Source organism: Micromys minutus (genome assembly GCF_963924665.1).
Source record: "Micromys minutus genome assembly, chromosome: 32".
Taxonomy (NCBI): domain Eukaryota; kingdom Metazoa; phylum Chordata; class Mammalia; order Rodentia; family Muridae; genus Micromys; species Micromys minutus.
Genome location: NC_137967.1, coordinates 3,811,645 through 4,374,373, shown reverse-complemented (window position 1 = coordinate 4,374,373; position 562,729 = coordinate 3,811,645). Strand labels below are relative to the sequence as shown.

The window sequence follows — 562,729 nt, the reverse complement described above, 5'->3', positions numbered from 1 at the left end:
AGAGGTGGGCAGGTAGGCAGAGAGAAGGAGGGTAAGGGTGCCCAGGGATTAACTGGGGGTGAGTGTGTGAGCCAGAACATGGGGGCTAGTCGGACGGAGGAGGCCCCGGGGTTTGAACTCCTGAATTTGACCAGGAAAGGCCAGGTTTAGATCCATAGGCCTGAGGGAGAGGAATTTCCTGTGTGCCAGAGATAAGACAGGCTCAACCTGTTCCAGATGTGGGTGTGTCATTTTCGGGTGGGGGGGGAGGGGAGAGGTGTCTTGGGACCAGTGATCAAGGCTCTAGCTCTCCTTCCACTCTGTGGCCCAGGAATTTGTCTCAGCGCCATTCTTGCCTCTCCCTGGCCCTGTCTTCTGCCAAATTCAGGGACTAGCCAAACCCGCCCTGCCAGTTAGGCACCCCCTCCCCGTGTCCCCCTCCCCCTCCCCCCTCCTCTCCTTTCCCTACAGTGTCTCCAGCAAGGCCCAGCCCAAAAGAAAAGGGTGCGTAGGTAATTCAAATGGGAGAACAGGACGCCCCAATTCCTGGCTCAGCCTTCCACCTCTTGCCTCCTGGGCAGCCCATCCCAGCCCCCACCGCCTTCAGCTCCCCCCCCACCCCTCCCGCACCCTTTTCTTCCTTGGCCCTTGGTTCCCCCAAACCTGTTATACTTAAACTTTTACCTCCCTCCTTCTCCCTGCTCACTGTGCACTTAGCGCACGCTCTGGAGAGCACCTGCTATGTGCTTGGCTCAGGGGCTCAGGGACAGGCTTCGAGAAGAGATGATAATGAATTGGATGATGGCCCCGAAAGGCTGAGGCAGGAGGATTCCCTGCAAATTCCAGGTGACCCTGGGTTCCTTAGTAAATTCCATACGGGACAGTTTCCAGGGTCTATGCAAGGTGTCTTTTTAACTGCCCATGACTCTAGTCCAGGGAGTCTGGCGCCCTCTTCTGGCCTCTTGCATACCTGCACTCATGAGCACATACCCAACACAGATGCAAGTTAACAAAAACATCCCCCCCCAAAACCATCACTAAACGTCACTTCCTGTTACAGCAGCTACATGTTATTGATGCATTGGCGATAAAGAAAGATGACACCTGACAATCACACAAATTGATATCACATGGCAACAGTGGAAGAAGAGGCGGGGCAGCTGAGTGGGCAGGTCTGTGTGCCTGGACAGTTTTAGGTGGGGGGCCATCTGGGTAAAGGTAACCTTTGGAGTCAGAACATAGACTGTGGCTGACGGAAGCCATCATACAGGCCTGGGGAAGGGCAAGTGTGAAGGGCCTGTGGTCAGAGGGACCCAGAGAACAGACAGAAAGTGGGTGTGGCCAGGGACAAAAGAAAAAAGTAAAGATCTTTACCTTTTGCTGGGTGTCACGTGCCTTGTCACGCAGAGGATCTCTGCAAGTTCGAGGCCAGCCAGGGCTACATAGTGAGCTCCTTAATAATTTTAAGAAAGGACATTTCTATTTTCTAAACTGTACATGTCTGTGTGTGGGCTCAGGTGCCGTCGGGAGATAGGAGACACTGGTTGTTGGGTCCCCTGGAGCTGGAGTTATAGACCAGTGTGAAACATGGGTGCTGAGAACCAAGCGTGGGTCCTCTACAAGAGCAACGCACACAGGGCATGCTCTTATCCACTGAGCCATCTCCCCAGATCCTGTAATAATAAAAAATACTATTCGTGTGTCTGTGATGCTTGGCGGAGCATTCCCGTGACTGGAACATCCGGGAGGCCGGGACCAGGAGCTCTGAAGATCAAGGCCGCCCTGGCTGCCCAAGGTGGATAAAGCAACGTGTATGTGAGTCTGTAGCTTGTGCCTCAAAATACTGAATCATGGGGGAAAAAATAAGGCAGGCGGAAGACTGGGTGGCTTTTGGCGCTGGGGGCCGCTACTTTTCCATTAAAAACAGAGAGTGGGGGTCAGCGGAGACAGTTTGGTCGCAAGTACTTGCTGCTCTTTCCCAGGACTGCAGTTTGGGTTCCCAGCATCCACAGCCTGGTGTTCACACCTCCCTGTAATCCTAGCTCCCGGGGATCTGACACTCTTCTGACCCCTGGTAAGCACTTAGCGCACAGGGGCATCGCCCCCCATGCAGATGAACACACAAACCAAAGATAGGGTAAAATCTCTACAAGTCACCAGCTTTTCAGGTGTTGAAGAAGAGGCTGGGACAGGGTGGGGTGGTCCAGAGGAAGGCAGAGTGTAAGGCTGGGACAGGGTGGGGTGGTCCAGAGGAAGGCAGAGTGTAAGGCTGGGACAGGGTGGGGTGGTCCTGGGGAAGGCAGAGTGTAAGGCTGGGACAGGGTGGGGTGGTCCAGAGGAAGGCAGAGTGTAAGGCTGGGACAGGGTGGGGTGGTCCCGAGGAAGAGGAAGGCAGAGTGTAAGGCTGGGACAGGGTGGGGTGGTCCCGAGGAAGGTAGAGTGTAAGGCTGGGACAGGGTGGGGTGGTCCAGAGGAAGGCAGAGTGTAAGGCTGGGACAGGGTGGGGTGGTCCAGAGGAAGGCAGAGTGTAAGGCTGGGACAGGGTGGGGTGGTCCCGGGGAAGGCAGAGTGTAAGGCTGAGCCCACAGTGGCCACCAGAGAGACACCAGCACTCCAGCCCCTCTCCCTGTCTCCGGTACCGACTTTGTCCCAGCGGAGGGAAGCAGAAAGTTTGCCATGCCCAGGCCTTCCTCTGCACAGGGACACGTACCCAGGATTACGGTTTCTTATCACTACAGAATGAATGGTCGGGTTCATTGGTCAAACACAGCTGGGACGTTCTCCTCGTTCAGTTCTGGCCAAGAGACCAACATAGCTACTTATTAAACCACCTGGACGCTCTTCTGAGACCCCCCCACCCCTAGTTCAGAGGCAGACCCGCCACAAAGGGGCCGCCTGCCCATTTTGGGCAGAAGGTGAAAGGGTTGACTTGTTCCTGACAAATGAAATTGTTTCTTGCCTGGAAAGCCTTTTTGCTCCTAAGGCAGGCTGTACAGTCTGCACCGCCTCTTTCACATGTCTTAGGACCCGGCCCTTCTTGGAGGTGAACATTACATCTTGGCACCTTGAACCCAAGGCTCCTGTGACCCTGAGAATTCAGTGGAAGTAATAAAAAGTCGGGACTGGGTTGTGAGGCGTGCACCTGTAATGTCAACAGAGAAGTCAGGAGTGGGAGGCTTAATGACTTCGGCGTCACCCTCTCCTACCTAGTGAGTGTGAGGTTATTGTGGGCAACGTGGTGATACTAAGCCTTGCCTTGTTCTCTGGGGACCAGTCTTACCACTCTGTCTCCAAGCTCTGAAGAAACCCAAGAAATCCCTGAGAGAGGAAGCTCCCAGGGAGAGGAGTGAGGCCCCGCCCAGGCCCTGGGGCTGTGAGCCAAGGATCAATGGGTTCCCTAGCTCCCAAGGGACTCAGAGGTGCCAGAGCAGTATCCACTGAGCCCCGCCCAGACCACGGGTGACAGAACTGAATGAGTAAATGTGGTCACGGTCAGAGATGAATGCACAACTTAGTACCAAAGCGCAGTCACAAATGCAGGCCAGAGGCCACAGCCCCAGTCAAGTGACTAACACCAGCGACTCTTCTGCATTCTCTCACTGTGGTCAGCAAGCCTCCTATGGTTCCAGTCCTGTGCCGGCTGCTGCAGGTATTTGAAATCCTTCGTCTCTTCCCCATTTCAACACAGAAGTCTGCAGAAGTGCTGGCTCGTGTTTAGAAGTGCGTAGACATTCAAACGCAAGGGAAAAGTGTGTCTTACATGTGTTTTGGAAACTGTGTTTTCTGAGGCTTCTTTTTTAATTTGACGAATTATTTATACTCATTAAGTGTTACCGTGTTTGATGTGGGACCCAAGGTTTTAGGCAAGTCATCTGCTGCTGAGCCACGTGACCAACCAGCTCTCTACTGACAGGACAACTCTGGGAAGGTTTTTTAAATGGTATATGGTATGGTGGTACATAGTTTTAATCCCAGCACTTGGGAGGCAGAGGCAGGAGGATCTCTGAGTTTGAGGCCAGCCTGATCAACAGAGCAAGTTCCAGGACAGCCAGGGCTACACGGATAAACAAACTCAACACAAAGAAAGAAAGAAAGAGAGAGAGAGAGAACAATGTATGGCTCAGTGGTGTGTGCTTCCCTAGTATGCAGAAGGTCCTGAGTTCCATTGCAGCATTAAAAAAGCAAATGAGGACTGGAGAGATGGCTCAGTGGTTAGAGCACTGACTGCTCTTCCAGAGGTCCTGAGTTCAAATCCCAGCAACCACAGGGTGGCTCACAACCATCTATGATGAGATCTGATGCCCTCTTCTGGTGTGTCTGAAGAGAGCTCAGTGTACTCCTCTCATATATAATAAATAAATGTTTAAAAAGCAACTGAAGGGGGCTGGGAAGACAGCTCAGTTGTTAAGAGCGCTGACTGCTCTTCCAGAGGACATGGGTTCAGTTCCCAGCAACCACATGGTGGCTCACAAATCTCTGTAACTGCAAAGTTCCAGTGGCTCTGGCGCCTCACACAGACGTGCATGCAGGAAAAACACCAACACACATAAAGTAAAAATAAACAGATTTAAAAACAAAAACAAAAACAAAAACAAAGCAAATAAAGGTGATCCCCGAACTCAGCGGGCAGAGGCAGGCGGATCGCTGCAAGATTGAGACATAACAGATTCCGGAACAGCCGGGACGATGTAGAAGGACCTTTAAAACCCAAATTAAATAAACAAATAATAAATGGATATATGGCTGTTTGGAGGAGGGCCAGTCCCCAGGCCGAGGTGGCTGGACTGCAGGAGCGTTGTCCCCCCTTACGTCCCTTCTCGCACTGCACCCAGCAGCGTGGCTCCCCAAACAATGGTCAAATCCGGTCCCTTCACTTGTAGGGACCCAGGCGCTTGAACAAACCAGAGAGATTTTATACCGAAACTGTTCACATTGCTGGGTCCAGCGGTTCCCTCTGGGACACCAGTCCTGCAAGCAGAGGCAGAAGTGATCACAAGTTCAAAGCTAAGCTCAACGACAGAATGACTTGAAGGCCAGCCGAGGAAGCAGGTTCTGTCTTGAAAAGAGACAGCAGAAAGAAGGCTTGGAAGGGGAGCCTGTGCTTAGGAGGCAGAGGCAGGCGGATCTCTTGATGCTAGCCGGGTCTACAGAGTGAATTCCACGACGGCCAGGGCTACACAGAGAAGCCCTGTCTCAAATAAATAAATAAATAAATAAATAAATAATAAAATCCAAAATAAATAAATAAATAGGGACTCACTCACTTCGTAGCCCAGGTTAGCTTCAAGCTTGTAGCAATCCCCCTGCCTCGGCTTTCTGAGCGTTGGGACTACGGGGTGAGCTGGCGGTGGCGTTCTAGCTGCATTTTCTACCTTTCCCGCCAGTATAGCACCTACAGCATCCACCGCATCCCCACTGATGGGGGTGGCTGCAGGCTGTTAATTTCTGTGGTCACTGGAACCCCTGCCTGGAAGCTGCCACCTTCATTTCACAGATGAGAGTGAAAGATTCTAGAGACTGGAGTGGGGGCAGGAAGGAAGGGTGCCCAGGGATGGGGGAGGAGGAAGGTGAGTGGGGGGCAGGAAGGAAGGGTGCCCAGGGATGGGGGAGGAGGAAGGTGAGTGGGGATGGGAGAATGAGGACAGGGAGGGGTCGGCTGTGATGAGTAGATGGGGGGGAGAACACAGGGCCTGGGGAAGGGGGAGGGGATGGGAGTGAAGGTCGAGGTGGGGAGGGGAAGGGTACAGGATGGGGGATGAAGGCTGACAGACAATCATACTCTGTCAGTCAGAGAGGCTAATGAAGTTATTCAAAGTCACACAGCTGTGGTTCAAATAGAGACAGCCCCAGCTTCCCCCAGAACACTCTGGTTCTTTTTCTTTCCAAAGTCTCCTGAAGCCCAGGCTAGCCACAGTGGCCCCAAGTTTGCTGTGTGGTGAAGAAATGATCTTCAATTCCTGTGCCTCCTGCTCCTCTCAAACACTGTGACCCAACCTGGTGCATGCTGGGAAAGAGCTCTGCAACCCAGGGCCTGGTGCATGCTGGGACGGTGTCTGCCAACGGTGTCTCTGTCTCAATGTCTTTGAAATCTTCTTTCCTAGGTATAAAATTTTCGGGCTCCTATTGAAATGTGGCATACATACACTAGAAGACATTTCACATTTATTTTATTTTTAAATTGCACTTGTTTTGTTTTTGGAGACAGGGTTCCTCTGTGCAGCCCTTGGCTGTCCTGGAACTCACTCTGTAGTCCAGAATAGCCTCAAACTCAGAGATCTGCCTGCCTCTGCCTCCTGCGTATTGGGATTAGTGTACACTAGCGTGCCTGGCTTTTACACTACCTTTTTTGGTTTGTGTGGATGTGCACACTTAATTGAGGCCTAAGGGTAGATAGAGGTCATAGTACTTCCTGCAGGAGTCAGCTCTCTCCTCCCATCTCGAGGATTCTAGAGATAAGATTCAGGCCACAAACTGGGCGGTTCTGCCATCCCTGAGAAGATTAAAGCCTTATCAATTAATTACTTAGATTTTTGCTTAATTAAAAAAATACTTTGAGCTCTGTGTGTGTGTGCGTGCACATGTGTATGTGTGTGTGTGTGCGCACAAGTACTCAAGTTCACCACAGCACACTTGTGGAGGTAGAGGATAATTTTCCCTGGTCAGAGGCCAATATTTCCTAGACCTATTTCTTTAAATATCTGAGACAGGGTCTTGTTATACAGCCCAGCCATACCTTGAAGTAGTGGCAAATCTGCTTTTGACCCTTGGCTACCAGATTTAAAGGCCCCAGGCCTGCCCGTGTTTTGGTTTTAAAGAGAGGACAGGCAGCTAGAGAGATGGCTTCGAGGTTAAAAGTCTCACCTCTCAGGCATGAGGACTCAAGTCCTCATTAATGCCATGTGGACATGGTGACCAACTTGTAATTCCAGCCTTGGAAGGCTGAGGCAGGACTAGCCTGATCGCAAGCTCTGGGTTTGATTGAGAGAGCCTGGTGTAAGGAGTAAGGGAAGCCAGAAGACAGCAGGTAATTCCCAGCAACAACTTTGGGCCTCCACACGTACATGCAACCAGTCCATGTGTCCACACACATGCGAGCAGTGAGCAAACGTGGAAATGGAAAGAAAAAAAGTGAGCTTCAGTTCTCCTCGGTCTGTTCAAGCCGAACCTGAAATACAACTAATTCAACACACACTTGTGAATTCAGCCTTAGTGGGTTCATGTGGGTCTCATTCAAATTAGCAGCGGATGAGAAAGAGGAAAACCTTGGTGCTGATACAAGAAGGAAGGGGACAGCAGGGCGGCTGGGACAGCGCTGCCTCAGCCCCTCAGGAGCTGTCAGCAGGGCGCCCTTCTGCCTCTGCAGAAAAACCGATGGGGTTCACGGTGAGTAGCCGGTGTGATACCGCCTTCCAGGGTAACTGCCGACCTCTACACATGGTGGCCGTGTCTTTCTTCTGTCCCCTCCCTCACCAGGGAGGTTGTCTGGAGTTGTCCAGCAGAGCCAAGAAAATACCCCGTAGGTAATACAAAGGGTTTTGGACTCTTGCTTGTAAGATGAAAGGCTTACATGGGCTGGTGAGAGGGTTTAGTAGGTAAGAGTTCTTGCTGCCAAAACTGAGAACCCAGTTCAAGCTCCAGAATGTACATGGTGGGACAAGAGCTGACTAGGAAAAATAACTGTCCTTCATACATGTGCTGTGATGAACTTGAGTACACACATACACACACACACACATACACACACACACACACATATACACACACATACACACACATATACACACACATATACACACACATACACACACACATACACACACACATACACACACATACACACACACATACACACATACACACACATACACACACATACACACACACATACACACACACATACACACACACATACACACACATACACACACATATACAAACATACACACATACACACACATATATACACACACATACACACATACACACATATACACACATACACACACATATACAAACATACACACACATACACACACATACACACACATACACACATACACACACACATACATACACGAAAGAAGGAGGGAGGGAGGGAAGGAAGGACAACCCAAAAACATTTAAAAAGACATACCACCTCCTTGTGTCTTGCTTTGGAAAAGCAGCCATTATATGTGGGGCTGTTGGAACGGCTCCAGAGAGAGCCGTACGTAGGTAGACCTAGGACAGTGCCGAGGTGTCCTCCTGCCTAGACCAACCCTTCAGGTCATGAGAACGCAACCAACATCTGCCTATCACCATCAGAAAACTTTGAACCACTGGTAGAACATTTGTCAGGACACTAGGTTCAATTTCTAATCATGGGGAAGAGAGAGACCTTTAGCCGGCTGTGCGCAGCAAGTCACCTTAAATGGTGGCATCATAAATGGTGATTGCCCGGGTTGGGAGTGTTTGTTTGGTGCCAATTAAGAAGTGGCCAGGTCTCAGGGGCTTCCTGGTGTTCCACGCACCACCATCGAACATTCTGAGGGGGCACCTCAGAGAAAGACAGTGGCTAAAAGAACGGGCCAGGGTTTAGCTTCTTCCTGCCCGCATCCTCTCTGACAGGGTTGAGCTGTCAGCTGCGCGGGCCTCAAGCAGCTTATGGAAGCTCCTCCTGGCTCCACTCACCTGTGCTAGGATCACACCTGTGCTAGGATCACACCTGTGCTAGGATCACACCTGTGCTAGGATCACACCTGTGCTAGGATCACACCTGTGCTAGGATCACACCTGTGCTAGGATCACAAGTGTGGCCATCATAACCAGCTTTGTTGAGGTTTATTTTGTTTTTTGTTTTTCTGAGGGGCTACTAGCAAGTTCTTGTCTGGCCTAGAACTTGCTAAATAGACTAGGCTGGTCTTGAACTCAGAGATCTGCCAGTCTCTGCCTCTGTAGTGCTAGGATTAAAGGTGTGTACCACCATACCCTCCAATGCCCCATTTATTTCTTGCTTTCTTCTTTCTTCTTTTCTTTCTTTCTTTCTTTTTTTTTTTTTTGAGACCTCTGCCTCTTCTTGAGTGCTGGGATCAAAAATGTGTGTCAGCATACAGGGTCTTTTAAAAAAAATGTATTTATTCATTACACTGTAGCTGTCCTCAGACACACCAGAAGAGGGCATCAGATCCCATTACAGATGGTTGTGAGCCACCATGTGGTTGCTGGGATTTGAACTCAGGACCACCGGAAGAGCTGCCAATGCTCTAACCGCTGAAACCGCTGAGCCATCTCTCCAGCCCCCATACAGGGTCTTCCTCCTAGTTTTTTTTTTTTTTTTTTTTAGATCGGGTTTTTCAGTGTAGCTTTGGCTGACCTTGAACTCATGGAGATCCTCCTGCTTCTGCCTCCTCCCAGAGGCTGGGATTAAAGGCATGTGTCTCGACATCCCAGCCTATTCAGTTATTTATTTTTTGCTGCTCTAGGGGTGGACCCAAAATTTTCTGTACGCCCGGTAAGCGCTCTACTGAGTGAGCTACAGGCCAATCTGGCTTCTAGATTTCAGAAGTTAGTACGCTCACGGAAAACCAGTTTATGTTAATTTATGGGTGTATTTACTTTGTGTGAACGTGCCATGGGCTCATGGGAACGCACACGTGCCGTGGCTTGCTTGTGGAGTTTATTTTCTCCTACCACCTGGGTTCCAGAGACCGAACTCAGCTGGTCAGGTTTGGTGCCAAGTACCCACTAAGCATTTTTTTTTTTTTTTGTCCTGGTCACAGAAAATGAGTTTAGAAGTCTCCGAAGCAGCTGAGATGGCACACATTTGTAATCTCGGCACTGAAGAAGTGGGAACAGGAGGGTCAGCAGTTCAAGGTCATCCTTAGCTTCGCATGGGATCGAAGCCAGCCTGGGCTGCTAGAGAACCCACCTGGGTCATCAGCCTAGGTCATGCTATGTCTTTGAGAGACATTTGGGGTTCAAGTCCTGGAGCCACATCTGGGGTGTCCCGGTCCTTGTGACAGGGTAGTGTCTCTATCAAAACTTGAGGGTTCTGCATGTTAGCGTAAACACACAAAAAAAAAAAAAAAAACCAGCAGAGGCCATCCTGTCCTCCAAACTCTATTTTTAAGCCGATAACCTTGGGAAAGGCTGTCTCCTGTCCTTGGAGACAGCAGAAAATTAATGTCCTTGGAGTAATAAAGTACCCACCCTGGAGCACTGGGAAAGAGACCATGGAGTGTTCCCAGCAGTGGAGAAGACACAACGCTGTGGCCTGCTCGCAACAACGGGAAAAGACTGGCCCCATAACAGGACGGGTTATTCTTTCCCAGGTTAAAGATGCTTCTTTCCAGATGTTCGGTCTCTCCTTGTTACCTGAACAAACGTTATCAGTGTGAAAGATAACATTTCTTTACCCCTTTACCCAATCATATAAGCCCCAGCGTGTGCATTTGTGCATTTCCCCTATATAAGACCTTGGCCAGAGCCGGGCTTCGCATTCCTAACCTGCGCAGGGAGGGTTGCAGCCCAAGTCCACACTTGAGTAAAAGACTCTTGTGTGCTTGCATCGGAGTTGTGGTCCCTGGTGGTCTCTTGGGGGTCTTGTGAACTGGGTGTAACATTAGCTCCCGTAGATTCTGGTCCCCTCTCTCTGCACCCTTATTAGAACCTTATGCCTGTGGGGTCTCCCCGTGAGACGCTGGGCTTGGCTCATGGGATATGCTCTCAGCAGGAGACAATCGGAAGCTGGATACAGCGCATGTGTAGAGGCTGCTCTTCAGAACATTCCTTCCTGGGGTTCTATGGCTGCGTTAGGACGCAAGGACAGACATGATTGACACCTGTGCCAGCTCACTCACTGGGTGAGCCAATCATCCTCTTGGTCACCCTGCCTCTGCCCACCCAACTCCACCCTGACCAGAGATGTGTGAAATGAGGCCAGGGAAGAAGCACCTTGCAGGTCTTGGTTTGCACAGGTGTCCCGGGACTGATGAGTCACCACTACATAAGCCACCACGTTTGGGATACTGTCAGAGGTTCCTTGGCAGGCCTGTGGGGCCAGTTTGGAAACATGATTGCCAGAACTTGGAAATCAGGTGCGTAGTGTGTATATACAAACACCAGCTTCTCTCAGCCAGGCCTGAGACACCTTTTCAAGGACACAAACATCTGCATGTACTGTGGAGAGGCCTCTGGCCCCACATGGCTGTTGGGCCCTTGAAATGTAAGGAGGGCAAGAGAGGGACTGAAGTTCATCTCGTCTTCGTTACTTCATTATTCATATATTTATGTGGTCCTTTACTTTGGCGTGCACATAGTATGTGGCTATTTGCGTGGTGGTTGCACATGCGCACATGTATGTACAGGCGTGCTGATCTGTATGTACATGCTTGTGTGGAAGACAGATGTTGGCTTTTTTGATGTATGTGTGTGATGCGTGCACACACACACATCAGGAGTTGGTTCTCTCTTTCTTCCCTGGGTTTCTAGGCTTTTCTTCTGACCCCAGACAAACGCTGTCATTTCAGCTCCACTGGGTGGTCAGGGATCTCTAGGAGCCTGTCTTTCCACCTTTCAGCAGTGGAGTTAAAGTTCCCCATGACCAGCTTTTACACCGGTGTAAATGACCAGAATCCAGACACTCATACGTGTTCATTGAGTGCTTTACCCACAGGGCCACCTCCCAGGCCTTTCGTCTCAAGATCTTTAAGCTTAAAGGCAGATATGGGAGCTGGGCATGGGGGTGCACCAGGAGCATTGCCACAATTTCCAGGCCAGTCATAGCTAAAGCAAGACAAACAGTCAGCTCTGCAGCCTTCCCTAGCAGGAGCATGTAACTTGGACGAAATTATTCTCTCTACTGCTTAAACTACATTCCAACAAATCGTTAAACTACAGGAGCTGGGGTGTGGTTAAGGAGTGGAGAATCTGGCCAGAATCCTCAGTGAGGGGCTGGGACATGGCTCAGTAGTGGAGCCCCTGCAAACAGCCTCAGTCCCGGCGTCCACTCCATCCCTGCAGAATTAAATAAAGATCACGTGTAGCGTTACACAGTGAGCCGTAGGAAACAGAGTTATTAGGATACACACAGGGGTGAAGATGGCTCAGAGGTTAAGAGCATGAACTGCTGTGGCAGAGGACCCAAGTTCAGTTCCCAGCACCCACACCAAGCAGCTCATAGTCCCGTTAAGCCCAAGGGGGAATCTGATGCCCTCTTCTGGCTTCACTGGGTATTGCATTCATGCTCATAGGTATGCATACACTTGATTTAAAAATAATAAAAATAAATCTTTAAAAACAAAAAAACCATATACAAGATACATTTTTTTCACCATGTCTGAATTTCTTCATTAATATTAAACAGGTAACATGGAGTTTCCCCCACAACTGCTGTTTCAAAATGGGGGTGTGCTAAACAAGACTTCTAACTCCGGGAAGAGGCAGGGTGGGGCTGGGAAACCTCAGGCTTCAGTCGTCACGGTCACAGATTGCAGAACAAACCGTCACGAGTACTGATCCTGTGACCAATACCAGCTCTTGGCCTGCACTTGTTTGTGACTGTGGGGTGGTCACCAAGTACCCAGGACTGAGTACCAAGTACTGTCCACTGCCATAGCGGTGATCGTACCTACTCAACCCGTCCCGGGATCTGTGGGCTTTGTGGGTATAACTATCTGTCACCTCTAGGTCCCCCGGGAGATGAGGGATCCCACTGGGGTTGAAACTTTGGGGAAAGTCTTATACAGTTGAAGATGGTCTTGGACTCCTGATCCTCCTGCCCTACCTCTTGAATGCTGGAAATCCAGCTCCACCGCTCTGGGCGCTTTTTATCTTTTAAACCATAACTTCAGAGCACATCCCACTGGGCAGAAGCTATGTCCTAAGTGAGTGCTGACAGTGGGTGACCCCTGTGCAGTAACTGACAAAATACACCAACCGGGAGGGAGAGGCAGCCGGGGGAAACTTGATGAGGTCTCTCATTAAGTCAAGGCTTAAAAGTGCTCTGGAAGCCGTTGCCCATAGCACCACCAACAGGGGGAAAGGTCCTGGGTTCCAGCCCCACCAGTGGAAAAACTAAGAAGGCAAGAAGTGAAAAGTGAATGACTAACAGAGAGTAGGGGTCACAGGCCCGGCCCTCGGACCTGCGGGCATCCGAGGTCCGGCGAGAGAAAAGTCAGGTGAACAGACCACAGCTCCCGAGTCCAGAGCCACAGGCTGTGAACTCACAGTGTGCAGGGAGGAGGAGGTGGGAGCATCCGCAGTCCCTGCTCGCTGTGGCTCTGCTTACCCTCCCAAAGCATCCAGGGGAATGGCTCGGCACCCTGCCTCGGTGGGGGAGGGGGAGGGGACGGGGCGGGGGAGGGGCGGGGGCGAGCATACAGAAACCGAGGAGGACAGGGGCAACAGAACACTATTCAGCCCCGAAACAAACAGGAAATGTTGTCATCTGCCGCGAGATGGCACAGCCCAGAGGCTGTGTGTCGTGGGGACAAGCCAGGTGTAGGGCAAGCATGACCTCACAGATGCGCTCCTATGGAGGGCTGACAGTAGCTGGGGTGGGTGTGAGCGGCGGGAGCCAACGGGAGGAGCAGGTTTGAGTGCGCTGTGTATGGTGAGGTGACTGTAGTCAGAATCTCCCCACGGGCATCTTTCAAAGCGTCAGGAAAGAATGCTCTCACCACAAAGTGGGGTGGAGCCTCTGAGGTGGGGGTATATGCTGACCCCCCTGACTTAATCATTATATACATATGCGAGCCGGATGTCGCCGCTGATGTCGCTGTAAGTGCACGGTGAATGAATGAATGAATGAATGAATGAGTTACTTATGGTCTGAGACATGACACCCCTCTCCTCTTGTACTCAGAGATCCTCAGATTTTATAAGAGGACTGTGAAAGGAGACCCGGAGCTGGACACAATATAGATAACTTCTCCCTGGAGCAAAGTCAGGTGAGCTGACCCCAGTGAAGAGGAGCAGAGGGCAGCAGAAGGGAGGGGTGGGGCTGCTGTAGTGCAACCAGGACCGGCAGACCTCCGTCTGAAATGGCCGTCAGCCGCGGAAAGTGTAGTTACTAAGGGCAGGTCGCCATTGGCTCAGGGTATTCAGAAAAAGCGAGTGGGAATGGCTGGAGGGGGGGTGGGAGGGAGAAGACCGGACGGGGGGGGGGGGGGGCTGAAATGTGAAGAGGTGAGGCTGGAGAGACGGCTCAGTGGTTAGAGCATTGTCTGCTCTTCCAGAGGTCCTGAGTTCAATTCCCAGCAACCACATGGTGGCTCACAACCATCTGTAATGGGATCTGATGCCCTCTTCTGGTGTGTCTGAAGACAGCCACAGTGTGCTCACATACACTAAATAAATATTTCTTTTAAAAGAAACATGAAGAGGTCTAGTGCTCTGTGGATGAAAGGAGGTCTTCGGGGTTCTGCAAGAACCATGGGTAGCTGGGAGGACAGACAGACTGACTTACAGATTCAGAGATATTTCGGTTGAGACTATGGAACCATATTGTGAGCCCTGTTGTGAGGGCCCTGAGCCTTAGCATGTCCGACTCCATGATAGAAATGTCCTTCAGACTGTAAAACTCAGCACAGAGACAGCATTGCCTGCAAAAACTAGAACAAAGACCAGTCTTTAAACCTTGTTTTTGACTTCCGTGGATTTATTCATTTAAGACACACCAGAGGAGGGCATCAGATCTCATTACAGATAGTTGTGAGCCACCATGTGGTTGCTGGGATTTGAACTCAGGACCTCTGGAAGAGCAGTCAGTGCTCTTAACCACTGAGCCATCTCTCCAGCCCCCGCACCCCCCCCAACTGCTCTTGTTAACTGAGGTATGTCAGCCTAGGACATGGTTTCTGTTCTTCAAAGCTCACCCTGAGAAAGGTTCGGGGCTAGACTGGGGATGAACACCCAGTGTGGTCACCGGTGAGCTAATGAAGACTTCCTATTGGCTTAAACCCACATCTGAGCGGTCTTCTCTGGTGACTATCCCACCATAATGAGGTTTAGGGACACTGGGTGTTCCTCACTTCCTGGAGTTATGAGTTGGACCATCCTTCTTATCCTGCCTCAGCCTCACCCCATTCCAGCAGCCCAAATGTCATCCTCACTTAAAAGCCCCTTCCCAAAGGACCCTGGCCCAATACAGTCCATGCCCCAGACCCTCCATCCTTCCTTGGAATGAACAGAGATACCAAGTCACTGAGCCACAGGAGGGATGTGGCCTTGATCAGGCAACAAATTGGCCCACGGCAAAGGATGACAGGTTCTTCGCTTTAGCAAACATTCATCGAACACTCACTGTGTGCGGGACTCTCTTTTAGGCACCAGAAATAAAATGGGAAACTAGGGACAGATAAAAATGCCAGACCAAGTTGGGGGAGGGAAAGATGTAGTGTGTCAGATGGTGACAGAGAAAGTAGGGTTCTGTGTGGGCTGTTGTGCTGGGCACTTTCCCTCCTTGTACTAGCTTCAAGGCCTGCTCACACGCAAGCAGGGATCGGTGCTCCATTGCTTATGGCTGAATAATGACGGGTACATCGTGTGACTTGGACATCTTGTCTGTCCATCCATCTGCTGACAGGCCCCCTGGTCTGACTTTTGTGAACGGGGGTTTGGGGTTTTTAGTTTTGTTTCCGTTTGCTTGTTTTAGCACGACGCAACAGGAGGTTTTGTGTGGAGCACACCCGTGGTGCACACTTAATCCCAGCGCTCGGGAAGAGAAGGCAGGCAGATCTCTGTGAATTTGAGACCAGGCAGGGCCACACAGAGAGACTTGTCTCATTAAAAAAAAAAAAAAAAAAAAATGAAAACAAACACAGACCAAGTCGTCCAGTAGCTCAGGCTGGTCTTGAACTCCCCAGTCCTCCTGCTTCTGCCTCTCGAACTTGACGCCTCCAAGTGTGCGTTACCATGGCTCGCAAGTACAAGTTTTTATGTGGACTAGCCGGGTCTCATGGTGCCTGTGTTTAGCACTTTGAGGCTGCCTCGCAGGCCCCAGCTTCAGGTGCGGGGGGCCGCTGCCCATCCTCCTTGTCAATCTTCAAGCTCTTCTTCGGCCCTTTGGCCACAGCTAAGGGAGCCCCGCCTCTCTTTCCTGAGCCCCGCCTCCCTTCCCCGAGCCCCGCCTCCCTGCCCTGAGCCCCGCCTCCTTTTCCCGAGCCCCGCCTCCCTTCCCCGAGCCCCGCCTCCCTTCCCTGAGCCCCGCCTCCCTTTCCCAAGGCCCGCCTCCCTTCCCCGAGCCCCGCCTCCTTTTCCCGAGCCCCGCCTCCCTTCCCTGAGCCCCGCCTCCCTTTTCCGAGGCCCGCCTCCCTTCCCTGAGCCCCGCCTCCTTTTCCCGAGCCCCGCCTCCCTTCCCCGAGCCCCGCCTCCCTGCCCTCAGCATCCTTCAATAGCTTCCAGGAGGCTGAGAATCAACCCGCATGTCTTGCACCCATAGTGCCCTGTGACGCCACTCACTTCCTACTCCCCAGCAGTTTAGCTACACAGCCTCCTCCCACTGACCTCAGGATGTGCCAAGTCTGCCCACAGGGTTGTGCCCTCTGACAGCATTCTTTGACCTACTTCCCAGGTACCTCTTGCCTCCCCTCCTCCATCTGTGCCTTCCGGTCTCCTTCCCCGAGACACCTGCCCTGAGTTCTTCCCACACTAAGTCCATCTTCCTTGGAGAGCTGTTTCTACTTGTATGACGGCTGGCCTGAGGGTTATCGCTCTGGGTCTTGTGAGGGCGTGGATGCAGGAGCTTTGCCATTACTGCAGAAACTCAGTAAAACGCCCGTTGTTTGCAATCCAGGGACTTTGGAAGATGAGGCAACAGTTGTTGAGAGTTTGTGGCCAGCCTAAACAGTGAACCTACAGGGGCTGGGACAGATGGCTCCGTGGCTAAGAGCACTTGTTCTTGCAGAGGGCCCGAGTTGCCGAGTGTGTAGATCCATGCCTTTAATCCCAGCATTCGGGATCCAAAAGCAGGTGGACCACATGCTCTGGCAAAGTTTTATTATAAATTTGGGAACCAAATATGTCCTAAACACACAGTTGTACGGTTCATAGATGTGGCCTCAACGTTATCCAAATGCTTTCATTAGCCTGGATGCTCATGACAGAGCTCTGGGCAGTCACAGGCGTACTGGGCCAGAGGAGTTTCCTTGTCCTAGTGTTTGGCTACTGAACGTAGCCACAAGAAAATCTTTGACATGTTCTCTTCTGGAGGTGCATTCTGCTGGCTCTACCTTACTCCATCCTAATAATAACGATAATAATATAATAATGACAACAAACAGACAATATATCAATAATATATTACTGATGCATACATATTACTATTAAATAATAATTTTTAAAATGAATGTGGCCTGGACCACACCGGTAATCCAAACACTCAAGAGCCCGAGGCCAGAAGATTGTTGCTAGTTCGTGGGCGTCCAGAGCTACGGAGTGAGTGCCAGTAGCGCTTGAATACAGTGAGACCCTGTCTCGACAAAGCAAATCCACACAAAACTTTGCTGGTGACTGGGGAACATCATAGCCGGCTTCTTCCGGCAGTCCTGGCTTCTGGCACACAGCTGAACTAATCACACTGATAGTACTTAAATAAACACGTGTGGAGTGAACTCAGGAACAAACAGCAAGCTTCCGGACCTCATTACTGGTAGCCAATGCCCGGCCGGTCACCCTCAGGCTAAAACCCCCGCGGGTGGAGCAACTCACAACCTGAGCCTCGAGCTGGACCTACAAGGACTGCATTTCCCAGAAGACTCTGCGCAGGCCCACGACTCCCTGTAAGCCTCTCTTTCTCCAGGGTCTGGTTCTTCAGTCAGGGGGTCCGCTTTGCGTGCTCGCTCCCCGGTCGCTTCAATCCCATTTCCTGCACTTTTCGGATCTCCCATTCCACGATGATCCCGCCTCAGGTCTCTCCAGTGAGCTTCCCGTGAGACTTCCCCTCCTTCCCGTACCCCCAGCGAGCAGTGCTGCGCGCGCAGCTCCGGTCCAGCCTCACTGAGGGGACGGAGTCGCAGGTATTCTTGGACCATGGAGACATCCTCACCGAGGGCGGCAGTCCGCGCTTCCGGGTGTGTCTGCAGCTCTGTGTGCCGCCGCGTAGGGTGGGACCCCGAGACTGCAGCCTGGCACGTGATGTGTGTGTGTTTGTGTGTGTGTGTGTGTGTGCGCGCGCGCGCGTCTTGTCTGATGTGTCGGTGTCACTGACGACCAGGTTCCAGTCTTACCTCTGCCAATCCCCTGTTCTGTGCCTGGGGCAGGTGACTGCCCCTCTCTGTGCCTCAGTTTCCTTACCTATACATTGGGCATGATAAAAGCATCTATCTGTCTTGGGGGCTGTCGTAATGATTGGAAGGTGATACTGTAAATCTTGGGAAACGCCTGGCACAGAATAAACACATGAAATAAACTACGCGTATGCATCTTTTGTGCCCATGTGTGTTGGTGTATGTGATGTGAGGCTGCAGTGGATAAGGAGTCCTCGTAATCACGTCTAAAGCGTGTGTCCATTCGTGCTGTCTGTTTAGGTAGGTGGTGTGCCTTTGTGTGTAATATGTGTGACTGTACTTTTGCACAGGGCATGTTTGTATCCCTGATCTGTATTTGTGTTTCTGCATAAGCTATGTGGCTTTGCATGTATGAACTGTGTGTTCCCATGTGCATGTATGTGATACGTGTTTGTCCCTGAGTGCCTGAATACATGCATGTGTTGTTGCTGCATGTCCACATACGTGACTGGCCAGCCTGTGTCTGTGTGCATGCAGCTGTCATTGCATGTTTGAGTTAGTGATTTCTGTGTGTTCTTTGTTGCCTGTGTGGATTATCAGTTTGTGACAGCATGCCTCCTCGTGTCCCAAAGGGTCTGAATGGATCTTTGTGATACCTCCCTATGTTTGGAGCTCTGTGTTGCATGTCTGCGTGTGCGTGCATGTGATGCTGGGGCATTCCTGTGTGGCTGGGTGAATCTGTACCAACCAGAGTCTGGACTGCCTATGCATTCTCAGTGTGGTCTGTCCCTGTGTCTTTGTGTGTGACGTGTCCGTGTCTCCGTTTGCTGATGGCTGTCCACCTTTGTATGAGATGCGGTTGTGAAGGTTCCTGTGACATGTGTCAGCTGTGTGTGGGCTGTGTGGGCTTGACATCTGCATCTTAGCATGTAGCACACGTGTGGGCACTAGTGTTGTGTCACAGTGGTGTCAGGGCCACACACTGTGGACCCTGCCCCCCCTCCAAGGGTCTGTTGGTTTCTGTCTGTCCCTTCTCCCCCTCCCTATTCTCCCCTCCCGCCTGGCAGCCAATGCAACCGGGAACCAGTTGCCATGACAACGCTCCCTCCTTCCTCCTCCCACCCTCCCTCTGACAGGCTCTCTGCTCCCCCAATCCCGATTGTCCTCGGGGGCGGGGCCCTCGTTCTTACCCCCCCATCTTCCCCTCCCCCCTACCCCAGCAACCCCGGCTCCCCAGCTTCTCTCCTCCGTCCGCCTCTCCATCCCTTCATCCGTCTGTCCTTTCGAGGAGGGGGAGGGGGGTATCTGAGCCAGTAAGCAACCCCTCCCTCCCCCTGTCCTGCATCTCCCGCCCCTCTCCTGGGCTGGGGGAGGCCAGGGTTGAGCGGGTACCCATGGCTGGGGGCTGAGGGCCCGCCCCCCCTCCTCCCCAGCCGCCGATTCCTCCACCTCCCTTCCATCCTGGACAAGATGCCTGCACCCGGCGCACTCATCCTCCTGGCGGCCGTCTCCGCCTCCGGCTGCCTGGCGTCCCCAGCGCACCCCGGTGAGTATGTCCAGCCGTCCACGGCCCGCGCCCCACCCCCACCGGGCCCGCCCGGCACCTGTGCGCAGTCCCTGGGGACGAGCAGGTCTGCAGGGCCGGGGAGACCAGCCAGGGCGGGTGGGGAGTGGGCTGCGGGCCGAGTGCGTGCTTGTGAGCGTGCATGTGAGCTCATGTGCACGCGAGTGCACACGGGTGCGCGGGGATATGGGAAGCCGCGGCCTTTGGGGAAGAGAGACCCTATTTCTAAGGGGAACACAGCTCAGGCCTTGCAGAGACCCCTCCCTTAGGCCTGAGGCTGAGGCAAGAGAACGAGTCTGTCTTCCCAATGTCTTTAAAACAAACAGTTCTCAGTCACCCTTCAGGTGTGGGGTGGACAGCGGGTTCAGCTCGGGGCAAATATCTTCCAACAGCCCGCAATTTGGGGGATGGTGGTCATGAAGCTGTCTATGGTAGCATGTTGTAAATTCTCAGAGCTCCAGGCCCCACTATTGCTAGTCACTGGAATGTATCCGGGTTACGGGATGCGTTTGGGGTGGGGGGGTGGGTCCCAGCTTGGAACGAAAGGAGGGACCCCACCCCCAACCACCTGGGAAGGCCTTAAACTACAACTCCCACAATACATTAGACCACCTGGCATCTCTGCCAAGGGGCCTCTGGATTTGGAGCATCATGGGGGTTGTAGTCCAAGATTAACCCAGGATGGGAGGGGCATGGAGTCCGATAGCCGGTGTCTCGAAGCCCAGATCCCAGCCCAGCCTTGTGCCCACAGATGGATTCGCTCTGAGCCGGGCCCCTTTGGCTCCGCCCTACGCTGTGGTCCTCATTTCCTGTTCGGGTCTGCTAGCCTTCATCTTCCTCCTCCTTACCTGTCTGTGTTGCAAACGGGGTGATGTTCGTTTCAAGGTGAGGTGCCCTAGGACTAACCTGGGAGAAAGTCCCCTGGCAGCAAAGACACTGGATGTCCCAAAGCACTCCCAAGACCTGGGGCTTTGGGATCGGAAATGGGGCTGGGATTTGAGGGACAGGTCTGTGAACGAAAGGAAGGCAATTAGGGCAGAATGGTGGCATCTCAGCACCCTCCTCCTGATGCTCCCATTCTTAACCTCTCGCACCCCAGGAGTTTGAGAACCCGGAAGGGGAGGACTGCTCTGGGGAGTACACTCCCCCTGCGGAGGAGACCTCCTCCTCACAGTCGCTGCCTGATGTCTATATTTTACCGCTGGCAGAGGTCTCACTGCCAATGCCTGCCCCGCAGCCTGCACACTCAGGTACTGCCCCTTCCACCCCGGGATATTTCGATCCCAACACTGAGGGCTTCCTTTTGTGGCTCAGGGAGGGTAGAGGGCAGATTGCAGAGCCCCTAGATTTGTGGAAGTAACTTATAGGGAGACCTCACACAGCATCTTGTAGAAAACCCCAGATCGAGAGAATCCTGCAGGATGGCCCTGGTGCCATCAGCCTAGATCTGGGAGCCAGCCTATAAGCGGACTAACCAGGCTTGGAGCTGATTGGGCCCTGGATCTCATGGGCAACCAATGAGGAGGCTGGATCCTGTCATGGAATGTTGGAGACAGCCAATAGAAGGAGACTGCTGTCTACTCTGACCTTAGGCCCCTCCCACCTCCCCTCCTGCCCCTTCCTCAGACATCAGCACCCCCCTGGGCCTGAGCCGCCAGCATCTCAGCTACCTGCAGGAGATTGGCAGCGGCTGGTTTGGGAAGGTGAGGGGCCTGGGTGGGAGGCAGAGGGGGTATCCATACATCTCTGGCGTGTGCGTGCTCCTGTTCTGTGTCTACCCCCATTTGTCATCTGCTCTTGGCCTACCCAGCCCCATGCCCCTCAGCCTGCCCCTCCACCCCTCACCCACTCCCACCCACCTACCCCCACATCTGTCGGTCAGCGCCTCCCTCCTCACTCCATTGACCACTCCGCCTCGCCACCCGGCTCTCCACGCGTCCGTCAGTCTGTCCATCCTTCCATCCGTCCCACGTGCATCGGATTCTGGGCCTGTGAGTCTCTTATCCCGTGTCTGGTAGGGGGCCGGGGAGGTGGGACTTGAAGGAAAGGCCTGGAAGTGGTTGGGAGTTTGGAGTGGATGATGGAGCTGCCCTGGGGACGGGCTAGACACAGGTCGGCACTGATCATAGGACTCCTTGATCAGGTGATCCTCGGGGAGGTTTTCTCAGACTACTCGCCAGCTCAGGTGGTGGTGAAGGAACTCCGGGCTAGTGCAGGGCCCCTGGAGCAGCGCAAGTTCATCTCAGAGGCTCAGCCCTACAGGTATGTCCACCGACGGGAGCTCTAAAAACAAAGTACCAGGTGAAGGGGGTGATCTTTGGGAGCAGAGGGAAGCCAGTGTGGTGTCAAACCAGGCTTCCAGTCTTTTCTCTTCCTGGCTGTGTGACACCGGTGCCGGGGTCTCCCTCCTGGAGACTTAGGTCTTTCTTAAAGAAAGCTAGAGAGAGCACGGGGAAGTGATTCCACGATTCTGAACCTGGTGTCTTTGTCCTGGCCACGGTTAAGACAACGCTATCCCTGAGTCTGCCCTACGTCCCTTCCCCTCTCTAAGGAAAGACCTACAAGCACCCAGCTTAGGCATTCATTCTAAACACACATCCTTGTGCTTGGAGATAGTGAGCTTCCAGTCATAGGCAGTGCGTAGGGCTCATTCATTCAGACACAAACCCTAGAGTCTGGCCCAGCCTTGTTCCAAGACCTCCCATGACTCCTCAGTGCCTCCAGAGCATGGACTCAGTTTCCTAGAGCCTACTGGCTCTGCACCGGCTAGCGCTTTAATCTCTCTGCCTCTGTCCTTCTGAACTCCATTTCCCACCCCGTCCCTTCAGCCCTTGTCTTAGGCCCAGGTTTGGAGGGCCTTCCACAGGCATGGTGGGTGTGACCTGCAACTGTACTCAGAGTGCTGAGGGAGGAGGATTGTAAGCTTGAGACCAGCCTGGGCTACAGAAGGAAACCCTGTCCCAAAGGGTGTGTGTGTATGCGCTGGGGTCTTACTTTGCCGGTTTGCGTGTTGTCTGCCTTTCTTTCTAATTAAATTTAATTAATTTTAAGCTAACTAAATTTAAGCTAACTAAAATGAAGCCAGACCAGTGTGTAGTGAGTGGTTCACCCCTGCCGTCAGAACGTGTAGGAGGCTGAGGCCGAAGGAGTCTCTAGGAATATGAAGCCAACCTAAGCTACAAACAAATGGCTTTAAACATTTGTTTCCTGAGTGACACGTGCCACATTCCAGGTGCTTCATAGCTGACCCATGACAGAAATCTCTTGGGACAGTACAGGCTGATCGGCCGCTCAGTGCTCTTCCCGCCTCTGAGTCTTACGAGTTCCGTCAGCCCTCGGCAGACGTTTGCTGGTCCAGACATAGACCTTGAATTTAAATCCCAGCTATGTGGCACTAGGCAAGTCATTTCACTTCTCCGAGCCTCCGTTCCTTTCCGGATCACCCCGGTCTATACTCTGCTTCACAGAGTTGGGGTGAATCTCAGGCTTCCTCCCTCACACCCCTATTGTCCTTGGTCACTGAGTCCCGTCACTTCTCAGGTTCCAGCATGTGACAGGCACTTTCCACATTGTGGGGTGACATCCCCGAAGTGGGGTGTCAGCAGTCCCCTCCTGGAAGGGGAAGGGCTGAGGACCCAGCCAAGCTGTGGTTGTAACACAAATACTAGCCTGGCCCCGGTGCCAAAGTGACCCTGGGCATCTACTGGGCAGCGCTAGAGAAAGAACTCATCTGTACCAGCCCCGCTGAGCTTGGAGTATCAGAACTAGAAGGGCCATGTGAAGGGAAGGGTCTGTAGGGGCGACTTGGAAAGACTGAGGAGGCTGGGTTCTGTAGGAGCTAGCAGTTTTGCAAAGCACTGTGGGAAGCTGAGGAAATGGAGGGTAAGGGTTGGGCAGTGACCAGAGGCCCTCAGAGACAGCGGGACAGAGGCTGAAGTCCAGTCAAACATGTGTCTAAGTGTTGGAAACAAAAGCAGCAGTAACAGCTGGCCTGGTGGTGTATGCCTACTGTTTATCTCAGCACTGAAGGCTGAGGCAGGATTGTGCGTTCCCAGGTAGCCTGGGCTGCAGAGTGAAACCCTCCCTTACATTACATAGAATAGCAGCACCCACTCACACCATGAACAGCCCTTCTCCCCGTGGGGTCTTCACAGCCTCATCCAGGAGCCACTTCCCCCGTACATCAGAGGAAGCAAAGGAGGCAGGGTGACTTCCCTGGGAGACTTGGGAAGGATTCAGGGGCGAGGGTGAATGAATGAGTAAAGCCAATTATTGGGAGACCGGATTGCAGTTGGGGCCTGAGCCAGAGACAAAAAAAAAAGGGGGGGGGGGCTGGGGAGATGGCGCAGTGGTTAAGAGTGTGTGCTGCTCTCTCAGAGAACCTGAGTTTAGTTCCGGTAGCTTTGCCGTCATGGCTCACAGGAGCCCATTACTTTAGCTCCAGGGGATCTGATGCCCTCTTCTGTCCTTCATGAGCACGTGCACTCACATACACATACCCACTCATAAACACACCGATATAGACATAATTCTACAAGGTTAAAAAATAAGGAGAGAAAAAAAAACAAAACACACCTTTAATCCCAGCACTTAGGATGCAGAGGCAGGTGGATGTCCATGAGTGTGGTACCAGCCTGGTTTACAGTTAGGTTCAGGACAGCCAGGACCATGTAGGGAGACCCAGAGTTAGAGAGAATAACCTGGGCAAAGTGGATGCTGGCCGGCGAGTAACTGGAACACTGGAACACCAGTGAACGTCTCACGGGGCCACTGGGGAGCCAGAAACATGTCAGTAGGAGGTCAGGGACAATCTGAAGGGGAGGCGTACTACCCATGCCTGGGAAAGGGTTTGTCAAGACGAGGGCACCCACGATGCTCCCTTCCTGCCCCTTTAAGGAGCCTGCAGCATCCCAACGTTCTCCAGTGCCTGGGCGTCTGTGTGGAGACCTTGCCCTTCCTGCTGATCATGGAGTTCTGTCAGCTGGTGAGGGGTCTGGGGAAGGGGAGGGGCTGCTGGGAGCTGGAAGTCAGCTGTGGTCTCAGGACGCCAGGGTCTCAGATTCCTGTAGTCACCTGTGTGACTGTGTTAGCATTCCTTTTCTTTTTATGTTTCTGGGGCTGGGGGTTGAATCCCGGGCATCGTAAATGTGTGGTAAGTATCTGACCCAACTGAGCTGCATAGGCAGCCAGGCTGTGCTAACTAGGGGCTGGCTGCCTAATGGGGGGTAGGAGATGCTTTGTGCCGAACTGCCTTGTTTCCCTCCCAGGGGGACCTGAAAAGATACCTTCGGGCCCAGCGGCCACCTGAAGGCATGTCCCCTGAACTTCCCCCTCGAGACCTTCGGACACTGCAGAGGATGGGCCTAGAGATTGCCCGAGGACTGGCACACCTGCACTCCCACAACTATGTGCACAGGTGAGCTAGGTGCACCTACAGCAGGGGACACTGGATGAGCAAGCAAGGACTCTAAAGTGACAGGCACACTGAAGTTCTGACATAAAGGAGGGGGAGGAGTCGGGAGAGGGGAGGAGTCGGGAGAGGGGAGGAGCCAGGGGAGGGGAGGAGCCAGGGGAGGGGTTGGGAGAGGGGAGGAGCCAGGGGAGGGGAGGAGCCAGGGGAGGGGAGGAGTCTGGAAAGGAAAGCCAGATTTCAGGAAAGGAGACTAGCTAAGAGAAAACAGGGTGTGGTGGCTCTGGTTTATAATCCCAACACTCAGAAAGCTGAGGCAGGACGATCCCGGCAGGGTTGAGGCCAGCCTGGTCTACGTTGCGAGATCCATGACAGCTAAGGCTGCACAGTGAGACCCTGGGAGGAGGGGGCGTGGAGAGGGAGGAGTCAGGAGGGAAAGGAATGAGCTTAGAAAGGAAGGGAGGAGTCAGGAGAGAGAAAGGAGGGAGTCTGGGAAGGGAAGAGACGGGAGAAAGGGGAGCAGTGCTAGCAGAGGAAGAGGGAGGGAAGACTGGGGTGTCAGTAAAGAAAGTGGAGGAGAGAGCGGGAGAAACTAGTAGAGGAACATGGCGGATGGGGTGGGGAGCGGTGGAGGTGGGGGAGGACGGGGTCAGGAGAGGAGGTGCCAGCACAAGATGTGCAGAGTTGTGAAAGGGAGAGAAGGCACACTGTGGGCGGGGCTTGCTCCTCACTCCGCCTCCCCCATCCCTACTCCGCAGCGATCTGGCGCTGCGCAACTGCCTGCTAACTTCAGACCTGACTGTGCGGATTGGAGACTATGGGCTGGCGCATAGCAACTACAAGGTGGGCACAGCGTGTGAATGTGTCTGTGCATGTGGATCAGTGTGTGTCCCCTGCTGACCTGCTGACCCCACCCACCCCTAGGAAGACTACTACCTGACACCCGAGCGCCTATGGGTGCCGCTGCGCTGGGCAGCGCCGGAGCTGCTGGGCGAGCTTCACGGTAGCTTTGTGCTGGTGGACCAAAGCCGTGAGAGTAACGTCTGGTGAGCTACGCTTGGCGCCTGGGGGGATGGGGCTCCACTTCTCTCTGACCTCTGACTTTTGACCGCCCATACAGGTCCCTCGGGGTGACACTCTGGGAGCTGTTTGAGTTCGGGGCGCAGCCCTATCGTCACCTATCGGACGAGGAGGTCCTGGCCTTTGTTGTCCGCCAGCAACACGTCAAGCTGGCCCGACCCAGGCTGAAGCTACCCTACGCCGACTATTGGTGAGGCACCTGACTCCCAAACTTCCTATCCCAGCCACTAAGCATCCTCGAATCCATCCTCCCCCATTACCTGATGCCTGAAATGGGTAAACTGAGGCAGGGGAGTGGCCGGTCGAAACTCTGCTTCACTCCTCCTTCCCGAGGCCAACACCGCCCTTTCTGTTTTTCTCTGGATCTCTGACTCCGTCTGCCTGGGGCCTTGGTCTTTGGCTACCTATATCGGCCTCTGTCCCTCTCCTCTGGAGGTATTTCCTCTTCATTATCCCCTCACTTGTCCCCAGGTATGACATCCTGCAGTCTTGCTGGCGGCCGCCAGCCCAGCGCCCCTCGGCCTCTGATCTCCAGCTGCAGCTCACTTACCTGCTGTCTGAGCGACCCCCCAGACCCCCTCCTCCACCACCCCCTCCCCGAGACGGGCCCTTCCCCTGGCCCTGGCCCCCTTCCCATAGTGCGCCTCGCCCGGGGACTCTGTCCTCTCAGTTCCCCCTTCTGGATGGCTTTCCCGGGGCTGACCCAGAAGATGTACTAACAGTCACCGAGAGCAGTCGTGGCCTCAACCTTGAGTGCCTGTGGGAAAAGGCCCGCCGTGGGGCAGGCCGTGGTGGGGGTGCACCTCCCTGGCAGCCGGCTTCTGCGCCTCCTGCGCCCCACACCAATCCGTCCAATCCCTTCTATGAGGCTCTGTCCACCCCTAGCGTGCTGCCTGTCATCAGCGCACGCAGTCCCTCGGTGAGCAGTGAGTACTATATCCGCCTGGAGGAGCATGGTTCTCCACCAGAGCCCCTCTTCCCCAACGACTGGGACCCGCTGGACCCAGGAGTACCCGGTCCCCAGGCCCCCCAGGCTCCCTCCGAGGTCCCTCAGCTGGTGTCCGAGACCTGGGCTTCCCCCCTCTTCCCTGCGCCCCGACCCTTCCCAGCCCAGTCCTCAGGATCAAGTGGCTTCCTGCTGAGCGGCTGGGACCCCGAGGGTCGGGGCGCAGGAGAAACCCTGGCAGGAGACCCTGCCGAGGTGCTTGGGGAACAGGGTACTGCACCCTGGGCCGAAGAGGAGGAGGAAGAGAGCTCCCCAGGCGAGGACAGCAGCAGCCTTGGAGGGGGACCCAGCCGCCGGGGACCCCTGCCCTGTCCCCTGTGCAGCCGCGAGGGTCCCTGCTCCTGCCTGCCATTGGAGCGGGGGGACGCTGTGGCCGGCTGGGGGGGGCACCCTGCCCTTGGTTGTCCCCACCCCCCAGAGGACGACTCTTCTCTGCGTGCCGAGCGGGGCTCCCTGGCCGACCTGCCTCTGGTCCCCCCTACCTCAGCCCCCCTCGAGTTTCTGGACCCCCTCATGGGGGCCGCAGCGCCCCAGTACCCCGGGCGGGGGCCACCTCCCGCTCCCCCACCTCCACCGCCCCCTCCCCGGGCTTCCGCGGAACCGGCCGCGTCCCCCGACCCCCCGTCGGCCCTGGCCAGTCCAGGCTCCGGGCTGTCGTCTCCGGGCCCCAAGCCGGGGGACAGCGGCTACGAGACCGAGACCCCTTTTTCCCCAGAGGGAGCCTTCCCAGGTGGGGGGGCGGCCGAGGAGGAAGGGGTCCCTCGGCCACGGGCTCCCCCCGAGCCACCCGACCCAGGAGCGCCCCGGCCACCCCCAGACCCGGGTCCCCTCCCACTCCCAGGGTCCCAGGAGAAGCCAACCTTTGTAGTTCAGGTGAGCACCGAGCAGCTGCTGATGTCCCTAAGGGAAGATGTGACAAAGAACCTCCTAGGGGACAAGGGGTCGACACCCGGGGAGACAGGACCCAGGAAGGCGGGGAGAAGCCCCGCGAACAGAGAGAAGGGCCCAGGTCCGAACAGGGACCTGACATCCCTGGTCAGCAGGAAGAAAGTCCCCAGCAGGAGTCTTCCGGTGAACGGGGTGACAGTATTGGAGAACGGGAAGCCAGGAACCCTGGACATGAAGGAGAAGGTGGCGGAGAATGGCCTGGAATCTCCGGAGAGAGAAGAGAGAGCCCTGGTGAATGGGGAGCCGATGTCCCCAGAGGCCGGGGAGAAGGTGCTGGTGAATGGGGTTCTGATGTCCCCAAAGAGCGAGGAGAAGGTAGCAGAGAATGGGGTCCTGAGGCTGCCCAGGAACACGGAGAGGCCGCCAGAGACTGGACCTCGGAGAGTCCCAGGACCCTGGGAGAAGATGCCCGAGACTGGGGGTCTAGCTCACGAGACCCTGCTGGATCGAGCCCCTGCACCCTGCGAGGCAGCCTTGCCCCAGAACGGCTTGGAGATGGCCCCTGGCCAGCTTGGCCCAGCCCCCAAGAGCGGGAACCCGGACCCCGGGACCGAGTGGAGAGTCCACGAGAGTGGGGGGGCACTGAGAGCCCCCGGGGCTGGGAAGCTGGACCTCGGGAGTGGGGGCCGAGTCCCGGGGGTCGCGGGGACGGGCCCCGCCGGCGGCCCCGCAAGCGCCGTGGACGCAAAGGCCGGATGGGTAGACAACTCGAGACCACTGCCACCTCCGCCACAGCCACTGGGGGCCCAGCCGAGGAGGCCGGAGCCAGTGCCCCCGAAAGCCAGGCTGGAGGTGGCCCCAGAGGAAGAGCCAGGGGTCCCAGACAACAGGCTCGGCGGAGACATGGCCCCCAACGTAGACGAGGACCCCCCCAAGCCGGAGAGGAAGGGACCCGAGATGCCACGCTTGTTCTTGGACCTGGGACCCCCTCAGGGGAACAGCGAGCAGATCAAAGGTGAGGAGGTCAAAGGTGAGGAGGTAAAAGGTGAGGAGGTCGGGAAGGAGAGCTAAAATAGGCTGGCACCATGAATGCCTACCCAGAGGCCTTGGCTGTGTCCCCATCTGCAGTCCTAAGAACAGGTCTTTACTGCTCTGGGCCTCAGTTTTTTCCACCTGCCAAGAATGGATGTCAGGAAGGCCCTGGCTAGGTGGTTGTGAGAGGGCAGGCCTTGACAAAGCCTTTAGTTACTGCCAAATTGTCATCATTGAGTTCTGGGACATAATGGAGACCTGTCTTTGTTATTTAAGCTTGTATAGGTGGGGGTTTCCAAGTCAGAAGGTACCCAGAAATGGGGAAGGCTAGGAAAACAGCCAGTCCTATGAAGGCCACAGGTGCTTTTTGTAGCATTGGCTGCTTTTTAAAAAAAATCATGTTCTGGATGTTTGAGTGGTTGTAGCCAGCTCAGGGATCAATGTGATGGCTAAGAAGCTGAGAGTAGCCAGGGGTGTGTGTGCCACATGTCTCCAGGACAGCACTTGGAAAAATGGGACAATAAGATAGTTGTGACTTGAAAGTCAGCCCGGCCTACATATCAAGACGTTCCGGGGCCAGTCAAAGATACATATCGAGACCCAGTCTCAGACAAAACCGAAGGGCCGGGGAGATGGTTCAGTAGGTAAAATATTTGCCTTGCAAATGTGAGAACCTGATCCTAAAGCCACGTGAAGCCAGGTGTGGTGATGAGCTTTTAACTCCAGCACCTTCGGGGAGTGGAGGCAGGAGGATCCCTGAAGCTCACTGCCTAGCTACTCAAGGCCAGTGAGGGATCCTTCTCAAAAGAGGTGGATGGTGTAGAGGAATCCTGAGGTTGCCTCTGTCCTACACACACACACACACACACACACACACGTGTACACACATTTTTGAAGGCAGGCAAGATGGCTCAGCTGGTGAAGGCACTTGTCACCTGCTGCCTTGAGATTCATCCCAGGACCTACATGGAGAAAAGAAAGAACTAAGTCCCATAAGTTGTTCCCTGACCACCACACATGTGCTGTGGTACATGCATGCCTACACACATACATAATATGTTCATTTATGCACACAGACATAAATGAACAACATTTAAAATTTAAGAGGCTGGGCGTGGTGGCGCACACATTTGATCCCAGCATCCGGAGGTGGGTGGGTCTGAGTCAGAGGCAGCCTGTCTACAGAGTGAGTTCCGGGACATCCTGGGCTACACAAAGAAACTGTCTCAGTTGATAAATAACAAAATTTTAATTGAAAAACACATTTTTTTTCAAAGGAAACAATAAACTAAGGGGTCTCTCCAATGTGTCAGGCCATGGGTTGTCCCCTGGCCCATTCTAGTAGGTAAATGTTAGGGTAGCACAGGTTGAGGAGCCACTGCTAGGCTGAGAGCAAAAGGTGAGCCACACAGTGACAACGCATGGGAGATAGTGTCCTCCCAAGTTCCTGAACACCGCAATGGCACCCCACCCAGGTGTCTAGGAGACACCGGGTCACATGACCCTACTGGGTGAACTAAAATGCCTCAGAGAGTCTGGGTTGGCTCGGGGCTACTGGCTGAAAAGAGGCTAGGAATGGCTTAAGGTCTTCCACCCAGGGAACTGCTGTTCATCCATTAAAATCCCACACAAACTTCCCCTCCCTGGGAAGCCTTCATGTTTCTAGAGGCCATTGCTACATCCTTATTGTGGGCATCCACGAGTCTTGACAGCATGGTGCTTGTGCCTTCCTAGTCCCACCTTCTGAACAGCAGTGAAGGGCGGGAGCTAGGAGCCCGTGGGTGGCGGGGATGGTGGAGGTGGGCACTGGATGGTGCATCTCGAGAGCAGCTACCGGTCTCACCGCATCTGTCTCTGTGTCCTAATGTCTGTCACCCCCAGTGGAACTCTGACGGAGAAAGGGGTGGCTCTTTTCATTTCCCGGGAGGAACAGTGGCCCAGAGAAATGGACGTACTTGTTGAGGGACACAGTGGGGTGGGACTGGAAGGAAGGAAAGTGGCCTTGGGGACAGGGAAAGTTCTAGAAGGTGGCAACCAAGGGCCAACAAGGAAACTCCCCTTCTGCAGGGGAACACTGATCATTAACCCCAGGGATTGTGGGCACTTCCAGACCTAACTTCGTGAGGGTGGTTGTGTTCCGTGTTCCAAGGCCAGGCACACTAACCAGGGCTAACCTGCTCCCGCCCTTGGCAGGAGGTGTGTGGCCAGAGCATGACTCTTAGAGATGGCTCAGCTCTGGGGACCCCTTCCCCCCAGAGCTGAAGAATGTGACTCAGTTGCAGGCAGAGGGAATGGCATATATAAATGTCGAGGTGGGGGGTAGAAATGGGGAGTCCTGAAAGAGGTGGGTTCAGAGTGGAGAGGACAGCTGGGCCCAGGTGCTGTGGAAGAAGCTCGTTGCCCTGTATGCTGAGAGCATGCACTGCAGTGGTGAGGGGTCTCTCACTGTGCACACAGAAAGGCCCTCAGAAGCCCCCCAGCATACAGCTGTGGGCAGAGCCTGACTCTGATCCCGGGCAGGAGCTCACTTGTCTTCTCCCCTTGCAGCCAAACTCTCCCGGCTCTCCCTGGCGCTCCCTCCGCTCACGCTCACGCCGTTCCCGGGCCCGGGCCCGCGGCGGCCACCTTGGGAGGGCGCGGACGCAGGGGCAGCTGGCGGGGAGGCCGGCGGGGCGGGGGCGCCGGGGCCAGCGGAGGAGGACGGGGAGGACGAGGACGAGGACGAGGAGGACGAGGAGGCAGCGGGCTCTCGGGGTCCCGGGAGGACGCGGGAAGTCCCAGTGCCCGTCGTGGTGAGCAGCGCCGACGGGGACACGGCCCGCCCGCTGCGGGGGCTGCTCAAGTCTCCACGCGCGGCCGACGAGCCAGAGGACAGCGAGCTGGAGAGGAAGCGCAAGATGGTCTCCTTCCACGGGGACGTGACCGTCTACCTCTTCGACCAGGTGAGGGGGAACACTTAGGATAGGTAGCATCAGGACTGGAGGGGGGGTGGACCTTCTGGTGGTCCAGGTGAATGGATCTGGGGCGGGCGAGCCCAGAGATTTGCACCTTCTAGTGCGGAGTAGCCCGCCCAGTGGGTGGAGCTCCGCAAGAGGTGTTTGATGTGGGTGCCGGGCAACAAACTCTGGCAGTCAGGAAAAGGGCGACACCTTAGCCTCTAAGCATCTCCAGCCTCTTGGGGCTGGGCTTTAAATGAGGCGGGTCTTATCACGTGGAGCTTTAAAATGGAGTGAGTTTGGCTTGGTCGCCCAGATCAGTAATCTCTGCTCTCAGGAAGCAAAGGCGAGGCAATATATAATTATTGAATAGTTCAGAGCAGCTAGGGCTACATACCGAAACCCTTCCTCAAACAAACATGCCTAAGTAACCCGGATCTGAAATCTCCATATTATATATTAAAAAGGGGTTTATTGTCTGAAGGGAAAAAAAGAAAAGGGGGGTTATTGCCTGAGCCTCGCTAGATAAACCTGGGATGAGACTGTTTGGGGCCAGGTTGTGAGAGAGTTAAAAACAAGGCTAGGTTCTGGGTTCAGAGTCACTGAGACCAAAGGATTCCAAAATGGGACTTTTAAATTTTATTTGTTTCTTTGTTTGAGACAGGATCTCTTTGTATAGCTCTGGCTGTTCTGAAATCTCTAGACAAGGGTGGCCTGGGACTCAAGAGATTCACGTGCATCGTGATTTCTCTGTATAACCTTGAGTGTCCTGGAACTCACTTTGTATACCAGGCTGGCCTCAGACTTAGAGGCCACCTGTCTCTCCTGAGTGCTGGAATTAAGGTCATTCCCACCTTGCCGAGTTCAAGGCGTGACTTGGAGAGTTTGAGTGGGGACTGGGGTAACGGTTCCTTTGGTGCTCGGCTGGAGTTAGGGGTTGGGAGCGACAGGAACAGGCTGTTAGCTCCAAGATATAGGTTTGGGTTTGCAGCCCAAATCTTGGAGGTTGTACTTCAGGGTTCAAAACTCGCTGCGGGGTTAAAAAAAACTCGCTGCAGGATTAAGTGCTTGCTGAATTTAGGAATTCCTGAGCTGGGTGGGGCTTTATAGTTAAGTCAGGAACAAAGACCTGAGTGAGATTAGGGCTTGTAGGAACCTTGGAAGGCAGAGGAGGGTTCCATTCACTTCTCCATGCAATACAATCTCAGCAATTTGAGGTGGTTGGGGTGTGACAATACGTTCCTTTCTCTTGTTTTCAGGAGACTCCAACCAACGAGTTGAGCGTCCAGGGCACCCCCGAGGGGGACACGGAGCCGTCAACGCCCCCAGCGCCCCCGACGCCTCCCCACCCCACCACCCCAGGAGATGGGTTTCCCAGCAACGACAGCGGCTTTGGTGAGGGGCGGAACCCAAGATTTGGGCCGCGGGAGGGCGGGGCTTGGAGACGGAGGGCGTGGCCTCATGCAACGGGCGTGTCCTGTGGGGAGGGCGGGGCTAAGGAGGACCTGAAAGAGGAGGAGTGAATCCACTCTTGTAGGCTGAAGCTGTACCGAGGGCCCTGGGAGGCGCTCAGGAAGGCAGAGGAGGGGAGGGGCCCTTGCTGGAGGGTAGGGCTAAAGGACTGGGGTGTCTAAGTCTAGTTCACTTTCTCCCTAGGCGGCAGTTTCGAGTGGGCGGAGGATTTCCCCCTCCTCCCCCCACCAGGGCCCCCCCTGTGCTTCTCCCGCTTCTCCGTCTCACCTGCGCTGGAGACCCCGGGGCCTCCCGCCCGGGCTCCCGACGCCCGGCCCGCAGGTACAGTGCTTCCAGCAGGACCTTGTCCCAGCCCTCCCCGACCTGCCCTCCCTTGCTTTGCTTCTGTCCCATTCTCTGTCACATTGACATCTCCCAGCTCAGACCAGTTGGTTCCCACTTACAACCTTGGACCATTACACCTGTCTCTGACCCTCAGTTGCTTTTTCAAGGATCTTCATGTACACACTCCCTTTGCCGGTCTTTCCCATCTCTGAGCTCAGATACCTTGCTGGATCTCCATATCCTCTCCGAGGGCACTTAAAGCCAGAGGAGGGTATGGCAGACACCCAGAGACAGGAGTCACTATAGTAGCAGCGAGCTCACAGCGACCTGCCATATTGCTACCCGCTCAGTTTTTCACTACGATCCTTGCAGTGGATTTTAGTTCCACGGGTTTTTACGGAAAGAACTGCAGCACTTTCTTAGAAAGGAGGGTAGAGCCGGAATTCCGCCCCGGCTGCTGGCCCTGAGTGCTGCCCTCTCGTGGTAAGCATCTGCTGGGCCCTGTGCTGATAGAAAGTCAGCTCTCTCCTGCCCCCTGCTGGCCACTATGCGGAGCGCCCAGGATGTGGGGAAGGAGCTGTTAGGAACGGCTCTATCCCTGGTCCCCAAATCCTCTGAGTTCCAGGATTAACCCTGCCTTATTTTTATCTGTGTGATGTTGGCCAGTCAGTGTCCCTCTCTGCCTCAGCGTCCTCATCTGTAGAATGGGGATGAGAGTGGATCCTGATCCTGAGTGTTATGAGGGTGTAAGGGGGATAATCCTGATGGGCGGGCAGCCTGGAGCTCCTGTGATGGCGTTACTGACCCAGGGCTGGGAACAGCTTGCACAACGGCTGGAGGCCGAAGAGTTTAGCTAGTCCAAGAAGCAGAAGACAGGCCTAGGGCTCCTCAGGGTTCAGAGTTGGGCTGAGGTAAATAAATGGGACTAGTTATAAAGGACTTGGGGGCCGGGCATGGTGAACGCCTTCAATCCCAGCACTTGGAAGGCAGAGGCAGGCAGATCTCTGAGTTCGAGGCCAGCCTGGTCTACAGAGCAAGTTCCAGGACAGCCAGGGCTACACAGAGAAATTCTGTCTTGAAAACCCAAAACAGGGCTGATAAGTGGTTAAGAGCACTGGCTGCTCTTCCAGAGGTCCTGAGTTCAAATCCCAGCAACCACATGGTGGCTCCCAAACTTTGGGAATGAGAGCTCTTGTCTGAAGACAGCTACAGTGTACTTATATATAACAAATAAATAAAAAGAAAAACCAAATATATACTTCTAATAATAGTAATAATAAGTAAGTAAGCAATAAAGGACTTAGGCTAACTTTGCCCACAGGATGCTAGGGACCATGTAGGACTGTAAGCGGGGAAGGGACTGGGGCCTAGGAGTGGAGGCTGGAGGGTGCCTGAGGAGAGGCTGGCAAGAGTCTAACAGGACAATATGGGGACTAGGCACAGGGAGAGAGGAGGGGCAAGGCAGAGTAGAGGGCAGCAGAGGCAGGACTGGGACTGAATCTCCATCTAACCTGTTATCCTGACACGCACCACCTCCGTCTCAGGACCCCCACGAGCCCAGGGCAGGGTGGGTCCAGGGTGTGGTGATACCAGCTAGATAGTGAGTCAGGATCCAGGCTGCCGGCAAGGTGACCTCACTCTTAGTCACCAGGAGTGGCGATGGAGGGTCCAGTAGTATGAAGCCCCAGATCCTTGCCTGCTCCCACAGATACTCCCACCGGGCATGGGCAGGGACACTGTGAAGCACGTCTGTCTCCCCAAGTCACAGCGGGTGTCCCCTGGCACTCCCATATGTTCCATCTTTACGCCGGGTCCTGAGGGAGGGGCTCGCCTTGTGTTCTTTGAAAGGAACAGGGTCACAGTGCTCGAGGAGGGAAGTGGTCCTCTGGTACCTCATGGCCAGGTCCAGGAGAGTAAACGGGGGAGGGCTGACCCCTTACCCCACCGGCCTCGGTGTTCTAGATCCAGAGAATGAGTCAGGCCATTGTGTCTGGGGAGGCTGGGGGATGGTCCTGCAACACTGTTGGTGAAGGTGCTGTGTGACAGGCACCGATCTGAGCACAGGTCTCATGTCAGCCAAGCAGACAGCAGGCTCGTCCACAGGAAGCGCTATGCTTAATTCTCAGTACCAGGGAGGGACACACGAGGGGAAAATAGAGGCAGCCAGTGATATCCCAGGATGTCCAAGGGGAACAAGGTGATCCAGAATGGCTGTGGAGGGCCAGTGAAGGGGAGGCCTGAACACACTGGGAAGAGCATTTTAGACACTGGGACCGTGGATGCAAACATACACCCTGTAGAATGGCTGGAACGTTTGAAGGCAGAAAGCCTGGAGCAGGGGCGGGATGGTGCCACTTACTCCTTACTCGGCCTTCGCTGTAAGCCTGTCTCCCCTGATTCCTGTTCTTTCTCTTTCTGTTCCCAGGCCCCGTGGAGAACTGACTCCCCAAAGACCCAGCCCCTTTGCACCCCAAGAAGAGGGTTTGCGAGCAGAATCTTGTGTGGACGATGGAGCCATCGCCCCCAACACTGACACAGCCTCTGGGGAGGTGCCTGAGGCTGGGCCCTCTCTCTCCTCCACCATGTGCCAAACGGGAGGCCCAGGCCCTCCACCCAGCCCCCCAGATGAGTCCCCTGACCCCCCTGATCCCGACCCCCTTGGAGCCACATGAGGCAGGAAGCCCCATTGCTGGACAGCCACACTTCTTGGAACTGAACTGAACTCTTTTGGGCCCAGAACCCCTGGCACAGCAGAGGTCCCTCCTGGCCTCATGAGGGTCACTGACTTCAGGAACCTGGGCCCCCCATCTTGCGTCTCCCCTTCCCCCAAGCCTGGCCCCTGGAGGGGGCCTCTGATTCAAACCTTCGCGTGACATTTTCACATTATTTAAAAAAAAAGACAAAAACAACTTTTGGAGGAAAATGGGGCCTGTGTGTGTTTGGGGAGGTGGGAGGAGGTAGCAGCAGCAGACACTACACGGAAGCCACTGTCCCTTGCTCACAGCCCCAAGGCAAGGCGCCCAATGCAGCAGTGGAGCCTGCCTGCCCCTCCCAGCCCTTGGTTGCAGCCCTGACTTACCCTTCCATGTTTCCTGAGGAGTCAGTGATGTCTTGGGACGGGGGGGGGGGGGGGTTGGGGGGAGTTTTGGTAACCATGTCCCTGCAGGGCCTGAAAGCTGTCACAGGGCCAGACCCGGTGGTGGGAAGGGACTCAGAACTGATCTGCTGGAACTCAGCTGAGTCATCTGAAGCCAGTGCCTGGTCTGCCTGCCCACACTGGTCTGTCATTTCCCCATGGCTGCCCACCCTGGGGCAGGCACACAGATACCGTATGACGGTGCATGCACACCCCACCCACGCCTGGCCCTACACAGTTGTTCACCTGCCCAATGCTGCTGTGTCCAGTCTTCCTTGCAGTGACCTGTGACTGCTGCTCTGGTCTCTTCCTGTCTGTTCCCCATGCCTCTCCCTGCTCTCTGCCTCAGTTATATGTTGGGTTTTGTCCTTGTCTCCTCCCTCCTGTGACTGCCTGGTCCTTAGCTTCTCAGTGGCTAGGCTGTTGGTGTCTGGACTTGGGTCCCTCATCCCCAGACTTATTGGTACATGAAGGGAGTCAGAGGAGGGGCAGGGTCACAGGAAAACCCTACAGTAGGGTTTTCCCTCATAGGATTGGACTAGCAAGCCGTAACATGATTGAGAAGCAGGCCTGCCCAGGCTGGGGAGGGAATCATGGTAGAAGGGTGGGCCAGGCCATGGCATCCCAGTTAAAGAATGAGGGTTGGAACCCTGATGCCAAGTCAGAGTTGGGCTAGGACCATGTGTTCTGTCTTGTTCTGTGTATGTGTATGTGTTTGAGACAAGATCTCTTTGTGACCCTGGCTGTCTGTAACCCACTGTGTAGACCAGGCTGGCAACCAATTCAGAGATTAGCCTGCCTCTGCCTCCTGAGTGTTGGGATTAATGGCCTCACCACACCTGGGAAGAGCCAGAGGAGAGAAGGCTGTGGCCTGAACTGGTGGATATGAGGGACAGGACCCTCTGAGTGGAGAGGGTCAGATCCCCAGTGGGAGCCAGGCCAATCTGAACTCTGAGATGCTAATGTCCTATTCAGTTCCTGGGAGCAAGGCTAGAGGGAGGAGGGCTGGTGCCAGGACCCCTGCCCTGAGGGAGGAACTGAAGGAGGGTACACTATAGCCCTCCCCCCACAAACTCATATTCAGTTATCTTCAACCACAGAAACTTACTGCTTCACAGATGTGGAGGCTACAAGACTAAGACCTTCGACATCAGTTTTTGGAAAAATCTCTTCCATGGTTTTGCAAGCCTGGCCTCAGGTAACCATTGGCACTCTTTTGGCTTGTCTGTGCTTTGCCCCAACTCTGCATTTTTCTCCACGTGGCATCCTCTGTCCCAACACCCACTTTGGGCAGTTTTTATGTGTGTGAGAATGTTGGTGGGCATTGAGGGAAGGCATGGTCTCACATAACTCAGTCTGGCTTTGAACACCTTAATTCTGCCTCCCCTAGCACAGGGACTGAAATGAGTCCCCCTCCCTCCAAAATTGGCCTGAAGGGTAGCTCAAAGCATTTTGCTATGACTTGAATGTTCCACAAACTTTGACCAGTGTTCCCTTTAGATCTTCAATCGAGCATGGTGAATGGTCACAGCCCTGGGCACACGGGCACACGGTGGTGGCTCCTCCACTCCCTCCTGCTTTCTAGTCACTGTATCCCACACCCCCCCAGGAATGCAGACCTCCCATTCCACCACCCCCATTCTCAGCCCACCCAGACCCCTTCATTTAAACACACTACACTCAGCTTCCCACAGCAGACCCGCATAACCTGTTTTTGCCTCCCAGAGCCACACCAGTCCCCAGCTTACCTTGGCTGATGTTAGTTCACCAGTTGGCAGGCAATGCTCCTGGGTGAGGAGCCCTACCGCTAGGGGTTTCCTTTGCCCTCATGTCTTTGTCCCCTTAATTTGTAAGCCAGAACACACCATCCGGCTCAAACCCACCCCATCCTGGGCAGTGTAAGCCCTTGTGCCAAGAAAACGTGGTCCTAAGGTGGGAAACTAGAATCCGTACCCCAGACAGTACCTCCCTGCTGCCCAGTCGCCACACAGAGGCAGACGGCAGGTCAAAGGGTGGCTAAGAACCAAATACTCTGTAGCCCAGCACTTTCCTGGCCCTTTGGGTGATACTGAAGTTGTTTTATTTGGGAATCTCCACTTTGCACCAGCTGCCCCCCCCAAGGAAGTAATTATCTTTCCCAAATTCATGGTAAGCTTCAGAAAAACGAATACGTCGGAGACTACGACTACCGCAGGCTGCTGACATACAGCCCGAGCCAAAGCCCACCTAACACAGAACCGGAGGCTCCCACTCATCCACATCAGTGCTGTTGGGGACACGCCCACGGGGGTTTGCAGATCCAATTCCCAGAAGGCCCTGGGGCAGAATCCTTTCTTCCCAGTTAGGCCTGCATGCTACAGCATGCTGGGAAGAAGCCGTTCCTCTAGAACTACTTCATGTCTGGCAGGGCAGCTGGTAGGCTAGAATGCCAGCACCGGAGGAATGCGGCAAGGTGCACGTTAAGCTTGCCACAGGCCAAGAAAACAGTAATAAGAACCCCCTTGGCTCCAAATGTGGGCAGGACGCATTTGGCACTTGCTCACTATTCTACCAGAAGCACAAGGACAGGACCACTTGGGGACTCAGCATTATCTGTCCCGAGATCCTCTCCCACAAGTCAGGAGACACATACCCAGGCCTTCAGATTAAGAACCACCACCTCCACAGGAGGCTGGACCGGGATTAGAGGCCACTGTCACAATGGCATCCTGTGTATCTCATGACACCGTGTCCCTCCAGCCCACCCTGGGGCACTCAGTGAACAGCACAGCCAGTTCCTAGTGAGCGACACAGGGCCTTCTCGGGACTTGCTCCCTCCTGAGCCAGTCCTGTTGTTCTGGACCGAGTAGGCCGACAGGGCAGAGCACGTGGAGAGTATCTGTGTCTGAGCAGCATACTGACACTGAACTCTCGCCACTCAGCACCCACAGGGCTCGAGTGACTTGTTGGGGATGCGCCTGCCTTCCATCCTGTATGTAGCCCAGTGTCCTGGTTAATGTCAAGAGGATGGGTTCTCGGCTCTCCCCAACCCAAGAAATGAGGGCATATGCAGGCACAAGGGGTTAAATAATTAATAAGATTACCAACATGTTAATTACAAATAAGGAGTCAGGAGCTAGAGGTGGTGATTTTCCAAATGGGGAACCAGGATCCACAGCCCCAGGGCCCAGGGGTCCTGCCACCCAGGCGGGGCAGCTCCAAAATAAATAATGGAGGTGGGGAAGGGTCAGGGTTGTTCTTGCTTCTTCTTCACAGAAATCCGCTTCTTTCTTGCTGCCAACATCTCGTAGAAGGGGTCCACACTTACAGCAGCCCTGCAAAACTTAGTGTGATGAGGACCAAGGACCTGAGGCCAGGCCCAGCCCTCCCGGCTTGGACCCAGCCCATGAGGCTTACTGGATGGACTTGATCCACTCATCTTTCTCCTCCTGTGTGGGTGCTGAGATCCGGTACACCATGTGGTTCCCCTCTACCACTCGACCATCAGCCTCAGTTTTGCAGGCTTTGATGAGCTGTCCCTTATTGTTGGGAATGTAAAGCTCAAAGCAGTTCTAGAACACAGGGGAAGGGACAGTCAGGGCAGCTGGGGGTCAGTGCGTGCGAGGACAGTTTTAAGGGCACCTCATGAGTCTCACCGGCTTGCGAGGATCGTCCACCTCACGAATGCTCAGGTTCTCTAGGGGGATGATTCCTCGGGGCTCCTTGTCCTAAGAGGCAGCGTCAAGAGTTTGGGTTACATAGGTCCCCCAGAGAGCGAGAGCCGGGTACCCTGCCCCCCATCCTGGTCATGTCTCCAAGCTACACCCTCACCGTAGTGTACTCAAAGTAGTAGAGGCAGTTGTCTGTAAGGATGAACCAGCGGCGCTTCCAAGTCTTCACCCGGCCCCCTGCAAGGGAAGGGGTGGGAGGGGCCGGGCTCAGCGGGGAACCGCTGGGGAGGGGGAGCAGAGCAGGAAAGGTAGGGTTCTTAGGTCTAGGACAGAGGAAGTGAGGGAAGACAGGCAGGCAAGGACAAGCTGCTGGGACCCCAGGAGTTGGGACCCCTGCTTGGGCCAAAGTTCTGGCAATTCTACAGGCACAGGCTCAAGCCCCTCCCCCTGGGCCAAGGCCGCGGCAGCCCCTCCCTTTCTGATGGGGCAGGGAGCAGGGGCAAGAAAACCAGGTACCTACCTCCTGGGGCAGACAGCGAGAAAGCAGGCAGGACCAGGTGTGGAAGGGAAGGCGGAGGGATGGGGTGCCCCCAAGAGTCGCAGCGACAGAAATAGGGGGTCAGGGAAGGGATGCAGAGGGAGCCAGAGCCACAGCAAGAGAACAGGCAGAGGGGTGGGGGAGAGAGGAAGAAAACCAGTTACATCTACATGGGGTGGAGCCAGGACCTCCCCTTGCCCACCATGTTCCAGCTTCAACCTTCCCAGTAGGTGCTCAGCCTGGCCAGGATGACCCTGATCTAAGGGGTGGGGGTGGTCTTAGCTGTGTGATCCTAGGAAGTCTCTGGTCATCTCTGGAAACCCACCCACCCATATCTTATCAGTAGGAAGAGATGATGGTCAGAGTCAAACCCAGGACAGAGCCCTGCACCTCACTGGCAAGGCACCTTTGAGCCTGTGTCTTCACATGAGAAATAGGAAACACTGTTGGCAGAGCAGCTCAAAGACCCATCTTGGGAGAAGTGGCCTTCCTGCTCCTCCCTCTAAACTGTCTGCTGGGAACCTGCCCTTCTGTGATCCTACTAGCTAGCTGCCCTGCGCCCTACAAAGGGGTCAGGGCCAGGTGCAGTCTCCAGGGCAGTACACTGGCTGGGAGGACATAATGCCTTGCTCCAAGAACACATATCAACAAGGCAGGACAGGACCTAAGACCTGGAGGGACACCAAAGCCACTGCTGACCAGCCAAAGGAAAACGAGGCTGGATTCTGGCACCCCACTCAGCTCTCACACTACCCCCCTCCAGGTCAGTGCAAAGATTCACCTAGCTGGGCTGTAAGGATCTGTGGAGCCAGAATGACTAATGGCTGCCACGTACCCAAGTCCTGCCTGCATGAGCCTCAGGGTTCACACGGCACCCGCAGCTGAGAACACCTCTCTCAGCCCCTCTCTGGCCCTGAATAACTGAGCAGATGGTTTCAAACATGGTGCCGTACCACACTTTCCAACAAGGACTGTCTGCAACTTCCCCTTCCAACTGCAAACTATCTGCCTACCTCTGTCCTGGTCCCTCCTCTGCCAGCCTGAAGCCCAAAGTTATCCCTATGTTGGCTCACCTTGGGCTGACATTCAGCTGGCTGACAATGAGGCCAAGTCTACAGCAGCCTGCCAAGCATCTGATCCTGTCCTGGGCCTTGGGGATTTTTACTGAGGGAGGTGAGAGCCTGGCTCATCGGGCCACACATGGAGGGTTCCAAGCATGTAAATAGGAGAGACCAGGACTTCATACAGGCCTAGCACATAGACAAGTCTGCTCCTGGTTTTAACTCTATTTTTCAGTTGTGGAAACTTGAGGTTCTCAAAGGTGCAAAAACTGAGGATGCTCTGTCTGGACCAAACCACTAGTGTCCCTTCAAGGTCACCAGCAGGCTCACGGAGGGACGTACCCAGCTTTAGGAGCCAGCCCTCTCGGTCTGGGTTGAAGAAGGTGTGGGTGAGATCATTCCCATCATCCTCAGGGATTTTGAAGGGCTCGTTTCGGATGCTGTCATAGAGGTTCTGAGGGGCAAAGAACAGGTTAGCAACTCCAGGCCCCCCAGCCTTCCGCTCAATTGCTCACTCACCAGGGGAGAATGGGAAACGGAGAACGGAAGAGATAGAAGGAGGGAGGAAGAAAAAGGTGAAGGGATAATGGTGGGAAAACCTAAGTTCTCAGAGATGATGGGAGAGAGAGCCTGCAAAGCCTGAGGAGACACAAAACAAGAACCAAGGGCCACACCAGAAAACTAGAAGCAGAAGAGACACACTCAAGGGTCACGTCCACACCACTATGAACAGCCAGACCAGTTCCGGGACTGGAGGACCGCTGGGGCACAAGGTGGTGGGGTCAGAGGAGGGGTAGGGCTGGGGACAGCACTGACCCTGAGAAGGTCCTCAGGCAGGTCCCCGCCCTCATTGATGCCCCGGTTCATGGCCACAAAGCGCTCCAGGCCTGGCTTGTCCCTGACATTGGGATTGTGAAGGCTGGTGTTCAGCATGATCACGGCAAAGGACAACACGTAGCAGGTGTCTGCCAGGTGAAACAAGCCAGTTGGTGATGACTGACCTCTGACCCTTTGTCTGTTTCTCTTTCTGCTGATCCAGACTCCAGCACTTCTTCCCAGACTATAGGCCCACGCCCTGTCCTCTGTCCTACCTGTGGACTGGAAGACCCCAGGGTTGCACAAGCAGTATCTCTGGGCAAAGGCCTCCATCATCCGGTCAATCTTCTGAGCCTCTCCAGGGAGGCGAAAGCTCCACAAGAATTGCCTGGTTTGGAGAGAGGCAGGGTAGGCATAGGTTTCAGGACTGGACAACACTCGCATCTTAGTCTCTGTTAAAAGCAGACAAATCATTATCTAAGCCTTGTCTGGTGTGGTGATGCAGTACCTTCAACCCCAGTACCCAGGAGGGAGATGCAGATGATCTCTGTGCATTCAAGGGTAGTCTGGTCTACCGAGTTCCAGGCCAACCAGGGCTACACCGAAAACAATTAATCAGATATGTTGGTTCTGGCCATGGATTCGAGGGTCTACACAGAAATGGCCCAAGTCTGCTGAACTGGACTGGAGGTCACAGGTGCTTCTGCTGTCACATAAGAGCATCCACGGTGAGCCTCGGAAAAAGGAGGCCCCACCCTGGACTTGTCTTATTTGAGAGTCATTTCCTGAAGTGAGTGTGGCTTGTTTCTGTTGGTGTGGCGCGGCCCTCACACTGACAAGGCCCTGGCATGTGCATTTCTGCCCCGTCCTCACCGGAGGGCCTGCACCAGATTGAGGTCGGTGAACTCATGTAGATCCACAAAAGCATGGAGCACAGACAGGTTTAGCTCTTCCCTGGAGGGAGAGACAGTCACGTCAGGACGAGTGTAGGGCAGATAACAATGTCACATCTTGTTCGCTGCGCTGCCCCCACAGCAGCTCAGCCTGTCCCCTGGTGTCATCCACAGGCTGGGTCCTGTCAAGAGCTTTGGGCACACGGAGGACCTGATGTCACTTTTCTCAACTGTTCCCGTGTTCCCTAGAAGCCTTTATCTCAAGAGCTGGCCTTTCTCTAAGGATTCACAAGCAATTCCTAGTCCCCACATACTCACAGACGTACAGTCTCTGGGCTTCAGACAACCCAGCTGTGTATACACGGTTATGCCACTAACACCCAGACTCAACAGTACCCCAAACACAAATGGTGCCCTTACTAACTGGATGTCTACAGGTACCCCTTCCCAATCCCCTCAAGGTCCCCGGAGACAGCCAGTGCATTGTATCATGACCTAGAGGAGGCCACAAAGCTGCTCTGCCCCATGAGAGGCTAGTGAGTGTGGAAACACTGCGGGCCTGGCAGCTCACCTTTCTCCTAGGTAGTCCCCAATGGCTGTCTTGTTCAGCCCCTCACCCTTGTACAGGAAGCGGGCGATTTCCTCAGGTGTGTTCTGCAGAAGTTCATGCTCCACCAAGAACTGGATCCCCTGGAGGGAGGAGGCCAGATTTGTGCCCAGAGCAGAGGTTTCTGCTCCCCACGATCCTCAGCACCCAAGCCTCCTCACCCTAACAGAGACGACCGCCTTCACACAGCTACTCAAGCGCCATCCCTGACCCACCCCCTCGTTCTCTCGGGCTAACTGCAGCATATGCAGCTGGGCTGGAAAGAAACAGGTCTGAAGACTAACGGATACACTACACATCACAATAAAGAAACGAAGCAGAAACCAGACACCTGTCCATCAAGCCATGAACATGGTCCCTTGCCTGGCTCGCCCTGTGCTGTGTCATGACAACCCCTCTCTTACTGCCACATCTCACTCTCAATTGTAAGCACTTATATCTAGGGGGTTCTTGAGAGTATGGCAGGGTCTTACTAGGATTCTCAGCCTTGCCAAGTACAGGGCCAGGATCCTAAAGGCACAATCATGGAACAGATGTGTAGGGACCCAAGGTCTGTTGCCCAGAGGAAACCTATTGTCTTAACACTTCTAGAACCAGGGATGTCAAAACTGTGCCTGAATATCTTCCCCGCTAACCTTTTTGGGGTCCATGTTGAATTTCTTCCTGCCCATTGCCATCTTCCGGTTCCGCTGCAAGGTCTTACTGCAAAAGTAGGGTGAGGAGCAGCCAAGGGCCAATGCCTGAGCACCCAGGGCCCTGGCTAAGCCCCATGCCCCATGAACCTCCACAGTCCTCACCTGCCCTCATTGGCCTCCAGACCCTCCACCTCGCTCATAGCTTCGCTTAGCTCTTCCCGCAGGCGCTGGATCTCCACCAGCAGTTCCTGCTTGCGCCGACGGATGTTCTCCAGCTCCATGCGCTCCTCCGGAGTCAAGTCTGGGGGCTCTGGGGACCAGGGTCGAGAAATTAGTCCTGGGGGCCAGGACTCCTGCATCCTGAGAAAGGATTTGGGCTGGGGGCCTGGTTTCCTGTCCAGAAGAGGAATGGCTGAGTGGAGAGAGAACCCTGAGTCCTTAGGTTGGGGCAGAAGTCCCTAGGAATCCCATCTTGTAGGTCTAGGGATGAATTTCTGGGCCCATACTTGGAAGAGAACCAGTGCCTGGGGTTCTGGTCCCATCAACACAGTTAGAAACTCCCAAGTCTAAATTTTAGAAGCTTTATTCGGATGCCCTGGCTCCCTGGTTCCAATACAGTAGAACAGGGTGCTTGGATATTAGAAGCATTACTTGGAGGGTCACAGGGCCTTGGGTTCACGGCTCCATCATCTAAAGGGCTTTGGGGTCCTAGATCTCGGAAGGAAAAAGGTCCCTTCTTCGTGCTTGAGGACCTGGGAATCCTGGATCTTGGGTGCAGATCTTGGAAAGACACCAGGACTGTGGCTTCTGGATCCATCACAGTAGGGATCCTAGCATGGACCTTGGGTACATTTCTCATAAGGGGGCCTGCTTCTAGCTCCATCATGGTGTGAAACTTGGGGGTCCTGAAGCTTGGGTGCATTTCTTGGAAAGGAACCGAGGTTCTGGTTCCGCCGTTGCGGACACCGTGGTCTGGGTCTTGGTACACAATAGAGATAAGCTAGGGCAGCAGGATCGTGGGTCAGGGGTCGGAAGGACGGCGGAAAGCCTGAGTCCGCAGGAAGAAAGCCAGGCCGCTGCTCCCGAGGGTGTACGCCCCGCCCCGCCCCGCCCCGCCCGCCGCCGCCGGAAGCGGGATCGGCTCAAACAATGGCCCGGGACCCCCGGCTCTCGGCCGCGCCGGAAGCCCGTCCCGCGCGCGGAAAGGCGCCTCGCCACTGCCCTGCTGCCCGCGGCGGGACTTGAGAGCCGCTCCGCCCGCTCGCCTCGCCCGGCCTACCGTAGACACCGTCCTCCATGGCGGCTAGGAAGGCCCGCGGGGAGTCCGGGGCGGTTCCGCCGGCTGGGCCTGCGTCCGCGTCGGCCCGCGGGCTCGAGTGAGCCCGCTCAAACGCCCCAGGAGCCACCGCCGCCTCCTCAGCGCCCGTCCTCAGCGCCGAAAAGACTCTCCCTTCACGGCCCAACCGCCCGGCCGATGGGGCCCGCCCCTCGCTTTGACACCACCCAATCCGCTGCGGGTCTCCCCGACTGCTCCGCCCCCCAACGCCGCAGGATCATCTCCAGGACCAATAGGCACAAGAGAAGCAGATGCAGGCACGTACAGCTGGCGATAGACTGCTAGACTGACCAATCGGACTGTGGGTAGTGTGCTCGGTCCCGCCTCCGAGACAAAGGAAAATCCTTGGCAGCTTTATCCTCCAATTAAAAAACTGACAAAGAAGTGACCAGGAGGTGTGACTTCAGGGAGAGGGGAGATTGCGCCTGCGCACAAGCGAGACTAGGTTTACTTAACCCTTACCCCTCATTTGTTGTTAGGGGGCGGTGCTTTATTAGTTTTGTTGTCAAGGGCGGGGTCTCAATTGGGTTGTCCCTGGAGCCACACCTCCTGGCCCTCCAAGCTAGCTTTTGACCGCAGTGGTTGCCAAGCAACTGTGAACCACACAGACCGTCTTTTCCCCTCATTTTCTGGGTACTTCTCAGCAGGTCGCTATCTTTGAACCCTCTTAGTACTTCCACCTGATACTTTCCCACACAGCTCAAATCTCCTCAGAATCAAAGGATGGTAAATAAAAGCATTCTCTGTTCCAGATGTTTGGGTGCCGTGAATGCAAGGGCTCTATCTTCCCAGCGCTTTATCTGTTTCTCAGGATCTTCCTCTCTTCTAAACTCTCCCTCTTAACTCCCTCTCCCGAAAGCCTTGCCTTCCCCAGGCATTCTCCCAAGACACCGCTTTTCCCTCAAAATCTTCCTCCGCCTTGCACTGTCAAGTTTGACAGCTCTCCAAGAACTGGTACTTAAGGTTCTCCTTCCACCCAACCTTTCCAGTCCTCACACTCCTGCCCTTCCTAACCTCATCTCTCCTCATAGAATTCTCCTCCTCTTTGCAGGGAAAGCAGTGAGGGGCCTGCATGATGGGGACTCCGGCATACTTGTAGATCCCAGGCCCAAGACTGGGCTTCCGGGTCTTGTCCTCATTTGTGCCCCTGGGCCGCTCAGGTGGGGGCGGATTCTGGGCCAGGACTTGGCTAAGCCTTTGGATTAGTCATGGAGCCTCTTAATCCCCTCTCTGACCTTTATGAGTGGCCTGACCCATGCCCTCCCTCCTGGGGACCCTGGGTACACCAGCCCTACCCAGTTCTCTCCTTTTCATTAGAATCGCATGCCCCTGCCTGTTCAGCCCGACTTAGCATCTTTCTCCACCATGGTCTCCTTTGTTCCTAGTCCCTGCCCTAGACTTGGAGGTAGGAGAGCTGCCAGCTTAATTAATCCTGTCCGGTTTTTACCTGGGGATTCTGAAGGATAAACTAGAAGAGGGCATGGGTGGATTCAGCACTCAGGAAAGCCAATGCCAATGATGGTGCTGGCTCTCGGTCAGGAACACCTCCCTCTGGCAGCTCCCCTGAGGCTTGGCCATCAGTCTGATGGGCACTTAGGTGGCTGCGCCATAGGTGGAGGGCAAACACTAGGACCCACAATTTCAGAAATACAGGCACACTGCCAGAGCTCCTGGGCCTTTAATGCAGTGACAGGGTCCCCCTGTCAATTCCTCCATTTCTGTCACAGTGGGCATGCCTCGTCTCTTCCATCTTCAGCCGCTAAGCTGGAGCAGGGAGGCGGTGACGCTGGCCCCTGGTCGTATAGCCCATGCGTTTTTGCTGGTTCTGAATCTACATACGACATGGATCTAGCCATTGAGTCGGTGTCCCCTCCACGACCCCTGGAAGGCTGTTTCAGCATGAGGGGAGGGAGAGGAAGTCTTAGGTAAGGTGAAGGACCATCCTGCTAGGAGGAGCCTCGGAGAACAGCGAGCTCGGGCAGCGATTGTTACAGGAACAAAACAAAACAAGGAAAGTTTTGCCTAAGCCCGGAAGTTCCTAGGAGCTGTTGGGATTTAAATAAAGTGAAGATTCCTCCTGGATCTCTGCAGAGGGCTCCAGTGAGCTCCGCTCTTTCACATCTTACCCACAGGAACAACAGGAAAGATAGAGATCTGTATTTATATCATATATAATACACATATGTATAATATCTGAGAAAGACACACATCACTATGTAGAGTGACCCAGAAGATTTCAGGCTGCAGCCCCAGCCTCTTCCCTCACTTTCCCATTAGATGGCCCTGTGACTGTCTAGGCTCTCACTTGCAAGCTCCACCCAGAACAGTGTCTGCCTCCTACCTACCAGACTGCCCATCTGAAGGTGACCAGGACTTCTAGGCTTTGGGAGAGGACAGCTCTGGCCCCTGGAGTTCTGATTCCTTTTGGCATTACAGAACCACAGGAAGCTACCCAAGGTCATGGAGATCCTCAGCCCTACTGGGCAAAGTGGAACCAGCAAACCACAGACATCCTCCGTGGACTCTGGCCAACCCCAAAGCATAGACTCCTGATTCCTTTGGACGTTCTAAGAATGGCACTTCAAACAGGAACAAAATTCACCCTGTGGGTCGTGGAGAAGCCAGACCCAGCCCTTCAGCCGGACCCTAAACAGCCAATACTCCAGAGTCCTCCGGCTTCTGGAATCTTAGTCCTTCCAAACTCAGAAACCTACCAATGTTTTGTGTATTCTAGAAACATAGCTTTATAATTTTGGGAGCAGCTCCACTCTCCTCTAGCCACAACCTGTTCTAGATTCCCCGGCGTCAACCTAGACTCAAGAGAATCTCAACGTTTGGACTCTCCGGAGCCAGCAGGCCATTTCTCCACACACAGTCCAGTCACTGTTGTCTTTGGTCAATTGTGATGATCCTGAATCCTTGGAGTAGTCTATCCTTGCTTGAATCTGTTTCTTGATCTGTCTAAATTGACATCTTCCTCCCCGAGGCTGTGTATCTCACTAATGTCCAACCAAAATCCAGCCTCCACGCCTAGTCTCTCGTATGGTCCAGAAATCTGATCCCTTGTCTCTGGTAAGACTTAGGAATCCAGCTCATAAAGGGGTCTCAGGAATGAAGAGTGGAGCAGAGAAATAAAGGTGTAGTAAAGCTGTGGTAGACATCCTCATGGTTAACGATTACCTGAGAAACCCCTGCCCCACTCCCATCGGAGGCCGGAAGCTCTCCATCCCTGTCATCTTTGGGAAGGGGTGTCACGTGGGGACGTGGGCCTCAGCTGTGTCATGGAGGCAGGGTCAGTGCCAGGGTTGGTGTAAGAGCTCGGGGGCTGGCAGCCCTCTCCGGGGTCTCTGCTGAAGTCTCTTCCCTAGCGTCCTCCTCCTCATCTTCCTCCTGGCAGCAGCTCAGAGCGAGTTCATTCTCGTAACAAAATGCAGCCAGGGAGCCAGGAAAACCCGACTTGGGGCTGTGTGAAGCCTGCTCTGCCCGTTCATCCAGCTCCTTGGCACTGCAGACTGGTGTCCCCGGGACCTCATATGTTCGGTGGAAGTGGCGATAGTCAACCTCATACTGGGAGCCACGCTGGAAGAGGACCGGCTCAAAGCGATGTCCCCAGAGCAGCTCCCCTGGGAGGTAAGATGAACGGCACTGGGTAGTCATGGCTGTGGCTTCAACCATACCTTCAAGAATGACCACCAGCTCAAAGTCCGCCCGGGCCAGCTCGGCCCGCCCCAGTTCATACAGTGGACTAGCAGAGTCAATCTCATGCACGATGGTAATGGGGGACACGAGGAAGATGCGGTCTGTGCCTCCGTCAAAGCCAACATCTACGTCCTGGTGGTCCAGCGGGATGTACTCACCCTCGGGGGTCACACGGGGCTGTGCAGGAGCAAGAGCCAGAGCCGTGAACAAAGATCACAGAAAGAGAGGAGTGAAGAGACAGAGAAAGAACAAAGAGCAACGCCGTGAGCTTGACCCAGAGACCGGGACAGAGGCAGAGATACAGAGAGAGGCAGACACACAGTCCCAGAGAAAGGCACCCAGACCCAAACCCAGGGAAAGGGGAACACAAATCCCAAAGAGAGGGGGGCACAGAACCCCCATTCCTGCCAGGGGGACAAAAACCCAGGAGCAAGGGAAGACAGAAGAGACCTGGAGAGAGGTAGAGACTTAGAGAGAGAGAGAGAGAGAGAAAGAGAGAGAGAGAGAGAGAGAGAAAGAGAGAAAGAGAGAGAGAAAGAGAGAGAGAGAGAGAGAGAGAGAGGACATAGGAGGCTCATCTGGCTCCAACAGGAACTATTCTACAACTGCTCAGGCGGCCATGCCTCTCCACCCACTGAGTATAGGGATGAACACACCGAGAACTATGTGTCCGTTCACCTCCTACCTACTACCCCATGACTGTCTTTTGGGCTGTGTCACTGCCCACAGACTTCTGGAAGAAGTGTCCTAGGTCATCTTGGGAGTTTCAAAGGGCTAGGAGTTCAAATATGATTGGGATTCTTTTCCCTGTGCCCCAGAGGCTTCTGGAAGCTTTATTTCCCACAGTTAGTCACCTTCAGCCTCTACCAGACCAGTGCTAACCGCAACTCAATAGTTTGTTGGGAACCCAGATGCTTGAGAACGTGGCCCCAAGTCTAGGAGCAACAAGGCTTCCACAGTAGGGCTTGGAGGAGGCTGCTGTCCCAGTGACCAAGGCCTGGCATTATTTCCAGCCTAGATGCTCTACTCATTGGGCAGGAGGTTGGTAGGACAGCCCGGGACCCAAGTCCCGAGCTGCTGTCTTCCTTTCTCGTGGGAATGGTGCCTTGGATAGTGGCAGCAGGGCTTCACAGTCCCCAACACCTACTCAACACATCTCAGGCGGCTGCACAGGCTCTTCCCTATCTCAGTGCTACAGAAGGAACACAGGAGGGCGGGTGTAGCTACCCGTGTCTAGACCGCTCAATAAACTCCTACCAAGCAGCCTCCAGGTCAGGGGGCTGGTTTCTAGGAACTTGCCTCCTGGGTCTACATCCGCTGTCCCAATAGTTCTGTGCTGAAGGGGGCGCACCTCCCATCTTCCCACACTTTACAACTGGTCCTCTTCTAAACACACACACACACACACACACGCACACGCGCACACGCACACGCACGCACGCGCGCGCGCACGCGCGCACACACACACACACACACACACACACACACACGTACACACCCCTATAGCAGCTGGGTCCCCTCCCCAGCCCCAACGCACCCCCTCACCTGCAGCAGCTGGGCCCTCACGTGAGCCTCCACCAGGTGGCTGCGGCGCAGGTTGCCCACCCGCCACATGAGGCAGAGACGGTGGTCTCGCAGAGCCACCACCGCGTTCTCGCTGAAGACCAGTGTCTCGTTGCGTTTCTTGGGCTTGGCCATCTTGGCCATAACTGCACCCACGACGAAGGCGTCGAGCACACAGCCTGCGATGCACTGCAGCACCACAGCGGCCACGGCAGCCGGACACTCCTCGGTGACGCTGCGCACACCATAGCCTATGGATGTCTGGGTCTCCAGTGCAAAGAGAAAGGCAGCCAGGAAGCTGGCCACTTGCGAGAAACAGGGAGCCGGTGGCGGTGGGGCAGCCAGGTCGCCGTGCAGCGAGGCGATGAGCCAGAAGGTCAGGCCGAAGAGCAACCAGGAGGCGAGGAAGGAACAGGAGAAGAGCAGGCACATCCAGCGCCAGCGCACGTCCACACACGTGGTGAACAGGTCACTTAGGTAGCGTGCGCCCTGGCCACCCAGATTCACGAAGCGCACATTGCAGTGCCCATCTTTTTTGACGAAGCGCCCGCGACGCCGGCTCCCAGCTACCGGCCCAGGCGCCCACCCATTGCGGCAGAGCCCGGCCCCCGCCTCCTCCTCATCGCCGGCTCGACTGTTTCCTGGCTCCAGCGCGCCGCTCAGGCGGCGCAGAGCCCTGGCCAGGCCCATTGGATGGGGAGACCCCCTCTAGAATTGTCCTAGCGGGGGGCAGGCGCCCCAAACCTGTAGGAACAAAAGATGGGCAGGAATGTCAGGGGTACCAGGAACTGGAGGACCCACTGGCCACAACTCCGTGTTCTGCATCCTCATCTAAGAAAAAGGATAGGGCAGTACTCATGGGACGTGAGAAACATAAGAAATGTGGTACAACCTAGCAGGTGTCTAGTCCAAGTAATGCTATGAAGTGTGCCAGCTTGGTGGCTTACACGGTGGTGAGCAGAGTTTATGAATTCACACATTCTGGGGGGTTGTTTTTGAGATGGTACTGGTGTGGAACACAAAGGGACTCCTGGATGTGAGACAGTGCTACCACTGAGCCGGGCTTCCAGCACAAGGACAGAGTTTTGAGCTAAACAATATAGTTTTACCAATATAAACTGCTTGAGACTACAGCCACTCCAGCAAGGGTTTGAATGCTAGCAGGTTAGCTCCTATGTCCTCGCAGGTGATTACCAAGTATCAGAAGGAAATACCCCAGGCCCCGGTGTGTGGCGCACATACTGTAGTTCCAGAACTCATGAGGCTGATCTAGAAGCATGGAGAACCATGACTCATACACGTAACAAGGATTCAATCCAGCAGAGAAAAAGAAAAGAGGGACAAACATCGAACGCTGTGAACAATTTCTTTGTTGAGGCCACTTTATGAGCTCCAGTGACCTTTGCACCTCAGCCCCTGGAGAACGTGGGAACACAGGCCTTAGCGTGTTTTAAGTGGGAGCAGCCAATTCCAGGCACCGGTTGGTTCCCCGTATCTTCCATATCATTTGTACCCACTGAATTCGCCAAACTCAGACTGAAAGCATCGTTCTCTGTACGGAACACGCAGATCTTTGTCAACATCTGTATTCCCTGAGCAGTACTGTACAGCTACACAGCAAAGCCTGGGGGTGGTGGTGTGCACCTTTAATCTCAACACTCGAGAGGCAGAGGCAGGCAGATCCCTGAGAACTTGAAGCCCGCCTGGTCTACTGAGCAAGTTCCGGGACAGCCAGGGCTACAGAGAAACCTTGTCTTGAAACACCAAACCAACAAACCCCCAACAAATCACTGACTGCATTGTTCAGTTATGGAGGTGTTTGTTTATGAGACAATGTTTTCACATACCCCAGACTGGCCTGGATCAGATCCTCCTGCCTCCACATCCTGAGGGCAAGGATCACAGCTGTGGAGAGGACTCTAAGCACATGGGACAGTATGTGGCAGTTACCTCCGTCTGAGGCAGGGGCAGGCTGGGGAAAGATGCAGGGTTTCGTTCTAGGCTGATAGGAGTCCTCGAATTGGCGCAGGGACAGCTGCTTAACTGTGAACACACTGCAGATCACTGCATGGGTGAGGCCGTGTGGCTCAGAGCAGTGCTTGAGCCCTATGCCTCAGGCCCCAGCATTTCAACAGAAGCATTAGATGTGTTGATGGATGAGTTACCTTCAAATGAAGCTGCTAAGTTCAGCCTTGACCAGCTCATCTGAGGACACTCCTACTAGTTCTGTTTCCTTAACAAGGACAGGGACATCATCCCAGTAAGGAAGCAACTCTGGTCATAAAGACCCAGGCCTTACTGGTCCTTGTGGTGGAAGGTGGAGCTCTGAGGGCCAGACCATCTAGACCTTATCTAAAAAAGGAAAAAAAAAACAAACCAATCCCTCAGGGTCTTTGATCAGACTCTAACCCAGGTTTTCTTGTCAGTTCTGATTTGCACACTTGAGAGGTAGAAATCAAAACCCCTGACGTTAAAGGCAGGGGCTCTGGAGCCCTCCGGCAGCTCTAGCCCAACTCCCGCCCTGGACACTCAGTTCAGATAGTGGTGTAGTGGGTGCTTACGAACCTTCCTGAGCCTGAGTGGAGGCCAGGTCCATATTTGTCAGCTTTATCTACAGCTCCGTACTCTGTAGGCACACTAGACTAGACTCTGAGGGCCCTCATGGGCTTTGGTGGAAGGACCTGAGTGGGTCCATGGAAGGCTGTGTGAAGTTGGGCACTTCTGGCCCAGAGTGCCTTGCACCCCCATTTTGGTCTCCATGGTCTCCGGAAAGCCCAGCCAGGGCTCACTAGGCCCCCCTGACAGGTGCTAAGCTGAGGCTGAGAGAATGGAGCTGGACAGTCAGCACAGCAGCCCGGAATGTTAAAGGTCATTCTTGGGACGGGGAAGCAAGATGGTCTCCCAAGAGCAGGTTGGATTCCTACTTTACAATGGTTCTCATGAGCTATCCAGAAAGAGGGAAGGCAGAATCACCCAACTTCAAGTCCCTTAGCTGGAGAAAGGTGGCAAGTTCAGACACCAATGAGTCCTTGGACGCCAAGGCCCAGTGATGACCACAGTGCTGGCAGTGAGACAGGCCAATGTGTAGGGACCTAATGGCCTCGAGGGGTCACCTTCATTGAATGCTCAGGGTGCCAGGGGCCAAGGGCTTTACCCCATCTCACTCTGGGGTGCCCGTGCTAGGGTGGAAAGCTGGCTTGGGTCCCAAACCTCTGACCCCCAACTCTGCTACTGCCTGAGGCAGATCTGCATCTCCCTTAGATTGGCTGGGATTCACAGCTTCAGAGCGCCATCTGCATCCCACACGGGCCAGCACAAGGCGGTTCCTGCAAATGACCGAGGAGGATCCTGATCCACACCCCCATCTTCCACCTGACCTACAAGGGCAGCTTAATGTTTCCATATAAAGGAGCCACGGGGCTTAAGGTACTTCAACTTCATGTCAAAGTCACTATATAATCTGGAGCCAAAAACCCCGCCCCTCCCATTCACACAAAGTAGCACCCCTACCTCTGCCAAGTAGTGGCAACAGAGGGTACTGAAAGAGCCCCAAAGGAGGCCCCTTAGGGGACAGGGACCCCTGTCCTTTTCTGGTCTCCAAGGCAGCCAGACAACCCAGCCACACTGGGGTGACTAGGCCCAAAGATGCAAATTCAGTGTTGTGGGTTGGGAGGTGGGGTGGGGTGGGGGTGCCATATGGACAAAGACCACTGACAGAAACAGACACAGAGGGAGGCTGAGAAAAACAGACAGAAATGAGGTCGAAGTGGCGTGATCCAGAAGACCCAAGGGGCCGGGGAGTGCAGAGACTGACTCAGAGAAGGAGACCTGAGGTCAAAGACCCAGAGAGGCAAACTAAGTCAAAGTGGCAGTGAGCCGGGAGACAGAAACTCAGAGAAAAAGACAGACAGACACCAACCAGAGACACAGAGACCTAGAGAGAGGGGTAGAGACACAGAGAAAAGGAGACAAAGACCGAGCAGGGGTGGTGGGGCAGACAAGACCCAGAAACATCAGTAGACAAAGGCTGAATAAGAATTGGAAGAGAAATAAATCTCACGTCTTATGAAATGCAGACAGACAGGGAGTGAGGGGGTGGCTGCCTTGGAGAATGGCAAGGGAGAAAATTTATGGCAGTCAAGATTGACCAGAGCTAGAAGCCTGCAGTGCTAGAGTCGGAAGGCTTCTGGACGGAACGTTGGGGAAGGAGTTGGGGGAGGAAGGAAGATGAGGTGGGTTGGCTCATGTCTGCACTTACCTGGGGGGGCCGCCCACCCCCATTCCCTGCACTGGGGGCTCCTCTGCTCAGGCTGGAGAGAGGCCTCTGTGGGTGCTAATGTGTTGTCTGTCCTCGGCCCCTGGGCCTGAGCCGGGGCACCCAAGCTCTGAGCTCCGGCGGATCAGGGCCTGAGCAGAGGGGGGTGGGGGTGGAGCCGGCTCAGCACTGCAGAGGGGGAGCCAGGGAGGCTGGCCAGGCAGGGCACTGGGCTGTGGCCCAGGCAGACTGGAGAGGACAGCAGGGATAAGGAACATGGGAAACAGAGGCATGTGAAGGGCACTGGTGGCTTAGGGAACTTAGCAGGAGTACCAAGGAAGTAATAAAGGGAGGAAATGTGGACCCCATGGACCCTAGGAGGATGCCTTAATAAGCCAGTGGTCCAGAAAGAGACACGCAGTTATTGACTCACAGCCAGACAAGAAAAAGCTCACAGAGGGTGACAGTCCTACGGTGAAGGACTGGTAGGGGATAGTTCTACACCAAATCCCTCCCCACTACCATTAGGTTTCTCACAGGAAAGAAGCTCAAAGGACTGGTGTCTCAGTGTTTGGGACCTTATTACCGTCCTTTACTGCAGCAGAAGCCCCAGACCCTCCTTCAGTACAATGGTGGTCAGCATAAGAGGGCACCTCTAAGATGGCTCCCAACCAAATTTAACTGGCCAGAAGGCAAAGAGAGAATTAAATTCCACTGGGACCCAGACCCAGACTTGGCCCAGCCATGGCAAAACCCTTAAAGTTCCTGAAGTCAATCAACAGCCAGAACTGGGTCCCAGTCAGAGGTCCTTGGAGTCAATCCAGGAGTCAACAATGGCAAAAATCTCAGCCCGAGGCTACATCCGGGACAGGCAAGGATCTTTGCCTGAACCTAGTCTTTGGTGTAAGGCAGAGCCAAGGTCAATCCAAATCCTTAGACACACTAGGTCAGTGGAATCCATTATTTCTGCTCCACACAGGTCAGCTGAACAAGTCTCCTCTGTGAGGTGCAGTCTACAGGCCTAATGATCCTTGAAAAGTTAACTGATCCAGTTCCCATGGAGAGCCAAGGCCTGACTCCAGGTGTTGGCCATCCTCAAACGCTGATGGTCCGGAAGACGGTGAAGCCTGACAGGGCAGTGCTGATCAAGACCCCAGGGCACTGTGGGTGCCAATGCAGCTCCTTCAGGTCAGTCTCACCTTGGTGCACAAACAGCAACTGCTGGGGAAGTGCGGCCAGCCCAGGGTCCGTCTCTGTCTCACCTGCCTCTGGGTCCCGCTCAACGGCCAGGTCCCATTGTGTGATCTGGTTGTCAGCACCTGAGGCTGCAAAGACGCCACTGTCCTGAGGGTGCCATTCAACTGAGGTCACCGGGGCCATGTGTTGCTTGAAGGTGGCCACAGGGAAGCCAGACTACAAGAGAGTGTAAGAGTCAGGTCTCAGTATGACTACCAGACATTCCGTCTGAGAAGCCCCTCTTACACCCATACAAAGCCAGACCCAGGAAAGAAACACAAGGAAGGACGGAGGTTAAGGTGACACGGGCTGCTGGGAGCTTTCACCCACACACTAGTCTCCTGCTCCGGATGTCACTGAGCACACCTCAGTATTCCTTGCCTATGACAAGAGCAGAGAGGTGGCCCTTCCAGCACATGCGAGCCACAGCTCCCACAGCGCCCTGGTGCTATGAGACAGCACTTATGTTAGAAATGGTTCCCTGGGACCGTTTGGATGGAGCCTCCCACTGGCGGCTTTCCCAGGGCGACTCTATAAAAACTCATGACACTGGGAAGAGGCTGACATCACAATGATGCAGGGAAGGCCGGGAGCCAGGAGAGGTCCTGGCTTCCTCTAGAGACCGGAAGCGTCTCTTCCACCTGCCTAGAATACTGCTTAGCTCTACAGATAACTCACCTCTGCTCCTGCTCTGTGTCTTAGTTTCCTTTCCTATAAGAAATGAATGGGGCTCAAAAGCCCAACTAACTGTAGAGCTGACTAAAATAGACTACAATTCCCAGCAGCCCAAGGCCATGGACTATGTGCCCAGCTGTATCTTTGCCAAGTGGGCGAATGACAGTCACAGTCTCTGTACTGCTCAGCTGGTGTGGGAACAAGAACACTGAGTAGCTATGTCCCAGTGCAGACAGCGAGGAAGTGTGAAAGGAAGACTAATCTACATGGGGTGCTCAGGAGTCAAAGGAACAGAAAGGGAAGAGGTGGGGGTGGGGGTGCACAGGGTTGAGTGAGGGACCCCTCTGCTCACACCCACATCCCGCTTAGTGCCCAGAGCTTCCCCAGCCCTGAGGAGCCCAGCTGGGAAGATACCTTGAATTGTCGCAGGTCCCAGACTTTGAGGGCCCCATCATCCCCACCACTGAGTAGGAAGGGTTCCCTGCGGCTCCAGCTGATAACGTTGACATCCCCATCATGGGCAGAGGCTGTAGTGAGCATGCAGGCCTTGCCTGGGGCTGCTCGGACGTCCCAAATGCGAATGGAGGCATCCGCAGAGCAGGAGGCAAACACCTACACAGGGCCAAAGAGGTTTGAATTGGAAAGACACCCCAACCCACGGACTACACTATCGCCCACTATGCCCTTGTCTGCATCAGGGCCCAACTTGGGCCTCCTCCTCTCCCAAGCCTGGCTTCAAGTACCTAACCTGCCCTCATCCCCATCAGACCTACATGTCTAGGCCTCCAGCCTTTCCTCACCGTGTCCTCAGTGGGTGACCACTGCAGATCCTCCACAGATCGTGTATGGCCCACAAATGGCCTCTGGTCCACATTCCAGGAACCACCATCGGTAGGTGTCCAGAGGTGAATATTCTTCTGACAGTCACCAGTCAACAAGCGGCCGGGTACCCGAGGGGACCAGTCAAGAGCAAAGCCTTCACCCATGTGACCAGCAAAGGAGAAGATGGGTTTTACTCGGGCCTGCTCATCTCGGAGAAAGATGGCCAGGGCCTGGGGGTCATCTACCACCTGCAGGAGCCGCCGCAGTGCAAACACCTCCACCTGGCCCTTCTCTGACCAGACTCCAGCCACAGGCTCCTCCCCCAGCCAAGATACCTGCCAGAGGGGTACACAAAACAAAGAGGGAAGAGGCCTAAGGTTGGACAAACCTCGGTGTGTCTACAAACTACAGTTCCCCAACAGCTTTTTGAGAGAAAACTGTAACCTCCCAGACCTGCTGATGGCCAGGTCACCTCCCAGTGTAGGAACAGAAGCAGCTAGAGAAGGACGTGAGAGCTCCGGTGGCGCTCTGAAACACTGTGGGTCCAGGATGTGGCTTTCACATCCTTTCACCTCTAAAACCACAAGGTCCCTTCGCTGCCCTGTTACCATAGACAACACATTCCAATGGTCTCCACTGGCATAAACTAGAGTAATCTGAGGGAACTGAGCCTAAACTGAGAAAATACCTCAATGACATAGGGCCCAGGCAGTAGGACATTTTGTTAATTAGCGATCTGTGCAGGAGGGCCCAGTCTACTGTGGGTGGTGCCAGCCCTGGGCAGGTAATTCTAGATTCTATAGGAAAACAGGTTGGCTGAGTAGTGGTGGAGCATACCTTTGGGAGTCAGAGGCAGGCAAATCTCTGAGTTTGAGGTCAGCCTGGTCTATAGAGCAAGTTCCAGGACAGCCATAACATACAAAGAAACCCTGCCTCAAACAAAACAAAACTAATAAAAAAGAATGAAGCAAGGATGGAGAGATGGCTCAGTGGTTAAGATCACTGACTGCTCTTCCAGAGGTCCTGAGTTCAAATCCCAGCAACCTCATGGTGGCTCACAACCATCTGTAATGAGATCTGATGCCCTCCTCTGGTGTGTCTGAAGACAGGGTCAGTGCACTTATTTATATATAATAAATTTTAAAAAAAGAAAGAAAGAAAGCTGAGCAAGCCATGATAAGCGGTTCAGTAAGTAGCACCCCTTCATGGCCTCCGGATCAGTTTCTGCTAGCTGAGTCCCTGTGTTGACTTCCTTTGGTGATAAACATTGATGTGTAAGTGTAAGTCAAACAACCCGTTCCTTCCTGTCCATCACTGTCCCCTTGTCTATTCTGCTCCACACAGAGCAGTTTTCCTTGAGGCCTTTGAGCCATGCGTGCCAGGCACACCCCAGGGTCTTGGTACTTTTATCTCCATTCTCTGCAAATCTGTTTCCACAGACACTTTATTTCCCACACTTGCTGTGGGTCTCTAGTCCAAGAACACCAACTCACCCAGTTCTTCTCTAACTCACCAATTACAAAAGCAACTGTATCCTAGGACACCCTTACCCTTCTTTGCTTTTCCCTACCACACTTAGCATCTTGTAACAAACTACATATTTACACGTTTTCTCTTGTTCCCTTCCCCACAATCAGGAGCTGTTTCAGCTTAAGTTAATCAGCTCACATAGTGAGAATGTCTGGAAATGAGAATGGGGGTGGGGGGAGAAAGAGAGGGGGAAACTGAGGGGCAACAGGAGGTGCTGAGAGAGAGACATTTGAATATTGGGGAGGGGTCCATTGCAGAGAATGTTGAACAAGCCCCAGGGGAAGACTATACCCGAACTCGGTTGATGCCACCGTAGTGGGGAACCATGGCCAGCTCCAGCTGAGGTTTCCGATCCTCTTCATCCTCTTCATCTTCCTCATCGTCATCACTACCCTCTGAGGGTGTCGGCCTGGTTCCATGGAGATTGTGCATCCGAAGTATCATCAGTCTGGGGAAGCAAAGAATGAATTGGAAATGACTGCCGGGATGTTGAGGGAGGAAGGTGGCTGGGGACCCAGACTTTTAGGTCTGGCATTAGCTGAGAGTGGGACCTTGAGGATGTCTTGAACAGGTCCTGGGTCTCACCTATTGCTCTGGGCGCTCTCCGCTTGGGTTCCCGCGCACAGGTAAAGACTGAGAGGGAGTTCTGTCCGGTTTTCGCCCAGGTGATCTCGGACTATGTCAAAGCTGAGACAAGGGGCGCCTAGGAATGGATGGGGAGATGAGACGGTAGCTGCAGAGTAGGGACGCGATACTGGGAACTCGGCCACCACGTCCAACAAAGGGCGGCAGTCTGCAGGCTGCAGGGCCTCAATCTTTATACTCCAGACCCTTCATCCCCCAGACTCCAAGTCAGGCCTTTCATTTCCCAGGGCCCTCCGCTTACCAGTTTGCGCACGATGGTACAGCACATAGGCCTCTTCATCCATTACCAGTTCCTCCCCTTCGCCCAGTGGCGGCCCTTTGCCGGGCAGGTAGACCTGGGACAGGCCTTCGGATCCTGGGTTGCAGGTTTCAGCCTCCATGGGCTCCCCAGTTTCACACGTGCGCCTCTGGCCCTTGCGCGCCGCCATCTTCGAGCCTTCTTGCCCCGGACGCGAAGTAAGAGCGTCACTTCCGGGTTTCGCCTCCCCACAGCCTAAGACCCGTCCCTCTGTACTGTTACCTTGGAAACCTGTGAACCAGCGGTAATGCCCAGAGAGATGGCCGCCACTAGTAACTGCGTCCTGGCTCAGTGAGAAAACTTGTACTAGGAGCAATTTTGTCTTTCGCTTGACCTTGGAGAATTCTTCTGCGCGGCAGTAGCAAGACCTTCTGGGAGTTGTAGTTCTACTGGTGTCTTCGACTCCAGAGCCCTCTCGGTCTTTCACCTTTCATTCCCATGGCTGTCTTCCCTTTTAGTTAATTATTCATGTATGTAAACGAGCATTTACTGCCAAGGAGACTGGGCTGCTGTTCCCCCAGGACCTTTAAGGCCGCTTTCTTCTCCTCTCCGTGTTATGATGACTTTAAATCATTTCAAAATGCTTTACAGTAGACAGGCTGGACACTATGTATAAGTTAGTGGATTGAATTTATCCTCCAGGGGCCGTACATTTCCCAACCAGGCATCCCCATGGCAGCTCTGGTCAGCAGACACTTAATCAGCAAGTCTCTCATGAGGCTGCTGCTACAACCGAGTCAGCTCTCTCCTATCCACGTACACCCACGTTTTTTGGTTAATTGGACTAATGAAATATCGGAAACATCCTTACTGGCGAGATTCAGGGAATTCAAGATGTGGGTTGGTCACTCTCCATCTGCATAAAATAACCAATCAAGCCATTCTCGCCAGTAGCCTTAGGAATAGGTCTCTAGGTTTGGTCCTAATTTACGCATCCCTTAACTTTACCACTACTCTTAGGGGTGTTTCTCTGCTGTCACCTCTCCAATCCTCTCCCCTGGACTCTTGACAATTCCTGGGGGTTGATTATTCTTTCCCCAAATCTCCCGATTCCTAGGACTGGTGGTTGAACTCAGTGTGTTATGAATGTTACAACCCTGCTTCTGCTACACCACCAGCCCAGTTTCCGTTATCTGACTGTCTTCCCTATGGACTTGGTTCTCATTTTCCATTAATCAGACACAGAACTCAGGCTTGGACTGAGGAGGCATAAAAACATGGTTTTATTCCAAACACTGCAGTGTAGGAGTGGGGGAGGGAAGGAAAGGTCAAGTGTGGGCTCCCAGACCCTCCTCTCAGCCCAGCCTCAGACCCTGCTGAAATCTGGGGAAGGAGACCTGGGGGTGAAGTGTCTGCTGGAACATCACTGAAGGGGCACAGATAAGGGCTGGAGTTAAAGATGTGATTGGTGGCATCTGGTAGGTAAGTGGGGGAGAGGTCATAGGTCAGAGCCAACAAGGATCTAAAAGGAGGGGGTCATAGAGGTCTGACATGAAGGGTCACAGTCTGGTCGGGGCACAGTCTGGGGTCAGATGATTATTTTAGGTGTTGGAAGTCACAGTCTGGGGTCAGGGGTTTCTGTGTGGCGGGGCCAAGGTCTGGAGTCACAGTTTGGCATACGCGTCTCACAGTTTTGAGTCCTGATGAATGAAAGGTTAAAAACAGGCTCCCCGAGAGAGGTGTGTCTGGGGCTAGGGAGCTGCACAGTGATGTGAGGGCCATGGCCCGGAGCGTAGGGGAGGCGCGCGGCGTGACCCCCCCACACCTCCCGCCAATCAGGTGACGTTAAAAAGCCCTTTTCGGGTTTAAAAAAAAAAAGAGTCGGTGGGCTCCAAGAACCCCGCCCCCTTGCTCTCAAGATGGGTGAGATTTGGGCGACCAAGTCCCCTCTGGCTCATAGTTCCCCGAAGGCGAGGTGGGGGGCGCAGGACGCTGCTCCAGGCGGGGTCCGGCCAGGTCCGTTTCTGTCCTTCCCAACCCACGAGGGTCCTGTCTACTTAGCGCTCCCCCTCGGGCCGTGGCCTGCGCTGACCGAGGGGGCGGCGGGGGTGGGGGAGCCGGAGCCGCGTCATACCTCGGACTCCAGGCTGGAGAAGTGCGCAGAGCCCCTGCGTGTGCCCAGGTCCCCGCCCCGGTGTCTCCGGTGCGATGCGGTGGGCAGGGGCGGCCCCCAGTGCGCAGCGTGCGGGCAGCGGCGCGCGTGGCGGGAGGGCCCGGTGAGCCTGCGCGTGGGGGCCGCCCGCGGGCAGGAGCTCAGGTCCTCGAGCGAACGCGAGGTGGGCGCGGGCGGCGGGAAGTCCCAGCCGCCGGCCGCGCGCCTGTGTCGGTGGTGGTGCGGCGCGGCGGCGGGCGCGCGGTGCGAGGCCCGGGGGCGGTGCGGGTGCGGTCGCGGACAACCACAGCGTGCCCGGCGCCGGGGCGGTGGCCCCGCGGCCCAGGGTGGAGGCGGAGGCGCCCACCAGCCACCGTCTAGGCCGTCGTGCGAGCAGCTGAGGTGGCGCGGTGGCGGTAGCAGCTCCAGGCTGGCGCAGTGGCGGCAGTGCCACGCGGGGCCTCCGCGCGGGGGCAGGTAGTCCCAGCTACCAGCGCGCCAGCCCCCGAGCTTGTCGACCGACCAGTAGCGGCCGGGCGGCGGCCCGAGGCGCTCGGCATACGGGTAGGGGAAGTCGGAGAACCACCAGGGCTCCAGGCCACCGAGCGACGCTCCGCCCAGGCTCTCCGAGTCCTCGGAGTCCGAAGGCGAAGGCTCGAGGTCCAGGTAGGCGCACGGTGGAGGCGCGGGGCGGCGCGGCGGCGGGGCGGTCGGGGCCCCCGCGCTCGGGCCGCCCGCGCCCCCACCCAACAGCGGCTGGCTCTCGGGATCGGACCGCGGCCAACGCGAAGGCGCGGGCGGGCTCTCGTCCTCGTAAGCCAGGCGACACAGTGGCGGCCCGACGGCGGCGGCTGCGGCGGCGGGAGGCGCGGGAGGCGATGGGAAGCCCGGGAAGACGCCCCCGGGGGGCTCGGCCGGCTCCTGCTCGCGCACGATGGCGAAGTAGGACGGTGGTGGCTTCTGCGGGGGCTGTGTGGTTGGTGGAGACAGTGGGCGTCCGGCTGCGCCTCTCGGTGCGGCGCGCGCCTCGCCGAGGCCCAGCCCCTGCGGCTCGATGGGGCCGTAGTATCGGTGGAAGCCGTCGGCTAGCGCTGCGCCCCCCGGGGGGACCCCTGTGCCCTTGGCCCGGCGCCAGCGGTCGGCGGCTGCGCGCTCTCGGGGCACGAAGGGTGCGGGGCCAGGGGGCGGGCGAGCGGCGGGATACGCGGGGCTGGGCAGCGGCTGCGGCGGTGGCGGGGGTTTGGCCGGTGGCGGAGCAGCCTCCGCGCTGCAGCAGCTGTACATACCCTGTGAGGGGTTTGGGAGGGCGTCAGCGGGTTGCCTGCATCTCTTCCCTATGCACTGGGCTCTGCCCGCGACCCCCATTTGTTACGTCTGGTGCCTCTTTTTCACTTTCCCACTCCCCTTCTCTGCAGGTGCCTCTCCCGTCCGCTCCCTTCCTTTCCTACCCTGGAGAAGGCCAGTAGGAAATCCATGCGGTGGGTGGGCCCCAGGCAATGCCGCAGGCGCCAGTACACCAGGTGCTCCCAGGCGAAGACCAGCAAGGAGAGGCCCATGGCCACGAGGAGCATGTAGAAGACGCCCGCCATGTTGTCAATATCGAGCTTGCTGCTCATCACCTCGATTTTGTCATTGTGGCAGATCCCTGAGAGCCACAGCCGCTCCAGCATCTCAATCTCATCTGAGGATGGGGTCAGAGTCACTTGTTAGGACCCTCCTCCCCAGGACCGAGGGGCAGACTCCCCCCCTCCCACATCCCCCGTCCCCAGAGTAGGACTTCATGCCCAGCATAGCCGCACCGTCCCCCAGGAACTGCAGCAGCGCCAGATCGATGGGCCTCTTCCAGCGGGAGCCCTTGTGTAAGGCGATGCCATAGCCCGTGGTGGCGAAGACCTTGCCGGAGCCGATGGTGACCAGCTTGCAGCCCTCATCCTTGCGGGCCATGTAGTTGAGCACTGCTGCGTCGTAAATGAAGGCGTCCAGTTTCCTGAGGACAGGGGCATGAAAGACAGGGTCAGTCTCGTGTAGATGACCTCACAGCACTCCAGGAATACCTTTCACCTAGAACCCGCAGCTGCCCGGGAGCCCCTGAGCATAAATAATCCTTGTGCCTCTTGCCCACACTGGTAAAACAAGCTTCATTGTGCCTGCTGGAGAAATGGCAGCCATTTTAACTGTCAAGGGCTCTGAATCTTCCTCAGATCCTTCCAAAGAGGATACTGGTTGTTTTCCCCTCTGTAGCCCTGGCTGTCCCAGAACCCACTCTGTAGACCACGCTGGCCCCGAATTTATCAAGATCCACCTGCCTCTGCCTCCCAAGTGCTGGGATTAAAGGCGTGCGCCCGCCACCCCATCCATCGGATTTTGTTCTTAATGGGAAACTCAACTTTTTAAAGGTCCTAGGGACTGGGGATGTGGCTCAGTGCAGAGCACTTGGTACCATGAGAGTTGACAGTCACTCATAATTCCGGTTTCTGCAGTTGCCTGCACCCACGTGACACACACACACACACATTAAAGCATATGTTTAAAAGGCCTTTCTTTCATTTTATTAGTTGCGATGTTGGAGGTGGAAGCCGGCCCCTGTATATGCTAGGCCATCCTCACTTTGACTGAGCCAGGCCCTGAGACCTCACTGGGGTGCCAGGCAGGCTACCCGCAGGCAGCCCATGATCTTGCAGTATAAAGAGGTGTGACACTTGGCGGGAGTGACACAGGCACCAGTGAGCACCTACTGTATTGCGCTAATTACTCTCAGGCTGGCCCACTGATTCATTTAACCCTCACAACAGAGATGTAAGGCTGAAACCTTACAACTGTGTCTGTTTTTCTTCATCCAGAATGGGGGGACTGGGGATTAAAGTCATCCCCGGGAACCAGGGAGCACTACCGGGAACCAGGAAGCACTACCGCCGTTCACTCCTAATTTCAGCTTTTTCCGGAGACAGGCAGCCCCAGGGAGCTGGCACTGGCTTGTTCTCATTCCCAGCCCAGCCATGGCACACACAGATTTTTATGGCATAAGCTGTGTGAATGAACAGTCTACATTAGTAAACATAGCATTGTGCAGTATATGATATTTGTGATCTGACAGGCAGAGGAGTCCAGAGTATATTCCTAAAAACATCCTCAGAATCCCAGTTACAATGTAACTTTCTTTACCTTCATTGTTTGGGATTAAAGGTGTGTATTACAGTAAAGTTAGTTTGTAGAAGGAAGCAGCCATGTTTGAAAGTGATGTCAAATTGAGTGGCAGACAAAGTGACGAATCAGAAAGATCTGACAGGATGGGATCTGCCAAGTCTCACCAGAACAGGTGAGGGAAGCTACTTAAGAGAGCAGACAGAGCAGAAGGAAAAAGAAAAGCATCTTTACTGGGACAGTGACATTGCAGAGAGAGAAGAAGCTAAACGCAGGTAACAACAGAAAAAAAACAGAGAACGAGGAGCCAGAAGACCAGAACATCTTACTAGAGTTCGTTTGAAGCCACACAGAGCAATTCAGGAGAAACAGAGAAGCCAGATGAAGGCAGTCAGCCTGGAGAGGAGTTTGAGCCACAACAGCTGAGTTGAACCACCCAGCCAACGTTCACAAAGAACCAGAAAGGGTGAGCTTCTTCACTGTAAGTCTCAGAGGCTGGAAACATTCTAGGCCTAGATTAGTAGAAATACAGAGGTGGGGGCTGGAGAGATGGCTCAGTGGTTAGAGCACTGGCTGCTCTTCCAGAGGTCCTGAGCTCAAATCCCAGCAACCACATGGTGGCTCACAACCATCTGTAATGGGATCTGATGCCCTCTTCTGCTGTGTCTGAGGACAGCTACAGTGGACTTAAATATAATAAATAAATCTTAAAAAAGAAAAAAAGTAAGAAGTTAGACACTTCTAGGACTAGACCTAGGTTAGCAGATGAAGGCAGTGAGCCTCAGACAATTATATCAGATGAATAAAAGCTATATTCACATCTCTCTAACCCACTGTATTTTTGTGCTACGGGACCTATATTTGATAGGTAAACAATCTACTGAGCTACATTAAGAATTGATTCACTTGGGGCTGGAGAGATGGCTCAGTGGTTAAGAGCACTGACTGCTCTTCCAGAGGTCCTGAGTTCAAGTCCCAGCAATCACATGGTGGCTCACAACCATCTGTAATGGAGTCCAGCACCCTCTTCTGGTGTGTCTGAAGACAGTAACAGTATACTCATATACATAAATAAATAAATCTTTAAAAAAAAGAATTGATTCACTTAAATCTTATATTTCTATGTGGGAGGCATACACATGGAGGTTGGAGGACAATTTTCAGGGGTTGGTCCTTCCCTATATTCTGCCACGTGGGTTCCAGGGACTAAACTCGGGGCTTCAGCCTCAGCAGCAAGTCCTTCCTGCTGAGCTATCTCTTGGCCTTCCACTTTTTTTTTTTTTTTTTTTTGTATTGCATGTGAGCATGCTCAGTTGTCTGTAGGTGCATAAGCACACGTGTGTGCAGGAGGTTAAAGGGCAACCTTGAGTATCAGCCTCAGGACCAGTCACCTTTGAAACACAGTGTCTTTGTTAGTTTGTTTTCTGAGACAAGGTCTCATTATATACCTCTAGCTGGTCTGAACTCCCTCTGTAGACCGGCTCACCTGAAACTCAGAGATCCATCGCTTCTGCCTCCGAGTGCTGAGATTGCGCGTGTGCACCCCCATGCCCAGCGAGACATAACATTTTATCGGTCTAGAGCTCACCAAGGAGGCCAGACCGACTGGCTAGAAAGCTTCAGAGACCTGCCTGTCTCAGATAACCTGGCACCAGGGTTACCACTCCAGGTTTTCTACATGTTTCTGAGGATCGAAATTGGGTCCTTGTGTGTGCAAGGCAAGAACTTTCCTGACTGAGCCATGAACTCAGACCCAGTATTATTTTATTTGGACCCGGAGTCTTGCAAAATTGCTGACTTTGGCTTTAAAGTTCACGCCCTCCTGCCTGGGCCTCTTGAGTATCAGAGATGACAGGACGTCACTCTTAAGTTTGCCCGCCATGACTGTTCCTTCGATGGTGTAGATACGGGGGTGAGATTCTGGTCATATCTCTTGCAGTCCCCAGATATCTTCTAAGAGGGAGGGGCTTCACCTAGTCTAGCGCTGGACAAAAAACAAAAAAAAAAAAAAAAAAAAAAACACTGCTGCAGCAAGATGGAGCCTGTGCTTGGCCATTGTAGCTGCTGTCTGCATGCAGCTCGAGTCCTTGCAATGTGGCCCAGTGTGAGGAGGAGAAGGAAGAGTTGTAGATATTACTCTCTTGGTTTCGTTTAAAACTAAAATACTACTGGATAGAACAGACCTGTAATAAGGCAAGTAAAGGCATTGACTAGACGCTGGCCATAGAGAAAAGGTACTCCAGGAAGAAATATGTAACCTTTACTTTTATATGGTGTGTGTGTGTGTGTGTGTGTGTGTGCGTGCACGCGCACACGGGCCTGTGAACTGTATCACACTCCCTAGCCTGTCAACTGATAGAAACCCTTCTGTATTAAGCTTCAGAGACACTCATACATGCCGTGTGTGTGTGTGTGTGTGTGTGTGTGTGTGTGTGTGTGTGAGTGAGGATAAAGGACTGAATCTGTCTGTGAGTTGTTCACTTCTGCTGGGGAGACTGACCAAAGCAGATTCCTGGAATTGCGATACAGCCAAAGCAAAGAAGGACTTGGGGAAAGTTCAAGAATCACCTTCTTGGAGAGGTTATTGAGAGTCCCACTCTCGCCTTAGTGTTACGGGCTCTTTCCTCAGCCCTTTACTGGGCAGAGGGATCCCGGCGGCTGGCGGTCTCCACAGGCATGGAATTCTCGTAGGTGCTTCTGCCTGTAGGTAAACTGTAATCTCCTCTAGGTGTCTCTTTGTCTAGAAAAATGCCCTTGAGGGCAAAGAAGTGAATTGCTCTCCACGTTTAAGTGGAAACAATTTGGTGTCTCGGAGGGATGTGTGGGATGGACTCAAGCATTTCAGAGAGAGTCACACACACCAGGCAAAGCTCCTAAGACGGAAAGACTGGAGGAGTCTCAGGAGGTGGAATCAGACAGCACCTACTTTCTAGTTTTTTTTTTTTTCCATCCTAATGAAACTAAGAGCCTGGAGCTAAACAAATTCTCCACCACTGAGCTGCACGTCAAGCCCAACACTGACTTTCTTTATCTTTTTAAAGGTTTTTTTATTGTGTATGTATGAGTGTTTTTGCATGCATGTTGGTGCAGCACATACATGCAGCTCCTGCAGAGGATTTCCTCCACAGGATCTGGAACTGGGGTTACAGGAGGTTCTGAAACACTGCGTGGGTGCTGGGAACAGAATGTGGGCCTTTGTGCAAGAACAAGCGCTCTTAGCCACAGACCAAGTCCCCAACAGTTTTCATTGTTTGCTCAGTCCTGTGTCCCAATGCCTGCTCCCCTCCTTCAGCCACTATCTGTAACCCTCTCCCCTAAATCCTTATTTAAATTCAACCCTGGGCTGGAGATGTAGCTCAGTAGCTAGGGGGTCTGCCTAGAATTCTGCTGTGAGGGGCATGACTTAGTGGTAGAGCACTTAAGTCAAGTGGGGGTGGGCTCTCAGGTTTTAAAAACCCAGGCCAGCCCCTGTCTCTTTGTCTCTGTCTCTGTCTGTCTCTCTGTCTCTCTGTCTCTGTCTCTCTCTCTCTCTCTCTCTCTCTCTCTCTCTCTCTCTCTCTCTCTCGTGCTGCCTGTAGATCAGGCCTTAAGAGCTCAGCTGCTGCTCTGATGGTGAACCCGTGTGCTTCCAGTCATCATTATCATAGACTACTCTCTAAAACTGTAAGCAACCCCCCCCCCCACACCACCACCACCAATTAAATGCTTTCTTTTGTATGAGTTGCCTTGGTTATGGTGTCTCTTCACAGCAACAGAACAGTAAAGCACCTAGCAGTGTCCAAAGCCAATCCACAGCACTGCAAAAACAAGTTCATAATTTAGTCAGGTACTTCTGTTATCACTTGGAAAGGTGAGACAGGAGGATTGCAGTGAGTCTGAGGTAAGCCTCAGCTGTATGAAGATATCTCTGCGTAAAAGTTTTCTCTGAGGCTGAACTATTCCATTCCATGTGGAAGCTAAGCAGCAAGCAAACAACCCAAAAGCTTCAGGAAGTCCCTGAAGCTGACTAGATTCACTAGGCCCCTCTCTGCCAGAGTAATCGATGAAATTGGAGAGCCTCTCTCAGAGAAGCCAAGCTGCAAAGAAGATTCTGAGAGCAGGCCAGCTGCCTGGAAGAAACAGAAACCAGCTGAGCCACCTGGGAGAGGTTTAGACCAACTGAGGCACATGGAAAGGACAGTCTCCAACCTGATGCGCTGCCTGCCAGCTGTGTAGTGTGCACCAGACCCCCAGCTTTGTGAGCTGTCACTCTTGCGAGGGAGGGGTTTGGTGATGCAGCTGTCTGAGTCATTTCTACTCCTGTAAGTGACCCCTCTTGTAAGTACTGCCAATAAAACTCATTGGTTCACTAAGTTGGACTTTGTGGTACCCATCCTTTCGTTGTCATGGGATCCCTCTCTGGGATGAGTAGATAAGTGCTCTGTCTCCACAGGAACAAGAACAGGGCAGAAACATAGAGTCGGGGAGGTGTGAGTACATGGTCCTGGCTGAGCAGCCTGAGGGAGCAGCGCCCCCGGAGGGAGGGAAACATTCCAGGGGAGCTGTCCTTTCCTGTGTGGTGTGTGCTAGTGGGCCTTCATGCCATGACAGTGGTTGCGTGGCCCTTACAGTGAGACATGCCACTGAGGCTGAGCCATCAGTACTGGGAGGCTCTGTGGGAAGAGTCCCAGGATGGAGTCTCCATCTGTGTGGTGTGTGGTGGCATCCCTGCTTGATGAGTGGGGTCCAACCGTGTGTGTATGGAGATGCCCTAAAACCTGTTAAAGGGGCAGAGGAAGTGTTGGCAGTCTTCATGACTAGCACGCAGGGGTTGGCGCTGCTGTGGGCAAGCAGCTGATGAGGTTGCCTGGCTACACCCTGTCCTGAAGCTAGAAATGCATCTGAGGCTGAGATGGTGCTGAGCACGGGTTTATTGTTGAGGAGGAGCAACTGCAACAGAAAGGGAGCTGTAGCTAGCATCCTCCACGTTACCCTCTGATGTGGCAAGTAAATTAGATAAAGGAGGAGGGAGGGGGAGGAGCTGGCTTGCCATAGCCTAGAGCTTGGGGGGCCAGGAAGGAAAGAGAGAAAGAACAAGTTAGGTCCATGCTCAAAAGCCCTTCCTGAGATCCAAGGGGACATGGGGAGACTTGGGGAGTGAGGAAGAGGAGAACATGTAAGACCAGCAGAAGGTACCCTGAGGGTCCGACCTTTAATAGGATAAGAGGGAGAATCTACGGTGGAGCCTTAGTGGCCCAGCACGAGGAACTAGGGTGAGCAGGAAATGCTCAGCATTTGAACTGCTGAAATTAGGGAAGACGCAGGCAATAAAAGAGCCAGATACAGCCCGGCCTGTGGGGCAGTGGGTGGGGTCAGTCTGGCCGCTGTGGAGGCAGAAGAATTGCTTCAGGTAAACTCCCCGCTCCTCCTTAAGGCAGAGGCTGCATAGTCTGAGAGTGTGGGAGGGAAAGATACTGCTGCTGGGACTCAGGAATAAAGAGAGCTGTGCTCGAATCCCAGTTCGCTCGGCCAGATAGAACTCAGGACCTCAAGGTTGGCGCGGAGCCTTAGCGGCTTTGGTGGGTGGGGCAAACTCTTTAGAAAGCAGGGAGACTCTGTGGACCCTGCTTGTGTTTGACAGTAGTATCTTCCTGGTTGTGAAGTGTCACCTGATGCGTCTGAGGACAGATGGCCACAGACTTTCTGAGAGCATCCCCAAGGTCTTCTTTGTAACCCACTGTTTGTTGTTGTGGTTTGGTATGGGATGGTAGTTCAGGATGCTCCTATCCTCTGGGAAAGATTGTGTGTCTGTGTGTGTGTGTGTGTGTGTGTGTGAGAGAGAGAGAGAGAGAGAGAGAGGGAAATGGTGCTACCTCTGAGTGTTTTGCAGATTTCAAAAGCCATTGGAGAGACAACCAGTGGGACTTCCATCTACCTTACAGTCCTACTAAGGCTGGGTTGATTAAAAAGAAAAATGAGTTGTTAAAACAACAGCTAGAGGGCTGGAGAGATGGCTCAGCAGTTAAGAGCACTGACTGCTCTTCCAGAGGTCCTGAGTTCAAATCCCAGCAACCACATGGTGGCTCACAACCATCTGTAATGAGATCTGACGCCCTCATGTCTGAAGACAGTGACAGTGTACTTACATATAATAAATACATTAATTAAAAAAAAGACAACAGCTAGACAGTTTAAATCCAAAGGCACCCTTACAGTTGGGAAGCGACACCCCCATAGATCCTAAGGTTACTGAATGAAAATCCCAATACCTTCTGTGAGTTGTTGGCCATGAAAGCCCTCGAGGCCCCGCAGACCATAATGGCTACAAAATGCTAATGCCATGTTCGTTGGCTGTATGCCAGAACTAGACAGTAAGACCATATCACTGAAGACGTCGCACGGGTAAGCTAGGACTGCAGAACCTGGAGAAGTTAAGCTGGGACTGAACTGGAAACTCCCACTCCACTGTACTCTCTGGCTTTCACATTGCTAGAGGGGGCCATGGAGACCACACCGGTGGAGAGCTATTACCAACATTCCTGCTTGGCTATGGGCCCTGAGCACCGGGACACCATTATGCCAGGCAGGATGTGCCTACTTGTGTAACTGTGGCACAGGTATCGGGTGACACCAATGGCCTTCCTGTTGGAGTTAAGCCTGCTCTATAAGGGGGGAGTTCACATCTGGTACTGAAAGCCAAGACAAAAACCTGTGACTGGGGGAACATAGTTTCCAATGGGGAAACAACGACTATGGTTTTACTAAATGGGTGTGATGTGCCTGTCAAACTGCTGTCTGAACGTGTGTGCTTACTCAACTCATAACCATTGGTGACACTCTTAAGTGGCCACATCTATGGCACAGTGGGCTAACTCTTAGCCACAGGTAGACATATATTGTCACCCCCTCTAAGGTTCTTGGATCATTATGGATGAGGGGGCAGAAAGAATGTAAGGGGGGGTGGAGGTGGTGGGTATGGAGGGGGGGAGTGCTATATAACACATTTCTGAAAAACTGGATTATTCCATCCTGCAGGGAAGGTAAACAAATCAGCTTCAGGAAGTCCCAGAAACTGAGCAGATCATTAGGCACCTGCCTGTCAGAGTAAGCAACAAGAGCTGAGAGTCCCTCTCAGGCAGAAGGAAGCTTAGCTGCCAAGAAGACTGTGAGAGGAGACCAGCGGCCTGGAAGGATGGCAAACTGAGCCGCCAAGGGAGGTTTGGACAGGAAAGGACGCTCTCCAAGCTGTGGGGCTGTCTGCAGGCTGTGCAGTGTGCTCTGGGCTCCTAGCATTTGGGAACTGTCACCTGTGCTGGAGTGGGCCTTGGTGACACAGCTGTCTCTGAGTCATGTCTGCCTTGTAAGCAACTGCTCGGTCAAACCCCTGTGAGGTGCCCCAGTGAAGTCCATTGGTTGGACTTCGGTGGTGTCTGTACTCTGGCTCGCCGTTGGCTGCCTGTCTGTGGTGAGAAGGTGTTGTGTCTCCCCAGGAGAAATCTTGTCACGCAGCAACCCTGTCTAAAATAGAAGAAACAAACAGGACCCTCCGGCCATCCCTTGCAGCGTTTGCTAGAGTGTGTATAGAGTATATTGGAAACCAGGGCTTCCCTCCTCTACCCATTCTTTCCTGAGTGTTTGTTCCCAGCTGGGGGCAGAAGAAGCTCAGCATTCTCGCCAGCACCCATCTCTCCTCAGCTCCCTCCTGTCCTGCTTCCCTGTGCCACCACCGGTCCTGTGCCATGGGACGCCTGCCACCCTGTCCCAGCCACACTGGCCCTCACAGCTCCGTACTGGCTGTTCCCTCTGTGGAAATTCCCCCAGACAGCCGCCCAATTCGGCCTCTTCCTTCCTCCGAGTGTTTGTTCAAAAGAAAATTCTGGAGCCCTTGTTTAACACCGAAGGCCTCTCCACAGGTTTCCCAAACTTGACCTTTTTACAGTGTAAGCACGAATCGCCCCCAGCATGCCCTAGCATCTTACGCAGCTTGCATTCTGTTTCCCTCCATTGGATTTTAAGTTCCATGAAGGGACTCTCTTGGGTTGGCTTTTTTGTTTCGTCAACTTGACACAAGCCAGACAATGCCCCCATGACTACAGGTGACTGGTGTTGGTTAGCACACACCTTTAATCCCAGCACTTGGGCGGTAGAAGCAGGTGGGATATCTGTGAGTTCCAGGCCAGCTAGGGCTACATAAAGAGGCCCTGTCTCAACAACAAAGAAATGACACGGTGGTGACCATGTGTGGCTATTTGCACTTGCATCTTGAGATTTAAGAAATGGGCGTCTCAGGCGACAAGAACCACATTTCAAGGGATGTCTTGCTGGCCTACCGGGTCTAGTACTTTCCACCCACTGCAGGAGCTCGCTGCTCTACCACATATAGCTGTGTCTCCGTACGGAGAAGGCTAGTCTAGATATCCGAAAGAGGGCTTGGATCTGCTCACTGCCGAGGCAGGGCTCAGCCACAGGTTTATCAAGCCTGTGCCAGTCCTGCTCAGCTATTTCCTTCTTTCTTCCTTTCTATGTTAAATAAGTGTGTGTGTGTATATATATATGTATGTATGTGTGCATGAGCATACTCGTGCCTATGTGTGTGTGTATGTGTGGTGTGTGTGCATGCATGTGTGTGTATGTGTGTGCATGTATGTGTGTTTACATGTGTGTGTGAGTGTACATGCTTGTGCCTGTGTGTGTCTGTGTGTGGTGTGTGTGCATGTATGTGTGTATATGTGGTGTGTGTGTATGTGTGGTGTGTGTGCATGCATGTATGTGTGTGTATGTATGTGTACATGTGTGTGTACATGCTTGTGCCTGTGTGTGTCTGTGTGTGGTGTGTGTGCATGTATGTGTGTGCATGTATGTGTGTTTGCATGTGTATGTGAGTGTACATGCTTGTGCCTGTGTGTGTGTGTGTGTGTGTGTATGTGTGTGTGTGTATGTGGTGTGTGTGTGTGTATGTGTGTGTGTGTGTGTGTGTGTGTGTGTATGTGGTGTGTGTGTGTATATGGTGTGTGTGTATCTTATACCAAGAAATACACACTGGCATTGGGAATTCCCTGACAAACGGTCCAGATGAGCCTCAGGTAGAGCGTGTGGTCAGCAGCCCTGCTCATGTGTTCACTGTCACAAATTCACTTCACCTCCACTCCCAAATGTGCAAAACAAACATGGAGATCAATACAGATACCAGAATAAACGGGAGGAGAACCGGTGAGATCTTCTCACAACACCAGAGGAAGGATTCTACTATGGAACTTATAGGACCCTAAAAATTCTGGGACCAGAAGTGTGAGGCGTTCCGGCCGTACGAACCTGCAGTCCCAGCCCAGGGAAGGCTTAGGCGGAAAGACGTAGAAAGTTCAAGGCCAGCCAGGTTTACACACACTTAGACTGGTATTGGCACCCCCAACAAACAACTGCAAATGGGGAAGGAACCCCAGGAAAAACAATGAACCATGGAGCCAGAGGTGGGGGAAGCAGTACTTAGCGGTACTTCCGAGGTCCGAACACAGATGAGGAGTGAGTTAGTCACAATCGTGATGTAAACGTGAGAACAGACAGTCCATTGTAAGAAGTGGGTGTGAAACGTCGAAATTAAAAATCAAGGTTAGGGGGGCTCCAGAGAGTGGTTGGGGGCCTTCTTCCAGAGGCCCCAGGTTCAAATCCCAGCACCCACACAGCAGGTCACAGCTTCCTGTAACTCCCAAAATCTGACATTCTCACATAGACATACATGTGGGCAAAAACACCGATGCGCAGAAAATAAAGGAAAAAAAAATCAAGGTTAGTGGGTTGGAGAGGTGGCTCAGTGGTTAAGAGCACTGACTGCTCTTCTAGAGGTCCTGAGTTCAGTCCCTACACCCACAGAGCACCTCACAACTGTCTGTAACTCCAGGGAGAAAAAGTCATGTCATTCAAAACAAAACAAAAACCTAGATTGGCTTTACAAATGTGGTATTTGGAGCTAAGGAGATAAATGACACAAAAATAGCAAAATGACACAGCAAATGAAATGAATGGGGCTTTTCTCCAGGTGGGAGAAACAGCGAACAGGCGCTTTTTTCATTAGGAAAGAAATCTTTGGTCGACTTAGTGACACAGGCCTGTACTCCCAGCACTACGGAGGAGAAACCGGGAGAAGCAAGAGTTCAAATCCAACTTCAGCTACCTGTTAAGAAAGAGGCTAACCCCCAGCCTACCTGAGACCATATGTCTAAAAGAAAAAAAAGTATATATATATATATATATATATATATATATATATATATATATATATTTATATATATACACATGTATATATCCAGCATTTCATTCTCAACTCTGGATGGGTAACTAGTCAAAGTTAAACTAGTTACATACAAGCCAAACGATGTTTGTACTGATAATACAAGTAATATGTGTGGACTTTTTGTTTTGAAAACAAACAAAATCCTTCACTTGCTTATTTGTCCTCCCCCAGGGCGGCTTGCTGGGTGCGAGCGAGCGCCTTGGAGTGTGGAGTGCCTGTCCCCGGGCCAGCACGCGTGCTCTCGTGGGTTCCCAGGCTTCTGAGCTGCGAGTTACATTCCAGCTGATGAGATGTTCCAAAGAGTGAATTAAATCAGCAGAGGTAGGTGAACAGAGAATGCCGGGTTCTATGGAGTGTTCAGGGGACGATCTGAGCGCTGGCCAGCTAGAGCTCAGTGGGAAACAGAGACTCTAGGGATGTGAAGAAGCGAGAACCGGAAGGGGAGGAGCAAGTAGAAGCGGGGGTGGGGGGTGGGGGGGGGAGGTATGGGGGGGAGGTGTTGGGGGGAGGTGTTGGGGGAGGCATGGGAGGTGGGGGTAGGGGGGAGACTGGAGAAGGAAGGAGGCAGAGGAAAAAAATACAAAAAGTGAGGAGGGGTTTCTATTCTTTGTTGTTTGTTTTTAAGTCTATATGGCTTGTTTATTTATTGTGTGGTACTGAGGAGTTGAACTCAGAACCTTGTGTTACAGTCCCAACCCTCAGGAAGGGTTTCATGGAAACCTTTATTTATTTATTTATTTATTTTTACTTTTTAAAAAGTAAGATTCATGACAAAATAAAAATAAAAAGTTTAATGTCGCTTTAAAAGATGAGGCAGAGGAATGTAATAACAGAATGGAGAGAGAGCCGGATGTGACAGGTCCAGCTGGGTGTGAGGGCACATGCCTTTAATCCCAGCGCTCTGGAGGTAGAGACAGTTGGATCTCTGTGAGTTCAAGACTAGCCTAACCTGGTCTACAAAGTGAATTCCAGACTAGCCAGGGCTACATAGTGAGACCCTGTGTTAAAAAAGTTGTAATAGAGGGCTGGAGAGATGGCTCAGTGGTTAGAGCACTGCTGCTCTTCCAGAGGACCTGAGTTCAATTCCCAGAAACCACATGGTGGCTCACGACCATCTGTAATGAGATCTGATGCCCTCTGCTGGTGTGTCTGAAGACAGTGACAGTGTCCTCATATAAAATAAAATAAATAACTCTTTTAAAAAAGTTGTAATAATGGGGTGTTCCATCAGTGTTTATATTAATTGATTACATATTAGAGTAGTAACAGTTTGGAGTTGTCAGAGTAACAAACATGAAATTACCCTCACCTCTTCTCCTGCTATTAGAATGCTGTGACTCACACTCGGAGCTCCCAGCTCTGTTCCGGAAGGTGGGAGGGAACAGCACAAACCGCCGTGAGGAGCAGAGAGGCGGTACTTTGACCCAAACCCTGTGCTCAGCAAACAGTCCATTTCATGGCAGAAGAGCGGTGTAGAAAGGAGACCATGAAACTCGGGTTGCTGAGAATACAGGGAGCGATGGGCAGGACCGGGGGCTGCCAGCTTCAAGGTGGAAAGGAAGGCAGGAGAGGAAGAGTCCTTGGATAGAACCTGTCACCTGTCCCCACCCGACCCCCAGCCGCTTGCTAAACTCAGCACTTTCAAGTGAGGTGTGTCAGGATCCACAGCAAGTTCCAAACCCAGCTCTGAACTCACTGCTGCTGGTGTTCCTGAGACCCTGGGGGAACCAGAACCAAAGGGTCTCAGCACAGAGGCAAGTGGCACAGTCAGAAGGACCAAGTCTCTCTGGCCTGACGCCCGAGAGCTGAGACAACAGCAAAGGCCCCCTTTCCTTCCTTCCTTCCTTCCTTCCTTCCGTGTATGTGTGTTATATGTACATGTTTATATGGCTGTGTGTGCACATGTGTGTAGAAACCAGAGGTCAGTACTGGATGTCTTCCATCGCTGTCTGCCTTTTGCGTGTGTGAGCTAGCACGCTGCATGTGTGCCTGCGTAACTGCACAGAGTCCTGAGGAAGACACCGAGAGTAATCGGTCTAGCACGCTCTGCTTTTCTTCCCTTGAGACAGGGTCTCTCACCGAACCTGGAGCTGGGCCCGGTAGCTAGCACTGCACAGCGGTCCTTCCTGTCCCTGTCCCTCACACCGTTCCCGGCGTGCACGCAGGCACACCAAGATGGGGATCGGAGGTCCTTACGCTTACTTAGTGAATTGCTTCTGCCTAAGGTATCACTGCAATTCAGGCCAACAAGAGGGGAGGATAGGAGAGTCAGCCCTCATAGCCAGAGGCGGTGGAAGGAGCCATGAAGTTTAACTTGAAGATATATAGATATGGATATAGATATAGATAGATGTAGATAGAGATAGATATATAGATACACACACGCACACACACACACACACACGCACGCACACACGCACATATATATTTACAGTTATCTGCCAAGGTAGGATGGCCACCATGCTGGTACTTAAAGCATGAACTTTCCCATTGCATGGATCCGTGGAAAGTTTTCAGTGCCTGCCTAGAGCACCAGCATCATCTGTCATACGGCAGATGGGTTTAGGGAGAGGGTGAAGGAGAAGGAGGCGTCTTAGCAAGGGTTGATGGCCAGGGCACCGCACCACAGGGGACAAACCAGAGCTGCCTGATAAGAAAGTACTAGATCCCAAGGGAAGGCTGGATGGCTCCCTGAGAGAGTGGATATGGAGTCCACGTGACCCCAGAAAGAAAGGGTAGAGAGGGCAGAGATGGAGAGCCACCGGAGAGAACTTTCGCAGGCGTGGCAAAGCAAAAAGAAGAAGAAGAAAGAAGAAAGAAGAAAGAAGAAGAAGAAGAAGAAGAAGAAGAAGAAGAAGAAGAAGAAGAAGAAGAAGAAGAAAGAAAAGAAAACCCCAAAACGCAGGGCAAGGTTCCAGCTCAGCCTCAGTAGTGCACAGCCTCGTTCTCGGCCCAGATAACCACCTTCCCAGCTGCCCCCAGTTACAAGTGGTCACTTGGTAGGTTCTTAGAAAGACACACAAGCTGTACCATCGAACTGAACATGGGGTCCCCAATGAAGGAGTTAGAGAAGGACTGGAGGAGCTGAAGGTGTTTGCAACCTCATGGGAAGACCAACATTATCAACCAACCAAACCCTCCACAGCTCCCAGGAACTAAAACACCAACCACTGAGCACACACGGAGACCCATGGGTGCATATGCAGCAGAGGATGGCACTGTCTGGCATCAGTGGGAGGAGAGGCCTTTGGTCCAGTGAAGGCTCGCTTTCCCAGTGTAGGGGAAATGGCCAAGGCACTGAGGTGGAGAGGGCGGGTGGGAGAGGGAGCACCTTCAGGGAGGCAATGGGAGGGGGAGGAGGGATGGGACTGGGGGAAAGGGGATAACATCTAAAATGTAAATGCAGAGAATATCCCATAAAGAAAGAAAGAAAGAAAGAAGGAAGGAAAAAGACACACCAGTCTCTGAGAGGGCAGAGGCTGGCGGAGAAGAGCCCGCACTGTCACTCTTCCTTGTCCATGCTTGGTGCCAGGACGTGCTCCATGGAGCGGCCACAGCTTCCCTGTGACTGGGAAGGTCTACACTGCAAGGTTGGTAGAGCAGAAATGTGTACGAAGATTGGATCCTTAATGGCATCTTTGAGCTGTCCGGCTGGCCAAGCACTCTTTCGTTACCCTGTTTGAGACAGGGCCTCACCACCTAGTTCAGAATGGCCTTAAACCCACCATCTTTTAGTCTTCCTCCCCCAAGGGCTGGGGTAACAGGCTCGGACCACCACATTGGCTCCCTGGACTTGTTATCCTACAGAAAGCAGTGTGTGTGCCTTCTCCCCAGTCTCGAAGCCTAGCTGCTTTGCTGTTGACCACGTTTCTAAGCACAGGAACCACCGATCCCCCAGAACTGTTCTCTCACCACGTTTAGATGGGTGAATGGGTGAATACTTTTTGCTACAGAACTTTATTCTCGGGCCGACCCTAGACTGTGCCAGGTGGCGGCATTGCTTCTCTTGTGGCTCAACAATTCACTCGAGAGAAAGGGGTAACAGATCCAGCCGGGATGGCTGCTTGAGGTATGATCAAGAAGTGGGGGGGGGGGGGCGCACTGGAGAGATGGCTCAGTGGTTAGAGCACTGACTGCTCTTCCAGAGGTCCTGAGTTCAAATCCCAGCGACCCCCTGGTGGCTCACCACCATCTGTAATGGGGTCTGATGCCCTCTTCTGGTGAGTCTGAAGACAGCTGCAGTGTGCTCGTATACATAAAATAAATAAATCTTTAAAAAAAAGAAGAAGAAGAAGAAGGTGGGCCTGAGGAAGGTTCCAGATGGCGGACATCCTCCATACTAAGCTTCCCTATGCTCTCTGAGTGGAGAACAAGAGCTGCTAAGTCTCCTGTAAAGATGTCTCAGCACTTTGGCACGAAGCCAACCCTGATGGTCTCAGGGGCCACTGTTAATCCTCCTCTCCTCTGCCCTTTCACTCCAGGCCCATGCCCTTCAGCCACCTGGTCTTCCAGATGTCCCTCCGCACCAACCTCGGGGCCTCAGCGCATCCTCTGCCTGCAGGGCTCCGAGTCCCCCCATCCCCCAGCCCGGGTGAGCGCGCACAGGCTGTTTCCTCCCAGAAGCCCGCCCGATGCCCTGGCAACTGCGACCCCGCTGAGGAGCCCACTCTAACGCGCAGCGCCCACTTTTTCCGTGTTTGCTGCTCGTCCCCGTCACCTCTGAGAACCGGGGATGGTCTACCCACTGTCCAGCACAGAGAGGGGATGAGAAAGGAAACAGGCGCTGGAGGCTGCAAGGGAGAAGCTGCAGCCCTTGGGATACACCAGGCCAGCCCTCCACCGCTGAGCCACAAAGCAGGCCCCCAAACTAGGTTTGCCATTCTGGGAGCTGCACTTTGGGGACTGATTTTAACTTTAGCCCTATGATTTAAGGAGCTAACATTCAGAAAACAAAGATCACCTCCCAAGATCCAAGGATTCGTTGCGGAGTTCAGAACTGACGATAACGGCACAGTAACTCACAAAGACCCAAAGCGCTCTCTGGCCAAGGCTCTGTGCGCATGAACTACGTTTTTTAGTTGGTTTATTTTGAGGCAGGGTCTCAGTATGTCGTAGCCCTGGCTGGCCTGGAACTCACCAAGAGCTGCCTCCCAAGTGGTGGAATTAAAGGCGCACGCCACCACTCCTGACCAAACTTTGTTCTTAAAGCAAGGCGATGCCTTTGGGATCCTCACTGTGCACGCGAGAAACAGATAGAGCACCCAGTCAAGTGTCTAACGTTACAAAGCAAAGAAAGGGGTTCAGTCACCGCCCTGACTGTTCCAGGCCCCCTTAGCGAACCGCTCGAGATGACCTAAGACATGAGCCCGCGCCCTCCCCAAATGCTCTAGAGACCCCACTGCCCGAGTCTGCGCTGACCCTGCCTTGAGTTGCGTGAGCGCCTCCTCCACTCTGGGCTGGTTGTACCGCACCATGTAGCTGTGCATGTCGGGGTAGTTGCTTCGGATATTCTTCTCCGTGGACCCATTGGGCACCGTCCCAAACTTCAGAGGTGGGTATTGCTCCTGGGGTCGCTGGAACTGGAACAGAGGGAGGCGTTATTAATGTGCCCTCTAGGACACACCCAAACCAGGTGCCACTTTCTGGGGAGTCTGCAAACTAAGGGTCGGGCTCAGAGAGGGTGGTGACAGAGCCACATTCTCTTTGCTGGATCAGGTATGAGCGATACGTTGTGTTGATGTCCTACCTCTGAGGGCAACGCTTAATGCAACCTGTTCCATCTCTATTCCACAGTCCTCTAGCTGCTTGAGATGGGGGAGTTAGTCACTGTAGTCTCACAGTGTCCTTTATGGCTGCCACACCTACATGCCGCGGATGTAGCAAGCCAGAGTAGAAACGGAGAGGGCGGGCATTTGGAGTGTTTTGATGGGATAGCTTCGTGCATGTCGAATCTAATCAGTGAAAACTTGGTCTTGACTATATTGCTGTTCTTATACTAGACAGGGACCGACTTTGTAGCCAGCCTGTCGTTGGAACATATGAGCCTCCTGCCTCAGCCTCGGAGGACTGCCATTATAGGCATGCATCGCTAGCCTGAGATCGACCCATTATAGGCATGCATCGCTAGCCTGAGATCGACCCATTATAGGCATGCATCGCTAGCCTGAGATTGACTTCTGTATGTCCTGGTATCCAGTGTTATTTCTACTTTATTAGTCACTCATTGCTGATGTATTTTACCCAAGCATGGTATCCCAATGGATTAGCTGTGTCAAAATTTCGATCTTCACTATGGTGTGAGGGATACATCCCGTTTGGCATCACTGCTCCTGAGACACTGAACAACCTCTTCCCCCAGGAGTGTTTCAATCATTCGGCTCCTTTCAGAACCACCCATCTTTACTCTGGGGACCAGGAGGAGCCGGGTTGACTCCCACTGGGCGACCTCCCAGGAAACCCTCTGTTACCAGCCAGCTGGGCCCACCCCCTGCACACACCTTCCGGTCGCTGAGCCCCGACACCGTGTCCACGTACTCCTCCTGGATCATGAAGGCAGCCAGATTGGCTGTGTAGCTGGCAAGAAAGATGACGGCAAAGAAGGCCCACACCAGCACCATGATCTTGCTGGTGGTGCCCCGAGGATTCTCCACAGGCACCGAGTTGTTGAACACCAAGGCCCACAGCAGCCAGATGGATTTCCCGATGGTGAAGGTGGAGCCGCCGGGGCCTGTGGGGGGAGGGGCAGGACAGGACACGGACCTCACAGTTCATACCTAGCTCTACCCCAGGGCTACTGCGATATAGTTCTGTGTGTGGTCGGCTAAGGAAGGGGACTCACGTTTGCCCGTGGCCAGGCTTCGGTTATAGCCCACAGGACTGAGGTACTCGAAGATGAAAACGGTGACGGCCACCACGGTGAGACACATGACGAACATCATCACCCACACGGCAGGGCTGTAGGGCTCTGGGAACACGGGAGGCGTCAGCCAAGCCAAGGCTTGGGGGACCAGAGGGAGCCCAGTTGACTCCATCCTATTCTGGTCCCTACTTCAGGGACAGACTATGTGCACCTAAACTCCTGGCGGTCTTCCTCAAAGAGAGATCCTGTAACCATTTCTGTCTTCACCCCACCCCACCCCCCAGTTCAGCTGTCTACCATGTTCCCTACCCCCCCAGCACAAGACCTGAGTCCCCACCTCACCAGCTTTCCCTCAGGCCTATTCATCCCATGCGAGCCGCCACATCCATGGATACCCGGCCCCCGCATCCCTGGGTACTTAGCCCCCGCATCCATGGATACTCAGCCCCAGGCTGCACCCCTTGCTCACAGCCTTCCTTGCTCACAGGTGACAGGATCAAGGTGCCCCTGTTCCTTGATCTTGTCCCTCAAGGTCCTTGGGCCTGTCCTCCCCATCTCCATGGCCAGGAACAAGCATGGTCTCTCTGGAACCATCTCCCCAATCCCATGACCCTCAGGGGAAAGACTATCCCTCCTTCTGTCTCCTCTCTCTCTGAGGAGCCTTGCTCAGACTACCTAGAGCAAGGGGCAACTGACATGACCTGCTGGCCTTGTCCTCTTGCCCACTTCTGTGGTCCCAAGATCAGGACTTGGTGTCTCTACCCAATGGACCACAAAGTGGCTTCCTGGTCACACCCAGATCCATATCCATTGTCCCTGGCTGATGTGCTTCTGCACACCCCTGTCCTTTGTGTCCTGGATCTTTGCAGAAGCCCCCTCGCCAGCCTTCAGTCCCAGCACTTGGGAGGCAGAGGCAGGCCTATCCCTTTGTGTTCAAGGCCAGCCTGGTCTACAGAGTAGCAAGAAAGAAGAAAAGAGCCTGGCCTCGCCTGTCCACACCAGCAGCACCCTGTGCAGCTCTCTTCACCTCATTTCCTAATTTCCCATGATAGCTATTGGGGATGATCTAGTCTGTATCTCCCAAACGTAGGCAGCTCCTAGGAGACAAGAATTTGTCTGCCTTAGTCACTATGGTCTTCTAAGTCTTGGGTTTAATCCCCTGCACTGGGGAAAATAAACCAAACTAAACAAACAAACAAACAAACAAAACCCTACACATTTTTAAGCTGGGGTACACCTGGCCTCTCCTCGAACTCTAGAGGCAGGCAGAGACAGAGACATAAAAGGGTGGTTGGGTGTTCAAGGCCAACCTAAGCTACATATTAAGTGTATATCTTAAAACAGAACAAAACAACCAAAAATCACCTGGGGAGGTGGTGGCACACATCTTTAATCCCAGGACTCAGGAGGCAGACAGACTCTGAGTTCGAGGCCAGCCTGGTCTACAGAGCTAATTCTAGGACAGCCAGGGCTACACAGAGAAGCCCTGTCTCAACCCCCCCCCCCCCCCCCGCAAACAAACAAACAAAGATATTGGGATGGAGAGATGTCTCAATGGTTAAGAGTACTGACTGTTCTTCCAAAGGGCCTAGGTTCAGTTCCCAGCAACCACATGGCAGCTCACACCTGTCTGTCACGCCAGTCCAGTCAAAATGAAACAAAATCTTTAAACAAACCAAAACCAAACATCTGGCTGGGTGTGGTAGGACACACCTTTAGTTCCAGTACTCAGGAGACAGAGGTAGGCAGATTGATCTGAGTGCTGAGTTTCAGGACAGCAAGACTACTAGAGAGACCTTGTCTTAAAAACAAAAGCAACAAATGCGACAACAAACCCCCAAACAACTGTGGGTGCAAACCCAGGGTCAAAGCAGTGGAAGGCACTGCAGAAGAAGGCTCTCCAGCACAGGCTTGCTGATGTCACCTCACGGGACCCAGGACCCCACAGTGTTAAGAGACCGTTGTTCCAGCCTTGTCTAAATATGACTTTCCGTCATGGCTGGCTCACCGAGGAAGGCAGAGGGGGACACAGTGCCATTGCTGCGTGCCACCATGACGCTGATGCCCGTCTCTACAAAGGGGACGGAGAAGTCCACGATCTCTGACCGCTCCTCATTGATGGTGAGAGAGCCGATCGCCATGTCCGCTCGCTGATAGAACACCTGGGGTGGATCGAGGAGTTGGCAAGGGGGGCAGCTCAGAGGACAGAGGCCAGCGCTGGGCAAAGCCTGGCCCTGGGAGACAGTGATGGTGTGGGAGACAGGCTAGGAGGTCTGGTTGGTGAGTGAGGAGGGGAACAGAGGAGCAAGGGAAGTAAGGGGTAGAGAGAGCAGAAGAGGTCTCCTCTACCGACCCGCTGTCCCAACATCATTTGCCTAAGGCCTGGAGATCCAGACTTCATGCTCCGCCCCCTTCTAGGAATTCCACCCTCCAAAACCCTTTCCCCTGAGTTCTACCCTCCTACCCCGCCTCTCCATTGTCCTCCAAGGTCCCTTTCCCATATTGCCTCCCATAAACTGGCAATTCTCTTGGCCCTTCCCCAAGCATCCCCTGAAGGTGCCCTCAGCCAGCTCCTTTGGCCACGCCCCCTGCTCCAGGACGCCCTCCTCTTGGCCTAGATCCCTAGGATCCTCAAGATTCCTCTCCCACAGGTTCTGTCCCCGCCTGTCTTACCTCACCGATCATGCCATTCCAGACGCCATCGATCTTCTTGCCATGCTTGCCGTTGGTAACCAGGTAGAGGTCATAGCTGAAACCGATGGTGTGCGCCAGCCTCTTCAGAATGTCAATGCAGAAACCCTTGCAGCACCTCTTCTCCGGGCGGGGAGCATCAGGCGGAGGGCTGCGGGGAGCGACCAAGCTTGGAGAGGTTGGGGACCACTGTTAGGCTCTCCCATGAGGTCAGGGGCAAGCAGCTGTTAAAACTATGGGTAGTGCTTTCTTGGGAGATGTTGCTTAAGAATTTCTCCCCCCCCCCCCCCCAGGTCACCCAGCAGGAGGGCTGAGGGGCTGGGACCTGACCTGCTCTGTTTGGGGAGGGGGTGTAAATAAAGAGGAATCTGAGGCCAAACCGACTGGATCCGGGGCTGTCACCTGTGGGTACGGTTGAGCTGGCTCCGGCAGGGGACCGAGTCTCTGATGCAAGTGCCACTGATGGGGTCTGCAGGCTCTACAATGACAAAGGGTCTCTCCTCCAGCGTGGCCACAGTGAGGTGCTGTGTGTCATCCACTGGCTGCAGGAAGCGGCCATAGCGGGACCATAGAGGGTACTTGAGGCGGAGGGTCTGCTGTTCCCAGCTGCCCACCTTGGCAAAAACAAAACCAAAACAAAACCAAAACCAAACAAACGAAACAGTCATACTGCGGTGCTTCCTGGGAGCTTTCCTGCCCCTTCCTCAAACCAAGGATTGTGTTTCCCATCTTCCTCCAGAACCCAGATACCTTGCTCCTTCCTCCTTCAGACCAGAATCTGTGCCTTCAGTTATGACTTTCCATAACACGATGGAGTCTAGACCCGTGTCTCTTCCCTCAGGCACAAGGGTCCGGACCCCCAGTCCTCCTCCCTTAGACCCGGGGTCCAGGGTCTGGTTGGCCACTCACCACTTCCCATGTTCTGTCTCTGGTGAGGGAGATGACCACCAGAGAAGGGTTCACCAGAAAGCCATCCTCATTGAAGGAGTAGTCTCGGTTATCCCAAGTGATGTTCATGAAGTACCTGCCCAGGAGAAAGGGCGGGGGCCACATGAGGACCTGAGTTGGGTCCCTTGGTTGCTGAGCACCTGGCCTCTTTTCTCTTGACCACCCCCAGTTTTCACAAGTCCCCCCCTTAGTTACCAGGACCCCCAGGCTCAGGACCCATGCTCTTGGCTTGGTGTTGATACCTTAGAGTCATCGTATGCCATGGTTTTGCCTGTTTCTGAAACCCCCTCTCTGTGGGAAACACATCATGCCACCAGGCCTTTGAGGGCTGTACCCCTAGAAAAACCTGCCTCTCACCCTGACCAGTTTTGATAAGTTGTACACACTCATCCCTTCTGGGATGAAGCTCCCTGGGAAACTCTGGGTTCCCGATTGTCTTCATAGAGCCCAAGCATCCCTTCCACCGCACCGGCTCTCTACCCGTCTCCCTCCGCCCTATTCTTCTTTCCCCACCTCTCCTCCACTGGCTACAGTCTTCGCCTGGGCCTCCTTCCTGGATCCCTCCCCTAGGAGCCACTGTACCCCTCTAGCTGATTCCTTTGCCTCCCTTCCTCAAGGACAAGCTTTGGCCCCACCCACCTTCCTGGCTTTGGCCCCACCCACCTTCCTGGCTTTGGCCCCACCCACCTTCCTGGCTTTGGCCCCACCCACCTTCCTGGCTTCGGCACCTCAGCCTCTCATCTGGTCTGTGCTACGGGGGCCCTGTGTTTGCCAACTTTTGTTTCTCTAATCCTTGAGTCTTTCTGTAGGCTTTCCTCATGGAAAGAATGAATGCTCTCCATGTCTGGTGAACTTGCCGAGCGCCCTTAGATTGAAGCTGGCCTGAATCTACTCACATCCACAGAGATGGCTGAGGCCCCATGGCTCTGAGGCCTTGCCATTCCCTTTCTTTACTCAGACCCACCTATGTACATTGATTTAAAAGAAATGTGTGTGATTTATGTGCACCCAAGTGTACAGCAGCCCATGGAGGCCAGAAGAACACCCCATGTATATACATACATATATATATATATATATGCATATACATGTATATATGTGTGTGTATTTATGTGTACCGCATATGTACAGTGGCCTATGGAGACCAGAAGAGAACACTAATTGTGTGTGTGTGTTTGTGAACCACCCAATGTGGCTGTATGGGTGTTGGAAACCCAACCTGGGCCCTCTGCAAAAAAAAAAAAAAACAGCAAGTGCTCCTCACAGCTGAGCCATGTCTCCAGCTCCTCCCCATCCACATTATTTTAGCCTCTGAGTATTACGTACCTACTGCCACCTAACCCTCTGGACCTTATTTATTTGTTTCACATCCCCCATTTTATTTTCATCCCAGAGGCTGCCACCTGTGGATACTTTTTATAGGGACAGTTCTTTTCTGGCCTGTTTATTGCTTGTTCCCCTCCCCCACCCTCCCTCATTAGGCTGTTAGCTCTGTGAGAACAGGGAATTTATTTAAAATTTTTTTCAGTTTTTTTTTTTTTTTTTGATTGGGGGGGGGTGTCTCATTATATAGCTCTGGCTAGCCTGGAACGCACTATGTAGACCAGGCTGGTCTTGAACTCACAGAGTTCTGTCTGAGTGGTGGGGTTAGAGGAGTACACCACCACACTTGCTTTGATTCCTTTGTGCCTAAAGCAGTGCTTGGCACATAGACTCTCAGTAACAGGTTTCTCAGTGGATGGACATTTGGCCAGCAGTTCATTCCTAGGTCTCAGTTTAGGATCCTGCCCTCCAGGAACCTCCCCCCCACTTCTGCAGCCTGTCCTGGGAGGATGAGTGTCACCAACCAGTCTCCCCTGGGGATGCTCTTTTACAGTGCGACCTGTAGGTTCTAAAATTATGAGGAAGGAGAAAGCATGGATTAAGATCTGAACAGTTGCTGGGGAAAGTGAGCCGGAGCGGAGAGAGAACAGAGTCAGAAAGCCGAAATCAGGAGATGAAAGAGTCGACGGCCGGCACTTGGCCTCGATTTCCGGAGTCTCTTCAGTGTATGTTTATCTTTCCAATGAAGCCTCTTTCTCCTGGGAAAATCTAGACACTGCTCTAAACGAGACTGCTTTTTTTTTTTTTTTTTTTTTTTTGTGACAGAAACCTGTCCTGGTTGGGCAGGATTCCTCCCCCACCTTCCCCAAGGCTGCTGCTGTCTCCATTACTGTAAGTGTCACACTGTGTGGCCATTATTCCCATCCCTGTATGTCACCGCTTTAGGTCCTGGCATTCTTTGAAGAAATCTGTGGTCTTATTCATCCCTGTGTTCCCGGGGCCCAGCGTGAGCCCTAGTTCCTAGCAGGCGCTCGGTATTTATGAACACAGGATGCTTTTTCTCACCCTCTTGTTCTGGGGTCCTGATTCCCTGGCTTGGTTGTCCATTCTCCCCGCCCGGGGCCTCTCCTGCACCCACCACCTCCTTGCAAGGCTCATTCCTTCTGCTGTGGTCGCTGTGTGCACAGTGTCCCCACTCCCAAAACTTTAGGCACGAGAGATGCTGCGACACCCGGCTTCCTTCCAACATCACGGCGTGTAAGCTGGACCCGTGGCCGCGGCAAGGGTGCCAGCCTCCTTGGCAGCCCAGCCAGGGCGCATACAGGGTGGTTCTACGTTATCTAACGGTCAGCACCGCACAGGTGCTGTCCCATCAGAGTGGAAGCCTACCCAATCAGCCAAGAAGGAGGCTTGTACAACCAGTATGTCAGTCCTTGCTTATATGCGCCCTGGTCCTCCACATCCTCTATTGGTGCTTGCTCTCTGCCATGGCTTCCCCCTTCCTTAGACTAGGCTCCTTCTGCCTACACCCTGCTTCTACTGAGGAGAGTAGGAAGACTCTGAATTACCACACACAGCCCCAGTCTCCTGACAAGCAGGACTGCCAGACGCTCATCTCTAGGCTGTTATGTGACGGAGGGACAAAATTCTGCCTTGCACGGGCTGCTCGATCTCGATTATTGGGTCTTGTTATCACTGGGACTCACCTCATGGTGATTTGTTTTGTCCAGCCTGAGAAACTATCAATTGTCACTGTTTTTATATTTAACAAAACCAACCAACCAACCAGCCCAGCTCTGCCTATGAAAACATGGTAACCGATCAGTTATAGGATGACTTTAAAGGCAACCACGTGCGCGAGCACACACACACACACACACACACACACACACACACACACACGTACGCACTATTTTGTTTTAGGTATTTTAGCCTTGCCTCCATTTCCAGATTGCTGCTGGGATGGCGATTCTGTTCTACGATGGACTAAAATTATACGTTTTCCTTGCTTTGCTTTATTTATTTGAAACAGGGTCTCATGCAGCCCATGCTAGCCTCCGACTTGCTGTGCATACAAGGACGGACCCTGATCTTCTGCCTCCACGCCTAAAAACCCGGGACTAAAGTCTTTCACCACCAAGCCCAGCCTTAAGTTTACACAACCGGAAGCCATGAGGTAATGCTGACAAACTCTCTGTACAGAGGTGCTTTCCAGATTACCTGGCCGAACCCCAGAAAGGAGACCCAGTTGCACCCGTTTACAGAAAAGGAAATCGGAACCTGGCCGAGCTCCACACCCCAGCTCACGGATGAGTGAGAACTCCAAGTATCCCCGCCAATCACCTGTGCAGACTCTCCCCGCGGTGGGTGCGATTCTGGGCACGGCAGTCATGGCCCAGTTCCGGCAGGAAGCCATAGTCTCGCAGCAGGGCCTGGGCACCTCTGGCCACCACCGCCACACCAGCCGCCACTCGACGTGCCAAGTCGTCACGCCAGCCAGCAGAGCGCACAGCAAACAGCCCGGCAGGCAGTGGGGCACCTCCTGGTAGAAGAAGGGGCTCCCCAGGGACCCCGGAGCCCCCGCCTCCAGCCAGCTGGGGTCCCACCATGAACCAGACATAGCCAGGCCCAGTGAGGCCGGCCTCTTCTGCCGCCCGGAAAACAGGCTCTGCCTCCTCGCGGGCGCAGAAGAGCAGGCGGATCTGCGCGCTCACACTGCGGAGCTGGGCGCCCAGGACAGCCTCACCCGCCCCGGGGTCCAGGGTCAGCGCTCCTCGATGCTCCCAGCCCACCAGGCTGCCATCGGTCAGCACCTCGATGTATGACAAGAAGGCCCGATGGCCTGGGGCACGCGTGGTCACTGCCACAAAGGATGTCCAGTCGTACTCCTCGAGCACCTCAAAAATGACCTGCAGCTGTTGCTCTGTGGAGGAGCCGAGCTGCAGGAAGGTGGAGCCCTTCTCCTGTGGGAACAGGGGGGGACTAGTGAGCGGTCCATAGTTTCCTGAGCCAGCGCCACCAACAGCTTCCACTATGGCTGCTCACCAGGCCTGGCTCCTTCTCCTTCTGCGGCACTGGCTTCCTCTAGGTCACGTTTAGCCTTTCGGGTTCATCTACAAAAACCTCACCCCGAACCTTATCTCCTGCCTGAGGGCAGCTGTAGAGACCCTGAAGACCCAGGGTCTCACAGTCACAGGAGGAGTGCAGCCTGTGCCGCTTCCTTCCAGTCAGGACTCCCTATTTGGGTTTTGTATGGATGAGAAACTTATGGGGTGAGCTGCCGAAGTGGCAGCATGTGATATCACCACCATGAATTCATCCCAGGTCTTTCCGGTCTTCACTGATGCACAGTTGCAAAGAGCCAGACTACAATTCCCAGCATGCAGTGAGGATGCTGAAGGGCACTCTTCCTTCGAAATGGAGTCATGGCCCTTTAATTTCCCTTCTGACCCCATGTCCCCCATTTAGGTCTCTCTTACTGGCCTCTGCTCCTCAGTCAGAACCCTAAATAAATACGAGTGTTTTAATGATGTTGTCTTTCCCTTTCTGTCCCCTCTCTGTCACTTAGACCCGTGCCTGAATACCGTCTCCAGCACTATCCAACATGGTAGCCACCAGCCCTGTGTAGCTATTCGAATTCTAATGAAATACAACTGAAAAGAGAATATAGGTCCTCAGCTGCACCTTGCAAGTGCTCTGCAGCCACCTGTGTCCATCTTTGTCCCCGCAAGAGTTCAGTGGAATGTGCCCCAGGCTCTTATCTTTGGTTACAGCCTCTCCTGTGAGCTTCAGACAAGCCAATCCCACATTCTAGTCTCCAACCCCAAACCGGGACTTCCACAAGCGTCTCAGGGACCAGCATGTCAAAAGCAATTTCCTGACTCTCTTAAAGCCTTCTCTTTTCAGCAGAACCAGCCAACCTCCTCCCTCCCTCCCTCCCTCCCTCTATGATCTCATATATCATCACATAAAACAGAAGATGACCCTGAACTTCTGCCCTCTTGTCCCCTCCGGAATGCTGGGCTTCCAGGTACGCACCGCTACGTACCGGCTTACATGCAGGTGCGACCCAGGGCCTCATTCCCGCTAGGCGAGCATAGAGCAGCAAACGTTTGTTTCCCCTCATACTTGTATGCAAGCCACCTCCAGGACCTCCCTGCTGCTCGCTCTAACCCGGTGGACAGCCCCCGCCTGCACCGCCCCGCCTGCACCGGCCCCCCCCGCCTGCACCGCCCCCCCCCCGCCTGCACCCCATTCTCCACACTTGTCATAGCACTTGCTCTTGCCTAGACATCTGCAGCTCTCTAGCGTCCCTGTGTCCATGCCTATGACTTTTAGTTTGTTCTCCAAACAGCAACCAAAGGGACCGTTTCGGGATATTAACTGGAGCGCATCTCTTCTCAATGGAAAAACCTTCCAGTCATTCTGCTTTAGAATCAAAACCCAAGCACAGAGAGCCCTACGTGAACCGAGCCTCAGCACCCCTCTGAGCTCACCATCTTCCCAGCTCTCCCTCGGCTGCACATGCTCTGCCTTGTTTTCATACCTAATGCTTCTTCTACGCTTTGCTCTTAGCGGTTGTCCCTCCTGGAGACACACTCCCCGGCTTCTCCATGCCTAGCTGCCCTTCCCCATCCCTCAGGGCCTGTGCAGAGGCCACCTCCTCTTGATTACCATCTTTTGGAGCCTTAGCCTCAGTCATTCCTGCTTTCCCGTAGGGCGGATTTCACTAACTGATGCTTAGTTTGTCTCCCACATTACAGCACAAGTTCCGCATAACCAGACCTCCATATTCGACTCAGTTCCATAATCCCGAACCTAACTAAACAGGTCCGGGGCCTCACAAGCCTTCCTGCAGCCACATGCAGACAGCCGTCAGAATTTCTTCTTTGGCATATGCCAGTGGTTTAGTGCTGGGTATGAGGCGGCTGTCCCGAAAGGAGGGGGCTTCCCAGCATGCATCACAGAAGACCTCACCCCTCGGTGGACATGGCCATGAAGGCCTACGAAGGCATTCACTGTAGCCTGGCTGAGGCAGCTAAGGTAACACTCTGCATCCCTGGAGCTGATTTTTCAGTGGGGAACAGAGTCACCAGCAATGGAAGCAACAGGAACCATGTATGGTGGCAGCCAGGCCCACAGATCTAGCCACGAACACAGAAGCCAGATGGAGGTCTTTCCCAAGACAGACCGGGGGGCCCCGGGGTGTAACGGTGCTCTGGGAACAAGGCCGCAGGCCCTCCTAACTGACTGGATTAGGAGGCTTCATCTCTCTTAGTCTGCAAATTAGGCTAGTCCACGCCTCTTCTTTGGTACCTGCCACAACCCACAGTCCCCACCCAAGCCTCTGGAGGCGGGCCTTCCTCCAGTCTACCACCAGAACCAGTCTCTCCCCCACTCCAAGTTCCTGGTTTTCTCTGAGTTCATCCTCATTTCCGTACTGTTTGATAAGCTTATTCTGAAACCCCACTCTCTCAGCAAAGCTCTTCCATTACAATCCTTGGAGTGGGTCTACCCTCAGCCTCCCCCACCGCACCCCTCCCTGGCTCCTTCCTTGAGATTAGCGAGTCCTTGGGCCTGGCCTGCCTTTCATCAGCCCACCTCCCAGAATGCTTGGCTCTGCTGTCGTTTCCCAGACCTCTAGGCTCCAGCCTCCGATGAGCCGCCCACCCCGCCCTTCTTCAGCACCTAATTCTCTTCTCCCGTGGTCCCCCGGCTCTGCCTTCCTGGACACAGCTTCTTCACTAGACTCCAGCTCTTTCTGGACCCCATTCCTTTCACACCGACCCTTCCCCTCACTGGTTCAAGATCCGTAACTCTGGTTTCTGACCCTGCCCTCACTAAAATCTTTCTCTTCTGCCATTGCTTTTCTTCTCAGTCCTCACTGTAACCCACCTCCTTCCTGATTAGTGATCTGACCTTTGTAGGTGACCCCTGAGAGGTGCTGTGAACCCTACCGACACATCTCTTTAAGTCAGACTCCTCACTATACAGACTTGAGTCTTAACCACCAACCTGGCAACTGACCAACGGACGGCTCCACCCCCTAGTTACTGTCTCCGCCCTTATAAAGCCCACCAAACCTCGATAAAACCCGCCCCCAAGTTATCATAGGTCTCGCCTCTCAGAGTCTTTCCCCTCAACCTACGCAGGCACTGCCCCTGGACGAACCTCCCACCCCGAGTCAATCAAAACTCCCCGGCCCCGCCCCCCAGCCGCCAGGCCCCGCCCCGAGGCCGGCCCCGCCCCCCGCGGTCGCGCGCACCTTGGGTGTGAGCACGAGCGCGGCGCCGCCGTGCACGGCCACGATGGGCAGCGAGGTCTGCGCGGACAGGAAGTCGAGAATGGGCGCGACGGCGGGCGCGCGCGAGTCGTCCTCGAACACCACGCCGTGCACGCGCAGCCCCGACAGCAGGTCGCAGAGCTGCAGCACAAGGCTGCGAGGGTCGGAGCCGTTGAGCACCAGCGCCACGGGCCGTACGTCCAGGCCCGGGCTGCGCACTGCCGCCGCCACGGCCGGGCCCAGGCGCGCCGCCTCGGCCGCATATGCCGGGCCCGAGAAGACCAGCGCCACGTTGAGCGGCCGCGCCCCGCCCGTGCCCCCGCCGGCCGCGCCCGGCCCCGGCACCTCCTCCGGGAACGGGCTGGCGCACGCCAGCGCCAGCAGCAGCAGCATCTTAGCGGGGCCCCGAGGGCCGCGGGGGCCACCGGCGCCGCGCATCGCCTGCGGGCCCCGCCGGGCGGCCTCTGCGTGGACGGGAGGCGAGGGCAGAGCCCGAGGGGAGGCACAGGAGAGACGGGGCGAGAGGGGAAGGTTGGGTGATGGAGAGAGGGAGGGAGACAGAGAAGGGAGAGCGAGACGGAGGGCAGGAGACAGAGATCGAGAAGCAGAGATAGGGAAGGTGACAGAGACAGTGAGACCCAGATAGTGAGGGAGACGCAAGAGTCAGGATGAGAGGGGAAAGTTGGATGAGAAGAGCGACGGCAGAAGCGTAGAGAGAAACAAATGAAGAGCGAGAGACGGGAAGGAATGGAGAGACAGAGAGGGAAAGGGGCAAGGGAGAGACACAGACCAGAGACAAGAAGAGACAGCGGGAAAGGCAGTGCAGAGGAGGGAGTGGAAGGGAAAGATGGAATCCAAATAGAGGGAGGGGTGGGGGGTGAGATGGAGGATTGGAATGTGGGAACCAGGAGGTACAAAGGCGGGAGGGGGTGAGTAATGGGGTCAGGGAAGATACAGAGGTAAGGGGTGGAGGGAGAAGGCAGGGATGGAGTGGACAGTGACCGTACAGATGGGAAGAGACCCAGAGATGGGACAAAAAGCCAGGAACAGAACCAGAGTGAGAGCAAGGAGAGGGAAAAGAGTGGAGGTGGAAGGCAAGGCTCACAGGGACACAGACCCAAGAGAGGGAGCACAGCAGAGGATGGTGGTGAGGCGCGGAGAGATGAGAAAGTTGGGGGGTATCGAAGGCAAGGCAGGGACCCACAGCCACCCAGAGTCAGGCACACACCAACCTCAGGAGGAAGGAGGGGAGATGGAGAAAGGCGAGCAGAGCAAATGGGATATGCAGAGAAGACAGAAATAGCGAGGCAAGGCGAAGCCCCAGACCCCCACCCGGGAGGTGCCCAGCACACATGAAAGCCAGGCAGAACCAGGTAGCAAGGAAGTGGAAATAAACGGGCAAAAGTGAGGGGGTACGGGGAAGGGAAAGGGGGTCAGGTGTGTGGGGGAGAGAGGGGAGAAATTAGTTGGGTATCCAAGGAGAGAAAATACCCACCACCCCAAGCCGTTAGCCCCCTCCTCCTGTCCCTGCCCCCTCCTTTTCATTCTTGATGAAACTGAGTCACAGTCCAGTCTTGGGGTTGGGGGCACAGCTGTGAAGAGCTGGGGGGGCTCTCCCTGGCTTCCAGCCCAGAGCAATTTAGTAAATTAAAGGAAGAGAAGAGTGTTGCCTGGTGGCCCCTGTTGAATACTAGTTGCCTGGGGAGGGTGGGCTAGGATCCCAGGTCCTGGGTACTAGGTCTGAGGAGGAGGCCCTGGGGGCCTGATCTCTGCTCACAGAAAAGCTCCCAGGGCCTGCACTGGGGGCTTGCTGAATGGGCCAGGGTCCAGATACATAAGGGTTCTCTCTTGCCTGTCAGTCTCCTGTCTGGTTGCCATGGTAGCACAGGCCAGTCCACTCTAGACAGCAAGGGTTGGGGCAAAGGCCCATACCCCCTACCCTGGCTAGAAACTTCATCTTACAAATCACCACCCCACCTTTCTGGAGGTCCTGGGCCCCTGTCTCCCCAGAGAAAGGGGGTGCCCCCTCTTGGAGGCCACACCTCCTCCTGTGCCTCCTCTCCATTGCCTTTCCCTCCCAAGCAGCTGGCTCAGTCCCTGCTCAGAATAGCCCCCCTTTCTCCCCAAAATAACACACAGCTGTGGCCTGGCCCCCGCGGGGTTAATACTGGTTCTCTCCCTTTCTGGTGGCTGCTCAGCCACCAGCCCCCTCCTCCACTTCGCAGCCCCTGGCCTCTGCTTTTTTATTGGGGGGGGTCCCAAGGTCCTTGTCACTGTGAGGCCTAGGAGGGCAGCCTCGGCCCCACCCTGTTGGGAGGCAGTGTTTTCACATAAAGGGCTCTTGAGGGCAACCCTTCCACCCAGCCCTCCCACCCCTATTATCAGTCCTCTGAAAACAAAGTCCCCAGAGCTCACATCAGGGTTGGCAAAGTCCACACCGACTTCCACCCTGTGAGTTTAGCCTTCTCTTTCTATTCTACAGCGGCCTAAGAAACACCCCTACCTCCAGCCTGCTCTGTCAGGAGTGCTCACCCTCCCCAAATTCCCGACTGAACTTGGCCTGGCAGGTACCCCCCCCCCCCCCATTCCAGCACTGCAATCCACTCATCTCTTGTTCAGGGCCCGGGCATCCTGGCCTCATCCTATCCCAACACCTGGGAGTCTTGGTTCCTGTCTTGTTCTCCTTTAAGAAGCCCCTCCCTTTTGCCTCAGACCCCATCAGTCCCAACATCCTTGCAGCTCACTATCTCTGGCCTTCCCAGTCGTTCCCCTCATGTCTTGACCATGGTATAAGGAGATGGGGTAGTCTCTGTCTCCATAGCCCCCTAATCCATCATGGGAATGGGGAGACATACTTTGATCAACAGCTCCCCTTCATTGTGCTGCAGAGAGCTTCCTGTCCCCCCACTTCACACACACACACACACACACACACACACACACACATCTCCATCCCAATCCTGGAAGGGCATTCTAGAACCTTGAGGAAGGGGTGGCCTCTTGGGACTGGGTGCCGGTCACTGGACGCCCTCAAGGTCCTTGGCAGGGGTATTAATAGCAGACTCATAGCTCTGAGGTGGGAGGGGAAAAGGAGAGGAGAGAGGGAGAGCCAGGCATGGGGAGACTGATCGAGGAGGGGTATAGAGAAGGTGAGGTGGAGAGGCTGTCAGAGGTGGGATTCAGCTATGCGCAGCTGGGGACAGGGTAACTGTCAGGAATAGGAGGCTTGGGTGGTTTTGAGGTGTAGCAACCCAAGAAAGGGGCAGTGAGAGAAAGAGAGAGAGAGCACACACGCGAGAGCAGATGGAAGACGGTCCCTGAGGGACAAGGGGGCAGAGACATTCGGTTTGCTTGCATTCAAACCCCTTCCCTCCTTGAGGTCCCTGGCCAACTTTCCCTGCTCTAGATAGGAGGGGGCCATATCCCCACCCCCACCCCTGCATCCCCTACCCCAGCCTTACCTTTTCATGACCCTGTTCTTTGGGGGAAATTGCTGGGGGGCCAGGACCGGAACTAGCGTCCAGAGACCCAAAGATTCCGTGGAGTGTTGGGGAGCTGGTTGGGGGCCAGGCCCAGGGCGGCAGCGGAGGCAGCAGCAGCAGCAGCAGCAGCAGCAGCAGCGCAGGCAGCAGTGGCGGGGACCTTTTGCTTGTCCCGGCTCAGTCCCTCCTCTTCTTGATCCTGCCCTGCCCTGTCCCCCAAGGTTGCGGCCACCAGACTAGGCAAGGATGAGGCTACACATGTTGCGCTGGAAGTTGGGCCCCGGACATTGCGGAGGCTGGCGGGGTGTCCTCTTGCGGCCTGACCCCATGGGGATCCCCTCCACCCACCTGGGGTGCCCCCCTCTGCCGGCCTCAGTCGGGGCTCCTCCCCTGGCTGGCATGTCCCATTACCTCTCCCTAGCTTATTGGCACCCCCTTTGTGCTCACAGCACCCCCTCCCTTGTCTCTGTCTGTCTGGGTCACCTCTGAAGCCAGTGGCTCGTGTGTATGTTTTATAAGGAGCGTGAGGCTGCCTATCAGAGGACCTGCTTGCCCATTCCCTGCTTGGCCACCTCCAGACCCCCCCCCTTTAGTGCCCCCACTCTCAAGCACAGGCAGAAACACACATGCAGATGCTCACACACACAATCTCACTTCCCGGGATTCCCCTTCAACACCCCCGGAGCTTGATGAGGGAGACACACACACACACACACACACACACACACACACACACGCTTGCGCAGGGCCCCAACATGGGCGTGTTGTCGCTGCTCTCAGTGGCTGTTTGGACAGACAGGAGGACACAGGCATCCGGGGACATACAGACTCTCGGCTGGATGCAGGCAGGAGGCACAGAACCCAGGTGCCCACCATCCATCCAGGTTTGGGGGCTCAGGGAACCGATGGGGGCCCGTAAGGTGCAGGCAGGAGGCGCAGGGTCGGTCCAGACAGACGGACCCCTCCTCCCTCAGCTACCGCCGCTGCAGCCTTTACAGACACACCCCCCCACCAGCCAGCCTCACACCAAGACCCACATCCTCACCTACCGGATGGCTGTAGCACGAGAGACCCCTGGGGGCCAGGCGGACCCACCCAGGCTGATACCCCTCAACAGGGCGCTGCTGGCCGAGGAGGCTGCGGGCGCAGGCCGAGGGTGGCTGGTGGCAACAGCAGCGGCCCGCCGCCGCCGCCGCTTGCAGGCTTGCAGGAGCCAGAGCGGGAGGGACTCACACACTCGCTGTTCTCTTCTCGCACACTCACTCAGGATGCGATTAACATTCAGTCCCCGTCCCTCCCTGCCAGGAGACCCACAGCCACCCCCCTCTTGGCTTCCCTAGGGACCCCTCCTCCCATTAGGTCTGAGGGAGGGGGCCAGCCCTTACCCCATTTCCAAGACTGTTTTCCTCATGGGACATGGGACTGAGGGGCTGTGATGGAAGGGGAGAGGCGGAGGTGGGTGGACAAGGACACTGGTACAGAAACATTTCAGACCTGGGGGGCTGGGTGGTCACTGCCATTGGCCCCTTCCTTCTTCTGCACCGCAGCCATACCAAGACCTATCCTGTGAGTTTTATGGCCCGAGGCAGGATGTAAGCTGACTGTCTAGCTTGGAGCCAGGAGTCTAGACTCCAAGTCCCAAATCCTTTGGACCCAGATGTCCAGATGCCAGCCCACTTCCCTCATACCCAAGGGACTAGACCCTTCTCCCCACCGATGGGGCTGGAGCCCAGTCCTCCTACCTCAGACTGCAGCACCCCCTTTAAGCCCATAGGGCTAGGCTCCCAATTCCCTCCTCCCTCAGACCTAGATGTCCACACTCAGCCTTTCTCTCTCAGGCCTAGGTACCCAGACTGTGGCACTAGTTTTTGTGACCTCAGGGTTTAGATCCCAGCCATCCCGCCTCCAAACCAGGGGTCCAGACTCTCCCTGGGTTCTGAGCTTTGGATCTCCTGTTTGAGATTTGGGGTCCAGTGTCTTGCCTGTTCTCTCGGAACCAGGATTCTAGATACCAGCCCTCCTTTCTCAGGCCACAGGCTCCAACTTAGTCTTCTCTCACACCTGGGGGGCCAGATCTTGAGCAAGTTCTTCACTGAGGGACTTGATCGGTGAGGGCCAAGTCACTTGATTCCCTGGAGGAAAATGGTCTCCTGTCACAGACACAGACAACCTAGTCCCTGAGGTCCCATAATGTCACCTGCCTATCTTGCCCCTGGTAGGACAGTCCTTAGAATCTGTACCATTGGGAGGAGTGCTTCAGGATTCCTGGCTCCCTGAGAGTGGAAGCTGGAGGTGGGGGAGAGAGGGGGAGGTGGGGGGAGAGAGAGGGAGGTGGGGGGAGAGAGGGGGAGGTGGGGGGAGAGAGGGGGAGGTGGGGGGAGAGAGGGGGAGGTGGGGGGAGAGAGGGGGAGGTGGGGGGAGAGAGGGGGAGGTGGGAAGAGAGGGGATATGCTTGTGTAGGGGGAAGATGTGTGGAGCAGGGGCTGGGACCAGGCTTATAGCGATCGCTTCAGACTTCTGCCCTCAAGCACACTATCGGGGTCCTGCTTCTTGTTCCCTAAGATCTGGGAGAACACAGGTCACACTGACTGTTTCTCAGAAAGCCAGGACCTGACATTTTGGGTTTGAGGAGGATGGGATTATGGGTGTAGATTCCCGGCTTAGAATGTTGGGCAGTAAAGTGATCGCAGAGGCAGTAGGCTCTGTCTGGATCCTAGTGGGTGGGTGGCAGTGGGCCCTGGGTCCTCTCACTGAATCGGACTAGATATCACAAAGCCAGAAGTCTACTGTCTTACTCTCCAGGACTGCTGTCGTCGTCGTCACTATCAATATTAGCATTAATAATTCGTGCAGGAATAGACTGTCCCTGTGGAGCCAGCCCTAGGCCTGGACCTGGGGGCCCCTCTGCTTTATCCTCCTTGTACTAAGATTACAAGCTGTGCTGTCACCCAAGGCAGCGCTAGGGTCTCTAGATTCAGAACTCAAACTCCAGGATTCCTGCTTAAGGGAAGAGGTTAGGTGGACTCCCTTACGAAAGAGAAGGAACCTGGGAATGTGGGACCCTAAAGACCCTTCTTCCATCAAGTAGGAGGCTGAGAAAAGCCGAATTCCATACGACTCTGCAAGGCAGGTGGCAGGCGGCAGAGGGCGCCAGAGAGCCAACCCGCCCTTGGGGTGGCGCTCCGGCCCAGACTCCTCCCTTCCCACCTCGGCCCTCCTCCCTTTTCTCCCAGCCAGCTTTAGCACCAGCCCCGGCCTCGGCTCACCTCCCAGAGCCCCTTCCACGGAGCTGAGCTACCGGAGGGCTTCTCTCCCGCCCTCAACCCAGCAGCACCGCAGCTCCGGGGCAGCCCGGCCGGCCAGCCTCCCCCCCAGCTCAGCCCTGCCCGAGTCCCCCCCACCCCCCAGTCATGAACCTCTTCCGATTCCTGGGAGACCTCTCCCACCTCCTAGCTATCATCTTGTTACTGCTCAAAATCTGGAAGTCCCGATCGTGTGCGGGTGAGAGGCCCCCCCCGCGGAGAGGGGGCGGGAGCGGGCCGCCCTGGGGCACCGGGAAGGTTGGAGCTCGGCAGGTTAGAGTCCTCCCGGACTGCCTGCTGGGGGATCACTCTTCTAGGGTCACCAGGGGGTCAGCTCCTTTCCCTAGACTAAGGGGTACACACAGTTTGGTGGGGCGCTCAGTTCAACCTCCTGCAGCACCCTTTGGGACAGCCATGGGTGTTCCGGGGCCGGGAACCAGGAGCCATGGCAGGCGGGGAGGTGGCTGGGAGTTGGTGACGTGGACTGTGGAAGGCCAGGAAGGGAGCGGGAGGAAGGTGACCGACTGGGAGGCTGAAGCCAGGCAGAGCTCTCCTTAGGTCCCAGTGTAGGTCCAGACTGTCAGGGGATCCTGAAGGAGACAGAAGTACCGGCGAGGCCTAGCCTGGGATGGAGCCTCGGTCTGGAGTATTTTTGGGGCCGGCTGCCCCCTGGCTGTGGATGGTGGGAAAGGGCCGTGCTCAGGCTTAAAGGCCTTTGGGGGACCGCTGTGTTCTAGAGCTCCAGCCGGCCGGCCCCGGCGCTGCATGGTAGTTTATTATTGCCCAAGTAGCCCACCTCCAGCTCTCCTCTCCCTGCCCCTCGTTCTCAACCAGGCATTTCAGGGAAGAGCCAAGTCCTGTTTGCTGTGGTGTTCACTGCCCGATATCTGGACCTGTTCACCAACTACATTTCACTCTACAACACCTGCATGAAGGTAGAGTTGCAGTCAGCCCCCTGTGGCGAGGTTCCAGGCCAGGGATCAGGAGGCTTGGGCCTAGACATATGGTCTGAGGGAGATGGGCTGGGAGTGTGGGGTCTCACTACCCTACGTGTGAGCTGAGGTGCTGTTACCCTCTTACCAGGTGGTCTACATAGCGTGCTCCTTTACCACGGTGTGGATGATCTACAGCAAGTTCAAAGCTACTTATGATGGTAACCACGACACTTTCCGGGTGGAGTTCCTCGTTGTTCCCACTGCTGTTCTGGCGTTCCTGGTCAACCATGACTTCACCCCTCTGGAGGTAGGTTTCTGCTGGGGCAGAGTGTCTGACAGCAGACCCTGTGAGGTGCTTTGTGGCAGACATTGGGAACACAGTCACAACACTGCATGCTATGTGCTGCTCCCAGGAGCTAGCGTGCGCTGGCGGGCTAAGTTCGTATAGAGCGGCACCCCAGTTTTCAGAGGAGGAAACTGATCCTTAAGTTGTCTGGATGTCCAGGGGACCTAGTCCGGTAAGAACTGACTGGGGTTAGGAATGGCGAGCCGAGCTCTGGAGTGAGGCCACCTGATTTAAATCCAGACCCACATCAGATTTGTAGTTGTTTTCTTTCCTCTCAGGAAGTGTTGGAGATAAAGCCTCGGGTCTGCATGCGGGGCCAGCGCGGGGCCAGCGCGGGGCCAGCGCTTTGTCGAGCCACTGTCATCCACTGGGTTTTTGAGACAGGGGCTTACTACGGTTCCAAGGCTGGCCTAGGACAATCCTCTTGCTTGTAAGCCTGGATTATAGCTGCACTTTATAGCCCCTGATTGGGAGCTCCTATTTCTACTATAATGACTTGTCTCTTCTTTGCCTCAGTTGGAAGGGACCAAGTCAGCATGTGTGACACTTCCACCTCCGGGTGGTACCTGTTTGATTTTTAGCCCTCTGGTGTTTTGGTTGGGTCTGTGTGTGTCACCTCACGGACGGGTGGCAGTCGTCAGGAACTCCTTCCCTCTCAGTGCGCTCCTGTCCAGGGAGCCGGCCCTGGGTGCTCAGATGCGAGGTTTTCAACAGAAGCTGAAGCTCGGGAGTCCTCCGAAACACCTAGTGTTAAGTTTTAGCCACATATTCAAGATATATTTCTTTTCCTTCTCTTATTTTTATGTCTCCATAGGGATTGTCAAAAATTACCAGTGCCAATTGTCATGCTGGCATATTAGGAACATTTCTTTTTTTCTTTCTTTCTTTTTTTCTTTTCTTTTTGTTTTTTTATTTTTTTGAAATGAGATTTCTCTATAGTCCCCGCTGCTCGGTAGACCAGACCAGGCTGGCCTCGAACTCTAGAGATCCGCCTGTCTCTGTCTCCTGCGTTTGAGTGTTGGGATTAAAGGCGTGCGCTACCACCGTGCCAGGAGAAAAGTTTTCAGTTAGCACCTTGGATAAACTTCATTGGCTATGGCATTGCCGCTGTGCAAAGCTCAGAATGTATTAGTGAGAGCGAAGAACGAGGTGTAGCCCAGCTGACCCCGACTGTACAGATGTGCCTCTGGCACCAAGCTGCACGGGGCATTACCCAAACCGTGGGTTTACTCCTTACCACAGCTGAGGTGGGGTTGCTGGACTCATTTTCCAGGTTGGGAGACTGAGGTCGGATAGGCAGAGGGCGGTTCTTCTGAGTCTGTGCTAGTAAGTAGCACACTCGAAGAGGGGAAATCACTTTTAAGACAAGATTTTGCTGTGTAGGCCTGAGTGACCACCGGTTTAAACTAATATTCCTGCTTCAGTCTCCCAAGAGCTGGGATTACGAGCCTGTGCCGCCATATCTCTCCGGGCGCCTGTCTTTAATCCTGAGCGGAAGCAGGTGGATCTCAGTGAGTTTCGGGCCAGCCAAGAGAATGAGTGAATGAAGAAGAATAAAAATAAAGAAAACAAAACCGAGTTCAGATTCTGGACTAGAGTATTTCCTGCTCTTGCAGAATTTGGTCCCCGGGACCTGACCTGTGTCAGCTGTGCACAGCCACCTGTCACTTTAGGTCCAGGGCTCCTATGCTTTTTTCCTCCAGAGGCACCCAGCGTGTATGTGGAATTCACTTAGATAGACATGTAGACATACACTTAAGTAAAAATAAAAGCAAATCTTAAAAAACAGTCATGGGTCTGGAGAGAAATGAGTCAGAGCATTTTTAGAAGCATGTAGTTCAGTTTTAACATACACATACATATTCAACATACACATACATATTTAACACATGCATATTAACATACACATACATATTTAACACATGCATATTAACATGCACATACATATTTAACATAGCATACATATTAACATACACATACACATTTGAAGCCAACCGTCTAGCTCGGGTTCCAGGACCCAGTCCCCTTTTCTGACCTCTGTGGTACTAGGGCATGAACATAACATTCAGACACATTAACTGAAAACATTTAGCTGAGCACGGTGGCTCCCACCCTCAATCCCAGCACTCAGGAAGCTCAATCAGGTGGATCCCTGGGTTAAAGGACAGCCTGGCCTGTGTGAGTCAGTGTCTGTCTGTCTGTCTTTCTCACACATACACACAAAATAAAAAACACAGTAACACATGTGAAGTACATGCAGAAAATGTAAAAATAATTTAGATATCAAACTCTGGTGCGACAGGCCTGGTTTCTGTATGCTGTGCTTCAGCCAGGCACGTCACCCCAGGATGAGCTGGGTGCTGATCAGCCTAATGGTCTGTTTCTCCAAAGACCGCCTGGAGGAGTCTGGACGGTCAGGAGGCCTGGAGTCCACCTGCCAGGACTGGGGTTCTTAGTCCTTGGGTCCTCAGGAACTTGGTTCATAGGTACAGTGAGGGTTAGAGCCGGACCCCCCTGAAATACTACGGCTGAAGCTAGTTAGTGTCTCGTGGTGAGAGAGAGGTCCCTGGGTTGTCACCAGCATGTCCTGTCTTTCTCACTTTTGTCCTCTAAGCCAAAACAACCGGGGAGAAAGAAGCCCCAGCAGCACCTGCCTCTGTTCTCGGAGGGGAGGTTCCGGGTGTTCAGCTGCTCGTGTGCCGCAGGTGGGACTTTCAGAGGGCAGGGCCTTCAAAGGGCTGTGATGATCTGCTCATCAAGGTGGCTGTCCATGCTCCCTGGGGTGGCTTACATGTACACAGGCACACTTTGTAGGTGCTCACTCTGGGTGACTCATCGAATCCCTAGTTCAGGAGCTGTGCTTGGTGCTGAGGACCCTGGGGTGAACAAGACACAGGTTCCAGGCCTCATAGGATTCACAGAAAGGAGCCATGACAGGATGGACTAATTTGTAGTGATTCCTGGGTACAGCTCTGGCCTGGGCTGTCTGTCGGTTCCACAACAGGCCAGCTTTATACCAAAAAGTGAACAGGCCAAGTTTGACAGAGCACGCCTTTAAGAGCAGCACTTGAGAAGCTGGAGGTGCTCTGTGATTTCCAGGCCAGCCATGCTATGTAGTAAAACTCTGTCTCAAACAACACTAAACAAAGCCCCCCAAACAAAACAAGGGTGCAGGAGAGGTGGTTCAGTGGTTGATCACTTGTTTCGGGTTTGGTTTGGCTGGTTTGGTTAAGTTGGTTTGGTTGGTTTGGTTTAGTTGGTTTGGTTTGGCTGGTTTGGTTGGTTTGGTTTGGTTTAGTTGGTTCGGTTTGGTTTGGTTGGTTTGGTTTGGCTGGTTTGGTTTGGTTGGTTTGGTTTGGTTGGTTTCCCTTCGCTTTGATATTTCAAGACAAGGTCTGTCTGAGTAGCCCTGGCTGCCGTGCACTTTGCTCTGTAGCCCAGGCTGGCCTCAGTTGTGGAGAGCTCTGCCTCCTGAGAGCTGGCATTAGCGGCATGTGCCACCTAACGTGCTGATCTTTGCAGAAGACGTGGTTGACTTCAGCTCCCAGCACACAGTGGCTAACAAATGCCTAAATGTCCAGTTCCAGGGAATCTGATGTGCTCTTGTCTTGAGCACACATGATACACATACGTATACTTGGTGCACACACATGCATATAAATAGGGCTGGAAAGATGGCTCAGCCATGTAAGCACTAGCTGATATTCCAGTGCTGGGGCTTGAGTCCACATGGTGGCTGGCAGTCTCCTGTAACTCCACTTCCTCGGGATCTGATGTTCTTTCTCTCTGGTCTCTGCAGGCACCATGTAGGGCACAGATACATATGCGAGCTAAAAGATACATACACCTTTTCCTTAAACATTTTTACATGTGTTAGTGCCTTAGAGTTTTCATTGCTGTGAACAGACACCATGATGAAGGCAACTCTTATAAGGACAACATTTCATTGGGGCTGGCTCACAGGTCAGAGGTTCAGTCCATTATCATCAAGGCAGGAAGTGTGGTGCTAGGAGGAGGGTCTCAAAGGCCACCCCTATAGTGACACACTTCCTCCAACAAGGCCACACCTCCTAATAGTGCCACTCCCTGGGCCTAAGATATTCAAACCACTACATTCCACTCCTTGGCCCCCACAGACTTGTTCAAACATAGGAGTCTCTGGGGGTCATTCCTAGCCATGGCATAATGCAAAATACATTTTTCCAGCTTCAAAAGTCTCATATTCTATATTCAACAGTGTTAAAAGTTCAAACTTTCTTCTGGGATTCATCCAATCACTTAACTCTAATCCCCCATAAAATCAAAATGAAAAAGCAGATCACATACCTTTAACATCAGAGGATATACATTACTACTCCAAAATGTCATAGTGAGGAAATACTGAACTGAAGCAAGACCAAAAAAAAAAAAAAAACAAAAACAAAAAACAAAAAAAAAAAAAACGAGCTGGGCAAACTCCAAACTCCGAGTCTCCATGTCTGATGTAATGTAAAAGCGATCTTCAGATTTCCAACTCCTTTCATCTTTGTTGAATGTAAAAAACTTTTCTCTTTGGCTGGTTTCACTCCGTTAGCAGCTTTCAGCAGGTGTCCACGGCTCTGTCATCTCAAACATGCTGGGGTCTCCAAGACAACTTCAACCTGGCAGCTTCTGCTCCAGTGTCCGGGATCCACACAGGATCTTCTGGGCTCCTCCAGCAGGCTTGGGTCACACTTCCAGCTCTGCCCTCTAGCACTCGGGCTTCTGGTTGATCTACTCCACTGCTGCTGCTGTTCTTGGTGATCACACCATGGTACCGACATCTCCAGTACGCTGGGATCTTCTGCTGCAACTAGGCTTCACCAGTAGCCTCTCACAGGCTCTCTTCATGGTGCCCAGCCTCAGTTCCTTTTCATGACAACTTCAGTCCTATACCGTCAACTGCAACTGAGACTCAACCTTTACCGGTGGCTTTTCCTGGCCTCTCACTGTGCCGAGCCGCAGCTGCTCTTTATGACCCCTTCATTCCTTCAAAACCAGTACCACCTGGGTGACGCTTACACATTACCAAGTCCAGCCGCAGCACCAGGTACAACCTCGGCTGCCTCTGGAGCACAGCCTCTTTGTGCTCTCAGGAAACACTTCCTAGAAGATTTCACCTCAGTGATGCCGGTCTCTTCCTAATCACTGCTAATCTCTGAGCTCCAGCTGACCAGCATCAATGGCCCCAGTGGTCCCTTCTATTCTGGACTCTAAAGCCAGAGGCGCACGGCCAAAGCTGCTGCTGAGTTCTGCTGCTTGCAGAAGCTGGGACATTGGCCCCTTATTCTGCTTTTTTTTTTTTTTTTTAAAGAATTATGTGAGCACACTGTCGCTGTCTTCAGACACACCAGAAGAGGGCATCGGATCCCATTACAGATGGTTGTGAGCCACCGTGTGGTTGCTGGGAATTGAACTCAGGACCTCTGGAAGGGCAGTCAGTGCTCTAACCACTGAGCCATCTCTCCAGCCCCATTTTAAAATTTTCAATAAAACAAATAATCCGAAAAGGCAAATTGTCATAGGTCTTGGAGGAAGAATTCCAAGGTGAGCCTGTTCCAGGAAGTGACTGGCTGCTGGGGTTGGGAGGGCTCAGGGGGTGATATGTTGGGGAAGAGCAAGTGCAAAGGCCCTGAGGCAGGAGGAAAGGTCTGGAGTCTGAACTTTATTCTGAGCAGTAACAAAGCCACCAAGGGGTTTTAAGCGAGGGAATAACTGTATGGTTTGTTGTCTGTTTTTGGGGGGGTCCTCTGTGTAGCCCTGGATGTCCCACTCCGTAGACCAGGCTGGCCTTGGACTCAGAGGTGCACCTGCCTGTGCCTCCTTATAAGAGTAGGAAAGGGTCTCCGTTGTAGAGCCGGGAAGAGGAGATGGGGTTGGGTGCCTTCGGCTCTGGAGGTGGAGGTGAAGTGCGGGCTGCGTGCCTGTGACACTGCTGCTCGCGAGCTGTGTGGTCACGGGGAGGGTCCGACCGTCTCAGGCTGTAGTTTGAGGGCCGTGGCGAGGATACGGTGCTGGCCTGGGGGTGTGGGCTCGCTAGGGTGCCTCATCCTGCCCTTACCTCTGCAGATCCTCTGGACTTTCTCCATCTACCTGGAGTCAGTGGCCATCTTGCCACAGTTGTTCATGGTGAGCAAGACGGGGGAGGCCGAGACCATCACCAGCCATTACCTGTTTGCTCTGGGTGTCTACCGCACGCTCTATCTCTTCAACTGGATCTGGCGCTACCACTTCGAGGGCTTCTTTGACCTCATCGCCATCGTTGCCGGCCTGGTCCAGACAGTCCTCTACTGCGATTTCTTCTACCTCTATATCACCAAAGGTAGCTGGGGTGCAGGGCTGGCTCAAAGGGGTCTGCTCTCTCCCCATCCCTGTATCCCATGGGTCCAGGGTCCGCTTATTCCTTAGTATCACTTGAGGGACAGGGCTTCCTTTCCCGGCTTCTGGGGTTCCACCATCCCCTATTCAGACTCCAAACCCTGCCTCCCTGAGGCTCAGGTTTTCACGCTCAGGCTGGATTACTGCAAGGGGAGAACAGGAAGAGCCGGCACTCTTGCCCGGTGAGACTCGTTACTTCTCACTGTATGAGCTCCTGGGTCTCTGTTGTGTCAGCTGTAGTGGAAACGGTCATCGAGGCGCATCCTCCCTTAGATCTTACCGAGGAAGGTGGCACAGGAACCGTGCGGGAAGACTGCAGACATGGGAGGAGCGTGGAACGGGTGAAGGCGGGCACACATTCTTGGAGTGAGGAGTGACAAGAGTAGGACCTGCCTTAACCAGGACCTGTGGGCATCTTAAAGTGATGTTTAAACAAAACCCTAAAGGCCAGGAATCAGTGTGTGAAGGAAAGAGGTAATAAGGCCGGGCCCCTTATCCCAGCACCGTGGGCTTCAGGCCTGAGCATCACAGCAACAGAGTCTGGGGCAACTGAGACAAGAACTTGGAGGTCAGGCTGTTCTCAGGCCCAGGAATGAAGGCTTAGCAAGGGGTAGGCGGTCTTGTCTAGTGACCAATGTCTGTAGTGACCAGGCTTCTAGTCAGCGCTACTGGAAACGAAGTGTGCTTGTGGCCTCCTCCGCTCTGGCCTTGTGACAAGGTCATGATTCTTGTTCTACCCCTGGTTGATCTAGACTCAGAGTTCTGGGGGTTCCCTCTCCTTGCTCAGGGTGGGAGGTGCCCCTCTGTAGGGTGGAAGGTGAGGCCCCCTTGTCTCTCTTCACAGTTCTGAAGGGGAAGAAGCTGAGCTTGCCGGCATAGCCCTGGCCTCACCAGCCTTCCTCGAGGCAGGGCAGGAGGCAGAGAAGAGAGGCTGCTGGAGACCATGAGCCTTCCCATCCGGAGTTGACTTTGTAAAGAACTCGCCTCTCCTGGCTCCCTACCCCTCCAGCTGGGTTTTGGGGTCCATGGAAGACCCCTCTCCTGGGGAGCTCAGGACCTGAGCTGTTTGTAGCCTTTTGCCTTTTAGAGAAGAAAAACAAAAAACAAATCTTTCCACTATTTAGTTTTTGATTCTGATGACTTTTTTCTCTTCTACCTGGCCCTGATTTTTTATAAACTGTGTTTTGAGTGTTCTCTGGACTAGGGCCGATGGGGGTCTACCCCCTTCTCCAAGGTCCCAGCCCAGCCCCATGGTTGCCAAACACTACGTCTGCCAATGTCTGCCTGCCCACCTTGGCCGTGACCACAATGCTCCCTACAAGTTCCTGGATCAGTGGGAAGAAGGGATAAAGTTCAGGAGGGTCTCCTAATTTTTCATGATTTTTTTCCCCAGAATTTGTTAGCTTTTTGTGTGGGAGGAGGGGAGGGTTGTCCTGGTTTTGGTAAGGGGAAGTTAGGAGCTTAGGCAAAGGAAAGAGGCTGGCTGGCCCAGGTGGTGACCCAGACTACACTCTAACACCATGTTTTTGTACAGAATTTGATGGCTGATTCTTTGTTCTCTTGAAATAAACCAAGGAAAACTGTCCTTTGCTGTTCCCTGCCTGCTTTGGTTTGTACGGGGCCTGTTCCACTTTTGCATCATGGACCTTCTGGGGATAATCAATGTGGAAGAGCAGGAAGATGAGAAATGGGACCCCAGGTCTCTGCAGTGCACCTCGGTGCCCTGAGGGTCTGCGGGAGGAGGCTGGGAGAATCTGGTTCCTTGTTTAGAATAGAAACTTCCCTGATGACTGTCTGACCTAAGTACCACAGAGGACCTTGAAGACCAATGCACACCCGACCTGTGGATGGGGCAGTCCCCATTCTCCCCCATCGGCACTGACACAAACTGTTTTATGTGTGTTAGTATCTTGCCTGTGTGCGTGTATGTGTACTATTTATGTGCCTGGTGCCCACAGAGGCCAGGAGTGGCTGCCAGATCCCCTGGAACTGAAGTTAAGACAGTTGTGAGCTGCTATGTGGGTGCTGGGAATTGAACTCAGGTCTTCTGCAAGGGCAGCTAGGGAGTGCTCTTAACAGCGGACTATCTATCCAGCCATGTTCCAAACTGACATTTTGATACTATTTAATTAAAATGAAAAAAAAAAAAAAGGTTGCTAGTTTTTAAAAAGTAGATCTATAGTCTGGATATCTGGCCCCTTTAAACGAAGTTAGTCGATTCAACAGTGGTGGTTGTCGGGCTGGAGAGATGGCTCAGTGGTTAAGAGCATTGACTGCTCTTCCAGAGGTCCTGAGTTCAAATCCCAGCAACCACATGGTGGCTCACAACCATCTGTAATGGGATCTGATGCCTTCTTCTGGTGTGTGTGAAGACAGGTACAATGTACTCATACACATGAAAGAAAACAGAAAAAACAGTGGTGGCCGTCATCCTGAAGCTAAGCAGATGGACGCCTGCATCTGCCGGGTCTCTAGGTTCTCCCTGAGCTGTTACCACTTAATATTGGGCTAATACGGAGTGTGGATTTAAAGATTTATTCATGTATGTATGTTATGTATGCTGGCACACTGCCACCGTGTTCAGGCACATCTCTGTATAAATTCGAGGCCAGCCTGATCTACAAAGTGAGTTCCAGAACAGCCAGGAGCACACAGAGAAACACTAAAACAAAACCAAAACACAAACCCCACAGGTGACAGGCTCCACACCTGGCCATTTCCCACTTCAGTCTCTGCCTGGCTCTTGTCAGTGGCAGGACAATTCTGTTACATTCTGGGGATCAAATTCTGGACCTTGTATGCATCCTAGGCAGGCAAGCAGTCCTTCACTGAGCTCTGCCCCCCTGGGTTTTGATCCTGGGTTCAAACTTCCTATTTGTCCAGTTCCTCGTTGTGTCTGGTCGCAGCTCTTTGGACAAGCTTAGGGACTGGGCTGGCTTCTCCGGAGGACCTGCTGTGCCTCCAAAGCACACGGTGCTCTCATTTGGTCCTCAGCCCATTTCATGAATGAGAAAACTGAGGCATAGGAGGATTAAGTGGCAAAGATGGGGGATGGGGATTGTTCCTGGACTTCCTGGCTCCAGAGCCCTTGTGTTTAATTGCCGGGTGGTGTTTTACTGTTCCTCCTGTTTACACGTTTAGCCCAGAAGTCTGATAGAAATGAGTGCATGGTGTAGGCAGGTTCCTGACCGCTCATCCCTGAGATGTCTCTTTGACTATGGTCTAAGAACCAATCCATCTGGGGGGTTGGAGAGAGGGCTCAGTGGTTAGAGCACTGACTACTCTTCCAGAGGTCCTGAGTTCAAATCCCAGCACCCACATGGTGGCTCACAACCATCTGTGATGGGGTATGATGCTGTGTCTGAAGACAGTGGCAGTATACTCACATATAATAAATAAATCAATCTTAAAAAGAAAAGAACCAATCCATGTAACAGAAATCACAGTAGCCCTCTGTCACTTCCCATCCTCTCCTCTGCACTGGACCAATGCTAAAACCCAAATGTGACCTCAGTTGTATCTCTGTGAAAGCTCTGCAGGCCGTGCCACCCCTCGGACGGGTTTGGTCGTGTGTGTACATCAGGGTGTCAGCTGCCCTTGGCTGGCCTCAGATCCCTACACCTTGAACTTGGACAGAGATGTGCTGGTCTGTGTGATGCTAGAGATGAAATGAACCCAGGGATTTGTGCATGCTGAGCAAGTGCCCTACCAACCGCGTTTCAGTCCTTGCTCCCTATTTTAAAAAAGTCTGTCACCTACTAATTTCATATACAAAACCCAAACCAAATCCAACAACAATAGAAAAGATGTTTAGTTGTTGTAGAGAGGTCCGCCAGTCGGCTGCTGTTCCGTGACACTTGATGTGGCTGATCCCAGTGAGCTGTGTGGGGAGGTGAGGTGCACCGTGGATTCAATACTTAGAGTGGCTGTAAATGCTGCAGGTAACTCAGTGCTGGGAATGGTGGCACCTGCCTGTAATCCCAGGATTGAGGCTGGGGGATAGTAAGTTCCAGGCCAGCCTGAGCTACACAGTGAGACCCTGCTTTACAAAGAAAAAGAGAAAAGTTGAATTTTCATCTTGATTATATGTTGAAAGAGTAACACATTGGATATATTAAGTTAAATGAAACATATTAAAAATGAACTTGTTTTCTTTTCTCAGTGAAACCTTGAGCCAGTTCTGCATTGTCAGCCCCATGGCTGGGTGGTGGTTAAAGATCATGTCTCTGGCACAAGGCGCCATCTGCCTGGTCCCTCCTAGCAGTGACCCTGGTGGGGGGTCTAGAGCAGAAACACTTGCCTGTCTCCCAGGATAGCCTTCAATGTGTTTGGAGACCCGGATCTCTATGGGGGAAAGAGCTCGGGCTGCTGGGCCAGCGCCACACTTTCTCACAGGTACTCCGAGGAGATGCTCTTTTCTCCCTCAGCCTCAGATGTAAATGAGGCCCTTGTGCCTCCTCTTCAAGGCCTGTGTGGGCTCAAGGTGCGGGTAACATGGTGGGCTTCCTGCCTGTCCCCACTGGCACCTGCCCTTAGCAGGGGGATGGTACTTGGGAGTAGCACCCTGTACCTGCGGCAGGGTTTCCCTTCTCCTGCCACCCAAGGGATGAGAGAGAGACAGAACCGGGTTGTTCAGAAACCCCTCAGAGGGGCTATTTACTCATGTATACAAGCTGTTCAGCTGTCTGGCATCATAGCCAGGCGTGGGGCCTTTGGAGTAGTCATGTAGGGAGACAGGGCTGAGCTGGAGTAACTCAGACTGTTGGGGCCTGTGATGGGAGGGTTGGTGGGACTAGTGGTGGATGATGGAGAGAGGGTGTTCAGCACCACAGTACCCTCCTCCAGGGAGCGCTTGTAGGGGACCGGAGCCTCGTCTCGGAGGTCCTGGAAGGATAGGTAGGCCTGGAGTATCTGTGGGCAGGAAAGGCAGGATTTAAGTTGGCTAGGACGGGAAGAAAGGCCCCAGACTGGCCTGGGGGATACAGTGGACAGTTGTCTGCTCACTGCCCAGCGGCGCCCAGGATGGGTTTGCCTGAGGAAGGCAGGCTCAGAGATGACAACAGAGCCCCGGGGAGAGTCCCAGCCCACCCTCGAGTGGGGCCAGAGCATGTCCTCACCCAGACAGGGACGGAGAGGAATGAAAAGGCAATGGCTGCCTTGGCGCTGCTGTTCCCCAAGAGGAAGTGCTTGAACCTCGAATGCTGCCACTGGCTGGCTAGGAAGCAGAAGGCCGCAAACCAGACACCTGCCCAGAGGACTGGAGGGGCAAGGAAAGAAGAAAAGCCTGTGGGGCAGGGGCAAGGAGTGCTAGAGAGTCCTGGGACACCCCCTGGTGCTAACCCAAATCCCTCAAGCGTCCCAAAAGTCAGCTTCTAGAGTGCAGCTCCCATGGCTAACAGCACCCTTTCAGCTTCAGCTGCATCAGGATCACTAAACAACCCAGTTCCCTGGGCACCAGCCACATCGCATATGCTCAGGAGCTATATGTGAAGGGGTCCTTTACTCAGAGGACAGCACCTTCCCACTCAGGGGTTCTCTGACAAGCAGCCTTTGGCTCTGAGGTACCTGGGGAGGGGGCAGAGAGGCAGTGTGAAGGCCTGAGGATCTGGGTATAAAGAATGGGCTTAGAGGGCTGGAGGGATGGCTCAGTGGTTAAGAGCACTGACTGCTCTTCCAGAGGTCCTGAGTTCAAATCCCAGCAACCTCATGGTGGCTCACAACCATCCGTAATGAGATCTGATGCCCTCTGCTGGCATGCAGGTGTACATGCAGACAGAGCATTCATACACAAAATAAATTTTAAGGGCTTAGTGCTTGCTCTCTGTGTGCCGGACTTTCTAGATGGTGGGGCGTGGTCAGGCAGGCTGTGCTGTGCTTTGAGGCACAGGGATTGCCATTCACAAGGAAGCAGTGGCTCAGTCACATGACCACCTCAGCCCCAGTGTTTCTGGTAAAGTGAGAAGATGGGCAGGACTTACCCCCAGGGCTCTTCTTAGAGCCAGAGGAGAGGCACAGACCTTGATGGTGCCCAGCACGTGTCTATATCCCCCTCTACCCCCCACACTCATTTAACCCCTGCAAGGCAGAGTCTTCATCCTAGCTTTCATTGAGGGGCCTTCTGGTCCGGTGCTCTGAATCAAATTCCTGCCACAGGGCGGGCTTTTCAGGCTATGTTTAGTGGGCCACAGAAGTGAAGGTGAGGGAAAGTAACTTGGGGTAGAGGCAGAGAGGGGACTGGAAGGGACAAGGACTAGAAGGTGCTTGTGGGAGGAGCCTCGGTGGGAGGACCGTCAGGCACAGGTTTGGTGGGGGCCCAGGACTGTGACCTGTAAGCACTAGGGAAGAGCCTGGGAGGCTGAACAGAGGGAACTCACCAGCCAGAATGAAGTCTAGGAGCTGGAAAGCTGTCTTAAAGCCGGTGCCTACGACACGACTCTCACGGGCATCTACGGCGAGGAAGACCAAGCAGCTGAGAAAGGACAGGAAGCCAGCTCCTACCGCAAAGCTACAGGCCGTGTGGTTGCTGTTGAGGACGCAGCGCAGCTGAGGAGACTCTGTCCTGTTCTGGTAACCGTCAGTTAGTAGAGAGGAAAAGATGACCAGGGAAAAGACCTGTGAACCACAACAGACAGGATGGACTCAGCGCCCCACCAACATGTCCTTCCCTTTGGGTGGGCACCCCGGGGATGGGCCGTTCTTTAGCTGCCCTTCCTGTTCCAGGCTCAGAGGCCCATCTCCGCCTTTCACCTCCTTTCCTCCGTCTGGGCTCTGGCCTCATCCTTTGCCCACTGAAACCTAGTCTCCTCCCTGCTCTTCCTGACCACGGTCCCTCAGGGCTCCCAGTGCCCCAGGGCAGTCCTAGACCGTCACCACAGCCTCCGAAGCTCTCTTGCTAGTGTCCCCTCCTCTCCCTTCCTGGCTCACATACCCAAACTCCACACAAACACTTTACTCTGTGTTCAGCCCCAATTCATTAAAAAAAAAAAAATTTTTTTTAAAGAAACATTTTCTTTTTCTTTTTGAGACAGGGTTTCTCTGTGTAGCTCTGAGTCCCTAGAACTCTCTCTGTAGACCAGGCTGGGCAAAAACTCAGAGACCTGCCTGCTTCTGCCTCTTCGGTGTTGGGAGTAAAGGCACGTGCCACCACCAGGCTCATTTTATTTCTTACATTTATTCATTTAATACGTGTGGAAGGTTTGTGTACATGTAGGTCTATGCCTGACAGTCCTTCCACCGAGAGTCTGACTCAGTGGCTCCTCCACCTTCTAGTCCTTGTCACCATACAAGTGCAGTGTCCGTGGGGGTGACAGAGACAGGAGTTACACATGGTCTGTGGGCCATTCTACGGGTGTTGGGATTTGAACTCAGGACCTCTGGAAGAGCACTCAGTGCTCTCAACAGCTGAGCCATCTCTCCAGCCCCCGTTGCTTTGTTTTTTGAGACAGGGATTCTTTGTCTTGGCTATCTTGGAACTCACTCTGTAGACCAGGCTGGCCTCAGGCTCATAGAACCACTGCCTCTATCTCTCCAGTGCCGGGATCATAGGTGTGTGTACCACCATTGCCTGGCATTCTGGTCCCCCTTTTGAAAAGATTTTGAATTATCCATGTTTGTACACGTGCATGCTTTGTGTCTGTGTGTGGTGTGTGTGATGTGTGTGTATGTGTGTATGTGTTTGTGTGTGTGTATGCCTGTGTGTATGTGTGGACCAGAGGAAGGAGGACATTGGGTTGCTTGGAGCTGGAGAAGTTCAGGTTCTCTGCAAGCGTAGCGAGCACCCTTAGCGTCAAGCCATCTCCTCAGCTCCCTCTTCCTCAAGTCACTTTTTTGAAATAAATGTTTGAAACAGTCAAAGTACACAGGAAAACGTAAAGACAAAACAGAAATGCACTGCTGCTCATAGAATTAACATGTCAACATTTTGCTTTTTAACTTCATGGGATTTCACAGGCAGCTCTGGCTGGCCTTGAGCTCACCGTCATCTTCCTGCCTCAAAGTTCTGGGGCTGTAGGTCTGGGGCACTCTACTTTTTGCTTCAGAGTTCCTAAGCAAGCAGTCCAGCACTGCCCTGGTGAGCCCCCATCTCCGCCCCTGCTTCCTGGGACACTGGCCTGCAGCCACCTGTAACGGAGGAGCTTTCCTGACAGCAAATACGAGATGTGGAGGATGAAGAACTGGATGAATCTATCAGCTAGTGTCTCAGTCAGGGTTTCTATTCCTGCACAAACATCATGACCAAGAAGCCAGTTGGGAGGAAAGGGTTTATTCAGCTTACACTTCCACATTGCTGTTCATCACCAGAGGAAGTCAGGACTGGAACTTAAGCAGGTCAGGAAGCAGGAGCTGATGCAGAGGCCATGGAGGGATGTCACTTACTGGCTTGCTCCCCCTGGCTTGCTCAGCCTGCTTTCTTATAGAACCCAGGTCTACCAGCCCAGGAATGGCTCCACCCACAATGGGCTGGGCCAGGGATGGCTCCACCCACAATGGGCGGGGCTCTCCCCCCTTGATCACTAGTTGAGAAAATGCCTTACAGCTGGATCTCATGGAGGCATTTCCTCAAGGCTCCTTTCTCTGTGATAGCTCCAGCTTGTGTCAAGTTGACACAAAACCAGCCAGAACAGCCAGGGAGCAGCAGAGCCTTGACTGGACTCTGCCTCAGGCTGGATGCTGTCTAGAGAGCAGTGGTTGCTACCGGCACAAATCTGTGAGAGGCTGAAGCCCCGTCACACTGTGGGGTGATAAGCCTGATGTTAGGTATAGAAGGAACCCATGTGAGTCTACTGGATGCAGAGCGGAGTGGCTCAGGGTCTTCCTACGTGGACTTTACAGGATGAGAAGGACTGAGTAGTGGGACTATAGTTTGGAGAGCTGTGTGCGGGGCGGGGCGGGGTGGACGGGATCAGCTCTCAGTGCAGACACAGCCTTCAGGTGGTGTAGAATGGGGTAACTCAGCATGCTGGGGAGTCAGTGAACAAGATCTGAACTTCGGGTGGAAACCAAAGTTCTGGGGCTAAACTTTGGAATAAGTTGAGATCTTGACCTTAAAGGGGTTTTGCAAGGTGTGGTGGTACATGCCTGTAACCCAGTGGTTCTCAACCTTCCTGGTGCTGTGACCCTTTAATACAGTTCCTGTGTTGTGGCCTCGACCATAAAAGTATTTCATTGCTACTTCATAGCTGTAATTTTGCTACTGTATTGAATTATAATGTAAATATCTGATAAGCAACATATCTGATATGTGGCCCCTGTGAAAGGGTCGTTCAACCCCCGAAGATTGAGGACCTGCACTCAGAAAGCTAGCCCCAGCTCCAGGCCATCTTGGCCTTTATGAGATTCTGTCTCAAGAAACAGAAAAGGAAAAGGGAGCACATGCAAGAGTCAGAGGTCAAAGCTGGCTCCTCTGGGGACAAGAGGTCTTGAGAGGTGAGGTGAGGCTGCAGTGTAAACAAGAGCTGGCCCCCAAAAGACCTCAGCAGATCTAAGAAGACGTGAAAATTAAAATGTGGGTGCTCAGGCTTGAACTTGGGTCCCCTGGAAGAGCAAGAGCCATCTCTCTAGACCCTCATCTGAATTTCCTATGTGTCCAGGGGTTCTAAGAGAGTAGCCAGGACCAGACCCAAGGATTAGAGAAGTCCCCTGGGGTCATGTGGCCAGTGGACTGGATAAGGGGTAAGAGTGAGGCAGAAGTTCACAGAGCAGGTTGGCAGTGAGATCAGAGCCTGAGCAGTTCAGACATTTTGGCTCTACAACTGGATCAATGGGATGTGACTATAAGCAATGGAGAAAATAAATGAAAGAAAGGAAAAATGGGAACTTTGATAAAATTTGAACCTCTGGGGACAGGCCCTGTAGGGGTCTGTGTGTGTCTGCACACGCAAGTGTAAGTGAGGCCTCAGCAAATGAGTGTGAAGACTTGGCTCCTTCTTCATGTCCTTTGGTATGGGGTATGAGGTGAAAGGCTGACCCTAACTCATCCTCCTTTTTCCTGTCCTCCCTCTCTTCTCTGCCATAACTGCTTTGTAAGTGCAGCGATCAGTTTCTCTTCTTGCCAAGAACTTTATGGCTAATGCAGAAAGGGAGGCTGTGGGATAGTTTGGGGCAGGTGGTTTGAAACCCGTGTGCCACATAACACATCCTGCATATCAGATATTTATATTGCGATTCATAACAGTAGCAAGATTAGTTCTGGAGTAGCAATAAAAATAATTCTATCGCTGGGGTCAGCACCACACGAGGAACTGTATTCTGGGAGTGAATGATTCAGTCCTGAGGAAGGACCTGACAAGCCAGGACAGGCGAGTTGAGGAGGCGCCTCAATTCTTTCTCACCTCATACTCTTCCCACCTGTGCTACCTGCCTGGGACTGTGCACCAGTCCACAAAGGGACCGTTATGATCACTCCCATTTTTGATAAATCTACACCACAGCGCAGTAGGAAAAGCCACGTGTCAGGTTCAGCCAAACTGTGTGGGCTTGAGCAAGTCACTCGGACCTTGGGACCTCAGTTTCTCAGTGTGTTTATTGTGACGGGGAATGGGGGCTCAGGCCTAGTAAGTGGTCAGGACAACCATGGCTCTCAGAACTCACCTAGGAAGAAGCAGACCCTTAATGTTAACTGCTCTACAGTGGGGTTTGAGTCCAGCCCGGCAGACTTCCAGGCCCTAGGGGCTGTTTGGCTAAGGTAAAGCTTAGGAGGGGAATGTGGGGAGGGGCATCAAGTGTCTGGGGATCCCATTTCTTTGAGGTCAGCATTCAGTCTCTTTTCTGCACCTCCCCTGGCTTGTCTCCAGGAGAGCAAAGATTCACGGGTTAAGGCGGCAGTTGGCAGGCAGCTGAAGGACATGAGCACCAGCTGCCCAGAGACTCCCATTGAGGAACCAGGCTAAGGGAAGGAGGAGGACTGCGGCATGGGCCATGTCTGCGACCACATGGTCTGGCGTGGCTCTCTCCCAGCTTGCACTGGGCCATACCACCTGGGCTCCCAGCTCGCTCGTCCTTGCCTCTGCTTTCCAGGCACTGGACACAGGGAGTGGATCTGAGTTCGACTCCATCAATTGGGGTCACCTTGACAAGTCACTCAACCTCTAGGTCACCCTTTCCCCTGGGATTATACAAATGTGTCCTTGTTACAGGTTGTGGCGAGGGTATGTGGCAGTCATAATGCCTCCTTTCTCACAAGGAAGACAGACAGTGTGGCTGCAGTCCCTGTCATGCCAGGTTCCTCCAGCCCTCTCCCTCACAGCCGAGTTATTCCAGGGACAATGCTTGCTATTTAAGGAGAGCTTGGCACATGCTGGCCCCCCACTAATCAGCCTGTCTATGTGCTGCCTGGTTTCATCTTCATAGCAGCCCTGCCCAGGAGGCGGGTATTAGGACTGTCTGGGTCCAGATGAGGACACAAAGGTTCAGAGATGCTTCAGGTCACACAGGTGGAGTCTGACCATGGAAACTCCTGAGCCAAAGAGGCATTTCTGAGAATGAAAGGTGCTTCTGCTGCTGGTGATTATGCCAAGACAGCCCAGCCAACAAGGTAGCTGTCCCTCTAATGGATACATGGCTAGGCCAGGCCTCAGAGCCAGCCCTGTCTGGACTCTGATCCAGAGGACAGAGTGAAGACACTCTGGCCTGGGAACCTGAGGAGAGACTTTGGAGTTTAACCTATGGAGGAGGAGACAAATGCCGACTTCCTAGACACGCTCCCTGAAGAACCAGGGAGGGCTGGCCTTGCTCCCACAGCCCTCGGACCTCATCACTGACTCAGTGGTCAGTTCTGTCCAGGCTAACAACACAACTAGTACAGACTGGCTGAGCATGGGGGCTCATACCCCTAATCCCAGCACTTAGTGAGGCTGACGCAGGAGGACCATTGTGACTTCAAGGCTAGTCTGGGCTAGGCTACAAATTAAGACCCTGCCTCAAACAACAAAAACAGACGAAAGACACCCCAGTGGTAAAACAGGGTGCGTGTGAGCATGAACTCGAGAGATGGTTCAGTGGGAGAGAATTTACTGTGTGGTTTGAATGACAGTGACCCCCACAGGCACAGGTGTTTCCTTTTTTGGTTTTGATTGTTTTGTGTCAGGGTCTCTCTGTGCTTTGGGGCTTGCTATGTAGGCCAGGCCAGCCTCAAACTCAGGCTGATCCTTCTGCCTCTACAGAGCTAGGATCCAAGGTGTGTGCGACCATACCTTGGCTGCCTGAACGCCTGGTACCCAGTTGGTGAAACTACGTGGTAAAGATTAGGAGGTGTGTCAGTAGGGGTGAACGTTGAGGTGTGCCGTGCCTGTACCACTCGCTCTCTCCCCCACCCCCTCTCCAACCAGGCTCACCTGCCTGCTGCTTCGCCCCCGCCATGACAGTCATGGACGCCCCCTTTGAAACTACAGGCAAGCCCTCAGTTAAATGCCTCTGTTCCTGAGGTGCCTTGGTTAAGCGACAGGAAGGTAACTAAGACCCACAGCAGGTCACTCACAACTGGCTCCAACTCCAGTTCTAGCTGACCTGAGCCCCTCTGGCCTCTACCGGCACCTGCGTGCATGTGGCGCACATGAACTCGTGAAGCCGCATACATATCTGTTAGAATCTTTAAAGGGAGGAGGAGTCGGTGTAGGTCGAAGCCCACAGACACATCTGGCTCTGATGTTCAGAGAGGGCCAGTGGCTGGGCTCCATTTCAAGGTTCCACAGCATGAGGGGGCTGAATGAAGGTTTCCCTCTCGGTGTCCAGCTCCCTAGGGAATATGTCGGGTGAGAGGACACAGACAGCATCTGCCTCGCGCCTGGCACGGTGACTACTCGCCGCTGGTGCCCAATGTCCTCCCAGTTCCTGTTTTCCCCTCCCCCACTCGAGAAGTAGAAAATGGATGGGTCCTAGCATCTCCTAAAACCTCGTGGGCGCTGCCCCTTCTCGGCTCACTACTCCCTGTGCTGTCCAACTAGAGAGTCGCAAGGCACCTGTGGCAACTAAGCACCTGGAATATGGCCGCCGTGACGGCAGAACAGCCCATTTGAATGAAATGACCTGGAATTGGAGTAGCTCCCGTGGCTTGTGGCTACCCTGCTGGACGAGCGGTCTTCCAATACGGATATCATTTATCAAAATTATGTGGTGGTTTTTTACTTTTCTTTTCTCAAGGGTTCTTTTTCACCTTTTTTCATTTTCTTACACTGTAACCAAGGCTGGCCTCAAACCCGTGACAAGTCTCCTACCACAGTCTTTCATGTTCTGGTGTTACAGGTTGTACTCAGGTCTGAGGGGCTCTTTCTTGTGACGACTCAGATGATGCTGACAAATAGCTAATGACCAGAAACTCAGTAATAAGGTGGCGTCAGTTTTGGGCCCCTGTCTGCCTGTCTCCCTATCTGACCACACCTACCCCTCCCCCTGTTCCTGGATGCCTCCTGTGTCCTGACCCCTAGGGTCTCACCCCTCCGAAGATCCTTGTGATGCTCTTTGGTCTCCTCAGAAAGCGCACAGTCTCACTGTCTGCCAGGTCCTGCAGGCTTTCGGGGAGGTGCATAGTGGCTGCTCTTCTTTGGGTGCCCTGGGAGGTAGGGGCAGGGCCGTTGGGTGCTGTTTTCTGGGCACCACTGCCTGTGTGTCTCAGTCCCTCCTCAGGGCTCAGCTGCTGCAAGACAACAGGAATAAAAATGTCAAAGTGCTGGGAGTGTGAGGTACTGGCCCAGGCTTGGGTGGGGATGGATGGGCTGAGGGGCTGTTGGGAGCGCTAGGGACAGAGGGAATGGGATGAAGGGGCTGGCTGCTCCTGTTTTCAGTTGACAGGACTATGGGGTGAGAAACTGCTGGGTGGTTCTAGGTGCTAGACAAGAGATGATAGGTCTCAGGTGCTGATAAGGGGCCACGGAGGGTTCTGAGGGCCCTGGGTTTTGAGAATACAGGATGAGGGTGATAAGGGGTGGCAGGTCAGCTGGGCCCTCAGAGGTTAGGGACCCCAGGACATGGGACGCTAGTGAGGGGGGCTGTAGGCTGGTTGGTCCTCGAGGGAATGCAGCTGCCCCTAGAGCCCAGGAAGTTAAGAAAGTTCCTTAACTTGGGTCATTTTCTGTAACACGAGCCTTGCTTAGGCTTCAGCTCTGTCTCAGGATGACATTGTCTCAGACGGAAGCCTAGAGAAACCAGCGCCACTCAGTACGAGAGTCATAGCAACCTTCTTACACTAGGGGCTTCCCTTCTAAGGACGTAGGGGCGGAAGTGCTGAGACCCCCTGGGGGACGCTGTCTGAAGGGCGCCACCTATTCTCCGAGTGCGGAGGACCGGCGCTCGCCACCGGGAGGTAGACTGTTCCGTCTGCCTGGCTTCCTCTCCTGCTCCCGGGAGCCACTTCTAGCCTCCCTTTGGTTCCTCTTTTTCCCGCCCTTTCTGTTTTCTACAGCTGATTGGCTGCAGACAAATCCCGCCCCTTTCCTTTCCGCCTATCAAAACTCGTCAAGGAAGGGGCGTGGCCTCGGCAGACGTTGGGCGGGTCGCCGTTGGCCTGGAGCGCGCGAGGGCCGGACCCAGCTCCAAATAGCGGACGGACAGGGAGACACTTCTTCGGCGCGTGCGCATCACCTTAAAAAAAAAAAAAAAAAAAAAAAAAAAAAAAAAAAACTAGCGGTGAGGCGTGCGCAGTAAAGATAAAAAAAAATGGTTTCAAAAGCCCAGGCTGTACGCATGCGTCTTGCTGTTTGCTGAAGCCAATCCTCTGGGCCCAGGACCTTTTTCTGCACATGCGCAGAAGGCCCAATGACAGTCGCGCGTTGGCTAAGGTGAGGGTAGGGTCGGGGATTGCATGGCCCAGGAAGGACGACCCAGCATCCGCTATTAACGTTTCCTAGTTTTCTCAACACTCCTGAGATCCACCTCGTTGTTTAAGGTTCTCAGAGACCATCTGTAGTGCTACAGAGTCCTTGGGCCTGCAAGACACTCCAAACTACGACCTCTGACCCTACTCGGGAGCCAACCTAAATGTGCAGTGGCGAAGGAAACGGAAAAAGGATTAGAGGGAGGGAGACTGCATAGCAGCTGTCCCTGAAGGGAGGGGTGTGTGGAGGTACTACCTCCAACTGACCTTTGACATCCCCCTTCATTTGCTTATGTTTAGGCTCTGGGAAAAGGGGCAGGCCATGTTGCACGTGACCTGGGGGTCCAAGGTCCGAGTATGGTCCCTGGTGCCTGCTCTCCTTGGGACTCCCCGGGCTCTATCGTCCCTGGAGAACAGGATGGGGGCGTACCGCAAGATGTGGAACCCCAAGGAGCCCTGCAACTGGGCCCAGCAGTACCGCGAGCGCTTCATTCCCTTCTCCAAGGAGCAGCTGCTCCGCCTCCTGATACAGGTACCGCCCATCAGTGGTCTAAGAGCCGAGGGACTACAATTTCCAGCTGACCTTGCAACTGCACCGCTACACCTGTTTTTTGAGGATTGCTCTGGTGCCTCCTGGGAGTTGTAGTTTCTGGTCCCTTTAGCGTTCCTAGTGGGTGCAAGAAAGAGCCCCAAGATGAGATGCTTAAAGAGCTCTGTACTTGGGCTTCTTCCGGGGCCTTGAACAGGCACTCTGGGATATGAGTTTTTCCCTTGAAATAGATATAACTATCTTCTTCGTCATTACTTTCTACTACGTAATAAGTTTGTACCTGCAAAGCCGTAGTGATAATTGTTAACATACTTTGAGCTATTACTCTGTGGCATTGTGCTACACGTTTGTAATGTATGGAACCATCAGAACAACCCAGGAAGAAAGAGGCCACCATCATCCCATTTTACAGGTGTGAAAGCAGAGTGCCTCACCCAAAGCTAGAGTGAGTGACCCATGCTTGCTGGACTAGAGTATACCTCTTCTTACCTCACCCCTGATCTATCCCAACGTTTGAGCTCTCAGCTCACCATCACTGTCAGAAGATGGTCATTCATTAATATAATAGTTACTTATTGAACACCTGCTGTGTATACCAATTCCTGTGCTAGATTTTATATATACCTGCATACACGTGAGCACAAACAATCTCATCTTAAATTTCTCCTAGTGGCTGGAGAGATGGCTCAGTGGTTAAGAGCACTGACTGCTCTTCCAGAGGTCCTGAGTTCAATTCCCAGTAACCACATGGTGGCTCACAACCATCTGTGATGAGATCTGATCCCTCTTTTGGTGTCTGAAGACAGCTATGGTGTGCTCATATAAATAAACATAAATAAATATATTTTAAAAATTCTTCAGTTAGTCTGAGAAAGATGGCTTAGCAGTTAGGAGCATTTGTGACTCTTGCAGATGACCCAGGATCTGTTTCTAGCACCCACATGAGAACTCATCACCACCCATAGGTCTAGTTCCAGGGGATCCAGTGCCCTCTTCTGACACACATGTGGTGCAATCAAAACACACATATGCTATCAATTAAATTCTCCCTGGAGTCAGAAGGGTGCATTATGACCCTCAGGAATGGCTTCACTGAACCTCAGTTTCCCCTTTTGAAAAACTGAGGTTCTAACGTCATCTACCCCGTCCCTTCTCTGGAGGATGATGTTCTGCTAAGGGAGAGCATCCGGCACAGAGCTCACGTTCTGTGGATGTGCAGTTAGCGGCAGAGCCGGTGCAGAGCCTCTGGACCTTGAAGACTTCTCCTTTTCCTGTGCTATGCTGGGTCCATACGATGGACCAAATGTCTTTAAATACAAATTTAAAAGCCCCGAATTCCCACCTTGTGTGTGGGTTGCCATGGAAGTGCTCCTCTGCAGGAAGAGGAGAGAGGCCTAACTGGGTTTTCTTTCTGGGTGCCAGGAGTTCCACTCCAGCCCAGCAGAGAGAGCGAACCTGGAAGCATTCTCAGCTCATGTGGACTTCTGTACCTTGTTCCACTACCATCAACTCCTGGCCAGGCTGCAGGTGAGGGCGGCTCTTTCAGTCTTGCTGTGCACACTCGTTCGTTGTTTAGTACGCTGTGACCAATACCTGCTGGGAGCCTGGCTCTGTTCTGAGGACTCTGCCGTGGCCAGGACAGATCTAGTCATTTCCTCACGGAGCTGCCGTGGAGACGGTGGGGAGATAGGAACTAAACTGAGTGTAAAATATGTCCGGCTGAGGGATCTGCAGGGAGAAGGGACTGGCGTGCCCTTGAACTCACAGAGACCCACACGCCTCTGCCTCTTCTGTACTGCCACTGGGTGTGCACCAGTGTGTGCCAGCATGTGTCTCAAGGAAGTTGGTTATCTGAGTGGTTGCTGGACGAAGGCTCGGGTCTGCAGTGAAGGAGAAGCTTTGGAAGAATCTTGACACTGAGACTCTCAAGGGATTTAGGGTTGTTTCATTGTTTTACACTAGGATATTGCAACAAAAAGCTGTTCTAACTTGCTTCAAGCATAACAGAAAAATGTATAGAATATTCAGTCACTTTTTCTGTCCTTTGTGGAGATTTCATGCACTGTCTAGAGAATGGGTTGGCTGCAAGGCCCCTGGCACTTGAGGGGTATCCGTGAGGTCTTGAGTCCATCCAAATGGTGAGGCGCTGAATTGGAGAGAAGGTTCAGCAGTTAAGGCTTGTTGCTCTTGCAGAGGACCTGAGTTCAGTTCCCAGCACCCACATGGTGGTTCACAACTGTCCACAACCCTGGTTCCAGGGTATCTTCTGACGTCTGTGGGCTTGTGTGATACACATACATACATGCAGGCAAAATACTCATACGCATAAAATAAGCAAGCAAAAACAAATGAGAAGCTTGTGGTGGTTAGGTTTGTATTTCTGGTGGGGGGAAAGCATCCATCTGTGCTGGGGCAGCTGACACTTGAGGATGGGTGGGCAGGGAAAAGGGGGGAAAAGGAGGAGGAGGAGCATGGGGAGTGGGGAGCATGGATGTGGGCTATGGCTGTGGGTGTGGTCTAAGAAGACGATGGGCGTGGTCTGAGACTGGCTATGGGCGTGGTCTGTGGGTGTGGTCTATGGCTGACTGTGGACTTGGTCTAAGTCTGTGGTCTGACTGACTGGGTGTGGTCTATGGCTGTGGGTGTGGTCTAAGGCTGGTTTTGCTTGAGTCTTACCCTGGTCCAGCATCTCCCTGCTCATTGGCGTTGGACGGCTAACCATCAGCCTTTACTCAGGCTCTTCCATCTGGACTACCTTCTGCTGTCCTGCAGTGCCTCCAAGGTGTGTCACAATGTTTAGGATAAATTACACATTATACCTGGACCAGATGGGGTTGCAGCTGAGATTCTCGATGCACCTTCCCTTCCTTCCAGAGCCTTGGGGGGTGGTTGTCAGTACAGAAGATAAGGGGGCTAGGGCCACTTTTGAAGGGCTGTTTTTAGCTTTATCTTTTTTTTCCTTTTAATTTACTCATTTTATGAGTATATAAGTCTTCAGACACACCAGAAGAGGGCATTAGATCCCAAAACAGATGGTTGTGAGCTGCCATGTGGTTGCTGGGAATTGAACTCAGGACCTCTGGAAGAGCAGTCAGTGCTCTTAACCACTGAGCCATCCCTCCAGTCCTGTTTTATCTTCATATTTGGGGAGGTTAGTCAGGTACAGCCGTGGGTGGGGCACGGGAAAGACCAGGGGAAAGACACTTACTTTTCTCACTATTCTAGAGGAAGGCACAGTATGGTGGGAGCACTGTTGGGGTTCCCGGAAAAGCCCGGGCAGAAGCAGAAAGGTCAAGATTGTACGGGATGAGACCTGCAGACTTGGAGCTGTGGGCTGTGTATGGCGTGGCCTCAGGTGGCTGGCACCTGGTCCTGGGATGAAGCCTTAGAGGAAATGGTCCTCTATCAGGAGGAGCTGGAGGCATAGCTCAGATATGCTTCTGGCCGGGCCACTGCTGCTGCTGAGAGGACCATGTCTTTAATAGTCTGAAAGGTTTCGTGTTAGCCAGCCCAGGCTGGTCTTGAATTTGTGATATTCCTGTTTTAATTTCCTGAGAGCTGAGATGACAGCTATGCCACCATGCCCGGTCAAAACACCCCCCTCCCGTCTCCTCCTTCTTTTAGGATTCCATAGCCAAACAGCATGAAGCCCACTGCCCTAATCTACAGGAAATTTAAAAATACTCAGGTTCAGCAGGCCAGGTGGGGTTTGAGGCTTGCACATCAAGTTGCAGTAGAAGCTCAGAGGTGTGGTTGTCATTTCCACTCAGTCTCTGCATGGGGCTATCTCCTAGTGGCCTGAACTTAGTCTCCTCCAGGGCCGTCTGCGCTCTGGTCTCCTGCAGCCTCTTTGCAGAAGGAAAGGCCATTTGCTCAGCACAGAGCTCCTAAGGAAGCTGGAAGTGCTGCTGAGGTTGTCTGCACAGTGTTCCGGTTTTTATTTTTATTTTACGTGCATTGGTGTTTTGACTCTGTGTAAGTCTGTGTGGGGTTGTCAGATCCTTGGACAGCTCGGAGCTGACATGTGGGTGCTGGGAATTGAACCCCAGTCCCCTGGAAGAGTAGCCATTTCTCCATCCCCAGTTTTTTTTTTTTTTCTTTTTGAAACAGGGTCTGGGTATGTTACCCTGGCTAACCTGGAACTTCTTATGTAGACCAGGCTGGGCTCTAACTCAACAGAAATCCACTTGCCTCTGCCTCCTGAGTGCTGGGATTAAAGGTGTGTGCCACCGTATCCAGCTGCACAGTGTTTTAAGGTGTGTGTGGCAGGGTAGCACAGGCTAGCCCGGGGGGGGGGGGGCATAGGAGAACTACAGGACTGGACTTTCCTAGTCCTCGGGCCCACGTCACCCGTGTTGTGTGTTGTGACCTGTTTTTCCTGTCCTCTCCTCAGGCCTTGTATGACCCCATCAACCCTGACAGGGAAACCCTAGACCAGCCGTCCCTTACTGACCCCGAGCGCCTGTCCAGTGAGAAAGATGTGCTCCAGGCCCTGAAGCCCCTGCTGGCCCAGGCCAACTTCTCTCCACTCTCTGAAGATGCCCTGGCCTATGCACTTGTCGTCCATCACCCTCAGGATGAGGTCCAGGTACCTGTCCCCAGAGAGGCCATATTTGCTAGCCCAGAGGAAGCACACCTCCCTCACCCATCAGGCAACGGTCATCAGACGAGAGTCTCAGGGCCAGGGACAGTGCTGGCACCTAAATGCATTTTGTGGTCAACAGTGTCAAACTCGTTGCATGGGGTTGGACAGATGGCTCCGTGAGTAAGAACAGTTGCTGTCGTAGAGGACAGCACCCGCATGGTCACTCACAACCATCTGTAATTCCAGTTCCAGAAGATCCACCGCCCCTTTCTGGCTTTTACAGGTGGGCACCACACATGCATGAAGTACCCTTACATACATGAAGATCAAACATATACACATAAAATAAAAATAAATTCTAAAAAAAAAAGAAAAAGAAAAGAAAATCAGAAAAGAAAAAGGAAATCCAAAGTCTGGGTGTGGTGGTGCACACCTTTAATTCCAGCCCTCGGAAGGAAGGTGGATCTCTGTGAGTTCAAGGCCAGCCTCGTCTACAGAGCAAGTTCCAGGACAGTCAGGACTACATAGTGAGACACTGTCTCGGTATTCCCTGAAAAGTTTTTATCTACAAAGATTCCAGGGCTGGAGAGATGGCTCAGTGGTTAAGAGCACTGACCGCTCTTCCAGAGGTCTTGAGTTCAATTCCCAGTAACCACATGGTGGCTCACAACCATCTGTCATGGGATCTGGTGCCCTCTTCTGGAGTGTCTGAAGACAGCCACAGTGTGCTCACATAAATCTTTAAAAAAAAAAAAAATTCCACCAGAAAAATAACAGAAAACCCTCTCCATCCCCTCCTTCTTAGAGTCAACAAAATTGGGAAGAAATACTAAAATTTTCCAGTCTTCGCGAACTTAAGATCTATTTTTCCTAGATGTACTCTGTCATATTTTATGGTGCGTCCCGCCAGTGGTGGTAAGACATAGTTTAAGTGACAATGTCTTGTCCTTGTAGTTGCTTCCTAACTGGAGCCTCCTAAACCAATGCTACCTTAGGCTCTGAGAGGACTCTTACATGCAGGGCCACTCTAGAGGCTGCACCCTTCTGCAATGCTCAACACGAGCAACCGAGTGTGACTCCACACCCACCCACACTGCATGTTCAGCAACAAAGGCAGGGGCCGTTTCTGGCTGGGTTCCTTGCTCTAACACCTGGCTCACCTTCAGCCACCTCTGCTTCCTTTTCCCCCTTGGCAGGTGACAATAAATTTGGATCAGTATATCTACATACAGTTCTGGGCCTTGGGCCAGAGAGTTGGGCAGATGCCCCACAAGTCCAGTGTGGGTTCCAATCGTGGCTTCTTCAGAAAGTTGCCCCCTGTGGAGAGGTGAGGAGACCCTTGTTCCCCAGTCGCAGCAAAAGAGAGCACGGTGTGAGTTGAGAGGGACCGACAGGTCAGTGTCTGCCTTCGGTCTCGGGCCCCTGGGGAAGTCCAGAGATGGGAGGTAGATTGTCCAAATGCAGCCTTTTTTTCCAAGAGAAAGTAAGAACTACTGCTTCCAGAGGAAGAGAGGGAGTGTCAGCCCTCCAGTTTCTGAAATGAGGAAAATTGAAGATCAGGGAGGGGACTTATCCCGGAGAAGTGGCACAGCCATGATTCTGATGAACAACGTCAATTAAGAGGTCATATGAGTAACGAACCCCAGCCCCATGGCTGAGCATGTGACTTACTTCCAATGTCTTGTGATTAAATAGCTTTCTACAAGGCATGGAGATATGGAACTTTAGATATGTTAGTCAGAGTTCTTTAAAGGAACAGGTCTCTCCTCCTCTCTTCTTCTCACATATGCACACACACACACACACACACACACACACACACACACACACACACACTTGAACACTGGGATTATTAGACTGGCCTTCAGGCTGTGGTCAGGATAGTCCAATGGCTGCCCTCGATGGGAAGGGTAAGACTCAGATAGTCCAATGGCTGCCCTCGATGGGAAGGGCAAGACTCAGATAGTCCAATGGCTGCCCTCGATGGGAAGGGTAAGACTCAGATAGTCCAATGGCTGCCCTCGATGGGAAGGGTTAGACTCAGTAGTTGCTCAGTCCTGGCGGTTTCTGGAGAGTTGCTGATCAGAACCCTAAAGTCCGTGCCCACACAGCAGCAGGATGACTTTGTCAGCGAGAGTAAGAACGAGTGGGCAAAGCCCAGAAGCTCCTTCTTCCTGTCCGTTTGTTGATTTTGAGACATGGTCAACCCTGTGCTGCTTTGGCTGGCCTGGAACTCCCTGTGTACACCACCAGGCTGGTCTCGAACTCAGGAAGGTCTACCTGCCCCTGCTTCCTGGAGGCTAGAATCAAGGTGTGTGTCACTAGCCTTTCATATGGGCTGTCACGAGAAGGCGGGTTGCCATGTTTTAGAGTGGCTCTTCCCACCCCAGAAACCCGTTCAAGAGAGTCCCTCACAGGGGTGCCCAGAAGTCTCGGTTCTAGCTGGTTCCAGTCAGTGTGACAACCAGGATTAGCCATCACAAGGCGAGAGGGCTCTCTGGCCGCCCTGCGCTCACATCCTCCCTTCTGGCCCTCAGGAGATATTTCAAGCGTGTGGTCTTGGCAGCCCGGACCAAAGGGGGGCACCTGGTTCTGAAGAGCTTCAAGGACACCCCACTGGAGGGCCTGGAGCAGCTGCTGCCGGAGCTGAAGGTGCGTACACCCTTGCTGCAGCGCGCCATGCTCAACCTGATGCTGGTGGTCTCCGGCGTTGTGTTCTTCGTCAACGTGGGCATGGTGATCCTGTCTGACCTCAAGATGGCCACCTCCCTGCTGCTGCTGCTCTTTGCTGCCTTCATGGGCCTGAAGGCCTCCAAGGTGAGCGAGCACCCTTGGCTCCCCTCCTCGTGGACTGAGCAGTCAGGTCCCCTCCTTACAGTTCTTCCCTGCATGGCGCACGGTGCCCTTACATTCTTTTCCCAGGGGCTGGGGACCCAGGAGCCATCTGGCAGAGGAGAATGGCTGGCTTGCTCTGTAGTGCTGGCGGTGGGAACAGACACACAGCCTTCAGGCACAGACAAGGCCCCGGGGTGGCCATGGTGGTCGCTCCATGGGCTTTCTCCTCAGGGTAGCGGGGAGGCGGTTAAAAGGAGCAGCTGGGCCACAGGCACTGTGGAGGGCGGGACCCAAAGCCGGGGAGTCTAGAAAGTGAAAGAGCCCTACAGAGTGGAAGGGCCGCGTTCATCCATTCCTGGCGTTCTGATCACTCACTCCATACTCCTGCAGCCCAGTCCTGACCTCCCACCCGGCCAACTCCCCCCAACCCTCAGCCACATCTTTAAATATCCGTTTCTTCTGTGTTCAGTGCCCCTGGGTTTATGTGTTGTCGGCCCCCCTCCTGGTCCTTTCCTGTCTCCCTGTGTACGGCCATATGCTCTCTGCCCGGCTTCTCGGCTATTCTCCGCTGGGGAGCCCTTGTGCCGTGAGTCTCTGTGGCCAGCTGGGCCTGGAGCGGTTGGTTCTCACTGGCTGTGGCATCCAACAAATCCCGTATCTGTTCTTTGTGGGGACAAGGCCATGGTGCCTGCCTTGTTTCCAGCCTCCAGGTGGTTTCTACAGCCCATTCCCAGCCCCACCTGTGGCAGGCCCTCCCCTGCCTTCTCACTTCCCGTCGGGGTCCCTGTCCAGCTGGTCTGTGGTTAGTCACGATCCTTTACCACCGCCACCCCACCTGAACTGTCTCTGCTCTTTGTGTGTGACACCTAACCTCCTCTCCTGCATGTGCTGTCCCCTCTGACTGATTCTCACTGGGCTGGTCACCCCTCTGCATTTCTCATCTCTTGGCTAGAGGCCATCAAGCTCCCTGAGACCTTCCCGGTTCACCAAGGCTGCAGTGGGTCTCTGGACACCCGACCACAGCCTTCGTTCTCTGTGCAGAGTGGCCAGGGCAGCTTGGAGGCTGTGGGAATGTAGGCAGGGGCGGAGGCCTGCGGACACAGGTTTGTAGGAGGCTGAGGGAGCATCTTCTCTCTGGACAGCCTTGAGGAGGAGGCAGTGTTTTCTAGGAACAGACTGGGGTGTGTTGCTCATTTAAAGGCCCATGATCTGAGGGGACCGGGACGCACATGCGCACAGCAGTGTTTACTATGTGGGTTGTACTAGGGATGGAGTAGGGAGATGGAGCCAGGGAAGAGTTAGGCATCAGGATGGGTTAGGGACAGGCAGTCGGGCCAGGAGGCACAAGGGTGGTGGTGATAGGCTGTCCCTGTGACCTAGAGAAGGTAGGGCTACCAGAGTGGGGGATGGGAAGGGAGTATGTTTGCATGCCAGTGTGGCGTGGTCCCACAGATGAAGACAGGAGACCCAACGGTTCCATGCAGGACGGTCCCTAGCAGAAGATTCTTGCCTCTATGGCAATTGGGCCTCGAAGCTCCGTCCTTACACTGTCCATCATGTCCTGACTTTTGGGCCCTCCCCATCACCCCTGTAAACAGTGTTTACAGTGGTGCTGCTCTAGACCACTTTCACTCAAGGCCTGGGGGCTGGTAGGAGCTGGCAGAAGCAGCCCGAGGGCGCCGGACTGCAGTCAGCTCATCCATGCTGGCTAACAGTGGGTCTGCAGTGTGGGTGAGGGCCAGCCCAGAGGGGCAGGGGCCAGGCTATACCCGGTACCCTTTACCTGCAGTGGGTCTGCAGTGTGGGTGAGGGCCAGCCCAGAGGGGCAGGGGCCAGGCTATACCCGGTACCCTTTACCTGCAGTTTTCTTACAGCGCAGCAGCCTAAATGTTTCCTTTTCAATAATGGAGAGGTTCAAATAGACACAGCAGTAGGGTCTCCTGCAGTGTTTGGTTTACAGCAATCTGATTGCATTTTAACACTCCTGTCTGTCTGCTCTAGGTCACTATAAAGCTAATTTAAATGTTGTTTGGGGATATGGAAGAATACTTGACAAGGAAGTACTGGGATTAGAATTTCCTAGGCCCACCAACCTAGGTCCGGCCCACCACAGGCCGGGCCTAGGCCTCCCTCACATACACAGCAGATGTGCAACTTGGTCTTCGTGTGGAGACCACATGGGGCTGTCGCCTGTGTGTGGGATATGGCCTTCTCGCTGGGACGCCTTGTCTAGCCTCAGTGGAAGAGGATGCATTAACCTTACAGCATAGCCTCAGAGACTTGATGTGCCAGGATGGGGAGATACCCAGGGGGGAGGGAGGAGGGGGGAGTGTGGATGGGGTGAGAAGGAGAGGGACAGCGAGCATATATAAATATAAAGTGAATAAGTTAAAAAAAAAAAGACATGGGCTGGAGAGATGGCTCAGTGGTTAAGAGCACTGACTGCTCTTCTAGAGGTCCTGAGTTCAATTCCCAGCAACAGTTACATGGTAGCTCACAATCATTTGTAATGGGATCTGATGCCCTCTTCTGATATGTCTGAAGACAGCTACAGTGTACTTATATATAATAAATAAATCTTTAAAAAAAACAAACAATAAAAATATTCAGACAGACAGACAGACAGACACACAGAACTTCCTAGGTAAAAGCTCATGCTTGAAATCTTTGCACAAACCCATTAACGTGGCCAGAAAGAAAAGCCATGGGCACTCTGGTGCTGCGTGGCCCTGCTTCAGTACATCTAAGTCTGTCTTCCCACAGGCGTTTGGGCAGCGCCGCAGTGCCCAGGCCCTGGAGCTGGCACACATGCTGTACTATCGAAGTACCTCCAACAACTCAGAGCTGCTCAGTGCTCTGGCACTCCGCGCACAGGAGGAGCATATCAAGGAAGCCCTACTAGCTCACAGCTTCCTGTCCCGCCGGCCAGGGGGCCCCGAAGGCATACCTGAAGGTGAGTCTTCCCTGTCTTCTAGCTCCTTCCTTTGTTGACAGACCTTCCCCAGTTACCTCCCAGGTCTTCCCTGCTGTCCCCAGTGCCCCTGCTGTCCCCCAGGCCCTCTCTGCTGTCCCTCAGGACTTCCCTTCTATCCCCCAGGGTCCCCTTGCTATCCCGCAGGCCCTCCCTGTTGTCCCCAGGCCCTCCAGGCTGTCCCCCAGGCCCTCCCTGCTGTCCCCCAGGCCCTCTCTGCTGTCCCTCAGGCCTTCCCTTCTATCCCCCAGACTCCCCTTGCTATCCTGCAGGCCCTCCCTGTTGTCCCCAGGCCCAGGTGTCCTCTAGCTCCAGCTTGGACATAGTCTCTCCCTACAGAGACCTCCAGGTGGCTGCAGTCTGAAGTGGAAAGCTGGCTTCTGGCCCAGTCGGGCTGTGATGTAACCTTCAATGGACCTCGGGCCCTGGCCCATCTGCAAGCCCTGACCCCCAGCTTTGGGTTGTTCCCACCATCTGAATTGCCACAACTGGACCCTCTGGTCCTAGGCACTCCAGAGGCCCCGCAGGCTGGGCCGGGTAGTAACTACCCCTCATCCTGACCACTTACTACCAGGCCCTGCTCTGGCAGGGTGCCAAGCTCCGCCTCCTCCATGGCAAGCTATCAATTGTGGCGACTGCATCTCCTTCCTGGACTTTCAGTTGTTGACAGGCTATTATTTTTGCTAGGCCATTAATTTTGCTATGCTATAGACTTAAGAGTAGCCAATCGGGGCTGTTAGCAGTTGCTAGGCAGCCTCCTGAGGCCAGCCAATCAAAGCCGTTTATTTCAGCTGTTATTTTACGTCTTAGACCCGCCCCTGGCGGGAACCTCACCAAGGTCGGTGGAGGAGGCGGGGCTTGGGGAGGCTCGACACAGCTGCTGGGTGGCAGCTGCCAGCCTTGGGCACAGTGAGACGAGCCAGGCTGCGAAAGCCGCAGTGGGAAGCCCTGCTTCGTCTTCCGTTTAGCCTGCACAAAACTGCCCGCCACATGCAGCGGGGCCCACTGCAACCCGAGAGCTGTTTGGCCTCGGCACACAGTGAGTGACAGACACTGGGCGCTTCAGCCACGGGCAGCCAATCAGAATGTCTGAAGGAACCTCCGAATCCCAGTGAGAAGAGCCATCTGTCCTGCAGCTGATCTGTTCTGGGTAGAGGCACTGAAGACTTCCTGCCCCAAAGAAGACTTGCAGGATTCCACCCCAGGATCCCTGGCCTCAGCAGGCTCCTAGGCCTGCTCTGCCTTGCTGTAGAAACCACTTTGGCCGGGGTCTCCCTATCTGTACTGTTGGTCATGTCACCCTCTTCCAAAGGAATAAATCATGTTAATAAATCTGGTTTAGTGTGGCTGCAGGTAAAGGGACGTTGGGGATCAGAATCCTGGAAAGGGGGTGTGGCTGGGTCTGGGACTGAACTCTTAGAAGTTTTGCCTGAGTAGAGTTTTGCCTGCCGGAGTCTGGGTATCACACAGGAAGGCAGGGTGCGGGAGTAGTCAGGAGGTAGGCGCCTGGGAAATCTAGCTGGGACCTATTGCCTGAGAGCAGAGGGTGTCCTATTGGCTGTAGAGGTGGCCTTTGTTGGTGAGGGAAGGGCTGGGTTATTGAGAGGAGGGGACAATGGTTTGCAATAGGAAACAACCAGTCATGCAGTGCCTGGGTCAGAGAGGAGGTTCGGAAGAGACCATCAGCGCGCAGAAAAGTACGCACAGCAGCCTGGGCTCCTTAGAACGGTGCCATAGAACCTGGCTCAGGGAGAGGGGCTCACAGGAGCTCCAGTGAGGTCTTCAGGGAGGAGAGGGGTGCATCCTTTTCTTACCTAGGTAGGGTCCCCTGGGGAAGCTGGCTCTGGCCAGGGTCCCAGGGCGCAGAGCCTGGGAGTTGAGCTTGAGCGAGACCAGAGGGGACTGGAGTTGTTAAGGAAGGAGGGGGAGCCGAGTCAGGCTCGTGGTTAAACAAATTTATTTTCCAGGGGACACAGCGTTCAGTTCATTCACGTTTCCGAAGGTGGATGTAGACAATGCCGCTGACCAGGGCGAGTGGAAAAGCCACCCAGGCCAGGGCGAAGCAGTAGCCGAAGCTGCCCCCACGCGGGTGCTTTGCCAGGATCTCCTCAGCGTGGATGGCATAGATCAGTGCCCCGGAGAACACAGCTGCGCCTGCGGAGCCAACGGCAGTGTGGGGCTGGGGCTGGGTGCGCAGGAGGCCCCTGCCCCGCGTCCTCAGCCGTCTCCCAGACCCACCACCACCTCTGGTCCCTAGCCGCTCATCGGTGAAACAAGGCCGTGACAGCTGTGACAGCTGTGCATCCACGGACTCTTTCTGAGTTTTGTCATGAGTCAAACATGCAAACATGAGATAAGTCAAATGAGGGAGGTTCTCTGGGAACCCAGGAGGATGTTTCCAAAAACCACCATGACTAACTCAGCCCTTTGCAACCTGGAGCCAAAAATTATTAAAAAAAAAAAAAAAAAAAAAAAAAAAAATAGAGCTGTGCTTTCAGATCTCATTGACCTCTTCATTCCCACACGGCCTCGAGTCTTAATGTATTTCACCGTAAAAAAAAAAAACAACCTGGGATGTAATGGCCCATCCCTACCCTCTTAGCTACCCAGGGTACTGAGGCAAGAGGACAGGAAGGTCAAGGCCAGCTAGGGCAATTCATCGGAACCTATTTCCAATAAAATAAATAAATAAAAAGAGGGTTAAGAGCACATGCCTAGGGCTGGAGAGATGGCTCAGTGGTTAGAGCACTGCTGCTCTTCCAGAGGTCCTGAGTTCTATTCCCAGCAACCACATGGTGGCTCACAACCATCTGTAATGGGATCTGATGCCCTCTTCTGGTGTGTCTGAAGACAGCCACAGTGTGCTCACATTAAAAAAAAAAAAAAAGGCACATGCCTAGAACCCACCACTGTGGAGCTAGTGCCTGTCCCAGAGAGTCCATCTTACATGCCATAGGCCCCAGTACTGGGAGAAGAGGGGAAAAAAAAGATCAACTCCTTGAACAAGTACCCAAGAAACTGCAGTCGGCTGATAAGATTCAGAATATTTCTTCTGTGGATCCTTTATCCCTGGAACCCGGGTCATTTGCCGGCACCCACTTTTCAAGAACTGGCTCAGCACAGAACCCTTGAGAACCACAACCCCGCTAGCCCGTGGGGTCCCAGAAGCTGCTCTCAGGAGAGGGCTGGGATCCTGAGGAGCCTGGAGCGCTCTACTCCCATTCCCTGCCCCCGTCCCCCACGCTGGGGGCGGAGCTTACTGGTGCAGAGCTGGCAGAGGCCAGTGGCATAGAAGAGCCCTCCTCTCCGCATGGTGTAGAGCTGGAACATGAAGAGGATGAAGGACAGGCAGCAGAGGATGAGGGACAGCACCATGAGCGCCTGCACTGCCTTCAGCCAGCCTGCAGGGGGCGACATAAGGGAGGTCACAGCTGGACCCTCGGTCCCCACTGGCTTCGACTACCCACTCCAGGTTCAGCCAGGCAAGCTTCAGGGGAGTATGCGTTACGAGGATGACAAGGATTACCAGGCAAACATCTTACTGATGAGCTCCAGCCCCACCCTCCCTGGCTGTCAGAATCCTGGAAGGAGGAACTCCGTCCCTTAGAACTCGGGTCTTTCCTTATTCTCCCGCACGGTCAGCGATGGCTCCCATATTCGTGACAGTAGCTCTTTATAAGTTTGAAAAGTCTTCTCAGAGTTTAGGGAGCTTTCTCCCCTGTTCGTTGAGCTACAGTGTGTGGCTTCCACCCTCTGGAATTAGCAGAACCGAGGCAGTGCCTTTCCATGCAGACTGTCCACGGCTGCCCCAGGCGCTCACTGCCTGGGCTAGGTTTCCAGCCCTGGTCCCGGTGGGCCTCTCCGTGTCCCCAGCCACATGCTCACCATTCTCACTGACGTTAGTGCAGGCCCACGACTGAGTGGTGGTGTTCCAGGTACAGTCATACCACAGGTTCAGGGACTCCTTCTCGGGGAGAGTCCACCAGGACTGGAACGGACAGAGACCGACGGTGAGGCAAGAAGCAGGACAAAAGATGTCAGGGACAGTGCGGGTGGAGGCGCCCGATGGGCCGAACGCATGGGCAAGCTAGGGAAGAGGGGGAGAAGGGAGGTGGGGGCACAGAGACAGGGAGGTGGGGGTACAGAGACAGGGAGGTGGGGGCACAGAGACAGGGAGGTGGGGGTACAGAGACAGGGAGGTGGGGGTACAGAGGCAGAGGCAGGGAGGTGGGGATACAGAGGCAGGGAGGTGGGCACAGAGGCAGGGAGGTGGGGGCACAGAGGCAGGGAGGTGGGGGCACAGAGGCAGGGAGGTGGGGGTACAGAGGCAGAGGCAGGGAGGTGGGGATACAGAGGCAGGGAGGTGGGCACAGAGGCAGGGAGGTGGGGGCACAGAGGCAGGGAGGTGGGCACAGAGGCAGGGAGGTGGGGGCACAGAGGCAGGGAGGTGGGCACAGAGGCAGGGAGGTGGGGATACAGAGGCAGGGAGGTGGGGATACAGAGGCAGAAGCAGGGAGGTGGAGGCTTAGAAATGGGCTTCAGCTGGGGATCCCAGTGAGCTGGAAGCTTACCTTGTCCAGAGTGGCCACAAAAAGCAAGACCAGAATGAGGATGTGAAGGGCAGAGACCACCAACAGGAGGAGTGACATGGTTGTGAGGTGTCTGGCTCAGAGCAGGAGAGGCAAGCCTGCAAAGGGTGGGAGCACTCGGTCCTGGGGCAAGAGGGCTGGGGTCTGGCTTTTTAAGTCAGAGAGGAAAGCTGGGGAGGACTGGAGTCTGAGGGAAGACTCTGGTGTGAGGGAGAAGGGGAGTAGGCTGGCAGTTCCTCCCTGTGGAGAAGGGTAACCCGGGGGACAATGTGCTCCTGGAGGGGCAGGTGGACTTTTAGGGAATGAACAGGATTAACAATGAGTTGGTGCATCCCTAGCGCCCTGTCCCTAGGCTATGTGTGTCCCATAGGAAAGTTTAAATTGACACCCCTTTCCCATCCATCAGGAGCAGGAATTGCCCCCAGGACAGACATCCTTGACTCACTCTCTTCTCTGGGGGTGAGTCATGAGTGACTCATCCCCCCTCCCTCCGGCACCAGGGAAATGCCAGCCCCTGGCTGAGTCTCCCTGGTCCTCACCCGACCCGACTGTAGACCCGAGGCCCCGGGAGATGGATTTGAAGCAGGGAGGGTGAGGTCTGAGTGGAGAATCACCTCCTACCACCCTTCAGTGCCCAGAGGACTCAGCCAGCCCTGGGAGCCCTCCTGCACCCCTTAACCTCAGGAGGGAGTGGAAGAGCCCAGGGAGAAGCCACAGGACATTCTTTATGGTGGGCTCAGTTGGGACCACAAGTCTCATAGACGGCCCTACAGTTTCCTGTATTCCCAACACGAAGGCTGAGAGACCAGAGTCTTCTCCGGAGCTAAGAGTGGGGGGTCTCTTCCTGCTGACGTGCCCCTCCCATGGTGCCCAGTGAATAAAGTCCCGTCTGAATAACGGATTGAAAACTTACCGAGAGTCGCTGAAGAAGTCAGAGTTGGAGTCTGTCCTTCTTCGGGCCTCTTGCCCCGCCCTTCTGCTCCCTCCTTCCACGCTGAGGCCCCCGCCTCCCTCACCGCCTTCCTTCCACCCCTTAATACCCACCCTCTCCCTCTGCCTTCCCTCTCCCTCCCGTTCTCTTCTCTGGTGGTTTTTCTGCTTCTCTCGGCTCTCAATATATATACCAACCCTTTTATATCCACCTTAGCCTCGCCCAGCTGAGCTCTCCCGGCAGGGAGGGCACAAACTCTTGGTTCCTTATTCTCAGCCCACCCAGTCACACAGTAGGCATGTTCTGGGACCTCCTTTCAGGTCTCAGATGAGAAGTCCTTGGGGCCCTGGGGCGGGGCATGTTGCCTCCTTTGACTGGATGCCTGCTTTCTTTGATGAAGTTTGGGGCAGAGTATATGACAAGAATCTGGAAAAGGCGAGACCCCTGTGACATAGATCAAACTTTGGACTGACTCCTGGCAGGACAAAAAGTATGAATCTATAGAAAGGGGCAGGATGTCGCCTTTAAGAACGCCAATGTCGCCATTTCTAGGTTGTGTGGCCAGGGATAGATTATTTCTCTTACTTGGGCCTCAGTTTGCTAATCTGTATAGTGGGTATAGCACACTGTTAAAGACAAGTGATGGCAATGATGGGTGGATGCTTATTAAATAAGGATAATCCTGGAAAGCCTCTTGGAGGAGGTGATATTTGACCTGAGTCCTTTGGACACTAAGGAGAAAAGAAAATGTCTCAGGCCCTGAGAAGAAACGCCTGCTGTTTGGAGAGCAGACAGAAGGGCCAGTGTGGCTGAAGCACGGGAGCCTAGGGCGTGGTGAGTGGGACATCAGAGGATTCACTTAGGAATTCACTGGAGGAACTGGGAGTTTTCTGTAAGTGCTGTGGGAGGCCATTAGAATTCTCACAGCACTCTTGTCCCGGGGTTATATCTATCCTCAGGGCACTGAGTTAGGGGTGTGGTATATCTACACCCCCAGAACCAAGTCCTAGTTCTGATGAAGGTTGGGCTGGGGACCTGGATGATGGGAAGTGTGATGACCCAAGCCTGCAGGGGTGAGGACTAGCTAGCCTGGTGGTTGGACCGGGAGCTGGGTACCCCGCAGCCCAGAGTCTGCAGCCACTCCTCGGCTGTGTGATCACAGGGTTACTGATGGCTTCTCCGTGCCTTTCTGCATCTGTAAAAGGGACAGCGCCCTGGGTAGCTCAGATCTAGAGCAGCGCTGGGCTGTTCGGCACAACTCACAGCAGGCTCTGGAGCCCGAGCGGGGCCAAGGGAGCTCTGGTTCAGAGGCTCTAGTAATTGGAGAAAGAAAGGGCAAAGAAAGAAGGGGTTCAGTGAGTCCCGAAGCTAAAGTTTGGAATTCTGAGGATGGCTGGAGGAAGGGGGCAGAGACGTGGGGAAGCCGAGAGTGGGGTCCCTGAGGACAAAATTGGAGGGTGGGGGGCTGGGGCGGGAGGCCGCATCTCAGGCCTGGGAGGAGCCTGGTTGGAACCAGGAGCAAGGAAGATGCTAATGGGCTGAGGAAGCCTGCTGGGAAGTTTTAACACTCCTTGGGAGTTGAAAAAGTTTGGCACTTGGGGTACCTAGGGGAGCCGTTTAGGGAATCCACGTCAATAGTGTCCAGCACAAGTATCTGGAGACTAAGGGTGGTGGTGGGGGTCTCCCCTGCCCTGGCCTCGGAGGAGCGCTGCTTCGCAGCCACTTCCTCCCACAGGAAACCGCAGGCGTCGGGCACACCCAGGCTTCAGGCCGTGGCGTCCACAGCCCGCTTGCAAGAGGACCACGTGGGACGAAGAGCTTGGCCAGATGGGACCACTGGAGGTTCCGCCTACTCCCACTTCCGGCTCTGCCCTACGTGCCCCCCCAAACCGTTGGTTGCGCATGCGTAGTGAACCCGTGTAGGAACTGGGATAGTGGTGAGCGTTCCTCCAAACCATGGATCCCCCAAATAACCAGTCCAAGGCGCGCACTTCTCGGACCAGTACCGAAGGACCCCGCCTGGTCCCAAAGTCTAGTCTTCTAGTTTCCCTTCAGATTCTGCTGCCCCGGATACAGGCTGCGCTGCCCACAGACCCGAGCTCCACGCAACCCACATTGACCTCCCGCCAGTGTCCCTCCGACCATCCAAGTCAATCCCCCTGCATCTCCCTTTGGCTCTTTTCAAATAACGGGGCCCGACCCAAGCCCCGCCTTCTCACTAACCCTCCGGCCGCTCCCTTCTAGTCCCCGCCCCTTGCAGACCCTGAGCATCTCCCCTTTACAGGACTCTGACTCCACCCTTCTGCCTGCATCCTAGTCCCGAAGCCCCGCCCCCTAAGCATCCAAGCCCCTCCTCCTTGCTAATATCATCCTCTGGCTCCGCCTCTTCTCAGTCCTACACTTTCTTCCCTCCTCTTCTACAATTAGGAGATCTTCCCGAAGCCCCGCCCTGGACCTTACCTCTGCCCCTCTCCTTCCCCTCTTTCCTAGCCTCCGCTCCCTAGACTCCTGCCTCCTCCTAGGGCGTGGGCTCTCAACTTTTCTAATGCTGCATCCCTTTGGATACAGTTCTTCATGCTGTGGTGACCCGCCCTACCATAAGCTTGTTTTCGTTGCTGCTTCATAAATAACTGTAGTTTTGCTACAGTTATGAATCGTAATGTAGATATCTGTGTTATCCGATGGTCTTTGGTGACCCCTGTGAAAAGGTCGTTGGAGTCCGCAAGGGAGATCCACTGTTCTCTGGGGTCTTCTCAGCCCCGCCCCCTCCCCTCAAGGCCCGCCTTCTGGCTTGTCTGTCCCCCTCTCCCTCCAAGCTTGGAGTCTGCGTCTTCCACGGGTCTCTCCTGCCCGCCTCTTCCGCTGTCCTCAGGCCTTATTGGCCCCCTTGTCTCCCCAGTAACCAGACTACAACAGTGAGAGTGGAACTGCAAAGACTGGTCAGGCACTCGAGCAGGTAGAGCCGAGACCTCGCCCCCACCCCACCCCAATCCGGCTGGGGTTCAGAGGTGCGGAGAGGCGGACCGGGGAAACCGAGTCAGAGTCAAGCCGCAGGACCCAGATTGTGTGTGTTTGGGGTGAGCGATGTCCTGGTGTAGCCACTGAAGGGTCGAGGCTTGGTCGCTTTGTGCGCTGGCTTGCGAGCTCTGAGACTGGTGTCCCCTGCAGGAGCGCCACCTCCACGTTCAGGATGCATTTGGGTGTGTCCACCAGGAGCGCCCACTCCGAAGAGGGCAGCGAGATCTTCCTGGAGGGATTAGGTAATTCATGATTCCCCGTCTCCTCCGAAGTTCCTTTTCTGTCCTCAGCTTCTTCAAGTTCCAGAGCCAGGGGTGGGAGGCCTCCCAGGAGCGCCCTCTCCTGGGGGCAGATTCGAGCCCGAACAGAGGGGGCTCCTGGCATGTGGTGGGATGGCCAGAAAGACATATGACTTCAGGACTTTGTTAGGGTCCAGGACATCCAGAAAATAGGTAGGAGAGGATCCGTGAGGTGGCTTAGCTAGTAAAGTCTCTTGGCCTGAGTTGTCTCAGGGACCCAGGTGGTGGGCGAAGAAAACCAACTCCCTTGGGCCCCTCCTCACATTACGGTGTGCACATCTTTCATCTCTGCTGCGGAGGCAGAGGTAGTTTGAGTGTCAGGCTAGCCAGGGCTACATAGTAAAACCTTGTCTTAAAAAAATGCTGGAGGAGAGAAAAGAGCATATGTGGCTTACAGCAGGGTGTGGCTGGCTTGGGTTAGCTCTCAGCTGAGGGTGGGAAGCTGGGGGCAAGATTGACGGGATGGTGTGGTGGTTTGTAAATGCTTGGCCCAGAGAGTGGCACTATCAGGAGGTGTGGCCTGGTTGGAGTAGGTGTGGCTTTGTTGGAGGAAGTGTGTCACTTTGGGGGCGGGCTTTGAAATCTTCTTTCTAGCTGCCGGGGGAATCAGTCTTTTCCTGTCTGCTTTTGGGATAAGATGTACAGAACTCAGTTCCTCCGGCACCATGCCTGCCTGGATGCTGCCATGCTTCCTGTCTTGATGATAATGGACTTCATGAACCTCTGAACCTGTGAGCCAGCTCCAACTAAATGTTGTCCTTTATAAGAGTTGGCTTAGTCATGGTGTCTGTTCACAGTCATGGAAACCCTAACCAAGACAGAAATTGGTACCAGGAGTGGGGTATTTGCTGTGATAGGTTTAACCATGCTTTTGTCTGGAGAAATCTGGATTTTGGGGACTTTGGAAAGCCGTGGAATACTTTAAGTGGGGCTTAATGAGCCACTCTTATAGGAAAGGTGCTGAGGATGAGTTGAACAGTGGGGGCCTGGCCTAAGTATGGGGCCTCGAGACTGTAGGGTGGTTTTTTTTTTTTGTTTGTTTGTTTGTTTTGTTTTTTGGTGTGTTTTTTTTTTTGTTTTGTTTTGTTTTGTTTTGTTTTTGTTTTTGTGATAGTTTGGTGGAGAATGTGGCTGCCATTTGCCCTTTTTTCTGAAGAGTTCACCTGAGGCTAAGACTAAAGGGAAGAGAATCAGATTAAATTGCATTGACAAAGGAAGTCTTAGAAAAGCCCAGGACAGACTTTGTCCTCTGGTTAACTCTCATGGAGAACATTTTGATCAAGCGTAGCAAGCTTAAAAAGAACAAACACAAAATGTGTATTGAAGAATAAAGGGAACCAGGAAGTGAAAGATCCCCCCTAACTAAGCTTACTGTTTGTGTTTTCAGTTGAATAAGAAATGGTTATGTCATGTTAGGTGTTATTATCTGGTTATTGTTTTCATTTGGACTTTTAATCCGGCATGAACTACAATCCAGAAACTGAGGGCATACTTGTGGCTCCAGATCTTGAGGTATAGTGACCATGAAATCTTAGGCCCAGGGTTGGTGGTATCTGCCTTTAATTCCAGGAGACAGAGGAAAGCAGACCTCTGAGTTCAAGGCCAGCCTGGTACACAGCAAGTTCCAGGTAAAAGAAAAGCTTAAGTCCAGGCATGGAGGTATAGGTCTTTAATCCCAACATTCAGGAGACAGAGCCATGCAGATCTAGTTACAGTCAGTCTACAGAGCAAGTTTCAAAGCAGGTAAGCTTAGGCAGTGAAGGAAAACAGAAAGCTGGTGATAACGTAATAGAATGAGGAGAATGTTTCAGCCTCTGCAAGCAGTAGGACTGGGCAGCTTTGGACCTGTGGCTCTGGCTTTAGTGTCAAGACTAGAAGGGGTTACTGGACAATTGATGCTGGTTAGCTAGAGCTAAGGAATTAGTGGTGATTAAAAAGAGACCGGCATCACTGAAGGGAAAACTTCTAGGAAGTGTTTCCTGAGAGCACAAAGAGGCTGCTCCAGAGGCAGCCGAGGTTGTACCTGGTGCTGCGGCTGGACTTGGTAATGTGTAAGCGTCACCCAGGTGGTACTGGTTTTGAAGGCCTGAAGGGGTCATAAAGAGCAGCTGCGGCTTGGCACTGTGAGAGGCCTTGGGAGGCCATTGTGAAAGTGCAGCCTCAGTTGTAGTTTATGGCTCAGGACAGAAAAGGTCATGCAAAGATGTTGAGGCTTAGTGCCGTGAAGAGAGCCTGTAAGAGGTCCTTGGTGAAGCCTAGTTGCAGTGGAAGACCACAGCGTACTGGAGATGTCAGTACCATGCGTGGTGTGATTACTAAGAGCAGCAGCAGCAGTGGAGTAGATCAACCAGAAGCCCAAGTGCTACGGCGGGCAGAGCTGGAAGTGTGACCCAAGCCTGCTGGAGGAGCCCAGAAGATCATGTGTGGATCCCAGACACTGGAGCAGAAGCTGCCAGGTTGAAGTTGCCTTGGAGGCCCCAAGATGTTCGAGATACCAGAGCCATGGGACATTTCCTGCTGAGGAAAGCTGCTAATGGAGTGGAACCAGCCAAGGAGAAAGAACTGTTTGCTGCAGTCAACAAAACAGAGAAGAGTTGGAGATCTGAAGATCGCTTTGACATCAGACGTGGAGATGCAGAGTTGGGACTTTTCCCAGCTGGGTTTTGGTGTTGCTTAGGGGATTACAGTTAAGTGATTGGATGAGCATCAGAAGAGACTTTGAACTTTGAACTCTGTTGAGAATGCTAGAGACTATGGGGCCCTTTCTAGTTGGACTAAATGTTTTACTGTCATGCTGTGTCCGGGTTTGGCCCCCATAGACTCATGTGTTTGAACAAGTTCATGGGAGTCCAGAGAGTGGCACTTGTAGGAGGTGTGGCCTTGGAGGAAGTGTGTCATTATGGGGGTGGGCTTTGAGACCTTCCTTCTAGCTGCCTGGGAGTTAGTCTTCTTTGCTCTTTGGAACAAGATAAAGAACTCCCAGCCCTTCCAGCACCGTGGCTGCCTGAATGCTGTCTTGCTTCCCACCATGATGATAATGAACTGAACCTCTGAACCTGTAAGCTAGCCTCAGTTAAAAGGTGTCCTTTATAAGAGTTGCCTTGGTCATGGTGTCTCTTCACAGCAATGGAAATCCTAACTAAGACAGATGGGTATGGCAGGCTTCTTTGGCCTTGGATGCTGTCTTAGTCAGGGTTTCTATTCCTGCATAAACATCATGACCAAGAAGCAAGTTGGGGAGGAAAGGGTTTATTCAGCTTACACTTCCATATCACTGTTCATCACCAAAGGAAGTCAGGACTGGAACTCAAGCAGGTCGGGAAGCAGGAGCTGATGCAGAGACCATGGAGGGATGTTACTTACTGACTTGCTTCCCCTGGATTGCTCAGCCTGCTTTCTTATAGAACCCAGGTCTACCAGCCCAGGGATGGCTCCACCCACAATGGGCTGGGCCAGGGATGGCACCACCCATAATGGGCTGGGTCAGGGATGGCACCACCCACAATGGGCGGGGCCCTCCCCCTTGATCACTAGTTGAGAAAATGCCTTACAGCTGGATCTCATGGAGGCATTTCCCCAACTGAGGCTCCTTTCTCTGTGATAACTCCAGCTTGTGTCAAGTTGACACAAAACCAGCCAGTACAGATGCCAGGCTGAGGCATCCAAGAGGAAGGAAGGAAGGGTCCATTCTGGGTACAGGAAGTCCTCGAGGACTTTGTAGGGTGATGAGTGGGAGACTGGATGGAGCCCAGAGGATAGTAGGAGAGAGGCTACTGCAGTCTCACAGAAGTTTAGGAGGAAGCCACTTTTTTTAGTCCCAGGTGAGTTAGACCGGGAGGCTTCTTAGGAGCATCCTTAAGCCAGAATGGTTGTGATGGGAATGGATCAGTTTGGCTATTGGGGACACAGGGACTGAGATGAGGTCTCATGGGACTGGGGTACAGCTGCAGTTCTTGAGATCCTAAAGGGACCCTCTGGGGGAGAACTGACAGTCCTAATCCCTTTGAGTCTTTTGCTTGGTCTCATCCATAGCAGATGAGGAGCTCAGCCGCCTGCAACGACAGTGCAAGGTGATGGAGTTGGACAGGCGGGCGCACAGCAAGGAAGTTCATCAGCGCATCAGGAAGCAAGTGTGAGTTGGGCCAAAGAACGTAAACGGGGCTTCTGAGCCCTGGGAGGAGGGGAGAAGGGAAGAAGTGCTGGGGAAGGATCTGAGAGTTGTGGGACCTCTGAAGAGTCGGGTGCTGGGGTTAAGAGAGGAATCATCGGAGGGAAGGAGGGACGGGGTGGCGAGAAGCACGGGGGCGGGGGAGGCGGGGGCGCGGGGGGCGGTGCACCGGCTGGAGCTGGATTTTGAGTGCTGCCACCTGCTGGTGGGGATCACCTGCTCCTCCCGGATGGACAGTGAGGAGATTCGGCAGCTGGAGACGCTCCGAGCCAAGCTCCAGATGCAGATTAACATAGCAAAGAGCCAGGTCAAGCGTCTGGGGGATAAGAAGCATTTGGCCGACATGGACCGGCTTCTCAAGTGCCGGGCTCAGGTGCAGGTCGAAATCGAGGCGCTGCAGGAGCAGACCCGGGCCCTGGACAAACAGGTGGGTTCTCCTAGTTGGCTGCCATCCCGTCCCATTAGACCTCGTAGTAAATGTACGTCTTGAGATCTTGTCTGAAACATGGAGCCACCGAATGCATCCACCCAGAGCTAGGGATGGTATGTACTCCTGTAAAGCCAACACCCTGGAAAAACTGAGGCAGGAGAGTTGCTGTAAGTTCAAGGCTACAGGTGGTGAATTCCACTTCCCATCCCCCTGGATGTGCCAAGCAAAAGCTCCCAAACTCACACTAAATTTTACCTGGACTGTGGACCTAGTAGAATACTTTTAACCACTGGAAAGGAACGTTTGTTTGTTTTGTCTTTTGAAACAAGGTCTTACTATGGTGTCTTGTAACTTTGTATATAGACCAAGACTCATAGAAATCTGTCTGTCTCTGACTTTCTTCCATGGGCTACCATGCTAGACCCTGGGAGGCATTTTTGAACTAGTGGTACCTAAACTTTCTTTTCTTTTTCTTGGAGCTCTTAATTTCTGAGTAAGGTTTTTTGTTTGTTTGTTTTGTTTTTTAAAGTTTATTTTATTTTATTTTTATTATGTATACAATGTTCTGACTGCATGTACACCTGCATGCCAGAAGGGGGCACCAGATCTCATTACAGATGGTTGTGAGCCACCATGTGGTTGCTGGGAATTGAACTCAGGACCTCTGGAAGAGCAGCCAGTGCTCTTAACCGCTGAGCCATCTCTCCAACCCCTGTTGGTTTTGTTGTTGTTGTTTTGTTTGGTTGGTTTTTTTTGTTTTGTTTTGTTTGTTTGTTTTTAATGTGAGAGAAACCTCAAGAAGTCAGAACCACACGAGGAGAGACAACTCTGAGCAGGAAAGCCTCGCTTTGCAGATGGGCTGATTTTTTTATACTCACTGACACTCTTGTATCTCAGCCATGGTGAAGAAGGTGATCCAGCCAAGTCACAACCCAGGTGAACTGCTAAGCTCACAGAAGGTGACAGAATGATGCCAGTCACTCCCTTGATTGGTTGTGACAGTAAGAACCCCTTTTTCTAGATGGCAGACTGGAGGAAAGCCATCCACTGGCACTGAAGAGCTTCCATGTCATGTTGAAAATGGCCGTATGGCAGGGTCGGCAGAGGCCCTGAGTGATGAGCTGCTGTGCCGACGGGTTTTATGTCACCTTGTCACAAGATAGACATCTTTGGGAAGAGGGGGTTTTAGTTGAGAAATGCCTCCTTAAGACCGGCCTGTTGGCAAGGCTGTGGTACATTGTCTTGATTGACGATCGTGATGCTTTGAATAGGTATGGCCCCCGGAGACTTGTATGTTTGAATGCATGGCCCTTAGGAGGGCGTGGTCTTGTTGGAGTGGGCGTGGCCATATTGGAAGAAGTGTGTCACTGTGGAGGTGGGCCTTGAGGTTTCCTATGCTCCAGCTATGCCCAGTGACATAGTCCCTTCCTGCTGCCTGCCAATTAAGAAGTAGAACTCTCAGCTCTGTCTCCAGCATTGTGATGCCGTGCTTCCCACCAGGATGATGATGGACTGAACCTCTGAAACGTGAGCCGGCCCTGATGAAATGTTTTCGTTTATGAGTTGCCTTCATCATGGTGTCTGTTCACAGCAATGAAACTCCAACTCAGTCACTGATTGATGTGGATGGGCCCAGCCCACTGTGGCCAGGCAAGCCCATGAGAGACCAGCCAGGAAGTAGTGTTTCTCCATGGCCTCCACTTCAGTTCCTGCCTCGAGTTGCTGCCCTGACTTCTCACGATGGACTGTGATCAGAAATGAACCCTTTCTTCCACAAGTTGCCTTTGATCATGGTGTTTTATCACAGCAATAGAAACTCTAACTAAGGGTTGGAAAGATGGCTCAGCGGTTAAGAACACCGACTGCTCTTCCAGAGGTCCTGAGTTCAAATCTCACCAACCACATGGTGGCTCACAACCATCTGTAGTGGGATCTGATGCTCTCTTCTGGTGTGTCTGAAGACAGCTGCAGTGTACTCACATAATAATAATAATAATAATAATAATAATAATATAATGATAACAATAATAATAGATTTTAAAAAAAGAGAAACTCTAACTAAGATAGAAATTGATTCCAGGAAATTGATTCCCACGACAGACCTGATAATCTGTTTTGGGGAGGATTATGGAAGAACTTTGGGACTTTGGGCTAGAAAAGCCATTGACTACTAAGGCTCCGTGATCTTTTGTAGAAACCAGAAAGACAAACCTGAGAGCCATGCAGAGGATGGAGGCCTGGCTTATGACGTTTCATAGGGAACTTTGAGCATGTTTCAAAGACGCTATCAGGGCCACTTGTGTGATATTTTGGATTAAGAACTGTTGAAGTGAACCCTTTGCTTTGCTGGGACAATTGATTTTGGTCTTTTGGAGCCGAAGACCCGGCTGTGATTAAGACACCAGCATCACTGAGATGAAATCTGAAAGTATTTCCTTCAGCACACAGAAGCCGTGGCCCAGAGGAAGCTCAACTTGACAAGGGGTCAGTTGTGTTGGCTAATTTTATGTCAGACTTGTCAAAGCCAGAGACTTATTTGGGAAAACAGAATCCTAATAGAGAAAATACCCCCATAGGACTGGCCCATAGGCAAGTCTATGTGTGTCTGTGTGAAGTGTGCTTTTCTTGATTGATGGTTGATGTGGGTGGGCTCAGCCTATTGTGGATGGTACCACCCCTGGGCGGGTGTTCCCAGGAGCTATTAGAAATCAGGCTGAGAATGCCATGGTAACACCAGTAAGCAGGTTCTTCCCTAACTTCCTTTCACAATGGACGTGTTTGGGATATGTAAGCTAAAATAGACCCTTTGGATCCCAAAGTTGCCTTTTGCTCATGATGTTTTTATCACAGTAATAAAAGTTCTAACTGAGATATTCGCCAACAGTTATTTGATGAGGCTCAAGAGATCTCACACTGGGCTGATGGTGTCTGAGATGCAGTGTTGGGAGACACTGAGGCCCAAGAACTATGACATCAGTATGATACTGATACACAATCGGCCCCTTGTCAGTCTGACACACCAATGTACCCCTTGTTAAACCGCAACCCCTCCTTTCCCGTTGTCCCTAAGATGTCATGTTAATAATAGCAACATCACAATAGAAAACATACTCCAAACTTTAAAAGTCCCGGACTTTAAACATTCCAATTCTTGGGGCTGGAGAGATGGCTCAGTGGTTAAGAGCACCAGCTGCTCTTCCAGAGGTCCTGAGTTCAAATCCCAGCGACCACATGGTGACTCACAACCATCAGTAATGGGATCTGATGCCCTCGTCTGGTGAGTCTGAAGACAGCTGCAGTGTACTTACTCATACACATAAAATAAATAAACCAAAAAAAAAAAAAAAAAAAAAAAGATTCCAACACTTTAAATATGGATAGAGCACCCAAAGGACAATTTCCAGAGGCCTCAGAAAGAAGACTTTGTGGGAAGTCTCGAGGTCACTGGGGATGTGCCATTGAAGGAAGTAGCAGGATCCCGTCTTTCGGTCTCTGGCTCTACATCTGGGCTCCTTGTGGATGGTGTTTGTTCTGAAGCTGGCACCAACCATCTCTACTTAGGGCCTTCTCCAGGAATCTGAGGCAGGGGGACACAGAGAGAACCAGGAGAATGGTCAGTTCCCATGGCGACACCGGCAGCGTAGCACTAACTACGAGTTCCGGCAAACCTTGGGTTTTGAGTTTTCTCAGCTGACACCAGAGACACTAGAGCTGTGGTTTGATTGTCCTTTAATGGGCAGGGCTCAAGCCAAGTGTCTGTGTGATAAGAACGGAGCCATTTGTAAAAGTAATATGCATAGATCTAAAAAAAAGTTCATATTTTTTTACGTTTTCTTTTTATCTCTTATTCATGTGTGTCTGTGTGAAGTGTGGGTACAGAGGTACCTGTGGAGGCCAGAAGACGGTGTCAGATCTCTTTAGAGCTGGAGTTAGAGGTAGTTGTGCGTTAGGTCAGGTGGGCGCTGGGTGAGTGCTCTTAACCACTGAGGCATTTCTTCAGCTCTGTATTTTATTTCTATTCTCCCCCCCCCCCAAATGAGATGGGGTTTCTCTGTGTAGCCTTGGCTGTCCTGGAACTCACGCTATAGATCAGGCTTGCCTTAAATTCAGAGATCTGCCTGTCTCTGCCTCCCGAGTGCTGGGATCAAAGGCGTGTGCTGCCACCGCTCCCACCCGGCTGTGGTGATTGAAAATTTAATTAGAGTGATTGGGAATTCTCATGAAGGTTTAAGAATGGTGAGGAAACCCCCTCCCTGTACGTTTTACTCAGGATTTCCCAGTTCGGGTCTTTATTTCATTTGGTTTTTATGTTAGCTGCTGCTGAAAAATGATTCAGGAGCCTGTCACCCTACTGAAAGGCAAATACTGTCATCTTGTGGTAATCCCCCAAGACCTATGTCCACGTACCCTTACACGGTATATATCCCTGGGAGCGAATGGAGTGCCTGCTTGGGGCCTGCTTGTTTTTGCCAGAGCTACTGGAACAGGTCTCCTCACAGAGTGGTACACTTGAAATTGATTCTCAGAGACCACTGGCCAAGATCAAGGTACAAGCTGGGTCATTTCCCCAGCAGTCAGCAGGCACCTTTCCCTTGCTCCTGGTGTTTTGCTCGCCATTTCTGTTCCGTTGGCTGGGTTTTTTTTTTTTTTTTTTTTTGCTTGTTTGTTTTTTTGAGACAGGCTCTCACTACGTAGTTCTGGCTGTCCTGGAGCTTTCTCTGTTGGTAGTCTGTCTCTAGGTCACACTCTGAGGTCCCAGGCATCAGGGCGTTTGGCGGGGGTTTCTGGGGATATGATTTAGCCTTTATCAGTACAGACTGGGGAGGAGTCACGTGTTCATCCAGTCTACACTCTGCTGAGTAAGTCCAGACACAGCAGGAGCTCAGAAACCAGGTCATGTGGGAAGCTGGCCGGGCCCTCTAGGCAACCTTAGCATCTCAGACCCCTTTTAACTGCTGACCTTATTCTCCCAGCATCCTCCTCTTTTTGGGGACTGTGATAGCAGTAACCCTACCCTTCCATCTCACGTGCATCTTCAGAAACACCAGAGAGGCAGAGACAAGAAATCTCTGGGGTCAGCCTAGTCTTCATAGCCAGGTCTGGAACAGCCAGGGTGTACAGCAGGACACTGTCTCAAAAAAAAAAAAAAAAAAAAAAAAAAAAAAAAAAAAAAAAAAAGAAAGAAAGAAAGAAAGAAAGAAATGAAACCAAACTGAACCCATCTAACCACACACACAAACAAAAGCTAAAAAGGCCACCAGAAGAGAGAGCAGGCTAATCATGTGGTTGGCCAGACTCAGGTTCAGTGGCCGCAGGGGCATTTTGGCTGAGTTAGGCACTTCAGAAAGAAGGAAGGATGCTGGGGCTGCCGGGGCAGCAGATGTCCTTGATGCGTCTCTCCCAGGCATGTGATGGACGATGCTGCGTTCCCTCCAGATCCAGGACTGGGAGACCCATATCTTCATGCAGAGTAAGGAGGCCTCAGCTCCCAATATCATCTTGGATGAGAAGTCAAAAACCCAGAGGAGGATCAGGATCCTAGAAGACCAGCTGGACAGGGTGTGTGGTCTCCAGCTCTCTGGAACAAAAGGATCCTGGGATGGAGGGGTTTCGGTTTTCCCTGGAGGGAACAGGGTGGTCCCCAGCTCTGACAGGTACCAGGTCTTGTAAGTGTTCTAATACCCACCCTAGGTCACCTGTCACTTTGACCTCCATCTGGTGAGGAACGCGGCCCTGCGGGAGGAGCTGGAGCTGCTGCGAATTGAGAGGAGCCGCTACCTGAATGTGGATCACAAGCTAAAGAAGGTGGGGGCTCGGGGCTCTGCCATGGTGGTCCCTTGCTGCTCTGTGTCTACAGGCAGGGTTCCTAGGCCCAGGTTCACCTCAGTGCAGGGTGAGAGAAGGAAGAACATAATTTCCCCTCTTCTCACTCCCACACACAAACACCATCTTCACTTTGAACTCTGTCATCTGGGGCGACCTATAGGCCCCCCAAGCCATTCACATCCCCCAAGGTCCGAGCACCTTCAAAGCCCTTTGAAGGGCTAGCAGTCTGTCCCTCCTTTCTTCCCTCCATCCCCCCACCCCCTTTTAAGAACTTTTCCAAAACAATTTTAAACTTATAACTGTACACAGAACTCCTGTATACCCTCCACCACGATATATGTATGTGTATATATATATATCTGGATAGGTTATATACTGATGTATGTACATCTGGATAGGTTTCTGAGAGTCTTATTTTATAGCCCAATCTGGACTCGAACCCCTGCCAACCCTCTCGCCTCCCTTTTTCTGGGTTACAGATACGAGCCGTCATACCCGGCTAAGGCTGGCAGTTTGCCTCTCTCCTCCTCTGCCTGAACCTTGGTCACTCTTGCTGCACCCCACCTCCCCACCATGACCTTGGTGTTGTGGAAATGTCAGGGCCAGCTGTGTTTTGGGGAGGAGGTCCCTTGTGTGGACCATGTGCTTTGCTCAGGGCTCTGTTGGAGGCAGGGCACTTTAAGAAGAAGCCGGGCTTGGGATTTGGCCAAGGAGAAGATGCTCTGGGATGGAGTCTCCTTTGAGAAGAGGTAGTGAGGTCCTCACTGTGCACATACAGGGACAGCTGACACCCTGGCCAGTGTCACATTCTTACTAGCACTGTGACTTCAAGGTGAATGTGCACACTGGCCTCTGTATCTTGATGCCGAGTCACTGACGCCCCCCGCCCCATGTTCCCTCTCCTGCTGATGCCCTCCCCCCCCAGTCACTGACGCCCTCCCCCCAGTCACTGACGCCCCCCCAGTCACTGACGCCCCCCCAGTCACTGACGCCCTCCCCCCAGTCACTGACGCCCCCCCAGTCACTGACGCCCCCCCCAGTCACTGACGCCCCCCCAGTCACTGACGCCCTCCCCCCCAGTCACTGACGCCCCCCCAGTCACTGACGCCCCCCCCAGTCACTGACGCCCTCCCCCCCAGTCACTGACGCCCCCCCAGTCACTGACGCCCTCCCCCCCAGTCACTGACGCCCCCCCAGTCACTGACGCCCCCCCAGTCACTGACGCCCTCCCCCCCAGTCACTGACGCCCCCCCAGTCACTGACGCCCCCCCAGTCACTGACGCCCCCCCCAGTCACTGACGCCCCCCCAGTCACTGACGCCCTCCCCCCCAGTCACTGACGCCCTCCCCCCCCATGTTCCCTCTCCTGCTCTCTCCTCCCCTGGTACCACTTCTCCACAAGTTCCCACATTTTCTTTCTCTTAAAAAAGTCTTGCCTTTTAATATTTAGTTGTGTGTAGGCCTAGCTGCTTGTGAGTTTGTACCTGTGCACACTGGAGGCCCTCTGGAGCTGGAGTTAGGTGGTTGTAAGCTGCCCAGAGTGGGTGCTTGGAAGTGAACTCTTAACTTTTGAGCTATCTCAAGTCCTGTTTTTTTTTTTTTTTTTAAACTCCCAGTAGGGAGTAGGGGTTAGAAAAATCAAGATTTAGACCCGAGTGACCCCACTGTGTCTGTGTCGTTGGGTTTTCCTTTCCTGCCCTTTGCTCTCTCCAGAGCACGCAGACCTCAGAACACTACAGGCAAGCCGCGTCCTGGTAGCGTGGTCTGCCCTTGCCGTCAGTCCCTTCCTCCTCTTGGGGGGTTTTGGTGTGTTCATCTGTTCAGAACTTTCCTGGCCCAGTTCTTGTTTCTGTCTTCTACAGGGTTCTGTTTCTCATCCGGAGCATAGCTCCCTTCATTTACCTCTGGGGTCAGTTTTTTATCCTAAGGTTTTGGTGGTCGACTGACTCTCCCATGGGCTGTGGTCCAACCTGGGTTTAGTTTTAGGTCTTGTCTTTGTGGACCTAACTTTTCTTATAACTTTGTAAAACCTTAACAAGCCAAACAAAAGCAGTTCTAAATATCTGAGCATAGCAATGCTCACCTGTCTTCCTCTGCAGCAGAGGCCGCCAGGTCGGGGCAGGGCAGCCTGGGCTACAGATCTATGCCCTGTCTCCAAAGAAAACAGCTCTGGAGTTCATGCTCAAGCCCCTACAAACCAAACCAAACCTCCAAAACCTATCCCAGGAATCATCACTTCTCCTTCTTCATCATATTTAATGGCCATGCATTACTTCTCTCCCTAGTTTCTGGGGTTATCCACCTCTAGATTCCTTTTTTTTTTTTTTTTTTTTTAAAGATTTATTTATTTATTATATACAAGTACACTGTAGCTATCTTCAGACACCAGAAGAGGGCACCATACCCCATTACAGATGGCTGTGAGCCACATGGTTTCTGGGATTTGAACTCAGGACCTCTGGAAGAGAAGCCAGTGCTCTTAACCGCTGAGCCATCTCTCCAGTCCCCACCTCTAGATTCTTTTTGCAAAGTTGTGTGTGTCCACATGCACATGTGCTTGCTTATCTGCAACTGTTACTTCTCTCTCCCCCCCCCCACTCTCTCTCTTAAAAAGACTTATTTATTTTATGTATGTGAGCACACTGTAGCTGTCTTCAGACACACCAGAAGAGGGCATTAGATCTCATTACAGATAGTTATGAGCCACCCTGTGGTTGCTTGGATTTGAACTCAGGACCTCTGGAAGAGCAGCCGGTGCTCTTAACCGCTGAGCCATCTCTCTTTTTTAATTGAAAAAAAAAAAAAAAAAAAAAAAAAAAAAAAAAAAAAAAACGAGGCCACTTCCAAGGAGCTAGAAAACAGAACAGCAGGTCACTGGTGTATGTTACTCCGTCGATATAACAAAGTATCCGAGGTGGGGAATTTTATAGAGAAATGAGATTCAGTTAGCTGGCAGTGTTGGAGGTGAAGAATCCAAACTGCACAGGGCTGCTTTGCCTTGGGCCTTCTTGGTCCAGCACATCATGGCAGACAGGCATGAAGGAGATGTCAAATCAAGGGAGAAGCAGAGGAAGCAGAGGGCTGGACCCGGACCTCAGTCTTTTCCAAGATCAGTGTTTTTGGCAACTGCACAGTAAGCAGCGCCCTCTAAAAGTCCCAGGAGACTGCCGAGGGACCAAACTCCCATCTCAGGACCCTTGGTGGATACATCACACCAAATCCCAGGATAAAAATGACATCTAAGCATGTTTCCAAACCCTGGGGACAAGTTGGGCTGGCGCTTTGTTCCTGGGTTAAAGGTTCCCAGGTCACCTCTTCCACGTGTCCTCCTGATTATCCCCATTTGGGACCCCATTGAAACCCCTTCTCTGACTCAAGGTCAGTCTGGTCTACATAGGTTCAGGATAGCCAGAGATAACAGTGAGCAAAAACAACCCCTCCATCAACAAAACCAGAAATAGAAATCCCCCTGCAGTGGTAGAAGTAGGACCGCCCCTTCTTGGTGCTGAGGCTGGGGGAAGCAAGCTCGCTGTATCCCTGTAGGAGATGCATCTACTTCGGGAGATGGTTGGAGCTCTCAGCACATCCTCGACTTCTGCTTACGCTGCCCGGTAAGCTCCCCACCTCCCCCTCACCTCAGGGCACTTGGATCGCAGAGGCAGTAGGGTGGGGGCTGGGTCCAGGGGCTGGGAACCCAGGAGCCATCTGGCAGTGGAGAACAGCTGGGTTACTCTGGTGTAGGCTGCGGGTGCAGACACAGCCTTCAGACACAACGTGCCTGGTGGTGGGATTGGTACATGGAAGCTACCCAGAGGCTGGCTTTCCTATCTGTGTAGGAGCTCTAGCTCTTGGCCCTTCTGCATCTTTTCTTCCCTCTACCCAGTGCCTGCTTCCTCTCTCGGGACCTTTGATCCTGGAGCATTGGTATGTCCACCTTGAGGCCTCTCCCTCCTTTCCTCCCTCCCTCTCTCTTCCTCTTCCTCCCTCTTCCTCCCTCCCTTTCTCCCTCCTTCCCTCCCTCCTTCCTTCCCTCTCAACCTTCCTTCCCCTTCCCTCTCTTCTTCCCTTCCTCCCTCCCTCCCTCCTTCCCTCCCTCTCTCCTTCTTTTTCTCCCTTCCTCCCCCTCCCTCTCTTTTTTCCTCCTTCCCTCCCTCTCTCCCTCCTTCTCTCCCTTCCTCCCCCTCCCTCTCTTTTTCCCTCCTTCCCTCCCTCTCTCCCTCCTTCTCTCCCTTCCTCCCCCTCCCTCTCTTTTTCCCTCCCTCCTTCCCTCTCTCCTTCCCTCCTTCCCTTCCTCTTTCTCTCCCTCCTTCCCTCCCTCTCTTCCTTCCTCCCCCTCCCTCTCTTCTTCCCTCCCTCTCTCTTTCTCCCTCCCTCCCTCCCTCTTTGCTTTTCTAATGCTCACAATAGTCAGCGTTTTAAAGTGTGCAGCCATTCTGGTTGTGATGGTGCACCCACACTGGCCATTCCAGCACTGAGGAGGGAGAGGTAGGAGTTCAAGGCCAGCCTTAGCTACAAATCCAGTATGAGGCCCAGGCTATGCTGCATGAGACTCCATGTCAGATGTACGGCCCAGGAGCACTCACGATGGTGGGCAGCCATTGTTCTATCCAGACCCTAGAACGGCCTAGGGCAGGTGCTCTTTGCTGTTGACAGCGTCAAAGCTTCAGGCCTTTATTCCCAGGCAAGCAGGGCAGGGGCATCAGCTAGAGTATGGGAAAGACCACACTGCCCTAGCCTTACTCATTTCTACCTTACAGAACATCCAAACTCCGGTGTCACCCAGGCTGCCCTTTCTGAGTCCTCCAGTCTTGTCATATCTAGCCCCAATCCTGATGCAGGCCTTCCAGCCTAGAACTTCCTGTTCTTTTCCCCTGAGCATCCTTGTGCAGCCAGCGGGCACAGTGCTTCTGTTAGCCCAGGCTGACCCCAGCTCAGCCATCCATCTGTTTTCAACTGACATGCCCCTCCTGCCCCAGGGAAGAGGCCAAGTCCAAGATGGGCATGCTGCAGGAGCGAGCAGAGAAGGAGCTGGCTCAGAGTAACACAGAGGCACAGGTCTTGCAGCGACAGATAGCACATCTGGAGCAGCTGCACCGGTTCCTCAAGCTCAAGAACCACGACCGACAGCCGGATCCCAGTGTGGCGCAGAAGGAGGAGCAGCGAGGTGAGGGCAGTGCTTGCACCTAGCAACTAACTCAGGGTCACTAAGGCTCTAATCCCTAGGCCCTCAGAGACGGCGAAGCCCGTTAGGAGAAGGTGGTGGCAAAGGATAGCAGAACCTGTTGGAGACCCGCGGGAGGGTGGGCGTGTTGTCCTGGATACAAGCCCTCTACTTGCCTATGTTACCCATAGCTTGGGAGGTGTCAGAAGGAATCCGGAAGACCTCCCAAGAGAAGCTCGTGCTGCGTTATGAGGACACTTTGAACAAACTGGCCCAGCTGACCGGTGAAAGGGACCCTGACCTTTTGGTGGAGAAATACCTAGAGTGTGAGTGGGCGGGGTGGACGAGGAGGCGGGGCTACGCAGCACGGCCCACTTGCCCCGGGGACCCTACCTTGTCTCCAGTTTTCATTCTGTTGCTTGGTGTCCCTCCCTTGCATCTGCATCTCTTGTTTCTTTCCAACATAGCTCGGACTCCCTCTCTCCCTAGCTGTCCCTCAACCCTCTCTGTTTCCTGGGACCTCCCCAAACCTCCTTTTACCGACCCTGTCTTTCTCGGTGTGTTGGTGACCTCTGTGGCTGTCCTGTTTCATCTGTCTCTGTTTTTCTGCCTTTGTTTCTGTCGTCTTTCAGCCCTTAGTGACCCTTCTGTTTCTAACTCCATCCCTCTGGACTCCCTGCACTTCCCCAGTGGAGGAACGCAACTTTGCTGAGTTTAACTTCATCAATGAGCAGAACTCCGAGCTACATCACCTCCAGGAGGAGATTAAAGAGGTGAGCAAGGCCCGCCCTCCTTACGGCCGCTCCTCCCCATGGCCCGCCCTACCTCCCAGACTCCCATACCCTCTCCCCAGGCCTAGAGCGGACCCAGCTCCAGCCCCTGTCGCTGCAGATTCAGGAGGCCTTAGTCAGAGAGCATGCCAGTCAGGAAGAAGAGCGCTTGCACCAGGAGCAGAAGTGTCAAGCGGCGCAGCAGGACGTGGACAAGGTGTGCTCTGAGTCGGAGAAGCTGGAGGCTCGCTTCCAGGTTCTCCGAGCTCAGCTGGAAAAGCTCAAGACTGGTAAGTGCCCCGAGGTTCCCTCTCCCAGCCCCCAGCTCTTCATCAGGAAGGAAGCGAAGAGTCTGCGGGGAGCTGGCCGCTAGGAGGCATGCCACGGTCCAGCTGTCCAGTTCCGCATTTGCTTCTCTGTCTATCCCATATCTTTGGTCAGTCCATCTGGGGTGCATCTGTCCGTCCGTCCGTTCTTCCATCCGTCTGTGCATGAACACCAGGTGTGTGATTGTTGAGTCATAGGCCGGGGTGCTTTTATATTTACTGGAAAACACTAATCAGTTCCGCAGAGCAATTCTGCATTTTCTTAAAAATGATGTATTGATTTTACGCATGTGAGTGCTCTATTTGCATGTACACCTGCATGCCAGAAGAGGGCAGCAGATCCCATTACAGATGGTTGGGAGCCACCACGTGGTTGCTGGGATTTGAACTCAGAACTCTATGAAGAGCAGTGGGTGCTCTTAACCCCTGAGCCATCTCTCCAGCCCCCAATTTCTCTCTTTCTCTCTCTCTTCTCTCTCTCTCTCTCTCTCTCTCTCTCTCTCTCTCTCTCTCTCTCTCTCTCGATAGGGTCTTACTCTGTAGTGCTGGCTGTCCTGGAACTCACTCTGTAGTAGACCAGGCTGGCCTCTGCCTCCCAAGTGCTGGGATTAAAGCCGTGGGTCACGATGGCAATTTCTCCTTTTATACTTTCATGTGCACATATGTGTGCTGCAGATGTTTATGTGCCCACTCCCCTAGCACCTCCCCATCACACTCTGCTGTAACCACAGCAACTCCTTCGATGTGGTTCCCGAGCTGTCAGGTTTCACTAAGACTGTCACCCTATTGTTATCTCTGTGACATTCCTATTTGGCTTTGTGCTGTGTGTGTGTGTGTGTGTGTGTGTGTGTGTGTGCGAACATATGTGGAGGTCAGAGGACAACTTGTAGTAGTTGGTTCTCTCCTTCCCCCAAATGGGCTCTTGGGATCAAGTTCAAGTTGTCAGACTTGAGAGCCAGGACCTCCACCCACTGAGCGACCCTGCCAGCACATATTTGCTTACTTCATTGAACATTTCAAAAATTAGGTTTATATATGGTCTGCCTACATGTATGTATGTATGTATGTATGTACATCATATGTGTGTTTGATGCTTGAAGACATCAAAAGAGGGCATTGGATCTCCTGGAACTGGAGTTACAGATAGTTGGGAACCACCATGTAGGTGCTGGGAATTGAACCTGGGTCCTCTGCAAGAGCGACAAGAGCTCTTGACTGTCATCTCTCCTGCTTCCTTGTTTCAGTATTGAATTAAATTGTTTTTCTTGTTCTGAAGGACAGGGATTGTTTTTGATTCTGGAAATACTTTTTTTTGTGTGTGTGTGTGTGGTTGTGTACTCTCACGTTCTTGCATGAACTGAAATGTATCCAACCCTTGGTACAGTGTACTCAACTCCCTTTTGTAAGTAGTTATGGCTGTCTTTGCTACTTTGTGGGTCTTTCTTTCTTCCACTCTTTGAGCCCCATAACACTAGATAAGAGAGAAGAAAGGAGAGGGAAGGAAAGAGCTCCCTGAATAAGGTCAGGGGTCAGAGAGGGGCAACATTATCCTTAGACTACTTCCTGCTGATTAGGTGTGTTGAGTTCCTTGAGGCAAGTTTGATCTTTGCCATCAGGATATCTAACCTTCTCTTGTTTCCCCTTTGCACATGACCACTTAACAAACCCTGACCAACGGCAACCAACCAACAACCAAGAACTCAGCAACAAGCCACAACCCACACCAGTTAAACACAAAACACAAATCAATGAAGATACAGGTTTTTTATTGCTGTAACGAAAACACCATGACAAAAAGCAAGTTGGGGAGGAACGGGTTTCTTTAGTTTCTACTTCCACATCTCTGTTCATCACCAAAGGAAGCCAGGGCAGGAACTCACACAGGGCAGGGACCTGGAGGCAGGAGCTGATGCAGAGGCCATGGAGGGATGCTGCTCACTGGCTTGCTTCCCCATGACCTGCTCAGCCTGCTTTCTTATAGAACCCAGGACCACCAGAGCAGGGATGGCTCCACCCACAAAGGGCTGGACCCTCCCTCTAATTGAGGAAATGCCTAACAGCTGGATCTCATGGAGGCATGTCCTCAACTGAGGCTCCCTCCTCTCTGAGGAGTCTAGCTTGTGTCAACTTGACACACACACTAGCCACTACAGCTTCCATGTGAGAGTCTGGGGCCGGTCCCAGAGAAGTCACGTTGAGCGACTGTTGCCATTATCTGGTTCTTTCTCCCTTTCTTGGTGTCAGTGCAGCTGAGTGAGTTTCAGGAGAGTGGTCACATGGCTTATAGGTCCCAGTGCCACCTGCTCTGACTTGGATGTGCACCTTCTGTTGTGATAGAATCTCAGCTTGAATCCCTACAGACCACACCAGGCCAATACGGTTCCATGTGGAAGAGGTTTACTGAGGACAATGGAGACGAAAGGGGGAAAGAGAGAGAGGAGAGAGGAAGGGGGCAGGAGGGTCTGCCTTTTATTTAGACTGTGATGTAACTGCTCCCAGGTAAAGGTGGGAGCTGAACCAAATGTATGCTGGGAATGTAAGGCCATTGCCATGCGGACAGACGCGCAGGTCCCTGTTGCCTGTGGATGACATCACCGCCAGGATGATGTCATTTCGGAGGTGAAAGTGGTTCCTGATACCAACACCTTCTTCTTTCCGAGTCTCTGGAAATGGCTGCATGTTTAGTCTATACTAGGAGTCAGCTAGGGCAATGGTGGAGGGTAAAGACAGAGAGAGACAAAACGGTGTGGGTGGGGTGCGGAGGCCTGCTGTGACACCCCCCCCCCCCGCACGGCTCAGCAGGTTGCTCTTCTCTCTGATGCATGTATGTGTCTGTAACTGCGTCTCACCTGAAACTTTGACATTTTGACACCTAACGGGAGGGTAGCACCTTAGCCACTGTGTTAGTTTTGTCTGTTTTCCACTTGTCCGTATGTCTTGGAGTGTGTCAGCAGCATTGTAATCTGGCAGTGTGGTAATGTTCTGAGGGATGTTTAGTAGTGTTCTCTTCATCTGGGTTCCTGAATATTCCACTTCCTGGCGTGAGAATCCTCTTGGGCTGTCCCATCATCTTGGGCTGTCCATCAAAGCCAATGACTGCATGGCTTCAAGCATAAGTGTGTCTTACTCAGAGTCTTGAGGCCGGAAGAGCTGGTCCTCAGAGGGCCGAGAGGGAGGGCATGCCCCTGCTTGCCCCTTTGGCTCTGTCTGGCTTCATTTCCCTGTCTTGCAACTTACTGCCCCGAATGTCTACATCCTTGGTCTATCCTGTTTCCCTTACTGTTTCATGTAGGTGTACATGTGTGCACACTGGTACACGTGTGTGTGCATGTTTTCCTATCTGTTTTATAAGGTTATGTGTGTTTGAAGCATAGTATGTCCCCTTGTGTTAGGAATTACCAAGCTCCAAGAGGCCTTGCCTCCTTATAAATCACATCCTGACGCACTGGGGAGGTTTAGACTTCCAACAGAAGGACCGAGAGGGATACAGTTGGCCTATAATAATGACTGTTGCCGAGTTGTCTTTCTGGGGAGGGACAGTTAGGTGATCTCTGGTGGCTTGCTGTTATTTCCTCTTAGCAGAGTAGCCGAGGCACCTTTGGGAAGTGTACCACAAACCAGAATCAGTCGAGATCTACGTTTAAAGAGTGCCCAGGGATGTCTCGAGGCTTCTAAGGAGGGCAGAGGGAAGGACCGGCTCACCCGTGTGGGGAGGCGGGACTCAGCTGTGGGGTTTCACTAACAACATCCTGTTAACCAATTAAATCCAACTGGCCATGTGGGGCTTGGGGCAAGGGTGGTGACCGGTGACTTCTGGGTGGCAGAGTCATTTGCTCCTTAAGACTTGCCTTTGCAGGGAGGATGTGACTACGTGTGAGGGGAGTGCAGGGGTCCTGACAAAGCATTCCTCTCTGACCCCAGATATCCAGGCTCTCTTCGACAAGGCTAAGTGTGACAGCAGTGTCATCAAGGATCTCCTAGGGGTCAAGACCTACATGCGGGACAGGGACATAGGCCTCTTCCTAAGCACCATTGAGAAGCGGCTGGTGCAGCTTCTCACAGTGCAGTCCTTCCTTGAGGTCCAGGTGGGTCGGCTGGGACTTGGGGTGTTGACGTCACGCTGGGCTAGCCTGCACTAACTCTAGGCTCCCACACTCTCAGAACCACATCCCTTTGATTGATGCTGCACTTCTGGCACTGGGCCAGACACTACAGGAACCCCCAAAGAAGACTACCCCACTCCAGCCTCCTGACACCATGTGAGGCTCGGGCCCAGCAGGGAAGGGGCTGGCCCCATGGGGTGGACTAAAGGGGTGGGGTGGAGAGCATGGGTACAGGAGGTGAAGTGGGAGCTTGGAGGGAGGTGGGCGTCGAGTGGGAAGATGGGCAACAGGACCGCTGGGATCTGTGTATGAGGCAGAGCTGTGAAACCAGACTTTCTACCTTTCTCCCACCTGAGGGAGGACCTCTCAGGGCTTGTAATCAACGAGGATTACCCGATGAGCAAGGACGAGCTGCTGAGTCAGGTCATGAAGTCGGTAAGAGTGGGGCCCCTGGGTCAGGAGATGGGGGATTGGGGATGGGGAATGGGGGATCGGAGGAAGGACTTCTAAACCTGTTGGGACCCTAACTTTGCCCACCTCCCGGTGCAGCTCGAGGAGGAGGAGAAGGAGTCCCAGAAGAAGCTGGACTGTAGCCCGAGCTTGACTCTCTCCAGCCCGCAGATCTCCCTGAAAGCCGCCCCCATGCACACTCAGAGGACCAGCACAGTCCCCGAATCCATCCTGAGCCACAAGACAAACCGAGGCCGCGGCACTGGCTCCGTAAGCCGTGTCACCTTTGGTGACTCTGCTTCTGTGGCAGGCCCCGCGACCTTGGCTTCTGCCAGCGCCAGTGGGGCACCTGTGTCCAGCCGGGGCTCTCACGGGGGCCGCGGCAGTTTCAAGCACAACAGCTCCAGCAGCTACCTGGGGTCCACTGGCTACCTAGAGACCAGCAGAGGCCGTGAGAGCTTCGGAGGCGGCATCCACAGCCAAAGCGTAGGGTCGGAGTTGAGTGGTGTCTTCAGTTCCGGCAGTGGCCGGGGATCCAGTGCTACCCCTGCCTCCAGACCCACCTCCTCTACTAGCAAGGACTAGAGGGGCTACAACTAGGGCTGTGGGTCTTTTCCTGCCTCATCTCTTGGCAGGCTTTCTAATTTCTGCCCTGCGTCTCCCCAGAGACTCCTTTCCATCCCTGTAAGCCCAGGCCTCTTCAGTTTTCCTTCGCCCGTTGTTAATGCCTCTGCCTTGGCCTTGCCTCTCTGTTGACCTCATCCTCCTCGCTTCCCGTCTCTCCCGCAAGCTTCCCTTCTTCTGATGTCTCTGTCTCCTAACTGGATTGCCCTCCGTTGACTAGGTGAATTGTAACAATAGGAAATAAAGGTCAGAGCCCTGTTTCCCCAAGCCTGTTTCCTACAAGTGTGTTCACACATGGCTTCATCTGCTTCCAGCTCGGAGAAGAGTCTGTGAGCCCATCCCTAGATCTGCCTACCTTGTAGACACGCATGCATTAATCTATCTGTCAGGGTCTTGGAAGCATCGCACAAACTGCCCAGATGCCAATCTTTGTGGAATAAGGCTGGTTTATTGAAGGCACACCTCAAGATCAGGGGTGCAGTAAACTCGGGAGCTAACCTGCAACCCTTGGCCAGAATTCCACAGAGCTTTTAAGCCTGAGGTCTACAAATATCTGTGTCAAGTTACTCCACCAATCAGGACTTTGGGGGCTTCCTTAGGAACAAGCCTTTGTTGTACATTTATTCTGTTCTCACCAGTTGGGATATTCAACTGTGGTGCGGGACTTGGCTTGCCTAACATTCATGTCTTAACTTGGCAACCAGGATGTATGTGTCTCTTTCTATCGAGTAGAAGAATGTCAGTTCCCAGGGAGGTTGTGGGAATTTAAATTTTATTAGACTTCTACTCAACATGGAAGTTTTACTCCAAATGGTTTCTTATATTGGTGCAGGTGTCTCTCTAATCTTAGGGTCCATCCCAGGGGCAGCTTATAGAAGTGAAAACCATAAAAGCTCATATGGAAGTGCAGGAAGTGCCGCCAGGCTGTGGGTTCCGGTTCTAGCTTTTTGTGGCTAACTATACAAAGCAGTTCTAACTGACCTCTGTTGTGATTGGTTTCTAAGAACACCAACACACAGAACATAGCAGAAACTGCAATCAACTTGGGCCTGAGAAAGTTCCCTAGTAACGGCATATGGGGAAGTTTCCTCATAACATTAGCAACCACACAAAAGGGCTGGCTAGACAGGCAACAGTTACCTAGGCCTTAACAACCTATCCCTCTTCTGAGTTTTCCCTATTTCTGGCTCTATTGGCATCTGTATTGGGACAGGCTGGGTTATACTGCAGTAGCAAAGATCCTCAGCTCCTGACTCTCTTGCAGCTAGGTTTCTCTTGCGCCAATATTCTTGCTTTTTTGTGGGTTATTTGAGGCCTCTATCCCACATCCGTGCTCTTGCCCCAGACTGACAGGACAACTTCAACCTGGAGATACAGTCCTGTGAAAGAAAAAAATGGCAACTCTTGGAGCTTTTTCTGGACCCAGTGGTCCCATCATGGAGCTTTTCCTGGACCCAGTGGTCCCAATCATGCACCTTTACTAGCAGAACAGGTCTGGGCAGGGGATGGGGAATAGGGCTCTGGGGTTTTGCAGACAACCCTGACTGGCCTTGAATTTGACATGTGGCAGAAGTTGACCTTGAAGTTATGATTATCCTCCTGCTTCCACCTTCCAAGGGCTGGGCTTACAGATGGGCACCACCACGTCTGGTTCATGTGGTGCTGGGGATCTAACCCATTACCTCATGCACACTAGACAAGCACACCCCACCCACTGAGCTATAGGGCTGTTGATTTTGTGTCCAGCAATGGTTGTAATCAGGAGTGTCTCAGGCCTATTAAAGGTTTGGTTATAAGCCTATGGCCACATTAGGAGAGGCTGGGACCTTGGGGAGGTGTGGCTATATGGGAGGAAGTCAGATCACTAGGGGGTAGGTGTAGGCAAGTAGGCCATGCCACCAGACAGAAGAACTGGTAAGAATGAGTTAGCTCAGACCCTAGGGATCTCAGAGGCTTGATTTCGGTAGGAGTGGAGCTCTTCTTTACCTATTCCTGTACCTGCTCTGAAACATGTAACCATGACATCCCACTGAGAGGACCATGGGCACTCAGTCACGTATTGAACACCTGGAAACATTCCCTGTGTAAATAGAGCATCACAAGCATCTCAAACTGAGCGGATAGAAAACACTTCCCCCCAAATCCCATTCCACCCCTCAATGTTTATATAGTCTCTGTCCACATGGAGTCAAGCGCACGAGGATCCTCCGAGAGTGGCAGTTTTACTGAGCTAGAACTCTTGAGGAAGAGGTCTCTCTCCTGAAGCATTTATTGATGAACCCTCCTTGGCTGGCTAGGCTCATTCACAACTGCTGCCGCTGCCCCTCAGACACTGGCACTGTCTCTGCTGCAGTAGCTGACGAGAGACCTGGCATCTTGGCTGCCTGCCCTGTGAAGCTGTGAGCTGCCTTGTTTCACACAGGCTCCCCCCATGTTCCTCCTTATAAGCCCAAAGGCAACAGTGGCAGGTGACTGTGGGCTGACACCATGGATTAAAGCAAACCCTTTCTTCTTATAAACAGTTGTATTAGGTGATTATATCACAAGTATTTGGGTGATAATTTCTTCTTCTCCTTTTTCTTCTTCTTCTTCTTCTCCTTCTTCTTCTCCTTCTCCTTCTCCTTCTCCTCCTCCTCCTCCTCCTCCTTCTTCTTCTTTTTCTTCTTCCTCCTCCTCCTCTTCCTCTCCTTCTTCTCCTCCTTCTCCATCATCATCATCATCTTCTTCTTCTTCCTCCTCCTCCTCCTCCTCTTCCTCTCCTTCTCCTTCTCCTCATTCTCCTTCATCATCATCATCATCATCATCATCTTCTTCTTCTTCTTCTTCTTCTTTTTCTTCCTCTTTCTCTTCTCCTTCATCCTCTTTCTCTTCTTCTCCTTCATCTTCTCCTTCTTCCTTCTCCTCTTCATCTTTTCCTTCTTCTTTCTTTTTCTTCCTCCTCCTCCTTCTCGTCCTCGTCCTCCTCCTCCTCCTCCTCCTCCTCCTCCTCTCTCTCTTTTCTTTTCTTTTGTCTTTTGAGACAAGGTCTCTCTGTGTATCCTTGTCTGTCCTGTAACTGACTATATAGACCAGGCTGGCCTTGAACTTAGAGATCCACCTGCCTCTGTCTCCTGAGTGTTGGGATTGAAGGCATGTGTTTCCACTGCCTGGTGAGTTTTAATTTCTTAACCACATTTCAATAGAATAAGAATAAAACAAAAGCAAAGAAAGAATCCAATCCCTTGTGCTTCTCATATTGCCTACAAATACATTAAGAATAAGAAAATTATAAATGTGCTTGTTTTTTGCAAATTTGATACAAACCTAGACATCTCTGGGAAGAGGGGATATTGACAGAGAAAACGGCTCTACAAGACTGTCCTGTAGTATTGATTAATGGCTGATATGGAAACATTCAGCTCACTGTGGGCATATGGTGCCGCCCTTGGGCAGATGGTCCTGAACTGTATAAGAAAGCAGGCCAAGTAGCGTTCCTCTGTGGTCTCTGCTTCAGTTCCTGCCTGCAGGTTCTTACCTTCCTGCCTTGACTTCCCTCAGTGAGAGTGGGACCTAATTGTTGTAAGACAAAGAAAGCCTCCCCTTCCCAGTTTGCTTTTGGTTATTGCCTTCATAACAGCAATAGAAAAGAAAGACAACAAAAACTTGGCAATCCACGTGTAGCATGGTTTACTATGAACTTGCTCAGTAAGAGGCAAAAAGTCAAAGGCTTAATTTGCTTGTTTGTTTTTGTTGTAGTAGTTTGGAGGGACCATTTGGACGTGTGATGGAACTGAACCCCTCAGTGCTGAAGACAGCAGTTTGGAAGCGTACAAAAAGCCCCGAGTATATGCTAGGCTTATCCACTGGTGTTTACCGCTCATAGAAATGTTTACTTACAAACCTCAGCAAAGGCTTTTTTTCATAGTAAGCGGAAATGCAAACGGTGGCAGTACAAACCAGCGTCTCAGTCACTGTTCTGTTACTGTGAAGAGACACCATGACCAAGGCAACTCATAAGAAAGAAAGCATTTAATTGGCGGCTTGCTTACAGTTTTGGAGGTGAGTCCGTTGTCAGTATGGTGGGAAGCATGGTGTCAGGCCGGTATGGTGCTGGAGAAGGAGCTGAGAACGCTACATCCTGGTCTGAAGTGGGAGAGAGACAGAGACAGAGTCAGAGATACACACAGAGAGACAGAGACAGACAGATGCAGAGAGATAGAGAGACAGACACAGAGAGACAGAGCAACACAGAGAGAGACAGGAGAAAGATAGAGAAGAGCAAGGACAAGCTGGACACTGGGCCTGGTTTAGGTTTCTGAAAACTCAAAACCTACCCCCTGATAACACGCCACTTCAACAAGGCCGCACCTCACTCTTTGATGACTTAGTCATCCAAAATATGAGTCTGAGGCACCATTCTTACTCAAACCATCACACGCAGGTGCCGTGGACCACATGGTGACTGTGGCTGCTTGACAAGGCTCCAGCACATCCATGTGGAGGCTCACAGTTCCCTCTCATCTTCGATGATTCTCACTATGCATTATGGGCATCTCCTTGTGCTTTTAACCTCTGGGAAAGTGTATATGAGCTTTGGTGGAGGATGTGAATGTATACAACGTCAATCTCTCTAAGCAGAACAATTCTTTGGGGGAAAAACCCTCCACCTCTGTAGAAATGTGTACTGTGATAACTCTGCCTGCTGCTACACAAAAGTTCCCCTTGTGTCCCCCCCCCGCCCCCGTTTGAATTCTCTAACCAAGAATAGAGAAGTTAAAGATTTCTTAACTGAAAGATGGTTCAGGAACCCTTAGGCACTTATTCCTGGTCCCGGGGACGAAAGCACATAATCAAGAGAAACGATGGGCCCAGGGCCAGAGTCTGAGGCCACGGCATTTGACGGCCGGAGTTTAAGAAATACAGAGCACTGTCCACAATGGATTCCCTGGGTTCGGAACTTACAGGATGAATGGCAAGATCTGGTATGCCTCACGAGAAACAGATTCTGTTAAGAAATTAGACTGCTTGGTCCCCTCTGCCATACACATACAGGGAATGAGGATGCTACGGCGCAGTGGAAGAAGAGTAAGATGTCAGGACCTTCCCTTTGGGGAGCATATGAGGAGAACAGGCTCACATGGTAAGACCAGGCGCACAGGACACAAATAGGAGACACCCCGGGGTTTATTATGCTGCCTGGTGCAAACGCCGCCCCTGGAGGGATGAAAGCTGCTCTTATGGGTTTGTTTCTCAGGACCCAATGTCTGGTACCTCCTGACCACAAAGGCCAAGAGCGTGCAGGGGGAGTGTAATGGCCACCTAGCGGGGTTGTTGAACCTTAGGGGAAAATGCTTAGAAGCTTGCTGAACATTTTGCTTTTGCTTCAGAGAAAAGTACTGTAATACAGGCGATTGCCTCTCTCATTCTGGATGTTGGAAGATAGGGCAAAACTCTGTGTCTTGAGGGACATGTTGGGACCATCTTCCCATTACTCCCCATGTTACTTAAGTTGGTGCGCTTCACCCATTCCCAGAGAGAAGCGAGGGCAGAAAGAAAAGGAGGCGACAGTTGCCTGCTTCTGACAGTTCCCAGAGACTTGCAAATTCTGTACTCCTGGTTAGCGAGGGCCATAAGCTCCGCCCACCACTGTTGGTGGAGACACACTGGGAAACTGGTTTACAGATGTTAGGCAGCGCGGGGACATATACATGAGTCTACAGGAAATAAATGGTGTGAAGGGACAATGACAGTCCCGCAGAAAGGACCAGCCACGTCGGCCCAGAATGAAAGGCAGGGTGAGTAGCAGTAGTCATCGCTGCAGTGACCAGAGCTTTGAACACACGGTGCCCTTTGCACTGGACTGACAAAAATGTATCCGGAGCCAGGGGGTGTCACCTGGGAGGGAGGCCACTGCAGCGGGGGAGCCTTTCAGGTTCACGAAGCTTCACGAAGCACGGATGGAAGGCGGCACGGAGAGGAGCTGGCGTCACAGAACATTGAAGTAGAGAAGAAAGTGGGGGAAATCCTGAATATTGACATGGCTGAGGGGCGGTTAACGGTGTCTCGGTTTCACTGCACACTCACTGCGTCCGGTGAGTGAGGAGCTGGTAGACAAAACCCTTCCATACAGAAGACTCACGGTCTCCCTCAGGTGTGGCCCACAGATGACTTGAGGGGTTCGTGTTTTCAATGCCCTTTTTACCTGGCATGGTGGTCGATGTCCCAGGACACGGGAGGCTAAGGTGAGAGGCTCAGTTGAGCCTGGGGGTTCTAGGTCAGCGAGGGAAATGTGGGAGAACCTGTGTTGAAAAGCAATCTTTCCTACAGGCCCTCGTGAAGTGGAACCTTAAGGGTTCTTTGAGAGTCAGTTGTGTGGGGAGGTGTTTTGCTGGGGCAATCGCGTGAAGGGGTGTTTTCCGGAAGTGGACACAGGTGAAAGGCTAAGGCAGGCTCGTGAAGGATCGTTTCGCTGAAGCAGACACCAGTGAAGGGATGTTCTGCTAAAGCACGTGAAAGGACACGCGATGGACTCTTTGCTAACAACAGGCATGTGTTGGTTCACCTTACAATGCATCGTTGAGCTGCATCTGTCAAGACTCCATAGAGAGAACCGCACCAAGAGCTTCTGGTGCTTTGCTACGGCTTCTTGCCGCTTCTGAGGACTCAGGCTCACTGGCCGAGTGATGTCAGCCGAGAGATGCAAGTGCCGAGGTCTTCCGTGGAGGACCAGTGATGTTTGGAGGGAGTTTAACTAGCTCCACAAACTGACGGAGGCTGAGCTTGGCTTGCTTGCAGAGCTAAGCGCTTGCTGGTCTGGAGTCTTCACTGATCTCTCTGTCAAGAGAGGAATAATGAAGAACTTCTCCCAGCATTCCTCCTGCTCCCTCCTGCTGACTTGTGCCCAGGCTGAGGCCTGGCTGTCTCTGCTAGGTGATGTCACCGCTGCTGCTTTGTGTTTCCTATCCTGACTCTACCGAACTGGACGGCCGGTGTGTCTGGGAAGTGTCTGCGAGTGGTTCGAGCTGCCCCTGCTGACCTGTGAGCTGAACGGCTGCTTTCCTGACGGCGCCGATGGGATTTGCTCCAAGGACCCATTTCTAAACAGGTCCATTCCCCCCGCCCCCCGCCTTTCTTTTCCACTATCTCTGGTGAGTGGTGGGCTAAAAGGCAGGTCAAAAGCATTTACGCACCATCGCTAAAAGTAGGTCCTGAAAAGATAATAAGTTCTACCTTCGTCCCTCTGAGTCTGCAGTGGGCTCTGAGGTGCTTCCTGGTACAATGGGGGCCCTCCACATTGCTCAGATCTATAACTTCCTCTTCAGTGTGAAGCAGGCATCTCCTCAAAATGATGAAGATAGGAGGCTCTAGACCTTCCCTACGGCTGGATTTCCAACAGTCCCATCCCAATGTCATTCTGGTGCTGGGGGCGGGGGCTGGTTAGATCTCTTCCCTACCCGAGTCTGAGGTTCCTCACCTCAGTTAGCTTGGGGCAGAGTGTAACCTTTAGGCCACTTTGCTTCAGATTGGATGACTCAGTATAAAGCCAAACATTCGCTCCTCAAGACCCAAGAACATTTTCCAGGAGACACTGGGGCAGGTCTGGGAAGATCGCCGCTCACCCCAACAGACTGGAGACGCCCCACAGACCTAGAGAGAGTCAGAGCTCCAGCGAGATCCTAACGTCTGTTCCACGTTTGATTTTTACTTATCAGTAAGATGCCGGGTTCTGGGAGGTGCCCCAGACATGCTAACTTACTGAGCTTCCTTCCTGTACTCTGTCCTCACAGGTCTGGACCTAGGAGGCCGCCAGGGGCCTGGCCTTACCGATCTTCCATTTGCAGGAACTCTTAGGGTGGTGAGTCTGTAGTGCTGATGTGCCGGCTTGGAGAAAGCTTTTCCACGCTGATCTTATCGATCATCTTCTCTTGTGTATTGTGGGTCCTCAGTGGGTGTTGAGCTTTGAGGACGTGCGAAGGCTTTCCCACACTGCTAGTTCTGTCGGGTTTGCTCACAACGTGCTTACCCAGGTATCTCGTTGAGGTTGTTGCTCCTGATGCTCTCCCGAGCTGCTGGTGTATTCATAGCTTCATACTCGTGTGATCTCCATACTGGTAGACGAAGGCTTTCCCACTGGTGGCTCTTCACTTGCTGGCTCTCCAACACGAGGCAGGCGTTTCCCTGCTGCTGTTGGTCCAAGTCTCTGTTCCTACGGCATGAGATGGCACCTGCGGGATGCAGACAGTCTGTGCACACAGGTCTGAACCCCGAGTTTCGTCAAGGAGGGTCCTAAGTGCCAGGAGCACTCGGTTAGCACAGACGGCTTTTCCAGATGGCTCTCGTTACTGAAGGCCAGCCCTCAATTCCTCCTGCCAGTCCATCACAGCTGCATCTGAGTTCTCACATGTGAAGCCAACAGAGACATCGGCCACAAGACTTCAGTATGCATCAGGTATGTGTGTGTGTGTGTGTGTGTGCGTGTGTTTGTGTTGACGTGGGGTATTTCACAATGCTAAAGTTCCATGGTGGGACATGCATTCTTTAGGGATGACTCCTATCTCCCGATATCCATGGGCTCTCACTAGATCTCTGTCTCTCTCTGTCTGTGGGGCGTCTCCAGTCTGTTGGTGTGAGTGGCGATCTTCCCAGATCTGCCCTCAGTGTCGCCTGGAAATGTTCTTGGGTCTTGTGGAGCGAATGTTTGGTTTTATCCCGAACCATCCAATCGGAAGTAAAGTGGCCCAAAAGGTTCCACTCTGCTCCAAGCTAACTGAGGTGAGAGAGTTCAGACTTGGGTAGGGAAGAGATCGAACCAAGCCTCCCCCAGCCCAAGAATGACATTGGGATGGGACTGTTGGAAATTCGGCCATAGGAGGTCACAAGTGAGGGACAGGGTTTACTAAGAAATGGTTCTCTAAGGTTAGGCGCACGGCCAGTGCAGACCCATGAGAGACAAATGGCAGGGTTGGGAACCGTGAGAGCTCTTCCCGGACCACACATTCTCTATCCTCGCTCATGTGACACAGAGCACATACGAAAGGACTTTAAAATGTACAGTTAAGGCTGTGCTCTGAGGGAGGGTCACGCCGCCAGCCACCGCCGGAGGAGCCCCCCAGGCTGTTGTGAGCACGGATGATGTCTTTTATCTTTGAGTGGATCTACAATGGTTTCAGCAGTGTGCTCCAGTTCCTAGGACTCCACAAGAAATCTTGCATTCATAGGACTGGACAATGAGAGCGAAAGTACTCTTCTTCACATGCTGAAAGGTGACAGACTAGGCCAACACGTGCCAACACTCCATCTGACTTCAGAAGAAGCGACAATGGCTGGGATGACTTTCACCACGTTTGATCTCGGTGGGCATGAGCAGGCACATCAGGTTTGGAAAAATTATCTCCCAGCAATTAATGGTATAGTTTTTCTGGTGGATTGTGCAGGAGCTGACGCAGAGGCCATGGAGGGATGCTGCTCACTGGCTTGTTTCCACTGGCTGCTTGGCCTGCTTTCTCATAGAACCCGGGACCACCAGCCTAGGGTGGTGCACAAATCCAGCCATCGCGAGTTGACGCCCAAACACGCCGCTGTCGATCCTCACAGGTCACCTCAGGTACTGCGTCTAGCCGGTCTGCAAAAGCCTCCAGTGTCTCGGCTGTTCTAGTGCTTCGAATGCTTAAGCGCAGAGTCTCCGTGAGACGTAGGAAAGTTCCTAACCGTAGCCTCTGCACATTAAAGCTAAGATTTTCCATATGCAATGGCAGAATGTAACCACTCTCCGTCCAAAAGGGACAAAGCGAGCCGGAAACCCAGCAGACTGAGCACCAAACCCTACAACTCCACTCTTTCTCTCGGCTCCAAGGAGCCCCACCCCTCCATCTCTGTCACCTACAGCACAAGTCACCTTTCTCTTGGGCTGGCTTCACTTCAGACCTGCAGCCATTTCCGGCAGATATTCCTCACTCCTGGCATCTCCAACTTCCTCGGGTTCCACTTTCCTTCACAAGCGTCATACAGTGAACTCCCAGGACCTCCTTACGGGGAATCTAACTCTTCCTCACATTACATGGCCTCAACAGCTTTCTACAGCCAGTCAGGCAACGGTCGGTGCAAAATTCACTCCTGCAGTGTAAAGAGGTGTGGCATTTACAGCCATATAGATGGACGGACTTGTTCAGCTCTGCACACTCCCAGCCAGCAACAGCACGGAACACACGCTTAGCCATGGATAAGCGTGCCAGATTTGAAAAAAAAAAAAAAACCCGCACAGCAAGAAACGGCAGTATGGGCGTGGTGGTGCACACTTTGATCCCAGCATTTGGGAGGCAGAGGCAAGCATTGCTCTGTGAGTTCGAGGCCAGCCTGGTCTAGAATAGTGAGTTCAGAACTGCCAGGGCTATGTAAAGAGATTCTGTCTTTAAAAAAAAAAAAAAGAAAGAAAGAAAAAGAAAAGAAAGAAAGAAAGGTTGCACTACTAAAGCATCACACACATGTCCTAGTAACAGCAGGGCGCCTATACCTAAAACCCTACACAATGGTGTCTTTGGGAAAAATAAATAAACAGTGTAAATCAAAGTGCATTTATAATAAAGCAGAGAGGGGTTCGTTCCCAGCGTGTGCACCAGAACGGTAGAGCACACGTCCTTCAGGAGCCGAGCAGGGCACCAGAGATGGACACGTTCCCAGGGCAGGCAGAAGTAAGGAGTCAGCAGGAACCACTAACATCCTTCACGCAGACACGCATGCCATTCCGGAAGAGTTGTGAGCACAGATTTAGTTGAAAGCAGCGCATATGAGGACGTCATTATTTCAGCGTGCCCAGCCACTGAAGCACCAGGCCAGAGGTGTATCAGTGCACACCGACGTCCTCGTATCAGGGTGTCAGTGTATTTATGCCCACGTGAGAGCACATACATGCCCACAGTACAAGGGCACACGTGGGAATACAAATAGAGTGTCCATTGACTCACTCTTCCAGGAGTGATCACACAAGTCCTTACAAGCAGCACCCACGGAGGTTAGGGTACCGCCATCAGAGGTACTATTGCAGAAACACGCAGGGGGGTGTGTCAGTACGACAGAAGGGAGCGTGTATGACGTCAGTGCTCTTGAAGACACTAGACAGGAGTGTACTCAATACGCTAATACGTCACTGCACTCGGATGTCCGCCGAGCGCCGCAGACACCTCTGTTGCTGAGACGCTGCACAGCAATGTCTTTGCACAATCGGTGTACAGCCACTGCAGCTCACACCAGCGTGTGATGACAGCCACGAGGATGGGTGTACTGTGTAGCTCTGAACAGCCGTACACGGGGCGGGGCATTGTCAATGAAGCGGCGCAGCGGGACGTGCAAGAGCGCCGTGCAAATGGAGGCAACACACAGCCGTGAGAACATGAGAACCTTATCACGCTGGAAGAGCTGAGCCCGTACTCCGAGGAATAGAGCGGTGCCTGGGGATGAAGCAAACGGCAGGAAGGGCACAGTGGCGAGAGTTACGAGCCGGCTAAGGCCCCTCCCACAGACGTACCTCGAGAGAACTCATTGTTCACTCAGCACACGGGAGCATTATTGTAACAGTGCTCCCGGACATGGTCGTCCTACTGCGGAAGTAGATCGATGCACGCTGCCATCCTACTGTTGGTGTGTGCGTGTATGAACATAATATACACATGTTCACACAAACACATACACATGTGCAAACTGAAGTAACTATACACATGCACACACATAAACACACATGCGTACAAATAGACAAACATGTACACAAACAAACATACACATTTACACAAATAAACATGTACACATAATCATAAACATGCACAAACACAAATATACACATGTTTATATAAACATGCACATATACACACAGATAAGCATACACATGCATGTACACAAACAAAAAGATACACGTGCAGACATATAAACATACACACAAACATATACATGTACACATATTCAAATGCATGCAGTACAAACATAAATATACTCATGTACACACATAAGAATATGCATGTATGTACAAAAACAGAAACATACAGAAACATTAATATACACACAGACACACATATACATGCACACACTAAAGTACACATGTACTCACACATAAATATACATTCACAGACACATATATATAATGTAGACATATAAATACATGCATGTACAAATAGTTTCAAACAAAATTATATACATGTACATACTCAAATATACATATATACATACATATATTCATACATGTACACAGATATAAATTTACACATAGTAAATATATAATGCAAACATGTAAAAATATATATTAACATATGTATACACAAATGTACACATTCACAACACATAACATATGCACACAAAAACATACACATGTGTACCATCTTGTTCAAGGGACCAGAGCATTTGTGGAGTTGGGTGGTGAGGGGCTCAGTCAGACACTGTCTTCTCTGCCTTACAGGACTCAGTGTGTTCATCTCTAGCACTTCCTACAGATAAGCCACAAATAAGACTTGGAATGGGAGGCCCCAGCGTGCTGGACTTCTGCAGAATAAAACACTCTTTGCTTTTACATACTATTTGAGTCCAGGGTATCATTCTTTGCTGGATCATGGACCCGTACACTGTGAGGAACATTTCTCGTTTAAACCACGGCAGGAGGTATCTTCAGTGCTTTAGGAATTACCCATGCCATATTTCCCTTCTAGAACATTCCTAGTACATTTGTATTTGAAAGTTTGGTGAAGTTTTACAAAAAGTACCAGTTTTAGTGCAGTGAACTCCGGGGTTTCTAGATCTTTTGAATGTCACTCAGAGTTCATGCTTTTTGGAGGGGGGGGAGGGGACTCAGGCCCCTTTCTGTTCTAGTGTGAGCATCTCATGCCTTACCTCTGTAGGACACCTTTGTTCAATGTAGTATTATTGTGACATGTTGTTCATTACTTCTCTGGTAATTGTGATTGAATAATCTGCAGGGAAGAAGGGTGTGATGGTGTGTATATTCTTGGTCCAGGGAATGGCACTATTAGAAGGTGCGGCCATGTTGGAGTAGGTGTGTCACCGTGGGTGTGGGTTATCGGACCCTCATCCTAGCTGCCTAGAAGTCAGACTTCTGCTAGCAGCCTCCAGATGAAGATGGAGAACTCTCAGCTCCTCCTGCACCATGCCTGCCTGGATGCTGCCACACTCCTGCCTTGATGATAATGGACTGAACCTCTGACCTGTAAGTCAGCCCCAATTAAATGCTGTCCTTATAAGAGTTGCTTTGGTCATGGTGTCTGTTCACAGCAGTAAAACCCTAAGACAAGGGGTTTATTTTGGCTCACAGTGCCACAGGGTTGCTGCCCACCACAGCAGGAGAGCATGGTCATAGTTTAGGGGTTATGTGGTGATGACTCTGCATGCCAGGCAACCAAGCAGCAGGAACCCAAACAGAATCAGGTTTGCCCCCTGGCAGCCCACTTCCTCCAGCAAGACACACCTCCTAAAGGCTCCTCAGAATCTCCTAAATAACACCACCAGGTAAGGGACAAGGGCTCTGAACATCAGTCTGTGGAGGACCTTCTAGACTTAGCCTTCACACATGCAGTCTGCTGTTCTGGCACAGGACCCTGTTTTATTTTCAGGTTCCCTCCGCAGGAATCCGGACCCATTCTGCTGGGGTTCTGATGGCGTCTGCATGGCCTCGGAGCTCCCTCATCTGAAGGGGTTCATGTCTGCCTTGCTAGAGAAGCTGAATCACAAGCCTGCAGAGGGCGGGGGAACCTGAGGTAGGTAGGCAGGGGTCAAGCGTTTGAACATACTGCCTTCTTGCCTGTGCTAAAGATGAGTTCAGTCATTCATCATCGGGCAACCAGCCTCCATTCTGGTCCCACGCTAGCTAGAGTACATGGCCAGTGCTGATCTTGGCTGGGCTCAGTCACAGGGAAGGAGGTAGGGAAGGGAAAGACTAGCTATTGGCTGATCTACTTGGCCAATACCTATATATTTTACCACTTGCTCTGCCCAGACCGGCCACGGCAAGTTGTCATGGTGATGGGGGGGGATGTATAAGAGTGCGCATGCTCAGTGTTCATTCTCTCATTGGGCTTCTACCAGCATCCCATTGGCCAAGGCCGGGCACGTGTCTAAGCCGAGCTAGTGCTGCGGCCCCTGCCCCTCAAATTGATGCACCGGTACCAAGGCAGGTTTGCTCTCCGTTATGTCATCCGTACCAAACTGGGCTAATACTTCGAATATCACCTCCGAGCCTCGTGCTGGGAATGATTCTAAGCTCATTCTTTGCTCAACAGTAGTGTGATTGATTAGTAATGTCTGTCCTGAGCGCGGATGTGAGGAGCGAGTGGGTTTGTTCCCTGCCCACAGCCGGCCAAACTGTCTGCTAGCTTTCCTCCACCCCGGGCCCGGTTCAGTATAGAGTAGTGTGAGCTCCTATCGGACCTTTTCTCCCTTCTGGCATCGGGCAGTGGCAATTTGTGTGGCTAGCCGGGGCCCTACTGAGGAAATTTTCTAGGGTTTGATGGGGCCGTGACTTCGGACTGCGAAACTGACGGTTTCAATCAGTTCTTCACTCAGACACGGTTTGAATGCTCCTGCTCACCAGCTCCATACCATCACGTACTAAGGTGGGGTCCCCACCGTAGAGCTGTGGGCCCACAGGGTTGGCCCTGTTCTCAGTGTGGCACGTGTTTCTGGACTCCAGTTCCAGTCCCCGAGAGCTCACTGAGGAAGTATCTGGCGCGGGGCAGTGGGTGCCAGGGTCAACTTTAATCTGCTCTGTGAAGAGGCAATTGAGGGAAGCAATGACCAAATCTGGGCTTCAGAGCACAGAAGAACTCTTCCTCAGGGCTCTTCCAAAGTCTGTCCTTAGCAACCGCACTCAGTCCCACAGTCTGTCTCTTCCACAGCAGCCACACTGACCCAATGCACACAGGGGTCCGTGGTGTAACTGTCACAATCCTCTGCTGTCCTTCCCCAGGTCCTGTTCAAGCTAGCTTTGCTCCTCCGGTCTCTGCTAATTGTGTTTAGCCCGGACCATTTGCTCCTCTAGAGTGCCCCACACAGCTCCCACACAGAGCCATGGTTCTCAGACTGGACAGAGCCTAGGCCTGTTGTCACCAGGGCCCCTGGAACTTAACCCTTTAAGTACTGCAGATTGTGCATTGGTGCCTGCGTTGGTGTGGTGGTGGTCAGCACACCACTGGCTGGGGTTTAATGAGTTTGTAACAGTTCAGAAAATACACCTGGTACAGTGCCTGAATTGTGCCTGAACCCCGAGGCCACTTGCCCACAGGTGGGTTGTATTCACTAGTCCCGCCTTCCTGCCCTTGGCTTACCCAATCAGAATGTACTATGTGCTATGCGGGCTCCAGAGACACATGGTGGAATGGCCAAACCTATGACTTGTCAGGCAAGTCTCTTGGTTTAAGAACAGAAGGAAACATGCCCTTATGGTGGAAGTCATTTCTAGGCACCTGCTGAGGAGGTGGTGCGGCCTGGTGGCTGGGAAGCTAGCCTGCTGGGAAGAGACTGGTCCTAAAATGCCCTGGTCTCAGTTTTCTCTTCTGTTAAAGGGGTTCAGTGGCTCAGTACTTCCACAAGGGATGTAGGATGGAAGGGGCCGAATGAAGGTGCTTGCTTTCTGAGTCACTTTTATTTACAGCCATGCCTGGTACACAGCCGTACCCGCAGTGTGGAGAGAAACTTTGGCATAGCTGAGACACGTTTAGTGTCACGCAGGGAGGTGGATCAGAAATGTTTACCAGACATGAGTTTCATCCCCAATACCACAGAAAAGAACAAGGCTTATACGGACAGCCAGAGCCTGGGAATGTGTGCCCTGTGGCCTGCTGGGGCTGATTGCTGATCCTTCCACAGGGGCAGGAGACCTTGGCCGAGGGATTAATGGCCTGGATCAACCTGCCGGGCTCCCATGTGATGGCCACTCTGTGGGTCAGGCTCTAGTCCCAGACCAACACAGGGCCTCTGGCATCTTTCCCGAATCCGCAGCTGGATTTGAAGACACATAGTAGCCTCTGCTTCAGGCTAGGCTGCTGAATGGCAGGCCAGGCAACAGAAGTAAAGGCAAGTCGGTCAGAGTCAGTGTGATGCTTCATCTGTCCTAGAGTTGGACAAGGTGTCTCGCCCCTGGAATAAACAGGGCAGAGGGTTCTCGGCTTCTCTCTGATCGATTTCTTAAAACTGCGAGTGAAATCTACAGTGACTTCAAAATAAGGAGTTAGGGAATACGCACACACCATCACCCGGGTCCAGGGCATCCAACCTGATTGGCCTGGGTGGGCGTGGCCCTGAAGCCGACAGCTTAGGTTGAGAGTTGGCATTTGGTTTGACCTGGAGTGGGCGTGGCCTTGAAGCAGACAGGTTGAGAATCGCCATTTGGTTTGGCCTGGGGTGGGCGTGGCCTTGAAGCAGACAGGTTGAGAATCGCCATTTGGTTTGGCCTGGGGTGAGCGTGGCCTTGAAGCAGACAGCTTAAGTTGAGAGTTGCCATTCTCTTTGGCCTGGGTGGGCGTGGCCTTGCTCAGGCCAAACTGGGCACACTGGGTTCTTCTGGATCTGGTATCTCAATACTCAGACACTTCCTCTGTTATTTTCCTCCCCAAAAGGAGTTTAGATTGGACATCGTATGGCCCCTGAATCTCTGGCATCTCCAGCCACTGCAGGCTTGATGGCTGGCCCCAGCGGGTGGGTGGGACGAGTCCTGACTCAGGCAAGGCCCGACTCCTGGGCTAGCCTATAAAACAGGCCTTTCTGGGCCAGCAGCTGAGCCGGACTGCCACTCTCTGCCACCTGCCCCTCATCCATAACCAGGACCCTGCAGGGAAGACGTGAAGCAGCCCTTGTCACTGAGAGAAAGCCCAGCTCTACTTTCAATCCACTCCCCCAGATGTCTAACTACCCGACACCCTCCCCCACCCCCAGCTTCCTGGATGTACAGGTCCTGGGCCGAATGCCTTCCCCCGGGGCCCTTCGTGATCCATCCCAGGGCATTTGCAGATGGACAGACACATCATGTGTCTTCCCCGGCCTCCTTGGCCCTACCACCGTCAGGAGGGACGTCTTACCTGGTGCAGTCTATCACGGAGCGCAGGCGGTGGGCAATGAGCAGTACTGTACACTGTGTAAACCAGCGCCGGAGGGCCGCCTGCATCTGCATCTCCGTCCCTGGGTCCACGGAGGCGGTCGCCTCGTCCAGGATGAGGATCTGGGTTTTCCGGAGAAGGGCACGCGCCAGGCACAGGAGCTGCTTCTGACCCACGCTGTGAATAAGCTTCATGGTTAGGCTAAGTAGGTGCCCTGAGTTAGTATAGGCCCGTCTACAAGCTGGCCCTGGGGACAGCTGCAGATGGAGCCTGTAGGTATTTGTCCTCATCCCACCACGAGGACCCAAGTCTTCAGGGGTGGGACGAGTCCATTCCTGTTGTCTTAGTGTAGGTTGACTGTGGACAAGTCATCCCCACCTTCTGGGCCTTGGGAGCTCCACCCTAAGAAAAGGCTGTTTTCTTCTCTCTGCAGGAGCATGTATATGTGCATGCATCTGGAGGCCAGCGGCTGAGTCTTCCTCAACCACTCTCTGCTTTATCAACAGAGGCGGTCTCTCCTTGAACCCAGGCTGACCTAGCTCATCTGTCTGGCTAGCTTGTTTCAGGGATCCCCATCTCTGCATCCTCAGTACTGAGATGACAGGCAGTTGCTCAGCCTGCCTGGCTCTTACCTGCATCCAGGAGATTCGAACTCTGGTTCTCCCACTTGCTCAACAAGCACTTAACCCACTGAGCGTCTATCTCCCAGCCTCTGTCATAACATGCTAAGTGTTTAAGTGGACTATTGTCACCTTTGTGTCTTCTTTGTTTGAAACAGGATCTTAGCATGTAGCCCTGGCTGGCCTGAGACTCCCTGGGTAGACCAGTCCTCACATTCACAGAGATCTGCCTGCCTCTGCCTTCTGAGTGCTGGGATTAAAGGTGTGGAACACACTCCTACTTGGTTCTGTTTCTTTTGAGGCAGCATATCATCTCACTATGTAGCCCAGGCTGGTCTCACACTTGAACTCTTCCTGGCTCAGCCCTTGAGCGCGGGGATCACAAGCCTGCACCACGAGAACCAGCTACGGATAATGATACTTCAGGACGCTAACCTCACACTGGGAAAGGCTGGGGCTGGGGAGCAGCCCAGCCTAGAGCATTTCCTCAGTAAGCACAAGGCCCTAGTTAATGGCCCTACACTAGAAGAAAACCAGTACAATGTATCTCCCCAGCCTCTGTTAACCAGTACAATGTATCTCCCCAGCCTCTGTTAACCAGTACAATGTATCTCCCCAGCCTCTGTTAACCAGTACAATGTATCTCCCCAGCCTCTGTTAACCAGTACAATGTATCTCCCCAGCCTCTGTCTATAATATATGTATTTCCTTAAAATATCCTGGCAGAAGGCATTACTAGAGAGATGATGGTTCAGGCAGGAAAAAGCCTGCCCCTCAAACACGAGGACTCTAGATCAGACCCAACGCGCACATAAAAGCTGGTCACAATGGCACACGTCTGTGATCTCAGCTCTGGGAATGCAGAGGCAGGAGGAACCCCGTGAGCCTGGCCCAGCAGCCTAGGAGAAGCACTGAGCATCAGGTTCAGCAAGAGACCCTGTCTCAAGAAATAGGGTGGAGAGCTACAGAGTTCACACACACACACACACACACACACACACCATCACTCAGCCACAACAAATCTGAGACCAGTTTCAGACACCAAGCATAGTATTTCTGTAGCAAGGCTGAAGGGACTGTGGCCAGCACTGACATGGGAGCGCGGCTCTGGCAGGCCTTGCTCTTCCCTCCCATCCCCCCTGCCTTGCTGCAAAAACATAATCTGTATTTGCGAAGCTAGCCACCGAGGTCTAGTCTCTATTTCGGTTGCTCCCACCTTCTTATGCTGAGTACCAAGATCCACTATTGAAATACTCAAGTGGGCAATCAAAAGCCCCCCACCGCCCCAGCCATCCTAATTAACATACCCAATCAGAATGGAACACCTCATCTAACACAGGGGTTCCCCTTATAACTTTCTGAACCGCCATTTTCCTATGTGCTATGCCTGGGGCACATAAATCTCCTTCGTGTTGAGAACTTGGTGTGGGAATTTGGTCTTGGTGGGTGTCCTTTCCCTTTCAAAAATAAATATGGAGTAGGAGCAAAGGTCTAGGCTGGGTTCTGCCATGGGAAAAGATCATGGCGCAGAGATCGGGAGGGCTGGGACTGCAGGAAAGGACTAGGACCTGCAGTAGATGTCCAGACTGCCCCCACCCTTGCCCACGTCCTTCTGGCCCTGCCGTCGGTGGACGGCCATACCTCAGGTCATCTCCCTGGCCCGCACACTCATACTGTAGTTGGCCGGGCAGACTGCTCACGAAGGCCTTGAGCTGCACCGTCTCCAGCGCTGCCCAGATGCCTTCATCTGTGTGCTCCTGAAGCAGGTCCAGGTTCATCCGCAGAGAGCCTGGGAACAGGACAGGGTCCTGGCCGGAGGGATCCCAGGTCAGAACGGGGACATACCATAACTCTCTCCTCCGCTACCTCTCTCCCAGGGTCCTAGGCCTCACCTGAGGGATGATGGTGATTCGGGACCGCAGTGTGTGCAGCCCCACATGGGTGATGGGGACCCCATCGATCCAGATGTCACCCTCAGCAGCCTCCTGAAGCCTCAGCAGGCCCCAAGCCAAGGAGGACTTCCCGGCACCTGTCCTGCCCACGATGCCCACCTGCCAGGCAATGGAAGACTGAGACCCACACAGAGCGGGTCTGCCCCCGTCCTGGGGTTCATAAATACCGATCTGAAAGATTCTTTCCCTCAGAGGAGTTGTCTCTGTGCTCACCCTCCACTGAGCATGCTCTCTCAACACGATGCCCGTCCCTCCATCCCACCTCCCGTCTCCCCTCTCTGTTTCTCACTCCCCTCCTCCCATTTCCTGCGTCTTCCCCTGCATTCTGCCGTACCCGTGCCTTTACCTTCCAGCCCCTGGGTTTTCTTCCACCCACCCGTCAATCTTTTCTTTCATTCACTCCCCGTCTTTCCTTCCAGTCGTTCCTGGCACGTCCCCCAGGACTCAGTCTTTCCCACAGACCACCCTCTCTCATGATCTCCTATCCATCCTTCAGTGCAGCCTGCCCCGCCCTCACACAGGGGGATCCAGGGAGCCATCCCTAGAGGAAGATTAGGGCTTGTGAGATGGAATCTAAGAAACCCGAGCAGGGACTCTGACTTGGAGTCTGGTGCCTACCTTCTCCCCTGCCTGGATCTTCAGGGACACACCCCACACAGCCATGGGCAGCTCTGGTCCGTGTCTGAGCCCAAAGTCTCGGAACTCAATCTGTCCCCCAGAAGGCCAGAGAGGCCGCGCTGCACAGGAGGGCAGCCTCCAGGGAGCCTGGGTGAAGGAACAGGTTGGGCACAGGTCAGAGGAGTTGTCCCCACAACCATTTCTTAGAACCTCGGCTTCCCACCATGCCTTTCATTTGGAAACCACTCCAGGCAATCCTTGCACCGTTTCATCATTTTGGGACAAGGTCTCTGTCTATGTGCCTGGCTGGCTTCTAACATTCTTGTAACACACACTAACCTCTAACTCACTATTTAATCCAGACTGTCCTCCAAATCCCCATTTATCCCAGCCATGTTCCAACTCTCTATGTAACCAACACTAATCTCTGACGTGTTGCGCAGCTACTGCGTTATGTAGCTAAGACTGGCTTCTAGCTTACTGTGTAGCCCAGGCTAGCCCCTAACTTGCTATGTCTCCCAGGCTAACTTCTAATTTCCTACCCAGCATAGCTTCTGTTTAGCTCAGGCTAGCCTCAAACTCACCACATAGACCAGGCTAGGTTCATACCTAGCAGCAATCCTCCTGCCTCACCTTCAGATGCTGAGGTTTAGTTGTGGGCTGTTGCATTCAGCTTGCTGCCACATTTGCATGGCCGCTCTGTCCCTGTGGCATTGCTGCCATACTCCTGTGTCATGCGCCACTGATCTGTTTTGACGCACTGCACCTGTGAGGCTGGCCTGTCCCTCCCTGCCTTGCTGCTTGGCTGAAATGTCACTGTGCAGCATTGTTCTCTGCCTCAGTGATGGGCTTGTCCTGTCCTGTGCTCTGCTGACACTGTAAGGTCATCGGTAGCATGAGGGAACACTCCCACCCCCTGCTCTTGCAGGGACACTGTCACTACTGCTTGGGTGACCTAACCTGCCCAGTGGAGCTAGGAAGCAGGGTTTTAACTCTTTACCACCGCTGCTGCCCTGGCTGTGACTTCGTCCCACAGGGATGTTGCTTAGTGGGAAAGGAAGAGGGCAGGCCCCACCCTGAACCCACACTCCCTCATTCCCTCTCCTGATCGTCACCTCCTTGGGGATGCGGGCATAGTCCTGCATACGCTCCACGGCCACCATGCTGTTCTCCACATCTGTCCAGCTGCGGACCACCCACTGCAGAGTCTGTGTCACCTGGTTTGAGACGACACCTCAGCTGGGCTCCTCTGGGTCCCCATAAACCCTCCTCCCTACCCAGAGGCCAGGGGAGGCAAGGAAAGAGAGGCTGTGGGAAAAGGGAAGTTGAGGACCTGGGCCCACAGAGGTGGGGCTTGGCTAATAAGACAGTGCGTAGAGCAAGTGGGTGATACTCTCCCAAATCCACTGGCCCAAAACAGAGAGAGGGGGACCAGAGAGTGTGCCCAGTCTTCCCAGAACATCCAGCAAGATCTGGGTCAGTGGGTTCCATTCAGGCAGCTTCCAGAGAGGGGCTAGACCTCCCTAGATTTCTACTCTGAGCCTCCAAGGGCCTTGCCAGGGCCTATGAGCAGTCCCTTGGCTGGCCCTGCCTCGTATCTACTCCTTCTGGTACATTCTCTGTCTGTGCTGGCCTCACGCAGTGGGGACAGCTGCCATGTGACCCTGCTGTTCCTGCTACTGGTTCTGCCCAGAGCATTGACTCCAAAGGAGATTTGAACAGAAATTTATGAAACTCTTGGGGCAACAGCTGCTTTATCTGATATTGTTTGTGTAGATATGGGGGAGTTGAGGGGAGGAAGGGGAGAGAGAATGTGTGTGTAAGAGAGGAAAGAATGTATGTGTAAGAGTGTGTCTGTGATAGTGTGTAAGCAGTGTGTAGAAGGAGAATGTGTGTGAGTGTGTGTAAGAGTGTGAGTGTGTAAGCATGTGTGAAAAAGAAGAGAGAGAATATGTATGAGAGAGTGTGTATGTGTGTGTTCGTGGACAGATATTGCATATTATCAATAACTAAGAACAAACACACCACTGGAACTAGCTCTCAACACTCTTTGCCTGTCTCAGCTAATCTACAGGATGTTCGAAATGGCAGTGCTGGCCCATTATTCAGATGGGCATGCAGAGGGTCTTGAGCTATTTTCTTGAAGTCCACTCAAAGTTCCCTGAGAACTGTACTTCCCTAGTTGCGGGCAGTAGAGACTCAGGAGGCCTGGGAACTACTCCAGCAGGGGTCCATCCATCTCGGATTCTGACCTACCCCCAGCCAGGGGTAAGATGCTGGAGTACCTGGAGGGCAGCAGAGACGGAGAAGCCCACGAGGCCGGCACTCAGGTGAGCCTTGCTCAGCACAGCACATGTAGCAGCCACAAACACCAGGCCGTTCCCCAGGAGCTCTAGGTTGGTAGCCAGCCACCTGTAAAGGGAAAGTCAGCAACCTTCAGATGAAGATGTAGAACTCTCAGCCCTGCCTGCACCATGCCTCCCTAGATTCTGCCCTGCTCCAACCTAGATGATGATGGACTGAACCTTTGAACCTGTAAGCCAGCCCCAATAAAATGCTATCCTTATAAGATTTGTCTTGGTCACGGTGTCTGTTCACAGCAGTAGAACCCTAACTAAGACATATGTGCTCAACAGATGCATTCTCAAGGGATAGATACACTGTATCTTCTACCTCAGTGAGCTCCATTCTGGCATTCATTCAATCGCTAAGTGTGCATGGAGTATAAGATCGGCAAGTTCTCAGAGCTGGGGGGCTAGCCTCAACTCACCTAGCCTCTCATGTCCCTGGGAGGGGAGAAGATACTGTTTCCATTTGATAGCTGATGAAACTGAGGCTCAAGGAAGGCTGGAGGGTGCCAGGCACGGACGCTTTAACCCTTCCGGCCAACTCGAATGTGACAACAATTGAGTAAATGAAGCCCAGAGAGGTCATGCAACTTGTTCAGAGTCTACCAGCTTGAAACGGGCAAAACTTGAACTTGTCTTGCTCTTTCTTGATGGAGAATTAAAGGTACCAGCTCCCTGTCAGCAAGGAAACAGAGGTCGGCATGGTTGCCTGGCAACCATCCTTTCGGTACCTCCAACCCATTGAACGCCAGGGGCTTTGGCTGTTCTGTGTTCAGAAGTTCTGAGTGGGACTCCGCCTCAGATGGTCCCTAGCTTGTGTGGCTGTGGTCAAGCCGTGTGGCCCTCTCTAACTACACAGTGCAACTCTTGTGGGGAGGGGGTTCCAGGTCTATTCTGACCCCAGGCTCTTCCTACCTGTCAGCCACCAGTCTCGGGAAACTGACCCTCTGGTTCTCATCCATGAGGGCGTCGTGCTGAGTCGTGAAGGGTCCCTGGGCCCGGAAGGCCCTGACCACCAGACTGCCCTGGAAGGTCTCAGCCATGTGGGAGCATACGGATGAGTAGCTGGCCGACTCCAGACGTCTCAGCTGGCAAGATGTGGCCACATAGAGGCTCTGTGGTGGGAGAAGGGAGAAGGGGTGAGACACTGAGAGGGAGCTTCGAGCGTACAAGGAGCCGATTGCTCGCCTTCTCTGTAGCAGGGGTGATTCGACAGTTGCTGAATGTAGCAACAGGACCCGGTTCAAAACCATCACTGTCTAATGTCAAAGCCTCTGCCCCAAATCAGGTGGACTACCAGCAGTCATGGTTGCTAAGGAGGCTACCCTCAGTAATTGTCCTGGACGTATGGATGGTCACGTGACCCAGCCTAACAGCACATTGGCCCTATGATTGGTTTTGGACAGGCACATGACCCATCACAGGCCAATCAAAATCTTTCCTGGGTTGGATCGCTGAAAGACTTCCTAAGCGTTGGGGAAGCAGAGCAGAGGGCAACTGAGGTATGCTTGTCCCCTGGCAAAAGCATCTTCGAGTTGAGGCCTGGCTGAGCTAGCCGGAGCCTCTCAAAGACCAGCTCAGTGAGTGTCCCATGTAGCCCAGGCTGTGTCCACGCAGGGTAGCAGAGCTTTGGGGTCCACATCTGCGTCCCAAAGAGCCGGCTACAAACATTACAAATACCCCACCCCACCGTTCCTGGCTCAGAGGCTGTTCTTTGCCTCGGGCCTTGTCTCTGGCCCTGGCAAAGGGAACAGACATTTTAATACACTATAGTCCTGCGGATGCAGTGCTGTGCTCTGCAGAGTGCAATGAGACACTGCAGCAATAAAACCCAAAGTTAGACATGAGGAGCTCTTGGGAGTGACCGAGAGACAGAGACTTGTGTGGGTTCAACAGGGGTGGTAGGGGCGGGGCTTTTAGTCTCTTCATCCCGTGGTAATCTGCAGACCTTCTCCCACTGAGCCTTGCCCAGAGGCAGGGGACTGACAGAAGTGACCTCAGCCAGCCCAAGGCTCCCCATACCTGGAACCCAGCATAGAGGAGCAGGAGAGGCAGGATGGCCACAATGGCCAGAGGCGTGGCCATCGTCACCGCCAGGCCGACCTCCAGGAGCCCAAAGGCGTAGGTCAGCAGGGACCTCAGCTTGTCCGGGATGTCCACATCCACTGTGTCCGTCTCCTTGGAAAAGCGGTTCAGCAGGTTCCCGACCGGCGTGCGCTCAAAGAAGCCGATGGGAGAGCGAGCCACGTCCCACAGGAGGCTCCGGAAAAGCAGACCTGAGGCCCGGACCCCACCCAGAAACACCGCAGCCATGGAGGCAAACAGTCCGACGGCTGCAGAGGAGGAGTTGGGAGTGGAGCGGGGTGCAGGGCTGGGCAGGTTTCCCAGTACCCAGACGACCCATTGCTCTCTCCCCAAACCCATACCTACCTCGACCTCTAAACACAACCCTATTTAAAAATACGACTCTCACAGGTACAATAAAAGAATATTCTAGATTCAGGGTGAGGCCTACCCCTGATCTTTGTATCCTAAGAACTGAGCACAGGCAGGAGACAGATGTACAGACACAGACAGAGACCGGAGAAGCCGCAACTGCTAAGGTAAACAGAGGGTTCAGAAGCCACCAGAAGCTGGGAAAGAGGTTGCAAGGGGAGGCACGGCCAAGGCGACCCTACTGTCAATTGGAGCCCCAGAGCACGGTGTAGGCAGTCACACGACTCAAGTAGCCAGTCAGAGCACACCAGCCATGCGGGTCACTGTGATTGGTTCATGGTGGTCACCTGCTTCATAAAGGGGCCAATCAAAACCTTCCCTGCGGATGAAGGCTGAGCTGGAGTGAAGCGTGGAGTGTTGGGGATGCTGAGGTGGCCTGTTGCAAGTAGGGTGGCACTGAGTCTTCAGCACCTGCTCCCAAGGTCTCCCCCAGCCTCCGCCACGAACCAGCTCTGTGGCTGGTTGGGTTTAAGATGGTCCACCTAAGTACTGTGGGAGAAAACTGTGATTCTGGAGACTACAGAATTCACGAATAACGTTTTGTTTCTTTTGAGACAGGGTCGCATGTAGCCCAAGCTGGCCTTGAACTTGCGATGTAGTAAGAGGCTAACTTTGAATGGTTGACCTTTCTGCTTCCACCTCTGGAGTAATGAGCCTTCGGGGGGCATGCTGCCAGCCCAGGCTCGCCCTAGCTAGGTAGCTAACATGTAGTTGCATGTCACCCAAATGATTCGTTCCAGCATGGCTGACTGACTGCTCACAGTCTGTCTGGATTTAACCACCATCTGCATTTAAGCAACTTCTCCCAGCTGTGGCAGACAGGTGTCGACTGTGAGGGTCCCTAAAGCCAGGGCTGATTTGCCTATTTACAAGGGAGAAGAGGCTCAGGGCGTGTCGCCGATGTGGCTACTGTCCTAGTGGATCATACTGAAGCTGCCTTTTGTCTGTAGTGCTGGGGACTGAACCCAGGGCTTCACGCTTGCTAAGCAAACACTTTACACTAAGCTATATCCTCAGACAGCCCCTCCCTCTTCACTTAGAAACCACATTTATCTTGTACACGTGTATGTGTGTGTGTGTGTGTGTGTGTGTGTGTGTGTGTTTGATCTCTACCATGTGGCTCGCAAGAACTGAACTCTAGCTAACAGGTCTGATGGCAGGAGCCTTTGCACAGAGCCATCTCCTCAGTCCCCCATTTTGTGACGGTATGCCACCAAGTTGCCCGGGCTGTCCTTGAGCCCAGGATAGTCTTAACGTATATCAGTCCTACCTTCAGCCTCTGAGTAGCTGGGGTTACCGGAGAGTGTCACAATTTCTGAGTAACTCAAATTTCATGATGGGGCCAAACCCACGAGCCCAGCAGCATTTTTTCACTGCAGCCATGTTTGAAATGTAAGGGGATGAGGGGTAAGGACAGCGGGCACTGGGACAGGGAGAACGATGCTATGTGCAAGGACACCATAGCCGGTCCTTGCCGGGACATGGCTGCTCAGTAGCCTGAGTGTGGAGGTTGTGGGGACATCTACATAAGCCAGTGCCACTCCACGTGAGGTCACAGGATGATTGGCTTAGTCGATATTTATGTTGCAATATGGTAATATCACTTTGCAGCCTGGCGTCCCCCGTGGCAGAGGCCACATGGGAACTCTTTGCACCTTGCCTTGCAGCAGAGGTGAACCTGCACCCACTTAAGGAATAATAATAATAGTTATTATATTATATAGTCATCACAAGTATATAACATATTATATAATAATAGTCATATAAATATATAAATATAAATAAATAACTAATTATATAATAAAATAGTCATTATTGTATTATATATTAGTTATATTATTTAATAATATAAAATGTATAATATGTACCATGCTATATTATACATTATTTGTTTATATTTTATATATGTTATAGAATATATACTTTATTATTTAATCATAAGATATTAATTATTGTCACTGTTTTATAGAAGGAGTTGAGTGTGATGGTACAGACCTGTAACCCTAGCGTGTAGGAGGTTGACACGGGGACCTTGAGTTTGAGGTCAGCCTGGACTGGAAGAAAAGACTGCCTCTGATTGAAAGAATAAGTTAAGCTGGGCTGGCGGGGAGGCTCAACAGGAAAAGGACTTGCTCCCAGGGCTGGTGGCCCGTGCATATCCATCCCAGGATAGCATGATAGAAGGAGAAAACCCGCTCTGGCAGACGTGACTATGAACGAGCTGCGGAGTCTGTGCGCCCATGCGCGTGCTGAAAATTAGTAAGCAAAGGAACAGATGCTTTTTTAAGGGAACAGAAAGACAAGAAAAAGGGGAGATGAGGGCAGCGAAAGAGGCGGCGCGAGTGCTGGGGAAGGAGTGTAGTCTGGGCAAAGGCGTGGTGAGTGTGGCTGTGCCCCGGGGAATGATGGGAGATTGATGTCATTCGCTAGCAAACTTAACAGACTCTTAGCAGGAAAGCTCTGTCCCCCAGACCCCACTCCCCTCCACCCACACCTTAAGGACACCGGGGATGGTTGGTCTTAGGACGTTCTAAGCAGACATTCAAGGACAGAAGGGGTGGGGTGGGAGGCGGGACTTGAGTCGTGCTCACTGACACGGGGTACCTTGCAGACAGCCAAGGAGCCCAAAGACCCAGCCGCGCAGGGCTGCATGCATCTGCTGGCCATCCACAACCGGGTCATCGGCCCAGAGACTCAGCCAGTAGCCTTGGCAGAAGGATGCCACTTGCTGGCAGAGGAAGAGGAACAGGGTGTAGGTGCAGAGGGGCGTGCCCACGGCCCGTAGGTAGCTCAGGTACGTGGTGGTTTTCACCTGTGAGAAATGTAAAGGAAGGTGGGCAGAGAAGGGAAAGAGTGAGGAGCCTGTCGGTCAGGTTCCCAAAGGTAACACTCGCAGAGCCATCTCCTCCTTCAGACCCTTGCCTCAGGATCCTCCTGCTAGAGCCCCGTGTGGGTCACGGGAAGCCATGTCTGTGTGGGGGGGTGAGTGAGGGCGGCTGAGGGGAGGCATGTATGGGTTCAGGATAAGGTGGACTGAGGGACAGCGAGGCAGTCTGGAAGAAGGGGGACTATGGATTTCACATTTGGGCTTCCCTAGTCTTGAGTGTTGATCGTAGAGACAAGAATTGGCCTGTATATACACCCTGGCTCCTTCATCTTTAAAATGAGGTTATTGCCTGCCGTCTGGCTTTTTTTGAGGGAGCAATGGAGGTGGGGTATTGTGAGGATTTAGAATCAGGGAGGTTACAATCCTGTTTGGGGCACAGTAGGTACTCTAGAAAAGTGAGCCCCCCCCGCCCCCGTTTTGTTAGAGCTGAAGCAAAAGCCCTGGTCGTTACCCGGCCAAATCGCCCAGTGTCCTCTCCAGCTGTCAGTCCGGGGCCCTCAGGGTCATCCAGAGAAGGCTCCAGATGTGCCTCTGAAGTAGTGCTGCCCTTCACAGGGGCTGCCTCGGTGGGTCTGGGCCTAGCGTTTAGAGGAAATCAGGACATGTTAGTGTCTCTTCCTACGGGGGACCGTGAGCTGCTTCCGGTGGTAGCCAGTGAGCTCTGCGGGGTCCATTCTAGCTCTCCATTCATCTGCCCAGGAAGGAGGGAGGGGCTGTGCATTCATGGACACGTGGGTGGATGGACAGAAAGTATAGATGGATAGGAAGACAGAAGATAGATGCAAGGGTGGATGGGTGTGAGAGAGATGTGGTTCCAGGGATGGATAAAAAGAAGGGTGTGTGCACTCATGGGTGTGTGTGAATGCGTGGTTGGGTGTAAATGCATGTGTGTGTGTGAATGGGTGGTTGGGTTTGAATGCATGGGTGAGTATGAATGCATGGGTGTGTGTGAATGCATGGGTGGGTGTGAGTACATGGATGTGTGAATGCATGGGTGGGTGTGAACGCATGGTGGGTGTGAACACGTGGTGGGTGTAAATGCGTGGTGGGTGTGAATGTGTGGTTGGTGTGAATGCAGGGTGGGTATGAATATGTGATGGGTGTGAATGCGTGGATGGGTAGGTGCACGGACAGATACACTGGTAAATGGATGGTCCAGGTACCATTCTTTCTCCAACATGGTAGCCAGCTCCATCAGTCTAGAGTCAGGCAAGCCTGTCCCCTGGTGCCATTTCACCAGATTAAAACAGTTGTCCACAGGGAACTCCGTCTCCTGAAGTTCCCCTCTGGCCTTGGCTTCCGTCCCATTGTTTGCCCTCAGACCCTGTCCGATAAGACATCTCACAGGTGACACTCCTGCCATCTGTGGAGTGCACGGACTGAACTCTTCTGTCCCTAGATACAAAGTGGGGTCTCTACCATTTATCACTCTTGTCTTCCCAGCACTTACCCGTCATTTATTATCCGGAGAATCATCTACCTGCCCATCCCTTCTCTATCCACCCATCTCTGCTTCTTTCCTTCCCTCCACCATCCAGCCCAGCATCCTTCCATCTGTCCATCTGTCCATGCCTCATTTGGTCTTTCCGTCCATGCATCCCCCATCTGCTCTTCCACACTCTCTTCATTCTACCCATCCATACATGTCAATCCCTGCATGGACATAGTTCATCCCTCTCCCCTCCCTCCCTCCTTGCCTCCCTCCCTCCTTGCCTCCCTCCCTCCTCCCCTCCCTCCCTCCTCCCCTCCCTCCCTCTTTTCCTCCTTCTTCCCCCTCCCTCCTCCCCTTCCTCCCTCCTCCCCTCCCTCCCTCCCTCTTTTCCTCCTTCTTCCCCCTCCCTCCTCCCCTTCCTCCCTCCTCCCCTCCCTCCCTCCCTCCTCCCCTTCCTCCCTCCTCCCCTCCCTCCCTCCCTCCTCCCCTCCCTCCCTCCTCCCCTCCCTCCCTCCCTCCTCACCTCCCTCCTCCCCTCCCTCCCTCCCTCCTCACCTCCCTCCTCCCCTCCCTCCCTCCTCCCCTTCCTCCCTCCTCCCCTTCCTCCCTCCTCCCCTCCCTCCCTCCTCTCCTCTCTCCCTCCTCCCCACCCTCCTCCTTCATCACATACACACACGTGAACATCTACCTGATCTTACTCAGGTCCCAGAGCACTGCCCTGCTTCTCAGGAGCACTCTCAGAGTGGCCATGATGTTAGCGGATCTGTCCCCATCCTCACTGTCCCCTCAGGCCCAAAGACCCCCAGCTTCCCTTGTATGCTCGTCCACTGCTGGTATAGAAGTCTGGTACACAGTGACCTGTTGTCAAAGTCTAGGTCCATGGTGAGTCCACATGTGCCTTGGGGGCAGAGGACTGGTAATAAGGGGGACAGTGGACTCTCTCGGCGTCCCCTAGCTGTGTGCTCTGGCCAGACTCCAGCCCAGCCTGCCTGGCAGAACAGGAACTGCAGTCTACATGGTCATTTCCAGTCATGCTGAGGAGCTTTCTGCTTTACTGACTGGCGCTGGCCCACTACAAGGTACTGGTCTAGAACTGACAATTTGGAGGCGTCTCACTGTCAGTTGACTGATGGATCATTTGGGGTGAATGAATTATCCATCCCCGAGCTCATAGGGGTACTAGACAGGCATGCTATAAATGATTTTGGCTGTCCCCTCTGTCTGAGGCACAGTAGCCACAAGGAAATCACGTTTTGGCCTCAGCCTGGTCACCCCTTGCTGAGCACCAGTGAACCCACCTCTCTGGTCTGTGCGCGGGTTTCCCACCTCCAGGGAAGCTTCCAAGGTTGTCACTGGTGGCCTCAGCGTGCGCTCCTGCAAGGGTCAAGAATGTCAGCGAAGCCACGCCATAGTCCAGATGCTGGCTTTGACACCCCCAGCTGTGGTGCTTTGATCTCTCTGAGCAAACATTTCCTAGCACAGTCCCCGCTGCAGCTCTAGCAACCTTTCTCTGCTCCCGGCCCTTCCCCGGGGTCACGCAGAAGCATTATTGGTTCATCCTCTTTCATTCATTCAGAAAACACTGAGCCCACGCCATGGAGCTGGGAAAAGCGTGGTTACTGCATATGGTCAGGTTGCCTCTCCTCCCGCAACACACTTGCCTAGAATGTTCTTTCCTAGCTAACTCACATGACCCCTCAGGGGCCAGATCCCCCAGGCACAGCCTTCTATCTGATGTTTCCCAGGTTGGGTCAGAAATCTCTGAGCAGAAATACTTAGCTCCAGACCTCTGAACAAGAAATAGCTGCTATTACAGACCACTGAAGCATGGGTGATATTTGCTGTGCAGCCCTGTCACAGAGAAAGCTGTCCAATGCACATGGGCAGGTTCTGAGCTCAAACTGCCATCTTTAAGCTTAAAAACAAAAAATGACGCTGTGAGTCAATTGTAAAGTGCCGTGGTGGTTTGAAGGAGAATTACCCTGTGAGACTCATTCTTTGGAGCACTGAGCCCCAGTTGTTAGAACTATTTGAGAAGGATTGGGAGGCGTGGCCTTGTTGGAGGAGGCGTGTCGCTGGCAGCAGGCTTTGAGAATTTTCAAAGCCCAAGTCATTTCCAGTCTCTCTCTCTCTCTCTCTCTCTCTCTCTCTCTCTCTCTCTCTCTGCCTTGTGATTTGTGTCTCAAGATGTTATCTCTCAGCTACCATGCCTGCCTGCTGCTATTATACTCCCCACCATGATCATGGACTCTAAGCCTTTGAACCATAAACCCCAAATAAACTCTTTCTTCTATATGTCGTCTTGGTCCTGATGTCTTATTACGGTAATAGGAAATTAACTAAGACAGATGTTTCCCTTTTTTTTGTACAAGTGTGTGTGTGTGTGTGTGTGTGTGTGTGTGTGTGTGTGTGGTGTGTATGTACACCATATGGGTACACATGTGTTCATGTATGTGTATATGTGTATGCATGAGGACAGTCTTGAGTGTTGTCTACCTTGTTTTGTGAGACAGAATCTCTCCCTGGCTTAGAACTCAGGCAGCTAGGCTGATGGGGCAGCAAATCCCATGAGTCCTCCTGCACCAGTGTCCCCAAAGCTGGGACTGTGTGTGCTACCACGCCCAGCATTTCACATGGTGCAGAGGACTGAACTCAGGCCCTTCTGTAGCAAGGCTCTTTGCCAGCGGAGCCATCTCCCCAGCCTACCATTTAGGGGCAATGCTGAGCAGATGTTTCTAGACAAGGCAGGACCAAGACCAGGAGTAATGTTAAGGCAAGAATTGAAGACATGGGGGACAGCATGTCCTACCAATTAAAAAACATCTTCTCTGACACCTAGCAGTTTGGCTCTGTGGCCTAGCCCTGTTGACAACAAGCCACACATGTACGTAACCTTGGGCTACTTTCTTAACCTGCAGGCCTCAGTTTCTTCATCTGTGAAATGGAGACAATCAGGCCCCATGCTGACTCGGTGAAATGAGTGATGTGTCTCGGTTGGTATTTCTCACTGAGCTCATGGGCAGTGGTACTTCTGCATTCCAGAGGGTAAACACCAAACTTCCAGAAGTAATCACTCCCTGAAGTATCTTTTTTAGCATCTTTGAGCCTAGACACAGGACGCTACTCTGGGGCCACAGGTGTAGCCTTCATTTTCCTCATCTGCACAAGGGCAGTGGTGGCCGCCCCCACCTCAGAGGGCTCTTGTAAGGATCAAGTGGAGTATTGTACGTTAGGGCCGAAGACATGGCCATGTTGGTAAAGAACTTGTCCCCAAACCCACAGAAAAAGCCAGGCACGATTGTGCATGCTTGTAACCCCAGCTCTAGGAAGGTGGGGACAGAAGGGTCCCTGGAGCTCACTGGCCAGCCAGTCCAGCAGAACCAGGGAGCCTTAGATCCTAATAAGCTGAGATAGTCTCCAACCACATACGTACACACACGGGAACACACATGTGCACCTACACACGTAAACACGCAGAGAGAACCAAGGGTGTCCTTGGCTTCTGGTGGGAGAGGGGTGGCCTGCATGCAGGGACACAGTGCCAGGCGGGTCCTCAAGATGGGTATGGTTAAGGCACTCCACCCACCAGCGGGACCCTTGCAGCCTCTGCCCGGAGGGAGCCAGGCACAGAGACTCAGCCGGTACCTCCTTCTCCTTCGCCTGCAGGCTGCCTGGTTCCATCCAGAAGACCTGCCAGGGCTCCGTTCCTATGCAAAAGGTCCTGGTAGGAGCCCATCTCTGCGATGGTCCCGTTGGCCAACACCAGGATCCGGTCAGCCTGGGGCAGGACGTGCAGCGTGTGTGTTACGAGGATCCGAGTCTGGACAGGGGAGGGCAGAAGTTACACGTGCTGGAGTGTCCCCGGGTGAGGGAGTGAGAGAGCCTCTTCCTATGTGCCTGCACTTCTGGAAAATCCCATACCCAAAGAGAGTAGTGTGAGCATTTCAAATTTAGAAGATGTAGGCTTCAGACCAACCTCCGAGAGCTTCGCATGCTAATGGGGTCTTGTGGTCATCTGAGAATATAGCAAGTGGACACACATTATGAAACTCTTTTTGAGTCAGGGTTTCGTGTAGCCCAGGCTGGTCTTGAACTCACTCTGTGGCCAAGTGCTCTAACTGCCTCTCTGTTGCTGTGACAAACATGACCAAAAGCAACTTAAGGGAGGACAGGATTTATTCAGGTTACACATGGTCGATCACGGAGGGAAGTCTGGATAGGGACTTGAGGCAGGAACCTGAAGGCAGGCCTGCCTCCTATTCCATGTGCTATTACCCCCAACCCGGGAACTCACTCCCAGCCCAGGAAGTACAGCAGGAGCCATGACGGTGTGGCTTGTTGGGTGGTTCCCTCAAAGGACCATGCTTAGCTTCACTGCACAGCCCAGGGCCACATGCCTAGAGACAGCGGTCGTGATGTCCACAGAGGACTGGGCCCTCCTACGTCAGTTAACAGACACGCCCATAGGCCAGTCTGATCAAGAAATTCCTCAATCAAGGCTTTCCTCCCAATGACTAGGCTGTGCTGACTTATCGGTTAAAGCCAACAGTCAAGGATAACCTTGACTTTCTGATCATCCTGTCTCCACCCCCTAATGGGTGGACTACAGGCATGCTCCGTGGCACTGGTTCATGAATGTTGGGGCGCAACTTGGGGCTCTGTGCATGTAATATAACCACTGAGCCACATACGGTCCTGGGAATACGTTACACTTAATACGCCGAGCATCAAGGTTCTGCCGAGAGGTATTTCTCAGAGTTTGCTTTTTCCTCCTCAAGATGCACAGCATACAGAGCCACAGTTCACGGCTACAACTAGCACCATGAGAAAGTATTGGGACCCCAGGGAAGGATCGAAATCTATGTCTCTTAAAAAAAATTGATTATGTGCCAATTTTAGACCATTGGAAACTTGAGACATTATGAATAGTTTGACCACTGGGATTTGGGGAGCTGTTTGTTACACAGCATCTTTGCAGGAAACGCTGACCGATACAGAGAAGGAAACTGGACTGATAAGACAGTCAGTCCTTGGTTAGGACAGAACTCCACTTACCGTACCCTGGAGCAGTCCGCCGGGTCCGATGACCTGTTTGAAGACCTGCTGGCTGACATGAGCATCCAGGGCCGAAAGGGGGTCATCCAACAGGTACACAGCAGCCTTTCTGTACACAGCGCGAGCCAAGCACAGCCGCTGCTTCTGGCCCCCAGAGAGATTCATGCCCTGGGGACACGAGCAAGACAGGGGCTCAGATCCACGTCTGCTGGTGACATCAGAACCAGGAGGCTGGACAGTGATGGCGCACACCTTTAATCCCGACGCTTGGCAGGCAGAGGCAGGTGGATTCCTGAGTTCTGGGATAGCCTGGGCTACAGGGTGAAATACAAAACCATGACAGCAACAGGACAGAATGGCATAAACAAGGGACACCCTGGCTCATTCAGTCCGGGGCAGCTCGAGGTGCCTTGGGTCAGGCTTGGCTATAAACACTGAGCCACAACTCTTGCTGGCCTGAGCCTGCTTCCCCCTTCCCAGTCTCCCTTCTGGGGACACCATGTGCACTGTGTTCCATCAACCCCCCCCCCCGTCTCTCTTCCGGGTCCCTGTCACCTACACACCCAGTCCCTATTTGCGTTCAGCCAGTGCCCAGCCATGGCTGCTCTACTGGGATGTACCTGGCTGTGGGGCTCTAGAAGTACCCACGTTCCTTCTTTCCTGTCCCTTTCTAATGAATATGCATTGGGAGAGCTGACAAAGCAGGCCTGTCCTTGAAGGTGACAAGAGGAGGGAGGTGTATCCCAGGGAGACTGATTTCCCGCTGGGAAAGAGCATAGCCCTGGACTATGAGTGCGCAGGGTGGGGTCCCTGTAGCTGGAGAGAGCAGGAACAGGGACGTATGACCAGAGAGAGAAAAATGGGCTCACACAGAGGCTCACATGGTCAGAACTTTGGCTCTGACTCTGAGGGGAAGGAAACCTGAGAGTTCTAGAAGGAGAGAGGGAGTAAGGGCCTGTTGGCACAGTGCTTTCTACCTGCTGTGCTGGGATTGGTCTTAAGGGAGAAGAGATGGAAACTAGGGGCCCTGAGACAGCTGTGGTGACATGCTTGTCATCTTAGGACTCAAGAGGCAGAGACCAAAGGATCAAAAGTTTTAGACCCCAGCTGGGCATGGTGGTACTTAATCCCAGCACTCAGGAGGCAGAGGCAGGCTGATCTCTTTGAGTTTGAGGCCAGCCTGGTCTTCATAGTAAGTTCCTATTACACAAAGAGACACTGTCCAAAATCAGGACACCTTTCCCCAAAGTCCTAGATCCCATCTCAAACCAAAAACAAAGCGGGGGCTGTAGCTCAGAAGGGAAGCCATTGCACAGAATCTGCAAAGGCCTAGGTTTGATCTCCAGTTTCCTAATGCAGGGTCAGCCCACATTTTCTAGGCTGGACCAGGGAGTAACTCCCATAAAGTTTGAAGGCCATCTGATGTCTGTCCCAGTTACCCAGCTCTGACCTCTGAGAGCAAAAACAGTTGTAGACCACAAGCCACTGGATAGATGGTTGTGTCCCAATAAAACTTTATTCACAAAAACAAGTAGTGGGCCAGATTTTGTCCTTAGCTGGTTGGTTCTATAGCTTTAGAAGCCTGTGTGGGGATTGTCTCGGCTCAGATACATTGGCGAGGCCAAGAGAGAGGAAGTGGTTTGATTAGCATCACCATGCAGGCAATCTGTTCTCTTTTTGTCTTTGTTTTGTTTTTTTTTAATTAGTGTCTTTCAATAACTGAACAGTGATGTGTGTTTGGCCCCGACCTGGAGTCTCCTTCCCCTCCCCCTTTCTGTCCCTACTGTCCCCCATCTTCCTACCCTCAGGTCAGGGAAGCATATGATCCTAGGGTCTCCTCACCTGCTCCCCTATTGGGGTGTGGACGCCTTCAGGGAAGCTGGCCACATCAGACCCCAAGGCACAGGCTTCTAGAACTTTCTGCAACCAGGGCAGGTCCAGCTCCTGCCTGAAGCACACATTCTCCACCACAGAGGTATTCTGCACCCAGGCCTCCTGAGGCACGTAGGCCACGGAACCCTGAAACACTCCTTACTGTTGGTAGCTCGTAGGAGAGTAGGGAAACTTGGGTGCTCAGAGGGAGGGAGGCTGAGCCAGGGAATGAGGGATCCTGGCTGTGAGGGAAAGACGTGCGTGCGGCATCTCTGAAGATACACCTTAGCGGCTGGGGCAGGGAGGAATGGGGACGGTCTTACCTCAATGCTCACAGACCCTTCTACCTTCAACAGCTCCCCAAGCAGGGCAGACAACAGGGAGGACTTCCCAGCCCCCACTGGACCCACAACAGCCAGCAGACAGCCCTGGGGCACGGTGAGGTTGATCCTGACAATCCAGGGGAGATGAAGCCCTGAAGACCCAGCCTGGGTATGTATAGAAGGGGGGGGGACCCCAGACACACCCACCCCATCCTTAATGACCCCAGGGCCATTAAGAGGACATATAGGAAGTTTCCTCCCTGATCCTTGCTTGGCTATTGGAACCACCTTTCTTCTGCCTTCTGAGCACATCAGATGTGCAGATCCACGGGTGCACACACGCACTCACACACAGAGAGACCTTGGCGTGAGGGCTTGGCTGTTGTAGTCTCTTGCTCAGGCCTTTGCAATGCATGCCTGCCTGCTCTCCCTGCCTCTGCCCCAGGCTCCTCCTCCTGCCCATCTCCTGCAGTCAGCCCTTACACAGAAACCACAGGGACCTGTTAAAGAGTAAGTCACGGCTAGACGTGGTGACGTCCACCTATGGTCCCGGCACTAAGGAGCCAGAGGCTGGCGGATCTCTGAGTTTGAAGCCAGCCTGATCTACAGAGTGAGTGTCAGGCCAGCCAAGACGGCACAGTGAGACTGTGTTTCAGAAAACCAAATCAGTTTATAACCCTTAAGTTCTGGGGAGCTTGAGTTATACCCAGCTATGCTCTTCAAGCTTCTGTTTCTGCTTCTACGTCTGCTCCTTCTCCTTCCTCTTTCTCCACTTCCTCTTCCTTGTCTTTTCTCTCTTTCTCTTTCTTTTCCTCCCTCCCTCCCTCCCTCCCCTCTTTCCTTTTTCTTCAAGACAGGATTTCACAGTGTCACCCTGGCTGTCCTGGAACTTGCTTTGTGAACCAGGCTGACCAACTCAGAGATCCGCCTGCCTCTGCCTCCTGAGCGCTGGGATGAAAGGTGTGCTCAGTGCTTCTTAAGCATAGTTCAGTGGCTTTCGGCGGGCGTGATCTTGCCTTAGTTGGGTGGAATCATTTGGCAACATCCAGAGGTGTGTTTGTCCCACAGCTGATTGGGGACAGCGTTCAGTAGCTTTCAGTCCTGCCAAACATATTACAAGGCCCAGGACAGCCCGGCGGTAAGGAATTCTCAGCCCAAATATCACAGGGTAAGACTGAGGGGGAGCCTGGGTCTTTGCTTTTGGTCTCCCTGCTGTTCAAAGAGCCTTCCCCTGACCTTGGTTACACTCTCAACTGGAAGGCCGACCTATCCACACGGCCAGCTTTGTCCCTTCCCCAGACTTTCCACTTTGTCCCATGTCCATCCAGATGTTACCCCAAGAGAGCTGAGCCCCCCAGCCTTCCCTCTGTCACCAACATCTAGAACAGAGCCTGTGAACAGCAAGAGAGTTCTCAGTGACACTCCCGAGAGTACGGGGTGAGGTGGACACACATGGGCAGACTTTCTCTCTCTTTGTGGGGTATCTTGGGGATGGGTGACAATGACCTTAAATGGATACAAGAGGCACAGAAAGAGGTCACAGCTGATGAGGCTGGGCCTCAAGGCGCCTCTTGGTCAGGTGGGAAGCAGGGGTGTCACCTGCCCGATGGGGGATGCTCAGGTACCCTGTGTCCCGTCTATAGGGCTGTGTCATGCAGGAACCCTTGCCTCTCTGCATAGAACCCTGGCCTGGCCTGGCCTCCAGACCCAGGTAGAACACTTTCTCATAAGCCAAGAGCATCTCTGTGGGGATTCATACCCGTGCAGGCAGGGCGGGCTCGCCTGGGACCACGCAAAGGTGCCGTTGTGTACAGAGATTCCGTCCTTCGAGGCTGCAGGACACAGGAAGACAGTTACAGGGGTACTGCCCTCCAGACGTCCCGGTGGTCAGTGTTCAAGGCCTCAAAGGCACCAACCCCGGAACATCATTTCAGCTAGAAACATAGCAAGGTTCTGCCACCTACTGACTTGACAGTGACCCTACCACAGGGACAGGGACAGGGACAGGGACAGGGGCAGGCGGCCTCAGCCAGGGATTCAAATCCCGTCTGCTACCTTTTTTTTTTCCCCTCACATAAATAATGTTTGAGTTGGTTATGGTGACTCATGCCTGTGTAATCCTGGCACCTGGGAGGTTGAGACAGGAGGGTAATGAGTCAGAGGCTAGCCTGGGCTATAGAGTAAGTGTGATGCCAGCTTGGGCTAAATATGAAGATTGTCAGTAAAGTTTTTATTTATTTATGTGTTTTGGTAAATAAATAAGTAATCTCAGTGTGGTGGTTTGTGCCTGTAACCCCAGTATTTGGGAGGTGGAGGCAGAAAAATCATGAGTTCAAATCCAACCTTAGCTACATAGCAAGTTCAAGGCCAGTCTGGTTTACAATACTCTGTTTCCAAAAGCCAAAAAATGGAGGGGGGGTCAGAGAGATTAGTTAGTAACTAAGAGCACTTGGCTGCTCTCCTAGAGGACCCAGGCTAAATTTCTAGTATATACACATGGCAACTCACAACCCTCTCTAACTCCAGTTCCAGGGGATCTGACGCCCTCTTCTGTTCTCCCTAGGCATCAGATGCTCACAGGTACACAGACATACATGCAAGTAAAAATCCTTATATATATAGAATAAAAATAAATTACTTCTTCTAATTTTTAAGCCAGAAAGTTAAATAAGTAAATAAACATATTAATTTTGCAAACATTCTAGTCTGACTGAGTTACTTGGATTAATATGATCTCCAAGACAGCCTCCCATCCCCCGAAAGCAGGTGCTTGGACCCTGCAGATGGGCACCAAGGCTCTAACATGTCAGAGATGGGATTCAGATGTGTCCCTGGGTTGGGGCATCCATCCCAAGGACAGGGTTTTAAGTACCAGTGGGCATTTTCCAGATAAGCAGGTTGACCAGATGTCTCAATGATACTGAGTGGGAAGCTCTCCTCTGGTGACTGGTTATTCTCAGCCCTTCTCCCCTGAAGCAATTAAAGTCACATAGGCAGTGGCTGAAACTGAGTGGGGTGGAGGTAGAGAGAGGATTGAGCAGGAGCTGGGGAGGGGTTGAGGGGTGGGGGAGGGGAGCTGGCTAACTAGAGTTTGTGAGTTCCCACACTGACGCTGATTTGAGCCTTTAGCTTAACCACACGTCTGTGGTTTTCTCCCCAGACTTATGCGCAAGGGTACGTTTTGGATGGGGTACCTGCTTCTGAGCACCTAGGTGGCACCCCACAGTGCTTCACTAGACATCACTGCACACTGGCAGAAGATGTTGGGCACCAGGTGACATGACATCGAGATCTACATCACATACGGTGTCTCCGTCCCCCTCCCCCTGCCCAGCTCAGCACTCACGGCATCTGGAGGGGCTCGAGACCACGCCACTGGGGTCTACTTCTTCCAGGCACAGGAAGGCAGCCAGCCGGTCAAAGGACACCCGAGCCTGGAGATACAAGAGCGGGCTAGTCACCAGACTAGAAGGGCTTCCTGGGGAAGGCTTCCTGAAGACCCAGCCCAACACTTTGCACTTGTTAGATTCTGGGACGTCTGTAGGCCGTAGAAAACAACGACCTCTACGTGGGTGGGGACTTCTCTCTGCTCCTCAATCCAAAAGAGAGACTGGAACAAACCAGCTGCCTCCAACTAAGGTTGAGAAAGGAAGAGCACCTTTCCCAACAGTACCCAGCAACAATGCGGAGTAACTTCCAACTCTGTCCACTGGGGGGGTGCCCTTGAGCAACTATTGAACACCTATACTTGGTGACTGGAGGTGACCTTGGCAATAAAGAAGGCCTGGGGCTGAGGACATAACTCAGTGGGGCAAAGTTCTTGCTGTGCAAGTATAATGTCCTGGGTTCAAATCCCCAGTGTCCGCATAAAAGCTGGTCATGACGGCCCATGTCTGTCATCCCAACATTTGGAGAATGGAGCTCTCTGGCCCGGCAGTCTGGGTTCAGTGAGAGACTTTGTCTCAAAAACTGAGGTGAGGCAGAGGGAAGGATCACTATCATTAAAGATTTTTTTCTTTAACAAATAAAAAAAACCAACCAAACAAACAAACAAAAAAAACCTTGCTATTCTAGAAGCTTCCATGTGTATATGCATGCAGGTATGTGTATAGGATTTAATTGGAGTTACCCTACATAAGGGACAATGTTTCTCTCATAAACCATGTATTACTTAATAAGATGCCCAGTGTCAGATGTGGGATGCCTCACCTCTGGCCTAAGTGCCCACCAGAGTTTGAGGGTAAGACCCTATTGCCTAAGGGACAATGTACTTTGGTCACAGGGCCAGCTTTCATAGTACCAGGGAGGTGCTATGCAGGCTGCTAGAGGAAGAAGTTAGCGACTCTCTTACCTAGAGATCCCTGTGAGCTCTGATGACTATAATGGAAAGACGTGTCCCTATGCAACAGCATTGTGCATGTCATTGGGTAACCAAAGGTTTTCTGATGGGATTTCAGGCCTGCTCCACAGGTGGAAATGCACATCTGGCACTCCACATCTGGATAATAACCCATGGTTGGGGAGCTTATAGGCTGTAGGAATGAACCCACCACTATCACATTGCCAAGTGGACTTTATATTAAACTGTCTTCGAAGCGTGTAACTTTATACCTAACATTGGTGCAAATCTCAGACCTTGGCTAACGCAGAAACGTACACCTGGTCGGAAAGCAGAGAATCGTCTGCGAAGAGCTCACCTACAGATGTGACTTCTGTACCACAACTCAGCCAACATCATGGAAGGCAGAGCAGGAAGACTGGAAGAGCCGGAGGTCAGGAAGGATGTGAGGGAAACAGTGTCTGAGGGAAACCGTCTGATGGACAGGACAGGAGCGCTGCCCCCAAGAAGTCACAGCAGCTGTGGCTGCCTGTGCAAGACCTAGCCGGTCAACCTAACGTGGCCGAGGGAGGCACCTGTGAGCCCCCATGTCTAGCTAAGGGGCTATGGGTAATTAGTAACTTCTGAGGGAGAGCAGATGTGTTGGTTAGTTTATATCTCCTTGACATAAGCCCAAGTCATTTGGGAAGAGGGACTCTCGCTTGTGGAAACACCATGAAAACGCAGACCCATAGACAAGTTTGCGGGAGGTGCCGCCCCAGCCAGGTAATTCCGAGGCATATAAGAAAAGAGGCTGAGCAAACCAGTAAGCTGTACTTTTCCATGACTCTGCATCACTTCCTGCCTTGACTTCCCTAGATAAGCTGTCAGTTGAAATAAACCCTTTCCTCCACAAGTAGGTTTTGGTCGTGGCTTTTTTATTTAATCTCAGTAACAGAAACCCTGACTTACACAGTCAGTTTACTCAAGGTGTGGCCTCTGGTCGGTCAGAGGATGGCCCCACACTAGGACATATGAGCACTGCAAATTAGACTCAGAGGGTTATAAAAAAATAAGAGAAGAATCACAAAGTTGGGAGTAGATTTGAGAGGAGTTAGGGGGAGAGCGAGGTGAACATGGTCAAAACATATTGATTGAAATTCTCAAAGACTAAAAAAGTTAATATTCAAAAGTAAGGCAGAGAGTGGGAGAGGAAGAATTTGACACCGACTTCCAGCCAGTGTCACACACGCACAAATATACCCACTCCCACACACACCACATTCAGACAACACACTCACACACCACACTCCCACAACACATATCACGTCACACAACACACATACACACTCCCATACCACACTCCCACACCACACACCGCCTCACAACAAAATACTCTCATACATACTCACACACACACATACCATCTTCACAGCACGCACATCCCACACACTCACACAACACACACACATACACACACATACCACACTCATACAACACACACATACACACATACCACACTCACACAACAAACACACACAAATATGTCCCACAGTCCTACAACACACCCACACAACACACAAACTCACGCAAACAACACATGCCAGAAGAGAGGAGGAGAGAGAAGAGGAAGAGGAGAGGAGGAAGAAGAGGATTCGAAGAGGAGGCAGTTCAATCTTCCTCCTTTTCAGCAAGTCTCAGGCTATGTGTTGGGAAAGACAAAAGGCAGAGGAACAAAGGAGGGGACCCTGGATGAGTTCCTGAATGTCAAGGTGACATTCTCGGGGATGTTTGCTGAGCTTTCCCTGCGCCCTCTGATCCACGTGTGAGGGTGTTTGGCTGCACTCTTCCCCCCCCCCCCCGACAGTGGTCCAGGTGTGTTGAGTCTGGACCAAGCTCTCTGACCCCTTGACCCTCCTCGAAGCTCACCTGAACGATGCAGTGCACAGAGAAAGGGAGGAAGGCCTGGGCTTTGTTAAGGATGCTGAGCACGGTGAGAGTCACAAATGCCTTCTCTGCATCCATAGCATGGTCCTCTGCCACCAGGGTGTGGACAGCAAACACGACCAGCGCCACCTGTTGAGGCACAAGGGTGGCACTGAGCTCGCTGTCCGTTTCCGGTGGGCGGGACCCACTGAGGGGGTCTCTGCGTCCCATAAGATGCAATGCTGCTGGCACCAGCTCTCCACCCAAGCCTGTCCTCTCCCAACCCTCTGTCTGGCACGTGCAGCGAGACCGGAATTACGTCACCAGAAATGTAGACACTTGAAAGGACACGAGAGACACAGAGAAGAGGAGGCTGGAGGTCTTCAGGGCGCCCAGCTCCTGGCCCCGGATACGAAGGAGTCGCTCCAGGAAGGCACACTCCCAGCCATGGGACTTGATGGTTCTCACAGTTCTCAACATGGAGCTGGTGAGCCGGGCTCGGGAGGCCTTCTGCCTCATCTGTTCTTCCTGAGACAGGAGAAGAGGAGGCAAGAGAGAGACCAGCCTGGAATTCTCCATCCTGGAGGCCCCTGCGGCTTGCTCTGCTGCAAACCCTGCAAATTCTTTCTCCAAGCCACACACTAGCCCAGCACCCCCACCTGGGTCCTGAGGTACCCCATCCACACCCTGGGCTTTGGCTCCTCTCCAGGACTGTCTCAGCCACCTGAGCCTGCTGTCACTGTGCCAATCAGAAGCCACCAGTGGGAGTGATGGTGCTACCAGGAAGGCTTCCTGGAGGTAGAGGTGTCACTTGAGCTAGATCGTAATAAGAACAGGAAGTTGCAGGCTCTGAGTGCGTGGTGAACATGCAGCTGGAGTAGGCACACACAAGAGAGGGGACAAGCAGAGAGGGAACAGTAGGACTCAAGAGAAAACCAGGGAGACCGCAGGGAAGGGAGACAGTGAGCTGGGTTCTTCAGGACAGGGGAGGCTGCAGCAGGCAGGGCTTTGAGGTCAGGAGAAAGAGTTTGGGGTTCCATGCCAGGGTCTGTAGGGCAGCTGTGTAGACAGCATTTTTGAGGCCACCCAGGGAGCAGCCAACATGTTCAGCAAGGGGACACCTATTGGGAGGGTATCCAGGGACCTGCAGAGGCAAAAAGAAGGAGGAGGAGGAGTGCCTGTGGGGAGAGGTCAGGAGGGCTGGCGAGGTACCAGAGTGGGGTGAGGGACTGAGGAGCAGAGGGAGGGTGTGTGACACGGAGGGTGGGTGACAGGGAGGTTGACAGGGAGGGTGGGTGACAGGGAGAGTGGGTGACAGGGAGGGAGGGTGACAGTGGAGGGTGTGTGACACAGTAAAGGGAGGGTGACAGGGAGGGTGACAGGGAGGGAGGGTGACAGGGAGAGTGGGTGACAGGGAGAGTGGGTGACAGGGAGGGAGGGTGATGGGGAGGGAGGGTGACAGGGAGAGTGGGTGGCAGGGAGAGTGGGTGACAGGGAGGGTGGGTGACAGGGAGGGAGGGTGACAGGGAGGGTGGGTGACAGGGAGGGTGGGTGACAGGAAGGGAGGATGACAGGGAGAGTGGGTGACAGGGAGGGTGTGTGACAGGGAGGGAGGGTGACAAGGGAGGGTGTGTGACAGGGAGGGAGGGTGACAGGGAGGGTGACAGGGAGGGTGGGTGACAGGGAGGGAGGGTGACAGGGAGAGAGGGTGACAGGGAGGGAGGGTGACAGTGGAGGGTGTGTGACACAGTAAAGGGAGGGTGACAGGGAGGGTGGGTGACAGGGAGGGTGGGTGACAGGGAGGGTGACAGGGAGGGAGGGTGACAGGGAGGGAGGGTGACAGGGAGGGTGTGTGACAGGGAGGGAGGGTGACAGTGGAGGGTGTGTGACACAGTAAAGGGAGGGTGACAGGGAGGGTGACAGGGAGGAAGGGTGACAGGGAGAGAGGGTGACAAGGAGGGTGACAGTGGAGAGTGATTGGGACAGTGAAACAGGGTGAGTTCATCCACCTCCATTTTCCTAAACCCTCTCCTCTTTTTTATCAGTACAGGGTCTGCTGTGTGGTCCTGGCTGGCCTCAAACTATCTTGTTGTTTCAGCCTCCCTAGTACTGGGATGATAGGTGTGTGCTTGCTATCTATCTATCATCTATTTACTTATCTATCTATCTATCTATCATCTATCTATCTATCATCTATCTATTTATCTATCTATCTATCTATCTATCTATCATCTATCTATCTATCATCTATCTATCATCTATCTGTCTATCTATCATCTATCTATCTATCTATCTATCATCTATTTATCTATCTATCATCTATTTATCTATCTATCATCTATCTATCTATCTATCATCTATCTATCTATCTATCTATCATCTATCTATCTATCATCTATCTATCTATCTATCATCTATGTATTTATGTATGTATGTATCTATCTATCTATCATCTATGTATGTGTGTATGTATCTATCTTTTTTCTTCTATTTACCATGTATCTACTATCTATCTATCCATCTATTTTTGAGACAGTCTCTCACTTAGTAGTCCTGGCTAGTCTAGAACTTGCTATGTAGACCAGGCACTTGGCCGTGAGAGGAAGCAGAGTTGGACAAAGAGGAGAAGGAAGCAAGGGTAGGTGATAAAGGCCATGGTGGGGCTTCAACACTGAGTCACATCAGCAAAGGAGGTTTGGTCTCTTTGGCTGCCACAAGTCCCTCTGGCTGAGCGCGGAGGGAGTCACTGAAGGACACAACTTGTGGCCACCGTTGGAAGGGATCACATTCTAGAAGGAACAGAGGCTTGTTCAAGGGACACAGGTCTGACAACACAGAAAGACAAGGACAGACCTATAGCCTCTTCATGTCTGTCCCTAACTCTGTCACCAGCCGGAAACCCACGTTTCCTCTGCCCGGGGTGTCTGCATTCACAAACCTGATGGTAGCTCCTCTTCTTGGTAATAAAGAAATTCAGAGGGAGGAGGCTCAGGAAGACAGCAACGGCTGTGAGAGCGGAGGGTCCAAGGAGCTGCAGACAAAGGGTAGGGTGTCGTCAGACTCCAGGGGTTTTGGTTACCCCACCTCCCAGGGTCAGTTCCCCCTTCCATGTTTATATGGACCCCAGGGCACAGCTTTGGTCTCCAGGCGTGTGTCCCCAGACAGCAAGCACCGCAGTTTGCCCCCTGAGCCATTTTGCTCACTCTGTGTTGCTGAGGTTGACGGAAAAACCCTGGTCCTCTTTCCCCCACTTCCCAAATTCAGGCTCCTGCTGCCACACCCACCTCTCAGGGTTCACTATTAATCTAGCCTTCATCTCACCGCTTAGTGACCAGATTAACAAATCCACAAAGGCTTCTGAGCTGTGTGTGTGTGTTTGTGTGTGTATTTAGTGTGAGAATGTCTCCTGCAATATTGGAAACATAGTTACACTGAACAATTGTCACATTTAAGTGGACACCTGTGTTTTGTTACTCTCTCCCACCCACTTTGTAACAGTTGGTGCCTTTGGTCTGTTATCTGGGAGATATGGTGGTGTGGACCGACTAAATGCCTTTTAAAATAAAGTCTTATTGTCCTTTTCTGAGATTTCCTCCACCCCAGCTCCAGTCTGTTTCTCTCAGATTAGAGACAGGAACTCTGGTCTCTCATCTCTGGACTAACGGGGGTCAGTTGGTTTATTCATGCAACCATTCCACCACCTAGTGGCGCAGTGGAGAATTGTCCTGAAAGTCACTGGCAGCCTTAAAACACTCCTTTGGAAAGTAAGGTAACTAAAACTCCAAAGTGAATCCATCCGCAGTATCAGCAGCATTTTGGGAAAGAGCAAGAACTAAGAGCTGGAGGGGGCTAGCCTGGGCTTGAACTTAAGCCAAGGCCACTGTAAGACTCCTCACTTTATGTCAACTTGCACTGTGCAGATGGAGACTGGGTTTGGGGGGGGGGGAGGAGAAGAACCAGAAGAGCCAGAAGGAAGAGGAGGATATAGAAGCTCAGACCCGGGCTGGAGAGATGGCTCAGTGGTTAGAGCACCGACTGCTCTCCCAGAGGTCCTGAGTTCAAATCCCAGCAACCACATGGTGGCTCACAACCATCTGTAATGGGATCCGATGCCCTCTTCTGGTGTGTCTGAAGACAGCAGCAGTGTACTCATATACATAAATAAATCTTTAAAAAAAAAAAAAGATTAAAAAAAAAAGAAGCTCAGACCCAGTTCCTCCAGTCCGCACCTGCCACAGGTAGACAAAGCACACGATGATCCACAGGAAGAGAAGCCACAGCCCGTTGAGGTAGAGGACGCTCTCCACCAGTCGCTGTACGTCCACTGACACCAGGTTGACCACGTCCCCTGCTGTGCTGGACTTTCGGGAACCACTGGACAGGACCAGGACCTGAGCGGGTGTGAGGGGGAGGGATGGGAATGGGCACTGAGTACAGGCCCAGCCTCAGTTTACCACCCATGCAGTGAACCTGTAAATGTTTGTTCCCAAGCTAACCTCCCAGGATTGGACATGAGGAACGGGGGGGGGGGGGGCACGCTAGTGGAAATTACAAAAGCTAGAGCAGGGGTGATCTGAGCTCATTCGCCCTGTGCTAGGGATGCCCGTGTCTGTGCTGAGAGCGGCCTCCTCTCCCCAGATGTCAGGGGCAAATGCAGGCTACACTGAGCTGAGCTCTCTGGTGGCAGCGACTAGGCCTGTGGGTACGCTGCATGGTAACCTCTGTTAAAAACTGAGACGTGATTCCAGAATCGACGTGGCCCTTATTTTACGGCTAAGAAAACTGAGGCCCGGAGAAGTGAAGCAACTTGCCCCGAGTCAAGAGTCAGAACCAGAGACCCATAGGCCAGGAATTCAGGACCCCTAAGGCATGACACCCGTAGGGACAGGGTGTTAGATTCTCTCAGCATCTTCCTGAGCATCTCTGCCTCCAGTGCCTTCCTCTGGTGGCTTCTGATCTGTCTGCTGCCAAGATCACTGGACCCCTCAGCATGAACGCTGGCTGGCCCTTCCTACCTGCTCCACACTGAGTGAGGGTTAGTGTGATCCTCGGAGTAGAACTCTCCACTCGGCAAGTCTTCCCAGAGGGCGGGTTGTAGCCCCGCCCACGAGGACTCCCCGCCCACGGGAACTCCCCGCCCACGGGAACTCCCCGCCCACGAGAACTCCCCGCCCCTCTTCCTCCGGAGAACTTCAGTGGAGTTGGGCTTTGCTGGCACAGCTGGAGTTTGACTGACAGAAGCAGAGCTCAAAGATGTTTATAGTTCATCTCAGTGGCAGCCGTGCCCAGAGCCAAGAAGGTGTCTCCCTGGGGGTCAGGCTACAACAGACCGCGGGATCAAAGGCTGCCTTCCTGCTGGCGGGCAGTGTTTCCTCTTAGGAAGTCAGTCACAGAGACTCTCAGGGGACACAAGCATCCTGGCGGGAATGCAGATTATCCTGTGTCCCTCCCTGGCACTAACAGGCTATGGAACAATGGCTACCTGGAGCCTCACGCTGGGAGAAGGAAGAGCCGAAACCTGTTGCCAGAAAGGAGCTTGCCTTGGGGAGAGATCTTAGTGTCCAGATAACTTGTCAGAGACAGGATGATTGGACCCCCAGCTAGAACTTCATTAGCTATGCGTACCTCTTACCCTCTCCTCAAATCTAAGTCCGGATACCAGAGAAGGACTTAAGAGGAGTCACTGTCCCTTGCCTGTTTAATTGACCTGGGGCCAGGCTCCGACCCTGATAATTCTAGTAACGATTTGTTCTCCTGGAGCCCAAGGGGTCACTCTCTTTGCAGCGGTAAACAAACATCACTCGCTATGGGACAAGAGCCAGGGGAGGGATGAGAAACAGGATGGAGGAGTCTCAGGGCCAAAGCACACAGAGCGTTAACGGGGGAGGATGGGAGACTAGCGTATGGTTGCTCACACGCCTGCTCCTGGCGCTCACCTTTCGGTACACCAGGCCAGTGATGGCTGTCCGCAGCCTCATCTGCAGGACCTTGGCTCTGTACACGTGCTGCTGTTCACACAATGTCTGTAGGCAGGCCGACAGGAGCATCAGCACAGCCAGGAGCCAGCCCGTCCACGCTGGGGCGTCGCGGTCGCCCATGAACTCCAGAAACAGACTGGGGTGCAGAAAGAGGGACAGGCAGTGAGGGCTAAGCCGTCTGGGTACAGGGTCATCGGACAGGTGAGCGGCTGGACAAATGGCTGCAAGCACTTCTGCTGTGCTGGGATTTTGTAAACCCCACCCCTCAGTTACCTGGCAACAGCCAGGTAAACCCCACCCCTCAGTTACCATGGAAAAAGCCAGGTATGCTCTGCCCCAGTGACCTGACACTATAAAAGGGGCTGCTGGCCCCTCCCCTCTCTTACTTCTCTTGCTCTCTTTCTTGCTCTTCCGCCCTTGCCCCTCTTCTCTGTCTCTTGCTCTCTTCCCCCCTCCCCCTTCCCTTCCCCCTTCTCTCTCCACGAGCTCATGGCCGGCCTGTACTCTGTACTTCTCTACTCCGCTCTTCTCTCTCTCTCTCTCTCTCTCTCTCTCTCTCTCTCTCTCTCTCTCTCTCTCCTCCCCCATGACCTGAATAAACTCTATTCTGTACTATACCATCGTGTGGCTGGTCCCTCAGGGGGAAGGGATTCCCAACATGGGCCCCCAGAGGCACCCCCCATGCCTCACCACACCTCCATGGGCCATACCTTCTCCCCACTGTCTTCGTCTTTTTCTAACATTGGTGCCCAAACCTGGAACATCATCTTTTCTTTTTTATATACACATCAATCAACACAAATCTCAACACCAGACTGGCTTTACTTTCTATTTTGAGACAAGGTTTTAGTATGTGATCCAGGTGGGCCTGGGACATGTGGGACATGCAGTCTTCCTCCTTTAACCTCAGAGTGAGAATGGCGGCTCTTTCCCCGCAGGCCTGGCTCTCCAGTTCACTTCTTGAACCTGGACTGGCTACCAGTTTTGGCTATTCAGACATGGGAGGTAGTATTGTGCCAATGCTAGGCTTTGCCCTGTCTGTGTGTGTGTGTGTGTGTGTGTGTGTGTGTGTGTGTGTGTGTGTGTCTGACTGTCCGTCTGTGTGTCTGTCTGTGTCTGTCTGTCTGTCTGTGTGATTTTTGTCCTGCCTCCTGGGGCCCTGTCCAATAGTACTTGAACAGGTCTGCCCTAGTCTCTTAGAGAATGAAAACTGCATGAAACAAAGCCTAGGCAAGACCATTTCAGACGTCTCTGGCCTGCTCAGCCACTAGCCAGAGTGATCCAGCCCAAACCGCCCAATCCACACAGCCTGACCAGCCGAGGGACTGAATAACTGACTGTAAGCTCTAACCTTGGGGCCTATACAGTTTCCTGCCCTCCTGGGATCAGTCACTTTCTCCCCTCTTGTGTCCCCCACCTCTGCAGACTTATTGAGTCCAGATGTACACACAGAGGCAGAATTCTTTCTCCCAGGATGCCCTTGGAGCACCTCAGCCGAGCCAGGACCTACCTGAGGAGCTTGGGGACAGCAAACCTGAAGGCATCACTAATGACCAGGCTGAGGGTCCCCAGCAGGAAGGTGGACCGGAACACACGCCAGATAGCCCTGAGCAGCGGGCCTCGCTGGCTCTTCTCTGGCTGCAGGAAGACCTCTGTCTCGGGGGCCCCCACACCACTGTGACCTTTGTGCCTGTAGAGAGGGAACATGGACACAGGGCCCGAGTTATACTTGGTGGCTGCAGCAGACCATCAGGTTCTGGTCATTTACGATTATTGCTGTCGTTTTGAAACAAGGTCCATCTGTAGCACTGGCTGGCCTTGAACTCAGAGCACTACTAGGGGATCCGGTAGGATGTGGGGTTGACGTAGGGACCCTGGATGCCAGGCAAGCAGTGCAGGGTCTCAGATGGGCACTGCTGCTGCCCAGTGTTCTAGAGGCCAGCTGCTGCCCAGTGCTCTAGAGGCCAGCTGCTGCCCAGTGCTCTAGAGGCCAGCTGCTGCCCAGTGTTCTAGAGGCCAGCTGCTGCCCAGTGCTCTAGAGGCCAGCTGCTGCCCAGTGTTCTAGAGGCCAGCTGCTGCCCAGTGCTCTAGAGGCCAGCTGCTGCCCAGTGTTCTAGAGGCCAGCTGCTGCCCAGTGCTCTAGAGACCAGCTGCTGCCCAGTGCTCTAGAGGCCAGCTGCTGCCCAGTGCTCTAGAGGCCAGCTGCTGCCCAGTGCTCTAGAGGCCAGCTGCTGCCCAGTGTTCTAGAGGCCAGCTGCTGCCCAGTGTTCTAGAGGCCAGCTGCTGCCCAGTGTTCTAGAGGCCAGCTGCTGCCCAGTGTTCTAGAGGCCAGCTGCTGCCCAGTGCTCTAGAGGCCAGCTGCTGCCCAGTGTTCTAGAGGCCAGCTGCTGCCCAGTGTTCTAGAGGCCAGCTGCTGCCCAGTGCTCTAGAGGCCAGCTGCTGCCCAGTGTTCTAGAGGCCAGCTGCTGCCCAGTGTTCTAGAGGCCAGCTGCTGCCCAGTGCTCTAGAGACCAGCTGCTGAGTGCTCTAGAGACCAGCTGCTGAGTGTTCTAGAGACCAGCTGCTGAGTGCTCTAGAGACCAGCTGCTGCTCTTTCCCAGGCTCTAGCTTGAGTGCCTCCCACTCACCCTGAAGACACACTGCAGCACCTCCTCCATTCTCTTTCCAGCTGGGAAACAAGTTCCTCTGAAGAGTTTTCTCTCCCAAGTGACCAGAGGTCTTTTGGCCCCAGCAGCTTCCTGTAGCCCTTCCATAGCAGCCTGTGAAAGAGGGTTCACCGGACGGAGTAAGTCCCTACTGCCATCCTCACGCCCCATGGCCCCATCGTGCTCCCTGCAGCAGCTGTGTGACCCCTGGGGAACCCAGCTCCTTTTTAAAGACTGGGGAAATAAAAATGACTGAATGCTTTAAAGACAACTGAGGTACTAGGGAAACAGACCCTCCCTGGAGTCAGAAGTTCAGGATCCCAAAGTTGTTTCAGATCTTTGATCTCTCCAACAACTCCAAGGGGGAGCTCCTGTTTGGTGCTGGGCTGTCTCTCTTGGTCTTGCCAAGTGTCTCTGTGAGGCAGCAAACAATAGGCCACCCTGCAAACGCCTAATTGTCTCAAGATCCTGGGGTGGGGGGCAGGCAATGTGACACGGAGTCTGGGTGACATTCCAGTAGGACACAAAACAGAAAGCACGGCTGATGGGCGGCTGTGTTTGGGAAGCCGGGGTTGAGCCCCCAGTTGAGCTATTTGGAAAACCCCTTCCCTGTAGGATCCAGAGTGCTGTGCTTTTCACCTGCCTAGCAGCCACCACGTGCCCTGTGCTAAGTGCTTTGCGAACTGTAGTTCTCTCAAGTCAAAGTGGTCTGGTTCGCCTGAGGTCTGGCTGTGATGGGTGGCCGTGGCGGTAGTGCCTGGGACACCAACACCGTGAAGGCACTTGCCCTCTCCTCCAGCCTGGGATCCCATAGGGGATAGAGACTTGGCCTTTTTAATCTCACTTCTGGGCCTTGGCGTGCAGTAGATGCTTATTTAACACGTCAAGTGACGGGAGCTGCCTAAAAGATGTGATTTTACTCAGCACCTGCTATGCACAGGCTGAGTATATTCTATGTGATAGAGGGAGACTTGTCCCCATTTTACAGAGGGCAAGACTGAGGCTCTGGTGTGCCCAACAAGCCCACTAAGCGGCAGAGCCAGAGTTCTAGGTCACATCTTTCTCGGAGGGGTGAACTGGGATGTATGGAGGGTGCCCTGAAAAGCAGCAGCAAGATGGGCAAAGGAGGCGTGGGTAAGGCCAGAAGCCAGTGCTGTGGGGATGAGCGCGGCTGACAAGAGCGTGATGTACACAGGTCGGGGGCACCACCTCAGCCCTTCACCTCACTCACCCAGAGGCCCACCAGAACATGGCCTTGGAAGGAAAGGAGGCCTCGGCCTCTGGACACGGATTCTGGAAAAGACACAAGGCCAGAAAGAACCGGATGTGACGGTGTCCACCTGCTGTGTCAGCACTTCCGCTGAGGCAGGAAGAAGAGAGCATAAGGCCACCCCGGGTTCCATTGCAGGGCCCGATCTTGGGGCGGAAAAAACAGGCTGGCCTGGGTCTCACAGCCCATGGTGAGTGGATGGCCAAGGTTAGAGAGGCAGAGTGAACATGAGTTTAAAGCTAAAAGTTTGGTAACGTTCGCTGTCTCTTTGCCAGAGAGACAGCAGTGAGCAGAGAGCTTCCTGGTAGTCAAGGGAAAAGGGGCCAGAGGCCAGGCATGGTGGTTCCTATCTTTGCTTCCAGCCACGGGGGCGGGCAGATCCCTGAGCACAAGCTCGACCTGGCTTCCATGTCAAGTTCCAGGCCAGCCAAGGATGCGTGGTGAGACAGAAAGGCTTAGGGGGCGGGTGGAGCCAACAACTCAGAGCCAGAGTTACTCGGAAGAATGGCCATTACCCTCCTGAGATCAAGAGGCTCTCAAACAGTCAGATGTGGTAGTAGCTCAGGCCTATAATCCCAGCTCTCTGGAGGTAGAAAGATTGCTGTGGGTTCAAGGCCAGTCTGGGCTACTTAGTGAATTCTAGGCTACTCTGGGCTTCAATGTGTGTGTAGTGATGTGTGTGTAATGGGGTGTGTGTGTAATGGTGTGTGTAGTGGTGTGTGTGTAATGGTGTGTGTGTGTGTAATGGTGTGTGTGTGTAATGGTATGTGTGTGTAATGGTGTGTGTATAATGGTGTGTGTGTAATGGTGTGTGTGTAATGGTGTGTGTGTAATGGTGTGTGTGTAATGGTGTGTGTGTAATGGTGTGTAATGGTGTGTGTGTGTAATGGTGTGTGTATAATGGTGTGTGTGTAATGGTGTGTAATGGTGTGTGTGTGTAATGGTGTGTGTGTAATGGTGTGTGTGTAATGGTGTGTGTGTGTAATGGTGTGTGTGTGTGTGTGTTAGAGGGAGGGAATGGTGAGGGCTAGAGCTTCCTGTTAGTCCCCCTTTAGTGTAAGAAATTCCCTCCACATGAATACACATACACACACACACACACACACCCAACTGAGCTGCTCCCATATCCTGATGAACTGACAATCTCTCCGAGTGTGAACCAAGATGAGCTCCACCTTTGGCTGCTCCTGACAGATACGTTGTCACGGTGATGTGACAGAACCCAATCCAGCAGTCATAAGAATGATGTGGCTCTGCCTTCCCGGAGCTGAGATCACAGATGTCCCCCCCCCCCACCCCCACCCTCGTGCTGGGCCCTGTGGTTCAGAGTTTGCTAAGTGGCTCACTGAACAACAGCAGGAAAACTCGACTTGTGTTCTAGGCCAGTTCCCTTTGGTCACATATTGTTGCCGACACCAGAAGGGTCCGGGGGAAACAGAGGCACGGGGTTCAGGGCGTGGTGACAGACTTACCAATAACTGGGAATCTTCTGAGAAGAAGGGTGGCTGGTCCACCAGACAGGACAGCACCAGCTCTGCCAACACCAGGGACAAGGACAGGTAGGTGGCCAGGTGGTGGAGGGGCTCCTGGCGGAAGCTCTGTGGGGAACAGAGAAGCCCCACTGAGCCCAGGAGTGGTGGTCAGAAACAGAAGGGGTTCCAGAGGTCTGGGCTGAGGCTGGACATAGTTCCTGAGGCCTGGAGCAATTTCTAGATTGGAACCAAGCCCTAGTGCATGAAAGCCTAGTCCCAGTATTCCTGATCATTCTGGCTCACAACATGTGACTGTAGTTTGCTAGACTGAGTCACAATCCCTGGGACAATAACCCAAAGGGGTGCTGAGTTTTCTTCTTTCTCCTTTCTAGCCCTGCGGTGGTTTGAGCAAGAGTGGCTCCCACGGTTCCCGTATTTGAATGCTTAGTCACCAGGGAATGGCACTGTTTGAAAGGATTTGAAGGATTAAAAGGCGTGGTCTTATTGGAGGAAGTGTGTCATTGGGGCTGGGCTTTGAGGTTTCAAAAGCCCAGAGTCTCTGTCCCTCTGCCATGGATCAAGATGAACTCCTTCTCCAGCACCACGTCTGCCTCCCCGCCATCCTGCTCCCTGCCATGATGGTAATGGACTGAACTGTAAGCCAGCCTACAGTGCCAGGCTTTCTTATTTCCTCACAGCAATAGACAAACCCTGACCCCCCATTCTCTTCCTTTCTAGCAGATTTTATGAATATCTACTCTGCACTGGGCCCTCTGCAACCTCACAATGTCCACCCTGCCCCATCCCCACTGGGCTTTCGCACCAGTTTGGGTTAGCAGGGACTCAGCCGGACTCAGCCGGACTCAGCCGGACTCAGCCAGGACTCATGATGCTCTCCCTGTGTGCAAGAAGTTCGGGTGTGAACCATCACATCTAGCTTGTGTTCTGGGTCTGACGTCTTTGTTTTTCAGACAGTCCTCATTCTCCTATGGCTCTCCTCCCCCACACTGCCATTTTACCACCGTCTCTATTGGAAATGAAGGAAGGAGTAGGTAAAGCACGGGACTGATGGAGGGAAATGGGGAGGAAGGCTTTCTATTCATCAGACCGATTATTACAGATGTTTAAAATAAATACAGAGGCGTGGGAGGGTGGCAGGGTGAAGAGAGAAAGGTACCATGGGTGTGTGAGGTAATTGTACATGTGCCTATGGAGTAACCTGTGCAAGTGTGCAATGTGTCAGTGTCTGTGTAGACCTGTGTGTAGGATGTATATGTATAGTGTGTGTGTGTGTGTGTGTGTGTGTGTGTGTAGAATGTATATGTATGGTGTCTGTGTGTGTGTGTGTAGGAGGTATATGTATGGTGTCTGTGTGTGTGTGTGTGTAGGATGTATATGTATGGTGTCTGTGTGTGTGTGTGTGTGTAGGATGTATATGTATGGTGTCTGTGTGTGTGTAGGATGTATATGTATAGTGTGTGTGTGTGTAGGATGTATATGTATAGTGTGTGTGTGTGTGTGTGTAGAATGTATATGTATGGTGTCTGTGTGTGTGTAGGATGTATATGTATAGTGTGTGTGTGTAGGATGTATATGTATAGTGTGTGTGTGTAGGATGTATATGTATAGTGTGTGTGTGTAGGATGTATATGTATAGTGTGTGTGTGTGTGTGTGTGTAGGATGTATATGTATAGTGTGTGTGTAGGACGTATACATATAGTGTGTGTGTAAGGTTTTTATGTATGGTGTATGTGTAGGATATATATATATATATTGTGTATATGTAGGATGTATACAGTGTGTGCATGTGCGTTTGTGTATGATGTATATGTATGGTGTGTGTAGATGTATATGTATGGTGTCTATGTGTATATGTGTGTGATGTACGTATAGGATGTGTGTGTGTGTGATGTGTGTATAGGATGCATGTGTGGTGTGTGTGTCTGTGTATGTGTTTGTGTGGTGTGTGTATAGGATGCATGTGTGGTGTGTATGGATGATGTGTGGATGTGTGCAAGTGTCTGTTCTTCTGTGATACACGCTGATGTGTCAAGAGTGTGAGAGGAGTGTGTCCATGTGAGGATGTAAGCCCGTGGAAATTTGTGTTGCTAAACTACGTACATTTGACACAATGGATATGGTCATTATGTTGTGTGGGATACGCCAGGCACAGAAAGATGGCCGCGGCATGACCTCCCTCCCAGGTGGTATCTAGAGAAACTGCCGCTAGAGGCAGGAGATGGAAGGGTTCTTCCTGGAAAATGAGGAGGGCCAGAAAGGACAAGGTCCCCAGGTGGCACTCACCCCTGCAGAGGCCTGCTGGGCAGTGTTGATTCCTGGCAGCAGGCAGCAGAGCACCCAGTACCCGAACAGCACCCCGGATGCCCGGACTCCCTTCTTTCTCTCCATGTGGATCAGGAAGGTGGCAAAGCTCTAGACAAGAAAGGGGGGAGGGTAGAAGGGGGAGGGCTCCCACCTCCCTCACGCTCCCACACCAGTGGGAAAGCAGCTCTTGGGAGCAGCAAGCCAGGCTCCTGCACAGGCAGCGGTTACCATGGTGATGAGCCACACAGTAGGGTGAATGAGAAGCTCTGGGGCCTGGCGCAGGCCCTGGTAGATCCTCCACAGGGGCATGGCCACGTTGAAGGTGTAGAGAAGGATGAGGGTGAAGCCGAGCACCTGCAGGGAGAGAGAGACCAAAGGAGCACAAAAGTGAATGCATGCAGACCGGAGAAGAGCATGGGCAGCGCCTGGGAGCCATTGAGACCCATCCTGACCTTCAACCCTCAGGTCAAAATGCTCTTCGGTGGCTTGAGTTGATCCAGTGTTTCCCAGGCCACAGAGGAAGTGTGTGTGTGTGTGTGTGTGTGTGTGTGTGTGTGTGTGTGTGTGTTGGGGTGACTTGGGGTGCGAAGTGAGAGATTCTTGCTATGTGAACAAGTTTCCTATGGGTGGCCCCGTAGGATGAATGGCCCTGGGGGGCTGTTTCTGCCCTGAGGCAGGAGATCCTCGCTGCCTGATTGTTGCTAAACGCAAGCCCCAGTTCCAATTGCTCTTGGGAAGGTGATATTGAAAACCACCTGACTGCCCCAGTAGACAGTCATTGATTAAAGCATGCCCTCTGCGGATACTTTCTGGGGCTAGCCAGCTACAGCTGCGCTAAAGGACACCGGATCTCATTACAGATGGCTGTGAGCCACCATGTAGGTGCTGGGATTTGAACTCAGCACCTCTGGAAGAGCAATCAAGCAATCAGTGCTCTTAACTGCTGAGCCATCTCTCCAGCCCCACACTTCTATTCCTTATCTTCTGGTTCTTAGATTTTTTTTTTTTTTTTTTTTTTTGGACGCAAGGGTTCTCTGTGTAGCCCAAGCTGTCCTAGAACTCCATCTATAGACCAGGCTCGTCTTGAACTCAGACATCCACTGCCTCTGCCTCCCTGAGCGGTGGGATTAAAGATGTGCGCCACCACTGCCCACTCCTGGCTCTCTTCCAGTTCTTGCTCCCAGTGTGAAGTATGGCGCCAGCCGCAGCCTCTCTTCCTAGGATAATCTGCACGCGCTGAGGTTGTCCGCTTAGCGCTTGCCCGCCTGTTCCATCCAGAGACTGTTAGATCTTCCGCCTCCCATCCGTAAGTGGGGTCTCTCCTCTCCTTACGTGAACCCAGACTGTTGGCCTCGGGCTGTAGATTAGCCTCAGGGCTGGAGACAGTTTGGCCGTGTGCCAATGGCCCTGTGCGGGAGGGATGTCCCTATAGAGAGGTGCTCCAGTTCTTTCAGTTACCATAGGGGACACCTCACAGGAGCACCCTTCACAGAGCCATCGCGGGACATCTTCTGTCCTTCCCAGCTCCCCACTGTGCTCTGTGCTTAACAACTGCAACCAGTTTTACCCTCAGACTCTACAGAAAGGACATTAAACTGGCTTTGAACTCACAAAGCCTCTGCCTCCCAAGTGCATGTGCCACCATCGTCCGGCTTAAAAAGACTTTAACAAAATTCAAGCAATAATAAAGTCCTCCTGAGACCCTCAACAAGCAAGAACCTTAGAGTTTAACAATGTGGAAGTAGCCCCGGGGGTGGGGGGTTGAGGATGGGTGGGGGTGGGGTTGCCTTCAATATCAGCTCTGGGGAGCTGGAGGCAGACAAAGCAGAAGTTGAATGTCAGCCTGAGCTACCAAGCAGCTTTCGGGCCAGCCTGGGCTACATGAGCTACGTGCCTGTCTCAAAACAAACAATAAAAACAAACAAATGAAACAAAAGCAAAGCAAAAATGTAAGTAGGTAACCTTATCTTGTTACATTATGTCACAAATGCTAATTTAGATCCAACCTCCTTTTAGTACATTAGTAAGTGTCTGACTTAAGTAAGTGTCTGCTCTAATTTAAGATAATAAGATTAGGGCTCAGCGGTTAGGAGCACCAGCTGCTCCTCCAGAGGTCCTGAGTTCAATTCCCAGAACTACATCATGGTTCACAACTATCTGTAATGGGATCTGATGCCCTTTTCTGGTGTGTCTGAGGACAGCGACAGTGTACTCATAAATAAAAAATTTAAAAAGATAATAAGATAAAGTAATAAAAAGAAAAGAAAAGAAAACCAATACACAGGAGAGAAAACATTGCGAGAGAACCCAAGTTCGAGGATATATTGGGTAAGGAAGGTTAAGGAACGTATTAGCTTTGGATTAGAAAGAATTGTGTATGATAAAATTAGATTTTTTCCCCCCTGAGGCAAAAAAAGATTTTTGCTTCCGAAATAAAAAGTGAAAGCTGAGGACAAGCCGAGCAGCGTAAGTGCCCTGCAGAAGGGCGGGCTGCGTCACAAAGGACGAGCCTCTGAGACGTCACGAGGACGAGACACATGGCTTGGCAGAGCTGAGGTGTATCTTCAGATACTGAACTGCTCTTGGCAACCTTACAGAGAACAACTTAAAGAATGAATGCTTCTGGGCTGGAGAGATGGCTCAGTGGTTAGAGCACTGACTGCTTTTCCAGTGGTCCCGAGTTCAAATCCCAGTAACCACATGGTGGCTTATGACCATCTGTCATGGGGCATGATGCCCTCTTCTGGTGTGTCTGGAGACAGCGATAGTGTACTTACATATAGTAAATAAATTTTAAAAAGAGAAAATGTTTTATGTTTGCTCAAGAATCTTACGTTTTGTTGGAACTTTCTTATCCAGCTTTTACCTACTTGAAAAAAAAAATGGTCTTATGAAAGTTTATTAGAAAGCTGTTTGTTTTGGTGTTCACATCACCCAAATATTAAACGAAAGTTAAAACCAAAACCAATTGCTTCCTCCGCAATCCTGGGAAAACTCCTGAGGGGGGTCAAAAACCAGAGTTAAGAGACCAGAGCCAGTAAGGACAAAGACAGCAAGAAGGACCAACACAAGGCCAGTTAGGACACAAGGAGGGCAGTCCCTCCTCTAGAAAAGCCTTGGAGCTCTGGAAGCCACTTCCTCCCCCTGAGCAGCCAAGCCACAGATGCAGGAGGCTGGGCTCGAACCAGGGCACAGTCTGAGGGACACAGTGAGCAGAGCTGTGTTCCAGCCACAGGCGACTGGACCAGTATGGAGAAAGAGAAGAGCACCCCCAGGAGGCTTTGGCTGACATTTGTTAACAGCAAATGGCAAAGGGTTAGTGTGTGGTCCTCATTATTAATGATATTACAAAACAGAATTTCACCGAATCCTGACCAGAACTCCTATCCAAATCCAGTTTAGGTAGGGATCTGGTACCCTCGAGGGTTTTAAAAAAGCCACCCAGGGGCTTGATTTCAGGTCACTTAAAGAAACTTTATTGGGTCTTGTTGCGTACTCGAATCTGAGGGAGACAAAGCCCTATTGTAAGTTTAGTTTTTTCAAATTCTATTTTCAATGATGGTTCTTAAATGCTTTAACCTCCCCGTTAGCCCACTACCCACCAGAGGCAGTGGAAAAGAAAGAACATGGCGGGGAGCACAGGGGAGGAGTGGGCCTGCTTAGAAACGTTCTTTGAAGTAACTCTTGTCTGTGTCTGGAAATCAGCAGTTCAGTTCACAGGAGTCAGTAATGGCAGCTCGATCCACTGACAGACCCTTCACAGATACACCAGCAGTCCAGTTCGGTAAGAGTCAGGACAGCAAACATGAATCAGCAGCTGTGACAATACCTAGCAGGGACAGCCAGGCCTCAGCCTTGGCACAAGTCAGCAGGAGGGACCAGGAGGAACTCCAGGAGAAGTTCTCAACTGTGCCTCTCAGCAAATATTGAGACAAGCGTGGTGCAGCCAGCTCCGTAAACAAGCCAAGCCCAGACCCTTCACTGCCTATTGAGTCTTTTTATATCCCCTCCAAACATCACTTGTCCTCCACGGGTCTCACCCCCGGCATGGGTCCCTCAGCAGGGCGTCTGTCTCCGGCTGACATCACTTTGCCAATCAGCAAGAACATGCAGCTCACCACCAGAAGGTTCCCGCACCCCCGGTGGATTTCTCTCTATGGGAGTCCCTGGAAATACAGCTCAACTACTCAGTGTAAAGTGGACCAATATATGTGTGTATCGTTAGCAAAGAACCCTGCATCCCGTGACCTTTCACGTGCTTCTTTAGCAGAACATCTCTCCTGTGTCTGCCTCAGTGAGACGTTCCTTCACGAGCCTGCCTGAGACTTTCACCTGTGTCCGCCCCAGCAAAACACCGTCTAACCGACTTTCCAAAGAACCCTTAAGTTTCCACTTCACCCTAATTTTCAAAAAGCATCCCAGATGAGATGCACAAGGCCTCAAACTCACAGAGATCCACCTGCCTCTGCCTCCCAAGTGCTGGGATTAAAGGTGTGCGCCACCACTGTTCAACTCCAGCTTTTACACTGGATCACACTGGACAAATCTTCCAGAGGACCTTATGTCAATAAACCGTTTGTTGTTACTTACACCAACAGACTCTCTTCTTCAACCTAGCCAGCCTTAATATCCCACCAAAACACACAACAGGCTGGTGCGCCCACAATTCCCACAACTTCACCTACAGGAAGTGTCTTCAGAGCCTTTACTGCTTTGTCCCTCAGAATGGGCCACCCTCAGTTCTGTCCCTCTGATGAAGATCCGTCAGACCAACAATAGCCTGAACCACATCGCCTCTACTCAGCTCGAAGAAGCCACTAAAGATGGGACAGTTACCCAAATGTCTATAGTTTGACATGGCCTCCTGTGTTGAGGGTGAAGTGTAGAGCCAGTTTAGGGTAGGTAGAAACATTGAACAATCCCCCACTCAAGGCAGGACCATCATAGTCTTGAGGACACGTTGTTGCCAACCATTAGCTCCGAGATCCTACAACTTGGTCTGATTGTTGTGGTTGATATGCAGGTGAGGGCAGGCATAAGCTAAGGCGAGGCCTGTGATTGGGCAGTGAAAAAGTAAGGTGGGGACAGAGTTTTGGAAAGTCAGGACAAATGAGAGAGAAGAAGAGAAAGCCAAGATGGAGGAAGAAGGTGATCCACCTCCATGTGGCCTTAAATAGCCACAGGTAGCTATGAATATCTTATACTGGATGGATTATTATAGGACAATCTGTCTTATCTACCAAGCCCACCATGGAATTGGGATTTGTGGGGCTGATATGGTGTCCACCCGCCTCGGAAACCTAGCGAGTTGGGTGGAAAGGTTTCGAGAGCTGGGCCAGAGAGTCCAGGGAGCTCCCCCTACCCCACAGATGCCACGTGGATCTACGATGCCGGCAATATTGAGGGCTGGTGGTTTGTTTTCTAATATTTACCTCTACATATGGTTTCTGCTGAACCTCCCCCCAGGGAAGCTGCCCCTAGGATTCCTGACTCTGCTGAGACTGTATCACAATATACTTATTGTGGTTTATCCCATATCCTCGGCTTCTGCCTTCCCCCCTGTGGTAATGGTTACAGGCACAGCATGCTCGTGAGTAGGGGCAGGAGAGGGCAGGGCTGTGGGATGGTTCAGGGGGGGATTTGATGAATGAGTGGAAAGGTTCGTGCTTGTGATGTCTGTGTTTATCAGAACAGTAAAACAAGTGTGGAGTAACTTCCAAAATGTTTAGCGGGACTCTCAGGCAGAAGACAGGAAAACACGTGTGGGACTGGTCGGAAATGTAGCTCAGCTCTGAGCATCTGCAGTGTAGGGAGGAGGTTCTGGGATCTACCCCCAGAGTATAACGGAGTAAGACAAGGAGCAGAGTGTTGCGGCACATGCCTGTAATCTCAGAAGTTGGAGGGGGAGGCTGGAGGATCAGGAGATCAAGGTCATCCTTAGCTACAGAGCGAGTTTGAAGCCAGCCTGGGCCACATGAGACCTTGTCCAAAAACAAACACACAAACAAACAAACAAGCCTATCATCCTAGTGTGGCTCTAAAGTTACCATTTGCAGCCACAAAGTTCCCACAGCAAATGAGAAATGCCGGGCCACGTGTGCCTATGTGTTTCTTTGTGTGTGAGAGTGTGGATTTGCACAATCACACAATCTGTTTGTGAGAACTTTGACCTCCCCGGGTTCACCTCTGTCCCCTCTTCACTATTGATCTGTTTGGTTAACCCCTTCCCTTCCAGCCTCTGTTCCAGGCTCTTGCTGACAGCAGGTGTGGGGTCTCTGCCAGGTTCTAGTCTGCCCCCACCCCTGCTACCCTCCCCCTTCCCTGGTTCAGGCTACCATTTTGATTTTGAAGAGTTGGGACATCCGGAGGTAACACCGGCCATGGCGATGGATGTAGAAAAGGTAGATGGGGCCGAGGACCCAGAGGTACATGGGGGGCATCCAGCTTCCGGCGGCTCGCAGGAAACACGGGCTGAGCAAGTGATAGGCCACGGGCTCCTGCTCTGTCCGGTTCCAGACCTGAATAGAACATCAGGGACACCATTAGGATGCCAGCCACCTGAGTCCCAGTCTTACCTCTCTATGGGGACAGACCGCATGAAAATATCCCAAGCCCTTTCTGGTGTGTGCCTTTTAATTCTCAGTGCTTTTTAGCCTAACATCATCTCCATGAGGCAGATGAAGTTATACTGGCTTAGCTTATGGGGATAAGTGGAGGCCCAGGGAAGGTAAGGCACTTGCCTAATGCTGCTCAGCTGGGAAGCAGTGAGGGCTGGCTTTGAATGTGTGATCCCCTGGCCTTAGTTTCCCAAGTGCTCGGCTTACGGATCAGTGACACCACATCTGGCTTGGCTTCTACTTATTATAAGAGCTCTGGTGCTACTGTTCCCATTTCATAGACCGGTAGACTGAGGTATCAAAAGGGAACTGCCCCCTTTGCTACCACACAAACAGGAAGTGACAGAGCCAACTGTGCTCTTCTCTGTAAAGAACTAAGAAGAGCCTCCCCCTCCGACCAAGCGGTCTAAACAACTGGGTTCACAGTGCAGTGGTAAGCTCTCTGTGAACACCACCTCTTTACTGCTAATCTGGCCCTGACCTGCTGGACTCCAGATCAGAGAATAGTGTAAAGTAGGGTCAGAAGAAATGCAAAAGTAGGAAGGCTTGCCCCCCCCCCCCCACGCCACTAGCTTTATGCAAATAACAAAGTCCTCAGTGGCTGGCAGGGGCTCTGCAAGGGCCCGGGGTTTGGTGAACGGGTCTTGGTCTACACCGCCTGCTCACTGGCCTGTTTCCCGAGGTCAAGAATTTGAAGTCAGGCGCCGCTTTCCCCAGCAGCTCGAGTTATCCTTGGATCAGAGAAAGGCGTGGGGCAGGTTGGACTCACCCTCAGGTCGGCGCAGGGCTCTCCGGGCATGGCCATTGAGCGCCCTCCGTTCATCCCTCTGAGTCTGTCCCAGAGCAGCTGTCTGAGCCCAGCTCCCAGCCGAGGAAGAGGCGGGACCCGGGCGGGTTTGACTGGGATTGGGGCTGGAAAGCAGAGAGGCCCCGGGGCAAGGTCCAGCTGCGCTCAGAGGTGGAACGGGTGCTTGGGGAGGTGATTCCGGAGTCCCCCCGAAAAGTGCCTCCTCTCCTGTGAGAAGTCTTAACCAAACTTCCTGCACACTTTGGACCTAGCGACTGCAGGAATGTATCCCGCAGAAAGAGCCAAGAGACTTAATAATTTATTGGTTCAGCAACTCGGGACAGATATCGTCTAAAGGCAGGCGCTGGGAAGAATGAAAGGTGTCTTATTTTGAAAACTATTTATCGATGTGTGTATTCGTCCTATTTATTTATTAGTTTTTGAGATAGGGCCTCACTATGAAGACCAGGCTAGCCTATAACTCAAGCCCCTGCTGCCTCAGTCTCCTGTGTGCTTTATCTGCTCGTTAAAGACCTTAGCATAAGCTGAGAGGTGGTCCAGGCACTCAGAACTCCCATTGCTTTTACAGGGGACTGGAGCTGGGTTCCCATGACTCTTCCATCTGCTCACCGCACCCTCTCCTGGCCTCCACACTCAGGTGCTGTACCCCCCCCCCCACCGTGAGCACAGCCTGGTCTGAGCTCCTTCTCCTGTCTGTACGGGTTAAAACACGGTTCCCTTCTAAAGACATGGCATAATTTTGGAAATGTGCTGTTCTTGAGACAGATGTATAATGGATGTCATACATCCTTTTTACGGCATTCTTCGGGGGCCTCAGATACGTGGGCACGGGCGGCTCCCTAGGTTTTTGACCCGATTGTGTGTGTGTATACACGCAGACAGGGCACAAACACACCGCTCCCCAGTGGCCGTAGAGGGGTGACTGCTGTGACCTAATCACTGCCTTGTTTACGGCCCTCACCTTTCTATCTGACTTTCTGATTGTATCATGCCAGGTCACCCCTCCGCTCTGGATTTAAATATTTGAGAACTTTTCAGAAGTGATTCGCCAGGAGCAGACATGGCTCTCCAGCCTGAAGGATTTGCGAGCTCTCAGGCCTTCGTCATGTATAGTGTGGGGTTTGTGTCTTTTAAACTGTCATCTTGGTCATTTTCCTAACGTTCTATAATAATCATGTTTTTATATACCTAAAAAAAAAAAACAAAAAAAAAAAACAAAAACAAAAAAACCCAAACAAACAAAAAAACAAAACAAAACAAAACAAACAAAAAAAAAAAAAAAAAAAAAAAAAAAAACGACCCTTGTAGTGGCTTAAGCGGTGCCAGTCACACAGCGACCGCTCACTAAGTTAGTTATTAGTGCTGAGGTCACCATGTCATCATCCAGTCCCGGAGTTACCGAGAAGCAGCTTAAGATGCTACTGCCAAAACCACAGATATGGAAATGTGGCCTCTAAACGCTATGAAATAGATTTATAGCACCAACAGGACATGATCTTTTTAGAGAAGAAGAAAGTGTTCCTAAGTCAAGGGAGTGGAGAAGAAGGTTTTTTTTTTTTTTTTTTTTTTTTTCTGATGAAGATGCCTTAAAGCAGGGGCGTGGCTAAGGGTAGCAAGGGTTGTACCCTAGCAATGCAGTACAGACAGGCAGGCAGACAGACAGACAGACAGGCAGACAGGCAGACAGGCAGGCAGACAGGCAGGCAGGCAGGCAGGCAGACAGACAGGCAGGCAGACAGACAGGCAGACAGACAGACAGGCAGACAGGCAGACAGGCAGACAGACAGACAGGCAGGCAGGCAGGCAGACAGGCAGACAGACAGGCAGGCAGACAGACAGACAGGCAGGCAGACAGGCAGGCAGACAGACAGACAGGCAGGCAGACAGACAGGCAGACAGACAGACAGGCAGGCAGGCAGGCAGGCAGACAGACAGACAGGCAGACAGACAGACAAACAGGCAGGCAGACAGACAGATAGACAGGCAGGCAGACAGACAGGCAGACAGACAGGCAGGCAGACAGGCAGACAGGCAGGCTGGCAGGAAGACAGGAGACAGACAGGCAGGCAGACAGACAGACAGGTAGGCAGGCAGGCAGGCAGACAGGCAGGCAGGCAGACAGACAGACAGACAGGCAGACAGGCAGGCAGGCAGACAGACAGACAGACAGACAGGCAGACAGACAGACAGGCAGGCAGACAGGCCTCAGGGCCCCCATTTTCCTTTCCACTTTTCTCTCAGTGTAACAAGTTTGTACTCCTCCTTCCAAGGTAGGAAAGGAAAAACTGCCCCAGACAGACGGACCCAGGTGCTCTGCTCCAGTGAGGGAGGAATGCAGACCTCTGCTCTGTCCCCATCTGTCATTTCTCTGGTCTCACCCCCATCTTTCCCACAGTCTCTCTTTGGCAGGACACAGGCAGGACGGGTTCTCAGTTGGCTTTGCCCCCTCTTTTGGGGTTGCCTGTGCCCACAGTATGGCGCACAATGTTCTTTCATCTGTCTTCTTCCGAGCTTTTGGGAGGAGTGGGCTCTCGAAGAATTCCCACTGCGTCTGAAAGTCGCGTGCGGCAAACCTGGTGTCAGAGAAATGTCACATCCCCTCTGTTTATTCGGGTCAGTTTTGGTGACAAGGACATCGAAGCCATGGCCCTTCTTCCTATGAGTGCCACTCCCTCCCCTATCCTGCCACCCACATTGTTCCAGCCTGCAGCAGTTTTATCTCCTGGCATAAAAAAAACTATTTATTCAAGCATGTGAATTCATTTGAGAAAATGAATTCAAAGGAAATTTAACGGGATGGATTTCAGGCTTAAGAGAGAAAAAGAAAAGCCTCAAAATTGTTTCTATACAAGTTAGAGTTGGGATCAAAATAAATTGTAAATATCTTTTAAAATATAATTCTGAACGTAATATGTTTTGCTGAAGAAAACATCATTTAGCCTGGTAGGTGGTATATGCCTTTAATCCCAGCACTCAGGAGGCAGAGGCAGGGGAATCTCAGTGAGTATGAGGTTAGCCTGGGCTACCTAGAGAGACACTGTCTCAAAAACAAGTGTAGCACCATTTGTAACGGAAAACGCCTCCCCCTCCCCTTCACTGTTCACTCTGGACTCTCCCAGGCCTCTGGTTGTGTTCTCCCACACATCTATAATAAACCTTCTCCTCCACACCTAGGAGCAGCCAAGTTTCCTTTATTTTCCTTTTCATTTCTTTTTCTCTTTCATCTGGTGCCAAACCCCAGGACCCATTCATGTTCCCATTCATTCATTCATTCATTCATTCCTTCATGCAGTTTCAACACAGAGAGGGTGGGGTGGCTACTTCAGACGGCCAGAACTTAGCCCAAGATAAGGTGATTAGCCTCCGGACCTGCAGTAGTCCTGTTGTATTGAGATTCTAACCAGCCAGTCCCTACAGAAGTAGCTTCCTCCTAGGAATTTTTCTTACAGGCACATGGCCCGGCTCCCGGGCGCACAGGATCTTGTTCACAGCCACGAACAGTCTTGTTCACAGTCAAGCACAACCTCCTCCAGGGGTTGTGCTTCACAGTGACACATGCATGTCATGGTCAGAGGACGCCTGGCGTATCATTGTGAGGAAGGAAGGTGACAGAGCTTCTCCTCGTTTTTCCGTTCGACTAGACAGCGAGCCCAGGGGTCCCCCAGTCTCCAGTGCTGAGGTTGCCCGTGCTGGCCACTATGTCTGGCATGGTTCTGGGGTGGGGGTGGGGTCAAACTCAGATCCTTATGATTGATAGTGAGACAAACACTTTACTGACTGCCATCAACCCAGGACACCCCCTACCCTTACCTTCTGGTTACCCTAGTAATCCCTAAAGCTCTAAACACATCAAACCCCACACAATAATAGTGGGGGACTTCAACACCCCACTCTCACCAATGGACAAGTCATTGAAACAGAAATTAAACAGAGACACAATGAAACTAATAGAGGTTATGATCCAAATGGATTTAACAGATATCTACATAACATTTCACCCTAAAACAAAGCAGGCTTAGGACTCATGGGAGATCCCCTGCCTCAGATGGCTGACTGATTATAAGTTATACCCAACTTACATGTGTGCCCATGGTGGGGAGCAAATTTAGGGCCTTGCTAGGGAATGCACCGAGCTATTCACCCAACCCTCTAAAATATATTATATCTTATTTTCAGACAGTCTCTAAAGTTGTCCAGGTTGGTTTTAAGTTTGCTCTGTAGTTCAGGCAAGTATTAGACTTGTCCGGCTAAAACGAGATTTTAATATATAGTCAAGCACTGGCTAAGTAACACATTTCTAAAGGGCCTTTAGAAATTACGTCTGGCGTGGAATATGTGAGTCTAAAAGACTTGGGACTCGTTGAATACATCAATCAACAAAACGCTCTCAGCCGAGACACAGGATCTGAAGTGGAAGCCTGTCTGGGCTGTTCCTTCCAGAGGCTGCGCAGAGTCCTCCAGGACGCCAGAGGCGCAAGCGGCTGTCGCTCCCCGCGGAGCGGGTGTCAGGTCGGTCTTTCTTAGGGGCGTGGGCGCAGGGCCGCGGCGCGCCTGCGCAGAGCAGCTCCGGGGCGGGTCCTGGACTTGTCAGCCCAGCGAGGAGGAGGAGGAAGGAGCCGGCTGCGTGCGGTGTGAGGGGCGGGACCGGGCGGGTTGCGGAGGGTAGGCACGCGGAGGCCGGGCCATGCGTGCGAGCCGGTGTGCCGGGGCGCTGCTGCTGCTGCTGCTGCTGCTGAGCGGCGCGGGGCGAGCGATCGGTTCCGAGGACATCGTGGTAGGCTGCGGGGGTTTCGTGAAGTCGGACGTGGAGATCAACTACTCGCTCATCGAGGTGAGCCACCGCGCGTGGCCGGGTGGGCTGTGTGACCCCTGGCCAGGCTCTCGGCTGCTCTGCACCCTTCCCCAGCCGCGCGGAGGAGCGAGGGGCCAAGAGGGTGTGCCCGACCCTGGGCTCCCCCATACCAGGACCCCTGAAACTCTGATCCTCCCAACCCATATTGCAGAACTTGGAAACCACACGTGTCACTCTCCGTACTCCAAACCCCAACATTCGGACTTATCGCTCCTCCATCCTTCCTCCCTGGGGTGCATTTAAAGAGGATCGATTCCCAGCGCTAAGTCCTGGCACGGAACAGTGTAACGACCTCTGGGAATGCGAAGCTGCCTCCCCTACCCCAGCTCTCCGTTTTAAAGTTGCCAGGCACCTTGCATAGGTGGAATTATACTAGAGATCTGTGAAGCTATTTTTTGACTGAGTCGAAAGTTAATGTGAAATAGTTATCAGCCCGGCGGGATTCTGACCCAGAAAGCCTGTGAGAAGAGGGGGTTGGGCAGAGGTAGACCCTGGGGACTGGAGAGAGAGCTAGGCCAGATTTTTCCCAAGGGAGGTAATAGTGCCGCCAGAGAAGGCAAGGAGATGGGAAGAGGTAAAGACAGCTGTCCCAGGGAGAGAAATGTAGGGTGCCAAAGAGAAGGGCACCTGAGCCCTTTGAGCTATCCCAGTGGTCACCTTTAGCATGCCACTTGGAACTGGGGAAAAAGGTGAGAAGCTGTCTCCACCCTGAAGTCCTGTGGGCTTAGCCTTTCTCCAAACCCCAGTCTGTACCTGTGAGATGGTGTTAGAGGTAGTAGGACCCAGAAGCGTGATTTCCCAAGGCGGAGGATCTGTTGCCATCTTCCAGGCCCTCTGTGTACTGCCCCTCGCTGGTTTATATTTTCTTTTCTAATTTTTTGAGACAAGATCTCAGGTAGCCTAGGCTGGCCTCAAATTCACAACATACCCAAGGCTGGCTTTGAACTCTGCACAGCCTTACTTCCTTTTCCCACCGTGATAGATGCCCTGGTTCCTTCTACCCTGGTTTCTTTTCTGGTTTGTTTGTTTGTTTGTTTCTCTTAAGGGCTCCTAGGAATTGCTGGGGACCTGTCACCAGGATTGCCTGGCTTTGCAGCACTGGGCATCTGGAAGGCTTTTCAGCTTGAGCTTCCTTCAGTTTTGGGAGGAAGGAGAGGGCAGTCAGGGCTGCCCTCACCCCTAAGTACTAACAGGGCTTAAGAGAGCAGAGAGTAGGTCCATTTGTGGTCCATTGTGAACTGCGCTGTCCCAGCCTCAGGGCTCCGTGTCCTCCTCTCTGAGGCAACTCATCCTTTTGTAATCTCTGCTTACAACATCAGGCATTTCATGTGTGTAATCTCCACATAGAGTTACGTTGACCTTTCCTGATCCGTACTTCACAAAAGATGGTCCAGGGAGAAGTATGGTGGCCATGCTTTCGCTTTTGAACTAATGGGCTTCTTAAATACATAGTATAGTGAGGATTTTGTTTTTCAAAACACAAAAAAAAAAATTCCATGTTTTTATTTTAATCCCAGGCGTGGGATATGGGGCTGCTTCAGATTGTCCCTTGTCCCCAGTCCCAATCTGACTATGATTTGTCTCATGCGCTAGCAGGACAAATTTTGCCAGCTGCAGATAGTTTCTATGAGTGTGTGACGTTTGTAATTCTGGGGGCTCTTTAGAGGGTGTAGAAATGCTAGGGCCATGAGAGGTGGGTGGTTGGTTGCTTGTTTTAGACAGTGAAGATCAGACTTGCCCCAACGAACTGGTTAGTCACCCGCAATCAGCAGGAAGTAGTCTAACAGTGACCTCCCCCGCCCCCCTCCCCTCTATCATATTTTTTCTCCTATCTAGTGTTAGGGGTTGAAAGGATGGAAGGAAAGGGGTAGAGAAGGCTGGGGGAAAAAGAACTAGCCAAAGGTATGGTTACAATGTAGCAAGCCAAAGTAAAATAATAAAATGGCAACTAGCAGATGCACAGATAGCAAAGCACCATCAAATTGAGCATCTGCAACATCAGCAACATCTGCTGACGGAAGAATTCAGCTGGACTCCTCAATACAGAGGGATCCCTGGACATGGGAGGGCATCCTCATAATCGGGTGCTTACAGCATCTAGCAAAAACTGACTGGGGGAACTGAGGTATCAGCTGGAGGCCTGATTGAGCTTTCTCTCCATGTCTGAGTATCCCACCTCTGAACTTGCAGCTTCCCCAGGTACTTTCATACAGTGGGATGAGCAGTAGTAACATCTGTTGGGAATGGCTCACCTTCTAGCTGTGCTCAGAGATGGTTTACTTTTGGGGTATTTTGCTGTTCTCTTCCCTCCCTGTCACAGGGATGGGGCCAGCCAAGTCCTTGGAAGACACTTTGAAACAAGTTTGTTTAGGTCGGACATGGAGAAAGGACATCACTACCCCCACAGCCAGCTTCTCAGTGAGCTCAAACAGTATGTGACAGTTTACCAACATAGTGTATTCCATAACATGTAAATATTATTGGTTTTTCACAGTCTTTATCCTCCATCTCCTCCTCATCTTCGTTGATTCTTTCCCCCACCCCCTTTTTCCCTTTTTCTTTTGAGGCATGCCCAGGCCGTCTGGAACTTCTGACCCTCCTGCCTGGCCTCCCAGGTGCTAGGCCTGCAGGGCTTATGCAGCCATGTCTGGTTCCTCTCCTGTCACCCATTTTAGCCATCTTCCATCTGTTTCTGCCGAAGTGCCTTCCTTCAACAGCTGTGTATCTGCATACACCAAAGGCTTGTCCCAGATGGGGGATCCTAGTGTGGTAAAGGGACTAGACGAAGCTCTGGGCTTTCACATTCTGTCCTTTAATAGTAGCCCGTAGAACTAAAAAGGAGACTTTAGGGGCTGGAGAGATGGCTTTGCTCAGTGGTTAGAAGTACACAATACACTTGCAAGAAACCTGAGTCAGTTCTCAGTACCCACATGAATGTCTACAACCATCCGTAACTCCGACCATCTGTAACTTCAGTTCCAAGGGATCCGACGCCCTCTTCTGGCTTCTGCCGGCATCAGGCAACCACATGGTGCTCAGGCACCTATGCAGAATACTCATTTACATAAAAGTAATATGCAGAATTCTCATTTACATAAAAGTAAATGTTAAAGAATTACAGGTTCTGGTGGTGCAGCAGTCAGATTTCATATCAAAACTGGGTTCTTGGATTTGGGGGATGGTTCAGTGAAGTGCTTGCTCAAGTTCCATCCCCAGAGCCCTTGTGATTAAAAAGAAAAGGCTGGCCTAGCCTACTCAGTGAGTTCCAGGCCTTTGAGAGACCCTGTCTCAACAGAGAAGGTGGACAGCTCTGAAGGAGTGGCACCTGAAGTTGGTTTAACACACACACACCCCAACACACACACAGACTCACATACCCCAACACACATACTCACACATACTTCAACACACACACACACACACACACACACCAACACACACACACACACACATACCCCAACACACATACACACACATACCTCAACACATACACACCCCCCCCACCTCAAATATTTCTCCTGATGAGCCATCTTTAAGCTGCAGGGCATGGCTTAGGTGAACTGCCTTGGGTGCAGCCTTTTGATCCTCTGTGCATCTGAATTTCTTTATGACCTAGAGCAAATTCATTTTTACGCTGAACTGAATACCTGGGTACTAAGCAGACGGGTGGCTGTGTGGGCTGTAAGTCGTACTCATTGCCCGTGGGCACCCCGGGCTGCTTATGTTTCCCGAGACTCCTTTGGTTTGTGTCTATTTTTGCCATAGAAGGTCACTTTAAAAAACTGTGCTTATGTGTATCTGTATGTAGCTGTGTGCCCATGTGGGCAGTGCCCTTTGAGGCTGGCGGTGGGCATTGGATCCCCTAGAGCCGGAAATGAACTCAGGCCCTCTGCAAGAGCTGCAGGCTCTTTGTGGTTGAGCAGCTCTCCAGCCCCAACATTCATGTTTTACAGGTCAGGCTCTCTGACGTAGTCTGACCCGCATGTGTCTCTACAGACTGGGAAACTGAGGCTCGGAGTCCCTGAGCCTCTCGGGGCAGCTCAGGGAGTCTGCCTGTAACTCTCTGGCTGATGCTGTGAGGTGGCTTTTTCCTTCAGAGAGAGATTAAATAGAGGATGATTTTTTTTCTTTCTGAGTCTGAATTGGTGCTTACCCTGTTGCTGTGAGTCTGCCCAACCACGCTGAAGCAAGGCCCAGCCTCTGGAGGTTATCGTGGCTTTGTCAAGGGCACCCTCACAGGGGAGACCCTGGTATGGCTTTGTGCCGTTCGCTGAGCAGTTTGTGCCTACAGAGGCTTCGGGTGCAGAAGTTGCCGGACGCAGGTCTTGGGGAGAGCGAAGGCCTTGGGGATCTTTTGTATCAGTCCTTGATCAGAGGATGGCAGTGACTATTTCTCTACGCATCTAGAATCATTTGGGCCTAAGAAGGCAGGCTCTAGTGTTCATCCCAGACCTGCGTAGGAGTCTGCCTCCTGATTAGTCCTTGCTTCTAAATTGTGCTGGTGTGGGGCCGAGGGACAGGGTACCTTGCTAATAGCAAAATTAGAAGGTTTTAGGCTCAGAAATTTACAGAAACAAAATAGAGACAACCACCAAAGCAAACTGAAAAGCTTCAGGAAACAAGTCTTTGGGGACAGATTGAAGGTGGTTTCAACAAGAAGAACATGAATAACATTATTCTGGGGTTCCCCGTCTTCTTTCTGAGCCCCCACCCCCCAGCTGTTTTAGCAGCCAGCCTGTAATAGGTGCTCAGCAAACACGGGCCAATAGACTGCATGCAGGCGTCCTGTGCTAACCTATTCTCTAAGCCGGTGTTAGAACCTTAGGGTTTTTTTTCCCTTACTTTCCAGATAAAGTTATACACCAGGCATGGGACTTTGAAATACCAGACGGACTGTGCTCCTAACAACGGCTACTTTATGATCCCCTTGTATGATAAGGTAAGAGGCGGAGGGACTTCAGTCTTTACGAGTGACTTTTATGATAGGAAATAATTTAGCGTGCCCAAGCGACAGTGGTGGCCAGGAGCACGGCCTTTCTTCCTCGAGCCAGCATTCTTATCAGAAAGGTCAGTGGAGCGCAGCTGACCAGCGGCTGAGCGGGCTCAGTGGGGCTACACGCCTCTGGCAGGCTTTCAGTGTCTCCAGCCGGTCCCTTCGCAGAGGGGGTGCTACAGGCAGCTTATGGGGGGGGTCTGGGTGTTCTTGGCGCTGCGGGAGTCCATAGAATCTCGTGTTTTCTTTTAAGAAATGTTTCAAAAACACCCATTTATTTATCTGTTTGTTTATTTATTTAGTGTGTAGAGAGTGGGAGTGGGTACAGTCTGTCTGCCATGGTGTGTGCGTGTGTGTGTGTGTGTGTGTGTGTGTGTGTGTGTGTGTGTGTGTGTGTGTGCTCACATGTGCCCATGCATGTGCGCGTGCATGTGTGAGCATGTGTGAGTATTTGGGGGCCAGGGGGAGAGGGAGAAAGAGGAACAGACAGACAGAAAGCGACCTTTGGGAGCTGGTTCCATCCTTTTACCATCCTGTGGGTTCCAGGGATTGGATGCAGGCTGCCAAGCTTGCACAGTGAGCTCTGTATCCACGGTGACATGTCGACAACCCCAGCCTTTAGAAATGGGCTTCCGGGGTTGGAGAGATGGCTCCGCGGCTAAGAGCACTGACTGCTCTTCCAGAGGTCCTGAGTTCAAATCCCAGCAACCACATGGTGGCTCACAGCCATCTCTGGAGACAGCTACAGTGTACTCATATAAATAAAATAAATAAGTATTTAAAAAAAGAAAGAAAGAAAGAAATGGGTTTGCACATGGCCGTCTCCCTGTTGCGAGATGGAAACTTCTGGGTGCCCAGCTTCAGCCCTGGAATCCAGTGGGTGCCGTTTTGAGGAGCCTGGTGTAGGATTTTATTTCAGGGTGAATGAATTACACCTCACTGTCTACCCAGGGCCTCCCGGTCTCCTGCCTTCATCTTTCTTGGCTTTCCTTGCAGGGGGATTTCATCCTGAAGATTGAACCTCCCCTAGGCTGGAGTTTTGGTAAGTGAGCTGGGACAGGGGACCACACTGCACACTGACAGGTCATTTGCCCATAGACCCCCCCTGGTCTCTAGTCCCTCTCTCTGGGAGAACAGCTTTGGTAGAGTCAGTTCATCGGGCAGGCTACACGCAAGAACCGTGGCCTTCTTCCAGTCCCAGTACCGGGACCGGGGCTGTTTGTTGTTTTGGGGTCTCATGTGTAGCCCAAGCTAGCCTCAGACCTAGTGTTTTCTTATGTCAGCTTCATGGGATTGAGCTTACAGATGTGTGCAACTGTATCTGCCCCACCCCCAAACTAAAGGAAGTGTTTGAACATCGTAAGATTTGGTAGTAGGGTCCGGATCTATATGGGGCTGGAGATGGTGGCATCGTGGATGGTTCTTGTCTAGAGTCTGTGGCCTCTTGAGATTTCTGACCATGACAAAAGGGCCCCTGCAGCTTTTTTCTCCAGGGAAGCCCTATTTCATCAAGGTTTGGAGCCAGGAAGCTGCAGGGGGACAGCCTGACTGACCCCCTGGGAGCTTCGGCCATTTTTCTGGCTTGGCTGGCCTTCTGCTCCCTCTAGCCAGCCCTTCTCATTGAATGACACTTCCAGATACAAGCAGTGAATGTACCAGGGTCATGCAGATATTTTAATGGAGCTAAGTTTTTGCAAAGCGAGCACACCTGGCTAACTGGCAGATTGTGTGGCAGAGTTGTTAGCGCCACGGGAGGCCACCGCTGTGCCCAGTCATCTCCTGCAGCGCGCAGATGACTGTCCTCACCTAGAGTGACAGGGGCTCCGGTTTTCTTTCTGTGTTAGGGACTGAACTCTTACGTATGTGATGTCTCCAGTCCTCTTAGTATATCTGCTTTTGGATTTTCTTCATTTTGATACAGGGCATCGTTAAGTTGTCCAGGCTGGCCTTGATCCTATAATCCTCTGGCCCAGCTCCCCGAGTCACTGTGATCAGAGCCCGAGGCGCTCTGCTCTGTGCAGGTGCATTTTGTTTTGAGCCTGGACTCAGTGAGATCACACAGGCTGATTTCTGTGTCTGGTTTCTTCCGGTCTTGTTTAGGATGCTCACGTGCTTTATGTGTGACTCTAAGCCATTTCCTTCGCTGTATAGAATTCTGTGTGCACATGCGTGTCTTAGTTAGGGTTTCTGTTGCTGTGCCAAAGCCCCATAACCAAAAGCAACTTGAGGAGGACAGGGTTAACTTCAGCGCACTCTCTGGGAAGTCAGGGCTGGAGCTGAGGCCGAGGCCATGGAGGAACGCCACACAATAGTTCTCCCTGCCTTGTTCTGCGGATTTGTAATGCAGTTTCTCATACATCCTCCCAGGGGTGATGCCACCCACTTCAACCATTAGTCAAGAAAATGCTCAACAGACTGGCTCGTAGGCCAGCCTGACGGAGGTGTGTGTGTGTGTGTGTGTGTGTGTGTGTGTGTGTGGCTGTCTGTCTGTCTGTCTGTGTAGGTACACATGTATGTATGTGGAGACCAGAGGTTGATATCTGGTGTCTTCCTCAGCCACTCCCCTCCTCAGTTTTGAGACAGGCCTTCTCCCTGAGCCCGGAGCTCACTGGTCAGCCACTGAGCCCCAGCGAACCTGTGTCCCTCTCTTCAGTTCTGGGGCTACAGATGCATGCTGTGCGCTGCTGAGCTGTAGGTGCTGCTGGGGGTCAGACTCAGGTCCTCACGCTTCGGTGGCAGGTGCCTCACCGACCTCCCCATCCGTCTCCTCAGCCTTCTCTAGTGTTTTAAAAGCTCAACTTTTATTTCTAGTGTGGTGAGCCTTTCGGTTTCCTAAGGAAAACATTGTGTTAACATTGAAGGATGGGGGAGACTCACTCCACACTGTACTTGTGAGGGGTTGGAAGTTCTGTCAGAGGGGAGGTGTGTGTGTGTGTGTGTGTGTGTGTGTGTGTGTGTGTGTGTACACATATGTGGCAAGAGTATGGTCAGGGCAATCTCTTCTTTTGTCCTTGTCCCCTTACCCTGCATGGCTCAGGTCCTCCCCGTGTGGTTTCTGTTGTCACGGAGCTGTTGGACTGTTAGATATGGGACCAGCTTACACGATCACATTGGAACTGTCACATGCTCTGTAGAAAGATCCTCGACCTTCTCATGCCTCAGCTTCCGCCTCAGTAAAATCTCCGGAAGGGTTGAATGCACTGGCCTCGGTGCCTGGGACATAGTAAATGCTTTGGGGCTGGGGAATGGCTCAGTTGGTAAGGCGCTTCTTGCATAGACCTGAGGATCTGGGTTCAGATTCGTGTCAGAGCCAAGCACGGCAGCATGTAACTGTAACCTAGGGCTGGGGTCAGAGGAGAGAGAGGGTCCTGTGCTGACGGCCACTCGGCTGAGGCAGGTGGATGCGCGCCAGGTCCAGTGAGAGACCGGCCTCCGAAGTAAGCTATGGAGGAAGACAACCACCATTGACAGCTTAGCCTTCGCAGGCGTAGGCACACACTCCTGTATTACTTCTGCCTTTGTTTTAGCTCTGGTCAAATGAGGGCATTGCACATAGAAACATGTAGAGGAGTCTGCACACACTGCCATGCGTCTCTTGTCCCTACCGCTCCTTTCCTGATCTCCCCCCAGAGCCAACCAATGTGGAGCTGCACGTGGACGGTGTGAGCGATGTCTGCACAAAGGGCGGGGACATCAACTTCGTGTTCACTGGCTTCTCTGTGAACGGAAAGGTTTGGCTCCTGGCTCTGTCCGCCCTTATCCACATTGCTCTGCCTCATAGAAAGGGGGCTCCTGCGCCCATAGGTCACCCACAGAGTTTCAGAGGTCCGCGGTGTGTGTAGTCAGCTTGAAAGTGGAGGCTGTCCTGAGGTGGGGTGTGGAAGGAGAGGGCGGGGCGCCCAGGGCCTGGGTTGCTATGCTTGCTGTGTTAGGGAGCCTCAGCTCCTTCCGGGGAAGTTCCAGCCAGAGGTTGCTCCTCCTCAGGCTTTGTGTGTCTTCTGCCTCCTTCCCTTGGAACCAGTCGGGGGAGGACTCCTTGAGGTATGGGAGTCTGTGGGTGGCTAGTGGAGTGTATGCTGCTGTGTGAGTGCCTTCTTTTCCATCCTCCCTAGCGTTCGCCTTCTTCCTTCCGCCCAGGCCAAGTAGGGATGAGGTCTCTGTGCTGCCGGGTACCACCAGTGTGTAGATTCCCAAGTCCTCCTTTGTGTTGAGAGTGAGGCCCTGAGCTCTGTTTCATGCGTGGGTTTTCTTGCTGGAAGAGGGGATCTTGGGTATGTTTTCTTTCTTAGAGATTTGTGAAATAGTGATGCTTTTCTTTTTCAAGTCCTACTTTAGCTTTAACTATGTGTGGATATGTATGTGTGAGTGTGCGTGTGTTTAGAGCCAGAGGCGTGGGGCTCCCCTGGAGCTGGAGTTAGTCACAGTAGTTACAAGCTGCCTAATATAGATGCTGGGACCCTCGCTCCAGACCTCTGCGAGAGTGCACCTCAGCCCTTCGCTGAACAGCCTCCATCTTAGATTCAGTGGGACAGTATTTTACTGTCACTGTCCCCTCTCAAAGGTTCCCTGACTACTTCCTCTTCAAATAGGCTCTTGACCCAAAAAGGAAAATGATTTAGGCGCCACTTGGGGAGCAGAAGAACACACTAAACTCTTTCCTCCTGAGGGACCTCAGGAACTGCCCGCTGGGTCCTAACGACCTCCTTCTCACAGGTCCTCAGCAAAGGGCAGCCCCTGGGCCCCGCAGGAGTCCAGGTATCCCTGAGAAGCACCGGCGCCGACTCGAAGATCCAGTCCACAGTCACACAGCCTGGAGGAAAGTGAGTAGCAGCCAGACCAGGCTGTGGCAGGCATGTCGGGAGATTTGGGTTTGAGGGGTTCCGGGCTGGGATCCTCATCTGGCCTCTTAAGAAAATTCATGCTTTTCGAACCCACGCTCCTCATGATGTGATGCAATGTGATTGATTATCAGCTGGGCGATTGATTACCAGCTATTGACTGTAAAGGCCATGCTCCAGACCTGGGGCACGCTTAGGCTTTGGAGCCCGAAAGCCAGGGTTGAATTGGGGTGCCTCTGTTTGCTCTTGGACTTGGGACAAGTCACCTCTCTGTGCTTTGTTTCTCTAACTTGTTGCTGAAGGTCACAGGGAAGACAGTACTTGTCTCTGTGCAGCGTGGCACTTAGTAAATGGTTGCTGACCACACTTTATCATTTACAAGGAAACCGTTCGGTAGTTGGGCCTGATGGGTATTAAGCTAATCCTGCGGAATGAAACGTAACGGGCTGTTGAGTTGACTTTGAAGTGGGAGGGTTCAGCCGTAACCACTAGCAGACGTGAGGGCTGATACCGGAATTATTGGAGCTGGTGCTGCTGGAACCATTTAGAACATGCTTTACAAAGTCCACCCGAAACTGTAGCTGAAGTTCCTAGTCAGCTCCTGGTGTGTTACCCAAACTAAAAACTGGCTTCTTGATTGGAGCCTGGTCCTGAACTGAAGGAGCCCAGGGCTGTGTTTCTTCATGGCTCAGCCCAGGCTGAGTGTCCCTCAGCCAGGTCCTTGGGACCAGAAGGACTTCCGATGTGAGATTTTCTTGAATTTGCTGTGTTTTCACACATGCACTGTCTTAGTTTCTCAGTGGATATTCTGTCTGGCTCATGGTTTCAGACCATGGTCACTTAGCCATCCTTTTCCTGGGCCCCTGGCCCAGGCAGCACACTTCTGCAGCAAGGACCCTCTCATCATGGTCTCCACTACCTCCCAGTAGTTTATCCCACCCTCTGCTGGTCCGCAGGAGGAGCTGCTGATTTAGGCCAAAGCCCTCGTGACCCAGTCCCTTCCCAGGGCTTCTCCTCTGGGAAGAAGTTCTGCACTGAAGAACCAGGACTTCAATACCTGTACCTTCAGGGACGGGCCTCACCTCTGAACACGAGCTTCATTTACGTCTGCTGCACATCTGAAGTATGCAGGCTGAAACCACTCAAACAGAACTCCACATCAGTATTACACGAAGCAGTTTCCTGGTCTAGAATTTTCCACTTTCGTGGCATAATATTGGTACTCAAAAAGTCCTGGATTTGGGGGTTCTGATGTTCAAACGAGGGACGCCCCTGCTGAGGTTGTTGCAGGCTTTCCTGGAGCCACCTTAATCTTCCCGAGCTCCTTTGCGATGCTTAGAGCACACGTGGGGACACAGGACGTAGAAAGGCTAAATCTTAACAAAGCCAGAGGCCATGGGAGAGCACAAATGCTGCCTTTAGTAAGTTCCTTGTGCCAGAATTAGCTTCAGAGTAATTCGGAACTGGCAGGGCCTCGTTCAGGTTGAGCTTGCTAGGACTCTGGCTGTAGTGTTTGCTGCCCCAGCTCAGCCGGCCGTGGCCTTAGTTTGCCTGTAGTGTCTAGAACTCTGCTCTTCGGCTGACGGCTTGTTCAGCTCTTGTTCAGACAACAGGTGGCCGCAGATCTAACCTTTTCTACAGGAGCCAGATGTCAAGTCAACAGCATACGCGGTGTCGTCTTTTATTTCTTATTTGTCTGGCTTTTTTCTTTTATTTCTGGAGACAGCATCCCAGTGTAGTCCAGGCTGGCCTCGAATTTTTTATTTTAATTGATGCGTGTGGTGCATAGGCTGCGCGTCTGCCCGTGCAGTTCTTGTATGCCTGGTGCATGTGGAAGGCAGGAGGGCATTGGCTCTCCTGGAACCGGGAGCTAAGGAACCAAACCCCGGTGCCCAGGAAGAACAGTCAGTGCTCTTAGCAGCTGAGACACCTCTCTTAGTGCTCACCCTTGAATTTTCAACTCTCCTGCCTCAGCCTCCGGAATACAGGAATTTCGGCTTTAGTGTCGGCTGTGTTAGCTCCCAGCCTGGGGTCTGCTCGCTTCCTCCCTCACCGCTCCTCCTCCTCCTCCTCCTCCTCCTCCTCGGCTTTTAACTGTCTTTTCCTCCGTTTCCTCTCTTTCCCGTTCCTGGCGGTCAAACCCGCTGATTGTGAGCTTATGCCAGGACTCGGGTTGTCGGCCCTCTGAGTGCACAGAGAAGCTCTCCTTCCTGGCACATGGGGAGCGCTCTGAGTGGCTTTGGACAGAACTGGACTGAGCCGCCCTTGGAGGCTCGCCGCAATCCCCCACCTGGTCCCTGTCTAAAACTTGGCTAAGTGGGCCTTGTTTTGTGTCTTTCAGGTTTTCGTTTTTCAAAGTTCTTCCCGGAGATTATGAAATCCTTGCAACTCACCCAACCTGGGCGCTGAAGGAGGTGACCTTTGACCCATGGCTGCGGTGGTGCCACTGTGGCGGTGCCACCTCGGCGGATTCCTTGCTGGGTGGTGGTTTTTATAAAGTCCCCCACCCACCACTGTCACTGCATTGAGCAAAGTCTACACCAGGAGTTCCCAGGGAATGTTTGTTGTTTTCCGGTCAAGAACAGAAATCTATAAACATGCTAACTAGTCTAGAGGCCTGATGTCCGCACACCCGAGGGGAGCCATCTCTTAAACAGCCATATGACTGTTGGGGGGTGTGGGGTGGGCTGTGAACCATCATACCCTGTGTGCCAGGCTTCTGTTTTATTTCCAGGAAAGAAAAAGCAGTGATTTCTTCTTTGGTTTAAAATTTCAACTTTTCTGCTTTGTATCTGAACTTTTAATCAAAAGCGGCTGAGCTGTTAGCAGCAGTGACAGCCCACACCTGTAATTCTAGGTCTTGGGATGCTAAACAGGATTGCTGTGAGGTTTCTGGCTAGCCTGGGCTACATGTATAGTGAGTTCTAGACCAACCTTGGTTATAGAGTGAGACCCTGTCTCCAAACAAAGAAAAGCCCGAAGAATATTTAAAAGGTTATAAGTGTTTGAACCTATCCTATAAAGGCCAGTTTCTAAAATAGTATAGTACCTAGCTTTCTCTCTGAGACTGTAGCCCAGGCTGGCCTCTAATTCACAGCAATCTTCCCACTCCAGCTTCCTAATGCTGGGCTGGCTGGTGTAAGCCACCGTGCTGTGCTGTCAGGGTTTAGTGCTGTTGAAGCTAAGACCCTTTTCTTTTTCTAGGCAAGTACCACGGTGCGTGTGACAAACTCTAACGCTAACGCGGCGGGTCCCCTCATAGTGGCTGGCTATAATGTGTCCGGCTCTGTCCGCAGTGACGGGGAGCCCATGAAAGGGGTGAAGTTTCTTCTCTTTTCTTCCTTAGTGAACAAAGAGGTAAGCACACAAAAATAAAGAACCAAGACCAGGTCGGGGAGTGGCAGGCAGGGCCAGGGTCGAGCACTCCCACGGTGGGTGGTTTCTCCAGTGCCGGCACCGTGAGGCCGCAGAGGTGGGGGCCGCTCTGGCTTTGACGAGGTCTACACAGTATCAGGTTCTGACGAACACCCTTGCTCTGTGGTATCTTGGGTGCATCACCTCAGCTTCCTTGGCCCGTTTTCTTTCGGCGTGTGTGTGGTGGGGGAGCCTCACCGCTTCCCCTAAGAAGACGTCTCATTTTTAACTTCCGAAGCTGGGTGTGAAGATTTGTGTTCCATTTGCCTGCATGGGTCCCCGGCTTGAGAAGCCCAGGCACTGACCTCTACTAGTTGGCCTGGCTTTGCTTGTGGTTGTTGGCAGTCGGCACATGGAAATGGAAGTGTCTTCTTCCCTCCCTTAGGATGTCCTGGGCTGCAATGTGTCCCCAGTGTCCGGGTTCCAGCCCCCAGACGAGAGCCTGGTTTATCTGTGCTACGCCGTCTCCAAAGAAGACGGCTCGTTTTCTTTCTATTCATTGCCGAGCGGGGGCTACACTGTGGTGAGTGAGTGGGCAGGGCTCTATCTGTTCGGGACACTAAGGCTCAACAGGAGCCCACGCCCTCTGGGTGCCGCGTGAGCCAGCTCTCCAATGATGCTGTTGGTGAGGTACACCAACACAGAGGAACGGAGCTTATCTTAGAACCCAGTTTGAGTTCCTGACTGTCGGGGGTGAGGCCTGGGTGTGGCCAAAGCTGGAATGCAGGGAACTAGAAGAGAAGAAAAGATGGGATTTTGACACACCGACAAGGGAATGCTGACAGTTACGAGACGTGTGACCTCCTCCTGTCCGTCCCTGGTTCCTGAGGGTGCCACCACCCAGCAGTTCTGAAGAGCTTGCCTGTAGCACAGGAACGGCTAGCCTTCGGACACTGCAGCGTGACCCTGCTGTCTCCAGATGGCTTGGGTCACACAGCTGTCCTGCGACATGCTAGGACATGGGCTTTTGGGGGAATTTAAGACCCTAACCAGTAATACATATTGAATGACCAAATGTGGGCTGCCTGTCCGTGGACATTCAGCCTAGCAAGGATAGATCGGATGTCCCTAAAACTGAAAAACCCCAGACCTAAAAGACTCGAATCTAAGGACAGCTCTCAGCCCGTGTCTCTGTCCGGTGTGTGTGAAATGTATGGGCTCTTGGCTTCAGACTTAGGCCTGTCCATAAGGTGTCTCATGACGCCCACGGGCACTCCGGCACCCGGCCGGTTCTGCAGTGAGAAATACTTACAGTCACAAGCGTGTTTGCACTGTCCACAGCCTGTACTGAAGACAAGACATGGGCTTCTCATTAGACCAGCAGGGACTGCCTGTGGGTTGTCTAGGCTGCCAGATGCAGGCGGACACGGATTGCCGAGTTGGGACAAAGATGCTCCCGGTCACCAGACTGCTCCTTGCAGGTGCCGTTCTACAGAGGGGAGAGGATCACCTTCGACGTGGCGCCTTCCAGACTTGACTTCACCGTGGAGCACGAGAGCCTGAGAATCGAGGTGAAGCCTCCCAGTTCCCTGTGCAGGTGTTGGGGTTCCCAGCCCAGGGCACAGGTGTTGGGGACACGTCCGCATCAACACCTGTGCAGAACGGCTGTCGGAGGGAGTGGGGCCGCATGCTGTAGCCTGGGGTACCACAGACCCCCTCTCTTACACAGCACCTTCGTCTTGCAGCGCTTGCTAGGGCCCTGGTCAGTGCTGCCCCTTCAGTGAGGTGTCGAGTTCTGTGCAGTGGGGGTTTCAGGAGGCAACAGTCCTTCTGAAGTTAGGATTTAGCAATGGGAGGAGCCAGCGCCTGTCTAGATAAGCAAGTTAGTAAGAGTGTTAGAAGGCGGTCAGTGCCCTCTGGGACAGAAGGAGGGCCTTGCAGTTCAGGCCAGGGCTGCAGGGCTGTATCTCAAGCCAGTTCTCTCTGAAGGGGACTGAGCCACAGTCTGAAGCAGAGTAGGTGAATTAGACCTAAACTGTGGTGAATGCAAAGGTCTCCAGGCAGCAGTATGCCTGGAGAGTCTGAGCCACTGAGGAGGCCAGGGAAGCTGGAGTAGAGGGGAGGAGGGAGGGGAGGAGGGGAAGGAAGGAGGAGGAGGCAGAGGCTTGGTGAGGTGATAGCATAGAGCCTGGGGGTCTCTTCCCTCTGATGCTGCTGAGTTGGGTGCTACCGAGGAGAGGTGTGGTGAGGAGAGCTGTAACTGGGAGTCCGGGAACCAGTTACAAGGCCAGGGCAGTAACAACCACACGAGTACCGGAGTGCATGGACCACGTAATAGGGCAGGCTCGTCAGACATGGTAACCGCATTTTCATCACTCCGATGTGTCTTTAAGAGCAGATGACAAGTGGTCCCTGCTGGCAGCTTGCAGTATGGAGGAAGCACACAGGGACACCTGCAGTAGTGCTAGTGAAAAGCTGCTTTTCATACCGCGATGAAAAGCAACCTGCTAAAATAGTGCAGTCGAAGGAGCCGGCCCCGCCCTCTAAGCCTGCATGGGGCCTCTGACTGGTTGCAGGAGGCCAGGAAAATGAGCCTTGAGCCTTTATTGCCTGAACAACCTTGCAGGAAGGGTGTGGCGGGTAGTTGGGCAAAGTACTCAGATGAAGGTCAAATGCTAGTCTTAACCGGTAAGTTTCAAGTCTCACCCGTGTGCGTCAGCACTTGGCACATAGTAAGTGCCTAAGAAAATCGTTTGTTGGATATGTGCCTTAATAAGGGGATACTTAGCTGGCTTACCATTTATTCTCAGAAGGATTATTCTTAAATAAAAAGAAAGCCACTTTCTTATTCTTCCTTGTCCCTCCTCTTCATTCTCCCTTCCTTGCTTTGAGACAATACCACAGTGTGTCCCAGGATGGTGCTGAGGTCACAGGTGTGTGCCTCCCGAGTGCTGAGGTGACAGGTGTGTGTTACCATGCCCTGCACAGTCACACCTGGTGCTTGTATTATAAGTGTGAATGTGTCATCATGCCAAACTAAAATCTTACCACTTTGAGGCTCTCAAATGCCTGCATCTGTTCACTCAGGAGGCACTTACTGAGCGCCTGCTGTCTAGCAGGGAGCCAGGCCACACAGGCTTCAGTGAGCTTGCAAAGCCTACATTTGAATGAGACAGGGTTAAGGTATAGGAAATCAAACAGGCATTTCAGACCCTGAGGCGTTTGATGAAGCTAGGAAATTAGTGGTATTTCAGCCGAAAGCTAAAGTTCAGGGGGATGGGAGCTCAGTGCCTCCGGGGAGAGTCCAGGCCTGGTGCTCTCAGCGAGCAGGACACACACAGTCAAGGTACCAGGCTGTGTTGTGAGTGACTTTGGAAAGGAAGGGTGGGTTGGAAGGAGCCTGTCTAGCCTGGGTTCTGGCTGTTAGGTGTGGGCTCTTGGTCTTTGAAAGGAAATGGCAGGCCATTGGTCTTAGGTGACAGAAGTGGAAATAGGTCAGAGGTTTCAGGTGATGCTTGAAGGGACATGCTGGGGGTGAAGGAAAAAGCTATGGGTCCCAGATAATGTTGGGGTGACAGGTCAGGGGTCCCAGGAGATGCTAGGAGACAGATTGGATTCCCAGGAGATGCTGGGGCCAGGTCAGGGTCCCGGGCCAGATCGGGGTCTCGGGCCATGCAGTTTGTCTTTGAGATGTTGGGGTCAGGTCAGGGTTGCCAGGGAGACCCACAGGCCAGAGGCAGAGACCTGCTGAGTTGGGAAGTGAGTCTGCGGCTGATGCTGTTCACCTCTGATGATCACCCAGGCACCGGAGATGCAGCCGAGAAGACAGTGGCAGCCAGAGGGAGCGGGACTTGTGGAACTGGGGCTGAGAGGGAGGCAAGGGGCCAGCATGGAGCCGTGGTGCGGGCAGGAGGGGTCTTGGTGGCATGGTCATGTGAACCCGCTCTTCACCTTGCAGCCCGTGTTCCACGTCATGGGCTTCTCTGTCACCGGGAGAGTCTTGAACGGACCCGATGGAGAAGGTGTCCCGGAGGCTGTGGTCACGCTGAACAACCAGATCAAAGGTGGGCAGGCACGGCGGTCCCCCGTCTGCTCTAAGGGCTTGTTTTACATCGTGGAACGATGTAGACCCAAGGGACAAGCGTAGTGGCCTCGAAGACCGCTGTGCCCTCACGTACTTGCTGGATGCAAGGTTCTGCAGCTCATCTCTTTGGTCACGTGCTCTGGTTTCACAGTGAAAACGAAAGCTGATGGCTCCTTCCGTCTGGAGAACATAACAACCGGAACATACACCATCCACGCTCAGAAGGAGCACCTCTACTTCGACATGGTCACCATCAAAATTGCACCCAACACCCCACAGCTGGCCGACCTCATCGCTACAGGGTGAGTAGGCCGTCTGGGTAGGGGTTCTGTTGCCGTGATGGAACCCCGTGACCAAAAGCAAGGTGGGGAGGGAAGGGTTTATAGTGGGCCACTGAGGGGAGTGGGCCCCGAGGCAGAGGTCATGGAGGGCCGCTGACTGGCTTCCCAGCCTCCTTACTCAACACGGGACCCTCCCGCATCAATCATCAATCAATCAGTCAATCAATCAATCAATCCATCAATCAATCAGGACTCACAAACTAATAGCTGCAGGCGCGTATGTGTGCTTTCAAGTTAAAGTAGAAGAAGGGGCGGGGGTGGTGAGTGTGCTTCTTTCTGCCCGGCCTGGAGACTTGACCTTGATACCTGGGGGCCAAGGGGTGGAAGATGAGAACAGACTCAGACAGGTTGTCCCAGACTTCCACATGTATACAAGAAGCATGTCTGTCTGTCTGTCAGTGTTAGCAAAAGGTCTTTGAAGTGAGCCCTCCTGTGAGTCCTTTCCTCGGCAGACTCTGGGGGCTTTGTGGGGTGCACACGGTGGTGGATGCGGGCTTCACCACATTTCTGGCCAGTGGCAGAGCTTGTCACCGTCACAGATACCCACACCAAGGACAGAGTGGACAGACATTTAGGGACTCACAGCCTAAGAGAAGTGGTGTTACGAACAGGTGTTGAGGGTTCAAATTTGGTGTCCCATGACCATTAGGTGGCACACATCCTCCCAGATGTTAGGACCTGTTCATCCTGCTGACTGGCACGTAGGTGGCCGGTCCACCGAGGGTGGGGGGCTAGCATTGCAGGGCAGGACTGGCGAGCCTCAGTGGGTAAGGCCAGGCGCTGAGACAGTTAGTGACAGTGAGTGACAGGGTGGTTACCAGCGCTGAAGCTAAGGGGCGGAGCCCCAGCCGACCCCACCTAGTGACCAGGGGTCTGCTGTGACCAGTCGGCTTTAAAAGATTGACGTAAATCATCCCTAGAAGATAATTCTTGGGTTCGAGTCCTTTTCCCTCCCCTCTGTACTTGCATGCTGGGGCATCCATGCTAGATGAGGAGGCAGCTGAGCCACTGAGCTGCCTGTGGACCCCCATGTGCGGTTCTGCACAGAGGCTTTGGCTGAGGCACTGTGCCAAGGGCGACAGATGTAAGGAGCAGTGGACGGGGCCGTTAGCCCCTGTGAGGACGACGGGGGTTGGGGGAAAGGGGCCCACAAGTTTGAACTGTGCCAGGAAGAGTTTGGGAGTTCTGAGAGGTAGATAGTCTGGGGTGGGTGTGGAGGACCAGGGGAGGAAGGATTAGGGCTTCCTGGGCCATTTATTTTGAGTTTCTTTGGGACCAAAAGGAGTTTGGGGGTGTCCATTCTTTATACAATAGCATGTGCTCTTAACCACCGAACATCTCTCCAGCTCCGAAACCATTCCCTTATCTCTTCCCCGATTGCCCAGCTGGGACAGACATGCTTCTCCAGCATTTAGTCTGACCCGTGACTGTCAGCGGAGAAAGTGTCTTCAGTATCATTCCGTCCGAAGCTGCAGGGCCTGCTGTGTGTTTCTCGGGGGGACTGTTCATCGGTTCTCCCGCTTTTGTGAGCGGCATCTGTGGCTCTCCGCTCCTAAGGAGTTCGGTTTCAACTTTGCGTTTGGTCTCACACATGGCACCTAACCATAAACAAAGAATATAGTTTTATGGTCTGCCAACGGCACCATTTTGGAGACAGCTGACAGCTTTCTTTCTGAGAGTTAGCCCAAGTCACCGTAGTGATCTGATTATCTGAAACATTCTTATTACCTGCAGATTTCCAACAAATGGCTTCTGCTGCATTGGGGAGGAGGGGCGTTTGTCACCCAGTGCACCCAGGGCTCTGCCCTGGGCCTGGGCGCAGGCTTTTACAGGTGGTTCTCTGCGGTGAACATCACAAAGTCTGCAGTGGGGACAAAGGGCATTTGTCTCGGGTTGTGGGAGCCTGCCCTGCTGCGTCTGAGTCTCGCTGGGATAACCAGGCTTCTCCTTGCAGGTTCAGCATCTGTGGTCAGATATCCATCACCCGCTTCCCCGACACAGTCAAGCAGATGAACAAATACAAAGTGGTCCTGTCCTCCCAGGACAAGGACAAGGCTTTGGTCACCGTGGAGACTGATGCTCATGGGTCATTTTGCTTTAAAGCAAAACCAGGGGTCTACAAAGTCCAGGTACATGATGTGTTTGGTTTAACGTGTCGGAGGCTGGGAGTGCGGCCCAGGCCATAGAATAGAGCTGTGCTGGCAGGAGCTGTCATCCCAGTGCTGGGGAGGCACAGACAGGCCGATCCCTGGGTTCCCTGGCCGGCCAGACTTGCTTACTGGAGTAGGCTCCAGGCCAGCGGGAAATCCCATCTGGAAGACCAAGCTGGTGGCTTTCGGGCAAACACCACCCAAGGTGATCTCTGGTCTCCACGCTCCCACGCCCTCCCTCAAGCTGAAAAAGCAAGGTTTTTCCAGAGTGTTAGGAGCAATAGTGGGGCACAAGAAGGAGCCTTACATTTCCTGATGTCAGTCTCATTCCTGCCTGTGGATGCTGTGAATAGACAGAGGCCTGTTCTTTCTCATTGTGTGTGTGTGTGTGTGTGTGTGTGTGTGTGTTTGCACAGGGGTAGGAGTGAGCTTAGGCCCTCTAGTACCTTCCTGGGCTCTGGCTCGGACATCATGAGGCCAAGAACAGAGGCTGAGAGCCTGACCGGGGAGGAGCGTCCCCACCCTGACTCCAGGACAGCTAGCAGAGGCTCGCCCTGTCAGGCAGAGAAGCAGGGCAGCACGTGGCCTGGAGTTTCTCCACAGGGGAGTCAGCCTGAGCACAGTTGTGCTGAGCGACAGCACAGCCAGAGGTTTGCCCCGTCCACCTTCTGGTGCACCGGGGAAAGATGGCGTATCTGTAGGTAGCAGGGCTTGCCAATCAAATCAGCCTTGCTCCCAGCTCTAGGGAAGGAGACCTAGGGGTGTTCACTAAGCCTGGGTCTTCTAGAGTGGGTCCTTCCTTCAGTAGGGACAAGTGGAGAAGGACTGTGATGACAGCCATCCTCTGAAGGTGGCCATAGTGACACCACCTGTCAGACGGTTGGAGTTGGGCAGTTCCTTCCTGGGAGTAATCCCCATCATTTTCTGAGCTTGGGAAAGGCGCACACACAGAAAAGGGAACCGGGTGTGATGGCATACACCTGCAGTCCCGGCACTGGAGAGGTTGAAACAGGAGGAGTGCGAATTTCAGGCTAGCCTGGGCTACATAGCCTCTGTCTTAAAGCTACACACAGGAAAATAAGTACAGCCTAGAGAGATGGCTCAGCAGGTAAGAGCACTGACTGCTCTTCCAGAGGTCCTGAGTTCAAATCCCAGCAACCACATGGTGGCTCACAACCATTTGTAAAGGTATCTGATGCCTTCTTCTGGTGTGTCTGAGGACAGCTATGGTGTAAATAAATAAAACCTTGAGAAAAAAAAAAAGTACATGGAGAAAAGAGGTTGAGTTATTCCACAGGCAACTCTAGGGGACATCAGACGTAGCCTCTCTCTGAGACTTGGTTTCACAGGCTGACTTGGACCTGGTGACAGGCTGTTGCTGCCATGTCTGGTTAGGACAGTGTCACTATAAAAATCTTCCATTTTCTGCTGGGCTGGAGGCCGACCCTTCACTATCTTAGACTGAGGAACCGTATTAAAGCCTCGCAGCTTTGGGAAGGCCGAGAGCCACGGCTCCAGCGTCTCCTGTGTTCACAGGTGGTGGTGCCTGAGGCGGAGACCAGAGCCGGGCTCATGCTGAAGCCACAGACGTTCCCTCTCACTGTGACCAACAGGCCTGTGATGGACGTGGCCTTTGTGCAGTTTTTGGCGTCTGTTTCCGGAAAAGTCTCCTGTCTGGGTAAGGTAGCTCAGCGGTTAGGGGGAGCGTTTCCGAATGGGGTGGAGGTAAAGGTGATCTATCCCAGCCCGTCTTGGTCGGGGGTCTGCAGGGAATGGGCAGAGATGTAGAGTGGGGCCAGTTCCCCGCCGGAGTGTCTGCTGCTGACCACAGCCTTGGGGTGCTGGGGACTGAGTCACTCCCTGTACTGACCGTGAGGAAGCCAGGCCTCCCAGGCTTTCTTTCTGAACTCTCCCCCAGAGCCTGAGATCACTCAGGCTAAACACTCCAAAGCTTGTCAGGGTTTGGAATGGCCGTACCGTGAGGTCCTCTGGTCTCTCCTCTGCAGACACCTGCGGTGACCTGTTGGTGACCCTGCAGTCCCTGAGTCGCCAGAGTGAGAAGCGCAGCCTCCAGCTCTCCGGCAAGCTCAACTCCATGACTTTCACCTTTGACAAAGTTCTGCCTGGGAAATACAAAAGTAAGATGGGGCATGTGGTGCTCGTGCGAGATCCCAGGCCGCACCCCTCCTCCCGCTGCGTGCTGAGGGTAGGCCTTTCCTAGCGAACCCTGTCCAGGACCTTGACCCCCAAAGTTAGGTCCCTTTGTCATAGAGGACCCAACTCTAAATGCCCGAAGGAGCACCAGGCTCTCATGTCTGCCACTGCGCTCTAGCTAGAGTGACCTTGGCCTGTCAGTCTGTCTCCTCCTGACTGCCACCTCACAGTCAGGTGTGTGAAATGGCTCAGTAGTCTTTCTCCAGGAGAGAGTAAGAAGTGCAGCACAGGGTTTGGTGGGCAGGGCGGTGCCCCGCTGCTGCCCTGATGCCCGAGGTAAGCCAGTTCTTGCCTTTTTGAGCAGGGACCGGACTTGTACCTGGTGGGAAGTAGACCCTCTCGCGGGGTTGTCTGTTTTTATTGTTCAGCGGGGTCCTGCCAAGCCCATGGGCACCTACTGACTGCCGCTCACAGTTCACTGGCAGAGTCCAGAAGCCCAGACCCGCACAGACAAACAGTTAAAAATGATTACAGAAAGTCTAGCCCCTGGATATCTTGTAATCTGGCGTCTTCTGCCTAGATGGATTTTTTTTGTTGTAGGTGGTGGTGGTGGCCGCTGGTGTCAGGTTTTCTTCGACAATGATCTGCCTTGGACATTTCTGCCCGCTTAGGCATTTTTATGTAAAGTGTATTTTCTCTTTAGACAGGGTCTCACTGGACAGCCCAGGCTGGCTTTGAACTCTTAACCCTTACACACCTCAGCCTTCAGGGTGCTGGGAATACAAGTGCAGACAGGTTCAGCACAGGGTCATCTTCTGCAGCCCGCTAGCAGGTCCCCAGGGGCTCGGTGGAGTGAGTGAGCGAGCGGGGCGCCCCCTTGTGTCTGCCTCGTAGTAAGCATCGTGCATGAGGACTGGTGCTGGAGGAACAAGAGCCTGGAGATTGAAGTGCTGGAGGAAGACGTGTCTGCGGTGGAGTTCCGGCAAACCGGCTACATGCTGCGCTGCGCCCTGTCCCATGCCATCACCCTGGTATGTGCCGCTTCTGAAGCACTCAGAGTGCCCAGTGGGGCCGGCAAGATGGCTCAGCTCGGGAAGGAGCTTGCCACCAAGCTGGGGATCTGTATTAGCTTCTCAGGACCCACACAGTGGGAAGAAAAGAACCAAATCCTGCAAGTTACCCTCTGACCTTACACATATTTTGCAGTGCACACATGCCCTTCTTGTACACACACACACACACACACACACACACACACACACATACAAAATGGCTTATGGCAGTTGCCAGAGCCTGGCACAGCAAGTTTGCGATGACAGTTAAGCCCAGTTCTTTTCTACCCTGAGTTCCCACCTGCCAGGGAAGGCGTCCTCAGGTCGGCAGCTGGGCAGCTCTGGTGCGGTGTGGTGCATGCGGTGCAGCTTGAGCAAGCCCCCTTGCGTTTTTCTGCAGTGTAGGGATCACAGTGCCCCCTCTCAGTCTGGGGCGCCGGGCAGGCTGTGCCTCGTTCAGCATTTCCTTTGGTGTGCGGCTGAGCTCTCCAGGCCGCTCCCTGTAGTTGTATTCCTGGTCCTTAAGCCATTTTTAAAGTTATTGTTTGGTTTTGTTTGTTTGTTTTTGAGATCAGCTGTGTATATCACGTAGCCTCGATTGTCCTGGAACTCACAGTGTAGACCAGGCTGGCCTCAAACTCACAGATCAACTGCCTAGCCCTCCCTAGTGCTAGGATTAAAGATGGAGTACCATGGCCAGCCTAGATCACTGTTAGTTTCTTTAGTGTATATGGGCACTCTGCCGATGCACATCTGTCTTACCTGTGTGCAGTGTTCATGGAAGCCAGGAGTGGGCACGGATCCCCCTGGGGCTGGCGGTACATGGCTGTGAGTCTCCGTGTAGCAGTCAGAACCCGGTTCTTAACTGCTCATCTCTCCAGCACCCCCCCACACCTTTTTACTTTCTGTTTTTGACACTGAGCTTTGCCGAGTTGCCCAGGCTGGCCTCGAACTTTCTGTCGCCCTGCTGTCTGCGTGGCGGCAGTCACAGGGGCTTCTGGGAAAGGGTTTTCGCCCTAGTTTCCTCAGGGGCAGTAGCAGATGTCATTGTCGGAGCCCAGCAGAGAGCTGGACCAGTGGCAGCAGCAGGGTTGCTTGTGACACGGGTAGTACCCGAGCTGGTGTCTCCGAGGCCAGGCCACTGCCTTAGCTGCTACAAACCCTGAGGTACCCATTTTACCCAGGAACAGGCCAAGAACAAGCAATAGACATTCCTCTCCCTAAGCCCTGTGGTCGATTTCTGCTGTCTCTAGATTAAAATCTGAATTGTGTAAGGAAGGGGGGCAAGGACTTGGCTGGCCGAGTCCTGCCTTACCGCCTTGTCCCCTGGTCCCCTGGGCCCCAGCATGGCTTCTCGGTTCTAGCTGAACTGGTTGTCTCCACTGTTGCTGGCCTTTGGTGTATCCCTCTGCGCAGAGAGCCAAGCCTTCCCAAGACACGCAGGTCCTTATTTTTCTCCTACCGTTGAGGCCTCGGCTCCTGTCTCCTACTGAGGCAGTGGCCCCGAGGCCAGCCCAGAGCGTGGGAACTCTTCTTCATAGCAGTGACCGTGATCATTGCATCTCTTCCTTATATCCTATCTGTTATCACTGATTTCCCAAATTAAAAGGTCCCCCTCCCCTCCTCTCCCCAACGCCCACCCTAACAGTCACTCGGTAAACAGGAGCCACCTGAGTGCAAATAGCACAAAAAGTCAGAAGCTTGTGAAGGTTTGCAGTTTTCCTGTGGCACCCAATAGTTCAAATGATTAATGGGCCAAAATGATGGTGGTTCAAAAACAGACATTTTTTTTTTTTTTTTCTTTTTTAAATGTATGGAGTTGCTGTGTCTGTATGTGTACCTGAATGCCAGAAGAGAGCATAAGTTCTCTTTATAGGTGGTTGTGGGATTTGAACTCAGGACCTCTGGAAGAGCAGCCAGTGCTCTTAACCACTGAGCCATCCCTCCAACCCCACAGAAATATTCTTAACCATTGTAGTGTCTTTCCCCATAAGTCACCGTGTTGCCTTCCGCCCTTCAGGAGTTTCATCAGGACGGAAATGGCCCCGAAAACGTGGGGATTTACAATCTCTCCAGGGGAGTCAACCGCTTCTGCCTGTCCAAGCCTGGTGAGTCTGGGAGGTGGGAGTCTGTCACCAGCCTGGACCTGAGGGTCAGAGACCCGGGGTCCTTTCACCTTCAGACATGTTAATGACGTTGCTGGCCGGTGGCCTGTCCTAGCAGCGATGTGCTGCCTTGCCTCTAGTCCTCCGTGGCCTCTCTAGGTCTATCGAGATACAGTTTACACAGTGTGAAGCTCGCTGGCTGGGGGCTCAGTGGTGGAGCACTAACCCAGTGCTCCTCAAGCGTGGGCTTACCCCCAGCACCACACAAACAACAACGCCCATCCGCCTGAGATGCATGATTGCGAGCAGGCTTCCCAGGTTGTTCAGTCTCTGGCACAGACCCAGCCCCGGCCACAGCTTAGTTTTTGTGCCTCGGCCTGATCGCAGCCGTTGGCTTCTCACATTTAGCATAGTTTTGGAGCTGAGCCACATTGTAGTATAACAGTGCTTTGTTCTTTTCTGTGGCTGAGTTATATTCCATTGTGTGTGTGTAGCACATTCTCTGTGTGCAACCTCAGGGAGTCACAGGTAGAGCGCTCTTGAGTGGGTATGAAGGGTCTCTGGCCGAGGAGAGCAGCCTGCCTGGGGTTTCCGGTCCCATGACCTCAGGTCTGTGATAAACTTTCCTGAGCGCATGTGTTGGAAGTGTCCTCTAGTCTCAGACAGCTGTGTTTGCTTTTCTCTCTGTAGGTGTGTACAAAGTGACTCCTCGCTCCTGCCACCGGTTTGAGCAAGCCTTCTACACCTACGACACGTAAGCTTGGGGACAGGGGGCTTTGTGTGGGTGTGTGGTCTCCTCTTTTGTCTCTTCATTTGTTTCTGAGCACACGGGTATGTTTCTGTCGGGTTCCGTTTGTTTTCTTTTGGAAGAGGTAAGATTAGGAATTTGAGTAAAATTCTCGATACTGGTTTTATGATGATCCTAAAATGTTAGGGAGGGAACGGAAGAGGGCTCTCCTTCCTAAGGATTCCGGCAAGAGGTCTCATTGAGTAAAGGTGTTTGCTGAGCCAGCCTGGAGACCCTGCCTAGGGGAAAGGAGAGAGTGGGCTCACAAGGCTGACCTCTGAGTTCACGTGTGTTCTGTTGTACCGGTTCCACCTCCTGACAGTGATAGTAATAGAGTTCTGGAACTTCAGAAAATGGTCTTTAAACTAATTCCGCTCTCAAAATATCACACCCTTATTCTCGGTAGACCCCACACACACTTAAACAATGTAAACATGGTGGCCCAGCCAGACTTCCTCCCCGTCAGCCAGCGCTGGGAGCTTTGGCGTCTCTGGTGGGTGTGTTATTTAGGTTTCTATTGCTGTGGTGAACGCCATGGCGCAAACCAGCCTGGGGAGGAAAGGGTTATTTGGCGTGTTTGTTCCAATCTCAGTCCATCATGAAGGGAAGGAAGTCAGGGCAGGAACTGGAGGAGCCGGTGCCCCAGCCATGGAGGGGTGCTGCTGACTGGCCTGCTCCCTTTAGCTTGCTCAGCCTGCTTCCTTACACAGGCCAGACCACCCCAGGTGTGGCTCCGCCCTCAGTGAGCTGGGCCCTCCCACGTCAATCATCAATCAAGAAGATGAACCACAGGCTTGCCCACAGGCCCAGTCCTGTGGGAGCATTTTCTCAGCCGAGGTTTGCGCTTGCCAAGTGTCTTCATCTTACATCAAGTGACAAAAACCGATTAGGATGTTGTACTGTGAGGCTGTGTTTACTCACCCCAGCCTGCGGGCTGTTTTCTCAGTGTGTCAGGGAGGGTCCACTCGACCCCTCGGAGTCTGTTTAGGGGTTCCTGCTAGCGGCTTCTCCGTTTGATTCCTAGGTCGTCACCCAGCATCCTGACGCTGACGGCCATTCGTCACCATGTTCTCGGAACCATAATCACTGACAAAATGATGGACGTCACGGTGACTATCAAGTAAGAGCAGTGTCCTGTGTGGCAGGGAGCAGGGTGGCTCTGAGTGTATGCGCCAGTGGCCTCCCTCCCTTAACACTCTGGTGACACCGTGGGGTAAACACAGCAGCAGGGTCCTGGCCACAGCTATGTGGGGAGGGGCTTCCTGACAGCTGGGGTCTGCGTCTCCAATTTGTTTGAATTCTTTATATTTTTTTTGGCTAAGGGAAAAAAAGTTCCAGGGTTTTGTTCACTGTAGTTCAGGCGTTTTAGTGACTTAAAACGTTTCTTCTTCCTCTCTGGCTCTTTCCTCGAGGTTGTGAGTAGCCTCCTGTATAGGCTGGAGAGGTACTTGGAAGGCAGGCCTTGCAATGCTCCATGCTGGTGAGGTGTGTCTGACACCCCGATTCTCTCAGGAAGTGAGAGTTTGGGGCGGCATGGCTGTTGCACACAGAGGAACTCTGAGGAACTCACACCTCTCCTCCGGTTAAGTTGACCTTGTCTCCAGCCAGGTTCCTGCCCATCTGTCATGGATACCGAGAATACCACTCAGACACACATACATGTACACATACACACCCACAGATGTACATACAGATAAACACACACACAGATACACAAATACAGAGTAATGTTTATTCATTGGTCCTGGGGATTGAACTCAGAACCCAGGGGCTTGCAAACTCTACACCAAACCACACCCACCGTCCTTCACTTTCATTTTCAGTCAAGTTGTCCAAGCTGGCCTTGAACTTGCTGTGTGATCGGTCTTTCTCTCTCAGCATCATTTGTAGCTGAAATGCCCTGCCTGTGACATTGTGCCCGGAAAGTGTCATTGAGAATTGTCAGGGTTACAGCCCTGGGTTTCGTAGGCTGTAAATGCCCCCGTGGTACTGACAATCTCATGTGGAAGCAAACACACAGATGTGTGACTGTGATCATATTTGAGTGTGTCCTTTGAGCCTGTGACAGGGAAGGCTGGCAGCATTTTGACCTCAGGGCTGGATGGGTGGCAACAGGGTTGTGTGTGGAGCATCCACTGCTGAGTCTCTGGGGTGCAGGCCCTGTGGGTGCCCTGGCTTCTGCTTGCTGAGCGTTCTTCACGGGCCACAGTGACTCCAGGGTACCAAATGCATCTTCATTACTAACTTTTATAGCTTTGGGAGTGGGGCGGAGGGGTCTTCCGGTCACAGGCTTGTGTTCCGGTCACAGGGTTGAGCTGTGTTTCTGGCTGGACATTTCTTCTTGGACCCTTCTGGGGGACCCTGACCCTGCTAGGCTGTATCCCAGCTGCTGGCTCTGTGGCCTCCCTTTGTTCAGAAATGGCATCTCCCGACCTTTTCCTGCTCCTCCTGGTCCAGCAGACTCAAAGCTTTGCCTTTACAGTAACAGTACGCCCAAACCTCTTCCCAGCCCTGTGTGTGACTGTCCGCACCCTTCCCGCTCACTGCGGTCTTGGGCCTTTGCAGCGGCCTCCTGTCCCTCCTCCCTGTCAGGGCTGTTTCTCCTGACTCAGTGCTCTGCACACAGTGGGCACTCCAGCAAGCTTTCCACCCCAGACTCACCGAGAGCCCACACGGGACTCTGGAGGCTGTGTGGCCTCTGCTTCACATCTGGCCCCTTCTGACCTGTCTGTTCTTCCGAGAGGCCTTTGCCCCCCGTGTTTTGATCTTGCCATCTCTTGAACACCCAGTGAGTTTTCCCCTAGAGGACATCACCCCACCACTATCTGCTTTCCTGAGGCCCTCTCCACCCTGACCCAGGCCAAGTACTTTCTCACTCTCTGCCAGTGTCACCATCCCAGAAGGACCTTGACCAAGTCCCGTGGCACTCTGCTTCTTGTCCCCACAGCTGCTGCTCTCTATCATCATCCTCACCTGCCTGCCTGAATTTCCATCCCTCCTTTCCTCCCTCCCTCCTTCCCTCCCTCCTTCCTTCCTTCCTTCCCTCTTTCCCTCCCTCCCTCCCTCCATCCCTCCCTCCTTCCTTCCCTCCCTCCCTCCTTCCTTCCTTCTTTCCTTCCTTCCTTCCCTCCTTCCCTCCCTCCTTCCCTCCCTCCCTCCTTCCTTCCCTCCCTCCCTCCTTTCTTCCTTTCCTCCTTCCTTCCCTCCTTCCTTCCCTCCCTCCCTCCTTCCTTCCCTCCCTCCCTCCTTTCTTCCCTCCCTCCTTCCTTCCCTCCCTCCCTCCTTCCTTCCTTCCCTCCTTCCCTCCCTCCTTCCCTCCCTCCTTCCTTCCTTCCCTCCTTCCTTCTCTCCTTCCCTCCCTCCCTCCTTCCTTCCTTCCTTTCCTCCTTCCTTCCTTCCTTCCCTCCCTCCTTCCTTCCTTCCCTCCTTCCTTTCTTCCCTCCCTCCTTCCTTCCTTCCCTCCTTCCTTTCTTCCTTCCCTCCCTCCTTCCTTTTGTTTCTCTGCATAGCCCTGGCTGTTCTTGAGTTTGATCTGTGTACCAGGCTGGCCTTGAACTCAGAGATCCGCCTCCCGGTGCTGGGATTAAATGCGTGCCAAGCTCCTCTGCATCTTCAGATTTGTAAAAGGTGGTGTGAAAGGGCAGAGGGACTGGATCGTGCAACCAGGCACCCGTGCAGGCTGGCGGCTTTCTGTCAAGTTGGAGGCAGTTATTCCAGGCAGTTCTGCTGGCACCTGCTGCTGTGTTGCAGCTGATTTTCTTATTTATTTTGTAGTTTGTATGTGCACACGTGTATGTGTAAGTGCATGTGTGTGTAGAGGTCCGCATCCAGTCTTAGGTGTTGTTCCTCCGAGGCCATATGCTTTGTCTGAGACAGGGCCTCTTAACTGGCCTGGAGCTTGCTGATCTGGTTAGGTCGTCCAGTGGGGACCCCAGGGGTCGTCCACCTGTCTCTGCCTCCCCAGCACTGGGATTATAAACGCGTTTCCACCATAACTAGTTTTTATGAAGATGTGGGTGTGGGGACTCAGACCCTCATGTTTACATGTGAAGCAGGCACATTCCCAGCCCTAGTTTTTACTTTTTGTAAAAACAATATGGTTACTGCTGTCATATTTTTACTTTAGTTTATATGAGTCTGTGCTGTGTGTACGCAGAGACCAGAAGAGGTCCTGGAATCAAACCTAGGTTCTCTGGAAGAGCAGCCAGCTATTGAGCCATCTCTCCAGCCCCCCAATTAGTGTTTGTAGAACAGATTATGCCGCTGTGCTGTTGTAAGGTGTCTGGGCTTTGTTCGTGAGTCCCCAGTTGTGGAAATGTCAAGTTCCCATGAGCATCGTGTCCTACAGCCTGCCCTGTGTCTCCTTCAGGTCTTCCGTTGACAGCGAGCCAGCCTTGGTCTTGGGACCTCTGAAGTCTGCGCAGGAGCTGCGGAGGGAACAGCAGCTGGCAGAGATCGAGACCCGCAGGCAGGAGAGGGAGAAGGAGGGTGAGGAGGGCAGAGCCCGGCCTCCTGGGCAGGAGATGGTGGACGAGTTACAGGGTCCCTTCTCCTACGACTTCTCCTACTGGGCCCGGTAAGTGCTTGCGCTGGCCACTGCGCTCTGTCTTCCCAGGACGCAGAGCCACCCGGCCAAGCTGAGCCGTTCTCACTCCTTCAGGTCTGGAGAGAAAATCACTGTTACACCCTCGTCCAAAGAGCTCCTTTTTTATCCCCCATCCATGGAAGCCACCGTCAGTGGAGGTGCGTGTCTACTCTGTGGGCGAGTATCATTATCATGACTGTGTTGCTCTCTCTGATTTTAAATGGGTTTTGTGTTATATTTGTAAGCCACACAAAAGCCTATTTGGTGCTTGGTGTCACTAATAGATGTATGTATGTATGAATGTATGTATGTATGTATGTATGTATGTATGTATGTATGTATGAATGTGTGTCTGTGTATATGCGTGCATGTGTGTATGTATGAATGTATGTATAAATGTATGTATGAATGTATGTATGAATGTATGTATATATGTATGTATGTATGTGTGGATGATGCATGGATGGGTGGGTGGATGGATGGATGGGTAGGTGGGTGGATGGACGGGTGGATGGATGGATGAATAAGTGGGTAGATGGATAGATGGGGTGGGTGGGGATGGGGGTGGGAGGATGGCTGGGTAGACAGATGGGTGGGTGGATGGGTGGCTGGCTGGCTGGCTGGCTGGATGTGTGGGTGGGTGGATGGGTGGCTGGCTGGATGGATGTGTGGGTGGGTGGATGGGTGGGTGGGTGGATAACTGGATGTAGGCCTGTATAGATGAGTACTCGGATGGATAGATGAATGGTCTAAGTAGAGATAGCTTCTGTGACTGTAGGTGTGGTGGTGTGTAGTGAGAGTTTTGGAAGTTTGATTTCTTTAAAAAAACAGAGAAATATTGTTTTGTTTTAATCCCAGGTGTGGGATATGGGCTATTTCAGACTGTCCACAGCAGCTGACTGTGATTTGCCTCGAACTCTAACAGATAATTTCTATGATTGTTTGACATTTGGAATTCTGGGGACTTTCCTGAGGGTGTATAAATGCTAGGGCCCTGAGAAGTGAGTTGTTGGTTGGTTGTTAGTTGCTGTTGGTCATGGTTGGTTAGGTAGCTATATACAGAGCAGAAACAACAAGAAGAAATTAGATGTTCTGAAGTTGAAGATCAACTTGTGGGCTGGAGAGATGGCTCAACAATTAGGAGCACTGACTGCTCTTCCAGAGGTCCTTACTCAATTCCCAGCAGCCACATGGTGGCTCACAGTCATCTGTAATGGAATCCAATTCCCTCTTCTGGTGTGTCTGAGGACAGCTACAGTGTACACATATAAATAAAAATAAAATATTAAAAAAAAAAAAGAAAGATCAACTTGCGCCAAGGAGTTCGACACCCTTAATCAGCAGGGAGTAGTCTAATGATAACGTTGCCCCTTTCAAACCCTGGCCTTATTCAGGGAGTTCCCTCCTTCCCTTGCTGTCTTTTCTCTCTTATTTAGTGTTAGGGGTGGAAAGAGTGGAAGAAAGAAAAACCCACAAGGTAGCCAGAGACAGGTGCAGTGGTGTCCTCTGGAGGACCAGTCTTCCTTTGATTGGTCCAGGAGGCCAAAGAAGAGCCATTTTTCCAGTTGCCAAGCTTGCTTGAGTTTGTTGCTTCCGATGGTCTGGGTCTTCCGATCCCCAGGTGTGGAGGGAAGTTCTCTCCTGGGAACGGGCCATTGCGGTGGTTTGCCTGGGCAACATTTGTATGGCGAGTTTACAATTAAGAATGTTGGAAGAGTGAGTTTCTGCTGTGTCTCCCTCTCCTCACTGGCTCCACACTGGGTCTGAGGTGGAACATTACGCCCTGAGAAGATTTCAGGTGGCTTGCTCTTATTCTCTTGAGACAGGGTCTTTCACTGAACCTGGAGGTAGACCAGCAGCTGGCGAGCCACAGCATTGCCCTTGCCTTCTTCCCCCAGCGCCAAGGCTACAGGCACAGGGCTAAACTTGGCTATTTACATGTATACTGGGCTTCAGACTCAGGTCCACACGCTTGCAGAACAGAACGGTCTCTCCAGCCTGAGCTCCTCGTCAGATCTGGGCTCTCTTTCATCAGAGGACTCTAGTGGATGCCTCCCTTCCCTCTTGTTTTCCTTTCTAGAGAGCTGCCCCGGGAAGCTGATTGAGATCCATGGGAAGGCGGGCTTGTTCCTGGAAGGCCAGATCCACCCGGAGCTGGAGGGAGTGGAGATTGTCATCAGCGAGAAGGGAGCAAGTTCACCCCTGATCACTGTCTTCACTGATGACAAAGGTGCCTACAGGTATGTCCCCAAAGAGAAACCACTTGGCTGCTTTCAGGGAACCTCCTGAGGCAGGCTGGGTTGCCTGGGGGAGGGTTATGCTTCCTTTGAAGCTGGAAACGGCCATTTGTAGTGTCTGGTTCTTTTTCCTGCAGTGTTGGCCCCCTACACAGTGACCTGGAGTACACGGTGACCTCACAGAAGGAGGGCTATGTGCTGACTGCCGTGGAAGGAACTGTGGGAGACTTCAAGGCTTATGCCTTGGCCGGTGTGAGCTTTGAGGTAATGTTTCCAAGGCCACTTCATTGAGGGTAATGGAATGTCGGCGATAAAGCACCCAGGAAGTAGAGAGTCAACTCTACACATGGTCGGCCCCCAGCGAGCACAGTCCTTCACGCCGATGCCTCCTCTCTCCGTCAGTGACTTTCCATCTTCCAGAGCGTTTGTTTACATAAGCAGAACTGTGCACTGAGTGCCGGCCTGCCTTCCTGTGTCCGGGTACACTGTGGAGAGACATCCACTTCCTTTTGGTCGTGCGTGTCAGTGGTTTTTCCCGACTTTGGAGGCCAGGTGTCCAGCCCAGACTGGCCTCCGAGCCTCTGGCCTCCCTGTGATGTATAGAATGTATATAGAACGGATCCTTGAACTCCTTCCTCTGTCTACCAAATCCCGAGACGGCAGGCCCAGTATATGCAGATGTCTGCGGTCGGTAGACACATTACTGGGGATGGAGCCCAGGGCTTCATCTCAAGCAACGGAAGCCCCTCCCTAGATCCTGGGCTGTTGATTTCACTTGCTTTGTTCCCATGGAGGTGCCTGGTGTCTCTCTTGTCACTGGTCCTCTGTGTGGCAGCAGCCAGGGCTGGGCAGGAGTGTGACTGTTGAGCCGTCGCTGCCGAGCATTAGGCCAGAGTGAGGAGGCACAGACGTGGAAGAAACGTGTTGGCCGCAGATGATATCCATGGTTTATCAGACACCCCTAGATGTCTGAGAACACAGCAGCACAGATGGACGGCCATTTGTGGAAGCAAGTTAGTGGCTAGGAAGATGGAATCTGATTCTGTAGCTACTGAGGACGTGCCAGGGAGATGACATGTCACTGCTATTTGGGGGATAGACTTACAGTAAGTCCAAATTCTTCGTTTGTGGGGCGAGCCTATTTGGCCACGAAACGAACATTTATGGTCCTGCTGTGGAAAAATGCCTGGTGCAAGTGATTAAGGAAGACGGGACGGCTTTAGGGTCATTGTTTGAGGGTCAGAGTCCACTCTGGTGGGGAGGCATGGTTGCAGCTGGGCGTGTGCTCACAACCGAATGGATGGGGAGGCAGGGGACAGCAAGGCTCCTCCCGAGGTTTGCACATCCTCCTAAAACATCATCTGCCGGCTGGGGACCACGTGTGGAGGCCTGTGAGCCCCTGCACATTTCACATTCAGATCACGACAGTGTAAATGACGGGGCATAGCGGATGACGGCTGGAGGGAAGGCTCCGGGACATTCCGCTGTCTCTGCTTTTGTACTACAGACGCGTGCAGCTGGCCCGCCTGCTGTGGACATCTGGTCTCAGCCCTAGTGTTCTGATGACATGCTTTCTTCCAGATTAAAGCGGAAGATGACCAGCCACTCCCTGGGGTCCTCTTGTCCCTCAGTGGCGGCGTGTTCCGGTCCAACCTCCTGACCCAAGACAACGGCATTCTGACGTTCTCAAACCTGGTAAGGCCAAGCTCTACAAGTCCCTAGTGGGGACGCAGCACGGGTGACCGGATGTGTAGTTGGGCAGTGTAGGAACAGACAGCCACGTGGAGGGCTCTGGAGATACATCTGTTACAGCACGGCTTTTACTCGGGACTCACTGCTTCCGACCAGTGCTTCCTTCTACGCCAGGGCAGTGTTTCCTGACCGCAGCAGCTCCTCCCTTAGGCAGCCTTTGTTTTTCACAGATCCTGGATTTTGGGGTAGTGTGTGTGTGTGTGTGTGTGTGTGTGTGTGTGTGTGTGTGTGTGTGTGTAGGGGAGTATGACAGTGTCTGGCTTACTTGTGTTTCTTTGTTAAAGTCCACTCCATGTGTAACGGGGGTGAGGCACGGAGTTTTCGCCTGAGGTGGCATAGCTGGACGCTCTTGAGAGGACGTTGGGCTGGCCCGGGCCTGCTGCACGTGGACGAGTGTGGGCTTCGCATGCCCAGTGTCTGCTCGCCGCCCACTTGTTTGCCAAGTCCTTTCCAGCTGCCTGTGCCCGTTCTGATTCTTTCCCACTTCTGTTCTGCTGATGTGGTAAAGGCTGGAACAGTTCGCTGTTCTCGACATGTAGAAACAGAGCTGCCATTTCTGTGTGTCTGGGAGGCTCTGCTGCTCTGTCACCTGATTGTGGCTCATGGTGACTTTAAGCCACTCAAAATGTGGCAGCCATCTCAGTTTTGCCTGTCTCTTGGCAGAGTCCTGGCCAGTACTACTTTAAACCTATGATGAAGGAGTTCCGCTTTGAGCCATCCTCACAGATGATAGAAGTGCAGGAGGGGCAGAACCTGAGGATCACCATCACTGGCTTCCGAACTGCCTACAGGTGTGTGCCCCCCCAAGGCTGCAGGTGTGTGCCCCCCACAAGGCTGCAGGTGTGTGCCCCCCCACCAGGCTGCAGGTGTGTGCCCCCCCACAAGGCTGCAGGTGTGTGCCCTCCCCCAGGCTGCAGGTGGGCCACACTGCAACTCTGATCTACAAATGCCCCTTAACACTTCATGTTGACTGAATTGGGGGGTGGGGTGGGATTTAAGGTAAGGTAGAGGCCAAAAAGGTGACTGCTCTTTTTTGCAGTGCATAGGTGACTACTACCCTTCTTCCAGTGTTCCCCTCCCACATCCTGTCCGTTTTCCAGTATGTCACCTGCTGCCACTCTTCAGCATACTCTCTGAAAACTTGTCTGTGGGAGCCTAGGGCCTTGCTAAAAAAATTGTATGTTTTAAAAATGTTTGAAGTATGGCTACATTTTTAAGAGGAGGAAATGTGATGATGAGCGGAACTTGCAGATGTTGTAGACGGTCAGAATGGAGAGTCAGCTTTCTGGCCGGAAGTGGTGGTGCGCACTGTTAATACAAGATACAGGCAGGTGGGGTTGTGAGTTCGAGACTAGGCCTGATTTACACAGTGAGTTCCAGGACAGCTAGAGCTATACAGAGAGATCCTGTTTCAAAAAACCCAAATTAAATGGAACCAAAACAACAACAAAACCCCACCAAATAGGTAGGTAGATAGATGGATAGATAGCTAGACAGACAGACAGATGATAGATAGATAGATAGATAGATAGATAGATAGATAGATAGATAGGTGATAGATATATGTAGATAGGTAGGTAGGTAGGTAGATGATAGATATGTAGGTAGATGATAGATAAATACATACATACGTAGATAGAAAGGTAGGTAGACAGATATGTTGGTACATGATAGATAGGTAGCTAGATGGATGGATGGTTGGATGGATTGATGAAAGAATGGATGGATGGAAGGATGGATGGAAGGATGAATGGATGGAAGGATGGAAGGATGGATGGATGGTTGGATGGATTGATGAAAGAATGGATGGATGGAAGAATGGATGGATAGATGGAAGGATGGATGGAAGGATGAATGGATGGAAGGATGGATGGATGGTTGGATGGAAGGATGAAAGAATGGATGGATGGAAGAATGGATGGATGGATGGAAGGATAAATGGATGGAAGGATGGATGGATGGATGGATGGATGGATGGAAGGATGGATGGATGGATGGATGGATGGAAGGATGGATGGATGGATGGATGGATGAATGGAAGGATGGATGGATGGTTGGATGGATTGATGAAAGAATGGATGGATGGATGGAAGGATGAATGGATGGAAGGATGGATGGATGGATGGATGGATAAATAGGTAGGTAGGTAGATAGGTAGGTAGATGATAGATAGATAGATAGATAGATAGATAGATAGATAGATAGATAGCCTTTCTATTCTTGCCTCCTCAACCTCCAGCTCCCCTTCCAGGAGCTGTCCAGAATTTCCATTTCTTCAGAATACTCTGAGATGGTTGAGTGATAGCCACTAACACCAGGCAGATAGGCAGGCATGCGCACGCACGCTTACGTTTACAATGGCTCTGGATAAAGGATGAGCAGATTCGGTGTAGCCAAGGGGATCATTTCAGCTGATTTTGTGGACTGAGAATCCTCGTGAATTATTTATGTTACCGGCGGTGGAAGTATCCCTGCAGAGCAGATTTGCCCTGTGCGTCAGAGGACCGAAGGCGCCATGTTCCGTTTCTTCTCTCGTCTCGCCAGCTGCTACGGCACCGTGTCCTCTTTAAACGGAGAGCCAGAGCAGGGTGTCGCGGTGGAAGCTGTGGGGCAGAAGGACTGTAGTATTTATGGAGAAGACACCGTGACAGATGAGGAGGGAAAGTTCCGGTTACGTGGACTGCTGGTGAGCTCGTGTGCTGTTAGGTGTTTTTCTCTTGCTGTCAGTAGTGTCCTCGTGGGATAGCCTGGGCTAACCGGCTGAAGGTGGGACTCTGGAATCCCTGGAATCCCTGGATCCCCTCTTTTGGCTGACAAACGCGCTTCCCAAAGGGTCTTGTTGGAAAGCGGATGGTGCAGATTGGGAATTGGGGACGCACAGTTGCCCCGTGCGGTGACCACTTGTAGCAGAGTCGCTCTCAGGTCGAGTGTGACAGACTTCATAGTAACAACTGGTGTCTCGTAGCCAGGATGCGTGTACCACGTGCAGCTGAAGGCAGAAGGCAACGACCACATCGAGCGGGCGCTGCCCCACCATCGGGTGATCGAGGTAAGCATCGCTCTTGCTGGGCTGCGGCTTCCGGTTAGTGCTCTCCAGGGTAGGGGTGTAATTCTGATTCAGCTTCCCTGCGAGTGGCGTCTGGACTTTTCTTGTGGTCTTTTTTGTGTACATATATGTGTGTACACTTGGGAAGATGAGGCATCTCCTTCGATTGCTCTCTTTACTGAGGCGCAGTCTCTTGCAGAGCCTGGAACTCAGAGATACAGCTAGCTCGGCCAGTGGTTTGCCCTGGGGACCCTTGTCTCCACCTCCCGAGTGCTGGCATTGTAGGCTGCCTGTGCCCACCTGCCTTTTACGTGGGTTCTGACGTTTGTGTAGCAAGTGTTCTATCCACGAAGCCATCTCTACAACCTTTAGGAGAGCTTCTTTGGAAAAGACTAGCTGGGCCATAGTAACGTGTATTTTGAACCCCAGCACTCAGGAGGCGGAGGTAGGTGGATTTCTGAGTTCAAAGTCAGCCTGGTCTACAAGACCAGTTCCAGAACAGCCAGGGCTACACAGAGAAACCCTGCCTTGAAAAACAAACATCGGGTTATTTAACATTGTGTCTTTATTCTTTGAGAATTTCATACAGATGTATAATGTACTTTAATCATGACCCATTTCCTTCTTTGTTCTGATTCCCTCCAAAGCATTCTCACCATCCCCCCAAATTCATGTCTCCTTTTTATTTCAATGACTCCTGCATGGGGCATGGGCTGCCTGACATTGGCCACACCCCCAAAGGGAATGACTGCCCCTCCCCCAGGAACCGCCAACTGCCATTATCTTCTGAGTGAAGTCTTATTCCCCATCTATGCAATGGCTCTGACTGGCTTGCCATGTTGGGGTAACTGCAGCTCCATGAGGGTCCTGGCTGTCGAGAGTCCGGAAGGCAGCTTTCACAGCTCCCCTCCCTCCCTCCTCCCTTCTTTCTGGTGTCCTCTGAGTCTTCGAGGTGGTGGCTTGATGCAGATGTCCCATTTACACATGAGCACTCACAGTCCCTGTTGTCAGCAGTTGGACTGACTGTGTGTCTCTGCACTGACCATTGTCCACTGCAAAATACGCTTCTCTGGCCGCACTGAGCAGCACAGACCTGTGGCACACACATTGGCCGAGCTGAGCAGCACAGACCTGTGGCACACACATACAGATTTAGAACAACCGTGGGTTCCCCTTGGGGGCCTCTCAGCGGTGGGCTTTTGGCCCGTGCCATTCACAGGAAGTATCTCAGACGCCATGTTGTGTCCTTCTCTCCGGTTAGCCTGGAGGGTTTCGGGGCTCAGAGCTGCCTGCTGAAGCCCGAGCTGAGTGCTGGGCCCTGTGGGACTTGCTGACCCGGAAGGTGGATTGACGGCCTCTGCCATTTTAAACGGGGGCAGCTGCAGCTCACACCAGAGGGTTTTCTTGAGTTTTACTTTTAATGCTCGGGCACTGACAGGCAGGGCTCTGCCCTGCTGGGGCTGCCAGACAAGGTTTTAAAATACGTCGGCAGTGAAGACTTAGCAAATAGATACACCCTCATGTATTGCTGTGCCTGTGGGCTATTAGCCCATTGCTTGCTGTGTGTGCCCGAACTGACCATTTGGAAGACAGCAGCTCCTGCGCTAATGTCTGCCTCCCTCTCCAGGTTGGGAACAATGACGTGGACGACGTAAACATCATAGTTTTCCGGCAGATCAACCAGTTTGACCTGAGTGGAAATGTAATCACTTCTTCCGAGTATTTGTCGACTTTGTGGGTAAGAGTCCTGAAAAAGACCCGGAGTCCACAGGAGAGATGTTTGCCCTAGCTGGCCCTGGCTTTAGCCTGCTGCAAGGGGAGCCGGCCAGACAGCTGCCCGCTGCAGGTTAGGGCATAAGAAACACCTGTCACCCTGACCAGGTGACGGGGAGTCTGGTTTGGGACGTTCGAGTTGTCAGCCCTCAGACTGGCAGATTGCATGAAGCCCCATGAAGGCCCAACACAGCGGCGCATCCTCTGAAGGAGGCGGTGTCCCCGTCAGCTCATTCCTAGTCTGGGTGCTGAGCCCGGCCCGCGCCAGGCAGGCTGGGAGCTGACCTGAACCTTTCTCCCGGCTCTGACAAATTCCACAGAAAATGTAGAGCTTTTGAAAAAAGGCTTGTGACCTCTGGGAGAGGTTAATGGTTTTCCCCGGGGCCTACGCTTAGAACACGGAAAGATTTAGCCCAGTGAGGATGTGCTTGGCCTCTGTCTTGCTCTCGGTACGCTTAGTCGGGACCTGGGGTGGCATCTGTGTCAGAGTGCCGTGAAGGTGACCGTGGGCTGAGTAGCCTCACTCCCGTGGTGGGGGAGAGCATGGAGGATGGGCTGTGGAGGTGAGGGTGGTACCACGGCCTAGTTCCACCTGGTTGGTGCTGGGCTAGAATTTTGGTTCAGGGTTCAAATCACCTGACTTTTCTAGAAAATCTTGAAATCAGAGTCAGCTGAAATCGCCTCCTTTTCCAGGTAGCCAAAGAATTAAAATTTACCTGTAAAGCTGTATGTGGTCAGAGAGCACAGACATGGCCGGGCCTCATACCCTCTGACATGGTCCGGGACTGTGGCTCCCTCCTGTGTCCTGGTGCAAGGTAGAGAGGTGGTCACCATTCCTGCCGCTCAGTGCGGAACTGGGGCTTGTAGGAAGCCTCTGCAAGTCCAAAGGCCAGCACGGGTGACCCAACACAAGCTAGGTGAGGTGACGCTACCTCAGGATGAGTCTGACCCCAGGTTTGTCCAGCTCTGTGGAGGCGTGGTGTGTCCTTAGGATGGGGACATCGTTGGGAAAGTGCTCGCTGTACTCTTTGCACACGGAGGCCGCTTTTTTCCTTCTTGGCCACCAAGACATTACTGTGGTTGGCCTTGCTCACACAGTCTTGGGGTGAGGACTGTATCCCGAGGCCTGCTGGGAAGGGAACTGCTGCTTTCTCATCAGCCACATCCTCCCATTCTGACCACAAGAGGCTGTCCCGTGTACAACATGGCCGCCTCAGTATCGTGAGCTGCTTTCCTTCTGTGCCCAGGTGAAGCTGTACAAAAGCGAGAGTCTGGACAACCCCATCCAGACGGTGTCCCTGGGACAGTCGCTCTTCTTCCACTTTCCACCGCTGCTCCGAGACGGCGAGGTAAGCGGCTGGGGTCATGCCAGCCTTGCAAATGCCGCTCACTGCTTAGTCTCAGTGCCGCGCTGCAGAAATGAGCGCCTGTCAGTCAGAGGAGAGTGGGGCGGGGATGAGTCTCGGTTCACTGGCTTTCTGTCAGCAAAAGCGGTGAATATTCCTAGCAGGAGGCTTGGGAAGAAAGTAAGAGCTGTCAGACAGAATTAAGGAGTGGGAGGGTGTTGACTGGTTTCCTTTGGGTCTTTTTCAGTATGTGTGTGTGAGTGTGTGTGTGCATGTGTGTGTATGCGTGTACATACGTGTGTGTGTGTTTGTGTGACTGTGTCTGTGTATGTGTCTAGTGTATATATTTGTGTGTGCACACATGTATGCATGTGTGTGTTTGTGTATGTGTACATGTGTTTTTATGTGTGTAGTGTATGTTTGTGTGTGTATGTGTGTCTATGTGTGTGTGCATATGCATGTGTGTGTGTATGCATGTGTGTGTGTATGTATGTAGTATATATATTTGTGTGCATACATGTGTGCATGTGTGTGTGTGCTCTTGTGTGTGTAAGTAGTGCGTTTGTGTATGTAGTGTACGTTTGTGTTTGTGTGTGTGCCTTTGTGTATGTATGCCTGTGTGTGTGTTGTATGTATGTATATATGTTTGTGTGTGTGTATGTGTAGTATGTCTGTCTGTAGTATGTGTGTGTTGGCATGTGCGCCTGTGTGTGGTTACTGTGCGTATGTAAAGCTGCCCCATTCTGTGCACTGAGTACAGTCAGTGCGTCGAGGGACGGTTCTGACCTCTCATCAGCTCATGGCTCCCTGTGGGGAAGTGTGGGAACTGAACCAGGGCATCCCTGACTCTAGTGTCCATCTTTCTCCTGGACTTCCTCGGTCTCATGATGGCTTCTGTCCGAGTCCCCTCCACTCTTAGTTTTGCCCCACTGCTGAGGAGAGGACCTGAGCTGTGTGTCCTGTCCCAACAGAACTATGTTGTGCTTCTGGACTCCACACTCCCCAGATCCCAGTATGACTACGTCCTGCCCCAGGTCCCTTTCACCGCAGTGGGCTACCACAAGCACATCACTCTGGTCTTCAGCCCCACGGTAAGTAAGAGGGGGAAGTTTAAAAACCCTTAGATGGAGCCGTGGGCACAGCATGTGCTCCTGTCCCTTGTTATCGACAGCGCGGTCTAGTGCAGAGCTGAACCCACACCGTGCGGTCTCCACACCTCCCTCTCTCAGCTGCCTCTCTTCTAGTCTGGAACTGTGGCCACCGGTTCCCGCGCTTGGCCGGCTCCTGAGAGGCCATCTGTTACTATGGGGATACCTAAGTTGGTGCTCTATGCTGCCTCTAAGAACTCAGACACGGTTCACACCACCGCCCCTGTTGCTTCTGTCCCTGGTAGATACAACTGCCCTGCCCTGGTGTGTTTCTTTACTCCACAGCCCGGTACAAACATGACTCACAAGTGTTAACTTATCAAATAGGTTTATATGTTGAATTCTCAATCCACAAACCCTCTACACAATAAGCCTATAACCAGCGGACAAAGATACAAACTGCCCGTCCAAAAAAGATAAGCGAGAGCCATAGAAACCCTTAGAAATAGTCATGACAACCTCATCAAGCTAGAGATGCGCAGAGAGAAACATACACATCGGCTTCCGCCTCCTCTTCTGCTTCTCTGGCCTCTGGCCCCGCCTACCTCTCCACTGTCCAATCGTGTATTGCCTTGACCTCAACCCACATGGACGCCTTTCTTCCTCTGCACTGGGGCCCGCTTTCGAGCAGCCAGTGTGTGCAGGCAATATTGCTTAGGTCACTGGCTTGGGATTTGAGGAGGAGGGACACCATTTCCCTCTGACCTGTGGCATTACATTCCTTCATTAGGACAGTCCAACATGTAGCGGTAACTGCAGCTTCATGGGCAATGCAGAAGACACAGGAGTGTGTAAATGTCAGCAGGCATGGACATAGTGCTCCTGAACAACCTGACCAGTGCATTGCAAGGGAAAACAGGGAGCAGGCAGACAAGATGACCGTTTATCAGCCCCAGTAGCAGGACCCTCTACCTCTCCCATCAAAACCAGTGTAATCCACACTCAGGTCATCTCAGTTGCTTCTGGGAGCTTGTGTGTGGTGGAGCCACTGTAAACGTAACAGAGACGCCTCTGGGAGAGGAAGGTTCCAGGTCCTAGCTTAGGATCAGTGACTCTGAACATGGTCAGGTCTGAGAGCAGAGCCCCAGAGACCGGCGCCTTACAGAAGAGAAGCCATGCCATCGAGGTCGCTCAGCAGGTCAGGGCGCTCACCGCCAAGCCCGATGACCCGAGTTCAGACCCGGGATTCCCAAGGGCTATCCTCTGACCACGCACACGCACACGCACTCGCACACTAAATGTAAAGTTGCTCATTGCCTCTGGGAGAAGTGAGAATTTGATGTGTGTTTGCGATGCCTCTGGAGCACCAGGCTTCCCACTGTACTGTGCCCGTGTGGAAGCTCCATGTGTCTCAGTCTGTGAGGCCGCTGAGAGACGCGCTGTAGCACAGGTTACTCACAGGCAGCAGCCCCTCTCCTGGAGGCAGCGGGTAGCGCCCAGCTCCCCTTTGCCTGTAGCTGTGCCTCCATGGGTGGCTGAGCCAGACCCTCTCAGCCTGACCCCATTCACGAAGCATCTTCTCTCATTACTTAATCACAATAGAGGAGTTTGGGGAAGACAGCGTCCGTAACCACAGCGGCGCAGCGCGTTCAGCTCCGTCCCAGGCAGTGGACGTGTAGCTAGCTGCTGGCTTTCTACTCTGGCATGTGAGCTTCTGTGTGTCAGTCTGTCTTTGAAGCTGACAGGGAGTCGCTGAGACAAGGATGTTCAGAGCTGGGATGGAGCTCTGGTGGCAGAGCCCTGGCCTAGCACACGCCAGCCAGGCGTGAATGAGGACCTACAAGGAGTCACTGTCTCCCTGCAGAGGAAGCTACCTGAGCAAGACACTGCGCAAGGGTCTTACATCGCCCTGCCTCTGACGCTGCTGCTCCTGTTGGCCGGCTACAACCATGACAAGGTAGGGGAGCCAAGGCCTCACGGGAAGGCGGGAGTCAGGAGACAGGCAATGGGGAGGTTGCCCAGTGTCACAGCGGCTGTTGCAGGTGAAGGTTGGAGGGGGTCCGGCAGCTCTTCTTCCAGGGTGTTAACTCCAGTGACAGCCTTTCTAAACCTTAGGATGGTGCTGCCTCTGTAGAACCTCCCTGCGAGCCTTGTGCAGGCACAGGGATGCACACTCAGGGATGCACACACAGATGCACACTCAGGGATGTACACACAGGGATGCTCGTACAGGGATGTGCAGCGCTTTCCTGGTGCTCACGGTCTCTCTCATTCCAGCTCATCCCTTTGCTGCTGCAGCTGACGAGCCGTCTTCAGGGTGTCAGAGCCCTAGGCCAGGCCGCCTCCGACAGCAGCGGCCCGGAAGACATGAAGAGACAAACCAAGAAACAGAAGACCAGGCGCACGTGAGGAGGAAGGAGGCCCCGTCCCCTGCGGATGGCACAGCCAGGGCTGCCACCTGCCTGGGGACAAAGGCACATGTTCAGTCACGTCAGGCAGGCCCTGTGACCCCGTGTTGGTGTCCCGCCTGTCTGTCCTCTCCTGTGTAGCCCTGCGGTGCAATGCGACGAATGGACCCTCCTGTCACCCTGCTGAACACAGTTTATTTTCTGAGTTGAAGATAATTTATTATTATTATTTTTGTCAGAGAAGTATTTAAGCTGAGCTGGTGGCGCGAGGACGCGATCTAACCTCCCACAGTCATTTGCAAGAAGAGTCCAGTGAGCATGGCGCCTGTCTGCTGTGCCCTCTGAACTTTCCCCAAACTACCCTCTGCCCTCGAGGCCCGAGCCGGAAGCAGCAGCGTCTGCCCAGAGCTGGGTAAATAAAGTCAGCGCTCGTTTGTGTTGTAGTTTCTCTCACAGTTCTTCGGGGGCTCGGCATGGTGTGGGGTGCATACGGAGTGGGACGGGCCTTCAGCCCCAGTGACAGGCTGCGGGCACCTCAGCAAAGCCAGCCTGTGGCTGAGCTCGGCTCACCGTGGTCCTTGGGGTGCACATTCTGTATCCTGGAGAAGCCAGGACTTTGTTGTGCTGGGCTTTTACAAGATTTCTCTTCCTGGGGAGGGGTTGTGCCTGTGTGTCTGTGTCAACTGCCACCTGACGGACCATGTGGGTTGGTGTGCTGCACAGGGGTGGGGCCTCAGGAGCTTCTGGAACAGATGAGACATTACCCATGCGGACTGTGGATGGCCGTTCTAACTTCAAGTGACGCCGTAACAGACGTCCCCCCAATGTTCTTTTAATCGTCACCGTAGAAAGGCCAAAAGCTTAAGAGACAACTGTCAGTGGGCTCTGTCCGTTGCAAAAGTGGCCATCATGTGGAAGCGTCACCATGTTGCTCAAGCGTTACCAGGGTGTTGGCTCAACCCCTGTCTCAGGGCATTTGAAAGCGCTGGTTGTCCTGTTATGGCCAGCTTCCTGCCTTGGTTTGCTCCGTGGGGCCGAGTGCCGGGGCCCGTGGGGAGTAAACATTTCTGTTGGTGGGTGTTAATGATACAAAGCTTCGACAACACACCACTCATGACACTGAACTGTCTAGAGAGGCTCTTAGAGGGCCGGGGCGTGCCGCAGGCTGGCAGTGTGCTTGGCTAGCGATTGTACAAGGCGGTTTCACCTCCAGCGCTGCCCAGAGGGGGCTTTTACCCTGTCGTCCAGTACCTGTCAGGAGGAGGCAGGAAAATTAGGAACTCGGGGTCATCCTCGGCTACATAGTGACTTTAAGGCCAGCTCCGGCTACATGAGGAATGCCCCAAAACAAGCCAAATGAGGAAGGATATCTTGGCTTCTAGCCAGAGCCTTTCAAAGCCAAGCTGCCTGTCCCCAGCCCCTGTCTTTCCTGTTGAGGATCTTGTCCCCCAGTCAGCAAGCTTTGTGAACTTCCTGCTGGGGCGGGGCGGGGAGAAGGCTGGAGGGAAGGGGCCATTCTTGTGCCTAACTCTAAGGTGCTAGTTGTAATTGCTCAGTCCCATGAGGCTAGTTGTTTTAGCTGATCTTCTGAAGAAGTAGGTTCCCACAGATGTGCTGGCAAGTACGTGTAAGCAGAGGTGAGCCTTCCTTCTTCCAGTGTCCTTACGTAGGCCTCCAGCAGAAGGTGTGGTTCAGCTTGAAGGTGTGTTCCACCATGCCTGGATTTTGAACTTGCTTTGTCCCAGACTGGCCTTTGAATCAGAGATCTGCTTGCCCCAGTCCCCTGGGATTAAAGGGGTATACTACCTCACCTGGGCCACTATGCCTCGAGATCTCCATGTCAAGATCCGGGTCAGAAGCCTGAGACTTCCAGCCTCAAGATCTGGATCACAGGTGTGCCCTCCATTTCTGGATTATTGTTCATCCCAGTTGGAGCCAAGGTGACAACCAGGAATAGCCACCACAGCATCCAAGGATGTGCATGGCTCTTGTGACCAGTAGAGTGGTAGAGAGGTAAGGATGGCTATTTCTTAGGCCAGATTGTAAAGACGTACTTGCCATACGGACACTGGGGACATTGGATGTTTAGTGTGAACACACTCAGGGCATCCTAAGTGAGAGCCTGGCTGTGTAGCCTAGGCTAGCCTTAAATTTACAGTAATCCTCCTGCCTCAGCCTCCAAGTACTGAGACTGCAGTCATGGGGCACAGGCCTGCCTGGCACCCCAGTTGAGCACTGGCTATTCTATGGATTTGTGCATTATTGAAAGGTTCTTCTGTTACATTTTTAGTGTTTTTCATATATTCTGCATATTAATCACTTGTCAGATGAAGAACTGCAGAGACCCCCCCCCTTCTCTGGCTTTTTCTATTGGTTTGGATAAGAATGGCCCCATAAACTCATGTGTTGGAATGTTTGGCTCATAAGGAGTGGCACAGTCAGGCCTCTTCCTCATAGGTGTGGCTTTGAGGAAAGTAGTGTGTCCGGTGGAGGCTGGGTTTGAGGTCTCCTGTGCTCAAGCTATGCCCAGTGTGGTACACAGTCCCCTGCTGCCTGTAGATCAAGTTGTAGATGGTGGCCAGGCATGACAGAGGAAGACAGGTCACAGCATGGTGGCCAGGAAACGGAGGAAATGTAAGTAAAGGGGAAAAACCGGAGAGGGTGGAAACATCCAATCTGTACTGGCTGGTTTTGTGTCAACTTGACACAAGCTGGAGTTATCACAGAGAAAGGAGCCTCAGTTGAGGAAGTGCCTCCATGAGATCCAGCTGTAAGGCATTTTCTCAACTATTGATCAAGGGGGGAGGGCCCAGCCCATTGTGGGTGGAGCCATCCCTGGCCCAGCCCATTGTGGGTGGAGCCATCCCTGACCCAGCCCATTGTGGGTGGAGCCATCCCTGGCCCAGCCCATTGTGGGTGGTGCCATCCCTGGGCTGGTAGACCTGGGTTCTATAAGAAAGCAGGCTGAGCAAGCCAGGGGAAGCAAGCCAGTAAGTAACATCCCTCCATGGCCTCTGCATCAGCTCCTGCTTCCTGACCTGCCTGAGTTCCAGTCCTGACTTCCTTTGGTGATGAACAGCGATATGGAAGTGTGAGCTGAATAAACCCTTTCCTCCCCAACTTGCTTTTTGGTCATGATATTTGTGCAGGAATAGAAACCCTGACTGAGACACAATCCGAGACAACCTTCTGAAGAACAGTCTCAGGAAGAGATGGAAGACAGACTGACGTAAAATGAGATTAAAAGAGGATGGGTACAGAGAGAAAGGAAACCGACCTGGACCAGCATTCTTTAGTCACAATTTCCAGAGAGGGAGGACCAGGAGTGAGAAATAGAGAAGACAGGAAAGTTTGCGATCCTGAGTTTTTGCAGAATCCGAGGCTCTTGCAAGGCTGAGTGGTCCTGGGAGGGGGGAGGGGCTCATGTTCTTGCTTGTCCTGCCAATGCTGTGGGCGTGTGAGTTTGGTGCAGACAGTGCTGGGGAGGGTCTTCAGCTGCAGCCCAGGTTGCCAGGTCTTTTCTAGCTTTCTTCTCGGGGCAGGGCACCCAAGTTTTCTTTGGGATCCAGAGGCATTAGCAGCCCGGGTAAGTGCTGGCCCTAGACTGGTACAAGGCTATGTGCAGTAGTGAGGTCAAGGGGCTAATGCTCAGCACCCTCGGCTAGGAAGCAAACCTAGGTCCAGGAGCACAACTCTCCCCTGGGTGTGTAAAGCCCAGATAATCTTCCCCCAAGGATAAAACATTCATGCCAGGTGTACTACCTTTTGTCCCCAAGTGACTTGCCTTTTCATTTAGGAGAAGAGAAAGAGGTCACTTTCCTGTGTTAGCTTGATTGGCAGATGCGGTTATTGGGGTCGGCAGTGCAGCAACCTAACATGACAAGAATTCTGCAAACTCCGAAACGGGTGGAGGGGGAGAGAATGAAGATGAGCAGGTTCTCTTGTTCTGATGAATTATGGGAACCAAACTTCCACACTGGTTAATGTACTCTGGGCCTAGACCGAATGCTAAATGCTATTATCTAAATTTCTTGCTTGTGGCTCTATTGAATCTATGGGTGAGTAATATGAATAGTAAATGTTAAAAAAGGAAAAGCAAAGAAACCTAAAACAACCCTGACTTTAACAAAAGGGAGAAAACCGGTGACTCACACGATCCAGTCCTAGCCTATCAGGGGAGCCTGAGGCAGGAGGATCATTTAAGTTTGGGAAATTGATGGGCAACAGTGGCACATAGGCAGACACACACACACACACATACAACTTAAATGAAAATATGTGTTACAGTGGTGTACTGGCTGGTTTTGTGTCAACTTGACCAAGGCTAGAGTCATCAGAGAGGAAGGAGCGTCAGCTGAGGAAATGCCTTCGTGAGATCCAGCTGTAAGGTATTTCCTCTGTTAGTGATCAAGGGGGGAGGGTCCAGCTCATTGTGGGTGGAGCCATCCCTGGCCCAGCCCATTGTGGGTGGAGCCATCCCTGGCCCAGCCCATTGTGGGTGGAGCCATCCCTGGGGTGGTCCTGGGTTCTATAAGCAAGCAGGCTGAGCAAGCCAGGGGACGCAGTTCCTTAAGCAGTGCCACTCCATGGCCTCTTAAGCAGGTCCTGCCTCCAGGTTCCAGCGCTGCTTGAATTCCTGCTCCGACTTCCTTCAATAATGAACAGAAAGATAGAAGCGTAAGCCAAATAACCCCAGCTCCTAGTAATAAAAATTAAAATAATAGGCATTTAGAATTGGAAATGGAGTCTCAGCTGGGACTGGAAGCCATCTTCCTCTCCTCGTCTTTCCCACTGCTATTTCTCCAACTCCTCGCACTGTCGCATAGCCTTTCAGGATGCTGTGTATGTGTTTGTTTAGGAGAGGATGGGCTCAGACTCAGGAGGTAGCCCAGGTTGGACTGGATCTTGAAACAGTTCTTCTGTGTCAGCCTCCTGAAGGCTGGGATTACGGATGTGTCCCATGAGTGCTGGGGTTACAGATGTGTACCCCGAATGTGTGGTATCAGGTGTGTAGCTCAAACCCCAGATTTCAGCATGATTCTGTCAAGTTGGTTTGTGTTCACAAAATGCAAATTGAAGTCACAAGAAGACATTTAGGACACTTTTCAAACCAGTAGCTATTGATTTGGGGCATTATCTGTACTGTCTGTGTCTCTGTAGACAAATGATAGAATGATCCAAGTTACGGATGGTTGTGTTGTGCTTTTTAAGGACCCTCTAGTGGTTGGTGTCCTACAGAATGAATTTTCAAGTATTTTGAAGCTTGGAAGGCCAAGTGTCTGTTTTTTTTAAACGTACCGCAGGGTTGAATAGATACTTCCACGGGTAGAGGTGTTTGCCGCCTACCTGATGATCTCAGCTCAGTCCCCATAACACATGTCAAGGTTGAAGAAGGGAACCAGCTACCCCACGACATTCTCTGACTTGTACCGAGTTAAGGGTCTGGTTGTTTTAGCTCTAGGATAGTTTCCTGGCCTGCCATCACAGCAGACAGAGCTCTCGTGGCTTACACGCTAGTTGCTGTCCCTGATCCTATTCGGAAGGCTGCAGCCTCAAGCCATCACCATTTCCCAAAGTTCTTCCTGCTGAACTCTGTCCCAGTTGGGGTTCAGCCTGAACACATGAATCTGGGAAGGACGGAGCTCTGTCTGTACATCTCCAAACAGGTTAATGGACTGATGTCTTATAATGTTCCCCAAATTGGTCTACAGGCGCATAGGTGCGAACCTAGCAGACTTCTTTGTAGACACTGATAACTTGGGGCTGCAGAGATGACTTGACAAATTAACCCTGATGACCTGGGATTGGTCCCTGGAGCCCTAATGGTTTAAGGAATGATCTTATTTCTGCAAGCGTCCCCTGCCTCTGCAGAGATGCTGTCCCCTGTGCTCTCTCTGTCTCTCTCTGTCACTGTCTCTGTCTCTTACATGCTAATATATACAATACATGCAAACTTTCGTTAAACATTTTATTATCTGATTTTAAAATGTACACAGACACCTAACAGGTAAAGCAGTTGTGTTAAGCAAAAGACACAATTTTTTAGGGGATCTCTCTGGGACAACAAGAGCTTCTGAGCTGTTCAAGGGCTGTTCATTCCGTCCCCATGACTGGGCGCCGCGAGCCTCCTGTCACTGAGTTCTCGGGTTTCCATAGGTGGACTGAAGTGGAGATGGCAGGAACTATTCGGATGGTATTCCTACATGAAAATGTTATCACACCCTGCGGAATCCCTGGCTCCCCACACCTGGACCTCAGTATTGTGGGAATTATCTGGTCTTTGGAGAAGGATGGGAATGAACCCAAGGTCCAGGTGTTTAAGTTTTATGAAGCTCAACTAGAGGCAGTCCGAATGGAGCCAATGTGTCCTTATCAGGGCTAGAACATGGAGACGCCTCACTATCTACCCAGGATCGAGCTGTGGGAAGCAGGAGAATACCACAGAAAGGCTGTGGTCACCCCTGAAAAGGCAGAGGGGGCAACCAGGCTGGAGGTCATTGGTGAGTTCTTCATGGAAGGGCCCTGTGGTTCTGATGCTGCTGGGGTAGTGATGGGTGTGTGGATGGCCACGCAGAGCAGAAGGCTAGAACGTGGGTGATGAACTCGGGGGACATGGCTTTCATTTCCTCATGGCAACCCAAGTCCATGGGCAAATGCTGAAGAGACTGAGGCAGGGGGATCTTGAATTTAAGGCCACAGAGACAGTGACTGAGAGACAGAGAGCACAGGGGACAGCATCTCTGCAGAGGCAGGGGACACTTGCAGAAATAAGATCGTTCCTTAAACCATTAGGGCTCTGGCGACCAATCCCAGGTCATCAGGGTTAATTTGTCAAGTTACCTCTGCAGACCTGAGTTATTATTGTCTACAAAGAAGTCTGCTAGGTTCTCCCCACAACATCTCTAATGTGGACAGCTCATTTCCACAGCAAACACGCTAAGGGCCACAGAGCTGTCCACTGGGCTGTGCTCACTGCCTTTTCAGATTCTCAAATCTGCTTGACGACGGTTTCACAAAGTTTTCTGACAAAATTGCTGTGCAGATAGGGGCCATTGCATGTCAGCGGTCTGCTGGCGAATTCTCCTGGGGGTTAAACATGTTGAGAAGTTAAACACTCCTTTGTCTACTTCAGGGAGCCCTCAGTCTGCTGTGGTAAAATAGAGGGGCCTCCAAGGCCATTGTGAGATAGAAACCACTGTGGTGTGAGGAGAGAAACAGGTGATTGACCTGTGTCGGTCCTGGGGATGAGTCCTGGGTACTGAGTGTTGTTTTAGGAAAGACTTTTCCCATCTGGTCTCTTACAGATTCCCATCCGGACTCTGTGGAGAAGGCCTGTGGATCTGCTGCCCCCAGACATTCACTCTTGCTGTAAATTGCGTCTGATCTTGTTACTTGTGACCAGGTCATTGAGCTATGACATGGACGGTGCTGTTCTGTGACACACAGAACTCTCAGCGGGGGTTATAAACCTGGGTGATCTGTGAAGGGTTTTTCGGTGAGAAAGAGAAGAGGAATGAGCTAAGAAGGCTTCCATGTTGCCTTCAGCAGAGGTGCTGGCTCGTGATGCAAGCCTTCCATTAACTCTCAGTTAACCTTCCAAAGAAATCATCCAGCCTTATCTCTGCGCGAATCACACTGCCATTAAAAATGAACTATAGTAAGTTTTATCAAAACGGCAGGCACTTGGGTGACACCAGGCGTGGGTCGGTCACTTTAGAAGGTGGAACACAAGGACAGTGCTCCTGTGGCACCACAAAGGCTGATACTCGGCTGAACGTGGCTCCTTAGGGTGTGCTTTCTGTGTCCTGTTCTTTACTCTCTGCTTAAATGGTACGTGGGAGATGACAAATGATATTTGTCATAAACATGAACCCCCGAGAGACGCTCTGAGGAATGTGTTAAATGCTAAAATCATGACACTCCCCAGGCCATTGTGGTGTGCACACCCTTTCAACATAGCCACACCCGCCGTGTCAGGGGCGGCTCACAGATCCTCCAGATCCTCGTCCCTCCCATGGAAGAAGTCAGTCCCAGCATGGTGAACCCAGTGACCCAGTAGGAAATAAATGCCTCCCAATACTCATCCCTGATTTCAAGATGTACTACAGATTTATCGTAATACAAAACACATGGTTGGTTGATCGATGGAATTGATGGAGTCCCCCATACAATCCACACACCTGATTTTGGACAAGGGGAAACAGAATGGGGTTTTCAGGTGGACTGGGTTGGGTGGAGATGGGGACATTGGGGGTTCAGGCTTGAGGGGTGGAGGGAGAGAATATTGACCGGGATTGAAGGGAGTTTGGGGGTAACACAGAGACCCGGTGCAGTGGAAACTCCCCAGGATCTATGAGAGTGACCCCAGCGAGGTCTCATCGTCATAGGAGATACAGAGCATCAAACAAATCTTCCACATCTTCCACATCTTCCACAACCAGTGAGCTTCCCAGCTTTGAGACGGGGGACGTCAACCCAGCCACAAAACGCTGGACTTCCAATATGTCCAGCCTGCAGGATGTGCTGGGGTAACAGTGGCGCAGAACTTATGGGAGTGGCCAATGATCTAACTTGAGGCCCACTCCAGGAGAGGGAGCCTTGATCAACATGGCGCGGATGGCCAGGATCCAGAGCCTGAGGTGCCCAGAGACCCAGGGTGGAACCACGTATGATAGGGGAAAAAAGGAAAAAAAGAAAAGCAGGTCAAATGATCTGCCACACTGGTAGATTGGTGCTTAGCCCAGTCCTCATCAGACAAGCATCACGTAGCAACTGATGTGAGCGGATGCAGACACCCAACCCCCAGCAGAACACCGGGCTAAACCAGGGGAACTCCAGGGAAAAGGGGGAGGAAGGATTTGAGGAGCCAGAGGGGTCGGAGATACCATGAGAACAGGAGCCACAGAATTCAACTAAGCAGGGCTCATGGGGGACTCAGAGACTGAAGTTAGCAATCATGGACCCTGTATGGCTTTGAGCTAAGTTCCTGCATATATGTTATGGTTGTATAGCTTGGTGGTGTTGTGGGACTCCAAACACACACACACACACACACACACACACACACACACACACACACACAAACCTGGTGGGGACTATGAAGAGACAAAGTTTTCTTTTTCTTTTTTTTGGTTTTTTCTCTTGCAGATCTGTGAGAAAAGAGCAAGGTCCCATGTCACACAGGTCACCCATAGGATGTGGTTGCAGGTCGGTTGTCTGACTGCTGGTTGCTGAGGATGAATTTAATGAGTGTCCTTCGTGTGGGATGGTCACCTGCAGTCCCTGGCCTCCACAGGAGCCTGGCATACATCTCTGAGAGAAAAAGAACTAAGGCATCTCAGCAGATCAGCTGTCAACTCTCTGTAGCAGGGGGATGGGCAGCTGAAAAGGGCAGAGCCTGACCCATGATCTAACATCCTGTTTATTACCACCAGGACTTAGGAAGAATCAAGACCAGGAGAAAGGCTGCCTCGTTGAGGTAGCCTGGTGCTCACGGTACTTCTGGGCCGGTCAACAGTGGGAGTAGGATCAAGTATAGAAGAAATCCATTTCCCTTCCTGGGAGGGACTAGAATGCTCCAAGCTGTCAATCAAGTCTCCACCCCTGGTCTCAGTTCTGCCTTTGATCTCTCTTCTTCCTGTCTCCAGCTCCTCAGAGCAGGAATAGAACAGGCCCTTCACAGCAGGTGGTCTAGGGACATGGCTGATGTGCAGAATTCACCTTCCCCCCCCCCCCGGAGTCACCTGCATTCACTGGAAAACTCAAGGCTGTAAGATATTGTTATCTGGGGACAAGGAGACCTATGTGAAGCCACCAATACCCCCCCCTCCGTCCAGTGACAGCCAGGTCCCTGGGGAAGATGTCCGGAAGGACACAACTGGAAAGAGGACACCCATTGCGGAGAGTAGGTCCTGTGTAAGGAAGGGACACCTGCTGGAGGTGACAGTCCCCAGGCATCAGTCCCCTCCCCTGTGCAGCTCAGACCTGATGCTTGGGGGTGTCACACCACTGTAATGAGTTTGGGACAGGGACAGTATGTGTGTGCCTCCGCAGGCTGTACTGTCTCTGCTTGGCTTGGTACACAGTAGACTCAAAGGCAAGAGAGGATAGAGGGGTCTCCATGTGATTGGATCTAAGGCCAGGGAGGTCCCTGTGATTGTACCTAATCGAGACTGTCACTTAACAGAGTGACCCTGCAGCCGCTTTCAGATCCGGAAATCATGCGCTTCTCTGGGTAGTGAGGCAATTGGCTATCTCCCCAGGATTGGAGCTTTCTACTTTCTCCCCGAGCTAGACTTTAAGGCTTGGGCTCTCTTTTACAGTGGGGTGGAGATTGGACCAGCAGCCCAGTTTTTCCTGGGCTCTTGTAGGTGTCATCTGCGGCCAGCAGGTGGCACCACAACACCATTTCTACGGACTTCAGACAACACCAGCTGCTTCTCTGGGAATTGAAGGCCATGGATGCTGTCACCCAGCAAGTCTTACAAGTGACTCCAGCTCCTCCCTGTGGCCTCAAGGAGAGCTAAAGAGAGTCCCAAGAATGAACACTACACCCAACTTGTCCCCAGCACTAGGGAAATTCCAAGGGGGCTAAACTGGAAACATGCCAGTCTGCCAAGAGGGAGTGAGGACTGGGGACTATGTGTAGATAAAGGAAGGCAGGAGAAAGGAGATCAGAAGTCATTCTGGTAGCAGCAATGTCCTGGCTCACCCATCCCTTCCTCTGCAGCATCCGGAGACATACCCTCCCTGATCTAGAGGCAGCCATCTGCACGGTTCCCTATAACCATAGCCCTGGTTTGTGGTTGTGTGCACAACCCACCCATCTGCCCATCCATTCTCTCACCCTGCATCCACTGCGTTCAGGATGCCGTCTTGGCATTGCTCCGTAGACATGAACATAGGGAGGGACAGAGCCTTAAACACAGGGGAAGAAGAAGGCTCATAGAGGAGAGAAGGGTCTCTCTCTCCAGGGATGGACCAAGGAGCTTCACTGGCCTGGGCCTTAATGGATATCAGTAGAGGAGCCGCCCTTGACCCAGGAGACAGAGAACTACACAGTATCTCACCCGGTGGAGAATGATCACAACCCTTCTCCGCCTGTTTGGCCACGGTGGGGCAGGTGACAGGTACGGGGACAGCAGTGAGGTGACAAAGACAGGGAGAGCATCCGTTGCAGACCAGGACTGAGCTTGGGAGGGAACCATGGGGGGACAGAGCAATGCATCACCCAGAGGCAGTGTAAAAAGAACTTTTTTTTTTTAAAGTTAGTTTTCTCACCACACTGGCTCAGCGGTGACCAGGACAGCTGACATTTATTGAGTACTTGTTATAGACCAGGCACTTCCGAAGCGTGGATACATGTGCTTTCACCTGCTCAGCTTAATGAGGTAGGGACTATCAACACGAAAGACGCCCGAGTCACAGAGTTGTTCGGCTGGAGCCAGGTATTTGAACCGATCAATACCCTAAGGCCTACAGCCTCCCCTCCCCTCCCTGTGGCTACCTCAGCCTTCCAGCAGCGTCTCGGGAGGGAGGCCGGCCCTAGGCTATGTCTGCTGGACGTCAACCGGTCAGGTTGGCCAGACAGACGGAGGGTGGGTGAGGAGAACCTGAGATGGAGGGACAATAGCTTCCAGAGGTGAGGGAAACAGAGCTAGTCTAGCTTTCCTGGCCTCTTGCCTGCGGGGGCCATGTTGGGTGACAGACCCTGGCAGTGTCTTCTTTTCTAGTGGCATGCCCACTGCCTTCCCAGCGAGAAAAGCCCAGAGATCAGGTCACAGAGGGGAGGCTTGACTGACGATGGGGCAGCAGTTATGGGAGGACACTGCACTGTTCTGAGAGTCCAGACTCAGGTCAGGCCCAAGGGCCCTTTTGCCTTGGGGACCTCCCTTTCCCTCACCAGGCTGAACTTTCCAATACTCCTTTTTTCTAGCAACCTAGACAAGGCATTGCTACCCACCAGTGCCCCACCCCCACTGGGCAAAGTGACTCACAGCTGCCCATGGGGAGCCAAGAGCAGAGTTTTGCCTGAAGTGCATCTTGTATGGCAAGCAGAGGACCCTTTTCAGCCTCTCAGCCAGGTATATCAGTGTTTACCTAACACCCAATTCTCAGCCACTGGGGGGTGGGGGCAAAATGAGGCAGCAGTCCCGACTCTCTCTGCAAAATGCTGGAGTCAAGGCTAGAGGACAGGGACACACATCTGAACAGGACCAGCAAGGTCTCCAATCATTTGCCTCCTTTCCCCCTTCCTCGCTCGCACAAGCCCGCCCGCCCTATGGAGGCGAGCCTAGGTAAACTTATCCTGGGTCTGTGGGGGCCCCTCAGTTCCCGTGCTCTGACACCCACCTCCCCCTGGCTGGCAGGATTCTTCAGTATGGCTCGAACATGGCTGAAGCCTGGCCAGGTACTTTTTGGTGCCTACAGAAACAGCAATAGGCTCCCAACTTGGGGGTTTCTTTTGCCCAGTTACCTGTCTGCTTGTGGCAGGATGAATCATGGGGGAACCAAAACTGGCTTTGAGGCCTTAGCTTTAGGAGCCCCAAACCTTCTATTGTCTCCCCATCGCTGGGTAGGGACACAGGGGTAAGCCAGTCCTGAGCTGAGCCTGGGAGGAGGAGGAACAAAAATAACCCGGTACAGGCTCCTGCTGGGGCCAGAAATAGCATAGTGACAAGTATCTTGTAACACCCCAGGCACACAGCAGCAGGGAGGCTGAACCAAGGAGGGTCTTGTCCCACACCGGACCCTCATCTGGCCAAGGGGCTCACACCCCACCACTCTACATACCATACTTCACGTCCCTTGTGCGCGCATAAGTGAGTGGGGGCCCGAGGGACTGCGGCTCAGGACAAGGAATCCGGAGAGATGCTAAACTTGGGTTTGGCCTTCGCCACAGCCACACTGCGCTTGCGCAGGGGCCCTCGCGAAGAGGCGAGAGTCAGGGCATCCAGCAGGCTGCGGTCCTCGTCAAGCTGTCGGGCCGTGCAGAGTGGTGTGGGCACTTTAATGGTGTTTCCAAATTTGGAGTAGTCCACGGAATAGCGGCCATCCTCCTCGGCCACAATGGGGACAAAGCGCTGTCCCCAGAGAATCTCGTCAGCTAGATACGAGGTGCGGGCCTGGGTGGTAATGCCCGTGGTTTCTACCACCCCTTCCAAGATGACGATGATCTCCAGGTCCTGGTGGTGGTGCAGGTCACTGGGAGCCAGGTCGTAGAGCGGGCTGTTGGAGTCGATGACGTGGTAGATGATCAGCGGGGCCACCAGGAAGATGCTGTTCCCGCCCACGCCATTCTCCATGGGGATGTCCACCTGGTGGAGAGGCACAACCTCGCCCTCGGGGCTGGTGGTCTTGCGCACCACCTGCATGTGGATGGTGGCGCTGATGATCATGCTCTTGCGGAGGTCCCCGACGCGAAGCATGAAGCACAGGCGGCCATGGCGCAGGGTGATGACAGCATGCTTGCTGAAGATGAGAGTCTCTGCTCGCCGATGGGCCTGGGCCGTTTTCATGAAGATGCAACCGAGCATGATGGCGTTGATCATTAGCCCCACGATGTTCTGCACAATGAGAATCAGGATGGCCAGGGGACATTCCTCTGTCACCATGCGCCCGCCGAAACCAATGGTCACCTGGACCTCGATGGAGAAAAGGAAGGCGGAGGAGAAGGAGTGAATGCTTGTGACGCAGGGCACATTGGTGCCCTCTCCGGGAGCCAGGTCACCGTGGGCGAAGGCGATGAGCCACCAGACCATGGCGAAGAGCAACCAGCTGCACAGGAAGGACATGGTGAAAATGAGCAGCGTGTGGGGCCATTTGAGGTCCACCAGCGTGGTGAACACATCCTGCAGGAAGCGGCCCTGCTCTCGAATGTTCTTGTGGGCGACGTTGCAGTTGCCTTTCTTGGACACGAAGCGGGCCCTCCTCTCCCGGGTACGGTACCTGGGCTCCGTAGGGTCCTCTGCCAGCCGGGTCAGCACGTATTCCTCAGGGATAATGCCCTTTCGGGACAGCATGGCTCCGCGGGCCCCGGGAAGGGGTTTCCCCCATGGGGAGAGGCACTACACTGGCTTGGCCTAGGGCCTCTTTGTAGGGTCCCCTCTCTGAGCCCACTCCTCCGAAGGTTGTACCAACCTCTGGACTGATTCTTTTTATACTAGCTCATTGCCTACTGAGCCCCCTGACCCAGCCTGTGCTCTCTCTCCCCCTGGCGCAGACCCCCGCTCAGCTCCCCCTCACCACCCCTGGACCTCCCTCTAACTCTCTTTTCCTGGCCCAGCCTTTCTCCTCAGAACTTATCACCTCCGGGTCTTCCAACTTACCAGCCCTCCCTCGACCCCTGGCTCTTCTCTGGCCTCACCCACCCCTGTCCCCGGTCCCCTCCGAGAGCACCGGCCTTACTTCTTGACCCAGTGTCCTCTCCAGGTGTGCCCCGGATTTCCCATTCCACCTCTCCCTTAGAGCCCTCGCCGCTCTCCCGGATCCTTCTCCAGCTCTCGTCCTTTTTGTCTCCTTGGGATCCCGCGCCCTTCGAGTCACCCTGTCACCGTCCACGCTCGGGATCTCCTCGCCCCCCGCGCCCCCCGCCGCCCAGACCCCCGGGCTGGCTCCGCGTCGCGGCCTCCCCGGTGCCCTGCCGCCCGCCCGCAGCCCCCCGCCTGTTCCGTCCCCACCCCGCCTGTCGCCGCCGCCGCACCTGCTCGTGCTGCTCAAGCTGCGGCCACCTCCCTGCCCCCTCCCACTCCGGGTGCTCACTCCCGGCCGGCTTCCCGGGCGTGTGTCTGGGAGCCGATCCTCGGGCACCGACCTGTGCGCGGTGGGGGTGGGAGGCTGCGGGCGGGGGGCTCCCGAGAGCAAGCGCAGCCTCCGCCGCCAGAGGGCGCCGGATCGGCTCCCGAGCGGGGGGGAGGGGCAGGGGCGGGCCCAGGCGCAAGCCCCGCCCACAGAGGATTCTCCTCCCGCCTCCGCCGGCTCACTATCCTCAGCCTGGCCATGAGGCTTTCTTCAAACCCAGCGTGGTCTAAAGTTGCTTTTGTGAAATTCTCTTAGTCTGGCTCAGAAGCCCTGACTTCTGTTTCTCCCCCGTCCATAGTTGGGTCCTCCCTGCCTCTCGCACAGCTCTTGATTCCCGGGGAAAGAAGGCAGTGAGAGGTTACAGCATCAGAGCCGGGGCTGACGTGAGAGAAACATTAGCCTCAGAACGTCCCAACCGGCGATTCTTCTTCCCTTTGAGGATTCTTTCAGACCGTACAATTATTTACTTATCTATATACTTATTTGCTTACTTACCTTTTCGAGACAGGATTTCTTGTAGCCCAGGCTGGGTTCCAACTCGGTATGTATCAGAGGATGGCCTTGAACTGCTGATTCTCCTGCCTCCACTTGCAGAATGCGGGGATTGCACGTGCACCCCACGGCTCTGGCTGCCGTCCCTGAGTTTTCAGAGGGTTGTTCTGCCAGCGTTGGCTTTGCACTCTGTAGACCTTCAGCCTGATTTCTTCCTCCTTAACCCTGGGTTGTGGTGTGTGTGTGTGTATGTGTGTGTGTGTTGTGTGTGTGTTCTGGGTCTGGGCAGCGGTTTCAGGGCTAGCCTGGGTATGGCCCAGGTTATTGTCAAAAACAGGAATAATGTCCATTGCAGATGCCACCCTAGAGTGGCTCCCGGAAGTCGCTGGAACTGTAATGGCCTGTCCTGGGGCTCAGATCCTTGAGACAGCCCTCTACCCACTGTGTCGTTGGGAGGCTGGAGCAACAGTTATAGCTGCACTGAGAATGCGGGCCACCATGGGGCATTTTCATATTGAGCGTTTTCTTTTTTCCAGATCTACCGATAGGTTGAGTGAACCCCACTGCAGAGATTGAGGGGGGACTGGGCTATCCTGATGCCTGAGGCAGGGAGGATGAGGCAAGTTGGGTCAAGAATGGGACGTTTAAGGACACAGTTGCACAAGAAATCTCTGAGACCGCTTCCACTTTCAACCATGAGAAAGGGACCCTGGGAGAGGGTTCCAAGAACTTCATTGTTGAAGTCCCCAGAGGTAAAGGAGGAATGACTAGTAGGTTTGCCTGGCCCAAAGGGTAGTGTGAGCATAGAGTGGAGCAGAAGCAGGCTTTGGTTGACATATGCAAGAGTCTGTTCTAATGACAGTAGCCAGAGATAGCCCTCCTAGTGTAGCCAGAGATAGCCCTCCAAGTGTAGCCAGAGATAGCTCTCCTAGTGTAGCCAGAGATAGCCCTCCAAGTGTAGCCAGAGATAGCCCTCCTAGTGGAGGGACTCAAGTCTGAACTGATGAACCATTGCTTAGATCATCATAGAGGGGTTTGGGCTAGGATGGCCTTGGGCATTCTTAGAACTTCCTTGCTCTTCCTTTGCTGCTTCCTTAGGTTACGGAGCCCTTCCTCTTGGCACTGCAACGTCCCCCAACCCCCCCTGTGTCTGTTCCTGGAAATTCAGAGCAGAAGGAGCTGCTGGGCCTACTTAGGCATCTTCGGGGTGAGAGGCTAGGGTCTGCCCTTTGGTCTGCCCTTAGCTAGTCCCTGCCCCAGGGGAGAGGAGGCTGGGTGTCTTGCCCAAAGTGTTTGGCCCCCATAGACCCATGTGTTTGAATGCTTGGCCCATGGGAAGTGGCATTATTGGGAGGTGTGGCCTTGTTGGAGGAAGTTGTTGGGACTTCCTCCTATGCTTAAACTCTATCCAGTGTGGAAGAGACCCTCCTCCTGGCGGCCTGAGGAAGACAGTCTCTCCTGGTGGCCTTCACGTCAAGATCTAGAACTCTCAGCTTCTCCAGCACCACGTCTGCCTGCACACTGCCATGCTTCCTGCCTTGATGATACTGGACTGAACCTCTGAACCTGTGAGCCAGCCCCAGTGAAATGTCCTTTATAAGAGTTGCCTTGGTCATGGTGTCTGTTCACAGCAATGAAACCCTAACTAGACAGCCTCCTACCCTGTTTGAGTCCCCTACTGGCTCATAGCCACCTCCCTATACACTGTATTGTCATGTTCCTTCCCTGAGAGGTCACACTCACTGTCCTAGCATTAAGGGTCTGTGGCACCCCGATGCTGCCCTTACTCCTTCCACACCTCTACATGAGGTGCCTGACGTGCTCACTTCGCTCCTTCCTTCTGGCAGCAGGATCCCTGCCCCGCCCCCCCTCGGCCTCTGATTATCTAATTTCTTCCCTCCTACACTGGACACGAGTCTTGCCTTTCCCAGGCAGCCTGCCAGACCTCAGTGAGCTCTCTCTTGAGTTGCTCTGGCGTGCGCTGGGCTCCCTCTGGTGACTGGTGAACTTTCCTCATGTTCTAGAGCTCTGACTGGCTTGCAGCCCTGGGAGATAAGATTGCCAGGTCTGGGACCCCAGGGTCTCATAAGCCAATACTGCAGATACTATGCAAATTATACCCAAACAGTATGCAAATTATACGCAAACGAGCACCTGCCATTTCTTGGCTGAGGGTTAGACTCCTGTTCCCTGAGGCAAATGGGATTAGGATGAGTTGTGGCTTTAGGGTCCTGGTGCCTGATCCTTGGTACAATCAAGCTACCACCTGGGTGACGTGCACAGGGGCTGCTCAGGGACCTCCCTCCTCCCACTTCTGAATGCTTGTGAGATGGGGAGGGAGGCAGAGGTAGTGGCGTGGGATCCCAGGCAAGGTGGCAGTCCAGCCCTGATTGGGTGGGAGAGGACACGTGACCCGGGGAGCCCACTGAGATTCAGTCCTAGCACTTTGCTGGAAGTGTTGGAAAAGAACACCTCGTTTTCCATCTGGCCGTTCTGGGACAGGATGTAAGCTAAGGAAAGATTCTGATGTCAGAATCCACCCCTGTTTGAAGTAGCATTCCTCCCGGCCCCTCTGGCTGGTCACATGCTACAGCGAATTCAAATGCTTGAGCCAGGTCCAGTACCTGTTACTGGGGACCAGTGCCGGACCCCACAGTTATAACTCAGGTGAGCCCGGATGAGTCCCAGCTGGCTGGAGACTGCTCCCTTATTCAGTGGAACTGTTTCTAATCTTCACCCTTGCTGCAGACAGAATTCCATCCTACATTCGTAGGGTACAGCCTCTAGTTCCATGTACTTGGGGCTGGGGCCCATGGGGGAGGTTAAGGTTCAGTGATGTTGTAGCCAGTGGCTAATCCAATATGACCAGTGGCTTAGAGGAAAAACACTGAAGGGTGGGGAGAAGGGAGGGGAGATTGAGAGGTTCTGAGGTCACAGCGGAAAGCAAAGGAGAGAGGCCCTAGGAGAAACCAAGGCCGCCAAACCACACCTTGATCTTGATGCTAGCCTTCAGGACAGGGGAGGGGGCAGATAATTTTTCTTGCTGTGAAAAGCCACCCCGCCTGTGGCGTTTTGTTATAGTAGTGGGGACTTCCTGACACAGACTGGGAATACCATTTTGCCTCTGTTCAGTTGGCATCCTCGAGTCTGCTTAGTGCCAAAGGCAGGCTGGTTTGCCTGCACCCACGGAGCACCGCTGCCCCTTCCACAGAGCCAGGGCCTCCAGTAGCAAAGAATTCGTTTCTTTATTTACAAGTGATGTACAGTAAGAAACCCTAGGCAAGCAGGTGAGGTGGGGCCACTTCGGCTCCGGCAGATCATTTGTCCGCACGGACAAAGGAGGCGAAGACGCTGTCCTTCTGGCTGAGAAGCTTCTCTGGCTTGTCAAACTCCAGGATCGCACCCCTCTTCAGGACCATCACTAGGTCTGCACTCAGGATGGTGTGCACGCGGTGCTGCGTGGGCAGGAGGGGCTGGTGAGTGTGGTGGGCAGGGCAGCTGTCATCCTCCAGACTGGAGGAGGTATATGCTCACCATGCCTCTTCTCCCTCCTCTTCCCCATGCCCTCTTTGCCACGAAGCCTTGACAGACCCAAAGCTAAGTAGCCCAGGACAGCCCCGAGTCTGTGATCTCCTGTCTTATACTCCCCCCCCCTGGGGGGGGGAGGCTAGCATTCCACCCTGCAATACTAGGGATTGAAGCCAAGACCTTATTCCTTCTACAGGGCCCAACTGTGTCCTCAGAGCTGATGGCTCCAGCCTGGGGTGGCTGTGAACCAATTCCTCTGCCCTTCTCTTCTATCAGTCTTCACCCCCACCCCCAACTTCCAAGCATCAAGCCTTACAGATTCCCACCATGGGGAGGGAGGGGGACTCCCATTCTTTCTGAGAAGCAGCCTCAGCCTAGCTCATGGGGCTTTAGGGAAGGGTGTGTCTTGGCATTCAGAGATGGGGGAAAGCCTGAGGCAAGTAAAGGTGTAAATCTCTAGACACCCCGAAATTCTGCTCTGTTCTTATGCCAGATCTCTAGTCTTAGGATCGTTGCCTGGCTACAGGGATCAGTCCGCTGGTACCTTCCCAGAGCAAGCTTTCCCTTCGGGTGACCTCCACACAGGACCTCAAAGGCCCCTTACCGCGATGGTGACCACGGTGCGGTCTGCGAAGGCTGTCATCACCACCTTCTGGAGGATGTTTTCCTGTCAGGTAGAGGTAGCAGCTGGTGGCTCATCTGCTCCATGGGTGAGGTCTGGGATGGTTCTGGGGACATGGGGCCCAGGTGGTGCAGCTCCCATCTATACCCACTAGCCCTAGATGTGAATGTCAGCTTGAGGCTCTGGAGCCTCTGTGCTGACTGCTCCCTAGCGTGGCACCCCAGGACCAACCGTGGCCATGTCGATGGAGGCAGTTGCTTCGTCCATGATGAAGATGCTGGTCTTCCTCACAAAGGCCCGAGCCAGGCAGAACAGCTGCCTCTGGCCCTGGCTAAAATTCTCCCCTCCTTCCGTGATGATGGCATCTGGAAGCAGACGCGGGAGGGGCAGGACTGAGTCAGTTCTCCCTGTGAGGGGAGCAGCCTCGTGGAAGGGGAGCTGTGTACAGGTTCCACACATGTGGCTGTGCGTGCAGGAATGATGTTTCTGATGTGACAGGGCTTCTCTTCATATGGATACGATGTGGTTAACCTGGTGCTGTGCACTGCGGGGGCACATGGTACCTACGCCATGATTCCGACTGACCCTGGACTGGGGCAGACTCTTACCAGCAGGCATTTTCTGTACCAACACTCACTGTGGTCCTTGTTCACAGGGTAGGCAGGGCTAAAGATACACTGTGGTATGGGGGGGGGGCTAGCAACCTGTCTCCTAGGGACCCTGAATGTCCCCACGTGCTAGACTCTGACCTAGGTGAGTTCTGTGATCCTAGGCAAATTGCTTGACCTCTGAACCCCTGTACGGGAAAAGGTGGGACCTCACGGTCACTGAATTCTAGCTAGACTTGGGGTTTCAAACTCAGGGCTCGTCCTAGCCGTGGGGTGGGGTGTTTCCCTTCTGAACCCATCCATTCCAGGAGCAGTCACCGAGGCCTCCTGGCAACGCCTTCACCACCAGCTTCAGCTGAGCGATCTCCAGAGCCTCCCACAGCGTGCTGTCTGAGCATTTCTTCTCTGGGTCGAGGTTGAATCTGAGGAGAGGAACAGAGGGCCGTCAGGGAGCAGGGTTCACCTTCATCCCCAGAGCAGTGACAAGAACCGAGTGCTGGGAGGGGCCAACTGAGGAGGGAGGGGTGGGGGACCCACAAGTGCCAGCTTAAGCCTAGTGGGGAGGCTGTGAAGGATACTTTCCTCCGAATACTCTACTCCCCATCATGTGCAGAGCAAAGAGGAGGAGTTCAGGGTCTCACCTGATGGTGCCACTGAAGAGAACAGGGTCCTGTAGGATGATGGATAGGCGTGAGCGGAGCGTGTGCAGCGGCAGCTTGGCGATGTCAATGTCGTCAATGATGATGCGCCCTGTGTGGAGATGATGTCATAGGTCAAGGGTCACCAGGTGGGGGTGGTGCTTGGGACAGGCTCAGCCTGGGACACCCAGTGAGGATAAGGAAAGGCTGCTGGGTTCCCCTGGTCTTGCCTGGTAGCTGTGGGCACATGTGTACTCGCGTGACACCTAACACACAAATTACCTTCAAACGTGTCCACCATGCGGAAAAAGGCGAGAGAGAAGGAGGACTTCCCACTGCCTGTGCGGCCACAGATCCCGATCTGGAAGCAGAGAAGCAGGTGCATCGCTGTGGCTCTGGGGTGTGCACAGGTGCGGGGGAAGGGGGTCACAGCTTAAGGTTCAGCTTGTTTTCTGTGGTGGGTTCGGAGAGGGCTCTCCCGGGCAACCCAAGAGTAGTGTGCAAGCATTAATTCCTGTTTGGTAGCTGTCAGGGACTGAGGGTCCCCCAGTGTGCAATGTGCACAGCAGGACACTGTGGGATGGTGAGTGTGCCTTGTGGGTGTGCATTCGAGTTCTCCATCTGCAGTGGGGCCAGGCTGGACAGAGACTGACATAGAGATGCTGAAAGACCAGGATGGAAAGACAGGCAGGGGCAGATAGTCCCCAAGGCCGGACAACAACACGTAGGGGACAGAGACAAAGGCGGGGGGGGGGACCTGTCAGAGTTGAATGAGGGATGTGAGGACCCAGAGCACTGGGCAGTGACAGTGTCCCCTCTGCTTGAGACCCCCACTCTGAAGGTCAAGAGGATAGAGCAGGAGAGCTGGGGACGCCCGTAGGGAAAGAGCCCAGCAAAGCTCTCTAAACCAAGGAAGTCCCAGATAACTGTCTCTGCGGTGGGTGGGACCAGAGGCCAGGGAGGGGGCCGCAGCCCCCTGTTGCCCACCCTCAGACCCCCCCAGCTGACCTTCTGTCCTGGGGAGATGAGGGCATTGGCATGCTTCAGCACAGGCTTCAGGGAGCTGTCATAGCGCACGCTCAGGTTTTGAATTTGGATCTTCCCTTGGTCTGGCCAGTTCTTGGGGATCAACGATGGTGCTGAGGGCCAGGCTGGGGGTCAACCACCAGGCACAGGCCACCCCAGGAAGGCCGACCTGCCTCCCGCTGGGGACACCCCACCCTGCAGGTTCTCACCCAGGAGCCCCTCGTAGCTCTCTGCCTCAGTTTTCAGGAGTGTGTGGACGCGCTTCACGGCCCCCAGCTGGATCTCCATGTCTGCCAGGCTCCTCACCATCCAGTTGAGGTAGTTGGAGACCTGTGGGAGCGCGGCCAGTCACGGCTGCTTAGCGGTGCCCGTTTGCCACTTAGCCTTCAGGACGGCTCTCCTAACTCTGGGATGGACTAGGAGCCCCCGTGAGTCCTCTGCTGCCCACCTGTGGACAGTGGCAGCCTGGATCCATGAGAGGGTCCTGGTGGCTCCTTACCCATCCAGCAAAGCCTAGGTGGGGTGCGCCATCTCTCCTATATCTCGGTTGAGGAAATTGCCCCAGATGCTCAAGGGCAGCATCTGAGTCCTCCCTGCCCCACCTGGTGTGACTCACCATCAAGGCATAGGTGAGGCCCAGGCCTACCAGGCCCGCAGACAGCTCCCTGTGCAGGGAGTTGGAGATGGAGGTGGCGGCTGCGATCAGTACCACGCATGCTCCGATGTACTCCTGAGGAAGGACAGCAGCTGGCCCGGGCTGTTGTGGGTCAGAGCCACAGGTACCTACCTCATCCTGCCTCACCCTTGGGGCAGAGAATAACTCAGCCAGCCGGAGCCCCAGCTCCACATTTATGCAGTAGCCACACAAGAGACTGGCGGAGGTTGAGGCCTAGGCGCTCACGTTTTCCCCCAAAGTCATGCACCCTACGCCCCAAGGAAGAATGCTTCACCAGGACTCCAAAGAGCCCTCGAGTGTTTGTCACACGGCCCACATGCTTGCCCGCTTTCTCTTCCTTATTCTGACAGGAATAAGGCCCAGGAGGACCTTGAACTTCCCATCCTTCTGTTGCTGTCCCCAGAGTGCAGGAATGACAGACATGATGTGGGAATTGAACCCAGGGCTTTGGGGATACTAGGCACGCACTCTCTCAGCGAGCTACACTCCCAGTCCCGACCTCTGCCATTCCAAATGCCTACATCCTGCACCCACACCCTCTCCTTCTTCCTGGAGCACCCCTGGGATATATGGGGTGAAGATGCAGGTTAGATGTGGGAAGGCTACCAGGGCTGTTGAACAGGGAGGCTCTGGGCCCCCATCATCAGCTGTCGTCTCTTCCATGTATCCATGTTTTCCCCTTGTCCCAGCACCACACGCCCATCAGGACCCCCGCCCCGGGACCTGTAGTGGGGGTGGCACTTGCCATGCGGACTTCCAGCCACCTGTTGGCTGCTGTGAGGAAGAGGGAGGCGATGTTGTTGGAGTCGGTGTACTCTAGGAGCTTCTGCTGGAACCGGGCCTCGTACCTGGAGGACGAGCAAGGCATGGAGGAAGAGGGCGGGGCTCTCAGAGGACTTACGGACAGCCGCTTACAGAGGGCTCTCTGCAGCTCGTGAACCTACCGCAAATGTGGTCCCTGCCTCTGTCCGCCTCTCTCCTGCTTCTAGCCCCTGGGGTACATCAGCTCCCTTACCTGTCAGCTGTTCTTTTTACCACGTGTCACCTTATCTTTCCTTCTACACCAGTGTGACCCCCTCAGAGAACATCAGCGGCATCAATGGTCCAGTGACTTACAGTCAGCTTTACCTCCAGCCATTCACCACTCAGTAGTCTCCCCAGCCTTTTTGGGGTCATGGTATCATCTCCCGCCCCCAAGCACCCACAGTCTTTCCATTACTTGGCAGATTCCTCCCTTGGTATTTACAAATCTGCCCCCCTCTCAGCCTCCAGGCCTGACCTTAAGCGCACCTCCTCAGAAAAGCCTTCTTCAGCCCCCCCTTCCCTCCAGTAGCCACCCCTCATGTCTGTACCGCCCTCTCTGCAGCCTGTTAGCTGCTGAGAATCTGCTCAAACGCTCACCCCTCTAGCCATTTACGACCCGCCCCGCTACACACAGTCGTGTGTGAACGTAGGAAGTGCGTCTGTTTCCATCATGGAAACCTTAGCGGAAGAAACACGCTCACGCTCCTAGCTCGGCTTTCTCCAGCAGGTAGGACTTCGCTGGACAAGGGTCTCTGGGCTTTCTGTCCTACCCTCAGGCCCTCGTCACGTTTCTCCTGCACCGCTCTACACAGCCCTGCCTCCTCTGAGGCCTGGGCTTCTCTGTCACCTCCTTCAGACCCTGCGATGGTGTGGAAGTACTTTCTTACGGATAAACAAAGGGACCAGGGAAAAGCCATCTTGACATTCAGCTGGGAAAAATATCGATCGGGGACTCAGAGGCCGGACCCCATGCCTTGCTGTGCATATGTTTCATACGTCTGAAGCTGTGTGTTTTGCTTGAATTCTTTCCGGGCAGAGGGCACACTCACCTGAGAATGCTAAGGAGCATCTCCAAGGCGTGGTTGGGAGTGTGCACTGCACGGGCAAGTGGTGGATGCATGTGGGTGGGTAACAGGCCTGAGGCAAGTGTGACTCCGCATGAGAAGGGCTCGAGTACAGGCATGCTGATACACCCATGGGTGCACATGCGTGTGTGAATGTGTGCGTGCCTGGGGAAAGCTGAGGCGGAGTGGATGGGGGTCTGGGTACATGACAGCAAAGTTGGGGCAGTTGACACACGTGTCTGAGGTACCTGGGGACTGGGAAAGAGCTCCTTAGAGGTGCGAACCCAGACTGCTCGGAGCACCATAAGCATGTTAGGTAGAGATGGCGTCTTGAAGGGCAAAATGGGGACCCTGATTTCAGCATGGCCTGAGGGCCTATGACCCACACTGAGCCCAGTGCAGGCCTCTTTGGAAGCTGCTGTTTCTGTTCCCCCTCATGCCTTCAACACACTTCCACTACAGCCCTGTGCACAGACTTACCTCCTCCGAGGGCAGGGTGGGGGTGGGGAGGTGCGGGTAGCAAGGCTGAGCTTCTAGAGGCCACTTTCCCCAGACTTGGCTCCAAGAAGCGCATGCTTATTGGATGGCGAACGCCAAAAATTGGCCTTGACCCCACTGTCCAGTGCAGAGTAACTGGGCTTAAAGCTCACACCTATGCCTCGTGGCTGTTTCGAGGGTGACTGCTAATAACTCACATGCAACACTTAGCCCTTGGCACTCTGCCAGTGCAAAACCAATAAGGCCAGTCAACTTCTGCCAGGGTAGACTTTGGGGCTAAAGCCGGCAAATTGGGCACATACGGCAGTAAGTAAAAGGCATCTTTTCAAATGTACAAATCCTTCATCATGATGAGAGGGGGTACGGGGAACTAGGCAGCAGGTCCTTGGCTGACTACAGGCTTAATCTGATCCCTGGTCCTGGTCTGAGGCTAAGAGACTGAGCTGGAATCTGCTCAGAAGTCTAGCCCGCTTTCGAAAGTCAGTCTGCCATGCCAGGCCTCACCCAAGGGCTCTGGACACCAGTTTTAAACTTGGAGCAGAGGCTAGGACCACAGCTGAAGTAACCTGGAGCAGGGTCTGGAGGCCTGTGCTGGGTTTCAGGGCTTCTGTTGAGCAGAGGTTCAGGCTTCTGAGGGGTAGGGGGCTATCCAGGGGATGTAGCCTGAGCTAGTCCTGCTCTCCTCAGATGACATCTGCGAGGTGCATCCCCACAGACCCACCTGCCCCAGGACGGAGTTTGGTCTGTCCAGAGCCCAGCACCTCTCCTAAGGCTGATCTTGGACTTAGTGGTAGGGGAGGGACGCAGGTCTTGTCCCTCAGCTCATCCCTAAGCCTTGGGTTGCTCCTGACACAGGGCTTGGTGTCACATGGTAATTGTCATGCAGCTGTGCTGTCCTAAAAATAACCTGTTGTCACTCTCTGGGTCAGGCTTCGAGATGAGAACCCACTGGCATAGATCATGGGGTCTCTGGTCTGGCTAGGAGAGGACTGACACTCTAGGAGACCCAAGCACTTCTTGGTTGTGAGAGCAGGGGTCATCTCTACGCCTCGTTACCCACAGACGCTCCCAGCCCGGTACTGCCAGCTCGGTACTGCCACTGAGGAGGTGACTTGGTGCCAGAACACCGAACTTTCGGAAAACTCCCCAGGGTGAGAGGACTCTCGCCTGTTCTTTGAGTCATAGCTTCTGCAACTCTTCCTCCGAGAAGCCTTCCCAGACTGCTTCCCTTCTAGGCCCCCACAGCCTTGTCCCCATGCCTACTAAATCAATGGCCACATGGCCCGTGGGGACTGAAAATGCCTCTGGAGACACGTGACACATCTTCCGGGCCTAGCATTGGCTCAGAACAGGCGGGGCTTAGTGCTTGTCAGATGGATGAATGGGCTCACGTTTGGGCTCCGGGGAGGCATTTCCCAGAGAGGTTCTGTGACTGCTCAGGGCCTCAGTTTCACTATCTGTGCAGTGGGAACACTCACGCTCAGCACCCAGGGTTACAGTTCAGTGTCACTAAGAGAGGCATGCTCTAACTTCCTAAGTGAGCCGTCCCACTCCCACCTTGGGGGACTCTGGGCTTGTACCTGAAGGCACGGATGGTGGTGAGCCCCTCCACAGTCTCGGCGAAGTGTGAGAGCAGAGGCAGCTGCGTCGTGTCATCCAGCTGCTGCAGGTCCCTGCGTGAACAGAGCAGTTAGGAGAGCAGCTGGAGCTCGGCCTCAGCAGGGATGCAGCTGCAACACGGGGTTGGGCAGCCTCGGCTCTTTCAGCCTCCATTGCTCCCTGGCTGAGACCACAACAGTGGGAAGCCACTGTGCCTGTGGTGCTACCGGGGATGCCAAGAATGTGCTTATGTGGATGCTTCACCAGGCCGGCTAAGCAGCCTAGGCACATCTGGCACTGAGACAGGTGTGTGTGTGTGTGTGTGTGTGTGTGTGTCTGTGTGTGTGTATGTGTGTGTGTGTCTGTGTGTGTCTGTGTGTGTGTCTGTGTGTGTCTGTGTGTGTGTCTGTCTGTGTATGTGTGTGTATGTGTGTGTGTGTATGTGTGTGTATGTGTGTCTGTGTGTGTATGTGTGTGCGTCTGTCTGTGTGTGTGTGTGTGTATGTGTGTGTCTGTGTGTGTGTATGTGTGTGGGTGTGTGTGTGTGTCCACTTCACAAGTTATAGGACAGCGACCAAAGGAACAGAAAGGCCAGGTCTGATGTTCTCAAGTTCTTGTTACCTAAGAACCACAGCGGGCCTCAGGGCATCCTAGGCCAGGATCCTGGGTGGGGAGAGGAGGCTACAGGTTTCCATAGCAACAAGGGGCCTCTTGCTCCCCACAGCCACATGTCATATGCCAGGCAGGCCAGCTGGAAAACAGGGACTATCTCCCTGGCACAGGTATCAGAGGGGATGGGAAGAATATGTCCTCCTGGGCAGGGAGATGAAGTTTGCAGGGCAGCTTGTGCTAGGGTGTGTCCGAAAAGACTGCGCCATTTTGCTCATGTCTGTACAGAGTGTCCCCCTCTCCTTGGTGCCTGGAGATTCTGGGCCATTCGAACAAAAAGTCATTTATACTGACGTTAATTCTCATGGGCAGGTGGTAAAGATAAAGTCCATTCAAACATGATTACCACGGTTGCCAAGCAGTGTTTTGTTTCTGATTGATTAACTGTGTGCGCACAGGAAAGGAACTCAACTTTTATGGACATGACCTGAGGTGTAAAAAGAATAGTACATTTGTGTCACGAGTAAGTACCCATGCTTGCACGGCCAAAGCATAGTTTTCATGTTACGAATACAGCCTGATAATTCATGTTATGAATCGAAATAGAGTGTGCACATATGGACACATATATGTGCATGCGAATGCGTGTTCATATGTGAGTGCTCTACCTCTGAGCTATAGCACCCAGTCTCGGTTCTACCTCACGGTTTCCAAAATGCTAATTATGAATCAGGATACCAATTTAATGACGGTTGTAATTAGCAGTTTGGGTAACTGCGGCCTAGAGGGTCCTTTAAAGTTTTCATCCTATTTTTTTTCTATCAATGAGTTTAACAGGACCACTCCTAGGAGGAGCTTCTCTAGAGAACATACTGGAATACTTCGAGTAGGAAACATGCATGTGAGCGCGCACGGCAAGTGTACTGGCTGGTTTTGTGTCAACTTGACACAAGCTGGAGTCATCACAGAGAAAGGAGCCTCAGTTGAGGAAATGCCTCCATGAAATCCAGCTGTAAGGCATTTTCTCAACTAGTGATCAAGGGGGAGGGCCCCGCCCACTGTGGGTGGAGCCATCCCTGGCCCAGCCCATTGTGGGTGGAGCCATCCCTGGGCTGGTAGACCTGGGTTCTATAAGAAAGTGGGCTGACCAAGCCAGGGGAAGCAAGCCAGTAAGTGACATCCCTCCATGGTCTCTGCATCAGCTCCTGCTTCCTGACCTGCTTGAGTTCCAGTCCTGACTTCCTTTGGTGATGAACAGTGATATGGAAGTGTAAGCTGAATAAACCCTTTCCTCCCCAACTTGCTTCTTGGTCATGATGTTTGTGCAGGAATAGAAATCCTGACTAAGACAGTGAGCGTATGCATGTGCGAGTGTGTGTCTGTGTGCGTGTGTGGTGAGTCTCAATCTCACAAGGGCCAATGTGACCCATGAGAGAGGCTGCAGGAGCCTCAGTGAAGTCGAGGTTTCCCGTCCTGCTCCGCACCCCTGAGGACTTGGAAGCGAGCTAATTCATCAAAGCTCCCCTGTCAGGTGCCATCTGTCCCGCCCCCAGCCCCCAGTCAGAGATCAGGCGGATGATTCCTTAGTCACTTTGGCTCCTGGGATCACACAGTGCTCATGGGAAGCACTTGAGGCAAATGAAGGGAGGGCGCAGACACTGTTCCCCAAGCCCTGGTGACCCTGCCCACCCCCCCGCCCATCTCCCAAGGAAACAATTGAGGTGTGAACTGTAGGGCGCACGTGTGTGTGTGTGTGTGTGTGTGTGTGTGTGTGTGTGTGTGTGTTCTACCTCCATTCTTTGAGAAGCATGACTCCATCACTTTTATAATGATTCGGGCAAGTGTACCAAATGGTTATCGCCAAGGACCTCCTGTCCCCGCTCCCACACCTCCACCTGCCAGACGAGAACAGCCGCTGTCACCTGGATGCCACCCGGAAGTACTTCTGGATGAAGTAGCACACCACAGCTAGGGGCAAGAGGGCCACGAGGAACACAGGTGTGACATAGGAGATGACAGTCAAGGCGGAGACACAGAGTAGGGTTGATCGGCTCAGACACTCCAGCGTGGACGGGATGTGCTGAGGGGGAGGGGAGACAGGGGACACTGCTGTGTTAGATTCTTTGGAGTGCCATCTGCCGCCATGTCTGTCTCTCAAGCTATTCCAGGCTGATGTGTATCTGTCCTGCTACCTGAGACCTCTCTGGGGGCAGGAATCCAGACTCTGTCTTCTCACCTCACCCCAGTAAGATGTCAGTAAAGGAGATATAGGCGGAACCCATGTGGACATTCAGAATAGTCTGGAACCTTCCTGACTGAGTCGGTGGAATCTTCGACGAAAGCCGAAGAGGCTTCAGTCTTACGAAGCTCTCAGGGGAGACCCCAGACCCCACGTGGCTGTGACAGTCAGAGCAAGACACTGGGCTCCCCACACAGGGACACGGGGCTCCTCACACTGGTTCCTCCCACAGGGTTGTGCACATCTATTTGGAGGGTGGCATCTAAGAGGAAAAGCTTTCGGGGAAGCTCGGCACAGTCGGTACCTGGTCAATGGTGTTGCAGTCAGATGAAAATCTGTTGAGGATACTCCCCAGGGGAGTGGTCTCAAAGAACCTAAGAGGCAAGCAGAACCATCATTTCTTCAGTGATTTACTCTTCGTGTGTGGAACGAGGGCAGCTATTTGCTTGATTTAAATATTTCTAGAACCTAGGAGCAGTTGCTTTTGTGGGTCTGCACATATCTGGCCTGTGTCCTTGAATCCCTACAGCTACTCAAAAGGGTGTGGACTTCGGTTTTACCCTTCCTGACTCGGGCTCCTTGTGACCACTGATGCCCTCCTCTGCTTGACTCTCTTGGCGACTGTTCCCTTGGGACACAGAGCCCTCTCCCAGGAGAGCAGGTCCCTGGGGACGGTCTGTCAGCTGGCTGACAGTGAGAAGCTATGCTAGCTGTCAGCACTCTGCCTGCGACCTGGAGTTGGCCCAACTCAGCCGGAGAGCGTCTGAACTTCAGACTAGGGGCAAACAGAGGGCGAGTTAACGAAGCCACCACAGCCCGGGGCCACAGAGACAACGAAGTTGGGGAGTGAAAGAGTAACCAGTCAGAGGGCTAGCTCTAAGGTAGAGTTACAGAAACCAGGTCTGGAAGCCAGGAGGCCGGGTAACCAGGATGCCTATGTGGTTCCAAATCAGTCTGACCAGCCAGTTGGGCACGATGTTAAATCGTCTTGACACCTGGCACTTTTAGGGCTCTGTTCCATCTCATCAGGGTGATTCAAACAGTTAATCCTACCCCAGGTGTCAGAAAATGCAGTGGAGGGGGTGGGGTGGGGGGAGAGGAGGCAGTGGGACTTGTGGGCAGAGAGATTATACCACCCTGTGAAATGCTCACAGGGGTCTGCTGAGTAAATGCCAGTTCTCCCTGCTTCTTGCATAAGGACACCACGCGGGCGCGCGCACGCACGCACGCACGCACGCACGCACGCACACACATCAGCCAACCCCACACGCCTGTGCCATAGTGACCTGTCCTGCTGTGGTCAGGGGGTCCGGGGTACCTCATAGGGGCCAGGATGATGCGGTTGAGTAGGCTTCGGTGCAGCCTCTTAGCCACCTTCAGTCCTGTCCACTCCACAGTGACAGAGGTGACAAGGCACAGCGCGATGCCCAGGCTGCAGAGCACAGTGAATACCATGGCATAGACAGATTGGTCCAGGGCACATTCCTAAGCGGGAAGAGAAGGAGTGTGTTCTTCGGCTGTGTGTGGGTTTGGCCCTCCTCCCTCCTCTCCACCAGCCCTGTCATGGGCTGCAGGTGTACCTGGCTGAGGGAACAGTTCCTGGCAGCAGGGCTCAGGACCAGAGCACTGTCTGTCCACTTGGCCAGCCAGTAATCAATGGCCACCAAGACCATGTGCTTGAGCAGCTGGGAGAAGACAAGCAGGGACAGGAGCAGGACACCAGCCGAGGACAGATACTTAGTGCAGGCGCGCCATGGGATCTTGGCTCGCTGGTGCAGCACAGAGGATAAGTTGTCGTCTTCCTCGCTCTCGGCTGCCTCCTCTGCAGGTCACAAGAACCCACCCTGAAGCTTCATGGATCACAACCCTCTGAAGGTGAACCAGGGAACATCTTATTCCCACTTACAGATGGGAAAACACATAGAGAGAAAGAAGATGCTTAATCAAACCACACTACGCGACCATATCCAGAATCCCCTGGGCTTCAGTTTCTCTCTGAGTGATAGCTAATACTGTCAACTAGAATGGACGTAGGACAAGCCTCTGGGCAGACAGAGAGGGGTTATCTATAGTAGGTTACTTGAGGTGGGCAGATCTGCCCACCGTGGGCGTCATCATTCCATAAGCTGGGGTCCTAAACTGAATAAAAAGGAGAAAGTGGGCTGAATACCCATGGCTCTCTGCTTCCTGAGGACACAGTGTGACCATCAGCCTCATTCCAGTCACCACACCTTCCCAGCCTTGATTAGACCATATCCCTAGACCAGCAAGCCCAAACAAACCTTTTCTACGGTAGCTTCTTGTCAGTAGTTTGACATAGCAATAAGGAAAGCAACTAGCATATCGGTGTTAGCTGCCGTCCCAGGCTGGTGGCCATACCTTCCTCCTCATCCTCATCCAGCAGAAGGCCATCTCTTGAGGACATGGCACGAGGAAGGCCCTGAGATGGCTCTGGGGCTTTTCTCTCCATGACTGTCTCCTGAAAGACATACGGAGCCTGGCCAATGTCTTGCTCCTACAGTGTGCTTGTGGGAAAGTAGAGGTTAGGAGCCGCTACCCTAGTGACAACTGGCTTACACGTTAGGGAGGGCACACATGGACACACGCTTGTCTCCACAGAATTAACTTCTCTTCGTTAACTAATGATACCCCATTATCTCAGAGGAGTATATATATCCCTGTTGTGAGTGGGAAGAAGCCTAGCCTTGAACTTCCCATCCTCCTGCCTCAGCCTCCTCAATGCCGGGATTACAGGTGTGCACTGCCACACCTGTTTCTCCCCTGTTCTTGGTCTCTGAGACTCAAGCAACTCAGGTGGACGAATGACCATGGACTGGCTAAACCTCCGCCATCTTAGCTGTGACAATACAATCGGGGTGAGCATGTGACCAGACGGAATTGTGAGAAGTACACTCTGGCTGCAGAAATAAATCCCAGGGCTGCCGGGACAGCACTGCTTTGGAGAACGGGGCTGATTTGAGAGCAGTAGAGCAAAGTGACAGAGAGAAACAGAATACTGGTGGTGATCTGGTGACAAATGAGGCCACCGCTCTCCTGGGACATTTTTGGTTCCGTGAACTGACAATTCCTTACCTTGGCCCTGTCCTTTGTTTAGCTAGCTTGAGCCAACTTTTCTGGAGCCCTTTTAACTATGTGGCATCTGGACATCTGTGTGCAACTGATTCTGTCCTGGGTCCCTGCACAGGGGCCAGCTCCACCCTTTGCCTCTGTACAACTCTACTCTGTCATTTGGACACTTCCTGGGGGCTGGTGATGGCAAGCAGGCCTGTGAGTTCAGATTCTGCTAGAACCTTCTATCGGGGTGCGGCTGTGTGACCCCTATGTTCTCACCTTCTCCAGCTCTTGGTCTTGCCGGTTCATGAGGGTCTTCCAATGTTCAAAGAGCTGGCACTCAGACCTCTGGAAGTCCTTGAGCGTCCCCTCCCTCTGAATGGTGCCATCTTTCATAGCAATGATCTACCAGGGCATCCAGGAAACAGGTTTGGCTACCTTAGAGGAGTCTGAGACAGGGGAGTAGCACCTTTCACACTCTATCAATAGCGGCCTTAATCCACTGCTTGTGCGGTCTGGTAACCCACTCTCACTACACCACCATCCTCAGTGGGTGCCTTTGCAGAGCTGAGGAGTGTACCCTGGCCAGCCTGCCCACAGGACCCCAGCAACATCATTTTTCATATGCTGAGCAGGCCATTTGTTTGCTATCCTAAGCTGTACCCAATGGTAGGGTCGATCAGTTGGCCATAACCTGCTTGTTAATCCAAGTGGGCGTGGCTGTTACCTTTTGGAATCTGTCAAACTCTGTATTTGACGCACCCAATGACACCATCACACAGAGCTGCCATGAAGTGGCGCCCATCCTGTCCTGGGGTCCTGTGCACAGGTACCTCATGGGACCAGGCACCTCTATGCATGTCTTACTGGACTCGGGGTCGTTCTGAACTACTATTGCCTTGCTTTCTAAAGCCACTTTACCTGTTTTAATAGCGTTTGGAACTTTCTTCTTTTGGTCTTTGTCATAGCAGAGGAGGTTCACCTTCCACACGGAAGATTTATTTTTGAGAGAAATAATTAATTAACAGGCCTATTTGGCTCAGACTTAAAGATCAGAGATGGTCTCAGATTGTGGCTGCCGCCCAGTATAGTTTTGGCTTAGGAGTAGGAAGGTGTAGATTTCTGAAGGTCCATTGTCTTATCTTAGCATTAAGTGATTCCCAAAGAGATGTAGAGAGCTATCTTTATCCCTACCTACTGAAGAATAGGGTTGGGGGTGTTAGTCAGCATGTGGCTCACAACACCATGTTCTGTGGGAGCGCTGTTGTCTGCAGGACTACTGCACTGTTCCAGAATCCTCCATATGGGCGGAGCTCCAACCTACTCATCCCCGAAGGCCGAAGGCCCAGGGAGTCGGTTCTCCCACCTAAACAGATCATGGACAGTCAGGGGAAGCAGGCAGGACAAGGTCTCCTAGACAGTAAGACTGAGTGTCTACTTTTCCTCGACGGTCTGGTGCTCGTCTAGGGTACATCAGAAGGGAAATGAGGCAGGCTGGGAATGTCTGCAGGCCTGAGTGACAAGACTCTGGACTTTAACTATCTCTTAGTCTGCACAAAATCACCCAGGGCTTGCGTTCTGTGGCCGTCAGCCATTGCTTCTGGGTCATATGACTGATTCTTTTGAAGATCTCTCTTTCACACACACAATGCACACACACACATCTGCACACATGCACACACACATGTATACACACATGCCTGCACACGTGCCTGCACACACACGCACGTGCACAGCCCCACAGTCTGTGCTCTGTGGCCCCTCACCCAGTCCGCATGAGGCAGGTACTGAAGCTTGTGTGTCACCAAGACCACTGTTCTCTTGTCATCCCGGAGCAGCTCGAGGATGCCAGCCTGCATTAGGTGGTCACTCAGATGGACGTCCAGAGCTGAGAAAGGGTCATCCTGAGAAGCATAAGGTAGGCAGGCCTGTAGGGACTGACAGGTGTGAGCTGAACTCTCTAGAGTTCTATTGAAGCTAATCTAGATGTTGGCGAAGGTTAGCTACATGGCCTCGGACCACCCGCCTAACCTCTCTGGGGCTCAAATATCTCGGTTATTTAAATAGACCTTATCGATTCGCTTCCTGTCTTCTGAGCCATTGATGGCTACCCATCTCCCATGATGAACTCCTCATCACAGTCCCCCAGTCCCTCTCCCATCTGTCCAGTCTTCCCCATCCCAGCCCCACTTCTCACCCAACCTTCCCAAGCTCCCCCCATTCCAGGTTGCCAGTGAGCCCACTACTCTAGCCTTTGCCAGGGCTGTTGCTTCCATGAGCCATGCTTCTGCGCAGAGACTACTTTCCACCCACCACCCACCACTCACCCAAGCACAAGTCCTTCTGTGTCTTGCCCTGACCAGCTGCTAACTTTCACATCCTCTCTGTCCTGGAGACAACCCCGTGTGAAGCCAGGTCAGATCATTTGCACACTCCTGCCTGCAATCAGCACCCTTCCCTCTCCCGAAGATCTCACACGCTGAGCCTATATGCCTGTTACGATTAACTTAATGAATGGAGAAGAGTAGCCACTATCAGGTGGGACCTTGGATGGGCTAGAACTTCACAACTGCAGAGCGTGGGCCAGGTCTAAGATGGTAAAGGTGAGGCGTCCCTTGCGAAGAGTGCGTGTGCGTTCTGAGGAGTCAGGGAGAGGATAGAAGCTAGGGTCAGAGAGCCGATGTTGGAGTCTGTCTAAATGCCTTGTTCATTGTCCTTTTGTTTGACTGACTCTCTGAGGCTCTCTTCTGGGAAGCCTTCCCTGAATTCTCCGGCCATCACAGCTGTCTCACGGTCTGAGCCACAAAGCTTTGAACTAGCTATATTTCCATATTTCCAGCACATGTGTGAGTCTACGTCCCTAATCAAACTTCAGATCTTCAAGGTCAAGGGCTGGGTCTTATGATTCCTTCAGTATCAGCCTAGCCCAGAGTTTGACATGAGGCAGGGAGGCAAGTTTTATCTCCTGTTTGGTGGCTGGAGTGCTGTGTTCAGAAGGGCTCTGAGGACAGCGTGAGTTCCCCGGAATGACAGCTTGGCAATTAATTAGCAGTGTCTGGCCTGAGCACAGGCCAGGAAGTGGGGTCACACACTCGGTGTGTTTGCATTCTGATAGTTGGGCTGCATGGGTGTTGACAGTTGGGGCTGCTCTTTTGTCCTTGAGAGAGGTAGTCTCACCTCCCCTTGTGTGCATAATAACCCTCTCAAGGTTATTAGACGGTTCAATGGGAAGCCCACTGTTATCCGCACTGTTCTAGCCTGCCTCAGTTTCTCTCTAAGTAAGATAAAGGCAGTATCTCTAGGAGGATTTGATCCTGGTTAGGGAGGCTGTTGGATGATAATGATCATGGTGGTGGTGGTGGTAATGATGATGTTAGGGAACCAGGAAGACAGACAGTAAGACATGAGGATCCCAGGGACACTTCATCTGGGACACTCACCAAGAAGACAACATTGGTGTGCTGGTAGAGGGCTCGGGCTACACTGATTCGCTGACGCTGACCACCAGACAAGTTGATGCCCTGTCATCAAAAGAGAGGAAAAGGTTGTGCCCTCAGCCCTTCAGGCTCTCGCTACGCACTTGAGGCTCTATAAAGAAACGTAGTCATCCCCCAGCTTGGAGTGGCTGACCTCTCCCATTAACCAAGATTCTGGGTAAATAGTCCTCTAAACTGAAGTGCTCTCTCCTGAATAAAGGAAGGAGACTTATAAGACTTAGGGAGCTAAGGAACCATATGATATTTCAGGAACTAAGGAAAACTCACAAGGTTCAGAAAGCTCCTGAAACTTACAAGATTCACAGGGCCCTCCCCATGGTTATATCAGCAGAAGCAATGCCAAACCGCAATGAGTTGCGCAGGTTGCTGCAGTGGGCTTTGGGTGATGCAGCTGCTTTCGAGCCACTCATACTCCTGTAATTAACCGCAACAGACTCACGGGTTCACTAAAACAGACTTGGGGGGAACTGCCTTTCAGTCTGTTACGGCTGCCCTGTAATTAGTCTGTAATGCTGTGAACAGAGATTTCCCCAGGAGAAGTCACATGACACAGGACAGTGGTCATCACAATTCCATATCACCTGAAGCTCTTCAGCCCTTTCCTTTGTCCTGTCATTCATGAGAGGACAGTAGAAACGTGGACATGGAGCAGGGGAGGCTGCCACTAACCCGTTCCCCAATCTGAGTCTGGTCTCCATGGGGCAGGATGTCTATGTCTGGCTGCAAGGAGCAGGCTTCGATGACCATCTTGTACCTGGAGAGGAAGAACAGGGTGTCAACTGATAGGCCCGGTAAGAGTGGGGCCTCAGTCCTCGCAGGGTCATTAGTCTGTGGGTTACTGGGCCCCAGTGAGTGATGGCTTTAATGCACTTCCTGCCTTGTGCAAGCAAACACCGTGAGAACAGGAAAGAGCTAAGGTCAGTGCTCACACAGCCTGGGGCTGGTTAAATATTTGGAGGATGAAATTGCATGGGAGCAAACAAGCTGAGTGAGGGATGAGAGGGGGCTTACGGTCTCCGGGCAGTGGGAAGTGCAGTCAGCGTTCATGCTGGGGCACCATCTGGGAAAACCACTGCTGAGAGTTTGGAGGCGCTAATGATGGCTGATCCAATATTTGCCTAGCCTGCTCTTATCATCTTCTGGACAGCTCTCAGCTGGAACAGGTGCCAGGCAGCACCCACGGAGAGCTCAGAGTTCCTGGGTGACACATGTCCTTCGGCAGCTTTGGATTTGACACCCATTTTATCAATATACTGGCCGGCCTTGGGTAGGCTATTTAAGCTTTAGGACCTTGTTTTTCTCATCCATAAAATGGGCATAAGAGTGCTACTGTGCGGGGTAAGGGCACACGTATGAGGTCTGGTACACTTCTTAGGCAACTGCTAAGTGATCAGTGGGTGCTTGGCTATGGCGGTCATTGGGGAATGTTTTGTGTGTGTGTGTGTGTGTGAGAGAGAGAGAGGGAGAGAGAGAGATGGGGACTGGAGATCATAATGGGGAACTGAAAGGGTTAACCATGCCTAACTCAAACCCACTGTTGTCCTAGCTAGACAAGGCAGCGAAACCTCCCTCCTCCTCTCACACAGGGGAAGGGGCTGCTGGAACTCAGGGGCATTTGAATCCTTTCCAGAATCCTTACCATCTGGACATCAGGATGCTCAGGTCCCATGGACTACTCTGCCTCCTCCCTCCCCCCAGTCTCTCTCCTGGAGGCCATTACCGCTGCTTATTGAAGGGACTCTCGAAGGTGATGTTCTCCTCCACGGTGGCATTTAGCAGCCATGGTTTCTGAGATGCGTAGGCCACGGGGCCTCTGCTCCTGGAACAGACTGGGTGGTGAGTGTGTGGGTCTTCCTGCATCTCATGCTCAGAGCAACTGTCAGGCCAATCAGTGGCCTAGGTTGGGGCAAGAGGATGAATGTACTGAGGTAGCCAGGGCATGTGACAGGAATCCTGGGTGGACATTGGGTAACCCAAGTCAAGTTCTTCCTGATGGGCTCAGACCTCCAAAAACATTTCTAGTTTCCTCCAACACCACTTTGTGCTTTGGTAACCCCCGGAATAAATAATCTGTAGCCATACGCAGGGGTCTGGATACAGCCAGATTCAGGAACCTCACTCTGACCACATGGGTATATAAGGAGACCCGGGACTTGGCTCATTTCAAAAGGAGAGTGGGAAAGTGACATAGGTCTCTGGAGTAACGTTTCCCGGGTCAGAGGAGGAGACCTTGCAGAACCTCTGTTGCCACAGCTGCGTCAGAGCTTGACCGTGCTCTGAGGCTTCAGGGCCTAAAGGACATCTTGAAAGTCCAAGCCTCAGGTGGCTAGGTACAAGACTTTCACTCCCCCTCATACCCCCACCACCGACACGAGCCTTCTCCAGCCCCATCTCAACCCCGAGGCAGGAAGGAGGGTCCCTAAGTGTCACCAAACCAAGCAATTCCTTAGCCTGGCTTCCTTACACCCTCAGCAGCTGCTGGTGTCTACACAGAAGGACACTTTTCTTACAGAAGCAGAGCCAAGGAAGTGACATTCAGTGTGTCATGGTTTTCAAAGCCCCTCCTTCCCACCCCCACCCCCAGAAGCTGCTGAGAATGAACCAGCATGATGTTCAGAGATAGGGCAGCTCCCAGGCCAGAGAGGAGCACAGAGCTCTCCCTGGGACCTGCAGCTGAACCCAGGGCACCATGGCGTCTCACGCTCAGCACAAGTACCTGGCATCCGAGTCTGCTGCTGTTTCCCGCTCTGGGTTGCTGTAGTGGAAGAAAGACACAGGTCAGACTCCCCCCATGGAGATTTCTAGCTCCTTCAGACCAGCTATGTCCTGCTTATGTAAGCCCTGGTGCTCTGTCTGGAGCCACGCATGAAGTTCTAGATGTGGCTAGCCCAGAGAGCCTCACTGTTGGTGAGGGAAGGGCATGTGAAAAGACCTGGCCCTTGGTTCATTTAAGAGGGAAAACAGGAAAAGGCCTTGGGGTGGTTCTATGGTGAGAGGGGTAGGGGACCTGCATGGTTCTTTCCGCCTCAGCCTTTAAACTAGGTTCAACTGAGCAAGCCAAAGACTCAGGCCAACAAGGTTGCACCCAACCGGGCAGGGCGCTCTGACCACAGCCAGGTTGGGCCAGGCAGGTGACGGAACCATAGGGGTGCTCACTGACAGTTGGGAAGCTGAGAGAGAGAGGGAGAAGTGGGGGGCATCTAAGCATCAACTGTGGCCACACACAGCACACAGAAGACTCTTAGATGCTGGGGAGCCAGTCAGGGGGATACACGGGCCCTGGACTGTGGCTAGCTCCCAAGAGCCCCAGTATTAAGTTTTCTGTTACTTCATTATCTTTCAATGCAGGCAGACTTCCTCTAGGCTTTGGCTCATGTTAATGCAGTCACTGGGATCTGAGAGGCTGCGACTGTCACCACACTGGGGACAAAGTGGCAGGTTAAGGCAGAAAGCACCAGAGGGAGGTGTCTCTGGGGCTGGAGGGTGAAGCTTCCGCTGACCTGTGATTTGCAGAGGAGCCACCTTGCCTGGCCTGACCAATGGTTGTCAGCTACCCCCCACCTCCGCTCCTGTCCCCTCCCTGCCTCCCCATCTGCATTCTCCAAAGGAGAAGGTTGGGCTGTCTCTTTGTCAACACTTCTTAGACTTTCACTGACCATATTCCATACACCGGAACTTTCTTTGTAGTGTGAGGAATCTCCATCTCTACTCTTCAGAGACCTTTGTTAGTTAGTTTGATTGTTTTTCTGATATCCCCGGAGCCTCCCAAGAAACAGTTTTCCGATTATTCGTTTCCTACTACATTTTTCATGTTAACTTAAAGGTGGGGGGATTCTCGTGTTCTAGGCCGGCCTTGAACTCCTGATCCTCCTGCATTTGCCTCTCAAGGGCTGGGGTTACAGGTGTGCACCAGCAGCCCTGGCTCCTGATGGTAATCTTCTGGTTTTCAGCTTATTCACACAGCCAGCTCTGCCACCAGGTTCTAGAACATGGTCACCCCCCAAACAAACCTCGTGTGACCAGTTGCTACTCTGCTTCTCCTGTCTCACTCATCTACCCAACATGACAATTTTGTTTTTGGTGGGGGAGGGCAAGCAGTAGGGTCTCATGTAGCCCAGGCTAGACCCCAGTTCCCCGTGGCGCTTGTCTTGAACTTCTGATTCTCTGGCCTCTGTGTCCTAAGTAATATGGTTTTACAGGTGTGCAAAACCACACCTGCTTTATGCGATGCTGGGAATTGAACGCAGGGCTCAGTGCACGCTAGGTAAACACTCTACCAACTGAGCCACATTCCCAGCCCAGACAATTTGTTTTTCCTGTAAGAGACTGTTTGATTGACTTCAGTGGTAATCGCGCGCGCGCGCGTGTGTGTGTGTGTGTGTGTGTGTGTGTGTGTGTGTGTTGGGGTTTTGAGACGGGTTCTTATCATGTAGCACTGCTGGCTGGCCTGGAACTCACAGCAATCCCCCTATATCTGCCTCCTGAGTGCTGGGATTAAAGGCATGAGTCACCATGTTCCTCTCCCCATGGTACTTTAATACCACAGATGACTGATAACTTGTGCGTGCACTATGAACCTTGGATGAACACAAAGTGTCATCATGCTTAAGGTTTATTCTTTATTCTCCCTCTGCAAACCATATCTTGCCTTCATCAAAACTGCATGGCTTAGCCTGAGTTTTGAGAAAAACAAGACGGCACAACCTTGGATTCATGCCTAGCGCCCTCACTCACAGGTCCCACCACCCAACTCAGGCCAACCCTGTCCCGAGAATACCTGGGGTCTTCTCCCTCGCTGTCTGGAAGGCTGCTGGGTCGGACAGAAAGACAAACAGACGTTATTCCCAATGCCATCCACCACATTGGAGCTCCGTGGAGAAGCAGTCCGTACTGTTCCCCCTTTACCCCACCCCTCCTCCAGCCCCTCCCCACCCCTCCCCCACCCTCCCCCACCTCCATTTCCAGGGACCCTCCAAAGAGCACGGCTCAGCTGGCGTTCCTGGTATTGGCCTGAGGCAGCAGAAGGCTGGCTGGACACCAAGGTGGCTTCCTACCCCGGACAACCAACCGAGCTCAGGGAGGGGACGTGACTCTCCCCATTACCATCACTGCACGGTGTCTCTCGGACTGCGAGGTCTGAGAGTGCGTCGGAAATAACTTTCAAAAGCAGGAAATGTCAGTGTTCTCAATGGGCTTGTGGTTTTCTTGAATCTGCTAGTGCAGGGAGGTGTGACCCCTCTCACAGTAAGAGGTGCCCTGGGAAACAGGGATCTGAATCTCGGGGCCAAGTTTCTCTGTGGTCTTTCTCCTGCGCCAGCTCAACACCTCTCAGTCTTCCAGAAACATCTCCCACCAATGGAATGTGCACTTGTGACATACACAAGAGGAGAAAACAACCCTCTCTGCATGCACGCAGGCTCTTAGGATTATAATTACTAAATTAGTCGACGTTTTAGACAGGGCCTCCTGTAGCTCAAACTGACTCCAAGTTCGTTCTGCAGCCAAAGATGACCTTGAACTCCTGATCTTTCTTCCCCTACCCACTGGGCGCTGGGACTGTGGACCCGAGCCACCACAGCCAATTTCTTTTTTAAATAAGGCCGAACACAGTCATCTTTATTGATCTTTTATAAGCACCGCTAAGCGCTGTAGTAGAATGGTCTCTTAATTTTTTTAGACTTATTTTGTTATTTATTTTCATATTTAGGTAAGTAGCCTTTGTGAAAGTCTGTTTACCATGTGCATGCCTGCTAACCCCAGAGGTCAGAAAAGGGTGTGGTATCCCCTAGAACTGTAGTTATACATGAGCCATCCTGTGGTCGACGGGAACTGAACCTGGGTCCTCTGAAAGAGCATCCAGCGCTCTTAACTTCTGAGCCATCTTTCCAGCCCCAGAACGATCACCTTTAGCCTAGAAAATAACCACTTAGAGGTTTGTTTTCGACATCTCAGTTCCATTTTGCACAAATATCAGGCTCTGAGAGGCCAAGTAACATGTTCAAAGTCACACAGCCAACAAATGGCAAAGGTCTGCTAGGTACCCATCCTGCTCTGGGGCAGGACCAAATGAGGTTGTGTCACCAACCCCTGACCCTTTCCTCTGGGTTTTGTGGTCCGGGTTCACTCTCCCAAGCCACCTTCTCCCAGCACCACATTGCCGTGATCACCTTCTCCCAGCACCACATTGCCGTGATGGACAATGCACAGGCAGACCACTAACAAGGCACAGAAGAAACCGCGGCTGACAAAACCCCTGCCCCGTGGCCACAGCCCAGGTGAGTTTCTCTCAGGAGACATCTCTATCCAGCGTAGCAAAGGATGCGGGCTGCATCTCCAGGGCCTCCCGAGGACTCAGTACACCCTCATCTCGCCCTGACTCAGCCCTGGCTTCGTTCATCTTGATCCTGGCTGCTCAATTAGCACTCCTAATGGACTGCCTTGGCTCTCCATCAGTGCCTGTGTGAGCCTGGTGTGCCCTGTGGGATTTAAAGGCAGGAAGAACATCTCTTCCAGCCCCCACAGTGCTTAGCACGTGGCAGATCTGTAATAAATGGAGCTTGCTAACCGTCCTATTAATCACTGGGGAAGAGGGAAGGAGGGGTGAGTTCTTGATAGCAGCTATTGCAACGCACAGTGCCAAGGAGCTGGTACTTAGTCTGACGATACTGCTGCATCCTGTCCCCACTTTACAGATGAGTACACTGAGGCTCGGGGTCGGAGACTAGGCTCTATTTGATAGAGTCAGAAGGAGGGGAAGAAGCTGGGGTGCTAACCTGGGTTCACTTCATCTTTCTCTTGTTTCCCTAAACTGCTAGCAGGAACCTTACTATGGCTTTGTGGATATGTTTTAAGCTAAAAAAAGTAAAGAATAGTACATCTGGCAAGCATGTTCTCTCATTGATTGCTGGAGTATACATCTGTGTGTGTTGAGTGTGCACCCATGTGTACGTGTTTGTGTGTGTTCGTGTTCGAGTGTATGTGCGTGCACGTGTGTGTGTGATGGGAAGGATAGAGGAACAGAAGAGGGAATGTCAAGGCAGAGAGGGACACAGCACACGGAGACAGGCAGAGAGAAGAGGGGACGATATGGCCTTATGGTTTGAACCCACAGCTGGGACATGTGACGTCTCTTTAGTGAGAAGTCCCTATTTTCTTTCCACTGTGTGTGTGAGTATGAGAGAGAGAGAGAGAGAGAGAGAGAGAGAGAGAGAGAGAGAGAGAGAGAGAGAGAGAGACTTAGCAGCACAGCTCATGGAAGAGTGAGCTTGGCAGGGGGACAGCCCTTTCTGCCCTGTGCGTGTCTGACAGGCAGAGGGAGAACCAAGTGCCTCCGGCGTGCACTGTGCTCCGAATATGAAGTGTTCCCCATGGGCTTGTGTACCGAACACTGGCTCCCCATTTGCTAGTACTATTTTGGGACGTGTAGAGGCTGGGAAGAACCTAGTTGGAGGTGGGACCTAGCTGAAGGCAGTGGGTCACTAGTGTGGACCTTGTGGCCATCTTGTCCCTGGCTTCTTTACACCCTCTCTCCCTCTGCATCCCATGGACCATGACGCTGCCCACTCTTCCATCCTTCCCTGCTGCCATGGCATACGCCCCACCCAAATCAACTGGGTCAAAGGCTATGGGTTTGCTTGCTTGTTTTAAAGGCAGAGTCTCTCTCACTGTGTGGCCCTGGTTGGCCTGGGACTTGCTGTGTAGACCAGGCTGGCTTTAAGCTCACAGAGATCCAAAGGGTTGTAACCATGAGCCAAAACGATTTGTTTTCTTCCTTAAACGAATCCCTCAGGCATTCTGATTACAACAGTGCAGAGTAACTCATGGCCCTCAGCATTCGTTCAAGATTCCGGTGACGACTTAAAGGGAGGTGAGGTTAGGGCTCACAGGGCCTCAACTGTGCACTGCTCCTCCCTCCTGTGGGCCCGTGACTGTCCTGGAGCACTTCCTCCCCACTCACAGACCCCCGTGCAGTTGCCGCCGAGGCCATGTCTCTGAGACGCAAAGGGCAGAGCATTTTTCATTGCTTCAAAGGAAGAAGGGAAGTTCCAGGAAGGTGATGTCACCTGCCTGAGATTGTGGAGCAAGGAAGTGGCCCACTCAGAACTAAGGAAGGCACCTGGTACCCAAGCCTGGCTGGTCCTACTCTAGTCTCTTGTCCACTGGCTGCCTCCAGGAGACTCAGGAGCCACCCATGTTCCCAGTCTCTCCCCAGCACACTTGGGTACATCTAAGGGTGGGAATCGGGCAGTTTTGAACCAAACATCACAAATGAGCAGACAGGCTCTGAAAAAGTCCCAGAGCGAGGGGGGCCATTATTGGGTATAGACAGACACACTGACAGGTCACATGTGGGCGGTAGAGGGAAGGTAGCAGTAAGTCCTGGAGAAACCAGATTTGTCCTTCCTCATGGGAACCTTCTCCCCACCCCGTGCTTTCTAGAGACCTACTTCCTGATAGCTTTTGGGGACATTAGAAGTCACCTTAGCACAGGGATGGATGGCCCTGTTTTCAATTTCCCGGGAAACGAACCATACCTGAGTGTGTCTGCTAATATTGACTTTTATTAACATCTTTTCTTCTTTGAGATTACACAGGGAGTTTGCAGACTCCCAGGCCGACGGTTCACTGAGTCAGGAAGCCGGGGAAAGGCGATGACTCATAAAAGGGAACACGTGGGAGTCACGTGGCTCTGAGATCCAGAACCGGGGTCCACTCAGGACAGCTTTCCGTCCTGGGGCTCCTTCGGCACAGTCCTAGCTGGCAGGAGTGTCCTGGGGCCAAGGGCCAGACTTCCCTCCCCTCAGTGAGATGGAGAAGCTTTTAGATAACAGCCTGGAACCTTAGTTGGCCCAGAGCCACACAGGCTGATTGCAGCAGAACGAGGGGTGTAATCTCAGGGCTGGCTCCTCCCCAGAGTGGGTGCAGAGGCTTGGGTTAGGGAGCAACTGGAGCTAAGGCTTATGGGAGAGAGACACATTAACACAGTGCCTAGCTGTCCCCGGCTCATTCATTTGTAAATGAATTCATTTGCTAAAGTGACTAAGAATTCAGAGAGAGAGAGAGAGAGAGAGAAAAAAAAATGTGGTTCTTGTCTCTGGGGAGCTTACTGTGGTCTCTCCTGGGAGACAGGCTAGGGTACAGTATGGGAATTTTGTTCTTGGCAAGAAGGGTCAGGGCTGAATAGTAACCTTTATCATAATATTTCTAGGGCTCCTGCTACATGCTAGGTTAATCCTTTCATCGCTCCCGTGGGTTAAAAGGGGAAACTGGTACAGGACCTCTTATGGAATTTTCCAAAACACGCAGATCAAATCTGATCTCAGGCAGCTTGCCCCAGAGCATCTGCTGCTGCCTGCTCAGCCATACTGAGCTCATTTGGTCCTTGCAGGAATAAATGAGCAGTTATACCAACAGGCTGAGCTCCACCTCCCCAGAGCGTTCTCTACGCTGCACCTCCCTAAATCTCCCAGCTTCCCTCCTTGTATACCCCTGGAACTCTTTCCCGCCTCCTGGTCACCAGGGTTTGGCTTTGGTAAGGAAGTGCCCTGATACGGCCCTTGCCTCTGGCTGTAGGCACTATCAGGAGGGGTTAGAGGCTATTTTGTTCTTGGCTCACTTCTCAGGTGCATCATCCCTCAGAAGGACCCGAGGTCCAACGTCTTGGGTTCGGGTCTCCTCCCAGGAGTGAGAAGCATTCAGCATTCTGAGTGTCCAGATGGAGACATAGCCACCCAGGGTGTGCCAGGACTAATGAAACCAACTGAGTCACAACCGTTTAAACTCTTTTCAGAGCCATTTCAGTGAGCTCCTAACTGGCCTGCCCCCTGGTCCCTTCCCCCGCCCCGTCACCCTTTATCAGAGGCAGGCAGCCCTTCAGTTCCACGGTATCATGCCTGTCTAGCCCTTCATTCGCCCCTTACCACGGAATCGCACACGCTCACCCAGAGCACTCCAATATTGCAAGCCTTTGCCTGTACAGCGACCTCGTCTGAGCATCTTCCTCTTCCACCCATGCCTTTCCCATTACGTGAGCTCACACTCATCTTCAAGAGCGTCTCAGAATCCCCCAGCTCCTGGACCACAGAGCGCCCCACTCTGGAGCACCACTGATCTTCTCCCCCTCCCCTTTTGTTTTCGGGACAGGGCTGGCTGCCTTGAGACTCAATCTGTAGCCCAGGCTAGCCTTGAGATTACAGAGTTCTGCCTCTGAGTGTTGGGACTAAAGCCCTGTGCCGATACCACACCCAGTAAGGAGCCAGGTCTTAACTATCACTGCATTGGGTTCCTGTGGACGAGGTCTGGTGTCACAGGTAGGGATCAATATACTTTGGAGGAATTAATGTATCGGTATGAAGAAGCCAGAGCTCGAATTGAGCTAGAAATGGCTTTTCACAGCCACCAAGGGATGGCTACAGGTTAACCCATTATTCCGAGTCCATGGAGGAGGAAAGGTGGATTCTGAGGAACAAGAATCTTAGTGCCTCGGTCTTCCTCCTGGCTTCAAGCATGTGTGTGTGTGTGTGTGTGTGTGTCCATGTGTCAGTGACACAGCAAAGAGACTGCCAAATTTTGGGTCATCAGGTAAGAAGTTACTTCCTCCTGAAGCTCTCTAGTCCTTTTAGCACACAGAGGAAGCTCAGAGGCGCCCACTTGGCTACAAATTCTGTCTGCCATGATATGAACTGTGTAACTTGCTACACTTTGGTTTCTCATCTGTTGAGGGGGGAGGTCAGGGTGAAAGGACAGATGGAGACACGGAAGGTCCTGGCCGGTGCCTGGCACCCAACTTTGGCCACCATGGAAAGGCTTCTCGCATGCCATTGGCTGGGGCAGGGTTTCTCAAGGGAGAGAAGCAGCAGCTGGGTCCCAAGCACCTGGTCATCCTGATGGAGACCAAGCTTAGTGTGAGGATGCGGGATGGGGATGGGGCAGAGAGAAGGTGAAGAGAGGGAGGGAGCAGCCAGGTTCAGAGACATTTTGGCTTTTGGGTTCTGTGGGACACAGTCCAGAGAATCCCAAGGGCTCAACTCTGGGCTTGAACTCTGTAATCTCTTCTAGAAAAAAAAGGCTTATCCTGGGGGGTCAGAACCCAGACTGCCTCAACACAGGATGCAGAGGCCAATTTTCTAGGAACTGGACCAGGGAAGCAGCCAACTCTAGGGTCCTGCTCCAACAGGCTGACAGAGAGCCTCAGTCGTTGCTGCCACGGTGGCTTTGGTGAGATCACACTTGCTAAGAGACCCAGTAAGCACTGGCTGCTTTCTTCAGCTCACAGTTCACGGAAGTGAAGCTCCCACCTCCTGTATTGTCACAGACATGTGGCTAAAAGGCAAGGGCTCATCACCAGAACCACTGTCACCAAAGCTAGCAGAGAACTCAAACCAGTTCCAGGACCTTGCTGCAGGAGGGCGAGGGGAGGCAGGCAGGACCATTTCTATTCCCAAATAGGACCCGAGGCTTACAGGACCCATCAGGGAACCCAAAGGGCAAGCTGCCCCTCCCCCACTATTAAATTGGCTGCGGTTCCTGTCCTGTATAAGAGCTGTGAACTCCAGCTGGGGGACTAGGGAACCTCTTTCTCTTGGTGATGGCAGGGCACAGAGCCGGGCTTTGTGGGGGTGGCTGTGGCTATCTCCTGTCCAGGTTCTGAACACCTCCCCACCCTCTTCATTTCTCAGTGTTCCCTCTCCGGCCTTTTAAAGATTCCATTTGATATTCATCTCTCAGCAGCCAATTCCACCGTCTTTGAGAAGTAGGTGGCTATGAATAATAGATCCACGATGGATTCCGCCTAAGGTTCTGGCTCTTTAATTAAGACAGCGATCTTTGGAAACCAGAGTTTGCCCAGGCTCTCCACATACACCCCGATGGTCCCAGTCTGCTTTGCTGGTGAAAAACTCAGAACCCCTGTTGGCTGGGAAGAAATGTAGCCCAGGAGATCTGAGATTTAAGAGCGAACAGAACTAAGTTCGAATCTCCTCTCTGCCTCTTGCTAATTGTGTGAATGAGGGCAGATAACAACTCTCATCTATAAAATGAGAATTGTGATAATACTCAGCTGGTATTCACTCATGCATGGAATCATGCAAAGCCCCGGGCACATCACACAGCAAGGGTTGAATCACTAGTGACAACGCTATAAGAAAGACGATGGCATTTACCAAGTGTCCGCTCGATGCACAGAGGCATTCAGTAAGTGAATGGTACACCCTCCACAGAGAGGGACGGGTGAAGGGAGAGAACAAATGTTACCTGTTCCAGAAGACGGCCCCGGAGACCTTCTGCATCTCCCCCAGGGTGGCCAGAAGGAGCGAGGACTTGCCGCAGCCCACCTGCCCCACAATCATGGTCAGCTGACCTACGGCAGTGGAGGGCAGTAGGTGAGACGGAAGTTGGTTGGAGTCTGAACAACTCTCACCCAGAAGAACAGGTGGGAAAATGCTCTCAGCTCTGGACCCTCCTCCCGGCCCTCCTTCCCCAGAGCCCCTAAGAGGGTCCCTACTCCAGAGTTTTCCCTTCTGGAGTTGACAGAGTTCTCTGGCTTCCCAGGTCCTTCCTCCATTTCTGACATCTGCTTTCCCTCCCCTGCGGTGCCCCTGCTACTCCGTTATCCTCCCACAGTGCCAGCGTGGCTCCCACCTATGGCCCTCTGCCGCAGGTCTGATGGGAACACAGCTGTGTTTACAACCTCCATTCCCACAGTCCCCCCCGGGACACTCAACGGTGACACCTGTGAAGATACCACTGGCAACAAATGGTTTGGCATCAAGGTGTCCCTGTCTCGCCCCAATCGTGGCTATAGCCTGTTCCTGTTTAGAAATCAGACCTCGGAATGCCCAGCTAGGTAGCAGAGAGCAGGGGTTCAGCGAACATCGACTGGGCGTTTCCTCTCTGCTGGGGGCACGGAGACAAAGCCGGAGGGGTGAGGTGGTTCATACCTCGGGGGATACGGATGGTGATGTTGGACAGGGTGGGAATTCCATCCGGGGTCCAGGTGAAGAAGCCTCCAATGATCTACATTGTTCATCCCCGCCATGGAGCGAAAGAGGAGAGAGGCAAGGCGGTTTCAGTGTGGTGTCTGTCCCTTGTCCCCCCTCCCCTATGAAGTTCAATGAATATTCTAACTCTTGGAGTGCTCCCTGGGCGGACAGTAGGGACTGAGCCCGTCTGGGGGTACCCTGGTGAGAGTGAGGAAGGAGTTCTCTTGCTGAGTGGGGTGGAAATGTGCTTGGCTTAGGATTCCTCCGGACACAGGCTTTTTGGATAGAGGAGTCAGGACCCAGGTTCTTGGTATTGAAGATGATAACCTTCTCTTGGAAGATGGTGCTGAGGCTGGGCGTGTGAATATGGGTTGAGAACTCACCTGGACACAGAAGTTGTCAGCATCTCCATCCATGCTGGGGGTCAGTGGGCCCAAGAGGTCCCGAACCTCTTCCCGGGCTGGGCGCTTGCGGTTCACAACCTTGAGGGGCTGTGGGTAGTTAGAAGGTGAGGGTCTCTGGGCTGGGAGGACCCCCTTCTTGGGGGGGATGTGAGGACTCAGTGGGTGGGCACAAGCTTCAGGACTTAGATGGAACTTGGGAGTAGCAGAGGAAGGCTGGATGCTTACCACCGCCTGGTACTTGCCCGCTTGGCCTTGGGGTGCAGGTTCTCGGGGGGCACACTGCTCCTCACGGATCTCTGCACTGGACAGGAACTCACTCAGCTTTTGCACACTACAGAGGAAGCAAAGAGATGCCCGTCACCCCCGGGGGGCGCAGAAGAAGGGGGAGGAGGAGGTGTGAGCCGAGAAAACAGCTCTCAGTGGGTGCATGGTCCTAAGTGTGCCCTACAAACACCATGTGGCAAGAGGCTTCTCAGTGGGCAACTCCAACAAGTGTTACCAGGAGTTTTTTTCTTTTAAATACATATTAGTTTATTCTGTGTAATAGGGTTGGGAGGTACACATGCTATAGACAACTTGAAGGAGTGGTTTTCCCCTTACCATGTGGGTCTCGGGGATTGAACTCAGGTTTGGCAGCAAGCATCCTTTCCTACTACATCATCTTGACACCCCTCCACCCTCTGCCCTACCCATTTTCTCCTTTGTATTGTTTTGTTGCGAGGCAGGGTCCCATGTAGCCCAGGTTAGCCTCAAACTTACTAGCGTAGCTGAGGTCAGCTTCAGATTCCCTACTCTCCTGCTTCTACGTCCCACATTTTGGAGTTACAGGTATGCACAGCACACCAGAGATTAGATTATAGATACACATATTATTTTTACAGTGATTGAAGTCCAGGCCTTGCCTGTAGGAGGCAAGCATCCAACTTAAGCTAACACCCCACAGCCCCTAAACCGTTTTTAAAAAAGTCTGTCCAGTTATCAGGAGTGATCTGGATCGGAGGTATCTTTGTTTAGTTTGGGTTGGTTTGCTGTTAAAGATGGTGACTGAGAAGGCTGTAGGGTGGTTAGTGATGGGTTTCACCAGTTAAACCAGTCAAGGTTGGCTTTGTTAAGCTCACTTGGGTTAAGAGCAGTTCTTCACAATGGCTACTGTCTGGGGAAGCATGTACTGCAAGTCAGATACTGTGTTAATTGCTATATGAGCATTTTAGAGTCTTTCCCCACAATGGCTGTTCAAAAGAGGCCCCGAGCACAGAGAGGTGTGTCCTGGGATGTGCCACCCTTGGACTGTCCTCCCTAGGGCCTTTCTCTCACCTCACTAGGGCCTTGACTGTAGACCGAACCACACTAGACAGCAGGAACAGAGGTGTGACCAGGATGTGGAAGAGAGAGAGAGAGGCAAAGGCCACCGAGGGCGAGAAGTCCAACTCTTTGAAGAAGCTGACGTGGCCCACGAAGGTCTGAGGACAAAGCACAGAGGGGACAGAGTGACTCAGGGTGTGGGTCCCCTTCCCCTCCCCCACCCAAAGCTCAAGGCTTTGGAAAGGAAGCCTGAGAGCTTATCAGGACTGTGGGGAGCCTTTCAGTTGCAGGCAGCCATTTTCCTCAGTCAACCCATGGAAATGTCCCGAGAAAACACAGGACTCATGTTAGGGGTGGGGCTGCTTCCTTCTGGTCCCACCCCTCTGTGCCAAGAAGAAGCAGGGAAGAGCCCTGAGGTGGAATCTGCCCCTGTTCCACTTAGAATTCTGGGTGCGAATTGCCCTAGTCCTCAGTCTGGTGGAAAAGTAAAAATAGTTACAGCATGGCCTCCCTGGGTCTGTCCCTGTCTATCTAACTGGTTCTGTAGCGCAGTTCCCAGAGCCCAGGCCAGGAATCGGCTCAATAAATCACATTGAAAGTGAATTCCCAAGCGTGCCTGGCTTCAGAGGAAATAAAAGCATCTTTAAAAAAGAGTCTCAGTCTTGGAGTAGACACAGAGGGGAGACTGAGGTGGGGGGGGGGCTCCAAGGATCCTCAGGCCTTGCTGAAGAACCTGTGAGCTGCCTCCAGAGCTAGGCTCGTGCGTAGCTCTGGTCAGAGGTGGGTCATGTCTGTCCACGGCACAGGAACTGTGTGTGGCATGCTCCTAAGTCTAAAAAAGCAGGTTATACAACTGTGTTTTCGGTGCGGTCCTATTTCTGTGGAAGTGACTTATCATCTGCTTCTAAGAGGATGAGTAAGAAACACCCTGAAGAAGCTGAGTGGGGTGCGAGGCTTTTTACCCGTTTTGACTCTTCTCGATGATCCCATCAATTTCCACGATGGATGGGTGCCGATTTTATGTGTTAACGAGCGGACAGCCACTTTTGACATTATACTGACCCCTTCTCTTCCTCTCCCTTCTTCTCCTACCTCTATTTTTTTTTTTTTTTTTTTTTTTTTTTTTTGAGATAGGGTCTTATGTAGCCCAGGCTGGCCTTAAACTTACTATGTGGAAGAAGTGACTCTGAACTGACACTTCTGCCAAGTGCTGGGAGCACAGGCTGGACCACCACGCCCAGTTCATGGAGCTCAGGGTTTGGTACATACGACACGTGCTTTCTACCAGCCGAGCCACATCCCCATCCCCAATCGCTATTCTTAAATATATTTTTTAAAAGATGTATTTTATGTATGTGAGTATACAGTAGCTGTCTTCAGACACACCAGAAGGGGGCATCGGATCCCATTACAGATGGTTGTGAGCCACCGTGTGGTTGCTGGGATTTGAACTCAGGACCTCTGGGAGAGCAGCCAGTGCTCTTAACCACTGAGCCATCTCTCCAGCCCCCAGCAGCTACTTTTAAGAGAAGGTTTTATTCCTCTAAGCACAGTTCCTTATCGCCCCAGGAGACAACACCCGGTCTGTGTAGAGTGAGGAGGGAGAACATGTGTATTCACCCTCACAGCTGGACACCGCTCTTGCGATCCTCCTGCAAGAGGGTGGGGCCCGAATGTCTCTCCAGCCGTCCCCTCCCCAGCCCCGTGCAGAGCAGAAAGGTCCACTTACGATGAGGACGGCGGCGATGGGGATAGCCGTGTTCATGAAGACTGTGGAGGAAGCACAAGGTGAGGTTAAGCGGGAAAGAAGAGAACGACAAGGTGGCCAGGGTAGCACATCTGTGCACAGGCCCAGCAGAGAGGGCACCTGCAGCACGTGCCATGCCACCCTGGGTCACTCCTGCCCTTGCTTCTGTCTCAGGAAGAGGCAGCGAAGGGAATCCCGTGGTCGGATCGGCACACGGCTGCAGGGCTGAGCTTTTGTCTCAGGGGCCCCAGTGGTTGCTGCTTCCTGTGGTTTGATCCCCTACATGTCCCCGGGCCGTGCAGAGCTTTCCAGTCTGCGATGGCTCTTGGGAAGGATCTCAGACCCCTTCAGACTGAGGAGCTGAAAACTGAGAGCACACATGGGGGTCTGGGAAAGAGAAGAGGACCCTTCCTCATTCTTTCAGGGGCCGGTGGGCTAGCTTAGTGGGTAGTGCCAACCAATCCTGACAGCCCGAGTTCAGTCCCTGAAGCCCACAAGGTACACAGAGTGGATCCCTACTGTTTGTCCTTTCACCCCCACAAGTGAGCCATGGCGTGTATGTTTGTGTGTGTTCGTGTGTGTGTTTGTGTGTGTCTGTGTGTGTGTGTGTGTGTGTGTTTGTTTGTTTGTGTGTGTAGGTGTGTGTGTGTGTTTGTGTTTGTGTGTGTAGATGTGTGTGTGTTTGTGTTTGTGTGTGTAGGTGTGTGTGTGTTTGTGTTTGTGTGTGTAGGTGTGTGTGTGTTTGTAGGTATGTGTGTGTTTGTGTTTGTGTGTGTAGGTGTGTGTGTTTGTGTGTGTAGGTATGTGTGTGTGTTTGTGTTTGTGTGTGTAGGTGTGTGCTTGTGTGTGTAGGTGTGTGTGTGTGTGTGTTGTATGTGTGTTGTATGCATTTGTGCACACAACACACACACTTACACATGCACGCATGCATGAGTGCACATACACAAATTAACTCAACTCAAAGTGTGGCCTCAGGCTCTCATTCACCCTTCCTTCTCATTCCTTCAGGCAAGCCTGGGGAGGGGAATGGGGGAGGCTGGTTCTGCAATCACCCAGATTCAAGCCCCAAAGACCAGGAGACAAGGAGCTATAGCCAAACCCAAAAGCGTAGCTACTGTATATGGTCCTGTCTGCTAAACAGCAAACTCTTTGAAACTTTGCACTTTAGACGCTGCCTGGCCAATGCCTTACTGCAAGGTGCCCGCAGCCGCGACTTCACACAGGGACGCTGGGTGGATGGGCATGTGTGGTCCTTGCACTCAAGGGCTTCTCCTCAGAAGATGGAGACGAGCATTGTTCTCCCAGCCACTGATGGGAAGACAGAACAAGTTCGTGTGTGTGTGTGTGTGTGTGTGTGTGTGTGTGTGTGTGCGCGTGCGCGCGTGTGTGTGTATTTATCAAGCAGGCAGAAAAGGCATTCCTGTCTTTTCTGGGGGAAATTCTAATCTGTGTGGTTGGGTTTTTCAAGACAGGGTTTCTCTGTGTAGCTCCAACTACCCTCGAACTAGCCCTGTAAACCAGGCTGGCCTTGAACTCACAGAGGTTCACCTGCCTCTGCCTCCTAATCTGAAAAGAGGGAGGGCAGTACCCTGCTATCATGGCTGAAGCCCCTAGGCAGTGGTAGTCTCTCGGTGAGACCCACAGGCTTGTAATCAATACCAGTATTAACTACGGCCATGTTTCAACTTCCCTTCCTGACAGTGTATCTGTGTGGCGGCATCACACTGCTTTATGGTTTATTTTCGGGGTAGAGACATTATGAGTTACACCCGTGGTACTGAGGGTCTGGGATAGGACATAGCAGAGCCACAACTGTGGGAGGGGGACACACACCCGTCAGGCCTGTCCCCCTGCCCCCCATCAGCCTCATAGTCACACACAGAAGTACCATTGCTCCAGCCTTCAGAGCTGGTTATTCCAAGGCACCCTCAGGACCCAGGCGTCTCTTCTTCCCAGCTCCAGTCTATCAGGACTTGGTGGCGGGAGCACCTGCGCCTCACCCTCCCAGCCCTGCCCCGATCCAAGGGCCCTCCCTCCTCACAGCAACAGGGGCCTCACTTTAGATCAGGGACACGGCTCACAGCAAAAGGGATCGAAGGCACATCCAACCTTCTGACCCCGCATTTCACATCCTAGGTGGTCATCCTGAATGGTCACTCAAGAGACAGGAAGGCTATCACATCACCAGGAGGGTGCCAGCTTTAGCACCATCACCTTAAAACACAGCTCCGCTGTAGCAGTGAGTGAGGCAGGCTGGAGACTTCCAACGGGGATGGGCGCCTTAGTAAAGTGACAGTAAGCACCTCTGGGTGACACTTGGCAGGCAGAGAGTCTGTGATAATTGATAGTTCATTCTGATCCAGGTTTCCCCTGGTCATGGTTTTTTAAAAATATATATGTTTTTCTGTTTTATTGCCTTTATTTTTGGAGATGCCTGGACTCCTTTGAGGAATGAGACAAGCTATAAATAAGTTAAAAGCGAACACTTTGGAGCTGACGCAGCAGTGCGGAGCCTGCGTGTGACAGAATTAATTTCTGTGCTGGGTTGGCTGTTGCGGGAGGGGATTGAGAATGTGAGTTTCCAGTTCCTTCTCCCTCGCCTGGAAGGATGACCGCTGCAAGAGTCCCCTGTGGTGTGGGAGATGGCGAAGGAGGATCACCGGTGGCTGTATTTCTAATGTCTCTCAGAAGATCACCCCATCACCCTAGGAGGAATGTGGCCACCTTTGGGGTGTCCATCATGCAGACTAGGGGGCTGGGACTTTGTATAGCAGACTGCTAGGGACAGGGGAATAGGCAAGTGGACAGGCAACTGTTGTTGGGACCCGAGGACCCATTTTTCTGGGCCACACACAGCTCTGCAGGGTTCCACAGTGGTAGAAGAGGTAGAAAATACAGTGGACAGCAGATTTCTCTCTAACTCTGGCACAAAAAAACCCAAAAAGAATGAAAACAAAACACAAAGACTAAAGAACACAACAGCTCTCAAATTTTAGGTGTGAAAAGCATGGACTGTGGGCCGAGTACATCACATGAAGGAGGAGACAGAGTGGTGTATGTCCTGGTTCGCTTTCATTGTCCACTTGACACAAAGTTACCCCGGAAGACAGAGTCTCCCTTGAGGAACTGTTGATCAGAAGGGCTGTGGCCTTACCTGTGAGACTGTCTTCATGATGTTTTGTATGAGAGAGCCCAGCCCACTGTGGGCGGCACCATTCATAGGCAGATGTGCCTAGGCTGTTTAAGAATGCTAGTTGAGCCTGGACAGACTTCAAGCTAGGAAACAGTGCTCACCCACGGTTCCTGCTTCAAGCTCTGGCTGGAGTTCCTGCCCTGACTTTTGCTATGATAAACGGTGACGCAGAAGTATGAACAAAATATATCCTTTCTAACCCTAACTTTGCTTTTGGTCATGGAATTTATTAACGTAAGCAGAGAGCAAACCAGTACGGTGTGTGTTTCAGTGTGAGTGTGTATATCTGCGGTGTGCATGTGTGGAGAGAGTGTGTGTATGTGTGTATGTGTAAGTGTGAGTGTATGTCTTTGTGAGTGTGTGTGTGTGTATGTGTGTGTGTGTGTGTTTGTGAGAGAGAGAGAGAGAGAGAGAGAGAGAGAGAGAGAGAGAGAGAGAGAGAGAGTTGTTTTGGCTGAGACAGGGTCTCATGTATTTCAGGCTGACTTTGAATTCATTGTGTAACTATGACTTCAAACACCTGGACTTTCTATCTCTAAATTCTGAGTGTCAGGATTTCAGGTGTTTGTCACCACCTAGCTTGCTAGGGTAAGTTTAATCTTGTGTGCCCAGGCCTTAAAAGCCACTATGGAACTGAGATCTGTCTGTCACAGTGCAGGGATAAGGAGACTGTAACAAGATCTGTTAGGAGCTACTCACTTCATTCAACAATTACTTTTTAGCACCTTTCCGCACTGCAATCTTTGTCCCCAGCCAGACATTGTGTTAGCCTTCCTCACTCATACTGCAAAGAAGACCCACCCAAGCCAGGACAGACCCATGCTGGCTCCCCTGGCTTTGTCCAAAGAATGCAGCTCGGCCCTGTGGGCACCATCGTGACACTAACACCAGTAGCTTTTCATTTTCTACGTTACCATAAATATTTCAGGAGTCATGTGCCAGGGAGGCAGAGCGGCCATTTGTGCACTGGTTAACTCCAGCTTTGCCTCCTGTGGAGGGAGGCCAGAGGGCAGGCATTCAGCCTGGACCTAGCTGCAAGCTGTGCTGGGGGGAAAGGGAAATAAGTTTTGGAGTGTGTGGGGGTATTTTCCATCCCATCTGATTGTCAGTAGAGTCAGCAGAGTGGAGAGGGAGACAGGGGCCTGGGGCAGAAGCACACTAGGAGGCTCCGAGCAGGACTGACTTCTGTTCCAGGCTAAGGACTCCTCGCTCTGCAGCCAACCTTCCTGCCCAACCAGGTCATGTAAGTGACCCTCGGTGACTGCCCTGACTAGCAGAAGGAAGGACGGGTAATGAAGGAGAAGGGCTGGGAAAAGGAGGGGCCCAGGAGCTAGATGTGGGGTGCACACGTGGAATCTGAGCACTAGGAAGGTGGAAGGGGCGGGGCTCAGAGTTCAAGGCCATCCTCAGCTACATTGCAAGTTCCAGGCCAGTTGTGAGAAATGGTCTCAAAAAGACGAAGATACGAAGATACGAACAATGACAAACCAAAAGTCTTAGGCTTCCACTGAGGAGGCCAGAGGGGAACAGGGTAGTAAGACAGGCAGTGTGGGGAGTGTGGACAGCCACTATGCCGTGTATCGTGGGCACAGTCCCAGTCATGGCTGAGGTGATTCTCTGGCCTTTTGGTTTTCACATTGCCTGTCTGAACCCTGGCCAGGCACCGATGGGCAGAGACGGTAATCAGCATCTTTAGTCTACCTAAGCCTCTTCCACGGCTCCCTGGCCCCAGAAGCAAACCCGGCAGCCTGACACATGACATGGCGTTTTCTGTGAGTTGGTCGCCTGCTGAAGGAAGGATGGTTGAGATGGAATCCACCGCCATTTTTTTTTTTTTTTTTTTTTTTTGCTACCTCAAGGCCCTTTCGCCCGGATGTTTCTCCCTCACCTGGGTAACTCCCGGTTATCCTAGGGAAAGCACCAGGGGTATCACCTCCAGAATCACCTCCAGCAGGCATTCTGACAGCTACCACCTCTAAGACTAGGTTAGATACAATTCATAACTATCATGGGCATCCAGAATGTCCCCTTCTGTTCTTATCAGTCACTGCGCTTCGTCAGTCACGGCGGGCTTTCCCAATAACTATAAACAACATCTGGCTAGGACCTGTGTGTCTTCTCACTTAGTGCCAAACACGGGGCCTGACACACAGGTGACAGTTGGTAAGACAGTCAGCGAGACAGGCGAATAACGCAAAAGGCGGGTCTTCCGGGACTGATCTCGTGATTCTAGCATATGCACCGTCACTGCCGACAGCCATACAAATGTCCCCTAGGACTGTGTGGACCACACCCACCTCATGCTCAGCATAGACAGCACTTGGCCATGGCCTCGTGGCATTTCTCTGGCTCTCACTCCTCGGCCAATCTGAAGGTGGGGTTCCCACGCCTTTTAGCCCCTCTCCTACGAGCCGCCAGGGAAGGAAGCCCTGTCAGTGAAACCTTCACAAGCTGTCAGAAGGAATCATGTCAGCCACACAGCCTGCCTGCAGGGCGTGTATTCAACCAGACTGGAAACCTGTGCAGTCCTCAGGATGGGCTCCATCTGGAGACGCAGCACCAGGGCTCTTTCACGTGGCCAGGTCTCCATGGCTGGCACCACGGCCGAGAACAGGAGATTCCCATTGGCCTAATGACCTGGACCTTGGTCCCTGGAAACAGGAGCCCCAGAGTCCAGGAAGAGGACAGTGAGAAGCCACTGGAAGCAGGAAGCACATGTCTGCAGCTAGGAGACGCCCCCACCCGACCTACTCCCCATCTTGGAAGAGACACCCGAGCAAGGGCAAACACGCCACACAAACAATGCTGGGCTTTCCACATCTGCGTGAGGATGGGAGAGCCGCTCCGAGCTTTGCTTTCCTATCCACCGTGGAGCCTCCCTCCACCCCCATCCCCACTGTTTCCCAGGCACTGTTCTTTATTGAGGTTGACGTGTGTGTGTGTGTGTGTGTGTGTGTGTGTGTGTGTGTGTGCATGAGTATTTGTGTGTGTTTGTGAGTGTGTGTGAGTATGTGTGTGTGTATGAGTATGTGTGTGTGAGTGTGTGTGTTTGTGAGTGTGTGTATGTGTGTGTAAGTGTGTATGTGTGTATAAGTGTGTATGTGTGTGTGAGTGTGTATGTGTGTGTGTGCGTGTATATGTGTGAGTGTATATGTGTTTGTGAGTGTGAGCATGTGTGTGCTTGTGAGTATGTGAGTGTGTTCGTATGTGCGAGTGTGTGTGTATGTTTGTGTGTACATGTGTATGTGCATGTATGTATGTATGTGTGTATGAGTGTGTGTGTGTGTGTGTGTGTGTGTGTGAGTGTGTGTGTGCAGGCCAGGGGTCAGAGTCAGGTGTCACTCCTTGAGAGGCATCCACTGTTTAGTTTTTGTCTGTTTGAGACAGGCCTCTCCATGGAGCCTGGGTTTGCTGACTGAGCATACTGGCTGACCAGCCCACTTCAGGGAACCCCAGCTCTGGGCTCACGAGCCCAGGACTCACAAGCCCAGGACTCACTTGCTCTTTTATATGTGAGTGCTGGGAGTCAAACTCAGGCCCTGCTTGTACTTTGATCACTAATACTTTCTCCCCAGCCTCGGGCTGAAGTCTTAAAGCATGAGAGAGCTCGCCCAGGCTGCCTTTTGTTTCCGGGTTACTTTTCTAGCGTTCTTGTGCACAGTTCGGGGTCTATAGCTCACAGCGACTTCATATACATTTTCCAAAGAGCTTAACTGGGGCAACGGTAAGGAGGTGGGTACCTTAGTGACCTGGTTTGACATATGCACATTTTGAACACATATTGAAACCCAACCATATCTCATACACATGAATTACTATTTTATGCCAATGAAAATTTACACACAAAATGCTTCAAGGGATGGAAACACTAGAGGCTCTGATTGAATCATCACACAGCGTATGCATGTATGAATTATCGTGTAGTATTGCACGCATAAGTACAATTAGAATATCAATGTTGCCTCCCCGTTCCCCTTCCAGGGACCTGTCTTATCCTGCTAGCCCCTTTAGTCCCCCTCCTCAGTTTCTTTACCACTCACCAGGCTGTACTCCTGGTAGACCCAGCTGAAGGCCGGGCAGGCAGAGCCAATGGAGACAAGGCAGAAGGGGGCCTGGGTCTGGGACACTGGCTTCCTTATATGTCTGTTCTAATGTCCCCATCTCAGGGAGGATGAAGGGAAGACCGGGAACTTGACTGTCCCCATGGCTCTATTCGGAGACAGCAGGTCTTAAGCCTCCCTGTGTGAACACACGTATTCCATTTATGGTAGATGACCTAGACCGAATCAGGCTCTGTCTGAGGTATCAGATGCCACAACAGAGCCAGACTTGGTGGGGGTGGGGAGCTCTGACTACCCATGGTGCTCAGGGCCAAGCTTTCCTTGTGTTGGGTGGTAGCCAACTGGGCTCTTCAGACCCTCCCTCTAGGCAGCACGAATGGAAGAGTACAGAAATAACCTGGGCTAACATTTCTACTCTCCACAAGTCCTATAAAGAGTCTGTCTAGGAGACAACCCCATCAGACACCCCCAATACAGCCCCAACTCGCCACCCCAGAGCACCCTGACAAGACACACTTCTACCAGGGTGTGATGGTTCAAGCCTGCAACCCCAGCATTTAGGAGGCCAAAGCAGGAAGATTCTGTGAGCAAAAGGCCAGCCTGGGCTGTCCAGTGAGTTTTAGGTCAGACTGTACTATAGATCAAAAGCCCTGCTCCCCCGAAGAAAACAAAACCATCTCCTGTGAGGGTGGTGGTCAGTACAGACCGTCTCTCTGAGTTTCCTCACCGTCTCCTACTCCAGTGATACCCTGTTCAAGATGGTCTCCACAGAGAACACAGCCTCGCATGCACCAGGGTGTCCTGACCCTTTCACTGCATGTAGCTCCCTGGAAATAAGACACGGAGACTCCATAGGCTCTGAGCCACTCTGCTAACTCCACAGTGGCCTCTGAAACACATGCCCCCATGAGCCTCCTCGTATAGAAAACAGATGCTCACATTGCTGGAAACGTCTTCTACTAATATTTCTTGCTGAATCCTATATAATTTTCACAATATGGCCTCTAATTCTCTCTTCAGCTATATTAATTTGATCACTCTGCACGTTGAATTGGATTGCTCCTTTCTTCCTTCCTCCCTCCCTTCCTCTTCCTCCTCCTCATTCCCTCCCCTCCCCCTTCTCCCAGGGGCAGAGCCGTTCTTACCAAGATGGCTGTTAACTTGGACAGGTCAGGGAAGCAGACTGAGTCCGCCAGTGGCTACACATCTACATCCCAACGATGCACTGGGAAAGCAGCCACCATGGGGTAGGTCCGGGGAAGGGGTGAATTAGCATCACTATGAATCAAACTTGGACCAGAGTCTTATGATCACCTGACCTTCATGTCAGGGGAATGTGCACTGAGTCAACCTCAATCACCAAAACTTTAACTTCTAGAGTGTTCTCTTTGTTTTTGTCCCCTGATAATCTCATTATGAGGCCGAGTGTGTGTTTCTGTGTGTGTGTGTGTGTGTGTGTGTGTGTGGTGTACATGTGTGTGGTGTATGTGTGTGTGTGTACATGTGTGTGCGTGTGTATGGTGTGCACACGTTGGTGCTAGTGCACTTGCTGTAAGTGCTGGTACACACATCCCATGTGTAGAGGTCACAGGACAATTACTTCTCAGCTTCTACCTTGTCCCTGACAGGGTCTCTTGCTGTCTGCCGCAGCATACGGCAGCCTGGCAGGCTCAGGGGATTCTCTGGTCTCCACCTCCCAACAACACAGGAGCACTGCGGTTAGAGACATCTCCCTCTCCCCCTCCCCCTCCCCCTCCATCTTTGCCGGTTCTCTCTTTGATGGTGGATTTTCTCTTGTGGATTCTAACTTCTTTGTTACCAGTTAGCTCAGTGTTCGACGTGTTCTTTGCCCTTGATTCATATGTGTATCTCTACACATATGAACCACAGGTTTTACGCAGAGAAAAAGGCTAGGTTGGGCTTCTGCTCTGCGAGGATACCTCTGCATACTCCAGGGAGATGACAGCGTCCCTGGGGTAGCGACAGGTCCTTCTGACCCTGGAAATTTTTCATGCTGGGGGGATCAGAAAACCGTTGCTCCCCTGCCTTTTGCTTGCCCTCTTTGGCCTGTCAATACGGTACCAGCTCCATGAAGGACAAGGGCTCATCTTTCCTCCCACCGGTGTGTACTAAGAGCTAGCACGGAGCCCCGCACAAAGCAGGCTCTCGGGACACATTTGCACCAGGGAATTACAAACACTGCTTTCTGGGCTGGCAAGATGGCTCAAAGGTTAAAGGCATATGCTGCACGTGAAGAGGATCTCAGTTCAGCCCCTACCAGCCACACCAGGCAGGTGCCAGCGCCTGTAACCCCAGCTCATGGAGGCCCATGCCACCGGATTCAAGGGCACCTGCAGTCATGTGCACACACACCCCCCCAACTCCCACTGCCACCGTGAAAGGGGGTATTTTCAAAAGAGCACTGATCTCTGGGAGTCTGCCAACATAGTCAAGGGGCCTCTGGGTTCTGTATCCTGCCCATCACCCCTGTCAGACACCCTTGGCTCACAGGCAGGTGCACTCACTGGAGATGGAGGTGTAGACAGCGAAGGCCCTGAGGCTGGTCATTTCCTTCCTGCGGGTCATCTCCACCCTCGAGCAGAAGATGTTCTCCCATGCGTACAGCTTGAGAAGCTTGATGCCCCGGAGCATCTCATTGGTCTGCTTCAGCCTCTCATTGGAGTATTCCTAGGGGCAGGAGTGGCGGTAGTAGTGCATTCACAGAGGGGAGATGCTTGTGCCCCTAGCTCGGCTGAGGAGCAGGCACCAAATCCACGTCCTCACCATCTGCCCAGCTCCTGTCACCACAAGCATGTTCCCGGACGGACTGTTAAGTTCATTTCATAGAAACTGAGGCCTGAACTGTGAGTGTGAGGAGGACTGTGAGTATGGGGAGGACTAAGAGTGTGGGGAGGGAGAAGTATACATGGGGAGGACTGAATACGGGAAGAACTGAGTGTGGGAAGGACTGTCAGTATGATGGGGAGGACTGTGAGTGTGAAGAGGATTATGAATGTGGAGAGGGAGAACTGTATATGAGGAGGACTGAGTGTGGAGAGGACTGTGTAGGGAGGACTGTGAGTGTGAAGAGGATTATGAGTGTGGAGAGGGAGAACTGTCTATGAGGAGGACCGAGTGTGGAGAGGACTGTGTAGGGAGGACTGTGAGTATGGGGAGGACTGTGAGTATGGGGAGGACTGTGTAGGGAGGATTGTGAGTGTGGGGAGGGAGAACTATAAGTTCAGGGATGACTGTGAGTGTAGGGAGGATTATGAGTTTGGGAGGAGGCTACTAAGGTGAGGACCAAGGAAGGGGATGTGGGGAACGGCAGAGATGGAACATGCTTATCCCAGGACACTCACCAGGGTGCTCCGCTGTGCCTGGGAGAGCTTGGTGGCCACAAAGTACTGTACAGGAGCCAGCAGAATGATGACAGCCGCTCCAATCAAGGCACTGACCCCAAGGATGTAGTAGAGGAGGATCACACCCACAATGATCTAGAGAAGGTGATGGGGGATGAGCTCTCTGCTCCAGGGCTGCCTTGCCAGAGGGCATCGGCTGTGCCTTCCATCAGCTCCTCAGTGCCCGAGTTTTGAATGGCCTTGGGGATAAGCTAGGGCATAGGAGCAGGTGTGGGAGAGCAATATGTGGGTCCACGTGCAGCCGAGGCTCTGGGCTAGAACTCAGGGCATTCATTAATGCCAGCTGAAGGACTAACTTCCTCTGAGTCTCCTTTTCCAAGGAGGGTCTGAAGCTGCATCATTGGCTTTATTTCTCCTTAGCTGAGACCGACATGTCTCTCCAAATGAGCTGCCCAGGAATGAAGGGGCAGGAATCTGTGTCAGGCAGATCTGCACAGGCGTGGAGAAGGTGCTGTGCATTTGTGGTCTGGTAGCTTGTTCTACCTACTTACCTATCTACCTACCTACTCACCTAACTACCTACTCCCCTACCTACCTACCTGCCTACCTACATGCCTATCTATCTATCCATCCACCCCCATCCATCCATCCATCCATCCTCCACCCATCCACCCACCCACCCATCCATCCATCCATCCATCCATCCATCCATCCATCCATCAATCCATCCACCCACCCATCCATCCATCCACCCACCCACCCACCCACTCATCCACCCATCCAACCACCCACCCACCCATCCATCCATTCACCCACCCATCCATCAATCCACCCATCCATTCACCCATCCATCCACCTATTCACCCATCCATCCACCCACCCATCCATCTACCCACCCATCCACCCATCCATCCACCCACCCACCCATCCATCCACCCACCCACCCACCCATCCATCCACCCATCCATTCACCCATCCATCTACCCATCCACCCATCCATCCACTATTTCATCCACCCATCTATTCACCCACCCATCCATCCACCCATCCATCCACCCATCCATCCATTCACCAATCCATCAACCCATCCATCCATCCATCCACTCATTCTCTCATCCATCCACCCACCCATCCATCCACCCACCCATCTGTTTATCCATCCTTGAAGTTCTGATCTTCCTGCCTTCATCTGCAGCATGAGGCCTACAGCATGCTAGGTAAGCACTCTACCAACGGAACTACATCCTTGCCCATCACCATCCCCTTTTGTGTGATGGGGGATTGAACTCAGGGCCTCTCACACTAGGCAAGTGCTCTATCACTGACTGTATCATCAGACACCCTCTCCTGTACCTTTCCACTTGGCCCATTTAAAGAACAAATTGTTTTGAGACAAAGGTCTCACTAAGTTATATGTGTAGGCATCAGGTGCTGAGACAGTCTTTAACCCAGGCTAGCCTTAGCCTCATCCTCTTGGCTCAGGCTCCCAAGTAGCTGGGACTACAGGTCTAGTTTCTGTTGTTTGTTTGGAAACAGAGTCTTGTGGCATAGCCTGGGTCTAGCTGGAACTTGAGAGAGCCCTGCTCAGTCCCTCAAGTGCTGGGATTGCAGTGTGAACCGCCATACCTGAGTCTGGTGTTATTAAGCTTGGCAGGCTTTCCTCGAAATGAGAACCATTCTGTTTCTAGCTTTATGTAAATGACTGCCTATTTATCATTATTCATGAGCAACGTAAACCTCTCTTGCTAGTCCCCAAAGCTCCTGGATGACACTTTCCCAGGCTGTTGTCAAAGACAAGTACCTTTAATGACGTGGCATACTCTGGAAGACAGCTGTGCTGACCTCCTTAGTTAAAAGGAGAGAGAAAAGAAAGCCTGTCCCTCTTGGTTCCTCATCCTGCCAGCCCTGTGACAATCTGGCATGAGGCTCCCTGCCTCAGTTCGAGAAGAGAGGAGGCGGGGCTCTACCATTTCTGCTAATCACAGGAAGCCTCCTTCATTAGTGCTAACTGAGAACTTGTGGGACGACCCCATCATCACACTCCTCCCTGTTTAACTGATATTAAAAGCTGTAGGGTAGGCGAGCCATGTTGAGAACTTGTGTCCTTGATTTACTGGGGACTGGGGCAGAGCGTATTACTTTACTTGATACCTCCACCAGCTACCTTCCTGGGAGTCCTGCTGGGCACAGCTTTGTTCTTACATGAGCTGTTCTCCCATGGAGGCAGCCAGGGTGTCCTGAAGCCACTATGGTTGCACCAGACTCTAAGAAGCCTTTCGGGGTACCCAGGATCATTTGTAGGGGCCTTCACCAACCCCAGGGGCTAACTCTTCAGCTCAGCTGTTCTGAAACTTGAGGCAATCTTTAGTTTGTTCCGGGAGCCCAAGTATACACTAGCAGTCTACCAAAATGCTACTTTAAAAAAAAGTGTGTGATTTAAAAAAAAAAAAAAGATTGCAAACTAGGAAGAGTGAATTTCAATATCATATGGGAACTTCGTCACCAGGCTGGCCCCAGACCCCCAGCCGAGTGGGGTTTCCTTGCCACGAGGCTAAGATGACCTCATTGTGTGTTTTTGTGTATAGGGGTGGGTTGGCTAGGAACTAACCTAGGACTCACTCATGCTAAGCTGAGCTACGTCCCAGCCCTCAGTTCTTGATAGGAATTCTCTCAGGTAACTTTTGTGTGCTGATCAATTTCATAAGCATGAAGGCAGAGTCTCTGATGTATTAAAAATGAGTATCAGTTGGGCTGGTGCTGTGCACGTATAGTTTTAGGCACTCAGGAGGCTGAGTCAGGAAATGACCTGAACTCAGGACCTTGGGGCTAGCCTGGGCAAAAGAATAAGACCCCCCATTTCAAACAACTTCAACAGAATGGCCCTGAGCTCACCCCATAGCTGAGCACGACTGTGAATTTCTGATCCTCCTGTCTCTACTCCTGTCTCTGGTTTACTGGTTTATGTGGTACTTGTGAAGAATCCAGGTATCGTAGCCCCTGAGCAATAACATTACCAACTGTGCTATATTCCAGTTCCCCACAAGAGCAGCCTTTAGTATCTACAGATCTCCCCTTGGCATGACCTTGCTACAAGTCATTTAAAGTTGGCGGCACTTTTTAGTGTCCTAATGATAGCACCATCTCCGGTCACACAGAGATGTCCAGACAGGTCCGAAATGCATGAGACTCTGGGGGGGGGGGGGACCACAGCACACTACATGGATAGTGTCCCACTGCCTCCCCCAGCACCCTCCCTCCACGGGAGGCTCCCCCCAGCACCCTCCCTCCACAGGAGGCTCTCCTAATACCCCCCCCACACACACAAATCTGATACCTGTACTGGCATAGCCCAGAGGTTTGGGCATAAGAAGAAAAACCACATGAGCTGGTTCGTGTCGATGGCCACCAGGTTGCAGATCTGCCCGGCGGTCATCTCCCCCATCGACAGGTTGGACGTGGACAAGTGCATGATCTTATTGTAGATCTTGGTCTAGGAAGGAGAGCGGAGAGCTTCACATCTGTCGTCGTTGTCACCTCTGTCACCACATCTGGAAAGGGCCGGAGGCAGGCTTCTCTGACATCCCTACGGAGCCCTGGAGGGGCTCTGCCATTCTAACACCGAGATGATCTACACGATGGCCAATAAGCCAACAAGCCAAGGCCAAGCAAGCTGCTTCTCCAGCAAGCCTGACCTCTCCCTCGGGGACGGGACATAATTAGCTCCTAAATCTTAAAAGCTGGCCTTCATATCTACTTGTGTTCTTGATTTACTGGGGACCAGGGCAGAGCACATTAAAGACATAAAAATGAGGAATAAAAGAGAAACGGCCTGTTTTCCTGTGTCACCTCCACCCTGGGGCCAAGTCACTGAGCCTTGGAACAAAGCCAGCAGTCAGCCTCAGCAGCCGGCACCATCTCTAGAAATGCAGCTTCCCTGAAAATCTCCACAGGGCAACATGGAGGGTAATGGCTGCCTGGAGGCTTGGACCTGCAGCCAACACCTTCCAGAGGGATTGTATTTTCAGCTGCGTGCTCTGGAACGAAGGAGGAGCTCTGTCTTGTCTTAAATGGCCGCAGGGTGCCCTTTTTTTTTTTTGGGCACAGTTGCTTTGCAAAGCCTTTCGCCCATTGTTCTGTGAAGCTCAGCTTGCTTTTGTTTGTGGGTCAGATTTTCTGAGGGCGTGGGTGTCTCCTGTGTCTATTCTGAGGTTTATATACAGCAGGGGGAACGCCGGAAATAATGGCGGTCTTTTTTGGAAAATGTAGGCACTTTCCACGGACTTCCTCGCTATGTGACATTAAGCCGTAGAGGCTAACCAGCAGCTTTCACTGAAATACAGGCATGAGTTAACCTGCCAAATAAAGCAGCCCTGGCATACTTGTGATGGTGGTGGTGGTGGTGGTTTGTGTACTTGTGAATAATTTAGGAATTTCGCTTGGTAACTTACAGGTTCTTCATCTATGAAGGCACATTTTCTGTAGGTAACTTTCTGGAAATCTTTAAAAGAAAAGAGGTCTCTTAGGTTGGCTTCATTTCCATAATGTATGTTATCATTTCCTTCTTGTGGCGTATGAATTAATCTCTCTGGTTAATGTAAAAGATTCGGTTTGATTAAAAAAAAACGGCTATGAACTGATATATTAAAAGCCCATTTGGGGGTTCTTTTAGCATAATTGGAAAATACTGGGTGGCTGTGTGATTTATGACACACGCCTAGGAAGCAGATCTGATGACAAGACTACCCAACCACAGAGTTGCCTGTGGTGGCACAAGCTCGCCTGTCATTGAAGGGTTTGGAGATAACTCTGGGGGTCACACAGAGTTTGGTTCTTCGTAGTTCTGTATCTCCCTAGGACCTGTGAGGTTTATCACGGGTGTAATGACCCTTCCCACCTGCCGATATCACTGAACAAACCCCGTTTTCTCCATCAAAGCCCACAGAAGCTGGACAGCATCATTTGCACACACACACCATTAACACAGGCTATCAAGAGGACCAGAGCGGATGGTTCAAGCAGAACCCTCCTCTTCTCTACAGCTCCTTCCCAGCATCACCTCTGAATGACTGTCATGGGATTGGCCCACGCACCTGACACCGCAGAGAGTTTTCATATAAAACTATAGGGAAATGATGCCCAACTTCTAATCTTTCTGTGGAATAGTTTTGGTGGACGAGGCAGCCTTGGGACTTTGTACAGCTCTGTGAAAACCAGTAGGGATGGCAGACTAGGTCTCACCCTCCTCTTTGCACAAGGAGAATGCCATTCGGGGGACATGGGGTCTCAGATGAGTGCACGGCTGCTGCCCCTCCCAGGATTGGTCTGAAGAACTGACAAGCTTCTATGCCATATGATCTCTTCCCAGTCAGGGTTCTCCATGGAAGCCCCAAGTTCAAATCCTCATGGAGGCGCTGGGGTATGGGATGACTCTCATCCACCCTAAGGGGCTTGTCCTCCTCCACAGGGCTCTGAGTCCTTCCTGGCTTTTATCACCCTGCTAATCAATTCTACAAAGACCTATATGCCACGAATCTCTCTCTCATCAGGGACCCCAGATGGAAGAGCTCAAATGGACCCGGGATGTTTTGCTGGTTCGTTGTGTTGATACGCTTGTATTGCTGCACCTCAATGGACTATCTGCTAGGCCTTCAGGATTAGAGCTGGATTCTGAGGCCACGGTGTGTGCCCGGCAGGAGAGAAAGAACTCTGCAATTGACTGGTGATGCCTGCCACTTTCAAAAGTGGGGAGGAAGCAAGCACTGAGCAGCTGACATCTAGTTGGTCTAGTCCAAGGTAGAGCCAGACCTGCCATTGCTACCAAGTCCATCCCCAGCCCCAAGACACTTCCCACCTTCCCCCACACGGCCAATGGCTGGTCCTACCGATGGGGAAGAGCAGCAACAATGAACTCACACAGAATTCTTCAGAACTACAGGAAGAGTAGAGCAGGTCTGCTCCAGCAGTGAGAAAGGCTTGTGACCCCGGTACCTGGATTGCTCCTCGCAGGTTAATCCCGGTTTCGATGGCGACGTAGTACGAGGCTTGCAGGAACGTCCTTTGCAGCAGGAGGGCAAGGAACAGAAGCACAGCCAAGACGTAGGCATTGCCAAGGAACTCTTGGGATGAGACAAAGTAAACCCCAAGAAACTGTGTCTGTGGGACAGAGAAGAGCAGCGGTGGCCGTTACTCCCAGAAGAGTGACGCTTGTGACAGCTGGATCACTGCCTCCGTGGGATCAGTTGGTAGAGCACTTGCTGAGCAGGCATAAGGATCTGAGTTCAATCTCCAGCACCTATGTGAGAAAGCTGGGTGCAGCGGTGTGCGATCCCAGTGCTGGGGAGATGGGAGGGGAGAGTCCCTTGGGGTGGCTGGGCCAGCCTGTAGCTCAATCAGTGAGCTCCATGTTCAGTGTGAAATCCTCTCTCAAAAAAATAGGATAGAGTTGGTAGATGGATCAGCACGCGTGCGCGCGCACACACACACACTTTAAAATTAAAAGATGAAGTAGAAAGCAGTTGGGGATGACTACTAATATTGACCTCTGATCCCATGTATGCACACACACACACACACACACACACACACACACACATGCACACACTTTAAAATTAAAAGATAAGGTAGAAAGCAGTTGGGGATGACTACTAATATTGACCTCTGATCCCATGTATGCACACACACACACACACACACGCACACACGTACAACTGGACTGCTAAATCCAACCAAAGGCTGTGTCTACTTCTATCACCTTCCCATGTGAGGGACCATGGCTCTCAGCCCCTCTTCCTCCATGCCCCTGGGAGTTTACTCTGAATGGAATGAGAATAAATAGAGCAGATCACGGAGGAGCCCAAACAGAACAGCTCCAGCGAATGGCACGGTGCGTCCTCTGCCTCAGAAACGGATCCCACAATCTGCTGAGCAGTGGCTTCTGGGCTGGGGGAGGGGAGGAACCTGGTGTGGACTGTTCCCTAGGGAAATGTGGGAACGAAGTTCTCACAACAGCTGAGAGGAACACACGGGTAGTCCCCAACCCTTCAGGCTCCCAGAACCGCCTTTTGAGTTTAAGTCACCCTCTTTGCACTCCAGAGAGACCCCAGATAACAATCAGGGAAAACATTCTGCCCTTGTGTTAAAGATCCCAGGAAGCATCAGCATGCCTGTTTCCAAATTCAGCATCACTGGCTCCCAGGAAGACTTTGAACTTGAGCCGCCCCCTCTAGCTCAACCTCGAGAATCTTCCCATGGACTCGGGCTCTCACCTTTCTGACACTGCCCTGACACTTGGAAGGATGTGGGAAGTGCTACAGGGCAGACAGTGATGGGAACAAAGTGAGAAAAAACCCAAGGTCGTGACCTTGGCAGTGACCAGGCCAACCCAAGAAGGGTTCTCTCTCAGTGAGTCTTTCCCGAGAATCAAGAGTTCCCGGGTCTTGGCTTAGGGGCCAAGACAGTGGGAGACTTTACCCTCTAGAGCAGTTGACGCTCAGCCTTCCCAATGCTGCGACCCTTTAATACGGTTCCTCATGTTGGGGTGACCCCCAGCCATAGTCTTTTCATTGCTACTTCAGAGTTGTAGTGAATGTAGTGGAAGGTTAGAGGCAGCAGTACCCGATCGCATGGTTGGAAGGGGTGAGAGGTGAGTCATTGCAAAGCATGGTGGTCTGTCATTCTGGTACCCAGTGAGCAAGGTATCATCTGCATTTCTGCCTCACACATGAGGAAACAGGGTTTCACTGTGGTGAAGTGGCTGGTCCATGGCTGTGTGCTAGTTAGAGACACGTAAACTCGGACTTTCATGATGCTAAAACACCACCCCAAGACCTGCTGCTGTCCAGATCTCATTCGGCCCTCTGACCTGGAGTCACACTCTGACAGGTGATTGAACAGACATGTGACTTGTGGCAGATGGGAACATGCCCACTTGGTTGGTACTACATTAAAAACGAATACAGGCACAGTGGGTTCAGGGAAATCCAGTTCCATCTAACACTCCTCATCCCAGCATCCTCCCTCCCAGAAAGACCAGCACAGCATCAATACCAAACTCATTAATGTAACTAAGTAATGGCTGTGCACACAAATGCATCTGTTTCTGAATCACAGCATGGGGTGGGGTACAAAAGCTGTGCTATATTCAGCCACAAGGACTGTTAGGGATGCTGAGATACTCATGAGAACATCGTGCAGCCAAGATCCCTGCTCACCACGATGGAAAGCCACAGCCACCACCATACCACACACCCAGGCTGTGGCAAAGGCAGGGCAGCCAACTGAGCACGCATGTTGGCCGGATAGGGGATTCCTCTCAAATGCACTGGCCCATATTTGTACAATTTTAAACAAAGCAACAGAGTTCCCCCTTTACTGCTAGAAGACGAAGCCTCCATCCCTCCTTCTCCCAGACACACACACACATACACACATACACTAGGACTAAAGACCACATGGCTGTGGATAAACAAACTTGTGCCCAATTCAAAACGGAAATACTGCCCTTAGGTCTGTCACAGGGTTGTGGGTAGGTATCTTTTTAACGCAGCTTCAAAGGGGTGGAGCCAGAACATCTAAGTTTTTGTGAAGACATGGGTACACAGGCCTGGGCAGCACCTCTGTGCTATTAAATGTGACATCCAGGTAGAGACAAGAGGACCACCCTTTGCTACATAGTGAGTCTGAGTTCAGCCTGTGCAACACAAATCTCTGTCCCTCCAAAAATATGAAGAAAAGGAAGGAATGGGTACCAGGCTAGGCAAGAGGCCTAAGAAGGGAGGGCCTGGTGATGTGTAGCCAAAAAGAGGACACCCTGCATCTGGGGAGGGTGAAAGGTCATGGCAGGGAAGATGAGACCAGGATCACAGTTCCACGTCTGATGGAAACCAGAAGCTTTGGAAGATTTTGCATCCTAGACTTCTGCTCACAAGCTCTCTGCAACATAGTTACTGTTCACAAGCTCTCTGCAACATTGTTTCTGTTCACAAGCTCTCTGCAACATTGTTTCTGTTCACAAGCTCTCTGCAACATTGTTTCTGTTCACAAGCTCTCTGCAACATAGTTACTGTTCACAAGCTCTCTGCAACATTGTTTCTGTTCACAAGCTCTCTGCAACATTGTTTCTGTTCACAAGCTCTCTGGAAGTTTGTGATTTTAACTTATTTAGATAGTTAGATTTTAACTTATTTATTTTGTTCATGAACAGGTGCCACAGTGAGGTGAGAAAGCAACTTGGGAGGAGTTTGTTCTTTCCTGCAGCTGTGTGTGTCCCAGGGAATAAATTTGGACTCCCTGGCTTGACAGCAATCAGCTTTATTGATAAGCCACCTCTCTAGCACTAACTATTCTCTTAAATGAATCAGCGCACAGGCTCTCTATGCTCCGTGCTGTCATCTGGCGGCGGAGGCCTGCAGTGGTCACTGGAAGCACAGGACTGAGTGCAGAGGCAGGCAGGACTCTGTTGTGACAGTCCTAATGCTACCTGTCCTCTGGGACGTCAAGAGGGTCCCTGGGCTCTTTCTGTTTGAGCAATGTTAAAAAGTGGACCATCTGTCTAGGGGAGCCTGAGTAAATGCTATAAAATATTTCAGGTAACCATGGGCAGCAGCCTCTGCATGCCTGTCACATGTGGACATGCGTCATTCCTGACATGAAGGTTCTGCCATGTTAGAGATGAGCTGTTTAACACCAGCCTCATCACCTACCAACCACGGTGTCTCGGAGGAAGCCCCTTACCCTCTCTGAGTCTCAGTTTCCTCTTCTATAGGATACTGGTTAAAGGTATTGTGTGTAATATGTGTGTGTATGTGTGTGTGTGTATGTGTTGTATGTGTGCATGTGGTGTGAAATGTGTATAGTTTGTGTTCTGTATTTGGTGTATAGTGTGTGTGTGTGTGTGTGTGTGGTATGTGTGCATGGTGTGTATGTGTTTTGTGTATAGTGTGTATGTAGTGTGTGTGTGTAGTGTCCGTGTTTGGTGTGTGTTATGCATGTGTGGTGTGTGTGGTGTGTGTGTAGTGTGTTTGTATGTAGTATATATGCATGTGTGTGCATAGTGCTGTGGCCTGAATCCAGAGCTTCTTGTGTGCTAAGCATATACTCGGCCACTGAGCTGTAGCCCACTTCACCTGGGAGGCTTCCAAGGTGGAAGCAGAGGCAAGGGGTATCTACCGCAAACCAGGGAGGGCTTCCTGGAGGAGGAGACACAAAAAGCAGCCACTTCAGGCACTTTGTGAACACTGTCCCACAAAGGGCACTGACACACTGAACATCCCAACAGCACAGAGACAGACAGATGTTAATGATTGGCACGCCACCCAGAGTGAGGGCCACAAATAGTCCAGTGAGGTGGGGAGAGAGAGGAAGAATAACAAGAGGACATCACACACAGAACATCAATCATGCTGCACAATTTGTTCAGAAACATGCACAAGACGCCTGTGTGCTAGTCCCACTGTCACCAAGAAGGGTCGAGGCTTTGGCCTTGGGCAGGACCCAGGTTTGTCTTTTTTTGGCTTAGCCGATAGCCCAAGGGCGATGCTGGCAGGCTTCGAGTACCAGCCATTCCTTGTGAACACAATGCTGCTGCCCTCCAGCCAGATAAATGGCATCTCTGGCGGGTGACAGATTGGAGAGGGGGTTGGGCAAGAGAGTGTGGCTGGAAAGAATTAGATCCTGGAAGGAGCCCAGATTTCACAGGGGAGAGAGGCCATGGGGACAGGAGCTTCAGAGCACCTCTCCGCGGGCTACGGACTAAGAGGCGAACCAAGACCACCCATCTTTCTGGGTGCCAAAGGCGCTGTCTCTGGTCCTTGCCAGTCGTGTGTCCTAGAAGGGAAGAGGACAGGACAGCTGCTGCTGGGGTCAACAGTGGGTGCTGGCTCTGCAGACTGAAACAGGCTGGGACTGGCTGGGTTTCCTGGTGCCAGGCTGAAGCTCTGCAGCCTGGCGCTGGCAAGCATCCTCCTTGCCTTATTCGTTATGACCCACCCGATAACGCTGGGGACACAATGCTCCGAGCAACCTCTCCCCACATTTATGGGCTCTGACGCCCAGGAGGATTAAACTGCAGGAGGGAGCCTTGGGCTTGAGAGCCAGAGTGTTCCAGAGGCTAGGGACTGTGTTTGCTCTCAGTTCTTGTTTCTGTGTCGGAAATTTGCTGATTGTATTTGGGCTGTGGGGAACAACTATTAAATCTGATAATGCCTGCTGCCACTGAGGCAGAGCCATCTGTCCCCTGGATCTGTGTGCCGATAAGAGCATTCCAACAAGAAGGTAATAAACCATCCACCGGGTAGACACCAAGTGCCGAGACAAGGAGGCGAGACTCAGGCAAAGGAACCTTCCGGGGATGCTCTCACCTTCTCTGGGGGTGTTCTCTCCTTAGGAGACTTTCCACGAGGGTTTGGGGGAACAGGAAGAAGATGACTACCCAAGCTGATGGGGGCTCTGGCCTGTGCTATTTCTCCCTGACATGCAGAATGGAGAAGGTGGGGGTTTTAGGGGTCAGTCTACAGTCAGACTAAAGCCGGAGATACCACTGCTGGAGGCAAAGAAATGATCTCTTCCTCTCCCCTCTGGAGGCTTGGTAAAGGCCAGAGGAGGCCAATGAGATGGCTCAGAGGGAACACACATGGTAGAAGAGAACAGATTCCCACAAGTTGTCCTCTGACTCCACCATGCATGCTGTGGTACACACAAACACACACACACACACACACACACACAGACACACACACAGACACACACACAGACACATAGACACACACACACAGACACATAGACACACACACAGATACACACACAGACACATAGACACACACACAGACACAGATACACAGATACACACACACACACACACACACACACACACACACACACACACAAATGCAAAAATATAGCCAGAAAAGGCCTCAAAGACATCAAAGGCTAAACAAGCAAATCAACCAACCAACCAACCAACCAACCAACCAACCAACCAACCAAATGAACAAACTAACCAACCTCCTCGCACATATGGAATGTCTCCACCTGGCTAATCCAACTTATCCATCCAGATCCTATTCAAAGCCTTCTTTTAGGGGATGTAGCCCAGGCTGGCTTTAAACTTATGGACACTGTCCTGCCTCAGCTTCTCTAATGCTGGGCTTACGGGCACACGCCACCCCACCTGGCTTTCACAGTCTGTCGTGTGGCTCATAGTCATATTTTACTTAGATTTCTCCATCGCTGGATTTCACAATCAGGGAGCCAGGGTTATGGTTTGATGATAGTCATCATTTTAGTGTCTGGGTTTGAGGGCCCAGAACGCAGCAGGAGAGCTGGGTTCATGTTCTGTTAGAAGGGGGCCGAGGGGCCTTGGGAAAGTTATTTAATCTAGCTCAGCACCAAGGCTCTCATCTGCCAAAGGCAATAAGAAATCTTCGGCATGAATTATACAGCATGGAAATTCTATCTCGACGTACCCACCTTCCCCCACACCCCGCCATACCCATCCCAAAGGGTTCCTTTACAGATTAAACAGGGAAATGGGAAATGGTACCTGCAGCCAGATGTGTGTCCAGTGGTCGATATGATAAATGGGCATTGTTAATGATTCTGATCATACAAATAAGTCTCTGTGACCACACCGCCCTGCCCAGGGTATTGGGATCAATAAACATGTTCTAGACAAGTCAGACCTACAGACCAGGCCTGTCTACGATTCTAACTCAGAAGTGCTCACTTGACTAATGGTGTTTGCAGAAAACTATAAAAACTTCCCGAGGAGGTCAGCGCTCTGGGACCAATGAATATTCCATACAGGGCGCCTCCGGCTATGGAAACCCTAATTACTCTCGGTGTCACCAGGCCTGTGTGTGGCTGAAATGTTAGAATCACCGCTTCACCGGGATTTTACAAGGCAGACTCACTGGGGATTTCTCACGGTGGCCGTCAGCACCCAGGTGGCTGCGAGAATCCAGTATCTTCATCCCCAGTATGGGTGATGCTAGTGTTGCTCCAAGTAGAGAAGACTATTCCTAGAAGAGGCATCTGACCCTCCTTTCAGGTTTACCGTTTGTGTGTGTGTGTGTGTGTGTGTGTGTGTGTGTGTGCAGGTGCCCCTGGAGTTATAGGTGGCAATGAGTTACCTAACATATGTGCTGGGAACCAAACTCTGGTCTTCCACAAAAGCAACAGCAAGCACTCTCAACTGCTGATCCATCTCTCCAGCCCTTCAACCCTTTTAAAAATTAGTTTTTCAGTGAGTGTGCAAAAAATGGCTTTCATTGTGACATTATCATTGGAGCCTTATTTTATCATCCAAATCACACGTCATAGTCATTTTCTCATATTCATCCCTTTGCCTTTCTTTATCTGTCCCCGTTCCTGTGCTTGTTGGCCCTCTATGCCTATAATGTCTGTATGTTTGTCTCTCTGTATGCATGTAGTTAGACAGACATACAGATAGATTTCTGACTCTTTTGTCCAAAGCTGTGACCTCTTCTGAGTTGAAAAGACCACTGAGCAACATCTAGTCTAGCGTGTGTTGAGTCTCTCGGAGCTGTGGAGAGCTTTTGTAATAGGCTAGGTATAGTAATGCGCACCTTCAGTATCAAACGCTTGGGAGATGTGGAGGCAGGAGGACCAGGAGTTCAAGAGGAGTCTCACTACACAGAGAGTTCAAGATCAGTCTAGGCTAGATTAAACCCTGTCTCCAAAAACCCAAGGTGGGGAGTGGAGGAAATAAATAGGGAGGAGAATGTAATATTTTTAGTAGATCTGTGGTAGTGGAATCCTGAGCAGGGAGGTAGGGCTGCCCACGGGGCTCTGGATGGCTTCTAATTCACTAGCAGCCATGCTGGATGCCTCTGCAGAACTAGGAGAGAGCTAGGATCCCCAAACTGAAGGCAGTGGGCTGAAAGTCAGGCACCAGGACCCTCCTGGGGGTACCAGCTCTCCCCTCAGCATTTCAGATGACAGGACACTGTCACAGAGCCTCTTCCAGGACGGGATGTGGCTGAAGAGCCTCGGTACCCAGTCAGCCATGGCTAACGTGGCCTCTCAAACTCATACACACACCTACACTAGAGAATCGGGGGTTGAGCCTTCTGCCTAGCCGTGACCCACCTTGGGCTGGAAGACATGGTTCTCCTTCCCGAGGTGGTCCACAATACCAAAGATGCAGAGTGGTCCAGCAAAGCCCAGAAGGTCAGCCAGGATACGGAATGTGCTGCTGAGGACCAGGCGTCTCCCAAAGGCGTGGCAGAGAGCCCTCCAGATGGCCCGGGCACCCTGCTGGCTCTGCGTGTCCTTCCGCTGCCGAGAGAGTCCCACAGACAGATCAGAGTGGCTGAGGGCTCAACCACGGAGAGCCCCTCCTCCCGGGTCACCCCTGGGTCCTGCTGCCTGGGGAAAGCCCTGTGGCCATGTTTTCTGTGGATAGGCAAACTTCGGTAAAGTATCATGGTATCAAAAGATGCATGACAGGGCAGATCAGATGGGGAAACTGAGGCCAGGGGCATCATTGAGTCACAGTGCTGTTAGGGGTCACATGATCAGCATAGTGCCATCTTGATGGGTTGGCTCCTGTGATCACTCACTACTGTCTGTTTCAGTGACTTCCCCGAGTGTCAGGCAGACACACTGAAGGAATGCTGGGCAGACCATGGAGGCGCAGGGCCTCAGCATCCTCCTTACTGGTAAGAGCTGACCCCAGCCTAGACAAATTTGCAGAGATGATGTAAGGCCCAGGCCAACCCCTTGCACTCCACACTGGGTGGAAACCTCATCATGACGGCCACTGTAATTCAGAACAAAGAGCACAGGGGATAAGAGAGTCATGTAGAACCACATTCCTTACAAAACCTCGGCTTCCCCATTTTGACCGGGAGCATTTTGGACATGCTGATCTGAACTGTAAGGGCGGCTCCAACCATGACCTATGAATATCTGGCTCTAGATTTCTGTGTGAGTGAGGGTGAGCCTCTTCCCCTTCCTGGGTCTCAGGGATTTGGCTGTCTGCCCTCTGAATCCTTGTCTGTGGAAAGTCAGGTGATGGGTGGGATGTCTGGACTCACTGACCACCTGGGCATCGAAGGCTGCGCAGAGCCGCTGGTAGTTGGTGAGAGCTCTCATGGCGAAGGGCAGCTTCCCGATGGCCCGCAGGTCGATAGGCTTCTTGTGAGCAGTCTTGATGAAGGCATTCATCCACCAGTAGGTCCCCTTTGATAGCAGGTTAACGAAGGGCTGCAGAAAGCGCACACCCAGGTCCTGCAGGTCCTCGGGGGGCTTTACTTCCTTTGGTGTCTTGAAGAAGATGTACCTCTGTGGGGCACACGGGTGTGGGGCAGACAGAGAGGGTGGGCAAGTCTACTAATGCCCAGTGAAGGTCTAGAGGTGATAATCTGCATTTGATCACCAAGAAATGTGTCCAGGAAGAGGGCCTCCTGGGCACCAGCTCAGGGCCTCCTTGCCTTGTGGCTGGCTGTTCTCTGAAGCTGTGCTTGATCTAGGGAAGAAGTGGGGTCACCACTGCAAGGTGGTTAATGTTGCCTGTCAACATCACCTAGGAGACAAGCCTCTAGGCATGTCTGTAAGGCACATCCATGCTGGGTTAATTAAGGAGGAAAATCCACCCTAGATGTGTGTGATGGTTTGTATATGATTGGCCTGGCTCAGGGTGTGATGATCTCTTCAGGTACCTGTACTATGTACCAAGTGCCCCTGTGCTCAGACACACACCCATGCATGCGAGATATATATATATATATATATATATATATATATATACACACATCATATATATATATGTGTATGTATATCACATATATATTACATATATAGTATATATGACACACATCATATATATATATATATATATATATATATATATATATATAGAGAGAGAGAGAGAGAGAGAGAGAGAGAGAGAGAGAGACTCACTGTGGTTCAAAGTAGCTCTGGTTGGCCTATAACTTATTATGTAGACCTAAAAGTCACACAGATCCACCTGCCTCTGCCTCCTAAGTGGTAGGATTAAAGGTGTGAGCCACCACACCTGGACAATTAAAATATACATTTAAAATGTTCTTAAGAAGAGGCTAAGATGTTGGGTGTGTTGGCACATGTCTTTAATCTCAGCACTCAGAAGGCAGAGGCAGGTGGATTCCTGCGAGTTCAAGGCCAGCCTGGTATACAACGTGGGTCTAGGATAATCAGGGTTATACAGAGAAATCCTGTCTCGAAAAGATGAGAGAGAGAGAGAGAGAGAGAGAGAGAGAGAGAGAGAGAGAGAGAGAGATAGGGCTAAGCACTTGCGTCAGCACGTCTCTCTCGTGACCAGTTGCTTCACACTCCTGACTGCCAAGCCTTTCCTGCCACTGTGACCTTAACCCATAAACAGCAAGCCAAAGAAAGCCCTCTCTTCCCTAAGTTGCTTTTACCAGCAACATCGTCAGAGCAACAACAAAAGCGACTAAGACCTGCTGAGTTTGCTGAGCCTGGAGTCATGCGGACCTGGTTCAAACCCCGCCTCATGCACATGCTAGCAAACCTCATCTAACACGTTATTAAAGAGAGCCATGCGCACACCCAGGGTCGCTGAGAGGCTCAGTTGTGGGAGGGAATGCAAAGAGGTTATGTCCTTAATAAGCTCCACTTAATAAAGGCAGAAGAGCAGTTTACAGCCAGCCGAAGGCCCTATCAAGAAAGGGTCACCACCCCTGTGTAGGCTGGAAGGCAGGCAAAGGACTGTCTCCCTCAGTGTAGGTCGCTCACAACCTTCTGCCAGCAGCCTGTAACACTGGTTTCACTTTAAAATGCACGCACATGTCCTTTGCTTAAGCGACTCCCATTCTGGGCATCTCTCCCTCAGAGCAGCGTGGCCATACACAGAGAGGTTAGCATATTCCCTACACTGCTGTGTGACGTCAAGAACATGGCAGCCAAGTGAATGCTGACTGTGGTGGTTTGCATCTGCTTGGCCCAGGGAGTGGCACTATTAGAAGGTGTGGCTTTGTTGGAGGAAGTGTGTCACTCAGGGGCTGGGCTTAGAGACGCTCCTCCTAGCTGCCTGAGGATGCTCTGTCTGTTCCTGGCTTCCTTTGGATGAAGATGTAGAACTCTCAGCTCCTTCTGCACCATGCTCACCTGGATGCTGCCCTGCTCTCACCTTGATGATAATGGACTGAATCTCTGAACCTGTAAACCAGCCCCAGTGAAATGTTGTCCTTATAAGACTTGCCTTGGTCATGGTGTCTGTTCACAGCAGGAAAACCCTAACTAAGACTCTGACCCACAGAACAATGGCTGCCCCCATCATAGTGCATCTGCATGGTGGAATACTATACAGCCACTAAGAGACTGGACTTGCGTCTCAGGCAGCTTGGAGGAGTCCTAAAAAAATGCTGGCCGAGACAACCATGACTCAGAACATGGCATATAAGACAATCTATTTTCATGAAACAAATATTGAAGGGAGAAGGATTTTTACTTATGTGGCTTGAGGGAAAGCCTCTGGGTAGATACTTGTTTAGATGGTTGTGAATGATGTCACATTAGTAAAAGAAATGTGGAAAGTACGTAGGCTGTTTGAGTTACCTGGGACAGCGGGGTTAGGTAAAGGCACTTAGTCTAAGGTGGAGAAGAAAGAGGGACGGAGAAAATAGAAGATGGCAAAGCAAAAGACACAGCCAGGTACTCAGGAGGTATTGTGGTTTGCATATGCTTGGCCCAGGGAGTGGCACTATTAGGAGGTGTGGCCTTGTTGGAGTGGGTGTGTCACTGTGGGGCGGGCTTGGAGAACTTCCTCTAGCTGCCTGGGAGATGGTCTTCTCCTGTTGGCCTTCAGAACAAGATGTAGAACTCTCCTCCTGCACCATGCCTGTCTGGACACTGCCATGCTTCCTGCCTTGATGATAATGGACTGAACCTCTGAACCTGTAAGCCGGCCCCAATGAAATGCTGTCCTTATAAGAGTTGCCTTGGTCATGGTGTCTCTTCACAACAGTAAAACTCTAAGACGAGAGGCTAAGGCAATAGGGTAAAAAGTTTGATAGCAACCCAGGCTACATACCTTGTCTCAACAACAACAATAACATCCAAAAAATAAAAAAAAAACCTAACTAACCAAAACAGAACACGAGAGAGACACACGAACAATGGCCTCTGCTCACTCATGAGTGTACCAGAGTCCCCTGTCCCCAACAAAAGAAGCAGAGGCTTCCTCTTCTCTGAAAGAGTCAACCCATTTGCACACATCCCTCTTCCTCTGGGTACCTGAAATCCACCTGTGGCCTCGGTCACCTGTCTTGGGCAGATGCAGATGTCCAGGCCCAGATGCAAAGTGTCCCTGAGTCAGAACCACACTCCCCACTTCCCTGCTCACCCTCACCCGGATGACGTTGACCTCCACGAGCAGCAGCATCCCGTAGAGGACCACCAGAAGCCCCGTGAGGCAGAAGCGCAGCTGAGAGAAGCCAATGGCGTGGTCGTAGAACTTGACAAACTTGATGGTCTTGGTGATGAAGGCCAAGGTCCAATAGATGAGCAGAGCTGCGGAGGAGAGAGGGGTAGAGGATGCTGATCACGCATCTGTGTGCCTCCGCAAGCATGTAAGCATGTGAGGAAAGAGAGAACACATGTTCAGGAGCCACGGGGTCGGGTGTGTTCGAAAGTGTTTTTTGCTGAGGGAGTGTGCATGTGTGATTATCACGTCATTCCCTTGATGTCTGATCGCTGTGTGAGACAGTCTTATGTGTCAGAGAATGACCTTGAACTTCTGGTTTTCTGGCTGCTACCTCCTAAGTGCAGGGATTACAAGCGTGAGCCACCGCGCTTAGCTCCAGGGTCCCTTGAGAAGCGGACCAGGCACCATGACACTCAGTCTAATGTGTTTTCTCATTCATTTCTTACCACAACCTTGAGAGGGAAGCGGCTTATCACCCCCATTTTAACCAGTCAAGGGGACCCTGGCTAAAGGTGGGGCAACCCATGCAAGGTCATGGCGGCCTCAAGCGGCACACCTGGGCTTGCCAGTCTGTGGTGACTTTGGGTGGAATTCCCAACCCATTAGTTCCCATTAAGATGGGAACATTTTAATGATCATTCAACCCATCCTGTTTGCTTCGGATGAGAACACTGAGGCCCCGAGAGACGAAGAGAATGAGGCACGTTCACTGACAGCCTGTGATAACCAGAAGGTGAGGGAGGCCCAGGTTCTTCTCCTCGCACACAGCACAGTGGCCACAGTACCCAAACTTGGAAGAGGCTATGGAGGGCACAGAAATAGTGACTTCCTGCTCCATGGGGCTAGCGACAGAGCCCGGCTACCAGACTAACGGGATTTACACATAACGGCTGGGTGGCCTTGGGTAAACCATGTAGCTCCAGGTGCATTCAACCTGCGGTCCAGGAAAGGTATGGCTGCGGCCCAACACAAAACCATAAACTTAAGACATTACTGATTTCATTTTGTAAAGCAGTGCAGAGTCCTCAAGTGTAGATTTTCGTACCTGGCGATATCCCACTGTAATGTCAAAAGGTCAAACACACGTGACGCTGTAATCCACTCAGACCCGAATGTCCTCATCCATCAGTGGGGACAGTGACAGTGACACCGTCCAAAGGAAGCAATGTGTGGAAAGCATTTAGCACCGAGAGCCCGGCATGGATCACGGCTACTCTTGGGTATTAGCTGTTGACGTTTTTATGAAGGCCGGATTTCAGATTTGGGGCAGTAGGGCTTCAGCAGCCCTGGGTGGATTCTGTCCTAAATTCTCAGCCCTCTCCCTAACCTGCCAGCTTGTCACTATTGGTTGGTGAGAGCAAACCCCAACACAGCTAGCTGAGTGGCCCTGGAGGGGGTGTTGACGTGGGCCAGCTCCAGCACCCTTTGTCCCTGGAGTCCTGCACACATACAGTGAGGCTAGCCTCGGCCACACACCCCTAAGCCAGGCCACAGTGAGTGAATGAGATTTACACTCTGATCTCTGAGTCCTCAGGCTGCTGCTTGAGAAAATAGATGAGACCTGTTTGCCTGGCTGTGCGCTGAGAAGCAGGTCATGACATGAGGCCCCACAGTGTGGCCAGGACTGAGCATGGGCAAGAAGAGAGAGGGCAAGAGCCCTCGCTCAGGACTGTGATGACGGTCTTCAGGTCACAGGAGTCCACAGGCGGAGTGTCTCCTGCCCAGAATGAGAGGGCCGCCTACTGGGGCAGAGACTCGGGCTGTGCCGCTGTGTCTGGATTCTATAACAAGCCTGTGACTTGGGCAAGGAGAACTTAGTGTCCCTGCCCAGACGGGAAACCGAGGCTCAAAGAGCCCAAGTGTCTTCTGCAAGAGCGCAGAGGAAGTTGGTGGTGGAGCCCAGGGGAGGCCTCTCCCACAGAGCCAGGCTGTGCCCACTGGGACGGGAGAAGCAGGAGCCGGGCGGCAGGTGTGAGCGGGAATATGGAGAGCTCTATGCTCCACACCCCTTGACCCTTCTCTCCATTTGTCTCCCATTCCCGGGTCCTGCGCATTACGCCTGCACATCTGGAACCCACCCACTGCCCCCTCCCCCCATGTCCTACCACGTCTAGGACACCACCATTCCCTCCCTTCACTGCCTCAGGAACTTTGTCACTGGTTGCTGCTTCCCCTTGCCCTCCCCCCACTCCAATATGACCTTCACAGAGCCATACATATAATGACATATATAATCACAACCGTTCACAGTACTCAGGGACAGGCGTGTGGCGCATCTCTGTAATCCTAGCATTTGGAGGTGGGAAGGAGGAGGATCGGGAGTTCAAAGTCATCCTTGGCTACATAGTAAGTTTAAAGTCGACCTGGTCAACATGAGATCTTGCCTCAAAAAACCAAGCGACCAACCAAGAATAACATCATCATCATCTTCAGCAGCAACAACAACAAAAACCAAAGAAACCTCCACAATAATAATAACACAATAGTGAGAGAAATCCCAGTGTCCGCCAATAGACGAATGGATAACAAAACAGGGCCGAGCCAGATAATGGACTCTCATTCAGTGTTAAAGGAAGGACATTCTGATGCTACAGCATGGACAACTTGGAACAATTATTCTATGTAAAATAAGTAAGTACAAGAGAATTCAAAAAGTCCTTAATGAAGTTTTATGAAGGGAGTAGATTGCTGGGCCTGCAGGCTAGGGAGCGGAGAAGGAGGCATTAGTGCTTAATGAGTTTAGAGCGTTGGCCTGAGAAGGCAGGAGCCAGCGGTGATGGCTGCTCAGCCTTGTTAATGTCCTTAATACCACAGGACCTCACGCATGATGGCTGATAGACACAGTCAATACCACGTCTCTCTCTCTCTCTCTCTCTCTCTCTCTCTCTCTCTCTCTCCCTCTCTCCTTCCTTCCCTCCCTCCCTCCCTCCCCCCTCTCTCTCCCTCTCTCTCTCTCTCTCTCTCTCTCTCTCTCTCTCTCACACACACACACACACACACACACACACACACACACAGGAAACCCTAAAGAGGCAAGAGAACCTTAAGTCTGAGACCAGCCAGGGCCACCCAGGGAAACCTTGTCACAAAAATAGGAAGACACAAATAAGCAGCAGCAACAACAACAACAACAACAAAAACCCACCATCGCCACCACTAAAACAGGCAACTAACTGCCCAGCGCTGCTGGGAGAGGGCCAGTGCCCCATGCAGTCTTTGGCCCGCCAATTCCAGCTCCTTCCTGCCTTCCTGCCCCCAACCATTCTTCCTCTTTCAGATCACTTTGCAAACTCGCTCAGCTGTCCCTGAAGCCCACCTCTCCTTTCTGTCTTTCCCGCTTCCCAGCTCACGTCTTTCTTCAGTGTCCTCTGGGGCCCCAGGATCACATTTCATGGACTAGTTTAAACTGTTGGACTCCAGGCCTGGGACCAGAGACAGACCTCCAAATCAGGTTAGCTTTTCCATGAACATCTCTCTGTCCCTATAGCTTAGTGTACTGGCTGGTTTTGTGTCAACTTGACACAAGCTGGAGTTATCACAGAGAAAGGAGCCTCCATTGAGGAAATGCCTCCATGAGATCCAGCTGTAAGGCATTTTCTCAACTAGTGATCAAGGGGGAGGGCCCAGCCCATTGTGGGTGGAGCCATCCCTGGCCCAGCCCATTGTGGGTGGAGCCATCCCTGGGCTGGTAGACCTGGGTTCTATAAGAAAGCAGGCTGAGCAAGCCAGGGGAAGCAAGCCAGTAAGTGACATCCCTCCATGGCCTCTGCATCAGCTCCTGCTTCCTGACCTGCTTGAGTTCCAGTCCTGACTTCCTCTGGTGATGAACAGCAATGTGGAAGTGTAAGCTGAATAAACCCTTTCCTCCCCAACTTGCTTCTTGGTCATGATGTTTATGCAGGAAGAGAAACCCTGACTAAGACACTTAGCATCTCCCTTTTGCCTGATCTAGAATTTCTAGACCTATGGTGTGTCTCCTGGGGGGGGGGGGGCAACCAGGGGAGCTGAGGAAAGGGAAGAAATCACTGATTTCTTGGAAGGTATGGAGCCATCCATGGTGCTGATTTGTGCCTGAAAGAAGGATTTCCGAGAGCTTGATGAATAATTCGAATACCAGCTTCCGGGTGCTGACAGTGTTCATAAGATTCAGCTTAGCCAGACCCTGCTAGGTCAGGTGGGGGAGGGCCCCCTTGTGGACCGCTGTCTGGAGCTTGGAGCTTCATCTGTCCTTCTGGCTGCTACTCCAGACATACCCATTCGTTCACGTGGGGTCCTGGGGGCGGGGGCATGGTTGGAGGGAGGATCCCAATGGAACATCACACCCACCATAGGAAGCTAGACCTATGACTAGACAGTAGGAGAAAATGTCATCTGCCTCAAGCTAAGGAAGCCATGTCAGTTCAGCACAGAGCACTCCCGATTCTGGCGTCTTCTATTACCTGCTGTGACCTGTGAATGCCAGTGGCTTGCGGACATGGGATCAGAGGTAATTGCAAACAACCGTAGACTATGCCATGGTGGCTCTACAGACTTACGGCTTTGATGGTAGGAGCACTTGAGGACTCTTAGAAGCAGCTAGAAGCCTGCTCCGGTGCCTGATTTTGGTGATGCACCTAGGTGCTAGACTAGATAAAGTCCCTCACCCCTGAGCGAAGGCTTCTTGCTCTGTAGAAGGAAGACAATAATGGGGCCCACCTCGTAGGGCTATGGTAAGGACTGGGTTAATGAAATGAACCTGGCAGGGGCTGGAGAGATGGCTCAGTGGTTAGAGCACTGGCTGCTCTTCCAGAGGTCCTGAGTTCAAATCCCAGCAACAACATGGTGGCTCACAACCATCTGTAATGGGATCCGATGCCCTCTTCTGGAGTGTCTGAAGATGTAGGAGATGCTCAATGAACATTTGCTGGTGTCGTTTTAGACCTACTTCATATCTGTACGCCACACAGGGGAGCCACGGCTCCAACAGCGCTACCGTGGGTATCACCGAGGCGAACCATGCGGGGAGGGGATGGAGCACAGAGCCCAGCCCATGGCACACACCCCATAAAGGGCGGGCAACATGGCTGCTGTTTCTGCCTGGCACCACAATCATTCATGTCAGAAGCTGCAAGCTGAGTGTCTAAGAGTCAGCCAGCCTTAGGACTTGGTCCTAGGCCTTTCTCTGCTCTCCCATGAGACTCCATCCAGGCATCAGATGCTACCCACAAGCACACATCTGCTGAACACATCTCCCACCCCTCCCACAAACACCCAAACACCTCACTGTCTCCTTGACCCTGGGGTTGACCATCTCTTGACGTTTCAAATCCAATGTGCCTGAAACACCGATCGACATCTTGCCCTTACCTCTTACCCTGGGTCACTTAGCCATCTTAGTGACCAGAGACACCTTTCACTGGGTAGTTAGACTCCAGATTTCCAAAGGTGGTCCTGCTCACTGGGCTTGGCTGTGCTGATCTCACAGTCAGAAGCTTGGTGCTTCCCTGCTGCCCTGCACAGATAACCACACCCTCCTCCCTGAGCTCAGTTTGCTTTCTCCTCCACAGCATCCTCAGCACCTGCTCCTGGGTTCATGTACTATCTTTGCCCATCTGTCTCCTCCTCCAGACCACAAGCTCCACGGAGGCAGAGGCCTTCTCTTCATTTCTGGTTCCTAGCCTGGATTGGTTGCCTGGAAAAAGTTCTTAGTAAATGCTAGCTGCAGGAAGAAAGGCTTCCCCCCGTCCTTACCGATCAGCAGCTTGGGGAAGTTGGAGGTCTCGATGTTATGATAGTAGACCACAGAGGTGATGGCGGCCATGAAGGCCATCCCAGCCGGCATGTACAGGTGGAGGTGGCGGGATTCTGTCACCCTGTGGTGGGAGAAGAAAGCGAGGGAATGAGAGAGGGGATGTGGGTGTTACCGGCACACAGTAGGGCAGCACAGGTCTGGTGCTTACTGTCCAACACATGGTAGTATTGCGGGTAGCCGCGACATCCCTTCGTATGCTGGTAATTCGTCCCAGCCTGTATCCCAAACATTCTGTGCACCCCAATTCGCCTAGTGCCGGCCCCATGTAACAGGAGCGGCACAGGTCAGCACTGGCAGTGTCTGTGGGCACTGGACTGATGATGCTGACAGCGGTCCAGGTTGAGTATTCGCCCTGTGCCAAGCATGGCTCTAAGTACCTGGTGAGTGACAAATTGTGTAATTAAGCCCCATAAAATGGGCACCCAGTCATGCTATTCTTTAATCAGGGGACTAAGGTATAGATTGGCTAAGCAACACGTCCAAGAGCAGGTCTTTGTTCTCCTCAGGGCTGGGGACAGAGACTACTGGATGGTGCCATGCTGCTTTGATTCACGAAGGCCTCTGTGCCAGCTGGCTGTCGGCATGGTGACAATCCACACTTGGGGCCAGCTCTGCTCTCCCCATCACACCCTTTCTACAGACAGCGAAACACAGACCCAGACCATCCAGCACTAAAGGGCCAGGGCAACAGGGCTGCCACCACCCTCTCTAGAGCTTATTCTTTCTGCACCAGCAGTGCTGGAAACCCTCTCCATCCCCAGAGCATCTGTTTCAGCTTCCAGCTCAGTAATGTGCTTGTTACTGTTATACACCTGTCCTGTCCTATTCTATACTATTCGATACTATATGATACTATACTATTCTATCCTATCTTATACTTTACTATACTAACTATGCTATACTTACTATATTATACTAACTACACTATTCTATATGAATCTATATTATACTATACTATTCTATACTATATTATTCAATTCTATACCACATACAATATTCTATACTATAATATTCTATGCTATCCAATCCTATACTATTCTATTCTATACTATACTAGTCTATATAATACTATACTATACTAACTATACTATATTACTTACTATATTATACTAACTATACTATTCTATATAATTCTATCCTATCCTATCCTATACTATTCTATTCTATACTATACTAGTCTATATGATACTATACTATACTTACTATATTATATTAACTATACTATTCTATACTATCTTATACTATCCTATTCTATTCTATACTAGTCTATATGATACTATACTATACTAACTATACTAAACTTACTATATTGTACTAACTATACTCTTCTATATAATTCTATACTAAACTATTCTATATAATACTATACTATACTAACTATACAATACTTACTATACTATGCTATCTATACTATTCTATTCTATATGATACTATACAATACTTACTATACTATCTATACTATTCTATTCTATATGATACTATACTATACTATCTATACTATTCTGTTCTATATGATACTATACTATACTATACTATCTATACTATTCTATTCTATATGATACTATACTATACTATACTATCTATTCTATTCTATTCTATTCTATATGATATTATACTATACTATACTATACTATACTACACTATACTATACTGCTGAATCCAGCAGGTTAAGAACCCTTGCCCTGGAAAAACTAAGCATAGGCAAAGATTAGAGCTTATATCTGGTCAACAGTCCATGGTGGAGTGACTCCAGATAGAAGGCTGAGGGAAAGCAAAGAAGCGGGGATACCAACCAGGGGAAGCTTCCCAGAAGAACTGGGCTTTGAAGAGTAAGTATTTGTTTAGCAGAGATGTCCTGCCATATGGAAAGTGCACCATGCCAGAATTCCGGGGACTCTGGAAGAGCCCATGAACTGTTCACCAAACAGCATCCTCCCCTTTGGGAAGAACCACAAGTTTCCAGCCCCTGGGAAATAGATGGTGACTGCATTAAGCCATAGCCCTTTGCCAGGGGTTGGCCTGAGGGTGGCGGTGGCCAGACAATTCTTTACGCAGAGGTGTAAAGCCAAGTCTTGACTGCCCTGTAAGGAAGAGGAACAGCTGGAGCATGCTTTCCCAAGCTCGCCCCTTCCTGCCTAGGGGGTTACTCACAGCAGGGCAGCCACTCTGTGGTTAAGGAAAAGATGGCTGGTGCACAGAAAACAGGGGGGAAAGGCTGGGTGCCTGGAGATACACCAAGCTCTGAAACTAAGCTGAAAGACAGTTTTCTAGATTTCTTGTTAAGGGAGACAGTCACTGACGTCCTTTGACCCTCGATACTACGTCTCAGCCAAAGGGCTTGCGACTAATAGAGACGCAAGAGGGCAAAAGGCAGAGAACAGACAGCCTCTGGGGGACAGGGGCTTCAGAGCTCCTGCCTCCGTACTAGAAACAATGCTGGGGTTTAAGATATATAGTGGGGAAAAGTATGCCCAAGTCCCAGTTATAACAGATCTTAGAAGCTTAGAATGAGGAAGGGAGGGACGTAGGTGAAAGTTTTCTTTATATGAGTCCGGCGCACGGCAATTCAGGAAAACACCCCTCACCCACATTCTCCCCCACCCCTCCTCTTATTCTCCCGAACTCCTCTGGCTACTCGGCATCGACAGGACCACACACGGGCACGAGCCGTTACAGACTGAAGATACCTCAGTAACTCACTGACTGTGGATTAGTCTAACCCCAGCTCCAGCCCCACATGCCCTAGGCCAGTGTGAAAGGGGGAGCCACAGGTCAGGTATATGATGTCACCAATCACCCCCTCCTTCATGTCTCTTCCTCACACTTGCTGACTCAGGGGCGTTGGCCCCACAGACCAGGAGCCCAGTGTCCGGCTGCAGACAAGCATCATGCCTTAGAGGAGACACACTGAGCGAGCAGGCCTGGGGTGCAGGCACAGCCACACAGGGTCGGGGGTGTGGATAGTAGCAAAAGTGAGTGTCTGGGCTGTTTCCTGCTGGTCCCCAGTCCCCATGTCCCGGGTATGTATCCTCTGCCCTAGGCTCTGTGGCTGGGCTCTGAACCTTGTCTCTTTTCTCCTCTTGCCTCCATCGAACAGGGCGAAAAGTTGAGTAACATACAGGTTCTCCAGCTGGCAGTGGGCAGAAGGCCTGGGGCTCCCTTGTCTCCAGTGGGGGGGATTTTCCTGTCACCTAGCAGTACCTAGAGGTATTCCCGGTGACCCGAGGGCTCAGCAGTCCCTTTTCTCAGTATATAGTGCCACTTTGGCAGGGCCCTGGGGAGGGAGTACAGACTAGTCACCCACTTCTTAAGTATCCCTTCCGGTATTCTTGCTGGTCTGAGAGGCTTTGATCAGCAGTGGGGCAGCCTCATGGAGGCGAGAAATGGGGGCAGCGCAGGGTTAAGCACAGTCTCACTGCAGCTCGGAAGAGCTGGACCTCCGACGCTCCAGCCAGTGTCCATCCGCAACCGTGACACCGTCTCCTGACACAGTTCTCGAGGCTCACCGACACCTCCATTCCATTCCACATCCCCTTCCGTCCCTCACCTACCTACCCCTTGACTCTTCCTGCCGCCCTCTGGCCCGTCCAGAACACACTTAGCCTTCGGTACTGTACCAAAGGCATCTCTCCTGGTCGCAAAGCTGCAAGGCAGATTCAGCTCAGCCTACCATCGAAGCCCTCCTCTTAGCCTCAGGTCTCCTGTTCAGCCAGTGTCATCGCTTCCTTCCTTGTGTCTACTACTATAGCCTTCTTTGTTCCTCCATCCCCAGTGGGCTAGCCTTGTTCCCATCTCTGCAGATCCAGCTTTTCCCTAGGCCTCAAGTCACAATAGCCTAAATCATGCTTGTCACCTCTGCCGCAGTCCAGGGGCGCCTGTCCCTCAGCCCTCCCCTTCCAGTGCTGTAGTGTCCTCCCTCCCACCCCCTTCCCCTCCCCCTCCGAGACAGAACACTTGTCATCTGTCCAGGCTCGGCTCCAAAGCTCCCTCCGCCACAGAACTGCCTTCTGATCTCCTTCCAGATCATGTCCATGTGGTATGATTTGATCTGTCCTGCTAGGGAGTCAGTCAATGTTTGCAGAGCTTCCGTGGGCTCTGCCCTGTGAATACAAAGAGGACGGGCACCCCAGATCTCCTGTTCTGACAGCTTTGCAAGTGGAAACTTGGACATATATTCTGGTCTGTAGGAGAGGGGAGGGCAGGGATGAGTGGGGGGAGGGCAGGAGTGAGTGGGGGGAGGGCAGGGGTGAGTGGGGGGAAGGTAGGAGTGAGTGGGGGGAGGGCAGGGGTGAGTGGGGGGGAGGGCAGGGGTGAGTGGGGGGAGGGCAGGGGTGAGTGGGGGGAGGGTAGGGGTGAGTGGGGGGAGGGCAGGGGTGAGTGGGGGGAGGGCAGGGGTGAGTGGGGGGAGGGCAGGGGTGAGTGGGGGGAGGGCAGGGGTGAGTGGGGGGAGGGCAGGGGTGAGTGGGGGAGGGCAGGGGTGAGTGGGGGAGGGCAGGGGTGAGTGGGGGGAGGGAAGGGATGAGGGGGGAGGAGAAGAACAGGACTAGAGGCAGGTGGAGCTGAATCAGGACAAAGATGAATGCCCAGAGATAAAAGGAATGAATCTTGTAAATGAGTGTGAACTAAGGGGAGGCCTTCCGTAAGAGCAAGTGACATGCTTTACTGTCTCCTCACATACTTCAGTCACATTCAGAAGAGACCAGGTATTGCCTACAGCAGCTCTACAATGGTCTCACAGGTCGGCTTTCCCCTTATCCTCCCGGCCACGTGTCTAGGGCCTGGTGCAGTTCACACCAGGTTACAGGGTTTAGTAGCCAGGGTCCTGGTTTCTGGAAAGCGTGTGAGCGGGGGCTGCTGTCTCCTCAGGCCCTGCCTCTCACTCACCCGTCAGACAGGATACCCTCGGCGATCTCACATACGAGGACGAACAGCAACATGAAGGTTAGGATCCAGCGCAGGTTGTGCCCGGGGAAATGGAGCCAGGTACTGTGGTGAATGTGCACCTTGGAGCTCTGGCTGCCCCATCCTGCAGGTAGATACGGAGACCACACAAGTCCTTCTTCCCCAGGGCTGAGCATATGATCTGAGCATGAAGCCTGGACCTGCAGCCTGGTTCTAAGCAGGTACCACGCTGACCTCTCTCTCGTGTGACTGGCTCCCCACTCTATTTCGTGTCGGACACACACATGAGCGTGTTTCCTTGCCATTTCTGGCTACTCGTCTATCTTTGTCAGTAACTACCAACTTCCTTCTACAGCAGCTCTTTCCTTTTGAGTCAGGGTCTAACGCTGCCCACAGGAGCCTTGAACTTCCTGTATCGCTGAAGATGATCTTACACTCCCAAGAACCCGGATTTCCAGGATAGCCCGGTTCAGCAACGTTTTACTAATTTAGTTCAATTAGCCACCCCGCCTTTCTTCCCTAAGGACTTTTTAAAGATTTGCTATTTCTCTTAATTGAAGTAAATGAACAGTCAACACTCTCTCTGAACAGAGCGGATGGGCCCCAGAGATTCAAGGACTTGGGAGAGAAGGGGACAGAGAGAAGAGGATTGTCCTCAGGACTGGGCGCCCAACTTTGTAGACCACTTTCTGGCAATGCGCGCTGCGTGAGTTGAAGGGGCTGCTAAATGTGATCTGAGTTGACTCACACAGTCCTGGAGAAGTTACACGAGGAGGACTCGCACCTTGTGGGGTGGCGGGGTACCGGCACCCAAACTCTATCTCCTCGCAGCGTGGAAAGGACCCCGGGGCGGGGAAAGGTTTTGCCCGAGGTCGGGCTGCCAGGACAGTGCAAAGCTCGCTGGCCTCCGCCACCAACCTCCCTGGTTGCAGTTACGGCGGTGACAAGCACGGGCCGGGGCGGGGGGGGGGGGGAGGATGGCCTGGCTCCCGCCGCAGCGCCACTCGGGGTGAGGCCGAGTCCCTTGCGACCTTCCTTGAGCATACAGAGTCCCATCCCGGGTCAGGCTCTGCGGTAGCAAAACTTGGGGATCCCTAAGGTCGCTAGTGCCCCATCACGTCTGGCGCGTGTTCAGGGATGGGGGAGGGTGCGAGGGAGTAGACACACAACAGGGGACCCAGGAACACCGGCGAGCGAGGTGCGGTCCGCCGGGGCCGCGCGCCACCCGCACTGGCCACTCGTCCTCCTCCCCCCACCCCCCCACCCCCGCGTGTCCTCCCGCCCTCCGTCGCGGCGAGCGCGCTCACCGATGAAGAGGATGGGGAAGGTGATGAAGAGCAGGAAGACGTGTGGCACCACGTTGAGCGCGTCCACGAAGCAGCCGTTGTTGAGGACGCCTTGGTCCACCCGGTAGGCAGCCGAGTGGTTCTCGGTGCCGCAGAAGGCCAAGGGCATGGTGGCGCGCGCACGGGCTCGGTTCCGTCTCGGCGCGCCTCCCGCGCCTCTGTCCCTCGCAGCACCCTGGGCTCCCGCACGGCCCGCCCCGCCCCGTTCCGCCCCGCCCCGCCCCCACCTGCCACTGGGCCCCGCCCTTCCAGCCGCTCCTGTGGGGCGAGGGTGGGGTCTTACCCAGTGCGCACGTGCGCCGGGCGCACGGGCGAGGCGGTGTCTGAGTGGGAGTCGTAACCAAGATGATTCGGGGTGCGTGGATTTGGGAATCCCGAAGGAAGATTCGCTGTCGCTCAGCTCCGGTGGATGTAGATCAGAGGGGTCCCCAAAGGAACAGAGTAGCACAGGCCCGCACCCCGATTCAGTCCAAAGAAACTGTGGAGAACTTGAACTTGGGAGGGTGCCTTGGGATTTCCCAAGTGTCTGTGGTGCGGGGGTCACAGAGTGACTTCACAGCCTGTCCTGATCTTTCCCCGAGGAGATTCAAGGTGTGCTTGCTAGCCCGTGGGAAGCTGGCCTAAACCCTGCTCTCTCCTTGTGGTAGATTAGGGTTTCTTGTTTGTTTGTTTAATGATTTGTTTTACAGTGTGTGTGTGTGTGTGTGTGTGTGTGTGTATCCCCTGGAGCTGGGCTTATTGGTGGTTGAGAGCTACCTGGTATGGTACTACTGGAACAGAACTCGGTTTCCTCAAGAGAACCCGTGGGAGTACTCGTTTTTATTTTTTTATTTTTTTTTTGGGGGGGATGATGACATATATTAGTTTCGAAATGGTACAATAATATAGATTTTTTTGTTTGTGTCATACACAGTCTGATTTGTTAAAATATGGTTATAGCAGCAAATATAAATGTTTAATGGTAATATAAGTGAGCACAACCACGAACATTAAAATAATGAATAAGGCTGTATATTATTAATTCATTGAGAGGAGTGTTATTGAATATAGGGCAAATATACTAAAGATTTTGTTACATTATAAGAGGAAACCAGGAAGATACAGTGTTAGTTTTTGTAAGAATGCTTCCATAGGTTAATGTATTTGAAGACATAGGCACCAGAGAGTGGTTTTTTTTAGGGTTGGAAGGATTAGGATCTACAGCTTGTTAAAGGAAGTGAGTGAGTCATGGAGATGGGCTTTGAGGTCTCAAAAGCTATGGGAGCACTTAACCACAGAGACATCTCCCCAGTGCCCGGTAGTTTTCAATTGTCCACTTGCCACAACCTAGAATCAGTTAAGAACACCCACTGATGACTTGTTGAAAGCAGGCTGGTCTGTGGGCATGTCTGTGGGTGACTGTCTTGATTATTAATTGGCGTGGGAAGACCCAGTCCACTGTGGGCGACACCATTTCATGAGCAGGGCCCTGGACTGTGTGAGAGTGGAGAGGGGTAGATGAGCGGTAGGAAAACAAGGGAGGACCAGAGAGCAAGCCAGGGAGGACCAGAGAGCAAGCGAGGGAGGACCAGAGAGCAAGCAAGGGAGGACCAGAGAGCAAGCAAGGGAGGACCAGAGAGCAAGTGAGGGAGGACCAGGGAGCAAGCAAGGGAGGATCAGAGAGCAAGTGAGGGAGGACCAGGGAGCAAGTGAGGGAGGACCAAAGAGCAAGCCGGGGAGGATCATAGAGCAAGCAAGGGAGGACCAGAGAGCAAGCGAGGGAGGACCAGGGAGCAAGCAAGGGAGGATCAGAGAGCAAGCGAGGGAGGACCAGAGAGCAAGTGAGGGAGGACCAAAGAGCAAGCCGGGGAGGATCATAGAGCAAGCAAGGGAGGACCAGAGAGCAAGCGAGGGAGGACCAGGGAGCAAGCAAGGGAGGATCAGAGAGCAAGCGAGGGAGGACCAGAGAGCAGGCAAGGGAGGACCAGAGAGCAAGCAAGGGAGGACCAGGGAGCAAGCGAGGGAGGATCAGAGAGCAAGCGAGGGAGGACCAGAGAGCAAGCGAGGGAGGACCAGAGAGCAAGCGAGGGAGGACCAGAGAGCAGGCAAGGGAGGACCAGGGAGCAAACAAGTGTGGTCCAGATGCTTATTCTTTCTGTCTGTGCCCGTGGCTGTGGTACATTAAGCACCTGTATGTATCCACTCCCATTGCTGTGGTCACTGTCATTCTTTTTTTCTTATATCATTATAATCATCATCATCTTCATCTTCCTTTTCTCCCCCCCCCCCCCATGGGATCTTGCTATGTAGCCCTGAATTCACTGTGTGGCCCAGATTAGCGTCAAACTCACGACAACCTTCCTGCCCTAGGCTGGAGTTTTATTCTACGTTTTCTCCGCATTCCCCGCGTTGTTCTTTGTGCGGTTACATGCTCAGCCATCGTCTCTTCTCAGTCATGGATGCATAACCTTCCAGGCAACCATGGACTGTGTCTATATCGAGGCCGGGGCTGGAGGGGGCGCATGCTAATCTCGGCTGCCTACTGCAGTCACCCAGGGGCCGTTCTGCTGCTGTGTGCACAGTGGCGCCACCTAGTGACAGTTCTCAGAGCACATTCCCATGGTGAGGCAGCGTATGACTCAACTTCTCATGGGATCGGTCCCCTTCCTGAGCTCCAATTTCCTCACTTCTAAGTGGGAGGAGGAGATCCTATGAGTTGGTATGAGATCACAGGATCAAAGGGGCTTAGCATGCGGAGGGGGGGCAGGTTCTCTCAAGTGGCTACAACTACCCTGCATTTGCCTCTCCTGGGTCCTTACGGGGTGGGGGGAGGTGTGGTTCAGTGTAAAGCTCTAGGTAAAGTGACTGGGAAGTGTTTAGCCTGCAGTCTCGGGACCTGCTCACCTCAGGAACACACGCGGCTGCCAGGGATGTCTCTCCTCACCAGGCTCTGAGACCTCAGGGCCCGCTCCCTGACACATGGGTTTGAGAGCTCTCTCGGAAAAGTATGGGTCCTCCTCCCAAGGAGGCGCTCTGTAGCTGGCAAGGATGTGCGATGGGACTGCTCTGTAGCTGGGTTTTAGAATCACCCCAAATGCCCATCAGTACAGGGCCGCTGAAAACGCAAGCAACCTGCATGGTATGTCCTACCTGGAGCTTCAGTGGGGCAAGCACAGAGAACACAGACAGGAAAACGTCGCGCAGACACAGGCACGGAGGAGCGTGTGCTACGTGATATCCTTTTTGGGTGTCTTAGTCAGGGTTTCTATTCCTGCACAAACATCATGACCAAGAAGCAAGTTGGGGAGGAAAGGGTTTAATCAGGTCACACTTCCACATGCTGTTCATCACCAGAGGAAGTCAGGACTGGAACTCAAGCAGGTCAGGAAGCAGGAGCTGATGCAGAGGCCATGGAGGGATGTCACTTACTGGCTTGCTTCCCCTGGCTTGCTCAGCCTGCTTTCTTATAGAACCCAGGTCTACCAGCCCAGGGATGGCTCCACACACAATGGGCTGGGCCAGAGATGGCTCCACCCACAATGGGCTGGGCCATGGATGGCCCCACCCACAATGGGCGGGGCCTCCCCCCTTGATCACTAGTTGAGAAAATGCCTTACAGCTGGATCTCATGGAGGCATTTCCTCAGCTGAGGCTCCTTTCCCTGTGATAGCTCCAGCTTGTGTCAAGTTGACACAGAACCAGCCAGTACAATGGGTGAAAGAGACGGATGTGTGTCCAGACAGTGAGGGCGGGCCTCTGGGCTTGCTCACCCTGGAGAACCTGCAGCAGGCACTGGGAGAGTGGTCTAAGCAATGGCACCCCACTTGGAGAATTCTCAGCCATCCTGTGGCAGAGCAAACACTGACCTGGGTTTAAGAGTCTGGATTCTCATTTGCCGACAGGGTGGGTGCAGCTCTTTTGGGGCTGCGGTGGCTCAGGACTTTGCATGGTTAACTGGGTAACTTGTGACCATGGAAGAGGACATCCTCTCCAGGGTATCGCCAGTGATGGACAAGGAGGCAATTCAGGAAAGGAACCTTTCAAAAATCCCAACCAAGGGGCTGGCTAAAAACCAAAAGCAAAATTCAGTGTGCATCCATTGTGGTAGAGTTACTTTGCTGTGGCCAAAGTGACTTAAGAAGGGTTTGAGGACACGGTGAGTCACGGCAGGGAAGCGTGGCGGTAGGAACACGAGGCGGTTGTCCAGTTGCTTCTGTTGTCAGGACGCAGAGGAGACGAATGGATGTTGATGCTCAGATCTCAATCACCACAGACTGATGGAGGCGGGGGATCCTCAGTCACCATAGACTGATGGAGGCCGGAATCCTCAATCACCATAGACTGATGGAGACGGGGGATCCTCAATCACCACAGACTGATGGAGGCGGGGGATCCTCAATCACCACAGACTGATGGAGGCGGGGGATCCTCAATCACCACAGACTGATGGAGGCGGGGGATCCTCAGTCACCATAGACTGATGGAGGCGGGGGATCCTCAGTCACCACAGACTGATGGAGGCGGGGGATCCTCAATCACCACAGACTGATGGAGGCGGGGGATCCTCAGTCACCATAGACTGATGGAGGCAGGGGATCCTCAGTCACCACAGACTGATGGAGGCAGGGGATTGTCAATCACCACAGACTGATGGAGGCAGGGGATCCTCAGTCACCACAGACTGATGGAGGCGGGGGATCCTCAATCACCACAGACTGATGGAGGCGGGGGATCCTCAGTCACCATAGACTGATGGAGGCAGGGGATCCTCAGTCACCACAGACTGATGGAGGCAGGGGATCCTCAGTCATTCACAAATAGTCAGTTGGTGAGTCAACCAGCCCCAGTCTCTTGACACCATGTAACAGCAGAAGTGGGGCGAAAACTCCCGATAATAACCAAAACTGACATTATTTTCTGTTGGCCTGTTGTGATGAGGGCTTCGTGTATATATACAAATTAAAATGTTGTTCTCCCAGTTAAGGGTGTTTGTTTGCTTGTTGGAGACAGGACATTGGGTATCCCAGGATAGCCTCAAACTTGCTGTTTTAGTCAGCAAGAGGTCTTGTTGTGAAGAGACATCATGACCTTGGCAACTCTTACAAAGGAAAGCATTTCATTGGGGCTGGCTTACCTTCTGGGATCTCATATCAGAGAACCAGCCTGGAAATTAGATTCTAAAAGAAACAAGAATCTAATTCCCAGGCTGGTTCTCTGATATGAGATCTCAGAAGGTGCTGTCTGGTTGATCCTCAACCCCCGTTCCCCAAAGCAGCAGAATCCCCACTGGGTGAAATGAAGCTAAAGAGGACATTCTCCCCCATCCCAACCCTGACATGCACCTCTGACCCCTGACATGCACCTCTGACCCCTGACATGCACCTCTGACCCCTGACATGCACCTCTGACCCCTGACATGCACCTCTGACCCCTGACATGCACCTCTGACCCCTGACATGCACCTCTGACCCTGGCATGCACCTCTGACCCTGGCATGCACCTCTGACCCCTGACATGCACCTCTGACCCTGGCATGCACAATTGGCCACTTTCCTCCTTCCTAGAAAGTGTGCCTAACCCGTGGCTTGGGGGCCATATGAAAGTCATGATGGCCGTGAATGAAGCCCAACACATCTATAGATGGAAATTCATATTTCACTGACACAACACCGGACATCTCTGCCAGAGGGACCTTAGCTCTGGTTTCCTAAGTCTGCCTGGAAGATGATTGGATCAGGACTCCCTCGCACGATGACTTCTGGTCCCATGGAGGTCTGCAGTACGGAAGCGGGGTGTCTGGCCAGCTACGGGATCAGGGGTGCAACAACCTCCACAAGCTTCAGCTATAAACAGGAGGAACCATCTTTCTCACATGGTTCGTAAGTCAGAAACCCCGACATCAGAGGGGCGGGGCACCTCATGCTTGAACTCCCAAGATGCTAAGTTTTAAAAACTCGAGTCCCTTCAGTGTGCAGCACACTTTCATGCTTGATCACCATCTCTCCGTAAGGCAGATATGAGCATCGTAACCCAGGGCAGAACTAGGCAGGAGAGGTCAGTGGTCCCCTTGCCGAATAGTCAGCAGAGTGCAGCTTCCTTCTCGGGGCATTCCTCTGAGATACAGGTCTCAGGCACGGGAGGGTAAAACATCAAGGCCAAAGGAAAGGTAGGAGACAGATGTTTGGAAGGGCATGTGATGTCTTTAGTAGGCAGGTGGTGTGTCTAGAAGCAGTGTCCACAGAGCAGGCCCCACTTCTAATTTAGCTTCGTCTGGCCAGTATGTGCCTGTCCACAACGGACATACCTAATATCCTCGTTGTAAAGAACTGAATGCTTATGTCTCCCAATCCTAAGGCCCAGGAAGTGGCATTAGGAGGCAGGGCCTCTGAGGTATGATTGGATCAGGACTCACTTGCACGATGACATTCGTGCTTTTAGAAGAGGTTCCAGAAAGTTCACTGACATTCTCCCGACATGGGTTACAGAGACGCAGCTGTCTGAGGAAGCAGGTTTCTAAATAGGCATAGAATCTCTTCCTGGCTGTCTTAGTTAGGGTTTTACTGCTGTGAACAGACACCATGACCAAGACGACTCTTATAAGCACAACACTTAATTGGGGCTGACTTACAGGTTCAGAGGTTCAGTCCATTATCATCAAGGCAGGAACATGGCAGCATCCAGGCAGGCATGGTGCAGGAGGAGCTGAGAGTTCTACATCTTCACCTGAAGGCTGCTAGCAGAATACTGACTTCCAGGCAGCTAGGGTGAGGGTCTTAAAGCCCACACCCACAAGGCCACACCTCCCAACAGTGCCACTCCCTGGGCCAAGCATATACAAAGCCTTGGACTTTGCAGTCACTTTGCAGTGAGAAATATTAAGTCTGTTATTCCAGGTCCTTTAGTTCATGGTACCTCTGTCACAGGGACCAGACTAAGATGCTGGCGCCCCATAACTGTGGGGGTACATCAGTATTGAGGCTGGGCTGCCCCATGGCCGCGATGCTGTGTGGGAGGAAAGCCCCTTCACCAAAGACTCCTCCATCCAGTCAGACACACACCTTGAGGCAGACTCACAGCCTTGAGCTAACACGTATCTGCTCTATAACTGTATTGCTGAAGCGCTCCCTCATGACCTATAGCCAAATCTATTTTTAGCTGTAATGTGTGCATTAAAAATTTAAACTGGTGAATGTATTTAATGTTAGGGTAACGAGCGACCCCAGTGTTTTCGAGAGAGATGTTGTCCTTCCCTTGGGAGCTTGAAAATCATACCAACCTTTTCTCGTGCTGCAGAGACTGGGTTCTGGAAGGCTGGGGAGGGCTGGACAGGTGGAGATACTGCTTGCTCCTCTAGTGGAGGAATAGCCAGTGCTAAGAGCTGCACAGAGAAAGTCAATTGGCGTTCATTCTGTGATTGCTGTGGGCAGATTGTCTTCCTCTGTGGCCTACAAAGTGAGTGGTACCGTGTCCTTGAGAAACAGGCCTAGAGAGGCTGAGACTTGCCCTAGCTCACACAGCCCAGTAGGATACAGAACTTATGTTGGAACCCAGTGTAGCAGAGTCTGGAACCGGTGCTTCCTGTCTCAGTGGCTCTTAAAGGGTCCCCAGCCATTAGCATTAATTGGTGCTTTCTTGGAGGTGCCCATTCTCGGGGCAGCTGTCTACCATACTGTTTCCCAGAGAGGGACAACAACAGGAAGTCAGCCCTGCTCTCCCGGACCTACGGTTTGAATAGGATCGGCCACCAAGGACTCATGTGTTTGAACGCTTTGCCCACAGGGAGGTGTGGCCTTGTTGGAGTGGGCGTGGCTTTACCCGAGAAGGTGTGGTCTTGGAGTGGGCGTGGCTTTGCTGGAGAAGGTGTGGCTTTGTTGGAGTGGGCGTGGCTTTGCTGGAGGAAGTATGTCACAGTGAAAGTGGGCTTTGAGGTCTCAGAAGCTCAAGTCAGTTCCATTCCTGCTACCTGTGGATCTAGATGTAGAACTTTCAGCTTCTTCGGCGACATGTCTGCCTGCATGCTGCCATGCTTCTCACCACAAGGGTAATGGACTAAACCTCTGAATTCTAAGCCAGCCCCAATGAACTGCTTTCCTTCAGAAAGAGTTCCTGTGGCCATGGTGTCTCTTCAGAGCAATAACTCCCAGACTGAGACAGTCTGGTGGGCAAAGAAGAGGAAAGGAAGGGAAGGGAGGTGAACTGGCTGAGCTTGGAGACGCTGCTTGCTGGGAACTTCAGGGAGCGTGGTGGTGGCGGGTGGCTAGTCTGCCCAGGTGACAAAAAGAGGATTATGAAGGAATCTCGGAAGCACACGCACGCACGGAGCTGGGATGCATTTTCCAGACACACCAGTGACTTTGTTGAGTCTTGTCAGGATGAGGAAGGCCGTGGAGTATAAGGTAGGGGAGGAGCTTGTGCTCCCTAATATCCAAACAAGGCCTTCCCCATGTAGATCCCGCCCCTGAAAAATGTCCACCATCCATTCCACAAGTGGCACCAAAATGTCCTTGATGAGGGGACAGCATCTCTGCTCTCCCTGCCATCCAGTAACCAGCTTCTACGTTCTCAGCACTGGCTTCAACTGTCCCTTCCAACTGAAGGCTTCTTTGCTCCCATCCAAGGCTACTCCACTGAAAGGTCCCTCCCCTGGTCCCCAGCCCTGCGTTCAGTCTCTAACATGTATCATTCAGCATGACAATGGCTCACACACAGGTCGGTCTCCCCTGCTGTCCTGGGAGTATGACAATGGCTCACACACGGGTCGGTCTCCCCTGCTGTCCTGGGAGTATGACAATGGCTCACACACGGGTCGGTCTCCCCTGCTGTCCTGGGAGTATATCGCTGCAGCTGAGACTCATGACGCGTTGGCTCTGCACTGAGTTAAATCGTCCCCATCAATATTTGTTAACTGCATGAATGACTGACTCAATCAGGGACCGTGTTTACCCTTGGGTGTAACAGCTGTGTGCTCACTCGGTGAAGTGGAAGATTGATGTCTCTAAACCCGGTTTCGGCTTTCTCATTGATATACATTATGCCATTATGTGGCTTTCTTTGCTTTTAGCAGATACACCCCTCACTTGTTTAGTGAGGCATTTATATACTAAGTGCTTACTGTGTGCTGGGCACCGAACGAATTGTTGGAGAAAAACTGGGGTGCATAGTGCGTGCATCTAAGAAGCTCTGGAGTGTTTTCAGCACCTCACTGTCTTACTTAGGGTTTACTGCTGTGAAGAGACACCGTGACCAAGGCAACTCTTATAGAAGAAAACATTTCATTGGGGCTGGGTTACAATTTAGAGTGTGGAGGTGTGCAGTCAGACAGTGCTGGAGCAGACACAAGTTCTGTGCCTTGATCTGAAGGCTTTAGGAGACTGTGTGCCACACTGGGAGACTGTGTGCCACACTGGGAGACTGTGTGCCACACTGGGCATAGTTTGAGCACAGGAATATGGGTCAAACATTCAAACACCTGAGTCTATGGGGCCATTCCTATTCAAATCACTACACTCACCATTACGGGCTTTTTAAAAATAGTGCACAAATGTGTGTGTGTGTGTGCGTGTGTCCTGTGTGCATATGTAGGTATGTGTGAGTGTGGACATATGCCATTGCAAACATATGGGGAACAAGGACAACCTCAAGTGCCAATTTCCATCCCGTTTGAGACAAAATACCTTTGTTGTTTGTTGCTATGGATACCAGGTTGTCCTGGAAGCTTCCAGGGAGTCTCTTCGCCTCACATCTCACTATGGCTAAGATACAGATCCACTCCACTCCACCGTCTGTGGGCTCTGGGGATCTGAACTCAAGTCCTCACGATCACACTGCATGTGTTTTACACTCTGAGCTGTCTGCCCAGCCCCAGGATTCAGGCTTTTGTTTATCCTGTTTTGTTGTCATGGTGGATTTAAGCTCTTAGGAGTGAGAGGTACTTTGGAAAATCTGATAAAAGCCTTGCAATCCCTCCTGAGATTGTAATCCTTCCCTAAACCTCTCCTTAGACTCTGACTTGGAAACAGCAGGTCTGTGGAGACCAGGTGGCTGGGTGGCTGTCGGATGGTATCGGTTTTGCTCCGTATCAGGCAGTATTTGGCCCTGCGGTACCTGTAGCTGGACAGAACCTACATAGCAGACACTGGCTCCATGGCCCTACAGTTCCTCTTACCTGATAGAGTCCACAGTCAGAGTGGGCACCTGTGCCACCTGCAGGCAGAGGGAGCATCTCGGGTGCATTTGTTTTCCCAGCATGCCTGGGGACACGCTGCCAACCTCCCACCAGCTCACTTTACATGTGCATGTGAGCCTTGCAGAGATCAAACCTCTGGATTTCTCAAGCTCATGTAGGAAGCCCTGGGGCCTCAGAGACTTGGGAATCTGGCGTGAAGACATGGCTGTCACATTCCCCAGAGACACTTTGTCCTTTGCAGCCACAGGGAACAGACTGGAGATGACTGTCTAGGCGATGATTCTGTTCCAACATGGTCAGACACCATGCTTCCAAGCCTGTGCCTGCTACTGAATCACAGTCACAAAGGGTCAGGAGAGTCTGCCGATGATGGGGAACAGTGTGAAGAGTTAGGTGAACTGGGGTGGGTATTCCCTGTTCCCACAGCTGAGGGCAGGAACCGCCGAATGCCCATGGAGGGTAGGTTGGTTGGACAAAATGGGTTCTGCATACACAATGGGGCATGCGCTATCCAGTCTTTAAAAGGAAGGAAGGCGGAGCGTCCCAGGAGGGAGGAGAGCCACAGCGGTGACTGTCTAGTGTTTGAAATCCCTGAGGACCATCTCAGCACCACCGAACTCCCGACACATGGACAAATGTGTGAGCCACAAGGGCAGAGTTGTTCTTTGGAAACAATTTTTAAAAATGAGGGTGGGTGATAGAGCTCAGTGGGTAAAGGGGCTTGCTACCAAGCCTTATGCCCTGAGTTGGATCCCATGACACATATGATAGAAAGGAAGAATTGACTCCTGAAAGCTGACCTCTGACCCTCATACATGGGCACCACATACAGATATGTGCACCAAAGAAATTAAATTGTAAAATAAATAAATATTTTCATGAACCTATATTAACTATATGGAATAAGGGGTCTGTATTTATGGACCTAATGCATCTTCAGTTAAGGTCAGTCCCTCTGTCTCTTTGTTCCCTTTGGTGTAACTTGGTGTGTGAGTGTGTGCATGTGTCTCTGTGTGCATGTGCATGTGTGTGTGCAAGGTTCTGCACTGAGTTGTTCATGGAGTGTGGAAGGGTTCCCTCGGCTGATGTAGGTTTAGTGAGGGCGCAGAGCAGGATGAGGGGCTGCCATTTGTCTAGAGCCAACCTTTAGGAAGCTCTGTCCTTGGCTGACATGGGCCCATCCTACCCTTTGTGGCATGTGTCCCCGATTCTGCAGGAGTCACTACTGATTGCTGAGAACATTTCTAAGCTTTGTTCTCTCTGACTCTTGGGGTTACCACAATCCTTCGCTCTTAAGACTAAAGAAGCCGAGGAAGTGAGAGAGAAGGTGGCTCACTTCTCAGGGTGTTTGAGGACCGGCTGTTGGAAACCCCACAATCCCTGTCCTGGATCCCAAGGCACAGGTACATTCTTGTTCCTCCACACCTCATCCCAGGCACTGGCCATGTCACCTAGAAGCTGACAATACACACTAGGAGGAAGATGGCTCCTGTGAAGAGGTGGGAAAGAAGGCCTGCTATGGTCCTCTGCAGATATCCTTAGCAGCAGCTCAGGGCCACTTCCCTTTCCTTCTAAGCAGCCCCTCCCCCTTTATGGGGTTCACATGGTGGCGTGGTGCTGACCTCTGGCCCCATGGGTGGACAGGTAGCTATAAGGACAGAGGGTTGGAACAGCAGCAGCTACCTTGGCATCTGAGAGTGAAGCTGGCCAGAGCGGGGCAGAGCCAAGAGATGGTACGGTGGTTAATTTCATATTGCCAGCTTGGCAGGGCACCGCACCCAGACGGTTGGGCAAATACATCCAGATACTTAACTGTGAAGGTGTTTTGGGGATGGGATTAACACGCACATCAGTGGACTTGGAGTGCTGGCCCTCTATACTGTAAACGGACCTTTCTTACCTTGTTGAATCATTTCACAATCTTAATAGGAAAAACCTGACCGGCTGGAGAGACAGCTCAGTGGGCAGGAGGGCTGTGCCAGCCTGAGGCCTAAGGTCAAATTCCCAGCGCTATGTAAAAAGCTCCTGTATACACGTGTGCATGTATCCTCGTCCCTGCCCACACACACTTAAAAATGATGATATTCCCAAGGAAGACGGCATTCTGCTGGTGCTCGGTCTAAACTTCTGCTGCCAGTCTAAACTGGCCTGCCTTAGAGACCTTGAGCTAGCTTGAGGCCATACTGTGTGAGCCTGTTCACACAGCAAGGGCTGGAGGGACAGCTCAGCAGTTAAAAGCACGGTCTGCTCTTGCAGGGGACCCAGGTTTGATCTCCCCAGCACCCACATAGAGGCTGACAACTATCTATAACTCGTTCCAGGGGATCTGGCGCTCTCTTCTGGCCTCTGCGGGTACTGCATGCATGTGGTGCACAGACCACTCAGGCAAAAAACAAAAAAACAAAACAAAACCAACCCCCCCCAAAAAAACCCCAAAACACCCTTACACACAAAACATTAAAAAATTTAAAAGTAACACAATGTGTGTGTGTGTGTGTGTGTGTGTGTGTGTGTGTGCATTCCTTATTCTTTGAGAGAATCTTGGCTAATACAGGAGTTTAGAACAGAGTCCCAGTGCATTTTAGCATCTGACTCAGCAAAAACCTCCTCAGACACTCTCATATTCGGTTTCACGACTTAAATTGTCCTCTGGAGTTGGGTTTCTGTCAGTTCCAGCCCCGAGAATCAGGAAAAACTAGCCCACAACCCACTGAGTTCTCAGCTATGCCGAACCCCAAGCCTCCTTCCACAGATGGTCCGTGCCTTGAAGGAATGGGCGTGAAGGCAATGAAGTGGGTGGACTCAACAAGGACAAGGCTCCAGAGACGTAATAGAGCATGGTCAGACCGGGAAACCAGAGTCCAGTGTGACCAGAGCCAAGGAGATGACTCGTGGGAGATGGGGCTGGAGGAGAGAGCAGGGACCAGGTGACATACAGCTCTGGTAGTCACGTAGGAGTTTGGGCTCCGTCCTTAGGACAGGAGAGAGACTTTGAAGACCCTTCAAGTGGTCCAGGCATGATCTGGTTGCAATTTTAGCCCGGGAGCCCACTTGCTCTTTCTGCACTGGAAAGACAGATGACCTAAGGGAATAAGAAGCTCCCGAAATCCAATTCCATGCAGCAGCCACATCTTTCTCGTTTAATTGAAGAACTGTGTGTATCTACATCCTAGCTTTCCACTTGCTCCCTGTAAGAACTCGGGCTTGATACAGGACACCTCAGTTTCCCACTGAAGACAAGAGAGCCATCTCCTTCCTCCGATCCTCAGCAAGGATGGACGGAGTATGGGCTCCAGGTTTGCACCGCAGCACAGTGCCTAGATCCAGATGTCTCAACCGGCGACAAGCCACCCTGCGGCTCATGTGCCACACAACAATTCACCTAGGGGCGACACCCCGCTATTACTGACTTCCCAGGAACAAAACAAAACAAAACAACAACAAAAACAAATGGTCAGACAGAAGCCACGCTAAAGCTGGAAGACTTGGTTTGGGCTGTCAGCTTCAGAAGGGATGTACCCCATCATGCGGGGAGGGCGTGGTGGTAAGAGCCACAGCAGCCTCTGCAGTCAGGGATTAGTGAGCAGACAGAAAGTGAGACTGGAGGCTGTAAAGCCTCAAACCCGCCTCCCAGTCACCCACTTCCTCCAGGAGGCTACATCTCCTAAAGATTCCTCAGCCTTCCAAGACAGTGCCACCAGCTAGGGGAAACCAAGTGTTCAGAGGCGTAAGCCCGTGGGAGACATTGCACGTTCCAACCTGTAAGCCTTCGAAGATCTAGAAGTTCCCTGTAGGCTTCACTGTTTCGTTTCTCCTCTTCCTGGTAGCACCAAACAGAGCATACAAGCTTTCTGGACACCCTCCTGGCCTAAAGAATAGTGCCACCATAGGTGGAAATGCTTCGATCAATACACACTTGTAACCGTTAACATCCCACCACAGCACACGAGTCGAGGTGCTTCCCCTTCCGATCCCATGGCTGCCTTGCCTCTGGCTTTTCCTTGCCCAACTTTACCATAGAGTGTCACGTGGTCTACTCCTCTAGCCAGGAAAGAGACTGAGATTGGAGTTCGGTTTCTGCTGAATGAGCACAGCGTTCTCTCCATGGTAAAGGTGAGCTGTGTGCATGGAAGATCCTTAAGATGGGGACTGTGTGTAGCCAGCAGATCCGCTAAAACCAGCAGCAAACACTGCCCTGGCCCAGTCTCCCTGTGGATCAGCTGTTCCCTGGGATCTGCCCTACGCCCTTCTTTATTCACACCATCTGGATCTTTCCGATTCTCATCTGATCAATGCCGCGGATTTCCGGGTTCGATACGGGTTAACAACTCTCTCCAGGGACTATCCAAGAGGTCCTGTCATGTCTCTACTGATACCTTCTTTCCTCGTCCCTGTGGTTCTGCTGGGTTACATTCAGTGCAGCGGTGAACCTCGTCCTCCTCACCCCGTCCTGGCTACCTTAGACGACACAGCACAGTCTCTGAGAGTAGCTGGGCCACTCTGAGCCTCCAGGTGTCCATCCGAGGGAACAGGGAGAAACTGCTACACACCTTCGTTTCTCACCTCTCTGCCAGGGACACCCTGAAGCCCAGCTTGGGTCCCGCTACCTCCGGAGCTCTGATCCAACCCTGGGCTCCGGTCCCCTGCACATCATGTCTAGATTACAGCCATCTAGAACCTTCCAGTATTTTCATTTAACACTCCGGAATCTGCTATCCTTGCAATTCACCCCCAGAAGCTGGAGAGGGAGCCAATTCTGTTTATTAGTGAGTTCACGGGTTTTCAGCAGGGCTTACAGCAGGAAGGAGGGCAATAACAGAGAGATACGGGACCTGGTGGGTGCCCTTAGGTCTCAAGAATGGAATATCCTAGGGCAGGGAGGGCCAATGGGAGCTGGGACCCCACAGACCACTCCAGAACAGCCGTTGGTCCTTGCTTCACCTCTTGCTGGCCTTCAGAGGAGGGGCCAGGTCAGAGGGTTTTGGGGAGACAGTTTCCAGGGAGATTTTCTACCCCTGCTGACTGGTGCCTCTTAGGATGACTTCAGGGGCTGGGTTCAGAGCTTGCCAGCCTCCAGGATGGGTCTGGCTGGCTTCTCCCTCTGGAATTTAAAAGAAGGTTCTGTGGAGAAGAGGAGACAGATGAGGTGGGTAGAACTTGCGTGTGACCCCCATGTGACCCCCTCTCCGTGGCCGGCCCCACCGAAGCGGCCTTCAGGGGGCTTCACTCAGTTCGGCCCTGAGTAGAAACACACCAGCCACAGCACACAGGAAGCCTAAAGGGAGTCTGGATGAGGGAGGGGGATGGGAACAGAAGAAGGACAGGGGTCGCTTGTTAAGAAGAACAAGCAGCAACAGAGCAGAGACCGAGGAGGTGGTGGCCAGATCCATGAGTGATAGTTTTGGGAAGACGGTGACAGAAGCAGCCATGCTTGGAGCTACCCTGGTTGTGGTCTTCCAGCCACAATTAACTCCAGGGTCACAGACACCAAACTCAGGACACAGATAGGGAAGCACTCCAAAGCCTGGCTCCCCAGCACAGCAGAGGGAGCCCAGAGCAAGGTGGGATGGAGACCAAGGAGAATGTGGGCTGAGCAGGGCACATCAATGGAGCCCACCAACCCTGGTTCTTTGGACCAGTTTAAGGAGTTTGAAAGGCGTGGCTCTGCCTGAGCGAGGCTTGGGGCTCCTGCAGGGGCTCTTGTGGGAAATGGGCCCCTGTGAGGATTTTCAGCAGGCTTTTGTGTTCCCCAGCCTAGTTCAGCAGTGCGGGGAGGTACTATTGTGCCCAGTGATACCCTGCTCCAACTGGGTTCCGAGTGTGGCTCTAAGCGGGTCCCAAGACCTGTGGGCATCAGGACTCTGAGGTCCCAAGACAGTGCCTCCAGCTGGTCTTCGTGCACCATGCCCATAGACTCTAGTGTCTCAGCCATTGACAGCAGCCCCAAGGGACACATTTCTGCAGGCTACCTCTGCGTTTTTTCTAGATACCAGTCCAAAGAACCTGGCAGGATCATGGGCAGCACATGACAGGCAGCATGGGCGGACAGGGCCCTGCGGCTGCCTGCCTAGTCACCGTGGGCTCCAGCTGCAGGAAGAACCCGTGTCTACACACGGGCTCAAGGGCTTCAAGCTGCTTTCGGACCGGCTGGGGGCTTTCGGCTGCAGAGGAGGGAAGAGAAGAGCTACACGTGCAGGGGTGGAGCAGGAGACAAGAGGGCTCAGTTACTGGTGGGGGAGGTTCGGCAGGCTCTCTCCCTGCACTGAGTGTCTGCCTCTTCCGTACCGCCTAGGCCCTGGTTCCACTATAAACACTCTAGAACCTTTAAGTCGTGTAGAATGGACCGCTCTAGGCCGGTGAGGATGAGCCAATGACTGTGAACCAACACTACTAAGGTCCATGACTCTGGTCCAGGGTGTTCTAGGCCCCATGACTGCCGGCAGATGCGTGCCCAGGACATCCCTTTCACTGGGCAGGGCTGGAGAAAGGTGGCTAGGATCCTGGGAGGGCATGGGATGCAAGAGAGGGGCGCCTGCTCACACTTACAGCTCATCATCGTACTCCTTGGGGGGGCAGACGGCAACCACAAGGTCTATCCAGTCCTGTAGGGAGAAACCGTGTGACCACGGAGGGCACACGGAGAAGCGTGTGATGGATCTGCATGTTGTTCTGTTACGCTCCTGGACTTCGTAGCCCAGGGCCATCCAGGGCGCAGTGAGGGCTAGGGCTCCCTTCTGGAGACCCACACTTTAAGAAAAGCAATCCCCCAGTTGCGGGGCTGCTAGACCCTCAGACGTTACCAAGTTCCCAGTTGTGGATCTATGGACCAGGGCTGGGCAGCCACTTCAGAATCACTTATGAACTCATAGCTGTACCCTGTATAGTCTTGGGTACATGCCGGGAAGAAGTGTCACTGACAGGCAGCACTCCTAGCCCTGAGCCATAGCAAACGTGGGTTCTACCCCCCCATCTTGACAGTCCCCCCAGTGGCATCACCGCCGTTATTGGCTTGCCCATCACTGTCCACGCCACCTCTGGGTGGCAATCCTTGAGAGAGGACCGATCCCCGTCCCCATGCCAAAGCTCCTAAGATTGAGCTGAACTCTTCCCACCCTGTGACCTCCCTCCTTCCACAACCGGAGCACAGAGCACAGCCGCGCCCTCTGTCCTGGTACAGCCAATCGCCCAAGACGGTCATCGTGTTACCCGTTGGTCTTCTCTTCTCCACATCCTTTCATGTGGGTCCCAGGCCCATCTGGTCAGCTTCCTCGGCACTGAACTTAATACCTCAGGCTCAGCTGCCTGCACACAGTGGCACAGGTTGTGCACCGCACAGCGTGAGTGCGTACTGTTTACACTATAGCCTGTAGGAGGGCACCCCTTCAGACTTTGCAGTGCACAGCCTGAGAGACTCCATGTGGGAGCCCTGGGTATCTGCTAAGCATAGAGCAGACTACGTCCACGCTGAGATCTGCCCCCTCTGGTCTGTGTACTCTCCTGTAGCCCCCCAATACTCCCTCGACTCCTCCTGATTCTTCCTTAGCACACACTTAGAGAAGACCTTGGAGGGTTTTTTCCCCCATGTTCAGATTTTCAGGTCCAATCTACTGTCTGGACCTTGGGTACCGGCCCCGGACTTGGCCATGCCCTTGTAAGGCCAGGGTCGGAGGCAGGTGCTGAGGGTAGAAAAGAGGGGCTCTCTCTCACCCCGCCCTGATTCCAGGCCTTCTGCAGGGCAGCCTCAGCCTCAGCCAGGGTGTAGTCCGTCACAATCCTGCCATTGATGGCCATGATCTCATCCCCCTTCACAACGCCACCTTCAGGAAGAAGCAGACAGGTGTTCATCTGGACCACTTGTGACCCGTGCCTGATTCAGGGCTCTCTGTGGCTAATTACTGTGGGACAGCGGAGGAGGCCGCAAGATGGGCTCAGTTACTCGAAGGCCCCTCCTGCAGGTCCTCTCTGGACTCTGCAGAGCCACTTGACCACAGAGGAGTGCTTGGCATCCCCAGTCTGCACATGGCAGAAGGACGGACCTGCGTTTCTGGTGCAGTTCAAAGAGCCTGAACCACGAAGGGTAGCTAGACCTCTCCCATGCCCGCCATGCTCACTCCATCAGAAGCTAATACCTTTGATGTCCCCCCCACACCCTGCTCTCCCCTTGATTCGCATTTTTTCACACTGTGGCTGCAGCTATTCAAATGTTTGCTGAGGACCCTCTCCTCCCATTCTCCCAGCTCCATGAAGGGTAAGGCTGGCGAGCTTAAACCAACCAACGCTTCTCATAGGACTTAACACAATAGGGGCTCAACGGAAGAGTGTTAAACAGATCAGTGTTAAAATGTGTTGTGGATAAGCGGTCCTGGGATCTAGGGATTTTGTTTTTAAGAAGTCATCGAGTATAGACTGAAAAGGACTCTGACTGCAAGAAGGCCAGCAAAGTCTCAGATGCACTAATACGTACTGTGGCTCTGTCAAGTAAATAGATTGTGTGTGACTTCCTATACCTCTTTCCCATCATGCACCTCTTTTGGTAAAGAATTCTGGTTTGATGTGCACCAAACTCTGGGTGGTGGGGGAAACCAATTGCTTGGGAGTCTTAACGGTGTGAAGGCCACAGGAATGTGTCGTGTGTCAGCAGGTTTGGAACTCACGCACCTGCCAATGTCCTGGGGTGCCTAAATCAGCATGGGACCAGACCTCACAGGGCAGATTTCCCTATGCAGAGGGGCTGAGGATAAGTGGTTCTCGGTAGAGTCACAGAGGGACTCGGGAGCAGCCCAGGTCCTCTTTCGTCTTTCCCTGACAGATGTGGGTGGGGCAGGCAGCAAACCGTCCTTCAGGTAGCTCAGAAAAGGGGGTGGAAGAGGAGCCTGTTCAGTCACAGGAAGTTTAGATGATCAGAAACCTCTGTGGGCTGAAGTAAAGGCTCCAAGGGGACTCAGAGGGCTCTCTGAGGCCAAGGCCATGGTTGGCAGAGCCAGACAGTGCCCAGGGTAGCCTGGGTGCATTGCCTGCCCTGTAACTACTGAAGTCCAGCTGCCATTGACCAGGGGCCTTTCGTTCCAGTCTCCTGTCTCAGGCTCACAGCCTCTACCCCTCCATCCTATGCCCCAGTGCTAGGACTAGAGGCACAAGTCACCTGGTTTATACAGTGCTGGTGCTTCAGTTGAGAGGCAAGCACTGCACTAGCTAAGCCCCAGCCCCAGCCCCAGTCCCAGAGGGTGCTTCTGTTGAAAGGGCAGGAAGGCATGGGGCAGGGGCAGAGTGTATGGGGAAGGGGCAGGGAGGGGAAGCACCTAGAGATGCTACCTATAGTGGGCACTAAAGCAAATGACCGATTCTTCTGGATTCAGGCCCTGCCTGGCATCTTTACTGGCTGGGGATCCTGGTTCCAAGCCATGGAAAGAGAATCATTATGGTGTATACCTGGAGATTCTGAATACTACAGTATCTTCAGTCCCAGGGCTGTGGCCAGGTCCACAGACTAATGTCTGACCTGTGACTCAGACTACCTGCTCTGTGAGGACACTTCTCTCCTGCTCTCTGCATGCTCGCCCTTCCCTTCCCGGTCATCTTTGTAGGCTCCACTGCATCCTGAAACCCTCTTCCTGGGTTCTCATGGCTTCTGTCCCAACAGCATCCCCCATCAACCCTTGCCTGAGAATCCTATGATAAGGCTCTGGGATCATGTTTTCCACTGGCCTGGGAGTCTCTGGAGGGCAGGATGGCATCTGGGCATGGCCACCTCAGGTCCTGACACCATGGTACAACCTCAGGTAATATCTGAGATGGTTTTATTGACAGACCTGACACTCTTGAACAACCATGAGACCATTTGAAGCAGAGCAGGTGTCTGCTCTCCCGGGACATCTGGTCTACCCATCATACCATCCCCAAAACAGGCCGGGCCTGTGTGAACTCACCATGCCGCTCGGCCGCTCCCCCTTCATAAACAGCAGAGACGACCACCTTCCCCACGGGGGAATCCACGCCACCCTCCAGGGCCAAGTCTAAAGACCCCTCCTAGGTGGAGGAAAGCGGGTCTCAGGCAGCCACATGGACAGCAGCCTGCAGAGCACCAGGAAGTCTGGCAGAGCTGCAGTGTGCAGAAGGCATGAGACCATGCAGTGCAGAGGCCATGAGAGAGTCGTGGGAGAAAGAGGTCTGGGTTGAGTATGTATCCCCCCACACACACACACAAGGGGCGGTATCCCCAAGGGAGCAGGGAGAGGATCAGGAACCTGCTAGGTCACCTAGGAGTAGAATAATTAGGGAACCAAGATGGCAGGACAGAGAGGGTTAGTGACCAGCCTCTGCCCCATAACCAGGTACCTTCTTGATTCGCAGCAGCCGAACATCCTTCCCTGCGATCTGCTCTGGTGAGAACTAGAAACAGAAAACCAAGGTGGGAGCCACTGTGAGCTTGCTGAAGGGTGGGAGTGTCCCTGGCCTCGACAATGGACCCATTGCCCACAACATACACACACACACACACACACACACACACACACACACACACACACACCCTGCAGCGCCTTAAGCCTTAGCCCCACTACTGTAGGATTACTGGGGAGAGGAGCCTTGTGAACACATGGCTGTTGCCTAGCATAAAGCTAGTGCTAAGTGCTACAGTAACTCCATACCACATATGCACACATGGGCATGTACACGTGCATACATGTAACAGTACTTACACATATGGTACACACATGCATGTGTGCCTGTGCACGTATGTACGTGCATGCGCCCGTGTGTGTGCACACACACATAGAGCGCTCTCACGAGCACATGCAAGAGAGAGAGAGAGAACACATAGAATATGTGTCATGACTCTCACGGAAAGGCTATCTAATGGAGCCTTTGCAGGAAAGAGCATCTGGGGGCATTCTTTGGGAGCCCTTTGTGTGCCCCAGGGTCCATAAAGCTCTAATTTTTCCTCAGGTTTGGAACTGCTTCCCCCACCCCCCCCCCAGGGCTGGAGAATTCCCTTTTACCATGGAGTAGGGGTCAAAGCCTTCTTCATATTTTCGGAAATCCTGAAAGCAAAGCAAGGGTTTCAGGATGATGAGAAGCAGCCGCGGAGGCACGCTGCTGCAAACGAAGCTCAGACAGGTGGGGGGAGCGCGAGCAAGCCAGATGCCAGGGGTCAGAGGTGAGCAGGGGGTAGGGAGTAGTGCGGTCAGGACTGCGGTGGAGGGAAGGGGTTGGTAGCCATAGCAGGTGGAATAAGGGGGTGACGCAATCAAGAAGCTGCAGGAAGTACTTGCAGGAGCATGGCCCTGTCCCTGCTCTGTTCTGTGGGTGGCCACCGGTGGCTCCAGGGATACCACTGGGGTCTGGATGCCTAGGCAGTAGGCCTTTGCCTCACTCTTATTCTGCTGGCCCGGGCTGACTTTCTACGTCCCCACTGGAGGCTGTGACCAAGCCATGGCTCTCCACTCAGTGTGCTGACCTCATGGAGGGGGGCAGGCCTGTCTAGAGGGCTTCTTGGCCACAGAGTGACTAAGGAAGGCATTGGTGGTCCGTAGAAGGGAAGTGGGGTCAGATTAGGGGGAGGGGTCTGGCTCCTCTTTGCTGATCTAAGAGTTACGAGGCCTCCCTCCCAAGGGAGAGGGGAAGGACACATGGCTCTGGGGCCCTGGTTCGGTGGGGTTGTTGGGGGTGAAATGGGCCAGGACTTGGAAACAACATGGTGAGAAAAAGCAGATAAATCCAGGGCAAGTGGCCCAGGAGTCACATACACGGTAAAGCCAAACAAGGGCAGCCATTGGATTCAGAAGCCAGGGTGCTATTCCTGAGTTAAGGTCCCCCAAACCACAGCCAGTCCCCACTGGAAAAGATGGCCACCCAGTTCCCTAGGCTGCACCAGGTCTCTCCTGAGGTCTGCAGTCAGCACTGTGAGCAGGCCAGAGATCCTGGGCACGAGATGAGGGCCCAACTTCAGCAGATGGGCCCCTGGATGCTTGTACCCTTCCTTCCTTCATCTTTCAGGCTGAGCCCCCATGAGGCCTTGGATCTGTCTGGCCATGGTCATGGACCACATCTAGGTCAGTCTGTGCATGCCAATCAACATGCATAACAAGGGACATAGCACGTCAATCAACACACAGACCAAGGGACAGCATGCCAATAAACAAAACAAGGTACCCAGCACATCTAAGCACCAGAGAGGTTAGAAGGCAGAATCTGGGACCTGTGCCCTTGTCACTAAGAGAGGTCTATCTGTCCCGAGGTGTTCCTTCTGGAATACTGGGTCATGCTTTCCCTTTGTGGGACCCTGAATACTGTTCTCAGGAATGTCTGGGTGGTAGGTCTTGTGTAAAAATCGGAGACTTCTGAAACATTACAGCTGGTTTGCCTTAGACAGCCACACCCTCTGTTCAGCAGATGGAGAAACTAAAGCCAGAGAGGTGACGTTAACGCCTAAGAGTAGAGGAGGCCAAGGGTTTAACTGGAAGCTTGGAGCCCTATACTCTTGGGCGGTTGTCTTTTTCCTTTTGAGAGTTGTTTGTGTCTCCGGCTATGGGTCCTTCAGGGCCTGATGGGCAAGGACTGTGCTCTGAGAGGCGGGTGATGTAACGCTAATGGGCAGATAGCAGATCGTGATTGAGTGGATCAGGATAGTGTCCTGGATTGAAATCCGGGGTCTGACAGAAGTCAGGTTGCTCCGTGGCTTCTGTGTCTGCCTCACTTTTGTGGCACGGGGTGGGGGGAGACAACAGGGCCCCATCCCGAGTTGCTGTAAACTTAAGACCTTCGATAAATTTACAGATGGGCTTGGCCTGGCACGCCTTCTAAGGTCTTCTGTCTATCTTGGGTCCTGGGCTGTCAGCGGCCTCTTTTATAGACATTGCTTGTGCCTCTCACCCCCGCTACTCCTGTCCTCTGCCTGTCAAATTGGCTTGTGGGGGAGGGAGTTGGGGAGCCTGCTGGTCAGGTTGCCTTAGTGGTTTTTTTTTTTTTAGGGGGGTCTCTTTCATTGGTGGTGAAATTGTCAGTCCAATAGTTAGCTCTGGAAGGAAGCCCCAGGAGGTAGGGTAGCTAGATGGGTATCTCCTTAACCTAACTGTTTTGCCAGCAGAGACTCCCAAATTTTAGTGAACCCCAGAAAGGTGGAGAATCCAAGCTGCCACCATCTCTTGGGGCTAAAAAAGGCTGTGGTCTGCTTGGAGCAAGTATAGTCTAAGAAGCAAGGCAGTATCCAGTCCCCCACACCCTGTGTCTCTAAGGATGGAGTCAGGGCTAATCTTAGCCTATGGAGTTCCCTCTGGCCTACTTCCTCTTTGGACCACCAGAAGGTGGAGGTGGGAAATCCTGCTGGTGGCTTTCTCAGTCGGTGTTTAAGTTCTGAAAAGCCATGAGTTCCCTGTTGCTGGGGGTGAGCAGCACACAGTGCTGGCCTGAGGCTTCCCAGCAGGTGGTACTTGGGCTACCTTGAAATGGCCAGGAACTAGAGCAAAGAAGGGGGAGCCAGGCACAGAGTGAGACAGGTGGGAAAAATCAGACACACAGGGCCACCAGACACACCACTACCAATGGTCTCATTTTACTTGTCTGAACGCTGTCTGATACACCACCATCCTCTTCAGCATCTCCTGCGGCTGCCAGGGATAAAAAGACAGTTCCCCACCGGATGTTAAAAATAGGTATCGTCTGCCCCCTGGTGCCAGGCTCTGGGGCTGCCAGCCTGAGTCGACTGTCCCTCCCTGATAGACTGTGCTAGGGGACCACTCCGGGCCCCCCAACCAGAAACTGCTGTGTAACTGCACAGACGACACACCAGAGAACACAAGAGGACTCAGCAGGCTGGCCCAGGGCATGACCTCTGCCCTTTGGGGGAGCCGACGGGACAGCTAAAGCTCAAAATAAGCACCGGAGTGCCCCGCCCTGACATTTGGGTAGGGTTTCCCTGAAGGGAATCAAAGTTCTGCCTCGGCTGCCTGCGGCTGTGCTTCCACTGTGTGAGGCCAGAGATCGGAGCCCCGAGGGGTGCCTGTAAGCCCCAGCTTCCTCAGCCGTGGACTGAGTGAGTGGACCGTTACACTCCCCCAGTACCTGGTTGAGAAGCAAAATGGGGAGTGCCCATGTACATAAAGGCCAAAGGCGACCACGGGTGTCATTCTTTAGGTACCACCTACTCTGTCTTTTGAGGCAGGACCTCTCAGTGACCTGGAATTCACACAGCAGGCTGGGCTGGCTAGCCAGTGAGCCCCAAGGACCTGCTTGTCTCCTCTGAACAGGGATTACATCATCACGCTCAACTTAAAACAACAACAACTAACCAAACAAACAAAAAACCCTCTATGGATTTGGGGGTTGAACTCAAGTGCTCACACTCACACACTGAACACTTCACCGGCTCAGCCACCTCCCCAGACCCAACACTGTCATCTTTAGACGGAGCTTCAGGCTGTGTGTGGTCAACAAAAGAACCAGAATCTTACTGGCCCATACCCACTGCAAATCAGGTGGAATCATCCCTTGACCAATAAGAAGGTGACAAGATGAATCAGGATCCGTGTCACACCTCACTTCCCTTCCAGAGGTGTCAGAACCCAGGTGGCATGACCCTGGTTTGCTGTTCTAGAAACACCCCTGAGGGAGGAGACCCAGGGGGCTTACCAGGACCTCAGACTTCACGGCTGGTCTGTAGATGAAGTTGTGTTCCTGGTGGACCATGACAGGCTTGGAGATGGTGGACACACCAGGGCCTCGAGGAGACCGTGGGCTTGGGCAAAATGTCTACAGGGGTTAGTTCAGGAGACACTCATGTGACATCAGCGATGTGGCCAGGGATAGCCATGGTACTTCTACAAGCATGCAAGTCACTCCATGCACAGCCCGATGCATCTGCCCAGACAGAAGAGGCCGGGGTAGGCTCATCACACAGAGAACTTCCCTGCCTCACTGTGGCTGGGTGGCTCCAGGGGATCAGCCACTTGAGTCAGAGGCCACACTTTCAAGGTTCTCTCACAGTGGACACCCAACATCCCCTTCCTTAAAGGGCTCTTTACCCTGGACGTATTCTAGGCTCCGTAGTGTGACAAAAAGCATCTCTGGTTCCCAGTGTCTGGGCACCGTGTCTAGAATCCCTGGGGCGAGGACACATCAGAGACCAGACTATTTGGCGGCGCTCTAGCAGTTGCTCACCCGGTGAAACATCTCTCTCATCAGGGTACAGTCCTGTCTCCAAATCCTTTAACTGGCTCCTAGAGATTGTCAACACTGCCACCACGACTCCCAAAGTCCTTTATGAGATTCTCCATCCCGCCACTGTCTCTGTCCCAGATTCCTCATGCTGCCCAACACCAGCCTCTAAGACATCAGCTTCAACTGCCTTGAAGCCATTGCTCCCCTGCTTAGCCAGTCTAGACCTTAGCGTAGAAATTACTGCCTACCTCGAGTTTCTCCTCCCCAGGACCTAGGACTTCACTAGCTAGCCTGTAGACCAAGTTGGGTTCCTGATGGACCATGACCAGACACTCCAGGGCCTCGAGGAGACGGTGGGCTTGGGCAAAATGTCTACAGGGGTTAGTTTAAGTCCGATGAATTGGGCTGGATCACACTTACCCCAGAGAAGTGGGTAAGGACTATGGCTGACTGTCTGACGTTAGGCCCCGGTTCCTTGCAGTGTCTAGCTTATGGTAGGTATTGCCTGAATAAACAACAAAGACATGTGACTGACTGAATAAGCGAATAACAGTATGGTGGGTGTGGCATGCGATGTCTGGGCAGACGGCAGGCACACAGAACCTGTTCTGATTACCTGAGGCCGGCTAATGGCTGGGGTGACTATACAGACACGCTACCTACACTTCCTGCTATAGACACTGAGAACTTACAAGGGGCACACAGGCAGGGGACTAGGCAGGATGGATGAGATGAAGGCAGACGAGGCAGCTTTGAGTCAAGGACAGTTCTGGTTTTTGTTTGTTTGGGCTCTTTATGATGGTCCAGTCCTTTTAGGCTCCTTATGTGAGCACGTTAAAAGTTTTTTTACCCCTGATCAGGGGTGCATGGTATGGCCTCCAAGAGTTAGAGTGCGTGGAGCTTGTCTTGAGTCTTGACTCTGTTTGCTGAGGTGATTCCCCACCCCCGCTCATGGTTTTGTCCTAATTGACTTTGTCCTAATTGGCTTGGACTAGGGACTCTTAGTGGCAGTCAATTCCTGTCTAGTGTGAGCTGCACACGCACCTGCAAGTCTTTGAAGTCTTACCTCAGGATGCATTTGTCCAGGGCAGAGCTGGCACACATTGGCTCAGTTCCCAGTGCCCACAGCACAGGCAGGCGGCACATGCCTGGAAATCCAGCACTTGGGAGGTGGAAGCAGGCATGGGCTTAAGACCATCTTTGGCTACATAATGAAGTCAGGGCTAGCCTGGGCAACATGAGACCCTATTTATTTTTATGGTTATTTGTTGGGGTCAGGCCTTTGTTTGGTTTGGGTGTCTTACTCTGTAGCCCAGGCTGTTCTGAAATTCGTGCGTAGCTCAGGTTGTGCTCAAATCCAGTGATCCTCCTGCCTCCACCTTTGGAGTGCTGAGATCACAGCTTTGATCCATCATGTTGCCCACCTTCTGCTTCATGTATTAACTCATCTGGTTCTCACCGTAGAGAGGTGCCATTGTGTTCCCATGCCGTGAGACCGGGACGTCCAGGCTCACATAGACAGAGTTACAGGTACCCGAAGTCACTTAGCAGAATATGTTCCAGACTCCAAGGTCTGACTTGTTACTGTCTCCCCTGCCGTCATTAGGTTTCTTGCTGCTCTGATGCCTTTCCTCTGCCCCTATGCACCGTACCCCTCAAGGCTCAGCTCTAAACCCCAGCAAGACAGAGTCATCCTCAGATGGAGCACTTAGGCCGAGTTAGCTTAGAGAAGACCCACATGTCTATAGATGCTCTCCCTTCAAAAAGTAAATCCCTGGAAGGTGTGCTGGCCTCACGGAACCTTCCTCAGCTCCTCCCCTTCTACCAAGATGCGCAAGGTTTGAGCCTGGTGTCTGATCTCTGAATCAGATTTGTTAACAGAGAGCTACTGCCCACCTTCTGGGGTCTCTACAGGGAAGGATGGGAACTTCTATGTCAGGCTAACACCGCCTCTCAAACCTGATGTCTGGCTGGGTTCTGGGGAGGTGTTCCCAGAATAAGGGAACATCTCTCTCTCCCTATCTGAGCTGTAGGAATCGAGTTCCTCACCAGAGGTCCATAGGAGTCCTCTGTCAGCCAATCAGCAGCAGGTCCTCTGTCAGCCAATCAGCAGCAGGTCCTCTGTCAGCCAATCAGCAGCAGGCACCTGGCATCTCCTTGACTCCCCTGAATGATCTGACCTATTAAATCCACTCTCCTTTTGGGAACAGGAGTGGGAGGCAGGTGAAAGCCACTGGGGAGGTGCTGCTAACACCCCACAGACCCTTACCCTGCAGTCCCTCTCCCTGCAGACCCTCACCCTGCAGACCCTCTCCCTGCAAACCCTCACCCTGCAGACCCTCATTCCCAGTAGACGGGAGCCTCCTCAGCTGAGTCTTGGCCTGGCTGGTCACTGGCTACTGGGCTCAAAGTCTCACAAGGCACCCAGGGAACTGACTCTTCCAAAGCAGTCTTTGGATAAAGATCAATGGATGAGAAATATCTCTTTCTGAAAATACCGGCACTCAATCTGTCAACATCCAAGAAAAACATTCCTCGTCTTTTAATAGTAAATTTGAGAACTTCTAAGAACTCTCTCATCTTCGGGGTTTCTTTCTTGAGTCACGGCCAGATGTGCTGCCAACTAGTGCTGTGGGAAAAGGCACTGTGATGTCCTAAGACTACCCTCTATTTGCAGAGCTAGGCACACCCCAGCTCCCCCCATGCGCCCCTTCTCTGGTTGAACCTGGGGCTCATGTCCTACAAATATGAGAATTTCTCGGTCCCTGTGTAGACACAGCTGGCTATTCCCCGGAAGCAGAGCACTACACTGCAGGTCACCAGCATTCCCTGGCTCCGAAGTTAGCGTCACCAGAGGCTGCTGGCATTGATTATTTCACGGCCACAGCAACCCATCACGTAAACACGGGACTTCAAAAACAGTAGCAAGCACACCCATGCAGGACAGCACATCACCCCTGGGAAACGGGGCCAGATGCTGTTTCCTCCCATCTCTGCTCACCGGAGCAGCAGAGGGGGGGGCTTGGGAAACAGCACCCACCCACACCCCCACTTTGTTTGCTAGCACAACATGCATGCAGAATAAGACGGTACCTTTGGGGCGGGCGGGAAGCTCCGCTCGGTGGTGGGGGAGCTGGTGGGCTTCACACCGTGTGTGTTTGCCTCCCGGTCATCTGCCGGATGACCTGGGTCCCCAGTGCGGAAGGGGTGGTTGCCCAGGGCCTCTTCCAGGGCCGAGGGCAGTGGGCGGGTTGGAGTGAGGTCTTGGGTGGGAATGGACGGAGGGGGAGGGATGGGAATTGGGGGTGGAGTGCGTTGCACCCATGGTGAAGACGAGGTGCTTATGTGGCCTGGCGAGGGAAGTACAGGGGGGGCGGGGACCTTGGAAGGTGGGTTGGTGGGTGGAGGGTGAGGCATCACAGGCAGTGCTGAGGGAGTCTTGGGGGGGTAGTAGAACATATCCAGGGGGATGTCATCCAAGTCAGTGGTGTGGAGGTGAATCCCACCAGCGAATCGTCTCAAGGGTGGGGCCAGAGGAGACACAGAAGGTGGGGGAGGAGGGGGCCCTGTGGTCATCTGGGGGGGGGTGAAGAAGTTCTGTCATTATTAACTCCACGACACAGCGATCGCTCTTTTTTCTCTTGCTGCTGGATCCCCATCACTCAAACCAGAACCATGGGTGCTGCCACCCAGCTGCCCAGCATAGCCAAGCGGGGCTGGAGAGGGAGTAGTCCACACACAAGAGCGGTCGGAGCTACGCCATCTGGGTACGGTCAGACGATTTGCCCCTCTGAAGCGGGACACGTTTGAGATGTGAGGGGGACCCTTGGTAACTACAGCAGGGACAACAGACCCGGTGGAGACTGTCTCAGGACAGAAGGGACTTATGGTCACCCAGATGATAAATGCATACAAACTCATTTCCCTTCCTTAGGATGGGAGGTGACAACAGCTGTCGGGGCTGGGCTCTAGACAGTGAAATGTCCATCCGTGTGGCTGTTGATAATCACCAATGGCCACCACGCCTCCCACTGTCCCCAGAGTGTATCTTTCTGAAGGTGACTTGTCAGGAGGGTCCATGTGAAGAAGAATTTCTGTTACCTCAGCGATCTCGTTCTCGGCAGAGGAAATCTGCTCGAGGCGGGTCTGACAGAGCCTCTCCACCCAATACTGAGTCTTTTCCGATTCCTCAAGGTCTTCCCGCTCAGTCTCAGACACCTGGGACCCAGGACCCGTGTCAAAAGGAGAGGTCAAAGGGGACACTGAATCACATGGGCAGCAATGCACAGGGGCACTGCTCCAGCCCCCTCCCTTCCAAACACTGGTTGGCATGACAACGCCTAGAAAAAGAACCAGACTACTTCCACCTGGACCTTGGAACAGAAATTAGGAGGTAGAGGCTAGGGTGCTGGGATGACAAGAAAATCTTTAGGGTTTCACACATTGCCTGACAATGCCGGGTCCCAGGATTCGCATAACCCTGAGGTGCTTGGAGTCTTTCCCTAGTAGCCTCTTTGGCCCCTCTATGGGTTTAACTTTACTCTTATTTCCCCAGAAGGCTGTCCTGCCCTTAGAAGTGCAAGTCCAACCTTATTCTTCATTTTGAAGTTAATCTATTCGCAATGCCAGACCTAATAGGCTTCACATTTCCCAGGACTTCTCTGGTTTTATAATCTAATCAGCCTGGCACTGTGAGTCATGGGGAACGTCAAAGAGAAGCAGAAAGGATACTGCCTGCAGCTAGGAAGTTCAGGCCGACGACCTCACCCCAGACACAGCGACTGCTGGTACTGGGAGGGTATGATCAACAAAGTTAGTCTTAGAAACATTCCCAGGTTACAGAGGTCCATCCTCGGACACACTGCATCGATGGGGGCAACCTCAGACTCTAAACCTGATTTGCTGAAGGTAGCTTCAGGCTTGACATCTACACTAAAAGATTAGACCCGTACACCAAGAGTCAAGCCAGCTTGCTGAGACCTGCTAAGGAGGGCACCCGGAATAAGGCAGGTGAATGGAAGGCTAAACAAACTCCTGAGAAAGGCAGAGGGGTTAACCTCAGATAGACCTTGAGCCAGAAGACCAGCTCCATTGCCAAATCTAAGATGGAAAGACTTTGTCATAGAGTTATACCTTGGTGGGGTAAAGGGGGCATATTCGTGTATCAGTGACTGGCCTGTGACCTAGTCAGGCTGGGGAGGCTAGCCTCAGACCCAGCCCCCAAACCAGGAGACTAGTGTTAGTCTCAAACATGCATTTAAGCTACAGTTGACCTCAGATGACCCTGGGTAGGTAGATCAGCCTCACTCTGGACTGGGAGGGAGGAAAGGTCTGTCTTTAGACTCCAACTGTGGACAGTGGTCCCAAACTGGCCCTTGGAAGTTTGTTGGGAGGGTGAGCTGTGTCCCAGGACGGTGCACACACCTCCTGGGCTAGCCGGTTGATCTTCAGCTGCTTCTCCTTCTCCAGCATCTCTTCCTTCTCTTTGTAGAGCTTCTGCTCAAACTCGAGCTCCTTCTTGTTCTTCCTCAGGTCCTGCAGGCTGTCGTACTTGGCTTTCTTCTTCTCTTTTGCTTTCTGGGCAGACGGAGCATCATGCGTGTGGTAAGGGGTGATTTTAGACATTGGCACCAGCACAGGACAGCAAACAGGGCATCCAGTCCTCAGACAGGACAGGTCAGCCTGCCACGGTGAGCCCCACCCCCAGCTGCTCTGTCCTGCCACCCAGGGCGTCAGACCTCAGGCTGAGGTCAGGCATGCCACTGGTACCCATTGTAGAGCAGAGACATATTCCCTCATCGGCCAGAACTGGCTTACTGGTTCACTGACCAGCTATGTGACCTTTTGGCTAAGTTCTGTAACCTATCTAGTAACTCCACACATCTCTAAAGTAGGAGAAACAGCTGCTCCACATTTCCAGTCAGTACCCATGAAGCTTCTATGAAAGGGCTTCAGGGATCACTAAGTATTTCCTAATAAGAGGCATTACATTTACTTCCTACAACCTACGTGCCCGCCTTCCCCAGCAGCAAAGGAGAAAGATGGCTACTGTTCAGATGCCAGAGATGCATCCTGGGAAATTCTAAAAAAAAAAAAAAAAAAAAAAAAAATCTGAGCAAGCTGGTCAACCTGATGTACAGAAGTCATCTGTCATGGTCTAGATGTGGGGCCTTAAGCCAGGGACACTGGATGCTCTAAAGTTTACCACTCACAGAGTCCAGAGCCAGGGTTTCCTCTACACTGGGGATTATCTGAAGACTCTGGGACTGGGAGACACAGAGTCAGCTGGAAGTCACAAGCTTAGAGAGGTGAAGTCCCTTCTACAAAGTTAGACATCTAGGAAGTGACACATGCTCAGACCTGCATTCTCCAGGTTCCACTGGGCTCTGAGCTCAGTTAATCAGAGAGCAAAGAAACACAGCAGGAGGGAGATCACTCCCCTCACACAGTAGGGCGAAAGCACAGAGCCAGCGCTCAGAAGAGGATGCAGAGAAAGTCAGCACTCAGGGTGATTTCCAGAACAATTGTGCCCCCACCTAACAGGGTTTCCTGCCTTGCTGTTCTGAACCAGAGTCCAAGCCCTGGAGTGAGGAACTGAACATCCCAACAACGGGTGCAAACCTCTCGAGTCAACCTAGGGTAGTGAACGTCTACAGACCTTTGATGCGCTCATCTTGCCCAACGAAAGGCAACCTTATCTCCAATAATGGCTAATATGATCTGGAAATGCTCGCCTCGGAGACCCATGCCTAGAGTGGTCCTCAGCATCCCGAGGAGATTCTTCTCCCTTCAGTTCTGCTAGTTCACGGCCTGCCCTGCTCACCAGGCCCCTAGCTCAGCTCAGAGGTGAATCCCCACACCAAGCTGTAGGTTCAGAAGCCAGTCCTCAGCAGGAACCAGAAAGGGTCTACATAGTGACAGCCAGCTAGAATAAGGTCATGCACCCTCAGGGGCCACCATGATAGGAATGTCCGTGCTATTGATTAGAAAACAAAACCAAACCTACAGTAATGTCAAGATTTCACAGCCAGAGTAGGCTCCTGGGAAGGACAGTGACAGCTCCCGTCTCACCCTCAGTGAGGGTATCTGTTGACAGAGATGGACAAACTGCCGCAGAGCACTGCCCGTGAGCAACTGTAGCCCTTGTACAGATAACTTAGCTGTGCGTGAATCTGCCTTCCCACCAGGCTAGGAGCTCCTGTGCATCAGGATAAGCTTCACTTACCGAAGCAGTTCTTTGTGTGTGTGTGTGTGTGTGTGTGTGTATGTGTGTGTGTATCTGTGTGTGTATGTGTGTGTATGTGTGTGTGTATGTGTGTGTGTATGTGTGTGTATGTGTGTGTGTATGTGTGTGTGTGTATGTGTGTGTATGTGTGTGTATGTGTGTGTGTATGTGTGTGTATGTGTGTGTATGTGTGTGTGTATGTGTGTGTATGTGTGTGTATGTGTGTATGTGTGTGTGTGTATGTATACACATGCAACACACACATACACACACACACACCTCCACGCATGGATGTATGGAATATGCTGTTTTCTTTAGCCGAGTTCCAACAGAGACTATCATGGGAAGAATTAGCAGTCTAACTCCACGAGACTCCCCCAGAGTCCAGCCGCCAGCCTGCAGCAAGGATACCATAAACCTACTTAAAACAAGATATTATTTTCGAAAGGCTTTTGTGACTCAGTTGTATGGGATCTTTGTAGAAGCGAATGCTACGCCACAGTGTCAACAGGCTGGATATGACTTCAAGCCATGGACTCAGCCTGTGACATAGAAGCCACAGTCCTAGGAGACTGACCACACACACTCTGAGGTCATAACAGGGTGGGAAGGGTCCTGCAGGAGCTGTAGCCTAAGCCTGCTCACTGCTGTGTGATGCTGTGATCCCAGGTGAAAATGCACATGCGTGTCAGGTACGCCACTGCTGCTGCTGTGTAAGGGGGGTGCTGGGCGGTACCCCACGTTCATGCTGCTGCTACAGCCTCGCTTCCAAGCGCTCTTGCTAGAGAGAGCTGAGCTAGGTCGAGTGACGTCATAAATTGAGTGCACTCAGATTCATGCCGGCAGCCTGATTTCTAAATGCTGAGCCATCTTGAATGTCTAATACGCAGTGCAGATATTAACCATGGCATTCTCATAATCAAATACTGACGAAATCCAGTAAGACACAAGATGAGCATTTTATGGGGCCTGGAGATAATATAATATGATTTAGAGAGAAAATTAAAGGTCTCGGAGGATGGGATGATACATAGCCCTGGGCGGAGGTAGGTCTAGGCCATAGCTGGAATGAATATGACTGCATTCCCAGACCGGGGTGCCAAATTCCACACGAGCTACATCTGGCAGGGCTGTCACGAGCTGCTTTATGTCACCAATCCTGGCGTTTTACCCCCACCTCTCCTAGGCTTCTGGTCCTGCTTGGCATGTTTCCGACCAAGACCATCATAAGCCACCCAGGCAGGACCTAGGCAAGCCTCACGCTAGGAACTCTTGCTCTCCTCTCCTGACCCTCTATCATGGCGCCCCTGCCAGACATCAGAAGACGGGAGACGGAGGGTCAACTTTGCAAGTGGAGGGGAAGAGAAACGGACAGAAAAAGATCCCAGCTCACATCAAACTCGGCAGCACACGGTACCTTACTCAGGCCTGTCCTACCTTCCGGATGGTTGGGAATTTGCCATCGTAACGGTAAAACCACCCAAAGGCTACAAGGGACAGAAAACAAGCGATGAGACGCAGGATCCGCAGGCCGAGACTTGGGAGTTGGCTTTTGTGAAACCCGACAGCAAAATCATGTTCTTTGGCACACATTTCCCTCACCTGATGAGAGATCACCTGTGTACTACCCTGATCCCAGGGTCAAGGTCACCATCAAAGTATCTCCCCAGAACACTGGCTTCTGAACTTTGTGCCAGAAAACCAGCAAGACTGTCTTTGTGGAAAGACAGATTTTCCCAATCACAGAAGCGGACGATGCCAAGTAAAGGGCCGTGGGAAGAAAGGAGAGCACTCCCTAAGCCGATGCCGGCTTTCCACATCTAAGAAATGGCTTCACACAAAAGGCGGCTTGAGCCCTCGCCTGGAGCTGCTGCCAGAAAGAACCAAAGTATCTCTTGGCACAGACTACAGCCCCTCTCTTAATTCCACAGAAAGGCAGTCATTTTGGAAGCTTCTGGAAGCTTCTAGAAGGGCAGCTGTGGTAACAGCAAGCAGGAGATAAGCTTCCAGAAAGCAAATCCCCCTGCTCAGGTCAGATAAACAAGGCACAGTCTCCTTGCCCAGGCAATAATCACCCACTGAGGCGATACACCAGACCCGAGCCCTCAAGGTTTAGAGGTGACAGCCCATGCTTGGCTCTCTGTGATGGGCTGGCTGTTGAGCTCAGAGTCAGAGAGAGCACAGAAGCTCAGTGGCTGGTGTGGGAAGGCGCTAGGGAGTCAGTATTATGGGAGAGGCCGGAGCAGTAGGGTGGGAGGCTTGGGTGGGCAGTATTTAAATATTTGAGCCAGGAAAATTTCAGTCAAGCCTAAATGTTGGTACTCAGTTCATGGGCCAAGCAGAAGCCTAGAGCATCCTCACAGACCCCAGAGGCTCCTATGATGGTCCAGCTCTAAGAGCTGGAGGCTCTACTGTGTTGGAAGGAGCTGGGCGGAGCAAGCAGGGCAGCCAAGCCAGGGAGCAAAGCGAGGGCGCCAACCTGCTGTCTCTGCTCCTTCGCGCTTCCATCCAAACCGTCTGCAGGTTGCACTCCCTGATCATCTACCCAGGGGAAAAGAGGGGCAAGCAGATGAACCAAGAGACTCCAGAGAAGGAGCTGTCTAGGCGTCTGGGAACCCATGACTAGTTGTCTCAGGAAGCGGTAGGGTCAGGGGCAGTGGCAGGACTCAAGAACCTCCAGCTACATCTCCTTGCTCTGAAGTGCGCACACAGTGCTTTGGACCCCAGGAGCTTTAACTCGTCTGTCCGTAAATGGGCTAAAAATAGGGTCCCCGGATCTAACATCAGCACGAGAGTTTTTTTTTCTGGGCATAAGGTTGAAAGTTGGAGGTGTGGGGACGGGAGGGGGGGAAGGCTGACAAGCCCTGAGCATTATCTACTTCAGGAGGACTTTTCATGGGACAATGGATCTTTCTTTTCCCTCCTCTAGGGCTATGCATCCTCTAGGGGGCTGTCTGAGTTATGTGGGCAGCGGGTGAAGGCTGGGACTCCCGAGGAGGTGACATACACAGGGCACCTGCCATTAGGATAACAGGAGTCTCAACACCGTTCGTGCGGAAAAGCCGGCTACCCCCTCCGATTGTTTACAGGGGGGAGTGCAGAAGCCTGCTTGCGATCCAGAATTGCTTGACTCGGATTAAAAACAACCTCCCATTAGCTTTCAAGTCACGGGTCTGTTGGGTGAGCACTAACCGAGGCTATCCTTGAGAGAGAAAGAGCTAATGATATCTCATTTAAACCCCTCTTCTTCTAGCTAACGGGAGGAGTCCTTCATGAAAAAAAAATAAACAACCCTCTCCTCCTTCACATCCTGCTGTTAAGCTAAGGAGGAGTCTTTTAGGCATCTCTGTGATGGCTTGTCCTAGCTCTGAGGACTGTGCAGTGTTGGGTGTGGCTGACCAGCCATGGATGGGTGGCTGCCTTTGCCCCATGAGGGACCAGGTTTGGGAGAACTGCCAATGCCATCAATATGCTTAGGCTGCTTCTTGTCCTAGCATCTGGATGCTCAAAAAGGCAGAGCCCACTCCTCACAGGCACGGAAGCCCGAGTCAAATCTAACTTGCTGGCTACCTGGGTCTAGAGCTGGAGGGAGGTCAAGGAGGCGCTGTCAGGAGGGGTTTCTGCTGTCTCCGCGGTGTTCTCTTGCCTCTGTGGCCTTTCGTGAGGGGGGCAGGTGAGAAACTGGCTGGAACTTGTGCAGAGAGACCTGGTAGCATTTGTGGACCAGCCCTGAATATTGTCATATATGAATTCTGTCAACTTGACAAGATCTAGAAGCACCTGGGAGGCAAAATCCTGGGTGTGCCTGTTCTGGATTGGGTTAGCTGAGGTGGGAAGTCCCATCCTCATGTGGGGAGCTCCAACCCATGGTGTGTGTGTGTGTGTGTGTGTGTGTGTGTGTGTGTGTGTGTTTCTTTCCTATGGCCATGATGTGACCAGGGACCTCATACTGTGAGCCAAAGCAAACTACTCCTTCTTTAACGTGTTTTGGTCACAGCAACAAGAGAAGGAACAGATACAGCCGCAGCCGTCCCAGGTGGGGGCAGGACTCAATCATCAATCTGAGCTTGGGTTCTGCCTCGGAATAGCATAGCCCGAGTAAAGGGAAAAAATAAATAAAACTCTTATTCGGGAAAATTAAAAAGCATTAAATAAATACTCAGGCCTGTGAAAAGGCTTTTATGTTCCACAATCCCCGAGTCCGTGAAGCTTAGACCCAGTTTCCCTCAGAGTACTACGCTAACTCAGGTTACCTTTGTGAGAAGCAATTAAAATCGATTTCTCTCCCTCGGAAGCTCCCATTTCACTCATGAGAGAAACCAGCTCTTGTCTAAAATACGGATTATTCAGTGGGAATTCATCTCAGGCTACATCCTCAGCAAATACGGACTAGCGTTGTGGGTGGGGCGGCTGATGAGAGGGTGCTTTGTAGTCCCTGAGATGAGACCTGCGCCCTGTTGTCAGGAAGGAATGCACAGGTAGAGAGTAGAAGAAAAGAATCTTGAAGTCTTACACAGCTGTTCTGTTGTTGGCAAAGGGGTTTTCCTATAAGGCTTGGGTGGGAATCTCCAGTCGGGTGTGTAGGTTAGACCCCACTGCAATGTGGAACCTTGGTTCTGGGTCCAGGGACACTCCCGTCTGGAAGTTCCCACAGTCTAGGCCCGAGCACAAGAAGGTTAGAGAACCTTCTTGTTTACCTGCTCGTGCCAATGGTAAATAGAAAGAGATAGGGTGTGGGGGTGAAGACCCAGCCAGGAACAAGGGACTTGGGGTGGCCATAGGCCACTCTGTTTGGAGCCCCTCTCCTCCACTACCTCCTGGTGGGTGGGGCTGAGGGCAGGTGGGTGGGAGCTTCTGATGGAGGAAGGGGGAGTTTAGGCCCAGCATAGCACAACCCTCAGACTCCAGGGGGTACATTAGGTCTCATGTTTCATTCTCAGAATGCTAGTGGGAGACCAGCTACCCACATACCCACATGCAGAAATATAGGTGGGAGGGGGCCTTGGACCAGCTCCTCCCTAGTTGGACCAGCAGGGATCCACTCTCTCAATGCTGGTTTTGACCCAGCCCGAGTTCAGAACCAGTCCAGGAGACACCATGCCACCCAACAAGCTCAGGTAGAGTAGCCATCTTATAGACCAATTCCACACCCACCAAGCTCTCTGCTTCTCTCTGCAGCACCCCAAAGGTCTGCAGCAGCTATGCCATTCCCTCCGGTGAGGCGGCTGGTACAGGAACCAGACAGACCGCCATCACCCCCGACACCCCGCCGCAGACAAGGAGGGAGAGCAGACCCTCCTACCACGAGGCTCTAGCTGACGCTCACCCATCCACACTGCCTCTCCTGAGGGACACACACCCAGACAGCCCTTGGATATTCACCTGGGGGAGGGTCCTGATGAGGGGAGGAAGACTGTATTTCTATCTTGCGCCCTTAGCCTCAGGCCCCGGAAGGGCCCCATCCCATCCCCGACAGGTCTTACATACACTTGGGCTTCCGAAGGGGCACCGGGTGCACCTCTGCTGTGATGGTTTTGGGCAGGATGAGCTGTTCCTTTGAACCCCAGTCTTCTTCCCACTGTTTCTTAAACTTCTCTTCCTCCTCCGAGATCCTGAAATGAGACCCCCCACACACACCTGTGATGGCACAACCTTCAGGGGTTCACCTGCTGCCAGAGGATCCCTTGGGAAGGGAGGTTTCATGGCTTACGCCCAAGCTAGGCCACTGCTGCAGCGGGGTGTCTAAGCTGAGTGTGTGCACACAGGATCAGCAGTGCGCTCTGGTTGCACCAAGGCTTGGTTGGAATGAAAGAGGGGCTACGAGAAAAGAGGATTTCAGGCTGAGTCAGCAGGGTCTACAGGTGGCTTGCCACACTCCCAGCGCTAGGAGCAGGCTGAGTCCTGGACTCAGTGATGCTCCACCTCGTACAGGACAAACGCCTCAGGCTGTGCCTGGCCCCCTGAGCAAGCCCACGGAGGCTGGGAAACATGAGTGTAGGTGAATGGGGTGAACCCCGAAATTCACCCAGCATACTAGATTAGTAAAGAGAGGAACACTCCAACCTGGACCCCTTAAAGAGAAGGACAGGTGACATTGTGATGGTGACAGCTCCATTCCCTGGTCATCCGACCATCCAGTGCATGTCAAAGGACTGACACACATGGAGGACCCGACAGCCAGGCAATTCCCACCTGTCCCTGGGGCTTCCGGTCACACATCGCTGTGAGGCACGTGATACTCGTGTGGCTGTGATAATGGTAACCATGGTGATGACAGAAAAGAGGGAGATTGGAACTATTGAGTGGATTTGAGCGGATGAAGACAGTGCAGTTTGTGGGATTTTGTGTGATTCTGTATGTTGTAGAGTGACAGATGTGTCTGTGTTTCTGATCACACGCGCTCAGCACACCCAGCCGTGGACACTGGGGCAGACCCCCCCCCCCCCCCCCCCCCCGCACACTCACTGCTCCATCTCCTTCCGGTATCTCTCATTCTCCTCAGCGGCCTTCTGGGCGATTTCCTTTCGCCTCCTGAAACGCAGACAGAGGTTCGCCGTGTGAGTCTCTGCCCTGTGAGCTAACCCGCCATCGCCCGACTCCTGGTCTGACAGACACCTTAACCGTTTTCTGCTGCCGAGCTTCCAAAATTGTGGATGTGGTTCTGCAAAGTCTGGGCCCCGTGTGATTTCATCTGGGGCTGCTGGGCAGGGGTTCTGTGCCACAGGAGGTGGGGCGCATGAGGACCAGCTCCTGTGCATAGGTGAAGCTGGCAGGCTCACCAGGCTAACTCTGGGATGCAGGAGGTGGCGTGGCCTTCCCTCCCCTTTTCCAGACACTTAGTAAGCACCCAGAATATGTCAGAGTTGGTAGGTTGACAGTGGTTTTGATTTATGAGTTGCTTAGTCGGTTGATTTTCTCCGTCTGCAATTTCAAAAACGCAGGGGTGGGGCTTATTGACACAGTTAGGTGTGTCCCTGGGGAGACTGCCAGGCTCCTGACCCACACTGTTTCCTGGACACCCATGATTCTGGACATAGGCAGCTTCAACTTACCGAGACTCAGTCTTCCTGTCTATTTAATGGGTTGATGTTGTCTACCCCCCTCCCCAGGGCTACCATGGGAGCTAAACTAGCAACATAAAGTCCTCAACACAATGAGACACAATAGGCGGGGCACGGTCACTATGGCTGACAGGGGCCCCTCTGGTATAGTACTGGTGTCTGAAAGTCAGGTCTCTAAGGAACAGGATGGATAGCTATTCTGCCACCAAGATCACACCAGAAGGAGTGCAAATGGCCCAGGACAAGCAGGCAGAAGCCAGTCGTGTCTGGTCTGGGATGCAGGTCCCCAGCAGGCCACTCACTGGCGTTCCGCCTCCTGCTGCTCTTGGAGCATCTTGTTGGACTCCATGGCCAGCCGCTTCTGCATGAGGAGCTCTTGCCGTTGCAGTTCGTGCTGCCGGGCCTCCTCCAGCCGTTCCCGGTCCGTCATGAACAGCTCCCGGCCCTGTCAGCGTGGGGAAGGAAGCTCAGGCCCTGGGGAATGTGGACACCCTCTGCTGTGGAGTTGGTCAGGGGTCACGGGGGACATCACCCCATTCTGGACTCACAGCTCCAGCAACGATGGAGATGGTCAGGCTGCGGCTGCTCTTCAGGATATTCACAGCCTGTGGAGGCAGGGGGATGGTCATTTGGGGCCTGCCATTCAGATTGGAGCAGTGCAGGCCAAAAGCATAAGGGTCTCAGCCATCGTGGCACTGGCTGGGAGGAATGTGTGGAGAGGAGATAAGCAGGAAGGACATCCAGCTCACCTCCTTGTGGTCCAGGTTGGTGAAGTCGATGCCGTTGACTTCCATAATCTGGTCTCCTGTCTGGGGGAGAAGGAGAAAAGGGTCAGTGTGTGTGTGTGTGTGTGTCTGTGTGTGTGTGTGTGCATGCATGTGGTGTGTGTGTGTGCATGTATGCAGTATGTGTGTCTGTGTGAGTGTGTGTGTGTGTCTGTGTGTTTGTATGTCTGTATGTTTGTGTGTGCAAGTATGCATGCATGTGGTGTGTGTGTCTGTGTGAGTGTTTGTGTGTCTGTGTGTGTGTTTGTATGTCTGTATGTTTGTGTGTGTAAGTATGCATGCATGTGGTGTGTGTGTGTGTATGTGTGTGTGTAATTCCTATATTCATCTATAGGAAGGTATCCTGACATGCTCAACATATAGGCCAGTAGTCACGCAGCCACATTCTTCTTCCAGGGAACAGACCGGGTGGCAAGCTCTGATAGGGCTCTGGAAAGGCCCCAAGCTCATCCTGGCACCTCTCCATCCCATAATGGTCTTATCGGCTATCAAATATCATACTATTAGAAGTTAATATCTTTTGCTAAGTTATAATATTCCCTTTATGAGGTTTAGTTAATGGACACAGAAGGCTTCGGACTTCCCCTAGGGCACGTGCTACCTTGGACCCTCGGTGTATAGTAACAGTCACGGCTGGCATTTATTCACCAGTGTTATGTGCCTGGCACACATCCAGCCTAAACGCTAATTTACACAACAGCTCTAGAAGGAAGGCTCTAGGATCCTTCCCTGTAGGTGAGGAATTTGTCTCCAGGAGTGACTAAGAGTTGCAGCTCCGAGGGGAGCACCATGTAGATTAACTTCCGGCCCTGAGTTGTAGGCACACAGCCTTGGAAGAGGCAAGGCCTGGTCTTGCTTTCCCCGGCATGGGGTAGCATTAGTGCCTCATCCTCAGAGCCGTGGCCGGGCTTAGGATGCAGAGTATCAGCTCTGACTATCATCACTAGGAACGTCCGGCCACTGGCTACCGAGGGCTCTAACACCAATTCTTTACCATGGTCTCCCATTAGAGACCATTAGGAAGTCATCAGCCGGTGCCGGCCAGGAGAAGGCTATGCGAGAAGATACAGCATCTGTCAGTGTGTGAGCCCCCCCATCCCTCTCCCAGCCTGACTCTTACCTCTAACCCCACCTCTGCAGACAGAGAGCCAGGCTTCACGTGGCTGACAAAGATGCCAGGTTTCTGGATGGGGCCACTGGAGATGCTGTGGGAGGCAGAGACGTGAGTGAGGTTCTGTCCTTGCAGCTTGTCCCTTGAAGGGCTCTCCGTTCTTTCTCAATGACCAGCCTGTAGCCCTCTGTCTAGATGGCCAGACCTCAGGATATAGGGCACCCATAAACTCGAGGCCGGAGGCTCTCTGTCTCTACCTTTCCTTCCAGCCCAATTTCCACTGTGACACTAGGGCAGAAACTCCTAGTGATGTCATCTCCTCAGCCCCTTACCCAACACATCGCACATGCTTTTTGCTGGAACAGATACCCAGCAGCTGCATCTCAACAAGACCAGTACACACAGCCCAAAGCTTCTCTGTGTGGTTGCTTCGTGTTTTATTTTATGAGGCAGGATCTAGAGACCCAAGGCTAGCCTCGGAGCGCTTTCTGATGGTGCTGGCGCTGCAGGCTTAGCTACCTCCTCTTGTGGGAAGGTTTCCCAGAACCACCGATGAGAAGAGAATTATGGCAGATGCCTAGCTAGAGAATCAATGTATTTCTGAGTGATGGAAGGGCCCATCCCAGCAAGTAGACTCTGGCTCTCAATTTCCGCATCATCACCAGTGCACAAGACCCGTAGCCAGAGGACAAGAGTCCTCAGGAGCAGTGGCAAGGAGAGGTGCTGGGGTCTCCCAGCTGCCACTGAACCCTGGGCATGCCACCCACCTAGAGACCCGTGAGCGAGCCCAGGCATGCCTGCTACCTACCTGCAGCCCAGGCCCCGAGAGCCTACTAGACTGATAAACACCTTCTTCTCCTTGGTGGTTCCATGGCCAGGTGGGCTCAGGCCACCTCGCACACCCTGGAAGAGGGACAGATGAGTTTACTGGGTCTACATGCATTCAAGTGGCCCGTTGGGCTCGAGACCCCCAGATTAAGTACCCCAATATTCACAGAGACCAGAGACATCATATCCTTGGGGCGTGGGTCTGAAGGCCTACCGTGCCGTAGGGGTGTGCCAGGTACACTAGAGACTTATGGGAAACCCTAAGGTTATACTCCCCAGCGACATTCCTCCTTCAAGGTCAGCTGCCCAGCCGCCGTGGCGGATAGTCTCTTACCCCAGATTCCGACACGAACTGATCCACGTACTGCCATTTGAGGGTCTCCTCTGGAGAGCTGAGGACAAAGCAACAGAGAAGGTGGAGCCAATAAAAACGTGCGAGGGAGCTGCCACCTGGGTCGCTTCGTGTTCTCAGCCCAGGAGTAATGCTAGTTCGCGGCCTGGGGGCGGGGCAGATGCCAGGACTCGGCCTGCTTACCTCTTCACAGGGATCAGGCCGATGTCTGTGGGAAAGATACAGCAGGTTAGGCAAGCTCCTACGCCCTTGAGGTTGGGACCACCTCCCATGCACCCCCAATCGCGAAGCACCAGTCCTATCTGGTCTCACTCACGTCTGACTTTGATGGACACGGTCTTCTTGGTGCGGATCAGGTTGATGACTTCCTCATGGGTACAGGAAGAGATGGAATAGCCGTTGATCCGAACAATCTCATCCCCCACCTTGGCACAGAGAGATGGGACAGGCATGGGGGAGAATGCCGAGCAAGGGGGACAGGCTCAGAAGGGGCTGTCACCAAACAGAAGCTTTGATCTGTGCTCTACCCTCCGGCAGCAGTGGGGAACACTTGTCAGTTCCTGGGTGGAGAAAGCAAGGTCTGGGGTGGGGAGAAGCATGCAGTTGGTGGGTAATAGAGCTGAGACAGGGTTTAGAACTCTGTCCCCATCTCTGGGTTCCTCTGTCACCCCACCAAGGTGCAGTCAGGTTCTGGGATCCAACATCCCTGTCTGGCCTTTGTACCCCCCCTGTCTAGAAGCAGGCTTTTGTCTTTGTCAATTACCAACACGTGCTCGTTGTGAGTCGAAGCGGGGGACCCACGACTCTTAACCCAAGCGCGCATCACTAACACAAACGTATCGTCTCTTTTGCTCCATCCCATGGAAGCTCAGCGAAGTTAAACTGACCTCTGAGTCTTGATTCTGGGAGCAAAAAAATGGGGAATGAACATAGGGCTCTGTGCTCTGGCTCTCCCAGACTCAACTCCTTTTAAAATGTTCGTGAGTCAAGCCTTTTGGATTCTATGGACCACAGTTCCTTTCGTATAAAACAGGGAACACCGTAACTTTATTGAGGATTGTGCGTGAGTGAGGCTGGCAAGTACGGGGCCTACAGCAGGTTCTTAGTAAATGGTTGCTGTTCTTAGAGAGGCCCACAGAGCCGGTTCTAAGAGGCGGAACGTGACGAGACTGCCCCCTGCTGGCCGTTGTTGCTGCCTGCACTAAAAAGCTGAAGGATGGTTGGACATCAACATCTGAGAGAAGAGAGGGGGGGCTTAGGTGTGAATGGGTAAGAGGCACGGTAGGGGTGTCTTGCCCAAGGACATGAAGGTAGTGGCTGCCACACGGAAACAGAGCTCAGGTGACTTTTCCCTGAAACCCCATGGACCACTGGGCTCTTAGTAAAGAGTTGGTACGTATGGGGGGCTCAGGCTAGACTCTGAGGGCACACAGTCCCCAGATCAGTTCTCAGCCTACAATCTACAGCTACCTCTCATGACCACCAGGAGAGGCCATGCCATTCTGTCCGGGACACAGGCACCCATTTTCTCGGTGTCCCGATAGGAGGGCTCACCAGGGAACTTGCTGCATTTCTGGGGACACTGACTTCAAAGAGAACATATGAATAGCTTCCCCTATTTTTTTTTTACAACTCCAAAGGACAGGAATGTGTGTTTCTGCTCTGCGTAGAACCTGCCACAAAGGCCTTTATGTGGGACCACAGTCGTACTATGAAGAGACAGGGGATAGGGAAGTGAGGTGATTTGTTTAAAGTCACTCCGAGAGCAAAGAGGCCGCTGGGATGTGTCGTCTGGACAGACAGCACAAGTTGGCTCTTGGGTGTCTGGAGAAGGAGGGCGTGTGGTCAAGCCTGGCTGCAGTTCCTTGGAGCCCCGAAGTCCCACAAGAAGGCGGGGATTACACTGCACATCTTATATCAGGGACAGGGAAGGCGGGCAGAGTCATTTTCTACGCACGTAAACAGCCAGTTGCATACTTACACGAGTAAAGGACACAGTTAAACATAAAGAAGGTATGAAAACTTAAGTATCCAGGAGGGGACAGGAGCAGTGTGGCTGAAGTCCCAGGACTAGGACCTGTTGGAGGGTTCAAGGTCCTGCAGGGCACGCAGTGTCTCAGGGCAATAGAATCTTCCCTGTGTGGTCCTCCAGCATGAGAAACTTGAGCCCTGGTTTGGTCAGTGGATGAAGGCGGTTTTCTCCTAGCTCCTTGTGAGTGGAGTTCCCTGTATTATTACTACAGGACCTTGCCCAGGACGCTCGTTGGAATGATTCCCCCCGTGGCCCCGGATAGGGTTTCGGGATCAGCTTCCCTCTCCCTCCTTCCTCAACATGGAACCCCGCAAAAGAGCCTTTGTATGGAGCTCGTAGTAACATGACAACCCCAGGGATAGCGGGACAAAGAAGAGATGGGCCCCGCAGCCCTGGAAAGGTGGGGGGATGTTTCATAAGCCCGAGAAGCAGGTGGGAAGTTGGATGTCTCGGTTTCCTGCGTGTGCCCTGATGCCCTCCTTCGTGAGGCTCTGCAGGGAAGCAAGCGCTTGTCCTCAGAGGAGAGCTTGTGCTGGAAATAAAAGGGGGCCCAGCTGTCCCCAAGAGGGGAGCTCATTATGTTCTCCCTCTGGCCGTGTTTCTGGGCTGGAAAATGTGCCACGGAGGGAAAGAACAATGAGAGGGCTGAAATTTCAGATGCCACCAGGAGCCCCGAGACAGGGATTTCGAACAAAGCCCCACTGTCAGCTTGCTGTCCCCACCCCCTCCTCCTGGGCCTCGCACCATTAGCTCTGGAGCCCCCTGAAGCCCCTGGTTCGTCCCCCGATGGGGATGTTGATAACAATGTCTCTGGAAGTCTCTTTACCTGGATAGACAAAACCAGCCCTCAGACCCGAAGGCCTGCCCGCTCCTGCTCAGACAAGGAAGCGTGGGGACTGCAGGGGAGAAGCCTGGGATGCTGACCTGGCTCCAGAAGACCCAGGTTCAAAGCCTGGCTCTGCTATTCCTTGGCCTCTGCACCTCTATGAACCCTATAAAACGGGGCTGGTTCATCTGACGTGTACTGACTGGTTTTCACTGGAGAAGGTCACCAGTTCCCTGCTCTGTATGCACCGTCGGTCTCACAGCCACGGTATATCAAGAGGCTGTGGTGGCTGTCTCGTACGCTTCCCTGTCTCTCCAACAGCCTAATCAGGCCGATGGCTTTACGAAGGAGAGAGGCAGGATCCAAGGCCAGCTCACTCCACTAAAGTCTCACGGCTCAAGGAAGGCAAGGCCAGTCGCTGAACGGGATGGTGCAGAAGCAATGTCTGTGCCCTTCGGCATCACAGTACATTAGACTAAAAGCTGGCTGTACCAAGCTGCAGGGTAGGTGCCTGCCTTAACCCTGCTCCTCTTTCAGGACGTAGGGGATTTGGGGAGGGGCTCAGTGGAAGTAGCAAGGGGCAGCCAGTCAGGTTCCCTTTGACCCAAGAAAGCAAGCAAGGGTTGTTGGATAGACTTTAGTGGTGGAATGTTTATGTGTGAGGCAGACACAGACACACAGACACACAGTTCAGTGGTGGAGTGTTTGGTTACTATGTGTGATGTGAGGGACACACACACACACACACACACACACACACACACAGAGAGAGAGAGAGAGAGAGAGAGAGAGAAAGAGTTTTCCTGTATTCTGAAGGCTTCCAAATACTCTCTTTCTTCCCCAAGGTGTAAAAAAAAAAAAAAAAAAAAAAAAAAAAAAAAGGGTGTCCACATTGTATCACAGAGCAGATCAGGAGGAGACAGGGTGTTTGGGACCCCGGCTCCATTCTACTGTTTCTGTTGACTTACCTGCAGCCCGACGCTGTCTGCCTGACCACCTTTTATGAGGTGGGAGATGAAGAGTCCACAGCCAAATTCCAGACCTCCACGCACACTGAGGCCGAGGCCTTCTGGGTGCAGACGGTCCAAGCGTACCTCCTTCAGTTTCCTGTTACGGTGATGGGGGGGCGTTGGCGATGGCCCAGCTCAGGTCTGCGGCCTTCGTACCAAGCTGGCCCCTCCCAGGCCTGGCCTCTGGCCTGCGGACTAGACACACCTGGAGTGTCGGGGTGTCAGCTGGTCATACTCCACCTGGTGCTTCAGTGGGATCAGGGGCCGGATGGCATCGAACAGCGGCAGACGGTTGGGCTCATTGATGACGAGCTTCAGGTCTCCCACAAGCACAGCCACATCCATGGTCCTTTGGAGATGTCAGAGTGTGGGTGAGTGTCTGAGGAGTCAGCTGGCTAGAACCTTCCACCCAACCCTGGGTCGAAGCCCTTCTGGGTCCTAACAGAGTTTATAAACACACACCAAATGAACCTAAACCAAGTTGGATGACCAGAGACAACAGATGTGGCGTCTTGGGGACAGCTGGCTTTCTTGTTCTGTCCTAATTTTCACGTTCTATTAAACCTATCCGGGTAGCCACCCCATCAGACTGGAAGCATCCTGAGGGCAGAGATCAGTCTTTCTTCTCACAGTTTACCCCTGAACCCTGGTCCGGAGCCAAGTCGGGGACCGTTCACGTGAGCACACACTGAAGCCATGAGCAAGTAAAGGCAGACCATCCACGTGTGCTCAGGAGCACAGAACACGTGCTGTCTCAGGACGTTACCCACTCTGGATTCCTGGGACACGGATGTCCTGCCTGGGTTTGGCGGCACGGACACACACTTACTGGTGATACATCCGCAGCACATCATAAAGATAGTCCTTCTCCGCGTCATTTTCAATGAGAAAATCCACCTGAAAAACCCAAAGAGCAGAACTAGAGCTTCAGGTCCTTTGTGCACCCAGAATGTCCACAGCCGACCTGGGGAGGGAGGGTCATCCAGCCACCAATCTATCTGACATGTCAGCGCCGTATGAAACACCCCTGAACAGCCCGTGACAGAGGCACACACAGATGCCCCCGTGTTACTGCTGCCCCACTCACGGCTGTGACGCCCGTGTCGGGAAGAAGCCTGCAGTCTCACCTGGTGGTGGCTGTAGTGGCGGACAAATGCTTTGAGGAAGGATTTGGGCCACTCGTTCAGATAACACATCCCACTCAGCAGAAACACCTTATCGCCAAATCTCTCTGGGCTGCCTATGCAGTTGGCCCTGGCCTGGCCTGGGGCTCTGTACACTGGTCAACCTCCTTCATCCCAGTGTCCCCCTCGGGGGAGGATCACGTTACATCATTCCAGCTTTTGCTGACGTCAATAGCTAGGGCTCCGAGGTCACGTACAGTAACGGTGTCATTAACACCTCTGTCCCTGGGGAGCTGGGGGCCCCAAATTCTGTACAGGGTAACGCTCCAAGGGCTGCATCCCTGGCTTTCTCTTTGGCCCAAGACTACACAGCAAGGTAAGGCAGGGTCTCATTATCATGGTCCCAGTCTCTGCCCGTCACAGGAGAGAAGCTGTCAGCTCCTGCCTTCCTAGAGCTTGGGGCAGGACTGCGCCTTCTCTACGGATACCTAAGGACTTTGGAAGACCTCATAGATTCTCCCTGTCCCAGTGGAGAGAGAGGAAAGACTGTGAGGCCCAGCCCTTGGGACTTTGGACCTGGGCAGGAATGCAAATCCCCAGTTTCAGTTTGGAAGTCCTCTTCCTTCTATATCTATGTGAGTATTTGACCAAGGACAGGAGGAACCCAGAAGGCTGTGCCCCGGGCTGAGCTCCAAGGGGTCTAAGAGTGTGTGACGCGACTCTCTGAGCTCCCCAAGCCGCACCCTCTCTCCTTGCCGTAGGAAGCTCCCAGCAGCTGAGCGATAGGCAAAGGGCACCATAGATGGCACTAAATCACCTAGGACCAGCGTCATATGTGATCTCATGTCTGTTGAGTGCTTCATGGCTTCTCGATGCATGTAAAATCAAAGCCAAGGGATGGGGATGCAACTTGGTGTCAGAGAGCTCAGCTGTCACCCAAGAGGCTCGAGAGCTAACCCTCATCATGAGGGGAAAAGTCTTCTCTCTATTCATCCAAGTCTTGTCCTAGGCTGCCACTCTTCTGGCTGTACGCTTCTCCTTTAACTTCTTGTATGAAACAGACTCCCCGCAGCCCCAGGCCTAGGCGTATGCTGCACCCCCCTTTACATGCATGGCTGGCTTCTTTTCCATGGAGACCTTTGCTAATAACCAACAGACTCCCACCTCTGAGCAGTATCTGTTCTGCTGGGACATTACTAATCTGTAGTTTAGGGTTTGTAACTTTCTGGGATGTGTCTTAATGAAGGAAAGAAAGGCGCAGGTCCACTCCAGTCTGTGGTCCTCGTGAGTGATTGAATATAAATAACAAATAAGCCTTGAGTGGGTTTATTAGTTCTCTGCTTCCTGTAGTGCTCTCGGAGCCCTCTGTGACCCTTATCCTTATACCACAATCAGGGACTGTGGCAGAAGTGACCCAAGGCCACTGTGCAGAGCTGGGACCTGAACCCAGGACTGATACCAAGTCCACTCTCCTGCTGTTCTGCCATGTCTGGTCGGGGTTTGGCCTTCCAGGACAAAGAGCACCCACGTCCCCTTTAGAACCTAACATCCAAGCCTCTGCTCTTAAAACATCTTTAATCCTTACCTCTCTCCTCTCCACTGGGGTGTGTGTGTCTGTGTGTGTGCATGTATGTCTCTGTGTGTGTCTGTGTGTCTGCATGTCTGTGTATGTCTGTGTGTGTGTGTGTGTCTGTGTATGTCTCTCTGTGTGTCTATGTGTGTGTATTTGTGGATGTGTGTGTGTGCGAGTGCGTGCATGTGCGTATGTGTTTCTCTGTGTAGCCCTGGCTGTCCTGGAACTCACTCTGTAGACCAGGCTAGCTTCAAACTCACAGAGATCAACCTGCCTCTGCTTCTGCCCCCAGAGTGCTAGGACTAAAAGCGTGTATCTACCACCTGTCGGTGGTGGATCCTCCTGTAATGTCCAACGGGCCCGTTGAGAGCCACATACCAGGGAGGCAGCGTTGCTTAGCTTAGGCTGCTCTGAGGTAGGAATGTGGAGGTGAATGGCAGAGGCCTTCATAAATAGAGGGACCATCCCCACCCCAGAAACGTCTCCAAAGAGACTTAAGGAGACCTTTGTCCCCTCATTCTGTGGACTGTCAAAGGCACAAAAGAAAGAGAAATATACAAGTCTCTGGAGTATGGCTGTGAGGTAACAGTGCTGCCATCACCCAAACCCTTAAGGATGTTTCCATGAGGCTGAAGAGATGGCTCAGTGGTTAAGAGTACTGGGTATTCTAGAGGACCCGAGTTCAAATCCCAGCACCCACATGGTGGCTCACAACCATCTGTCATGGGATCTGGTGCCTTGTGTCTGAAGAGGGCGACAGTGTACTCATTCATAAAATAAATAAAGCGTTAAAAATTTTAAAAAGAAGAGTTCTGAGCCATGGTCTTGATATGTAGTCCAGGCTGGCTTAGAATTTGCCACAGTCAGGGCCTGAGATGGCTCTGTGGTTAGGAGCCCCTCCTGCTCTTCCAGAGGTCCTGAGTTCAAATCCTAGCACCCACATGGCAGTTCACATCTGTCTGTAACTCTGGTCCCAAGGACTCTGGCACCCTCACCCACAGACATGCAGGTAAAACACCAATGCATAATAAATAATAAATAATAAATAAAATAAATAAAACCATGGGTTTTTTTTCCCCAAATTCAGTAGAACTGGAATTCTCCCTAATGCCACTCCAAAATTTAGCTTTATGAGGCCCTGCTCCAGGCACTGTGAACCGTCCTAGGAACACGTAAAGTACCCAGCACACAGTAGGTCTTGACATTTCATGTCTACCCCCTCTGTGCCTATGGTCTGTTCCTCTGTGGTTCTCAGAGCACACACCATGGACGCAGATGCCCACTCCTGGGGCCGGCGGAACAAGCACTGAACTCCATCTGCGCGCTTCTGGAGCTTCCCTTCCATCCTGCTGCAGGCTTGGGCCGCCATCTTATCACAGAGGTGTCTGCAGTGGCCTTGGGTCTGCTTCCCCCATGCAGAAGCCTGGTCTCAGACTCCTCCCATGGGAACCACCTTCCTTCCAGGTGAGGGCGGAGCCTCCTCCTCTAGGAGCCTAAAGTCCCCTTCAGTCCCCAGCCTGTGGCTGTGGTCTTACTCATTCATCCTAACCATGCTCTACAAGGTTACCTTGCCAACTATCCCAGGAGCTAGGTCATATTATTCCCATTTCACAGATGAGAAAACAGAGGGGAAGAGACGAGACGAATATGAGAATCTAGCCTAAGCTTGCTGGCTCTCACAGTATCCACTTCCTGTGTATCCCTTTGAGTTCCTAAGTCCAATATGCATTTATTGAGCACCTGTTGTATGCAGCATGCCAATCCTCTTTTTCTATATTTTTTAAGTTTATTCTTCCCTAGGCTCCCACTTGCCATAGGAAAAAGGAACCTCTGTAGAGAACTCATAGTGCACAGGAACTGTTAGGGTCTCTATCATACCACCACCCACATTTCCTCCAGCCAAGCCCTCCTAGACTGTGTCTGCACCTCTCCCTGTCTCAGTTTCTTGTACGTAAAATACTCACAGTCCCCCCGCCCCCTTTTAAATTTTATTTAATCCTCTTATATGGTTCAGATTTTATTCTCCCTCCCAGTCCACCCTCTGACTGTTCCATACCTCATCTTCCCCCAATCCTCCAAGAGAATGTTTCCACCCCCACACCCCACCCCACTAGACCTCCCCACTCCCTAGGGCCTCTAGTCTCTTGGGAGTTAGGTGCATCTTCTCTGACTGTGTCCAGACTAAGCAGTCCTCTGTTGTATATGTGCCCGGGGCCTCATATCACCTAATGTGAGCTGCCTGGATGGCGACTCAGTGTCTGAGAGATCCTGGGGATCCAGGTCAGTTGAGACAGCTGGTCCTCTTACAGGGCCGCCTTCCTCCTCAGCTTCTTCCAGCTTTTCCCTAACTCAACCACAGGGGTCAGCAGCTTCGTCCATTGGTTGGGTGTAAATCTCTGCATCCGACTCTTTCAGCTGCTTGTTTGCTCTTTTGGAGGGCAGTCATGACAGGTCCCCTTTTGTGAACACACCATTGCCTCAGTCATGTAAGACCCTGGGGGCCTCCCCTTGAGCTGTATCTCAACGTGGTCCTGTGACTGGACCACGTTTTTCTCAGGCTTTTCTCCATTGTTGTCCCTGCAGTTCTTTCAGACAGGAATAATTCTGGGTCAGAGTATTTGACTGTGGAATGGCAACCCCATCCCTCCACTTGATGCCGTCTTTCTACTGAAGGTGGACTCTGCAAGTTTCCTCTCCCCACTGTAGGGCATTTCACCTAAGGCCCCCCCTTTGAGTCCTGAGAGTCTCTCACGTTCTGGGTCTCTGGTACATTCTGGAGGGTCCCCCACCTCCTTCCCCTTGCTCACAAGGTTGCCTGTTTCCATTCTTTCTGCTGGCCCTCGGGGCTTCAGTCCTGTCCCCCACCCAATACCTGCTTATACTCCCCTCTTTCCCTCCCTGTACCCTTTCCCACTCAGGTCCTTCCCTCCCCTCCTGTGATTGTTTTTTTCTCCTTCCAAAGTGGGACTGAGGTATCCTCACTTGGGACCTTCAGCTTGTTAATCTTTTTGAGTTCTGTGGATTATCTTCTCGGTGTTCTGTATTGTTAGTGAATACATATCATGCATGTCCTTTTGGGTCTGAGGCACCTCATTCAGGATGATATTTTCTAGTTCCATCCATTTGCCTGCAAAACTTAGGATGCCCTTGTTCTTAATAGTTGAAAAGTATTCCATTGTGTAAATGAACCACATTTTCTGTATCCATTCTTCTATCACCAGGCATCTGGGTTGTTTCCAGCTTCTGGCTATCACAAATAAGGCCACTATGAACATAGTGGAATAGGTGCCCCTGTGGCATGGTGGGGCATTTTTGGGTATATGCCCAGGAGTGGTATAGCTGGGTCTTCAGGTAGGTCTATTTCCAATTTTCTGAGGAACCTCCAGATTGGTTTCCAGAGTGGTTGTACCAGTTTGCCATCCCACCAGCAATGGAGGAGTGTTCCTCTTTCTCCACATTCTTGCCAACAAGTGCTGTCACCTGAGGTTTTGATCTTAGCCATTCTGATTGGTCTAAAGTGGAATCTCGGGGTCATTTTGATTTGCATTTCCCTGATCACTAAGGACTTTGAAAATTTCTTTAGGTGCTTCTTGGCCATTCGAGATTCCTGTTGTGAGTTCTCCATTTAGTTCTACACTCCATTTTTTGATAATTTTTTTGTGGTTAGTTTCTTGAATTCTTTATGTGTTTTGGATATTACCCTCTATCACATGTGGGATTAGTGAAGTTTTTTTTTTTCCCAATCTGTAGGTTGCTGAGTTGTCCTATTGACTATGTTCTTTGCCTTACAGAAGCTTTCCAGTTTCGTGAGGTTCCATTTGTAAATTCTTACCAACATTTCTCAAACTATTCCATAAAATTGAAACATAAGGAATACTACCTAATTCATTCTATGAAGCCACAATTACTCTGATACCTAAACCAAGGACATAAAAAAAAAGAGGACTTCAGACCAATTTCATTTATGAATATTGATACAAAATACTCAATAAAATTTGTGCCAACCAACTCTGAAAATACATCAAAACCATCATTCTTCCTGATCAAGTAGGCTTCATCCCAGGGATACAGGAATGGTTCGATATATGAAAATCCATCAACATAATCCACTATATAAACAAACTCAAAGGGAAAAACAAATCACATGATCATCTCCTTAGATGCTGAAAAAGCTTGTGACAAAATACAACACCACTTCATGTTAAAAGTGGAGAGATCGGAAATTCAAGGCCCATATCTAAACATAATAAAAGCAATATACAGCAAACCAGCAACCACTATCAAATTAAATGGAGAGATACTTGAAGCAATCCCCCAATAAAATAAGGGACTAGACAAGGCTGCCCACTCTCCCCCTATCTATTCAATATAGTACTCAAAGTTCTAGCCAGAGCAATCAGAAAACAAAAAGGGATCAAGGGGATACAAATTGGTAAAGAAGTCAAGGTATCACTATTTGCAGATGATACAATAGTAACACATAAGTGACCCCAAAAATTCTACCAGAGAACTTCTACAGCTGATAAAGAGCTTCAGCAAAATAGTGGGATATAAAATTAATTCAAATAAATCAGTAGCCTTCCTTTATACAAATGATAAACATGCTGAGAAAAAAAATTAGGGAAACAACACCCTTCACAATAGCCACAGATAATCTAAAATATCTTAGGGTAACTCTAACCAAACAAGTGAAGATCTGTATGACAAGAACTTTCAGTCTTTCAAGAAAGAACTCTAAGAAGATCTCAGAAAACGGAGAGACCTCCCATGCTCATGGATTGGCAGAATTACCATAGTAAGAAATGGTCATTTTACCAAAAGCAATCTACAGATTTAATGTAATCCCCATCAAAATCTCAACACAATTCTTTGAAGACATGGAAAGAGTGATTCTGAAATTTATCTGGAAAAGAAATAATAATAATAATAATAATAATAATAATAATAATAATACAAAAAACTTCTAATAGTGAAAATAATTCTTAACAATAAAAGAACTTCTGGGGGAATCACCGTCCCTGACCTCAAGCTGTGCTACAGAGCAATGGTGACAAAACCACATGGTGTCGGTACAGAGACAGGAAGGTTGATCATTAGAATAGAAATGAAGACCCAGAATCAAAACCACACACTCACGGACACTTGATCTTTGACAAAGTAGCCAAACATATACAATGGAAGAAAGAAAGCATCTTCAATAAACGGTGCTGGTATAACTGGCTGCTGTATGTAGAAAAATGAAGATAGACCCATATTTGTCACCTTGCACAAAGCTCAAGTCCAAGTGGATCAAGGACCTCAACGCAAAACCAGATACACTGAATCAAATAGAAGAGAAAGTGGGAAAGAGCCTCAAACTCATTGGCAAAGGGGGAAATTTCCTAAACAAAACTCCAATGCCCCCCCAAACTCTAAGATTAGGAATTGATAAATGGGATCTTATGAAACAGTCCCCATTATTAAGGAAAAAAAAAAAGGAATTCCTGATGGGGAATGGTGGTGCACACCTTTAATTTTAGCACTCAGGAGGCAGAGGCAGGCAGATCTCTGTGAATTCAAGCTAGCCTGGTCTACAGAGCAAGTTCTAGAACAGCTAGGGCTACACAGAGAAACCCTGTCTCAAAAACAAACAACAACAAAAAACCAAAAAAAAAAGGATTTCATCTTAAGAGGGGTAACGGTTTTCATCTTTAATTCAACGAGATAATACAGGAAAAGTTCAGTCCCTGGAAAAGCGGGCAGTCACATGTTTATTAAATAAAACTAGGTGAGATGAGAAGATGAAAACTCCGCACTCTCTGTAGCTGCTAGCGATTTGTCCTCCACAGAGGCAGGCGGGGTGAAGGCCCAGCCTTCCGTCCACACAGCAAACAGCTCAGCTTGATTTGACGCTTGTCTCATTATCTTCTGTTCTAATATCATTAATGTTGCTGTGAGGGAAACATCCTAATGACTAAAAGCAACTTAAGTGAGGAAGGGATTAATTTGGCTCACAATCCCGTCACTGGTGGCGAGTCAAGGCTGGAATCGAAGAAGCTAGTCAAATCGCATCCAAGTCCAGGGCGGAGAACGTATCGGTATCTCTGTTGCTTGTTTTCTTATGCTCATGTGGTGTCTTCGCTCTCTGATTACTGGTGAGAACCTCCTGCCTAGGGAATGGTGCCACTCACAATGGGCAAGTCTTCCTACCTCAACTAACGACCAAGACAATGCCCCACAGACAAGCCCATAGTCAATCCCATCCACTCAATTCCTTAATTGAGACTCTCTTTCCGGGTGATTTCAGGCTGAGGCAAGTTGACATTTAAAACCAAGGGGAACACCTTCCATCTTAAAACAAAACCAAACAAAAAACCCCAACACTATGGAAGTGTGGCTGACATGTGAAAAACCATTTACATTTAAAATATACAACTGGGAGAGTTTGGGGGTGATGATACTCCTGTGAGCCCTTCACCACCAAGGCCATGGATATAGCCTTCATCTTGTCTGGAATCTCATCTCAGTGGGACCTGGTGGGAAAGGACTGTAGTCCCAGATACTTAGGGGGCTGAGGTAGCAGTGCTGCAGATTCAAGTCCTACACGGGGTAGAGAGTTCAAGGCCAGCCTAGGCAACTTAGGGAGGTCCCGTTCCAAAGTAAAAAGTACACACACCTCCTGGTATTCTACAGACCCAGAGCCTAGGAGGTAAACGGTTCAGAAGCTCAAGGTCTGTCCTTTGATAGGTAGCAAGTTCAAGGCCAGCTCAAAACAAAACTGAAGTGAAAGGGGTCTGAGTATGGCTCAGTTGGGCATGTAGTGATGTCTCAAGTGCCAGGCCCGGCCTCCCACTGCACCTCCGGTGCCCCTCTGTGGCCTGGTGTTCCTTCTTGCTTTCCCCTCGGCTCTGGGCCTCTGTGATATTCTGGATCTTCCCCGTCTCTCTACTCCTCTGGGTGACCGCGTCTGACCAGGGCTTTCGGCCACTCCTACCCCGGGAACTCCAGAATGCTCCCCTCGAGCCCCTCACGGCCCTCTCCATCATCAATAGCTACACACCGGGTGCCTCAAGTGTCAGACATCCCGAAGGGACTCAGGTTGGCGCTGTCCTTACCCCCTTCACAGTCACAGCCCAACAGCCCCGCTCCCAACCTCAGTTAATAGGCAAGACATTCATGTCCCAAATCCTACTGAGTAAAGTCCTCTCTCCACTCCAGGGGCCTCAGGACCAGTCCGAGTCAAACCATTCTCTCTTAACCCAGGTCCTTACTGTCCCCATCTCCACTTACCCTCCCCCACCCTCTCCAGTCCCTCCCAGCGTCCTGCCTCCTACTATAATGCTCTGGAGGCAGGTGCTCAGCTCCACACCTGCCATTGCCCCTCTTCCTCCTCCTCCACATGGCACTTATTTTCTAGGTTCAAATGTCACCGCTTTAGAGAGGCCTTCCTGGCCGCATAACATTGGTCTCCAACCCCTCCCAGGGTTACTTTTCTCCCAGCATTCAGCACAGCACTCCATTCTAAGCTACCGTTGGTTTCTTTAGTAACTGTCTTCCCCATCAGGACATGCACCTGATGATTGGCAGGGCTTTGGTCTGCTCCTTGGTGCCCAAACTCTGCTTGGCATAGATTAGGAAGCCAGAGAGTGTTTATTGCACGTATGAATGAATGAATGAATGAATGAATGAATGAATGCATAGCAAATCCTAGAAGGGAGGGGCTCTCCTGTGCTCACTCACCCCACCCTTCCCTGCTCGACCAGCCTGGGGCAGGGCACACCATAACTGCTCATAAACATGTGATTGCTGGACGGGCAATAAATGTTTTCTGAGCAAATGAATAACCAGGTTCCCTTATGGCTGCAGGGAACAAAGGGGCTGCTTTGAAGAGATCTCAGTCCTTCTTCACCCTGTCCAGGCCTTTCCAACCCAGGCTGTTGCCTCCAGCTGAAAAGGGAGGTTAGCGCCCGGAGTGCCCTTAGCTTTTGCACCAGGACCTACCAGGAACTGGAGCGAAGCTTTACAGTAACCACGCAGACTTTGGCTGGGGACCAGAGCGCCCCACACTTGACTTCCTGATCCTGCCTCACACAGGCATCGCGCAGCCCCCTCACAAGGAAAGGAGACAAAAGCTCAGAGATCCCGTGGCCTGCTCAAGGTCAGTGGGTGGCAAGGATGAGAGATGAGCCTCACCCTTGTGTTGGGATTCTCCAAGAGCCCAGATTACATCACACACACACACACACACACACACACACACACACACACACACACAACCTTTATTATAATGTTATTAAACAATATGCCCAATATTTGAGACCCGAGTCACAGAGAAGTGTATCAGCCAAGACATTACCTTAATCACTACTTCTAGCAACTAAAGACTTAGATGGTTAACTTCTGCTTAGGAGTTAATTTCCCCAAAACCCTCAGGAAGGGGGTCTTTAGGACAAAGCAGTGGAAGGCTGTGAATCGTCGGCTTCCCTGCCCCTCACCCTGTCTTTTCTCTCAGTTCCTGAGTGATTCCCAGCAGGAGAGGGGAACGCTGTTATGTCTGAGACTGCAGGGTACAAAGTCCAGCCCAGGCCTTGCTTCTTAGGAGCCTGGCCTGCCTGTGACATGGAAGTGTTTACTGGTAATGGCTAAGGAGGAGCCTGGACACAGAAAGGCAAAGGCCTGAGGTCCTCTAGACCCAGGAGGGGAAGGATAGGGGTGGATATAGAGTCAAGTCAGACAGCAGGGACTGTGGGTTGGTTCTCTCCAAGGAGGTAAAGTGTAGGTAACTCCCCTGCAAGAAATTGAAAGAGAAGCTGGCTTTACATTACTCCTAGCCCAAGGCCAGGAAAGAGAAATTTAAGCTCAGACCGGAGACTGGAGCCTTTAAAGTGGGTTGACTGAAATCGACACTCAGCAAAAGTTAAGGGCAGCTGAGCTGTCTTCCCCCTGCCCCCACCCCTGGAGACACACACACACACACATACAGACACACACATACACAGACACACAGACAAAGACACACACACACAGATACACACACACAGACACAAACACACACAGATACACATAGACACAGACACACACACACACAGACACACACACACACAGACACACACACACAAACACACACACTTCTCAATGCTGGGAGTAGTGAGGGCAGAAACATCTTGGCCTTGTGTTTGGGAAACTTCCAACCCTGCGGCCCCCACTGAACCTTGATCCCAAAGTTCCGTGCCCAAGGCCTGCCTCCCATCCACACGGGGGAGGCCATGTGAGGGTGCAGCCTGGGTCTGACACAGATTGGTAAGTGCTCAGAACATGCTGTAAGCGGGTGGCTGGCTCATCCCTGATGCTGGGCCGCAGTACTTGGCTTATAACCTCTGTGGTTCCACAGTGACTGGCTTCTGCATATCTCTGGGCCTCTACGTGGAAGGGGGGGAAGGGGCACTCAGACTATAAGCACCCTGTCCCCTTGGAATGGGAAAGGGCTCGGCTTGGTCTCAAGCATAGGGTTATATATACAGCTTCCCCGCCCCACTTGGGCAGCGCCTGAGAGGAACTGCTGACACTGGCTTCACCCCCATCTGGGACCTGTCAGGAGGCCACCACTGGGTCCCCTGCTCTTCAGTGCCCTTCTGTGGCCTCCACAGACCTTGGAGTCTGGGAAACACGTTAGGAAGTTTCTGATTCCAGCCAAGGTCTTGGAGGACTTTGATGAACCGTTTGATCCCTTAGTGGGATATATCCAGGCAGGTAAAAGTCTACCCCAGGGGTCTGTCAGATCAATGCCCAGCGATTCACATCCTGGCCCTTCCTTGGTCCTTCCGCATGAAGGTGATCTGTCCTGGTTCAAAACTGCCCCTTCCCCGTTTTTCTAGAGAGAGTCAGTTTAGTAAGCCTTAGACTGGACTTTCTCGTGTTCCTGTTTCGTTTGCTGGGACAGTTTCACAAGTCCCGGTCTGACCAAGGTCTCAGACAGGGGAAAGGGCTTTTGTCCATCTCCCACCCACCCGGACCAGGGGCTCCACAGTTTCCATCGCGTGGGGTACCTCTCAGCTCTGACCTTGTGTCGGAATTCTCGGGCCACCTTCCGGTCCATGACTGAGCCTGATCCAGTTGCGTTGCGGCTCGGTCGGTCGCTTCTTAGGGCGCCTGGCTCCGGTGCTCCAAGGTGGGACCTGCCTCCCTCAGAGCTAAGGGTGGAGCCTGGAAGAAGCAGGGGCGGGGCTGGGAGGCGAAAGGACAGCCCGGAGGCGGAGTCACCTGTCCTGAAGTTCAGCCCCGAGGCCCAGAACAAAAAGAAGCACCATTGAGCCGATGTGCTTATGGTGGCTTGGTTTGGTGAGGATGGCTTTTTCCAGAGTGGTCCCCACACACATTAAGGCAGAAGATCTAGGAGACGCAGGGCAAGGAGGTGTAGTTTGTTCTGAAAGAGCATCTCGTGTGGCCCAGGCAGGCTTTGAAGTGAATGATGTAGCCGAAGAGGATGGCCCTGAGCTCCTGGTTCTTCACCTCTACCTCCCAAGTGTTGGGATTCCACGCCTGGTCCACGGTATCCGGCTGGGGTTTGTAACTTCTTGCGGTGGCACTGGTGTAGGAATTCAGACATTCTTCATGTAGATGGACTCACATCCGCCATCTTGAACCCACCCCAGCCCCCACCTCCACCCCTTAACTGCTCTGCCCCGACATAACAGAAAGTAATCCAGCCACACATTCTCAGCGGTGTGGCAAGGGGGCCCCTTCTGACCTGGTGCCTGCCCGGCGGGTTATTTCCACCTCACAGGCCGGGGAAGGACATCGATGGGCACAGCTGTAACTTCAGAGACTCGAGAAGGCTCTTCTCTGGACCCCTCTGCCATTTGCCCGCAAGCAGACTGTTTTCATAGCGGCTAAATTATGGCCTGGATTAAGATAGAAATATATTTATATAAGATACACGCCTGGGGAAATAACCTGAAAGAATGATCCGGATTCTCGCCTTCTGATCTGGTACCGCTCTGGTGTTGGGGGAAACACTGAGCTCAAAAGCAGTTTTACTCCACCTTACGCTTCCTGGCCCCGCCCGTTTCGGACAGAAGCAAAGGCCGGCGCGTGAAGCGGAGACTGGAGGGATACTTCTTGCTCTCTCAGTCTCTGCCTCTCTTGCTCTGAGGCTCCTGCTGGCTTGCTTGTAAAGATCAGGACCACCTGTGGAGGGATGCTGCAATCGATCGATCGATTGCTCAATCGATTGATACAAGCTTTCCTTAAGTTGGGAGCCAGGTTATAGCTCAGCCTCTGTCCTTACTGCTGTCTGCATCAATTAATACTCCAGACAATCGGCACAGACAAGCCCACGGGTTAATCCGACCTAGGCTTTCCTCTCAGTGACTCTAGGTCTGGTCAGGTTAACAGTTGTTGCTAACTAGGGCTCGTTGTTACTAACCGAGTGAGTCAGAAACAGGACAGAAAGGCTCACAGACCATTTAGTGGTCCAGAAAGTACCACATGAGATGTAATCCTCTTTCAGTTTACACCTTTCATTCTCCCCCCCCCCCCACTCTAAAGTTTATTTTTGTGTGTGAACATTCGGCTTGCACATACTTATGTGCACTAACGTGTGTGCCTGGTGCCTGTGAAGGCTGAAGAAGGTTCCTGGGATTAGAGTTTTGAGAGCTGCATGGGCTACGGATGCTGGAGACCGAACCCCAGTCCACTGCAGGAGCTCACAAGTCCTCCCAACTACTGATCCATTTCTCTAGCCGCTTCTAAACTTCCTAAGTACGTCACGTGGCTGCTGGTTTCATATTTATAACCCAGAACACCCCCCCATGTCCTTACCCAGAAGAACTCGGCCCACAGCCAATCAATCCTCCATTCCTGAGATCATAACCATCCTTTAAACACTACTTCCCATTTGATCTTTGGTGTGGCGCTGGGTCTGGGCTCCTTTTCTTGTCCCCGCTCCGAGACCACCTTGAGTTCTGCAGGATGCTCTCCTTGATTCTCAGCCAGTGTCTCCAGTTTGCCCACCATCTGTTTAGAACAGCAACTGGCACAAAACAGACTCTCAACAAATCTGCTAAATGAATGTGTGCGTCCCAAGTTAGAGCCCTACCCAGGGGGTTGTGAGGAGCCAGTTCTTCCTGGACACAAAGTATCTCCTGTTCATAAAAACCAAAGCCGTCATCGCTCGGGCCTTGATGGGAACAACCGAGCACCTTTGGTCATTCACACATTATTTCCCGAGTCAGCACTGGCGTGCCGGGGACTCCCATTCAGGCCCTTACAGACCAGAGGGTGAGATTCGGGGCCCAGATGAAGCCAGAATAAGGAGCTATGGAAGCACCAACTAGCGGAGCGCTGGAACCCAGTCTCTAACTCTGCTGAGTGAGCCTTCTGTAACGGGATAGAGGGCGAGTAGCCGAGTTTCTGCTCTCTAGTGGGTGGGGCTTCTAGGACGAAGGTGAGGGAATTGCCAGCTGCCTAGCTTGTCTCATCGCTACCCCAGAGGCCTTCCCTGGGGAAAGGGTAGTTACAATGCCATCGAAGGACAAAGACTGGTCTGTAGTCTGCCTCCCGGCATATGGTAATAAGCTGGGCAGTCCTGTCACTCTAGCCGGGGGGGCGGAGTCAAGAGCCTGAGAGGAGGGCCTAAGAGGAGGGATTGCGGCTGCAAGTGGAGGTGTGACCCACCTAGGAGCAGAGCCTTGTACCAGTCTCTGCGATTGCCTGGCGCCCCGATGGGAGCCCGCGCGCCCAGACTCGGTTTGCTCCTCTCTTGCTTTTGTCTGTTTAGGGTCGAGCCTGCTGCGGAGTTCAAGCGCACGGTGCAGCGCCAGGGTGAGAAGGGATGCGAACTGGGGGAGTCCCAGGCTGGGGGAATGTTTTGGGGGAACTAGTCTGGTTGGAGAGGGGAGGAAGGCGGTCTGTGAGAAAGGGCAGAGAGAGACCTATGGGAGGGGAGGAGGAGAACTTGAGGCCCGGGGAGTGGAAGGAAAGAGGGAGACCTTCTCTGGAGGTGTCCTGGGAACTGGAAAAAGGGCTTGAGAAAATGAGGTGCGCGCCCAATGGGAGAATACAGTGGGAGGCCCCAGCGAAGGGGGCCTTATGCGGAGTGGAGAATATGACCCCTCCCCAGCCTCAGCACGTATGTGGAAAGCCAGTGCAGAGATGCAACAGGAACCTGCCCCTGAGCCCAGGTGAGTCGCGGTCCCATCGGGTCCTATCGTACTCTTGGCACGCGTGACCCCAGGGGCTTAGCGTATAGGGCGGGGTGGGCTTTGAGATGAGTGGAAACAAGGCTGTTCCCAACTCCTGTCATCTGCCACAGCTACCGGGAGATGTCCCTCACAGTAGAAGATGTCACCACAGTCAGGGAAGGCCAGGTAAGAGGTGCCTGGGGGAGGAGATGTCCCTGGGCAAGGGGCTTTTTTTTGGGGGGGGGTGCTGAGATAGCAGATTTTCTTGGGGGTTATGTGGAGGACAGCGAACACTCTGGTGCATGTGTGAGTGTGTAAATTTATAAAATTCATCTGTTCCCATTTTTCTAGTCTCGTGGGTCCCTAATATTTCTTTTTAGGAGAGGCAGGCCCAGGCCCTTTCAGGAAACAGCGGAATCCCCTCCACCCCAGAGGAGAGCAGGCAGGTGAGGGTTTAAGAGAGTGGAGTTCTCTGTCTTACTGTGGACACTGGAAGTGCCACCAAAGGCCCCGTCCATGCCCTGTGCAGTGCCACAGCAAGGCAAGGAGAAAACTGGGCCACCTGCTGGGGCTGCAGAGAAAGGCTGGCTTAAGAGCTTGAGGAAGAGCATTTGAGATTGTTCTCTGACCTGCACGCTCTCACGGGTACACACAGACACACACACACAGATTCAATCACACACACTCAGACACACACACATACATACTTGGACACATACACACTCATAATACACACTCAGACACACATACATGCTCACACTCACACACACACTCACATATATGTTCACACACACACATACACTCTCATAATACACACTCACACACGTACATGCTTCGACACACACACACATGTACATGCTCAGACACACACACTCACACACATGTACATGCTCAGACATACACACTCACATACATGTACATGCTCAGACATACACACTCAAACACATGTACATGCTCAGACACACACTCACACACATATACATGTTCATACACACACATACACACTCATACATATACACTCACACACATGTACATGCTCAGACACACACACATGTACATGCTTGGACATACACTCACACACATGTACATGTTCAGACACACACTCATACACATACATACACACTTACACACATATACATGCTTAGACACATACACACATGTACATGCCCCCCCACATGCTCAGACACAAACACTCGTACACATACATGCTCAGACAGACAGACAGACACACACACACACACACACACACACACACAGAGTCCTAACCATCCCCTGGGGCCCATCCTCCTGGAATCCTCTGCTTTTGTGAATGAGGTCAAAGTAGGTTTTCTCCACTGGCCAAAGTTTGCTGTTGATGTCTGGGTTGGATGACTCAGATTCGCTCTCTAATCTTGTCTTACATTTGTCTTCTTTCTTCTACAACCGCTGACACTTTATACACCAACCAATGTTCTCTCAGGAGGCTTGACCCTCAGACATGTTCAGCCTTATCATCAGCTCAGGGGAGCCTTGTGCCAGCGAGCTGGGGTGATAATTTATACTGTAAAAAGGTGTCCCTGCTATCTGCCCTTCGAAGCTAGGTGCAGAAGCCCAGGATGGACAGAGGCGGGCAGGCTCCCTCCTCTCCGAGGCCCGTCTTTCCTCCCTTTGCCCTGCTTTCAGGTTTCAGGATCAGAGCCCTACTCGGTGTGAGTTGAAAGGTGAAAGTTGAAAGGGCATCCTGTTCATAGACAGGGAAGCTGACTTCCTGGGATCTATAATGACCAGGTGGACCAACGTGCTAATGACCCAGACCTGCCCCTTTGTCCACCGGATTCTAGAAATTCATACACTTTCATGGAGATAAAGACTCTTATACCTAAATACCTCATTCCCAGTGGGCAGAGACCCCCCTTGTGTCCCTTGCTGATTTTCTGGTTACACAGTCTTGCCCTTTTCCACTGAAAGGGTCCTGTGTTAGGGCTTTTACTGCTGGGATAAGAGATCATGACCAAAAGTACCTAGGGAGGAAAGGGTTTATTTAATCTACAATTCTCGGGTCACAGCCCAGAACCAGGGGAAGTCAAGGCAGGAAAGGAAGACAGGGATTTTGAGGCAGGAACTCATACAGAGGCTATGGAGGGGTGCTGTTCCCCATGACTTTCTCAGTCTGCTTTTATATGCCATCTAAGACCATTTGCCCAGGGGTGGCACTTCCCCCACTGAGCTGGGCACTCCCACATCAATCATCAATCTAAATATTCTCCCCCCCAAGACTTGCCTGCAGGCAAATCTTCTGGGGGCATTTTCTCAGTTGAGAGTGCCTCTCCTAAATGACTCCAGCTTGTGTCAAGTTGATGTAAAACTAACCAGCACAGGTCCAGCGCATCTAGACCAGGTGATACAGGCAGACACCATCCATTATGTCACAGAGTTAAAAAGACCGACGGTGACCTCCCTATATGGTGACTGGCGGGGAACTGAGGCTCTCATACTGTGGATGCTTTGAGGGCTTCTATCCAGAATGTTTGGTCTAAAAAGTGGGGCAGGTCCCAGGCTAGCTTTTCTCTTCCCTTCCCTTCCCTTCCCTTCCCTTCCCTTCCCTTCCCTTCCATTCCCTTCCCTTCCCTTCCCTTCCCTTCCCTTTCCTCCTCTCCTCTCCCCTCCCTCCCCCACTCCTCTCCTCTCCCCACTCTCCTCCCCTCCCCTTCACTCCCCTCTCCTCCTCTCCTCCCCTCCCCCATCTCCTCCCCTCCTCACTCATTTTCCCTCCCCTCCTCACTCCTCTCTCTCTCCCCTCCCCACTCCCCTCCCTTCCTCTCCCCATTCCCCTCCCTCTCCCTTCCCCTCTCGTCTCCTTTCTTCTCTCTTTTTCTTTTGAGACAAGGTCTTACTACGTAGTTGTGACTGGTCTACAACCAGATATGTGGACCAGGATGGCCTTGAACTCAAGGGAGATCCCCTGCCTCTGCAAGGCTCAGATTTTCTCCAGAAGACTAGAGCTGTATCCAGAAGGCCACCAACTAGGCTGAGGTGGGGGAGGATATCCTTGTTATTTGAGACACCAAGTGAGATCTAGTATACTTTCAATCACTGCTACTAGAGCCACAAGCATGTTAGCGGCGCCCATCCCTGGTGGAGGTCAGGACATTTCTTAACACCAGCAGATGTCATTTAGGTTTGTTGCTCTTACACAGTCTTGGCCCGGAGGAAACTCATTGATGGGTTTGATTTTATGGGTTACTAAAGAAGTACCATTTTACCCAGGCTCACATAAATAAAACACCATCATGTTTACATTGTAACTGTTTTGTAACCTTACATGTTATGTTATAAACACTTCTGAGGAGGTGCCTCCACCTGCTTTTTGCTAGATTGTTAAAGGGGTTCATGACATCAGGATGATTTCAAACCCTGGTTGGCCCTGAAGACTCATTGTTTGGACGGGATTTAAAGAATTCTCCAAGCTGGAGACAGTGGTGTAGACCCATTGCTCCCACACTTGGGAGTGGAGGCAGAAGGACCAGGAATCAAGTCTGTGGCTAAATATCAATACAGTAAAACCAAGAATTTTCCAGAAAATGTCTATGGTGCTTTGCAGATTTGGCTGTCTTCTGACCACAGTCTTAGGAGCCACAAATGAGGTGGCATAATATGTACATTTCTATAGGCCACACTTAATTGGAAGCTGTCTGGGGACCATGGAGGAGGATGGCAAGTGTTTCCTCTGCATGTTCTTTCCCATTCCCGATGGGGACACCCGATTCCTGGGGCTGGGTCAGAATTTCTGGGGAGATCCCCGGAACCAGGGGCCAAAGTGGGACAAAAACACATAAAACTGAGCAACGATGGGTCAAAGACTTCTCACGAGGCAAGAAGGAGGTGCTTTGAGTGTCCAGCAAGCAAGAGGTCAGGCACCACGTACCAAGGAGGGGTGGTGAGTGTGGCTGGGCTCCAGGAACGGAGGCTTCTGGACATCATATCGTGAATCCTCTGCTGGGAGCCAGGCTTCATCTGAGGCGTGTTTAGAGGAAGAAGACATGGAGCCTAATATCCCAGTGCACAGAACTAATTGTTTTCTGTTCCTAAAAGGATGCGGAAGCCTTCGATGCATCGGCTATGTCTCCGTGGGAAAGGCGGCTCCACCGGGCCAAGTGTGCACCATCTTGTAAGCTGGGCCCTCTCTGTGGCTATGTGTAGGAGAGTCTAGCCCACAGAGAGCCTAGGAGGGTGCCGTTTGTGCTTGGAGTCTCTTCCTGTCTTCCCCAGCTTGACCCTCACAGCCTCTCCGTGGCCTGTTCACGTCCTTGTGTCCTGGCTCCCGCTCCCATTGTCTGATTCGTGAGATTGCCGCCTCACGAGATGGTTGACTCCTCGACTCACCTCATACTCTTCCTGATCTTGCTTCCTCCTTCCAGTGGGGTGATCTCCAGTGTGTTGATTTCTGTGGTTAACTCTCTCCTCACCTTCCTTAGATCTAAGACAGTCTCTTCCCCTTTCTTCTGTCTGCGACCTAGTCACATGTCCTGTGTCTGTGCTGTCCCCATTAGAGTCCCAAGTCTGTCCTGTCTGTGACCCCTTCCCTCACCTTACCTTGTCTCCTCATTGTTCATTCTTTCTCCTATGTTCTCACACATATTTTAGACTCTTCTTGAGCACCGAATGCTTGAATATCTCAAAGCAGTTTCCCACTCCCTTCCACCCCAAAGGCTTCACATTCTTGGTCTAGCTGTTTTGCTTGCTAGGCAGGAGCTAAACTTAGGGAACAGAAGTCCCAGATCAAGTGTCCTCAGGGCCGCTTCAAGCATGCTGAAGGCTGAAGATCTCTGATCACACCCCAAATTCCCATCAGGAAAGGGACCCTATGAACCCCACGTGGCCCACATCAGGCTGTCTGTCCAAAATAAGGCCTTTACTTCTTGGTGCCTACTGGGGGGAGGCGTGCGTCTCGGCTCTGCTGGACTGTGTGGTGGGGAACGTCTCTGTGTCTCTCTTGCAGATTTGTTCTCCTGCTTCAACGGGGGCGAGTGTGTGCACCCAGCCCTCTGTGACTGCAGACGCTTCAACGCTACTGGACCTCGTTGTCAGTTGGGTAGGTCTGATTTCTTCAGCCCCAGAAAGGACTATGGGTTCAGAAAATCTGTCGGATCAAGACCACAGGGATGGCCCTGGCATATCTGGAATCCACCGGCCTCCAGCACAATGCCCGTACAGATGTAGGCTCGCTTTGCTCTGTCTCAGTGTATAACTCCGGACCTGAGCGGGACAGCATCTGCCGGGCCTGGGGGCAGCACCACGTGGAGACGTTTGACGGGCTGTATTACTACTTTTCTGGAAAGGGCAGCTACGTGCTGGTGGGACACCATGAACCTGACAGTCAGAGCTTTTCCATCCAGGTGAGGTCTTCTCTCTCTTGTCCTGCTAGTCCATGCAGACTCCTCAAAGACCTGGGAGCCTCAGGGGGCTAGAACCTGCTTGTCTTAAAGAGGCTGGAACCTTCCCTTTCCACGTTTCCCAGCTCCTGCTCAAGGACTGTGTTCCAAGAAAGAGCCACAGTCTCTAAGCCTCTGCTCACCCAGTTGCCCTAGCTGCCCTTGGCTGCCCCTGTCTGCCCCTGGCTGCCCCTGTCTGCCCCTGGCTGCCCTTGGCTGCCCCTGGCCATTCGCTTCCACAGCACATACTGTGCTCTTTTTCTGAGTACGATGCTTCATAGGGGGAGGCCTTAGGACAACAACGCAGACTGGACTTTGCCCACAGTGCCTCCATTTTAATAGAGAAACCACAGCAAAGGACATGAGTTATTTCAATTGCATCTGAGAGAATGGAGGTGGCAAAATGTCAAAGACTAAAAAGGCAGTGTCCTGGGAACCTGATGCGGTCTATTGTGAAGGACAGTGATGACAAGAGGTTTTATATAGGAAGTGACATCCATTGAGGTAGAAGAGGACACTCACTGGGGCTAGCCAAGAGACGTGGGGGTTGGGTAACAGAAGGCATTCTGGAAGCAGGGATGCTCATTAAAGAAGAATATGGTGCCTCAGTGGGAATCTTGGGTGGCCTTTTGTACAGCTCCTTTCTCTGAGGGACTTCCTACATCCCTTGGCATTCCAAGCTGCAGGGAAGACACGCTATGGGTAACTATCACACACCAACACCTCCCCGTGCGCACATGTCTAACAAGGGGTGTTTTCTGGCGGGTCTCCTTTACCACACGGGGCCACTCTTGGGCAGGTCATGTCTTTGGGCTTGTTCCCTGAACCTAGATGAGTGTCAGACACCTGAGTGTCATTAAAGACTCTGTCCAGATGTGGTGGGCATTTCTGACAGATGGCAGCGTGGTCAGTTGTGGGGAGGATGGGATTAGGGAGTGTAGTGCTCACTTGGGGTCACCCCTTTCCTGGGTGGCTGTGATCCCTCTGCCTCAGGCACAGAGTGAAGGTCATGATGTCCTAGATGCCATGACCCACGTCACCTCCTACTCGGTGGTTCCTCATTTCTCAGAGCTGTGTGTCATTTTCACAACAGAACATGTTACAGCTGCAAAGTCAGATGAGATGCCATGTGAGTGAGTTAAGAAATCAACGGAGCCAGTCACACCCTGCATCAGCAAAGGAGAGAATAAACACGAGTACACTTTAACACACACAAACATGCACACACACATGCACACACATACACACACATGCACACACATGCACACACAAACATACACACATGTGCATACATGCACATACATGCACATGCATGCACACACAAACATACACACATGCACATACATGAACACATGCACACACATGTACACATACACATGGACACACACATGCACACACATATGCACACACATGCACACACACGCACACACAAACATACACACATGCACATACATGAACACATGCACACACATGTACACATACATATGGACACACATATGCACACACATATGCACACACACATGCACACACATGCACACATACAAACATACACACAAAGGTGCCCGTGACCTTTGTCCCTCCTCTCTGTTCCTTAGACAATCATGACATGCAGGCGGTCCTAGCTCATCCCCTGCGGCAGTGTTGGAGAGGCCACTGAGAAAGGTCATGGAAGGAAAGTGTTCAACACACAGGGCTCACACCACCATCCCACACTGGCGGCCTGAGCTCAGGGCGGCCTTGGCAGTTTTTCAGATCGCCCTCTTAGCACCTTGCTCTGTCCATTACCAATCAGGTGCACAACGACCCTCAGTGTGGCTCCGCCCACTACACCTGCCCGAGGTCTGTCAGCCTCTTCCTCTCGGGTGAGCATGAGATCTGCCTGGCCAAGGACGTCACCTATGGAGGTGTGAGGTAACTATGTCCTGCCTCCCTGGTGTGAGGTAGGGGGTTATCTGTACCCGTCAAGCTGAACAGAAATTGGTAACCAGGAACAGACAACATCTTCCACGTCGGGGCAGAAACACACGCTTGTGTCTAGCCAGTGGTGCTGGCAATGGATGAATGTGTCGTAATCCTCTGCAACTGTCAGACCTAGTGGACTTCCTACTGTTTAGAAAAGAGTTTCTAGAAAGTGGAGTTTCCCATTAGGAACCCTTTCTCTAATGTCACTTACAGTTTCTCTGAGCAGACACAAACTTATCTTTTTCTGAGGATGGGGGCCATTTTGAACCATAGTTGTATATGCTGGACGAACAGGAGTACTGGGTGCTCTGATCTACAGCCGACTGGGCTTCTCTTACTGTCTGCTGGGCGGGACCCTGTGGCTGCAAAACTGAGGCAGGGCAGGTGTAGGAGCGCTCCCCACTGCCCTCAGTCTCCTGTCCCTGCCTCCCCTTCGCTTTTCGTTCTTCCTGCTCTGGACCAGCACAGTAAAACGAAACCCCTCTTACAAGGCAGACACCGGTTCTCTCTCTGCCATCCGGGAGACTGTCTCTCTTAGTCTTTATCCCTGACAATGTTATTGTGATGCTGAAAGGCCCCCCCCCAAAGATAAAAGAATCCCCGTTCGGTTTGGTGCACATAGGAATTCTGGGAACTTGGGGGATGAGAATGTGAAGATCTCATGTCCCTGGGTAAGGGTGGCTGGCCGGGCTCGTGGTGATGAAACACAGGGCCTGTGGATGCTCTGCAGCCCTGGGCTTTGCTCTCAGGGTCCAGCTGCCGCAGGTGGTGGGGGGTGTGCAGCTGCAGCAGCTGGCTGGTTACGTCATCGCCCGGCATCCATCAGCCTTCACGCTGGCCTGGGATGGTACCTCAGCTATCTACATCAAGATGAACCCTGAGTTTCTGGGCTGGACCCATGGGCTGTGTGGGAATAACAATGCCGACCCTCAGGATGACCTGGTGACCAGTTATGGTGAGTCTGACGGAAGGCACCATGATAATGCCAGGGATGGAGACTGGGCCAGGATTGCTCTGACCAGACCTCTGAGGTCAGGGCCATGGTAGAGAAAACCCAACGGGAGGCAAGGGCTCACTTGCGAAACGCTGTCATGTTAGGCATGTTCTCGGTCACGGTCTGAGCCACGGTCTCCTTGGGGGTGAAGTATTCAGAATGAGAGTTTTAACTGGGGTTGTGCGTAGATCCAGCTGCACACTTCTCCAGGTGGGTTTGACCCCAAACGGTTTTCAGACGAATCGGGGAATCAGAGGGTACGAGAAAGCCTGAGAGAAAGGGCCCGGATGGAGCCAGTCTGATTGACAGGTCTGTGAGAGCTACAGGTGGAGCTCAGAGCACATCACGATGGCCCTGGCAGAAAGCTTGAGGATGTCCCTTGGAGTCCCCACCTTGTGCTGAGCATGTTACAGCTATGATTCTCGGCAGCCATCTCCCTAGGGTGTAGTTCTCTTCTTTGTGGGTGGGGAGACTGAGGCTCAGAGACCGTTGGCACTGGTTCAAACCTGCACACTGGTCCCTTCAACTATACCGAGTTACCTCCAACCCAGCATAGATTGGGAGCGCTGGAGGCTGGCTTCTTCCCAATGCTCTCCCAGAGCCCCCAGTCCTGCTGCCCACCCCCCTCATCGTGATCCTCGTTTTCCCTGCAGGGAAGCTGACGGATGACGTAGGGGAATTTCTGCATAGCTGGCAGCAGCAGGTCCCCAACAGCCCTCCAGGACCGGTGACAGCTTCCCTGCCCCGCCCACCATGCCTGCAGCAGAACCCAGCATCCATGCAGGTCCGTGTCCCGGGGAGAAGCCCCCTCCCCATACAAAGCTATTGTTCACACGGCCCAAGATGGCTCGTGCTCATGGCCCATTCATTCCCTTTACTCTCCGCTTTCTTTTACTTATTGGGGGTTCCCTGCGGGATGGTGAATCCGGGAGCCACGCTGTCCTCCCAGCCCAGCTCCTGCCTCTGCCTCACCCAGGCTGTGTATGAGCGCTGCGAAGTACTGTTGAGAACCCCCTTCGATTCCTGCCACGCCCATGTCAGCCCTCTGCCCTTCACAGCCAGCTGTACCAGTGACCTCTGCCAGTGAGTGGGCAGCTACGTGGTGGGCGTTAGGGAGCGTCTTCCAATATCTGGATAAGGGATCAGGATGTGAGCCAGTGAGCCTGAGAAAACTTGGTTATCATAGACTTTGTTTGCCAAAGCTCTGAAATTCTTATTTGCCAAGAAGGGGTTCAGCTGTCCCCTTTAACTGAGGCTCAGAGATGGAGCTCAACTCTCTCCGGGTCACACAGTATGTTGGCAACAGTGCTGGGCCTCGAATCTAGGCTTCCTGCTTTGAGTCTAGGGCTCCGTGCCCGCTGGATGCCTTCCTAGAGGAGGGTGCTCCGAGGCTCTGAGGGTGTTTATGGCAGCCATTCTTAATCTGAAGGTTGCCACCCCCTGGGGTTCACACCACCCTTTCACAGGAGTGGCCTAAGACCATCGGAAACACATGTTTACTTTACCATTTGTAACAGTAGCAAATTGTTTGGGTGTGTGTGGGTGAGGGTCATTACGTCATGAGGAACTATCATCAGGAAGGTTGACAATCACCCGGTCTATGGGGTGGTGATGGTTGGGGACAGGCTGGACTTTCTCACATTCAATATCCCTGCACACAGATCAGGAGGCGACGATGCCACTTGGTGCCGGGCACTGACGGAATATGCCAGGGCATGTGCACAGGCAGGGCGCCCTCTGCAGGGCTGGAGGACCCAGCTCTCACAATGCAGTAGGTTCAGGGTGGAGGTGGGCAGGGAGGGGTTCAGAGGAGTTCTGATGTGGGCTGTGGGCAGCAGCCACAGACCTCAGCTCAATGCCCTGTCCCACTCACTCAGAGCCTCAGCTGTCAGAACAAGTTCTGAGGTTCCATCCTTGTGAAAAATGGGAGAAGGCTGAGCCACCTAGTGAGATGAAATTCTCAGAGCACCCCGAATTTCACCAGTCTCTTGGACACCAAATATTCCAATTGGGACTGGAGGGTCAGGGAAATGGGAGCCCTCCCATTCCCATTCCAGGACCTGGGGTGAGGGTGGCTGCTGGCCAAGAGAATAATAGACCGTAACCTCCCTCCCTCCTTTCTCCCTCCTTATTTTCCTCCCTTCCTTTTCCCCTCCCTCCTTCTTTCCCTCCTTCCCTCCCTCCCTTTCTCCCTCTTTCTTTCCTTCCCTCCCTCCCTTTCTCCCTCTTTCTCTCCTTCCCTCCCTCCCTCCCTCTTTCCCTCCCTCTCTCCTTCCCTCTCTCCCTCCCTTCCATCCTCCTTCCTTACCCCCTCCCTCCCAAGATGTGCACTGCAAAGAGAAGTCTTTTATCCATAACGAGTGTATTGCTTGCTGTCCGGCTTCCTGCCAACCCCGTGCCTCATGTGTGGAGAGCGAGATCGCCTGTGTGGACGGCTGCTACTGCCCCAATGGTTGGTTATAGGGCGGGTTGGGGGGTGGTAGTGGCCTGAAAGTGTCTTCCTGGCTTGGCATGGGTGCGTGGGAATCGGGGGCTCAGAGGATGCTTGTGGAATGAATGAAGGGACAGACAGTGGAACCAATAAGTAGGTGACAGACGTAAGGAAGGTGCACATACTTTTTTTAAGCGTCTGTCTGCGGTTGTGTGGTCCCGTGTCCAATGATGTATTTGTGATGGGTGGAAGGGTGGGATGAGAAACTTTAACGCTGGGGCTGGAGCTCGTATATTGTGGGCAAAGCCCTGGCTTCCACCCCGAGCTGCCTGAGCTGGGTGTGATGGCACTCACCTGTGGGACAGCACTTAGGAGGGGAAGGCGGGAGCTCAGACATGCAAGGTCATCCTTGTTATGTAAGGAGTTCAAGACCGTCCTGGGACACATAGGACCCTGTCTCAAAGTGACAGGCTTTGATATTAAGGAACAGAGCCTGCTTCCAGGGATGTGACACTCCAGCCTAAGCTATGGCGAAGTGAAGGCTGGCTCAGAGAATCAGGAAAGAAGGGTTCTGAGGACTCATGCAGAGTGGGGAGACCAGAGAAGGTCTCGGGGGGGGGGTGATAGGAGGCAGCATGGCAGGGTGTGAGAGGTGGTGTGCACTTTGGGGTGATACGCGGAGTAAAATGTGCCCTGCACGAAGCTGATACCCTGCCTGAGCTAGGAGAGTTTGAGAATGGGCTCAGTAGACACTGTGCATGGGGGACCTTTATCTGAGGGCCCAGGAAGCCGCCACAGTGGCCTGTGAGCAGGGGCAGTGGTGACTGGGTCTTTGCTCTCACCCCAGGGCTGATCTTTGAGGACGGGGATTGTATGTCACCAGCCGAGTGTCCCTGTGAGTCCCATGGGACCCTGCACCCGCCTGGCTCTGTGGTGACAGAGGACTGCAGTACCTGGTCTGTACCCAGACTGCATGCCTGGGGCCAAGCAGGGTTACTCACCTAAGCTCTCTGAGCTCCAGAGGGATGCCATTGGATCCACGGGGGTGGGCGTGGGGAGGGTACTGTCTACCAACCTCTTTGGAAATGGGATGCTGTGGGCTGAGATCGGGACAGTGTCTAGGCATTGAGAGCAGGCAGACCACGTGACTGCGCTCTCTGTTTCAGCACGTGCACCGCAGGGAAGTGGGTATGCAGTTCTTCCGTCTGTCCGGGTACGTCTGACCCTCACTCGGACCCAGCCCTCTTCTCCGGGTCTCAGAGGTTTGGTGCAGGGACGCTCTGGGGCCGTGCCTACTTAGGGGCATTTGATTCGTGGGGCTAAACCCGAGTCCCTCTATTTCCTCTGTTGCTTTGGCTCTGTCCACCTCCTGCCAGAACTTGGGGGGACTTCATTGGGAGAGCCTGGTCTCTCCTCAGAGGGGCATTCTGGTGGGGCCGTCTCAAGTCTGCCCCTGAGCAGGCTCTCAAAAGCAAAAACACCCTAGCCTGACCAAATCCAGAGGACAGAGCCTTCATCCTGCCTTAGTCTTGGATCTGCAAGGCCGAGACAGCCCCCTCGCCCCGGGACGGGGGAACAGTCCCATGAGGGGAAGCTCTGTAGCTTGCTTAGGAAGTGTCTGTGAGCAAGTTGCCTTCTTCTCCCTCAGCCGAATGCTCAGTGACTGGTGACATCCACTTCACAACCTTCGACGGACGGCGGTACACATTCCCTGCGACGTGTCAGTACATCCTAGCCAAGAGCCGGTCCTCGGGCACATTTACCGTGACGTTGCAGAATGCCCCGTGTGGCCTGGTAAGGCTGGGTGGGTCTCCACGTTCAAACAGGACTCCCACAGATCCAGGTCTTCCCATGACTCGGCTGCTGCCTCTTATTGGGACACAGAACCAGTTCCGGTTCCGGAAACAGTTCGAGCCCAGGCTCTCTGCCGGTGGGGAGTCGGCGTGGGGCAGACTCTGCTTAGCTTCCTGTGCTTTGTCTGGCTTCCTTTTTCCATGTCGGGAAGGCCTATTTGTCCGATGAATTCAATCATCGAATTCTGAAGACCTGTTGCAGTCAGAAGCTATGCCGAGGTTTGTCTTCTAGGACTCATAGCTTATGTGGGTCAGATGGGCAAGCAGACCCAGTTGCTATGGGGGTACAGATGGGGCAGGGTAGGAAAACTTTCTTCTACCTGGGCACTGGATAGCTAGGGCAAAGGGAATCAGGAAAGGCTTCCTGAGGGAGGTGATCCCTGAGCCATACCAGCTGTCCGAGAACGTAGCTGAGACATTGGCCACAGCTGATAGGGCACGCGTGCATTTGTCCGTCTCGGAGACTGCATTGTCCCCGGACTGACTGTGCTGAGCCACCCCTACAGGCCCTGATGTGGGCTGTGACCAAGTTCCTCTCTGCAGAGTAGAACCAGCGCTTAATGCCCAGCCAGGGCGCCCACTCCCACCCTGGATGCCTACTGATGTTTTCTGACCCGCAAAATGGCGCTATTTACAACGGGGCTTCAATGCGGCGTTTGAGTGCAGCGAGGGCTGAGCGGCAGAGTCCGCCCTGGGATATCGGGGCCACAGTTCGCTGTTATTAGCAGGACACGGCAGTGTCAAGACTTTGCTGTCAGCATCGTCCTTCACTGTTCCCCGGGACAGGGGCAGCCTCTCCTGCCTCTGCCGCTGCCTCTCTGTTCTCTCGAGCGCTTTGCTGGGAAAGCTTCCCTTGCTTACGGCGGCCACCGTTCCTGTTACGGTCTGTCCACTTTGTACTTGCTCATTTAACGTCTCCGTGCCGCACGGCTTTGCAATCTCGGGCGGGAGAACGTGCTTGCTCAGCACTGTGAAGCCCAGTGTAGGGCAGGCTGCACATGGCACACACTCAGGAAGTCTACGGACGGATAGGATGTGGTTGTCTTCCTGTGGTAGAGGCATGAATGGGCATGCTAGGTGCCACTCATTTCAAAGTGGAGAGCCCGAGGCCCAGGGAGTATTGGCTCATCCACTGTTCCCCACCGTTGCCTGCTGTGGTGGTTGAATGACCTTATTATTCATACATGCTGAGCAAGAGCTGACCCTTTACAAAGCCCTGGCCCTTAAAAAAAAAAAAAAAAAAAAAAAAATATATATATATATATATATATATATATATATATATATATATATATATATTTTACACTGAGGCAGGGTCTTGCCTCAAAGACCAAGGTGACTCAGGCTGGCCTTGAACTTGCTGTTTCTCTGACAGGCCTTGAACTAGCTTATCTTCCTGTGTAAGCTTTCTGGGCAGACTTGGCTTCCCGCTTGCCCTTCAGTGAGGCACAGACGATCACGCACGAGCGGGACTCGGTGTGAAACCTGCAAACGGATGCAGTCAAAGCTCTGGGGTGCAGTCATGTGAGGAGCTATGGTGTCCAAGGCTAGACTGAGCTGTGTGGGAGCCACGTCTGTTCTGTGCCGTTGGACAGCTGATGACCATTGTTATCCCGGCTTGGCAGCCAACCTTGTCCCTTGTTTGGGGCTTTGCTCCTCACGTTGGGCTGGGTCTCTGTCATGGAGGGTTCTATTTTGACCATCAGGACAGACCGCACCATCTAACACTGCCCATTGGCCCTTCTCTTTCTCTAGAACCAGGATGGGGCCTGTGTCCAATCGGTGTCGGTCATTCTGCACCAGGACCCCCGGAGACAGGTGACCCTGACCCAGGCAGGAGATGTTCTTCTGTTTGACCAGTACAAGATCACCCCACCCTACTCAGATGGTATGTCTCGGGATGGAGATAGGCCAAGATCCTTTCCCCAGCTTATCTCCCAAAGGGATCTGCGACATGGACCAGGCTAGGGATACTGAATTCAGGAAACAGGACTCTTAAAATGTGCCTTTGCCCACACTGCAGCCCATCAGTGTGAGGGTTCCTTCTGACAGGCCATTCATGGGACTGTTTCCAGTCTCCAGGCTCAACGTTTGTTCCCCCTGCCGAAAATCAAATCTAATTCACTGCGACTGTGTGGTTGTGCAAAAATGGGTCATTACAGAGGGCTTCCTGCGTTAGAGCAAGAAACGACACTCCCTCCGGGAAAGATGGGTTGTTACTTGGAACCCACAACCTGTGGTTCTACGTTTCTTAGTAGAGGCTGCCTGGTAGGTTAGGCCAGGGTTTGGCAAACCAGTCGGAAGGCAGGGTTTTTCTGCAGGATGATGTGTAGATGTGGGAGAGAGCCAGGAAGGTGGTGGCAGAGCACTAGGTTGTACTAACAAAATTGCTTACATCTGTTTCCCATCCTGTGGCCAGATGCTTTTGAGATCCGGAGGCTGTCCTCTGTGTTCCTGAGGGTGAGGACCAATGTGGGTGTGCGGATCCTCTATGACCGGGAAGGGTTGCGGCTCTACCTACAAGTGGACCAGCGATGGGCGGAAGACACCGTGGGCCTCTGTGGCACCTTCAACGGCAACACACAGGACGACTTCCTGTATGTGTCCCAGCCCTGTGACAGGAAGGAGAGGGACATCTGTGGGCTTCTTAGGGTCAGGCATCCAGACACACACACACACACACACACACACACACCACTAATTAGTTGCTTTTCCACATTTAAACTGAAGTATAATTTGTTAAAATGGTGGTCACAGTCTTCTGCATGTAGAAAGATCACTTGGGGAGTTTGGTTAAACACTAGCTCCTGGGTCCTACTCTTAAGAATCTCTCATATAAGTCTCGTTTTCTATACGTACTCCCATAATTCCAGCCTTTAAGGTAGTTAGGCTGGGCCGTGAGACATTTCTGGGTTTATTTGTTTTAATCAACTGTGAGCACCTTTAGGTAAAGATAAACTCCCTTGTCTTAGTCAGGGTTTCTATTTCTGCACAAAACATCATGACCAAGAAGCAAGTTGGGGAGGAAAGGCTTTATTCCGCTTACACTTCTGTACTGCTGTGAAGAACAAGATGTCTTAAGCTTTGTGTATGCACATGAATAAGTGAAGCTTCCTCCTGTCTTGCCCAGTAGGGCTGGTGCTTGGTCAGAGTGGCGGAGGCAGACCCTGGTTAGTGTGTGGGCTGCTCTCCACCCTCCAGGCTTGTGTGAGTTCTGCCTCGTGTAGTCAGAATGCTCACGACTTAGAGCAGTAATGCAGGCATGGTGGGGGACATGGGAGTCATGGGAGTCATGGTGGGGGTCATGGGAGTCATGGTGGGGGTCATGGTGGGGGTCATGATGGGGGTCATGGTGGGGGACATGGGAGTCATGGTGGGGGTTGTGGTGGGGGTCATGGTAGGAGTCATGGTGGGGGTCATGGTGGGAGTCATGGTGGGGGTCATGGGAGTCATGGTGGGGGTCATGGTGGGGGTCATGGTGGGGGTCATGGTGGGGGACATGGGAGTCATGGTGGGGGTTGTGGTGGGGGTCATGGTGGGTGTCATGGGAGTCATGGTGGGGGTCATGGTGGGGGTCATGGTGGGTGTCATGGGAGTCGTGGTGGGGGTCATGGTGGAGTCATGGTGGGAGTCATGGTGGGGGTCATGGTGGTGTCATGGTGGTGTCATGGTGGGGGTCATGGTGGGGGTCATGGTGGTGTCATGGTGGAGGTCATGGTGGTGTCATGGTGGTGTCATGGTGGGGGTCATGGTGGTGTCATGGTGGTGTCATGGTGGAGGTCATGGTGGTGTCATGGTGGTGTCATGGTGGTGTCATGGTGGGGGTCATGGTGGGGGTCATGGTGGTGTCATGGTGGTGTCATGGTGGTGTCATGGTGGGTGTCATGGGAGTCATGGTGGGAGTCGTGGTGGGGGTCATGGTGGTGTCATGGTGGGAGTCGTGGTGGGGGTCATGGTGGTGTCATGGTGGTGTCATGGTGGGAGTCAGGCAGAACCTTACCCACACAGAATCCTGGCTCTTTTTCTGTAGCACTCACACTGGGCTTTAGTGATTGTAGACACTGGCCGTGTGTGAAAATATGAAGGACACTCAGCCTTCTCTTCCCTCTTCCCCATGTGTGATCCATTTCCTGCCTACATCCCAGGAGGGGAGATGGAGAAGGTCATAGGTCACTGAGGTCTGGTGTTCTTTCTAAGAATTGCCCATTCTTACCTGAAGAGCTTGGGGGAGTTGCTGAAAGCACGCAGTCCTACGTCCAGTGTGATCCTTTTCCATTTTGTTACATGTGATTGTGTATGTGTGTGTTCAAATGTGGCTATACAGAGCACCGTGACAGCTGGTGTGTCTGGCAGGCACTTGTGCAGTGTGTGGGTGTGTATATGTGTATGCCTGTTTCCGTGCGTTGATGTGTGCAAGTGGACTGTGTGCTCATCTGGGAGGGGTTCAGAGAACAACCTCATGCCTGCTCTGTGACCATGTGTTCTGTGTATCCCAATGTCCTCATGGACAAGTGTGCAACGGTCGCTTTGTCCGGCCACAGGTCTCCGGTGGGTGTCCCTGAGAGCACCCCACAGCTGTTCGGCAATTCTTGGAAAACCCTGTCTGCCTGCACCCCGCTGGCCCCTGGCTCCTTGCTGGACCCCTGCGATGTACATCCGCAAGCTGGTGAGGAGCAGGGGTGGAGGGGGGGAGGCCTGGGGAGTGGAGTAGATGTGAGCTGTTGTGGGGAAAAGATGGAAGCCTAAATGAAGGTGCTGGTCAAACGCAGAGGTGAGACAAGAGAAGCTGCGGGGCGGGGACAGGAGGGGACGAGGGCCAGGCAGGTGGGAAGCTTCCTGTTAGACCACCATCACCGATACAGTACTGGATACCCATCCCGGATTCTCGCAGTGTTCCACCAGATCCCTCCAGGCCCACTGCCCTGTACTGAGGGTGCTCACCCACCCACCCACCCCTCCCCCCCACCCCCTCCCCCTCCCCACCCTGACATTCCCCTACACTGGGGCATAGAACCTTGACAGGACAAAGGATTTCTCCTCCACTAATGCCTGACAAGACCACCCTCTGCTACACATGCAGCTGGAGCCATGGGTTTGTCCATATGTCCTCCTTGGATAGTGGTTTAGTCCCTGGGATCTCCGGAGGGTCTGGTTGGTTGATATTGTTTTTCCTATGGGGGTGCAAACTCTTCGCCTCATCCAGTCCTTTCTCTAACTCCTCCACTGGGGACCCCATGCTAGGTGCGATGGTTGGCTGCGAGCATCCGCCTCTGTATTGGTCAGGCTCTGTCAGAGCCTCTCGGGAGACAGCTGTGTCAGTCTCCCGCTATGCATTCTTCCTAGCCACACTCTTACCTCAGGATGAAACCTACCCCAGCCCATCTTTCAAACTTTTGCCCAAACATTACCTTCTCCTCGAGAGCTTTAACTTGAATTAAAGCAGCGGTTGCCTAGCCTGCCCCTCCTCAGACTGCCCGGCCTCTCCTAAGTTTTCTCACGGCCCCAAGTTCGTGGTTCTTCTATCTGACTAGCAGAACTGTTTGCTGGCTGTCTTTTAACAAGTCCGGCTACCTGAGGGTCTGACATTTGGTCAGCAATGTTCGTTTCTGTGTCTCTCTTGACAGATAGATCCCGACCTGGCATGGGGTAGAATCATAACATGAGCTGTTTGTTCATGTTTCTGCTGCGTGTATGCACGTGTTCATGGTCATACATGTGCTAGTCATAGACGCACACACACATGCATGGGTGCACACGAAGAAATGAACGTATGCATGTACACACACACACACACACACACACACACACACCTACAGATGCTGAGGGGAGGCCGAGTCTTGGGGCAGCAGGCAGCCAGACCCCTGCTCACTGAGCATTTGTTCACATTCCAGCCACCTACGCACGGCAGTCCTGCAGCGTGCTCACGGGCGAGCTCTTTGCGCCCTGCTCTGGGTATCTGAGCCCAGTCCCCTACTTCGAGCAATGCCGCAGGGATGCCTGTCGCTGTGGGCAGCCCTGCCTGTGTGCCACACTGGCCCACTACTCGAGGCTATGCAGGCGCCACGGGCTCCCGGTTGACTTCCGTGCCCATCTGCCAGCCTGTGGTGAGTGCCCCCACCCTGCACACCCATGGGATCCTAGGCTGCAGACACAGGTGCCCCATAGCCTCAGGTGCTTCAACGCAGTGCCCCATCTCCTCCCACCTGGCCACCATTGGAAATACCACCCCCCCAACACGGTCTTTAGGCTTAACACTTGGGCCGTAATTCCTCCAAGTCATACCAGTCTGCCCAAGTTCAACCTCCTCTTCTGCCTCCTCCGCGGGCAGAGCCACGTTCACACTGCAGAAGAACGGGCACGCTGAAGAACACTGGCTCCAGGCCCAGTTTGAGGTCACAGGCGCTTTAATGCCTATGACCCTGCGATGCCCCCCTCCCCCAGGTCTTAGTCTTTCCTGCCCCAGCTCCCTGAGAAAGAGGAATTGCGCTGGGAGGTAGAGGCTCTGAGTTCTAGTTCAGCCAGGCAGGGAAGGTGCTGAGAGACAGTACCCAGGGCCCTGTCGGTCTCTGGATTAGCGTCTCTAGAGGTGTTTGGACAGAATCTGTGGATCCCAACTCTAGCTATACAGAGACTCAGGTAACTTAAAAATAAATGTGCTTGCCACATCTGGCATCAGTGAGAACATCACTGAACGTCACTTCTAATTTCGGGTTCCCGACATCTGCACCGTTTAGAAGCTCACGGGAACTGGCTTTCAGTGAGTAGCCTGGGCTGGAAAACAGCTGACCTGGGCTATTTCAGTGGCTTTGGTGCTGTGTGAGGCTCCTGGGGACGGGCTGGTGGCCCCATGAGGAGGTGACAGGCCTGAATCCTAGGACAAAAATGCTGGGGAGAGAGTCTGTGATCTTCCCAGTGAGGGACGCATGCCTGGGAGGGGCATGTGTTTGTGTGCACATAACAGGTTAGGTACTGAGCCACTGGGGTCGTGACCTCCACTCTTCCCCAGCACCCTTATCTGAGAACACTACCTGCTTTTCTAGCCTGAATGTAATGGATGCTCTCTTGACCTAACGGCACAGAGAGACACTTCTTTGACCTTGGGCTGATGTGTGACCAGGGTGGGGCAAATGTCTTACCCTCTCTGAGGTTCTCTTGTCAAGATGCTAAACCCTCCCCGCACAGTCATGGCAAGAAGAGAGACCAAGTTTGGATTTTCTTCTCCCTACAGCACTGTCCTGTGAGGCCACTAAAGAGTACAGCCCTTGCGTAGCCCTGTGCACACAAACATGCCAGGACCTGGCCAGCCCTGATGTCTGTGGGGCTAACGGTGGTAGCAACATCAGCAGGGATGAGTGTGTGGAGGGTTGCACCTGTCCACCAAACACATTTCTGGACACACAGGCTGACCTCTGTGTCCCCAGGTGAGTGGCCAGTCTGGAATCTGGGAGAGGTGGGGAGGGAGGCCAGGGTCTGCTCTGAACAGCTGGGCTAAGCCTCTCTGATGGTTGCTTCCCTTCACCAACATGCAGGCCTTGCTGGGAGAGGCAGGAGCTCCCTCTGCTGAACCTACCTGTTCTCAGGCCTTTCTCTCTCTCTCCTTCCCATCAACCAGACTGCACTTGAGTCACAGCACCTCTCTCTCCTCAGTCTCTTCTCTCATCAGCATCTGAACACAACCTCAGCACACACAGGACGTTTCTAGGCCCTGAAAATCCAACAGTGAACAGAGCAGAGTATAGTTTCCCGAGTCCACAGTGGAAGGTGGAAAGACAGACCCCTGTCCAGACAGCCCCTTAGGGACCCGGGGAGGTCATGGGGGGCTGCAAAGCCAAGCGGGGTGTGAGGCCAGAAGTCCTGGGCTGTCACACACTGCTGAGGCAGAGGTGGAGAGGCCCTTAGCAGAAGTAGTTTCTCAGAGTCCCTGAGGTGAGGAAAGAAAGGAGTTGGGGTGAAAACTGCCCTGTAGCCCCAGCTGGAGGAAGGTGGCTCAGTGTAGCTGGAGGTAGACCGGGAAGAGGGATCTGCATGATTTTAGGATGGCGGGCAAGGCTCCTGGGGTCTCAGCCTCAGTTTCTCTGTCTGTTGAATGGGTCTATCAATTGCTTGGAGGTATACCAGTAGTGAGGGGGAGGGAGGCAAGTGAGAATCACTCAGAATTGAGTCTCACACTGCAAGGCTGCTCTGTAGATTTCAGCCGTGTGCCCACCAACACCTTTAATAAAAGCCCCAGCGAGCTACAAGGAAAGACAAGGAATTGGCTGAAGACTTCTGGGAAAGATGGTTCTAGGGTCCCTCTCTCGGGTCCCCCAAGCTTTGGCCTGTTCTCTCTAAGGCGGGCAGTTTTGGAGTCGGCTGTAAGAGTTGTGTGATAAGGACATACAGCCGGTAACAGCAATCAGATAAAAGACAGAGCGACACCCTTCTATCCCAGGATCCCAGAGAAGAATCCAGGAGACAGTGCCCAGGAGGGCCTAGCCTGAGTCTCCAGCCAAGTGTCAAAACTGACCTGTTAGGGCGGGTGAGCAGCCAGGGCAGATGCTGGGTCTGAATAGTTCTGATGCGACCCCAGAGCAGTATCCATTCTAACACGGACTGGGGCTGGGAGGCGGAGCTCTGAGCTGGGAGGCGGAGCTCTGAGCTGGGAGGCGGAGCTCTGAGCTGGGAGGCGGAGCTCTGAGCTGGGAGGCGGAGCTCTGAGCTGGGAGGCGGAGCTCTGAGCTGGGAGGCGGAGCTCTGAGCTGGGAGGCGGAGCTCTGAGCTGGGAGGCGGAGCTCTGAGCTGGGAGGCGGAGCTCTGAGCTGGGAGGCGGAGCTCTAGCCTGGTCCCTTCTGTACTCTGAGTTAGGTTTGCTCTAACTCAGTTAGGTGGGGGTGGTGGGCGGGGAGTGGGGTGGGCGAGGTTGAAGACAGGTAAACAGTGCTTTCAGAAGCCAAATACGGTTCCCAATCTGGCACCGGGTCCGACCTCAGTGACAGGGGCTTTCTAGCTCCCTGGAGACATGCCACACCCCAGGGATTGCTGTCACCTCTTGCCACACCCCTTGTCTGCAGCTGTCTGAGAGCGGGCTCTGGATGTCATATGTCCACTCCCTAGTCTGCGCTAACCCTTCTTGGTTTCTGTAGGAACCAGTGTCCTTGCCATTTCCAAGGAGTGGACTATCCCCCTGGGGACAGTGACATCCCTTCCCTGGGCCACTGGTGAGCTTCCCCGGATATCAGCTGCTACATGAAAAGTAGCTTTCTTACTCTGTGGGTAGGATGGAGGTGGGGAGCAGGGATAGTAAGTTGGGGGTGTGTCTGGAGCCCATAGTGACCGGAGGGCAATGGCGCATGCTGAGTGGTCCCATAGTGACCGGCCAGACTGATAACACCCCTGACTCTCTACAGCCACTGCAAAGATGGGGTCATGAGCTGTGACAGCCGAGCCCCAGGTAAGCAGGGCTGAAAGGGGGCTTTGGGGTAGAGGGGTCCCCAGTTGGTGGGAAGTGGCTGTGGAGAAGAGAGTGAAGAGCTGGGGTGCTGGTCAGGATGGGGCGAACCTACTCTAGCTTGCCCTAACGTGGGTGTTGGTGTTCCTGGACTCTTGGCAGTGGTCCCAGCTTATAGAGTGGCACCGTGGAACCCCATCCCGGCTTCACCCTGCTGAGGAGCCTTGGGAAGCTGAGGCGTTGCTTGTCTTTGCTAGTCTTAGAAAATTTCCCCACTCTGAGCTGCCAAATATCTTCCGAGACTGGTTCCGTCCGACCCAGGGGTGGACACAGAGCTGCAGAGACGAAATGGCAGCTTGGACTTTGGAGCTTCTCCATAGCACAGATAGGGCAGGGGTGAGGCAGGGGTGAGGCAGGGGTGAGCAAGTCACGGGAAGCCGGGGAGTGCACAGAGCATGAGAGTTGGAGCATCCTCGGAGGGCCTCTCTGGAACAAGAGCCCATGGAGAACGGGACAGAGGTTGGCACAGAGGGTGACAGAAAGCATATGGCCGATGGTTAAGAGCAGGCATTGAGGGTGGGTCAGTTCAAATTCTGACCTGCGCCAGGTAGCTGTGTAGCCCTGGGAGACACGCCTCATCTCTCTGAACCATCAAAGACAAGCCCGAACCCCCTTCCTACCCTCATTTCCTGTACTGTCCCGGGAGCCTCTGCTTTACTGTCTCCTGGCTTTGGAGCCTCTTCTGCATCCGGCTCTTTCTTTCTCTCTTCTGTTCTATCCTGGCCTCGGAACTTGGCTACCTTTTATTTTGGTTCTCCTAAGATAATCACCCCACACAAGTGTGACCGCACGGTCAGACTTCGCCAAGGGTGGGGAGAGCCGAGTCGGAGAAACGGACGCAGCAGGGGAACTGACTCTCCCTGTTCAAAAGTCCTCCCTGGTCGCTGCTGCTAGACCACTTGGCTGCTTGTTTTGGTCCCTGGTCATTTGGGGACCCTTGTTTGCAGTTCCTGCTGCCTTTCCTTGGCAGAATAGTCTTCCATGTATTTTTGTGGGAAGGGAGATGCGGGGTGTTTGCAACAGAAAGTGAGATAACGGTGTGGGGGCACATAGTGCAGATGGCAGCTCAGAGGACCTGTATATATTGGGTGCTGCTGATGGGGGGGTGTCCTGTAGTGTGAGGAGCTCTATCTACTTTGCCCCTGTGACGTGGGAACCCGCATCATGCCCAGAAGCTGCCCATCCCTTCCAGCCCCACACAGCCCCACCACCAACCCAGGCTAAGGGCCTGCAGCATGTAACCCCCTTTCTTCCAGCTGCTGACTGTCCAGCAGGCCAGGTGTTTGTGAACTGCAGTGAGCTGCACCCGGACCCGGAGCTCAGCAGGGAGAGGACGTGTGAGCAGCAGCTCCTGAACCTGAGCCTGCCAGCCCGTGGCCCCTGCCTGTCCGGCTGTGCCTGTCCCCAGGGGTATGTATTCATACTACCAGAAACTCTCCTTGCCTAGAGGGCGGCAGATCCAGGGACTTCAGGTTGGGGACCGGGATGACCTCGCATAGCCTGGCATGGAGGGGAGAGTGTGGCTGTGATGTCAGGGGAGCCTGGGAAGGGACAAACAGGAGCCTGAGATCTCAGCCTGGAATGGGGCCTATCAGGTTGCACTTCCTGTGAGCCACCCATGGGACTTCGGAGAAGGAAGCCCCCCCCCAATACTCAGTGTTTCATCTGTAAAATGAGCGCCGAAAACTTGTCACCACAACAGGTGGACCAAACAAGGCTTCAAGGCAGAAGTATGGAGACGGGTGTCTGATGTGCCCCAAATGCCCAAGAGACCCCCGTGGTGACCATAGACCAGGCACAAGAAAACCTGTGTTAGCTCTCAGCCTCCTTCCCCATCACAGCCTTCAGGTGGAGGGTGGTGCCCCAGGAATGATACAGAGAGAAGGCCACACCCCACAGCGCAGCCTCCTTCCTGGGTGGCCAGATGCAGCCCAGAGCCCTCGGGGGGCTGCAGGAGCTGGGTTTGACGACCACTCAGCTCTGCCAGAGTCATTCTCAGGTCTGGGGCGCACAAGGCCCCTGGAGCCACCTCCCTCCCATGACTTTGCAGCACCGGGGTTCCACCGCTTCTGCAGTGGTGGGCGAGGCAGGACACGGCCTGTGGGTGGGGCCTGCTAGAGCTTTACTGTGTTCAAAACACTGGTGTTACCTCTCAAAGCTGGGAGGAGCTTGCTCATTCCCTGGCAGAAAAACAGGCCAGGGCCAGAGGGAGAGAAATAGTCTGCTGAAGGAATTAGGCTCCGATCAAGTCTCCTTTATTACAAGCTCTGTTCCTCACCCAAACCTTGAAGTGTGTCACTGAAAGCCTTTCAAAATACTGTCCTGTTTGCACAAGCCTGCTTCTCAGTCTGAAGTCAGGAATGCCTAGGTCTCTGCAGTGGGGAGCCAGGGTCTTTCACTATCCACAAGGTGGCCATACAGAGATTCTGGCCTGGCCTGGGTCCTAACTCTGAGTCAGGGTCAGCTCAGGATGTTTGGAGGGTGTGTATAGAACACGCTGTGGGGAGTCCGCCTGTACTCTCATGGGGCCCGTGAAAGAGGGATTATGAGAAGGGAGGCAGTCTTATCAGCTTGCAAAGTCCTCTTGATGGGAAAAGGCTCCCAAAGTTGCTCCAATTATCACCATCAACAACTCCTCTCTAGGACCCACTGAGCCCATAGTTAGCTTCTTCTGCACAGCCCTGCACAGTGCCAGCACTGCCCCCAAAGGACTGTGGGCCATTAGAAGGGTTGGGAGTGTCCGAGTGTATCCTAGTTTGCTTTCTGTTGCTGTGATAAATCGCCCTGACTCAAAGCAACTTGAGAGAGGAAAGGGTTAATTTGGGCTGTACTTCCAGGTCAGAGTTCATCCCCGAGGTAAGTCAGAACAGGAACTCAAGTGGTCACTGATGCAGAAGTCATGGAGGAATGCTACTAACTGGCTTTCTCGCTAGCTCATATAGAGCTAGTGTTCTTACATAGCCCAAGCCTACCTGCCTAGGGATGGTGCTGCCCATGGTGGACTGGGCCTTCCGACCTCATGACAAATCTAGAAGTGCTCTTTTGACCACTGGCTTGCTGTGTCCCTCCAGCCTACTCAGACATGGGGATGCATGCTTCCTACCAGAGGAGTGTCCATGTACCTGGAAGGGGAAGGAGTATTTCCCTGGGGACCAGGTAGTCTCTTCCTGCCATACCTGGTAAGTCCCTGAGCTGGTCTCAGTTTTTGCTGGAAAGCATATGTTTCTTTTTCCTTTACCATGCTCACATTCACACCGACTATTGTATAGAGTTTGTATGAAATCATCCTTGGAATATTTGTTACTATTTACATGAATGGTCAGACATGTCTATGAGCATATACACTTGTATGTTTGTAACCACAATAATGTGTTTTGCATTTTAGATGAACTATATATATGTGTGTGTGTGTGTGTGTGTGTGTGTGTGTGCATGTTAGTGAATATACATATATATATCATACATGCATGTGAGTAAATTTATATAAACATACATAAAAAGGCAGGTGCCATAGAGTTGAATAAATTCAGTAATATAGCAATAAGGATTTACATATGTATAATGCTATATATATGTATTTATATGCACGTGTATGTATTTAGTATGGGCAAAGTGAGGGACTGCATTAAATATGTGTATGTTTGTATTCACTTGAATGAAGATGTGTGAGCATGTGATTTGTGTTTTGCCTATGAATACAGAAATGCTTATGTTAAAAACAATGAGTGTGTATGTGAGTGTATTTCCCACATTGTTCACGCAGTAATATTAGCACACGTGTATAGAAGTGTGCACCCACATTAGATTGATTTCGATGGTGACAAGCTGGTGCCCGGGAGCCTAGCAGAGACTCTCGGAGAGTCACTTTAGAGAGTCATCTTTAGTGACAGCTGGCCCCCAGTCCCTGTCTTACATAGAGTGGGAAGTGCTCCATTTTTCAGCCCAGAGGATGTCTTCCCATGTTTATATCTGGTCACTGCCAAGGCCAGACGCGCAGACTGTTTCTGTGCCCACCAGGGTGTGTGTGTGTATCGTTTGAACCCTGGCTGTCTGACTTAGAAAGCCCCAGGGTGGAATGTGGGGACTCAGAGCCCTGTGTAGGTGAGCCCCAGGCAGGAAGCTATGGCTGGTGGCCAGAGTGACTGGTTGGTTAAGTTACTGAGTCTAAATGGTTTGAACCTGTCAGAGTGAAGTCTTAGAATCTTTTGGTCCTGCCTTTAAAATATACTTCTAATGTGACTCTGCCTTCACCTGTCATTGCTGTGAGTCTGCCCTGAGGCCCCCCCTGTCCTTGTCACCTCCCAGGTGACCTTTCCTTCCCTCTGGCCAGTACTAGTCGGGTGGAGCCAGTCCCTTCTCCATCCTTCGGCGTCTTCCTCCTGTATTTCTAAGAGAAAGTCACAGCCTCATGTGGCCTTCTTAGGCTTAGATCACTGCCCTGCAAACCTCTTCTGCCCTCTTATGACCTGAGTATGCCTCAAGGTCACTGTAGACCTCACCCTCTTCCCACAATGCCCTTCTATTTCCTTCCATGCCCAACCTGCCCCAGCTCCGCCCACCTGCTAAGACAGCCAGGATGCCTATTTCTTCTCTAGGATACAAGCTCCACTAAGCCCAGGGGCCTTTCTTCTGTTTTGTTCATTGATACTTCCCAAAATCTTGGAAGAATGCCCGAGATGTGCTCACCACGGATGGTCTGTTGGATGAGCGAGTGGATGAATGACAGTCCGCCTCCCTGGCTTGTCGGGGGATGCTATGTTTGCTGAAGCCCCACTTCAGTGTGCACGCCGTGTGCATTGAGCAGGTGAAGGCTTCGTCGAGAGCATCCCGGTGTGGCGCCAAGTGTGCCCTGTGAGCTGTCTCTGTGTGCGTATGTTTCAGCGTGTGCCAGCGGGGCTCGTTCCAGTGCACCCTGCACCCCTGTGCCTCCACCTGCACCGCCTACGGGGACCGACACTACCGTACATTTGATGGGCTACCGTTCGACTTTGTGGGGGCGTGCAAAGTGCACCTGGTCAAGGTGAGTTACTGGGTGTGTATACCCCGCAGTCTCCACGGGCACCCAGACTAAACAGGGGCCAGGACCTGTCAGATGTGTCTATGACATGGACTCCGGGCTGATGCATAGTTGTGTGTGTGTGTGTGTGTGTGTGTGTGTGTGTCTAAGCCCTGAAGTACAGTTTCCAGAGGGGTGGGTCAGGGCGAAGGAAACCGGATTTCCTGTGTATCCCATCACGTCCTGATGTTCTTCTCTGACTGAGGGAGAGCGCTCACGCCACTGAAGCTTTGGATTGCTTGATCACCCTTGTGGATTCTCCCACTTAGTTTTCACAGCAGTGGACAGATTGGGAAGGTTGTCCCCACGTGAGGTGGCACAGCTAGGCAGCCACAGAACCAGGAAATAGGAGTAGGGCAGCTGTGGGCTGCAGGAGGAAGAGGGCAGAGGTGGCACAGTGAATGCGAGGAGAGGGTGGACCAGCAGGGTGGGGGACAGGACCCTTATTCCTGGAGACACTGATTTCCTTACGCACATCCATCTCATCTTGTGAGTGTCGTCAGTAACCGTAACAACAGAGCCGAACACGCACTTACTTTTTATTGTTGACGTTCGTGGTCAGAGCTCTCGAATGCTGGCAGAGCGGGGCCTTTCCAAGGCCTTGTCTGTGGACGAACATTGTGCTGGAGTCTTTCAGATACTTTCAGGAGCTCCACCAGAGGCACACTACTGGACTGTGCCGTTTGACCTTGGCTTTGTTATTTGAGTGCGTATTTTGAGATGAAGGTCTGGCCACGTGGCCCTAGATGAATCCAAACTCTCAGGTTTGAGTGAACTCTACCACAGCCTCTTGAGAAGAGGAAGTAGAGACATGGACCATGGCACCCGTAATTTAAAAAAATGAATATTTAATTAGTTTTGAGACAGAGTCTCTCTCTCAAACACACACACACACACACAGACACACACAGACACACACTGACACACACAGACACATACACAGATACACACACACAGAGACTCACATAGGACACATACAAACAGACACACACACAGCCACACACAGACACACACACACACACACACACAATCCTCCACACCAACACTCACAAAAATGAACCGGGTGGAAAAGCCCCTCAGATCCACATCCCTTCCCCTCTGTGTCCTTCACGGGATGTCTCCTCTTGCGGGTGGTACTGTCTCCTTTTCTTCTCCTCAGAGCACATCCGAGCTCAGCTTCTCTGTCATGGTGGAAGACGTGAATTGCTACAGCTCCGGCGTCATCTGCAGAAAGACCATCTCCATCAACGTTGGCAGCTCCATCATCATCTTTGATGATGACTCAGGGGATCCCGTGAGCGCACTGGGTGGGGGAGGGTTGGGATCAGGAGGTCCACTGAGGCAGAAGCTCTGACTGGATTTGTTATAGAGGGTGGGGCCAGAGGACATCAGGTGAGGCAGGGGAGGTGTTGATGAGGTTCTTGGGTGGGGCAGTGACTCTCGGCCACTTCTGGTAGACTTGGTGTTGAGGGACAGTTGGGTCTCAGGACTGACTAATTCTGTCTCTCCAGAGTCCTGAGAGCTTCTTGGATGAGAAGCAGGCTGTCCACATCTGGAGAGCAGGCTTCTTCACGCTGGTGCATTTCCCACGGGAACACATCACCATCCTGTGGGACCAGAGAACCACTGTGCACGTCCAGGCGGGCCCTCGGTGGCAGGTAGTCACGAGACCTGAGTGCCATCGCCTCTACCATTTCCCTGGGCTGAGGCAAGCTGCTGCTGTCTGAGATGCCCCTCTCTGAGGGCCCGGGAGGAGCACAGCCCTGTCCTGTCCACCTCATCCTACTCTACTCCGACATGGTTCTCCGGCCTTTCCCCATCCCTCCCTAACACCCTTCCCGCTGTTGTTTCTGCATCAAGGGTCTCGGAGCTGCAGTTCAGACCTACTCAACTATCAGCTAACATGGTGGCTCTCTCTCCTCCAGCTAACATGGTGGCTCTCTCTCCTCCCAGGGTCAGTTGATAGGCCTCTGTGGGAACTTTGACTTGAAAACCATCAATGAGATGCGGACCCCAGAGAACCTGGAGTTAACCAACCCCCAGGAGTTTGGCAGCAGTTGGGCTGCGGTGGAGGTAAGGCCTTTTAGGGTGGCTGGGACCCCTCATTCTTTTCAATGGGCCATACAAACCCTGAACCCAAGCCAGGGAGAACCACACGGGTGCTAGGCTCTTCCTGAAAATGGCCTCTGACTGGTACCCCTAGCCTAAGATTCTGTCCCTGACCCACAAGGCAAGTAGCCCACCCTGCCCTTGGCCAAACTCAGGGAACTAGTAAAGCTCTTAGAAAGAGGCAGAGTTCCTATCCTAGGCAAGATGGCCACCAAGTATGGAAGGCGGGACTTGTTGAAGCCTGCCAGGCTTATCCACCCTCCCCACCATCACCGCTTCATGGAGAAGGTAAGAACGAGGGTGGGATTTAGCAGATAGGCATTTCTGGGAGGTTACAGCATTCAAGACATGGTCGGAGATGGAGAGGATGACAGAAGCATAGGGGGTATCCGTGACGGTTGGGAGGTGCCAGGCAGTGCCAGACTGAGTCGTCAGGAAAACAACTCTGAACTGGGAGCAGGAGACTCCGATTCTTGACCTATCCTTAAGTTTGCCAGGCAGCCGTAGTCTTCCATTGAAGTTAGGAAGCTGCGCCAGGAGAAGACTCTCACCAGTCCCAAGAGGCTGCCTGCAAAGTGTGATCGATTACTTATGTCTGCCTTGGGTGCAGCATTGGAGAACAGGAATGAGACTTTTTTATATATCAACTGGCTGCACTGGGTGGATCGTAGTGGTTTTGTGTGTGTGTGTGTGTGTGTGTGTGTGTGTGTATAGAGACGTGGCGAGGCAGAGCAGATGGGCATGGCATCCACTCTCATTTTAGAAATGCTGAATCCATGCCGGATCTGACATTTGTGACATCCCTAACACTGATCCGCACTGTACGTTGCTGATAGCTTCAGGCATGCTGGGTAGGCCTGGGGAAGGAGGACCAGCTCCGGGGAAGTTTGTGGTAACCATCCTTTCTTGTGTGACAGTGGTGCTCAATGTGGCACCCACCACTGAGCAACAGGTGTCTTATCTCTGTTCCTGCTGGTTGGGAATCAGAACGTGAGGCTGGGACTCTCTGTGCCCTACAGGCTGCAGACAAAATGGACAGCCAGGGCTGGGATCTCACCCGAGGCTCCGTACTTGGGTAGCTGTGGGTAATTTCCATTTCTGGGCCTGAAGGTACCAAGAGCTTTGACTTTCAGTAGCTGTCAACTGGAGACCACCCTCGGCTCTTAGAGGCCACCATCATCTTCCCTGTCATGTGGAGTTCCCTGATGTTTCTAACAAAATCTGAAGCATTAGATTTTACCAAAAAAAAAAAAAAAAAAAAAAAAAAAAAAAAAAAAAGAGAGAGTCAGGAGACTGATGCTAACTTGGAGAGATAGAGAAAGCATCCAGCTGAACTTCCTCCTCAGCCAGCATCCCAAAAGGTTCTCTTCCACATCTCAGAAACCCTTCAAACTCAGTGCTCCTCCCTCCTACTTCCTGCACATCTCTCTATTCGCCCTCCTGACTCCCTCTTACTCTATTTTTTTTTTCCCCATGTTTACTTTCTGGCAGCTGGTTGCTTGCTTTGTCTCTTGACCTATGGTTGGCTTTATCTAATCCTGCTTATAATAAGCAAAAAGCTAGTGGATTAAAGGTGTGGGCTACTGATGAGCCACACCACAACTAGAAACAGTTTCTATTTTTTCCCAGTAAGTAACAGTGTGATCAAACAATCTGCAACAGTTCCCAGCATAGCTCCCTCCACACACACACACAAACACACACACACACACACACACACACACACACACACACACACAGAGGCAGGAAGTGGGAGACTCTAAAGAGGGCTCTGAAACCTCATCTGACGCAATCACGTGATTGCAGACTCATAACTTGGTGTGTCCCCAGACCCTTTGGTGTGTACTCTTTGTTGGAGGCTCCTCCCACTCTCCGGGGGAGGGAATTAAACAGGGGCATGGGTATCAAGTGGGCAGTTTTAGGGCTTCTCTGTGACCAGGCATAGACACCGAAGGAAATGGAGATCTTAGTGCCATCGGCATAGCTCTTCCTTTATCCTTCAGTGCCCAGATACCCCTGATCCCAGGGACACTTGTGTCCTGAATCCTCTCCGAGAACCATTTGCCAGGAAGGAGTGTGGTATTCTTCTCAGTGAGGTGTTTGAGACCTGCCACCCAGTGGTGAGTGCCTCCCTGTGGTAAGTAGACCCACCTTGGCCCCTCCCAAGTCCATCCAACCTTCCCAGGACCCCTTCTGCTCAAAGATTCCCCTAACAGAAGGGAGACCCATCTCTCCTCTGACATTCTCCTGCCTCTGCTCTGCTCAGATCAGCCTTCCCTGAGTCCCTGATGCCCAGGACAGACAGCCAGGCCTCTGTGCTCTCCCTGCTTGTGAGGAAGTTCTGCCGCAGAATGGGCACAGACCCCTTGCTGCACCTCTGCTTTTTCCAAGTCCTTCCTAGAGATGGGAATGGGGACTTGGTCTCACATGGGTCCTTCAGGGCTTCAAAGACCATCGCAGACTAACCTTTGTGTCTGCAGCCTGGCTGGGCAGGTCCCATTCTTTGTCTGTTCCCTAGTTCCCTGGGTCCAACGTCCTGGGCTTGGGATGAGTTTCGTGAAGCGGGTATAAGCTGGCTGCCTCCCCGTATCTCTCGTCCCATGCAGACAGCTCGCCCCGCCAGTGAGCATCTTTATGTTGTGCTACCACAGGAGAAGATACAGGCTTGACATTCAGAACCATCTGACCTTCCTAGGTTGACGTCACTTGGTTTTACTCAAACTGCCTTACCGACACATGTGGCTGCAGCCGGGGTGGCGACTGTGAGTGCTTCTGTGCCAGTGTGGCCGCCTACGCCCATCAGTGCTGCCAACATGGGGTGGTCATTGACTGGCGGACGCCCCGCATCTGCCGTGAGTGTTACAGACTGCTCCGGAGAATCCAGTAGGATGTACACAGTCCCCATGGTGTATCTTCCTGTGTGGTAATTGGTGGGCCTATGGCAGACAGAGACAGAGAGACACAGACACAGACAGACACACAGACACACACACACATACACACACAGAGAAGAGACACAGACACAGACACACAGACACACACATACACAGAGACAGAGAAGAGACACAGACACAGACAGACACACAGACAGACACACAGACACACACACACAGAGAGACAGAGACACACACAGAGACAGAGACACATAGACACACACACACACACACACACACACACACGAGGAGTGTACATGTCATGTCGAGGTCACCTAGGATAGTAGGGCTGCTGGAGCTCACCCCTGAAGAGGCTGGTGCAGGCCCCTGTCCTCAACCCCATTGCTGAAAGAGTCAGTCACAAACCCTGGGCTCCAAATTGGCTTTGCATACTGTGTGACCCCAAACAAGCCACCCGACTTCTCCGAGGCTCTGTTTTTATTGTCTGAAAGCTGGGAATCAACAGGCTTGCTGCAAGCTCAAACAGGATGAGGAACATAGAAGCCCTCCATCAGCTGAGCTGTAGGGAGGGAGAGGTCCTGTTCACTCCAAACAGGTCTGAGAATGCCTGTGTGAGATGAAGGTATCCTGAGTCATGCATGAGTGTACACACATGCTCACACACACATATACATGCACACACATACACAGATATATGCATATACCACTGGGGTGTGTATATATATATATATATATATATATATATATATGTTAGTGGATAAATATCAAAGGTGCTGACAGCACACGCCTTTAATCCCAGCACTTGGGAGGCAGAACTCACAAGAGGATCTCTGAGTTCTAGGCCAGCCTGGTCTACAGAGTGAGTTGCAGGACAGCCAGAGCTTCACAAAAACAAAACAAAAGGTCTGTGTTATCAGTTTCCCCGGTGTCTAAGCTCCATGATGTCTCATTGGGATCCTATTACTGATGGTTTTAATGTTTTGATATGTGTTTATTATGAACCTTTGGTATTCATTTTAATGGGTTTAGAGCGTCACGTTAAGGGAGAATTAGATATCGGCCTAGACAAAACAGAAACAGTTTCTCCAAAGATTAATAAGGATTTTAGTGACTATTAAAATATCATAATGGGAATACATGTTCCATATTGGGCTATGAGCTTATGAGAAGTCAAGACATGGAAGGTAAAGGAGATATTACATATTTTAAAATCAATCATCCTAGGCCCATGAGATGGCTAAGCCTGGCAACTCAAGTGTGTCCCCAGAACACACATGCACCCTCAGACACACACACACACACACACACACACAGAGACAGAGACAGAGACACACACATACACACACAGAGACAGAGACACACAGACACACACACACACAGAGACAGAGACACACACACACATACACACACAGAGACAGAGACACACAGACACACAGACACACACACACAGACAGACACACAGACACACACACACAGAGACAGACAGACAGACAGACAGACAGACAGACACACACACCAAATAAGTAGGAAAAGTCCTTTGATGACACATTAAAGTGAGTGTTCAGACACACACACACACACACACACACACACACACATACCAAATAAGTAGGAAAAGTCCTTTGATGACACATTAAAGTGAGTGTTCAGATCAATAACAAGTAATTCGAGTCCAGGGTTGGACAGATAGGGGACAGACGCCTTTGCAGAAGTATTTTCTTGCATCAGTGTGTAGCCATCAGGCTGGTTGGCCCCAGAGATCCATTTGCCTCCATGTCCCCACTCTGGGTTGAACGCACACCTTGTGCTGGTACACAACCACACCCCCAGCCCCAGCTTAGAGTCTTATGGTTCAACACTCCATCTCCACGGAGGACAAGCAGGTGTCCTCATTTTGAGACGGGGTCTCTCTGTTTAGCCCTGGCTGTCCTGGAGTGTATTATGTAGATCAGAATGGCTCCCAGCGCACAGATATCCTCCTGTCTCTACTTCCGGAATGCTGAGATTAAAAGCACATACAACACGCCTGGCTTAGTCTCCTGATCCTTTAGGACCTTGTGGAAGAAAAGAGGGCACAGCCAAATTGTTGAGTAGGGTATGAAGAGGAGTTGGTGACTTTCTTCACACCACGCCGCCGTGCCGTGCGTGCGGGAGGCAAATCCGTCCTCAGCCTTTACTCCAGGCACCCAGCAGGTTCCAGGCAACCTTGTTTGTTCCTGATTGGCATAGTCGGACCCCCGTGGTGGATTGAAGAATCAGTAAAAGATGCTACAGAACAGACCGTCCACTAGAGGGCACAATGGATCCATGCTTTACCTCCTAAGAGCTCTTTGGCGGGGCCACAGGGGGTTTTGGAGATACCTGGAGAACCCTTGTCTCCTTCAATCTTAGGCTGAAGGACTTCGATCTTATGTTTGTATTGATTCTTTGGGGGGCTCTTCTACATACAGCTAACCAGAGCTACACTTTCCTTCTGCTGTCTCTGAGGCAGGATCTCTAGTCCAGGCTTACCTCAAACTCCCCATATTGCCAAGGATGACCCTGAACTTGATATTTCTGCCTCCACCTCCTACATGCTGTGATTACAGATGTGCACCACCACACTATAAAACGCAATGCGATAAAATGGAGACCGAACCAGGACCTTGTATATGCTAGGCAAGCAGTCTACCTATCTGTGCTATGAGCCAGGGCTACACCTTACTCATACCCCTTCATTCTAACCTTGACCTTTATGGTCACACAGAACACACTCTTCTGTCTAACATTCATCTATCCATCCATCCATCCATCCATCCATCCATCCATCCATTCATTCATTCATTCATTCATTCGTCACACTGTTAACTGCTATTCCAAGCCAGGATCTGAACCTTGAGCTGAGGTGTAGGGAGGGGCCATTGTATCTCCTTCCCTTACAACACATGGATCTCTGGGTGGTACTGGTGCATGCCTTTAATCCCAGCACTCCGGAGGCAGAGGCAGGCGGATCTCTGAGTTCAAGGCCAGCCTGGTCTACAGAGTGAGTTCCAGGACAGCCAGGGCTATACAGAAAAACCCCATCTCAAAAACAAAACAAAACAAAACAAAATAAGAGTAGCATGTTTCCAAGTCCCTCCCTCAATCTTAGAGGTTTGGAAATAGGCCAGAGCCAGTTCTTGCTGAAGGGGGAGGCTGGGTGGAAGCAAGTACCTGCTCATGGGAAATCTCTCTTTCTTCTTCAGCATACGACTGTGACTTCTTCAACAAAGGTAAGCCAACCCTCTTCCCCCAAGAAAGCCGTGGGGGCTCTGCCCTTGAGCCACATCAATGCCGACCTCCCAATGCGCTGCTGGCCCCAGAGAAGCTCAGATATGTCATGGCAGGGCTGTGTGGTATAAAGTTTTATGGTGTAGGGCTCAGAGGTGTCCAGGATTATATCCCAACTGCTCTAGCAGCCTGAGAGGTCCCGGGCAGGGACCTTTTTCATCATTCCGGGCAGATTCACCGGGCAGCAGAAACCCGTCAGTATCCATGGGTCAGCCCACAGCCTTCCTAACTGGGCCCAACAAGCCTATGGAATTTACCCAGAGTTCTCTGAAGACCTGAGTTGTCAACAGCAGGTGTAAACTGCTTTCTGTCAAGACGGTTGCTGAAAACCTAGATGGGTCTTCGAATGCCCAAGGGTTCAGGGAACCAAGATACAGACCGATATCTAGATTAGTAAGGAATATAAAAATATTCGTCATTGCTAAGGACCAAAGATGATTAGTGTCCAGTGTCAGGGCCACTTAATCAATTTGATCGGAGGTTGAGTGGGCTGTGTCAAGATGCCTGCCAGAATAGTTCTTAGCAGCAGGTTTGGTCCACTTGGGCCAAAGTGGTGTCCTGGAGGCCTAGGTCTGCCCCTCCTAGCAACAGCCTGCCTGCAGGAGCTGGCCCGGGAAGGTGTGAGCCCGGCCTCTCACGCACATTTCGGTGCCAATTTGGGTTTAAGCAGCATTTTCCCAGGCAAAACTATTGAATGAACGAAAGAAATTAGGAAGAACATGACTGCTCGTGGGTAGGGTAGAAGGGAACGTTTACAGTAGACGGGAAGCATCAGGGGCACTTACAGAGTCCCTAGTGAACCTGACGCTGAGCCAGGCCATGAGAGGAGAGTGGGGGAGGGGAGCCAAGAGGCCAGGAAGCAAAGAGGCTGAAGGTAAAAGGATAAAAATAGGACCAGTAACCAGAATGGCTGGGCAGAAAGCAGCTGCGGGGTGTGCTAGCCAGGAGGACCCTGTAACAGGCAGGGACTGAGGGATGCTGGGAGAACCTGGTGGGGTGCCATTTTAGCCATTTTTCCTTTGAGACTTAACAACTCTGAGCTGTGGGAAGGACACGGAGACAAGACTAGGAATCGGTGAGATGAGGGCTGGACCAGCCTGGTGTTGCCAAGGGGCTGCTGATGGCTCCAGACCTTCCATGCCCAAAGGGATGAGTCTGGGAGGAGAACTGTGTCCCCTGGGACAGGAGCGTCCCTGTGACATCAGGCGAGACATTTCAGCAGCTCGGTTCTGAGCGGTTCTCTCGCTCGGTGGCATTTGGGGTGTCAGTAACTTGCAAAGGACAAGCTGCAGCCAGCGTCCTCCACCCTCCCTCCCGCTCACCCATTCCTCGCCTCATTTTTTTTTTCCTCCAAGCATTTTCTGTGGCCCAAGCCTCATGGGGTTCTGGGAAAGAGGACCTCTGCAGAGGTCCACGGGGGCACCGCAGTGCCGCGTGTGTGCGCTCTGAACCCTGCATCTGTTAAAAATGGCTTTTGCCTTGGGTGTCCCACCCCATAGAAACTAGCCAGTGTGACACACTGCTGTGTGCTTGTTTGTTGGGGAAGCTGGTTGCTGATCATTCACCAGCACAGCACACTGTCTGCCTTCTAACCGAGGATACAGGCAGGGAAGCCCAGTGCAGACCCACACCACAGAGCTGTGACTTGTGCGTATCTGCTCTAGGGCTGGTAGGGTGTGGAGAAGAGGGTGCAGGGAAAACTCCCCGGAGGAGGTGACACATGAGCTGGTCACCTGGGACTGGGCAGGTGTCTTTCAGGCACAGAAGGAGGAGAGGATTTCTCTGAGGGAAGACAGGGACAGTGTGGTAGAGGTGTGCTGGGACAGGCATGTGGCTCCTTTGGAGACGCAAGAAGGAATTCCAGTGTGACAGGAGCCCTTGTGGGGTGGTTCAGTGTGGAAGAGCCCCGGGTTAAAGCTGTGCTCTTAAGACTCCATCTTGGAGATGAGGAAAGCTACTGGGGACAGTGGCTAGGAAGGTGACCCGAGACACCTGAGACACAGCAGAAGCAGAAGGTCATCTTAAAAGCTGTCACAAATGCCGGGGACATGCCTTACACCCTTTACCCACAACTCCACCTCTCCCAAACACAAATGAGGCACGTGCACGGAATGAAACAGTTTCGAGCTTTGAGCTCTGGGCTTCTGGCTGTCATCCCTCAGGACAGGGTGGGGGTGGCGGGGGCAGACACTCATGGGCTCCCTGTGCAGTGGCTTAAGCACAGAGGGAGGGTCTGTCTCCTTCGGGACTGCCAGCCTGGGGGTCCTATCCCATCGCAGCTACTAAGGTTCCTGTGGTCTGGGATGAGAAGCCATTGAGAGCCCCTCTCCAGCACCCTGCCTCTTCTGCACTTATTTGGTGGGACATATGGGTTCAGTAGTGACACTTGTGACAGAGACTTTTCTCCAGCGCTAGGTAAGGGCCCCTACCAGCTGTCCTGTGTGGTGGCTGGCGGTACTCTTGTGGCCATGAAGGCAGTAGATGGTGACATAGCCCTCGTGAGGGCGGAGGATCTGGCGCCAGGGGACATTTCCAGCTTCCTGCTGACAGCTGCTCTGTACAAGGCCAAGGCCCATGGTAAGGCCCGCCCTTTGGCTCTTGTCCAGCCGTCTCAGAGAAGGCGGTGTTGACGGGGGTGCGGGGGCCACTGAAGCCTGCAGCCACCCACAGGGCTCCAGGGCTACTTGCTGTTTCTAGTTCAGACTAGTTTCTGGACCTCTGTGATCCCAAACTGCCTAGGATAGGACCCAGACAGGCCTTTGTCCCCAACTACTGTTCTAAAATATCTTGGGAGGGGGGACAGCAAAACTTTTCTTTTGTGTCCTTTCCCTTCCCTTCTGGCTTCTTGATCCCTTCCTCTCTCCCCCTCCCCTTTCCCCCTCACCCCCCTTTCTCCCCTCCTTCTCTTTTTCTTCCTCGAACTGAGTCTTAGGCACAAAGGGAGCACAGGAACCCGAGTCCAGCAGGAGTTCTGTTCCTATGGCACACACCAGCAAGAAAGGGACCACTTGAGAGTCAGGCGTGGGGTCTGCCTGTTGGGCAGGTTTGGGCCTCCGGGGATGGGGGGTTACTGGGACAGGAAGAACGTTGCACATTATGCTGAGCTTCTCATCCCCAGAATCCCTTGCTCCCCAAGTCCAGGGACCGTCACCCTGTAGAACGACTATCCCTGTTGGGTGCCAAGCATAGCAGGCACCAGGGTGGGCAAGGTTTTCTGGTGGGAAAGGAGGAGAAGACGGGGCAGGAGACAGCAGCAGCCGAGGCTGTCTGTGGCCTCCCACATTTGTCCGCCGAGGGTGGTTGGTGAGTGGGAGGGAGAAGACCGAGGGCCGGGAAGATAGTCCGCAGGAAGCTGTCATCCTCGCTGAATGTGAGAGCACACCCTGGCGTGCTGCACCCCCAAATCTGTCCTTCCTGCATACTGACCAACTCCTGTGGCCTCGCAGACCCTGATGTGGTATCCCTGGAGGCAGCTGACAGACCCAACTTCTTCCTGCACGCCACAGCCAATGGCTCTATAGGGCTGGCAAAGTGGCAGCGTAATGAAGCCTTCCAGCAGCACGCCTCCTTCTCCCTGCACCGGGGGACATGGCAGGCTGGCCTGGTGGCCCTGGAGTCCCTGGCAAAGCCTGGCTCCTTCCTCCACTCGTCAGGCCTTGGGCTGGCTCTGCGAGCATACGAACACACAGAGGCGTTTCGCGGTGGTGCGCTCTTCCGTCTTCTGGGTAAGGGTCCGCGCCCCGCCATTGCTCTTGGGCCTGGGGCTTCTGCTCCACTCGGCTGATTTCTCTGCCCCAGAAACCTCCAGAAACCTCAGCCTTCTGGCAAAGGGGAGGCTCCTGGGGTCCGCTCCTGGAACAGGATGAGGTCTGGTCTCCATATTGGCACATCAGGGAGTGGTGGCAGGGTGGGCTAGGACGCACGCCACTTTTGTCGAAATGGGCAGCTTGTGTGGAAGTTAGGGGAACCAAGAGCCCTCTGGAGGCTCACAGGCGCTTGGCTTCCGGTTCCTGCAGAGGACGCATATTGTCCTTCCCCTTCCGGAGTTTAAGGGACGTCAGGTTGAGAAGCTATCAGAATCTCCTCCAGCTCCATAGACCCTGTCTCCAGTTGTCATGGATGCAGCCAGCTTTGACTGGCTTCTTACTCTTTCTCCGCCTCCCCATCCCCGAGTGTATTTACCCCGGGAAGGCATAGGCTGATCTGGGGTAATTCTGGGCCCTTGTGTTCAGTCTCTCAGTCCAGAGACTTGGAGGAGATTGTCTTTCTAGATGCCAAGCCTTTGGGGGCTGCCTACCCCATCTGTGAGTGGCACTATGATGCATGTGCTAGCCCCTGCTTCCAAACCTGCCGGGACCCACAGGCAGCCAGCTGCCAGGATGTGCCCAGGTGAGACCAGGCGGTAGTGGGCACGGCGCCAATGCCTTTGAGGCAGAGAGTTTGAGCACATCTATGAGCATGTGTGTAGACATGTGGGTGTGTGGGGCGCGTGTACTGAGGTGGGTATAGGAGTGTGTGTGTGTTAGCTGTTTTCTCTCATGACGGAATAGCTGGCAGGAGAGGCTTAAGGGAGGGAGGGTTTGTTTGGGCGCACCGTTTAAAAAAGGACCCAGTCCATTGTTGCAGGGAAAGCAAAGCAGCGAATCTGTGGGGGACATTCCCATTTCAGTCACAACAGTGTGTGTGCCCCATGTAAATGTTACATATTCTTAGCACATACTGGTGCACGGTGTGTGTATAGCTTAACTGTGTGTTTGTATGGGCTGTGCGAGGCTGTATTTGCACACCTGTGTGAGCTGATTCTGTACAGTTGAGCATGGTTGAGAATAACCCAGGGGTGTGTAAACCGGTGTTTGTGGGCATCTGTATAGGTGTAGATGTATGTGCACAATGGGTCTATGTTTTAACTTTTCTGCAGCCTTAGAAAGAGCCTTCAGGCCTGTGGGGAGAGTCTAAGCATGTACACAGGTGTGCACAGAATCACACATTGTTCACATGTGTCGCCCTGCTGGCCAGGGAGCAAGAGCATGAGGCTCACATACGTGGGCACGGGTGCCACTGTACACAAGTGTGACACGGTCTCTGTAGAGCTTCCCATGAGTGTCCCCGGCAAGCATGCACACACACCCCATATAGAAGGGTGGGGCCTGTGTTCTATCCAGATAAAAGTAAGGACAGCACCATGCTCTGGTCACTAGCCAGCTCCCTGCTCTGTCCTTAGGGTAGAAGGCTGTGTCCCTGTGTGTCCCACACCTAAGGTCCTGGATGAAGTCACACAGAGATGTGTCTACCTGAAAGACTGTAAGCAGCCCGGGATTCTCCTTTCTCCTTCAGACTCCTTCACATCTCCGGGTGTCGCTGAGAAATTCCACTCAGGGTCGTGCAATCCTGGAGCAGTGGAGTCCACAGGGCTCTGGAAGGAAAGATCTTCATTGCTCTGGGGTCTTGTCTGGTTCCCATTTCAGAGAAAGGAAAAGTGGGGTGTAGAAATCTTGCTTGGGGTCTTGTTTGGGATGCACAGGGCAATCAGGCTCAGGCAAGACGGACAGAGGCCATTTTGTTGGTTTCTAAGGATAGAGGCCATTTTGTTGGTTTCTAAGGATAGAGGCCATCTTGTTGGTTTCTAAGGATAGAGTCCATTTTGTTGGTTTCTAAGGATAGAGGCCATCTTGTTGGTTTCTAAGGATAGAGGCCATTTTGTTGGTTTCTAAGGATAGAGGCCATTTTGTTGGTTTCTAAGGATAGAGGCCATCTTGTTGGTTTCTATGGATAGAGGCCATTTTGTTGGTTTCTCTGGACAGAAGGCCTGTCTGTCTGCCATCAGAAGCTGTGCTTGTTCATCACTTAGGGTACCTGTCTTCTAACCTCCTACCTCAGTGCCGCCCCATGAGGACAGCTAGGGGCAGTCACCCTTTTCCTGAACCTCTTCTCTTGTCTGCCCCAGGTGTGGAGCCAGCCCTGTGGGGTCCCACCGAGGCCCTTGTCAATGAGACTCTGGCACCTGGCCAAGTGCTACCCACCACCAGTGACAGTCAGCAGCCTCCTCAGGAGCCCCTTGGAGCCTCTACCCTCAGCTCTGTCCTTGCTCCAGTGACCCCAGTCACCTCAGCCCCAAACCCACCAATGGCTGTCACTGAGAGGCCAGTGGCATCTCCAGGATCCACCCAACCCAAGGGGCAGACACCACTGGGGCTTACAACGTCTAACCTTCCTGCTGGCCACACAGGGGCCACAGCCAGAGAGGGAGGGGCTGCCAGCCTCCTAACCGCTTCCCAGCTCCCAGGGTCCTCCTCGTCCCTCCCCAGCTCTCTGCTGACACCCACATCTGGCACTGTATCAGGCACAACAGAGACAACCAAAGTGACCGTAACCTCTGTAGGGAGTCCCAACACCACCGTTGCTTCCCGGTCACCCCCTGTACCTCGCTTCCCACTCTTGACCAAAGCAGTGACAGTCCCGAGTCGTGACTCCTTTCCTGTTAAAACCACACCCCTGCGGCCATCCTGGCTCTTGAGCCTTTCTCCCAGACCGATGACTTCCCCTGGAGTGACATCCTGGCCCCCCACCTCCCTGGGATCCCACCTGTCAACTGCAGTTACTAAGGTGGCAAATAAGACAGTGACATCCTTATCTGTCCTGGCCCAGAGTACTTCAAGTTCCAGTCAGCCCTCAGCTGTGGTGAGCTCAGCATACAGGGCCCCTGCCAGTCCTCTTGTCACCAAGAGCTTGGAGGTGACGCCAGCCACAAAGAAGGGAGAGGCTGGGCACAGCCAGCTTACACAGTCCCCACCCCAAAGCTCAGCCCCCGTTGACTTGCCTCACCCAGCCCCACATACCACCACAGCCCCTAGGCCTCTAGCTCTGTCCCCAGGGATCCTGGGTGCTGACAGCCCAACCACAGGTGCTCACAGACTGGGGACCACAGCTTCAGCTTCTCTAGAGCCAACTAGGCCAGTTCACGTCCTCTCCGGCCTGCCTCCTGACACCAGCCTGCCCTTGGCTAAGGTGGGCACATCTGCCCCAGTGGCCACACCTGCCTCCAAAGGCTATATCCCCACCCCTCCCCCTCAACATCAGGCTGCAACTTTGGCCACAGCCATGACTATGACCCCACTTACTCAGACACTCCACACTGTGGAGGAGCAGGCACACTCGCTAAGCCCCAAGGTTCCCCAAGTCACAGGTATGGAGCCAAGCTTTGGAGCCTCCGCTGTGACTTCTGGGGTGCCCTCCACAGTGTCTGTTAGTTCAAGGAAGAGCACCACTCAGAGGACAGCCATTCTATCTAAGAAGGTGTCTCCACCCACGCTCATCTCTGACTCTGTCCAGGGAGGGTTCACAGATCTCACACCCACAGTGAGCCTTGCTACTTCCTTAGTGACTGAGGCCGAAGGCCCCCGGGCTGGCACAGATTCACTGGTGCCCACATCCTATCCCCTAAGCCGAGTGTCAGCCAGGACGGCCTCCCGGGAGGGCCCCCTGGTTCTGCTGCCTCAGCTGTCAGAGGCACACGGAACCCCAGAGGGACTCCAGCCCCAAGAGGATCTAGTGCGTCAGGTCACCACGGAGCAGACAGGGCGCTCGGCTCCAGTCCAGAACATAGCAGAGGAACCAATGGAGGCCGAAGGGAACATGTCTGCCATCTGTGTGGTGAGTGATTTGTTAGGTCCTTCAGTTTTGTGGATTGTCCCCCAGACCTGGCCTTCCTCCTGCCTCTAGGGTGGCCACCACCTTAAGCTACGCCTGTTAAGGTTCCTGTCTGTTTTTACTCCATGCTACAAGATGGCAGTAGTGTCCCTCACCTTGCTCGGTTCTCTCTCAAGCTCCCAGTACTTTAAAAATCACCAGGTCCCCCGAAACCACAGCAGGGTCCCTCCTTGCCTGTTTGGGTCCAGGGCTGATTGGATGTTTGGTGTGTTTCTGCGGGGTGTGGTGGGAGTGAGCTTTGGACTGTAGAAAGAATGCGTGGGTGCATGCTTACCGCTCAGCTAGCTTTCCCCACACTCACACAGTCTGGTGCTCAAAACCAAGCAACGGTGTTGCCCACGTTTCAAGGTGGATCTTCCTACCTCAGTTAAAACAGCCCACCACAGGTATGCCCACAGCCCAACCTGACCCAGGTGACCCCTCACTGAGACTCCCTCCCCAGGAGGCTCCTGGTTGGGAGTCAATCCCCCAGTTTTATCTCAGTGTTAGTCGCCCTGACAGGACCTGGCTTGTTCCAGGAAGAGTCCAGGTAGGTAATACCATAAGCTCTGAGGGGGACACTCACGTTGACACTGTTTCCTGCCACAGCCAATCGCTGAGCAAGACTGCGTCCGTCACATATGCCTAGAAGGCCAGCTAATACGGGTGAACCAGACCCAGCACTGCCCTCAGGGTGCTGTGCGCCCTCGCTGCGGGGTCCTGGGCCTCGCTGTGCGGGTGGGCGGAGATCGCTGCTGCCCGCTCTGGGAATGTGCCTGTGAGTGATGGGGGCGGGGCAGAGCCTCTGTGTCTTTCCCCTTACCCCAGCACGCCTCTCCCCCTGATCGGTGTGTTCCCTCCCATACTTCCGTGGGTGGGAAATCTCTCACTGTGGCTCCCGCCCCGACGGCTTTCCTGTCCTTGTGACCTCTGAACTCCGTGAGACACCCGATCCCAGGAACTCCCCCACCCCCGGAGTGTCTGACTCACCTGCCCATCATCCTGGTGGCCTTGGAACCACGCGCTTGTTCTTTCCTGCCTGCCTCCAGGCCGCTGCTCAGTCTTCCCAGACCTGAGCTTTGTAACCTTCGATGGCAGTCACGCTGCTCTGTTCAAGGAGGCCACCTATACCCTCAGCCAGAGCCCGGACGAAACCATCTCTGTGCACGCCCTGGACTGCAAGAGTGCCAACCTGGTAAGGCGCTGCCCCTTGCTTTTCTCTCGGCCAGGACCTGAGATCTGAACTAGGCTGAGAGGGGAGACTGGGCCATAAGATGGAGTTCAAGGAATGCCGGACGTTGCGTAGACCCTGGGGAGGGCTATGGTGGCATCTCTCTTTGCCACCCTGGAGATTTATGGAATGGTAACTGGTCAGGCCAGGTGACTGAGGGGACAAACAGGGCAGAGTGTGTCACCTCCTGACCCAGGGGTCTGCAGGCTTCTAGTCCCTGAAGCGTTCCAGTTTCCTTTGAGTTGACACTTAAGTGTAGAGGAATGGGTAAGCCATTCCTAGGTCGCAGGTGCCACCTGCAGAGGCTGGTCTGCTAGGATAACCTTGTGTGCCAAGGCGATGGAGAAAGTACCCTCCCCTTCTCTTTTTCCTTCCTTCCCTCCCTTCTTCCCTCCTCCCTCCTTCCCTCCCTCTCTCCGCCCCTCTCTCCCTTCCTCTTTTCCTTCCTTCCCTTTTCTCTTCCTCCCTCCTTTCCTTCAGCTGGGCCCGCATGAGGTCAGGTAGGAGTCTATGTACCTTTTACCCAGGGCTACAGATCTGAGCATGTTTCCTAGACTTACACGGCTGGAGGGGAACTTGTGGCAGGGAGGTGGAGCGGTGTCTCTGGGCTGATGAGGCTGGTCTTTCCGCAGGGACACCTGAACTGGCCCCCATTCTGTCTGGTGATACTGAATGTGACCCATCTGGCCCACCGTGTCAGCATTGACCGCTTCAGCCGGAAGGTGAGCCCATCAAAGAGGTGGCCTGCAGGGCCAAGCAGCAGTCAGGGGTGGCCAGCACAGGCAGGGGCAAGCCTTGAGACTTCCTTGTAATTAGGGGCAGGGGTTGGGAAGACTCTCTTTTAAGGATGGTGACACGTCTGTAATCCCAGCACCGGGAAACAAAGGCAGGAGTATCACTGTCTCTATAATGCTAGCCTGGGCTACATAATGAGACTGTCTCAATAAAATAAAATAAAATAGAAAAAAGAAAAAAACAAGGCAAACCTGACAGTCCCATCATTTAGGACTCTTCCTCTATTCTTATGGGAAGAAGGGAAGCAGGCGACATCAGAACCCTTCCCAAGCAGGGATTGTGGAAGTGAGGTGCCCTCAACTGAAGACTCATGACTCATGGTGAAAGCCACCTCAGTCAAGGAAGCTGAAGTGTCCAGAAGACATGGGCTTCCCCTCACAGGCAGTAACACCGAGTGTCCACACACACACACACAGGCAGCGGCTGGCCCTCGTTCTGTTTTCTGAGATCAACACCTTTTGCTCGGCCCTGCCCTCCATCCCTGGTAGCCAAGGTTCTCTGAAGCAAGGTTTGGTGGATGGAGTTATGACGAGTTAGATACTTAGAAAGTGCATAAAGTACACTCCCTTTATTGGTTGCTTTTCTGTTTCTGGGATAAAATACTTCGAACAAAAGCAACTCATTGAAGGGAGAGTCTATTTTGGCTTACGGTTCCAGGAATGGTGGTGAAGGTTTGGCAGCGGGCAGCCAGAGCAGGAGATGAGGGATCACGTCTCAACCACACACAGGAAGCTGAGTGCGGAACAGGAAATGAGGCGGAGCTGTAAACCCACAAGGCCTGCAGCAGTAATGAGCTTCCTCCAGCAAGGCTATACTGCCTAAAGTTCCATAGCCTGTCCAAATAGCACCAAGAACTAAGGACTCCATTCAAATAAGGAAGCCTAAGAGGGACATATTTTATTGAAACCATCACAGTTCCCAAAATCCATTCCTTGTTTTTTGGTTTTTAGTTTTTTTTTTTTTTGTAACCTTGCAATAAAAAGGACATAATTCAAACATATGCACATTTATCATATTTAGTATATATCTATAAATTCTTTCTTTTTATTAACATATATTCAAAATATATGTGCAAAATAACTGTCTAAAATATTGGGTTTCGAACATCACGGGCTTTGATCACCTGATTTGCTGTTACCCTCTCCTGCTTTGTGCCCTTTCTCCTTCCAAACAGTCGCCTTCCATGTTCATGTTCATATGTAATATATATGAATATATATTATGAATATATACATTATAATATGAATATATATTACACACATGTGCACTGCATGAGAAAGTCTTTCTTGTTCACTTAACATGGTTCTCTCTACTTAAAACCATATATTTTTTTTGCAAATGACATAATTTGATCCTTTTTTAATGGCTGAATAAAAGTTCATTACACATGCACAAGTGTGTGTGCACGCACACACACACGTGCACACACACACACACGCACACACACACCAACCATCTGTCCATTGTTGGACATCTATAAGGGTTCCACAAGCTGGCAATCATGAATGGCTGCAATGAACGTGGGTGTTCAGATGCCTCCTCCTAAGGATGTCTTAGTTCCTGCAGGTATAGACTCAGGAGAGGTCGTTAAACTTGGGGATTTGTGAACTCTCTGTACGAATTTGCATATGGCTATATGACTCACATTCTGAACGCAGTGTTTAAGGGATCCTCACCAACCATCACTACCTGTGCCTGCATTTGCTTTTTGCTTTTGTTGGTTTTTTGCCTGAACTGTGGAGAGAGGGCTGATGCCAGGGAAGGAGCAGCTAATCCTCAGGCTGTAGGATCAGGGAACGAGGACCTGCTTAGAACGGATGGGGGTTTATGTGCACAGTGAAATGCAGCCTTCCTCCTGCCGTTGCGGTTCTGGTTTGATTAGTTTTTGCTCATAAAACTGTTTTCAAAACTCTCCCATGGTCTGCTATCCTATGCTTTGGATGCATGTACCCCAAACAGCCTGGCACAAGGGAGGTGCCTAGTGAGTGTTTGTCAGTTGACTGAGGGACAAAATGGATGGGCCCGTCAGTAGGTAGATAGATGGATGGATGGACAGACAGATGGATAGATGGATGGATGGACAGATAGATGGATGGACAGACAGATGGACAGATAGATGGATGGACGGATGGACAGACTAACGGACAGATGGATGGATGGATGGACAGACAGACGGATGGATGGATAGATAAATAAATGGACAGACAGATGGATGGATGAATACATAGATAGATAAATGGGTGGACAGACAGATGAGTGTGTAGGTATGTGGGAGCTCTGCTCACGCTCAATTCCTTACCCTTTAAGGTGACTGTGGACTCTCAAGTTGTGTGGCCACCCATGAGCCGATATGGCTTCCGAATTGAGGATACGGGACACATGTACATTGTCCAGACACCCTCACACATCCAGATCCAGTGGCTTCACAGCTCAGGACTCATGGTCCTGGAAGCCAACAAAGCCAGCAAGATCCAGGGTCATGGCCTGTGTGGTGAGGAGGGACCCAGCTGGGGGAGGGGAGGGCTCCCTGGTCCCTCTCTAGTACCAGGAAGGTTCCCTTAGATCAGGATGCTTGGGGACAGGGTATCAGGCCAGAGGAGGGACCAACAGAAATGCCTGGTGTCTGTGTCTGGGGCTGAGGCAGTTAGCAGAGAACAGTTCAGGGTTTTCTTGCCAACTGTCACTTCAGCCAGGTTTGTCTGTCAGCATCCCTGATGGCTTCCTAATGCCAGATAATCCTCCCTGTCTGCATGTGCAGGGGCCCTTTGCCAGACACTTCTCTCTGAGATCATTTACTCCAGGTCACCCACACAACAGTCCAGGGAAGTGGCCCTTAGTATCTTCACTGAACCAGAGACAAGCAGGGGCTCAGAGGTCAAGTGGCTGTCTGACAAGGCGCATGGCAGATTTGCTCTGACATGCACAGCTAGACCTCAGGCCACAGCATGGAGACAGACAGCACTCTCTTAAGGACTGCGTGGTAACTAGGAACACAGGTGTGGGAGGAGCCTGGGTGCAGGCTGCAGTGACTGTGATGGTGAGTGGTAGGTTCTTCCCTCCCCCCAGTTCTTTAAGTACCAGCCTCTGGGAAGCAAAACAGACTAGGCTCTGGTTTATAGAGCTTCCATCCTTACTGAGAAAGCATCTTTTCTTTTATATACCAACCCCATCACCTCCACCACCACCACCATCACCGTGAACACCACGATCACCTCCACTGTTGCCACTGTCACCGTAGCCACTATCACATCTTTCTCGTCCTTTCTACCATGCTCTGCTTATCTCTGGCCAAGATGTCAGGATCCAGGAGGCCATGTTCTTTCTGGGATACACCCCTTGGGATTCAAAACCCAGACCCAAAATATCACTGCTGAGAAAACTAACAAAATCAAAGAGCTCTGTCTCAAGAAATGCTTTATGTTTTCAAAAGAGGGTGGTCAGAGATATCAGAACAGAAGCCAGATCATTCGCTTCTCTATTCCATCTGAACTGACCTTTGATATATACACTGGGCCCCCTGCAAGGCAACAGAGGGATTTTCAGAGAGATCCGGGAAAGAAGACCCCTTGGCACTCAGCTAAAATTGTTTGTGCAACATCCCTGCAAGCTACTGCTGATGCACAGAACTGGGAAGCTCATGGATGGGTGGATGAGAGGCTCCCTGGGATGAAGGATGTTCAAGAAAGCACTGTAGACCAGAACAAATAAAAACACAGGCAAGAAAACATGCATCTGGAGCTGAGAACACATTGGGCGGTGAGGGAACGACAGGGAAGAGCAGCCACATGAGCTGCTGTCGCACACAAACCACATTCTTGCCCTCATCTCCGCACCCAACATCGCAGAAGCATATTTCCTGAGAACATGAGCTCCCAAATGACTGGTAACAACTCATGTCCCCAGGTTTCCTTCTTCTTATAGCTCTTTACTGCTCAGCATGAGCTTCCAACTCCACAAACAGAAACCGGTAGGACCTCTACAGCAGGTAGTAAGTACCCTTCACCCCAACTTGCATGCCATTGGCTGAGCCTCGGCCACACAGTCACATCCAGCTGCAAGGGAGTCTGGGCTAGCTAGCACTGGAGCAGGCACACAGTCACATGTAGCTGCAAGGGAGTCTAGGCTAGCTAGCACTGGAACAGGCTCCTAGGGGATAACTTTCCATTGTAATATGCCAGCTACAGAAACTAAGAGAGCAGACTGAAGGATCCCTGCTGATTTTTATTCAGATGTAACTATTCCCATTTGCTTCTTTCTCTAATACAGACACATGCAGTACACATTATGAGTAGTATATACACATGTGTATATGCACGTATGCATGTATCTCTGAACCATCTTAAAGTACATTGAAACCACTGAGTCCCTTCTCCCTGAATATTTTTGTGTGCAGTTCTCTACACGGCAGGTGTCCTGGCTCCCCGTGCCTCCCTCCCCTTCCCTGTCACATGGTAAAACTTGGGTGACACTTTTCAGATTGGTCTGGCGATTGCTCAGGGTGAGCGCCATCCTGCAGTTGTTAGTAGTTAGGAGGGCTTTGTGCCTAGTGAGACCGTTATGCCCCTCTCAGGTATCTGTGATGGAGATGCAGCCAACGATCTCACCCTGAAGGATGGCTCTGTGCTGGATGCGTCAGAGGACCCTGCTCCCTTTCTGGACAGCTGGCAGGTGCCCAGCTCCCTGACCTCAGAGGGTCAGACCCGCTTCCGCCCAGACAGTTGCGCCACAGCTGACTGTTCACCCTGCCTCCGCATGGTGTCCAACCGCACCTTCAGTGCCTGCCACAGTTTTGTAGGTGCCCGTGGGGTGCAGCGTGGGGAGACTTCCTGAGCTGGGGAGGGCACCGTGGTCTTCTGGGCAGGGCTAGGCTGAGCTGGGCCCTGGGATTCGGGGCACCAGGGTGAGTCGCACTGACCAATGCATTCATCCAGGTCTCCCCAGAGTCCTTCTGTGAGCTATGGATCCGGGACACAAAGTACGTGCAGCAGCCCTGTGTGGCGCTCACCGTGTACGTGGCTATGTGTCACAAGTTCCACGTGTGCATTGAGTGGCGTGGCTCCGACTACTGCCGTGAGTAGCAGCCAGGGCAACTTCTCCCGTAGATCTCTTGAACCACCATTAGTGGGTGAAAGGGCACCCAGAGCCACCTCAAGACAACACTTCTCCAAGCCTCATTGTTTCTTTACTCACTGATTATATTAATGCACTCATAAATATTGTTTGTATTTGCATGTTATGCTAATGAGCAGAATCTTTTGCTATATTTACATTAACGAACGATAAGCAATTATTTTGTCTTAATTGATTGCTTTTACCCGAATCATTTCTTCACACAGCGGTCATAATAATGATTGCTTTCTCCCAAAATGTCTTGAGTCAATAGGAGATCATGGCTGTCCCTTTCTCCACACCACATGACACATGATCCCTGGCTGGGAGTTTGCTTGACTTTTCTCATCTTTGGATCTCTCCCTCCCTCCTTGAAGACAGAAATGGGACCCACCTCTTCCTTACCTCTATCCCGTCAGAGTTGGGTCAGGCAGGGGTAGAGCGTTTTTATCTCAGGAACCACAGGGACCGCTCCCGAGAAGGCCATATCTATACAAATAAGCAGTTAAAGACAAAAAATGTACAGAGTCGTTTTCAACTGTGCATCTGGGCAGAGAGGGGAAGGGGCCAAAGTGAAGAGGGTAACACCAGCAATTTTAAAAAATGCAACAAAATACAAAATACAGTATGGGTCACAGGTAGCAAGATTTTCTTCTCTTTCTACCCAACAGCCACTTCAACCCAGCTGTTCTAACGGGGAACTTGGATAAACCCTGGGCCTCATTAGAGGTTTACTTGGTATGGGATGGAGACCCAGTAATGGGACTTCCAAAATGCCCAAAAGGCTGCCCCGCATCTGTGTGTATGCTGGGCTGAAACCCCAGATCCACTGTCTCCACCAAGACCACAGGAAAACACTGATCAAGAGCAAAGTTTTTCAAAGGGCCAGATAGTGAAAACCGTGTCTTTGTGGGCCAGACGGTCTCGGCTTCAAGGACTCTATTCTACCCTTGCAGTGTAGAGACAGCCAAAGACCGTATGTAAGCGGACCGGGTACGCTGGCTGACCCCTGCAATACTAGTATTCAGGAGGCCGAGCCTGGAAGATGAATTTTTCCTCAAGTAATGAGGCCTTAACACCAGCAATGCAAAACCCCTCAACATTTACACAGACGAATTGGCACATCTGTGTTCTAATCAAACTTTATTTGTGAAGCAGACAGCAAACACTGATGACTCCCGACCTAGAGGAAGGAGCTCCAGTGCTTATGAGCGCCAGACTTAGGCACACAGTTGGGCAAGGTGGATGCTCTGCTCCTGCCTACACTTGCTGCCCACAGCAGGATCCCTGCCCCTGAACTAGATTGGGGCTGATGCCCATTGTACCCCTACAGCCTTCCTGTGTTCCAGTGACTCTACCTACCAGGCGTGTGTGGCAGCTTGTGAGCCCCCGGAAACATGTCAGGATGGGTTACTGGGCCCACGGGACCCAGAGCAGTGCCAAGTGCTGGGTGAAGGCTGCGTGTGCTCGGAGGGCACCATTCTGCACCGGCGTCACTCTGCACTCTGCGTCTCCGAGGACAAGTGTGGTAGGTCCCCACCCTCCCCAGGTGGCTCCCCTGAGCCCCAGTCTCACACTGTTGTCCCCTTTGCTTCCCGAAGACCAGACCATGGCAGAGGCCACTTTGCACTTCTAGAACTTGGGGATGATTCAGGTTTGGATGAGAGGAATCGTAGCCTGGGGCTGTCTGGTCCTTAGTCCCTGTGCCCCAATTCACCCCCACTGCAGCCTGCACGGACAGCGCAGGAGTACCGCGTGCTCTGGGGGAGACCTGGAACAGCTCCCTTAGCGGCTGCTGCCAGCAACAATGCCAGGCCCCAGACACCATCATACCCGTGGACCTGGACTGCCCCGGTCCCCGACCGGACAGCTGCCCACGCTTTGGAGAAGTGATCCTGTTCCAGCCCACAGAGGACCCCTGCTGCCTGGGGAGTGTCTGCGGTGAGCTGACTTCCCTGGCCTTCAACTGTAAGGCAGCCACCGGCTCCAGCCATGTTTGTTGCATGTCCATCACGATCAGGATAAGACCTGGAAATTAAAACATCTTTTGGGGTGGTCACTGCAGGGTGGGGCTAGAGAACCAGGCTTTGGGGGAGACAGGAGTAGAGGCTTGAGTCGGAATGGAAGGGGCAGAGGCCTGGGGTCAGCTCTTCCTCCTGTAGATTCTGTAAATCACTACCACGGTACCATGCCTTGTTCTCCTGTAACTACTCGGTTGCGTGTGAACCTTCACACAGGCACGAAGTACACCCAGATGAATGTCTGTCTATTCATCTCAATCTCTGCCTTGTGGGGTCCTCAGAGGCAGCCGGTTAAGAGTGGGGGCGGGGTAGTCGGGGCAGCCGGGGCAGGGGCGGGGCAGGGGCGGGGCGGGCGGGGCAGGGGCGGGGCAGGGGCGTGGTGGGCGGGGCAGGGGCGTGGTGGGCGGGGCAGGAAGGGTAAGAAGCCTATGTCCAGGCATCCAGTGGTACGGGTGAGCTATGAGGACACTGGCCCCCAGGTGACGGGTTGTGTGGCCTGCTGCCTAGTGTGTAACCAGACCCTGTGCGAGGGCCTCGCTCCTACCTGCGCCCCAGGCCACAGACTCATCACCCACTTCCAGGACGATTCCTGTTGTCCCAGCTACAGCTGTGGTAAGAGGTTGGAATGGGGGAGTGGGGCAGGCCTGAGATGCTGAGAGTGACTCGTGTGTTCTGAGTCCTGGATAAAATGGGACAGGGACAGAGAGGAGCCCAGACATGGCCAGGTAGGGCCCAAGTTCAGAACTTGCATTCTGTTTTTTTTTTTCTTCTTCCTTAGAGTGTGACCCTGGTCTGTGTGAGGCTGAGCGGGTTCCCACTTGTCGCCAGGACCAGGTCTTGATTGAGGGTCGCCTTGGAGACTCCTGTTGCACCTCCTACTTCTGTGGTAGGTGGCTGTGGGCTGTGCACCAGCTCCTTCCTCTTTCCTGCCTCTGTGGGTGACTGGGAGGAACGGCTGGGGTGCTTATGTGAGAGGGGTAGAGGGAGGAGGAAGTCACTATTCAGAAAGCAATGTGGGACAAGGAGAAAGGAGTCCCTGCTACCCTTTGATCACACTGTGAATCCCAAGACTGTGTTGTCTACTGGGGAAAAAACAAACAAACAAAAAACCAAACTGTTTCTGCTGTGGTGTGACTCAGCCTTAGCACAGACCTTTAATCCCAAAGAATGGAGGTAAAGTTAGTTTGCAGAAGGAAGCAGCCATGTTTGAAAGTGAGGTCTAATTGAGTGGCAGACGAAGTGGCGAATCAGAGAAAGATTTGGCAGAACAGGATATAATTGATTCTCATGAATAGAGAGGAAAGGGAAGGAAGGTACCTAAGGGCAGTGTGTGTGTGTGTGTGTGTGTGTGTGTGTGTGTGTGTGTGTGTGTGTGTCTAGATAGATAGATGGATGAATGGATGGATGGATGGATAGATAGACAGATAGAAGGCAGTTTTATTGCGACAGTTATACAGAAACAAACTAGACACAGGTAAAGACAGAATGAACCAGACAAAGGGAGGAGCCAGAAGATTAGAACAGATTGAAAAGTTAGTATGAGGTTGAGAGGGAAGACAGCCTGAACCAGTCAGCCGGAAGAGGACTGTGAGCCAGGACAGCTGAGCTGAACCAGCCAGACAGAGATCAGGAAGAGCAAGAAAGGGTGAGCTTACTCAGCAGCAAGTCTCAGAGGCTGAAAGCCTTCTAGACCTAGATAAGTCTGTAGGGAAGCTAGAGTCTTCCAGGACTAGGTCAGCAGACGGGGACAGGAAGCCTCTGAGATGACAATTATATCAGGTGAATAAAAGATATGTCTACGCCACCCCTAGGTTGCTGATCACAAGAAATGGGTGTGTTTTCGGGGCCATACTGTGGGTAGATATAGAATGAACATGTAGGATCTGATGCCAAAACACCCGAGACCCCAAAATGCTGCTTTGAGCTGGTTAGAGACCCCAACAGCGGTGACCCTTCTGTTGCCCCACACCCACAGGCTGTGGCGAATGTCCTGATGCCTTGCCTGAGTGTCAGGAAGGAGAGGCACTCACTGTGCAGAGGAATACCACGGAGCTCTGCTGCCCTCTGTATCAGTGCGGTGAGTCCCAGCTGGGGCTCAGTGAGGGTGTGTGAAGAGATGGTAGCCTTAGGAGGGGTGTGTGGGTACACTGTATGGATATGAGAAGACTGGGAGGTGGCGGTGCTACATCCGTAAAGAGCATCTGTAAAAGTCCAAGGTGTCGGAGACTAACTTGTCGTCTGTCTTCCCTGCTCCGGCCACTGGCACTCCAGTGTGTGAGAGCTTCCGCTGCCCGCAGGTAGAGTGTGGCACGGGCACGTCCCTGGTGGAGGTGTGGAGCCCGGACCGCTGCTGCCCCTACAAGTCCTGTGGTAAGTTTCGGTCAGGTATGGGTAGGAGAAAGAGCCTCGCTACCGCCAGTGTTGCTGAGATCAGCCTCCTCCTCAGGATCACAAACGGTCTCTTATTCAAAGCCTCCTTCCTGCCATCACCTGATTGTCCCCATAGTCTGAGTACTCGGGTCTTCCTGGAAGGCCACCAGGAACCCTACGACAGTTATCAATACCGAGCGGTGGTGAGCTCTACACTAAACCCTGGAAGTTACTTAAAAAAACCGGGAGACCGTTCCGCTTCCGGCTTCCGGATGCCTCTTCCAGATACATGCTACTCAAGGACAGGATGGTCCTCAGCTTTATTCCTCGAGTTGTCTTCGGGGAGCCACAGAGCAAGCCAGCCATCCCAGGGAACCCCGAAGAGACCTTCCCAGCTTCTCTGGCCTGTGGCCCTTGGTCCTCAAAGTTAAAACTGCTGTGCCCCATACTTTTGTCCCCAGTGTCTCCAGTCCACCCGCTCAGCTAACACTGCCCACGGGTTGTACCCCAGGGCTCAGCTGTTGGACCATACATGTGTGACATCTTTGCACCGGTTATTCCTGGAGAGGCTCTACTTTCCTGGGGGGGCATGTCGGGGTGAGGGGAGGTTGACAGTTTCTCTGCCCAACCCTCTGGGGTGAGCTAGGGTGGGGGTTGTGCCGTTGGAGGAGCAACTGCAGTGAAGCAGTGTCTGAACATCCCTGTGAGGTAAGTTCCGGCTTCTGTTTTTCAGAGTGTGACTGTGACACTATTCCTGTACCCAGATGCCATCTGGTATGGAGACCCTGCCCTTCCTACCCACACTATGATTCTATTTCCCCTTCCTTCTTGTCTCTTTCCCGTCTCCTGGGGATTCTTCCTTTAACCTAGTGCAGAGAGCTCTGGGTTTTAAATCAGCACGCGCATCCCAAGCTCTGCCCCGCGCTCTGGGCACCACGTCCTCTCTTAGGAGAGTCAGCTCAACTGTGCCGAGGAGTAAGGACACAGATCCTGCAGGTGGTAGTGATGATGGTGGAGATGGTGGGGAGGATGGTCAGGATGCTGAAGATGATGAAGGTGGTTGTGATGATGAAGGTGTAAATGGTGATACAGGGGATGGTGGAGTTGGTGATATCCCGGTGGCAGCCGCCGAGACCTTACCATTGGCCTGAACTTTCACAGGTCTTTTTAATTGCATTATCTTATTAATTGTTATGACGAGTCCAAGAGACTGATTCTGTGGTGATCTCAATTATGTAAACAAAGGAGCTGAAATTCCAGGGGGTGAACCTGCTAAATAGATGGGTCAAGATTAGGCTCTCGTGAACCCTTAACCTTCAGGGGGCGTGGCCATTAGGAATGTTGTTAGGAAAAGGATGAAGAGAGAGTGGGGGGAGGGTTATGGCCCATGGAGGTGTGTCAAGGCCTGGAGGCTAGGGGCCTCTGGGGGATCCATGTTGGGAATCCATGAGGGACCACATGACGGTATAGTACGGAATAGAGCTTATTCAGGTCTTGGGGGAGTTAAGAGGGTACTAGAGGCAGAGAGAGAGAGAGAGAGAGAGAGAGAGAGAGAGAGAGAGAGAGGAATAGAGGAGTAGAGGCCGGCCATGAGCACTTGGAGAGAGAGGGGGAAGGAAAGGGGAAGAGGAGGGGTGAGGGTGGGAGAGCAAGAGAGAGAGGAGGGGACAGACAGCCTCTTCTATAGTGTCAGGTCACTGGGGCAGAGCATACCTGAATATTGCCAGGTAACTGAGAGGTGGAGTTTACAGAATCCCAACAAATGTGTGTAATGTTACACTACGCTGTTTCCGGATCGTGCACACCCTGCCTTGTCCCAGCACACGGTTTACACTCTCATGCTCCTCCCCCATCCCCCTTTCTAACGGGAAACTGGTAAAGAGGGTAAAGAGAGTGAGCGGTGGGTAAGGTGTGAGCCAGTGGCTTGTGGGGTGGCAGTTTTACGGCTTCCTTGCTGAGGCAGGAGGCTGGCCAGTGGAGAGAGTGACTGAGCTTCTGAATTCCAAGGGATCCTAGGCTTGCCATCTCTTCCTACCCACCGCACAAGGGCCCAGAGGCCGGCTGTTTCTGAGGGTGGGGTCGGGTTGCCCGCGGTGGACACTGACCTCCGCCGTCACCTGCAGTGGGAAAAGTCGCAGCTGGACGAGGACTTCATACACAGCGCGGAGAACGTGTGCGGCTGCGCCAAGTATGAGTGCGGTGAGTGGGAAGGGGCGGATGGGAACCTCAGGTGGGCCAGCTGGGAAGGGCCGGGGCGGGTGGCTGGGCTCTCCGGGACAGGCCCTGCCCTCTCCCTCATCCAGTGAAAGCCCCCGTCTGCCTGAGCCGCGAACTGGGTGTGATGCAACCAGGCCAGACTGTGGTGGAGCTCTCAGCGGATGGTGTGTGCCATACGTCCCGGTGCACGGACGTGCTGGACCCTCTCACCAACTTCTACCAGATCAACATCACCTCCGTCCTCTGTGACATGCACTGCGAGGCGGTAGGCACCGTGTGGAGAGCCTGTCTTTGGGAAGGCTGGGCTTGCAGAGCCTTGGGTTGCTATCAGCTCCAGAAATGGAGTCTAGCGGGGAGCAGGCATCAGCGGCCCCTCCAGCTAGGGGAGGCTGGGGCAGGGGCTAAGTTGTAGCCTGGGTCTATGCAAATACGACTTGAATGACTGTTAGAATGATGCCCATCTTTCCGCTGAGAAAGGGGGACTTGGTGAGGTTGAGGGGTTTATCACAAAGCACAGGAGGGACTGAGATGATGGTGGAGCTCTGAAACTTCTACTGCCCCATGCTGACAATGCTGTCAGTGGTTGGGCTCCCACGGTCCCCAGGGCTGGGGGCTGCTGATAATGGGGTTTCAGGCAAAGACAGGAAAGCCCTGCCTGCCTGAGCAGAAGCAGGGGGAGGCTGTGGGTCTCCTTTCTGAGCATCTGTAGATGCTCTCCTTGAGCGCTGGGCTCCATCAGAGACAAGCAGGCACCAGACACCTGGAGGGTGGGTATGGGCATGAGGCTGATGTCACCTTCTCTACCCTGGCCGTCAGAACCAGGAGTATGACCACCCACGGGACCTGGCGGCCTGCTGCGGCTCCTGCAGGAACGTGTCCTGCCTCTTCACCTTCCCCAATGGCACCACTTCCCTGTTCTTGGTAAATAGTCTGTAAGCTCACCTGGGAATGGGTCCAATTAGGGCACTAAGAACCTAACGCTAAGACCACGGTTCTCCCTGGGCCCCAGACTCGAGCTTGGTTATGGAGCACTTAGCAGCACCCGGTCCAGGGCTTTACATGTCTTCAGACCATGCTGCCCATTGGACCAAACGTCCTCACTGTCCACCCATGTGTTCTCCAGCCTGGTGCGTCCTGGATTGCAGACTGTGCTCGCCATCACTGTGGCAGTACCCCCCTGGGTGCGGTACTTGTCCGCTCGCCCATCAGCTGCCCTCCGCTCAACGAAACCGAGTGTGCCAAGGTCAGCATCTCCTTCCTCTGAAGCCGGCTTCAAGCTATGTGACTGGTGGGAAGGAATTTGGTTCAGACTCCTGCACATTCTCCTCAACCACACCCCGTATCTACAAACACCTGACCACAAACCGAAGCACGCAATCACATTGCCAAGTGTTCCAGGACACAGCTCAAGTCGTTGATCGTCCCTACGTCGTAGGGGACATGGGTACATTCAGCATGCCAGTATGTGTACTAGATACTGGCACGCCTGCACATACATGTGCTGGGCTTATGCATACATGTATGATTTAGGATTATAGGGTGGCGTGTGTCCAGCCTGGTGGAGAAGGCTCTCAGTGTGGGTATAACACAAACAAAGGACCCCTGGAGGGCTAAGTATTCCCGTTGAAATGATAAGGTTCCTAAGATGAATAGTAGACATTTGAAGATTTCTGCATCTTTAGACAGTACACACACGGGGCTGTGTCTCATTAGGTACGGTGCTTAGCAGCATGCAGGAAGCCCTGGGCTCAGGCTCTCCTACAGAGCTCTGGCTTTGGGGCACCATGGGAAGGAGACTCACTTTATGTATTATTTTTATGTATCATTTATTTAGTTGTTCTTAGAGACAGGATTTGACTTTGTATTCCTGGCTAGCCTGGAACTCACTCTATAGACCAGGCTGGCCTAGAACTTGTAGACATCCTCCTGGGATTACAGGCACGCACTGCCGTGCCGAGCTCTCTAAGACCGTTTTCGCCTCTACCTGAGATCTTGGCTCCTAGACTGGAGCGTGGATTCCCCCGTTGACTCCTTTTCTCCCTCTAGGTCGGTGGCTCTGTGGTACCGTCCTTGGAAGGATGCTGTAGGACATGTGAGTGAGCTTGGTGCAGACTCAGAGTTCAGTGCGCAGGAGGGAGGGGCACACTAAGGTGACCAAGGGACCGTGCTACCAGCCTGGCATCAATGGTGGTAGCTGTTGGGATGAGGAAACAAAGGGATGTCCCCATCAACTGAGGGTCATGGCAACAGCACAATCAGGTGTTCAAAGGCCACGTGTTAATGAGCTCTGACCCAATACAAGGCCTCTTCTTATTGGAGATAAAAGACAATAGACACTCCTCAGTCACCCTCCCTTCTTTGGCAACGATGAAGACTCCAGCCCACACGTGCCCCTCATTGGTTCTGTGGCCCATGAGCTCTGGCCATGAAGCTGCCTCTTTGGAGAGACTTAGGTTTTCAGTCCTCTGGTTGTCAGACAGAAACCTCTTTCTCTCACTTTGCTCCTGGAATCCTGAATACCCAGAACTAGCAATTAACTACATGCACGTGAATGAACCAATCAGCCTCAACCTTTGCTCATAGGCCTGCCCTTCTATGATGCTCAGATCCTGTATCCAAAGGGCCATAGGCTTTGAGTTCCTTATGCCCACATAACTTACTACAGGAGAGCTTGGCACCAGACCTTGATTGGCTCATCCATGAACCATAACCTCATGCCCCCTGAATGTTCTGTGTTCTCCATGTGGTCTGAACCCTATGCCCCTCTCCTCAGTTTCCCAAGAGGCTTGTTTCTCATGGTTCCTATTAGACCTACCCCTCCTCCATGGGCTAGCATCCACTGCTGCTCAGTGACTGTCTCAGAAGCACATAAAACAGGAAGCAGGCAAACACATAGTTATTCCCAAGCATTCCTTCTAGACATTCCCAAGCTCTAAGGGTGATGGAAAGGGAGACCCCTTGCCTCTGTCTGGTGAAGGCCATTTAGCCCATATGCATTCTGGGTATTGAGACACATCTGGGTTTTAGTAGCTCCCACTTATCTGGTACCTGCTCATGTCCTAGGGCTCCGTTCCTCCCCCTTCCGAACACTCAGCCTTCTTCATTCCAGGACCCACAGGGCTCTGGCCATGGCAGACCTTAATTCTCCTGCCTGTCTGTGCTGAGTCTCAGAAGTTAAGAGAAAGGACTCTCTACCCAGTTGGTTTTTCATGGGTTCTGTGGGCTTTCAAGCCCATGACTCTAGCAGATAGCTACTGAGTGCCGGGCACTAGTGTGGGGACTGCGGGCATGGCATAAAGAAAGCTTTGTGACTGTTACTTTAGTGGGGTGAACGAAAGAACAGGCATATAGATCATAGGCTGGAGGCTTTGAGTTTCTGCGAGATCTAAGTCATAAAGACTCTGGTGGGGTTCATCACACCAGAGTCCACAACCACGCGTGCCTCCGTACCCAAACACAACACCGTCTGTCACCCCTGGGCACACCTTCACACCTCCCCTGTGTTTCTGACGTATGAACAAAACTTTTGGATTGAGAATAGAAGTCATACCGCGCGGGCCTCACGCTCTCTGTCGCCACCCGTGTGTCTTCCTCTGTCTCAATGGGTTAATGGTGTCTTGCTGGAGGGGACAGGAATGTGTGGGCACACCAAAGTGGAAGAGGAACACTCTCACGTGACATGAACTACCCCAGGCTGGGCATCTTGATGTCAGTCTGGGACACAACTCTTGCCCACTCCACCCCTACCAGGTAAGGAGGATGGACGATCTTGCAAGAAGGTGACCATCCGCATGACCATCCGCAAGAACGATTGCAGGAGTAACACCCCTGTGCGTGAAGGGATGGGCATCTCGGGGTGGTGAGATGGTGGGGTGGGGGTGGTGGAATGGTGGGGTGGTAGAATGGTGGGGTGGTGGAATGGTGGGGTGGTAGAATGGTGGGGTGGTGAAATGGTGGGGGTGGTAGAATGGTGGGGTGGTGGAATGGTGGGGTGGTGGAATGGTGGGGGTGGTAGAATGGTGGGGTGGTGGAATGGTGGGGTGGTGGAATGGTGGGGGTGGTGGAATGGTGGGGTGGTGGAATGGTGGGGGTGGTGGAATGGTGGGGTGGTGGAATGGTGGGGTGGTGGAATGGTGGGGTGGTGGAATGGTGGGGGTGGTAGAATGGTGGGGTGGTGGAATGGTGGGGTGGTGGAATGGTGGGGTGGTGGAATGGTGGGGGTGGTAGAATGGTGGGGTGGTGGAATGGTGGTGGTGGTAGAATGGTGGGGTGGTGGAATGGTGGGGTGGTGGTGGGATGGTAGTGGTGGGGGGGTAGTGGTGGTGGGGTGGTGGTGGTGGTGGAATAATGGGGTGGTGTGGTGAAATGGTGAGGTGGTGGTAGTGGTGGAATGGTGGGGTGGTGGAATGGTGGCATGGTGGAATGGTGGGGTGGTGGCATGGTGAAATGGTGGGGTGGTGGAATGGTGGGGTGGTGGTGGTGGAATGGTAAGGTGGCGGTGGGATGGTGGTGGGATGGTGAGGTGGTGGTAGTGGTGGAATGGTGAGGTGGTGGAATTGTGAGGTGGTGGTGGGATGGTGGTGGGATGGTAGGGGAGTAGAATGGTGGGGTGGTGAGGTGGTGGTGGTGGAATGGTAAGGTGGCGGTGGGATGGTGGTGGGATGGTAGGGGAGTACAATGGTGGGGTGTTGGAGGTTGAGGGCCTGGAGAGGCAGATGTCCCCCAGGCTACCTTGCTGACATGCTTGGTCCACAGGTGAATCTGGTGTCTTGCGATGGGAGGTGCCCTTCTGCCAGCATCTACAACCACAACATCAACACCTACGCCCGCTTCTGCAAGTGCTGCCGGGAGGTGGGGCTGCAGCGTCGCTCTGTGCAGCTCTTCTGTGCCACCAATGCTACCTGGGTGCCCTATACAGTACAGGAGCCTACAGACTGTGCCTGCCAGTGGTCCTGAGGCCTGGGTGTCAGGGCTGGGCCACCCCTGTCACTCTCATATTATCTATCCAGCTGGTCTAGGTGACAAGGGGGAGAGGCTAAAGGTGGGAGATCTTGTCTGTGGTATATGAGTGAGTTACAGTAGACAGCATCCACGAGGGACCAGAGCCTGCCCCGCCCCCCTAGTCCCTGTACATGCACATAGGAAAGCACCATTGCTCAGGGCCTTTGGAACCCAACTCTACATGGCTTGAGGTCGGGAGGGAAGCTGCAGACCCAGTAGCTGAAGGCCTGATGCATCTGTGACTCTGGTTGGGCTTTCTTAAGAGAGGGACCGAGACTTTCTTGATACACTGTAACCAGAGAAAAACCCAGTGTTGGCTTAGGGTTAAAATTTGGTGACTGTTTCTTTCTTGGTCCTCTTAACAATGGGAAAAACATAAGATGAGGAAAAGGGACTTAACGGTTCTTCCCTTTGTCAAGAGACCTAGAAGCCCCCAAAGCACAGAGGGTGGGCTTGGTGCTCGGGGCTGTCCCTGGAGTTCTATGAGGCCATTCTGTGGCTGAGCAGTTGGCTGTAGACTCCCTGAGCCTCAGAGGGTGCCCCGACACTCTTATCTGGAAGAGCAGGCCCAGGTCCGTGCCTCTCTGTGTCACATGCTCACCGTCTGAGTCAGTTTTGTAGATGTGTGAAGGATGAGATTCTCAGCAAGGGCCCAGGTATCCATCCCACCATACCCATGGTGGTCAGCCCACCCCTCTAAGTTCTGGTGTGTAGCTGGCATTTTCAGCCTAAAGTTCTGTCCCTTTTCTCCAAGCGTGTGAGAAGTGTGTCTGTGCCAGGTCTTACACGTACGTTTGTGACTCAGTGCTGCCTGATTGTCTATAGGTGTCTCAGTGAAGAATGTCCATAGGTGAAAATACAGCCATGTGAGTTTGCAGCCCAGGCGGCCCTGAGTGTCTGTCAGAGCCAAAGTGTCCTCTCTAAAGCCAGGACCAGAGCTCCTGTCCACAAGCCACTTTGCATTTTCTCCTTCCTGCACTGCTTTGTGCTACTTGGTCTCAAATGTCACAACTTGCTGCTGTTCAGGTCTCACCACTGCCGTGACGCCCCTATGGGGTAAAGGTACTGTGTCAAGATGGTCCCCACATCTGCTTTGTCTCTGTGACTCCTCTGTGTCTTCTTCGAGTATCTGTGTCTTTTCCATGCATCAATAAATAAACTGCAAGAAATCTTCCAAGCATCTCCAAAGATGCCAGGCTGGCCTTGAATTTAGGAGAGCAGCAGCCGTGAAGACCCCTGGGTGGGCCCTGGGGGTCTGATGAACTTCTGCATTTCACCTGGTTTTTTCCTTCATCACCCCAACTCCCACCCAAGAACCCTTACTGCCTGCTCCATCCCCAACATTTCAGCCTGCATTCCCAGTGCTCCTGTTAGGTCACTCCTGGGAAGACCAGAAACAACGATCCAAGGATAGATGGACAAATACCGGCTCTGTCCTGCACCATGAAAGTGAGGACTCCACTGCTGTGCCCACACTGTGGAGCAGGCAGGATGGAGGCAGGGCAGAATACCACAGTTAGTGGAGTTAGGTCATCATCTTACATGTCCAAGAATCTCTCAGGCGTGATTGAGTTAAGGATTTTAAGAGGAGGAAATTAATGTGGATTATTCAGATGGGTGCTTAGAAAGAGGGCAGGAAGGCCAGAGTCCGGGAGCAGACACGGTAACAAGGAAGATGCTCTTCGGCATAGGAAAAAGTGGTGATGCCCAGGAACTCTGGGCAGCTTCTAGAAAGTGGAATTCAAGAAGCGACTTCTGGGCTGGTGTCTTACCAACCTCTCCATTGCTGTGATGAAACACTGTGACTGAGGCAGTTTAGAAAAAGACAGTGTTTAACTTGGCTTATGATTTCCAAGAGTTAGAGTCCATGAGGGCAGACTGATGGCAAATCCAGGAGCACACATCTGGTTCCACAACTAATGAGACAGAAAACAGGATCACAAGAGCCTTTTGGAGCCTCAAAGCTTGCCATCAGTGATTCACCTTCTCTGACAGAGCCACACCTCCTAGTCCTTCCCAAACAGTTCCACCAACTTGAGACTAAGTATTCGAACACATGAACCTATAGAGACCATTCTCTCTCAAATCACCATAGCTTTGGAGATGTCTCCATTATTAGGGTTTCTTGCCATGCATAAGAAATTCAATTCTTGGGCCCACTTTAGAAAGCCAGGCATCAGGGCTGTAGAGAGCTCTGCGATTGAAAGTGTGTGTTGCTTTTGAAAATTTGGGCTTAGTTCATGATTGTCGTGCATGTGTCTACATGCAGGTAGAACTCTCATACCCATAGTAAAGCTTTTAATAAAAAGCTGGATATGATGGAATATGTTTGTCATCCCAGCACCAAGAAGGTGAACACTGACACATCTCTGGGGCTCACCGGCCAGCCAGCCTACCATAGCCTGAACCCTAGGCCAACAAGAGACTCAAAAAGTGTAGACACAAGTTCTAATGAGGGATGACACTGGAGGGAACACACACACACACAGATGGGGAGAGAAAGAGAGAGAGCACATTTGCATGGCACTAAGGTCCTAACTCTGTGATATTTGTCATAGCAGCTGTAGTAGGAAACTTATACAACGTCTCAAGAAGAAACCTAACAAAAGAAGCCAAGCCAGGGTGCAAGCTGCAAGCACTGTCTGGGTTTAAAAATAGAGAGCAATTGTAATTATCACTGGGAATAACTCAATAAGCTGGTACAGCCAACACCATGCAGCCCTCTGGTGAACTGGCATGCTGGGCTTTCGAGGATGTGTTACATGAAAATGGCAAATTATGGGTAGATTCCCACAGAACCCACCTCCCTGCTTGCCTGTATGTGGGCCGCACAATCCCATTTGTACAGCTCTTATGCTTTTGAAGGGAATTCACGGCCAAGTACAGCCTTCCTGGCTGTTCTATCCGAGTAGCTAAGGACATCCACAACATCCCCGATTCTTCCCCACATTGCGTACAGGACATAACACGCAAGAGAAATCCAGAAACCACGCATCCCACCGTAGAGAAACAAGGCCACGGCCAACCCAGTCGCTTAGAGGGTGGTTGGCCAAGCAGGATGGCTGATGCATTTGCAGACATGAGGGGCTCTGAGCTGCAGAACAGCCCATTCTCCTTGGTGTAGGTTCAGGTTCCCTGCTCTGATTTTCAGGGCTTAATCTTCTTCCTGTGGAAATCAATGAAGGCATTTTGATGGAATGATTCACGCTCAAGGTCAGGCCACAGCAAATTGGAGGCGACATGCTGATTTTAGTGCCCTCACCGAGGAGGGGATCCAATCCTGTGCTGCGGATCACTTAACCCTTTCCTCTCCACGCCGGTCACTCCTGCCAGCTCAAGCCTACATTCGCCCTCCCCCACCCCCGGGCTGTTGCACCCATCTAAAAATGTGACATTTTCCTAAGATCTTGAGGTTTCATGGGTCTGCTGAAGATAGATGACAAATTAGAATGGTTTCAAGGAGAAATAAAATGTGAAAATGTGCCAGCCCCTTTTGTCCGTAAGAAGCCCTCCCTACAGATATTTTACACCTAAGCCTCTGCTCCAAGGTCCAGGCTTTCTTTGTTCGTCCACACGGAAGGATGGAGGAGGCAGAAAAGTGAAGTCCTGTGTGTGCATGTGAAGAATCTTTCTGTGGCTCAAATAGAATGAAATTCATTTCCCCTCATTATACATATGCATATACATTACATATACATATATACACACATATACATATATGTGTGTGTGTGTGTGTGTATGTATGTATGTATGTATTCAAAATGGGTGGGTCTCAGCAGCTGCATCTTTATGTTCAGAAACATGTATAGACCCTGGTTTCTCTGTCTGAAAAGTCCACATTGCCCATCCAACTTTCCCATGGTAGCTATTCACATTTCTGCCAGGTGTGTGCTGGGGGGTTCAGGGACCGTGCATTGTAGGAGTGAGAAGATGCTCTAATGAATAATCAATGGCATGCTTCCTGCCAGTCTCATTATCCCTGGCCTGAACAGAGGCATGTGGTCACACCTAACTGCAAGGCAGGCTGGGGGATGTAGTCCTCCTGCATGCCCAGGAACAGGAAGGCATGTATCTGATGGATGGGGTCTTGGGAGGAGGACACAGAGATGGTGAAGAAGGCACTACTGAGAGGTTTGGGGAGAAAGAAAACCCAGTCAGGTGGTAAAAGAAGGATTCTCTTATTCTTCATGAAAGGCAGTGGTTTAAAATGAACAGGTTAAGATAGGACTTCATAGAGGAATCCAGAGTCAGAGGACGTGTGCTGGCGTGAGGAGGGATTAGGGCGTCTCTAGCTGCCCCTGGCTGGGTAGAGTCTGCCTTGGATTTCTATTGATTTGTATCTCAACACATAACACCGAGGTTGCAGAAATGGGAGTCTGAGAATGATGGTAAACTTGAAAGTGAGGAGCCAGGACAGCAAAGAGTTAAAGCTGGTGGGGTGGGTAAGCAGAGCTGGAAAGCCAGGTGCCCCCAACACACTGTGGCTGTGGTGTCCTTTAATCCCCTGCAGCAGGCAAGAGGCCGGCACAGCTGTCTCTTCCACGCTGGGACTGCACCTCCACCCCCCCCTGCCCCTGCTCGCCGGCCCCTTGCCCAGGGCTCCGGACTACCCGGGGATTGGTTGAAAGTGGGCAGCACTGGGCAGTCAGCATAGTGGGGCAGCTGGCCCACCCCTAGTATCGGTGGAAAGTTCATCTTCTAAAGCTAAGTTGCTTTCAAGACTTGCTGTACATCATCTCATTTATCAAGATACCTTCCCACACAAACATAATGCACAAGCACATGCGCACACACACACATACATACACATATATCCATATCCATACATACACATACACACACATACATACACACACATACATATATACACATGCACACACATATACACACATATACACACACATATATACATATGCATACACATATGCACACAGATACACACAAATACACAGATAAGCATATACACACATGCATATACATATGTATACATACACATGTATATACATATACATACATACAGATGCGCACACACATACATTTAAATACACAGAGATAAACATATAGATATACACACATATACAGATATATACACATATACATATACATGCACACACATAAATACACACAGATAAACATAAATACACACATATACATGTACACATGCATACACACACATACATATACATATACATGCACACACATAAATACACAGAGATAAACATATAGATACACACATATACATGTACACATGCATATACATAGACATGCACATACATACATATGTACACAGATACACACAAATACACACAGATAAACATATAGATACACACATATATATGTACACACACCTACATATATATACACATACACACATGGACACACATAAATACACACAGATAAACATAAATACACACATATACATGTACACATGCATACACACACATATATATACATATACATGCACACACATAAATACACAGAGATAAACATATACACACATATACATGTACACATGCATATACATAGACATGCACATACATACATATGCACACAGATACACACAAATACACACAGATAAACATAGATATGCACATATACATACACACACCTATACACATATATACACATACACACATGGACACACACGCACACCTTCGTGTGACAGGACCTACTCTGAGCCAGCAAACCTGAGTTCTGCCCCTGCTTAGTTCCTCACGGTATTAATTCCTGCTTCTATGTCTCACCTGGAATGGCCTGTTCCTTCTTTTCCCTCGGCAGTTCCTGCCGCCCTGTGGCTTCAGCACAGTCGCAGCCCACGGAATCCCTCCCATTGTCATCCACAATCTAACCCACCATCATGCAAGCCTAGAGTTTGCCTGTCTGGGGCTTGCCTACCAGCGTGTACCCGCATTGTATGCAGGACGGGGGCACACAGACTTACTCCTGTAGCAATCCCTGTCTGCACCCACGTATGATATTCATCCATATCAAAGAAGAATATCAGGCTCGGGGAGAGTAGAGGAGTCAGGATGTGAGCACACGCATGGTACACCGGGCCCCACGTTCAGACTTCCCTTCTAATCCCAGGACAAGTGAGAATGCTGGGGTCCCTGTGGCTGGTAGCTGGTGTATAGGTCACTGCCTGTGGAAGTCTGTGGGAGCAAGAAACCCCTGGCCCGTCTCGGGTCAGTTCGAAGCTACAGGACATTGAAAGTCCCAGCTGCCATCCTTGGTGAAGGGGAACAACAGGTTCTGCGTCCCAGGGTTGGCGTGAAGGTCAGTGAGATCATAGATGGGGAAAGGCCAGACAACTGCAGAGGCTTCTGAGCCAGGGATCCCATCCCAACTGGGCCCAGGGTGAGAGAGGGGCAAGAGCGCAGGGCCCCAAGCAGCTCCAGCTCCTCTCTGTCCAGCAGGCTCAGGACCAGGCGTTAGCCATGTGCCCCACCAGCCATGTCCTGCCTCAGTTCCTCCCGGACAGAGACACTGGCTAGAGACAGAGATGACTAAGGATCAGAAGGCTTTAGAAGAGACAGGGTTGTGGAGTCAGGGTGTGGCGGAAAACAGCTGTGTGATTTATCCTGCCCAAGGCTTCATTTCCTCAAACCCCGGGCTAGTAGATAGCATTTAACAAGTTTAATAAATGCTGTAAACATTTAATGTGATGATTATATATATATATATATATATATATATATATATATAGCACATATATATGTCTTATCTTTTAAGTCACAAACACATACATATCGTGTACATGTGTGTAGTTTGTATGTGCATACATGTATCACTCATGTGGAGATCAAGGGTCACCCTGGGGAAATCTATTCTTTCTTACTGCCATGTATGTTCTAGACATTGAATACAGGTCGCCCATCGATCTTAGCAGAAAGTACCTTTGCCTGCTGAGTCGCCTTGTGGCTGAACCTAAGTTGCCTTCTTGAAGCTCCATGTTTTCAGGAGTCAGAAGCTGATCCCAAAAAGAAAGAGTGACAACCCCAAGGTCTCACTGCCCTGAGCCATGGTGGAGACCTGGTGTTTACCATGTGCCTACACTGTGGATTCTTCCCTCCACCAGGGATACCCTCCTTGCTCTGACCACACAGCCTCTGTTGTCTGGTCAGCCTTGGTGCTTCCAGGAACCTGTCTCTTCCTAAGTTAGGGAGCTCTCCGCCTGCAGGTAGGACCTGGTTCTGCAGGAGTCTTTTGCAAGTGAGTTATTACAGGGATGGGGTCCTTTGAAGACCTAGGTGTGGTAGAAGTCACTTCCTTGAGGGCCCTTGGAACTTGAATGAACAGGGTGACAGGATGCAGAGGAGAGAAAAGAAAGAGAAGGAAGGGTTAAAGGCTCAGCGGCTGGAGCGGGCAGCCTGCAGACAGCCCGGCTCAGCAATGGGAGGCCTGAACCATTCCATTCCTGTGCAGATCAGTTACACCCAGCTGTCTCCCTCCCTGCTGCCAGTGCCCCTTGGATTAGGCGGGAAAGGCTCCCCGGCCTGAGGCCTGCATACGGCCCATGGGGAACAGCGCCTGCAGCCCACGCCTCTACAACAGCTGCCTAGTGTCAGGCAAGCACATAGATCAGCGGGATCCTGGCAGAGGTGCCCCAAGCCCCGTCCCCCTCAACATGTGCAGGGGGGGCTGCCTGAGGAGAGGGGGGTCCGTAAGGGATTTGAGAGGTACAGGGAAGGGATTGCTCCCAAAAATATCCCCTCTGCCCATATGTCACTGTACTTCAAGCTCCACCATTAGATGTCGTGAAACTGTGGCTCACCCAAAGACACCACCTAAAAATAATGTTCATGGAGTCGCTGGAATTCTGAGGCATTTTTGTTAAGATACATAAGAATTTTATTCTGTTTTATAGGGTGCATAGCTATCTCTTTGTTTCAGCTTTGCTGAGGACCTTAACTCAAAGGATCTATCTAAAGTAGATCTATGGAAAGTGGCTATCATTACAAAGTTGAAAATCTAAAGTCACAAATATTTTCATACTACAAAGCCGGGGAGGGGGGGGGGATGTGAAACTTGAAGATGTCTTTACCTGCTTTAGAAAATGGGAAGCAATTTCACACAAAAGTTCAGAAATAAAATATGTCTAGCATTTTCTAGAAAATTTCAGGGTAAAAGGGAGCAGGACATATTGCAGAGGGCCGGGTGGACAGCTGGTTAGTGCTGACCTTCATAGGCTAGATGCTGGCTGCTGTGAACTTCAGCTGGCTCAGCTGGAAAACTGGAATAATTGTTATGATAGTCAGAGTTGACAAGGGGATTGGAAGAGACCATTTGCGGCAAAAATCCCTACGATCCACTATCAAAAGACAAGGCCAGGACAACAGGGTCACCTCTAAGACTAGTTATGGTAGCCCTTCCCCCCAACACTTTCAAGGAGAGTGTTCTCGGAGCACACACCAATCCTAACTAAGCACTGCTGGTTGTTACACCTACTATCTTTGTTTATTCAAAAATAATGGACAATCCCAAAATGGTGTCAGACATGAAAGAGAAGGGTAGAGATGGCCTTCAGTGAGACCATTTATCAAGAGAAAGGAAGATCTTCTAATTCACAGTTCCTGGAATGGTTCAATGAAGATGTTATCCACATAACTGGAAGCTAATATGTGATAGTATAAACACACACACACATACACAAACACACACATGCATACGCACACATGCATGTACACACACAAGAACCTTTATGAGTTAAAACCACCCTCGATCTCTGTTTTCATCGCAATGAGTACCCTGGTAGCCAGATTTATAAACAACTAGAAATTTGGGCAAAATATATGAAATATGTTCTCAGACTTTAGACAAAAGGCAATTCAAAGCTGGGACTCCCAAAAGAAGAGAAACAAGAAATCAAACAATCCTTACTAAAGAGCTCCAATTTCTTCTCATTTTGCTATCTGGAATGAGGAACAGTGTGAGATACCCAAACAGAGCCTGGGAACCTCCCTGAGTTGAAGAGATGAGACCCAGCTCACGTAGACTTTAGTCATTGGACCGAATGCCAGAGACAGGGGAGCCAGGCAGAAAGAAAGGAATTCCAGAATTTGCAAAAGCTAAGGCAGTTGTTAAATGTTATCCTGTGCTCCTGTAGTGTAGACAAGTCACACAGTTAGGCAAAGCAATAGTCAGTGCTGTAAACTGAGCAGTTCCTGAAGTCTACCTGGGGCTATGAGTCATTAATTTTATACCTAACCTGGAGCAGACACGCTTCGCTGACAATCTAATATACTTAACTGAACCACAGAAAGGATCATACCTTAGAAGTATGAAATTATTCCTAGAGTTGGGCTTAAACTAGCCCAACTCAACATTGAAATTAACTTTCTTATTTAGGGTTTTATGGCTGTGAAGAGACACCATGATTACAGAAACTCTTATAAAGAAAAACATTTAACTAGGGCTGTTTTACAGTTCAGAGGTTTAGTTTGTTATCATCATGGTAAGAAGCATGTTGAAACACAGGAAGACACGGTGCTGGAAAGGAGCTGAGAGTTCTACATCCTGATCTAAAGGTGGCAAAAGGAGACTTTGAGTCATACTGGGTGTAACTTGAGCATAGGAGACCTCAAGGCCCACTCCCATTGTAACATACTTCCTCCAGCAAGACCATACATACTTGTGGTATTTTCAAATAGGCTTTGCCCAGGGAGTAGCACTATTAGGAGACTTGTTGGAGAAAGTGTCTCACTGTGGGAGTGGGCTTGGAGACCCTCTTCCTAGCTGCCTGGAAGCTAGTCTTCTGTTTGCCTTTGGATGAAGATGTAGAACTCTAAGCTCCTCTAGCCCCAATTCTGTCTGGAAGCTGCCGTGTTCCTGTATTGATAGTAATGGACTGAATCCCTGAGTCTGTAAGCCAGCCCCAATTAAATGTTGTCCTTAAAGAGTTGCTTTGGTCACAGTGTCTGTTCACAGCGGTAAACCCCTAAGAACCAAGCATTCAAGTGCATGAATCTACAGGGACCATTCCTATTCAAATCACCACAGCAAAGAGAAGTCAGTCAATAGGAACAGACCTGGAGAAATTATCTTGAAGATTGACAAGATAGAAACAGGCTGTACCTCCCCTACTTATTTATTTTCTAAATGCTTTTTAAAAATTATTTTTAAAAATGTGCATGGGTATGCTGCCTGCATAAATGTCTGTGCATTGTGTGGGTACAAAACCAATCAATCAAATAAATAAAATGGAGAATAGAGTCATAATCCACAAGGAACTGGGACTGGGAAAATCCCAAAGTGCCTGCCACCCTACAAGCAATACTTGCTACAGTGGGGTGTGCCCAGAGCAGATCCCAAGAAAAACTACAACCAAACTTCCCTGCTGGGAATTGTAGAATTCCCGCAGAACTACATCTCCACACCCCAAAGCCTCCCCTCAAAACACTTAAAAGCATGAAACCCAGAGAACTTCAGAACCATGAGAACAAATTATGCAAGCAGATCTAGTCTGAAAGTCAATGAGCTGTGAGCCCCTGTGGTGGTCTGAATAAAAGTGGCTCCTATTGGCTCATAGGGATTAGTACAGTTAGGCGGTGTGTCCTTGTTGAAGTACATGTGGCCTTGTGGGAGTTGGTATGGCCTTGTTAGAGTAGGTGTGTTTTAAATAAGAACAGCCCCCGTAGGCTCATAAGTTTAAATTACCAGGGAGTGGCAGTATTTGCCAGGACTAGGACGTGTGGCTTGTTGGGAGTGTATCATTGGGGATGAACCCAGGCCCAGAGTCTTTCTCTTCCTGCTGCCTGAGGATCCAGATACAAACTCTCAGATACCACTGTCATGCTTCCCACCATAAGGACAATGGACTGAAGCTCTGAACCTGTGAACCAGCCCCAATGAAACATTGTCCTTTATAGTAGCTGCCTTGGTCACGGTGTCATCAATAAAATGCTGACTAAGACAACAACCAAAGGATACAAACAAGTCAATGCAAGTATGGAGATAGAAGAGAACCGCCGAAGAGAGTCACGCCGAGAAGTTAGAAACGAGCCAGAGAGGCAGCTTAGTGGCCACGCAGAGTCAGGAAGATGGGCGGGCTTTCCGAGCAGCTAGCCCTGCTGACCCGGTGAGCTCCAGACTCAGTGAGAAGCTCTGTTTTCATTTACCTGTGTTCAATTGTCCTACGGTCCAATACAGCTCCCCTTCCCACCCTCTTTCTAGTTTCTTCGTTCCTATGGGAACTCCACATTATCACACAAAATCAGGACCCACATAAGACAGAAAATGTGGCATCGGTTTTTTTTAGTATCTCGGTTAATTCACTTGGTATACGTTCTCCAGCTCCATCCACAGGAGGTAGGATATGGAGAAATCAAGCTGGAACTGAGCTGCAAGTTTCCTCCCTGCCTCCAAGCTTCCACAACCCAAAAAGGTGCTATGCAGGCCTCTGGAGGAGAAGAGGCATTAATACCCTTACCCGGCTTTAACCCTACGCAATAAGAAAACAACCTTCCAGGTAAGATGTCTCCACTTATGCAACACTGGCCCTGCTGTTATGTAGGGTTAGCCGACACCCTTGATTGGATCTGAGGCCTGCTCCCCGGGACTCATCCATGCCTGTTCCTGTGATGCTGGTCTAGACCCCCCCAGTATGAGAGATTATAGACAGAGGGAACACTGAATACTGTCATTTGGCTTAAATGACATAATGTCAAATTCCCTTCTAAGCATATATGGCTCTACCCAGAGACAAATGCTCTTCTCAGCCTTAATCAGAGACAGTGCACAGTACTCAGTGCAGACTCATGGAAGCCAAGGCGCTGTGAATAAGTGGCACATTAGCTCTCGGCTCTAAACGTGACATTTAGGGGCTGGGGAAATGGCTCAGTGCTCAAAAGAGATTGCTGCTCTTTCGGAGAACTGAAGGTTGGTTCCTAGCTCCCACGTCGGTAACTCCCAAGGGGGAGCTGGAGCTCTCTCCTTGCCTCCATGGGCACCTGCGTACACGGGCACACGCACACACAAACAAACACATATTAAAGACTTTTCTAAGACTGACATTTATGCCTTCCTCTCAGCGGCTTAGGGAAGATTACAGAAGAGAAGGCAGAAAAGCAATGGGAGGGCCCCACATAGGGAGGACGGCAGCCAAATGCCGCCATTGGGTGTTCTACAGACATCAGAACCACAAACTTCACGCGATCTCCACCAGGCCGGCACAGGAATGGGCCACCAACAGCCAGAGGTGGGTGGAGGAGAGGCTCATGCGTTTCTTCTCTCTGTTGCCGATCGATTTTCTACTGAAAGTTGCAGGGAGGGAGGGAATGCTGCCTTCAGTTGTGTACCCACTGGTGACCTCGCCACCCACTGGTGACCTCGTCAGGCTCCAGTGGTTAGATGGTTCCAGTCCAGTGGTTGCACAGGTTAAAGTAGATGGATCGTGGAAGGAAGCCAAAGGTCACACATCTGGGGAAAGGGGTTGGTAAGGTTGACAGGGATGGAAAGGAGAGACGAGAGACTGTCGGGAGGGTAATCAGAATGCATCACACACACGTGCATGTTATCTTAAAAACAAAATTAGTATATGTCAAGAACGTCCACGAAGGTTCCCTTTTCTTCAGATACCTGACTTTGCGCAGAGTTGGAATTACCTTGCTCATCTTTAAAATTTAGATTATGCCTGCCATAAACTCACTTTTGTCTAAACCAGCACTTTTGGTTTGGTGTCCATTTTACTGGCAACAGCCTGTGTCAGCTTTTGTTTGGCTAAGGGTTTATGATGTCTGCAGCTCTGCGTTCTCTTCCAGCACATTAACAGTGTTTCTTCACCGTCCTCTAAGGTGCGTAGTTTCTGACGAGAACCCTTTTGTGTGTGTGTTGATTTGTCCTTAGGTGTGTGAGGTGTCTGCTTGCTCCAGTTCCCTTCAAAGATGCCCGGCAGTGTGGATGCGGTGGGTTTAGACAGGGGGTCCTTCCTAAGTCGTTTCGTTCGTTGATCGATGTTTGTTTTGCTGGTGGGTCTCTGGGCTGCCTGAAGCTGTGATCTGGCATCTTTTACTGATTTGGGAAATCCTGTCAGCGTATCTTCACCTGTCTACTCTTTTCCTCTCCCCTTTTTCCACCTACTCCCCTCTTTTCCTCTAGCCCTTCTGTGATCCCAGCTGCACACATTTCAATTTGTGTGATGCTCCATTTTGTTCCCTGTCCCCATTCTTCAGCTTCCGGCTAGTGTCACCCCAATGGCTCTGTCCTTACACTTGCCCCGATAGTGCACGTCATCTGGTAACTTCTGCCATTGTTTCTCGTCCTAACAGCTCTGCTCGATCGATGTCTTCTTACAGTTTCCCTCTCCTCTTAAGAACATCTTCCCAATTCTTTGTGACTTTCACACCCCAATTCTACTCATCTCCCTCCATTAGGTCTCACTTTGTTTTGGCTTTTACTGCTGTGAACAGACACCATGACCAAGGCACCTTTTATAAGGACCACGTTGAATTGGGGCTGGCTTACAGCTCAGAGGTTCAGTCCATTATCATCAAGCTGGGAGCATGGCATGAAGGCGTGGTGCAGGAGGAGCTGGGAGTTCTCCATTTCCATCTGATCGCTGCTAGAATACTGACTTCCAGACAGCTAGAAGGAGGGACTTATAGTCCACACCCACAGTGACACACCTACTGCAACAGGGCCACCTTTTAATCATGCCACTCCCTGAACCAAGCAGATGCAAACCACCACATTGTAACCTTCGCCCCAAAAGAAAAAATAAAACCAAAAAAAACAAAACAAAACAAACAAACAAAAAAAAAAAAAAAAACCCCAGCTTCTCACCATGGAAGTTGCTGTGTCATGCATACATGACACACAGGATCTCCTTTCCCCAAACAGCTTTACTTGCAAATGTTTACTTGTCGGTGTGAAGAAAGTTTTCTGAGACTATCAGAAAAACTAATTAGGAGCCTAGTTATGCGGGTAAGAACTTATCTCTGAACCGTGACAGCCTGAGCCGAGACAGAGGCAGCATAAAGTCTGCCTATGGGACCTTTCCCCAACAGGGCTTTGATCTTTTATCCAAACTAGTAAAACTGTCTTTGAATATGGCACAGAGTAAAAGTACCTTGTTACTTTGGCGGTAGAAGCAGAGTGTGGACGAGTCGTAAGCAGAAGAGGAGAGGCTGTAGTGAGTAGAACCATGACTCATCAGACCCGTGAGTGAGTCTACTGATCCATGCCAGCAGGCCATGAGCGAATGGAAGCATGAGTCAGCAGGTTATGGATGCATGAAAGCATGAGTCAGCAGGTTATGAATGCACAAAAGCATGAGTCAGCAGGTTATGGATGCATGAAAGCATGAGTCAGCAGGTTATGGATGCATGAAAGCATGAGTCAGCAGGTTATGGATGCATGAAAGCATGAGTCAGCAGGTTATGAATGCACAAAAGCATGAGTCAGCAGGTTATGGATGCATGAAAGCATGAGTCAGCAGGTTATGGATGCATGAAAGCATGAGTCAGCAGGTTATGGATGCATGAAAGCATGAGTCAGCAGGTTATGGATGCATGAAAGCATGAGTCAGCAGGTTATGGATGCATGAAAGCATGAGTCAGCAGGTTATGGATGCATGAAAGCATGAGTCAGCAGGTTATGGATGCATGAAAGCATGAGTCAGCAGGTTATGGATGCTTAAAAGCATGAGTCAGCAGAGGTCAAGAACCAACTGGAACCCTAGTAAAGATAAGGTATGAACCATTAGATATGGCAAGGCAGACCGATCAGAATCTGTGCTTGGCCATAGCTGGCACAGAGCAAACAATATTGAGGTCCTGGAAAAGAGGGCATGAGAGTACCCTGGATTGTGAATGCCTATTCACTTTCTGAATGACTTCCGAAATCTATAAAATTTGCTAGATCATTGCTTCTTGGTTTTCACAGTCTTGTAGCTCTCACTTAACAACGGATTCCAGTGTTAGTTAGTTTTTCCCCAGGCCTAGCAACCTGATCCTGCAAATTTTTATGTGGTGTGCACCTGCCTTCCTAGTAGTCATGGGTTTCAGAGAGAGCTGAAATCCATCTCTAACTTCAAGGATAGATAAAATTAGTCTAAGCCAGGGGAGTGCTACCTTTTTCTTAGAGAGCTAAGTAATGATTCTTTTAGGCTCTGAATGGATATTTATAAACATTAAGATGCAGCTATTTAAAAGGTAAAACTAGTCTTAGCTTGTAGCCTTTAAACAGTCAAGTGGGTGGCTGGGTTTGGTTAGTGGACTGTCAACCCTTCATCAGTTTTCCTAGTGAATAGTATTGGTTCAGGAGGCAGGCATGTGACCAAAATTCACCCCACTTCTCTATGGTGGTGGTGGTGGGGGGGAGGAGATTGTTTCTCTCATCCTACTGAACAAAAGAACAAAGAGATACCACCTTTTTCTACCGGAGGTCATCTTGCACTGAAGTCAATGACCTAATGAAATAGAGGGAGAGAAAACTAAGAAACAAAGTCAAGATCCTTGGTAGCAAGTGTTGAGCTAAGTAGTTCAATGCTTGCTTTATCTCTGCATTGGTTATGAGTTAATAAAGGTGCTGTATGCTTTGATCGGCCTGAGCTCGGTGTTCTGCGTAGATAATACATTTGCACTCGGGCGATTCCCTGCTTTACTGAATGCATCTCTTTTTCATACAAATAGATAGGCGAATGCAGCCAGGAGCCAGTTAAGATTAGATTTGTCTTAGATCCTGGGCCACGCATTACCTCCTTAATCATCTCACAAATAGGTCCTTAACTCTGGCTTTAACCCACCCTTCATCTCCAATCTCTGGAACTTAGGTCTGTCATGAAATACCTCTTGGATGTCCCTGACTCCCACTAGTTATGGAACCAACTCATCCCTTGGGTTAGGATAAGCAAAGCATTTTCTGTGTCTGTCATAGCTCTATATGGGAGTGAGTCCCATGAGAGCCTAGCCACCAGGGTCTCATGCTGGCCTGATCACCCCCTCCCTCCCAATGTTCCTTTGGATGCAGTAACTAGATTAGCTATCTCAAGGTCTGTCAAAGTTTCTGCTATGTCTGAAATCCAGGATTCCTAGGCATAGGAAACACCAAACTCTACCTGTGGTGGCATGTCATAGGGTTTCATTGCTGTGAAGAGACACCATGACCAAAGCAACTCTTATAAAGGCAAACATTTCAACATAACTGGCTTACAGTTTCAGAGGTTTAGTCCATTATCATCATGGAGGGAAGTATGGCAGTGTGCAGGTAGACATGGTGCTGGAGGGCCTGAGAACTCTACATCTGGAAGCCAAGAGACTGTCTTCTGCAGGCAGCTAGGGGGAGGCCATCGACACTGGGTGGACCTTGAACACTACCAGAACTAAAAGCACACCCATCATGTGATGTACTTTTCCCAATAAGGCTACTCCTTCTAATAGTGCTACTCTCTGTGGGCCAAACATTCAAACACACGGGACCCTGGAGGCCAAACCTATTCAAGCCACTATAGGTGGTTAACCCGACCCTTTATTTTTCAGTTGACATAGCCATCTAATGCTGTTTTCTGTCTGGTGTGATGAACATGGAAGAGAAAAGTTAGATGTTCCCAGAGCCTCTGGATGATTAGCTCAGAAACCCATGGATTGAGACATCTGTGAGCTTTGCCTAAACTAACTCCTGATGAACCAAGAAAGCTGACCCTGGTGTATAGAGACACCGGGAAAATGAGGGAATATTGGGTAATGGTTTGTCAGGATGTGAGGCAAAGAGAAGAACTGAGATTTGGTGCAGGTACATGTAGAAGGAAGATGAAAAGGAAAAGACCGGAGGTTCTGGCTGGGGTGGGAGTAGGGGTGGGGAAAAGCCTGGCCACCAAAGCTCCTGCCCTATGCCCTGGAGCCTCCGCTGGACATTCTTCTCTCATTTTCCCACCAGCTACATTGGCATTCTCTCTTTCCTACCTTGAGCCTTGCTCAAGCTTCAAAGCTTTCTCTAGCCTCAGCTAGACTGAGAAACAAAGAAAAGAAAGCATAATTTTTAGTGCTTTGTGTGTGTGGGGGGGGGTATAAAAAAAGGGCTGGGTAGGAGAGAGAAAAGAAACCTTTTGAAATGAAAGCTGAGCCAAACCCATCAGAGATTACATGGGCAAAGCTCTGCTTGTCTGATAGGACCCAGGTGGTGGGCAACTTGCAGGGGTTCCTGACAGATCTTGATGGGGCACAGCCTGCCTCTAACTCCTCCTCCTCCTCATCTTGGAGGAGAAGGTGCAGCCCTGATTCCCATGACCACACCCATCTCAGAAAACTCAGGACTTCCCCGGGTCATCTCCAGAACAGGTAGGAGCCAGAGATCTACTCGGAGGCTTACTCTGGCTCTCTGCACACATGTGTGTACTCACAGTCACACACACACACACACACACACACACACACGGGAAGAGAGTAGACATTTGACCCAGGAACATTACTCCAAGATAAGTTTGTCCAGAGAAGGGTCCTAGCTGAGAGCTAAGGGGAAGAGAGTCATGGCCTCCAATGTGGCTCAATCCCCTCCCCCAGCCTTCCATTCTGACCCCTCCATGCCACATCTTTTCTTTCCAGCCATGCTCCTGCAGCCAGCTATTTACTCAGTGCATTCCTCTTCTTACTCTTGCCTTCTGGGTTCTATTCTTCCCGTCATGAGAGATACCCCCTTCCATAGCGAGAGACAGCAACTGCTCCCGTCCTCTCTTCTCACTCAGGAGTGGTGCCTGCTCTGGTCTCCCTTGACCAGTCCCTCTCGGCCTCCTTCGTCGGCATCTCTTCTTTACCCTGCCTTTCATGGCTTTCCCTCCTCTAAGTGTGGGAGGCCTCGGAATGCCCTCATTTCCTTCTCTCACTAAACACTTCTTTTCCAAAGGCTTTTAGAGATTTATTGTTATTTTTTATCGATAGACACATGGATGCAGATGTCTATGGGGGCCAGAAAAAGGCATTCCAGCCCCTCCATAGCTGGAGTGAATGGTGTTTGTGAGCCACCATGTGGATGCCGAGAACTGAGCTGCAGTCCTCTGAGACGCAGAATCCACGAACTATTTAGAAATGTAGAAGCCACACTCAGAAGCCCGTGTGGACTGAGAAGTTGTGGGCAATGCTAAGGAGACTCCGATTTCTGAGTCTGGTGAGTACGGTGATGGGGGTATCACTTCCTGGCGAAGAGATACCATGACCAAGACAAGTCCTATAAAGTAAAGCGTTTAATTGGAGGCTTGCTTACAGGTTTTGAGGGTAAGTCCGTGACCATCATGGTGGGAAGCAGACAGACACGGTGCTGGAGTGGTAGGGGAGAGCTTTCCTTCCTGATCTCCAGGCAGTGCGCAGAGAGGAAGAGGAAAGTGGGGGAGGGAGAGGGAGAAGAAGAGGGAGGCTAGGCTGGCACATACTTTTGAAGCCTCAAAGCCCACCCTCAACAGCACCCCTCCTCCAACAAGGACACACCTGCCAATCCTTCCTAAATTGGAAACTAAGCATGTAAAGATACAAATGCTTCTTTCTGTCCTTAATTGCTCGAGGCCTGGAACCTCTAGCTTCTCTCCTGGAAAAACCACAAGCAGCTCCTGCCTGGTCCAATTTCATCCTTGCTCTTATCCAGTTTGTTTTTGTTTTTATTTTTTTCAAAAGCATGTCCTAACTATCATTTTGCTGCTAATGCCGGCCTCCCCCACCATCTCGAATGTAGCCAATGCTGCCTACCCTAGCATTCGAGGCCGTTTGGATTTGACCCATCTGTCCTGACCGCCGACTTACTTCTCCATCATTGGGGTCTTTATTCCACTCCCACGGATGCTACAGCCCACGTCATGCAGTCTGCACGAATACTCCACACAGCCTACAGCCCATCCCAGGCACCGGAGGGTACAGACACGGGGTGCACAGCTTGCTCTCTGCCTCTGTCTGCACTGCCTGAAGCTACTTGTAGCTTCTCACCTGGAACCTCTGCAAGTCTCCATTGATCCCCTCACAAGAGTAAGTTTCTCTTCCGTGTGCTCACCTGACTCCTTTTTCTGGCCCCAGTGCAACACCCACACTGGCTTCAACTTCGCTACCCTGGTTCTACTGTTTTGGATAGACCCAAAGTCCCTGAGAACAAGAAGAGTGGCATCTAGCTCATCCTTAAACGGCCAGCCAGTCCTTAGCTCAGGACGTGGAACATAATGAGTGGTCGAAAAAGGCTTGGCGGGCGTCCGAGTGGTTCTACATAAAGCATGGCGGCTGCCTTCTCAACCAAGTCACCATTAGCTTTGTTCCTCTGCGCAGACTCTAGGCTCCTGAGAACTAGGCTGACTGGCCTCGGGTCATATAATGTGGAACAGTTATTTCCAAGTTGGGCGGTTTGACTGTACCAAGCAGTGGTGTCAAAATCTTTGTAAATGAAGGCATTTCTCAGTTTCAAAGTGTGGCCTTGGAGTAAGTGAGAAAGAACGTCAACCAGATTGCCCGACGTTTCTCTGAGTAGTGATTGGCCTTTTGGGTGTGGCAGGCATCCTCTGAGTCCTCTGTAGGTATTTATATTAGAGTTTGGCACAAACCAGTAGTCACTGGCCGCAGCTCATTAGGAATTTATGGAATATGAGCAACGAAGAGAATTGGAGATTCAGGTTATCCACTGAGTGGAGCTGAAGACCTGAAATTTCTTGGCTGGTCAGCGTCTCCTTGACTCATATTGTGCCCACCAATGCCCAGTCCTCAGGCACATGGCTAGGGAGGAGCAGAGTTGGGAAGCTGACTTCCCCAAAGCCTCCACAGCTTTTCCCATTTCACTGTCCTCATAAGGAGCTTAGTTTAGGTTCTTCCTAAGACAGAAAGGAATAGAGCTGAGCTGAGGTTCAGAAACCAAGGCACTGATGACAATTTAGTGATGTCACCCACCCTGGGCAGCAGCATTTAACATAACAAACAGCAGCAAGTTATCCCAGCCATCCAGTTATCTCAGCTTCTCAAGGGCCAAGTCCCCATATTCATTTTCCCTGTTGCACCTGTAGAAACAGACTTGAAGAAGTCAAGCCTATTCAAGGCCACACAGCAAATACTCAGAGCCCTACCTGCCAGGTCCCAAAGCTCATAGGACGCTGACAAAGTTCCAAAGTTCCTAGCTTCACCCAGTCTCATACCAGACTCCCATTTCACCGATAAAAATTAAAGAAAATCTTTTCTAAGACCTTAACAATAAAGCTATATGCAACGGAACTAAAAGTGGATAAATGGCAGGACGGACGTACCACCGGAGAAGATATGTACCTGGCAAATGAGCAATTGAAAGAAGCTCAGCATCATAATTCTTTATGCGTGCAAATCAAGACAGTGAGGGGTGGTGACAGATCCCTTAGAATAGTCAAGATCCCTCATGCTGACGTCACCAAATGCCGCCCAGGATGCGGAGCAGCCAGAACTCTTCACTGCCTTCGGATTACAGATTGCCTGGGAAGACGGTCCGGTAGCTTCTTGCGAGATTAAAGATGCCCCCGCCTTGTTATACCTCAGCATGTTTACTCAGGCAGGTTGAAAACATGTCTGCCAAAAAGTGCATGCAGATGTGTACTGCATAATGTCAGGAACTTGGAGGAAGTTCTTGGGGCTGTGCATGGTGTACACCAGCCACTGGGAACGGTGACCAGCAGTCAGACTCTCTGCTCTGGGTGACGTAGACTTTCTTGAGTGAACTTCACGGCTACGTGAAGGGCATTGTAAAGGTCACGACTCATGACTTAGTGTGGCTGCTCTTCTCACCGTGACTGGGATCTCTGTATTTTCAAGAAAACCAACAGTTTCGTTCATTCTGCAGTCTTGAATGTTAGCTGTTCCTGCTCTAAGTAACAGGCAGAGGCGCCATCCCATGGAGCTTCCTTCTGAGGGTAGTAGCCACCAGCAGATCCTCGCCATTCACAGAGATGCTCCGGCTGGGTGCACACTGGGACTCCTGTCTGCCTACCAGATGAGGAGACTCCCCGAAAGCCAGATGGTTCAAAGTAAAGTGGGGCCAAGCTCAACAAAGTCCATCCTTTGTCCAAAGATTAGAAGCCACCAAGATGTCTATTAGTGAGTAAAGGGGGCGGATAAATGAACAGAGTGGAGTATTATTCAATGATTGGTCAACTCACAAAGGGACAGCATGGGGTGGGGCAGGGGGAGCTCAGTGCTCAATGATTGGTCAACTCACAAAGGGACAGCATGGGGCGGGGCAGGGGGAGCTCAGTGCTCATTACCAGGTAAGAATTGCTGGTTTGGAAGTCTTACATACCATAGGATTCTTTTAAGCATGCATGGCATGCTTAAAAGGGAACCCCGCGGAGACAGTAAAATGGGCAGTGGTCGGCAGGAGTGGGCAAGGCAAGTAGACACTACATAGGAGGCTTTGAGGAAATTATTTTGTATGACTATGATGGATACATACCATCACACACTTGTCAAAACCTAACGCCTGCTAAACACCACCAGTGAAACCCAGCACCATGGAGTGACATTCGTATGTTAGCTCTGGGTTAGCACTCTGGTGGTGGTTGGGAGGCCGTACATACATGGACACAGGGACCATGTGTAAACCTTGTACTTTCTGCTCAGTTATGTTCTGAACCTTTTTTTCTAAACACTCTATTTTAGTGAAAGAGCATGGTGAGGCGCTGTATCATCTACACACTATAAAGCTAGACAACACAATTTCTTAAATGACAAACAGAAATGAACAGGCAACCAACTTAAGAAATCTAAATAGCACCCAAGTAGTTGATCGTTGTGTGACCTTTCCTGGGGAGATGTGAACATGTGTCTACTTTCTCAGATAGGGCGACAATGTCATGCTAAAGACACCATCTCACCCGAGTCTAGCTTAATGAGCCAGTGAGCCATTGGGGTGACCATTTACAGAAGTAGGAGTCAGTTAGCTGCAACTATGTAACCAGACAGTTCAATGCAACAAGAGTAGAAAGCTGCAACCCTGGAGCTCTCTACAGAGCTTGCAGACATCTCCCCCAGAGAGCCTACCCTCAGCAGCAAGAGCTGCTGTATATACAACCAGGGGGTGGGGGAGGGGGAAGGTTGGGGAGGGGGAGGTAAGGGGGAGGGGAGGGTGGGGGAGGGGGAGGGTGGGGGAAGGGACTAGAGAATCACTCCACTGCCTGAGATTTTCAAGTGTGGTACTTTAAATGAGGATGCCCCCACAGGCTCATGTTTGACTTCTTGGTCCCTAGTTGGTAAAACTGTCTGGGAAGGATTAGGAGGTGTGGCCTTGGAGGAGTCACAGTGGTGACTGAGGTTTCAAAAGATTCTCACCATTCCCAAGGCCTCTCTCTCTCTCTCTCTCTCTCTCTCTCTCTCTCTCTCTCTCTCTCTCTCCTCCCTCCCTTCCCCCTCCCCCTAACCCCCCCTTTATGATTGTGTCTCAACATGTAAGACCTTCGCTCCTGCCCCAGTACTGTGCCTTCTTGCCTGCCTGCTGCCATTCTTTATGCTACGATGGTCACAGACTCTAACCTTATAAAACTGTAACTACCAAATAGACTCTTCGTTCTCCACATCGCCGTGGTTTTGATGTCTTATCACAGCAGTAGAAAGGGAAGTAGGATGCCCACAGTAGCTCCTCGATTCCTATAAGCCTTTCTGCTCCCATCAGTAGGGAACAACATTTCAATTAGGAGGAAATAGTCACAGCATGTGAATATGTGAATAAAATCAGGCTCCCTAAACCCACCACACAATACCACACTCCCGAATGACCAGGAGCAGAGAAAGTCAGAGAACACCAAGGTTTGGTGAAGATGTAGAAGGCAGGGCTCTGTGAGCTTCTGCAGGGGTGTTCATCACATGACCACTTGGGAAAACTGGCTTTTCAGTATTTGTCAAGGATAAACCTCACAACCCCACAAGATCTCTTTCTTGGTTCATGCTAAGCAGCACTGCACATATGCACATAATGATTCTAGAATGCTCACAGCAGTACTCCAATACAGGCAATAGCTGAAACTACCCCATACCCATTAACAGTGGAATAAGTAAGCAATTCATGGCAGAGATACCCAATGGCCTATATTGACTAGACAGCTCTCAAATACCCTGTACAAAGCTTGCAAGCACAGGACTCACCACAGACACAAAACTTTACAAAAGCAGCTAAATTTAAAAATCCATAACAAAAAAATTGGTGTTTTAATTTGGTGTTTTTTTCTGTATCAGTTTATGATGATAAGTACATGAATCTATATATTTGAGGAAATGCCATAGGATGATATACCAAAAATACCAAGAAAATGGTTGAATGTAAAAACTGATAAAAAGTTCATTCTGGTCTGGAGCTAAGTAATACTATTTTATCAGAATCATATTCCTGGGACTCACGGCTCTATAATATACCAAAGGGTGGGAACAGCCATGCCAAGGACACACAGAGGCTCTCTGCAGAGCATGCACAATTTTTTTTATGAGCCCAAGATTATACCAACATGGAAACTTAGTAAGAGCCGCACAGGCTAGCGCACGGTGAAAGCTGTTGGTTTAGGGCTTAAGCTAACTAGTAAGAGTCCAAAGGTCTTGGACGAAAGAGTTGTTAGGTTCCTACAACACTGCCAAGCTCAGCTCCATTGATTGATGGGCTCAACTACAAACATACCATCAAACTATAAGTGCATATGTGTTTCTCCCGTGAATACTACACTTTAAGAAGGTATTTTTTGTTGTTTGTTTGTTTGTTTGTTTTAAGCAGTAAAACTGTACATGAGTTTTTCCAGTGCCCATCACCCTCGGTGAGGATGGTACTAGTCTCGGAGGCTGTCTCCTCCCGTCAGGTTCCACCCTGCGTCATCTACTCTGCCCAGGAGAGTACAGATTAGTACAGATCACAGCTGAGCTACTTATGGCTGCCTGGCCTTCAGGCAGGAAAGCTAGACCTCAGTGTGTGGCCCATGTGCTTCCTGCCCAGTGCTAAATAACTTGTTATCATAACTAGGCATATGCTTTTTCTTTTTTTCCAAAATTTATTTTATATACATTGGTGTCTGGCCTGCAGGCGTGAGGGGGGGGGGTAACTCCCCTGGAACAGAAGGTACAGACAGCTGTGAGCTGCCATGTGGGTGCTGGGAACTGAACCTGGGGTCTCAGGAAGAGCAGCCAGTGCTCTGAACTGCTGAGTCATCTCTCCGGCCCCAGTGTAGACCTTTTCTAACCACCAGAATTTCACTAATTCGTGGCTCCGAACAAAATAGGCATCATTGAGATAAACATGGAGACATGAAGGAAGTTTTGACAATCTAATGGCCAAACACTACTTCATCGATAAAGGGCTCTATAAATTATTAAGGTGAGATTCTGGTTAAACCAGCCTTGAGGGGAAAGAGCAACGCCCAGTGGGCCGAGGCTCTTCTGGTAAACTCTTTCACATTGCAGATGCCTCTGATAGCTTCTGAAAGCACGTTCATGTTTAATCTGGGTAAAGAAACATCTCCCAAACGCAGAAAGAACTAGGAACTGTGGCAGCAACCGGCTACCCATGATAGGAACAGAGGCACCCGGCTAATCCTAGGTCATGGCAGACATCTCAGAGAGCGTGGTGGGGAGTTTTTGCTGGTCTGGCTGTAGAAGGTTTCACTCGATGCTGCATTACTGACACCTCCGAGTGTTACTTGAGAATCATTTTTATGCTCTGGACTCTTCCCCCATTCTTAATGGAACAGACTAAGAAATGCAAACAAAACCACAACCTCAGCTCGCCCTTCAAGGCCTCTGTCTCAATGGGTAGTTGCTGTATCAATTACAGGATGAAAAATGATGCATGGTAATCCTTCCCCCTAAAGAATCTGCAGATCAGAGGACCGTCATATGTGCTCCAGAGCGCACGACATGAGAGGGGTTTTTTTTTTTTTTAAAGAGTATTACCCTTTCAACTGAGAGTTTTATGTGGGAGCTGTGATGTGAAACAGTTGGTTTTTATAAAACCTCCAGGGCAGTGACACGGCCCACCGTACATTTTGTAACTGGATTGCTATGCAGCAAAATATAATTTCCCTTATTACCCTTTTTCTACTATCATCTTGTTTTAAAGTCTTCCAAGAGTCAACTCCTGAAATCCATTGCTTGAGTCTTCTGATTAAAATGGCCCCCAGTCGACTTCCTGTCTCTCTCCATTTCTTTCCCTTCCTGTTCCCTCAATTCTATGAAGATGCCCAGAGGGGACGAAACACTTCCTACCTGTGGCATGGAAGAGGGCCTCTCATCTTTGACCACTGGAAGAAGAGATGGCTCGACCCACGTGGATGCATCTTCCTGAGCCTCCTTGGTCCGTTTTCTCAGCGCAGGAAAATCTCTTGGGGATTGTTTTTCTGGGATATGGCCCTCTCGACTTGGAGCTGCTGTCCCTGTGCAAAGCAATGACAGCTCGCAATTGCCCACGTACAGCCCTGACAATGGGACTCTTCAGACCTCCAAGCCCTGGGGTCCTGTTACTTTTATACCATGGGAACCTGCAGGTGGACCTTCTGACTCTTAACTTCAGGCACGTTCCCTGAACACAGTCAGCAGATGATTCTAGACATTTTCCCAGAGCACATGGAGACTACTCCTACATCCCTGTCTCAGTTTTCAGTAGAGAAAAGATGTGGCCAAAGAAAACCTTGCTGTCCTGGGACCTGTGTAGTGACTGCCGTCTCTCAAGTCCATTCTGATCTTTTCTCATCTTTTCCTATTGATAGAGGAGCTCTCTGCCTCCTCTGCCTATAGAAAGGGATGGTCCTTACACTTCTGCTCCTCCACAAGCCTGCAACCTGAAGAGGATGGCAGAGATGCTCCGGGGCACAAATGCAAACGACTGAGAATAGGAAAGTGTAAATTCCCAAAGCTAAATATGACTACTAAGGAAATTTCTTGTGTGTGTGTGTGTGTGTGTGTGTGTGTGTGTGTTTTAATTCAATACTATCTTAATTTTTATCAACGCAGCACATTTTAGTCCTGCAACCAGGTAAGCATTTTAAAACCAGGACAGATATTTGGCAACTGTGTAAAAAAAAAGTCACACTAGGAATCTCACAAGGCTGTGATCCGGGTCTTCCTCCCTGGTTCTATTGTTTTGTGCATAGTGATAGTGTCATGATGTGCAAAGACGCAGATCCTCAATCCCTTATTTGATCGTGATGACGCATATTATTTTTCTTTGTTAATTTTCCATGCTAAGCTTTCAGTGCCCTGCATGTGTACAATCAGCGGTCTTGCCACTGGTACAGGGAAACTTTTTTGAATTCCTCCTCTTCTTTCTGGGCCTCTAGCTCACTGCACCTCAAGTGGGACTCGAGATCAGGTTTGTTCTTGTCTAGGCAGGTCGAAGATGTAGCCATACGATCTTTGACCACCACTGGTGTCTACACACTGGGCAACCTTCAAAACGCTCAACCACCTAAAGCCAAGGTTAGACTTCAAGTCTCCTTCCTCCAAATAGAAGAAAGAATTGGCAACAAGTACCGAATTTAGGTGTCAGGTAGATATATACTTACGACCTGCGGAGGCAGGACACAAAACAGCAACGTTCCCAATTAGCCTATGAGAGCAGCACAAATTCAGAATACAAAACAGGAACCAACCTTTGGAAATGAGATTGGAAGAGTTTTGAAAGCTGACGAACAAGAGACGTTTCAACTCTGGAGCCAGCCAATGAGAACTGCACCTTGGGTGGCTGGTGAGACTAGCCAATCAGTAACTGAGAGAGGAAGATGAGTCACCAGACCTGACCAATCAGGAACTCTCGCAGCCAAACCTGCGGCTCCAAGAAGTAATCCGACTTCGTAGTGGCAAATGGCCTACTCTGCGGCCCGACTGGCGCCAGGGTTCCAGGAATCATCAGTCCTGAGACCATTCCCGCGCCAGCGGTAAGTGCCGGGAACGCCTTTGCTCATAGATCAGTCATGAGGTCAACGGTTCATGTGACTCACTTTGTGAAAATGCGGCGACAGTGTCAGGCCTTACTGTTTCTCCGTAAGCATTTAAATTGATTTTTCCGGCTGGTTAAATGGCCCCTTTGTTTTTACGCAGAGGCTTAGGATGCAGGGATAGCGGGTCCAAACACTGTCCCAGGTAGCACGGCCCCAGGGACCAGTGCGTGGCAACCATGGCTAGCAGCCACTGCTAAGACAGGCCTTGCCGATATTCACTGCCTGAGACAGCCATGCTGACTGACAGTCTGGGACAACATCCCTAGCAAGAGACGAGACAAACAGGACCTTTAAAATGTCGAGAAATCGTGTTTCCAGAGCCCTCAAGGCCTGTGACATTTCTCTTACAGAGAGAAACTTCAGAAGAATAGTATATGTGAAGAGTCTCCAGGGAAGAGAAATGTCCTATCTACTGTGTTCCTTACAGCTTACCTTCTAGTCTGGCTGTCACTTATTTCCCAATGCTGCCAGTGTGTGCCACCCCCACCCACCCCCACCCACCCCCACCCAGCCCCACCCAGCCCATTCTCGCAGCTGTCCGTGTGTAGAGGTGCCATTTTGACTTTGATTTCACTGAATCATGAGCCAAGACAAGGCTTGCCTGCTGGCTGTGTGTTCAGATGAAAGGCTGAGGAGGCAGGGCATGTTGTAGGGAGAATGAGACAGGGCCACAGTAAAGGCTGTGTGTGCTCTTGGGTTCTAGCAATAGGTGCACAGTTTGTTCCTCTAGAACTTGTGAGAAGTTTAGAGAACGCTTCCCAGAGGTGCCCATCTGACAGATGGCTAGAATCTTTACCCATTGCCTCTTCTCCCTCACTATTGTTTCTGGGGAAGCTAGCTGTCTTCTGATTCAGGGCAAAAGTTGCATGCTAAATTCAAGCTCTCTACAGGAAGAAAAAAAAATATTCACTGGAATCTGCTGGAGGTAGGGCTTTGAGAACCAGTCTCTATTTGTCAGCTTTCCAGTACTGTGACAACTGATAAGGAAAGTAGAAAGAAGAAAGGTTCCCTTTGGTTCGGTTTCAGAAGTTCTGGCCGGTGATCCGTTGTCCCTGTTTCTTGTGGTCAGGCAGCATGGCAGGACAGGGAGCCTGTGACAGAGCTTAGCTACTTTGCTCTCACGAGCAAAAACAAAACAAAAACAAAAAGAACAAAAGAGAAGAAGACCAGGGTCTCACAGTCCCCTTCAAAGTCTTGCCCCAATGACCTAAAGACTTCCCCATGGTGCCACTCCATGGAATATGCACTGGACGCATGCTTAGGATCCACACTGCATCAGTTTGTGCTCTTACAGAACTGTCCCTAGGCAGTCGCTGAGGTCAGAGACGGGGCACAGGCTGGTGGTGCAGCTCCGGGTGCTGCACACAGAAAGCAAAACTTTCCTGAATTCAGTTTTTTTTGAAAGCCAAAGGAGAACAACAGAGAGATGGACTCAAGGAGGAAGAGAGATTGGGATCTGTTTGTTTCACTCAGAACGAGGTATGTTGTATTCCACACTTCTTCGTGAGAAGCATTGAAGGAAAGAACTAATGAGGGGCTGGAGAGACGGATATGTGGTTAAGAGCACCGGCTGTTTTTCTAGAGGACTTGAGCTCAATCCCAGTGCCCACACAGAAGCTCACAGCCATCTGTAACTGCAGCCCCAGGGGACCTGAAGCCCTCTCCTGGCCTCTGACGGTACCAGGCATATACAAGGTGCACAGACATACGTGCAGGCAAAACGCCCAGACTCATGCTTAAATAAATAAAATAATTTAGAAGATATAATGAAAGCAGTCTGAGTGACGTATACAAGGTCCAGGCACTAAAGTAATAGAGCCATGCAGAAAATGTCAGTTTAGGAGAACTGCCCTGATCTCTCAAGAGATAAATAGATGCGGATGCCCTGATGTCCACTATATCATGGTCTGAGTTTCCATACTTTGGGTAAAGCATGCAGAACCAAGTCCCATGGAAGCCCCCCCCCCCCCCAGTGCCCAGTCACACCACCCACGGCCCTAACCTTCGGCGATGAACATACTATCTACATGAGTCATACTATCTACATGAGACATACTATCTACATGAGACATCTGAAAAGGTACTTACTGCTCTTATATTGTTGTGGACATTTCATTCCTGGAGCCCTTCAAAATTCTCCTCCAAAAGGTCTGGAAATGTGACTTTTCCAATCTGGGTTAAAGGTCACATAGACCCCCCCCAAAAAAATCACCTTCCCCAACCCTTTCTGCCCTAAGCACCTAAGGATAGAGGGGAGCCCCAACATAGACCTGACCAACATGAACATAGAAGTGTATAAAGAACCAGCCATCTGCAAGAAGACATCTCAGGGAAGAACACAGGCCAGTCAAGACCACAACGGCCAGAGCTCTTGAACAGTTCCTGCCATCATGACCTCGGGCAGGTGTCTCCTGATCTGGGCTCCCGTTTTCTTCTCTTTAAGGTGAGGGGTTCAGATGGGATGCACTGGGGGTCTGTAGAAGCCACCCCTGGGGGCTTGGGGAGAGGTCTCTAGACAGCGGGGATTTTCTGAGCCTCGCCATCAAGTCCCTGGCTTAGCTAGGGGCTCCTGCAGGGCAGGATCACATTGCCCCAGATTCCAAGACTGGCTGTAGCACAGACCTGGGATCGGGTGACAGATCCTTCCAGTCTGGACTGGCTCAACCCTTCTGCTACAGCAGCAGCCATGGGGGCTGGAAAACCAGAGCTAATGCAAGCCAGCTGGAAGCCAGGACAAGATTGATGAGGGACAGGGAAAGGTTTGGCCAAGGTGTGCACGGGGTGGGGGGGTGGGCAGGGTGTGTGGAGGGAGCAGTAAGGAAGGGGAGGGAATAATTAGTCTTGCCTGCTTCCCAGGGGTTCCCCATGCCTGGTAAACTTCATTAATTGGGAACCCTCGGTGGGAAATTTCTGCTCATGACCCAGAGAAGGAAAGGCTTGTTAGGAGTTAATTAGTAGTGAAACTGCCAATAGGGAAAGTGTCTAAACTATTAAGTGGCTGAACACCTGTTTATACACAAACAACCGATACTTCATCTGTTCATCAATGCAGATCTCCAATGAGAGTGATTCAACTCGGTGGATCCTGAGGGTCATTTGGGAACGGTGCTCTATGTCAGCCTCCAACACAGTGATCCTGCTTGGTCAGCTAAAGGAGACAGCTACTGCCCTAAACCTTCCACTAGCCCATATCATAGCTCAGTGACTACATCTGTCGGCAGGCAACAGGTCCTACTCAAAGCTTCAAGCAGACACAGCGCTGGGCCCCCAGGGTGCCTTGTTTCTTTTAGTCCTTGTGACAGAAGGGATCAGGATCCCTTATCTACAACAGCTAAGTTAACAGATCACGGATCTCAGAGACAGGAGGAAGCTATGAGATCTAATGGAGGTAGAAGGTGGCTGAGATTATATTTGATCCCAGACATTTTGATACCAGACTCCAGTTCCTTTTAAACAGACTCAACCCGTTAAACAATCCTCAAAGCCTTTCCTGTAATTTGGGTGATGAAGACAACAAGGCTTAGTTGTGTTTTGAGGATAGAGTACAATCCAAGATATTATCCATTATTCAGACAGAAAAATCAAGTCCCAGGAAGGGGCTACTAATTGATTTGAAGGTTCTCATATCCAGTTCATTTCCAATGAGAGCCATCACATGAGGGAATGGACTAAAAGGAAGAAGAAAAACGGGTTCCAATACTGGTTGCCAAGACATGTACCTGCTTTTCAAAAGGTGCACTGATTTCTGGTCCCAGATATACCACTGACACTAAGCAGGACCCAAGGCAAAGCACTGAACTTGTGCAGGTCTTGGTGACCCCATCTGGCAAATGTTTCTAGTATCCCTCTCCCCTGTGAGCGGAGGTCAGAGTAAGAAAAAGACACTGTCGTGACATAAGAGGTGGAACCTACTGGTGGAGAGGAGATCCTTCGCACAACCTGATGGCCGTATAAGTCTTGATAAAAATGCCCCATTGTGTTTGAGCTACAGAGCCTATCTTAGGACCGAAGGAAACAAGACACTTTCTAATGTTCTCCAGGGAACTGGTAAGATGGTTGACCAGATGGCCCTCTAGGCCTTCCTGTGATACATAGGCTTAAAGGTAAAATAAGCCTTATGGCCCTATCTCTCAGACCAAAGTCAGCCACTTCTATAACTACACTAGTCTAGGAGCCCCACCCAGATGCCCGCCTAGTTCCCTTCCGGCCTTGGTGGAGACAGGAGCCTTCCCCCCACCCCCGCCTCCTGCTCACTCCTCAGCTGCCAGCTCAGCAGCTGTTGCCTCAGATCAGTGTGGACCATCTAATCCCCTCTCCAGAGCCCTGGCCCCCTCCTCAGGCAGTAAATTAAGGAGGATGTAAGAACAGAGGGCACCAGCGTCAGCAGAGCGGCATCCAAAACATCCTCCCCAACCCGCCTGAGTCACAGGGCCCTGAATTGGCCTCTCTGCACCCAAGTTGAGGGAGGCGGCGGCAGCAGCAGCAGCGGTGGGGACAACCAGGCTGAAGAGAAGAAGGAAGCAAGAAACCAGAGACAGGAAAGGGCAAAGGCTTACAGAGAGGAGCCAGACTGGACTCTTGGAGGGGGTGAAGGTTGTTCTTGCTCTTTCCCCTTCCGTAGGGCTCTGCGTGAGACCCCAAATCCCCACATCAGAGTTACTGTAGGGTTGTAAACCCAGACATGAGGTTGTTTGTCATATTCTGTGTCTATATTCCTATCTCTTTCATATCTGACCCCCATTTCTGGTTCATGGTGCTGATTTCGCATTGGGATGTTAGATCAGCCAATGACCAAGGGTAGGAATCCTCACTCCAGGGTCCTTCCACAAAGGAAGTGGAGTGTCAGAGGACCCTGAAGGCATAAATTACATGGCTCATGTAAACTGCATACATGTCTATCCGTCTGTGTCTTTAAAACGCCATCCAAGACTCCAGGTGCAGATGCTGGTACTCAGTTCAAGAACTTCCTGACCTGACTCTGGTCTACCAACAAACCAGAACCGGAGAGGGAGGACTAAATGCACTTGGTATAGTATTCATAGGTAAGACAGAAGATGGAGAACAATGTGGAGGTGCTGCCTGTGTTTCCTGATACCACATTAGAATAAGTGACAAACTCTTTCCGAATTGAACCCTAGCTTTCTTACCTCTTCAGCTCACAGTCATCCCAGAGCCTCGGGTGCCAAGTCCACAGAGCCAGTGTTACCTTTTAGACTTGACTGAGGCAGTAGGATGGGACTCACTCCTCAGAAATGGAAAGAAAACGCTTCATGGACACAAGATGGATCTGCTCAGAGAGAAGAATGAATAATCCTATATGTAAAAATAGCAGTGTTCAGACGCCTTAAAATACCATGTATAGGCTGGAGACTGCCACATTTCTAGCTTCTGTCCAGATCACTCAACAAAGCTCCAGATACACAACCTACCGGAAGTCATGGTTTGGATACTCGGGCAGCTCTGTCAACCTGAACAACCAAACTTGCTCCACACCATCGTTCACACTGTTTGGACAAGCTCTCGATGCTGCACTGACATCCTCTTTGTCTCCTCTGTCCGCCTCCACTGCACCCGTTTTGTCATGAGAACCTATTAACTCTGCTTTCAAACACTGCGTTCCGATGCTAGCTGCTTTCTCCATCACTGTTAACCACCGTAAACCAAGTCGCAGTTACATCTCGTTTGAAATGTTTGCAGTGCAAATCCTCTCCATGAGTTCTCTGTCTTCCACCCTTGACCCCAAAGTCCTGTCCCAGCTATCCTCAGTATAGGAGTACATCTCTCCAAAATGTCCACTGCGTCTTGTATTTCTTCTGCTTAAATTCTTCAAGACTCCCCAGCATTCAACAAAAGGGGGACTGAGGTTCTGGCAAAGCCCCCAAGACTGTTCTCAAGCTTGTTTCTCTAATGCTTGGCCTCATCGTCTTATACAGTGCTCTAGGGAAACCATCTCACTGTGAATCAACCATTACAAGCACCATCTTGCCACAGAATCTTTGTTGTCATGGTTTCCACTGCCTGGAATGTTCTGCCAGACCTTCTCAATTTCTCAACGACTTTGCCTCACCCTTTCAAGACGTGTGTGACAGCTCACACCTATAATTCCCGAATTCAGGAAGTAGATGGAGGAGGATCAGAAGTTGGAGGCTAGTCTGAAAGCCTGTCCCCAAAATAATAGTAATACCTACTGAAGACCAAATAGAGAAACTCGAACTAAAACCACAGTGAGGTCCTGTTTAGTGCTTATTGGAATGGTTTGAAGTGTTTTTGAATTGCTACAAATATTTCCCCACCATTGCTTCTAGTGGAAATGCAAATGGTAACCAGCATTTTGGAAAAAAACCTGATAGTTTCTCAAAAAACTGAACACAGAATTCTCATAGGACCCAGAAAGTTCACATGTAGGTGTCTCCTTGAGAGACTTGCAAATAAATCCTCACACAACCATCTGCTCACAGGGCAGCTGTGTTCATCACAGCCTAAGAGCGTGCCCATGAAAGCCGAACTCATGTGTGCCAAGGCTTGCATGAAACTTGCAAAGCATTATGCGGAGCAAAAAGAGAAAGATACAAACTGTTACATGTGCAGCTTCAGTGAACCTCGGTGGGGAGGCGAACAGAGTCCATTCCAGGGCTCAGGAAAGTGAAAGGAGAATGTTAGGGACGCTTGTACAATTCTGCGAGTGAAAAAAAAAAAACCCTGCAGATTCTTGACTTAAAAAAAAATGCCTACTATTGGCTCCCAGTTCTGTCCATCAGAAGTCTGGGTGGGCTTATCTAGGCATTAGTTTTAAGGACTCACAGAACTAAAATCAATGTGTCAGTAAGTAAGAGGATGGGCAGAAAGTGTGGCCTAAGAAGCTTCTACCAGGCTCAATCAGTTGGTAGAATCTAGACCTTTTGGTTACGAGGCTGAGACTGCTCCATTCCTCCCATCTCCCCTTGCTCCATGTTGAAGACCCCTGTATCCATTTTCAAAGGTTCCTGTCTTCAGACCAGCAACAGTATACTGCGTTTTTCTTATGCTTTGGATGTCCCAGACTTCTTTGTCTGCAACTCAAGCCATTGCTAGAGTTTGAATCTGAAAGGCGCATATGTTGAAGGCTCACTCTGCAAGGTTCCACTCTCGAAAGGTTCTGGATAGTTTAGGAGATGGGAGTTGGTAGAAGGAGGTTGAGCTATCAGAGGCATGATGTGAAAGAGAGACTGGAATTCTGAATTTTTTTTCACTCTCTCTGTTTCCTGACTGCCCTGAGGTGAGCAACCTCCTTCAGGCTGAGTGCTCTGAAACCATGGCTGGGGTAAAAGTTCCTTATAAGTAAAGATTACTTTAACTTAGCTTTTAAAGCATGTTGCTACAGTGACAAACTCCTTTAAGACCCAAGAATTATCCCGGCAAACCTGCAGATAACTTGATCTTTCACACACTGGCTCTCTGGCCAGTCCTAGAGATGTTTGTGTGTGTGTCTGTGTGTGTTTGTGTGTCTGTGTGTGACTGTGTTTGTATCTCTGTGTGTCTGTACATGTCTCTGTGTGTGTATCTGTATCTGTGTGTCTATTTGTATGTGTGTTTGTGTGTGTGTCTGTGTGTGTTTGTGTGTCTGTGTGTGACTGTGTTTGTATCTCTGTGTGTCTGTACATGTCTCTGTGTGTGTATCTGTGTGTCTATTTGTATGTGTGTTTGTGTGTGTGTCTGTGTGTGTTTGTGTGTGTGTCTATGTGTGTGTGTGTGTGTTTGTGTGTGTCTGTGTGTGTGTCTGTGTGTGTGTTTGTGTGTGTCTGTGTGTGTGTTTGTGTGTGTGTGGATGTGTGTCTATTTGTGCGTGTGTGTGTACCTACTGAACATTTGCTGAAGTGGCTCTACCCTATAAGCAGTAACTGAACAAAAAAAAAAAAATCAATCCTACACCAGAAAGCTCCTGAGGGCTCTTTACCAGGAAAGCTGAGGTAGTGAGAAGACATGGAAGAATGCAAGGCCGGGAAGGGCTTTTCAGAACTGCGCCTGAACCACTAGATGAAGAGAGGCCATAGGAGCCCAGAAGTATCACAACCATTTCGAAGGCAGAGCGAGCCCTCACCATCTGGGCCTTTTGTGGGGCGCATTACAGATCCGAACTCTGTAAAGGTTTGAGTGGCAGAGGAAGAAGTCTGGGACACCAAAGCATAAGAAAGATTCGGTGCATTCGACCTCCGAAGAATTACAGGAGCTAGAGGTGTGAGATCGACTCCCACGTGCCCCCAGGTGTGGAAAGCATGGTCCACAAAATAGGGAATAAACAGTCATAAGAACACATGGGCTATGCCAGGTTTAAATAATTTTAAGTGCTCATTGTAAACAGTATCCATGAGGAGAAAAGTGAGGTGTGGTGGGGAAGGGACTGGAAACTGTATGAGGATGGTAGCCAGTAGGAATACTGTTCTCTGATGGAACGGCCATTCAATAAATAAATACCTACCAAGGGACCAAGATGGCTGCGAGTGCTGCCTACTTCCTGGTGTAAAGTCTTTCCTCTTGACATTCTATAACAATGTAACAATGGGGCGTCACACCTAAGCTTGTTCCAGGTGCTCTCCATCTTTGCATGCTGTCTTAATTCACTTACTCTAAAGAGAAGCCAGCCACCATGTTGGGAGCTGTAAGACAAGACTCTGAAGCGTCCAGTCCAGAGTGACTGGAGAAAATGGGCGTGGCTCCTCCCCACCCCAACCGACACCTTCACCAAGGTCTGGAAGAGGCCCTGTGTCCTGCAGAGCCCTGCTGCTGTTCCTGAAACTGGACCCATCGAAAACACGAGGCTGCGAACATTTGTCTTAAACTGTCACATGTGGGGATAACTCCATACGAAGCAATAGAGCTCTAATGCAGATGGTTGAACTTTGCAATTGTTATAATAAAATAAGCACAAAGTCAGAGGCGGGACACAGGTCTGAGGCTGAACCAAAGGGGATTTCCCGCTTTTTATCTGTTCAGTGTTAGTGTGCGTTTCACACTTGTTGGGGGTGGGGGTAGGCATTCAGGTGTGCTTGTGCCACGGCAGGTGTGTGGAGGTCAGAGAGTTCAGATGGGTCTTTCTTCCACCACCTCCTAGAGAATGAACTTAAATGGCCAGGCTTGGCCAAAGGCACCTCTACCCTCTGAGCCATCCTTGCCAGACTGGTCCAAAGGAGAGGGCTTCTGAGAAGAGAGTTGGGGAGGAAGAGAACCCATCCTTGGATAAGATGGGAAAGTGCACAAGGAAGCCTGAAAGGACCTTTCCTGTCTTCATGGGGCTCTATGAGCCGCACACTGCTCCATTCTTTTCTCTGATGTTGTCAAGGATGAATGGAGTCCACAGGGAGCAGGCTGGAGCAGCAGGAAGAGAACGAGATACCCGGGAGCTCAGGACTCTCCTACGCCCCTGCTTCTCTTTAGACCCCAAAGGGTACAAGTCTGGCTCCGGAAGGCACGTGAGATCCTGTGGGAGCTGAGGTGGTAGCCCAGGGAGTAGAAACGGTCATTTCCTGAGCTGGAGCAGTGGTTGCCTTCTCTCCAGATCTGACAGTTGATCCTGTCAACTTGATGGGATTTAGAACCATCCCTGTCAGCCCACCCCTGTGTATGTGTGTGTGTGGCCGGTCCAGAAAAAGCTTAACAGCAGCAGAGGGAGGCCCTGCTTTCTGGGAGAGCAAGGTGTTGAGAAAAGCTGAAGGGAAGCAGGCATGGAGCAGCCCAGGGTGCTTAGATGCAGCAGCAGCAGGAAGTTGGTCAGTGGGTCAGGCAGTTGGTCACCCAAGCAGGAGCGACAGGTGGGCAGAGCTGTCAGGGGTGAGCCCAGGCTTCCACCTGCGGGAGCTGTCCATCAGCACCACTACCGGCCATGAAGCCCGGACCACCAGCAGGCCAGGTCCTGAGGAGCATCCTTCCAGAGGATTTGCAATATGGTAGTGACCCCTGACGACCAACCCCAAGTCCTGGCACAGTCTTAGGCGTCACACCTCCCCTTCTTACTGTTCCCCACACAGGAAATAAAAGCTGCCTTGATCTGCTAAGCTGGACCCTGAGAAACAAGATGGGAGTTCTCACCCACTCACCCCTATGAGGAACCACAGAACCAGAGATTCAGTTCATTTGGTAAGATGCTTCCCCGGGATGGTGCCAGCAATGCATAAACCTGGGGGGAGGGGTGCACACCTGTAAGTTGAGCACCTCAGAAGAATGTTGAAGAATCAGAAATTCAAGAACATCCTCAGCTCTGTGTTTATCCTAAGACACTTGAGAAATGAGGAGGTGCGTCTCAGGTCACGAAAATGAAATCTCTTTATTTTTCAGAAAAGTCAATGTGGGAATTCAAAGAGGTCCCGAGAACTCCCCATCCCTGACACAAAGAACCTGGAATCTGTCCCATCTGGCTATAGGATTTGAACCAAAGGTGGTGTCAGACTAGGCCGCGGGGTAGAGCTGAGATCCAGGCAGCCCCTCCGGTGGAGAGCAAGCTTCCCAACTGCAGCAAAGCACCCCAGGTTGACCAAGAGGAGCAGCTATGCGGGGAGCCATAGAGATGCTTAGAGTCCAGGTTGGGGACACAGGCTCAGTGGCCGGCTGGGCTGGATTGCTATGCAGGGCTGGGGATCGGGGTGCAGGGCACACGCCAGGGGTGTGGGTGGGGGTGGGTAAAGCTGGGCTGCGGTGAGGGGCGGCGCGTGGCCGGCTGCCCCCAGCTGTGGTGTTGCTCAGGCCGGGCTTAGCGGGGCGGGCCAGGGATTAGGGGCAGTGGCCGCACCTGGCGGGGCGGCCGCAGGGCTAATGCTGTGTGACCGCGGCCGCCCCGCCCGACAACTGGCTCCCTCCCGCCGCGGAGGGCTGTGGGCTCGTTAGCCCGCGCCGGCGTGTGCGCTGGTGTGTGTGGCGGGCGGCGGGCGCACGTGTGCCACGGAGGCCCTGCGGCTGTTGCTGACGGCCACCGGCTGCGCGAGCCCCGGAGTAAGGCTGCTGGTACAGCCATCTGAACGGTCTCACTGTGTCGAGGGTTAATTACAGGCCATTTGATTGTGTATTCTTGTATTGGATGAAAGTCACTATCGGTCCGAGCCTTGTGGGTAGCGGTGGTTTGGGAGGAGGGGGTGGAGCTTTACATCCGTCCCTACTATCACTGTGTGTGAATGAGCTCTGTTATTTCTAGAACGTTAGCTCATATTGTCTGTACAAGAAAGACTCTTGAGAGCACCTCCATATTCTAAATGTGTGTTGGGGAAAATGCTCACATTCCTTGGACCCTGCTGCCCAATATCCCTCTGTAGATAAGGCGTCGGGAATCTAAGTGTCTGGAAAACCTACTTTCTTTAGAGGTCTGGGCCATACACCCTGCAGACCCCAATCTCTAGTGTGCAGACAGGTTACAGCAGTGTAGCACTCCCCCCAACCCCCCATCTTTGCCCAAGCTCTGGTCTGCCGTGGTAACTTCTCCACCCACCCAGGCCCCATCTTAAGAACCCCAGATATGCTTTGCCAGGCCCTTGTTTACTGGAGTAATTGGACTTAACACAGCCTCAGTGAGAGTTGGGAACTTGATGCCACGGGTGAGCATCATTCTTCCCGGGGGGAGCTTCCTCCAGCTCCCAGAGATCAGGAGTCACCCACACCGGGTAGCCTTCTCCAAAGTATCCCAAAGTATTCCACTCCATCCCAGACTTCCTTTTCATGGTCACACCTTGTCCAGCCTATTCTGACGTCATCTGTACCTTACCAAGCTAGACGAGGACGGGCTACTGAGAACAGAGACAGAGCCCACGCCAGGCCTGAAGTGATAATGGTGTTGGATGTTAGGCACAGCTGAGACACTGGGAGAGCAGAAACACCCATCCTGACCCTGCCAGTCTCCTAGGAAAAAAGCTGTCTCTGCTACTGAAAATGTGCCCCCCACCCCCACCCTCCAGGAAGGCCCCCAGCTGTCAGGGGCAGCCCTGCCCCCACAACCACAGTCCTGAGCAGCCAGGAGCTGGGATGGACTGTCCTTACCCGCCCTCCGGCCTCACCCTGGCAGTCCCCTGCCTGGGGAATGCCAGCACCCACAGCAGGTGCCCGGACAGGCTTGGGTTAGAGCCTAGGCAGAGCAGGTCAGCCTCTGGCCAAGAGCAAAACTCACCATCATCACCCCCAACCTAGTCCTCAGATTTGTTAGCAAACCACAGCAGCCCTCTGGGTGCTTCTCACCTTTGCAGAAGGCGGGGCTTCTTTTATTTATCTGTGTCATTTCCACTTTGTGTTTTCGTTGTGCGAAGTTGTGTCGGATTTTAATACATGTTGTAATGTGTGTTGAGCACTTCTCCACGCCCCCTGGTGCTCCTCACCCTTCTGCTTGGCCCCCTCGTTTCCCAACCTCAGAGGGTTTTCCTTTTTCTTTCATGTCCTACCGACCGACCGACATGCATGATTTTATCCAGCTATATAAAAGGAATGACGAATGAGGAAACATACAAGGTTTTGTTTTTGTTTTTTTGTTTTTCTGAGACCGACTTCATTCGCTTAATACTGTTATCTCCGCCTGTGTTTTCTTTCCTTCTTTCTGGAGGGAAAATGGACTGGAAATGTCCAGTGTGTCTTCATGTCACACTCTGCTCCATTCTGTCAGCGGACACCCGGGTGGGCTCTGCACCTCAGCAATGTGAACAGGGCCATAGTGATCCCTTGGGCCCTGCTGATGGATGCTGAAGGGTTATTCCAGTCTCCACGGCAGAGCCAGGACTCGAGTCCCATCTTTCAAGGCTTGTACCCTCTGATGCCACTTTCCTTGCCTTGGTGACACCTCTGTCATCCATTCCAAATCAACGACAGAACCATGGACAAGCAAGCTTTGCCCAGATTTCCCAGAGGATGCATCGGGATGACGTCATCTTGGCTGTTGGGTGATACAGCGTGGTGCCCCCATGCACGGGTAGCAAACCCAGGAGGTTGGGTCTCACACCCATCTTTCTTTGTCACCATAGAATGCTTGTCTTTCTGCCTTGGTTGCCCCATCTATATACTGGGCACGTAAATAACAAATCACTGGTGTTCGGAAAGGTGACTTAGGAACTACTCCTGAGTTTGTTTTGAGTGAACACTCAGCCATTCCCTCTCGGTAAACACGCATGGACCTTGCTCTACTCGGCTGCATTTCCTGCCCTCAGCAGAGCAGGGCCTCCCATTCTTTCCTCTGGAAAATGTGACTCAATAACACCCAGCTCTCAGGACTAAGAGGACCAGTGCCCCTCACAAGGCAAGGGTTACATCCGTGATGGCAAACAGTGTGACTAGGGCAGGGCCAGCCTGGGCTCTCTTGAACTGCCCATCTTTGCAGTCCAGCACCACACGTCCTGCCCATATGCGTCCTAGTTATGCATACCTAGGTCCAGACGGTACCTGGAGCCTGTCTCAGAATGTAGCCCATTGTCTTGGTTCTCTGAAGCCTCCTCTTCACCTCTTCCTAGGCTCCTATGAGGGACACACAGCAGGGAGCTTTGGGACTAGAGTCAGGAATCGAGAAACACTAGGGTCATCCCGGAACAAGTTCCTTTAGGAGCAGAATCTTGTCCTCGGATACAGTCTCAGTGACACCAGCACAGAAAGCACGTTGAAGGCCACTTTGTCGCTCTAAATGCACACTGGAGTTCCGGCGACTAACTCTTATTTCATTCGGATACAGTGCCATTCTCCTCCATCCGATACAATACTGCCCAGTATACACTAATAATTGTTGCTGGGGGGTTGCTCAGTCAGTCACGGGGCTGGGCTGGAGTGGACTGAGGCCGTTTTAATAAACACATTGTGAAAAGTGAGGATGTGTGTAAAAACTGGATGATCCCCATGAGCTGGAGACTCGAGTCTCCCCATGTCTAGTGCACTACATACACAGTTGGAAATGTCTGGTGGAGACCGGGCTCCTCTGTGGCTAGAGACTTAGTGTCAGGGCTGGGCTATTGTTGCCTGGGCTGCCTAGTTCCCCATCCCAGGGCTGAGAATTGTCAGCCCTCAACAGGGTGCGTTCCAACCATGGGGCGGGGTTCTTCTCTGCCCTGTGCCAGTGGCCTACCATCCTGCTCCAGGAATCTCCCAGCAGCCACTGCTCCAGGCCCGAGGCAGGCAGGAGCCAGGCCCTCCCTCCTGGCTCCAGAATGGGCTCAGTTCCTAGCATTCGTCACCCATGGCCCGAGACTTCTCTAGGAGCCATACTACTTCAGCATTTGGGAATACCCAAAGATTGTAGATTAGCAGAGCCTGTTAGCTGGGTGAAAGCAGGGGGCATAAAGTGGTTGTCGAGAGCCTGGGCAGGGGGACACCCTGGAGCACCCCACAACATGAAGCCTCACAGCATTTGGGGGGCATTTATGGGTCTTCCTATAAACTTCTGAGACAGTAACTTTATCCTGCTTCTTTCGGCCAAGTGTCCTCCTCCAGCAGCTGGTCACAAAGCCAGTTAATCTCCCAGAATGCTCGGCTTAAAACCCGTGACTCACAGCACAGCCAGTTGGGGGAAGGGGACAGCCGCCTCCAAAGGTGGCGCCCAGAGTCAGCTGTTCCTGGGTCTTCTCTGGTTTCTCTAGCCCAGGCCTGGGGCTGGGGTCTCATCTTCCTTCGAGTTTCACTGACCCCCTAGACACGAGAGGCCGGCACTCTGGGAGGAAGGCCAGTTCCAGGGCGTTGAGATTGGCCAAGCCCCCAGGCTGTCCCCAGGAATGACTGTAAGGCACTGGACTTCAAGGAAGGCCATGGCTTCCGATGCAACTCTGGGAGGAAGTGAATTGGCCCCAACACCACGGTCTCTGCCTCCCCTGCAGTCTTAGAAAACCTTCTGTCATCCGTGTCCCTCTTGTTGCTATGCCGTCCCTTGTCACCATGTGACAAGGACATGGGGAAGGGTTGGCGTGAGAATGCCAAGAACACATGTCAGACATGTCAAGTGGCCTACAACTTGACATCAGCACAATAAACAGGAGGCCTTTAAGGAAGAAAAGTTAAAGCCCGGCGTTGGTTATGGAGTTGAAGAGACATGGGTTCAAGTTCAACTCTGCCACTTGCTGGACGAATAGCTTCTTTGAGCCTCCATTTCCATGTTTACCGGGAGCACTAATTGTTCTTATCTTCCTGGGTCAGTGAGCGGGAGCTACAGATGACATCATCATCGTTATTGGTGACATCATCACTTCCTGCTGCTCAACAGAGAGATGAACTGTGTCTCCATTCATTAGGACCTGGCTCTGTGAAATGGGAGAAGCTAACAGCCTGGAAGGCGACTCTGTTCATTCGGTATGAAGCTTCTTTATACGGACACAGCACTGCACAGGATAAGGCAGGACCGCCCAGCCAGTCTCAGACGGCTGGAGGTGAAAACAACCGAGAAGCAGCTATAGCAGTGATGAAGAACTCTCCGGTGGCTGTGTGGAACCCAGCATTGATCATGAGCTAACGGTGTGGCTGCACTGGCTGAAGAGATTCTTAGTATCCTCCACTAATTTGAACAATCTCATAGATACCCCAATCGCTTGGTTATTTTACGAATGCCTACTGTGGGTGAGGGGCAATATTAAATGCTTATATCTGTCCATCTCTATGTATGCCAGTGAGCCCAGGGGTACAGGGACTACTATCTCCATGTGATCACCTAATTGCACTGACCAACCCAGTTCTCTGCCTTGCCTTCTGAAATGCGACTTTTTAAAGCAAATAGTTCATTTATCCAGTTCTCCACTTGGCCACATATCCTGCTATAACCATGGGATGTGTGCTTTTGACTTGTCTCGTTGTTGAGGTAAAATCAAATGAAAGAAGGGAGGGTTTATTGGGACTCAAAGGCCTGGCCCATCCTGCTGGGGAAGTTATAGTTATAGGAGCTTGAGGAACAGCTGGAATTGCACCTACAGTCAAGAAACAGAATGGGGTCGACAAGATAGCCGAGCTTGACTTGATGTGATGCCTTCCTCCTCCTCTTCTCCCTCCTTCTCCTCTCCCTCCTCCTCGTCTCCCTTCTCCTTCTCTCTCTCCTCCTCCTTCCCTCCTCCTCTCCCTCCTCCTCTCCCTCCTCCTCCGTCTCCTACTGATCGTCTAAGATCAGCTCAAACTACATCTATGTGGAGCCTTTGCCACTTTGCTTCTCCCCACTGTAGCCAAGATACTCATTGGTTCAACTTCTCCGAGCCTGATTTCAATGGCCCATGTTGCAGATGTTGTGGGTGTTGTCACTGGGGAACATCCCAAGATCACAAACTGGTCGCAAGCCTTTCTAACTACCTGGCTTGAGAGTATTGAGGTGTTTTTGTTTGATTGGTTGACTTGCTTGATTTCTGAGACATAATCCCCCTGTGTAGGCCTGACTTCCTGGAAAGAACTCACTATGTAGACAGAGCAGGTTGGTCTTGAACTGGAAGGGAGTCTACCTGCTTCTACCTGCTGGGTACCAGGTTAAAAGACATGCGCCACCCTGCCTTGCTACATTGAGATCATAGGGATGATTTTCTCCAATGAAAACTACTCTCCTACAAAAGTGGAGTCTGGTATTTTCCCCCCTTCAATGCAAGAGTAAAGAGGTGTGTGTGTGTGTTAATGAGGAGGCCAGAGGTCAATATGGGTTCTTTCTTAATCACTCTATTTTAGAACAGGGTCTTTTGCTCTTATGCTCGGCCTTTTAATATGTGTTCTGGGGATCAAACTCAGCTCTTCATGAAGCTTGGTGGCAAGTACTTTAGCAGCTAAGCCATCACACCCAATGTGAGCATGGGACTTAAGAAGACTATTTGTGAGACACATCAGAGGGACTCAGCACTCCTATATTTGGCTAGAAACTAAGCACTCTTAAGTACTGTTGAGACTATTAATTTCATATTAAGTCTATATCCTAAGCAACTCATGCCTGGTACTAAAGACCCAGCCAGCTATGTAGGGCTAATGAAGTCACAGATCTTGGAGGAGAACATACAACCACCATTTCACTAAACCAGCACAATCCTTAACTATATTCTAAATATATTTTCTTATCCACAGAGGTAAGTGTGGTCCTCATCCGCCATCAAGGGAACTTCTCTTCGCAACAAAGGAGACCATGACAGAAAACTGCACCCAGTCATAATGCAGAACTGTGATGCCTGGTCTCGGTGGACACATCCTTAAGACACTCTTGAATATAGGGGTCAGGGAACACTCAGGAATCAAGATGGAAAGACTGTGAGCCAGAGCCGGGTGATTTGCTGAGACTGTGTCTCCTGGTAATGTCAGAAGCTGCCTTTATCAAGTCTCATCAACGAGACTGAGGTGGTTTGAATATCTTTGGCCCAGGAAGTGGCACTATTAGGAGGTGAGGCCTTGTTGGAGTAGGTGTAGTCTTGTTGCAGGAAGTGTATCCCTGGGGGATGGGCTTTGAGTCCCTCCTCCTAGCCACGTGGGAGTAGCTTTCTCCCATTTGCCTCCAGACCAAGAACTCTCAGCTCTGTCTCCAGTGCCCTGCCTGCTCTGCTTCCTGCCTTGATGACAATGGACTGAACCTCAGAACCTGTAAACCAGCCCCAATTACATGTTGTCCTTTATAAGAGTTGTCTTGGTCATGGTGTCTCACCAAAGCAATGGAAGCCCTAAGACAACGACCATCTAAACACAAACTGAACAGGGACAATGACAGACATGCCAGGGTAGATAGGGGAAAGACCACAAACCCTCAACCCTGCACAAAAAAAAAAAAAATTACTGGCAAACTAAGGAAAGCTAGAGAGGAAAAATTAATCTTCCCCAGGAAGGAGCGTACCTATTGGCTATCCAAAACTTAATGATCAGCCTGAAAACATTCGCATGAGTAACATTATACAAACTGAGCAGGTTATATCTGAGAAGATATATGTTTATGCACGTACATATACTGTAACAACAATTAACAATGTAATCCAGTAACAACAATTAATAGAAAAAGAGGCTATAAGCTTGTAAGAGAGCAAAGAGGGGCATATGGGCTTGGAGGGAACAAAGGGTGTGGGAAATTATGTTATTATAATATCAAAGCTAGAAGAAACAATACTGTGTTTTCTTTTTCGTTAGTTTTGTTTTGAGTGTAAGTAAACGAGTAAAGCTATTGGGAATACGTATGTCATTTGGCCTCTTGAATGGCAGCCATTACGTATGTAATGTGCAGCTTCTCTTATCTATCTCTACCTTAAGTGGGAACCTGTCAGCAATGGTTAGACTTCCCTAGAGGCATTTGTTCAAGCCTATGGCTGGAGTGACATAAGGTCTGTGAGTGCGTGTGAGCGAGGTTTGTCATTGGTGGAACTGGAAGACACATGTCTGTGGCTGATGAAATTATAGTCCAAGAGCAAGCAATCCCATTTCCCGTTTTTCTACCTCTGTGTAAAGCCATTATTCAGTCTTCGGGGTTTAGTCTGGAAGGCTTCTCCTTTGTAATCTCCCTTGGTGCTGTATCTCTAGGCCAACAAAGGCTCTCCGGAATGGCTTCTTGCTTACTTGTGGTCTTTATCGTGGCCAGAGTGGGTTGAGATTGTAATAGAAAACAAGCAAAATGCTGGCCTTCCAGATCCAGGCGTCCTGGGATTCTAAGGCTCCTGGGGTCCCGGAATTATAAGCCTCCAGCTCCCCCCGAAACAGGGAAGCAGATGCAGAGCCCCAGGAGGATAGATGGGTGGGACTATGGAGAACTACGAAGGTACCAAGAGGGCGAAGAGTATCTGTGAGCTAAGAGTAAATCAACAGCTACAAATGACACTGGCCACCACAAGAAATCCCTAGGGCTTCAGAGAGTTAGGAGTCAGGGGTCCCAACATCCAAAGTTCAGGACTACCTTAGCTGTCAGGTCGAAGCCACTCACTGAAAAGGCCCAGAGCTTGCTGAGCATTAACAATGCCCTTTGCCTTTGAGGGCTTGAAGCAAAAAGTCTCTAGTGGCCAGAGCCTAGAATAAAAAACTTGTAATGTTTAAAGTCTGTCCTAGAAGCCTCTGGCTCTTGGGAGCTCACGGCTGCCAACACTGATTAAGATTGACCCTATGCCTTTTCACGGTTTCCATCTACACAGAGTTTACAATACCTACGGATCCTAGCACGTCTCACATGAGGTTTGATGGACATGTGAGGCATGCACACAAAATAGTAAGAAAACAGACCGAATGGCCGAGGCTGCAGACCCAAAGGTGGCATTCCTACAAATGTCCAGCAAGGACGCATGAATACTTCTTGCGGTCCATGGGCAAGAAAGGGCCAACGTGGGGAGTCTTAGCGCTTGTTATCAAGGCTGTGGAGAGAACAATGGGGCCTCGAGAAAAGAAAACAGACGGTTGACCTTCAAAAGCTTGTCATTGCAAGGGAGCATCGGTAAGAGAATGTCACTGACAATCCAGGGACCCGTGGAAGAAGCCAGTGTGGAAGCAGTCAGCTTTCAAATGGACGCCCCGTGTGAGATCCCTGACATCAGGGAACCAGAGCACGAACGCTTTCTCCCTTCCCCCTCCCCAAACACTGCAGATTCCTCCTCTCACAGACACAAACCAGAGAATCAAGGAGAAAGGCAGCCCCTACTGAAGTCACTTCAGCAGCTTGCTTTTCACAAGGGATCAGAACCGGTGGTTTCTGATTATTTGTAGTCAGTTTTCCATGGCTGGATAACACGTTTAATAAGCGTGCCAACCTGGAGTGGCACCGTGGCTCGTGAGTCTGTGTGTGGGATGCATAGCATGTGGCATGGCTGGCTCCTCTGCTGAGGGTGTCAAGGCAGAGGATGAAGCCAGTCCTTTGGATAGATGGGCTGGGTGTCCCAGAAGCTCCAGGGGAAAAAATCTGTGCCCAAGTTCACAGGTTATTGTCAGAATCCAGTTCTTCATGGCTTTATGACAAAGGGAGCTGTACTGGCTGGTTTTGTGTCAACTTGACACAGGCTGGAGTTATCACAGAGAAAGGAGCCTCAGTTGAGGAAATGCCTCCATGAGATCCAGCTGTAAGGCATTTTCTCAACTAGTGATCAAGGGGGGAGGGCCCCGCCCATTGTGGGTGGAGCCATCCCTGACCCAGCCCATTGTGGGTGGAGCCATCCCTGGCCCAGCCCATTGTGGATGGAGCCATCCCTGGCCCAGCCCATTGTGAGTGGGGCCATCCCTGGGCTGGTAGACCTGGGTTCTATAAGAAAGCAGGCTGAGCAAGCCAGGGGAAGCAAGCCAGTAAGTGACATCCCTCCATGGCCTCTGCATCAGCTCCTGCTTCCTGACCTGCTTAAGTTCCAGTCCTGACTTCCTTTGGTGATGAACAGTGATATGTAAGTGTGAGCTGAATAAACCCTTTCCTCCCCAACTTGCTTCTTGGTCATGATGTTTATGCAGGAATAGAAACCCTGACTAAGACACCATTCAAGTGGCTTTTTATTCTCACTTTCCCTGAAGTTTAACCTAGAGTTTTCTTTCACCCTCTGAGACAAGCCATCTGCCTGGGAGAGAGTCACCCTTTCCCTTGTCCTGACCTACAACATAAGGAAGACAACCTACTTGCGTAACCATGGTCCACTTAGTCCAAAAAGAGCGACTGCTCTTTCCAGCTCATTCACATAATTACCCCAGTGCATCCCCAACTCTGCACTCAGCACACGCAGGATACTAATAATTCTCCGGTGCCTGCATCATTGCCAGACACATAGTAGGTTGCATGTTAATGGAGATGTACATTACTCAGCTGTGATTAGAGTAAAAGCAGCTTAAAAAAGTTCCTTTCTTACAACACATCACAGACATCTGGTCTGGCACTTGTATGGAAACTTAACAGTGTGGGAACCAGAGTCTCTCTCCTACCAGTCTGTGGATCTTAAACATGCTACTAAGACACTTCTCCCAACACATCATCTAAGCTAAGAGTAAGTTTCTTGCTGGTGGTGGAAGAAATTATCATATATTTAGTGGCTTGAAATAAACATGCATTTATTGTCTTATGATCCTGGAAGTTGGGAGCCTGAATTGGGTTCTTAAAAAGATGTTGTTGTTGCTGCTGCTGCTGCTGCTGTTGTTTTTTAGATAGAGTCTCCAGTAACCCAGGCTGGACCCAAACTCACTATGTAGCCAAGGATGGCCTTAAACTCCTGATCCTCCTACCTCTAAGTCCTAGAATTTTAGGCAAACTCCAGCTCTAGGCAATGCTAGGATGAACCCCAGGGCTTCACACACAGCAGGCAATCACTCTACCAAGTAATCTGTGTCCTTAAAGTGGGTCTAGTGGGACAAGATGAAGGCACTTCAGCTCCTCGGTCATTGTAAAGGCTCTACAGGAGAACGTGTCCCTTGCTTTTTACTGCTTCAGAAAACTCCCTCCTCTATTTGCCTTATGGAAACACCATCCCAACATTTACTTTTACAGCCTGATTTCACCTCTGATCAATGGTCCTGCCTCCTCCTCTCCTTCTTAAAGACTCCCCTGAGAACACTAGGTCCCGTGAATAATCCAGGTTCATTTTCCCACTTCCATCTTAATGACATCTTCAAACTCCCTTTTGCAATGTAAGATAATCTCTCTGTGGGCTCTGAGGATTCCGATACGAACATTTTAGGAGTAAGACATTATTCTAACACACATAGTTACTCCATCTCCTATCAATCTTCTATATTCTTATCAGTAAGAATGCAGGCCAAAAAGGCCAGGTGATGATGGTGTATGCCTTTAATCCCAGCACTTGGGAAGCAGACAGGCAGATCTCTGTGAGTTTGAGGCCAGCCTGGTCTACAGAGGCACTCCAAGACAGCCAGTGGTACACAGAAAAACCCTGTCTCAATAAATGAAAACAAATGGAAGAAGAGGAGGAGGCAGAAAAGGAGGAGGAAGGGGAAGGGGAAGAGAGAGGAAGGGGAGGGAGAAGGAGGAAGAGGAAGGGGAGGAAGAGGAGTAGGAAGAGGAAGGGGAAGGAGGAGGAGGAGGGAGAAGAGGAGGAAGAAGGAGGGAGGAGGAAGAGAAAGAAGGCAGAAAAGAGAAGAGCTGCTGTCTTTTAAAGTCATAATCAAAAGGTTACACACAAATTTCTTCTACCATAACTTAGTCATATCTATCTTCAAGAGAATCTTGGAAATGTAGGTGAACATATGCTATAACATTATATTTAGCTGTAAGATAATCTGGGATATGTAGGTGACCATAGGCTATGAAATAACTCCTATAACATCACATCTAGCTGCAAGAGAATCTGGGTAATGTAGGTGGCTGTATGCTATGGAATAACTCGTATAACATCATATCTAGCTGCAAGAGAATCTGGGTAATGTGGGTGACCATATGCTATGGAATAATTCCTATAACATCTTGCTACAAAGAACCACACACATACTCTTATATTGAGGCCATGACCTTTAGTGTGACTGTATTTGGAAGCAGGGACATTAAGGAAGTAATTAAGGTTAAATGGGGTCATAAAAGTGAGAGCCTAATCCAATACAGCTATCATCCTTATAAGGCGAGAGACAATCATATCTGCACTCACAGAGAAAGGCCATGTAGGGACACATAGAGGGTAGCTGTTGAGAAGCCAGAAAAGAAGCCTCAGGAGATATGACCCTGCCAACATGTCGCTCCTGTACTCCCAGCCTCCAGAACTGTTGTTTAAGCCACACAATCTTTAACTACATGTTTTGAGAATCCCAACCTGACTATACAGTGTCCTCAAACGAAATTCATATTGTCTTATAAAAACAAAATGAAGTGTGGATGTTGAGGATCAGCCATGTCTCTAACAACAACAACAATAGCAGTAACAACAACAAGATGAGTGCATAGTAGCTGCTGTGTGGGAGGGGCTGAGCCAGACCCAGGGAGTTCCAGCAAGAGGAAGTTGACAGTGAGGTGGTGCACTGGCCGCTCTGGGAGTCACAGTGAAATGATGTGCCTCTCACTGCTCATTGGCATTTTGAACTCGTAGTCAGGTGAGTACCTCATGTCGGAATTCCTTACACACTGGGAAACTGAAGAAAGGGGACAAAGATGGGGTACTGGATCCTGGATGTGGTGATCAAGGATCTGGGTGTTCAAGAAGCTTCTAATGCACTATCTTGGCCAAGTCTCCAAGGACAAATGACTAATGGGCCATGACAAGGAGAGGTGCCTCATAGGTAGAAGGGAAAAGAACAAAGGCACCGACCGCCATCTTGAGCTATTATGTCAGAGGAATGCATGTTAATTCTTGGGCAGAGGTGCATTAAGCCATATAATTGGAAGCAAGCAGGGAAGCAATTGGGAAGGTATTGTATGCTGCACCAGGACACTGGGACTTTATCCCTGAGGTTATGGAGAGCCGTGTAAAGCTGTTACACAGTGGGCTCCTGCTACACTTCTGGTTTACAGTCATATGCCTGGGTTCAGTGGAGGAGAAGGTATTTAAAGATTCAAGGCTAAGAACACAGTGACAAGGTTTTCGCTAACGAAAGGATGCCACAGACTGCCCCGTAACCGTCTGGAAGAGCAGACAGGAGGTGCGTTGAAAAGGTTTGTGAAATAACATCAGTAAGGCTGAGTGGCAAGAAGACATGGCGAGGAAGGAGCTGAGAAAAGACGTCCAGGTGCCTACTTCGCTTGGGTCTCGATTGCTGGGGCACTGAAGGAGAGCCATTTCCCAAGGACTGGCTGGATTCCTGGAGCCGATAACAGGCACTCTGAAGAACATGCTGAGTTTGAGCTGTAAGACATCTGAGCGCTGATGTGCAGTGGTTCACTGAATGGGTAAGTCTGATGTGGAGAGATCCATGCACATGCGGCGAGTGTCCTGAAAGTTAGCATGTACGGAGAATGGGCTGATAGTAGAACCCAGTGGGGACCTTAGGAACTTTAAGGGGCAGAGAAGCCACACGAGGAGATTGGGAAATAAAGTGATAGGTCACTGTGAGGAAGAGGCCGAGTCAACAGTGACTGTAAGTCCTGCAAGTAGAGGAGGGTAAGTGCCCCACAGCAGAAGGGTTGTTGTTGGCCACTTTGATGAAGAGGTGTCAGCTGAAGAGTATCTTTGGGAGGCTAGTAAGAAAGTAAGATGAAAGGAAGAGAAGCCTGCACACCAGGGAAGACTGCAATGTCTCCTACAGAGCCAAGGTTATCTCCAACCACCATGTTTTAGAGACAAGAGAGGAAATGTCAGCATATGAGCTCACACACAGCCTTCAGGACACATAGCACATCATTTAAAAATTTTTTTGTCAATACACAAACTGTAAGAGAAAAATAAATATTCATGGAGATGGAACTTTTAAATTAAAAAAAAAAAACACTCATGATACAGGCTGGGGATGATGCTCAGGAGGCAGAATGCCTACTGCATACACGAGGACCTGGGTTCAAATCCCCAGCACCATGTAAAGGCCAGGCTTGGTAATGTGCCTCTGTTATCTCAGTGCTGAAGGCTGGGGATGGAGATGGCTTGGTATCTGGAGCTCACTGGCCATCTAGCCTTATCTAATGTATGAATTCTGGGTTTGGTGAGAAGCCTGTCTCAAGGATTTAAGGAAAATGATTCAGAAAGATCCTTGATACTGACTTCTGGATCTCCACACCCCCCCACACACACACATACACACACACTCACACACACATACACACACACTCACACACACATACACACACACACTCACACACACATACACACATACACACACTCCTCTCTCTCACACACATACACACCACATATCTCACACACACACACACACTTCTCTCTCTCACACACACACACATACACACATACACACACTCCTCTCTCTCACACATACACACTCACATACATTCCTCTCTCTCTCACACACACCACACATATCACACATACACACACTTCTCTCTCACACACATACACACACATACACATATACACACACTCCTCTCTCTCACACATACACACCACACATATCACACATACATACACACACACACTTCTCTCTCACACACACATACACACACACACTCACACACACACACACACACACACACACACACATACACACACACGTTTATGAGCTAGCATGTTCATTGGATAAAGCTGCTTGATGTCACACTTCATGACCTGAACTTGATTTTCAGGACCTACAAAATAGTAGAAAACTGGCTCCCCCCAAAAAAATGTTCTTTGACCACCACACTCATGCCATGACAAGTGTGTAGGTGCACATGCACATTCACACGTGATAACTAATGAATCGATAAAAATTATTTTCAGATGCTTAGAGCATAAGTCACCCGGTCACAGCATGTGGACTCCATTTGGATCCCAAGACACACAGTCAAAATGCATGTATGTGAGGTCATTGGAAGTGTTGTGACTGGCTGGGTATTTGATGGTATGGGGAAATAATTTTTAGTATGTTGGCAATATTGTGCTTCTGCTAAGAAGAAACCCTTATGTTTTAGAAATATGTCATCAAACATATGCAAATGAAGCGAGAGGTTGTCTGAAATCTGCCTCAAAATAAATGAGGAGGGGGTATTGGGAGGCCTCAGGGGTCACACTGGGATGTGTACTAATGGTTGTCAGAGCTAGTGAGGAGGGTCTACAGTATTGTGTCCATTTTCATCTGTGTTTGAAGTTGCCATGGCAACAATGACAAGGGCTTGGCTGGAGCTTGGTAAGAAAGGACAAGGAGGTCCTAAAAGAGTTTGCAGAGCAGATCTGGTGGGCTGAGCATGGCTGAGAACACAGGGACGAGGTATAATTTTCCTCTGGTGTTTCCTCCCTGTGTCACCTCTCTGTTCCCGGGACAGGATCTCACTGAGCTCCTCCCCATGACCAGAGACAGTCAGCGTCTAGATGCCCGAGTCAGATGAAGGGCAAAATATGGTAACGTTCTGACCACAGGGAAACCGAGTCAACTCTACTCCTGGTGACCACGTCCGCCTTTGTCATCGTGGTGGTGTCTTTACATCAAGGACATAAAGTAGTCGTCCTTTATCTATGGGGACTTCAAATCCATTCCCCTGCACTCGAAGTCTAGAGTGTTCCAGTTGGCTGGAAATATGAACCAAGAATAAGCCTCTCTGGGGGATGAGACATGGGGACATGGGGACATGGGGACATGGCTCACTTGGTCAAGTGCTGATGGCAAATACAGAAGGGCTTTAGTTCAATAAGCAGCACCCACACAAAAACCTCGGCTGGAGAAACTCGTGCTGTAAAGCGTGTTCTGCTCCTGCAGAGGCCCGCGTTCTGTTCCCTGTTCCCACACAGGGCAGCTAACAACCGCCTGTAATTCTAGTCCCGGGGGTGCTGTGGGGTCTGAAGCTTTCCGATTCCTCGGGTGCCACACTCACATGCACATTCCCGCACACGTACATAAAATTAGAAACAAAATACGCCTTAGAAGCAAAATCCCAATACACAGCCCAGCGCTAGGAAAGGCGTAGACAGATGCAGGCCTGGGTTTGTTGACCAATCGGCCACAGGGAGAGGCTCTGTCTCAAGAAACAAGATGAGCGGCTTCTAAGGCATGAAGTTGGTCTCTTGCCTGCACTCAGACACACGTGTGCTCACACATGGGTGATTGCCTGCTCTCTCTCTCTCTCTCTCTCTTTGTCTCTTTCTCTCTGTGTGTCTGTCTCTGTCTCTGTCTCTCTGTCTGACTCTGTTTCTGTCTCTGTTTCTGTCTCTGTTTCTCTGTCTCTGTCTGCCTCTGTCTCTGTTTGTCTCTCTGTCTTTGTCTCTGTTTGTCTCTCTGCCTGTCTCTCTGTCTGTCTCTGTTTCTGTCTCTGTCTCTCTGTCTCTGTTTCTGTCTCTGTTTCTGTCTCTGTTTCTCTGTCTCTGTCTGTCTCTGTTTCTGTCTCTGTCTCTATATTTCTGTCTGTCTCTCTGTCTCTCTGTCTTTGTCTCTGTCTGTCTCTCTATCTGTCTGTCTCTCTGTCTCTGCCTCTCTCTGTCTCTGTCTGTCTCTCTCTGTCTGTCTCTCTGTCTGTCTCTGTCTCTCTCTGTCTGTCTCTGTCTGTCTGTCTCTCTCTCTCTCTCTCTCTCCCCCCCTCCCTCCTTCCCTTCTTCCCTCGGTTTTTCACTCTGGAATGAGGATTCACGCGGTGTCTGGTGTGAGGAAGGATGGAGGCACTAACACTGAGCTGTGGAGGACCACAGCCTTCTGTAGGTGGGCGTCTATGGAACTCTGCCTCCTTGGGCCTCCCCGCCCCCTCGCAGCCCCGTCTGCACCAGCTCCTCTTCATCTGTCATCGGTACCCTGCTCCCCGGGGCCAGGCTTTGTCTGGGGGTAGTCGGCTGGCTGCCTGTGCTGCCTCATGTCCCACACCGCCAGCCACCTCCCACCATACCACGGCCCCCGATTCCAAGAGGTCCTGAGCCCAGAATAGCCAGCCAGGCTCCCGACTGCTTTATTCCCTCTCACTGCTTGCTGAAGCTTCTAGCGAAGGCAAAACCTTCCCCGCGTTCCTACTGTACACCATGAGACAGGCATGCCTCGAACACACCGTGTGCCTGCCATCCACGGGGACCCTGCAGCTCTATATAACAGGTGCTAGAGCCGGATGCATTTTACAGCTAGAGAAAATGAGGCTCTAAAACTGGAATTTACACAAGGAAATTCCCCAGTGCACGAAGGGGCGTTGCTGCCTTCAGACGCAGCTTGTCAGACCCCTGATCCCGGTGGAGACCCCTGGGTAGTACAGCTTTAGCCCTGGGGACCCTGCTGCCATGTCGGATAAGGTCAATTCCAAGTTGAGGTTCACTAAGCCAAGTTCAGCGGGCTGTGGGATTTTGTGCTGAAAGAGATTGTGGTCATCCACGTTTCCCTGGTTGCCCTGTAGGTGGAGACCCTCAAATTCATCGGGGAGCAAACTTCTAATCTCAGCCTCAGATGTTAAGTTCTCAGGGTACCCGCCCTCTGCTGAGCAGGTAACCAGGTAGTCATGGGCATGACCTTTGTTGTGTACAGAGAGGGAAGCCTGAGAGAGAGAGAGAGAGAGAGAGAGAGAGAGAAAGAGAGAGAGAGACAGAGACAGAGAGAGAGACAGAGACAGAGAGACAGAGACAGAGACAGAGACAGAGAGACAGAGTCAGAGAGACAGAGAGACAGAGTCAGAGAGAGACAGACACACAGAGAGAGACAGAGAGAGAGAAAGAGAGACAGAGAGAGACAGAGACAGGGAGACAGAGAATCAGAGAGAGACAGACACAGAGAGAGAGACACAGAGAGAGAGACAGAGAGAGACAGAGACAGGGAGACAGAGAGTCAGAGAGAGACAGACACACAGAGAGAGACAGACAGAGAGAGACAGAGAGACAGAGACAGAGACAGACGACATTAGGAAGCAGAGTCTCCTGCTGGACTTCAACCTGAACATGAGCAGAGCCCTTGTCGTATGTGGGCACGCCTGAGCACATTGGTGTGTCTCCTGGCCGCCGAGCATGTGGTCCTCTTATCCGGGACTGCCACCATTCCCTTTAGCCCTCCTGCCTTCAGTACCAACACAAATACCAGCTTCTGCTCAGGGAGGTCTCGCTCACCTACCAGTGCTCTCTGGAGACTCTGGGATGCCATGATGGTTGCTCTGTGAGGCCAGACCCTGTCTGAATTACCCTTATGTCCTGCTTTAAAGTCTGGCTGAGGGCTTAGAAACGATACGTTTAGGGACACTTGGAGGGTGTCTGTCCGTCTGTCCTCCAGCCCAGAAACCTCTGTCCCACTGTTGGCCGGGGTGGCAGGTCTGGTGAATCAGTCCATGTTCCCCTCAAAGGCACGTGGCTAGGGCAGCTGCTGTGGGCAGCTGCCACCTGTCCCTAGAGTCCAGTGGCTTAATCCCAGCCCCTTGGAGCCCCCCAAGAGGGCAGGTGGACCGATTAGGCAGGAAAGAGGCACTACCACAGCTGCCCCTGGGTCCTATCCCACATGGCTTCCCCGCCGCCATACTTCCCCTCAGCCCCTGAGCTGTGTATGCCTGTATTGGCCCTAACTGGACACCTGACCTCCTGTGGGCAGAAAGGCTGCCTTACACAGCTCCTGCTGCAGACAGTGAGGGCCAGATGTAGTGTCTTCCTCCTCCAGGCTGGGCAGGGGATGGCAGACAGCTCACAGCAAAACCAAGGCATAGAAGAGCTTGGACTAAACTAAAAGCCATGGCGGCATGCACTTAGCATGTGAGGTATATCCAGTGGGAACTGTGGCATGCACTTGGCATGTGAGGTGTATCCAGTGGGAACTGTGACACGCACCTAGCATGTGAGGTGTATCCAGTGGGAACTGTGGCATGCACTTGGCATGTGAGGTATATCCAGTGGGAACTGTGACACGCACTTAGCATGTGAGGTATATCCAGTGGGAACTGTGACACGCACTTGGCATGTGAGGTATATCCAGTGGGAACTGTGACACGCACTTGGCATGTGAGGTGTATCCAGTGGGAACTGTGGCATGCACTTAGCATGTGAGGTGTATCCAGTGGGAACTGTGGCATGCACTTGGCATGTGAGGTGTATCCAGTGGGAACTGTGACACGCACTTGGCATGTGAGGTGTATCCAGTGGGAACTGTGGCATGCACTTGGCATGTGTAGCATATCTGGTGGGAATAGAGTACACAGTTTGGAAGATATACATGAGTAAGGACACCTAGGAAATGAGATATAACATGAGACATAATATGGAAGATGTGTAATATGTTCTGTGTGTGAGCTACACTTAAGTGTGAGATATATGTGCTATGGGGGGGCATAGAATATAAGAATGAGGTCACCCAAAATCAGAAAAAAAGCCATGTTCTCCCTCATACATAGATACACACACATATGTACATACACACATGCATGTGTACATACATACATATATACATACACATACATATGCACATATACACATATGCATGCACACACATGTACATACATACATACATATGTACATACACACATATGTACATGCATGCATACATACATACTGAGGGTATACTACAGCACTTAGAAAGGAGACCAGGAAACCGCAACACTGGGTGACATGGAAGGACAGATTGAATGCAGGCACAAAGGACTCGTGGGTTGTGAATGAGGAGACCAAGTCATTGTTTTGTCTAATCTCAGCTGTGAGAGTGGCTCATAGTGTGGCATCACACAGGCTGCGTGTGTGTGTGTGGTGTGCACATGTGAGTTTTATATGGATGTGATGGTTGCGTCATGTAGACGGTGTAGAGTATGAGGTGTCCATAGTGTTGGGGATTCACACAGTGAGGGGTACACACAATGCTCACACCAGGTATGTTGTGTGTGCACAAAGGAAGAAGTACACAGAGCAGCCGTGTTCATGTGTCCCTGTTAGTTTTAAGTCAACTCGACACGCGCTAGAGTCGTCTGGGAAGAAGAAAGATCAACGGAGAAAATGGAGAAAATTCCGGACTGGATGAGCTGCTGAGCAAGCCCGTGGCACACTAGCACACTGAGGGCACTGCTGCCCCGGTAACCGTCCTAGGTGGCTAAGAAAGGAGGCGGAGCAAGATGTGGAGAGGGCCAGTGAGCATCACTCCTCCATGGCCTCTGCACCAGCCTTGAGTTCCTGCCGTGATTCCCCCAGACGATTGCCGAGCTATACGCTGAAACAAAGCCCTTTCCTCCCTCCACCAAGTCGTTTCTGGTCAGTGTTTATCACAGCAGCAGGAACCCAGACTATAACGCGCACGGTGTGTGAGGTCTACAGAGTCAGAACTAGTAAATGTTAGAGCACAGGGGGGGCACACGGCGCACAAGGTAAAGTACACGTGTCAGCTCTGCAGTGGGGGCACACAAACACAGGGCTGCGTTACACGGAAGGTGTACCAACACGAGAAGCATCCACAGGGTGATGTGTTTGTTACATGTGGAGTGTTCACCAAGCGGTGTGCACTGTAGGAGAAAACAGGGGCGGAGCCTGAGGGGAAGCCAGCGTGGCAGACGCCATGGTACCTGTGCTGCTCACGGAGGGACATGGGAAGGTGGGGGCAAAAGAGCATTCGTCTGCTCTGTCAGGCCATGGCTTGCACCTTAGGGCTACCCTCTGTGGAACAGCAAGACACCCTCTAGTGACCACGACTTCCTACATACATGAGTAGAAGGCAACTTTGGGTCCTTCCTATCCAGTCACATCAGCTCCGCTCAAAGGACAATCCCAACTCACACTGCGAGTGCCATTCCTTCCTCATAAGCCATCTATGCTTTTCACAGACCACACACACTACACACACAACTCATACTCACTTGCTTCTTACACCATACACGTCATTCACATCGCACACAGCATTCACAGCTTACATGCCATCCGTGCCCCACATGCTGTTCACACTGCTCATGTTGTTCACATGGTTTCTCCCATCTGACTTAAATCTCTCATGCATATTTTCTCCAGTTATTTTTTTTTTACTCATAGCGGCCTCTCCTTTCCCATGGCTAATGCCCTTTCCCAGAAGGACCAACACTTTCAACAACCCTTTTAGCATCTCTAGGTTTTAGGCCGTATCCTCTGTCCTTTGGTTCTGTTAACTCCGTGGGTCTGTTGCCATCCTAACCGTCTATGTTCCAGTAGAACACAGAGCTCCCCTCTCAGACAGGAAATGTCTTCAGCTACATAAAGAATACGCCTACAGGGGAGTCTGGATGAATAACTCTCAGGGTGTTCCAGAAGCCAGGCTGTTGTGATTCCTACAGGCTTCGGACCCTGCCAGACAGTCTTGGGTCCTGTTGATTCTCATTTCCTGGACTTTCCCAGGCTTGGGAAAGAACTAGGAGGTGAGGGGCATTAAGGCATAGGCTTAGCATGTATGGTGTGAATGTCATGTATGAAGTGTGAATGGCAATGGGAACATCCATGAAGTGTGAACGGAACGAGAGATGAGAGAAGCATGTGAGGTGTAAATGACAAGTGGAGTGTGAACAGCATGAAAAGCATGTGGGATATTAATGGCATGTGGAGTGTGAACAGCATGAAAAGCATGTGGGATATTAATGGCATGTGGAGTGTGAACAGCATGAAAAGCATGTGGGATATTAATGGCATGTGGAGTGTGAACAACATGAAAAGCATGTGGGATATTAATGGCATGTGGAGTGTGAACAGCATGAAAAGCATGTGGGATATTAATGGCATGTGGAGTGTGAACAGCATGAAAAGCATGTGAGGTGTAAATGACATGTGGAGTGTGGATAGCATGTGGGGAATGAATGGCACATGGGGTGTGATGGCATGTGCAGTGGGAATAGCATGTTAGGTGTAAAAGGCAGGTGACTGGCATGTGGATGGGCATAGCATGAGAGGTTATGGCATATGATTGACATGCATGGTGTGAATGGTACTTGAAGTGTGCATGGCATGTCCAAAGTGATTGCCACGTGGAGTGTGAATAGTGTGTGTGATGTGAATGGCATGTGTGCGATGATTGGCAGGTGAGGGGTAAATTACACCTGTGGTGGGGATGGTGTGTGAGGTGTAAAGGCGGCTGAAGTAGGAATGGAATATGAGGTGTTCTTGGCATGAAGGTGTGAATTGCAGAGTGGTGTGCTTGGCTTGTGAGGTATCTGTGACATACGGAGTGTCCTGTGTAAGTGGTGTGTGCATCATCTGTGAGCTGTACAAAGCACGAAGCATGTGTGTGAACTGTATGTAGGACGAGGTTTGTGTGGTACTTGATGTGTGCCTGGCAATGTGAGGTGCACATGGTATGTGATATGTGCTTGGCATGTGAGGTGTACAGGGCATGTGATGGGTTTATGTACGTGGCCTGTGGATGTCCGTGATGTGTGCCTGGCATGCGAGTTATGAGCAGTGGCCTGGGAGTGAAAAGTTGGGGACTATTGTGATGTCCTCCAGTGCCACCTCCATGGCGAGCCCTGTGCCTTCTGCATCTTACGTGCTGAGCTGAACGAAAGTTTACTTCTTGGAGGATTTATAACTAAAGAAAAACGTAACAGCTGGAAACCTCCCTCTTGAGAAAAAATGCCCACTTTAGGAGCTTGTCGGCGTGGGGGGCGCTGTCCGTAAGCGTGTGAAGCAGAGAGCAGAGGAAGCTGACTGCGAAGTGTCTGGCTGATGGGCCGCCCGTCCAGCCCTGCGCTGAGCTCTGTCCGTCTGCACACCCTCACAGCGCGCACAGCACCAGACACTGAGTCACTCCCGGAAGAGGCACCATTATGCCTTTTCTCTGCCTGGAACATTCTCCCCCGGAGGCGGCTTGGGCTGGTCCCAAATCTCCTCTTACGTTGTCACTGCAGTTAACACGCTCCCCACGGTGCACGCCTGCTCCCTCTGCTCGCACTGCTTTTAGCGTCTTGTGCTAAACATCCTGCCTCTGTGGCGAGCTATAAAATTTACTAATTGGTGTATTTATTTATTTTGTTGCTGCTGTCGTCGCCCATTTTGCTCTCAAGATATCATATCACATGACCGGAATATTCTTTTCCTTGCTGTCTGCTGTGTCTATTGAGTGAACAAATGACCCATAGGCTTCTCCGCCCCAACGGTCCCATAGTGCACACACCACTTTCCAAACCCACAGACCCTGGACCTTCTCCGTTTTTTCGTCCCTTACTGTAGTGAGAACACCTGACATCCACTCCCTACTTCACTTCCAGACTCCCAAGATCCTTCACAGATCAGAGTCTGGGAGAATCCCAGAGTGAGTCATATGAGGGGTCTCTGGGACCCTGCTCATGACCAGGACCAAGTCTGTGCCCAGCTACAATTTCTCTAGATCAGCCTCAACTGGCCGGACCTTTGCTTGGTTAGTAGGTAGTCTCGGGCTCTCCGGGAAGCAAAACCAGCACGGAACAGAGCAGGGTGCAGAGTTAGGAGAGGAAAGCCTAGGGACAGAGGGTGAACCTGGGGCTGGTCCTGTTCCACCTGACCTCCCCGTGGTTTCATCCTTCAGCCCCCTAGGTGCGAGCCAGCAATTTATCCTGGAGTAGCAAAGTGCAGGGGCCACAGGTCCAGGCTGGCTAGGGCAGAGGTGCCTGGGGCTTGCGGCAGGTGCTGGTTGGATCCAGTTTCCAGAGGCTATATATATATACATGTAAAGGCTGCTGCTCCCTCATGGTGCAACACCCCAGAGGCCTCGCCAGACCAACATTCCTGCCCCAACGCCAGCTCTCCATTTATAGCCCCTGGGCAGACTAGCCAGGGGGGTTGGATAGCAAGGCCCGGAAGAGACTGGGGAAACATCAAAGCAGCCACCTATGGGGACAGGAGACCTGAACCCCAGGATGAGCTGTGTGCTTCTCCAAGTCAGTGGGCCTATAGCCTAAGAGGCCCTGCGTTGAAGGGACAATGCCTCAGCATCGATCCAACACCATGCTCCAACACCAATGGCATCCCCCAGAAGGGCTGGGGGGAAAGGTTGATAATCATAAAACAAAAAGCAAAGTTGTAATCACTTAGACTCAGCATAACATTTCTGTTCTGTTGTTGCTTGTTTGCTTGCTCGGGTTTGAGAAGAAAAGAAACTAGATTTGCACAAATGGTTTGAAAACGCTCCCTTGGAGATACCAGGGCAGTGCATGACGAAACGGACTCGCTCATTCATCAGTCGAGAAATATTTGTGGTGTGCCTACTGCGTGCTGGGCACCTGATGAGGTTCACAAAAGGAGGAAACAGTAGCTCCCATCAAAACCATTCTAATAACCACGTTCAGTCCTCACTGTGGCTTTAAGGCAGATGAAAGGGTATTTATGAGGAACACCGCACCTCTCCATAGCGTACTGTTGCAGTGTCTCAACAGGTCAATGGGAGGGAGCATGTCGCAGGCAGGTGAGCCTCTGCTTTGCCTGGGAAGAGGCAGTGTGAGGACAGCCTAGTGTGAATAATCACCCACAGTGCCCAGGTTTGCTGAAATGAGATGGCTTGTAACACGCTTTGCTAAATTCAAAAATAAGGACAGGAATCAAAAGAGCCCAAGACTGTTTATTCATTCACTTGACGCTTAAGCACTGTGCCTGCCGTGGGCTCTCTGCAGTGTGTTCACTGCCGTGGGCTTGCTGCCGTAGTGGCTTCTGGAGATACCGTGGAGAGCGGAGCATTCCTACCATTGTCTTCAGGTCCCTCCATGGATAACAGACGAGATCACTATAGAGGGAGGGGTGAGTGACATTTCCCAAGCTTGTGACATTCCCCAAGCTTGGGAGATAGCTGTCTGGGAGGAACCAGCCAGAGACATCCCAAAGGCGACACTGGGGTTGAGACCTGAGACCTGAAAAGATGCCAGTCATGGGTAGAGCCAGAGAGCGGGCAGCGGTCTTGAGACAGCAGGCATGAGACTCCATGGCTCTGACAGAGGCTGTACAGGGCTGAAAGAAGGCAAGGTGGCTAACCAGAACAGGGTCAACTGAGGAGGGAGTGGCCCGAGGTACAGTTGTGGGGACAGGGTGAGTCCTGAATGGCCATGTAGTTGGGGAAGGACATGAGGTTTTCATCTGGCCCAATGGTAAGCAGGTGCAAAGAGCTCAAGGACTCCCATCATTCCCTGAGGCTGCTGTGCAAGGACTAGGTTGCTAGGACAACCTAGAGAGCGTCCTTCCCTTTCCACGCCCCCCCAACTTCCCCTCCTTAAGGCAGGATCCGACCAGTGGCCTGAGAGGGAAATGGAAGCTGGAACATCTGGAGGTGACAGAGATCTCAAACGCTGGGTGAGGTCCGCACCGAGAAACAGACTTCTAGGGAGGCAGCTTCATGGAGCAGCTCCTTTAACTGGGGGACCAAAGACTATTTAAATTTGGGGGACAGGGGTGAGTGTACTTCATTGTTCTGGGCCAGGGTACTAGGGATGCCTCATTTGCAGAAGGAGGGCTTTCAGGTGCTGCTGGACAGGGCAGGACTTTATAAGGAGAAAGGAGAAAGGCTGCCTGGCTACCCGACCTTCTCTGGTAGAGCATCGGTGGAGGTACCGATTTACGTGCCCTGGCGCAGGCTCGGGGCATGGGTTGGGGAGGAGTCCTATTCCTGCCCGTCTCAGGATGAGATTTCAGGGTTTGGAAACACCTTGACCCAACTCTTGCCCCCTGTGGCTCCGTGGTTCCCCTAGCCCCACAAGAGAGGGGAAGAGACAGATTAGAGGGGCCATCTAAGTCATCAAAGGGCAGGAGTCGGCATAGTCGGGATGATGGATGACCGTTCAGGAATAGTGGACAGGACTTCATCATGCCCAAGCTTCCCCCATGAACCTCTGGTCACATGTACTCTGCTCAGACTCTCCATCTCCACCTGGATATTTACTGTGACTTTCAAACTTTGCCCAAACTGGACCTCTGATCTCACACTCACAGACCCACTATGTCCCAGCTCCATCCTTTCCAAAAGCCATCTTTAATCTCTCTCTTGTCCCTGCATCCACATCCAATCATAAGGAAATCCTGCTAGTCCCATCTTTAAAGATTTAAAAGTTTATGTACATTCACGATTTGCCTGCGACCCACAATGGTCAGAAGAGGGCATCAGATCCCTAGAACTGGGGTGACAGGCAGTTACTGGGATCAAACCCAGGTCCTCCGCAAGAGCAGCAGGTGCCCTTAACTGTTGAGCCATCTCATTTCTCTGAGCCTGCCCAGCTCCATCTTGACAACATACCTGGAACTCAACTACTTTCTGCCAGATTCACTTTACCTTCCAAAGCGAAGAACTGTCTGAGTGTCCCTCCAAATGGACCACCTTTTTTGTCCTTACCTTCTACCTACCTGTGAAGCCCCAGCCAATCCTAGGGCAAGTCCAGGAAAGAGGACAAAAGCCGAGAGTAGCAAGAATAACTCTGAGGCTGAGTCCAGTATTAGAGGAGGAGGTGGGGAATGGAGGACGAAGAGGAGGAAGAAGAGGAAGGAGGAGGTGGAAGAGGAGGGGGAGGAGGGGGAGAGAAAGAAGAAAAGAGGGGAGAGGAGGAGAACTGGAAGAAAAAACTAGAAGGGAGCCATTAAAAAGAATGGTGGTGATCTGTATGACAGGAACTTCAAGTCTCTGAGGAAGGAAATTGAAGATCTCAGAAAATGGAAAGATCTCCCATGCTCATGGACTAGAAGGACCACCATTGTCAAAATGGCCATCTTGCCTAAGGCAATCTACAGATTCAATGCAATCCCCATCAAAATTCCAACTCAACTTTTTATAGAGTTAGAGCGATTTTCAAATTTATTTGGAATAACAAAAAACCCAGGATATCGAAAACTGTTCTCAACAATAAAAGAACTTCTGAGGGAATCACCATCCCTGACCTCAAGCTGGATCACAGAGTAATTGTGATTTAAAAAAAACCTGCATGATATTGGTACAGAGACAGGCAGGTAGATCAATGGAATGGAATCAAAGACCCAGAAATGAACCCACACACCTATGGTCATTTGATCTTTGATGAAGGAGCTAAAAACATTCAATGAATAAAGGACAGACTCTTCAACAAATGGTGCTGGTTCAACTGGAAGTCAGCATGTAGAAGAATTCAAATTAGTTCATTCTTATCTCCTTGTACAGAGCTCAAGTACAAGTAGATCAAAGACCTCCACATAAAAGCAGGTACGCTGAGACTAATAGAAGAGAAAGTGGGGAAGAATTTAGAACACATAGGCACAGGGGAAAACTTCTTGAACAGATACCAGTGGCTCTTGCTCTAAGATCAAGAATTGACAAATGGGACCTCATGAAATTGCCAAGTTTCTGTAAGGCTAAGACACTGTCAATAGGACAAAATAGCAGCCAACAGATTGGGGAAAGATCTTTACCATACATCTAATAGAGGGCTAATATCCAATATATACAAAGAACTCAAGAAGTTAGACTCCAGAAAATCAAATAATCCTATTTAAAAATGGGGTACAGAGATAAACAAAGAATTCTCCACTGAGGAATATCGAATGGCTGAGAAGCATCTAAAGAAATAGTCAACATCCCTTGTCATCAGGAAAATGCAAATCAAAACAACCCTGAGATTCGACCTCACACGAGTCAGAATGACTAAGATCAAAAACTCAGGCGACAGCAGATACTGATAAAGATGTGGAGAAAGAGAAACACTCCTCCACTGCTGGTGGGACTGCAACCTGGTACAACCACTCTGGATATCAGTCTGGTAGTTCCTCAGAAAATCTGACATAGTACTATCTGAAGACCCAGCTCTTCCACTCCTGGGCATACATTCAAAAGACACTCAAACACATAACAAGGACACATATTCCAACATGTTTATAGCAGCCTTATTTATAATAGCCAGAAGCTGGAAAGAATCCAGATGTCCTTCATCAGAGGAATGGATACAGAAATTGTGGTACATTTACACAATGGAGTACTACTCAGATATTAGAAACAATACTTATGAAATTCCTAGACAAATAGATGGAACTTGAAGCTATCATCCTGAGTGAGGTAACCCAGTCACAAAAGAACACACATGGTATGCACTCACTGATAAGCAGATACTAGCCCCAAAAAGCTCTGAATACCCAAGAAACACTTCACAGACCTTATGAAGCTCAAAAAGAAGGAAGGCCAGAGTGTGGATGCCTCAGTCCTTCTTAGAAGAGAGAACAAAATACTCACAGGAGGAAATACAGGAACAAATAGAGGAGCAGGGACTGAAGACAAAAGTATTCAGAGACTGCCTCCCCTGGGGATCCATCCCACATGCAGCCACCAAACCCAAGCAGTATTGCTGATGCCAAGAAGTGCTTACCAGCAGGAACCAGATATGGATGCCTCCTCAGAAGCTCTGCCAGAGCCATACTGATACAGTTGAGGATGTTTGCTGCTAACCATTGGACTGAACACGAGGACCTTAATGAAGGAGCTAGAGAAAGAACTGAAGGAGCTGAAAGGGTTTGCAACTCATGGGAAGAACAACATTATCAACCAACCAACCCTCCAGAACTCCCAGGGACTAAAACACCAACCAATGAGCACACACGGAGAGACCCATGGCTCCAGGTGCATATGCAGCAGAGGATAGCATTGTCTGCCATCAATGGGAGAAGAGACCTTTGGTCCAGCTAAGGCTCATTTTCTCAGTGTAAGGGAATGCCAAGGTGCTGAGGTAGGAGATGGTGGTTGGGAGAGGGAGCACCTTCATGGAGGTAAGTACAGGGGGAAGGGGAGGGGAGGGGGGAATGGGGATAACATTTGAAATGTAAATACAAAGAATATACAATAAAAAATTTTAAAAAGAATGGTGGCTCTCAGTCAAGTTGGGGAGTTTGAGCCTATTGCTATGCAGTAAACCTGTCAAGCATAGTGATACCCCAGGACCTTTGCATGTTTGTCCTTCTCTCTAACTCTAAATATCTGCTAGTGGCAGCTTCTGTCTCCCTCCATTCAGGGCACTACACAAACACAACCATCCCAGAGGAGCCTTTCCTGATGACTGGAATAAAGATTATTTATTGCTTTATTTTATTTTATTTTATTTTGTGGAGTTTGTAAACCCCTGATACCACAAACTCCCTTGCTTGATTGACTTCCCTATAATTTAACTACATAAATAAGGCCCTGGTTGTGTTTACTGCTGGGTCCCCAATACCTGGACCAGTAGCTAATGTGT

The 562,729-nt window shown here is 52.1% G+C and overlaps 16 protein-coding genes and 1 long non-coding RNA gene across 28 annotated transcripts; 6 read left to right on the top strand and 11 right to left on the bottom strand.

The window, feature by feature from the left end:
• Positions 1–19,655: 19,655 nt before the first annotated feature.
• Positions 19,656–36,570, top strand: LMTK3 (lemur tyrosine kinase 3; the record flags this gene model as incomplete). The annotated part of the gene is made up of 16 exons (XM_080909245.1): positions 19,656–19,731; positions 20,501–20,634; positions 20,849–20,999; positions 21,376–21,452; positions 21,893–22,011; positions 24,646–24,733; positions 25,017–25,165; positions 25,918–26,002; positions 26,084–26,205; positions 26,280–26,429; positions 26,711–29,148; positions 31,713–32,107; positions 33,361–33,496; positions 33,758–33,895; positions 35,861–35,924; positions 36,324–36,570. 16 exons carry the CDS (start codon positions 19,656–19,658, stop codon positions 36,568–36,570), a joined length of 4,569 nt encoding a protein of 1,522 aa, XP_080765371.1.
• Positions 36,571–40,089: 3,519 nt separating this feature from the next.
• CYTH2 (cytohesin 2) lies at positions 40,090–46,660 on the bottom strand. The gene is made up of 12 exons (XM_080908582.1): positions 46,514–46,660; positions 45,397–45,544; positions 45,235–45,301; positions 44,564–44,682; positions 43,973–44,053; positions 43,375–43,487; positions 43,100–43,248; positions 42,626–42,737; positions 40,845–40,921; positions 40,670–40,741; positions 40,431–40,585; positions 40,090–40,348 (listed from the first exon to the last, which is right to left on the bottom strand). Exons 1-12 carry the CDS (start codon positions 46,530–46,532, stop codon positions 40,261–40,263), a joined length of 1,200 nt encoding a protein of 399 aa, XP_080764708.1. The 5' UTR covers positions 46,533–46,660; the 3' UTR covers positions 40,090–40,260.
• Positions 46,661–48,703: 2,043 nt separating this feature from the next.
• KCNJ14 (potassium inwardly rectifying channel subfamily J member 14) lies at positions 48,704–56,226 on the bottom strand. The gene is made up of 3 exons (XM_080908536.1): positions 56,091–56,226; positions 51,815–52,576; positions 48,704–50,446 (listed from the first exon to the last, which is right to left on the bottom strand). Exons 2-3 carry the CDS (start codon positions 52,520–52,522, stop codon positions 49,850–49,852), a joined length of 1,305 nt encoding a protein of 434 aa, XP_080764662.1. The 5' UTR covers positions 52,523–52,576; positions 56,091–56,226; the 3' UTR covers positions 48,704–49,849.
• A 475-nt stretch (positions 56,227–56,701) lies between these two features.
• GRWD1 (glutamate rich WD repeat containing 1) lies at positions 56,702–61,462 on the bottom strand. Its single transcript, XM_080908287.1, has 6 exons — positions 61,237–61,462; positions 60,936–61,053; positions 60,642–60,798; positions 58,799–59,155; positions 58,413–58,610; positions 56,702–57,500 (listed from the first exon to the last, which is right to left on the bottom strand). The coding sequence occupies exons 1-6, from the start codon at positions 61,421–61,423 to the stop codon at positions 57,183–57,185; spliced, it is 1,335 nt and encodes a 444-aa protein (XP_080764413.1). The 5' UTR covers positions 61,424–61,462; the 3' UTR covers positions 56,702–57,182.
• Positions 61,463–63,361: 1,899 nt separating this feature from the next.
• On the bottom strand, positions 63,362–95,335 carry GRIN2D (glutamate ionotropic receptor NMDA type subunit 2D; the record flags this gene model as incomplete). Its single annotated transcript, XM_080908587.1, has 12 exons — positions 63,362–64,672; positions 64,834–65,066; positions 65,185–65,372; positions 82,212–82,372; positions 83,291–83,520; positions 83,632–83,757; positions 85,661–85,814; positions 86,326–86,494; positions 86,746–86,957; positions 87,253–87,367; positions 90,958–91,577; positions 94,880–95,335. The coding sequence occupies 12 exons, from the start codon at positions 95,333–95,335 to the stop codon at positions 63,362–63,364; spliced, it is 3,975 nt and encodes a 1,324-aa protein (XP_080764713.1).
• Positions 95,336–101,597: 6,262 nt separating this feature from the next.
• On the top strand, positions 101,598–110,928 carry KDELR1 (KDEL endoplasmic reticulum protein retention receptor 1). The gene is made up of 5 exons (XM_080908364.1): positions 101,598–101,880; positions 102,516–102,616; positions 102,765–102,923; positions 109,050–109,302; positions 110,203–110,928. Exons 1-5 carry the CDS (start codon positions 101,790–101,792, stop codon positions 110,235–110,237), a joined length of 639 nt encoding a protein of 212 aa, XP_080764490.1. The 5' UTR covers positions 101,598–101,789; the 3' UTR covers positions 110,238–110,928.
• A 3,107-nt stretch (positions 110,929–114,035) lies between these two features.
• SYNGR4 (synaptogyrin 4) lies at positions 114,036–124,680 on the bottom strand (the record flags this gene model as incomplete). Of its 4 annotated transcripts, none has more annotated exons than XM_080908878.1 (5): positions 124,595–124,680; positions 122,788–122,988; positions 115,733–115,970; positions 114,476–114,615; positions 114,036–114,269 (listed from the first exon to the last, which is right to left on the bottom strand). In XM_080908878.1, exons 2-5 carry the CDS (start codon positions 122,878–122,880, stop codon positions 114,036–114,038), a joined length of 705 nt encoding a protein of 234 aa, XP_080765004.1. In that variant the 5' UTR covers positions 122,881–122,988; positions 124,595–124,680. The 4 variants fall into 4 exon arrangements, with proteins under 4 accessions (XP_080765004.1, XP_080765003.1, XP_080765005.1 ...); XM_080908877.1 differs by lacking the exon at positions 124,595–124,680 and adding an exon at positions 124,432–124,560; XM_080908879.1 differs by lacking the exon at positions 124,595–124,680 and adding an exon at positions 123,614–123,725.
• Positions 124,002–136,431, top strand: TMEM143 (transmembrane protein 143). Of its 2 annotated transcripts, none has more exons than XM_080908875.1 (8): positions 124,002–124,129; positions 124,465–124,696; positions 126,137–126,241; positions 129,108–129,302; positions 130,496–130,626; positions 131,837–132,116; positions 134,898–135,087; positions 135,445–136,431. In XM_080908875.1, the coding sequence occupies exons 1-8, from the start codon at positions 124,107–124,109 to the stop codon at positions 135,663–135,665; spliced, it is 1,377 nt and encodes a 458-aa protein (XP_080765001.1). In that variant the 5' UTR covers positions 124,002–124,106; the 3' UTR covers positions 135,666–136,431. The 2 variants fall into 2 exon arrangements, with proteins under 2 accessions (XP_080765001.1, XP_080765002.1); XM_080908876.1 differs by having other exon boundaries at positions 135,398–135,529.
• A 610-nt stretch (positions 136,432–137,041) lies between these two features.
• On the bottom strand, positions 137,042–140,713 carry EMP3 (epithelial membrane protein 3 (MAM blood group)). The gene is made up of 5 exons (XM_080908617.1): positions 140,608–140,713; positions 139,677–139,792; positions 138,991–139,093; positions 138,366–138,506; positions 137,042–137,259 (listed from the first exon to the last, which is right to left on the bottom strand). Exons 2-5 carry the CDS (start codon positions 139,752–139,754, stop codon positions 137,090–137,092), a joined length of 492 nt encoding a protein of 163 aa, XP_080764743.1. The 5' UTR covers positions 139,755–139,792; positions 140,608–140,713; the 3' UTR covers positions 137,042–137,089.
• A 3,102-nt stretch (positions 140,714–143,815) lies between these two features.
• Positions 143,816–165,760, top strand: ODAD1 (outer dynein arm docking complex subunit 1; the record flags this gene model as incomplete). Its single annotated transcript, XM_080908608.1, has 14 exons — positions 143,816–143,885; positions 147,975–148,074; positions 148,348–148,537; positions 153,977–154,099; positions 154,232–154,345; positions 157,909–157,976; positions 159,342–159,529; positions 159,718–159,852; positions 160,217–160,299; positions 160,418–160,586; positions 164,544–164,707; positions 164,784–164,881; positions 165,082–165,166; positions 165,275–165,760. 14 exons carry the CDS (start codon positions 143,816–143,818, stop codon positions 165,758–165,760), a joined length of 2,073 nt encoding a protein of 690 aa, XP_080764734.1.
• A 16,722-nt stretch (positions 165,761–182,482) lies between these two features.
• On the bottom strand, positions 182,483–229,837 carry ABCC6 (ATP binding cassette subfamily C member 6; the record flags this gene model as incomplete). Its single annotated transcript, XM_080908543.1, has 31 exons — positions 182,483–182,591; positions 182,842–183,036; positions 185,121–185,287; positions 185,372–185,530; positions 186,050–186,196; positions 187,165–187,266; positions 188,335–188,461; positions 189,313–189,512; positions 190,420–190,730; positions 193,498–193,705; positions 194,232–194,358; positions 196,511–196,586; positions 198,873–199,032; positions 200,268–200,435; positions 202,110–202,286; positions 202,463–202,589; positions 204,222–204,294; positions 205,809–205,896; positions 208,710–208,856; positions 209,031–209,234; positions 211,645–211,737; positions 212,936–213,097; positions 214,643–214,820; positions 216,195–216,374; positions 217,312–217,443; positions 218,561–218,622; positions 220,072–220,197; positions 222,377–222,505; positions 222,626–222,751; positions 228,733–228,915; positions 229,784–229,837. The coding sequence occupies 31 exons, from the start codon at positions 229,835–229,837 to the stop codon at positions 182,483–182,485; spliced, it is 4,497 nt and encodes a 1,498-aa protein (XP_080764669.1).
• A 4,640-nt stretch (positions 229,838–234,477) lies between these two features.
• LOC308413317 (BOS complex subunit NOMO1) lies at positions 234,478–279,210 on the top strand. The gene is made up of 31 exons (XM_080908244.1): positions 234,478–234,653; positions 239,524–239,613; positions 240,664–240,709; positions 243,298–243,398; positions 244,381–244,487; positions 246,847–246,919; positions 247,710–247,862; positions 248,305–248,442; positions 249,341–249,430; positions 251,818–251,923; positions 252,095–252,245; positions 254,239–254,413; positions 255,971–256,112; positions 256,441–256,572; positions 257,483–257,619; positions 259,661–259,748; positions 260,436–260,499; positions 261,557–261,652; positions 264,902–265,108; positions 265,193–265,275; positions 267,198–267,357; positions 267,492–267,618; positions 268,936–269,049; positions 269,770–269,897; positions 271,651–271,792; positions 272,072–272,155; positions 273,780–273,890; positions 275,173–275,274; positions 276,243–276,362; positions 278,224–278,316; positions 278,637–279,210. Exons 1-31 carry the CDS (start codon positions 234,507–234,509, stop codon positions 278,766–278,768), a joined length of 3,639 nt encoding a protein of 1,212 aa, XP_080764370.1. The 5' UTR covers positions 234,478–234,506; the 3' UTR covers positions 278,769–279,210.
• Positions 279,211–290,002: 10,792 nt separating this feature from the next.
• KCNJ11 (potassium inwardly rectifying channel subfamily J member 11) lies at positions 290,003–293,370 on the bottom strand. 2 transcript variants are annotated; one of them, XM_080908168.1, is made up of 2 exons: positions 292,715–293,370; positions 290,003–292,543 (listed from the first exon to the last, which is right to left on the bottom strand). In XM_080908168.1, the coding sequence occupies exons 1-2, from the start codon at positions 292,786–292,788 to the stop codon at positions 291,616–291,618; spliced, it is 1,002 nt and encodes a 333-aa protein (XP_080764294.1). In that variant the 5' UTR covers positions 292,789–293,370; the 3' UTR covers positions 290,003–291,615. The 2 variants fall into 2 exon arrangements, with proteins under 2 accessions (XP_080764294.1, XP_080764293.1); XM_080908167.1 differs by having other exon boundaries at positions 290,003–293,367.
• A 3,959-nt stretch (positions 293,371–297,329) lies between these two features.
• ABCC8 (ATP binding cassette subfamily C member 8) lies at positions 297,330–372,180 on the bottom strand (the record flags this gene model as incomplete). Of its 6 annotated transcripts, none has more annotated exons than XM_080908150.1 (39): positions 297,330–297,513; positions 298,191–298,253; positions 298,440–298,573; positions 299,135–299,238; positions 299,458–299,566; positions 299,737–299,815; positions 300,463–300,593; positions 300,690–300,810; positions 301,097–301,210; positions 301,902–302,004; positions 305,103–305,195; positions 307,653–307,810; positions 308,274–308,343; positions 309,288–309,454; positions 309,550–309,791; positions 310,349–310,448; positions 311,321–311,446; positions 312,808–312,945; positions 314,482–314,562; positions 315,208–315,292; positions 316,259–316,357; positions 317,255–317,293; positions 319,316–319,348; positions 326,791–326,896; positions 327,477–327,552; positions 327,902–328,009; positions 328,148–328,253; positions 329,237–329,382; positions 330,954–330,994; positions 340,751–340,913; positions 341,588–341,722; positions 344,922–345,077; positions 347,576–347,740; positions 355,694–355,882; positions 356,648–356,890; positions 359,952–360,118; positions 365,763–365,884; positions 370,708–370,849; positions 372,033–372,180. In XM_080908150.1, the coding sequence occupies 39 exons, from the start codon at positions 372,178–372,180 to the stop codon at positions 297,376–297,378; spliced, it is 4,740 nt and encodes a 1,579-aa protein (XP_080764276.1). In that variant the 3' UTR covers positions 297,330–297,375. The 6 variants fall into 6 exon arrangements, with proteins under 6 accessions (XP_080764276.1, XP_080764275.1, XP_080764277.1 ...); XM_080908149.1 differs by having other exon boundaries at positions 319,316–319,345; XM_080908151.1 differs by having other exon boundaries at positions 356,651–356,890.
• Positions 372,181–386,991: 14,811 nt separating this feature from the next.
• Positions 386,992–431,418, bottom strand: USH1C (USH1 protein network component harmonin). Of its 2 annotated transcripts, XM_080908345.1 has the most exons (27): positions 431,356–431,418; positions 419,449–419,516; positions 418,825–418,968; positions 418,578–418,716; positions 415,068–415,176; positions 414,935–414,959; positions 414,734–414,791; positions 414,380–414,474; positions 413,581–413,665; positions 412,425–412,484; positions 412,224–412,280; positions 411,978–412,120; positions 411,080–411,145; positions 410,102–410,226; positions 407,094–407,155; positions 402,814–402,966; positions 401,491–401,607; positions 400,483–400,965; positions 396,862–396,981; positions 395,790–395,840; positions 393,234–393,275; positions 392,572–392,625; positions 392,163–392,262; positions 389,944–390,053; positions 388,783–388,838; positions 388,312–388,420; positions 386,992–387,357 (listed from the first exon to the last, which is right to left on the bottom strand). In XM_080908345.1, the coding sequence occupies exons 1-27, from the start codon at positions 431,389–431,391 to the stop codon at positions 387,280–387,282; spliced, it is 2,745 nt and encodes a 914-aa protein (XP_080764471.1). In that variant the 5' UTR covers positions 431,392–431,418; the 3' UTR covers positions 386,992–387,279. The 2 variants fall into 2 exon arrangements, with proteins under 2 accessions (XP_080764471.1, XP_080764470.1); XM_080908344.1 differs by lacking the exon at positions 388,312–388,420.
• A 7,831-nt stretch (positions 431,419–439,249) lies between these two features.
• OTOG (otogelin) lies at positions 439,250–497,519 on the top strand. The gene is made up of 53 exons (XM_080908163.1): positions 439,250–439,347; positions 439,455–439,547; positions 439,697–439,851; positions 441,680–441,798; positions 442,599–442,804; positions 443,497–443,627; positions 443,820–443,926; positions 444,505–444,614; positions 445,167–445,295; positions 446,122–446,230; positions 446,441–446,487; positions 446,923–447,068; positions 448,883–449,015; positions 449,547–449,724; positions 451,669–451,793; positions 453,019–453,231; positions 454,356–454,548; positions 456,250–456,324; positions 456,514–456,557; positions 457,871–458,024; positions 459,686–459,793; positions 461,496–461,634; positions 462,830–462,964; positions 463,182–463,328; positions 463,624–463,743; positions 465,783–465,899; positions 466,475–466,631; positions 469,898–469,924; positions 472,392–472,559; positions 473,429–473,707; positions 474,254–474,371; positions 475,204–475,283; positions 475,927–477,632; positions 478,278–478,446; positions 478,718–478,863; positions 479,532–479,621; positions 482,002–482,185; positions 484,265–484,485; positions 484,626–484,764; positions 486,137–486,331; positions 486,532–486,744; positions 487,332–487,436; positions 487,603–487,710; positions 488,800–488,901; positions 489,096–489,194; positions 489,928–489,968; positions 491,318–491,393; positions 491,498–491,676; positions 492,228–492,332; positions 492,535–492,654; positions 493,458–493,503; positions 495,162–495,241; positions 496,167–497,519. The coding sequence occupies exons 1-53, from the start codon at positions 439,320–439,322 to the stop codon at positions 496,365–496,367; spliced, it is 8,415 nt and encodes a 2,804-aa protein (XP_080764289.1). The 5' UTR covers positions 439,250–439,319; the 3' UTR covers positions 496,368–497,519.
• A 1,941-nt stretch (positions 497,520–499,460) lies between these two features.
• LOC308413249 lies at positions 499,461–525,507 on the bottom strand. The gene is made up of 3 exons (XR_013974845.1): positions 525,379–525,507; positions 521,561–521,727; positions 499,461–499,578 (listed from the first exon to the last, which is right to left on the bottom strand). It is a non-coding gene; the product is annotated as an uncharacterized lncRNA (long non-coding RNA).
• Between the last annotated feature and the right edge of the window lie 37,222 nt (positions 525,508–562,729).

Coding starts and splice junctions, on each gene's coding strand:
- KCNJ11 (XM_080908167.1), bottom strand. CDS start 292,788: ATGCTGTCCCGAAAGGGCATTATCCCTGAGGAATACGTGCTGACCCGG.
- KCNJ14 (XM_080908536.1), bottom strand. CDS start 52,522: ATGGGCCTGGCCAGGGCTCTGCGCCGCCTGAGCGGCGCGCTGGAGCCA. Junction 50,447..51,814: donor TGAGGGCCCAGCTGCTGCAG/GTGAGGGGGTGC, acceptor GCTCCTGCACAG/CCCCGTGTGACCCCCGAGGG.
- TMEM143 (XM_080908875.1), top strand. CDS start 124,107: ATGACAGTCGCGCGTTGGCTAAG. Junction 124,130..124,464: donor ACAGTCGCGCGTTGGCTAAG/GTGAGGGTAGGG, acceptor GCTTATGTTTAG/GCTCTGGGAAAAGGGGCAGG. Junction 132,117..134,897: donor TGGGCCTGAAGGCCTCCAAG/GTGAGCGAGCAC, acceptor GTCTTCCCACAG/GCGTTTGGGCAGCGCCGCAG.
- KDELR1 (XM_080908364.1), top strand. CDS start 101,790: ATGAACCTCTTCCGATTCCTGGGAGACCTCTCCCACCTCCTAGCTATC. Junction 101,881..102,515: donor GAAGTCCCGATCGTGTGCGG/GTGAGAGGCCCC, acceptor GTTCTCAACCAG/GCATTTCAGGGAAGAGCCAA. Junction 102,924..109,049: donor ATGACTTCACCCCTCTGGAG/GTAGGTTTCTGC, acceptor TTACCTCTGCAG/ATCCTCTGGACTTTCTCCAT.
- CYTH2 (XM_080908582.1), bottom strand. Junction 45,302..45,396: donor CTGGAGGCCAATGAGGGCAG/GTGAGGACTGTG, acceptor CTACTTTTGCAG/TAAGACCTTGCAGCGGAACC. Junction 40,742..40,844: donor ACTACTTTGAGTACACTACG/GTGAGGGTGTAG, acceptor GCTGCCTCTTAG/GACAAGGAGCCCCGAGGAAT.
- EMP3 (XM_080908617.1), bottom strand. CDS start 139,754: ATGTCACTCCTCCTGTTGGTGGTCTCTGCCCTTCACATCCTCATTCTG. Junction 139,094..139,676: donor TTGTGGCCACTCTGGACAAG/GTAAGCTTCCAG, acceptor TGTCCGTTCCAG/TCCTGGTGGACTCTCCCCGA. Junction 137,260..138,365: donor CCTCTGCCAGCTCTGCACCA/GTAAGCTCCGCC, acceptor TTGGCTCCGCAG/GCGCAGCTGTGTTCTCCGGG.
- OTOG (XM_080908163.1), top strand. CDS start 439,320: ATGAACCCCACGTGGCCCACATCAGGCT. Junction 442,805..443,496: donor TGACCTGGTGACCAGTTATG/GTGAGTCTGACG, acceptor TTTTCCCTGCAG/GGAAGCTGACGGATGACGTA. Junction 489,195..489,927: donor CTGCCCCTACAAGTCCTGTG/GTAAGTTTCGGT, acceptor TCTGTTTTTCAG/AGTGTGACTGTGACACTATT.
- USH1C (XM_080908345.1), bottom strand. CDS start 431,391: ATGGACCGGAAGGTGGCCCGAGAATTCCGACACAAG. Junction 414,792..414,934: donor GGCCTGATCCCTGTGAAGAG/GTAAGCAGGCCG, acceptor CTTTGTCCTCAG/CTCTCCAGAGGAGACCCTCA. Junction 388,839..389,943: donor AGGCCTGGAATCAGGGCGGG/GTGAGAGAGAGC, acceptor TTCTCCCTACAG/GACTGGATAGACCTTGTGGT.
- GRWD1 (XM_080908287.1), bottom strand. CDS start 61,423: ATGGCGGCGCGCAAGGGCCAGAGGCGCACGTGTGAAACTGGGGAGCCC. Junction 61,054..61,236: donor GTACCATCGTGCGCAAACTG/GTAAGCGGAGGG, acceptor ATCCATTCCTAG/GCGCCCCTTGTCTCAGCTTT. Junction 59,156..60,641: donor GTGGCATCAACCGAGTTCGG/GTATAGTCTTCC, acceptor CCCCTCTGGCAG/GTATCTTGGCTGGGGGAGGA.
- LOC308413317 (XM_080908244.1), top strand. CDS start 234,507: ATGCGTGCGAGCCGGTGTGCCGGGGCGCTGCTGCTGCTGCTGCTGCTG. Junction 248,443..249,340: donor CGAGCGGGGGCTACACTGTG/GTGAGTGAGTGG, acceptor TGCTCCTTGCAG/GTGCCGTTCTACAGAGGGGA. Junction 252,246..254,238: donor GCCGACCTCATCGCTACAGG/GTGAGTAGGCCG, acceptor TTCTCCTTGCAG/GTTCAGCATCTGTGGTCAGA.